The sequence below is a fragment of the Chrysemys picta genome, chromosome 23, assembly GCF_011386835.1.
Source record: "Chrysemys picta bellii isolate R12L10 chromosome 23, ASM1138683v2, whole genome shotgun sequence".
NCBI classification, from domain to species: domain Eukaryota; kingdom Metazoa; phylum Chordata; order Testudines; family Emydidae; genus Chrysemys; species Chrysemys picta.
This window is the reverse complement of record NC_088813.1, coordinates 19,584,452-20,161,167: the sequence shown is the minus strand read 5'-3', so window position 1 is coordinate 20,161,167 and position 576,716 is coordinate 19,584,452. Positions and strand designations below refer to the sequence as shown.

General features: G+C 43.6%; 1 protein-coding gene and 1 long non-coding RNA gene across 2 annotated transcripts; both read left to right on the top strand.

Annotated features, from left to right (window-relative positions):
- The first annotated feature begins 146,810 nt into the window (after positions 1–146,810).
- Positions 146,811–527,064, top strand: LOC112060691 (uncharacterized). The gene is made up of 6 exons (XR_010594621.1): positions 146,811–146,934; positions 150,198–150,291; positions 244,718–244,920; positions 247,621–247,789; positions 247,890–247,949; positions 516,471–527,064. It is a non-coding gene; the product is annotated as an uncharacterized LOC112060691 (long non-coding RNA).
- A 10,887-nt stretch (positions 527,065–537,951) lies between these two features.
- Positions 537,952–547,891, top strand: POU3F1 (POU class 3 homeobox 1). The gene has a single exon (XM_024104208.3). It carries the CDS (start codon positions 538,165–538,167, stop codon positions 539,284–539,286), a length of 1,122 nt encoding a protein of 373 aa, XP_023959976.2. The 5' UTR covers positions 537,952–538,164; the 3' UTR covers positions 539,287–547,891.
- Positions 547,892–576,716: the final 28,825 nt, after the last annotated feature.

Below are 576,716 nucleotides of genomic sequence, written 5' to 3'. Positions count from 1 at the left end.
ATCTGTAACCGTCCTCCCCCTGCCACAAAGTCACATAGACCCCCCCATACACACAGTCCCGATCAGGAGGGGTGACAGGCTCCGTTGAAACAACCATCCCACTGCAGCGGAGCCTGTCAATCCTTGAGTTTAGAAGCTGCATTCGCGTCACTACACTACACCCGCTCCGCACCACAGTCTGCGTCCCAGTTTTAAAAAATTCCCGCGAAAACAGTATTAAAGAAAACGGTGTGCTTTAACAAAAAGTTGAACTATTTTTATTTCGCAACGTGTGTTGGAAGGGGGGTGAAGGGGGTATGTAACTGGATAGGATAGTCAACATTACCTGGGTAAAGAAACGGGGGCAGGTTTAGCTTCTCAGTACACAAACTTTAAAGTCACAGGTTACCCTGCTCACTGAGGAACTTTGCTTTCAAAGCCTCCCGGATGCACAGCGCGTCCCGCTGGTCTCTTCTAATCGCCCGGCTGTCTGGCTGTGAGTAATCAGCAGCCAGGCTATTTTCCTCAACCTCCCACCCCGCCATAAAGGTCTCCCCCTTGCTCTCACAGAGATTGTGGAGCACACAGCAAGCTGCTATAACAATGGGGATATTGGTTTCGCTGAGATCACAGCGAGTCAGTAAGCTTCTCCATCTCCCCTTGAGACGGCCAAAAGCACACTCCACCACCATTCTGCACTTGCTCAGCCGGTAGTTGAAGAGTTCTTTTTCAGTGTCCAGGGCGCCAGTATAGGGCTTCATGAGCCAGGGCATTAGCGGGTAGGCTGGGTCCCCGAGGATGACTATAGGCATCTCCACATCCCCAACAGTTATTTTGTGGTCCGGGAAGTAAATACCTTGTTGCAGCCGTCTAAACAGACCAGAGTTCCTGAAAACACGAGCGTCATGAACCTTGCCCGGCCATCCCACGTAGATGTTGGTAAAACGTCCCCTGTGGTCCACCAGTGCTTGCAGCACCATGGAAAAGTAGCCCTTTCGGTTAATGTACTGGGTGGCCTGGTGGTCCGGTGCCAGGATAGGGATGTGAGTTCCATCTATGGCCCCACCGCAGTTTGGGAATCCCATCGCTGCGAAGCCATCTATGATCGCCTCCACGTTTCCCAGGGTCACTACCTTTGGCAGCAGTACATCAACGATTGCCTTGGCTACTTGCATCACAACAACCCCCACGGTAGATTTGCCCACCCCAAACTGGTTCGCGACTGACCGGTAGCTGTCTGGCGTTGCAAGCTTCCAGAGGGCTATGGCCACTCGCTTCTGTACACTCAGTGCAGCTCGCAACCGGGTGTCACTGCGCTTCAGGGCAGGGGACAGCAACTCACAAAGTTCAAGGAAAGTTCCCTTCCGCATGCGAAAGTTTCGCAGCCACTGGGATTCATCCCAGACCTGCAGCACTATGCGGTCCCACCACTCAGTGCTTGTTTCCCGTGCCCAGAATCGCCGTTCCACGGCATCAACATGACCCATTGCCACCGCGATGTCCTCGGCGCTGGGTCCCCTGCTTTCTGACAGGTCCGTGCTACTCTCAGACTTCAGGACATCACCGCGGTGCCGTAGCCTCCTTGCCTGACTTTTCTGCATCTGCCTCAGGGAAACCTGTATGATAAGCTGCGAGGCGTTGAGAGCGGCCACAACTGCAGCGATGGTCGCAGCGTGCTCCATGCTCGCAGTGCTGTGGCGTCCGCGCTGTCAATGACTGGAAAAGTGCGCGAAATGATTTCCCGCCGGCGCTTTCAGGGAGGGAGGGCAGGAGTGATGGACGGATGACGACAGTTACCCAAAAGCACCCTCGACACATTTTGTTACCCAGAAGGCATTGCCGGCTACACCCAGAATTCCAATGGGCAGAGGGGACTGCGGGAACTGTGGGATAGCTGACCACAGTGCACCGCTTCGAATGTCGACGCTTTCACCATTAGTGTGGACGCACAAAGTCGAATTACTGTCCTTAGTGTGGACACACACGTTCGAATTTGCAATATCGATTACAAAAATTCGATGCAAGTAAAATCGAACTACTCTCGTAGTGTAGACAAGGCCTAACAGAAGTACTGGGAGCATAAGCTTTCGTGGGTAAGAACCTCACTTCTTCAGACCTTTGAGACTAACAGAAGTCCTGGGAGCATAAGCTTTCGTGGGTAAGAACCTCACTTCTTCAGATGCATTTGAAGAAGTGAGGTTCTTACCCACGAAAGCTTATGCTCCCAGTACTTCTGTTAGTCTCAAAGGTGCCACAGGACCCTCTGTTGCTTTTTACAGATTCAGACTAACACGGCTACCCCTCTGAGGTTTGAATATAAATTTTGACCACTCATTTGGACCCAAACTCAGCTGTGAAGGGTCTGATTTTCCTGATCTTGTGGTGACTGTATCAATGAAAACTTCTTTTGTAACCATAACTGTATGGGTAGCAATTGATGCTACTATATATTTTCTTATTTAAAAAATGCAATTTAAAACTGTGTTTAATATTAAGTTTTAATATTAACTCCAAAGAGAAGATTGGTGGGATTTAATAAAAAGTCATTCTCTTTTGTTTCAATCCTTGTCCATTAGCACTGCTAGAGAATGCTAGCCCTAATTCTAATATTCTGGTTTTTGTGAGAATGTCACAACCTGAACTTTTTTTTTTTAAAGAGCTAAGAGATTATAATATAGCAAATTCCGTAATTCACAACTCAAAAATGACACTGCTAGTTTCCCTTCTAGCAACTGGCCTAGCTTTCTTCTATACTTCTTTTCTCTCCCTTTCCTTTTGTTTTTCTACATTTTTTCCACTTTTCATTGATGTTTTGTGTTTCCATTTGTTCCATAAAACACCTGTGAGTCAGGCTGGTATGTTTTCGAAAGTGAGCTACATAAATCTCTCTTAAATAAATTACCCAGAGAATATTGATAGGTTATAGTTTCTGTTGTGCTGAAATGGATTTTAACAAAATTACCCTTGTGTGTGTTCCCAATCTGATTGCCCAACCTCTGTGCATGGCAGCTGGAAGTGTGGGTTAAATAAAGGAGATTTTACTAAGGTGAAACAGAGGCCTCTGATTTAGCACCAATGTAGTCTTCTTCATTTTATTAGTGAGATGTGCCCTGTAGTTAATAGGGAGGTAATAGTGCATTTTGCAGACTACAGGTCTCAATATGATTTTCAATTATAACAACCTTGTCACTTAAAATCTCTAGATAAAATGTAATTTGAAGCCTGTAAGGAGCTCTGGCTAATTGATATATTATCTACAGGTTCTTCAGTAACACTTCTGATGGGAAACAGAAGTCAGCTTTTCAAAGTGCTCAGTGTATATTATAAATTTGATTGCTTCTGAAATAGCTGGTTTCTTAAGTCCCCTTTGTCCACTCTGGCATTCAGATTTATTTCTGAGAGACCATTGCAATTTTCTTATCTTTGTTACAAATTACTACAGTCTGGATTAATCTCCCTAAGCAATAAAGCTGTTTGCCTACTTGCATGTCAAAGCTGATAAACGGCTCCCTCTGGCTATAACAACTCAGCCTAGAACCTGATATCAAATGTGGTCTTCTCAACTGTGTGATGCTCCATTAGGTTATTTTAGTTAGCAGGTAAGAGAACCTGATGAAAGTGGATTCTGAATTCCAAATTTTGAACCTAGGCTAGTGTCCTGGCCACATCTAATGAAATCTGGCACAAGCCCTTTGATTTTTGTGACAGATGGTTTAAAGTTTTAAGGTGATCTCCTGCCCCTCCCTGCTCCCATCCAGCTCCTAAGCTTGTCCCTATGCTTCCTGATGGAGAATCCTGCATAGTCCTGTCGAAAGTTAGAGTGTAAGCTGGGCCTTTCATTTCTCCCCTAGCATTCCGTTTCTCTACTCTGGTTTTCTACTGTGTTTACACAAGGATAATCTATATTAGCCACTGTAGAATGCCCTTACTCATAGACTTTAAGGCCAGACGGGACCATTGTGATCATCGAGTCTGATTCCTGAACATTGCAGGCCACAGAACCTCACCCTCCCACTCCTCTAATAGACCCCCTAACCTCTGGCTGAGTTACTGAAGTCCTCAAATCATGATTTAAAGACATCAAGTTACAGAGAATGCACCAGTTACACAGTTTAAACCTGCAAGTGACCCATGTTGCAGAGGAAGGCAAAAAAAAAAAAAAAACAACCCAGGATCTTTGCCAATCTGACTTGGGGAAAAAGTCCTTCCCAACCCCAAATATGGAGGTAGTTGGGCCCTGAGCATGGGGGCAAGACCCATTAGTCATACAGCTGGGAAAGAATTCTCTGTAGTAACTCAGAACCCTCCCCCATCTAGTGTCCCAACACTGGCCATTGGGAATATTTGCTATTAGCAGTCGCAGATCGGCTACGTACCCTTGTAGGCTGTTTCATGATTCCATCCTTGTCTTGGTTTCTTCTGACTGATGAGACCAATGAAAATATAACACGGTATGAGCTTCCTAAATAGTAGCAGACTATCCCCATCTGTAGAGGAGATGTTTGACAGGGAGTTCAATCCCTTAATGCATGGCTCGCCCAACAACTTTACATATCTTAGGGCTCTGCAGATCCCTGGTACTTCTAACTTGCTTCCTATTTGCCAAATATGCTGCCATGGGTTCCTTGCTGGTCCATCCTCTTCCCTGAGGGTCGTGTCCCTCATTATAGAGGAATAGTATATAAGTTAATGCTGATAGGTGGGTACAGTGCTGAAGAGAGACGCCATGACACTGGCCCTCTCTATAGTCAGTCCCCCTCTTAACCCACCCCTGCTTAACAGAATAACTACAGTTGCCATCAGATGGTATTGCAAAGCATATTGGATTCAGTAATACAGGTCTATGGGTCTGACTGGAAGAGGGCACGGGAAAAGAGCAAATGCAGCTGATGCTCCTCAGAGCCTAAATATGTGTAATTACTAACCTACTCAAATAGCACCAATTACTGAGTGAGCAGCCTTATATCCCACCTAAATCTGGATAGCCCAGGTGACAGTGAAACAAGCTGTACCAAGCCATCATGTTGCCAAAGGAAAATTTTGTGGCATAACAATATCTACAGGATGATATTGACACCAGTGGTGGTGTTTTTCAGATCATCCAAAACGCAAGATACTTTCTTTCTAAACTCTGAATTTCAGAACTGTCTATATCTAAGGACTCTGATGTTTTGTTAAAAGAACGAGGAGAACTTGTGGCACCTTAGAGACTAACAAATTTATTTGAGCATAAGCTTTCATGGGCCAAAACGAAAGCTTGGATGCATGAAGTGGAAAATACAGTAGGAAGATATATATACACACAGAGAACATGAAAAAATGGGTGTTGCCATACCAACTATAATGAGACTAATCTATTAAGGTGGGCTATTATCAGCAGGAGGAAAAAAAACTTTTGTAGTGATAATCAGGATGGTCCATTTCCAACAGTTGACAAGAAGGTCTGAGTAACAGTAGGGGAAAAATTAGCATGGGGAAATAGTTTTTATTTTGTGTAATGACCCATCCACTCCCAGTCTTTATTCAAGCCTAATTTAATGGTGTCCAGTTTGCAAATTAATTCCAATTCTGCAGTTTCTCGTTGGAGTCTGTTTTTGAAGTTCTTTTGTTGGAGAATTGCGACTTTTAGGTCTGTAATTGAGTGACCAGGGAGGTTGAAGTGTTCTCCAACTGGTTTTTGAATGTTATAATTCTTGAACATCTTGATTTGTGTCCTTTTATTCTTTTGCATAGAGACTGTCCGGTTTGGCCAATGTACATGGCAGAGGGGCATTGCTGGCACATGATGGCATATATCACATTGGTAGATGTGCAGGTGAACGAGCCTCTGATGGTGTGGCTGATGTGATTAGGTCCTATGATGGTGTCCCTTGAATAGATATGTGGACAGAGTTGGCAACGGGCTTTGTTGCAAGGATAGGTTCCTGGGTTAGTGTTTTTGTTGTGTGGTTGCTGGTGAGTATTTGCTTCAGGTTGCGGGGCTGTCTGTAAGCAAGGACTGGCCTGTCTCCCAAGATCTGTGAGAGTGAGGGATTGTCCTTCAGGACAGGATAGATCCTTGATGATGCGCTGGAGAGGTTTTAGTTGGGGGATGAAGGTGACAGCTAGTGGCGTTCTGTTACTTTCTTTGTTGAGCCTGTCCTGGAGTAGGTGACTTCTGGGTATTCTTCTGGCTCTGTCAATCTGTTTCTTCACTTCAGCAGGTGGATATTGTAGTTTTAAGAACGCTTGATAGAGCTCCTGTAGGTGTTTGTCTCTGTCTGATTGGAGCAAATGCGGTTGTATCTTAGAGCTTGGCTGTAGACAATGGATCATGTGATGTGGTCTGTCTGAAAGCTGGAGGCATATAGGTAAGTATAGCGGTCAGTAGGTTTCCGGTATAGGGTGGTGTTTATATGACCATCGCTTATTAGCACTGTAGTGTCTAGGAAGTGGATCTCTTGTGTGGACTGGCCCAGGCTGAGGTTGATGGTGGGATGGAAATTGTTGAAATCGTGGTGGAATTCCTCAAGGGTTTCTTTTCCATGGGTCCAGATGATGAAGATGTCATCAATGTAGCACAAGTAGAGTAGAGGCATTAGGGACGAGAGCTAAGAAAGCATTGTTCTAAGTCAGCCATAAAAATGTTGGCATTCTGTGGGCCCATGCAGGTACCCATAGCAGTGCCGCTGACTTGAAGGTATACATTGTCCCAAATGTGAAATAGTTGTGGGTGAGGACAAAGTCACAAAGTTCAGCCACCAGGTTTGCTCTGACATTATCGGGGATACTGTTCCTGATAGTTTGTAGTCCATCTGTGTGTGGAATGTTGGTGTAGAGGGCTTCTACATCCATAGTGGCCATGATGGTGTTTTCTGGAAGATCACCAATGGATTGTAGTTTCCTCAGAAAGTCAGTGGTGTCTCGAAGATAGCTGGGAGTGCTGGTAGCGTAGGGCCTGAGGAGAGAGTCTACATAGCCAGACAATCCTGCTGTCAGGGTGCCAATGCCTGAGATGATGGGGTGTCCAGGATTTCCAGGTTTATGGATCTTGGGTAGCCGATAGAATACCCCTGGACGGTCTTCTTGGGGTGTGTCTGTGCAGATTTGTTCCTGTGCTTTTTCAGGGAGTTTCTTGAGCAAATGGTGTAGTTTCTTTTGGTAACAGTCAGTGGGATCGGAGGATAGTGGCCTGTAGAATGTGGTGTTAGAAAGCTGCCTAGCAGCCTCTCGTTCATATTCCGACCTATTCATGTTGACGATAGCACCTCCTTTGTCAGCCTTTTTGATTATGATGTCAGAATTGTTCCTGAGGCTGTGGATGGCGTTGTGTTCTGCACGACTGAGGTTATGGGGCAAGTGATGCTGCTTTTCCACAATTTCAGCCCGTGCATGTTGGCGGAAGCACTCTATGTATAAGTCCAGTCTGTTGTTTTGACCTTCAGGAGGAGTCCACGCAGAATCCTTCTTTTTGTAGTGTTGGTAGGAAGGTTTCTGTGGGTTAGTGTGCTGTTCAGAGGTGTGTTGGAAATATTTCTTGAGTCGGAGACATCAAAAGTAGGACTCCAGGTCAATGAAATCTGGATCATGAAGGAAAGCTATACATTTATTCCCTTATTTAAGAGAAGGAATGTTCAACTGCTATTTTAGTGTTTGAATTCATTCCCACGATTAAACTGTAGCTTTAATGAGGTTAGGTAAAGAAGGGCAGAAGAAAATGGCATAACATTATTGATGTCACTGGAATCAAGGACAATTGCAAAGTGCGGTCAAGTCCTCTTGAAGTCTGTGATTATCATTAAAGTGATTGCTGCTGGCCGCAGAATGAAATTTGGTCATATTTCCTTTCTTCAGCAGTAAAAAAAAAAAAATCTGTATTCAATATTCCAAGAATAAAGCTGGTGGTAATTAGAAAAAATATAGAGAGAACATTTTCTGTCACAGAAAGCAAAGCAAATGGACACAAAAAGGGAAAGGACCAATATAGATGGTGATTCTCAAAATAAGAGTCTCAATCATATAGGACTGACTATATTTGGCAGCAATACCTGAACTATAGGACCTTATTGCCAATGAAGAAAAGACTGAGTCCAAGCCTGACTATAGTCAGATTGAAACTTAAAATATATTGTTTGATAAAGGCTTTCTTCAGCAGGAACTTCTCCAGAAATTAGATAACTGCCTCTGATTCTGATATATAACAGCATGTTTGATCTTTCTGAGATTTGCATTTTAATTTTATGGACCAAATATGTCTGACTCACAGGAAACCTATATTTTTCCAATGTCTTATCCTGAACTTTCCAAGTTATAATATGTTAGTATTTATTTCTTACAAAGTGTACAGTGCTCACTTTATATTTTTTTGTTTACAAATATTTGCACTGTAAAAAAAACAAAAGAAATAGTAAGTTGGACAAAGGAGCCTAAAGGAACTAGTCACCAATTCTTGCAATGCCAGCTACAAAAATCCCATGCAAATTCCTGTTCTCGCTTTCTAGTGACATTGTAAATAAAAAGAGGGCAGCATTATCTCCTGTAAATGTAAACAAACTTGTTTGTCTTAGCGATTGGCTGAACAAGAAGTAGGACTGTGTGGACTAGTAGGTTCTAAAGCTTTACATTGTTTTGTTTTTGAGTGCAGTTATATAACAAAAAAAAAAATCTACATTTATAAGTTGCACTTTCATGATAGAGATTGTATGAGTAGTTGTATGAGGTGAATTGAAATACTATTTCTTTTATCATTTTTACAGTGCAAATATTTGTAATCAAAATAATATGCACTTTGATTTCAATTACAACACAGAATACAATATATATGAAAATGTAGAAAACCATCCAAAATACTTTACACATTTAAATTGGTATTCTATTGTTTAACAGTGTGATTAAAACTACGATTAGTTGCGATTAATTTTTTGAGTTAATCGCGTGAGTTAACTGTGATTAATTGACAGCCGTAGAAAGAAGTAATATTTTTCTCTTCTTCTATGTTCAATCTTTTGCTCTTCTTCCTTCCATGAGCACTCATCATATGGATTCAATTTTAAAAGAAATTATGTTACCAAAAATCATCTTGTATACAATTTCCTGGGATCTGGAGAAAAAAAACCAAACTCCAGTAGATTCATCAATCATGCCAGTCCCCCAAATACCAGGGATCTGTTTCTCCCAAAAGCTGATCAAATCATTTCTCTCCTCTGCAATCTGGTTCTTTATTAATTCTGTTTGATATACATGCACTCTGTTAGATTCTGCCATCATTTTAGGCAAAAATTCCAGATGCTTATTTTTACCTTGTTTTCATAGAATCATAAAATATCAGGGTTGGAAGGGACCTCAAGAGGTCATCTAGTCCAACCCCCTCCTCAAAGCAGGACCAATCCCCAACTAAATCATCACAGCCAGAGCTTTGTCAAGCCTGACCTTAAAAACCTCCAAGGAAGGAGATTCCACCACCTCCCTAGGTAACCCATTCCAGTGCTTCACCACCCTCCTAGTGAAAAAGTTTTTCCTAATATCCAACCTAAACCTCCTCCATTGCAACTTGAGACCATTATTCCTTCTTCTGTCATTTCGTACCACTGAGAACAGTCTAGATCTATCCCCTTTGGAACCCCCTTTCAGATACTTGAAAGCAGCTATCAAATCCCCCCTCATTCTTCTCTTCTGCAGACTAAATAATCCCAGTTCCCTCAGCCTCTCCTCATAAATCATGTCCTCCAGACTCCTAATCATTTTTGTTGCCCTCCGCTGGACTCTTTCCAATCCTTCGTGTAGTGTGGGGCCCAAAACTGGACACAGTACTCCAGATGAGGCCTCACCAATGCAAAATAGAGGGGAATGTTCATGTCCCTCGATCTGCTGGCAATGCTCCTACTTATACAGCCCAAAATACTGTTAGCCTTCTTGGCAACAAGGGCACAGTGTTGACTTCTATCCAGCTTCTTGTCCACTGTAACCTCTAGGTCCTTTTCTGCAGAACTGCTGCCTAGCCATTCGGTCCCTAGTCTGTAGCAGTGCATGAGATTCTTCCGTCCTAAGTGCAGGACTCTGCACTTGTCCTTGTTGAATGAACCTCATCAGATTTCTTTTGGCCCAATCCTCTAATTTGTCTAGGTCCCTCTGTATCCTATCCCTACCCTCCAGTGTATCTACCACTCCTCCCAGTTTAGTGTCATCTGCAAACTTGCTGAGGGTGCAGTCCACGCCATCCACCACATCGTTAATGAAGATATTGAATAATAACTAATCAGTCCTGTTTGTTCTTGATAGTAGCTGCATTTCCTGTTATCTCAGAGGTGCCCAGAGTACAACCTAGGGGTTCAATGCAGCTCCTGGAGTTGTAAAATCTGGCACATGGCTGCATGGTGAGGATCAACTAGAGTTAGCATTGCTGGTGCGCTCAAGCAATAAGCAATTTCTTCATCTGTGATGATCTATATATATTTTGGTACATATAAATATCCATATTTTTTCAATGATAACTGCAGCCTTTTGACTCCTGGCAAGTTGCCAACACAGCTGTAACTGCCACACAGTTTGGGCATCCCCCCTACGTTATTCATTCTGTAAGCTGACTCTTGAGATTTTGTGCAAGTTGCAGCTGTTCAGTCTTTCTTTATGTCTTAGTTGGGTGGAACATTCAGAGTAACTCAAAGATGCTGCGGGGTTGAGCTTCTCTCAGGTGAGGTTTCAGTGACATCAAAATGTTCTTTCTGAATAGATTTAACTGTCCCTTTTGTTTTGTTTTGTATTTTAGCAATTTACTTTTCCTTTTAATCTAGCTGCAGTTCAGGATCCCATTGATAAATCGTTTGTGATATGTTTAAAAAACACAAATAAAAGGTTAGCTTTCTCTTAGAGTCCAAGCGCTGCAAATGCAGTAGGCTGTGTGAACGCTGTCCACTTCGAACTGAAACTGTCGTGAAGTAATTTCTAATGCAAACTCTGGGAATGTTGCAGATAATAAATTCACTATCCACAGGTAAGATACACAATTTCAGTTGTAGCTGAGTTGTATGGGTCAAAACCAGAATTGGTGTAGACAGGTCCAACTGATTGAGTTTGGCCCTTTACAGTTACTTTCTGTCCCACACTATTCTTCAGGTCAGCTTCATATTGCCATAATCTATAGGGACCATTTAACATACAATACTGAGCGTAGAAACTACTCTGCAGGTCACTATATTTATCCTTAAACTACTTTAAATACTTTTAACAGGGTAGAAAAGACTGTCTTCAGTAACTAGGCCAGAAGGCCTATGTAGAAAGGTCCAGACCCACCCCTGCGGCGCCTCCTGCTGGTCGTCCAGGGAATTAGCTCACCAGCCCCTAAAGCGCCCTCTGCAGGCCGGTGATCCGCCTTGTCCTCTTCTTCTCGGCTCCCGTGTCCCTCCTAGGACTCCGGTGCCCTTTGCTCTGGGTGCTGCCCCCTGGCAATACCCACACACGCTAGGTCTCCCCTCCCAGGGGAACCCCCACCTACTAACCCCACCTCACCTCAGGATAAGGCCACTGCCAGTCCCCAACTAGCCTCCACTCTCTGGGGCAGACTGCAGTATAGGCCACACATCATCGGCAAGGTTGGGTTTGGACCTGCTGCCTTGGCCTAGCTCTGGGCTGCCCTCTACAACCCCCAGTACCCCTTGGCCTTCTCCTAGACCACAGCCTGGGGCTTTCCAGGCTGGAGCTCCCCAGCCCTGCTCCACTACAGGTACCCTGTGTCTAGCTCCCTGCAGCCAGGCCCTTCTCTCTCTGAAGGCAAAGAGAGACTGTTAGGCTCTTGGCTCCCAGCCTCTTTATACAGGCCATCTGGGCTCTGATTAGGGTGTGGCCCAGCTGCAGCCACTTCCCCCAGTCAGCCAGGGTTTTACCTTGCCCAGCCCAACCCAACCCCTCTGCAGGGCTTTTCCAACCCCTCAGGGCAGGAGCGGGTGTAAATCCCGCTACACCCTAAGAGGATTTAAGTCTTTTAAAATAACTTTCCTATGCAGCAAGACCTTTTAGCTGTATATTTTGGATTGATACCTCTAATGTCCTATGCAGCAGTTACACTATACTAGAAGATACCTTTTACCATGTAGGGTTTAGGATACATTGGTGGTCGGAACGTGGTTTGCAGTATATCTTCCTCAATTTTGTTTCTAAAGAGTGATGATTATTTTTAATTGGTATCTCTTGTAAAAGAGCCTATCAAAATAGAATAAAAGGATTAGTAGGTTTGTCACTTATGTGGAATTAGTCAGCACTGTCATTTATTACAAGATACTTATACTGTATATACCCTAATAGGTATACAGAGTAGTTATAATTCAATTAAACACTAGTTATACTGAAGTTGGAAACAATAGCAGTGGCAGCCCTGTGTCTTTGCTATATGAAACATCTATTTAAGCTAAATCAACTCCTACTTAAGTGAACAGTAATAAGAATTCGTGGGGGCAGCTCAAGCTCTGGGGGCGTCATTTATCACAGTGTAATAGAAAATCGTAATGAATAATAACACCTAGCTAGTCAGCAGAAGCTTGCATAAATTAGAGGAGAAAGATCTGAATAGTGCTACCCAGCAGAAAGATGTTTTTTTGATTTCAGAAACTATGGCTGCTATGTGCATATCGAATTCTATTGGCTTCCAGGAAGGTTTGTGTTGAGATATAAAGATTATTAATCTAGTAATCCAGTCTATGTTGTCTATTTTCTGCACAGTGAATGTACTGTATGTATTGGCTTGCATAATAGTGTTCACTAAAAAGGAAAATGAAGTCAAGAGAAAACTGATTCTCCAGGGATCATGGGCTTTGGCCTCAACCTTAGCAAATATATAAGAATGCAAAATTAAAACAACTAGCTCCCTTGAACCCTGAATCAGATTTTACATTTGCTTTTCCCCTTAATGCTGGCATCTGATATCCAGTGCTCACTAGCAATTATCAGTGTTACCTCCCTACCTCCACACCATTCAGAATTATAACCTAGGAAGTGCACTGGAGAAAACCATGCTTCTTCTACCTCCCACTACTCACACATGCATGAGCTTCTGTTAAATTAATATTTGTATGAGGGACTTTACAATAAATTCAGTCACCTACTTTAATTTACAAATTTACAGTTTGACTGTAAAAATAATAGCAAAGCAAAGGTGGGAGCTGACTTCCCTAGCAGGAATGAGGGCCCTATTTAAATGGGCCTTTCCCTCTGACATCTCCTGAGCTGCATTCATTCACATGTTCAGCAACACAGCAAGGGTAGAGGAGAAACTCTCAAAAGCTCTGGATAAAATCCGTAATTTGGTGGTCAGGGTGGTTTTAATTTGTTTTTTAAACCATAGGAGCAGTAGCATCTAGTATGGCATTTTCTGTCAAATTTAATCATTCTTAATGTTTGGAGGGGGAAAACGGCCTCTTACACTGATGATGTTCCTGTGGACCTAGCAATGGGACTTCTTTCCATTTAGAGAGGGAAGTACTTCCATGTGTGCTACTGTGTGATTCCAAAGAGCTGCTATGTAGAGTTGACTGGGAAGCACCAGCATTCTTAGGGGACTTCTGGATTTGCAGTCCCTTTTCAGCTTCATTAACATAATTGGAGCTGGGATTCATTTGGCAGTAACCAGCTAGTTTCAAAGGGGCTAAATATATTATGTTATCTAAAAGCACTGTTTCTGAGTGGTGCCTCCATGGGCCTTAAATACTGTACCACCACAGTTCTGCTGCTTAGCTGTTCCGTCTAGCTGTGCCTTTTACTTCCGTTGGTGTGAAGGGGAAAAGAACATTGTTTGCTCTGTATCTTAATTCTAAGCACAGCAGAGGCTATGATATCATCCTAATCACATCTGCACCTGAATAATATACACTTGCTGAATGTACAGTGACAACAGACAGCAAGTGTGAAAAATCGGGACAGGGGGTGGGGGTAATAGGAGCCTATATAAGAAAAAGACCCCAAAATATGGACTGTCCCTATAAAAGCGTGACATCTGGTGACCCTAGCTGAATTTTGCCCTTGCTTGCACTCTTTGCAGCCCCACTGTAGTCAGAATGGCTTGTATGTGACAGCAGAATGTGGCCCAAGGATTCTCCATTAGCTGTAAGATGCTCATGTTTTGAGACATTGTACTGTATTTTCTTTGTAAGTAGCATCTATGCAGAGTGTAGGGATTCCTTGGCCCAAATTATCAGACTTTTCTTATTGCTAATTCAGTGGACAGATTGTCAATGTAAGGGAAATTACTTATACCGTACACAGTTTAATTATTATTTATTTGTATTACCATAGCACCTAGAAGCCTTAGTCAAGGCACTGCACAAAAACAGAACAAAAAGATGGTCCCAGCCCCAAAGACCTTACAATCTAAGTATAAGACAAGAGATGACGGCGGATACAGATACATAGAAAAGGTAGTCCACGGAAACAATAGAACAATATTGATCGATAGGCAGTGGTCTAAGACCACCAATGGCCTAAGTGTTGTCAGGGTGGTTGTGGTTTTTTTTGTAGGCATCATGGCAGAGGAGGATTTTAAGGAGGAATTTGAAAGAGGATAATGAGGTAGCTTTGTGGATGTTTATGGGGAGCTCTTTCCAAGCATATCAGGCAATATAGCAGAAAGCACAAAGTTGCTTTCTTTAAACCTTTTGACTGACACATCCTGGCCAGGGCAAGCCTCTCTCAGATCATCTCCAACCCCCCTCCTTTTTCTAGAGTCTTTGAAGAGTTAGGTTTCCTTGTGGTCCTAGGCTTAGCCTTGGGAAGAGTAAAACATCCTAGCCTGAATGGAGCCAGTGAGGTACATTCTCCCACCAATTAGCGGCCCAACCATTGGGATCTTAACTCCTTTGAAGCTAGGTGCCTGAGAGGTTGCCTTATTTGTGTCACTGTTTAGAGCTTTCTTTAATTTAACTATATGAAGTCAGTCAGATAACAATAAAAAATTGAAGAGGGAAATTGAGCCACACATAATATTAAAAATAAGCAATACAGACCTTTTGCCAGTTCATCAGAGAGATGCGATATTATAAGTGCTTGGAAAAGAGGTTTAGCTGTGTGGATGGATGGGGAGAGAGAGAGGTCAGTTGAAGATGATGCCCAGGTTACAGGCCTGAGTGTCAGGCACAATGATGGTGGTGTCCACAGTGATTGATAAAGAAACAGGTGGGAGAGGCTGGGGAGGAAACATTAAGAGCTCTGTTTTAGTCATGTTGAGTTTGCGTTGACACCCAGACATCCATGAGGAGATGTCAGAGACACAGGCCAAGGCTTCAGTTTGGACAGAAGGAGGCAGATTTGGAGTAAAGAGGTAGAACTGTGAGTTGTCAGCTTGGTTGATGGCAGTTGAATTTGTGTTTGTACGTGAGATTGTAGAGAGAGAAGAGAAGGGGACCAAGGCTGAGTCCTGTTGAATCCCCATAGAAAGTTGGGGGTGGGGATGAGGAGGATTCTCTGAAGGAGTGATTAGAGAGGTACGGGGAGAATGAGAAAAGGACAGAGCCAGAAAGTTCCATATTAAGTTTCTGCCCTTGATAAAGCATATTTTAAAAGGAGTTGACTACTATACTTTAAGTGAGTTCCTGAAATAAATAGTTCTGAAAAATTTGAAGGTTGAGAAACAATTATGGGGTAAGAATTTTTTTCTCAATAAATTTCCTCTGTCTTGTCTTATATTTAATGTCTTTAATAGAAGCACAGTATGTTTTCAAAAGTTCCCATTGAGAATATCTTGAAAAGGGAGGTCCTAGTCTATGCATTATTTGTTACACTTGTGGAAACTTCTATTAATTTAGATGAAATAGAGAATCATAGAAATGTAGGGCTGGAAGGGACCTCAAAATCAAAAAGTACAACTCCCTGCGCTGAGGCAGGATCTAGACCATCCCTGACAGGTGTTTGTCCAACCTATTCTTAAAAACCAAAAATGATGGGAATTACACAACCTCTTTTGAAAGCCTATTCCAGAGCTTAACTACCATTATAGTTTGAAATTTTTTTCTAATATACAACCTAAATCTTCCTTGATGCAGATTAAGCCATTACTTCTTGTCCTCCCTTCAGTGGACATGCAGAACAACTGACCACAGTCCTCTTTATAACAGCACATAACATATCTGAAGACTGTTATCAGATCCCCCCCAGTAATCTTTTCTCAAGACTAAACATGCCCAGTTTTTTTTTTTTTTTTTTTAGCCTTTCCTCATATGTCAGGTTTTCTAAACCATTTTTGTTGCTCTCCTCTGGACCCTCTCCAATTTGTCCACATCTTTCCTGAAGTATGTAGCCCAGAATTGGATACAATACACCTGCTGAGGCCTCACCAAGTCTGAGTATAGGGGGACAACGAGCTCCCGAGTCTTACATACAGCACTTCTGATAATGCACCCCAGAATAGTAGCCTTTTTTGCAAGTGCATCACATTGTTGATTCATATTGTCTTTTTTTGTCATCTAGAAAATGGAATGGAACTTTAACAATGTCAACAATGACAGCTCCAGCCCATTTAAACTAATTTCTTTTCTTATCCCCAAAAGGATAGTTATTAATCTCTTTCATACCTTCTAAAAACTTTCTACCAAAAATGAGGAATGTTGTGAAAATATGTCAACTTAATACTTCACATTTCAAATGCTTTAACTGTTTTTCCTTCTCTTTCAGTAACTTTATTAAAAAGAGTTTTAAAATGTTTAATGGCATGTTTGCCATGGTACTAAGCAGGCTAAGGTCGTTGTATACCAAAACCCAAACCTTATTGAAGACTGTTTCTTGTTAAATAGTTACAGGATTTTGTTAATATCTTTAACAGTTCATGAGTGCAGGAGTGCTGGCAGTTTCTCAAGGAGACAATATTAAAAGCATAACTGTAAATTATCCTGATGCAAAGGAAAGAGCCACATTGGCTTCTTACTGGTCTTTTTTCCATCAGCATTTGTTATTGTAGGTTATTGTAACTGCGACACGCTGGCACCCCCTTATTCATCACTATCATATAATTAGGATATGTTTTGCACAAAGTATGCCTTTTGAGGTATCATTCTAAAAGCTGCGGCAGGTCCGGGCTGCAGCCTAGCTGGGGCCGGGGGGCCGCCCCAGTCGTGGGAGGTTGGGGGCCGGGCTAGGTTGGGGACAGGGGAGGGGCGCCCTCCCCCAGCCAGGGCCGGCTCCAGGCACCAGCTTACCAAGCAAGTGCTTGGGGCGGCCACTCTGGAGAGGGGCGGCACGTCCAGCTGTTTGGCGGCAATTCGGCGGATGGTCCCTTACTCCTGCATGGAGCGAAGGACCTTCCGCCGAATTGCTGCCGCAGATCACGATTGCGATCGCAGCTTGTTTTGTTTTGTTTTTTGTTTTTTTTGTTTGGCTGCTTGGGGCGGCCAAAACCCTGGAGCCAGCCCTGCCCCCAGCCGCGGCTGGTCCCTAGGCGGGTTCCCTGAGCACCTGCACGGTGCTAAATAGGCTGCTGCACAGCCACGCGGCTTACAGGGAACTTAGGACATAAGCCCTTGTATCAGAGGCCTGGTATGAGGCAGGACCTGCTCACAGAATCTGGCAAGAACAGGGCTAATATTGCAGAAATACACATTCCTAAGACGTGCTAAGCACAAAATACTCACGCAAACACATCCCAATACCACATGGTACCAGAACATTCCGATATCAAGGATGGTACAAAAACATTCCTCAAAAATAATAAACACACTGACCCCTCCTAAAAGTTAAGGTCAGGATGTCAGTACGTAATAGAGATGTTTTAATCGAACCAACATGTACAAGGTAATGGGTAATAACTAGCCATGTCAGGGGGCAGTAACTAACTATGTCAGAGGCAGTACTAACTTGTTTGTATCAGGGTATAAAAATGTATCTCAGAGGCAGTATCTTGGTCCAGCCAAGGGGGGAATGGAAAGTCCCGCTATTCATTGAGCTGCGTCCATTGTCACAGGCATATGTCTTAGTATCCTTGTAGCGTCTGCCAGGGATTATTACCATGCTTTGTCGACAATAAACCTGGCCTGGTGCCTTCGTATCTTAACAGATCTTGTGGTCATTGGGCAGTTTGCTCAAAGTCTGCTGTGACGGCTGTCTGCGCAGAGCTGGGGCAGCACACAGGGAGAACACACACACGCAACCAAACATCTAATCAATCACAGTTACTACAAGTGTGCATGGTCCTCTTCACATTGAGGGAGAGGCGGATTGGGTATTGAACCCATATACTGGCCAGATTTGACTAGGACAGGACGGTACTGCTCTGGATTCCTAAGTTGGGAGGCTGGTGGTTAGAGAGCCTGCAAGTAACTGCAACTGTGTGTGTCACTACCTGTGTGAATTCTGGTGAAAGTGCAAGCAAGGAGAGCTTTGCAACTTGTCACAGCAGCACAGTGTGAGAGGGAGCCCTGGCTGGTGGGTCAGAGGGCTCAGTGGTACCCCAGTTCCAGGTGGCAACCCGGGGGAACCCATCACAGTAACATTTTACGAACTTTCACTCAGATTTCACAGCACAGCTCACAGTTAGGGTAAATTTGTAAAGCCCAATTATTACAACATAAGTCTACTGCTATCTGAATTGCTTAGGTCTAACTATGAGCAACTAATGGTTTCACCCAGATTTTACTGTAACAATCAGTGTGTATCATTTTAATCTCCAGTTAACTTTTGCCAGGAATGTAGTCAGTGGGCATTTAATGCTTATGAAGGTGTGTGTATGCTTGTTTTTTGCTAGAGGCGGTTGTGGATTTTAAGCTGACATTTATCAACTGGCCAGTGGAATAAGTAGAGTTTGCTGGCTCTTAAATACCCAGCTCACCATCTATTTCACTTGGATGAATTATCTTCAAGAAGGTCCTATGGGCTTTAGACTTGTCACTTTATTTAAAATGAATGTATCTGTAGAAATACATGGGAAGAAGCTGTGCAGAATTTCAGAAAAACTCTTCTGTAACCAGCTGACCACAGCCTAATTAAGGTCACTATTGCTCCTGAAATAGGCCTGGTGTAAGTATCCTGTCAGCACTTTCCTGAGGTTTTCCAGGGCTACATTGGGCAGATATATTTCCTATATGGATCTGATATGTTATTAAGAATAAGGCAGTTCGCATTCCTAGAACTATAGAAATTGCACCTGGAAAGACTAGTAAGATTACATTTAATCCATGCTCTCCTGAACAGTGCAGGATTCTTCCCTATACTATATTGTCTAGTGCTTCAGCCAATCCAGTTTTCATGAGCTCAACTGATAGTACTTCTTCCAGATATTCAACCTAATTTTTCCTTTGCTAATTGGCATTCTGTCCATTTTAGTTATAATTTTTTGCACTACCCTAAAAAGTTTTTATCCTTCCTTTGCACCCTTCAAATTCAATAAATTTTAGCACATTATGAGAGTTACAGTAAACAGCAAAATGGATTAATGCATCAGTTTTTCACCTTTTAAGACTTGCATTTATATTCTGGTCACAAGTACAAATGAGTGCTGTTCTCCTAGTCTTTACTTGTGCAAATCAGCATGCAGTTTTGCACAAATAGCAGTCTCCTTAAGACAGGCTTCAGTCTGGAGTAGTAGCTGATTATGACTGATGTGTCTCAGCAGAGATGTATGAGGCCAAGGAATAAAATAATAGAGAGGGCTGCATGTCAGGCGTTGGAGTGCGCTGCAAAAGAAATGTGGAAGAAGTTTGCAGAGAATCTGCCCGTCTTGTACCTGACTCAAACCATTTCTATTAAGCCTCTCTTTTTCAAAAGCACTAAATTCAGTTGCATATTTGGCATTTAAGTGTTAATCTAAGTCAATATACTCTATTTAAGATGAAAACCACCATATTCACAACCCTAAACTCAAACATAACCTCTAACTCAAACCCTATCTTTGGAGGAAAGTTTTATTTGCAGAGTTTCTAAGTACTTCAGAGCACCTTGATCCGGCCCAAAGGGCTGTAAATCTGGAAGTCAAATTGTGTTAGAATTTCTCCTTTGTAGTATTTTTCATCAAAGCCTTGGTATATAATTACTTACTGTATGGGTTCTTGTAATTCTATCTTAACAAATTACAATAATTGCTAAAAGATGACTTGCATCTGAAGAAGTGAGGTTCTTACCCACGAAAGCTTATGCTCCCAATACTTCTGTTAGTCTCAAAGGTGCCACAGGACCCTCTGTTGCTTTTTACAGATTTAGACTAACACGGCTACCCCTCTAATAATTGCTATTTACTTTTATTCTGTCTATGGCTAAGGCAAATGCTTGACTTTGACCCACCCTCAGCTGGTTGTATAAGCAATTAAAGGCTGCATGTTATGATACTGTAGAAGAGATGTTGCTAAGATTTTTGGAGGATAATGTAAAGTTAGACACAGTCAAGTATTTATTTTCTTCCCATAAATGTGTATTAAATGGAAACATAGCTAAAACTCCACACCAGTGATCTCCAACCTTTTTTGATCGCATACCCCATCAGTAAAAATTTTTTGAGCTGCCCCGAGCAAAAAAAACAAATGCTTGGACTCCCGCCCAAACTGCCGAAGCAAAAATAAATAAAGAAATAAGCCACCCGAACTGCCGAAGCAGCGCTGCTCTGGCAGTGCTCCTCCTGCCGTGCACCCCGAAGGATCCTTTTGCGCACCCCCTGAGGTGCACGCAGCCCATTTGGAGATCACTGCTCTACACAGCCTGAGAGCGGAAAAATGTTCAGATTAATACAAACGGTGATAACAATGTGGCCAAATTTCCTGTGTTTTGTCATTTTTACAAATTATTTTGGCTGTTTTTTAACATTCAGTATTTTACCCTTGTCTGATTCCAAGGACATTCTTCATTTTTAATCTGCTGACATTGCATTGCTGACACTGACTCTGCAAGCACAGTGACCGTTTTAACTGAGATGGGGTCATGTGTGAAAGAGGAATGGTTTCTAATCCAAATGCCCATTACTTTATTTTCACTATTCATCTACTTGCAAACATTTTGAGTGTCCAGCCAATAAATTCTTCACAAAGCAAAATTCCTTGGAGGATTGCCTTCCCTTACTATTAAGTGTTTTTTCTTGCAAGATTTACATAGTTGTAATACTTATTCGTGCACCTTACTAATAACCAGTTAGTCTAATAGTGGTACTTCACATAAATATCATTTTTAGTGTGTAATTGCACAGCTTTAGTGTAGGTATGTGAGGATTAGGATAGAAAATAGCAATACTCCTTAAGAAAACCAGAGATTCCTTTAGGAAGTTACTCTGAGGTATGATTTAATCATTGTTTCATGTGATTTTTTCCCCTCCATTCACTAACTCTTTCTGTTGGGCTCATATACTCCCTGCTCATATATGGGACATTAAATAACGCTAAAGCTGAGGGTGAGCAGGAGAACACAATATGGACAAAGATAAGACAATGAGCTTGTGCAATAGTATTTTGTAGCCCAGTATTATATTCACTGCTTTGCATTATATTATGCTTTATTATATTCAGCAGTAATGCAAGGAACCTACAGGCTTGTATCCTGTAAGACACTGGCTTCAGCAGTTAGCATGAGGCCTACGAACTTTGGCATAGATAAACATAGGTGGCTGGGATCCACCTTCTAGTCCTTCCTCTCCCTTCTGATTCCAGCCAGCCACTGACCTGGTCTGCCCCTTCAGCTCCTTTTATCTGAGCCTGTTGTGCTCTGATTGGCTTATTTCCTGCAGCCTTTCTAGGGAGGCCTGGAGGACCCGCTTTCATTGCTCCTTTTCTGGGGCGGGTAAGACTGCAAAGCCTCCAGCAGGGGGCCTCAAAGGGCCTGGTACACCCCCAGCACATTCTGTGTCTACATTAGCAGGGTTTTTGCCACTTTACAAGTTGTCTGAATGGTTAGGGTTCAGCAGTGCAGCCAAGCAGCGTACTCACACCAAGACAGTTGAAGCAGGATTTTATTTTAAATGTGCTTATAGGTATTTCAGTGGCACTTCCCACTGTCGTATCTGAATACATCATGTATATTAACAAGTAAATGGTGAGAGAAAGGGAATCATGATCGCTAGTTCTGAGATCTTTCACAGCATGGAGGAAAGCTGAGCAATGAGATCATTTAGGAAGGCAGAGAGGGTTACACAAATACATACTTGCAATTTAAAAAAAAAAAAAGTGACAAGCACCAAATAGAATTAAAGTTCTAATCACAAGGGATAGTTCCACAAAACAATTGTAGCAGTAAATAGCGCCACATACATATAAGTAGTTTATGTCTTAGAAGAGCTGCAAATTGTTAATCTTCTTTTAATGGGGATGAGAATTATATGGGAGAAAGGGGTATAAAAAGGATTCTGTTTCCTTACAATCTGCATATAAAATGAGCTGTGCTCATGGGGAGCTAAGCACTGAGGGAAGTAGCCATTCAAAACTGGTATCTGTTAAAGTGGGACTTGCTTTAAAATAAAGCCTTGAAAAAGGATGTCATGAAAGAAAATGCTAACGATGTTTGTGGTATAGCCTGGCTGGATGTGATGAGCATGTGAAGTAGTATCAGCTTTTTTTCAGGCCCCATATGGCATCCCAGTAATCATCAGAAATGTTCATTATGTTTAGTGAGGTGCAATCTGAAGAGTGTAATACATGATAATGGTCAGGAAGTTGGATAAACTTTTTGCACAAGTTAAACTTTTGCTGCTCTGAGAAGTATGAAGAGTAATGGACACCTTGCCATCAAAAGTGCACTAATAAGATTCAGGTAGTTAATATTCCATTAACAAGACCATTACAACCATTGAGGAGAAACATACTTTATTTTAAGGAGCAAAAACCACTCCTAAGTGAGGTGTAACAGCTGAATAAGCATATCTGCTGATTTATATTAATAAATCTTTAATTTATTAGTAATACCTTAATTTTGATAGTGTGTAGAGTCACTAAGCCATTAACAAACCCTTTAAAAGCTACTGACTAGAATAATACTTTCTATTAATGGACAAAACAGCACTTTTTAGCAACTATCTAAGGTTATATACTCACTAATAAGTGCTGTTTTGTCCATTAATAGAGAATATGATTTTGTACAGGGCATTTTGTGCCATCACAAAGCGTAAAAGAAGGTGAATAATTTAAAATGGCTTATTAAGCAATTTCAAACTGTCATATAAGTTGTCTAGCAAGCCGAGTTGTTGAAGCTGAATCAATGACATGTTACCAACTTCTTAGTTTCTATGGTAAATGGTGCCATTAAGATTAAAATACCCACTAAAACACAACAGTATATTATGGTATAATAGGAGCAAAATGAGGAATTATTTTGATATCTTCTTCAGAGATGATGATCTTTGGATGACATTTAAACATTGGGGGTTTCACCACTTTCTAGATAAGCTAAAACATTCTTTGTCAATGTTAGAAAATGGATGAGGCATTCAGCCTAATGGCTAGCAAGAACTTCTTTCCTATGCTTATAAAATGAGGGTCCGCTTGGTGATGTGGGAGGTTTTCATTGTTAGAAGATTTTTTTTTGCACTTCACAGGTATAAATTAGTCCATTTTTTTGGTTATTCACATTACTGACAAGAATGCACAATCAAACCCAAATTGGGATATTAGGCTGTGAATCAAAGTAAAAGCCCTGTAGCAGAATGTGCCCCTGGGTCCACACCCTACATACTATTGTAATAATCTTTGTACCAAGTATGCTTTGTGAAGTGTCATTTGAAAACTCATTATTTGCTGGTCATTATTATCCTGATAAAATGTGTGGGGCACCATTGTATGTGAAGTTATAGGATTCTACTGTCTGGTGTTCTTAACACATGTTCCAAATTGAGGTTGGCAAACGGGTCTGTCTCCAAACAAAGAAACGTGTGCTCTGCTTAACTTGCATTTAAACAGTAAACAGAGTAATCAAGCAGGAAGAGAAACAAAAGCACCTCCAAGAGGTGAGGAAAAAGGAACAGGGAACATCCTTCTCTATAAACTCTGTTTCCTCAATCTCAGCTGGAAATGTTTTCCAAGAGGGGGACTGACACTATAAAAGGGAGGGATAAACACCCCCAAGAAACCCCTCTTCACCATCTCTCTCTCTCTCTTTCTCCTCCCCCTCATTGATTCACTGCACCAGAAGGGACAAAGGAAGCAGCCTTTGAACCAGAAAAGGGGCTCCTGACCTAAGAAGTTTGGTCAGTAAGACTGCTGAGAGCATTTGATGAGAAAACTTTGCTTTAACTGTAAGTTTGTTAAATTAAGCACCATTTGCTTTTTATCTTTATTTTACTTGTAACCATTTCTGACTTTTATCCCTCATTACTTGTACTTATTTAAAATCTGTCTCTTTGTAGTTAATAATCTTGTTTTATTGTTTTATCTAGTCCAATGTGTTTAAATTCAAGTGTTTGTGAAACTCTATTTAGGGTAACAAGGTGTGTGCATATTATTTCTATTAAAGAAATCTGAATTAGTATTGTCCAGGAGAGGGCTAATCTAAGAAGGGGGAAATCTAAGACTGGGAGTATGTTTGGGGTCACCCTGCAGTATAATTAAGGCTCCAGTGCGCACACAGACATAGCTGGGAGTGACTTACATGCTGGATGCTGTTTATGAGTGTCACGGAGTCACTGGGCCAATGCTCTGGAACTACTCCATACGAAGCTAGTCAGGACTCTGGTAGAGCATGTCTCCTCTCTCTGAGCATATTGTCTGTCACCAGGGCAAGAAGCTTACACAGCTTCGACTTTCCTGTGTCTGACCTCGGAGCATTCAGCATCCCTTCCTCCCTGTGTGCTGCCTGCTGCGAGTCCACCCGGGCGGGAAGCCACAGGGCCCTGCACCCTAACTCCTGTAATCAGCAGTGAATCTCAGCCAGCATGTAGAACAGAAGGGTTTATTAGTTGACAGGAACACAGCGTAGAACAAAACTTGCTATCACAGAAATCAGTGACCTTCAGCCAAGTCCAACTTGGGGAGTCCTGGGCCAGACGCCCTGGACTCACCCTCTTCCAGTCCCTCCAAGCAGACTGCCAGCTTCCAGTGACCCAACCTCAGACACCCCTGTTGCACCTCCTCCTTGTCTTTGTCTCCCTTAACGGACAAAGAATCACCTGTTCGTCACCTGGTTGCATCCCCCTCTTGGGTCTTAGGTTACAAAGGGCACCGGTCTTAGCATATGTGCAGGCAGCTGGAGCAGACTCACCTGCCCCAGAGGACTCAGCCAAAGTCACACACCCCTATTCCCGCCACCGAGGTATTGGTGCAGCACACAGGGAAACTGAGGCACACACAGTATCCATGCAAAACAGTAAAACTCACATAGACTCAACAGTAAGACTCACATGCAACATAACAAGGGAAAATCTCCACTTCGTCACATCGAGCAGTCCAGACTGGAAGCTGCAGCAGCAAAGCATTGGAAAGGCACCCCAGGTTAGAGGGCAGGGATGACACAGTTACTCATTAGTCTGGATTATAACCTGGTATGTCACAAGCACAAAAACGTTTACAATAAAAATTGCACATACTAATAAAGCTAAAACTGCAGTACAAGGACAAGTACAGTTTGGGATTTAAGTTCAAGTTTTCTAGTAATTTTAAATAGGCAAGTCGATTCAATACAAATCACTATGAGCAAAGGAATGTCTTTCTGCATTAGATCTTAATAATCTCTTCTTTGATGGAGAAAGCTTGTGATACTTTGTTTTGAGTACTCTATTTTTTGTTTTTGCTTTGAGTTTTAGAAGCAAATGAGGCTCTACTGCTTCCTTCAGATTCTAATCTTTCTGCTTTGCACATTAACACCATTGGCAGCAAGATAATGGAAAACAAGTTCAGATTATTGTTAATAATTCTAAGTGATGTTGCTGGTGATGTGTGAGACGGACTGAACACTGCATGACTTTGCAGTGCTCAAAACAGCCAAAAAGATTGTTTTGACTAGCAAGCATGACATAGAAACCATAGAGGAGTAAAGCAGCAAGGTGTTATCTTTACAGAGTGACATCTTCAGCTAAAGGGACACTAAATGTACAACTCAGAGTACTTTACTACTCTTATTAGTCTCTTGAGGATGTTATATCATTTACTTACAGCACGACTTAAATTTTAACCTCTCTGTTGTATTAGCCACATAATTCTCCAGCTACATCCCCTGAGAAAAATTTCCTATCCAAACTCAGAATTCTCACTTTAAGGCACAAGTATTTTTTAATGTTTCCTCCTTCTTTCTAGCTTCTTTCTGTTTGTCAGGCATATATTCCCCAGCAACTGATGCACATTGATTTCTATAACAACCTTCCCCACCCGTCCCCCAAATCATTCCATGAGGCCCTTATTGCATGCTAGTAAGTAACTGGAATTTTCTTTCCCTTTCTCTTTCTTTGATTTATTTTCTAAACAATAAAGAGTATATTTTTTTAAATTATATTTGTTTACTGGAAAGAATTTCATATGGACAGTTCATTAAAATCCCAAAATTTCAGCTCTGTGGGTCGTATTTTAGAATTTGTATTTTCTTATATTTGAATTGCAAAAGAGAGAGGCTAGAATAAATATTTTAAGGTAAATTCACAGTATCAATATGCAGTCTGGGTCCTGCATTTTACTACAGAATTCTCTATTAAAGGCATTTTGTGTGAAACACATTCCTGTGCAGAGGGCCAACACAATGACTATGCAAGACTTAAATCCTCAAAATAAGGCCGAAGTGGAACTTCAGTGGTGTATACACCTTGAGTGGGCCCTTTGTACCAGGGTGCATTTCACCCTTTTGCAAAAAGCTGGGACTTTGTGGAAAGTGGGAGGAGGAGGTTCAGTATAGTCATTGGAATGGAAATTGCAGCCTGCAATGCAATAAATCCATAGTATTAGGGTTACCATACGTCCGGTTTTTCCCGGATATGTCCGGCTTTTTGGTAATCAAACCCCCGTCCGGGGGAAATTTCCATAAAGCCGAACATGTCCAGGAAAAATACTCCCTGGCTTACCTTAGAGCGGGCGCCGGGGGCTGCTGTGGTCCCTGACTCCGGGGCTCTGTAAGAGCCGAGCTGCCCGAGCGCTACCGGCTTCAGGCAGCCCCCATGCCTCTGGACCCTGCGCCTCCGGCCAGGCGCTTCCCCTCCCGGGCTCCAGCTGCGCTGGGGAAGCGCCGGCCGGGGGCGCAGGGTCTGGGGGCTGCCCGGCAAACCGTGAAGCTGGTAGTGCTCGGGCAGCCCTTTTCGCGTGGCTGGGAGGGAGGAGGGGGAATGTGGGGCATTCAGGGGAGGGGGCGAAGTTAGGACGGGGACTTTGGGGAAGGGGCGGGGACGGGGCGGAGTTGGGCCGGGGGTGGGAAAGGGGCAGGGCCAGGGCCCTGTGGAGTGTCCTCTTTTTTTATTTTTTAAAGATGGTAACCCTACATAGTATAGTAACTCTTCAGTTATAACAATCAGCTGTGTGATGAAGAAATGTAGACAAACTTTCAGAAACATGGAGGAGGGCTCTACAATGTAACCAGATTACACCAGGAATATTGCAAGTCTGCATATGCTGAATCTGTTTTTGGTAAACAACTAGATAAACACTTTAAAGGGCTAACAACTATGAACATAAATAATCTAGCCTTAATACTGCCTAGCTGGAGAGATGGTACCTGACTTCAGCAAGCAGCAGCTTGAATCCTACAGCCATGGCCCCTGCTGCAGAGTTGGAGACAAGGCTGGAAAAGGGATTTTGAAAGCTTGATAGAGCACTGAACTGGACAGGATGAAGGCTTTGAGGAAAGCTGGACACGTGAAGGTAAATTGAGTTAGATGCCCTTTACAGGAAGGGATAGAGGTAGATAGTGCTCCAGGGAGTACAAGCACTAGAATACAAAGGTTGAAGGCACAAGACAGTAATGACAACTTGAAGCCAGATCATCCTCCTCATCAGGAATATTTCAGTCTCAAAAGCTTCAGAGAACCAGAGGCCTTACTAAGCCACATAGTAGTAATGATGATTATAAACTACGGCTATGTTTTAGTCATGGTATTTTTAGTAAAAGTCATGGACAGGTCACGGGTAGTAAACAAAATTCATGGCATGTGAACTGTCCATGACTTGTACAATATACCCCTGACTAAAACTTTGCGGGGGGGTGGGGGGTGAGGGAGCTCAGGGGGACGGCCCGGCGGTGCCGTGGGTGGGTGGGGCATAGGTACTTGGAGGGGGGGGGCAGCCCAAGGGGAGTGTTGTGGCTGCTGGGGGTGCGCTGTGGGTATTGGGGGGGGCATCCCAGGGGGTGCCACGGGTGCTGGGGGAGAGGTTGGCAGGACTGGGGCAGGTTCCCTACCGGGCTCCTGGGAAGCGGTGACCTCCAGCTCCTAGCTCCACGTGCTCCTTCCACTCCGCCCCAAGCCCCGGTTCTGCAACTCCCATTGGCTGGGAACAACAGCCAATGCGAGCTGTGGGGGCGGTGCCTGTGGGCAGAGGCAGCATGTGGAGCTAGGAGCTGAGGGAGGGGAGTTCCTGTCACCCTTCTGGGGAGTCCCACCCCAGGTAAGCACTGTGCCGCACCCCAATCCCCAGTCCTGAGCCCCCGCACATCCAAACTCCTGCTTCTGGAGGGCAGGGGGGCCCAAGACTGCCCCAGAAGCAGCCGGTGCGACTGGCCCAGGGACTGCCCGAGCTGCTCAGGTGGCTCCTGGGTCAGCCACATGGGCTGCTGCAGAAGTCACGGAGGTCACAGAATCCGTGACTACTGCGACAAACATGGAACCTTAATGATAAATGGGTTTTGAGACTCATCAGGCCATGGAGCACTGTGTCTAAAGCTATAGCTCACAATAACAATACTTTCAGATGTTCAGTGGAATTTGCTTGAAGAAAAAGTGCTTAATAAATGTTAATTAGTTGCCCTTGTGAACAGGTAGGAAAGTATTTCGCTCCATTTTCTGGAGAAAGAGAGAGAGAGAGACAGGCAACGAGATGTTCAAAAGCCTGCCAAAGGTCACAGAACGATTGAGTAGTAGAGCTGGGAATCCAACCCCGATTTCCTGTCTCTCACTCTTGTGCTATGACCACTAGCCTGCTCTTCTCGAGATAGATGTATTGACCTCTGGAAAGAGAATTTCAGAGAATCCGAATCAGCGAGCTCTTTGCAGTATTTAAAATGGCAAGATTAAGAGAAAAACAAAAAGAACATTTAGATTTAGAAGTGTAAGCAGAGTCTGAATGAGCTCTCCCCTGACATCTAGTGATGAGCTGGGGGAAAAGACTACAGGAACAGTCTGTGTTTGCATAGACACGCCTATTCTGCCTAGGTGCGCGACATCATGGAGCTGCTTTGCCAAAATTATCAATTTTGGCTGGTTTTGGGTTACAAATCACTCTAGAATTGAAATACAGGGGCTAATGAAATGTTGTTATCCTTACTGTATGAGTAAAGGGCAGCAGAACTGTGCCCTGATTGAGGGGGTCACCCTAAACTGAACCTCACTTGTTAGGCAGTGGGTAGGGATGCCAAATCACAAACAAAGATGAGTGGGTGAGAACAGTTGTCTGCTTGGTGATGGGGACTCTGTCTAGCGAGTCCTAGATGCCATTTGATCTGCTCCTCTTCAATATTTCAAGATACAGGTCTGTCGCATCTTACACGCATTTAAAATGCGCGATTTCAACTTTACGCGGTTGGCAAAAAAAAAAAAAAAAAAAGAGAAAAACAACAATTTTAATACTATACCTGTAGTGCGGGCGATTTCACCCGCCATTGAACTCAATGGGGTTTTGGCTATCCGCGGTTTTTGCTTTACGCGCTAACTGCGGAACAGAACCCCCGCGTAAGATGAGACAGACCTGTAGAACTGATCAGACTCAATTGAGACTTTGTTTTTGGTTGGTGGTTCCTGGAGGAAATATCACTGCTGAGCAGGTGTAGGGGCTAGGTTTTGGATGAAGTGTGGGGAGGCTGTTGCAATTAAAGACAATACAGAAACTGCACTGGCAGTGAGGTTCCCCACGACCTGCTAAAATCACTGATAGCTGAGGTCACTAAGAGCTGCATTAAGTGGCGAAAGCTCAGGGTGTGACATGCAGAGAGGCAGCAGCGTCAGAGAAACAGTGGCAGCAGTGGCCAACAGCATCGGAGAGGTGGGGGCAGAGGGCCAGCAGTGGAGCCATTGCTCAGTGTTCCCATCCCTGTGAATGCACCTCTGAGCTCTGGGTCCTCGCTAGCCAAGGCCTGCCAGCTGTGAGTGGGTGCAACGGAGGGAGAGGTGAGTGATGTGTTAAAGGGACATTTATTCCTTAGACTTTTGAAACTGAGGCAAAAGACACTGCCCAACACGCTGTGAGGTGGGGTTTGCTTATGGTTGTTTGCTTTTGAATGTGGTTGTGGTGTTTTTCCACAATGCTGGGTTCCCTTTCCCTTTTAATAAATGTTCTTTTTTGTTATACACAGACTAAGTGATTTGCGAGTGGAGAAATATTGCCTCTCAGAAGCACCCTGGGATGGTGTTGTTTTCCCAGACTCCTGGGTGGGGGCTTGAGCTGGTTCTGTTTTGTATTGTTAAGAGGAACCCCTAAATATTGAAACAGAAAAATTACAGAAGGGAAGGGAGAACTTAGAGTAGAGATGTTATTGGGAGTAGTAGCTTCCAAACAAACTAATTTTACTTCTCAAATCCTAGTATCATATAATACAACTATGGGAGATGGCAATGGAAAAAACGGATTGGTTGTTATAATGCATGACCTCCAAACAATACAATATAATATATTTTTCCTGAAAGCTTGAATACACATGCGTATCTTAACGTGTGATCATGCAATTAAATACTGTCAGGCATATAGGAAAGAGGTTAGCATTTATTCTTATAATTGTCTTAACTTTTGCAGTTCTTGACCTGTGTGTATGTAGTTGTTCAATCAAAACATTGCATTTAACATAGCTTTTTGCATGCAATTTCCAATTGAAAAATAACAAATCCCTAATACTATTACTAATGCACACCAGTCTGTAGAGGCCCGCTGATCCTTGTTTATGTCATTAGTAAACTGTGCACTTGAAGACTTAAGTCACCTATATCAAAGATCAACTAGTGGCTGTTAATATTGCAGGAAGTACACATTTCTGCCTATGAAACAATACATTCTTATTTGTACAGATGAGAGAAAGTTGTTTAGGGGTTGTTGGTTTTAAACATTCGTAACTTTAAAAATATTGAATTAATTTCTATGATGATTCTGTGGTTTAGTTTGAGGTCTCAATGGGCATATCTGCACTGCATACATAGCCTGGGTTTGTGAGGCCTGGACTAGCTGACTCGTGTTTCCAAGCCTGGGCTTGCGTGGCCACATGGCAATGGAAATTTGGGCCTCGTAATCATGCGTCCACACTGCACTATGCACAACTGAGTCAAAACTTCAGATTCTGTGCGTGTGGACTGACGTATCGCAGGATTCTTAAGACTCTCATCAGCTGAAGACACTCCATAATGTGTTGTTGGTTACACAGAGTCAATCCCTTACCTCTCTCTAAAAGTGCAAAGTTTCGAAAAGTTCAATTAATAGAAGATTATTGGGGGTGGAATAGATCTGGACAAGGAGAAGAAGACTAGAAATAAATGTGAGAAGGGAGGGACAGGCAGTAGAAATAAAAGTGAAACTGTTTGAGCAGTGTCTTCCAGAAGTCTTGAGATCTTTTTGAGTGTAGTCTTCATTGATTTGAAATCTACCATACCATTCTCTCACTAGAAGGGAAAACCTATAATGGCAGTAGGCTGTAAAAGATACCCGGTTGGGAATATTTTAATGGAGTTCCTCTACCTGTGGGTAAGACAGGCATGCGTGCAAAATGCAAACAGTGCAACAAAGAAATGCAAGGCCTGGTTGCCCAAATGAAACAACATCATGAGAAGTGTTCCTTCTCAGGAGGAAGCTGCATTGAAGATGATGAAAGGAACATGTCTGAACATGCAGGATCTTCAGGTTGGTAAACTTTTTTATTTCATACTTCTTTCTTAAGGACTGCCTGTCTTCCTTCTGGACTATTCTTGAATTCTCATGTTTGAGCAAAAAATATAGTTGTTACTCTATGGTACTATCATTTTAGATGCAGTTGTGATAAAAAATAAATAGCTGAAATAGGCAGATCTTCCTTTTACAATTTAATCTTTAAAGTAGTACTGAGTGTCAGTGAATGCAATGAGGAATACTAAATGAGCAGTATGGTAATAATAATTCACTGCATTGACTTATTTTGTTTAGGAGAATCCATCCTCAACATACAGGACTCTGAAGACTATCCACCTTCAAGATCACCATAATTTTCTATAGTTTCAGAGTTATCTGCCAATGATAGTCACATCATGTATGTCACATAACCACAATATAGCACCTGTAGCACAAAGAAAAAAATATTTCCCATCATCCAGAAACAACCAAAGATAAGTTTGTGATAAGAACCAGCAGATTACAAAAAGAGGTAATTGATGAAAAAATTGCCTGGTTTGTTTATGCAACAAACTCTCCTTTCCGTATGATTGAGAACCCACACTTCATTAACATGGTTCAGTCATTAAGTCCACCCAACAGAGCAGATGTCGCAGGCAAATTGCTGGATAAAGTGTACGAAAGAGAAATTGAGCAGTGTGCAAAAGTTCTAGAGGGTGAAATTGTTAACCTCAGTCTTGATGGGTGGAGCAATGTCCACAATGATCCTGTTGTATGTGATTGTGTGACAACAGAAGAAGGGAATGTCTTCCTTACAGAAACAATTGATACATCAGGAAATGCACACACAGCAGAATACTTACAAGAAGTAGCAGCAAAAACTATAACAAACTGTGAAAAAAAATTTAGATGTCTAGTACGCAGCTTGGTCACAGACAATGCTGCAAATGTATCCAAGATGAGAAGAAATTATTTAGAAGAGAGTGAAGAGAGTCCCAAGCTAATAACATAAGGTTGCAGTGCACATTTGATGCACCCCCTAGCCAAAGACTTCAGTGTTCCAGAAATAAAGGCCAATGTTGTTGAAATTGCAAAAAAACGTGGGAGGAACCAAGCTAACTCTGCCACAAGACATGCAATGGAACTCAGTAGTGGACTGTTTTGAGCACTATATTAAGAACTGGCCTAATCTGATGACAGTTTGTGAACAAAATCATGAAAAAATAGATGGCACTGTCACAGCCAAAGTTCTCAACATTGGGTTTAAAAGAAACATTGAACACATACTGAGTACCCTGAAGCCTATTTCTGTAGCCTCGAACAAAATGCAGGGAAATAGCTGTTTTATTGCGGATGCTGTTGAAATTTGGAAGGAATTGAGTGAGATCTTAAAAAGAGAAATATGCAATGACAGAGTTAAATTACAAGCATAAAAAAAAAACAAATGGGACAAGCACTATCTCCAGCTCATTTTCTTGCAAATATTCTCAATACTTGGTACCAGGGTCAAACCTTAACTGCTGAAGAAGAGGAGTTGGCTATGACATGGATATCCAGCAATCATTCCTCCATAATGCCAACTATAATAAACTTCAGAGCTAAGGGTGAACCATTCAAGAAATATATGTTTGCTGATGATGAACTGGTGGAAGTCACTTAAGCACTTGGATTCAGAGACTGTTGAAGTGATAATCTCACTTTTAACAGCACTAGCTTCTTCTGCAAGTGTAGAAAGAACATAAGAATGGCCCTACTGGGTCAGACCAAAGGTCCATCTAGCCCAGTATCTTGTCTTCTGACAGTGGCCAGTGCCAAGTGCCCCAGGGGGAATGAACAGGTAATCATCAAGTGATCCATTCCCTGTAACTCATTCCCAGCTTCTGATAAACAGTGGCTAGGGACACCATCCCTATATTTTCTTCCTTTGGACTAATTCATTCCAAATTGAGAAATCGTTTTGGGACCTGAAAAAGCAGGAAAGCTTGTTTTTCTTTTCCAGATTATGAACAAACAGGAAAATGAAGGTGAAGGCGACTGAGTTAGCTGCAGAAGCCAATATTTTAAGTTTCTCATGTCGACCTGGCTGACATAGTCGATTTAATTTTTGTTTTTGTTTTTTTAAATATTGCATTTAAATATTTTGGTTAAAAACAATTTTAACAAAAACAAACCTGATTTTAAAAATCTTGAATGTTTAACTAAATTCAAAAATTCATATGCTTGTTTTGTTAAAATATTATGTTTTCTGTTGAAGAAAAAAATCTAGGATACATAACTTTGTTGTTTTAGTTAAATGGAACAATTTAAATGTCTGTCTGGTGATGTTCTCCTCCTAATACAGCATGGCAAGAAAATCCTCCAAATATTAATGATTAACCTGTTGAATTGGAGATAGTTCACCTCCCAATGACGTCATAAATATCTGTTTCAATTACTTTTGGTAAATGAAATAACCAAACAATCATTCATTTTCTGATGTAAAACTAATCTGAAAAGTTTTCAAAATAAATCACTTTAAAAATGTATAGTGTGTACCTTCTAAAAATGAAACCTACATCGATCTCTGAGTTGTGAAGAATATGTATTAAGGTTATAACAATCAACAATAATGCACTTCTTTTATGTAGAAATCCATGATTAAATCGAGTCTTCCTGACTAGTGATTTAAATCAAATCCACCCTGATTTCAGGTTTCAAACCTCAGCCATTTTTGCTTTGCATCTGTCTTGTGGCAAGAATTTTTAAAACAAGAAAAAAAATTTTTTACCCTTGCAAAAAACAGAGATGGCTGAATGGATTTTTGTTCAAATTTTTGATAAATAATCATTAAAAATATTCACCATTTGGCAGAGACCAGTGTGGAAAATTGCAGTGCAATAAGTGAATATTTCAGAAAGTGATGAGCATATGAATAGAAAAGGTTGCAATGGAAACTGTACTGCTGCCTGAAACTTTAGTGGCTTCCACCAGGCAAGCATTATTATGTGTACATAAATAGATAGATAATGACAAGGTGGAACTTGGTCAGCCAATTCAGACTAATTCCTACTTTCTTCATGCCCATAGATCTTTAGATTTTCTACCAAAATAATGATACTAATAAACAATGGTTACCTTAACTTTATTTCCAAACAATGAAACAGTCTTTGATGAATTATTTCACTGTCTATCCCCAAGTGCCCCTCTAAACTTAAGCCTTCCCCCCCCCACCCCACCCCCACTCCCTGTGCCCCTGCAGCCACAGAAGCTCTGGCTCCATATATTATTCATTACAATCAAATAAGACACAGTGGTGGCTCAGTAAACTTGCTTTTCATATCAGAATTGCTTTTATTGAGTAACACACACTGCAGACCCTAGCTTCCAGCAGCCAGGGCTGAAATGAGCAATTCTCTCATTGTAATAATGTGCCTCTGTCATCTCCTTATTATCAGCATGATAAAAGATGAAATATTCACAGATGCTGCCCTCCTAACCTGATCACAGCTTGATATTTGAGCTTTGGAAATGAGTTTTATAAGCTTTAATATACTCCTTGGCGGAGTGACCCCTGAAATTAAACATTATTACAGAGCGGATATTTAAAAAGCTGGGGCCGCAAATTACATCAAAATGAAAATATTAAGGAGTATTACGACTATACCAAGTGGGAGCTCACTGCTTTTGAAGCTGTGAATGCCATAAAACTCAGCACGTTGGTGTCAAAAACATCAGAAAAAATAATAACAGCATAGGCACCTTGACTTCAGTTATTTTATACTTTGGTCCTAACTAAATTATTGGAATGGATTTTTTCTCCTATGGGCTGGTTTTCCAGGAGGAAAAAACACATTATTCTCTACTTTGTCCTTAGTACTTTTCATGCTTGGTTTAAAATGCACCTTTCTCTTTTTCAGTGCAAACACAAATAAAAGAAATACCTAAATATAATGAAACCAAAGATCCCAGTAAGAAAAGAGTGAGCAAACATCACTAGATAGAGCCTTTTGATTCAATTTCCACTCTTACTGCTATTTTGATGAACAGATTTCCACTAAACCCTGGAACATAAAGTCAAACGTACACATGAGCTGAGAGATTTTCTGTCACATGAAAAGAAGGGGAACATAAATTACAGATACTTCGGATATTCATCTTGAATTTTTATAATGAATATTTAAAAAAATTTAATATTGACTAATTATAACTTCTTGTAGAATGATTGTACCTAGAAGGAATGTGTAATTTATGCCTCTAAGTTATCATGTGTATTTACACGATGCCTGTTAAAATATCTAATTCTTCACTTCTGCATGTATCCCTTGACCACCAAGCTAGGTCATTGTCTGGTTTAACTTTCAGAATATGTGTGAAAATATAGTTTCTACAGCAGATTTAACAGATGCAGAAGAAAGGTGACAAATCTGAGGATCTGTCCCAGACTGAGGTGTCAACAGAGGAGGTTTCAGGACAAACTGTCAAATTAAACAGTACTAAGGCATCAGGGCCAGATGATATTCACCTAAGAGTTTTAAATGACCTCAAATATTAAATTGCAGAACTACTAATTGTGGAATGTAATCTGTGGCTTAAGTCAGCTCCGTTTGTGATGACTGGTGGATAGCTAACGTGATGCCGATTTTTAAAACACGCTCCAGAGGCGCTCTTGGTAATTACAGGCCAGGAAGCCTAGATTTTGTGGAACTGGGAGTAGTTTGCTTAAGAAGGAAATTGGTACATAATGAGACTCGGCAACTGCAGGAATATTGAACTGATACTAGGCTTGGATATTTTTAGGACATAAGCACTGGCAGATGTTTGACCACAAATTTCCTTTGGCAATAGTTGACGTATCTGATAATGACCTAATGGGTATTAATATGTTAACCTATAGAATAAAAGCACCCCAATGTTATGAGGATGATATGGACATGGGAGACTAGACATCTGAATGAATTTTCATGATAGTCCCCAGGGCCTGTAATAGGCCAAGCCACCATGTAAGCAGGGGTGGAGAGCTTTCCATCATTGACCCTTCAGCTCTTCATTGTCATCATCTACCACCGACCTTCAGGCATTGGGGTTTGGACGATCAGACCCATTTGGCATGCCAGGGACAGGGCTGGTCCTTTGTCTTATTACCAGATCCCTAAGGAAGGGTGTGAGTATATAAATATATGATTATATGCAAGGAATGATAGTAAAGATATTCGCAATACTATATTACTGCTATTTGTTCATGCGGTTTAGAGCTTTCTTGTTGATTTTGTTAATAATAGTGGCTAAGGCTTTGCCATTCTTATGTTCTTATGAAAGCTGCAGAAATCTCGTTTTAAACATTTTTAACATGCAATTTCATGATTGTACTGTTCTTTCCCTTTTTCTATCTCCAATAGATGGAATTGACAATGCTTGGGGTTTTGTAATCCAAATATTTCATGCCAACTCCCCTTTCTTCAGTTTTTAGCCTTTTAAATCTTTTAGAATTATTGATTTATGGAATGTAGTTAGCTTTTTTGAAAAGCTTTGCCATGCACTTCAGATGCAAACAATTTCATTTTGGAATTGTACTCTAACAGAAGTTATACTGTCACTTTTTAAACTTGAAAAATAGATGGTATGTTAAATAGGAAATCACTGTGTGTTCATGTTAGAACAGTGGCTCTCAACCTTTCCAGACAACTGTGCCCCTTCCAGGGTACAGTTGTCTTGCATACCCCCCAAGTTACACCTCACTTGAAACCTACTTGCTTACAAAAATCTGACATAAAAATACAAGTGTCACAGCACACTATTACTGAAAAATTTGTTTACATTCTTATTTTTACCATATAATTATAAACTAAATAAATTGGAATATAAATATTGTGCTTATATTTCACTGTATAGTATATAGAGCAGTATAAACGAGTCATGTCTGTATGAAATTTTAGTTTGGTACTGACTTTGGTAGTGCTTTTTAGCCTGTTGTAAAACTAGGCAAATATCTAGATGAGTTGATGTACCCATTGGCGGCGAGTAATGTAGGCCCGGGAAGGCATTGCTTTCCCAAACTGCCTGACGTCCCCTTGCCCCCATCCCCAGCCCCCATCCTGCCTGCTGTTCCCTGCATCTGAAGAAGTGAGGTTCTTACCCACGAAAGCTTATGCTCCCAATGCTTCTGTTAGTCTTAAAGGTGCCACAGGACCCTCTGTTGCTTTTCACCTTGAATGATCCCTTAAAATGTGTGTTATGCTAAACAATCTGCTCCACCTTATATTTAGTTGTGACACTCTTATGTTTCCCAGACCTAAAGAAGAGCTCTGTGTAGCTTGAAAGTTAGTGTCTCTCTCACCAATTGAAGTTAGTTCAATAAAAGATATTACTTCACCCATCTTGTCTATCAAATTGAGTGTAAGACCTCACTTCACACAGCCACTTCTAGACCAACCTATTGATTGAGTAGTTCTACTGAAGACAAAGAGACAGCTCACTTGCTTAACATTTTTATAGATTCTGAGACAAGTAGGGACCTTGTATATAACAGACCATAGAACTCCCCCCAAAATAATTCCCTTTGAACTAAAGCATTTTTTTTTTAAATCCCATCTTGATTTTACAATTATCAGTATCAAGAACCCACCATGACCACTGGTAAATTGTTCCAATGATTAATTACCAACACATTAAAAATGTACACCTTATATCTAGGCTGAATTTATCTAGCTTCAACTTCCACCCACTGAATCTTGTTATACCTTTGTCTTCTAGATTGAAGAGCCCATTAGCAAATATTTGTTTGCCATGTAGGTGATCTGTGATCAAGTCATTCTCCTTGTTAAGTTAAATAGATTGAGCTCCTTGAGTCTATCACTATAAGGCAGGTTTCTAATCCTTTAATAATTCTTGTTGTAGAGCGTCTCTGTTTGGAGAAGGCGGTTTTGAGAGTGTTAAGGTGTATATCCCAGACTTTCTCCTCAGATCATGTTCTGTGGTATATGAGTCCTTAGCTATGGATAACAGGTTTCTTGGTGTGTTTGGGGTAGTTACTGGATCTGTGAAGGTAGGTGTGGTGATGTGTGGGTTTCTTTTATATAGTTGTCTTAGGGTTCCACTTTTGAAGCTGATTGTTGTATCCAGGAAGTTGATGCTAAGCTGTGAAACTCTGCATCTGTTTCCCAGATCTGAAGAGCTCTGTGTAAGCTTAAAAGCATGTCTGTCTTACCAACAGAAATCAGTCCAATAAAAGATATTATCTCACCCTTGTCTCTCTAATATCCTGGGACCAACACAATTATAACAACACTAAATTTGACAGCATTTCTCTGCGAGTGTATCTGTAACACTAACTTTTGAATGTTGTATCCAGTCAATTCCAAAATTTCAGGGAATGTTCTAGGCATCAATGGGCAGAACTTCATAGATTTTTGGCAAAAATCAGAAAAAACAAAAGGGTAAATGAGGGACACATAGTGCCCCTGACATCTGGTTAGCCCAGCAGCATCGACTAGGTCTGTAATTGTTTGTAGATCAACAAACCAATAGAAGGCAGCCATTAACACAGGACTGGACAAACTATGGCCTGCGGGCCAGATCTGGCCTGCCGGCCCTCAAGCTCCCTCTGGGGGGTGGGGGGTGGGGCTTGCCCTGCTCCGGCATTCCGGCCAGGGAGCAGGGTCTGGGGCCGCTTCATGCAGTTCCCGGAAGCAGTGGCATGGCCCCGCTCCAGCTCCTACACATAGGAGCAGCCAGGGGGCTCAACTCTGCATGCTGCCCCTGCCCCAAGCGCCGCCCCCGCAGCTCTCGGAAACTGCGGCCAATGGGAGTTGCAGGGGTGGCGCCTGCAGATGGGGCAGCGTGCAGAGCTGCCTGGCTGTGGCTCCGCATAGGAGCAGGAGAAAGGACATGACCACTGCTTCTGGGAGCTGTTTAAGGTAAGTGCTGCCTGGAGCCTGCACCCCTGAGCCTCTCCCTGCACCCCAACCCTCTGCCCCAGCCCCGATCCTTCTCCCGCCCTCCGATCCCCTCAATCCCAGCCTGGAACACCCTCCTGCACCCCAAACCCCTCATCCCCAGCCCCACCCCGGAGCTTGCATCCCTAGCCAGAGCTCTCACCCAACTCCTGAAACTTACTCCCCAACCCCAGCCCAGAGCCCCCTCCCGCACCCTGGAGCCCGCACCCCCAACCAGAGCCCTCACCCCCTCTCGCAGCCCAATCCCAATTTTGTGAGCATTCATGGCCTGCCATACAATTTCTATATATCCAGATATGGCCCTTGGGTCAAAAAGTTTGCCCACCCCTGCATTAACACCTCCTAGCATAACAGTACAGTACTCCCCATCTCAGCCCAGATGATACTCCACTATTTACGAATGTTGATAACATAAATGACTTATCCACAAAACCCCTGGCGTGGGGGTGCAGTGGAAGGGACACACTGTGAACAGAGATCTGCTGCTATCAGGGGGTGGGGGGAAATGGGGCATGTATATGAAATGCGCAGTAATCATGTTTGTGTGGGAAAACAAAAAGATAAAATACCCAGAAAGCTAGAAAAGACCGGTTTGAGTTACCAGAAAAGTTGTACTGACAGGAATGGGTAATTGATATGAAAATGAGCAATTAATATGCATGAGAAAATATAACAAAAGTTATAAATAGTCAAGCTTAAACGGAGGGAAGCTGAAGCTGTGTATTGTCCAGTGCTGGAGGTGACTGTGTGGTCAGGGCCGGCTCCAGGCACCAGCTTACCAAGCAGGTGCTTGAGGCGGCCACTTCAGAGAAGGGCGGCACGTGCGGCAATTCGGCGGATGGTCCCTCACTCCTGCTTGGAGCGAAGGACCTCCCGCCGAATTGCCACCGCAGATCGCCATCGCGGCTTTTTTTGTTTGTTTGTTTGGCTGCTTGGGGCGGCCAAAATCCTGGAGCCGGCCCTGTGTGTGGTGACCATCCTGATGAGCTTCCCACTTGTGAGTAATTGATCACGACTTACTGAGTGTTTTGCCTTAATAAATATTCGTTAGGCCCATCTGCTGTGTTGAATCTCAGTCCAACATTCTGGTGAGTCAGCCAGTTTGACCTCTTGTCTTTAATTAATAATGTTTGTAACCCATTACCCATATCTTATTTTATATTGTATACCTCTAGGCCTTGTAAAAAAAAAATTGACAGCTGCATTCAAACTTTGTGCATTAGGGCATTTGCTAGTATGTGTATAGCTTTCAGCCTATTGATACATTGTTTGAGTTAGATATCTCTGGTACTTTGGACATCACCAAGTCAATTTGATTGTAATATTCTCTTGACTGATCCAACCAAAGCTCTTCCTAAATTGAGCTCAGCAGGAGTAAGTCCAGTGACCTCATAAATAGTGGAAATGATTGCAAATCAGAATTCATATATGTTCCTGTCTCAGTGGGTATCCATATCCCCCACAAAGGAAGCAATCATCTCTTTCAAATTTCTGTTTGCCCTTTCACTCAGATATGTTTGAAGATAATCTAGAGAGGGAGATTTTGCAGTATATGTCTGGCAGAACTGTTTCCTGAAATCCAAAATAAATGTCTTATGTCGAACAGCACTTCTTAGTGATGTATATTTCAACTATTGCCCTAAAACCTTTCAGACTAAGGATATAGTACCGCAAAGGTCTTTAGCTCGTTTAGGCTTTGTTTGACTTTTTTACCGGCCCCCAAATAGACCTTTTAATTTAATGATAAAATAGCATCACCATTGTTTTCTTTCACTATTCTGTGACTTGTGTAATTGTTAATATTCGTTATATGGCAGTTAAACCCATAAGGACTCATCTCTAGTCTTTTGTAGGGTTCCATATCTTATGGCATTTCCATCATTCTAACAGGTACCTCCATTTCTTTATCTAGCTACTGAAAGATTGACAGGTTAGTGACACTTTTATTAACAACAGAAAACATACTTCTCCCAACTTACTTCACAAAGTTTGTGAAATGTGGGTCCTGTTCTTATAACTTCTCCAGGACTTTTCTGCAGTGTTCTCTTTTCTTCAAGAAAACATACCCTATTAAACTTGTCTATTTTTGTAAAAAATATGTTTTTTCTGAAATTGATTCATCTTGTTACTTTAGAACAGTGTGTCTCAAATTTTTTTACTGGCGACCCCTTTCACATGGCAAGCCTCTGAGTGTGACCCCCTAATAAATTAAACACACTTTTTAATATATTTAACACCATTATAAATGCTGGAGGCAAGTGGGGTTTGGGGTGGAGGTTGACAGCGCATGACCCCCCACGTAATGACCTCACGACCCCCTGAGGGGTCCTGACCCCCAGTTTAAGAACCCCTGCTTTAGAAGGATATGCAAGTCCATGAGAAGGAAGAATTGGGCAGCCCCAGGGTTGTTATAGCCTGTGTCTATTTTGTCTTGCACCAACACGTTATAGGCACATTCACCCATTCATCAGAGAATTATGATCCAAAGATGGCTAGAAAGACCTTGTTAACAGTCTTATAAGAAAGATGACAATAGAAAATTGATAAAATACAGATTAATAAGCTTCTTGTCTGTAGAGTACACAACCATTCAAACCACCATGGGCAAGAAGAATCTCTGACATCAGTTGAAACATATTTATTCAGGGCATCTACAGTATATTTGCAAAGCTTTAAAAGCAGGTACTAGGCACTTCAGTTTTTCATAAATAGGGGAAAGTACATTATACCACTGACTACTGTGAGGGATTTATAAATAATAAATATCACAACAGCTTTTAAGATACAAAATGCTTTTATTCTCCCACTTTTTATTTGTATTTAGTTGTTTTAAATTTAAAGGCTTCTGTTTCCCTGGTAGAGCCATCCCACTCATTTTCACATTCAGATTTTATTTGAACAAAAAAACCCCAACTACTTCCACATACTTTATATTCCAACCTCCTCACTTTTAGAACCCTAAGCATGAGTTTGTTCCCTCAAGGGTCAGATGAGCTGAGCTGTCATGACAATGATCAATGCAATATATAACACATCCCAGATGTTAGTCTGGGCTCTGGGAATCAAGAAGAATTTGTATACCTCATGCTGTCCCAGGCTTTGATGTCTGGATTCCACAATGATGGGCCATTTAGAATTGCAGAGCGATTACAGATCAACTGCTAATTGTGGGTAAAAACTGCAGCATGGATGGCAAAGGCTGTACAACAGTCATTAGTGGTTCCAGCTCGTGTGTCAAATAAGAGGAACAGAGACTGAATAAGATAAAAATGAAGATATTCCTTTAGCCTCTTTCTATTTCTGCTCATTCTATTCCTTCCCTCCTTCTATTCCTCTTTCAATTCCTACTTAGCTTCAGATGCTAGGATCTTCAAGAGTAGAGGTGTGTAAACATATTGAGGCCACTCTTGCTACAGATGCTTGTCAGCTTTCCAAGGAATGGCAATTGAGGGGAAGCATCCAAGTCCATCCTTACTAGCTCTGTCTGTCTTCTCAAGCATAAGCAGTTGCAGACACACAGCCAGAGAACACTTATGTGAATTTAAAAAATATTTTATTTTTAAAATTAATCTAATGCTTATAGAAGGTGATGGATTGAGAGAAGATTAAATGCACCATTTATCCATAAAATAGGTACTGCATAGGCTACAGCAGAAAAGGCTCACAGTCAGGCTTCAACCTTGACTGCAGGGGACACCTCTGTGAATGAAAAGGTTAATTTACACTCCTTATCCTCTTTGCTGAGACTGCCACAAGGTTGATAGTCTCAGTTGTGATGGTGTTTTCTTTGATGTTGACACCTGTCCAATAAAAATTGTATTGGGACGCCCAACTTATTTCAGACAGATCAGCCAAGTCAGCAGACCGTGTGACTGAAAGTTGGATTTTGGATTGGGTAAAAGGTTTAGTATTCCATCATCAAATCCCAGAGCTAATTAGGCCCTCAAAATTGAGAAAATGCATCTGCTTCATAAACAGTGAATGTTCCATGCTCTTTTATAGTCTCTGCAGTCTAAGGAAGTACATCAGGTGGGAAAATGTTGGGAACAGAATAGTAAAAAAATTATTTACTGACTATTCAGTGTCATTACTTTTAATTGTGTTCAACAGGTCACTACATCAGTGTGATGTAGTAGGTATAAGGCTTTGAATGTTAACTAAAAATAAAAGAACTGCGGGAAATAAAGTTTCTTTAAACCCAACAATAGTATATTGGATAGAAAGTCACAAAGATTTTTCTAATTTGGGAGAGGGAAAACCAGGTACACCACACAATTTTCTGTCTAGTCTGGATTGGAACCTTTTCTGCCTTTTCTGTCTTATGCTCACAAAAGAATACTAGCTCTATAAAACAACAATGTCTCAAGAAAAGCAGAGGATATGTTGCCCACTAAATAGTGGTTTTCAGGGGTTGTATATGGGACTGTCAAACTGTCTGGATCGGCTCAAGAGCATGAGGGCAGCCAGATAAGAAGCAGGGCACAAACCCCAAATTGGTTGTGGGTTCTATACTTAGATTTCATTAACCAATTATCCAGTGTGATCTCCTCAACCACTATCACAGCCTGAACATAGACTCACAGACAGTCCTCTTGGGTATTCTGATCTATCCTGTCACCTAGGCAAACTTGCCTTTGCTGTAGATGGTCCCTTATACCAAAAATCACAATAAAATTCAGGTTACTCCCAGTCCCAAAGGACCAGTCACTTACCCCATGTCAATTGCACTTTAGATGTCACACCAATGACTATGCTTATAGCCAATCCTATGATAAACTGCTTAAAGATTTGTTAACTAGGAAAAAGAAATAGTTATTTACAAGGTTAAAGCTGGTAAACATACACAGACAAATGAGTTACAATCTTAAGACTCCAGCTATGTGTTCCTCAGTGTTCAGTTGAGGACTAGGGGCTTTGGAATGAGCTGGCGCCTGGTCTGCCAGTGTCACAGAGACCACCTTCTTTCTCCTGCTATTATAAGAAAGCTCTCTGAATATGAAAATGATATGTTGTCTTTAGTCAGTAGGTCAGTGTATTTGCCAACTATAGGTGAAAACTTGCTTCACTAAAATGACTTTGGTGATAGATGGCGCAGTTACACATAAACTATAGAAGCATCCCTTACAAAGCTACTTTATGTTATTATGTCTTCAGTCTTATTGGTGGGGCTTGGAGCTTTACAGGCCTACAAGTGTAGCCTCTGCCCAAAAGAGCTTGCAATTTAAATTAAACAATACAGATGTAAGAATTGGAGAGTTGTGACATAAATCTATGTAAATCTGATTATGTAGGCAGGCATGCGTCTTGCTGGTTATAGATTTGTATGCGTATTTTATACTGTATATGTGTGTAGCTTTATATAAATGTTTGTGCAATAAGGCTTAGGGTTTTTCTTATAGTATTTTGTGTATTTCTGAGCAAATAATTGGTGGTACAAGAAGCTGATGGATACGGCTGTGATGGTTATTGCAGATATGGATTCTGATTCCCCTCTAAGGGCTTATCTGTATGGCGATTTAGTGCATATCAAGTTGGGGGTGTGAATCTAGAGCACAACTACCTGCTGCACACAACAGAACTTTTAATGTGGGGCAGCAGGGTCCACACTGCCAGTTAGTGTGCAGCAAGCTAGTGCACAGTAAGTTTACACCATGGCTTGCCAGGCACTAGTATAGCTAAGTCATATAGACAAGCTCCAACAATGTAAATCCAGAGTTACTTGGCTGAAGTCAATGGACTAGATTCTCCTCTTATAACAAAATTAATTGGTGTAACTTCATTAAGTTCAATGCAGTTACCTCTTATCTTAACCCATGTAAGAGGAGGATGAGGCCAAAAGGAATTCCACTGCGGGAAGTGAGATGAAATCAGGTTTGTAGTATCAGTAGAACTCCAGTTGTCTAGTGTATTTTCAATTGGCAGATTGGTTTGTTTTTGTTTACTTCTCTTTTCAATTCTGTACAGTTACTTTAGCATTAGATATTTACTATTTCTGAGTCACTCTTGAAGACATATATTTATAAGATATACTGAGTAAGTTATCTACAACACAGCAAACAAAAGGTCTTCAAAGATTATTGGTGCTGAATCTCAACATCCATAGTGGTTTCCTTTATTTTGTCATAGGTATAAATCATGGGAAGTATAAATCTTGTGCACAGGGTCATATAAAAAGGCAAACAAATCCTGTGTGACATTCCTATCACATTTTTAATATCTCACATAAACTTTTCCTATTGCATTCTGGGGAGAAGGCACACAGAGAAACTAAACTAAATTACCATAGTAAACATGCATATTGTAGACTAAAAGCCTGGGTGCTAAATTAAAGGTCCTGCAAAATTATTTAAAGCTGTACCTAAAATTTACGCTATTTGAAAGATAAACACTTACACATAAAAATGGCTCTAAGTGCCTCACAGGCATGAAGGAGCAAGTGCTTTTTGTTTTTTAAATTCAAAAGGCAGCAGGTTCAGGAGGAGGAATAGAAGCAACAGCTGAGGAAAAGTCCTGGACCAGCATACCAGGCTATACTATGACTAAAAGAAAACCCACTTCAGCACTTGGTTGAAATGTGCAGTTCTCAGATCAACAGAGGCTGTAGAAGATGTGTACTTGCCTATGGTTAGGTTTAAGACAGATGTTAGTCTGGAGAATACAGTCAGAAGTCAGAGCAGCATTAACTACACTTTCAGTGAGTGATCACTTAGATGGTGGGAAAAGGGATTAGTAGTGTATTATTATGAATATTTATTACTTGTATTACCCATGCACCCCTAGTCAAAGACCTGGACTCACTGTGCTAGGTATTCTACAAAGCAGAACAAAAAGACAGTTCCTAGTCCGAAGAGCTTAAGTATATGACAAGAGATGACAGATGGATACAGACAGATAGGAGAGTCCAAGGAAACAATTAGACAGTATTGATCGGCATCATAGGCAGTGGCCTCAACACACCAGTGGCCTAACTGCTAACTGCTGTCAATTATTTTTGTAGGCATCACAGCAGAGGCCAGTTTTAAAGAGGAATTCGAAGGGAGAAAGCATGAAGTTGTTTGGAAAATTTAATAGGTGAGTAACAGAGGCTGGTATCATGGGCTGATTGGAGGTGGGAGTCGACATGGCAACAAAAATTATTAAAGGTATGGAATAGCTTCTGTATGAGGAGAGATTAAAAAGACTAGGACTTTTCAGCTTGGAAAAGAAATGATTAAGAGGGGATATGATGGAGGTCTATAAAATTGTGACTGGTGTGGAGAAAACTAATAAGGAAGTATTATTTACCCCTTTACATAACACAAGAACCGGGAGTCACCCAATGAAATTAATAGGCATCAGGTTTAAAACAAACAAAAGTAAGTACTTCACACAATGCACAGTCTACTTGTGGAACTCGTTGCCAGGGGATGTTGTGACGGGCAAAAGTATAACTGGGTTCAAAAAAGAATAAGTTAATGGAGGATAGGTCCATCAATGGCTATTAGCCAAGATGGTCAGGGATGCAACCCCATACTCTGAGATTCCCTAGCCTCTGATTGCCAGAACCCGGGCTTGGATGACTGGGAATGGATCACTCGATGATTGCCTGTTTTGTTCATTTCCTTTATAGCATCTGGCACTGGCCACTGTTGGAAACAGGATACTGAGCTAGATGGACTATTGGTTTGACCCAGTGTGACTGTTCTTATGTTCTTATTACCCTGAGATAAAGTATAGAGGGAAAAGAGAAGGGGACCAAAGATGGAGCGCTGTGGAACCTCCACAGAAAGTTAGAGTGGGGATAAGGAGGATCCTCTGGAGGACATACTGAAGGAGCAATTAAAGAGATAGAAGGAAAACCAGGAGAGGATAGAGTCACAGAAGCAAAGAGACCACAAAGGTTCAAGAAGAGGAGCATGGCCAACTGCATTGAAGGTGGCTGACAGATCAAGGAGGATGAGGATGAAGTACTGGCTCTGAGCTTTAACTAGGAAGAAGTGATTAGAGACTTTGGTGAGAATGGTTTCAGTGCAGTGCAAGTGGTGGAAACCGAGTTGGAGCTAATCTAGGAAGGAATTGGAGGAGAGGAACTTTGGACAGTGATTATAGACAGCGTGTTCAATGAGATTAGAGATGAAAGGGAGATGGGGTGGTAGTTAAAGGTGTTTTTTTAAAAGATATAAAAGACTAAAGCATGCTTATATTGTGAGGAGAGGTGAAGAAGAAGGATAAGGGAGGGGATGAGAATAGACATGAAGGATATCAGGAGATGGATTGGGATGGGTTCACTGGAGCAAGTGGAGAGGTTAGAGGAGGAAAAAGGAGGTGAAGTTTCTACATATGTGACAGGAGAAGGAGAAGTGAGTTGAGAAGGGAAAGGGAAGGCAAGCTGAGGAGAGGGGAGAGCACATAGTATTTTGTCAATTTTCTCTTGGAAGAAATCAAGATCCTGTTCAGAAAAAGATGTGGGGCAGAAGGTAAAGACAGAGGATTAAAGCAAGGATTTGTCATCTGAAATTGTAAAGTGAAATATCAAGTGACCAAGCAAATATTTCTGAGTGTAAAGTCAGTTAAACATGGGGTAAGGGCCACTAATGTTCAGTCACCAGAAAAGCTCCGGAGGATTTTTGTAGCAAACACAAGCCTACACTTCATCAGGGCCATGAAGAGAGCAGGGGCGGTGAGTTATATGGGCCCGTGGTCCCTGGGCTCCAGCAAATTCAGGGCCCAGGGGGCCTGGCTCCACCAATGGTCAGGGCTGGGTCTCTCCCCCGGCCCTGCCCGCTGCCCCCGCGCCTCCCCCAGAGCATCCCCCTGGCCCCGTCTGCCGCCCCGCGCACCTCCCCCGAGTTTCCTTGCTTGCCCTGGGCAGTGGGCGCTGCTTCCTGCAGCTCCGCGCTGCACTCCCTCGCCGGACCCTGCTGCAGCTGGCTACAAGAGAGCGGCGACGGGGGCAGGCTGAGGCAGCTGCTGCACCTGCAGAGGGAGGAGACGCATGGCAGCCTCTCTCCCACCCCCCCCTGGGGAAGTGACTCAGAGTTGACTCCAAGGGGGGCGGGACTCATCCTGGCTGGACCTCCTGAGCAGCAACCTGGAGGAGCTTGGGCGAGTGTCATGCTGGGGGGTGGGGTGGAGAGGGCCCCCCTCTCTGTCCCCTGGAGCTCACTGCTGCTGGCGGGGAGAGGGCTGGGGGGAGTCCTCCTCTCTGGCCCCCTTCCCCAGCGCCGGGGCAGCCTGCCTGCTGCACCCCAAACTCCTCATCCCCGGCCCAGCCCGACGCCCTGCACCCCGCACCTCCTCCCACACCCCAACCCCCTGTCCCAGCCCAGAGCCCGCAGCCAGCACCCAAACTCCGTCCCAGAGCCTGCACCCGTCCCACACCCAAACTCTCTTCTAGAGCCCACACCCCAAACCCCCTCTTGCACCCGAACTCCCTGCTCCAGCCCAGACCCTACACCCAGCACCCAAACTCCATCCTGGAGCCCACACCCCTCCCGCACCCAAACTTCCTCCCAGAGCCTTAGGCAGGTGCGTTTGTGTGGAGGGGGAGGGGGGGGACACGACTTGGACCCGTTCTGAGCACCACTAAAAATTATACTAACCTGCCGCCCCTGGAAGAGAGGCAGTCCGTTGGACTCCCACCCTTGGTGATTCTGCTCATATATTTAAAATCTGTGGCTGAATGCATCAGTTTGTGAGAAGAGTCCAAATAAACATTTTGAAGTGTTCTTTTGACTGTATATTTGATGAAACTGCTCAGTTCTATATATCCAATTCAATGATATTTGGTATATTCTGTTTTCCTCTCTCAATAGAAAGGAGAAACTATGGCTGACCTGATGTCAATTAGCTTACACTTAGGTTGCTGAGAAAACTCTGTATACCCCAGAACATCCAAACAAATTATCCCAGCTCAGTGCATGCAAACTGGGCTCTCTATGCCTGCACAGCAATTTTCATCTCCTGTAGGATAGGGAAATTTACCATTTGGGGTGTTTGCAGCTATTAAAAACACCCCCAGCTCCTACTCTCACCATTTTTTTCTGATTTTTACTGCTTATCTCCTGGGTTTGTTTGTCACACACCAGTATGAATTAGGAGTCACTCCCCAAATCTAGTCACTCCCCAAATCTAGTCACCCAGTGGAATTATTCTGGTGTGATGCTGATTTAAGTGAGATCAGAGTCAGGCCTGTGATTTATCATTCCTATCAGATTCTATCTCTTTTGGGTAGAAGCTATTCTCATAACGGTTTTAATTGGACTAAGAAAACACAGAGTCTGCAAACTGCCACAGGTTGTTAGTTGTTTTTCACCTTCAGTTTTAGGAAAGTGGCTGTTTCCGTTAGTGACACCTTGGATAAAATGTTCCCTGTACTCCAATGAGTATGTTGATGTTTGTAGCGGTAGAGCAGGATATCTATGAATATCAGACTGCATAGCTGCTCATTGGGAGGCCTAGGCAGGCCATGGAAAGCCTCTCAACACTTGGGACCATCCATCTAATGTTTTTGCTGAGTAGGGTGCAAGGTAATTGCTATAACTAGGAACAGCTTGGTGTTTGCGCTCTTTTCAGCTGTGAAACATTTGTTAGACATAATCTTCCAATTCTATTGTGCATTTGATTTAAAACTGGAATCAATGTGGAGAAACTGTAGCATATTCTGATATTGGATATTTTGATGCACTAGTCCATGGAAGCAAATATACCTTGTGAACCCCATGGACATTTGTATATAGGGAGAAAAGTCTCGTTTACATATTCCTATATACAGAGAAAATGATCATTTGTCTATGAGCTGTGAATACTTTGTCTGAAAATTGCCAAGGCCTAGGCTGTTGCTATTGGGCACAGTCCTGTATTGGGGGTGGTACAGAGCTGCACCACTCCATGGGCACATAGGAGTGGTGAGATGTGAAGCTTGCTCCTGCTGTGCCTCAGTCACTCTCCACAGGGTGAGTGGGGCTATGGCCCCACCTCATCTCTGGGCCCTTTGGAGTGCTGTGCAAACCTACATGATATTCCTCTGGTTGCCTGTGCAGCATAGCTGCCTAAAGGTATGTCTACACAGCAAAGAAAAATGGCGGCTGGCCCACGCCAGCCTGACTTGGACTGTGGGTCTCGGACTGTGGGATTGTTCCATTGCTGAGTAAACTTCTGGGCTTGGACTGCCCGAGCTCCACAAGCCCAAGTCAGCTGGCACGGGCCAGCCGCAGGTGTCTAGTTGCTGTGTAGACATACCTAAAGAGGCCTGCCCAGACAGGTGGCATTAGAAGCTGCTACAGTCAGCTATTTCCATGTCAGAGGAGGTGTTTCCAGTGTAACCCTTCTGCCAGGTGGAGCTGGCAGCAACAAGAGCAGGGTTAAATATCTAGGGGTTCCTCTTAACAATACAAAACAGTCCAGAACTGGCTTAAGCCCCCACCCAGTCATCTGGGAAAACTTAACACTGCCACTCTAAGAGGCAATACTTCCCCACTTGCAAGCACTATGTCAGTGTATAACAAAAGAGAGCTCTGTTTTACTTCAGTTTAAATAGTTCTCAAGTTTTAGTGTAAAAACAACAGTCTTCAATAAGGCTCTAAAAGATCGTTCGGTACACAAACCACCAAAGTCACAGACTGAAATATTTATTCAAATACAAATGAACTCAGATTTATCAAAATACTTCTCCATCCCCTTGTTGTCATGGACACAAATGGCTGATTTTCTGCTTTGCATTTCTTTTGTAATGGGTACAGTATGCTTGAGCTTTGTACAGGGATTGGAGATGAATAACTCATTATGTGATCTTCCAAAAAGTTTAGCCAGTAGGAAATTTCCTTGCTTTACACTCCTTTAGAAACAATGAGAATGAACAAAGTTTGTGTATCTCCCATTTTAAGAATATGTGCAGCAATGAAACAACTTCACAACAAGCTTTCCTTTAAAGCACAGAGAGTTAAATTAGCAATTTGATGAAGATGTCCTTGTAGTTACAAGTTATCAACACTGCTTTTTAGATAATGTCACTGTTTTCTGCCACAAACCATGAATGCTAATTATGTTGACTTTATAGGGAGACCTTCTGACCAAGAATCACCTGAAGCAGGACATCTCATAACACACATGCATGAAAGATGATTTTACCATATATATCCTGTTGCACATTTGAGAAGCATCTTCTTTGCATGGTTAAGTCTCTGAGTGCGACAATTAATGCTAAACTACAAAACAGAATAAAAAATACAAGCATTTTTGAAGTTTGATGAGGAAATGAAGGGGTCAGTTTTTCAGACTAGTGAAAAACACTTGCTTAGGAAAAGAACATGCTGAACATGATCTACTCCAGCTCACAGAAGAATCACCAGTGAGTCAGAGAATAGTAAAGCAAACTTCAAAGCCTTCAAAAGAATGGCCATTCCACTAATTTCCTTCCAACTTCCTATGTAGCACAAGTGTATAGCACAGGGGATATCCTTGGAGATTTCAAGTCCAAGGTTTTGCTCTTGAAACATCTGCAGTATGATGATCAGAATGCACCAGGAGTACACATGGACAGTTACGGCTACCTTTTTAGTACTGGCAAAAAAAAAAAAAAAAAAAAAAGGAAGGGGGCTATTTTACTATTCAGTGACTATTTCAAAAGGATTGTCATCATATTGGGCCATTTTCAGAGGTGGTATATAAAGTGGCATGAGTTACATTATCTGGGCCACATCCTGTCCCCAGTTACATGGGTACAACTCCCAATGACTTCAATAGAACTGTGAAACTAAAAGCAAAATCTGCCCCTTTTACGCTAATTTAGACTCTCAGACTCATTGGATATGTCTACACTGCAGCTGGGAGTGAGCCTCCCAGCCTGGGTAGATAGACTTCCACTAGCATCTTAAAAATAGCAGTGTGGACACTGTGGATCTGGCAGAGACTTGGGCTAGCCACCAGAGCTCAGACCCAGAAGGTCAGGAGGGCTTGAGAGCCTGAGTGGTCCCTGAGCCGCAACATCCACCCTACTGTTTGTAGGGCACTAGCTCAAGTCCCACTCCAGCTGCAGTGGAGAAACATCCAACTTGTTTACATTCATGCCCTCCCCTTAGTTGCTTTTCTTGCTATGCTCATGTCTCCTGGCTCCTAGGGGAATAAGGCTTACCAAGTCCTACTCTCTTATTCTTCCGTAAGTGGGTGTACAAAGGAGTCTGAGTGTTAGGAAGTCTAATTTACACATCACTTTGCAGTCTGGCCCTTAGACTCATTTAGGCTCAGTGGACCAAATTCACAGTGGAGACTGAGTACCTACTGCCTTGCATCTTACACAAAGCGAGTATAAAATGCTACCAAATCTAAATGCCACCAAGTTGGTTTTGGCTACACAGAGTGCCCTGCACACCCATTTCTTGGCTCTATGGCAGCTCTTGTTATTTAGTGTGGAATGACTGCTGGCTTTTTATGATCTGCAATGCCAGGATCCATAAAACTGCTTTGCCATCAACCCATGTTAGATACATTTGCACCGCTGCCCAACTTTATATCCAAATTCCCTTTTTCAGGCCATGCTCTCTGCTTGCTCTAGGGAGATGGTAATCTCCAATGGCATGATTCCTTGGAAATTCAGTTGTCCAATTCGAAATAACTTTAGCTCTTCCACAGATTTTTTACCATGGCAAGGAACAATCTAGCCCCGCAATAAAGGAATGATGAATAAAAGCAATGTTATTTCTGCAAAACAGAGATGACTGACTATGAATTTCAATGGTAAACTCCTAGCACAGTATAAAAGCTGATCAGAGTAGCAAATTGTTGCTTTCCAGAAGCATGCTGCTGAGTAGCAACTGAGAGCCCCAGATTCAACTCAGGGAAGCAGAGAAAAAGCTGCATCCGAAGCAAGGCACCAGCAGTGAAACAGTCCAAATGAATAATCTTGAGAGAGCCACAGATTTCAAAGATGGAAACAGGTGTAAATAAGGAGGGAATGTGAGGTGGCACCAGGGCTGCTTCTAGCAATCAGGCAGCTGATGCAAGCCAGGAGCAGAATACACAGAGAGAGGACTCACAAACAATGCAAATCAGCCTGATTAATTTTACCTTTGAACATCCAGGAGGCAATGAATCACTGGCCAGTCAGCTGCTTAGGGAAAGGAAATGGGCAGAGAAGCACAGTTCAAATAGCCAGGCAGAGGTCAGGATTAAGGATATGCCAATGAGAGACACTGATTAATGAAAGCAGCATAACCCAGATAGAAGGAAGGTGAGATATACGCATGGCCTAGGCTTCTTCTCAAATGAAAGCCTGAGCAGAGTGAGAATTAGCTGTGAGGTGTACCAGCTCTGACGAGTGTCACAGCTCGGAAAAACATTTGTAGAAATACTCTTACGTTATGCTGTTTACTCATAAAGTATAGTTCCCACGCCATGATTTAATCATAATTGGATATATATGTTTGTCAGATATTTACTTGTTTTTAAATCTCTGTTAATTCATTTGAGTGTCCTTCCCACTCCCTCTTCGTTCATGAGATGACTTGGGAATGCTGTATTCGGTCAAGATTTATGTTTGGATTTAAACCCATTTGGTGGTATCTATGATTAAGTAGAGAATAGACAGTTGTGCAGCCCTACAATGGGGGTGGAGGAGAAAGGTCTACAGCAGTGGTTCTCAACCAGGGGTACGCATACCCTGGGGGTAGGCAGAGATCTTCCAGGGGGTACATCAACCCATCTGGATAGTTGCCTAGGTTTGCAACAGACTACATAAAAAGCACTTGTGAAGTCAGTATAAAATAAAATTTAATATAGACAATGACTTGTTTATATTGCTCTATATAAGTATACACTGAAATGTAAGTATAATATTTATATTCCAATTGATTAATTTCTTAATTATATGGTAAAAAGGAGAAAATAAGCAATTTTTCAGTAATAGCGTGCTGTGACAAATTTTGTACTTTTATGTGTGATTTTGTAAGCAAGTAGTTTTTAACTGAGATGAAACTTGGGAGTATGCATGACAAATCAGACTCCTGAAAGAGGTACAGTAGTTTAGAAAGGTTGGGAGCCACTTGTCTACAGCACTAACCAATGCTCTTTTTAAAAACAAACTCTAAATCTCTTCATATGTGTGACCGTAAGAAAGTTGATTCATACTTCATTTTAAAGTGTTTTAGCTTATATTTAATTTTCTTTCACAGCTTTTGCCCTCACATCTGTCAGTGCTTCCTTCCCTTTCCTAGTGTCGACTGCATTCTCCTGCCCTTCTATCTTCTTCTATATTGCAGAATCATTTGTTAACATATGATTGAAGCTTTTGGACTATTATGCAAGAGACCCCATTACATGCAATATAAAATGGGATTACTGGTATATTTTATGATTGTCTGCAAAACCTTTGTGATATTTTAACTGCAATCTATTTCATGAAGAAGAGCTATAGCACATTTTAAGCTTAAGTGCTGTTGTTAATCTGAATCTTTTTTGACACTTTAGAAAAGGGCAAGTTATTTCTAAGATTAGCACTTGTAAATTTTAAAAATATTTCTCAGAAATATAAAAGTTTCAAAACTGAATGATAAACCTAGATTTTGATGGGACCTCAGAAATTTAAGTAAGCTTCTTCACAGGATGTAGACTACTCACTGACTAATGTAAAGTCTGTTAAAATTGTATGCATAATTATATACATGTTATAATCTACCACTGAGTATAAGAAGTTTAACACAGGACTAATATTGTCTATACATTGTTGCTTCTAGCTAAAGGAAACCCAGAATGTCACTTAAATGTTTGTTCCTATGCATCTGTTATTTTGTCCTACATTTTCTAAGAGCACATAAAATTCGGTGTGCTCCAACCTAGTTGCCACTTTGCCAGAGGGAGAAATAGCAGGCAGGTCCCAGTGGCTTCTGGAATTTTTACTGCTGTGTCATCTGTATCTGCTCTAACTAGGATTAGAGGCTGCTGTATTTAGAGCAATTATGAATTCTATGTATCAGCACTCCTAATGTTGCTGCCAGTGGTGGAACTCCATTGGTGGCTAAACATCCCTGCATAAAACTTTCCAGAGTTTTACCTGTGTTAGAAGCTGAGCTCTGTGACGTGGGACTTCTTGTTCACCTCATATTGAGGAATGGCATTATATCCAACTTCCTCCAATCCTCAGGGGTTCTTTGTGTTTTCAGTAACTTATTCTCAATGGAAAAGACACCAAATAAACCTGTAATAGGCATACACAATGTTTGGTAGTCACCAGCCCAATAGTCTGTTATGTAACAGAAAGGTGAACGCTGAAAGATCACATGTAGCAAGCACTAATGATTAGAATTCATAGAGAAAGACTCATACTCTCCTGCGTTATTTTACATTTCATGTTTTCTTAATTACTCTGAACTTAAACATCAATACTATTGTTTTCAGTAATGTTAACAGGATTGGTTGGTGTACCCTGGCCAGCTAGATATTCTTAACATCATTTTGTTAACTAGATTTGTGTGCCTCACTCCCACACGCTACTTTGAAAATGTATCCCTACATGATTAAGTACTTTTAACATGAACAATTTTCAGTGAAGCATGGAAAGTAGACCAGTAATTAAATATGATCTGAAAAGGGATGATGACAGTAGCCTTGTGTATGTGGTATTTTCAGTACTTCTCACCCAATCAGGCATAATTTTGAAAATATTATTATGAGCAAGATGAAACCTTGTTATGGGTTGAGTTACAACCCCATTGATAGCTATGAATGCACCCTTGAGCTAACATAACTATAAGCATAAGCCTCCACCTAAGACAAAAGGCATATGCGAACCTCTCAGAAGCTTTTGCTGAGTATTGTTTTGGGCAGGGGGTGTATGTAGGGGGAGGCAGAACAGACAAAAAAGATGGAAAAAACTTGAGACACACACACCCAGACTGAAGGTGCAGCTATAGACATTTTGCCCCCTAACTGGAACAATATATTAGATCCCAATTTTTTTGCTTGGGCCAGAAGGGGAAACAATATATGTATTTTTTGTTGGACTAGGAACTTACCTTTTATGATGCATGAGAAAAAAGTTTTGCATTTTAATCGCCCTTGAAAAATATGGTTCTTGGTCTATCAAGAACCTGTATTTTTTACAACAAGATTGCAGGGATTTGTAACTTGAGAGTATAGCACTAGTGTCACTAAGTCTTTGACTACACTACCACTTTTATCAGTAAAACTTTTGTTGGTAAGGGGTGTGAAACTCCCCTCCCCCCCCGACCAACATAAGTTTCACTGGCAAAAGTACTGGTGTGGACAGCGCTATGTTGGCAGGAGAGGCTACCCTGCTGACACTGCTAACACCGCTCATTGGGGGTGGTTTAATTATGCCAGCAGGAGAACTCTCTCCTGTCAGCAAAGAGTGGCTACACAGGAGACCTTATAGCGGCACAGGTCTGTAGCATAGACATAGCCTAACTATCCTAAACATGTGGGATTTTGGCTAAAGCTTACTCCCATCTGTAGCTCTCTGCCTCTTCTGTGTCAGTGTGCGTAATCTATCTAGCTACATACTTGTCTAGTTTCCTTTTCCTTGCATAGCCATTTTCCCACAACCTCATTGCATGTAAAGATTAGCTGGAGGGGAAATCCCTGGTACTGGTGTCAGTACTGTTAGACTACCTGGGAGTAACTCAGCTGGCTAGGGTTGGTAGTTTGGCTCTTGAGAAAATGCTTGCCAGTCCAACTATCACTTTCTCCTTTCCCAGAACAGGGAGAAAAGACACCAGGGAAATTTGAACATAAAGATAGGAAAATCTCCTGCTCCAAAACTATGTTGTGAGATATCATTTTCTAGGAGGTACCCTCCTAAAGCACTCAAAGGAAAACACCATTTGTACGGTTGTTCTACCGGTGGATCAGCTGTGGCAGGCATATATTGTTCAGATGTAATATCCAGCACACACATTGTACATTTCCTAGCTAGACAGATTTTTTACAGAAGAAGGAATAGAAAGTTGGTAGCTGTTTTAAAATTACCTAATAGTCTCTGTCGACTCCTGCCACTTCTTGGCCTTCCTTTGGCACTCTTCTCTTGGATTAGTGGGCATGGAAATTTCATGCACCTCAAATTAGTCTATTTGCAGTGTTGATGGATGGCTATGTGCATCCTTCAGCTGAAGCTGCAGCACTGCAATCAATGGGAGTTTCCTGAGTGTGAGGTTTCCTTGACAAATACCATTCATAGCAATTGTCCTGATAGAACTCATTATTTTTAAAAAATGTTCAGTTTGGAATATTGCCTTGGTTGGATTGTCAGGTGCTTGGTTTGTTTGCCACAATGGCGCGTCTTGAATCCTTATTAACAGAGTATGTTAGCAATGGGCAAGTAGCCTAAAGGGCACTGCTTGTCCAGACAACAGCAGTGATCGGAAACACTGCCATTCTGTGGTAGTTTGGAGATATAGCAACTAGGCACTCATTTTCAACCTCCATTAAAAAAGTCACATTATGATGCTTTGATAGAGTAACAGACTATTCCAATTACTTTCCTGAAGTTCTTCATAGTGCACCGCAGAATTTAGGGGCAACATTCTCAATGACAATGCGACCCCTTTACTCCATTCAGATGTCATAAAGAAGCCAGACCCTGCCTATAACTGGCCAGATGAAAATCCCCTTTCCTCACCCGGGGTGATGTCAGGTAGCACAAAATCAGAAGAGCTAGCTCCTGCTCCAACTGCCCTCTGCCCTCCCACCCCCCGCCAATGTGTTGGGGGAGGCAGTGGGGCAGAGTTTTATTTTGCCCTGCTGATCTTCAGGTAGCACATGGTAATTTACACTGCTGGTGTAATCCTGGCCTGAGAATCAGGGAGCCATAATCCTCTCCTTAAGGCTTCCCTCACACTCCTGTGCTGAGTGAAGCTGGGATGTAGGAGATAATCTGCCCCCTAAATGCCCTATTCAGGCGTAGAACATGAGCAGCTCTGTCCAGAATGTTTGTGTTTCTGTAAGGTGTTGGTGAAAGCCTCCCTCACAGACTGAGAGACATGCACTCCTGCCACTGGGCTAGTGATTTAGGTGTGTGGTTGGCTAATCAGCATTTCATACACTTATTTTAAGTTAGTCAGCCAGTCTATAAAAATGTTTTCATGTTCTTTTTCCTTGGTTTAGAAATAGGCAAAGAACTCTCAGTAAAGTTAAAGCTAAAAAATATGCTGATGAGGTTAGTCAATTCTGCTATATCAGATGACCTTGCTCCTATTTTCTAATACTACATTTGAAAATAGGGCATATCAACAATCACATTACACTCATGTAATAATAGCAGATCCATACTGATTTTAAGGACTGTTCCTCATCATCATGTATCAGTTTGCTGAACTTTCATACAGTGTAAACAAGATGTCAACAATTGCATGTTCTTGATTTACCAAGTTACCAAAAAAAAAAAAAAAAATCAGAGCCAAGATTTAAAAAAACTGGATAAATATGTATTTAGGTCTCTGAATGAGTGGCATACTTTTTTAAACACCTGGAATACCTGCAGCTTCCATCTTTCTACTGTTGATAGTGGATAAGGTACATGCTTATCCACTATCCACCAACGATTAGGTAGATGGACAGCTCTTGAAGGGAGTGTTTATTGTGTCACTTCCCCCTCCCAGCTACCTCTAGTGTCTGGCTCTAATCTGGGTGCTCTCTCCACTGGTTTCCCCACTGAGAAATTGATTATAATCCCGTGACCTTGTTCTGAATGTGAGGTTTCATTTTGCTAGCTTCATAGGATCTTAGACTCGCATGTCAATTTTCTCACCATCTTAGAGGTGCAAATTCTCCAATCCCCCTTGGGTTTGTTCTTGCAAGTCTAAGGAACATGGTTAGACTCACCGGAATAAATGAGCAGAGGCCTGTTCCCTGGAGCTGACATGCTGGGCAGATACTGCTTGGCATGTCTAAAAATAGCCAGTTTGTTTTGAAGAGAACATAAAGGACAGAAGCCTTTGGATTTGTAAGGCTGTTATGACAGTAAGGTGCTTCTGTTTTTACCATACTGCATAATCCATAAATATGGGCCCAAGGGACCCAGTATGTCGGCTGCTCTCTTCCAGGTGCTCCTGCTGAGGTTAGGCTAGCACTCCCACGCTGCTTTTGCGTGGTGCTGGTTATTGTGGTGCTGAAGCGACATCAGCAGACGCAAGAGCCATCTGTCAGTTGCTGAGAGAGGGCTTTGCATTCAGAAGTGCTGATTCAGCATGGCAAGAGCTAATAGCCAGATGGGAGTAGGCAGAAGACTTGCTGTGGGAGAAATGGTGGCCTGACAGAGAGAGTAGGAGGACTGAAAAATAATCTAGAGAAGGGAAAAAGTGAAGAGGAGCAGAGAGGGGAAAATGAGAGCTAGGAGAGCAGGGTCACCAGGAGACCCAGTCCAGGAGTTCCTAGAGTAATTTCTGCTTTCTACTAGTTGCTAATTGAATGGGCTAATTTAAAGTCTGGTTGATAGCCTACACCCAGAACAAAGTCTATATACTTATTGACAATTAATTCCCATTAATTGCATTGAGAGTAGCTGAATGTTAGTTGGTTCATTAACATGTTTTTGATACTGTCTTGCATGACCTTCTCATAAACAAACTAGGGAAATACCACTTAGATGGAGCATGTAAGGTGGGTGCATAACTAGTTGGAAAATCGTTCCCAGAGAGTAGTTATCAGTGGTTCACAGTCATGGTGGAAGGGCATAACGAGTGGGGTCCCACAAGGATCAGTTTTGGGTCCGGTTCTGTTCAATATCTTCATCAATGTTTTAGATAGTGGAATAGAGAGTACACTTATAAAGTTTGTGGACGATACCAACCTGGGAGGGGTTGCAAGTGCTTTGGAGGATAGGATTAAAATTCAAAATGATCTGGACAAACTGGAGAAATGGTCTGAAGTAAATAGGATGAAATTCAATAAGGACAAATGCAAAGTACTCCATTTAGGAAGGAACAATCAGTTGCACACATACGAAATGGGAAATGACTGCCTAGGAAGGAGTACTGCAGAAAGGGATCTGGGGGTCATAGTGGATCACAAGCTAAATATGAGTCAGCAGTGTAACGCTGTTGCAAAAAAAGCAAATATCATTCTGGGATGTATTAGCAGGAGTGTTGTAAGCAAGACATGAGAAGTAATTCTTCCACTCTACTCCGTGCTGATTAGGCCTCAACTGGAGTATTGTGTCCAGTTCTGGGTGCCACAGTTCAGGAAAGATGTGGACAAATTGGAGAAAGTCCAGAGAAGAGCAACAAAAATGATGAAAGGTCTAGAAAACATGATCTGTGAGGGAAAATTAAAAAAATTGGGTTTGTTTAGTCTGGAGAAGAGAAGACTGAGAGGGGACATGATAACAGTTTTCAAGTACATAAATGATTGTTACAAGGAGGAGGGAGAAAAATTATTTTTCTTAACCTCTGAGGATAGGACAGGAAGCAATGGGCTTAAATTGCAGCAAGTGTGGTTTAGGTTGGACATTAGAAAAAACTTCATAACTGTCAGAGTGGTTAAGCGCTGGAATAAATTGCCTAGGGATGTTGTGGAATCTCCATCATTGGGGATTTTTAAGAGCAGGTTGGGCAAACATCTGTCAGGGATGGTCTAGATAATACTTAGTCCTGCCTTGAGTGCAGGGGAGTGGACTAGATCACCTCTTGAGGTCCCTTCCAGTTCTATGATTCTATGTTGTTTTTAAAGGAAGATGAAATGGAGACCCTGTTCTCAATTTGTTAAAAGATATTTTTAATTGAGAACAAAAATAACTGCTGTTTACTCCGTCTGTGCAAATACAGTAGGCTCAATGCTGCAGCCACATAGTATGCGTGCGGTCATTTCAGTGAGTTTAGTGGGAGCTGCTTGTATGAAACTGCAGGCGAGTTGGGCCCACTCTGAATATGGACCCAGTTCTTACATATCACCCAAGTAAGGAACAAAATTGATGCTCATCCTTAGAGGTCACAGAGGAGCAACAGTTTGGTTCACTGGGAGGCTAGCTACAGTTTCCAGATGGTGCATATTCTCTTGGTTATGGTTATGTGTCTCTTCCTAGAATTCTTGTCTCTGAGAAACATTAATCATTCCCGGGTTTTATTTGTTGTTATATTTGGGGATGGCACTATCCTAAAGTCTAGCTATCAGCGCACAGACCTCTACGCTCTGAAGGTTCAGGGTGGCTTTAATAATTTTTAAACTAATTTTCTTTGACTTACACAGAAGTTATCAGTAGATTTGAAGCTCCTTTAAAATGTGCAATTTTCTGTAGCCATCCAGGCTTGAAAGTTTCTTAAGGAGCTCCAAATGCTCAACCTTCTAAAATCAAAAGGAATGACTCAAAGGTCATTATTACCCCCAGAACATAGTGGTTCCTATTTTATTACTATTAAGTAGGATTTAGCTCTATTTTATTAAGGCTATTTTTACAGCCATGTTAGAGGTTAATGCATTTCCCACATAATCCACTGCCTTGCTTACTAAATGTTGAACTCATTAAAGCCAAGTAATACATAGTGAAATTTTCTAGATAAAGTGATATATTAAATACCTGTGAAGAGTGAAGGACTAAGAGTGTCTAAGAATTGTAATTGACAGGAAGGTGAGTGTAGTACAACCTGCCCCAAACAGCCTTTGCAGTGTATTCTAAGGAAAGGGGATGAGAGTCTGGACTACTCTGCTCTCTGGAGAACCCTGAAGGTGCCTTCAGAAAGGTGACCCACCTGCCTAGTCAGAGGATGAGAATTATTTATGATTTGCATTTCTTTAGTGACCCAAAGCCCTAATCAGGATTGGTTCCCCATTGTGCTGGTGCTACAAACACACAGCAAGACAAGACTGTGCCCCAAAGGTCTTGTACTCTAATATGAAAACAGACACATGTGAGTGTGGCAAACAATTGGAGCGGAGGGGTGTTTGTGGTGTAAACTACTAATGATTAGGGGTTTGGAACGGGTCCCGTATGAGGAGAGATTAAAGAGGCTTTTCAGCTTGGAAAAGAGGAGACTAAGGGGGGATATGATAGAGGTATATAAAATTATGAGTGGTGTGGAGAAAGTGAATAAGGAAAAGTTATTTACTTGTTCCCATAATATAAGAACTAGGGGCCACCAAATGAAATTAATGGGCAGCAGGTTTAAAACAAATAAAAGGAAGTTCTTCTTCACAAGCACACAGTCAACCTGTGGAACTCCTTGCCTGAGGAGGTTGTGAAGGCTAGGACTATAACAGGGTTTAAAGAGAACTAAATAAATTCATGGAGGTTAAGTCCATTAATGGCTATTAGCCAGGATGGGTAAGGAATGGTGTCCCTAGCCTCTGTTTGTCAGAGGGTGGAGATGGATGGCAGAAGAGAAATCACTTGATCATTACCTGTTAGGTTCACTCCCTCTGGGGCACCTGGCATTGGCCACTGTCAGTAGACAGGATACTGAGCTGGATAGACCTTTGGTCTGACCCAGTATGGCCTTATTTTCTTATGTGTATAGTTTGTCATCTCATATTTGCTCATTAGCCACAACAGTTAGTGTCTGTAGGTGTCCCCAATTAGTGCAGAGAGAGATGTGTCTCCACTTGTGGTAATTACAACAATAATGAATTTAGGCACAATGATCCCTTTCACCTTGTGTCCCTCTCAGTCTCTTTCATGAGATGGGATGATGCCCAATTGCCAGAAACTGGGATTGGATGACAGGGGATGGATCACTTGATAATTGCGCTGTTCTGTTCATTTCCTCTGTAGCATCTGGCACTGGCCACTGCCTGAAGACAGGATAGTGGGCCAAATGAACCATTGGTCTGACCCAGTATAGCCATTCTTATGTTCTTTTGTTCTCTGGCCAGATCTAGAATACAACACCTCTAGTTGGTTTGGAGGAAACCACCAGACACTGGAATCTAGCCCTGTGTGTGAGCACATGAGCAGAGTAGCTGTGCCAGTGAGGAACATTTATCTTCTCTACAGTTCAACTGTACAAAGTGTAAATGCGAAAGAATTAGGCATTGAAAGGGTTGGAAATTTGTGAGGTTCTTTAAATTCTTTTCTGGTCATCTGAGCCTGAATTCAGAGGCATCCATGTAGGGCTTTGAGGGTTATAAGAGTTGAGACAGAACTGGTACATGAGAAATAATGAGCTTACCTCAGTGTACCTCTGGGGCAACTCATCCCACCACATAAAGGCTTTCACACTAAAGCAGAACATCATGTCAGCTGCAGTTTCTTATTACTTGTGACATGACATTACATTTCTGAACATTATAATTTCATGTAACGCAACGACCTAGTTTTAGAGAAAAAGCTAGAATACTGTGAATCTAAAAAAGTGTTTCTTGCCTAGTCTCCTGGGTTCTTTAAATGAAATACTAAACTTTAGTTTTGTGACTAAGTGATGGTAAAACACGAGTCCTGAGCTTGGCTTCTCTACTTTTCCCTAGTAGACTGAAAAGCTCACCAAAATGTTCTTATGGCTGAGGCAAATGGTTTAGTCTAAACGCACACACTAATCCTTGTCCAAGAATCCAATACATATATTTAGATTTTGCTCTTAATAATAACACCTAGCTGTTAGATAATACCTTTCATCAGGAGACCTCAAATGCTTTACCAAGAAGGTCAGTATCATCCCTATTTTACAGTTGGGGAAACTGAGGCACGGAGGTGAAGTGATTTGCCCTAGGTCACCTAGCAGGCTGGTGGCAGAGCTGGGACAAGAACCCAGGTCTCCTGAGTTCTAGTTGAGTTATCTAGTAGGCCACACTGCTTCTCACCCAAAGACTGCCCCTGACCCACCCATGTCCTCCAAAGCCCGTAATAGCTTGGCCCTTGCAGACACTTAAAAACACAAGAACAGGAGATAAAAAGTAAAAAATTGACTAAAGCATCCACTCATCTTTCTCCCACCCATCATTTGATCACTTGTCATGTCACCGGTGCATCTTATCTCCACTCCACCCAACTTTCGTACTAGATGAAAATCCCACCCTCAATTACCTCAGTCCCTGCCAATGCCTGTTCAGACATGTGGGCTTTGCAGTAAACCCAAAAGATCAACAGAGTCATACAATCAACTGTTCTTGGCAAACTCTGCCTTCTTGAGATGTGATTGAGGCCAGAATGTGGCCCTCATATTGCACAGTGAAACACAACCCTTATGATGCAATGAAACTGTCCAGTTAAAATTCCAGTAGACAAAAAATATTAGACCTCAGAAAGGATATATTGTCCTTTGTAGCTTTGGGAAACCTGAGCACTGTTGCTTTCCTATGAGGCCAGCATCAAATTGTTTGCAAATAGACAGATGGTTTGAAAAGGAACAGGAGAGTTTAATTACGGAAATGCATGTGGAACAACTCTAGTCATTCAGAACATGCCGTTTCAGTGAACTTAAGTGCTAAATCTGACATTCTTTTTTATTGAGGCCAGATACCCTGTCTGAACAGCTGGGCGCAGGAACAGTGATGAAGGGAGAGTCCATGAATGTGCTGATGATTCACCTTCAAGCCCATCCATGTTCCCCTGGCATTTGATTTGGAACCTTCCTTTCTGATCAAGAGCACAGTTTGAGAAAGGAGCCTAATCGCTTTCACAGCCTAACCCTTACATGTGCTGCAGTGTCCTGAATGCCACCACTCAGTGCACATTTTCAGATATCCAGTCTGCTGGGAGTAGAGCTTTGTTGAATGTGTATGATGACTCAGACCTGACCCAAATGTAGACTATCATCAGTTACTGGATTGATTTTAGACTCGCCCGGATGATTTTTAAATATCCTTAGTAGGAAAGCATCTGTTTTTATTCATGGCCGGCTTACTAAGCCGTGTTCCATCCAGATGATTATGCACTAGTACCAATAGTCTTCTGCAGCCTCTGCCATCACTCTTTAGGTCAGCAAGTGATTGGACCTTGGCATTGCTGGCCCGGAGTTTTGAGGCTGACACTTGCTCCTCCTGGTCCATCTATGAAACTGTTCATCTTTTCCAAATACTTTCTGTTTTAATCGCTGCTTGGCTAGGAGTGGGCCTGCTCCCCCTCTTTAATGGTGTCATGCTACATTTCACTTGGCTTTTAATATGGTGTATTTGATGGTTTAATTGTTGTTTGTGTGGTATTCGGTTATTTGCTCTGTCACAACGCCATGGCAGGGGCTGTATAAATATTTATCAAACTAATTAGAATAGACAGGAAAGGGACCTGAATGTCTCCTTACAGTAACTGCTAAGAGATGTTTGTGTTTTACACAAACAAAATTGAGTAGTTACGCCATTATATAAATCCATAGTATGCCCATGCCTTGAATACTGCATACAGTTCTGATTACCCCATCTCAAAAAGATATATTAGAATTAGTAAAGGTAGAGAGAAGGGCTAAAAAAATTATTAGGGTTATGGAGCGGCTGCCATATGAGGAGAGTGTAAAAAGACTATGACTGTTGAGCTTGGGAATGAGATAGCTAAAGGGGGATAAGATAGAGGTCTATAAAATCATGGAGGGTGTGGAGAAAATGAATAGGGATATGTTATTTATCCCTTCACATAACAGAAGAACGAGGAGTCACCTGATTTAAATTAATAGGTAGCAGGTTTAAAACAAACAAAAGGAAGTACTTCTTCCCACAATGCACAATCAACCTGTGAAATTTGTTGCCAGGGGATGCTGTGGAGGCCAAAAGTATAACTGAGTTCAAAAAAGAATTAGATAAATCTGATGATCATGATGGTCCCTTCTAACTGTATAGTCTGAGAGTCTGGAGGATAGGCCCATCAATGGCTGTTAGACAAGATGGTCAGGGATGAAATCCCATTCTCTGAGTGTCCCTAAATCTCCAACAGCCAGAAGCTGGGCCTGGACAACAGGGGTTGGATCACTCAAAATGCCCTGTTCTGTTCCTTCCATCTAAAGCATCTGGCACTGGCCACTATCAGAAGACAGGATACTGGGCTAGATGAACTATTGGTCTGACCCAGTATGGCCATTTTTATATTCTTATGTTCTTACCCATTGATGAAAATGTGGCTCAAAATTTGAGTTCGCTGATGATGGTTTGGGGAATTTCTAGTTACTGGAAAAGATTCAAGTGTTGGAATCAGGGAAAGTAAAATCATTTCTGCAGCCTTGCTTTCACCGATGAGGCTGAATTTTGCTTTCTGAAGATCCTTATATTTCACGCTAGTGGGGGTGGGGACTAGCAAGGCAGTGCCTGGGATGGAGAAGTGAGGTTGAAGGTAAATTTAAGATACTATGACACTTCTCCATGGAGCTCACACATCCATCGGCATCTGAAATTATGCTCAGGGTGAAATAGTGAGTCTGTTATCAAGTGGGAAAACCATTTCCTCTGTATTATTGGAGAATTTTTAAGAGTGTGTGTGTGTTTGGTTTGTTACCTGGTAAAAGAGAAAATTCCCCAACAAAATCCCCAATATACAGTAATAGCCATAATCCAGGATTCAGTCTGGTTTTGATGCCACAGGCAGAGTGGCAGTGATATTCCTCACCGCTGCAGCACCTTCTCTATCCTTTTCCTGGATTTGGAGGGCCAACTCTTCAGGTCCTTCAGAAGAGGTTTTTGCACTTGGCATGATTGGTACAGAAATAAGGATCCTCTGATTGCTTACCCCAGGAAGAGGGCTATGCTTTGCCGCAAGCCTCCAGCCTGTCACTTGTGTAATAAGCAAAAGGGTAGGCCTTGGGCACTGGGGCTAGGATGTAAGTGGGTCTGAGAATTGGTGACTAGTTCCTTTAGGCTCCTTTGTCCAAGTTCTCCTTCTCCAGGTAATGGCTCACTCCTCAAAATTGTTTGGGTTAATAAAGGGGGCTCTTGCTCCTTAGCTGAACTGTTGAACATATCAGAGTGTTGTCCTGAGATCCTACAACCTACTTTCCTTCTGTACTTTCCCCAGATCTGAATAGCTTTCTGTGAATGTTAGATGGCTTTGGAATTGCTGTTGAGAATCCACGTTAAGATTTTTTTCAGTGGCAAGCGATCACCAGTGTCTGTGTGTCTGTCATCTCAGAAAATCAATGGCTGACACAGCTATTTGTAGAGCACCCATTACGTGTAGTATCTAAGCACCACAAAGCCTCTCTTCTGAAACATTTATAACAGAAGATGCAAATTGCCCATAAATGACACTGATTGTTGTCAACTTTGTTGATGAAAATCATCCTGAAATTATTTGGAAGTATCAACGAGTTTCTGGTGTCGAACAAGGAGACAGAAAGGCAAGGTGTGTGTGTATGTAAAATGTGCCCTTGTACCAGACACATTTGAAAAAAGGGTGTAAAGATAGCGTATGGTGAGCTAGAGTCAAAATCGAGGCAGCAACTGCCATGTTGATTTGGTCTAGAGCTCATACTGAAGATGCTTTGCAAAGAATGATAGCATCATCTCTCGGTGTATGACAAGAGATCTTTTAGTGTCTTGATTTTGTATTTGTCAGTCTTGTGCTGCTTGACTTGCTTCATTTACTTTTATGGCAGTGCTTGTGTGTTATTGAATTAAGTGATAATAACACTGTTGTGCTGTTTTATGAGGCAATAATCCAGTTCCTGAGTGTGGAATCAACGACGCCAAAGACTGTGTAGTTAATCCTGATAAGGCAACCGGATTATTGCTGAGTAAAACAGTGCTGTGGTCCTGTTAGCACTTTTTACAACTGCTTCAAAAAGATATAACAACTGAGAGAAACAGCTGAGTAGTGACAGGGATAAGCAGGCAAGGGGTGCTGGGGAAGGGATGCGGAGGCTCGGGGGGATGTGGATGTGTGCCAGGGAAAGGATGGGGAGCAGCAGGTTGCTAGGCTGGGGAGGAGGCTCTGGGAATTACGTGAGGAGCAGCGGTCTGCCAGGCAGGGAAGGGTAGGGATCTTCTGTGAGCAGGGAATGGGGACCAGCATTCTGCTGGGCTGTGGTGCTGGAGACTACCTGGGGACCAGAGGTTTGTGTGGCAGGAAGCACAGTTTTAAATGGTCTTGTGTTAGTTACTGTTTAGAAAATGCTACTAATAAAATGTTTTCCATGCTGCTATTTTTTGCAGTTTCCCAATATCTCTGTCCACCTTCCGAGTGCTTGAAAGTGCTTGGCCTTCAATTTCTCACAATACAATGGACCTGGTGTATGCTGCCTTCAGTCTTCAACTTCTGTGATCCATCTGTGCCGTGTGGATGACCTTCACTATCAGTATTTTATGTAGCTTTGCACAGAATTAATAGTTCTTTTTTACAGTCTACCTCAGAAGATTTGGGTTGGCTGCAGCATTCTTGAATTCTTCTCTCCCTGGCTAGAAAATCCAGTGCGATAAGGGCAAGCTCGTTGACCTGCAGCTGGTCATTCAAACGTAGCAGAATATCTCTGTATTAATACTGGAGGAGGGGGATTGATTATTAGTTTCTTGGTTATGTAATAATAAAACCTACTGGGCCTGAATCAGTTCTCACTCAGATTTTACATGCATGTCATTCTGTCTTCATTGAAATTACTCCAGATTTACACAGGTGTGAGAGCACGCTCAAGCCCATTTCATTCCCAGAACACATGGTTGGGAAGCACAGTCAGTTTTGCAAGTTTTCTGGGTAGTTCCAGTGCAAACAAAAAGGAAGGACATGTGGAGAAAAATCAGGTGAGATGAAATAATTAATATGGTACAAGAGAGAACTGCAATGAATAAAGTGAGGTGATTACAGCAGAGAAACCTCCAGCAGGATAATGTTCTTCTTGCTTTAAAGGGTTTCAGCAATGATTCCCTGTGTGACATTACACCCCATATTCTTCATGGAAATATGGTTATGATATGAATATATTATGACTAAGATATACTTTATGTAAGATGGCTCATGTAAGGTATCATTGGAAAGGTTTCAGAGTAGCAGCCGTGTTTAGTCTGTATCCGCAAAAAGAAGAACAGGAGTACTTGTGGCACCTTAGAGACTAACAAATTTATTATATTTGTTAGTCTCTAAGGTGCCACAAGTACTCCTGTTCTTCTTTTTATTGGAAAGGTTATGATTTACTGAATGTGTTTATCCAATTTGTATGCATGTATCATTTTTGTATCTGAAGCTGGGAATATTGACCATGTCTCTGTATTTCAAATGTGCTACACTGGATGAGGTCAAACAATGTTAGTGGCTTATTGAAGAAATGCACACAAGCATAAGGATTACCCCAGGAACTGTGTGCAGTAGAAACCTCTCAGAGATAGCTGTACTCAATGGGAACAGTTTGACCCAGGTCGGATAGCTCTATACGATGGGAACTGTTTGACCCAGGTCACAGCAAAAAAACTTTCCAGTAAGTGGAGGGAAGATATAAAAGAGGGACAATGACAACATGAAGGGTCCTCGCTCTCCCTACAACAACACACCTGAAAACACCTGAGGAACAAAGGCTGAACTGTGAGAAGTGATGGTCCCTGGCTAAGATCTTTAGCCTGTGTAAGAAAACCTGGGAAAGCCAAGGCAACTTGTGCCTTAAGAATCTGTCAGCCTGTTTATCACTCAGGGTGAGAATTTGTTAATTTGTATCCTACCTATCTAGTGTGTTAAGCTCAGTCTGTGGCTTTTGTTTATTTACTAAGGTAATCTGCTTTGTTCTGTTTGCTATCCCTTGAACCACTTAAAATTCACCTTTTGTAGTTAATAAACCTATTTCTTGTTTATAATAAAACCCAGTTTATGTATTTTGGGTTTATCTCCCAAAGGGGGTGTGCAGGTGAGTGCTGGGGGAGTCCTCTCACACAGAGCTGACTTCAGTCTATGACTGCAGCGGGGTGTGGCCCTACCTGTGTGCATGTGTGCTGCAAGAGGCCGGAGAGCCTAATTCAGTAAAGCAGGGAGAGGGAACCGTGGCTGGTTGAGCAAGAGAAGCTCAGTGAAATCCCAGTACATCAGATGGCACCCCAGAAGGGGGTCCAACCCATCACACCCTGGATATGTGTTGTCATCCGTGATGTGCAGCAAGACCTCCTTCCCTACTTTCTCTCTCCTCTCTGGATTCTGTGAGACCGAGGACAATAATCTCAGCATGTTCTTCAGACATGCTCTGCCTTTGTTCTTCTGGGATTCTCACAGAATGTGTCTGAGTGTTGGATCTTGTTATGTATGTATTTGTGTTGTTTCACTCTCTGTTTTAAGGCAGGAGTCTGTAACTTCATCTGAGAGTAGGGCTGGAGGCGTCCCTTTTGTTCTGCAGTCCCTTTGGAATTCCATTTAGCTGAAACATTTGTCTATAGAGCTGTTTCTTCAGTTTAATTTTCTCTCTTTCTTTTTCTTCAGGGTATTTAATTTAAAGTTCAAACACCCAGCCTACATCTTTAAGAACAAGCAGAGAGTCAGGTTACACTCCAGAATCATTCCAGTTCACTCTTCTGTGTCACCCACTGGTGAGGAGGAGTTAAAGATCTGGAAAAGTTCAGGGTCCTTTAACACGTTTGTGAATTTGGTGATGAGATCAGGGAAGTCCCCCAAATTAATATCCACAATATTCCTCCTGCCATGGGGGAGAGGTGCTGAGAGCCTACTTCCAGAGGAAGAACAGGAGTACTTGTGGCACCTTAGAGACTAACAAATTTATTAGAGCATAAGCTTTCGTGGACTACAGCCCACTTCTTCGGATGCATATAGTGGATCTTGTTATGTATGTATTTGCAAGAAGTGGGCTGTAGTCCACGAAAGCTTATGCTCTAATAAATTTGTTAGTCTCTAAGGTGCCACAAGTACTCCTGTTCTTCTTTTTGCGGATACAGACTAACACGGCTGCTACTCTGAAACCTGTCATACTTCCAGAGGGTAACGTTTTAATTGGCAGGCCACAAAATGAAGGCACCTGGATTAAGAACCCCTCAAGGCTTCTTACCTTGTGAGAGACGTGAAAAAGCCCAGCACAAAGAGGGCCCAGCTGCCATTTTCTCACCATTCCCACCTTTAAATCTGCCCTGCCAGACTGCTTGAGCACAAAATAAAGAAGAGTAGGGATGGGATGGAAGCTAACAAGAAATATGCTCTGGGTGCAGGAAGTGAACACATTTTATCAGTGAGGGATGGACATTGTTTGAAGAATCTAGCACTGAGTTACCACAATGAGGGCATGTTGATATCTAGATAGATAGATCTGTTCATGTGATTGACACCAGTGAGTTTAGGTTCATAGATTCTAAGGCCAGAAGGGACCATTATGATCATCTAGTTCAGGGAAAACTCCCAGATTGAGGGCAGGATTTTACTGCACTTATCTGAGTTTTTCCTAGCGTGTTACATGGCTCCATGGCCTATGACTCTAACTCAGTGTTTCTCAACCAGGGGCACTAGCAAAGTCAGAAGAAACTAATATTTCATACAGACAATGATTTGTTTATACTTCTCTAGTGTAGTGTGCACTGAAATATAAGTATAATATTTATATTCCAAATGATTTATTTTATAATTATATGATAAACATGAGAAAGTAAGCAATTTTTCAGTTATAGTGTGCTGTGACACTTTTGTATTTTTATGTCTGATTTTGTAAGCAAGTAGTTGTTAAGTGAGGTGAAACTTGGGGGTATGGAAGACAAATCAGACTCCTGAAGGTGGGTGCAGTAGTCTGGAAAGGGTGAGAGCCACTGGCCTAACTCATTCGATGTTTGCAAATGTTTATAAATCATGAAGATGTTAATGGCCCGTACATTCTTCCATTCTACTCAGAGGGCTTCACATGTGCAGGTCAAAGGGAAGGAAAGGTTTTTAAACATCAGACTGTAAACACTGAAAGGGTATAATGAGTTGCCATGTGGTTAGACTTTTAGGGAAGAGCTAAGCCTTGAGAATTTATTCTCTGAGGAGTCCTGGGGTTCTCAGAACAGTTTTCTCAATCTGAGTGCCCAAGGAATAGTTTTATAACCTGTGATTGGGTGAAGGAGTCATCACACGCAAATATCAACAGAGTATGAAAAACCTACTATGTTCACTTTTAATATATTATGCTGCCATTGCAAAAAGTATCTATGCTGTATGGAGAAGGCCAATGTGCAGCCCCTATCCTCCTACCACTCCCAGGTAAGGCATGAAAAATTCTTAAGTGCATTGCAGACTTCCCCAGTTGCAAAGCATGATAACAGGTGATTCTGGAATTGTAATTCATTGGGGAGAGTTGCATCTTAATGGTTCTTGCTCTCCTGCTCCAATCTCAATGTTGTTGATTAGTGTCTGGCGAGTAGAGAGGCATCATGTGTGACTGAAGACCTGTTGGAGATTTTCCAATACTGATTATATTTCCTTGTTGTCAGGGTTTGTTTCTGCATTTATAAAAAGGGCATGGTAAATGTTATAAAGGACTTCAATACTTTGTGTGTTTGTAAATAAAACACACACAATTTAGATATTTCTTTCTAAGTATTCATTTATTGATGATGTCGGCTGGCAGGCTAAGGTCAAATATCTGTATTCTCATGGTAAAATCTGGCAGTCTCCTACAATCTACACAATGATTTACCATTATGTCACAAGCATACTGCATAGGAACATGTGACTGAGTTCTTGAGAGGAATGCAATAACTAGGCTTGGAAGGATTCGATTTTTATCAGTAAATGTCAGTAAATATCACTTTCACCATACACACACAAACCGACTAAAAACAGTTCCATAGATACTTATCAAAATTTTCAGATAGGCAAAGTAAGAAAAATGCTGCTTGAGACCTTATTAGAGTTTGATTTAAGGCTATTTGCATTATATATTTTCATGTGATATTGAGAATTTGCATTTTAACAATTATAAAGCTTTAACTTTTTGAATCTCAATGTCTGTCATTAAATAATTATCAAACCCGCCCCATAATTTCCCACAACTGTAAAAATTTAAATAAATTAAATTTTTAAAAATGCTTAAAAATAAGCATTGATATTATCTGTCAAAATTATTTAAAAAAAATGGAATTCTGCCAAGTCTCGTGATGATGCTTCGGAGTTCCTAATGCGGGTATCCCAGTGGACACGTCTATATCTGACACACTGTTACAGATGCACTGCATGAAGTTTGGGAGATATTGAAAGAGACAGGCACCTTCCACTGCAGGACCATAACAATGGAAAGATTAACAGGGACCCAGTGAGCATGAGGTGCGATTATATTCAAAGCTGCCTTAGCACAACCCATATGATATGTATATTTGCATTAAAGCCCTTTGTTTCTGTCTTATAGAATTTGTTCTGATTGTCCCTGGGGTAGGTGGAGTGGGGAACAATGCTTATGCCGGTATTGAACCCAGTCATGTTACTTCTGTATCCCCCAGGAGTCAGTAGGTAAAAGAGAGATTCACTTTCAGTCCCTGGCCACGCATGGAAGGGACAGTTCTGTTCTGCTCAGTTTAGTATAATGGAGAGACCATTTCCCAGTTCCTGATAATAGCTTGTGTTGCTGCTGTTATAGCTCTGCTGTGCATTGTGAAGTTATTCTGCAGCCACCAGTTTTTCTTTTTGCTTCTGCTAGTTAATAAAGATTTTTACTGAACAGTCAATAAACAAAAAGGGAAAAGAGGAAAATGACTAATTAATCTTTAAAAGCCTCAAGTAGCATCGGTGTGTGTGTTTGTGGCTCTCCTGGCAGAATTCTTCATGTGGCAGTGGCACAGTTACTGAAAGCCAAAGGAAGAGAAAATAAAGCACAAGAGAACTGCAAAGTTGATTTTAAAAAATAGGGCTTCAGCTTATTTTTAGTAAATAAAATCCAACGAAGTATGATTCACAGAGTCTCATTTTCTGGGGAAAGAATATAGTTTTCAGAAATTCACTAAGTTTAGAGGCAACATTTCAATGGTTGCGCTAAGATTTTGGGGCCTAGAAATTCTAAGCTATTCCCAAAGGGTTCAGTGTGGTTGTGGTGTCTTGGCAAAATAATTGGAAGAGCTAACAGAAACATGCTTGCATAATGCAGGGCCCCCCAGGCCAGTGCCCCAACAACACTGTAATTAAATCCACATCTGCTTCTGCAGTAGCTTGCCCAAAAAATAAGCAGCCAATCAGAATCTGTTAATGGGCATATTAATGAGGCCAATAGAGCAGTATTCAAGAGGGACAAGGACTTATTATTCTTGCCCTTTACATTTTAAAGGTGCAGAATATCTCATTTCTAGGCATTATATCAATAATGTAGAGTCTTCTATGAGCAATAACAGATGAATAGGGCACTTTTCATCTAGTAGATAATGTAGTCAAAGTGTAGCTCACAGAATGAAAATAATGTGTCAGCTTAAAAGATCCAACATATTTTTGTTTCTGACGAGAATCTATTTTGAAACTCTCTTGGAAATCTGTTTTCTAAAGGGAGGGGAGAACAGAAAGTGCAATTAGCTAGGATAGCTTTTTAGCCTCTTTAAACCAAAACAGAAGCTTTATTCACCTTTGCACAGGACATCGTCTAATAACCGTATATTTGTATATTCAGATACTAGTGTGGGGTTTGGGTTCAATAAACAAAAGCCAGGAGAGAGACTATTTAAGAGGCTGCAATGCCATTTCTAAGTCTTTCCTTTGTGCCTGTGTATGCCAGCATAAATGGTAAAATCACCCACTTGGGCAGACTCCTGAAGAACCTCTGTGCACACGCCCTAGGGTGAGAACATTTCCTGGTTTGGGGGACTGTAAATGTATCCTTAATTGCACTTTGATGATATTATTAGTGTTTTAGTTTGTTGTGTTTAACGTTTAACATACTATTTCCCACTCTGGCTTTCTTGCCTTCATTCCATATTACCCTCTGCATTAGACACTCCCTCCTTCTCTTCCTTTACTAAGTAATGCCCTCTCCTGTTTTGAGGCCCTTCTTAAAACTCTTTTTATCCAAGGCCTAGCAATGATGATCCACAAAATTAATGATTATTTATACAAATTCAAACTAACCTGAGAGATGGAAAGCAGAACCTGTTGGAAAGCCTAACCACTAACCTATGTTTCATTTCTGCTTGCCATGAGATCTGTCTCATTCAGTTTGTAAGCTACTTCAGGTTAGGAATGATGTTTTACCTTAGGTTTGTACAGCTCCACGCACGATGTAGGTGCTCAGCAAATAAATAAAAATACATTATTCTAATAACATTAACTCACAAATGTAGTGGGCACTTTGACCTGAACATTGGTGCAACAAGAGGCTGTAGCAGCTATAAATACATAAATGTATCATAGACTCAGAGACTCAATAGTGGGGGGCAGAAATAGTCTCCACTCCAAATGGAATAGAGCCAATTTATGAGACAGTCATGGGTGCTGTGTAAGTACCTAGACACAGAAAAGCCCCCCAGAGCATCCAGTCGGGCCCTTCTCATTTTGTAGGACTGCTCACTGCCATTCCCTTTGTTCTCTTGCCTAACTTGTTCATGAATCTCTGTAGTGCTGGTGGCTTGATCAATTTCCATGACAAATCTGTTTCACTATCCAGTTGTGCTGATAAGTATTTTTCTTAACGTTGAGCCTAATTTATTCCTTATTTAGCTTCGAGTCACTGTATTGTTACTGTCTTGATACAACTCAGATAGCCAGTTGCAGGTATTCTCAAGCTTTTCATAGTGTGGATGCATCCTGTGGATCATACTTTTTAAAATCACATAATATCCCTGTGGCAACTACAGCAACTACTTCCATGGAAAAACAACATCAGGAAAATATTTAATCTACTTTTAGCTGGTTTAAATGCAATTGAGCAGCTGGGAACAAGGAACAGAGGCAGCATCATGTCACCACCCAGCTCTCTGTGGACCATCAGCAAGTGCTCCACAAACTACAACTGGTCCCTGGACCACAGTTTAGGAACTGCTGGTTCTATAATATTTATACCCAATTAAAGTCTCTTCTTCCATTTACATGACTCTCACTATGGTGAAAACTGCCCATCCATGAGTGGACAGGTTTTTTTGGACCTTACACAAAATGCATCATGTACTCTGCATATGTGTACTCTGAATGTCCTGGGGAAGGCATTCACAAAGACATTGCAGCAGAGAAAGAAGAGGTATGTGGAAGAGGTGCTTGCAGAGGAACAGCCCAGATTTAGACCAGGACAAAGTACAATAGAACTGCTATTTGTGATAAAATAGATATCAGAGAGTACATAGAATAGAACCAAACCTGTTAGAACAACTTTATAGACTTCAAACAGGCTTTTGATAGCATTTGGCAGAAAGGGTTATGGCAAGTTATACCTACATGGCAATACATACCACAATGCAAGGAACTAGAAATAGAGGAAGACAACAGACATGTTGGATAGACACAGTGAACAATGACAGAGAACAAAAAGGTTAAAAAGTGAATGAAGCTGTGAAGCTGGTACAAGATAGAAAGCAGTGGAAAGTTTTCATTCAGCTGCATCATCACTGTTGAGCTGGCAGACAAGAAATTAAAGAAGACTACACACATTCACTCCAGTGATATCTTCTATAGCAATATATTTTAACTCAGGTTTTAAAATACATATTATGTAACTGATGCACTAAAAAGGTGCTGCTGAATTTTCAGTGGAGACTATTCTCAAAATGTCAGTTAGGTAGAGACTGGAGAATCTGTCAGATCACAGCAGTTACCCGAATTTTGTTCAGCAGTACAACTTTTTATGATAAATCATCAGACAGAGTTTGGTCTGTTGCTTTTGAAAATTATTTTAAGAAAATATTTCCCTTGCAAACTTTGCTGGTTCATACATCCCACTATCAGAAGAAAGGAGAGGAGAGGCCATACCAGAAAGATTGGCCACATTGTGGCATATATTGTAACATACCAAAAATATTACTACTCTTTATTAATAACAAAACTTACTGATGGAATAGGACTTCCGCGATTGGGTCTTTACTCTGTTTTGGCTGTAGCTAAAGACAACAGAGCTATATATTCACTGCATTTCTTGGAATCTTTGCTAAGGGTCTGCTTTGCCTCTATTAAAACTCCTGGCAAAATTCCCAATGACTTCAGTGCAAGCAGAATTGTCCCCAGTCAGTTGATATTTGTTCAGGGCTTGACAATTATAAAATCTAACTTTATTCACACTTTATAGAATATCTGCCATTCAGATTCAACCTCAGTTTTAGCTCTGAGTTTCCAAGATTCTGCTCAGAAGTGTCATCTCAGGATTTTGTTAGGAAGCTTCTTCATCCATTTGTTCTAAGTCAGTGGTTCTCAAAATATGAGACCTCCCGACTCCAGCTGCAGCTCCACTCCACGCCCTGTTCTGGCCCCTTCCTGAATCTGCCATCATTCCCACTCTGCCCCCAGACCAGCTCCGCCTCTAGCCCCAACTCCTCCTCCATCTCCAGCTCCGCCTTCAGCCCAAGCTCCACTGCTGAGGAAGCCTTCACTGTGCAGTAATATGGGTGTGTGCGTGTGTGAGGTGTGTGTGGGGGGGACAGGACAGATTCCGTTACTGGCAAGGGGGAGGATGTGACAGGAAAAGAGTGAGCACCACTGTTCTAAGTGAAGTTGTAATCTGTCAGTATACAGACATACCACAAAACTAGGTGAAATTCTGATACACTGAGTGTAAAAAAAAAAAGGGGGGGGGGAGGGGGCAACCCATAGCTGGAAATTCAGATGCTAAATCTGAGACCAAAGGATTTGGAACTCGCCCGGCCTAACTTGGTGGCAGCAGCAGTTAACTTTCAGAAGTCTTGTTCCTTTCAAGTTGTTGACAGCACATTTCTTATAAGTGCTCCTTGTGTCTGCTCCTTGTCTCTCAGCAGTGAAATAGGGAAGTACATTTGTTTTTGTTTTTAAAGATATGTTTATTACAGATTTTAAGGTGTTAGAGTAGATTCTGTATTATGGACCACAACATACTAACAAGATTTAATTGCATCTTTGTGTTCATAAATATAAAACTGCGTAACCCTTCAAGCATTGAAAATATTACATTAGTCCTGTGTAATGTGTGTGTGTGTGTGCGTATGCACACATGCTGCATTTATACAGTGTCTGGTGCGCTAGGATTTGCACACACCTGCTTCTGTGTGCATACCTCCCTGACTTGCATGCGTGCATAGGTCCTCGGACTTGTACACACGTGCTTTAAAAATTCAAATGAATATTAGATGAAGCTACATTCTTTGATCCCTTATAATAAATGCCTATTGTATTATAGAATATTTTATTACTAACCTGTTTGTAAATTGTGCAATATATGCCATTGTAAGGCAAGAGCATTCTGTATAGGTATTGTTAAGACAATGACTGTGAACATTTAGTGACGATTTTAAGTAATTAAAAAGTGTATTATCCAGTATCATGTGTTTTATAATTAAATACATAGTTTAGCAGTAGAGTCTTGATATAAAGTGTGTCTAACCAGAACATTTCCCCTTCCCTGTTGTTATAAAAAGCTCCTGGAGGTGGTGCCATTTAACAAATACATCATTCAGGGATGCTAATCTATCAGCATACTCCAGCTGAACTACTAATAGCATTGCTGAGGTGCAGAGCTGACCATAAACTGCATCAGCTATAGGTATGCAACTGTAGAGCCAATAGGTGCATTGGGAAACAGTTAATAAATTACTAAAAGGAAGCTGAACCTCCTGCAATGAGTGCAACACACAGCAAACTTTGTTCACTGCAGTTTTCTATGACTTACCACCATGGTCTTGCTGCTGTCGGAAGGCCCCCACAAAAGGCAATGCTATGTGTACTTGGTGCAGAATTCAGAGGACTCCCATGGGGAGAAAGTGCTTTATATCTTGTGTAGCTCCAGGAATCTATTTCAAAACAATGTTAAACTGGCATTTCTGAGTTGGGTTCAGAGATTTCATAACTATTTCCATTCTATTTCACTGCATACACGTTTCACCTTTTGTTTAAATAGTTTACTTCTCTCCCCCCTCACTTGTCAAGTCCGAGCGGAAACAGGATGGGAACTGGCTTTACAATGCGTCACAGGGACTCTTGTACACAGGTATCATAGAGAAGACCCTTCCAAGTTGTCAATAGTATTCTCAAACTCCAGTTGTTGTAATTAGCTTTGTGCTGGACTTCATGGCATTCAATGAGTGCAGAACTTCTATGCAGGTCGTCTGGACAATTTATCATTTTTGCACCAGCCTTGAAGGCAGGGTCCTCTGTAAATGAAAGTGGGAGGGCAGGGATGTGAGTCAGGATTTGAACAGTAACTTTTAATTTTATTTTCTGCATTGTGTGATGCAGGGAAGGTCTCTCATTATGCATTCCGACTGTTGCTGTTTCTTGCTCCCATTGGAAAGCAGACTCTGGAATCAGCTGGAGTCAGCTCCCTGGCAGAGTTCAACACATACTGTTTACATTGAAGAGACACTGAGTACCTAAAAAAAGTAAGACAAAGGCACAATGTTGAACAGCAAGGATACTGTCCAAAAGAAGCCACAGAACTGCACGGACTCTCCACAAATGGTGGAATTAGACTGTAAATTGTGCAGGCAGATCCCTTTACTATATGTCTGCAGAGCACAATAGGCCCTCAGTCCTATGGAGCCCCTATGTGTTACTGCAATACAAGAATTAATAATAATGATGCTAAGGGTCATATCTCATGCCTTTGGAGGTGGTGAGCTGAAACTGAAGGCAGCATAAAGCAGAGAGTTGGCATAAGAGCACTTCCAAGAAGCTTTTGGACCTACTTCCAATAGTTATCCCCTGATTTCTTTTTTAGGGAATGACATCTCATATCTCCATTTCCCACATTTTTGGACAGCGTATGCTTCTGCCAAAGAGATCAATTATGGTGCTTACACAAAATGAACAAACAAAACAAAAGGCATGGAAAAGTCAACTCTATTTGAAATACAGGAGGAAGATTCTGCATACCCCACTCCTCTCTATCTGTGTTTCAAGGTTACCTGACTCAGTTCCAAAGATCCCTCTCCTTCCTCCTTTGTTTTCGTCTCAACCACCTATGCCCCTCAATTCTGCAAAACTGAGTTATCAACTAACTATTTCAGGTAAGTTTATGCTTCCATACTTTCCTTTGTGTCCTGCTCCTATGGCTACCTGTTTGCTATCTTGTGCCCTCTCTGCTTGGCATATTGGACATTCCTTCCATTACCAGATCATTTCTTTCTATATTTCCCTATTTGTGTTTTATTAACATTTTCCCTTCTTGCTTGTATGTTATCACTCTTGCAGCTGTCGTTTCCTCCCTGCCCACACATCTACTTATTTTAGCTGCTTATGCCTTCTTCTCTGCTGTCTTCCCTTATGGAAACAATAACATATGTAGTGAATCTAGCAATCTTTAAGCACTCTAAACTTATTAGAATGCATATTTTTCATAAAAGTTCTGTATAGACTGGATCCCTGAAAGGTCTGCTCGACTCTTGACCCCCAAAATATAATGTAAACTGTCCATTTCTCCAGCAATGTGTATTTCTGAACCATCAGGGTTGTGACTCATCTGTTTAGATGTCGCTTAGCTCCTCTATATAGACACAATTCTGTTTCAGTTGCAAACTTTATCAGGCCTTCAAGATTAGGCTCTTAATTCCTGCTTGAAATGATTAATTTGTATGTCATGTCACCTCTCTGTGTCTGTTTCCTAATCTGTAAAATGAAGATGCTGCTTGCCTATTTCTTGTGGACTTCAGTGGTTTAAATCACTAATGTTTGTAAAGAACTTTGAGATATTATAGAAGGGCCAGGATCACTATAAGACATCAGCCATCCAGAGTCAAGATCATCAGTACAGAACAGCATTATGAGCCAGATCATACCTCTGAATAGGCTTTCCTGCCTGTGGGCTCAGAAACTCAGCCACTTTCCACTCAATTTCCTCTGTAGCCTTCCATCAGGGTGGGATTTGCCTATATCTTCCTCCTCAAGGACTGGCAGTGGTTTCAGCCCCCAAACTCCATTGCTCTTTGAAGCTCCTAGGGCATCCCCAATAAGCCAGTATCCCCAGATCCTGCCCTATGGAAGTGATCACTTTGCACAGGGGGAACCAGTATAAAGGAATGCCATCAGGATCTTGGAATGAACTGGGCTTTCTGTTTCTGAATCATACAGAACAAATGGTATCTCCACAGCATGATGTGCAACCAGGACTGCTTCAATGAGTTGTTGTACTGCAACAGAGGATGGACATCTCCATGGCAATGTGTTGGCCTTACTCCTGGGCAGTGTAGCACAGACAGCATCCTTAGTGGTAGCTAATGTCAAATGTAACTGAATAGTTTTATTGATAATTACCAGAAGTTTGTATTTTTGGAAGTCAACATAATGATCAAATTATGGTTTTACCTCTGTAGAAATAAACATACATATATACATATATTTTAAATACAGAATTTCAGTCTTACTAGAACCAGCTGTTAAAATAAAAAAAATGCATAGAAATTTGTAGATAGTCATTAAAATTTATAAATATATAAATTCTCTCCCCATTACACCTGTGGCCAATGTGACTTTTAATCATTTATTGCTCAAGAAAAAAGCTGAAAGGGGAGGAATAATCTGGAGAAATTTGATCTAAAGCCAGCTAAAAATTCAATACAGACCCTAACTCCCTTTCTGCACAAACAGCATGCAATACACACCACAAACATTTTCTTAAATAGTTCCTCCTTCTTTAAAACATGTTAAACAACACCCAACCCCTTATGATTTCCCAGCCAGCATCTCTGCATTTCCATTTCTTTAGAACTCTTTAAATATAAAAAAGCTGAGAGTAGAAAGTGTATGTGAGAAAGGGAACAAGTGAGTAACCACCCTCCAGCCTCCCTCTCTATGAAAGCAGAAAACAGCTGGAAAGGAGGAGAAATGCTCACACACTTGTGGCACCCACTGGAGCCTAATTAAATTCAACAGCTTCTAGCCATTCCCAGGGGTATGCTCATGTTTTACCCAAATAGATCCAGTTTTAGGGCTTCAGCACAAAATCACACTTCTCTGGTGGACTTCTTGAACAACGTCTCCTTTGTTTATATTAAAAAACAAAACAAAACCATAATCAAGTCACTAAAAGCTGAGCCATTCAGTCTATTGTATTATTGAGGTAGGAACAAACTTCTTAATATCACATAAAGGAAAAGCCATGTCACCAGGGTATCTGAGCACCTTCTAGAACTGCATTCTAAGTGTCTGTATGCAGTGTTGTTGTAGTCATGTTGGTCCCAGGATATTAGAGACAAGAAGGGTAAGGTATTAGCTTTTATTGGACCAAATGCTGGAAGCTTGAGAGAGACAAGCTTTCGAGCTACACAATCAGAGGTGTGATTGCAGCACATGTAGACATACCTGAGCTAGCTTTGATCTAATTAACTTGAAGAACAATAATTTTATTATATACTTGTTATTCAAGCTAGTTAGATCAAAGCTAGTTTGGGTATGACTACACATGCTGCAGTCACACCTCTGATTGTAATGTAGATGTGCCCTTATATGTATGTGTGTGTATATGTATGTATACAGCTCTATACACGTATAGATCTGTACGTGTGTTGAAAGAGTGTTCCCATCAAAATCAATTAAAACATTTCTGTGTTACTTTTCCAGGGCATTTTTTGAGCCACCATGTAGCTTGTGAGTCATTCTACTATAACTGCAATTATCAGTGTGGATTTGTTTTTTGTAGGGCTGTCAAGCGATTAGAAAAATTAATCATGCTTAACTGCGTGAATAAAAAAAAATCTGCAATTAATCGCATTGTTAAATAATAATAGAATATCATTTATTTAAATATTTTTGGATGTTTTCTAAATTTTCAAATACATTGATTTCAATTACAGTATAGAATACAAAATGTACAGTACTCAGTTTATATTTATTTTTATTACAAATATTTGCACTGTCAAAAAACAAAATAAATTTTATTTTTCAATTCACCTAATACAAGTAGTGTCATGCAATCTCTTTATCGTGAAAGTTGAACCTACAAATGTAGAATTATTACAAAAAAACTGCATTAAAAATTAAACAATGTAAAATTTTAGAGACTGCAAGTCCACTCAACCCTATTTCTTGTTCAGCCAGTTGCTCAGACAAACAAGTTTCTTTACATTTGCAGGAGATAACACTGCCTACTTCTTGTTTACAATGTCACCTGAAAGTGAGAACAAGCATTTGCATGCACTGTTGTAGCCGGCGTTGCAAGATATTTACGTGCCAGATGTGCTAAAGATTCATATGTCCCTTCATGCTTCAACCACCATTCCAGAGCACGTGTCCATGCTGATGATGGGTTCTGCTCGATAACAATCCAAAGCAGTGCGGACCAACGCATGTTCATTTTCATTATCTGAGTCAGATGCTACCAGCAGAAGGTTGATTTTCTTTTTTGCTGGTTCGGGTTCTGTAGTTTCCGCATCAGAGTGTTGCTCTTTTAAGACTTCTGAAAGCATGTTCCACACCTCGTCCCTCTTAGATTTTGGAAGACAGTTCAGAGTCTTAAACCTTGGGTTGAGTAATGTAGCTGTCTTTAGAAATCTCACATTGGTATCTTTGCATTTTGTCAAATCTGCAGTGAAAGTGTTCTTAAAATGAACAATATGTGCTGGGTCATCATCTGAGACTGCTATAACATGAAATATTTGGCAGAATGTGGGTAAAACAGAACAGGGGACATACAATTCTCCCCCAAGGAGTTCAGTCACAAATTTAATTAACGCATTATTTTTGTAACGAGCGTCATCAGCATGGAAGCATGTCCTCCGGAATGGTGGCTGAAGCATGAAGGGGCATATGAATGTTTAGCATATCTGGCACGTAAATACCTTGCAGTGCCGGTTACAAAAGTGCCATGCAAATGCCTGTTCTCACTTTCTGGTGACATTGTAAATAAGAAGAGGGCAGCATTATTTCCTGTAAATGTAAACAAACTTGTTTGTCTTAGCGATTGGCTGAACCAGAAGTAGGAGTGAGTGGACTTGTAGGCTATGAAGTTTTACATTGTTTTATTTTTGAGTGCAATTATGTAACAAAAAAATCCTACATTTGTAAATTGCACTTTCACGACAAAGAGATCGCACTACAGTACTTGTATGAGGTGAATTAAAAATACTATTTCTTTTGTTTATCATTTTTACTGTGCAAATATTTATAATAAAAAATAATATACACTTTGATTTCAATTACAACACAGAATACAATATATATGAAAATGTAGAAAAAATCCAAAATATTTAATAAATTTCAATTGGTATTCTATTGTTTAACAGTGTGATTAAAGCTGCGATTAATCACGATTCATTTTTTTAATCACGATTCATTTTTTTTAGTTAATCGCGTGAGTTAACTGCGCTTAATCGACAACCCGAGTTTTTAGTTCAGAATACCATATTGTTTTTGTTCTCGGGTCTCTCCTATATGTGCATCTGTCTTTTCTGCAATAAATCGAGATGTGTGCATGCCTTAACAATTTATAAAATTACTGAATTACACTTTCTTCCAGAATGTGCATATGAATTATATCCTGCAATAAATATTAATTTGAAATATGTACTGTAGGTACAATATACTGCAGCGAAGGGTTTTTTAAATCTTGAGCTGTCACATCTGTTGAGCTTTTCTCACTTTTGTTTTTATATGGTTGTACTTTATTTTCTGTGCAATTATTATGAAATCTAACTACTTTTCTAATCTTTGTTGATTTTGTGTGTATGTTCATATATATTGATACAGTTTAAAGAAGTTATGGGAATCATTCTGTGAATAACTTAATATATAAAGAAGTGCAAGAATTGCAAATGTACAGTACTGCAGAGACTTGACTGTCTATGTACTGACATAAATCACTCTGGAGGTGCAGCTTAGAAGTGAATAACTAAGCATAAAAACACTGCAAGGAATAGGTGTCATATATTGTGTGCAGTTTCTTCCAACAAATAGATCTTCATATATGCAGCATGGTATACCAACTGTATATAAACATACCGCAAAGTTATCTGGGCTGATGAATGAAAAGGTCAAATGCTTTTCGCCCTAACGTGAAAGTCTTTCACTGAAATTTATGCAAATACCAGAATCTACACATATGTTTTGAATTTTGATTCAGTTGCTTTATAACTACTATGTATAATATCCCAGGCTTCTGGGTGAAAACATAGCTCCCTGTCTTTGGGTCTGGCCCAGCTGTTGCTCACCACAGGACCATGGGGCAGGGGCAGGGGCAGAGGCGACTGTATAACTCCTTGATGTCTTCCATCCCTGCACCTGGGCTGGCAAGGCCTATGGACTGCTCCAACATGCACTAGTGGGTAACAGCTCCCTCCATCCTGTCACCTAGAGATCCCTGGAGTGCAGCAGCACTCCAGGCACACGCCCCTCTCTAGCCATGCCTCCGGTGTGGGGGTATTAGGTGGGGGGAGAGGGGTGATACAGAACCAGCTATGCCGCATCACTGGGGTAATCCTCAAATGGCTTGTCAAACCAGTGGGTCTGAGGGGGAAACAGTAGGGGTCAGGGTCTGGTCCACAGTCCATTGTACATTCATTTTGGTTGATCAGCCCTGAAGCTTGAATAACAGAATCTAAGAGACCCTCTTTGCCTTTCAAGGGTTTCCTTAACTACTGGGAAGAAATTGATGATAATAAGCAGAACAGCATTGACCCAGAGTACAGTATAATAGCTTGCCTTTCCAGAGTAACAGATGTAGCATATGCAACTTATAGTTATCCAGGGATTTTGTTGAGGCTCGGTACAATATATATAATGAAATACTATGATCACTAGTCAGTTAAGCAGCAGCTAAAGTTCATGAGAACCCGTATAGATTTGTGACAATCCCTTTGAGCAATATAATGTGTAACTATTTTTAGTTAAGCCAAACCTAGTTGAATGGTGTCTATAATATTCTGTCTAGCACCTGCTAGCTAAAGCACTTAGCCAGTAAATTCCTCACCTCTCCCCAGTGGAGAAAGCATTAGTGCCCTGTAGGTCTAAACTGCAAAGAACTCTGCAGAGGACAAACTCTGTTGTCTGGTGCGTCTCTTCCTCACTGCATGACTTCTTCTAGGGACATCTTTAGACTCTCTCAGTGGCTGGATGTTTCTGCAGATGTGGGGTCTCTTAAGCAGCACACACTCTCTGAGACTCTGACTCTTACTTCCTGATTTCTGTCTCTGTCCTTACCTTTCTGTGCCTTGGATCTCTTAGGGTATGTCTACACAGCTGACAGCAGCACTTTAACGTGGCTGTGTAGTCGCGGCACTCCCAGCACTGTAGTAAAACCACCTCCGCAAGGGGAACAGTTACCAGCTCTGGGAGTGCGGCTCTGCCACTTTACAGTGCTGAAACTTGCATCACCCACGGGGGGTGTTTTTTCACATCCCTGAGTGAAGAAAGTTTCAGGGCTGCTGTAAGTGGCAGTGTAGACAAAGGCCATAGCAGGTCTGAGGTGTATGGCCCATTTTAGTGGCTGTTGGAAATTTTTGTTGGACTTCTTCAGGGTAAAAGTTATGTTTTTTTTTTTTTTGCTCCATTTGCTCAAAGATGTATGTAAAGAGTAGGGACACTTTTAGTTAAAGGTGTGACCAAGGACTGCAGCACACAGCAGGCTAACAGAACTGAGAAGCTGGCAGGACCCCTCCAATGGACCTTCAAAGTGCAAATGAACTCCTGTGGCACTGGCTTTGGTCTTCCTTCTTTCTTCATCTTTATGGGCTTGATTATAAACCATTGTTTAGGCCAATCCCTTTAATTCATTGTCTTCTATTTTCTGCTAGGCAGGAAAGCACCTGGATATACATCTTCCACTGTAGAAAGGGAGTGAAAACTTAGGCCTGTGATTGAACAACCACTGCTTGTTCCCTGCATTGTGTCAGAGATCTTCTTCGTCAGAACAGATTAACCCTTTCTGCCCTACTTTTCTTTAATCTAAAGATATGTTTACTGGCCTGCACTATTGAGTTCTGGGGCAGGCTGCTTCTTCCCATTGTGCTATGCTGCCTTGAAAAAATCCTCCCTCATAGAGTACCTTTCTTAAATGGCAAGACTTCTGCAATGCCAATGAGCCATGCTGCATGTGCCTCTTCTAGATTAAGCCACTGCTATCCTGCACTGCATAATCTTTTTTGCTTGCTCTTTCAGCTCTCTTGGTTTAAGTGACCCTCTTGTACACATGTAGTGGAATGGAGTATTGCTGACAATGGTGCAGCAGATGGGAGAGCCCACCATGCAGGGCCAGTTTTGATGCAGCATTCTTATGCAGTCATGGGAGAACCTTCTGACCCTGTCATTGTTTTGCCTTGAATATTTTGACCTCCTCTTGTATCAGCAGACATTTTGGAGGTGCTTAATTCTGACAGACACTGTTTGCATCCTGAGGATGTGCATTATTAGCAGTATGATTGGGTAATGTGATACTGTGAGTTGCATGATGCCTGGTGGGACCAATTTCAGTCCCACATGTACCTGTCCCATACACCCTATCCTCTACATGATGCAGAGGGCATTTTATACAGGGCCGCCGAGAGCGGGTTCGGGCCCCGGTGAAACAAAATTTTCAGGCCCCCCCAGCAAGGGCAGACCGGCTAAACAGGGCCGACGAGAGAGGGGGAAGCTGGGCCCCGGGCTCACTTTCGGACCGCCGAGCCCTGGTAATTTGTACCAGCTTCCCCACCCCCACCCCTCTCGTCGGCCCTGATTTTATACCTGCATACCAAGTGGATCTCATCATTAATGTACTTGAACTTTGCGGGCTTTGGGCACAGCATGGTCTCTCCAAGGCAGCACAATGGAATACTGACTAACTGCCAAGCTCAGCAGACGTGTTACAGATAAGGCTGGCTGAGCTGAAGTCCAGCCCGAAACTCAGTGCAATCCTCTAGTATGCAACGGTCACCTTCCCAAGAATGAGGCACGTTTGTCTCCCTTTACATTTACATGGGGATTACGAGAGACTAGGAAAGTGCTTTAAAATGATATAATGTCTCTGCACCTCATCAAAACCTTCCCCTTCCACCAATTTCTGCCTGATTTACTGTTAATATAGCACACTCCCATCACCCTGCACTGAGATGCAGTGATTATTTTTCCATTGCCATAAAGAATGTAAAAGAGATGGGAAAAATCAGTTCAGTTCAGAGGTTTATTTTTTTTTTTTAAAAGGTGTTTTTTTCTGATAGAGCACAATAACATTTCTTATGTTGGCAAAGGGATTCAATAATCAGCTTCTTAGTCTAACAGATGTTTTATGTTGGGCAAAAATTATTAATGAGAGTTAATTTAGACTGATTTAAATGCTTACAAAGTAAAGTTATTAATTTTGCACTAAAGGAAGTAAAGACAGTGATATGTTTCAAGATATTACTTCATAATTTCTACAGTACAATTTGTTTTAAAGCTTTAGTTTATGAAAACTTTGTCCAACGGTAAATGCCTATTCAATATGAATTTAGGGATATATTTTAGGAACTGGAAATTACAACCCCATTTATAATGTATTGCAGAAGTAAATGGCACAAAACAAATGGTTTGGCAGCATTTCTCTTGCTCAGAAAATATTTCTGTTTTGTATGGGAAAAAAACCAAAAACTTAGACCAAAATATTATTAAGTGGAAAATATTTTCTAAAACAAAGTGCTGGTTAATTTTTACCCAGCAGGTGGCTGTTCACAGCAATTTAATATTGATATACAAGACCAATTTTCAAATAGGGGTCTCTTAACTGCATGTGTAAATCTGAACAGGATGCAAGAATGTGTTTGTGGACTATGACAATTGACACCTTAGCAATGTATACTTTAACAATAAAAACCTTTTTTTTAACGCTCCTTCTAGTAATACTAATGTGTGTCCATTTGGAGAGGCTGACAGCTTTTTGGCATCGTGAGTTAAAATTGGGCCCCAGGTTTTAGGAGAAACCTCATGTGTGACTATAAACTGGATATGTGGAGTTAGTTACCAAAGCAACCACAACTGCTTGTGCCCCCAGCAGCTTATAAAAGTTACTCTTCTTCATTGATACAACATCCATTCATTACACTAAACTGGCAACTCTGTTTCCTATTTGAATTATTCTAAAGTGTGTCAAAAAGGGCTCTTTGCAGAGTACTTAAGAAGGAAAGCAGGATTCATTTGGAAGAAAGTGCCACAGGTGAATTTGATTGCTTGCCCTCTTGTGCTAGAAACGCTCAGACAGATTGAATGCCTTTCATGTCCAACTTTTCATGTTATATAATGAGAGCACTGGGGTACTAGGATGGAAATTTCATAAGCTACTTTCCTATCAACACGCAGAGGCGTATCTTAAAACTTGTCAAATGGGCTTGGCAAAATGAACCCCACTGGAACTGATTGGTGCGATTTAGCGCTACTGTTTTACTTGTATGATCATGGTAACCAGCAAGGCAGTGTTGTTTAGTGGATTGAACATGGGGCTGTAACGCAACACTCATTGGTGTTCCAAGCTCTCTTGATGACTTCCTGTGCTGTTGGACAAGTCCTTACTCCCGCTCTCCATTAGTTTATCTGTTTATAAAATGGGAATAACATTTAACTACTGCACAAAAGGCTCCACTTATCTAAAGTCTGTATAAAGCTCTGAAGCCCTTGATTGAAAGGTGCCATAGGGTGCAAAGAATTTTTATGCATTTTATTCCTCAAGATAACAATTGCAGCTTTTTAATTAACAAGACCAAACCCAAAGACAATGGCCACTCTGATCAGTGCAGTGAAGTTACTGTTTTTATTGTGTAGAGTAGCATTCCACCTGGCCTTGTGTAGGTCACAAGTGGAGAATGCTGCTAGCAAATACCTTCAGTGCCCAGAGATGGGACACTAGATGGGGAGAGCTCTGAGCGACTACAGATATTCTTTTCCAGGTATCTGGCGGGTGGGTCTTGTCCACATGCTCATGGTCTCATTGATCACCATATTTAGGCTTAGGAAGGAATTATTCCCCAGGTTAGATTGGCAGAGACCCTGTTTTTTTTTGCCTTCCTCTGCTGCATGAGGCATGGGTCACTTGCTGGTGTAAATGGTAGATTCTCTAAATTGATGTCTTTATAGTATGGTTTGAGGACTTCAGTAATTCAACCGGAGGTTATGGGCCTGTTGCAAGAGTGGGTGGGTGAGGATCCAGACCCTCAGATGATTTTGAACGAACCTTGAATTTTGTTTATTTACTTATTATTATTATTATTATTTTATTATTGTGGTGTGGGAAATGTTTCTCTGGAATCTGGACCTTGACTATACCTTGACCAAGAAATTTGGACCTTGACAAAAAATAATTGACTACCCTTGAGCTAAGTAATTGATTGAGCTGCCTCTGCAATCTTTTAGATCTGTTGCTACTCTTTTGCTCCTGTGCCTTATTTATTTGTTTACTTTACTTTCTATGTTGTGGATCTTTTTGAAAACAAAGAGCTGAATTAATATTGCCTGGCACCTTATGCACCAGTGCAGAATGAGTGCAAAACACTACCAGATCAGAAGGACAGCAGTTTGCACCTATGTTGCACTGGTATTTGTGGCTGCAGGAGGTGCAGGGCAATAATAAATTGGACTGAGGTGATAGAATGATCTTTGCTGCTGAGAGATGTTTTGCCCCCAAGGTTTTACTTGCTTCGCATAAGGCAGTTCCGGCTTTTCAGTTCAGTTAAAAACAAGTGAAATTGCACTGGCAAAATGCATGATGATCCACCTGAGTGTGGAGTTGGCTGAAAAGTAGAAAGTTTTGCAAATCTGATAAGAGTATTTTCCTGCTCTCACTGGGCCTGCTCTTTTACCTCTTACCATCAAGTTATCTTTGAGAATTTTGCCCTTTGGTACATGGGAAGCACTGCAGACTTCGGTGATGTTATGACACCACCCTTTTCTGCCTTATATCTGATCAATAGTGATTTAAAAAGGGTGGTGAAATCTTGACAAAATATTTGCAGCAAATAGTGCAGTTTGCTCATGAGACGGTCGCATATTTGGGAACTTAGAAACCTGTCGTATGTCAGCCTGCATTACGGGCTAGGGTTGTGAGCAAAAGCTGTAATACAATCTCACTAATATCTTGAGCTGTAAGTAAAGAACACTTTGCAATACAGGCTGGGGGTGTATCTCCTTGATCATTGTCTTGTGCTTAGCCCCCCACCTCTCAAACTCACCATCACTTCCATCTTCCTGTCTTAGGCTTTGTCTACACTGGACTTTCGTCGGCAAAACTTTTGTCGTTCAGGGGTGTGAAAAAACACCCCCCTCCCCGAACGACAAAAGTTTTACTGACAAAAAGCGCTGGTGTGCACTGCACTTTGTCGGCAGGAGCTACCACTGCTTGTTGGGGGTGACGTTTTTTGTCGGCGGGAGAGCTCTGTCCTGCCGACAAACAGCGGCTACACTGTGCGCCTTTTTGCGGCACAGCTGTGTTGCTAAAAGGTGCGTAGTGTAGACATAGCCGTAGAGTTTGTGCTTCCACCTATTGGGGGGAGGGATAGCTCAGTGGTTTGAGCATTGGCCTGCTAAACCCAGGGTTCTGAGTTCAATCCTTGAGGGGGCCACTTAGAGATCTGGGGCACAAATCAGTACTAGTCCTGCTAGTGAAGGCAGAGGGCTGGACTCCATGACCTTTCAGGGTCCCTTCCAGTTCTATGGGATAGGTATATCACCATATATTTATCTCTATAGTATCTATGTGATTTCCACATAAACTAGATTGGCAACAGCATGGTGCTTAGTGGACTTCATGGAATATTTGACTTGTTCTGCTTTTGGGTTATAAAAACCTCTGCTTGGTATAATGTTTTTGGCTTGATTTTCTTTTCCTTTCTTTTTTAAGGGAAAGAGATGATGGCTGGTGCTTAATGTCATTCTGGTTGTGGTGAAGAAGCTATATTAGACAGGAAGGTTTTGCAGCATTTCCTAAAGGTAGTCACACCCTTGACTAATGTAATGTCTGGAACCACAACCAGATCCTCTGAGAAAGCTTTAGCCTGGATCTGACACAGGTTGTATGGGTGTCTATACGCTGGAAGGTGATCACATCGTTGCCGTCAGCCCCAGGATGTGGAATTTGCTTCCTGCTGAAATCCATTTCAGTCTACCTCTTCCCTCCTTTAAAAACACATAAAATAGAATGCCATTAAAATGGAAGAAAAATCATCCCTTGAGTCACTGCGGCAACAGACATGATTTTCTATTTCTACAGAGGAATGCAAACTTGTAAATTCAACAAGAAAGTCAGAAGTCCATCTGTTTTAGTTTGTTTGAGACTTAGCTTATGAGAAGAACTTTCCCCACATGCTCTGATGAGGCTCAGACTGTTTGGGTATGTTCAGGACTTGCTATTTGGCTTTCATATAATCTAAAGTTTGTGTTCATAAGTATAAATTGTACAGCTGCCCTGTGGTAGCTTGTATTTTGTAGATCAAACATAAGTGAACTTAAACTGCCCTTTACAGTCAAATCAAATAGTCCGACAACACAGATTTATTTGCAAATCATTTTTCAAAGTTCATGTAAGTAGCTTTCAAAACAGGAAAAATAAGCAGCTAGGATAAATATTCCAACATTTTAAAAAACAAATAGAGTAGTTATTTTTAACTTTCAAACTGCCTTTCTTCATAATTTTCAGTGGGACTTGACAATTCTAATCTTTGACTCCAAAATGAATAGCTTCTGGCCAAAATGATCTCTGATCAAATCCAGCCTTAATCGTTGCACAGAACAAATGCTATGGGCACTGAGATGGTGACACTGTGATGTCTGCACACGTACACTTTACATATAGACACACAGCTTTAAAGAAGCAGGGACACATTAAATATAACCCATATAGTAAAACAATATTTTATAGGACATACAAAAAAGAAATGTATATGGAATAGCATGACTATAGGCTTAGTTCTAGCTCTGCCAGTGATTTAGTGCATGGCCCTTTCCAGGTAGTTCCACCCACTTTTTGAACAGGACTGTTCACCCCGGGCTCTGTTGCAGAGGGGATTGTAACTGCATTGCACTAGGCTAGCCTTCTCCAGTGCCGGATCCTGTGCAGGACTGGAGTGACTCTAGTCCGTCAGCTCCTTGAAGTAAATTCTTCTGTAGTGCTTTGTGCTACAGCAGTTAGGGTGAAAACTTTAGTATAAAGATTGGGGAGGGAGCAGTTAAAACCAAAGTAACACTTTTGATTTTGAAAGGTGATTATTTCAAAACACTATTGACACACTTAGGCTTCAAGAGACAATAGGGGTTACGCCATGTTCTTGAGCAAAACTCAGTTGAAATGCAGTATCAGGCCCTAAAATAACTGAAATTGGAATATATTTGATCACACAGATTTTAGTGATTTAATCTGTTGCACCAGATTAAATACACTGAGTTACTGCTTAGGGCAGCACTAGACAAATACAGGTAGAGGATATTTCTTCCTACAGCCTTAAACTTATTTCACACTGTGGTGCTTCTAGAGTATTTATAAATCGCTGTCCAGAGTCAAGAGTATATTGCAATAACTGAAATGTTCTTACAGGTGTGTAGGGGAGGGTTAGCAGTGCACTGATGGCCAGTAATCAGTGTTAGTAGTATTAAATCCATTTCACAGGGTGGTAGTAGTATTCATTTAGTTATGCCTTAGAGCAGTGTTCTCCAACCTTTATATGCCAAAGATCTCTTTTTAAATTTAAAGGCAACCCAGGATCTACCCTGCCCCTTCCCCAAAGCCCTGCCCCACTCACTCCATCTCCCCTTCTCTGTCACTCACTCTCCCACACCCTCACTCACCGGGCTGGGGTAGGGGTTTGGGAGGGGGTCCAGGCCCTGGGCTGGGGCTGAGGGGTTCACAGTGTGGGAGGGAGCTCTGGGCTGAGCCTGGGGAAGGGTGTTGGAGTGCAGGAGGGGGTACAGGGTGCTGGCTCTGGGAGGTGGGTCAGGGCTGGGGCTGGGGGTTGGGGTGCAGGAAGGGTGGGGGTGCTGGCTCTGGGAGGGGGGTGAAGGCTGGGGTTCAGGGTTCAGGAGGTGGTTCGTGGTATTGGCTCCCGGAGGGAGCTCAAGGGTGGGGTTGGGGGTGCGACCTCCTGCCGGGCAGCACTTACCTCTGGTGGTGCAGCGAGGCTAAGTCAGGCTCCCGGCCCCACGCTGGTCCCGGAAGGGGCCAATGCTCCCCTGTGGCCCCTGGGAGGGGGCGGCACATGGCTCCATGCACTGCCCCTCTCGACAATCACCATCCCTAAAGCTCATATTGGCCACAGCTCCCTGTTCCCAGCCAATGGGAGCTACAGGGGTTGTGCTTGCAGGCAGGAGCAGTGTGCGGAGGGAGACCCCTGCCCCCAGGGGACACGGGGCGTGCAGGCCACTTCCGGGAGCGGTGTAGGGCCTGGGCAGCCCCACTGCGCCGCTGGAGATCACAATCAATTGGGAGATCCTCTTGGATCGACCAGTCGATCGCAATTGTCTGGTTGGTGACCACTGCCTTAGAGGGTAAGCTCCATACAAGGATAGGCATTTGAGGAAGCATGCTTGGAGCAGCAGCAGTTCAGTGTGTAGGAGCTGGGTGTGTCTGGTAGGGTTGCCAACTTTCTAATTGCACAAAATCGAACACCCTAGCCTTCCCCCTTCCCCGAGGCCCTGCTCCCCCACTCACTACATTCCCCCTCCCTCGGTGGCTCGCTGTCCCCCATCCTCACTCACTTTCACTGTGCTGGGGCAGGTAGTTGGGGTGTGAGAGGGGGTGAGGGCTCCGGCTGGGGGTGCGGGCTCTGTGGTGGGGCAGGGGGTTGGGGCGTAGGTTTACCTCTGGCAGCTTCCAATCACCGGTGCATATCTTGCAGGTATTTATCCAAGTCCGTAAAGCGCACTTTATTCCTTAAATATTACCCATACATACCGCTCAGCACGATTATGAGTCTTAAGAAGTTACAAGCTTTTTGTAGATACTTCACATGATATCCATTATGGATAAATACCTGCAAGATACGTGTTCGGTGTAATGAATTTGTCAGGTCTGAGGTGAGAGTTGTTTACAAAGAACAAGGGACCCTTTGCCAATGGCATCTCAGTGTCACAGTGTTTTTGCATAAAAGCTTTGTGGACATGCTAGTGGAAGTTGAAGTCTGGAGATCAGGCCCTGACTTGATTAATTGTTTATTAGAACAAAATCTGTATTTATTACATCAACCTTCAAAGCATATCTCAGCTGTTTTACTCACCAGTGTATTACCAAGTTTTGAATCCTAAAACATGTTGTGTGGGTGGGATCTGAAGTCTCCTGTTGTTGGAAATCTGATTAAAAGGTATAGTGACAGACGTTATAAATTAAATTACTGTCAATGAAGACTAGAGAGAACCAGTACTTAGGACAGATTACAGTAATGAAAATATTTTGCCACTAGTGGGAGGGGACTCCAGGGTATGTCTACACTGCATTTTAAAACCCGCGGCAGTGTGGCTGAGTCTATGTACTCAGACTTGCGCTACAGAGTTAAAGTCAGCAGAGTAGATGTTGCGGCTCAGGCTCTGAAACCTACCCTCTCCCCAGGCCTGCCATTTGCTTACATAGTCTCCATGCATCTGCGTAGGTAAAGCCTGGCACTCATCGGACTGTTCAGTCATCTGCTCTTTGCTTCCACTTTCTGTGCTGAATGCTGCAGCGCTTTTATCACGTTAAAAACCATCACAGTCTCTTAGTACAATGCCAATTAGGTAGCTTCACATAGTCTTTCATCCCATGTTACTGGTATATTGTTGGGGTACAGCATAAATAACACAATCCAACACAAGTCTGTTGATGGTTGAAAGTAATTCACGGTGTGCATTAAAACCCATTGAAATACACTAGGACTAGAAAAAGATTTAAGAAGGGAAAGAGTAGCAAATTGGTCAATGTGTAGCTGGTTGCCATGTGTGTACATTGCATCTTGCACAGAAGTAGGGTTGATATTTTAAAAGGGCATAGTAGTTTGTGGTCAGATTGAAAATGTCTTTCAGTACTGCTCTGAAATTAAAGCGCCTGATATTGGCTAAGTCCTGAGCGTAAGTCGATGCAATCAGTGTTTGTTAAATCCTGCTAATGTTCACAAATACGAACAGTCCCTGCCCCAAAGAGCTTATAGATGGGATGTGCAGCAACACACCAGAGATTAAGGTGACTCGGGGTCATTTAAAAAAAATAATTCTGTGGAATAAGATAATTATAAACTAAACATATTGAGGGCATTCAACAAGTCTACCTCAGATTAAAGTTAATTGTGATCCCTTAGGTAAAGGCTAATGTTTTCCCTGTTATAAAGTATGGCCATTCTTTTCCCCACAGTGCTCTGAGCTACTTCACTACAGCTCAGGAATGTAATTGGCATTTTTGGTCCTTTGGGCTGGTGGAGACTTATTGCAGAAGTGACAGAATCAGCTTTCAGGGAGAGTGGAGCCAGATGACATAGCAGCTCTCAGAGGCCTGGTACCGCAGAAGCTGTTTTAATTCTGGAGGCACTGCTTGCCCATCTCTGCAGCCAACAGGAAAGGAAACAAGGGCAAAACATGGGTAAGAAAAAAAATAGTATTACAAATTCAGGCATCTTTGGTTTTCTTATATCTTACTAGAAAAATACAACCTAGATGAAGCTACTATAACTGGTCAGAAACTGTTCCCAGAGAGTAGTAATCAGTGGTTCACAGTCAAGCTGGAAGGGCGTACTGAGTTGGGTCCCAGAGGGATCAGTTCTGGGTCTGATTCTGTTCAATATCTTCATCAGTGATTTAGATAATGGCATAGAGAGTACACTTATAAAGTTTGTGGACGATACCAAGCTGGGAGGGGTTGCAAATGCTTTGGAGGATAGGATTAAAATTCAAAATGATCTGGACAAACTGGAGAAATGGTCTGAAGTAAAGAGAATGAAATTCAATAAAAACCAAAGTACTTCATTTAGGAAGGAATAATTAGGGCTGGTCCACACTAACCCCCCACTTCGAACTAAGATACGCAACTTCAGCTACGTTATTCACGTAGCTGAAGTCAAACTATCTTAGTTTGAACTTACCGCGGGTCCACACGCGGCAGGCAGGCTCCCCCATCAACTCAGCGTACTCCTCTCGCCGAGCAGGAGTACCGGCGTCGACGGCGAGCATTTCCGGGATCGATTTATCGCGTCTAGACAAGACGCGATAAATCGATCCCAGAAGATCGATTGCTTACCGCCGGACCTGGAGGTAAGTATAGACGTACCCTTAGTTGCACACATACAAAATGGGAAATGACTGCCAAGGAAGGAGTACTGCAGAAAGGCATCTGGGGGTCATAGTGTATCACAAGCTAAATATGAGTCAACAGTGTAACGCTGTTGCAAAAAAAGCAAACATCATTCTGGGATGTATTAGCAGGAGTATTGTAAACAAGACACAAGACGTAATTCTTCTGCTCTACTCTCCATTGATAGGGCCTCAGCCGGAGTATCGTGTCCAGTTCTAGGCGCCACATTTCTGGAAAGATGTGGACAAATCGGAGAAAGTCCAGAGAAGAGCAACAAAAATGATTAAAGGTCTAGAAAACATGACCTTTGAGGGAAGATTGAAAAAAATTGGGTTTGTTTAGTCTGGAGAAAAGAAAACTGAGAGAGGACATGATAACAGTTTTCAAGTACATAAAAGATTGTTACAAGGAGGAGGGAGAAAAATTGTTGTTCTTAACCTCTGAGGATAGGACAAGAAACAATGGGCTTAAATTTCAGCAAGGGAGGTTTAGGTTGGACATTAGGAAAAACTTCATAACTGTCAGAGTGGTTAAGCACTGGAATAAATTGCCTAGGGAGGTTGTGGAATCTGCGTCATTGGAGATTTTTAAGAGCAGGTTAGGCAAATACCTGTCAGGGATGGTCTAGATAATATTTAGTCCTGCCTTGAGTGCAGGGGAGTGGACTAGATCACCTCTTGAGGTCCCTTCCAGTTCTATGAGTCTATGTTGTTTTTAAAGAAGATGAAATGGAGACCCTGTTCTCAATTTGTTAAAAGATATTTTTCATTGAGAACAAAAATAACCGCTGTTTACTCCGTCTGTGCAAATACAGTAGGCTCAATGCCTCTGCCATGAGTGCAGGGGACTGGACTAGCTGATCTCTAAGGTCCCTTCTAGCAAAGGTGCTAACTCCATGGGTGCTTCGGGGCTGGAGCACCCATGGAAAAAAATTTGTGGGTGATTAGCTCCCACCTGCAGCCAGCTCCCTCCCCTCCCAGCGTCTCCCACCCACCACAATCAGCTGTTCCACAGTGTGCAGGAAGTGCTGTGGAGTGGGGGGAGGAGGAGCGGGGACAGGATGTGCTCAGGGGGTGGAACTGGGGATGGGAAGAGGTGGGGTGGTAGCTTGGGGGAAGGGGTGGAGTGGGGGTTTAGCGCCCCCGGGGCAAGGATAAGCCTTCCAGTCCTATGATTCTATGATTACGCTAAAGTAATGCAGAGTCACTAGAGTCTTGGGGAAAGATGGATTCATAGCAAATCTTAACTCAGTAGCTCCTGGTTTGTTTGATAAACCTTGGCACTCATGATGCCTGGGCTCTAGCAGTCAGTTCAGAATTAGGGCATTGCTACATTTGCAGATGTAAAGCGCTTTAAGTTAAACCTGCCTTTGGAGAGCGCAGTAGGGAAAGTGCTGCAGTCTGTCCACACTGACAGCTGCAAGCGCACTGGTGTGACCACATTTGCAGCACTTGGAGCGGCATTGGGAGCGGTGCACTATGGGCAGCTATCCCACAGAGCACCTCTTCCCATTCTGGTGCTGTGGCTCGTGGGAAGGGGGATGGGGGTGCGGGGCATTCTGGGTCCTGTCCCAACGCCCCGTGATGCATCGGTTCACATCCCAGCAATCCCTGTGCTTCTGTCCACCTTTGGCGCCATCTTTCAATGTTTTTTGTACTGCGGGAATGGAGCCTGAACTGCTGAGGAATATGCTGACGAGTCTCGCCAGCACGTCACGTTTAGCAGTTGAGTTACTCCTTAAGATCCAAACTGACAGTGAGGACTCCGATGATATTGACTCGAGTAACGCATATGACACGAGATTGCTTGTGGCATTCACGGACATGCTCACCTCCGTGGAACGCTGCTTTTGGGCTCGGGAAACAAGCACTGAGTGGTGGGATCACATCATCATGCAAGTCTGGGATGACGAGCAGTGGCTGCGGAACTTTCGGATGAGACTTTGTGGGACTTTGTGATGAGCTCGCCCCCCATTTTGCGGCACAAGGACACGAGATTGAGAGCTGCCCTGACAGTGGAGAAGCGGGTGGGTATTGCAGTCTGGAAGCTGGCAACTCCAGACAGCTACCGATCAGTCGCTAACCAGTTTGGAGTGGGAAGGTCGACCATTGGAATCGTGTTGATGCAAGTTTGCAGGGCCATTAATTCATCCTGATCAGAAGAACCGTGGGTAATGTGCATGACATTGTGGCTGGCTTTGTACAAACGGTTTCCCTAATTGCGGAGGGGTGATAGATGGGACGCATATTACAATTCTGGCACCAGCCCACTAGCCTCCGAGTATGTTAATCGGAAGGGGTATTTCTCTATGGTTCTCCAGGTGCTTGTGGATCACTGTGGGCATTTCATTGACATTAACACAGGCTGGCCCAGAAAGGTGCATGACACATGCATCTTTTGGAACACAGGGCTGTTCAGGAAGCTGCAAGCCGGGACTTTTTTCCCAGACGAGAAGATCACCGTAGGAGAAGTCAAAATGCCCATTGTGATCCTTGGAGACCCCGCTTACCCTTTAATGCCGTGGCTCCTGAAGCCCTACACAGTGAGCCTGGACAGCAGCAAGGAGCAGTTCAACAACAGGCTGAGCTGGTGCAGAATGACTGTAGAGTGTGCTTTTGGCTGTTTAAAGGGCTGTTGGCGCTCTCTGTATGGGAAGCTGGACCTGGCCGATGGCAGCATTCTTGCGCTGTACCCTCCATAACATTTGTGAAGGGAAGGGTGAAAGATTCACTCAGTCATGGAACTTGGAGATTCAACACCTGGAGGCTGAATTCAAACAGCCAGAGATCAGGGCTATTAGAGGGGCCCAGCGCGGGGCTGCAAGGATTAGGGATGTCTTGAGGGAGCAATTTGAGGCTGAAAGCCACCAGTAATGTCTGGTGCCCCGCACGGGAGTGAAGTACAGTGGTTCCAATGCTAGTAGGAATCTGTGTTTGCTACGCTGACTTGCAGTGCCTGTTGCTTTCCTGGGCTAAGGAACTTTACTGTCCTCCGGGTTTCTGTGCCTTGGGGAGAGCCAACAGCTGCAGGGGGCCCCTATACTGAACACTGTCCCACGTTTTCCACAGGAGTTCGTCCTGGACGATATCTCACTGCTGAGGTTGACCTGGGAAGCAAGGGAGGGTCTTCAGCTACAATGCAGCTTCCGCCCTGGCTCATATGCAGCTTGCCTGTGTGCAGCAATGGTCCCCCCGCCCCTCGCGGCTCAGTGGCGCGGACATGTTAGCCCGACTGGGACAAGGACCACAGTGGCTCTCCCAAGAAACCTCCGCAAGTGCATTGCCTAAGTTCTGGATAAGACCTTTGAAGAGATCACTGAGGCCGATTACCGTGATGTGAGAGAGCACATCAATGCCCTATTCCGCATCTAGGCATGCATGCAGCCCTAACCCTCCTTGCCCCAAGAGCCCTCACCGAATAACTTCCTTCCCAAAATAAAAGCCGCTTACCAGGCACCACCTCTGGTGTTTGTCCTTCCCCAAGCACTGACCGCCATGACTGGCTACCTTCCTCCTGGCTTGAGAACAGCTCCTGGCTGCATGCATCTAGGGATGCTGGGGTGTCTTCCTCCTCCTCAGCACCCTTGCTCCTGCTTTCCTCCTACTCCACCGCCTGCCTTGTTGGACTAGGCTCTGAAGTGTCCATGGTGGTCCTCGGAGTGGAGGTGGGGTCGCACCCAAGTATCGCATCCAGCTCTTTGTAGAAACGGCAGGTCGCGGGGGCAGCACCGGAGCGACGGTTTGCCTCGTGGGTTTTGTGGTAGGCATTCCACAGCTCCTTCACTTCAACCCTTTCCATCATATCCCTTGATATCTGCCCGAAGGTATCGTAATTCCTATGGCTGAAGCGCATCTGGGACTGGACAGCTTCCTCCCCCCAAACACTGATGAGGTCTAGCAACTCGCCATTGCTCCATACTGGGGATTGCCTGGTGTGTGGAGGCGTGATCACCTAGAAAGATTCGCTGAGAGCACTCCGTGCCTGGCTGAGCAAACAGGAAGGGGATTTTCAAAATTCCCAGCGAATTTAAAGGGCGGGTCTGACGGTTGGTCACCTGAGGGTAGGGCAGTAGAGTTCAAAGTGACAACCAGAGTTGCCAGAACAAGCCTTGTGGGACACTTCTGGAGGCCGATCAGAGCACATTAACAGACCAGGGCGTCCACACTGGTGCTGCAGCACTCCAGCGGGGGCACATCAAACCTTATTCCACTTGCCGAGGTGGATTACCAGGAGCGCTCTAGCCATGGAGTCAGAGCGCTCTACGTGCCTTGCCAATGTGGACGCGTTGTGAGTTAGAGTGCACGGGACTGCTTTAATGCACTCTAACTCGCAAGTGTAGCCATGCCCTTAGAGATCAGCCTCTAATCTGAGGCTTCCTCTCTTTGGAGGTGCAGACCCCTTTGGAAATTCAATCTGTGACCTGCAGACCCCTACCATAGAAGTCTTCACTGAAAACTGACTGAACAGAATTCAACTATAAATGTTGCACGTGTTTGGCACTGCATTTGACGCAGTGTGAGAAAGGGCGCTGCACCATGGGCTTCTATGGTAACGACAACACTTTCGGGTTTTGACCTGTATGTGGGGAATTCACATACTTTTGATTGATCAGAAAAATGGAAAGCCTTTTCTGGGATCTGAAACTATATTTTCATAGTCACCTTTCATTGACCCTTTAGACATAGTCTCTGGACCCCAGAGGTCCACTGACTACTGGTTGAAAACCACTGATAAAGATTTATTAACTAGGAAAACGAAATGAGAATTATTTACAAGGTTAAAGCAGGTAACCATACAAACACTAATGAGTTCCAGGCTTAGGTTTCAAAAAGGAATAGAAGTTTGTGTGATAAGCAGGTTTTATGTGTCCTTTAGGGCTAACTCAGGCCAAGCCCTGGGGATCTTTTTCTTATGCTTCGTAATCCTTCTCCTTGGAGTCCAAGCAGCATAAAGATACAGTTCCTCCTTGTTCAGGCTTTTTCTTCCTTCCCTCCTCCTGCTTCCAGTTGCAAATTCAGCTGTTGGGAGGAATTCACTTGCATATTTCCTCTCTGAAGGGTGTCCTGTGGGGTGGGGGGAGGGGAAGAGCAATCAACAAAGTCTTTTGTCCTCTGATGTTCCACAATAGTTCCTCTGATGTCAATGGACCTTCTCTGCTGGGCAGGACATAATACCTTTTGTTGTAGGCCAGCATTTTACGCTAATTAATGTCTCTCCCTGTCAGGTGACTTCCACAGCTACAGAGGTTTACTGTGCAAACACTCAAATATTACCTTACAGTATGGGATACAGATATTATAAGAGATTAATGCATTCAGCAATTGACAAGCATTCAATATAAGCTAAACAGACAGAGACAAACACCTACAAGATCTTTATTCTTAAAACTACAATATCCATCTGGGGAAGTGAGGAAACAGATTGACAGACCGAGACGGGTACCCAGAAATCACTTACTAGAAGATAGGCCCAACAAGGAAAATAACAGAATACCACTGGCCATCACGTACAGCCCCCAGCTAAAACCTCTCCAGTGCATTATCAACGATCTACAACCTATCCTGGAAAATGATCCTTCACTCTCACAGACCTTGGGAGGCAGGCCAGTCCTCGCTTACAGACAATCCCCAACTTGAAGCAAATACTCACCAGCAACTACACACCACACCACAGAAACACCAACCCAGGAACCAATCCCTGTAGCAAACCTCGTTGCCTACTCTGTCCCCATATCTACTCTAGCTACACCATCAGAGGACCCAACCACATCAGCCACACGATCAAGGGCTCATTCATCTGCACGTCTACTAATGTTATATATGCCATCATGTGCCAGCAATGCCCCTCTGCCATGTACATTGGCCAAACCGGACAGTCCCTACGTAAAAGAATAAATGGACACAAATCGGACATCAGGAATGGTAACATACAGAAGCCAGTAGGTGAACACTTCAACCTCCCTGGACATTCTATAACAGATTTAAAAGTAACTATTCTTGAACAAAAAAACTTCAGAAACAGACTTCAAAGAGAAACAGCAGAACTAAAATTCATTTGCAAATTTAACACCATTAATTTGGGCTTGAATAGGGACTGGGAGTGGCTGGCTCATTACAAAAGCCGCTTTGCCTCTCCTGGAATTGACACCTCCTCATCTATTATTGGGAGTGGACTACATCCACCCTGATCGAATTGGCCCTGTCAACACTGGTTCTCCACTTGTGAGGCACTCTCTTCTCTTCGTGTGTCATTATATAATGCCTGCATCTGTAACTTTCACTCCATGCATCTGAAGAAGTGGGTTTTGTACCCACGAAAGCTTATGCCCAAATAAATCTGTTGGTCTTTAAGGTGCCACTGGACTCCTTGTTGTTTTAATCTAAACATTAAGCACACTTTTATAACTCTAACACCTATTTTAACAATACTAACACACAGGTGAGCCAGACAGGTTCCAGCTATGTATTTGTCAATGTTCACTTGAGATCTAGGGGTCTTGGCATAAGCTGGCACCTCATCTGCAAGCATCACAACTTCATCTGTGTGGGACAGAGAGTGAGCCGTGTTAAAATTAGAGCTGTTTGACATTTTTTCACCAATACCTTTTTTCACTGAAAAGTGACTTTCAGCTGAAATGAATTTTTTCATGGAAAATTTTAGTTTGACAACAAAAATTGGTTTTCCTTTTTTTGGCTTTCCCTCCCCATTTTCTTTCCCTTTTTTCCTCCCTCCCCCCCTTTCCAGTGAAACACAATTGTGGGGGGAGAGAGAGAAAGAAAGAGAGAGGGAAATAACAACCTAAACAAATCAGTTCAGTGTTTAATTAAAAATCACCAAAAATTCTGCCAAAAATGTGAATGAAATTCATTTGAAATAGCTTGCAGAAAATATATTGCATTTTTTGACCAGCTCTTATTAAAATAAAGGTTCTGCTGACTCAGGTTCCCCTTATGCTCATGGGTCTACCATTAGTTTTGGGTTAACTTTTATTAAATGTGAAACCCACTGGAGAAGGGGTAAGGTATTTTTATTAGTGTTCGGCTCTGCTCTGCTCTACTTGTGGAGGTTTCCTTGGGAAGAGAATACAGGGTTAACAGCCATGTGGGTGCTATTACATTACAGATACACTGTGTGTCCTTGTGGAGTTTGCCTGGAGCAGTGCTAGCCCTGCCAGCAATCATTCGCATACAGTGTCAGGCCAGTGATTTATAGCTCTGCTTAAGTGAAGGCCGCTGCTTACTCCCAGCACAGATATTTGTTTCAACTCCTTCTCATTTTTTTAACCACTTCAGAAGGCGGTATCTTCAAGGGAGCTAGCATATAACACTTGCAGTGCTTGGCAACTTTCCTTTTTTTTAAAATCCCAAATTCTGGAATTTACACAGCTGACCAGACTAGAGCTTCACTTCCGTGCCTTGGGTGAAAAAAGAGCAATTAAATACCTATAATATACATTAAAGATAATTAGCAGGTTTTAATCTTGATATTAACTGAAGTAATATAATATTAACATGGTGTGAAAGAATTTATCCATATCTTTTTGATGTGACAGTAATACAGAGAGCATTTTGACCTATCTAGAAAGTCTCGAATTGCATACATCTCAGTCAAACATTTTGCAGATAGGAAAAAAAGTGTATCAGTTCAGCATTAGATTTTCTTTAGAATTTTGTATTTATGATGTTTATTTGCTCCATTTTTATTGCATCCAGCATGCCAGATTACAACATGATTTAACGTGATACTGTAAGTGTGAATTCAATGTGGGCCATGAATTCTATGAGTTCTTAGGGCATGGCTACACTTGCAGATGTAGAGTGCTCTGAGTTAAACCCGCCTTCGGAGAGCGCAGTAGGGAAAGTGCTGCAGTCTGTCCACACTGACAGCTGCTTGCACACTGGCGTGGCCACATTTGCAGCACTTACAGCGGCATTGGGAGCAGTGCATTATGGGCAGCTATCCCAGCATGCAAGTGACTGCAATGTGCTTTTCAAATGGGGGGGGGGTGTTGTGTGTATGTGGGGGGAGAGAGAGTGGGTTTTTGGGGGGCTGAGAGCATGTCAGCATGCGGTCTTGTAAGTTCAGACAGCAGCAGACCTCCCCCGCCTCTCTCACTCTACACAGCATTCCACACTAATAGTTGTTTTGTCTCGGAGCAGATAAGCAGCCGGCTGTCAGAAACGGAGCTTTCAAATGGCATATCCGCATTCCTACAGCGAGTTCAAAACAATGGCAAGAGTGGCCACTTGACTTAAGGGGATTATGGGACGTTTCCGGAGGCTGATCAGAGCACAGTAATGCAACACCTCATTCACACTGACGCTGGGGTGCTCTAGCGGGGGCGCATCAAACGTTATTCCATTCGCTGAGGTGGAGTATCAGCAGTGCTGTAGCCGTGGAGTCAGAGTGCTCTACGTGCCTTGCCAGTGTGGACGGGTAGTGAGCTAGTGCCCCCGGGGCTCCTTTAATGCGCTGTAACTCGCAAGTGTAGCCAAGTCCTAAGATATCCACAGCGGACTGGAGAGAATTTTCTACATCTCTAGCACTCTGCTTTTCTCCTCAAAGCTTGAAGGTGGAATCTTTATGAAAAAGACTAAGAGTTCATTTATAGAGATATTAACACACTAATCCTGAACTGTTTAACAGCCAACTGTATAATGTAATACCGATTTGGTAGAAATGTTCTTTGTAAATGTTAAGAGCAAGACATATCATATCCAGAAGGCCTTACATTTTAATCTGCTGATTAACATTAGATACTGGTGCATGGTACTATAGCAAACTTCCTCTGCCTTTAAGGAACCCAATGTAAGTATCTGTGAATTTTGCATCATTGTAGTATGGGACCATTTTTCTTCATGAATGTGGAGAGAAGAGCTATAAGCAGGTTAAACTTTCCAACATATTAAAGGTGAGCTGCATTAATGGCTTAGCAACAAAATTAACAAAATTTTCAAAGGGAGTACCTCTGTCTTCCATTTTCCCTAAAAATAACTTCATTTATGACTTTGTGAGCCCTTTGGTATAGGGTATCAGAGGGGTATCCGTGTTAGTCTGGATCTGTAAAAAGTGACAGAGTCCTGTGGTACCTTATAGACTAAAAGACATATTGGAGCATAAGCTTTCGTGGGTGAATACCCACTTCGTCAGATGCATGTAGTGGAAATTTCTAGAGACAGGTATAAATATGCAGGCAAGAATCAGTCTAGAGATAACGATAACTACGATACCCGCATGAGGAAATAAGGAAACAAATCAACAGAGCCAGACATATTACCCAGAAGCCTCCTGCTGCAAGACAAGCCCAAGAAAGAAATCAACATAACTCCACTGGCCATCACCTACAGTCCTCAGCTAAAACCTCTCCAACGCATCATCAGTGATCTACAACCCATCCTGGACAATGATCCCTCACTTTCACAGGCCTTGGGAGGAAGGCCAGTCCTCGCCCACAGACAACCCGCCAACCTTAAGCATATTCTCACCAGCAACCACACACCGCACCATAGTAACTCTAACTCAGGAACCAATCCATGCAACAAACCTTGATGCCAACTCTGCCCACATATCTACACCAGCAACACCATCACAGGACCTAACCAGATCAGCTACAACATCACCGGTTCGTTCACCTGCACGTCCACCAATGCTATATATGCCATCATGTGCCAGCAATGCCCCTCTGCTCTGTACATCGGCCAAACTGGACAAGGCCTACGTAAAAGGATAAATGGACACAAGTCAGATATTAGGAATGGCAATATACAAAAACCTGTAGGAGAACACTTCAACCTCCCTGGACACACAATAGCAGATTTGAAGATAGCCATCCTGCAGCAAAAAAACTTCAGGACCAGACTTCAAAGAGAAACTGCTGAGCTTCTGCTCATTTGCAAATTTGACACCATCAGCTCAGGATTAAACAAAGACTGTGAATGGCTAGCCAACTAAAAAAGCAGTTTCTCCTCCCTTGGTGTTCACACCTCAACTGCTAGAAGAGGGCCTCATCCTCCCTGATTGAACTACCTCGTTATCTCTAGACTGATTCTTGCCTGCATATTTATACCTGCCTCTGGAAATTTCCACTACATGCGTCTGACGAAGTGGGTATTCACCCGCGAAAGCTTATGCTCCAATACGTCTGTTAGTCTATGAGGTGCCACAGGACTCTTTGTCGCTTTGGTATAGGGACTGTGTCTTCATGTGCGTTTGCGCAGCACCCAGCACAATGGGGCTTCTGGTTGCTACTATAATAATATCAATATTGAATATTTATCATATATTCTTAGAACAAGTGCATGTGCACACATAGGCAATAACAACATGACAAGGAATCTATTGCCTGCATTTCCTCCTCCCCTGCTTTGTATGTACAGTTGTGACACGTGTCTTTTCAGTTTAGCTAAAACTAGTCACGGTTTTTCTTTTTAAAGAGAAACAAGCAGTAGCTCATCCATTACACTCTGTGGCAAAAAGAGAAAGGTAATGGTGATAATATGGGTCACTGTGTGTGCAGTTGCTCTGCTGGCTCTTGATCTGAGTCTGCCTTTCAGCTATAAAGCAAGTTTCTTTGTTGGCTCTGTCAGATGTAATATTGGCTACAAAGACAGCTGAATTTATTATGCTACTTGCACCTCTATTCTCATTCCTACCTGTGGTGACCTTCCTATTCTCTGGGTCAGATGGCTGAATTCTTTTATGACTTTTATCCTGGTCTGTGGGCTTAAAGGTATTTTGAAGCTTGTGCACTACTTAGCTGTAGAAGGCTGACAATTTCTGATTCTCTGCGGAAGGCCCTGGAAAGTTTACAGATCACTTTTTACCAAAGCAGGAGACTGATCTAATGCAAAGGTTTAGGTTTTGCTAATCAGGCCGAAGTGAAGGTGAGCCTATCCATCAGTTTGTTTCTGCAGTATGGAAGCCCTGGCAGTAAGTAATTTGGCTTTACATAAATAAATGATTGGTGATCACTTCTTTCAGAAGACTATAACTCAAGGAATCTTGCTTGTCTGGATGCCGTATCTCTGCCTTGGACCCCTGCCTTGAATTAAATGCTGTGTGGGAGAATCCATTAAGGAGGGTGAAATATATTACAAATGCACTGCGTACCTCTAAACCTTAGACAAAGAAGTCTGTTGAATTTAGAACCTTAGAATGATTGAAATAATCTCTAACCTCGCTGGAAAAGGTGGAGACTGCCTCTGATGAACATTAGGCAGTTTGGGGGCAAGTTCTAGACAGTATATGCTTGCAGGTTAGAGGTGCTAAGGTCGGAGTGAAGAGGGTGCAGAGTCAGCGGGGTTGGGTGGTAAGAGGATGGCTGCAGTCATGATGGCTCTGTGTGTGGCCAGGCTCACATGTGCGTTGTCCCACATGTCGCGCTTGTTCCACCAGTTGCTCTGTTTTGGGCTATTAACAGTGAAGATGAATTTCAGAACACACACATGATGATAGGCCATTGGATTTCTGCATGACTGGATTAATGCTGGCCACATTGTGTGGTTTTTTTTTTTTTATTCAGTCTGACAAGGGGTCATGAAACACAATGATTATGTGAGAATGTTTCTAACTCCCCATCATGCTGCAAGCAACAGGCTTGATGTACTTGAATGTTCTTAGGTGGTGGAAACAGCAAATTCACACTCCTGCAGCCTAGCCTGCAGATATGCAGGGGGGAAGAGAGCTGTCTCTAATGTTAGGATTCTGAGGCGCACCAGTCCAGGGAGTGAAGTCATTTTTATTAGTGTTGATGTTTAACTGACAGTCAAAGTTTCTTCCCCTGAGACTTGTGTAAGAGTCTGAGACACTGCAGAGCTTTCTCCCTGTTCCTTTGCTCTCAGTAGGGATGGTTTGTACACTGGATGTTAACCATACAGCCATAAGGTGATCAAGGTGAATAGCGTGACTTTTATTTTTGGCTTGTTTTCAGCCTTTAAAAAAAGGTTTATTCATCAGTCATTACCTTTACATTACTTCTGGCAGAGCCACTTCAGGATCATTTCCCCTCGTGCCCTCAGCACCCCCCACCCTCCCAAAAGCCCTAGAACTCTTTTTAAGAAAGATTAAGGGGGAGTATACGGCTCAGACCTCTTCCAAATGCAGCAGTAGTTTCTTCACAAGGTTATACAGTGTTCTGTGAATCTTCATGTTGTTCTCTCTTAGCTTCAGAAACCTTCTTCCTGGATTACTAATGTAGAGGTTTAGTGTTATTACTTTCATTTAGCTCTACTACCCCTTCCGTATTTATTTACTTTCCCACCCCATGCCTGTTTAGACTGGAGGAATTATATACTGCATGTGTATGCCCCAAACCTATCTGGATAAAAAGAAACCAATTGTAATATTTACCTTAGTGTGAGTGCTTGTTCAGGGACTCTTGCCCCCTTAAAAATGTATTTTACACCAATTTCATTTTGTAACTGAAAGTTCTAAAGCCAGACTTTTGAAAGAAGTCAGTCATTCTGCTATGGTACATCTGATTAGAGGTATCCTGTAGCAGTAAAAGCATTCAAAAGCTCAGGCTTTGGTTGCTTTCTGCATGATGATGACCAGGTTATTACTGTGCTTGGTTACAGGATCTGGAACAAGAGATGAATATAGCTGGACCGCTTGGTAATAGTGACCATAATATAATTAAATGTAACATTCCTTTGGTGGGGAAAACACCACAGCAGCCCAACATGGCAGCATTTAATTTCAGAAAGGGGAACTCCACAAACATGAGGAAGTTAGTTAAACAGAAATTAAAAGGTACAGTGCCAAAAGTGAAATCCCTGCAAGCTGCGTGGAAACTTTTTAAAAATACCATAATAGAAGCTCAACTTAAATGTATACCCCAAATTAAAAAACATAGTAAGAGAACCAAGAAAGTGCCACCGTGGCTAAACAACAAAGTAAAAGAAGCAGTGAGAGGCAAAAAGGCATCCTTTAAAATGTGGAAGTTAAATCCTAGTGAGGAAAATAGAAAGGAGCATAAACTCTTGCAAGTGAAGTGTAAAAATATAACTAGGAAGACCAAAAAAGAATTTGAAGATCAGCTAGCCAAAGACTCAAAAAGTATTAGCAAAAAAAAAAAAAAAAAAGTAAGTACATCAGAAGCAGGAAGCCTGCTAAACAACCAGTGGGGCTACTAGATGATCGAGATGCTAAAGGAGCACTCAAGGATGATAAGGCCATTGTGGAGGAACTAAATGAATTCTTTGCTTCAGTCTTCACGGCTGAGGATGTGAGGGAAATTCCCAAACCTGAGCCATTCTTTTTAGGTGACAAATCTGAGGAACTGTCCCAGATTGAGGTGTCATTAGAGGAGGTTTTGGAACAAATTGATAAATTAAACAGCAATAAGTCACCAGGACCAGATGGTATTCACCTAAGAGTTCTGAAAGAATTCAAATATGAAATTGCAGAACTACTAACTGTGATTTGTAACCTATCATTTAAATCAGCTTCTGTACCAAATGACTGGAGGATAGCTAATGTGACGACAATTTTTAAAAAGGGCTCCAGAGGTGATCCCGGCAATTATAGGCCAGTAAGCCTGACTTCAGTACCAGGCAAATTGATTGAAACTATACTAAACAGAATTGTCAGACACATAGATGAACATAATTTGTTGGGGAAGAGTCAACATGGTTTTTGTAAAGGGAAATCATGCCTCACCAATCTACTAGAATTCTTTGAGAGGGTCAACAAGAATGTGGACAAGGGGGATCCAGTGGATATAGTGTACTTAGATTTTCAGAAAGCCTTTGACAGGGTCCCTCACCAAAGGCTCTTAAGCAAAGTAAGCTGTTATGGGATAAGAGCAGGGGTTCTCAAACTAGGGGTTGGGACCCCTCAGGGGATCGCGAGGTTATTACATGGGGGATCACGAGCGGTCAACCTCCACCCCAAACCCCACTTTCCCTCCAGCATTTATAATGGTGTTAAATATATAAAAAAGTGTTTTTAATTCATTAGGGGGGTCACACTCAGAGACTTGCTATGTGAAAAGGGTCACCAGGAGAAAAGTTTGAGAGCCACTGGATAAGAGAGAAGGTCCTCTCATGGACTGGCAACTGGTTAAAAGATAGGAAACAAAGGGTAGGAATAAATGGTCAGTTTTCAGAAGGGAGAGGGAAATAGAGGTGTCCCCCAAGGGTCTGTACTGGGACCAGTCCTATTCAACATACATACATATGGAAAAAGGGGTAAACAGTGAGGTGACAAAATTTTGCAGATGATACAAATTTACTCAAGATAGTTAAGTCCAAAGCAGACTGCAAAGCATTACAAAGGAATCTCACAAAACTGGGTAACAGGGCAACATGGCAGATGAAATTCAGTGTTGATAAATGCAAACACATTGGAAAACATAATCCGCAACTATACATATAAAATGATGGGGTCTAAATTGGCTGTTACCACTCAAGAGAGAGATCTTGGTGTCATTGTGGATAGTTCTCTGAAAACATCCACTCAATCTGCAGCGGCAGTGAAAAAAGCGAACAGACTGTTGGGAATCATTAGGAAAGGGATAGATAATAAGAGAGAAAATATCATATTGCCTCTCTATAAATCCATGGTATGGCACATCTTGAATATTGCATGCAGACGTGGTTGCCCCATCTCAAAAAAAATCTATTGGAATTGGAAAAGATTCAGAAAAGGGCAACAAAAATACTGCGGCGCTTTTACTCACCCGGCGGCGCTCCAAGTCTTTGGTGGCAGGACCTTCACTCGCTCTGTGTGTCTTCAGCGGCACTGAAGGTCCCGCCACCATAATGCTGCCGAAGACCTGGAGCGAATGAAGATCCCGCTGCCGAAGACCCGGAGCGCCGCCGGGTGAGTAAAATAAAAGCGCCACAGCGGGTGGCGCCTTTTTTTTTTATCGCTCCCCCGGGTGAGTAAAGGCACCAGGAAATTGACAAGGCGCCACTTGTGCTCAGTGGGGGAGCGGCCGCTCCCACCCTAGCTACGCTACTGCAAAAATGATGAGGGGTATGGAACGGCTTCTATAGGAGGAGAGATTAATAAAATTGGAACTTTTCAGCTTGGAAAAGAGATGACTAAGGGGCGATATAATTGAGGTCTATAAAATCATGACTGGAGAATGTAAATAAGGAAGTGGAGAAGTAAATAAGGAAGTGTTATTTACTCCTTTTCATAACACAAGAACAAGAGGTCACCAAATGAAATGAATAGGCAGCAGGTTTAAAACAAACAAAAGGAAGTATTTTTTCACACGTTCCACAGACTGACCGTGCGTTACTTTGCCGGAAAATCTTCTGAAGGCCAAGACTATAACGGGGTTAAAAAAAGAACTAGATAAGTTCATGGAGGATAGGTCTATCAGTGGTGTCCCTAGCCTCTGTTTGCCAGAAGCTGGGAATGGGCGACAGGGGATGGATCACTTGATGTTCTATTCATTCTCTCTAGGGCACCTGGCATTGGCCACTGTTGGAAGACAGGATACTGGGCTAAATGGACCTTTGGTCTGACCCAGTATGGCCGTTCTTATGTTGCTATCTGAAATACTGTGTTTTGGAGTAAAAATAAGAAAGTTGAAATCTGATATACCATATTTAAAATTCCATAACATTTAAACTTTTTTCTTCAGTTGGAAAATATTTGTGAATTGGTAAAAGGAGCATTCAGGTCTGTACCCAAATTCAAAAGAGGTGAAGCTTTTGTAAACCAGTGTAGAACAAAGACTTTTTACCAACACAGTGTTGCCCATGCTGCCTTGGATGCTTAAGAGTAGCAATAATTACTAGGGCAATTTGTGTACATTTTTCAAATGCTTTTGGCCCTGAGAAATCATTGCAGTTAAAGTATGTTTGTGTATTTAACTTGTCACAAAAATATTTTTGCTGAAAATTTTTTTCGACTGTGTTCTACTTTGGTAAAGATGCCCCTCGTTTATATTAAGATGGAGTTGATTTTCATCAGGGATGGTACTATGGGGAATAGAAGATTGGAACAGAAATGTAGCTACCAAAGGGATTTATTATTTAAATTGTTACACTATAACTCCACTTTCAACCCCCAGTTGATTGAAGGTTAGTTTAATCTTCCACAGTCTTTATACATCATGTGTTGCTTTCCCCCATGTCTTTGTTCAGAGAGAGGCTGATCTAGGAGCCTGGGAGCCAGAAATGCCTGAGTTCTAATTCTTGCGTTTACACTGATTCACCCTGTGGCCTTAGGTGAGTCACTGAGACCCCATGTTCATTAAAAAGTTAGGTTGACCCAGCTACGTCACTCAGGGGTATGAAAAATCCACAACTCTGAGCAGTGTAGTTAAGCCATCCTACTGCCCCCCTGTCCCTAGTGTAGACAGCGCTAGGTCAACAGAAGCATTCTTCTGTCCGCCTAATTACTGCGTCTTGGGGAGGTTGATTACCTGTGCTGACAGGAGAGCCCCTCCCATGGTGTAGGTAGTGTCTACACTGAAGCACTACAGCAGCGCAGCTGCAACAGTGTGCTGAAGCTTTTCAGGTGTAAACAAGCCTTTAATCTTTGTGTGCCTCAATTTCCCCATCTGTGGAATGTAAAAGTACTGCACCTACCTTGCAAAGACTTTGAGGGTTAATTACGTACTTAAGGGCCCAATTCAAACTGCTACATGGGGAGCTGCTCTGAGGATGGGGAAGAGGTTCACTGTCTGAGCAGCTGTGGTTTGGTATAATGCCTCCAGGGTCAAGGAGGGGACAGGGCTCATTAGGAAGCGCAGACAGCCACATAATGACTTCCTCTGTGCAGCAGTGCTATGGATCCCATTTCACCTTCCTTCCTCCCCACAATGCATTGTTCAGGAGCAACCATAATTTCACCTGAAAGTCCATAGGTGCTTTGAAGGTATAAAATGCCATATAAGTGTTAACTGTTGTCATTCTTACATATGCAGATCAAAGGAATGAAAAGCCCTTTTACAGTCTCAGACAGATATTGCAACCACATGCAATATCTTTGGGGACCGTATTGTATTAAGTTTCTGAATGGTTTATGTATCGTTGTTGGGCAGAGATTGTGCAATTCTGAGAGAGGGTTACTATAGCTTCTCCAGGAATCAAAAATAATGGGCAGGCGGTGATTCAGGCAACACACTGAGGTTGTAAATACCTCCAAAGAGGTGGCATCCTCTGTGGAAGCTTGCATATACTGCTTCAAACTAGGTTTTCCTGAGACCAATAGACAAAAAAGAGGTTTTGGTATAAAAAAGGTTGAGTTTATATCACAGCACCTTCTTTCTGATCTAGCATCAGGACACGACTGTCTGTCTGTCCAAGGTGAACAGGTAGGCGGGGTTTCAAACAGGGTTCCTGTGTGGCTCTAACAGTATCTACTACTATACAAACCTTCCTTCAGGTTGGACTTCTTATGGCCACTGTTTTGAGTGACAGGCTGATTGTAAATCTCATACATTATTAATCCCTGGAGTGAATAAGGTTGAGCCATACTTCCATTCCTTTTACACCCTAGTCTAGTGAGTGCCTCACTTGTATCTGATCATTATCCATTTGTACTGCTTCTCTCTGACCTTGGTTTTTATTCAGCTTAGAATTTTAACATTCAATTCTACACTGTATTTACTAAACTTATGCACTAGATTTTTATGCAGTTCAGTATCATAAGCCAAGTTGGAGTCCAAATACATTATGTCTGCTAGTCTGTCCCATCAGTTCTCATTGCCACTTCTTTGCAGAAGTTAATCAAATTTGTTCAGCATGACCTCCCCCATCTCATCATTTCCTCTTGTACCTCTCCCTTTCCCTATGTCCCTTTATCATTTATGTCATTTATGTCCCTGTTGCTCGTGACTGCATCCAACCCACAAACCCACTTACCTTCAGCTTTAGTCTCCTCTGCTTTCCCTCTGTTTCCTGTACTGTTACTGACACTCTGCCTCTTTCCTCTTCACCACTAATTTTAACACTTACCATAACTCTGTCTATTCTCTTGACCAAAGCACTGATCCAGCATTCATTGAAGTTAATGAGACTTGGATCAGGCCCTAATATGTTGGATCCCTTTTTTATTCAACAGGAGTTCATCCTATTTGTATACTGCCCATCTGTTCCATAAAGATCTCTATTATGTCCCACCTAAACCATCCCTCAGTGAGCTTTACTATTCTATAACTATTCTTAGTCCTGCTATAAAATCCTTGTTCAGGTATTATGTAGTTTTTCAATGTACAGTGTCTGATTCACTATCGTTTCTCTAATCTAGCTCATACAGTCCTTGAGCGTCTTTGAGGCTGCTACTTATGTGCTCTTACATTTGAGCTACTGCTCAACTCTTTGAACCTACCGCAGGACTTTTGGTTCACTCTTATCATTGGACCACGAATGCTCGTTCTTCTCCCAACAGTTTTAGAAGTCTGTCTACTCATGCCACAAAGTGTCCTCATATGGCACCCGTGGAAACATTCCATGTGAAACCTAGAGGCACTGTCTACTTTCTTCACCACCTACTAGTAGACATGCTTTCCCCATATCTGTTGTGCTTCCCTTTCCAGTGGGTCAGTAATGCTCCAATATGCCAATTTGTTGAAGTTGGTTAGGTGGCTATACGGTTTTATTCCTTATTTCTTTTTCTGTGATCCATCTGTTCTCATATCTAGAGGGCACTCTAATCCCTGCTTACACTTGACATGTCCACCAACCTAGGTGGTTTCTTCATATCATTTCCCTTTCCCTGAACAGTGCCAGGTGACCCTGAACATCTACAGATTCCTTCTCAAGATGTTCATGAAAACAGGAAATTCTCCCTGTAAATCAATGCCTGTGTCTTAAAACACTGAAAGCATAAAAAATTGATCTCTCTGGGCTGAACTATATGTAATGAGATGGAGAGAGAGAAATTCACAGCAATGTTAATACACAGTGTTTGTTGTAAATGTGTATCTATCTATCTATCTATCTATCTATCTATCTATAGTAGGGTGACCAGATGTCCTGATTTTATAGGCACAGTCCTGATTTTGGGGTCTTTTTCTTATATAGGCTCCTATTACCCTCCACCCCCGTCCCGATTTTCACATTTGCTGTCTGGTCCCCCTAGTGTAGACCCTCCCTTTCTAGCTATAGATTGTTGATGCTGTCTGGAGGTTTTGCCTTTCATCTTTCGTTTTGGGTCAGTCTTCCCTTTTAGAGAAATCTGTAAAGCCTTAATAATGCTCTTTCTCCTTTCTGGTGGAGGTGGTTGGAAATTATTATTAATTATATCTGAGTACCCACATTCTGCTAGGTGTCATTCAGTTGAACAAAAAAGACAGGGTTCCCCTCCACCCGCAAAGAGCTTGCAGTCTAAGCAGAAACCTACAAAAACAAAACCAGAGGGAGATGGCAAGGGAAATGCAGACCAGTGTTACAAACACTTGATCATGCATTAGCTGAGTGGCACTCCTCATGGATGTTGATTTTTAACTGCCACTGTTTTTATTATTACAGTTCTTGCCTTTTGGGTCCCATCTCTAAATTTAATCATTGCCTACTTACAATTTTTAGCCTTTTTAAATCCTTGCCTACCTTTTACAGATTTATTTTCATAACACTTAGTTTATGAAAAGAAGTACATTAGGATGTGTTCCAGCACAAGTGCGAGAGATGGATTCATTCCAGCAATGCATTGTAGCTTTGAGTGTTTTAGTAGTTGTACTAGGACTGCGATGCCTCAGAATAACCAAGCCATTGAAATATCCCAGATAGAAATCAGTGCATATTTTATTCAACAAATTTCATCTTTTTTTCTGTTTGTGAAACACCCATGAGGAGGCTGGGATTTTTCTTAGCTTTTATTTATTTGATTTTTTTCTTGAATAATTCTTGGTCTGTCAGCTGAAAAAATTTCATCTGTTGGGTTTAGTTATGACTGGAAGGAGGTCACATGGCATAGTCTATGTTCCTTAATTGGATAACCTAACTCTTAGAATCCAGTTTTCCAGTTGGAATACTTGCATTTAGGAGTTTGAATTTCTCTTTCCATTTATATTCTCTTATGTTTGCTTAAAATTCACTGTATCCATGTCCATTCCTGCTAGTGAACATATTTGCTAGGCTGTTCCTGGGACATGAGCAGAAAAGAGACTCCGTTCGGCCAGAGCAAGTTGGTTGTTTTTGTCTGAGTTAGTGTTAATGGGAATTGTTTTTATCATATTTACTCAGAAGGAATGCCAAAGTGTGCGTTTCCATTTCAGTCCATGTCTGGTTTTGCACCAGCTCTTTTGCAGAATCTGGGTTTAAGACTAAGAACAAGAAATACATTGTTGACAATTTTTTAATTTTTGCATTCTGTTGATTCAAAATAAAGTGTATTGTACATAGAACACAGAGGAGCGGGCTTTCATTGCATGTGCACAGGCTGCTCCCCTCGATGCTGACTGATACTTTAGGTTTAATCCATATGGTCCCTCATGCCAGGATCAACACTAATGAGAAATTAATGAAAAACCTTTAGGAACAATAACTGAAAGTTATAACAAGTTAGTCACCGGCCTCTTCCCCTAACTCTTCCACAGTCAGCACCAGTAGTAGTTCGCCACAATCGGAGTAATAATGCCTCTGGCCATAGAGGACTGAGCTTAGATGCAACTTGACAGCAATTGTCCATTCATTTGTACCATCACTTCTGCTGCTTTACTGTTCACTTATATGTCACTTACCTGTGTTTGATTTCTGACTGGATACATTTGATGCAGAAACGTATGAATTCTTTGCCTTCAGACAGGTAGCTTTTACAGGGAATCCTGAAAATTAACCAAGGGTGGTTGTGTTCCAAAGACAGAAAATACCTTCAGTCTCCTCTTTTGTCTGCTCTGTGCGCCTATAGTGAAATCAGGCAGGGAGAGAGGAATTTTTCAGCAGCCAGGTGTCACCAATCCTAGTGAGCACACCTTCCTGGCTACCCACTAGAACTCCTGTAAGGGGAATCCACACCTCTGTGCTCCGGATCCCCATGGGCTGTGTGAAGGTTCTGGAGCATGAGTGGAGTCCAGCTACTGCCTAATGGCAGTGTCCTCTTGTAATAACTAGCCTGACAAATTTACCCTAATTATGAGCTCAGCTGTTTTGAAGAGTCACAATAACAAATAGTGATGGGAAAAGGTACAAAAGGAAAACAAAAACTTAAATTAGTTCAAACAAAAAAGCCTACTAATATAATCATGCCTAGTAAACAAAACAGTGTAAAACCAAAAATCAGTAAACCAAAGTTGATCTGTCAAAAACTAAGGCTAATTGTTACACGAAGTAATGAAAGGATGGGCAGCTCTGCCCATTATTCTATTTTGGAAAGAGACTTTGGGGGGAAAAATTGGCTACTGGATCAAGCTTCACCATCATGGCTGCTACACCTATTACCTCCTGGGATCCTGGGCCTTTGTTGTCCTGATCTGGAGAGATGTCCTGACCAGACTAGACTAGAGAGAGGGACTCAGATGACACTACCACCTCCACCAGCTCTTGCTGAATCCCAAACACCACACGGGTTGTGAGACTTGGTCTCTCTCCCCACACTGCGTGTGTCCTTTTCCTTCCCCCACCTTATTTCTTCTCTTTCCTTTCCCTTTCTATTTGCTTCTGTCTAATAGGAGTCTGGTTTAGCTGGACAAGACTGTATAGTGTGCAACACTGCTGTAAGCCTCTGACCAGGAAAATGATCAAACTAAAACCAATGCCCTAAGCAGCCTGATGCTGGTATAAATTTTCCAGGTCTTGGAGTGGCTTATAAGACTGTGTGCAGTGCCCATATTTCTCCAGCAGTGAGGTTGCAAGTAAGAATCAACAGAGAAGACAGAAGCTGCATTTTCTATCTTTGCTATTCTTTTCTCTTCCCTTGTGTTGTTCTCCAAGAAATGAGTGTGACGGGTTGGATCACAGAAACCCCCTTGGGAGCTGCCACCCAATGTACCAAGACTACCCCTGTTCCTGTTTTCCCTGCCAGGTCAGGACTCCAGCACCCTGTCTTGCTGAGCCAGACACTACCATCTGCTCCAACACAGACCCAGGGTCTGAATTACTTGCCCCAAAGCTGCAAGTTTACCTGAAAACAGCTCACAGAAGTGTGCTTGTCTTTAGCACTGAGATGCCCAACTCCCAATGGGGTCTAAACCCAAATAAATCCGTTTTACCCTGCATAAAGTTTATGCAGGGCAAACTCATAAATTGTTCGCCCTCTATAACACTGATAGAGAGATATGCATAGTTGTTTGCTCCCCCAGGTATTAATACATACTCTGAGTAAATTACTAAGTAGAAAGTATCAGAGGGGTAGCCGTGTTAGTCTGAATCTGTAAAAAGTAACAGAGGGTCCTGTGGCACCTTTAAGACTAACAGAAATATAGGGAGTATAAGCTTTCATGGGTAAGAACCTCACTTCTTCAGATGCAAGACGTGCATCTGAAGAAGTGAGGCTCTTACCCATGAAAGCTTATGCTCCCTATACTTCTGTTAGTCTTAAAGGTGCCACAGGACCCTCTGTTACTTTAAGTAGAAAGTGATTTTATTAAATACAGACAGTAGGATTTAAGTGGTTCCAAGTAGTAACAGACAGAACAAAGTAAGTCACCAAGCAAAATAAAATAAAATGTGCAAATCTATGTCTAATCAAACTGAATACCGATAATCTCACCCTCAGAGATGCTTCAGTAAGCTTTTTCTCAGACTGGACACTTTCCAGGCCTGGGCACAATTCTTTCCCCTGGTACAGCTCTTGTTCCAGCTTAGGTGGTAGCTAGGGGATTTTTCATGATGGCTCCTCTCCCCCTTTTGTTCTCTTCCACCCCTTTATATATCTTTTGCATAAGGCGTTTATATCTTTGTCCCTCTGGGTTTCCACCCCCCCTCACTGGAAAAGCACCAGGTTAAAGATGGATTCCAGTTCAGTGACATGATCACATGTCACTGCAAGACTTCATTGCCCACGTGCCAGCACACACATATACAGGAAGACTAACAGGTAAACACAGCCATCTGCGGATAATGGTCCTGGTTAATGGGAGTCATCAAGATTCCAAACCATCATTAATGGCCCACACTTTACATAATTACAATAGGCCCTCAGAGTTATGTTTTATATTTCTAGTTTTAGATACAAGAGTGGTACATTTCTACAAATAGGATGATCACACTCAATAGATTATGAACTTTGTAATGATACCTTACAAGAGACCTTTTGCACAAAGCATAGCCCAGTTGCATTATATTCACTTATTATCAAATCTTTATAAAACTATCCCAGTTACATTATATTCACTTATTATTATGTTTTTTATAAAACCCTATAGACTTCACAACGTCACAACGAGATTGAACTTTAACAACAAGAACAATGACAGCTCCAGCCCATCTCAACTAACCTCTTCTCTTTCCCCCCCAAAAAGATAGTTATTACCATCTTTTATACCATCTAAACGACTGTCTAACAATGGAGTTTTACCTTCTATAAACTCTCTCCAGCTTAAAAAAAAAAAAAGGAACCAAGGGATCTTGTTAAAATAAAAGCCTTATTTAATACTTTACATTTCAAATGCTTTAACTGCTTTTCCTTCTTTCTGTATAATGAATAAAAAGGTTTTTTAAAAAGTTGATGGTTTCCCATGGTATTAAACAGACTAAAGTCTCTGTATACCAAATCCTGAACATTGTTTAAAACTGTTTAATTTTAAACAGTAACTGCGTTGTTAACACCTTTGGCCAATTTTTATTCCATCTAACTGAATACGGTAGTCCCTAGGCACACTCTGAATGCAGGCCTTCTCTCCAGCAGACCCTTCTGAGAGTTGGAACCTGCTGTTGAGCTCCGTAGCCCCTCTAGGTGCAATGGTGACCCTTCAGGCTGCCTGGTACTTAAACACGTTGCTCTCCCAGAACTCCATCCCAAAGGTGTGAAACCTCTGGTTCAGTTTAACTCTCTTGGGGGCACGCAGTAGCTGTGAAGCGGTTGACATAAAGAGACAGACTGCTCAGAGTCTAACACACTAATGCTCTTTTACTTAATCACGTAAAGCACACGGGAGTACAGATCATACAAAACAATAAACACTACATGCATGTCCCTGCATCAGTTTGCTCACCAGTCCAGGGCATTCTTTGGGCTGGGATAGGAGTGCCTTGGGTTGTCCAGAGTCCTTGGAGCCATCTGGGCTCAGGAAAGTGGGCAGGACCACTCCCCACCCCTCCAGTTCCATGAGAGTGACATGCTGGGTGACATCTCCCTCCTGGAGCACCCTTACCCAGCTTCTGTAATATTACTTATTTCCTTTTGCTGTGAATCTCTCTCTGGAATTTGGGAGGTGCAGGTGCAATGCAAACTAAGTCAGCTACCCTGAAAATTAGCTATTGGCACTGGCCATAGGAGCATCTCTGCCAGTGCTTGGACTCTTTCTGTTAATCCTACTTTTGGTTTAATTTCTCTGCATTTAGCCCCTTTGCAGCGAGGCTTTTACACGGCGAACTTGGGAAGCTGGTAGGCAGATCTGAACAAACCTCAGGGTCGGCTGTATCGACATACTGTATCTTTTTCATGACTGTTGTGGCAATGTAGCAAAGACCTTAACTTGACCAGTACTGCGATTTCTTGGTGCCTTCTATTAGGGTTTTGTTTGGAATAAACTTCTCTGCTTCATGATGGCTCAGAAGGACAGAAGACCCCTGACTATTCCATTTAGAAATTCATTTACTCTTGTCTTCTGGAGAGCAATAGGTAATTTAAACAAACAATATTTTGTTAGCTGCCATATATCAGCAGGATAGTGCAAATTGTTTCAGTGGTGGGGATGTTGCCAAGTGACAATGAGTTTTGGTTTGTAAGTGTTGGGGTGAATTGGTGGGTTTTGGTGGTGGGGAGTGTGGGTGGTGGATTTTGACTGGAGATTTAAATGCAGTTGACGGAAACCAGAGCTCAAAAGGAAAATGCCTTTTGTGTGGGATTCTGTAGTTGCTATAAAAGTTGTTTTAATTTAATTTTAGGAAACCTCAGTTTTTTTTTAAAAATTGTGGACTGGAGGCTGCTACAGTATCAACATTAGGGTCTTCTGCACGCTGTGACTTTTAACATCTTGGTGTTTGATTCGTTGGCATGAGGGTTTTGTACTGTGTATGTTTGTATACAAACTGTTATTCGGAGTTAGTGTAACAATTTAAGAAGGGTGGATTTGTATAAATGCATCTCAAGAGATTTAAATATCTCAGCAGCAACATGAGATTGTTATTCTACTTGTACCCATATGTTATTTTAATCACAACAAAAATTCCTAGGACAGTGTTTTACAAGAAGACTACAATTACACTTGTTACAATTGTCCCTCCTGCTCTTTCTTGCCTGAAGATCCTCCAAGTATGCTATTATAGGGGGAATTTCCCACTTATGTGCAGTGGGAAAAGAATTCTTTTGGTTCACTCAGGTATTTTGTTAGGTATGTTTGACACAGGGGCAGATTCACTGAAAAAGCCAAAATTTTCAATGCTAAGACTTCGGGAAAGTAGAGGTTCATAGATTCCAAGGCCAGAAGGGACCATTGTGATCATCTGCTTTGATCTCTTATATAACAGAGGCTATAGAACGTCTCCAAAATAATTCCTAGAGCAGATCTTTTAGAAAAATATTCAGTCTTGGTTTAAAAATGATCAGTGATAGAGAATCTACCACGACCCTTGGTAACTTGTTCCAATGGTTAATTACCTTCACCATTAAAAATGTACACCTTACTTCCAGTCTGAATTGGTCTAGCTTCAATTTCCAGCCCTTGAATCATGTTGAAGAGCCCATTATTAAATATTTATTCTCCAGACACTTTATAGAATGTAATCAGTGACTCCTGAACCTTCTCTTTGTTAAGCTAAATAGATTGAGCTCCTTGAGTCTATCCCTGTAAGGCAGGTTTTCTAATCCTTTAATCATTCTTGTGGCTCTTCTCTGAACACTCTCCAACTGATCGACATTCTTCTTGAATTGTGAACATCAGAATTGGATGCAGTATTCCAGCAGGGTTGCACCAGGGCCAAATATAGAGGTAAAAAAATCTCTCTACTCCTGTTTATGCATCCCAGAATTGTATCGCTCTTTTGGCCATAGCATCACATTGGGAGCTCATGTTCAGCTGATTAGCCACCACGACTCCCAAATCTTTTTCAGAGTTGCTGCTTACCAGGATAGAGTCCCCCATCTTGTAAATATGGCTAACTTTCTTTGTTCCTACATGTATACATTTACATTTAACTGTATTAAAACACATGTTGTTTGCACTCTGAATCATGACCTGCCCTCTTCATTATTTACCACTCCCCTCACTTTTTATATCATCTGCAAACTGTATCTGTGATGATTTTGTGTTTTCTTCCAGGTTATTAATAAACATGTTAAATAGTGTAGGGCCAAAAACTGCTCCCTCTGGACATCCCTGGGAACAGACCCGCTTGATGACAATTCTCCATTTATAATAAAATTTTGAGACCTATCCGTTAGCCAGTTTTAAATCCGTTTAGTGTGTGCCATGTTGATTTTAATCTTTCTAATTATTTTAATCAAAATGTTGTGTGGTACCAAGTCAGAAGTCTAAGCATATTATGTCAACAGGTGAGTGAAGAAAAATATTCTTGTGTTAAATTGTTATAGCCTTTGCAATGTAGTGAGTTATTTAGGGAACAGGGAATGCAGTCTGATGAACTAATACAACTTTTTAAGGAAATGGAAGAAATGCAGTAGATTTTTGAGAGTTTGCATTTCAGTTCCATATCCAGAAGGATGGGCAGAGATTGTTTGTTTGTTTGTTATCCTCTCAATATAGGCCAAATAGTGCTACAAGAAAAAAACAATCTAAGTTGACAGATCAGAGGAGAAGATGGGAAATGGTTTAGAGGTGGTTCCTTTGGCCACAAATTCTATAAGAATATGTGCAAGAACCAGGGAGTTAACTGGAAAAGATTTTGCCTCAAAAACATGTCTAATTTCATTTTTAAAACCCTTCTAGTGGAGGTGAAACTGTCTTGTATCTGTGGATTATTTTACCCTAGGAGGGTTTCATAATGGACATCAAAATAGATTAGTTGTGACAGACACTTCCTGAAGTCTGCAGTAGCAGTTCAAATTCGGGATCTAGTGGCCATCACAATTGCAGTGCAGAAAGTTCATAAAAATTTTTAGTTGTCTGAGAAGGATATATCCAGTGTCAGTGATAAGAATGGATTATTATGCAAATTTCATGGAGATGTAAAAACTCCCATTTTAATTCATCAGGTTAAAAATAGACTATGTAAGAGAGAACCACACCGTGCTAGACATTATTGGAATACTTCACAGAGAGAAAACTATTGTTTGAAAAGTATAGTCCAGAATTGATTGGACAGAATAGGTAACCTATTCATATGTTGTTAGTGTTGTATCTGTCTAGAGTTCTTCTACAAATTGACCTTAAGCTGGAAATTTTGCAAGTGATTCAACCTCTGTTCATTTCAGTACTTTTAGCAATTCTCTGTCCATGTTTGTTTCTGTTGTGCTGATATCTGGTTTCCTCCTTGTCTTTTCACAAATACTGAATTCACTTTGATGTTCCTCTGGCCCTTGCTGGTTGGGATATGGCTTTATTCCTTTTTCAGGCTGCCTCTTTCATTTCATCTTATGGAAAAGTTGGGCTGAGAAACTTTTTATTCCTACCTGGACTTTGCTTCATTTTGGCATCCACTTGGTTGCAGGCTGACTAATTTTGTATTTTTTGTTTGTTTTGTCTCTGCGATTACTTGATGTAATTTCTTTCCTTGGCCATCCTTAGACAGCTTTGTGTATAAGCAGCCGTTATTCAAGAGACTTTCCCTACAAGGTAGTCATTGTACATTCAAGCAATTTCATGTCTTGATTTTCAGGCAGTCTTAAAAAACAGTGTTTGATATTTTTTTTCTGTACAATTCAGGAAGTCTGTCTGTATGGCTGTGATTGTGCTGATGCTTTTAAGCTCCAATATTTGTTTTCCTGACTCCCTTAGCCAGGGCTTTAAAATTCACACCTGGTAGCCTGAGGACTAAGCCTACTAGTCACCATTCCACTCCATTCCCAAGGGAATGCCCCCTGCAATTTCAAGGAATGAATCTGTTGTGTCCCCTTTCACCAGTTATAGTTGTACCCATAATATTGTTATTCAGCTTTCTACTGAATATATTTTAAAAATGTAATTTAGTATGTGTCTTATTCCAGTTACAGTTGCTACAGGCCTTCTTTTCCTTCCTGGATTCATTAATTCACTCACTCTCTCTCCTGTAATGGATAATGGCATATCTCTTCCTGCCATGTCCTAAGTGTCTGTCTCTCCTCTTCCCCGTTTGATCTCTATCTTCCTATCTATATTTTATGCCCTTCTTTTCTTCTCCCTCCTTTTCCCCTGAGCACCATATTTCTTTCTTCTGGATATTCCATCTATTAGGTGTTTGTAAAATTTGGTGGCTTCCTCAGCTGTCAAAGTGCAAAACTTGACCCTCTGAGCAGTGACTTTTGCATCAACCAGAACATTCCAAAGTTCATATTAACAACTTTTGTACTAGACTATAGACTCTCTCATTGGATTAACTAACTTGCAAAGTTCACACCACCATCCAGAAGTAGCAAAGTCTCTATGAATTTGTATCTGTTACAGTGGCGAAAGTTTTCTTTGCCAATGTACAAATCATTAATAAAAGTTGGAAGTCTTATGGTGAAAAGGGCCCCTCTCTCCATTTGGCTCTGAAGTTCTTTGTGGCTCATATGTGGCTACCTGCATTTATAACAAGGACAATTTAATGTGGTTTTCACCTTGTCTTATAAAATGAGGAGAAAGATGGAAAGATGACTGTGACTACTGCTGTTATGCTATTTATGCTATAAACATTTCTGTTAGTGATATCTCCAATAGCTTTCTGGTATGAAACTTGCAGGAGGGTGGACTCCTTTTATCCCCTTATTTTAGTCTTTGGCCTTAAAGTAGGAATCACTTCATCTAACTTGGTACATGGCAATGCATTTTGTATGACACATTCTTATGCAACTGTTATAAACAAGAATGTGGGCTGTGACGCCAAAGGCAATTAATTTAAGACATCAAAGAGATTTGAGTTATGCTATGATTGATGGAAAGTTTATGTTTATCTACTACACCATGATGGTCCTCTCCAGAATCCCAGTAAAATTTCATCCATGGTCCTGGAATTCTGTGATTAAGAAATTACTTCAGTTCTGCATTCAGCACCTTCCAGTTCAGTAGCAGCAAATTTCTGCCATGCAGAGTTACCACTGTACTAGTTTCATGTGATGGGATCCATTTAATATGCAGCGGAGACACAGTGCTACAAAGAAAATAAGATAAGGTGGGAATGTTGAATATTCATTTTTCATGGTTAAAGGGTATTTTTCCTATGGTTTAGTTATTCAAATTATTTTGTATTATAACTTCCATTTAAACAACAAAGACTTAAAGGAACATAACAAGATAATACCAGTTTTATATGAACTATCCATGTAAAAGTGAAGTTCATTTATGAGCCCCTTTGAAACCTAGTATTTAACAAAGGATCTCAAAGATGATTATTACAATCCTGGTCCCTTTTTGTTGGTTTCTGATGCAATATATTGTAGCATGATAAAATGTTTCTTAATATCACATAAGGCAAGGGGATATGCTCTGATTTGATTAAAATAAAATAACCAGCCCTGGTAGTTTTCTAAAGCTATTATGAGATTAATATTTACTCTTCAATAAAGTTGGGTTCTAAAATGATGCAAAGAAAGTCAGTGCTGATCCTGATAATGCATTTGTAACTAGCGTTTTTATGCCTAGCAACTGGTGTATGTGTGCTGTATAGAATTACCCCATCTGGGGAGAATGGCAGTACCCCCTCCCTCTCCCCCCTCCCCCCCCAAAATAAACACACAGAGTCCAGCCTAGCTGTACTCCTCACTGTCCCACAGACTTATTTTGGCTTTAGGCATATTTGTGGGGGCAGAGTGAGTGATGCTTGCACAGCTGCTGACCGTGTAATATCTTTTCTGTGGATAACTGGTATCTCCTGTCATTTGACCAGCTCTCACCAGCACTAAGGCTGTTTCACAATGTTACTTTTTAAATGTGCTCAGGGCACTAATTGTTTTTCTGGGACAGAAGGGGCAGTGACTAGAGAAATGTTTAAAAGGCCACAGCACACTTGTCCTTTCTAAGGAGATGTAATAGGGCCAGTTCTTATCTTTTCCTTTCTTTTTCGACTATGAAGAAGCTTTTGTCTCTTTTCTGCTTATCTGTGTTTTGATCAATTAGAAAAGGCATCTGACACCAGCCCAGTCTGTCTGTTTTTTCTGAGTGCTCCTCCTGCCCCTTTGTGGCCTCTCAATGGAAGGTGATTGTTAAAGTGAATTAGTGAAGACTCAGTTTGTGCCTGTGAATCTGCAAATGTGGTCAGAACCGCCTGGCTTGTACTCCTCAAATCTCTGTACATCATTCTCTGTAGAGGCGCAGCCTGATATTTGCATAGACTGCTCTCAGGGCTTCTTTGCATTTGTACTTGACAGTGAAGTTCAGCATTTCTGCTGGTGCTGTCTGTTTGCAATGGCATTTTCCAAAGAACTCTCTCAATACTTTTACAAAGACGATCACTCACTAATGAACAAAGCATTTAACATCATTTTCTGTGGTTAGTATAGCTTCACTGACTAACATAGCTACAGTCTAGTGCCACCCTCCAATTGGAATATCTGCTGAATTTGTAGGGCATAAAGAAATGTTTCCAGCCTCTCGTGCTCCAGAGTGTTAACAGTGAACATGCACTCTGGATATGATCTATGTGGGTTGCTGTTCTTCCCAGCTGCTCTGCTATTATCCTCTGTGGAGACAGGGTACCGGAAGAAGAATTCTTTAAAAAGGCACTCTGAGAAGTCCCAAAGCAGTTTATTTCTGACGTGGCATTTGGGATCTCAGCATACTAGAGGGATAGTTCCTTGCCCCACACTGGTGAGCTCAGAGCGGTAACTTGCTTGCTAAACTCACTGTTCATGGCATTTATTGGGTTCATTATGAGGAGTGAATCTGATGCAAAATAGTTTCAAGTAAGTTCTCACGATATCTTTCCAAAACACATTCTTTAATTCTGCTTCTGGTTGTGGTGGCCCCTTCTGGCCTTCAGTCTGTGAACTCTGTGTGAATCTGTAAATCCACCGTTCATCCCCTTCCTTAATGGGCCACAGGAAGAATGTGGTTGCCTGTATTGGGCTTGACATGTTAATAACTCTTGCAGCACTACATTAAGACAGTGACTAAAATCAGATCTCAGGCTTCAGGGCTGTAGCTGGTCACTGCAGGGGTCAGGAAAGAATATCTCTCCCCACCCCAGCCCCAAAGTGGATAATTCCAGATATATTCTGGTTTTGGGTTTTGTGGGGTTTTTGGCCTTCCTCTGAAGCATCAGAGATTGGCCACAGGTGTATGCCAGACAGGATGGACCAGTGCTCTGAGGTGGTACAGAGAATTCTCTTTCTTAGATGCCTGGCCAGATGTCTTGCTGAGATGCTCAGGGTCAAACTGATCACCAGATCTGGGGTCAGGAAGGAATTTTCCCCCAGGTGAGATTGGCAGAGACAGCGGACTTTTTTCATGTTCCTTTGCAGCATGGTGCATTGCTTTCCTGCTGGAATTATCTGGGCATATTTCACCTATCCAATTACCTGCCATTGCAGGGGGGACTGAAATGCTATAATCTAACTAATGTCAATATAGAGGTATCTAGGTGAAATGTAATGGCCTGTGTTATACTGCAGGTCAGCTTTCATGATCTAATGGTCCCTTCTGGCCTTAAATCCTATGAAAGTTGGTGATTCAGTATATTGTGCTTAGCTCTCAGAGTCAGTACCTCACCAACATCCCAGTATGGTGTTCTATGCACCGTCTCTCAGGTAAGATGTAAAACCAAGGTCCTCACCAAATGTGGTCATTCAATATTTTAAGGAATTTTTCACAAGAGTAATGGTGTAAATCTTGGAGACCTGGCCAAACTCCATTTCAGATTATAAGGATAAGAGGGAAGGTCCTCTCCTCAATCAGTAACTGGTTGAAAGATAGAACACAAATGGTAGGAATAAATGGTCAGTTTTCACAGTGGAGAGAGGTAAATAGCAGGGTCCGTAGGGATCTGTACTGGGACCAGTGCTGTTCAACATAATGATCAATGATCTGGAAAAAACGGTAAATGGTGAGGTGGCAAAATTTGCAGATGATACAAAACTACTCAAGATAGATAAGTCCAAAGTTGACTGTGAAGTGTTACACAGGGATCTCACAAAACTGGGTGACTGGGCAACAAATGGCAGATGAAATTCAATGTTGATAAACGCAAATTAATGCACATTGGAAAACATAATCCCAACTATGCATACAAAATGATTGGTCTAAATTATCTTTTACTACTTAAGAAAGAGATGTTGGAGTCATTGTGGATAGTTCCCTGAAAACATCTGGTTAATGCACAGCAGCAGTTTAAAAAAACAAACAAACAAAAAAACCCTAACAATTTAAGAACCATTAGGAAAGATATAGATAATAACATAATGCCACTAATTAAATCCATGGTACGCCCACACCTTGAATACTGCATACAGTTCTGGTCGTCTCATCTCAAAAAAGTTACCTTAGAATTGGAAAAGCTACAGAGCAGGGCAACAAAATCGATTAAGGGTATGGAACAGCTTTCATATGAGGAGAGATTAAAAAGACTTGGACTTTTCAGCTTCGAAAAGAGATGACTAAAGGTGGATATAATAGAGGTCTATAAAATCATGAATGGTAGAGCAGTGGTTCTCAAAGTCGGTCCGCTGCTTGTTCAGGAAAGCACTTGACTGGCCGGGCCAGTTTGATTACCTGCCACGTCCACAGGTTTGGCCAATCGCGGCTCCCACTGGCTGCGGTTCGCCGCTCCAGGCCAATGGGGGCTGGGGAAAGGGCGGCCAGCACATCCCTCAGCCTGCGCCGCTTCCTGCAGCCTCCGTTGGCCTGGAGCGGTGAACCGCGGCCACTGGGAGCCGCAATCGGCCGAACCTGCGGATGCGGCAGGTAAACAAACCGACCCGGCCCGCCAGGGGCTTTCTCTGAACAAGTGGCAGACAGATTTTGAGAACCACTGGTGTGGAGAAAGTGAATAAGAAAGGGTTATTTATCCCTTTTAATTAACACAAGAACCTGGGATCACCCAATGAAATTAATAGGTTGCAGGTTTAAAAAAAACAAAAAGAAGTATTTCTTCACACAGTGCACAGTCAACCTGTGGAACTTGTTGCCAGGGGATGTTGTGAAGGCCAAAAGTTTAACTGGGTTCAAAGAAGCATTAGATAAGTTGATGGGAAGATAGGTCCATCAATAGCTATTAGCCAAGATGGTCAGGGAAGCAACCCGATGCCCTGGGTGTCCCTAAACCTCTGACTACTAGAAGCTGGGACTGAACGACAAGTGATAGATCACTTGATAATTGCCCTGTTCTGTTCATTCCCCCGAAGCACCTGGCACCGGCCATTGTCAAACAACATACTTCCCTAGATGGACCATTGCTGTGATCCAATATGGCCCTTCTTATGTTCTTACTACATTTTGTTTCATTGGGATGTTTTATTTCCTCCCCTCTTCATCCTTTCTCTAGCACCATAGACAACACCACAATTCTCCCTGTCACTCAGGCCCATAATCTGGGTGCCATGTTTAACTTGGCCCTTACCATAATATCCCTTGTTGTGTCTAAATCTTGCACCTTCTTCCTCCATAACATCTCAGATTCAACCTTTTCCACTAGGCTCTTCTTGCTGGCCTATGATTCTGACCACCTCAGCCCCCCGTAGTGATAATTCAGGCCTGGGAGATCTACCCGACTTGTGAGTCAAACTGTAGGAAAATGGATCAAAGTTTATAAAATATCACAATAACCTAACAATAATGTTGATGGGGAAAGGTGCAAAAGGGAGACAGAGACCGAATTAGTTCAAACGGAAAGGCCTACTGACGTAATTCGAGGACTGTGTTAAGATCATGCCCGGTAAACAAGAGAAGTGTGGGACTGGAAGTTAGTGGACCAAAATTGGTGTGTCAGAAATTAGGCCTAATTGGTGGACAAAATAATGGGGGGCTCAGCTATACCATCCATCACTCCCTTTTGACGTCCTTAAAAAACTAATGACCTTTGTGGGGAAAATACAGATGGATGCTGGCTGGCGATTACTGGCTGACTGAAAGATGAGAGAAGATGCAGGAGCAAGCTTCACCATTATGGCTGCCACCCCCGCCATCTCCTGCGACTCTCAGTGACACCATTGTGCCTTTGTTGTTGAGATCCTGAGAGATGTCCTGACCAGACTGGCCCAGAGAGAGTGACTCAGGTGATACCATTACCTCCATTGGCTATGGCTAAATCCCAACCACCCCCTGAACTGTAAGACTTTGTCCTCCCTATGTGTCCTTTTCCTTGGCCTTGGTTAGGCTGGTGACTCCTTGTGACTACTGATATGCCTGTTACAATGAAGGGATGTCGTCACTGCAAAGTTAACCTGGGCTTTTACTCCCTAAAACTTGGTTTCCAGCCACACACAAAAAATTCTTTGATCCAAGTTTGGTGCTTTCATCACTGGCTAGTTGGCCTGTCTGAGGCTATAGCTTAAAGCTGAGGGCTGTTTACACTTAGGCTGGTAACCAGTCCACTTTGCAGTGTGGACGCAGGCTAAACCACTTGGACACTGCTAGTCCTTCAATGCTTTCAGTTCCCTGTAAGCAGTATTTTCTTGCCATCTTAACTACTCCCTTCTTCTGTGTCAGAACTCACTTACCAATTTATATACACCAGTTCAGCATTTAAACCCCACATTGCACGTGGCCTGCTCTGTTGGCAACATTTCTGTTTCTGCTGTGGTCCCACAGAACTTGAACAGAGATGGTGTCTAGGAAGTCAATGACCTGACACGGTGCCAGCTGGACAGCAGCTGACAGAAAAGTTCTTTTGTGAGGTCAATAAGAGTCATAATTTTGGGAGAGCTACCCAGAATCTGCAGTTCTGTCAGGCCATCTCCAAGAAGCTGACAAAGGCAGGGATTCACCAGAAAGGACCTCAGTGCAGTTAGAAAATCAAATCCCTCAGGAACGTGTACTAGAAGACCAAAGACCAGAACTCATCGAGAACATGCCCCTTCTACAGTGAGCTGTACCGGATGCCCAGTACTGCTTTGAGCAGAGACCCCATTTTCATGCTTGACAGGCTCTCGATTCTGGAGGGTGTTAGTACTCAACCGGCAGCAGAGTGGACAGAGCAGACAATGGGAGCATTGGAACTGGATGGAGTGGAGGAGATGCCACTGCTTCTGGGCAGAGACAAGATGACCTCAGGCTGGAATCGCAGGTCCGCTTTGGGGAAGAGATAAGGGAACAGTCCGGGGAGGACGCAGCAAAGGAATCAGCATCTCATCAGCTGAGTAAAATGTGATCCTCCATTTTTGTTGTTATGTAACATATTACAACATGAGGACTTTGCCTGTTTAAAACCAATCTCATTCCTGTAAATGGGAATATCACATGCTGGTGAGGAAGCTATGCATGCAAAGATTCGGCTAGGACAGATCCTCCATTTTCCCTGCTCTCCCCCCCTCTGTCTCCCCCCAGCTACATATGATCCAAGAATTTTGTGTGTGGGTGTGTGGGGGGAATTATTGTGTGCTGCTGAATGTGTGCAAACCAGGAGTTATTGGAACAAGTCAAGCGGTGCCTGTAAATGCACAGAAACAGGCAGCATAAGCATATATGCACAATATAAGTGTGATTTTTCTCACACTTTCTTGTGTAATAAAATAATTTTAAAGTAGTCTAGCTATTATGTCCATTATATGAGCTGTGTAGGTAATTAAGTCCAGATCACTTGCAAAGTCTCTTAGTCCAGTGTCTGGGTGCCATGGGTGGAGGTTGCAAAGGCACTTCTGTGTTGGCTCTGTGCTGTTACATACTACCTCTGTATCCTGTTTGTTAGCCCACATTTTAGTCTATGCGTGGATAACGATGCAGGAGAGCTTCTCATGCAGCTGGAACCCCAAATGGTCAGTCAGGGCTGAGCAAACTTCCCCTGCTCCCCCTTTGTAGCACATTAGTACCCTCCTGTCATCAATCTGCCCATCTGTCACCAGTTTACAAAAGAATTCCATGGTATATGTGGACGGCTTTCTACCAGAGGTCTGGAATAGCTGTTCTCTTTTCCACTGAGGGATCTCCAGCAAGTTCACCTCTTCCAATGCCACCACAGCCTGAAATAATGAAGCTACTAGTAAAATGCCCCTGGCCTGTCCCCCACCACCACTCAAGCCACAAAAGCCAATTTTTAGTAAATAAATAAATAAAGCTCTTGACATTGTCTTGATGGGGAGGAATTCAAGGTCACAGCAGCTTCAGAGTAGAGAAGAGCAGCCAAGGAGATGAAAGTTCCAACTTTTGCTGTGCTGTGACACAGGAGGGGGACATAGTGTGCTGCTTCATTGCTTTTCAGGGACACTTACTGCAGAGGAGGCAGGGCTTTCACCCAGCAGGGCAAGGACTGTCAGTAAGAGGGTCCAGAAACTTTGGGGGGAAAGAAAGAGGGCCAGAGATGACTGCGAGGAGCATGACTGCAGCACAGTTTATTCTAGAGATGGGGCTGGGAAATGATAGTGTAGTGGACTACAATGATTATGATGAGGAGAGGAGGGAGCAGGACTTCCAGCTGCAGCTTGAAGTACAGCAGCAGCAAAAAAACCTGTTCAAATGGTTGATTAACATGATGGCCAGCAGGCAACAGATCCAGCCAAGCCTCTGCCCCAGTGCCCATCCAGTTTATCCCAGTGACCTCCCCTCCACTCTAGCATATCCTACAGCCATTGGACAATTCAGGGCGGGGGCGGGGGGAGGGAAAAAGGGGGAAGAGATTAGCCTGCCAGTGCAGTCCATATGCATCAGCGGGGGAAGAACTAATTGACGACATGCAATTCCATTGCATGGAACATTGCATTTCTTGTTTTCATATTTTGTTTTATTTCTGTTTGTTTGCTTAAGCTTGCAGTGTCTTGTTTGCACATTTAGTTTTGGCAGTTGAACTGCCTGTAGTAATAGACTTTTAATAAATTATTTTGTTGTTCAGTCCTATGCAATGTGAGTACTTGGAAAACAATAGAGACAGGAACTTCAAAGCAAAGATTTTAATAAAGTCTGATTAACAACACAAAATTGCTAAATTAATGCAGCACACTAAAGTTGTTGTGCTCATCTTCCCCCTCCTCCCGTTTTCCCCTCCAAACTAAGAATGTAGACACACAAGACTTACTTCCCTTGCTGTCCTGGACACAGCCTCAGTTATCAGAGATGCTCTTTCTGACTGCCTGTACTGGGCTTATAAACCAGCACTGGCATTGACCCACTCCTGGCCAAAGCATTTTCCCTTCTCCTCGCATATGTTGTTCAATACAGAGCACACCCCACTAATGTGAATAACATTATACACGCTGATATCCAAATGATTTTGTAGTTAGCGCCATCTTGCCTTCTGTCAGCCAAATGCACATTTGACCATCTTCCTACAACTTCTCAGTGTGAAATTAAACCTTCTGCCCAGTATTCTCACACCAGGGTAAGGCTTTCTGAGCCAGAGCAGTAGAATATAGGCTGGATTTCCCAAAATAACAGTGGGCCAGACACCCCTTTGATATTATATTATTGGGTCGGAATAAAGTGCCAGCTTCTCCAAATTTGAAAATGCTAGATCTCTGGACTACCCTGGCCTCATGGACCCTGCTGGTGCATCCCATATTAGTGTCCCTGAACCTCTCTCTATGGTCGACCAAGTCCTGCTTAATGCATTCAGAAATGCCTGTTTGTTCTCCCATCCCTGCCCACTTCTGTTGATTGTTTATTCAGTCCTCCATTGTATTTTGTCTAAATCCTAGGCAAAGAGCTCCCAGGGCAGGGACCATCTTTGCGCTTTGTATTGTGTATTGTACAATTGACCATGAGCCCTGCTTGGGATCCTTAAGTGCTACTGCAATGCAAATAATAACAATAATGTATTACTGGCATTAGGCAATGGTGACATTTGGAGGCTTTGTGCTGTTGAACAGTTATGGTGTTTCAGCACTGGGTAAAAATCTGTTTAGTCAAGGGGTTTGTGAGGATAAGTGTGTGTGTGTGCAAAGTGCTTTGAGATCCTTGGATCAAAAGTGCTAAAGAAATTCAAAGTATGGTTAACACTTGAATCCATATTTCTCCTCCTGCTCCCACTCTACCTTCTCATTATCTGCCATCCCAGCTCCTCCACGGTGTCTGCCTAGGTTCATTGGGCACAAATCCTTTAATTCCAACATACTGATTCTCAGTAAGGAAAGAAATTGAAATGAACAGCGATGGAGTTTTCAAAATGTATTTTTGCATACAACACTCTGATTTTTTTGTTTCTCTTTCTTTCCCCATTTATCTGTTTAAACATCACAAGAGTCTCAAGCTGTGGCTTTCCTGGAGCTTTCCATATTGTGCAGTCTGTAGAGAGACACCTGCCCCAGTGAGGAGTCCTAATTCTTAGTTTCCACTTTCCAGATGATCTGACTTCCCATGAATTATTTCTCTGAATGGCGATGTACTGCCTGACAGGAATGACACTATTTAACATAAGACAAACTAGCTATAAAATGAGAAAACCTAAAAGTCTTTGGGGCATATTTTCAAGGTTATTTTAACGTCCTAGTTAAATGTTAAACTGCTGTTCTCCTATAAGGCTGCCTGTAAATGTTGGGGGACAATATAAATGAGAATAATGTTACCCTGAAATTAAATTGTCTTTCTCAGGTTTTAAAATGTTTGTACAGGGTATTTTTATTAATTGAATTCTGTTTGTTGCTAATTTGCTTTCTGGTTTTGTTTTGTACTAATGTCAGAAACACAACTGAAAGGAGGATCAGTAAGTTCTGTTTTCTGCAAGGTGATGTGGATTTCATGTGTGGAAGTTATTTGGATTTGCACCCAGGTTAAAGTGGTTTTCTTTTTTGCTTTTCTGTAAATCAATGTATTTTTCCCCATAGCTGTTGCCTGAAAATGGTTAGGAACTGGACTCTTCCCATTCAGGTGATTACAAAAGGTGCTGCTTCCTTCTTTCTACGAGATTTTTCATTAATTCAGTATTTTCATATCCATATAGTCTCTCCCTTCACAGATTATTTGCTGTCTCTACCTCCATTTCCAGCAGGCAACATGCTTGGGCTGAACCCATTTCTCCAGTTCAGAGTGAGATTGATTACCCCCCGTGTTCCAGGGACTGCTTGTGTCTTCAGGCATAAATTCTGCCCTGCATTTTCTCAGGCTGCTGCTTTTGGCAGTGTGATGCAACAGTAAGTAATAGTATGGGGCAGGGCTCAGCATGTCATGCATGCAGCCGTAAGTCACAACAAATGGATTTACAAAAGCCACTGATATGATCCACAAAGCAGAATTTTTACACTGTGAAATCCCTTCCTGAAATCTGGTCAGCACACCATCATTTCTCAGTTCAAATGAAAAACGTCAGGCTTACCAGTTGCTGTCTATACTCTAGTGTAATCAGTGAAGAAGTGGGGAAGCATCTCTCTTGTAATAATGAACAACTTTCCTGTTCAGTATTATAATATAATTACTGTATAGTAAAATAAAATACAGCAAAGATAAGGTAATGTGACCAAAAATGGACCGTAAAAGCTTTAAAAGCCTTCTTCCAATTACAATGTGTGCAACAGCTTAGATGAGAGCTACTCTAGATATGCTTTGGCTTTATTGTTATCTAGGGCTTGTTATGATGAACTTAATATGTCCTCATGCCTGATTCAGGTTCCAAATTTGATTCAAATGTAAGGCAGCGTATGCTTCCTGGGAAACAAGGGCTGTGCAGAGAAATCAGCACAATTACACAGACAAGGATTTCACTTCTGGGAAGGTTTTATGATTGCAGACCTTTCTATTGGGAATGGTCCTGAGCTATAAGTTTGGATCCAAACTCATTTGGATTTGGATCCAGTTTCCATGTCCCCTCACTAAACCTCCCTGAATTTAAATGTGCTGCTCATTGTATCCTGGGGGAAAAAATTGTTGGAACAGTGGGAAAAAACTGTGTGTGTGTGTGCTTTGCTCTTTCCACCCACTTTTCCATGAGAGTCTGCTTTAAACCCTTTGTCCTCTGATGAATGGAGGACTGCTCATTTTGATGTTCCTTGGCAGAGATTTGCTGGTTCATTGAAGGGGAGAGCCTTTGGGAATGCTGAGCCCCCTTTGCTATCTGGAGTTTCATTTTTGTCCAGTTAAAGCAAGAAAATAAGGGATAACGGGGGGGATCAGTGGGCACTGAGAAGCGGGTGACAAGGGATTTGGAAGGAACAGTTATGTTGGATTTGAATCTCTCATTGGGGGAAATCAGAGACACATGGAAGACCTTACCTGAAGAAAAAAATTAAGAGAAAGATTCTGAGTGGGCAGATTACCTGTTTTGCTGTCCTCTTTGATCAACTGAGATCTAGGACTGTGGAAAGGGACCAAGCTCACTGGTGCGATTAAGATTCAGAAACTGAGACCAACAGCGAGCATAGTTAAAGTCTCATAGGGGAACTTTTAGTCCTGGATGGGCAGCATGCCTGTCTGGCTCAGAAACGGGTACCATGGCAGGACAGGTGGATTCCGCTCAGGGCCGGCTCTGGCTTTTTTGCCGCCCGAGGAGCGCGGCAGGGGAGGGCGCCGAGCCTGGCCACGGGCCTGCTCTCCCCAACCGGCCGGAGCGCCGGGGGGAGGGCAGCGAGCCCGCCGCGGCTCCGCTGGCGGCTGGAGCGCCGGGAGGAGGGCGGAGAGCCCGGCAGGGGCCCCGCTCTCTCCAACTGACCGGAGCGCCAGGGGGAAGGCGGTGAGCCCGCCGCGGCTCCACTGGCGGCTGGAGCGCCGGGCGGAGGGCGGCGAGCCCGGCCAGGGCTCCGCTCTCCCCAGCGGCCAGAGCGCCGGGAGGAGGGCGGAGAGCCGGCCGGGGCTCCGTTCTCCCCGGCGGCCATCCCGTCGCGGCCCCGCTCTTGGGCCGGAGCGCCGCGCCATCCCCCTCCAGGTGCCGCCCCAAGCACATGCTTGGTGGGCTGGTGCCTGGAGCCGGCCCTGATTCTGCTAGTATACATGTGAAGAATTGGGAGCAGATCTGCTGGCAATATACCACAAAGTGACCTGCCATCACAGAGCTCTGTGGTGGTTACAGGCATCAGTGTTGGGCACAGAAGCCGCACCATAGTCCTGGAAGTTCATCGTGTATCCTTATGCCTCAGGAATAAGATGCGAAAGAGGGCCATCAGGACAAAAGAGAAGTGTGTGAACTAAACTGCGGTGCAGCTGGAACCAGTTGATATAAGTTTCCGTTTCCTGTTTTGTGGTTGGTTTAGAGGGGACAGGAGGGATGTAAGTGAGGCAGGAATAGCTTTTCAAGTTGGACTCAACGGGTAGTGATCAATGGCTCGATGCCTAGTTGGCAGCTGGTATCAGTGGAGTGCCCCATGGTTGGTCCTGGGGCTGGTTTTGTTCAACATCTTAATTAATGATCTGGATGATGGGATGAATTGCACCCTCAGCAAGTTTGCAGATCACACTAAGCTAGGGGGAGAGGTAGATATGCTGGAGGGTAGGGATAGAGTCCAGAGTGACCTAGACAAATTGGAGGATTGGGCCAAAAGAAATCTGATGAGGTTCAAGAAGGACAAGTGCAGAGTCCTGTACTTAGGAAGGAAGAATCCCATGCACCGCTACAGGCTGGGGACCGACTGGCTAAGCAGCAGTTCTGCAGAAAAGGACCTGGGGATTACAGTGGACGAGAAGCTGGATATGAGTCAGCAGTGTGCTCTTGTTGCCAAGAAGGCCAATGGCGTATTGGGCTGTATTAATAGGAGCATTGCCAGCAGATCGAGGGCAGTGATTATTCCCCTCTATTCGACATTGGTGAGGCCACACCTGGAGGATTGTGTCCAGTTTTGGGCCCCCCACTACAGAAGGGATGTGGACAAATTGGAGAGAGTCCAGTGGAGGGCAACGAAAATGATTAGGGGGCTGGGACACATGACTTACAAGGAGAGGCTGAGGGAACTGGCGTTATTTAGTCTGCAGAAGAGGAGAGTGAGGGGGGGAGATTTGATAGCTCCCTTCAACTACCTGAAGGGGGGTGGGGTTCCAAAGAGGATGGAGCTAGGCTGTTCTCAGTGACAGAACAAGAAGCCATGGTCTCAAGTTGCAGTGGGGGAGGTCTAGGTTGGATATTAGAAAACACTGTTTCACTAGGAAGGTGGTGAAGGTTGGGGTTGGTCCTGCTTTGAGCAGGGGGTTGGACTAGATGACCTCCTGAGGTCTCTTCCAACCCTGAGATTCTATGATTCTATAGTTCTGGCTCCTATCTGATTACCTGGTTGAATAGGTGAGTGGTGCAGTCAGGAGTTCTCTAATGGGAGAGAGTGCCCACTATAACTGATTGAGCTCTGCTCCAGGGAAACATCTGGTTTTGGATGGAGAAACTGAGATGGTGCTGGAAAGTCAATAGATTTAGGTACACTCATCTGGATGTGCTAGTAGAAGTAAAGCCTTCCTTGTGCCTAGCTCGACTATGTGCCATAGTAGCTTACAGTTGGGTACGTGAGGTCTGTCTCTGCTGTTGAGGAGGAAAGAAAAGAGAAATGCAAATAAGGAAGAATCTTCCAGGACTAAGACCTTGTGGTAGTTTTATTGCCTTTTGAACACTGTTCGTATGTAGTGGGAAACAGTCCCTGTCTCAAAGAGCATAGAATCTAAATAGACAAGACAAAGATTCCTCGTTCTTTTTGCTGATATAGACTAACACGGCCACCACTCGGAAACAAAAGGTAGGAAAGCTGGTCTAGTTGATAGGGAGCTGGGCTGGGACTCAGGAGACCTCAGTTAAATTCCTGGCTTAGCCATAGATTTCCTGTCTGACTCTGGACAAATCAAAATGGGATTAGCATGTCCTTATCTCATGGGGTCTAGTAAAGATAACAGTCCATTAAGGGGCTTTCTGAGACACTCAGACGTTACAGCAATGAGATCGATATACAAATTCCTAGATAGAAAATATTATTGTCCCAACTATACAGGTGGAGCACTGCAGCATAGAAAAGTTAAGTAACTTTCCCAAGGTCACACTGGAAGCCTGTAGTAGAGGTGGGAATTGAACTCATGGGTCTCCTATTCCAGTGTTTTAACCATGAGATAGTCCTTTCTGCCCTCTAAATGTCCCTCAATTCTCACTCCACAGAAGAGGAAGGTGGTAGTCCCAACATACCAGCATGCATGCTATTGTGCAACTAAAACAAACAAATTCAACCTGCCTTCACATGAGAAATGAAATGATGACTCAGCAGGTGGAACCTAGTTCCACCCCCACAACAGCAATTAGTAATTGGACTTCACTGTTTTGAGTATTAGATACTTAATCGGAGAACAGCACCCAAAATGTGCTGTGCTTTTCTTAAGTAACATGACAAATTGGCTGTCAGTCCCTAATAGCAATACAGTTGATACAGGAGATGTTTGTGCTGCCAGTTTACCAAGGGGCATGGGGAATGGTAAGATAATTCTTGGTTCAGACATGAGTGTTTGGGTGCAGTAGTTTATACCTCATGGCAGATTGTTTCAGGCAAATGGCCAAAGTGAGGGAGAACTACACAACAGGGACATTTTAAGGGACCTGCAAACAAGTTCCATTGCTAATGATAAATGCTAAAACACCACCCTGTGCCCTGTCCACTGTTACTTGTAGAAAGAGTGTTTTGTTAAAGGCTTTTTATCCTGCATAGTGTCCTCTGAGACAAAACTTGAATCCTCAGGTGTTAATGATGCAGTTGGCTGGTGAGAAGCAGGTACATATTTGGGGGACAGCAAGAGAATTGGTCTGTGCAATTGGATGTTGATTTAGCACCTGACATTTTCTTCTGTCAAGGTGGCTTTATAAATAGGCCTGGCAAGGTTAGAACTCTGACCCTCAGAGCTTTGATCTTGGAGTTCGGGTTTGCATGTTAAGTGCTATATACAATAATGTCACAATATAAAGAATAGTCAGCGGTTTTGGTTCTGTTCTTTACTGCCTCTTCACGTGCGTTGCCTGGTGAAAAACAGAAATTCCAATCCTTCTGCCAATTATGTGGGACAAGATAAAGGCAACAACTACTTCATGTGAATCTTCTTTTTCCTTATGTTAATCCCATCAAATGGGGTCCACTCTACAAGTCTGCTCCCTCTACAATGCTCTGTTCAATGCCATCCTCTGTTGCACAACATGATAACATGTCTGTCTTTATGACAGCCCACCATTTTTTCTTGGTTTGGCTGCTTTGACTTCTCTTGGAACTCAAAGGCCTCTTGAAGATCAATTAACCTCATGTGAATTGTGAATATTTTTCCTTTTCTCTCTAAATTTTTCCATGAGCTTCCTCAGTGCAAAACCAGCATCTATTGTCGACCTTCCTGGCATGAAGCCATATTGATTTGTCATAACAAATGTGAATGCCAGTAATGAATGAGGATTATTAGACTATCCAATAGTCTCCCAACCAAAAAATGTGGAGGCTCCATTGCTTAAATCATTTAAAAAATGGCTTCGGCAAACCCCTGGAAAATGGACTGTATTGAACACCACTCCTGAATCTTCTGTTCAGGTTTGTATCCCACATTCATCACCAAGTATCTGATGTCTTCCCCAGAAACAGTGGGGAACATGCCAGCTTTGGCCAAATTCCAGAGTTACTTCTTGTGGCTACTTGGCTGTAAGGGCAGGATGCATATTACAGACCTAATGCATAAGAAGGGCAATTTTATAAGGGCTTCTTTGGGGATAAAAGTTTAGGCAATGAGTGATTATTGCCATAGTAATGCAGTGTTGTTTCAGTTTCCGTATGTAAAGTCAAAATTAGACAGGACCAATCTTTATAAAATCAGAGTCCTACTTAACTCTTCAGGCCTAGCGCAGAATGTGCAAAATGTGTCTTTCTTCAGCTAGTCCTGGGTTCATGTTGATAATATCAGCGTTCGGTTCACATTGAACCTGTCCAGAGGAAGATAAACTGTGATGATTACCTGAAGATGGAGCCCTTCCATTTGCAAATCCTTTGAGGTGATGTTTGTGTATATCAGACTTCAAACAATTATCCAGCAGCATCTGGAACATATGCCTGTAGAACTGGGGAAACTGCTTCAGCCGTCTACTTACGTGTGCAAGACACAGGAGTAGGTGGATTTTTCTTTACTCATCTCATAATCCAGGAGTCTACTCAGAATGAAGCAGGTAGAACTATAATATGTGTGCATAGTTTTCAGAAGTATGTCCTTAAAAAGAGCAGGAGTCCAGGTGATTGTGGATATGGCCCAATTGCTGTAGAGAAGCAGCAGGTTAAAGCAGGATTGTTGGTCACAGAACAACATCAGATTAAAATACAGTTCAAATCCTGTGGAAGTACTTCCCTGCAAAGTTCTTGGACTTGACATATCAACAGTTTTTGTTCAACATGAACTTTGGATGTTTCCCCCCCATATTTTTAAATGGCCTGCCAGTCGAGTGGAAGGTAATGGCTATGTGGTGCTCCTGTGAACCAGTTCATCGCTACTGTTAGGTAATGTTTTGGTGAAGTGTTAGTTAATTGGATCTGTTTGAACACACAAGATTACCATACAATGTTCATATTTATATCCTTGAAAATGGATTTTTGTTTGGCTATCACTGTGCATTAGACAGGAATAATGGACACATTTTCAGTCCCATTTGTTATAACCATATAGTGATTTTATTGCCATCATACAAACTAAGCTGGTGCTATTTAGTTTTATTCACTGAATAGTGACAGGGCTGCAGCTGCTCAATTTTAAAAATAACTCTTTTATATTGGCTAGGACAAAAATGTAGCGAATATAACAATCATGCACAATGACAACTTCTACAGAACAGTTACACTTTTCCAGCACAGACCCAAAGTCACTGGACATCAGCCACTTTGGATCAAATGACCAGAGTCAGCTCCAAAATACCAGCCGACATCATATAGGCTTATCTCAATGGGGAAGATGTATTTGCGTAGCAGAAATTGTGCCAAGTTTTGAGTTCTAAAGCTAAATGCTTACAAAGTTCTAAGCGAGCGCATTAGTTATTTCACCCCGAGCAGCAGAAATCAGAATGGTGACAAGACACAGAGCTTCCCCATATCCAACACCATCTTTGATATGAAGAACTGGCTTCTTGTTATTGTCTTTTCAATGTAGGGAGATCCCAGGTGAAGCACATATTTCCTCTGTGCTATCTCCCCACCCACCCACACGCTCTGATCTCTCCATTTAATTATTTTAAACCTCTAAAATGTTCTGGCTTCTTCGGTTTAAAAATTTGGGGGAGCTGAACAGCTAAGTGTTTTAAGTGTGGAACATGACAAAGAGCTGAACTGAGCAACAAACTCAGACATGCAGGGCTGGATTAACTTTTTGTGGGCCCGGCGCCAAACATATTTGTGGGGCCCCCTGGGGAATGAGGGGGCCAAGGGCAAGAGCACAGCGGGCAGGGTGGATTTGATTTAAATCATGATTTAGCTCACTAGTCAGGAAGACTCAATTTAATCATAGTTTTCTACATAAAAGTGCATTCTTGTTGGTTGTTCTTGTTGAGTCAGGGCAGAGGGCTGGGGGTGAGGGTTGGGGCCGTGGGGGTGCTCATGGCAGGGGACTGGAGGGGGGCTTCTCTGCCTCCTTCCCCGAGTGGCGAGTGTGCTGCGGCTCCGCTCCTCCCCCTCCCTTGCACCAGCAAACAGCTGATTGGTGGCAGAGAGGGAGAGGGGAAGGGGTGGGAATGCAGCACGCTGGGGGAAGAGGCTGGGGAGGAGCTTGGCTGCCGGCGGAGCCTGTCCTGCTGCAGCAAGACAGAGCCCCAGGAGCCGGCAGCACCAAGCTTCTGCCCCCGCAGGAGTGTGTGTGTGGAGAAGAGCGGCCGGGCCGGGGCCCCTTTGGAGCGTGGGCCTGGCGCCATGGTAAATCCGGTACTGAACATGCTTGGAACATCATTACTTTTTAAACTCCCCTTTCTGTTGCCTCTGTCAGTGATAGACAAGGATCGAGGGGCGAGGAGAGGATCTTCACTAAGTTCTGAATATCAGAACTGTAAGAGCAGCAGTGACAGAACTGCTATCACATCCTTGCTACAGCTGCCCCCACTTACACAGCATGGTTGCTGCTACTCCACGGCTTGCCCAATTTGTGGCATTACTAATGCATAGAGAGGCAGAGGAGCAGTTAACTTGTATTTAGTGTATGTTCACTGGAAGATGTACTCTTGCTGCTGCCCAGTTCTACCCCTGCCTTTTTCTCCTTTCCTGTCACAGAGGGACCTGTAGGGACTCTCTTTGCATGAGGAGTGTAGGTCACTTTATGCCCATGTTCCCTGTTAGCTGGTTGATGCCATTATCTCACTGTTCATCTGATCTACTTTTGCTCTGTTTCGTTATCCTTCCCCTATCTGTCCCCAGCACCCACTTCATCCTTCTGACTATTCTTATCCCCTTCTTCCTCCTCCTCCTCCCACTGGCAAGGGAAATACATTTACAAATGGGGGACCTCCTCGAATTTCAGTGCTTTTGAAATAACCAAGCTTTGTGCATTGTTTCCAAGGACTCCTGGGCCCAACAATGAGCCCGCTGGACAGCTGGAGCAAAGTCTCAATGAGATCATGTATTGCAGCAAGTAGAATATGACCTTTGACCCTTGGGTCATCTCCCACACAGCTATGCATCTCCCACCATTGCGAAGTAAATGTATTTTTTTACCACTGAAGCAGCATTTGGTTTATGGTGAGTCTGTGGTGCCCCATCAGTTGAAAAGTGATTGTTTTGCTTTTGTCCTTTCATGAAATGGCCAAAGAGGGCAATGCTTGCTGGTCACTCATATGTGAAATGTTTTGTGCAGCTCTAACATTGGATGGAAGTGAACTGGAGAAAAGCTTTGAAGAACCGTGGCCCTGTTTTCCTGTTTTTCACTGCTTTTCATCATTTGGTTGAATTTTTAATCCTAAATGTGCTTGTTACTTTAGAAAAGTATGTTTCATTCAAAAATCCCTCTCAAAGTCACCCATTTCTTTGCTGTCTCATCACTGAGGTTTTCTTCACTACCAGATCAGGTTTAACATTTTCAGTATTTCTCTGAAGATTGCATTGGTAGAGACCGAATGGTATAAATTATAGCTAAAAATATAATTTTTCTGTAACTGTCATAACAACATTTGGGCTAATTGATTCTCAATAGAATAATGACATCCAGTATGTAGTGAGAAATATTCATGAAGGAATCTGTGAAAACCTAGAGCTGCCTTACAGCCTTGGTGTAACAGGAAAATTCATTAGAGTCCATTATTTAACAAAAAATGAAAAATAAATATAAGCAGCCATCAGAGATTATTTTCCTTTCTAATTTCAGGACAGTTTGAGTTCCTATTAGTGTCAGTGAATTTTGATTTGGCATAACTCTAGCACAGTAGTGGGCTTGTAAAGTGTATGTCCCTAAGAGAAGGCCATCAGAACACAGAGAAGGAGAACATATAGATGAAAGGTGCAGAATCACAGTTTGCAGAGAGAGAGGGCAACAGAAACAAAGCTGAATGCGGGAGGGGACACAGTAACTGTCCCTAAAGATTTGGGAAATAATTAGGATAAGATGGGGGTGGTTAAGGTGATTAGGAAGCTAATGCAGGAGGAGTGGGGTTGTAAGCAATTAGGATAAGTGACATTTATACTGCATGTTTTGACCAAAGATCCCAGTGTGATACACAAAGTATGCAGTGTGTGTGTGATCCTGCAGCTACTCTGCTTGCGCAGCTGCCACTGATGGATTCCATGTGCAGAGCCATCTGTATACAGGAATCACTGCACACAGCACAGAAATGGAGATATCTCTAGGCGTGTGTGAGGGGGCATGCTCCTCACACTGGCCCTGAGAGACCTGAATTAGGCCAAGTGGGCCCAATCAGCCAATTAGGCTGCAAATGAGGGAGACTGAAGTTGGAGGAAGCTAATTAGAAGAAGGCTTACCTGTGAGGGAACAGGCACAGCTTCTAAAAAGCAGGGAGGAAGCCTAGTCCTTCTCCTTGAGGTAAGGGAGCAGGAAGGGGAGAAGCAGCCTGGTAGGAAGGAGTCCAGGGGTGAGCGGTAAGTTGGTGAAGATACAGACTTTAGCCATTTACTACAGGGGCCCTGGACTGGAACCCAGAGCAGAGGGTGGGTCTGGACTACCCTGTCAGCTGCTGCGGAGTGGGCCTGTTTGGGGAAGGCAGGAAGACTGCCTAAGTCACTGTTGGCATGACAGGGTCAGGGCAGCGGGTGGGAGGACCACTTGACACTGCATGGACAGAGGAGACTTTGAAAGTCTGCCCTGGAAGGGGAACGTAGGTAGTGACCTGGTCGGAGGGCTGAGTTGTAAAGAGGCTGCAGCAGCTTCTGGAGCCAGAGAAGGGCTGTGGAGCACAAGAGAGACATGGAGCACAACCCCAGGGAGGGGCATAAACTATGCAAAGCTACTCCCTAGAACAGCCAGGTGGAGGCGCCAATTTGCAGTGAGTAGAACACTCTTGTCATGGGGGAATGTGGCAACTGTTTAAATAGTGCATAATAAATCTGCCACTCATCATCTTAGGACAGGAGGTGAGGACTGCTGTATCCATCTAAAACTCCATGGGAATTTTAGGTCTGCAGAATAGAATGGCTATTTGGGATTTGGCCAGGGCACTAGGGCTAACACTGCAGTACAAAGACATTTCAAATTGGCTATGGTTCTAAGATACTGTTGTCTAGTGTAGAGTGGTTTGCAAATGCTAGTGCTGATTCTGTTGCTAGAAGGGGTCAGTGCTAGATAATGCTCTAGTATGGTCGGTGTAGAAGAAATTCCTGAGTTAGTAGAGAGGAAGGAGCAGATATTCCAGAAGGGTCCTCATCAACCTTCTGTTCAGGGACAGCTTTGCAGCTGGGAGGGAGATCTCCAGGGACCCCAGTGAACTGCCAGCTCCTGGTGATTTATCTGTCTCCCGATCCCTAATCACCCTCTCTCTCCTGAAGGTGTCAAGGGAATTTGAAAAGTTTCAGAGTAGCAGCCGTGTTAGTCTGTATCCGCAAAAAAGAACAGGAGTACTTGTGGCACCTTAGAGACTAACAAATTTATTAGAGCATAAGCTTTCGTGGGCTACAGCCCACTTCTTCGGATGCATATGCATATGTGGGCTGTAGCCCACGAAACTTATGCTCTAATACATTTTATTAGTCTCTAAGGTGCCACAAGTACTCCTGTTCTTTTTAAGGGAATTTGAAGTTTATCAGGATTAATCTGTGCTCCCAGGTCAGTCTGAAGATCTAATAGTTTCCCACTTGTGCAAACATGGAACAAAGTTGAACACAGCTGTGTGTTTTCTACATGCTGCTACAGACGTAATAAAACAAACCCACAGAAGGTGGGTAAATGGCATGTGCCCTCTGTGACCCGCTAGGTTTCTGGCAGCCAGTAAGGCTCTTCGCTGTCCCTGCTGGTGCCTGGCCTGCATAGAGCCTGTGGGAAGGAGGAGACAATAGTGACTGTAAGGGACAGAATAGAGGCAGGGGCAAAGAGGACCAGAATGCCGGGGGGAGGGGGAAGTAGCACTAGGTAGGGTAGTATGGATGGGGTGAATGGGGGAGGCTGTCCTAAAGTTTCAAAAGCCCCAGAGGCTCCCACAGTCCTCAATAGCCCTTGCCCCAGGCTGCCTTATGCTCTTTTCCCCTGTCTCTCCCTCCAAACAAGCCTCCTTTTCAGAATCTCTCTGTATCAAAGTCCTCCTTACCCCCCAGTGGCTTCTGACACCCTCCAATACCTTCTTCCCCACTGGCTTCTCCAGCACCCTTATCTGCCCCTAGAGCCTCCTAGTCACTCTGGTCTCTAGTGTGTGGGTAATAGGCTCTTGCCTCACACACCTGGGGAGTCCTCAGGGGAAATCAGTGATGACGTCTCACTGTCACGTAACATTACATGTGGAGCTGCCCTCAAGGAAAAGCAGAAAGGACAATGATAAGCAAGTGGATGCTGGACAGTTTAGCAGGCTCATGCATGCCAGGGTGTCCCAGGGAAGGATTTAACACCTTGGCTTCCCACTATGGCACGGCTTCCCTCCATTGAGTTGCACATTAAATACATGGGCATCCAGGAATATCCATCCTCAGAGATCATTCAGTCTAAATCCATGGGTGCTGCAGTGAAATGAGAAATAGTTGTTGGAGATGGCACTATAGGGCTATCTCCAGTATATTAGGTGGACTTGTCTTTTTGTTTAGGCTTTGTTGTGATACAAGCTATAATTAGAACGTATCAGTATAATCTAACTACTTATGCTCTGCGCATACAGTATCTGAATGCCTGTAATATCTGAGAAGCCTGAATAGCCGCTTCTGTTGAGGAGCATACAGTAAATTGGTAACATAGCTTCATCCAAGTTGCTGTGCTTCCGGCTTTTGGGTAGAGCCGCTGTGTGCATAGCTACTGGTCAATGGATCTGAGATACAGCTATCTCCTCCTGGTTTGGTACTGTAACCTTTATGTTAAAATATTCCCAATTAATACTAAGTAGTTAAAATAAAGGTGCAGTAAAACTCAACTTATTTTTCAGGTTCGAGCCTGTAGGTCAGCTAGACAACTTACTTAGTAGGGGACCAATAGGTGACACTTTGAATGATACAACCAAACTTTATTAAAAAGAAAAATAACATTCATGCAATTACTACTTACACAATACTTCAGTTAGCCTTGCACTCAAGGATGGAATGGTGTACGATGGGCGATCAGTCCTCTGACAACAGAGTGAGGTACAGCCTCATAATCCTGGAAACTAACGGTACCCTTTGGACGTTAATTGCAGCTCTCCTCCAGTTTAGCAAGGCTACTCCTTTTCTACTCCATTATAATACTAATTCGCATTAAATATATTTCCGCCACCTCCTTTTTTGGCTCTTTACATTAGACATTATTTAAATTAGCATCTGCACCAGTGTGCTTGCCATACTATCCATATATATATATATATAGAGAGAGAGAGAGAATTTAATAAAACATTCACAATTCTCAAAAACATTCATTACAAACATTGCTCAAACTGTTAGCCACAGACAGTTGAAACTAGGTTTTACTTTACAGAAGATGGGCTATCTGTGGTGTTTTAACCCCTCCGCATCTATCATCGGTAATTGTTTAGTTAAGACAAAGGCAGATTGAGGTTGCAAACAGTCAGGTATATGTATTTAAGAACCGGCTAGGGCTCCCTGCAAACTAAGAGAACACAATAACAGCTCGGTTGTTAACACAAATGATGTAAATGGGGGTGAACCCCAGAGCCCCAAACTCTATACACAATGGGGTACAAAGGACTAAACAAGAAGAACTATTCCATATATTGCAGACACTGGACAGGAGAACAGGAACACAGATGGGAACCAGGATCTCAGGGACAGGTGCCAGGAACAGGAACCAGACCTCAGGAACTTCAGTGACAGGTAAGTAGATCTTCAGTATGGTGTCTTGTGTCCTGCGTGCTGAATGCGAACGCTGTGTCAAGTGATGATGGAACATGTGAGTGGAGTAAGTTAAGGGAACCTTGGTAGATGTTACTGGTTCACTTCAAGTCCTAATCCCTCAGGGCTCTAGCTAATAGCAAGACTGGCACATTGTGGGAGGGCTTCTATGCCTCACTGGGATGACCTGCTTCCACAGCATCCAGAGACACAGAGCACCCCTCAGAGGGTGACACTCCCTTATATGCGTTCTCTGTTGCTAGGCAAATTCCACGGCTACGAGACACTATCTTTCCCACCTTTTTCTTGTTTTGGCACCAAAAGTTGAAGGAGAAGGGATGCCAAGATGGAGGACAGGTTGTCCTTTTACCAATCCAAAATGGCAACTATGTACACTTAATAAATTGAACCATTCCTACACAACATTTCCCCTTCGTGGTGGTGGTGGTAGGTTAAAACTGCCACCACACATGAATAACTTATACCAGAGGTTCGGATGCTGGTATTCCCTTGTATCCAGGAGTACTAACACACCTGGGCCTACGTTCAACATCTGAGTTTAACGTGCACCCATCTGCATAATCCAACATACAAAATAATTACAATAAACTGAATTACTAATATAACTGAGAGGGTGAATCAGGATGTGCCATGATTCAACTGTGCCAGTGGGATCAACAAAAAGTGAACTCCACCAGTGAGTGACCCCAGCCGACTTAAGCACCCTTTTAAAATCACCTCTGTCTGCTCCATTGAATGGTGTATTGTAAGCATAGTGGCTCTACCCAGCTCCAGTACCTCAGTGATGTGCAGAGCAAGCTCGGGATATTCCACCAGCTGCTTAAGGAGCATAATGTTTTGTTCTAGACTTACAGGCCCAACATGGCGATAGAGGTGATAGGCTGTCCTGATATTTCGGTAATTCATCTTTTCAGATTCAAAATATGTATCACACCCTAGTACAGATAAGACAAAACATAAACACAAATTAGAGTGGATATCATTATAAACCCTATCATAGGTACGAACAGTGAAAATCTTGCAAGTGCTCCTAATACATATGCAATGATTGTTAACCTCTATAATCTGGAGGTGGTTGGTGTACCTAGGACTGAGCTCATAGTGGCATTTACCCTGTGCTGGATTCAGACAGATGTGAGTACCCATGAATACATCAGTGGGACATATATATCCCTGATTATCTTTCCAGAGGCATTCACCTATGTCCACTGCGTGGTACTCATTGCTCTTATTTACCACCCACTTTGGGATGTCTACGGTCATTAGGATGGTGTGGTTCAGAACCAATCCCAGGGGCAAGAGAGGATAAACCCACATGGTCGTGGCATTGGTAATGGTGAGAATGCATGATACAACACTCTTTGAGTGTGGATCAAAAATGAAATCCAGCAGCTCCCACCATTGGTGATGCTCCTTCTCATAGGTTGATACAGTTACATCTTTGATCATCACATTTCTAATGTCTGCTGGGAGCACACCCTGGAACCCAGATCTTAAGATTCCACTTGCCACTGTTTGCATCCACGGTTAGGTCTGAATACATGATATTGCTAGTGAGGCATTGCCCAAAAATATATCCATATTTCTAAGGATGGTGGCCTTGTTTTTTTCCTGGACATCATACCAAGCCTTGATGATGCCAGTAATGTTGTATCCCAGATCATATAAATAAATAAATAATAAATTAATGGAGATATCCTATCTCCTAGAACTGGAAGGGACCTTGAAAGGTCATTGCGTCCAGCCCCCTGCCTTCACTAGCAAAACCAAGTACTGATTTTGCCCCAGATCCCTAAGTGGCCCCCTCAAGGATTGAACTCACAACCCTGGGTTTAGCAGGCCAATGCTCAAACCACTGAGCTATCCCTCCCCCCCTTACTTTATTCATGGCTCGTCGGGGAGGAGTACAGAAATCGATTTTAAGAGCCCTTTATTTTGAAATAAATGGCTTCGTTGTGTGGACGGGTGCAGGGTTAATTCGATTTAACGCTGCTAAATTCGAATTAAACTCATAGTGTAGACCAGGCCTAGGACTCGGGTTATATCTTCAGGGTTCCCTTTAATCTTCTTGTTCTTTAAAGTAAGGAAACTTTACTGTTTATTATGATGGCAACTGTAGGTGTCTTTACTACAGTGCAAGAGGCATACATGTAAAAATCAGTCATTTTCACTCTTCCTCATCCCTGTTCTGGGGAGAGGATTTGGTATCTGCCTCAGTGTTATATCTCTCCAGTATTGAGATTCTAGACTGAATAGCTTATACAGTTTTACTCCTTTGTTTAAAGAAACTGCTTAGCTTGCAGCTGCACAATCCTCACTTTCCTTAATGTTTTCTAAGGGGGACATTGCAGGTGATGGGAAGAACTGATCATCTCCAGGTTTCTTGCTGAATTAAAATGCAACTTGCTCTAACTTGTAGTTTTGATGCATCAATGGAATTGCCATATTATTATATAACCAGAGTAATTGGGCTGGATGGAGTATTTGCTGTGGTGATGTGAACTGTAAAAAGTGGGCCTGTTAAACCAGGAGATGAGCAAAGTCTGTATTGCTTTTATCCAGTTCACCAACGCCTGGACTACTTGGGAAATAATATAAAAATGAATGTATTCTCCTTTGTCACGGTTCTCAAAACAAACCAACACTTTTTCTGTCTTTAATTTCAATGTATTTAATCATCAAAAGATGCTAGTAGGTAGTAACTGTGATACATGCTGTAAGACTTGATGACTGTCCTGATTACTGTTCCTTTCTCTGAGGTATAAGAGTGAGAACAGCTTGTATGCAATATATTACTGCATATTTTTGTAATATCATGGTTTAGGTTTTTCAGGTAAATGCATATGAATGGGAGCAGTAACTAATCTTCATTGCTTTCATGTAGTGTCTTTCATATTACTGCATATGACAACTTCAGTGAAACCTCTGTGGCTTACGGTTGCTGAGTTTTATTAGTTCTAAACTTAGAAAAGTTTTATAACTGAATGCCATAATTTTGTGAATATGTAAAATCCCAGACACTATTACATTAATAGAGGGTTTTTTGTATATAATTTCCTTGGTTTTCTTTTTTGGTGAAAGATAAAACTGTTATTGTTTTGCTCATTTAAATACATGTTTGTACAGTCCTACTCATGGCTGAAATAAAACAAAATTACATTTGTATTATTCAGCAGACATCTCTAGATAATGTCACAGTGGGAAGGGATATAATAGATGAACTTTTTCATTGTTGTTTTGACTCATCCATAGCTTTATTTCTCAGCTTTTTCCCCTCTCAAAGCTAGCCAGGTTAGCATTGCTCATTGATGCCTGTGTATAGGCCAAGTGTGAAGTTTTGAATACACCGATGCTAGGTGGCATATGAACAATTTTCTCAAAATGTGGGGGTAGGGGTACTTTTTTTTTCATGCTTGGACAACTCAGCATGGCCACATACATTTTCTACAACTGTCCCCTTTCCCTGACCTATCATTGCTTAAAATAAAATACTCACCTTTCAACTGAGAAGCAACATGAGAAATTTCAGCTGTTACAGTGTGCTGTAGCCACATGATGTGATCTGTGATGAATATAGGCAAAGTACAGACAGTATGGATATGGCTATTCCCTGGATACACAAGTGTGTGGTGGGGGAGGGAAAGAAAAACAAAAAAGATTTGCATTTTCATAAATACTGCTCAGCAAGATTACAGTAAGCTTAGCACGGTGACTTACAAAATCCAAACCCATAATTTGTAGGGCTGAAGAAAGAGAACTCCTTGAGGAACATAATCTCCAGGCTCTAGAATTACTTATTTTACAGCTAGGTGTGTAGCATAGATTATAGCAATTGATGATGTAATTAATATTTACCTCCCTCCTTAACAGAAAGCTAGTGCAATGACCACAATGTATTCATTTAACACTAAATATGTTTATAATGCATATATTGTAGAGTCATTCTTGCTTTATCTCCTGATGGTTTGTGGAGTCCAAGTTCACAGTGAATCATCATGCGAGGACATGCACGAGCTAAGAATCTGATCTGGCATTGCAGATTAAAAGTCTTCCTTCTTCTAGTCTACCTAGAATTCATGCTGCCAGCTTTTACTAAAAACAATCCTGGGGAGCCAAGCACCAGGTCATTCATGCTACACTATGCAAGGGCCTCCTTTGCAAAATGTAACACCGTATAAAAGCTGAGATGGCCCTAGCTCCCCATTTCTGCCACTAGAATACACGGTCTAGACGGTATTTGGTCCTGCCATGCGAGGTCCCTTCCTGTCCTTGAATCTATGAAAATACACGCAAAGCCTCCAAGCACATCTAAAATAAAAAGCTATTCAATAATTTGGACTTCTGAATACAGAAGCCCCTTTTATAATGTTTTTAGTAGACCTGGTCTTACAACAGATGAGACAAAACAGTGAAATCTGTTATAAATCTGCCCAGGAAACACCTAACTTCTCCCCCCACCTCCCCCCCCCCATTTATGCTGAAAATAGAAAGAGGCCTCTTATTAGCCTGAGCTTGTAAAAGTGACTGGTAAGGATAGCGGACAGCTCACTTGGTGAACAGCCTTGTGGCAACACAAAAAAGGGATATTGGAAGCCTCGTTGTAAGGAGTCAGAAGAGACCACGGGATCCTAAAAGAACATTGTGTGTTTCCTGTAATACACCTCTACCCTGATATAACACTGTCTTTGGGAGCAAAAAAAATCTTATCGCGTTATAGGCGAAACCGCGTTATATTGAACTTGCTTTGAGCCACCAGAGCGCGCAGCCCCGGCCCCCCCCCTCCCCCGGAGCGCTGCTTTACCGCGTTATATCCGAATTCGTGTTATATCGGGTCGCGTTATATTAGGGTAGAGGTGTATGTATTAAACCGTCTAAATACAAAGAACATTCTCACCTCAGTAAAGGAAAAGGCAGCATTTGGCAAAGTATAGTGACAAATGTTTCTGTGATGTTACAGGCTGTTTATGGAAAAGTAACTGGAGAAACAGAAGCTTAAAAACCATTCCCCTGAATTCACAAAGTGAACCATCAGGGAGACTGCACCCTGTGTTACTGATGTTAGAGAGATATCTATGTCCCTAGAAAGGCTCTCTATGAAGGGCACACCTTATGAAGGATCAGCTGAAAGGAAATAAATTGCAAAGATTTATTAAAAGTCAAATTACTGAGCTGAAACACTGTGAACAGTTGGTGAGGAAGTAATGTCAGAATGAAATGCAAAAAATATCAATGGACACTTAACGTCATGGTCTTCAGTAAATGAGATGTGAAGATAGAATTCCTAATGTTAGCTGAACTAAATAAGTAATGTTTGTGTCCGAACCGTGTATTCCTTCTCACTGGACCAGGATTGCAACGGTGATTGTGAAATACTCAGGGAGATTAGAGGCTACAAAGCCAGAAAACCCAGCAATAATGGGCTAACCCCATGTTCACTGGGCATATGTCACCTCAGGCTGGGAAGCAGAGAGAAAATTTCTAGACACCATTAATGGCTGCTTCTAGGAGCAACTTGTCCTGGAACCCACAAGGGAAGAGTCAATTCTTGATTTAGCCCTAAATGGCACACAGCACCTGGTCCTAGAGGTGAATATAGTTAAACCATTCAGTAATGACAACCATAACTTAATTACATTTAACATCCTTTTTGTTGGTGGGGGAATACCACCACAGTAGCATTTAACTTCAAAGGGGGGAACTATACAAAAATGAGGATGCTAGCTAAACAGAAATTAAAAATGTCAGAATGAAATGCCTGCAAGTTCCATGGAAACTTTCTAAACACACCATAATAGAGGCACAAACTAAAAATATATCCCCCCCCCAAAAAAGTATACCTCCCCCTCAAAAAAGTAAGAGGACCAAAAAGTGCCACAATGGCTAAACAACAGAGTTAAAGAGGCAGTTAGAGGCAAAAAGGCATCCTTTAAAAATTGGAAGTCAAATCCTACTGAAGAAAATAGAAAACGCATACATTCTGGCAAGTCAAGTATAAAAGTATAATGAGGCAGGCCAAAAGAGAATTTGAAGAGCAATTAATAAAAGACACACAAACTAATAGCAAAAAAAAAATTAAGTACATCAGAAGCAGGAAGCCTATCGTACAGTCAGTGTGCGATTGGATGATCGAGGTGCTAAAGGAGCAGTGTTGTGGAGAAGTTGAAGTTAAATTCATTTTCTGTATCTGTTTTCACTGCAGAGGATGTGAGAGAGCTTCCCGTACTTGTGCCATTTTTTTAGGGGACAAATCTGAGGAACTGTCCCAGGTTGAAGTGTTGATATAGGAGGTTTTGGGATAAATTAAACAGTAATAAGTCACCAGGACCAGATGGTATTCCTTCAGAACTCTTGGGTGAACTCAAATATGAAATTGCGAACTACTAACTGTGGTATGTAACCTGTCACTTAAATCAGCCTGTATACCAGATGACTAGAAGGTAGCTAATGTGATGCCAATTTTTAAAAAAGACTCCAGAGGTGAGCCTGACAATTACTGGCCAGTAAGTCTAACTTCGGTACCAGGTAAATTGGTTGAAACTTTAGTAAAGAACAGAATGATCAGAACTTAGATGAACTCGAATTAGTAGGGAAGAGTCAACATGGCTTTTGTAAAGGGAAATCATGCCTCACCAATCCGTTGAATTCTTTGAGAGGGGTCAACAAACATGCGGACAAGGGTGATATAGTGGATATAATGTGCTTGGACTTTTAGAAAACCTTTGACATGGTCCCTCACCAAAGGCTGTTAAGCAAAGTAAGGAGTCATGGGATAAGAGGGAAGGTCCTCTCATGGATGAGTAATTGGTTACAAGATAGGAAACAAAGGGTAGGAATAACTTCCATTTTCAGAATGGAGAGAGTTAAATAGCAGGATCCCTCAGGGATCTGTACTGGGACCAGTGCTATTCAACATATTCATCAATGATTTGGAAAAAGGAGTAAACAGTGACATGGCAAAGTTTGCAGATGGTACATAAATTACTCAGGATCCTTAAGCCCAAATCAGACCGCAAAGAGTTACAAAGGGATCTCACAAAACTGGGTGACTGGGTAACAAAATGGCAAATGAAATTCAGTGTTGATAAATGGAAAGTAATGCACATTGTAAAACATAATCCCCACTAGCCATACAAAATGATGGGGGTCTAACTGCTGTTAGCATTCTCAAGAAAGAGCTCTTGGAGTCCTTGTAGATGGTTCTCTGAAAACAACCATTCAATGTGCAGCAGCAATCAAAAAAGCTAACAGAATGTTAGTAACCACAAGGAAAGAAAATATCATAATGCCACTATATAAATCCATGCTATGCCCACTCCTTGCGTACAGCATGCAGTTCTGGTTGCCCCATCTCAAAAAAGGTACAGAAAAGGGCAACAAAAATCATTAGGGATTTGAAAGAACCTTCATATGAGGAAAGATCAGAAAGATTGAGGGATATGATGGAGATCTATAAACTCATGACTGGTGTGGAGAAAGTGAATAGGGAAGTGTTATTTACCCCTTCACATAATATAATAACCAGAAGGTCACCCAATGAAATTAATAGGCAGCAGGTTTAAAACAAACGAAAGGAAGCACTTCTACACGCAACGCAGTCGACCCTGGATTTGAGGGGTGTGTATACTCCAGAATGTGTTTAAATTAATTGCAATCATATTATGTGCATTCAGCCACCATGAATTAATGAATTAGAACACCACAAAGTTAAGGGTTAATTTGGAGATGGGCTTCTAGAAGCAAGGTCATATCTAGTTGGCAGTTTCTGCTAATCAGAATGGGAGGAGGGGACAAACAAGTAAACAATTGAGACAAAAAGCCATGGTTGGAAAACCTTGAGTCTCGATGTCTCTGATATTAAAAATTTATTGAAAGTTAGAAAAGTGACCTATGTGTTTTTTAGAAGTTAGTTATAAAAGATTAGCTAATAAAGTGCACTTTGGAGCAGTCCTCTGAGACCATCTTGAGATGTTTTTCCCGACACCCTTTCTCCCCAGTAGGTGAGCAACTGGCCACTGTGAACCTGCTGCTAATTACTCAATACTATTCCAGATGTTAATTAAATATCTGGGATGTTCTAAACCTATTGCTTATGTCTGTGTGCTTAAATCTAATAAACTACAGTTTTAGATAGACACGCTTACTTGCATGAATCTTATCAGACAGAGTTGCTGTGTTCCTACTGATTTATTCCTAACACTGCCTGGTGTGAAATAGTTAAGTTGCCCCTGTTGGGGATTCTGAAAACCCCTGGCAACAGTAGGTTGCCAGGAGGCGTTGTGAAGGCCAAAAGTATAACAGGGTTCAAAAAAGAATTCAATAAGTTCATGGAGGACAGAGTCATCAATGGCTATTGTCCAAGATGGTCAGAGATGCAGTCCCATGGCTCTGGGTGTCCCTAAGCCTCTGACTGCCAGATGCTGGGACTGGAGGACAGGGGATGGATTACCAGATAAATGTTCTGTTCCTTCCCTCTGAAGCATCTGGCTCCAGCCACTGTTGGAAGACAGGATACTGGGCTAGATGGACCATTGATCTGACCCAGCATAGCCATTCTTATGTTCTTGTGTTAAATAAGATAACACTCCCCTCTCCCCTTATAGCTCCATTCTTCAGAGGACTATATAGTGACTTTCGGGTGCAGTAAATGGAATTGCTATGGAAAAAGTGGATATGATTGGAAAATGTGCAGAGGATATTCCCACCGTCTGTTGTATTTAAATCAAATAGCACAGACCTCAGAAAGTGGAACCCTGATGAACTAGCTGTGCTTAGTGCAACAGTCCAGCAAATAACTTTTGCAGCTCAGCTATGCAGCAGCCTGCTAAGAGGGAGAATATGTGTGCATGAATATCACTATGTACCTGTCATCTTTCACAGTTTGGAATGACCTAGTAAGGATCAGTGCTATCTTGCATATTTCTCATAGCCCCATTATTTCCAGTAAAATTGAACATTTTATTTTTAAAAAATTAATGTTCAAGTCCTTGTGGTTCCCAAGAGAAGCTTTTAAATATGCTCTGTTAGAGTGCTGAATCTGCAGGCAAACTAAAACTGTAGCCATTGTTTCCCTGGTGGGATGTTGTTCCTGAAGCCTAATGACGACAAATAACCCTCAGGTTAGAAAATTCATTAAATTGGAGTTGATTGTGAATATTGTATCAGTATCTGAAGGGGGATACCTGGGAACAACATTCACTTAGAAAAAAAAATAGTGAACAGCCAGACAAATGTAAAGCTTAAACATACTTTTAAAAATGGAAAGTATGGAAATGTGGAAGTGTAACTTTAACTCAGTCACTATATCTCCACCCACAATCCATCCTAATTCGTTAGGTAAACTTTTCCCTACGCACTGTACAACTTCAGCATTGACAGTGTGAGCCACACACTGCTTCCTCAAAATGTACTTTCTTTGAGGTGCCAATAAACCTCACTACAGGAAGAAATAAACTAGCTACATGACATAATTTTTTAAAAAGACTAAACTAAACACTAATGGAGGAATTAACATGATGCTTATTGAGCATCATTCATATGTATGATGGTATCTCATTCCACTAAACGTGGATCCTCCATTGGCATATTGTTGGTTTAGTTTGTAAGCTCTTCAAGGCTTGTCTCCTAAAGCAACCTAGCTTACTGCAGGCACTATATAAATAATACACTGTACTGTACTGGACATATCAGTTTACATATCATTCCCCCTTTTAAGCCAGATGTGTGATCCCACACTATACAATTCACTAGCAAAACAAACATCTCCCTCTCTCCCTGCATGCTGTCCCAAAACAACCTACCCATCTCCCGTCACACCCTCTCAAGCTTGCTTCATCAAGCCAACTACTGGACATTTTACAACGATTTTAACCTCTTGTTATCCACAGCAGCCAGACTCTTTAGTAATCGCAAAGCCTGGGTGGACTCCTGAACTTCCTACTTAAATGTGGGGAGCTTGGATATGAATGAGAGTTAAATACTTCAGCTGGATGAGCTAATGCTGGAATGCAGACCAATTTTATTGGAGGCTGATTGGATGGTGGCTGGAGACATTTTACAGTACATATTCGTCTAGCTAGAGTGTTGGTGGAGAGAAGTGGCACTACATATTAGTAGTTTATATTCTGTGTATGTGGTGAGAGCAGGTATTAGCATGGCAAAGGCTGCTCTAGAAGACTGATTTGTTGCTGCTGAGACTCATTAATCAAATCTTACTACAAGAAAGTCTAATGCAGCTGCTGGCAGACCATTGTGGGAAGGATTGTATATATGCAGTCAGTCTCAAAAGGTAGAGAGAACATGCTCATAAGTCTTTCTAGTGCGAGACGTCTATGCACTGAGCTGTAGCTGGCTTTTTCTAATGGCCTAAAGGAATCTTTGGGTTAGGAGCAAGGATTTTATCACAGAGATGACTAGAAATTAGGGAGCACCACGAGAGAGTGTGGTGCACGTCAAATTAGCACCAGCGCTGAGAACTCTGTCCAGACATGGAATGTGGTTTGGTGTGGGGAAAACTCAAATAAAAATCAGAAAATGCTACTTTGTCCGTAAACCCTTGTCCCAAACATGGGGACTTCTGAGAAGTCTTAGAGGAATTGACTTTATTTTTTCAAATATAAAATCTGTTTGTCTGCAAGAGAGAGTCTTCTGAGACCTGGTGTTTCAACAGTTTCAGGCTTTGAAAAGGATTCTTTCAGAATAGAAAGGGAGAAATAGAGAATAATTATTGCTATTTTAAAATTAAAAATACTTGTTTAGTGCTTAGAGGGTACAGTGACAGGGCTGTATAGGTACATAGATGAGCAGAGAATATGGGAAATATCTTCTGTTAAACAGACATATGGACTATCTTTTATGATTTCTCTGCAAATTCTGCATAAAAATACTCTTTGGAGGGGAGGGAGAGGGTTTTGGAATAACAAAAGTTCTCTTTCTTGGTTCTGCTCTGAAATCCTCTCTCATCCCCCTGCAGCTGAAATTTAATTTTAAACATGACGGAAGGCTCAAAGAATCCCTAAACCCATGGAATTATTATTTGTATTGCAGTACCCTCTAGAGGCACCAGTTGAGGGTCAGGGCCTCACTGTGCTAGGGGCTGTACAGACATACAATACAAAGATAGCCCTTCTCTCAAAGGTCTCAGTCAGAAATGGCAGTGACAAAAATGTGGTTAAAACTCTGTTTTACTTTATAATTGTCTTTTCTTATTGTATCTATAAGAAGGGTATTTAATGCCTGGTCACTGCCTCCCAGTATATTTAAAAAGTGTCTGTGAGAAGCAGTGCAGTTCATTTGTAAGACAATGAATGAAATAAATTCTTAATGTATAAATGTCAGTATGTTTGTGTTGTTCTGTGCTTCTTACAAACACTTTGTTCTTAACTCCTTATTTAACAATTTGATTTCTTGTAGGCATCTCTTCATAAGTGTAAAGTAATTATTCTTCTTAAGTGGGATATATCTGCATTGTTTTTTCCTTTTTTTTTCTTTATAATTCACTTTTTATTTAGTCGTTGTGAAAGTTAAGAAGTGTCAGTACTGGAAATTGAAATCCTATCCATATGCTAGGTTTTAAATAGCTAAACAGAAACAAGTTTACACAGGCAGATTTTCCTCATCTCAAACATACATCAACTACACTGTTCAGACAAGAACAGATTCTCTTCCCTCCCCCAAACTCAGATACTTTGGGTGAATATTCCTGCTTGTTATTAGTGAGCAGAAACTCCACTATTTGTCTGCAAAAATAATTGTTCGGGTAAAGGGCTCACATAATAATGAGGTGGCATTACCTGTAGAGGAAATTGAGTCCATTTTAAATAAACTAAATAGACTCAAGTTGCTCAATCACTATAATGCATGTTTTCTAACCCATTAATCATTCTTGTGGCTCTTCTCTGAACCCTCTGCAGTTTATCAACATACTTCTTGAATTGTGCACACCCCAGAGCTGGACGCAGTATTCCATCAGTGGTCACACCACTGCCAAGTACAGAGGTAAAATTACCTCTATTTCTACTCCATATTCCCCTGCTTACACATCTAAGGCCTGCAGTAGCCATTTTGGCCACAGTGTTGCACTGGGGGCTCATACTCAGCTGATTATCCCACCATAACCCCCATATGTTTTTCATTCACTGCTTCCCAATGTGGAGTCCCCCATCCTGTAAGTATGGCCTACATTCTTCGTTCACAGATGTCTACATTTACATTTAGCAATATATAAACGCGTATTGTTTGCTTGCACCCAGTTTACTGAACAATCCAGACATGCTCTCTTTGAGTGACCTGTCCTCTTCATTATTTATCACTCCCCCAATTTTTGTGTCTGCAAACTTTATCCGTGATGTTTTTATGTTTTCTTTTTATTAACACAGGAAGAGATGTGATAGAATGAGATGGGGAGGACAGCAAGGTGGGGATTTTTGGCAAACCTGACTTTGGGAAGGAGGAGATTGTAGGCCAGAGTCCTTAAATCCTGTTTTACTGCTTTGATCGATTCACAACAGCTAAATGGTGACTAGCCGTGGAGCACATCTTAGCTCTGCCTGAGCTCTTCTGTGGGTTTTGTTTTTGTTTTTTTAGCATTTAAATTAGAGCAGGACACCTCCATCATAGATTCCAGGCAAATGGACTTTTCAGATTAACAAGTCTGAAAAGAACAGACGGAACCTGGAAATAAAGGACAAATTCTTAATGGTGAGAGTAACTATCCATTGGAACAATTTACCAAGGGTCGTGGTGGATTGTCCATCACTGACCATTTTAAAATGAAGATTGGATGTTTTTCTAAAAGATCTGCTCTAGGAATTATTTTGGGGAAGTTCTATGGTCTGTGGTAGACAGATCAGATTAGATGGTCATGATGGGCCCTTCTGGCCTTGGAATCTATGGAACAATTTGTACTTCATGTCTTAATTAAAACACAAGTCCAGGCTTTCTGAGACCAGAAGGGGAGAGGGAATCACTCCCTGAAGTAGGGAAGATTCTTGAGACCCCATGTTGACCACATTGCTGTTTTGGGGTTTTAGAAGAGGGGTGCAGCAAATGGCAACCTGCATCTCTCCTCCTCCTCCTAACAAAAGTGCTAGCATTACAGCACTTTCCAATTTGGGATGTGAAGTGCAGAGGTCTCTCTGAGAGCTATGTCTTGGCTGTATACTGGGTTACCCATAGCAGGGACACAGCTGAGCCCACCATGTGTTAACAAGAGGTGGGACTCTGTCTAATCTTGTGGTCTCTTTCTGTTATGCAAAGGCAGGAAAAGTTAGTGAAACATGCATTCTCCCCAGAGTGGCACACCACTGCAGTGCTGCTGGCGTCTTCTCCTTCACGCTGCAGAAGTATCTAGGGTTGCCCTGCACATCACTAGAAATTTCAAGCTCTTTTGGGTTTATTCTCTAATCTTTCATGTGTAACATCATAGAAGCTGGGGCCCACACAAGTGAAGAAAAGCATGAAGCAAGAAAAGGTGCCATCTCCTTGTGGGGAAGTACTTCTGTCCTTTAGGGGATGAACCAATTCCTGATCAAAAGAATGTCAGAGCTAATTACTCTTTTAAAAAAAACTCATTAATTGCTTCTTCCTTGATGTTGAACATTTTACTAGTGAAAACATGGAATCTGTGGCAGAAACTTTCCACAGAATCTATCATTACAGATTTGTTGAAACAAAACATAAAAGGTAAGACCACATACGATCTCTTAAAAACCTGCCTGCATGGCCAATGGAACTCTGGCCCAAGGTGGCACTCATAAGCACCTCTAGTACTGAGTGTCATGCCAGGTACATTGAAAGTGACCAAAAGGAAAGTGACGTGGGGTGTCAACAGGTTCCTTTCTGCTCACTGCTAGACACACACCCTCACAAAACTTGTATTCAGTTTTACACACACACTGGGAATTTAGGATTGAGATTGCTATGCTTGTAGGCCTACCTCATGACCCTGAAAATATATAAAATGCTAGCAGACAGTTTCACCACAGTTTTTGTGTTCTCTAGAAGTAAAGATTTGACTTGATGGTGATTAGTTGCAGCATTTCCTAAACTGATGCCATAATAATGACCCTATCAGGTTATTATTATCAGGTTATTATTAGTAATAATCTTAACTCATTTACATAGCACTATCAGTTTAAAAAACATAATCCTTGCCCCTGAGAGCTTACAGTGCAAGTGAAACAAGGCTGGTCTTGTAACAGCAGTTCCAGAAGGAGAAGACTCCTGGTGAGAAGGAGGAGGCAGAAAGTCTTCCTGGAAGAAAAGGAGAGAGTTAGGTATTTGTTACACAAGTAATTCAAGGTTGCTGTAGGTTTAGGGGCAGTGTGATATCAGTTACAAAGCTATAAGCTCAAAAGAGAAACCAAAGGAGATGAGAGGCCCGGGAGGAGTTTATGGGGGAACAAGGAATAAATCACCATAGAAATATAGGTAGTTGGCAGATTAGAGTGTGCTGCGGAGGTGAGAGTAAGGGGCATTGTATACATTTAGATTGAATATATGGACCAAAGGTGTTAATAAACATAATTATAGTTATTGTTTAACACTAAACAGTGTTAAAATAAGATGTGGTGTTTGATATATCAAGACCTTAGCTTGTTTAGGACTATGGCAAACTTTCCTAAACAATTAAAAAAAATATTAGAGAAAAGAAAGTAAAACAGTTACAACATTTGAAATGTAAAGTATGAAATAAGGCCATTATTTAAACAATATGTTTGAGTTGTTTTCCTTTAGCTGGAGAGAGCTTTTAGAAGGAAAACCCCCTTGTCTGACTTTCTTTCAGATGGTGTTAAAGATGGTAAGAACGGTTTTTTGGGGGAAAAGAGAAGTTAGTTAAAATGGGCTGGAGCTGCTGCTGTTGGTGGTGGTGGTAAAGTTTGATTTTATTTTATTGTAGGTGATGGTTGGGATTTAGCTGGCGCCGGCAGAGGCGGCGATGTTAACTTCGTTGTTGTTGGTTTTTTGGCCCTGTTTGATTAGGATATTTTTTAGGATTAGGATGTTGAAGGTTTGGGATTTTAGGAGATGGTGGGGTGGCATCCATGGCGGGGAAGCTTTAATGGCCTTTGTTTTGTTATGAAGTCTTTTTATAAAAAGGAATTGAAAAGGGAGTGAGTGGTAGGTGGAATAGGTAATTTTGTTTATTTATTAATTAGGCTTACTATTTGACATTAATTTTGGTTTATTAATTTTTGGATGTACACATTTTTTGTTTATTAAGCATGATTTTAATACATTTCAGTTACGTTTTTTGGTTTGGTGTTGGTTTTTTTTGCACCTGTTCTCATCAATATTTGTTACAGGTTATTGTGACATCTTATGAACTTACACTTTTTATAGTTGAACTTACAATTAGGTAAACTTGTAGGCCCAATTATTACAACAGGGGCTTGAATTTAATGTGGAGAGAAATAGGTAGCTGAAGAGAGGATTTAATGAGGAAGGTGCCCAGGTCAGTGATGGAAGACGGCAGCCATGTTTGAATAGACCAGAGGGGGAAGTTGTGAAAAAACAGGGGAAGGCCACTGAAGTTAAGGGGAGAGATGGACAAGGTGTGAGCATAGTTTGTAGTCTTGGGGAAGCCAGGGAAGGGCAGATTTCTGGTAATATTTAAAGGGAAGGGGAGGCAGGACTTAATGAGAGAGAGACTAGATGTACGGTGGAAAAGACAGACGTGTCAAAGAGGACTTCAGGTTGCGAGTCTAGGAAGCAGGAAAGATGGTGGAGATATCAATTGTAATAGAGAGAAATTGGAGGAAAGACTGAGGGTGAGCTGGATATGCCAAAAGAGGTTGTCCAAGGCACTTTTAGAGATGCAGAACTCACAAGCTAAGCAGGGTTAAGCTGGATTAGTACCTGGAGACAGACCCCCTAATGATCATGTAGGTGCAGGGAGTGAAATTTGTGATACAGTAGATTGCCCTTTGTCATGTGACTCACTACCAGATTACTGCTCATCATAACGCTAGGTGGGGCTTGCTGCTGGAAGAGCCCTTTTTGAGTGATATGTAAAACTGAGGTCCTCGCCCCTTGTAGTTGTGCAAGAGTCCTTGGCACCATGGTGTTATCCCTGGTGTCCTAGCTATATTCAAATGTGAGTAATTTTATTCTGTCTCCCTAAATCTTCCTTTCAGTTTCAAGTGGAAAAGGGTATTCTTCATTTAATATCTTGTACAGATGTGTAGTCTTGCTGTGAAGTTACTGTTTCACCCAAAGCTGGTTGCATTTCAGTGTTTGACAGAGTGATTTCTTTGGTGCTGAGATCCTTTAGGATGAAAGGAACCAGAGAAATATAAGGCCGTCATTACAGAGATGTTCTTGTTTTCCTGCCGTTGATACTGATATTTTGTATATGCATATGTGTGTAGATGCATCTTCTGTATTTATGAGCTTTTAAAATACAAGAGTGTAAGACTATAAAGATAAATCCATTCCTTGATTGTCATTTAGCAAACAACAAATATTTACTTCTCTCTTAGAATGATGAAAATGAGGGATGCCATGAGGTGTGATTGTGTTCCTTCCATTGAGGGCTTGTTCAGTTTGTGACGTGTTTGAAGAAAGTATTCTAGCATGTTAAATTGTGTGTTTAAATTTATGATTAAATAAGCTGTGTGTTCTATTGAGGTGGGGGAACAATTAATTATTTGATTTTGATGAAATCCTGCAAGTAATTTAAGAAAACATTCTTACTTGGTTTATCATGCTTTATATCTCTTTTTCTATTACTTTTTGTTTCCAGACATACAACATATTTTGTAAAGATAAATCAGAAGAACTAGAAACCCTCTATGACCATTTTTGTTTTGACTGTATTGCTTGAGAAGTAGCACTTGAGTCATCTGTCAAGTGAGACAGTAATATTTCTTACTTTAAATGACCTTGCCCTAGCAAAGCTAAATCTCTCAATAATTTTAGGTTCTTCTCTGTAAAAAGGGGATAATATCTAACTTGAAGAGGTGTTGTGAGTCATTAATTAATGTTTGTGAAGAGCTTTGCTTCTTATACGGCAGAGTTCCTCGGCAGGTCTCAGAGTGTTCTTATTATCATTATTATTTACTAACCATGTGTTTGCAGAGATAAAATACACTGTCAATTTACATATACAGTAAACTGTGCGCCCATGCTACTTTTTAAAAAAAGGAGGCAGTCCCCACAATATTTTAAGCTATTTAAGCAAAGGGGAAAAAAAGGGAGAACAAGTGTTTTATAAGTTTCTGATTAAGCTACTCAGAACTGTTGTGGGTAGCTGTGAAATGACAAACAGAATAATTTTTAAAGTACATGCTGCTTTCTCACTGAAAAGTTTTGGCTCATTGTGAATGACCACGTAATCATGTAATTAACTTTTAAGTAATAGTGGCCAATGCAGAAGGGCTTTTTCCAAGGTCAACTGACCAGTTGGAGTAATTGAGTGCCAGGTGGAAATCTAAAGTGCCTTAATCTAATAAAGCATTTCACACCCAACCTTTAGAGCTCATGATTTTCTCCTAATTTTTTTTTTTACTTTTCTAAAATGAAAATAATGTAACTAGCTTTTGTGTGTGTTAGAAGTAATTGTTGGCATAGGTAATGTGTTTTCTTTACTGGCCCTTTATTAGCAGTTAAAGACTAACCACTAAGAGAGCACCAATTTTGTAGTCTTTGTAGGGAGGGAGGGAGGGATAGCTCAGTGGTTTGAGTATTGGCCTGCTAAACTAATGAGTTGTGAGTTCAGTCCTTGAGGGGCCACTTAGGGATCTGGGGCAAAATCAGTACTTGGTCCTGCTAATGAAGGTAGGGGGCTGGACTCAATGACCTTTCAAGGTCTGTTCTAGGAGATAGGATGCATATTTTTTTAGTCTTGTCCCTCCTGTCCATGGTACCAGATAATAGTTTCTTGCCGCACCAATGTACCAAGCACAATGGGATCTCAATCCTGATGGGGGGCCTTTGGGAGCTATTTTACCTTGAATATTTAATAACTAAAATAGACACCCTAGAAAACGCAGCAGCATTCTTCATTTGTGATGAGTTTTAACTTTTGTCATACTAGCGGCATGGCTTGTGTGTTTCTAAACTAGACTCCGGATTAGAGTGTACATTATGACAGGTTTCAGAGTAGCAGCCGTGTTAGTCTGTATCCGCAAAAAGAACAGGAGTACTTGTGGCACCTTATATTTGTGTACATTATATTTGTCAGTAGTGAATTTGTGTCTCAATTACAATGGATGCAAGCTGTTAAATAAGAAACATTAGTCCCCAAATCAGGCATGTATGATGTTGAATCATGTGTCACTGCTGCGCACCTTGCTTAAAGCAATACAGAGGTGTTAATCATATGGAAAAGTTCCCATCCCACCCTTCAAACTGAAAGAATTAGAGATACTGTCAAATAAAAATACAAAACGAATGATAACTCTTTTGGGCCAGTGCTTTTAATTATGTATGTACAGTGTTTTATACCGGTTAAAAATTACCCTTAGAGCTAGTTTTTTTTCTCTATAGTTTTTCTTTACCATGTGCAGGGGGAAAAGCAGCCTCAGAATTCTCATACATCAAAGAACCAGCTGAGTGGCTCAACACGCTCAGGGCCTAGTTTAGTGATTCTGTTGTACTCGGGAGATTGCCGTTTGATTCTTAACACCACCAGTTCTGTTAAGGATGGTAAATTAAGCAAGCACTGCACTACTGGATCACAACACACAAACCTAGGGCTTATTGCTTGGGGCAGTTGCCCCCAGGTTAGAGGGAACGAGAAACGGAAGTAATGAGCAGACTCTTGAACTGAAAGCTAGCACACACGCTCCAAGATCAGCAGTATTGTTAGAGAACCGCAGCTTTCAGTGGGCTTCTTGTGTCACTGCCCCCAGCAGATTTCATTAAAGGCACGGGCTAAAGGGCATAATGAGGAAATTTAAAACAATGTTTTCAAATGTCACATTCTCAATGAAGATGTCCTAATAAGTGCTCTTTTTATTAAATTCCAAGATTTGAAAATAAATCCATCTGTCTTCATCTTCTGTTAACGCATGTTCTTGTTGATAACATTTTGGTGTCATAGAATTACTGCAGTGAAGGGTTTACAGTGTTCAGCAAATATAAAGCAAGGTTCCATTTTGCACTGATTGAAATCATTATATATAACAAAAGAAAATATTAATAACTTTTCTCTGGCAGGAAAAGAGAGCATGTACAGTGTTTCTGCAGCATCAGAGGATCCTCTCTTCTCATAGAAAATGGAATGATGGCAGCTTGTATCAAATGTAGAAAATTGCTTTTAACAGGTTTTATTTTGTCCAGCTAGAACAGACTTTAAGTTGATCTCACATTAAAAATATAAACATGATTAAGTTTTTTCTTTATGAAACAAAACTATTTAATTGCACTGGTATTTCAGCTATCACTGTTCCATGCTAAATTTTGTTATTATTTGTTGGAGTTAACAGAGCACTCAATGCTCTACGCAGCAAAACCCTAAGCAAAAAGGAAGACATGGTCTTATTATTCTGTAGATACATTTTAAAACTTTCAAAAGTCAATTGAGAAATTACTTTGACACTTGAGATAACTTTAAAATAAATATCAAATTTTAACTATTATTTTACCTGTTAGGAGGGAGTCCTATGAGTATGGCATCTTATATGTGTGAAGTCAGTTTTGCAAATAAAATGCTTGACCACCTTCTTTAACCTGACTTTAGGGTTTGCAATTAAATAGCACATCTGATTTTTACACTGCTGCTCTTAGGAATACAAGTAAATTGTTTATACTGTGCAGGAGGTGCCTTTCCCCTCTCTCTTTGTGCAAACTGACTTTATTTCTGCAACATAATGAAATACTGACTAGGCTTACCATACTTCCAGATTTTCCCGGACATGTCCGGCTTTTTGGGCCTCAAATCCCCGTCCGGGGGGAAATCCCAAAAAGCCGAACATGTCCGGGAAAATAGGGAGGGGCCAGCGCCGCTGGGTGCTGAGCTGGGGGCCAGGCCGGGGCCGGCGGTGCTGGGCCGGGGGCTGGCCCAGGGGTGCGGGGGGCTCGGCCGGGGGCTGGCCCGGGGCCGGCACCCCAGGAGCCGAGCCAGGCTGGAGACGCTGGGGCCGGGGCCGGCTGCCAGAGGGAGCCGCTCGGTTGGGGGGGCCAGACTGGGCCGCGCCTCTTCCCCCCCCCAGCTTACCTGCTGCCTGCTTCAGGCTTCCCACGAATCAAATGTTCGCGGGAAGCAGGGGAAGGGGTGGAGTTGGGGCGGGGGCATGGGTGGTGCTGGGGGCGGGGCACCGTGGAGTTTCCTCTTTTTGGACACTCAAAATATGGTAACCCTAATACTGACAAAACACAGTTTGATGGAAAAATAAATTCTCGAAGCTTATTTTATAACTGTCTGAAAAGAAAGGAGGTTCAGAAAAATACATGTTGAAGAAACTAAGTGTAGGTAAAAAACTACTGCGGTGAAGAATTTTCAGTAAGTAATGCAAACTTGTACAGTCTGGACTGAGGTAAGCTTTTATAATAAACATTGAGGCTCCACTGTAGTACACTGCTTGTTTTAAAAGTGATGATTTAATTTCTAGTAAAAATGCTATATATTTAAATTAGAATTTTCTAAAGTTGCTAAAAACTATTCAGAATAGATGGAAACCACAATGGAAATTGAAGCTACAGTCTGATGTTTAATGCAACTCCTGAACAGGTTTGCAGCGTAGGAACATTTCCCATTTTAACCATGCAGTGATCTGGACACTGAAAAGTTGCCATTATGATTCAAGGCTGAAACAGAATTTGTCTTTTATTAAAATTCTTTCCAAAAGATCAAGGAACTTTACTGTAACTCCAGCGTGTGAGTCTGTTGGGATTTATGATTTTGTTTTTTTAATACTCATAAGGAGAAAAGATTCGGAGAGCCCCATGAGCTGGAGAAGGTTGTATCTTAGGCACAAGAGCTGTTTTGAAGTAGACTACAAGCTTTTCTTCTTGTAATTTCCACATCAGACTCTCTTAAAAATTTTATTCATGCTAATAATGTAACTAAAAATACTAAACCAAGATGCTTTCTTGGTTGCCAGTCTGTTGGGTCAGAAAAATGTGAAATTCCTAAATGCTGAGTATTTATTAAGCCTGAAAAGAGACTTGTAGTCTCTAAAGAGAAATCTAGCTGCTACTGCTTATAGTCAGTGAGGTAACACAGAAATGCTGTCAGCACAGTGCTCATTCTCCTTCTCTCAGGAAGACATGTCTTTGGATTGGATACCTTTTAACCCCATTTGTCCTATTTTCTCCTTTGCTGGTGCATGTTAGCAGCACACTGGTCCATTCTGAGGTCAAGGTTACAGCAGCTAGTAAGCTGGGTGAAAGCAAACAATATGCATTTTAATATGGCCAAATGCAAAGTTATACATCCAGGAACAAAGAATGTAAGCCATACTTACAGGATAGGGAACTGTATCCTAAAAAAGGCTTGTGGGTCATGGTGGATAATCAGCTGAAAATGAGCACCCGGTGCAATGCTGTGGCCAAAAAGGCTAATGCTATCCTTGCATGTATAAACAGGGGAATCTTGAGTAGGAGTAGGGAGGTTATATTCCCTCTGTACTTGGTGCTGCCACTACTGGAATACTGTATCCAGTTGTGGTGTCCAGAATTCAAGGAAATTGATAATTGGAGAGGATTTAGAGAAGAGCCATGAGATTGATTAAAGGATTGGAAAAATCCCTTACAGTGATCGGCTCAAGGAGCTCAATCTATTTAGTTTAACAAAAAGAAGGTTAAGGGTGGGACTTGATCACAATCTATGGGTGCCTACATGGGGAACAAAATTTTGATAATGGGCTCTTCATTCTAGTAGACAAGTCATAACATGATCCCATGGCTGGAAGTTGAAGCTAGACACATTCAAATTGGAAACAAGGCACACATTTTTACCCACGAAAGCTTATGCCCAAATAAATCTATTAGTCTTTAAGATGCCACCGGACTCCTCATTATTTTTAACATTGAAGGTAATTAACCATTGGAACAATTTATCAAGGCCTGTGGTGGAGTCTTCATCACTGGCAATCTTTACATCAAAATATCGTGTTTTTCTAAAGACATGCTCTGATTCAAACAGGAATTAGTTCAGGGAAGTTGTCGGGCCTGTGTTACAGAGCAGGTCGGATAGGTGATCAGGTCCCTTCTGGCTTTATAATGTATGTATCTATATTTTCAATGGTATTGATATGCCTAAAAAACCCAATTTACTTCATTACAATAAATGAAGCCTTTAAAGTCTAAATATTGCTAAATATGCACAGCCTTTTAGTATGCAATGATTTGCTCAGCCAATGTTCTCTTTACTTTTGGTCTTTGCCCTGGATTCTGTTCTTCAGATCAATCTTTGTTTTTACTTTTACACTCCCCCCTGCCAAGCACTCCATTGCATGATGTTGCAGCCCCTGCTCCTTGGCCTTCCACTCTGTCCGTGCTATAAGTACCTTCAGAACTACAGCACAGGGGGCACAAGGGGCACAAGGTAGAGTGAGTGCCATGTTAGGGTGAAATGGTGCTTCAAAGGCATATTTAGGAAGTGTTCCTGTGCTGAGTCTGTCACTACTATGTGCCTATTTGCTGTTGATTGTTAGGTTTTGTCCTGGGTGTTACAGTAGCACCCCCAATATACAGGGCACTGTCCACACACCGAGGGAGACATTGTCTCTGCTGCAAAGAGCTTCCACACTAAGAAGACAAACAGCATGTGAAGAGTGAGGGTGAGGGATGAAACATAAAAAAATATACACTTAAAAGAAGTGTTCTCCCTGACTACCCTCTTCGCTGTGGTTCAAAGGGTTTGTAGAATGGGTGCGAAGGAGCAGAGAGTTGGGGCTTGCTTACACTTACTACGCTGCAGTGGCACCACTGTAGCACTTCAGTGCAGACACTGCCTCCGCCAATGGGAGGGGTTCTCCCATCGGCGCAGGCACTCCACCTCCCCAGGAGCCAGTAGCTATGCTGATGGGAGAAGGCCACTTTTAAAAAACGAGCAGCGTACTATAGTGGAGTCTAAATGTTGATTGTAAAAGCTTACCTCAGGCCAGACGGTAAAAGTTTGAATAACTTACTGGAAATTCTTTACTGCAGTAGCTTTTTAGCTACACTTAGTTGCTTCAAGATGTATTTTAAACCCGGGGCTAGGTCAGTATAACTACATCGCCTTCAGGTGTGGATTTCACATCCCTGAGTGACATAGGTATACCGACAAAAGTTCCTCGTGTCGACCAAGTTTTAGACCATGTCTACACTGGTAACTGAATGACAAAACTTTTGTCTTTCAGAGGTGTTAAAAAAAAAAAACAACCCTCCCGAAAGACAAACGTTTTGCTGACAAGCACCAATACGACGCTTTGTCAGCAGGAGTGCTTTCCTGCCTACAAAGCTAACGCTGCTCGTTGGGGGTGGAAGTTTTTTGTCGGCAGGGGAGCCGACAAACAGCGGCTACACTGTGCGCCTTTTAGCGGCATGGCTGTAGTGACACAGCTGTATCGCTAAAACCTGTGTAGTGTAGACATGGCCTTAGTGAATTACGGGATTTGAAAGCGAATGATGTGGTCAGAATGGGCAGAGAGGATGTTTTTTAACAGTTGCCTTTTGGTTGAGCTGGAGGGAGGTGACTGGGTATTTAGGAGGGAGGCAGGAGGAGGGTTCATTTAGTCAAGAAGGGATATAATGAGAATCTGGTTGAGAGTTTCAACTGTGTGGGCAGAAAGAAGTATCAGTCTCTGTAATTTGTGCAGCCATTCCTGTTTGCGGTCTTGTGTGTGTGTATGCGCACACACGCACCACTCTGTCCTCTAGTTCTAGTCTTAAAAAAATTTGGGGCGATCCAAGCTGGACTAATAGGCTGCCTGTGCTCACAGTCAGGAACCAAAATCAGAAATTTCACTAAAGCCTTCATCTCTTCCTTTTAAGCCTAACTCCAATGAAAGTGACAAAGAGCCTGCTTGAGGGGTTGTTCCTCAATGAGGATATCTCTTCTTGGATGAAATACTGAGGATACTAAGTAGAATTCACAGATATCATTGAAGTTGTCTCTTGTCCAAACACATTGCCATGGAGAGGGAAGGTTTGAGTTTTGTGGACATGACCAGTTTGTCAGTTGTTCCATTAGAACAAAGTGACCAAACTTTGGGAATTTGAACCATGCTTCTTTTCTCTGCATACCTAGCTGGTTGTGACAGATGGTGGGGCCCCCAAGGCCAATATGTGCCAAGACAAAATTATTGATGGATAGTCTTGAAACAGTGGTTTTGGTTAGTAAGCCGATGAACACTTGTGGAGTTAATCTGTGTCCAATAACCCTCACTAAGTGAACATCTATCTCATTGTATCACTGGAAATCCTTTGAGCATTCAGCATCCTTGACATACAGGAAAGCAACCTGTCCATATGGCTTAATTCTGCAACTCTTTTACAGGGATGCATGGATTTAGAAATTGTCTGGACTAATACATGCCAATGTCCAAGGAGTGGCAGTCATTTTAATTGTACTGTATCAATATACATATTGCAAATAAATATCAAACCTCTCCCAGTAGCTATAACTACCCTTTGTCCTGTAATAAGTATATAAAATAGAGACCTCTAACTTCCAAATCATAGAGTTATTTTATTTTATTCATGCAAAAGATTCTTTCTCAAGCCAACTAATTTTGCTTGATTTGTCTTGTGACTGCTTCCTTCATCTGCTTTAGAGGTGTTTACATGCCAATTACTGTACCTCCTTCTTGTGAGGGCAGTGCTTCAGGCCTTAGTTAATGTTTCATTCCCATTAGATTTCTGAGTTCTCTGCCAATATGTCTGCAGTCTCTGCATGTGTACATTGATTCGGTGCCAAACCGCTTGCAGCTATTGGCTTAGTGACACTGTCTTGTCAAACTGCTGGCCCATTTTTGAGAATATGTCCCAGCTCCTACATGCCTTTATGTTGCAAGAGCCTGACTTCACTAATGAGTTTTATTTGTTACAGAATCCTCTCCCCAGTCAGACCCATCTGAATCGGAGCTATTATGCTTCTTTGCTTTAGGGCTTTCCTTCCCCTCATTCCCTTCCCCACTAGTTGCTGATAGTCACTTATGGCATTTTTCCTTTACATGTGGAAGGCCAACTCTGTAGCCTCCTAGGAAGCTGCTGTCGGTGCTGCTTTGTGGAAGGGTGCTGTAGGAACAGGGCACATAGCACTGGTGTCTCAGGCACCAGGCATATCCATCCATGACAAAGTTTTAATATGCTAATGACTTCCATTTGAGTAGCACGCCCCTAATAATTGAGAGGATGTGCTACTATAATAGCCTGCTAATAATCTGTGAAGACCAGAAGAGCAGAGTGTGAACTGAGTATCTCGCTAAATACCTAACTAAGATTTAAAAAACTCATTTCACAACAGTTGTGAAATGATAGCGTTGTGGGGAACACACACAGATGTGTTAATGTTACACAAAACTTGCTGAAAATCTCTCTTTTCATGTGGATCCCATAACTTCTGGTTTCTTTTCCTGGGTCTGCTATAGACTTATTGTCCTACCTAGTTAATTGCAGTAATGGTCCCAGCATAGGAGAAAGACAAGGTGGGTGGATCATGTTTTTTATTGGACCAACTTCTGTTGTCCCTTCTGCCATTAGAAGTTGGTCCAATAAAAGATATTACTCACCCACCTTGTCTCTGTCTTACCTAGGACAAATTACTTGCATCAGTTTGCTCATTTGTAAGTTGAGGATAATAACATACCTTCTCCAAAGTGGTGTTTTGAGATACTATTAATATTTGTAAAGGGTTTTGGTATCCTGTGAGGACAGGTGCTATAGAAAGGTAAAGTACCCTTATATGGGAAATGGAACAGTTTATAAAAATTGAAAAAAAAACAAACAAATTCCAAATCATTGACTCCTTAAAGAATTTTTCCCTCAAACGTATATCTGATGTAGATTTATTCACACCTGGTTTTGGTGCCCAGGGCAATTGGCAAGTGTTTCCTACTCCAGAAAGATTTACAAGACTGGAGAATTTTTAATTTTTACAGTTCTAATTTTTAGTTTTGACTTTTTAATTGTGTATGTATATTTAAAAAAAGGTGGAAACATCTTTGATTTATGGAGCTTCCCAGATCCCCCTAACACCTGGGCTCTTCTGAGATTTATTTCAGTTTTGCCATTTGAGATGATATATTTTTAGCCATTCAGGTGCTAGATCCTGAGGGATTCTGTTGATGAAAGAGCCATTATTACCCAACTGACAGCAAGACTATATAAAACTGCTGGAGCCTCCAGCCCCAGTTTCTTCCACTCTTGCATCCCCTTTGTAGTCATCTTGATTTAGGGCCCAATCCTGGAAACGCATGTGAGTAACTGTACTCAATTGGACCGTTTATGTGCACCTCTAGGGTAGTAGAGCCAGAACAATCCCTGTGTTCCCTGAGTTAAAGGACTACAGGTCTGCCTGGGCTTTGTGCCAGCTGCCCAGATTGGGAAGGAGGCTTCATGTGCCCCTCTCTCTCCCTCCACTGCATACCAGCATCAGAGCCATGTTCTCCTCACTCAGATGGCACATGGTGTCATACAGACTTGCTTGCAGCAGCCAGTGGGGAAGAGTTGACATGGATTTAAAAAAAATAGATCATATCTGCTTATTTGAAACATCTTTGGCTTTGAACTTCTTGGACCTTCTGGCCCAGTTACTCCTGGGGCTGCTTTGGTGCTTCTCCCCTTTCATCCTGATGTTTCTCTCTGAACAACTATCTGTTATCTCTGGATAACATGTTAATTAAATATTCACCAATATGGACTTGAAATAACAATCCTTCTTCAAATGTTGTTGTGCCTGTGCCTGTGGCATCTAATTGGTCTAATGGGCAACAAAAAATAGTGACCGTTTTATTCCTACAGACAAATAGGCAAGGATCAATCCTGCTAATGTTTCTTCATGGTAGTAAGGTGTTTGCAAGACTGTACCCGTGGAGTATAAACCACAAAAAAAGACCCTTGGCAGTAAAATGTACCTGTGGGGCCTCAGGTCTTATTCACTGTGCTGTAGATGAGCAATACCAAGTAGGAAGAACACCTTTTTCATCGCTGCAGTTCTTGCAAACAATTTAAATATGTGCATGTAGTTGGGTTTGTGCCCATTCTGGGTTCTTGAGGCTTGTATATTGATGGATTGTCTAGTGAAGACCCAGTAAATCGACCGCAGAGCACTTTCCGGTTGACTCCAGTATTCCACTGGAATGAGAGGAGTAAGGTAAGTCGATGGGAGAGCGTCTCCCATCAACGCAGTGCGGTGTAGACACCACAGTAAGTCAACCTAAGGTATGTTGACTCCAGCTACGTTATTCGCGTAGCTGGAGTAGCGTAACTTAGGTCGACTTACCCTGGTAGTGTAGACCAGGCCTGTGTATGCTGATGAGTGCAGTAAGCATGCTTAAATAGGGGGTAAAAATTCAAATATTAATAGTATTAAAATATTCTGTTCCTTTCCCTGCTTGTGCCCCAAGACATTTCAGAAGCTATAATTCTGTCTGGATGTACTGCGGTGCATATGTTCCTTTAAGCAGTTTCTTGATATAGCTCTGAAATACTAAAAGAATAGTTGTTGCCTTAGCAACTGCTTCATCAATGTGTATTTCATTAATAGAGAGTAAAAAAGTGCATAAACATGCACATGTATTGTCTGCATATTAAGAATGATTGCTGTTTCATCATTATTGTCCATAGGCAAGACTTTGCCCAGTGACGAGTGAATTTGGGTACCCATTTTTTTTTAGGGGAGGCGAACAACTTGAGACACTTCATGGGACCTGATTTTCAGAGGGCAGTCCTCTTCAGCGTCTGAAAACTAGATACCTTTCAGGCGTCCCAAGTTGGACATCCAAAATCACTAGTTATTTTTGAAAGTGCCCTTAACTCTGACTTTGTACTCTTTGGATTTTCTTGTATTTGTTTCTTTGATGTGTAACTGAATAGTGTGTTCTGTGTGCGGATAGAAGTAAAAAGGAAAAAGAAGCCAAATTATGCAGTTTGGGGGGGGGGGGGGGAACACAATATTCCTCAGCTTGTCTCTTGTAGCAAACCGGCATTTTCAATGGAGATTCATAGATTCCAAGGCCAGAAGGGATCTTTGTGATCATCTAGTCTAACCTTCTGTATAACACAGGCCACAGAACTTCCCAAAATAATTCCTAGAGCAGATCTTGTAGAAAAACATCCAATCTCAATTTAAACATTATTAGTGACTGAGAATCCACCACGACCCTTGGTAAATTGTTCCAATAGTTAATTGTTTCGCTGTTTTAAAATTTATGCTTTATTTCCAGTCTGCGTTGGTCTATCTTCAACTTCCAGCTATTGGATTGTGTTATGCCTTTCTCTGCTAGATTGAAGAGCCCATTGCTAAATATTTGTTTCGCATGTAGATACTTATAGACTGTAATAAAGTCACCCTTGAATCTTCTCTTTGTGACACTTCATAGATTGAGCTCTTTGAATCTATCACTATAAAACGTGTTTTCTAATCCTTTAATCATTCTTGTAGCTCTTCTCTGAACCCTCTCCAGTTTATCAACATCCTTCTTGAATTGTGAGCACCAGAACTGGACATAGTAGTTCAGCAGCAGTCACACCAGTGCCAAATATAGAGGCAAAATAACCGTTCTACTCCTACCTGAGATTCTCTGTTACAGGGTGCTGTTAGTAGCTATAAATTTAGCCTTCTGGAAACCAGAACCCTGGTCACTTAGAACACCCAGGGCACTGTGTGTAGTTTAAAGTAGGAGGGGCTTTGGTGGTTTGGGTTTGGAAAGGTGAAGGGATCACTTGCACCTGATGAGGTAATTAGCTCAACAGATGCGTATCTCAGAAAGAAAGGAAGCCGTATAAAAGGCTGAGCTAGGGGGCGACTGGGGGGCTCCCTATAACTACTGCTATATTGTGATGTACCTGGAGCATAAAGAGCAATACAGACACTTGGTGGAGGTGCCCTTCTGGACTGAATATGCTGCTCAATTCACAAAGAGGGCTTGTCAGCCACGGTGTCCAGGATCTGAAAGGGAAGCCCTTTCAAAGCCTCCCAGGATCACATGAACTCTTTTGACCCCAGTGTCACGCTGGGAACTCATGTTCAGCTGATCATCCACAATGATTCCAAAATCCTTTTGAGTCGCTGTGTCCCAGGATTGAGTCCCCTATCCTGTGAGTATGGCCTACAATCTTTGTTTCTAGATGAATATACTTATATTTGGCCATGTTAAAATGCATGCTGTTTGCTTGCATCTAGTTTACCAAGTGATCCAGATTGCTCTAAATTAGTGACCTGTCCTGTTCATTATTCACCTCTCCCTCAATTTTTGTGTTGTCTGCAGACTTTATCAGTGACGATTTTATGTTTTCTTCCAGGCCATTGATAAAAATATTAAAAAGCATAGGGCCAAGAACTGATCCCTGCAGGACCCCATTGGAAATGCACCTGCTAGATGAGGATTCCCTGTTTAATTACTTTCTGAGGCCTATCAGTTAGCCAGTTTTTAATCCACTGAATGTGTGCACCATGCTGATTTTATATTGTTCTCAGTTTCTTTGTTTTGTTTTGTTTTTTAAATCAAAATGTAGTGTGGTACCAAGTCAAATGCTTTACAGAAATCTAAGTATATTACGTCAACACTATTACCTTTACTAGGCTGTTTGGATGCTATTGATTTGTGGCAGGCAGAGCTGGATTTCTTATTGGGAGAATGAGGAGAGGCTTTCAGCTTTAGACTCTTGGGGTGAGATTTTTTAAGTGACTTAGAAGCACAAGTCTGAGACTAATCGGAGCCGCTCAAGTTCATTCACTGGCAGGGAGATGAAGAAATTCTGAACCATGTGTTATTTTGCATTTTTTTTTATTTGTGAAAATCTCAGAAATATCTGTTTTCTAGTGAATGGATCCTGCCTCTCACTGATTTTGGTTTGACAGTAGGGGTGTGTGTATATATATGTGGTTCTCCTTTGACATTGTGTAACAATTGCAATGTGTATACAGTAACTAGAAAGTACTCTCAAAGAACAAATATACATACGGCTTATTGGCTGGGTTTTTGAGCTTTCTTTCTTTTAAAGGGACATTACTGAGCTAATACTGGCTGAAAAAAACCTCCTTACTCTGTAGTTTTCAGGGCTTAATAGGCTGTATAGTTTGGGGTAAGAAACGCATAGCATGGATGTTCCATAGGCCTCTATAGCCCAGATGTTAGACACCTCTTTTAACACTGTGCACATGTCCCTGTGTTTGTGGCTCTGGCCTTGCTTTTCTAGCTCCTCCTGAAGTTAGCAAGTTGTGTTTGGCTGAATTGGTACTTACCACCACCATCTGTGACTGACTTATGTCAATGGCAGGAATTTATATCACAGGCTGCATGAAGGTCTCAGGAAAGTGCCTCTGAAACTCAACAGGAATCTAGAAATTCCTGCCTGATTTGCAAAACACATTCAGTCCAGAGTATTATGCTTTAGGATGTCAAGTATCAGGGGGTAGCCGTGTTAGTCTTATGCCCAAATAAATCTGTTTGTCTTTAAGGTGCCACTGGACTCCTTGATGCTTTAGGATGCGCTTTGCTTTTCTACTGTTGATCATGTCATTTTTCTTCTGGCTTGTGTTTTTTCTGTCAGTCTCAAATAATTTTATGAGTTTTAAGCAGAGACTAAAAGGAGGTACAGATTTTGAGTTACTGCCAAAAACAGTTGTATTACCCTTGTAGATTTTAACAAACTGTCTGTGTGCAAGATTGCAGCGGTGTGTGTGTGTGGAGGCGCAATCTTGCAATATGCTGAACTGTCATTGGTTACTCTGTCAGTAAAGCAAAAGCTGGCCCCGTGCTGATTTATTCATCGAGCTTTGATAGTGGTTGGGGCAGTAAGACCTTTGTTAACCCCAAAGATGCTAAAAGCCGCTTGTTTTGAAATGTCTCTGTCAGTGGTTAAGGGAGATGCTTTGTGGAATGGTAGCCAGCTAGCTGTGATACTGTCACCATTTCCATGCTCACATTTTCATGCAGTTCATGTCTTGGCGAGTGTGTTTCCACTTGCTCTGTCTGTGAAAGCTTTTCCTTTTCTTGACCGGGACCTCTGGCAAGCTGGTCGTTTGTTGAAGACAGAGCAGTTGGTTGTCTCCTCTAACTCAGAAAGTGTGTGTGGCTCTTGGGTTGGCAATCCGAGATGCTTTTTGGAGGCAACATTGGTTGAGTTTCTCCATATTTTTCAGTCTTGGTCTGTTGCACTGCCCAGAAGGTCTGCTTGCTGGAAGTTATTCTTTTGGAAGGTTAGTAAATCTGATCTCAGTCACTCAAGGAAACATGCATTTAATTGGCACTTTGCTGAATGATGTGCTGCAGAAGAAACATAATACTCACAGGTTTCTAAATAGCCACAAGTTCAACAGTCTCTGAACTGGTCTGGCCTATCTCTGGTGGAAACTGCTTGACTGAGAAGTGTACACTTCTCAGTAATGTACCTTTTGGTAAAGATCAATCAGGAGTGTCCATAATGATCTGTCAGTGGCTAGGGTAAAAGAGAGAGCTACATCATAAATCCTCATGAGCTTATATTCTCACAGGGTCCGTACCATTACTTTACCTCTTGTTAAAACAGAACAACAGCTGCCTTTTTATTTAGTTAGCCTCAGTTCAACAGGCTAGACAGGAATGCCTACGTTTTGATGGTTTAAGAGTGTCCTAGTAATGCATCTATGTTGTACATCCTGAGGCACCTGTGCTATTCAAAGGAATTCCCTCATTGCAGCCCAAATTTGCTGAAGGGATCCATTCTCTTGTGTTTGATGCATGTAGCTGCATCTGTAGTTTGCTGAGGTTGTTTGTTTACTTTGACTTTACCTTTGGCAAAAGTTTTAAACTACTGTATGTGATTAAAATATCTCCTGATTTTTCTCTGTGGATAAGTGTCAGATTGAAGAAATTCCCTGGATTTGGCTTCCTTTGTTCCCCCGTTGTTTTTCTTTCTCATGTTTAAGGTATACACTGCACACTACCAGCTTCTTCCATGTAGACATTGATTCTTACATAAAATGTTTCTTCAGTCACCTGTTTAGACTAATAATCAGTGCTGTCAAATTGACTGGGCAGTTTGTGGTGTGTGGCATTGACTTGACATGCAGCTTGTATTGAATGTCTGGAGATTTTTCTAACTGCTTTAGAAACATTTTGTGATGGGTAAACAGTGCTTCTTTGAATGCACTGCAATCCAGTCTAGGTGCAAGAAGTGTGCAGATATCATACAGTGTGGAAATAGTGTTAGTTAGCAAATATAGTACTAGTAAGAAAGCAAACACATCGCTTCTCTTGATCCCTTTTTATTACAACTCTAAATAAACAAATGCGTGAGGTTTCCTTGTTCAAGATTTATTACTAGGAATCATCTGTGCAAAATGTAACTGAAAATCTCACATGAGCTGACCTTGTATTAGTCTCTCTTACAACAACAAAGCATGTTGTAAACTTGACACTGAAATGTACCAAAGCAGTGGGCAAAAATGTTCTTGCGAGAAATGTGATAATAGTTCTATACTGAGAACATATTTGTTTCATGAAGGCCTTATACACATGTTGTTTATTTTTTGATCAGTAGCTTTGGAGATTTTTCATTTACATTCTTTTAAATTAATTTTTCAGGAAAAATACAAAAAAGGAACAAAAACCTCAGGAATGCAAAAACACAAGTTGATTGATTTTATGCTTTCAGTTTTTGACACAGGTGAAGCTCAATAGAGGGTTGTGAGATCAGGTTACCTTAGATAAAAATGTAATCTATAAACTATTGTTTTTAGTAATAACCTCTCATATATGCTCTATCCCAACCATATTAATCCATTCCTGTGACAACTTTTTTTCTATTTTGTTGTCAGTGTAAAGTTAATTTCTCCTTTTAAGCAACTGTTTTTCACCATTCTGATTACATGGAAGTGGTTTAGGTTTTTGCTTTTTCAGTATTACACATTTTGGGGAACTAGGCTACATGCAGTAGTTTTTGTAATAAGAAATCCCTGTGGTTTGCCAGTTTTGTGTCCCCCCATGTTGCATACATGTCTCCCCCAGTCTGGATTTACTTCCTTTCCTTTCATAAACCTCTTTATTTGGGAGCCACAGAATGAGTCTTACCTATAGCTTAGTGTGGCAATCTGCATGGAACCTGGAAGGAGCATCATGGATTGAAGGAGGGAAGAGTTTGGAAGAGGCACCAGGAAGTTGGTCTGTATGCAGATGGCTAGACGCTAAGTTATAGTTGGAGGAGCTCTGCAAATAGTTGCTTTTAAACAGAGAGCCAGTTTAGTACAATAAAAATGTTATTACCCAGCATGTCCGTGCAGCCCGCGCTGCTTCCCACAGCTCCCATTGGCCGGGAACGGGAACCACGGCCACTGGGCGCTGCGGGCGGCCATGCCTGTGGATGATCAATGTAAACACTGTCTCGCAGCCTGCCAGTGGATTACACTGCTGGGCCGCAGGTTGCCCACCGCTGGATTAGAGAGACACGGTGGGTGTAGTAATATCTTATCTTTTATTGGACCAACTCCTGTCGGTGAGAGAGACAAGCTTTTGAGTTTACACAGCGCTCTTCTTCAATTCATTAAGAAGAAACTCTGAAGAAGAGCTCTGTGTAGCTCAAAAGCTTGTCTCTCTCACCAACAGGAGTTGGTCCAATGAAAGATATTACCTCACTCACCTTATGTCTCTCATATTTTGGGATTGACACGGCTACAACAATGCTGCATGTCAGTACAGGGATGTTGGTCAATATGGTAAGTGTCTCACAGAAGTAGGTTGCAGAACTATGGGTGTTGTCTGCAGTATTGCCAAACCTGAGTATCAAAAAATCATGATTCAGGCCTCAAAACTATTGAGATTCACTTTAAAATCATGAGCATTTTTAAAAATAATACATCTGGTTTTTTCATTTGCCTTGGGTATTGGAGCCTTTAGGTATCACTTGGTTAATGTTTTCAGGGATTCTCTGCAACCATCAGGACTAGAAACATACCTTGTTTTTTAATGAAAGCTTGGATTCTCCCAGAGGCCACCCGGATGTGAAGCTCTAAGAAACACACCCCATATCATGAGACTTGCATTAAAATCGGAAGAGTTGGCATCACTGCATCTGGTGAAACTGATATGCAGCAGATTTGGTGACTTAGTATCTTCTTTGAAGTTCCTATTAATATTAGGAAATCTGGTATTTTACAAGAACTTTGTGGTCAACATCAGAATTGAAATATCTCTGAGCTTTTTCCTAGCCAGGGCATAGTAACACAGGCAAAGGCAAAAACAGTTCTTTCAAAAGAAATGATGTGAAAAAGCACAAATGTTCTGTAGACTATCCTATTGTAAAATGCTCAGATTCATATTTGCCTCACTTGGAAGGCATTCAGGTTTTCAGTTGGGATCGCCAATAGATTAATGTGAATGAATCGGCCCTCAGCACAGACTTGACTCTTGTGATGCTAGAGCAGATTTTTACCACTCTCTATACGGCTGTATCTTTCAACATTAGATCCAGTGAATAAAAATGCAAAGGCCCATTTTATACAGTTCTTTCCCATATTCTACTATGGGACCTTCTGATTTGTCTGAGGATCAGGATGCTGAACAGATTATAAAAAGGCCTTGATTGAGGTATTGATTTATGAAATTAGATTCTACATGTCTTCCCAGGAAATGACATTTGCAGACAGCTTTGTCTTCTAGTTCCTGATTATGAGGTGAGTCCTTATCTAGCTAAATGGGCCCTAATCACAGAAGGTAAAAAGTGACATGTCTTGATTTTTAAGGAGTGCACTATTTCTCCCTGATCGTTTGAGGTCTGTAGTGGGCTCCTGCCTATTCAAGCTCAGCCAGTACATTGTCTCTGAGGCTTCCTTTATTTTTTCCCATTTAAAGGATGCTTTTAGTGTTGTGAGCTGTTCCCCCTAAGGCTCATTTTTCATTCACTGCATTTTAGAAGAAAATATGAACCAGTAAGACATGGATACAGGCTACGAAAAGATCTAGACTCTCTGGGGGAAGGTGAAGGCAAGCCCCATAAGCCCCATTCCCTCCCTGACCTGGAACCAGAAATCTGGGAAATTAGCTTGTGCTGTCAGCATATCTGATCTCCGCTTTTATTGGAGCACGTGGTGTAAATTCCTGTCAGTTTTGGTAAAGTGAGAGGGTAGAAACTCTGATCAGTAGCAGGGCTATGTCTCTCCTTCCCCTTCGCGTGAGGTACGCTTGGTAGAGATGAGGTTTTGGAGCAGTGTATGCAAAGACCAGTATGATGGGGGAATGTTCTTTTTTAAAAAACAAATACCAACAGAAAATGTCACATTGTTTGCAACTTGTCAGGTTACTGCTCTCCTCCTACCCCAGCTCTTGCACAAGCAAGAATTTTGTTGTACTCTACTACAGACCTTGTTCTACCCCAGGCCGTTCCTTTTGGCCAATACAGTGCAGTGGTTGGCAGGTCACTGAGGGAGCTTCCTTGGGGGGATTTTCTGGCCTCTGACCCCACCATTCTGTATTCCTGCCAGTGTAATTCTCTGTGTATAAGGGAGGTAGTGTTCTCGCTTAGCTTTGTTCCCCTCTTTTGCATAAGCTTCCTAAACATGGTACAGAAACAAGGTTTCCTTATGACTCTCCTCAGGTGAGCTTGATATGAGCATAGTGTGGAAGCAGAAATCTGGGGAAAGGAAATTCTCAGTTAGTGTAGTATGCTTATCCCACCAGTGAATGACTACAGAGTGAGGGCAGACACCAACATTTTCCTTCCTTGTCAAGGTTTTGCCTGGTTTTCATGCAACAAAACAACACTTTCTGTGCCATTGTTTATTTTGCCATTTCTATTAATAACTATATAAAAAACTCCATTTAAAATATCTCTGTACTGAGAGACAAGCATCTGGTGTTGGGCACTGGGTGACAAGCAATGTGAAATGATGACTAATACTGATTGAACAGGTCTCTGGGTGTGTATGTGAATGTAGTTGGTGTCAGGGTGTTGATGATTTTATCGGACTCCTTGTGGGTGGAGGTGTTTTGCTGTGACTGCATGTATGTTTCCTTGTAAAAATGCAAAACATATAGAAAGTTCCTGGAAAAACTGGCTGTTAGTTTTAATTGTATTGAATATCTTGCCAGGTCCCATTAAATCATTTTACATTGTGTTACGAAGACTGGGATTTGGGGGGAGAGACATAGCTGCCATTTCCTGATGGGTCTGAGCTGATCCTGTTCCAGGGATGAATAATGTAATTGCTTATTTATTCAGTGCTTGTGCCAGAAGGTCTCTAAGCTCTGAAATAGAAATGGAAAAAATACCATAAAGCTACATGACCCAAACCACATCCTAGAACCAAGACAAAGTACACATATGTACACACATACCTCAACACTCACAAATAACTCCCCCTGAAACAAAACCCTCTAAAATAAGATTAAAATGTCATCAGTCTTACCCACAATAGAGCTACAGACAAACTCTTGAGATGACATCGTGGGACATTCTACTGATCTCAAAAGCGACAATAGGAGAGTGGGTAGCAGTCCCAAAGTAGCTTGTTTCCTAGGTTTTTTTGGTAGCTTTATACATTGGAAGTATAGACTTGAAGCTCACTTGCTGCTCTCTAGGTAACAAAGGCAGATCATGGAGTGTGGGTGTTACTGAATCTCATGATGTACCTGAACAAGCTGGCATAAGGCAAGCTTCCTCTGGATTCATCTCTATCTCCTGTCTCAGACTGATCCTGGCTCACAGACCCCTCGTCCATTTTATGCTCTAAACACCCATAGTCCTTGAGGGGTTACAGTTTAACCAACCATGAACTGCAGTGGGGAATTCGGAGGCAGAGGAGGCACTCCATACCCAAACTGTGCAGTTCTTCTAAACCAGCTCAGCCCATCTCCAGCAGTGTTGGGACTAGAGGTGCTGGGAGTGCTTCCACACTCCTGGCTTGAAGTAGTAATAACAAACACCAAATACACCTCTACCCCGATATAACGCTGTCCTCAGGTGCCAAAAAATCTTACCGCGTTATAGGTGAAACCGCGTTATATCGAACTTGCTTTGATCTGCCAGAGCATGCAGCCCCCCCCCCCCCCCGGAGCACTGCTTTACGGCATTATATCCGAATTTGTGTTATATCGGGTCGCCTTATATCGGGGTAGAGGTGTACATGGTTTCCATCAGCAGCACCCCCACTATAAAAATTGTTCCAGCCAGGGCCAGCTCTGGCTTTTTTGCCACCCCAGGCAAAAAAGCCTCCTGCTGCCCCCTTGCCCCCCCCCCCCCCCCCGGAGCGCGGCAGGGGAGGGCGGTGAGCCCGGCCGGGGCCCCGCTCTCCCCGACCGGCCGGAGCGCCGGGAGGAGGGCGGCAAGCCCGGCCGTGGCCCCACTCTCCCCGGCCGGCCAGAGCGCTGGGGGAGGGCGGCCCCGCTCTTCCTGGCCGGCCAGAGTGCCAGGGGAGGGCGGAGAGCCTGGCTGGGGCTCCGCTCTCCCCAACCGGCCAGAGCGCCAGGGGAGGGTGGCGAGCCCGGCCACAGCCCCGCTCTCCCCGGGTGAGCACCGCCCCCCTCCAGGTGCCGCCCCAAGCACATGCTTGGAGGGCTGGTGCCTGGAGCCGGCCCTGGTTCCAGCCCCCTGCCATCTCTTGTCATTGATCACTCAGATAATGGAGAAGCAGGTTTGGAGGCAGTTCTGTAGCTGGTAGCTGCCTATTAATTTTTATATGGCTCATACTGACTCTTTCTCAGAAAATATCAGTATGCAGAGCTACTTTGAACTTTCAGTGGGGAACTCTGGTGTGCTGTCATTTTGGAGATTCAGCTAACAAGGAAGGGGATCTGTTGTTTTTAAGTGAGAACACTAATAACACATGAGTTTCCATGGTTTTCCTTGCATGAACCCAGGCTTCTCAAGAGGCAAATCTCCACCTCCTCTGGAACCATTTTAAGAGCCTGTTGCTTTCTCCTTCCCAGAAAACCAGATGGAGTTTTTTTGGATTACTAATCATAAATCCTGTTTAAGCTAAATTATTTTTACCTGTCTAACCAGGTATTCATTAGAATACTATTCCAGAAGTGCTCAGAATTGAGGTCCAGGGTAGTCTGGGTCACCCAAATATCACGAGTGATTACGTTAAAATCCTCTAGGTCTGAAGCAGTCTTGAAAACACAGTGATAAATCATATGGTTATTGTAACTGTCAAGATTTTAAACACCTAAAAATCAGCACTATCTTTAGCAAACAGTAATCATTGCTATAGTAGAATAAATCTTGTAATCTTCAAACTACCTGTTTGCACCAATTAGAGACAACTGATGAAACATACCAATCAAAGGGCAATTTACGCAAGTCAGCTAAGTGCATCCAGACTTGAAAAATACTCAGCCATCAAGTCTACAGATTTGTGGTTCTGCTTCAGTGAGGATTCCACAAAGGATATCTGACAGAAGTCTGCAGATACCTTCAACCTGTGCATACAAGCCTAAAAGTGTTGGCTGCTGTGCCATTGATTCCGGCACAATAGTAAGAACTAGTACATGAAACCACTTCCATTCTCACACAGTGTAACCCATTGTGGGATCTAGAAAGTTTTTTATTTTCCACTGGGCGAAATGGCTTCTGCTTACCACTGGCTTGCCTGAGCAAGGGTGATTAATCACTCACAGGCCATCTCTCAGTGGAACAAGAGTTGACCATGTGCCACTGTTGAACCAAAGCTTCTGAAGGATTCTGGCTCTATAGCTGATGACAGCTGAAACTCATTCCTGTCATTGTGTATTTCCACACCCTGTTGCATTAGTTAGTGCATAGGAATCTCTGTGCTACCTCGACACTCCCCACTGCGCAGCAGAAATGTGACTTCTTGGTGTAACATTTCCTACCCTCCGCTTTGTATTCTACATCAAAGCCAACAACAAGAAGAAATCATCTTTAGTAACCTCTGCTTTACTTTTAAATTCAGTGAGTTAACAGACACTTTGGTGATGAATGTGGCATAAACACCTAGATGGAGAGGAGAGAATATTTCATTTCATGTTATGAGGGTTTTTGGAATGACAAATGATGTAAAATTTTGGAATGTTAATACTTTCACAAAATACTATGTGGCATTCTTTGGCTCATAATACAACCATATTACCAGCAGATTTATGATAGATGTCCTGTTCTATTTAAGAACATAAGAACGACCATACTGGATTAGACCAATGGTCCATCTAACCTAGTATCCTGTCTTCCGACAGTGGCCAATACCAGGTGCTTCAGAGGGAATGAACAGAACATGTAATCATCAAGTGATCTATCCCGTGTCACCCATTTGTTTATCACATTGTATGAAAATTCCCAAATTCATTACCAAAAACTCAGTTGTGCAGAGCTCTATTCTCAACATATTGCAAAAGGCAGGGAAACACATAAATGTTGCACAGAAGCACTTGTCTGCGTACATTGTGAAGATTATCAAATGCAACAAATTTAGATGAAAAACTTCTGTGACATCACTTCATTCTGTGATCGCTAAATTAGTGATAAATAGAAAATGTGAATTTTCAATTAGTTGCGAAGGATGAGAACCCAAAACCCACTTGAAAAATGGCTTTTGAGACCAGGGTTCTGTTTTATAATATGTGGGTGAGTCAGAGACAACAACACTTTATATTTCAGCTTAATCACAGTTGAGTGTGTGTTTCCAAAATGGACAACTCCATTTGAAGGTAAACTTTATTATACTTCATCCTTCCTCAAGAATTTTCATATTGTGACCATGTGCTATGTAGGTTCCTGGTTCTACTTGTTTCTGTTTGGTCATTTATTAGTGGTAGTGTTTTGGTGGGGGGAATCTATCAAGCCAGCAAATGAAAATATTTTAGTAATGAAAACGAAATTCGCAGAGATTATTTTGTTTGGCTGTTCCTCTCTGGAAGCTGTAGGCAGAGTTTGTTTCATCTTCTCTCTCTCAAGAGAAACCATATCACATTATGAAAATGAATTTAAACAGTGCACTTGGAAACAAAAAATACAGTAAGTAAATAATAAGCCATGGAAACACAGTGCACACAGTCTGGAAGTTGCCCTGAGTGTTTCAGTTTTGCCATAAAAATGAAAGAAAAACTAGAGGTTTCACCCCCATCTTCTAGTGTTTTGCCACCATAAGTGGCCACTGTCATTCTGTGTATTGAAAGTGCAAGGTGTTACTGTATTGAATTCAATTGGGCCTTATTTGAGCCTCTTTAGTTTGTTTTTTGATTTCTATCTTTCTTGGAAAACTTGTCAAAGTAAGATGCTCCCCTTCTCTTAAAAGTCTCTCTGTGTGTGTCTATAGATAGATAAATACCTCCACATTTCTAATGCACAATTTAGGCTGCACTGCACAATTTCCAGTCTGCTGCAGAATCGAGGGGCTTTACCACATACTCTATGCCCACTTTGCTGCACAGCTCACAGGCCTTTCCCATCCTCTTTGCTCTTTTCAGACTCCCCATCATTGTACCGTGTCACTTCTGGCTGTTGCATAAAATGGAAGCGTAAGAAGAATAATCTGATGGGCTGTTGAGTGTTCCATGCCATGATGCTGAAAAGAGCAAAGAGGATGGTGATTACCCCACCCCCAACAATGGTTACAGAAAACATGTTTTTCACAAATATAACAAACTTACATTTTTCATACAGCCATGCAGACTTCAGATGTATCCATTGGCATCTAAATCTTTCATGCAAGTACTGGAATAATCATTTGGCTAGGGTAAGTCAGAGATCCTCCATGTTTGAGCACATGGACAGTTCATTTAATTGCTTGGCACACTTCTAAATGCCTGCTTTTTTGTAATCCTTTTCCCTTCTGTAAATAAGACAAACCAGAGCCGGTGCATTTTCAACCTTCAGTCACCCTTCCTTTCTGTGTGTATGCCTCAGTCTCTAACGAGCATGTAATATCTTTTCTCTAAATCTCACACTGAATAAGGTGACTGCCCTATTTATTTTGTGTAATCGTACTGATGAATTCCTGTGTGTGACTTCTGCATTTGCATATTTTCTTGTTCAAGTATTCCAAGCCGTTTGAGTGCGAGAGCAGGTTGACATGATCAGGTACTTAGCAGCATCAGGTTTCATCTTGCTCTGCACAAATATTTGGAGCCAGATGTATGCCAACGTGCAGTTAACTCAAATGTGGACATATCTGGCTCCTGGGTGAGAAGTCAGGAGAGCAGCTCTGGTGTGATCTTCAGCAAAGATGTGCAATGGTAATTCAGGGCTTCTGCAGTCTACAATGGCAAATAACACTGATTCAGAAAGTGGAAACTGCCTAAACTGGCTTGAACTGCCCAAAAATTGTATAAAATTGATCACCTAAGAAAGGTGAGAATTGCTTAAATTTCGACAAGGTATTTGAATTGGTACCATACAACATTTTGATTAAAAAACTAGAATGATATAAAATTAATAATACCACACATTAAATTGATTAAAAACTGGCTAACTGATACATTTCAAAATGTAATAGTAAATGGGGAATTGTCCTCAAATGAGTGTGTTTCTGGCAGAATCCCGCAGGAATCAGTTCTTGACGCTATATTTTTAACATTTTTATCAGTGGCCAAGAAGAAAATATAAAATCACTCATCACTGATAAAGTTTGCAGATGAAACAAAAATTGGTGCAGTGGTGAATAATGAAGAGAACAGATCTATGATTCAGAGTGATTTGGATTGCTTGGTAAATTGGGCAAAAGCAATATGCATTTTAATACAGTTTAGTGTAAATTTATAATCTAGAACAAAGAATGTAGGCTATACTTATAGGATAGGGGACTCAATCCTGGGAAGCAGGGACTCTGAAAAAAATGTGGGCGTCAGAGTGGATAATCAACATGAGCTCCTAGTGTAATGCTATGTCCATAAGAGCTAATGCGATCCTGGGATGCATAAACAGGGGACTGTCAGGTTGGACAGTGGTTGGAGTACAGTGGTTGGAGTACAGTGGTTTTTTACCTCTATATTTGGCACTGGTGTGATTGCTGCTGGAATCATGTGTCCAGTTCTGGTGCCCACAATTCAAGAAGGTTGATAAACCGGAGAGGGTTCAGAAAAGAGCCACAAGAATGATTAAAGGATTAGAAAACATGCCTTCTAGTATTAGACTCAAGGAGCTCCATCTATTTAGCTTAACAAAGAGAAGGTTCAGGAGTGACTTGATTACAGTCTATATCTACATAGGAAGCAAATGTTTAACACTGGGCTCTTCAATCTAGCAGAAAAAAGTATAACACTTGACCAATGGCTGGAAGTTGAAGCTAGGCAAAGTCAGTCTGGAAGTAAGGCGTAAATTTTTAATGGTGAGAGTAATTAACCATTGGAACAATTTGCCAGTGGTTGTGGTGGACTCTGCCACGAATAATTTTTGCATCAAGATTGGATGTTATTCCTAAAAGATCTGCTCTAGGAATTACTTTGGGGAAATTCTCTGGTCTCTGTTATATAGAAGGTCAGACAAGATGATCATAATGGCCCCTTCTGGCATTGGAATCTGCAAATCTCTGGAAAACACACGATATGAGTGAGATGGCAAGAGTGATTTGGATTGCTTGGTAAATTGGGCAAAAGCAATATGCATTTTAATACAGAGCACAGGCCCTCCCACTCCTGCCTACTGTTCCCCTGTGTAAATCCCCAGCCATGCAGATGGCCCATGTTAAGTTGATGGAAGTAGTGGGAGGAGAACAGCCTCGTGAAAGTGGTTGATCCCCTTTCCTCATGGGAGGGAAAAGATCTGTGTGCAGATCCAAGCAGGACCGTGGGCCTCGACATTATTTTAGAGGCACACAAAGGAGCCAGTGACATGACTTGGATTTGGTTTGCAGGTTTTTGCAAATGTTATAATTGAAAAGTGGCTAAATTGTTAAAATTCCAGGTTTTCCTCTGAAACTGTCAGAGGTGAGTGAGCAGTGACGCATCACCGATATCATCTTCCTGTTTAACTATCAAATGTTTAAAAATATGGAGGAGATACTTGCAGAACTGGGAATTCACAGAAGCTTCACAAGTCCTGCTATAGGATATTTGGGAGCTGGCTGAATGGGTGGATATCTTGTTGTCAAATCAGCCAATTCATATGGAGCCTTGTAAAATTTAAATTCAAACCAGAGCATCAAAATTCGGATTATTTTTGACATGTTGTAATTGTTACTAACGGAACTATTTGAAATACCACAAGCTGATGGCTGACAAGTTGGTCATTCAGCAATATGTATCATGGGCTGGAGAGTCTCTGTCTGGGTGGGGAACTGGAACCAGCTGGCAAAGACCACACACCGCTTGGTGTGTGGCCAGAGAACTGGGCCATGTGCTGATCAAGAGCATTTCCTGGGCAGACTCCTCCAGCAGGGCAAACAGTACCAATGTGAATAACTTTAACGCAAGAGCGAAGAGTGAGGGTTCCAGCCTGGCACAGAACATCACCTCTGTTGGTCTGGGTTCTCCTGTCCGTGGGAGGGACATGAGAATGGCACAACAAGCTGTGCAGAAGCTGCTGACTGTATTACTGACTGGGAAACTTTTCCACTTTCTTGCATGCACTGTGGCTCACAACACTTTCTCTGCATTGTCACTGACTTACAGTGCAGGGCTTAGCAGCAGCTGGTTAGCATATAACATGCACTCTAAAATGCATTGATTGTACACATTTTCCCCCCTTGACCACTTATTTAAATTGCAGTGATACCCCAAATTTGCTGTGTGTTTCCAGTCAGAGGAAGACATAATTTCTGCCCTTATCTGGAATACAAAGGCAAATGAGAAAGAGTTGAAGGATGAGGGGAAAGGATGTGACTTATATGCAAAGTGATCAGGGATGTTGATGCATGTCTCAGTAGCTATACTGGTTTAACTAAAAAAATCCACCCAAAACAATACCAAATTCCTCCTCCTCCTCTCAACACCCTACCCTTCGTTTGAGAATCCTTCATGTCCTTCCCTCTGAGCATTAAAGTTGCTTTCCTTAGCCCGGATGAGTAGGCCATTTATAAGGTACTGAAGCAAATAAGGTTTAGAGTTGAGTTCAGTGGGGCTCTGTGCGAGGGCCCCATACACAGAAATCATTGCAGGATCATTGTCATTGTCAGCTAGGTTCTTGTACATGTCTCATAAAACATGGGTCCTTGGGAGGATTTAAGCAATGAGAGGGTGCTGGCTTTGCAGACCAGCTCAGGAAGGGCATTCCAAGGTGAGGGAACAATGTGGGGGAATGACTGTTCTTTGCTCACATTTCCATATTCACAAGTGTCTTTACAATTCACCCTGCATTTTTTCTCACTCGCCATTCATCCTTTTGCTGTTTGTTATCCTGTCAGAAGGGTGCAACGCTATCATGTGACTTAGGTGACCAATCACACAGCTTGAGTGACAAATGGGGAATGTCAAGTATCAAGGGGTAACCATGTTAGTCTGTATCCACAAAAACAAGAAGGAGAATGGGGAATGGTGAAACTGAACAGATTGCAGACAATACATAGACTGAAAGTTGTTCATCCAGATTCTCTGGCTAGTAGTTATGAATAATGGAAACATTTGCAGGAATCAGGATTGGTTCCCAATGACAAATAAGGGTGGTTATTTTTTATTTGTATTTAGCGAGCACTTAGAGGCCATAATCAGGGATTTGTCCCGGGCATATACATATGTACATGTGCTACTCCTGAGGGCATTCTGCACCAAAAAATTTAAAATTCTGCACACAGTATTACAATTCTGTGAACAATATTTTACAATTCTGTAAAATTCTGCAAGTTTTATTTGTCAATAAATAAATGCAGAGGGTCCAACATGGCAGTGGTGAGCACAGGCCACCGGTTGCACGAAGGTGGGAGATTACGCTGCAGGGCCCCCTCTCAGTCTTTTCTTCTCCAGACTAAACAAACCCAATTGTGTCAATCTTCCCTCATAGGTCATGTTTTCTAGACCTTTAATCATTTTTGTTGCTCTTCTTTGGACTTTCTCCAATTTGTCCACATCCTTCCTGAAATGTGGTGCTTAGAACTGGACAATATACTCCGGCTGAGGCTTTATCAATGGAGAGTAGAGCAGAGGAATTACTTCTTGTGTCTTGCTTACAACACTCCTGCTAATACATCTGAGAATGATGTTTGCTTTTTTTGCAACAGCGTTACACTGTTGACTTGTATTTAGCTTGTGATCCACTATGACCCCCAGATCCCTTTCTGAAGTACTCCTTCCTAGGCAGTCATTTCCCATTTTGTATGTGTGCAACTGATGGTTCCTTCCTAAGTGGAGTACTTTGCATTTGTCCTTATTGAATTTCATCCTATTTACTTCAGACCATTTCTCCGGGTTGTGCAGATCATTTTGAATTTTATACTCATTGAATTGTATACTCCAAAACACTTGCAACCCTTCCCAGCTTGGTATCTTCTCCAAACTTTATAAGTGTACTCTCTATGCCATTATGTAAATCAATGATAAAGATATTGAACAGAACCGGGCCCAGAACTGATCCCTGCAGGACCCCACTTGTTATGCCCTTCCATAAAGTTCAGTCTGACAGGCGTCCCACCAATCGTATTATTTTTAGTGTGATTTACAAACACAGTATTATAAAACTCCATTCCCATCTTCTCTTCTCTATATATTTACGTAGCTTTGATAAGCAAGGAAAAGAGGTTGCTTCCAGCTCCCTTTCCTAAAAATAGTTTTAATTCATTTATTGAGACAGGAGAATGCTGTTTTATGTTGGTTTGGAATTAGCAGCTTACTTTTTCATTCTTCTTAATGTAAGCAGGGTCTGAATGAATGCTCCCCTGACAGCTAGCTGGGAGCGGGAGAGACTTTGGGTGTGTTTATGTAAATGAAGTATGCTCCTGCTCTGCTTAAATATTCAGCAGATAGAGCAGTGTCAAAGTAATCAATTTTGGTGGGTGTTGGGTACAAATCACTTTAGTACTGAATGCAGGGGTAGTGAAATGATGTTACCAAAATGTTGTAATTATGTAGTAATACAGGGAAGCAAGACTGTGCTTAACCTGTCCCAAATGTAGGGGCTCACCTTCAGCTGAAAGGACCTCATTAAGCCAGGGGCTCGAATGCCAGAGCCCTGTGAAAGTAAGAGGGATGGGGACAGATGTCCTAGTCAGAAGGTGTGTGGACTCTCCCTTGGAGTCCCCAGACTGGTTTGATCTATTCCTCCCCACTGTTCAACGAAAAGACTAAATAGGCTTAATTAGGAGCCTCTTTTGTTATTTTAAATGCTCAGTCAGAGCTGGAATCACTTGAGGTGGGGCAGTGTTTCTGCCCAGCCTACAAAGAGCTGAAAATCACTAAGAGACTGATGTGCAGAGGTCACAGCAAAGAGGCAAGTAGCAGCAGAAGGTGACTGACAGTCGGCTGGTGAATGAGTGGCTGGTGAGATGGAGAGGCGCAGCGAGCGGCCAGGAGGGCGGCTGGCGGAGAGGGGCGGTGGACGAGTGCCCGAGCAGCGGAGTGAGGAACGTGCCTCCTTACCTCCATCCACAGTGGGAAGTGAACTCTGCAGATGCACCTTTAAACTCTGGGTCTGCACTGATCAAGGACAGCAACTGTGAGTGGGGTGCAGAGAAGGGATAGGCATGCTAAAGGGACCTTTGGGTTGCTGGACTTAAGAACCTGAGGGGAAAAGGACACTGCTCAACCAACTTGGGGGTGGGTCTTTTGCTCATGGTTTATGTTTATGAACCCTGTTTGAGGTGGTTTCCCAAATGAAGGCTGAGTTACTTCCCTCCTTTTATTAAAAGTTTCTTTTCAACACTCAGATTCTGTGCTTGCGAGTGGGGAAGTATTACCTCGCAGAGGTGCCCAGAGGTGGTGTGTAATTTTCCCAAGTTACTGGTGGGGGCTCGAGCTGGTTCTGTGTTGTATCGATGGAAAGAAACCCCTAGATATTGAACCCGCCCCTGGTTGCTGCTGGCTTTGCCTGGCAGAAGGGTTACATTAGAAAGAAAGAGATACAGCCCTTGCTAGCATCTTGATTTATCTCCTGCTTCTTCTCATCACTCTTCGCAAAAGTGTGGGTGGTAGAGAGGCTTTCGCTGTCTTCAGCTACCTTCAGCTGAGCGTATATTTGCATTTTAAATGGTGTGTGCTAGACACCAGAAATAATATTAATCATTGATAACAATTATGATGCATAATTTACACACAAGAAAAAAGGAATATACCTTTTTGCATATATTATTTTTCCACGTATTTCACCAACTCTCACTGTCCCCTTAAATGAGACACCTGTCTACCCTTCCAAATCAAAAAAGGGTCCAAAATTACATAAACGAGCAAACGTCCTCATTTTGTGTTTGTTTACAGCATTGATTTAAATTAATGTCAAAACTGTAGCAATGGGCAGCTGAATTCAAACATGAAATAATGTAATGGCCCTGATTTGTGCTATTCAGTCACATCTGCCTAATCAGGAGCCATCTGTACAAAAATGGAATTGGTTCTGCATCTCACCTATTCCATCCTGTTATTACTCTGACTCATTCAAAACTGGAAATGGGATGGTGAATAGTGAAACTATAGACCGCCTCCTGGCGAACCTAAGGAATGCTCAGCCTTCCATTAATAGGTTGAGGACCCTTTCTCCAACCCCTGATATTTAAATGCGATGATTAGGCCCTGGCAGCAGGTTGCTACCATATGATACAGAAAAGCCCTGTCACCTCATAGATACATGCTTGGTTAGCCTGGTTCTAATGCACCCCTGGAATGCAGAGGAGTGTTGCTATCATGCTTCTGTGTTGGGTGAAAGAGGGACCAAATCTAGAATTGAGGCAATCACTAACCCCTCCCTACCTAAAAATCCTGTATCCATTCCTGGAATCACCTGGAATATTATATTGTAGTTCCTGAACATTTTTATAAAAAATGTCTGACTTATCTAGCCTGATTTAAATTACTTATGCAAAGTGATTTAACTGTTCTTGGGATGTGTAATAAATGTGCTCTGCATGTGTATTATTTACAGTTAGGCCGTGACAGCTCAGTCAGCACAAAAGGTAGAGGAGGCGCTGCGGGAGGGAGCAGGCTGTGAGCTCTGAGAGATGAGGTGTTTTATGTACAGAATACAACAGAGCTTGCTTAACAGGCAGGGCCTTTTCCAAGTTTTCACTGCTCTGGCTATAAGGAGCCATATTGAACAAATGGGCAATTGATAGCCAAATTAATTCTGACTCTTACCTTTACATAGAACGGAAGGGATTGTTTTCTTCTGGGTGTTCAGAGGGGGTTAGCTTGTGAATGGTCACTGGGTGTCACTATTACACCGCAGGAATATGAGTGGAGATGAGGTTCTTTGGCATCAAATTATGACGCTCTTAAAGGCAGATGTTCAGAAGTTGCATTTAACAGGTCATGTTTCTAAGTCACTCAAGCTACGTCCTCACTACGGGGGTGTGTGTGTCGATTTAAGATACGCAAATTCAGCTACGCAAATAGCGTAGCTGAATTCGACATATCGGAGCCGATTTACCCCGCTGTGAGGACGGCGGCAAATCAACCTCCGCGGCTCCCCCGTCGACGGCGCTTACTCCTACCTCCGCTGATGGAGTACAAGCGTCGATTTGGGGATCGATTGTCACGTCCCGACAACACGCGATAATTCGATCCCCGAGAGATCGATTTCTACCCGCCGATTCAGGCCGGTAATGTAGACGTAGCCTCAGAGTTGGAATCAGTGTGGACATTTTTTATGTGTGAGTAGTATGGAGTCAGGGTTAATGCATACCATGGCCTAGATCATCTCTCTGGGAACAGTGCATGAAATGCTTGTACAGTCCGTAGGTATTTCCTGATGGTGCCAGCATCTGGGGTATAGGAATAAACCAAGTGTGGGGCATTGAATTTTTTCTGGATGCTTTTCATAAAATTATAAAATTCTGTGAATTAAGGATGACTTTCCCCCAACTTTTGAGCTACTTGAGGAATCTAACCAAGAGCCAAATCATAAAGTCCTGATGTGGGCAAATCTCGCTCTGAGAGTCAGTGGGAATTTGTGTGTGTAAATAGTGTGTAGGATCTGGGCCAGCTGAATAATGATTGATTACATGTTGCAACTGGTCAGCTAATCTGGAAATACCTACCACCCATTTGTTTGGTTTTAGATTTCAGCAGAATATTGTTCAAAGGAATCTACAGTGAGATTAGCAGTAAATGGACAAAGAGAAAACCCATGCTTGTTACTGGTGATATGTCCCACAGAATATGAAAGGCTTTATGTCTAATCACCTCTGAAGTCCTCAGTCTCATGAGAAGTTGTCAGTGTCTCATGAGGTGGAGTTGGGGATAATTCTGAATATGAAATTTCACAGCCAGAGGCTGTTCTGCTGTTAACACATCTGGCAAATATGACTATTTTCCGTACATACAGTTTTAGTTTCTTAATTTCACTCACTCCTCATCTTGACCCTTCAGAGCTCTCGAAATAAGTTTTCTCCCTCCTGCTGTGCGCACCCGTCAGGTTCTCCTGAACGGAGACTTGGGCAAGCTAGACATATTTAGTCCCCGCAGTGTTACTCATGAATCCATCTCCAGATGCTCTGGATCATTTGTGTTGCTCTTTTCTGATGCCTTTCCAGTTGATTATGTTCTCCTGGAACAAGACTAACAGAAGCCCTCTCTGCTGTTAGTGTAATCTCAGTTGTGTCCCTGTCGGAGTTGTGCTGTGCCAAGCAGTTGGTCCTCATGCACAGCAGATTCCCCAAGCCCACAGCATACTTATTTCCTCCTGTTGAGCCAGCCATACAGCCACCCGTCTCTTCACTGCACCCTGGGCTCAGAGGACCTGATGTGTGGATTTCAGAAACTGTTGCATAGGCTGACTTTATTTTATTTTTTTTGATCGAGCCCACATTGACCCCAGCATTGTATGTGGGGGGGGGCAACTGGTGTCCTGTTTCATGGTGATCAGCTGGAAGCTGCTTGAAGAGGGATGTACGTAAGGTGCAAAAAGCAAGGCACCCTGGGAATTTAAAGTACAACTTTAGAGCTGATAATTTAACAAAAATGATTTTAAGGAACAAGAAATTATTGTCTAATTGAAGGACTCAGAACTACAACACCCTTTGCAATAGGGTTTGTGTGGATGAGGAGAGGACAGCAAGAATTATCTAATGATAGGACAACTATAGCTTATTTACTTTTTGGTAAAATGAGAAAATAATATGGCGATAGGTGCCCTAGAAATTGTTATACAGACAGCAAGTTGGCCTGAAGGTTCTCTTTTCCCAGTCTCCTCGTTACCTAAACAAAGCGTTGGTGCAAAACCATTCACAATCCAGAACCCAGTGTTGTAATGCATTTTGTAACTCCCTCAGCCCCCTCTAAAATCTGAGTTTGTAATTTGAAGAACTTTATCAATAGGTTCTTTGCTTCTCCCACCTTACATAGACAACTCTTCAGTCCACAGCTTGGAACCAGAAGCTTCATTATATCATGTTTCCATGTTTCCAAGTGTCCACAATTCATGGTAAGTGCTTTGCAATCAGAGGACTAAGCAAATACGTTGCAGTATTATTAACAGCCCCAAATTGTGTACTAATTTCAGAATTGTTTTTAGATTAGTGTCTGAAATTTAAATGAGCTCAATGATATCACACCAAGACAAATTCTTCACTTGACTGGACATTACAGTGAACTCAGCTGTGTCTTTGATTACCATCAAAGCCTCATTTTTCAGTTTTGGTTTAGTTTTCAATATTTATATCTTCCATTGTTATCAGGAAGCATGTTTTTTTGCAAAGGCTGGAGGGATGTGGATTTTCAAACGTTAAAAAGAATTTTTAAAAAATATTTTAATATTCAGCACTTTCTCATCCCTAGTTTTTGCATAACGGGGCCAAGACTGTTTAGTCTAAGTGATGGTACCAGCATGAAATGAGTATGCGGTTCCATTTTACATATTTTAGGTCAGTAGAGCAGGATGTTTGCAGGTTATCTGCAGGGTCTACATAGCTCAGGCAGGATGGCCAAGGCCAGTGCTTTGATGCTAACCTGGTTGCTGGCAGAGTTTCAGTTTTCTAACACTTGTTGAAGACTTTTAGATAATTAAATAGCACATGTATCGTTACCATAAATGGACAAGTGTTTTTATTTCTTTTCTATTAATCTCCCCACATTTAGCAGCTGTGATTGACTCCACTTTCCTGTGACTTCCTAGCTAATCAAGGAAACTTTTGTTGTATCTATTCCCACTTTTAAACTTACTTTATGGAAAAAGGAGAATTATTATAGACATTTTTGTCAGTTGTCCTGACAGCTGATGCTTTCTTCACAACCATATTAATATGACCTCATTAGTTGCTGCAGCTAACTCCTCTAAACACATAAGACTGTATTGCAGTAGGAGCCAATCATGCTAATTACACCAGATCAGTTTGCATATTCATAAGGCATTGCCTGTTTTATGGACAGCAAAAATAAACACTGTATCTCTTTAATAATTTTAAGTGGGTCACTTTCAGGACTGTATCTGTTTTAAATAAATTATCATATTGTTAAGGGCCATACTCAAAAGCTGTATATATTCTTTAGCAATGTGTTTTTTCAAAGGCCACAATGTTTGCTTAAAATAACTAACCAGCCAATTTAAAAAAGTAATTCAAGATAAAGATTATATTTGGTTTAAAATAATCCTCTGTGCCGCAAGCAGCTATGAAGCAGTTTTTAATAGGGAACTACAGTAAGTCGGAATATGAGATTTTCAAACTGCACAGGGAGCAAAACAAGGTAAGTTAACTCTAAAGACTTTTAAATCATTGTAACAGGAATGCATGAGTCTTTGTTTTCTGGGTCTCTACCCAGGCTTTCTACCACATATTAAATGTTTATTGTTTATAATTTATAGTATCATAGGTGTACCTGGCAGGTTATAGGCAAATGCAAAGACAAGGACCCTGCCCTGAAGAACTCCTCCCCTGCCCCTCCCCCACGTAACCTGGCATTTGATTCATGTAAACCATTGTTGACGTGACACGTCCATAGATGTGACATGTTGACATGGCTTGTTATCTTCAGTTTAGCAAAAACTCGGCCCATCTGCAAAGTAAATTGTGCTTTTCAGACAAGTGGGCAGGACTCATCCACACAGATGTGCTGTTTATGCTGATGGAGCATTTACTTTTGTGCGAGACGGGTTCTTTATTTAGCCATGCAGCTCATGCTTGGCTGGAACACCCAATGGTCCTGAGCTTTCACTTCCATGTTCATCATGTATATCCAATTTATGTAGGCCCTTAGATTGGGACTCATTGCCATATCTCTGAGTGGCTGCGATGCGTTAGAGTTACTTAGTGGATCTCAGTGTTTCTCTGCTCTCTAGAGTGGTGAGCTGCACCCCCTGCGTGGTCCCTGTAGGAAGGGGGAGGTTTCACTACTCAGAACCCAGAGAGACATGTAAGGGTAACCCAGTGTTTCTTCATATAAAGAGCCTGGGAGCAGGTTCGAGTGAGCACGTCACTCAGGCCTTATTCTGGCATTAATCAAAGGTGGGAATGCAGCTTTCTGTAAAACAATAAAATAATTCTTTTTATGAATAATTAAGCAAAAAACAGACATGGCATTGGATGATCATCCATAAACTAAATAAAGTATAAGAAAGAGAAAAGAGCACATTCTCCAAAGGAACTACAGATACAAGCCGACCACTGTATTCTCAGAGATTTTAGTTTAATGTTGAAAAATATTTTACAATAGTCAATTTCACCTCTTGACTCTGATCTGTGAATTCAAAATTCGTCTTACAGCAAGAAATACATTTTCATGTTGTTATCTATGCTGAAGGGAGGTTTTTATGTCCAAACCTCCCTGATTTTGTAATATACTATTATTTGTGCAATATGCCTTGGAATTACACTTAATTTCAGTAAATCCTAACATATCTGATTATTTACAAGTTATTTTACCTCAGGGAAATATATAGTCTTCATTTCTTGTGTTTAGTCTATTTAAAGTAGGACTAGAGATAAAGTAGGACTGATTGACAAATTAATACTCTCAGCTCCTACTCAAAAGTACTTGAATTATAAGTACAAAAGGCATGTTATAAACTATAATAATTTTAACTCTATTCCATTGCTAAAAGCTAATAATAATGAAAACAAATCAAAATAGTAATGTATTCTAACTCATGCAAGAATAAAAGAACAGACAGAGGAGGGAGTGCTCAGCAAAATAATTAGTTTCATTAAAAATCAAGGAAGGGTGAGACCATTACTCCATTTTGATGGATTCAGTTCTACAGGGGAAAAGGGAAAAATGACTGAATCACATAAATCATATTTACATCCATTTCCTCTAACATGTTGCAGTATAAAATGGTTCGGATCATACGTATGCATGTGTATGAGTGTTGAAGGATAAAATTATCAACAGTGAGACTACTTCGTGGTGGACACTATATTCAGATTGGCTGTAGTGACCAATCATGGAAAATGGTAATTTTGAGATATTGTTTCTCAGACATAAGAAAAAAATGTTTGTCAGGAATGTGAACTAGTATGGTGCAGCATGCTACTGTGGCAGGGAAATGCATCAAATTGTGTTTGTTTTGTATGTTCTTCCCATAGAAAATGTATCAGCAACTACTAGCAAGTAATAGGGCTTTTACTATCTAGCATTTTTAAAAATCAGTGTTACAGTTGTTTAAGTCAGTGGTTCTCAAACTGGCACGTGAGCTTGGCGTACCACTTCTAACAGGAACCCTTAAAAATGAAAACATTCTTTCCATTTCAAATGAACAGTCATTGCATGCATTGCAGCATGCCTGAAAATGCTTGAGAAGTAAACTGCACTCTTCTGGCTGCTTTGGTGAATAACACTTGCCAATCATGCCAGCACAGTAGTTTTATTTAGCTGTTTGTTGTACGCTGTGGCTTGGCAGTGGATATTGCACTCTCATGTGGTGCACAGCTGAACGGCTTTTCTGCTAGGCCTAGCCTTCATCTTGTGCTGAACAGCACAGCCCAAGCTACTGAGATGACCTTGAGAAGTTCCATATTACCCCTCCTCCGAAGAGGAGCTCAGAGCGGCTTCAAAACCTGCAGTCCCAGGGAGCCCCAAGATCAAAGGGCTGCAGAGCAAGGCACTCCCTCTGCACTCCTTTCCCAATAAAGGCTGCAGTCTGGTCCCTGCCAAGCTGGAGGCAGGGGCCGCATGGGATGAATTCCCTCTTGTCTTCACAGAGAAGTTGGGGGTGGGGATGGTTGGTCAGGTCCAGTGGATAAAAGCCTGGCTAAGGACTAAAGACAGCTGCCTGGATAGTCAGTCGCAGAGCAGATGGCTGGCAGCAGTTGGATGTAATGTGCCCAGCACTGCAGGCATCCAGGGGCCAGAGTTGCTGGGGATCAAGAAGCCTCTGGGAGCTGAAGCTGCCTGATGCCCTGATAACGTGCAGATGTGGTCGCCCCATCTCAAAAAAGATATATTGGAATTGGAAAAGGTTCAGAAAAGGGCAACAAAAATGATTAGAGAAATGGAACAGCTTTGTATGAGGAGAGATTAATAAGACTGGGACTTTTCAGCTTGGAAAAGAGACAACTAAGAGGGGATATGATTGAAGTCTATAAAATCATGACCACTGTGGAGAAAATAAATAAGGAAGTGTTATTTACTCCTTCTCATAACACAAGAACTAGGGGTCACCAAATGGAATTAATGGGCAGCAGGTTTAAAACACAAAAGGAAGTATTTCTTCATACAACGCACAATCAGTCTGTGTAACTTTGCCAGAGGATGTTGTGAAGGCCAACACTACAACAGGGTTCAAAAAAGAACCAGATAAGTTCATGGAGGATAGGCCCATCAATGGCTATTAGCCAGGATGGGCAGGGATGGTCTCCATAGCTTTGTTTGCCAGAAGCTGGGAATGGGCGACAGGGGATGGATCACTAGATAGATTCCCTGTTCTGTTCATTTCTTCAGGGGCACCTGGCACTGGCCACTGTCGGAAGACAGGATACTGGGCTAGATGGACCTTTGGTCTGACCCAATATGGCTGTTTTTATGTTCGTAACAACTGTACTGGCAGCCAAGACTCCCCACTCTGCCTCCAATGCCCCTGGCCTCTTATACCCACCCATGTCCCATGAGTCCCCTGGTTTCTTACATCTTCCCCCAAACTGACCCAGGCTTCTTGTCTCCCCTCCCTCACCTGAGCCTCCTGGCCTCTGACCTACCTGAACCCCCATGAGCCTCCCATCTCTTAACCCCTCACCCCTACCTGAGCTCCCCATGTCTCTTACCCACCCCCGAGCCTCCTGGCTTCTTACACCCTCCCCTGATCCTCCCACTTGAGGCCCCCCTATGCCCTCCTGAATCCACCAGTCTCTTACACCACCCCCTGTCTTTCTGAGGCCCCCTGGCCTTTTATACCCCCAAACCTCTCTGGCTTCTTATCTCCCCACCATTATCTGAACCCCCACCTCTTACCCACCTGAGGCTCCCCACCCGAGCCACTCTGTGCTCTCATGTCTCAACCTCCCCATCTCAACCTGAGTCCCCCTGGCCTCTTACTGCCGCCTCCTCATCTGAGCCCTCTGGCGTGCCTGTCTTTGTCTGTCTGTCTCACACACACACACACTCTCTCTCTCTCACCTGAACCCACCTGCCCTTTTACGCATGCACACCCCCAGCACCTGAGCCCCCCGCTGCTTTACACCCCCCTTCTCATTAACAGCATTTTTTAAATTTTCCCCTAGAGCTACTTACAACATTTTGTATTCTGTTTGATTTACATTGTGTAAGAAGGGAAGCAAAGTGAACTTCAGGTCATGTTCAACAATCATCCAGATAAGAATTAGAAGGAACTTTTGAACTTAAAAAAAAGCCAGTGAATAATGTAGCTCAGATGCATACCAAAAAATATGTAATTATTCCGCGCAAGTTAAGCAACACAAAATGGGTAAATAATAATGATGGCTGCATTGTTGTTTTTTTTTGACTCACTCTCTAAAAACCTGAGATATTTAAAAAGGATGTCATAATCAAACCCTTCAGGCTTCCTTAGGCATTTATTTTACTATCAAGTTTGGAAATACTTTGGTTAAGCCTATTACGGCCTAAAATAAATGTGTGAAAAGAGAGAGAGAAATTTGCATATGGTACTTCAACCATCAGTTTTTAAAGAAATTGGTGTGTAAACCATTAACGTTTGGGAACCGTTGATTTAAACTATGATCTCCCTATTTTTGAGCTACAGGATTTAGGAAATGCGGGCATCTTTTCTAAGAACTGTCTGCTGTAGTTGTTTGCCTTAATGATGTGTCTGTTTCAAACTGGCTTCTTGGATTGACCTCCTGGTGTGAGAGGGGTTTGTTATGATAGGACATGTTGGCTGAATCATCAGAAATATTAACCCCTTAGGAAACTGGCCAATTCCCAAGCACCGTTACCTGTGGAGAGGCTAATTTCCAGGGTTTTTCTCTAGGCTCCTAGGTAGCACTCTATTCAAAGGAGAGTTGGACTGTGGCTTTTGAGAGCATGGGCTGGATTGGGACCCCTGCCTGCAGAGAGTCTTGGCTGTCTATGTACTTAGTATCTGTTAGACTCCATGAACACAGTGGGACAGATCTTGTCTTGAGATCCAAATTTTGGCCCAGGAATAATTACGAGGAAGAGATGGGAGAGAGCCTCTGATGTTTTTCTGAGTTTCATGGTATTAATCGAGTGTTGACAATTTGGTACAATTATTCTTGTTGCCCAAAGTCTAGTTCTAAGTCCTCAGTGAGTGAGTGTTTACGATGTTTTGGTGAGTGATGTATCTTTGGTTTCAATTCATGATGCTGCGTGTTACCCATCCTTACAAAATGTCCTAAACTAGCTAGTATGATGCATCATAAACATCATTGAGATACAACAGTGTACATTATTTGTTGCCAGGCCCTTGCACTGATAACAGCTGACACGACTAATTAGAAATAATAAATTATGCTGCTTCTTCACTGACTTTGAGATTCGAAATCAATCTAGAAACTGAATTCCCTTTAATATATAGAATGAATCATCTGATCACCTTGGATGTTTTTTGCTTATATACCATTGACAAGGAAATCATTTTTAGTTATTAATGACGTCAGTGGATTGTGTGTGTTTTGGATACTATGTGGTAAAACGGCTGAACAAAAATTTTGCGCTAAAAAGTGATACTTTACCATGTACGCTGCTGAGTGATCACCTTTATATTAAAACAACAAGGAGTCTGGTGGCACTTTAAAGACTAACAGATTTATTTGGGCATAAGCTTTCGTGGGTAAAAACCTCACTTCTTCAGATGCATAGAGTGAAAGTTACAGATGCAGGCATTATATACTGACACATGGAGAGAAGGGAATTACTTCTCAAGTGGAGAACCAGAACCCCGACCAGGGGTATTCTATCTGCTACCCAAGATCCATAAACCCGGAAACCCTGGACGCCCCATCATCTCAGGCATTGGCACTCTTACAGCAGGATTATCTGGCTATTTGGACTCTCTCCTCAGACCCTACGCTACCAGCACTCCCAGCTATCTTCGAGACACTACCGACTTCCTGAGGAAACTACAATGCATTGGTGATCTTCCTGAAAACACCATCCTGGCCACCATGGATGTAGAAGCTCTTTACACCAATATTCCACACAAGGATGGATTACAAGCTGTCAGAAACAGTATCCCTGATGAGGCCATGGCACACCTGATGGCTGAGCTTTGTGACTTTGTCCTTACCCACAACCATTTCAGATTTGGGGACAACTTATACCTTCAAGTCAGAGGCACTGCTATGGGTACCCGCATGGCCCCACAGTATGCAAACAATTTTATGTCTGACTTAGAACAATGCTTCCTCAGCTCTCGTCCCCTAGCGCTCCTCCTCTACTTGCACTAAATTGATGACATCTTCATCATATGGACCCACGGAAAGGAGGCCCTTGAAAAAGTCCACCTGGATTTCAACAATTTCCATGCCACCATCAACCTCAGCCTGGACCAGTCCACACAAGAGATCCACTTCCTGGACACTACAGTGCAAATAAGTGATGGTCACATAAACACCACCCTATACCGGAAACCTACTGACCGCTATACGTACCTACATGCCTCCAGCTTCCATCCAAGACACATCACACGATCCATTGTCTACAGCCAAGCCCTAAGATACAACCGAATCTGCTCCAACCCCTCAGACAGAGACAAACACGTACAAGATCTTTATCAAGCATTCTTAAAACTACAATACCCACCTGGGGAAGTGAGGAAACAGATTGACAGAGCAAGATGGGTACCCAGAAATCACCTACTACAGGACAGGCCCAACAAGGACAATAACAGAACGCCACTGGCCATCACATACAGCCCCCAGCTAAAACCTCTCCAGCGCATTATCCACGATCTACAACCTATCCTGGAAAATGATCCCTCACTCTCACAGACCTTGGGAGGCAGGCCAGTCCTCGCTTACAGACAACACCCAACCTGAAGCAAATACTCACCAGCAACTACACACCACACCACAGAAACACCAACCCAGGAACCAATCCCTGTAGCAAACCTCATTGCCTACTCTGTCCCCGTATCTACTCTGGCCAGGGCCGGCTCTAGGCACCAGCAAAACAAGCTGGTGCTTGGGGCGGCACATTTTTAGGGGCGGCATGGCCGGCGCCAGAATGCCGCCGCTAAAAATGTGCCCCGGCCGCCCTAGTTCACCTCCGCTACTGCTGCCACGGCGCGTGAAACAGCTGATTCGCGCGCCACTACTTGCCCTCCCTCCCAGGCTCTCAAGCCTGGGAGGGAGGGGGAGATCCCGAGTGGCTATTTCGCGTGCCGCTGCTCCCCCTCCCTCCCAGACTTGAGAGCCTGGGAGGGAGGGGGAGAAACGGCGCCCACGCCGCAGCCACTCGGAGTTTCCCCCTCCCTCCCAGGCTCTCAAACCTGGGAGGGGGGGAGACTCCGAGTGGCCGCGGCGCGGGCGCCGCTTCTCCCCCTCCCTCCCTCCCTCCTAGGCTTGAGAGCCTGGGGGGAGGAGGCAGGGCTGGGGATTTGGGGAAGGGGCGGAGTTGAGGCGGGGCCGGGGGTGGGATAATTAAAGAAGGGGGGGGGGGGGGGCGGCCAAAATTGTTTTTGCTTTGGGCGGCAAAAATCCTAGAGCCAGCCCTGACTCTGGCGACACCGTCAGAGGACCCAACCACATCAGCCACACCATCAAGGGCTCATTCACCTGCATATCTACTAATGTTATATATGCCATCATGTGCCAGCAATGCCCCTCTGCCATGTACATTGGCCAAACCGGACAGTCCCTCCGCAAAAAAATAAATGGACACAAATCGGACATCAGGAATGTTAACATACAAAAGCCAGTGAGTGAACACTTCAATCTCCCTAGTCATTCTATTACAGATTTAAAAGTCACTATCATTGAACAAAAAAACTTCAGAAACAGACTTCAAAGAGAAACAGCAGAACTAAAATTCATTTGCAAATTTAACACCATTAATCTGGGCTTGAATAGGGACTGGGAGTGGCTGGCTCATTACAGAAGCAGCTTTTCCTCTCCTGGAATTGACACCTCCTCATCTATTATTGGGAGTGGACTACATCCACCCTGATTGAATTAGCCCTGTCAGTACTGGTTCTCCACTTGCGAAGTAACTCCCTTCTCTCCATGTGTCAGTATATAATGCCTGCATCTGTAACTTTCACTCTATGCATCTGAAGAAGTGAGGTTTTTACCCACGAAAGCTTATGCCCAAATAAATCTGTTAGTCTTTAAGGTGCCGCCAGACTCCTTGTTGTTTTTGTAGATACAGACTAACACGGCTACCCCCTGATACTTGACACCTTTATACTGCTATTGTATATTATGTACACAGTGCTACAGAAGTGCATAGGACCTTTTGGTGCAGGAAATCTTGCTTTATAGATTTTAAAATAAAAATTAAGATGAGAATAACAGGAGGAGATGACACAATAAAAATGAGTAGGAGAGGGGAAGAAACAATATGATATGGGGTTATTTGGGAGGCTAATGCACCATCTCAGGGGTTAACAGCATAAATGTAATGTGGCCGCATGCCCTGTTCAGTTAGTCATAGCAGGTGTTATTGTGCCCCTCAAAAGACTTGGGAAGATCCCTGTAATAATTTAATATATCTAAATACTGAGTCATTCCTGCATTCAAAATTTGAATACTGCACTTCTGCAGAACTACAGACTTATTGTTGCTAATCCCGCCTCATAATACCTGACAAATTCATTCTTATGCAGATAATAAGAGATAATGTCAATTGAAGGGAACATTGTCATAGGGATAATGGTTTCCTGCTGCTAGATTAATGCTTCAGCACAGTCAAAGATTTCCCCCCCAAAATGGGACACCTTTCTCCCGTGACAACATTCTGTGCATTCACTTTTCTTTATTATACCAGCTGACTGATGTGATGTGAATCATTCTACCTAATAGATCAGGTGAGTGACAGTCGCTCACTGTATCAGTACTGCCCTGTGATTGGATTAAAAAGCAAATGTATACTGTAAAATACATGAACAGTTTCATAGTAGTTCATCACTTAGACATATTGGGTTATTTTATTTTTTGTACTTTTAGTTAGATTTCTATTTTGATTGCTCGAGATATGTTCAAATGGAATTAAAGACAGATTCTTATTAGAGATACAATATACCAGAGCTGTGCAATTCTTATGTCCAATTCTAGCTTCCTAAGAATTGAGGTACTGACAGCCAAACATAAAAATTAGTTTATAAAATAGAATTAAGATTGATTATTTCCCAGGGCATTAACATTTGCCTTCAATTAAAAACTCAGATTATACAGTACTGCTTTAGCTGCACTATTAATACTATATGATTTAAGAAGCAATTAAGTTGGTATATTGTCAATACAATATTTAGAAACTAGTAGTTAGAAACTATAATTGCACAACATCTGTATTGAGGCTTGAGGGCCTCCGGAGCATAAAACTCACCTTATGTGAAAGTTTAATCAAATCAGTGTGAACTGCACTCCTCCCAGAACACACACAGGTTAGCTAAATAGACAAATTACAGTGGCTGTGGAATGGCAGTAATGTAAAAGGTGATGGCAACCTTGCAAGATAGATAAGTGGGACCAGTGTTAAAACTCACATCCAGTTAATTTCTTAGAGGAGTTGACTTGGTGAGTATGAAACACACATTATCACTAAGGCAGGGGTCCCCAAACTGTGGGGCATGCCCCCCTCAGGGTGGGAGGAGGTGTGGAGGAATGTTCAGGGGGATGCGAGGCGGGTCCCGAGCCAGCCCCCACAGGGGGCAGGGAGGGAGCGCCACCCAGCCCTGCTCTGACCCCAGCCCAGCTCTACCCTCATTCCCTCTACATCCCCTGGTCAGCTCTGATCTTGACCGAAGCCCCAGCTCCTCCCCCATCCTCAGTTCTTCCCCCCAGCTCCACCTTTAGCCCAAGCTCTTCTGCTGAGGAAGTCTTGGTTGTGCAGTAATGAAGGTGGGGTGTGCGGATAGATTCCATTACTGGAAAAGGGGGACGCAACAAGAAACGTTCAGGCACCACTGCGCTAAGATATGACAAAAAATGTTTTATGACTTTAACTATGGTATGTAAGTCCCAAATTCCCAGACAGAGGCTTAGTTCTGACACTAGTGCCCCAATTAAGTCTTATTCAAATTTGGTCCTAAATTCTATATTATACAATTGTGTGGCTGATCAGAGGAACACCTGGATTGTAGGTTACTTTGCAGCTAGCTGAACAGAGTGGTGGGATGATCCTGAACATCACAGAAGAGAGTCCTGAGTGCTGCCTCTAAGATCCAGTACATCTGGACTGTAAATGCAGGGTTAGGGTTAGGGTAGGGGTAGGGTTAGACTTCCTGTGGAAAGGGTTAGGGTTAGGTTAGGGGTAGGTTAGGGTAGGGGTAGGAGTAGGATAAGGGTTAGGGTTAGAGGTAGGGGTAGGAGTAGGGTAAGGGTTAGGCTTCCTATGGAAAGGATTAGGGTTAGGTTAGGGGTAGGTTATAGTAGGGGTAGGATAAGGGTTAGGGTTAGAGGTAGGGCTAGGGTTAGGGTTAGGGTAGGGGTAGGTTAGGGTAGGGGTAGGAGTAGGATAAGGGTTAGGGTTAGAGGTAGGGGTAGGGGTAGGGCTAGGCTTCCTTTGGAAAGGGGTAGGATTAGGTTAGGGGTAGGTTAGGGTAGGGGTAGGAGTAGGATAAGGGTTAGGGTTAGAGGTAGGGGTAGGAGTAGGGTAAGGGTTAGGCTTCCTATGGAAAGGATTAGGGTTAGGTTAGGGGTAGGTTATGGTAGGGGTAGGATAAGGGTTAGGGTTAGAGGTAGGGCTAGGGTTAGGGTTGGGGTAGGGGTAGGGGTAGGTTAGGGTAGGGGTAGGAGTAGGATAAGGGTTAGGGTTAGAGGTAGAGGTAGGGGTAGGGTTAGGGCTAGGCTTCCTTTGGAAAGGGGTAGGATTAGGGTAGGGGTAGGAGTAGGGTAAGGGTTAGGCTTCCTATGGAAAGGATTAGGGTTAGGTTAGGGGTAGGATAAGGGTTAGGGGTAGGAGTAGGGTAAGGGTTAGGGTTAGAGGTAGGGGTAGGAGTAGGGTAAGGGTTAGGCTTCCTATGGAAAGGATTAGGGTTAGGTTAGGGTAGGGGTAGGGGTAGGATAAGGGTTAGGGTTAGAGGTAGGGGTAGGATTAGGGTAGGGGTTAGGGTTAGACTTCCTATGGAAAAGACTCAGTCAGCTGGTCAGACTGAGCCAGGGAGAGAGCGAGTGGCTTAACAGCACACAAAGGAGTTATCAGGTAGTGCTAGACGGAGTGTTGCATGCAAGGGTTAAATGTTTCTGTCTGTGAGACTGCATCCTATACATCACCTTCCCATTAGAACCTACAAAGACTCTCTTCAGCCTCGAGTGAATGCATGTTTGCCATGGACCACTTTTAAAAGCCATATTTATTTCCTACATCAAACAATATACACCACCATTCAGAAGGGAGCCACTTGAGTAAGGAAGACCACTTAACCTTTCCGCTTGGTGGAAAGACTATTGTCAAGGCCATAAGGTCAAGTTTTCATGAAAGCTTTTTGAAAACCAATTGTCCTGCTTTCTCAGTGTTCTGTCATTTTACCTTCCAATTTTTATGTAAATTGTTATTCTAGTCCACAAACCTAAATAAGTATGATTAGTATAAATGTGTGTCAGCTCCTTTTGTTCAGAATCCTCTAGGCAGAGGATAAATATGTGGAGCACAAAGTTCCTGTCTTAGCTTTGGATGATATCTTAAAATGTGTGTTTGCTTAAAAAAAAAGAACTTTGTAATTATCAGAATTGAAAGTAACTATATTACATTCATAAAGTTAAAAAACAGCTACTGGTTACAAAGCTCACTTATCCATGTGTCTAATTAAAAGATACTTTGCTTGCATTATATAAACATTTGTTAGAAACCTTCACTTTTAAATGTTGTTAATCCCTGGGCAGGAAACTTTTGTTCAAGAGTTGCTCTCTTTGCATTACAGCCTTCTGCTTACAGCCAGTAAGTAAAGTGACTAATGCTTCTTCCAGTGATCAGAATACAACAGATAGTGAGTGAGTGTGAGTGTGAGAGAGTGTGTGTGTGTGTGTGTGTATTGTCTTAGGACCTCATCCAAAATCCATTGAAGTCATTGGAAAGACTCCCGTGGACTTCAATGAGATTTGGATGTTCCCAGTTCTTAGTATTGTAAAAGACCAGGTAGCAATAAGTTGACTATGTTGCTGTGGCCATGCCTGGTTTCATAATTTCATGTACAAAGGCCGTTTCTATGCAGTCCTAACCAGTGAGGAGTATTTGTAGTGCTTGAGGATTATGGATGCTTGATTCTAACAAAGCTTAGATACGATCAGTGTTACAAGTGGTGAGATTCATGCAAAAATATATTTAGGGAACTAGAATACAGGCAATGAGATCAAAATTTGTCTTCTCCAATGTCTCCATTTTCGATAGGGTCTTTGTTTGGTTTACATGGTTTGAAAGAGAAGATTTTTCATTTTTCCCCTTAAGTAAACAATTACTTTGCAGAATGGAAGGAAGAGGTGCCTGTTGTGTAAATGAAATGGCTCAAATCGTATAAAATTGAAGGCAATGTTATTTCCTTAAGCAGCCAAGGATGCAAGTTCAGACCAGAATCTACTGGACAGGGAGGGTCCTTGCAGAATGGCCATTACACGTCATGGCACATACATTTTTAATTTCTAGCTCTTCTCTGTATTTACATACCGTAAATTGCAAACAGTGCCTGCTTGGAAGTAATATGTATAGGCATGTTCATGTGGAAGGTTCTTGGCTTTGAGTTTCATATAATATGCAAAGCAGCCGCATATCTGCTTTGTGAAACTACCTGTTTATTTTATTTGGGGGGGAGGCTATTGTCTGAGCAGCAATGTGCTTTCCAAGAAGATAAGTGGGAATCGCCACATATTTCGTGTGTCATCTCTTTCAACGCTGATCCTTGTCAACCTTTGTCATACCCAAGATTGCATCAGGGACATTGATATTTGTAATGGGTAGAGATTTATAAACCTTTCAGCAGGAATATTGACATATATTTGTATCAAAAAACAACCCATGGTTTCTCAATTAAGATATTTTTTTTCCATTCGCCAGTCAGTTCAGGATTTGGTACAAGTCCTGGTTTTGCCTCGAGTTAGCTTTCAAGGAAGTTGAAAATTAAATAACGTGTTGCAGATGCTTCGCTGATGTTCATAAACAACTAGAAAGTAAGAGACAGAGGGGTTGTTCAAAAAGGTTATTCTTTTCCTTCATCATAAGTATCTTCACACTCATCCAAAACTGGGGCTTAGAGAGGGCGTGTCTCTTCACATTGACCAAACATCTTGTTTTATCCGTTGAGCTCACCTGAACTGCTCAGGTAAGATCACTTAGTTGCATACAGATATCTCTGGCTGAAGGCACCTATAAAACATCTTAGTTTCAGCTGCTTTCTTTCTCAGGAACTGCTTTCCCTTACTTCTGACTCTTCCTTTGCCACTTCTTTCCCCACATAACCCCTCACTCTCCCATTTGATGTTTTGGTTTTTAGATAGAAGTTTGGCAGGAAAATTTAACCCTTTCAACCACATTTTTATTGGGGAATGATAAATACAGTTGGAAAAACCCAAACAGATAATTGTGCATACAGATACCAATTGCATGCCTCAAACTGGATTTAGCTCACAGTCCCAATTTCTGAACCTGCAAGTGTGAGGATCTGAATGCTCAAGTATGTGGGCATTCATGTTTTATGGTGCATTTGAAATCAATATTTCTGGCCCCTCCTGTCTACATACAGTCACTCACCATGTTAGAATTGTTTAAATAACCCAAATGACTAAATTATATCATTTTGTAAAAGCAATTTAAAAAAACCCTTTTAGAATACATATCACAGGAGAGAGATCAAACAGCAACTGACAGAACAATACTATGCTGCATTACAAAGAAATATGTCTCTCTCATTATAGATGTACCTGTTCCAGCCTGAAATCCCCATTTAACTTTTGGTGTGGCCCAGTCAGAGTCAAGTGCCAAAGACCATGATAGTCCTTCATGCTCCATGGGGAATTTGTTTTCTCTGAGACTCATCATTCTTCTAAATTTGTATGAAAACAATGTAGTTCTTCCATAACACATCACTCCTCCCACCCCCTTTTTTAGTTTTAGCAGTGATTGGCAGATATTGTTAATAACTATAAAGATTTTCATCATGGTTAATGGAGAAACAGAGAATCATTGGTCGTATTTCTTCACTGAGTTGTGTGTTTAGTTTTTTTTGCTGGTGAAACTCTGTGGACCTCGCCAGCGTCACACTGGTACAACGGAATAGAGAATCAGGCCCATTGTCTGTAAAAACCATAACAATTTATCTGTGTCAGTTTGCACAGATAAAATATTCAATCCAATGTCAATGATTTTAAAATAGAACTGTAAATTGAAATGTAAACAGTTAATACTGTTCTATGCATTTCATACTTGCCACAACCTTTTACAAAAAAGTAGATTACAGATTTGTATATATTTAAATATATTTGCATAATCCAGGCACAAACCAACAGAAGTGCCTGTCTTCCTTTTTTAAAGTTCTTTTGTAAGATAACCTCAGTATGGTGAGAGAAATATCTGCAGGTGTGGGGATCTCAGATGGTTTGATCAATAGGTCTCATTTATATAAATCCAAACAATGAGTAAACTTCCTTGCCACTTTTCCAGTATTGTACCTATTTTCTTTTTCATGCTGACAAGTCTTACCAAGGAGAGGGAAGAGTGGTGGGGAAAGAGGACTTGATAGTTACTACTCTCCCTGAATTTATCATTTGAGAATCACTTGCTTAGAATTGTCTTGTGAGAAGGTCTGGGTCTGCAGACAGGCCCCTGCACCTGTACTGTGCCACATGGAACTCAACGGGTCACCATGCAGGCAGACGGGTTCATGTGGGCAGAGCTCATTGCAGGATAGGGGCATGAGTTATGAAAGAAGTCAAGAAAATGGATGACTTTTGAAATATTTTAGTGTTCAGGCTATTTCTTCACACACATACCCACCCACCCACACCCACTACCTCTCACTGCTTTGATATGAAATCATCCTATGCTGAGAACTGAGTGGGCATTAGAAAGAATTGCAGATTGCTCACCTTTCCCTGTAGAAAGGACCAAAAATCTATAGTCTAAAGGATAAAAACAATATAATTAGCAGGCCTGACATGTAGCTTAGTTTAAATTATAAGACAATTGATGTATTGTTGTTTGACTACTAGATGTTTCATGGTAATTATTGAGATTTTCTTTTGATTTTACTGCTTTGTAGGATTCACACAGCTTATGAAATCACAAACTTTGCCTCACACAAGATATAGATATATTGTTTTTGTTAATTTATTGTGTTTTACACACTGAGTAAGTTGCTCAGTAGCAATGGGGATTCTCTGACCTAGGGAATTAGGAAGTTCGTCTTAAAACATTATTTACCATATAATAATATAATTATTCAGCAGTGATGTGCCAGTATTGAAACAGTTTGTTGTTGTTCATGCAAACTAAAATGTTACCCACAGTGAGGAAACAATGAACATTAGTAGTGATTAAGTATTAACAATGTATTCCACATACTGTTGTTTGAAATTTAATTATTATTATTCATTATTGATTATGGATAGTTTGCTCTGCTCTGTACAGCATACAGAGCCCTGGCCAGTGCCCCATGGAGCTTACAATAGAAACAGATATGAAATAGAAACAAATCAGTAAAACTAAAAGTCATTTCAGAGAATGAAAAATTATGCCATAGGCCAAAAGCCAAACAGACACACAACACCACTTATGATCTGTACCCCCTTCCTCACGCCCACTCCCCAAAATAGCATGTGCCATCTGGAATGTAACATGGATACCATGGTTACACCTGCAGCTGCTAAATATAAAAAAGTTCCCTTTATAACAGACTACTGCAATATACCCTCTCAAAAGTGTGTTTCCCCAAATGCCTATGTCTATCCAGAGTGTCCGACCCGAGCCTGGGTTTGGCAGGAAGAAGCAGAAGAGGTTGTGTGAATGTAATTCAACAGAACAGCCAGACTTGACAGTTTCACTGTGGAAGTTTTCAAATAGCATTTGGAATGTTTATATAATCGCTCAAAAGAGCCTTTTTTCATGTACCTGTTTACACTTTACTTTTGAAATTCTTTCAGCAATCAGCCCTTGGAGAGCCCTTACCCAGCACTTACATGCCCTTGATTGCTAAGGAGAAAAAGCCCTGTTAGTGAATCATTGGGAAAACATTTCATAACAAACTGGTCTTTTAATGAGGGTCGCCACTGCCTTTGCAGCAGCAAAGAGGAAAGTGTGTGTGGGGGGGACGCTGTTTTGTTGTAAAACTGTTTGAGACGCACAATGGTGGAGGAAAGAGCCAGACACCGGGCCTTTGTGTGCAAATTTCCCACCAGAGCTAAGCAACTTTTTAGAATTTAATTAAGTGGGTTTGGAGTCCAGAGCTGGCCTAACAAGCTCTTCTTCATGAATGAAAGATTTGTCCCCGGCAGTGAGGCAAGGCTCCAAACAATGTCAACAGCAATTACTGCCAGCTACCCCCCGTTTTAACTGCTCACACTCACAAGAGGGTGCTGGGAAGGCAGCACAGCAAATACAGTTGGCAGAAATGTCTCTGGGACTGCCCTGAACTACCTTACACCGAACTTTACCTTACATGTCATCCATGCACCAAGATCTCAACCAGAGGTAATCACTCCTGGAATGGATGTGTTGAAAATTGCTAATGTTGAACAGGAAGCATGTTGGCAGATTTGCTACTGATCAGTAAAACTGAGTGAACCAAGGGCTTCTGATTAAAGGGAAAAGGATTCAGGGAATCAAAAGAAGATTTGAATGAGGTACCAGGAGAGAAAATGGTGGAAACTTTCCATTGCATGAGACATTTACCCCATATTGGACAAAGCCTTGGAGACAGCACTGACCCATGCAGGAGGGATTTGATGGGATCCTAATAGATCTTTGCTCCCTGTATTTTGTTTCCCTCAGCTTGCTGCATGCCCAGGCTTTCACTTTGGAAAATTGAATCTGTAGTAACTTCAGCATGAGATGAAATTCTTGTTTGGTAAATAAATTCGCAGTGGAAAGGTGTTGAACCAACAATTCCCTGAGTCGTAGAAATGGTTACTGCGCAGTTGGAAGCCTGCAGACCCTACCCTGTTCACGGTCTCCTTCCTGGGAGTGATTAACATAGTGTCTTTCAGTAACTGTGTCCTCAGAAAAATGATTAAGCCAGTTAATTCTGAGGAAGGCAGCATGTTCATTTACTATGTAGCATGACACCAAGCTGTGAATGGCCCTCTCTGGCAGCACTGTTTGAATGGAAAAGATGTTCAGGGTTCCTTTGACTTAATGAAGAAACCCCCAGGACAGATTTTTTTTTAATAATTTCCAGCAGATTCTCTTTGGTTTTTTTCTAGTTTGATTTTTAGATCAGCTGCAAGTGCCAGTCTGCAAACACATTGAATAGTCTCCTCTGATAGCCCAGACGATTTGCTAAACTTACTTTCTGAACTGGGGGATTTGTCCATCTTCTGTTCCTGAATGAAGGAGACTCTGGTGGGATCATATCTGAATATTGATCTGCCATTGTGACTGTACAAGTACAGCACTGAAGGACTTCTTCCTTTGTCAGTCACTTCTGGTTAATTCAAAGGGCCTCTGACACATGGTCTGACCTGTGGCAGCCTCTGTTGGAAATGGGGATAGATACATATCAGAACTATGTGCAAATCTAGGGCCTGAACGAGTGCCTGTTGATGAGAATGGAAACACTCTAATTGACTTCAGTGGATGTTGGGTCAGGCCTCTAAAACCAGAAAGAAGGCCCTTTCATGATTTTATGTGGCACCGTTTTACTAATGTTAAGCGAACCACCAACTTTGGTGGTTCTGTTCTTTTAACCTCTAACAAAACATCAATTGTATATTCAGTTATTATATTATATTATATTCAGTTAAAATAGTCTGCAGACCAAGTAAGTACTCAGTGAAGAAATTCACAAAAAATGAATAATTAATACTTGAGGATTTTGTGACCAATGCATTAATAGGAAAAAGGGCACAATTTGTCAAATAAATTATTCATTGTGAAATATTCACTAAGTAATAATTATTTATTATACTGGAGATCACATTTAGAAATAGCCATCGACAGCATATGAGTCAATACATGATTTAACTTGTGACTCTGAGTTTACTTAGTCATTAAACATTTACTTCTGTATTCTTCCAAGGAAGGGAAAAAAACCAACAATTATTGCTTCATTACCTGTGTTGGTACAATTATTTAGACAAGTTTCATGTGGATGGACTAGATAAAATCTTGACAAATCTGTGAGCCATTTGGCGCTCCTAGAAGTTTTGTGTTGTATTCTGGTTTGAAATTTGCTAAAGCACTGAGATATATAAAATTATAAGTCTGAGGTACTAATAAACAGCCCTTAGCCCTTGGCAGCAGGTTCCAGCACATCTAAGGGAAGAATTGAGCCAACTTGTTTAATGTAATAACTTATGTGATCTAATGCACAATGCTGTAAGAGAACTCAACAAGATTACATGCCTTTCACTGCATAAAAATAACTCTGATTTTGGGTTAGCAGGTACTGTAATCTCACCTGTGGGTAGATAATTCTTATGTAAGTGTCATGAAACACATCAGTGCATTGTGAAGTGTTGTGAAAGTGTGAACACTTTCCAAAACTAAAGAGATTTTTACTTCCCCTCAGTGAAACGCTGGAAGCTACAAGCTACAAGCTTCCAGCACAAAATCAACCAGTTGAAGAAAATATTAGCTACAGTGCAACCTGAGTGCTCCACAATTCTGTTGGACAAACTTATTCAGAGTCTCCCATGACATTCAGATAAATGAGGTTGTACTGTATTTGCACTTGTTAAACATAATGTGGAAATGAGCGTGATTAGCAATGATCATTTAGCAATGTGAATGAGAGTACTTTGGCAGATGAATGATAGGTTATAAGTGATTTAGTTAATCAAGTATCAGAGGGGTAGCCGTGTTAGTCTGGATCTGTAAAAAGCAACAGAGAGTCCTATGGCACCTTTAAGACTAACAGATGAATTGGAGCAAAGCTTTCGTGGGTGAATACCCACGCATGTGCATGCATGCGTCTGATGAAGTGGGTATTCACCCACGAAAGCTTATGCTCCAATACATCTGTTAGTCTTAAAGGTGCCACAGGACTCTCTGTTGCTTAGTTAATCAACCAACTAGTAAGAAGCAGCTCACAGTGACAAATGTCTTCACTGAGACCGTGTATGAATTGTTGTAGCTGTGTTGGTCCCAGGATATTAGAGACGTAAGGTGGGTGAGGTGATGCTTTTTTCTTTTTTGGACCAACTCCAAAAGAGACAAGCTTATCCCATGTTCTATTTTACTCCCAAGTTATACAGAGTTTGTGCCCAGGATAAATTCTGAAGCAAATGCCCTGATGCTTCTTGACTAGTCAGAGAAATTCTAGCTATAGCCCTGCAGTATGTCACTGCATTCGCAGAGATGTCTGAAATTGCCTCTTTCTAATCAGGTTTAGGAATGCTTGGTCTAACTTGGGGAGTTTTCTGTCAGTTTTGAAGCCCTGACAAGGCCTTTAAGGAATTGACAAGACATGCTATGAATTGCCTCAGAGAGAGTTTGAAATAGACAGTGAGAAAGTATTTTGGGGCCTTTTCACAAACAGATCAGAGTGAAATACAACCCTTGGCATTTATGTAACACTTTATATTTTCAAAGCACTATACAGACGTTCACTAATTAATCATCATGTACCCGTGTGAGGTAGGACAGTGTTTTTAACCAAAGTTGACCATATATTCAAAATAAAAAACTGGTACACCTTTATTGTGACACTTATTAGGATCACTTCGATGCATATTCTTTGAAGTGTAGGATTTTTTCCCAGGAACTTAATCTTCTGAACGAGGTTATCGTGAAACACTGAATGAGTGTTGTTTGTACACTTTGAGTAGAAGAACAGCATTGACAGTTTCTGCACCTATTTCAACATTTGTTTTCAATCCAACCTGTGTTCATCACACTGAATGCTTATTCCACTGGACCATTTGCTCTTGTAATCAGAGCATATTCTTTCAGTAATATGTCTTGAACAAACATTTTGTAATTTAAAAAAATGGTTTGATGAAATGGGAAAAATGGGACATTTCAGGTGCTGCTTCCCAAGGGTAGTAAAGACTTCACTGGAATGCACCTCTATATAATCTTTCACTAGGGGGAGAGAGAGAGAATGTGTGCACAAGGAGTCACACAATGCCAGGCCCTGTTCTAGGAGCTATTTGGGTTGCTGGTGGCCAGCTCCTTTGGGGACATGGTGGGGAAGCTGCTGGTGGCCCATTCTCTCTCCCTACCATACCAATCTATGAATTGTCCTACAGTGGCAACGCCTGCTGTGCTCTGTGGGAGAACAGCCTGACATGTATCCTCATCTCCCCCGGCATGCTATGTTCCCCAGAGACACATGTGCGCCCAGCACACTGCCCCCGTCTGTGCGACACCTATAATATGTTGAAAGACCCTGAAAGATATTTCACCATGTTACAGAAAAACGTGGGTGTGTGAGAGAGTAACTACAGTGTCCATTGAATAGCGTGATACTTCCCTTAGTGCTATGCAACAATATGAAAAAACTTGTTTTAAATTATTTGCTCCCTTGAGAGAGCATAGCACAGACTGTAAGGAACAGAAATGACAGAGTTCTTGAGTGTACAAGTTGAACAAAAACAACATCTTGTATCATAGCCCCAGAGAAACAAGAGAGGCCCAAAGCAGTGGATATGGTCTGAGTAACAGAATGCCTGATTGCACTTGTTCTACAAGAAGCCCTTCTCCTGATGTTGTGTTCTTTAAAGAGAGATTTGTGAAAAAGCTCAGAAATCATCCACCTGTTTCTAAGATATTGGTATCCCTGCCTGCCCGCGGTGATAATTATAGTGGAGCAAACATATTTGACAAATTTAAGTACTTTTTTTACTCATAAAATATCCATGAGCAAGTCACAAATTTATCAAATTTATTTGTTGTTCATATTTATTGGATTACAATGTTTGCTCAGTTATTGGTTAGATATATGACATGGTATTGTTTGTTCCATTTTTCTTTCCCTCACTCAAGCTATTTGAATATTGTTGTGTAGTCATACTGGATATTGTGTTCCTAGAAGTCCTGCATGTTGGACAGATCTTTACTCTGTTTTATTATAAAATATTTTTGCAAATTCTATTCCTTGTATGTGCACGTCTATCTTACATGGCCCCATAACACAGTGCCAGAGTGCCTCACAATCTTCAGTATATTTATCCACAGCACCCCTGACAGGCAGGGAAGTGCTGCTATTCCCATTTTACTGATGAGGAATTGAGGCACCAGAGGGACTAAGTGACTTGTCCAAAGTCCCATAAAAAGTCTGTGGCAAAACAGGGCTCTGAACCCAGGTCTCTCAAGTCCTAGGCTTGTGCTTTGACCATTCCTCCTCTCTTGTCTAGACCAGTGGTCTCCAAAGTGGGGTGTGCAAGAGGATCCTTCGGGGTGTGCAGCAGGAGAGTTGGTTTTTTTCCCTTCGGCGCAGCAGGGGGTGCGTGCTCAAAATTTTTTTACTGATAGGGGTGCGCGATCAAAAAAGTTTGGAGACCACTGGTCTAGACCATGTATGTGCACTTATCTGCAAAAGTGAACAACCATTACTGCAGCTATCACAGTTTACAAGCAGAAGCAGCAGGATATTGTTATTTATCTGTTTGATTTGTCTTTGTGGAATTCTTACATTAGTAACAAGAGGCACATATCTAGAGCTTTAGGTTCATACATAAGCCAAAATAAAGTTGCGTAGCATCATATTAGCTTTCAATTCCCACTGGTATTAGCTCCTCGTGTATTCCAAGTATAGATTGTGTTAGGTGAGCACTAGTCCTTTGGTTCCATTATAACATCTGGAATGTTCTAGTCCCTGATTAAATATTGCAGTTTTGAATTACCTAGCTCAGGACATCATAGTTGCGTGCAGTACCCCTCCTTCCCTCTCCAGCATCATCCCTCCAATGGTGCCTACATGCCCCAGAATCTGTGGATAAAGGTGTAATGCACAGATGCTGTACACAGTAAATCTTGTAAAAGACTCACTTTTTCATGTCAAGAGAACATGTTAATGCTAATATTTCATTTTGGGTCCCTTTTCTTGGCACCTGGTCTTGTGTGCTGTGAGACTGGCCTGCTTTTGCCTAGTTTGCAAGTCCTCAAATTTATGAACCTTTCTCAGCCAATGCAAACATATTGTTTTCTTGTCTGTCTAGGCATGGAATTTGTCATTTTTATCTGAGCACTCCAGTGCTGTAGTCTCCTAAATGGGCATAATTAATCCATATAATTTTGTCATGGAGCACTTGCTCTTTGGTAGTCTATATTTCCTTGGCTGAGATCTACCACCTCTTTTTAATTCTTCTCTTCTAGGGCATGTCTATACTGCAGTTGGGAGTGAGTCTCCCAGCCTATAGACAGACTCACACTAGCAGAGGGTGGGCTTGAGTTTGGGTGGCTAATTTGAGTCTCTGCCAGAGCCACAATGTCCACACAGCTATTTTTACTGCACTAGATTGAGTCCTGCTAGCATGAGTCTGTCTACCCGAGCTTGGAGGCTCACTCTCAGTGCAGTGTAGAGATACTTTAAAGGGGTGGTACGAATTGGGTTAGCTAACTCATCTTAAAATAGCAGGGAAGACACAGCAATTTAGCTTTTAACTTGGGATAGCGGCTCAAGTTCAACCCCAGGTTTTCCTGTAGGCGTTAACTTGAGCTGCTAACTGGAATTAAAAGCCAAGTTGCTTCACTGGTATTTTAACCCAAATTAACCTTTTTGCAGTGTAGACATATTCCCTAGCACAGGGGTTCTCTACTTTTTTCTTTCTGAGGCCCCCCAATATGTTATAAAAACTCCACGGCCGAGCTGTGCCACAAGAACGGTTTTTCTGCATATAAAATCCAGGGCCGGCATTAGGGGGTAGCAAGCAGGCAATTGCCCGGTGCCCCACAGCACGGGGGGGGGTGGGGTGGGCGCGGCAGCAAAGCTAAGTTGCTCAGTCTTCGGCTTCAGCTCCAGGTGACAGGGCTCAGGGCTCTGGGCTTCAGCCCCTCATCACGGGGGTTCAGCTTTCTGCCCTGGGCCCTAGCGAGTCTAACACTGGCCCTGCTTGGCGGATCCCCTGAAACCTGCTCGTAGTTTCCCAGGGAGCCCTGGACCCCTGGTTGAGAACTGCTGCCCTAGCATGCACTTTCGGTGTATTATGCAGACATTAGGGAGATTAGATACCTGGTTCCAAAGAAAGAAGGCAGGTAGCCCTCATTCAGGACATGCTACGCTGTTACCTTCATCATTGGCATTATGTTTATAGATTCATAGATTCATACATTCTAGGACTGGAAGGGACCTCGAGAGGTCATCGAGTCCAGTCCCCTGCCCGCATGGCAGGACCAAGTACTGTCTAGACCATCCCTGATAGACATTTATCTAACCTACTCTTAAATATCTCCAGAGATGGAGATTCCACAACCTCCCTAGGCAATTTATTCCAGTGTTTAACCACCCTGACAGTTAGGAACTTTTTCCTAATGTCCAACCTAGACCTCCCTTGCTGCAGTTTAAGCCCATTGGTTCTTGTTCTATCCTTAGAGGCTAAGGTGAACAAGTTTTCTCCCTCCTCCTTCTGACACCCTTTTAGATACCTGAAAACTGCTATCATGTCCCCTCTCAGTCTTCTCTTTTCCAAACTAAACAAACCCAATTCTTTCAGCCTTCCTTCATAGGTCATGTTCTCAAGACCTTTAATCATTCTTGTTGCTCTTCTCTGGACCCTTTCCAATTTCTCCACATCTTTCTTGAAATGTGGTGCCCAGAACTGGACACAATACTCCAGCTGAGGCCTAACCAGAGCAGAGTAGAGTGGAAGAATGACTTCTCGTGTCTTGCTCACAACACACCTGTTAATACATCCCAGAATCATGTTTGCTTTTTTCGCAACAGCATCACACTGTTGACTCATATTTAGCTTGTGGTCCACTATAACCCCTAGATCCCTTTCTGCCGTACTCCTTCCTAGACAGTCTCTTCCCATTCTGTATGTGTGAAACTTTTTTTCTTCCTAAGTGGAGCACTTTGCATTTGTCTTTGTTAAACTTCATCCTGTTTACCTCAGCCCATTTCTCCAATTTGTCCAGATCATTTTGAATTATGACCCTGTCCTCCAAAGCAGTTGCAATCCCTCCCAGTTTGGTATCATCCGCAAACTTAAGCGTACTTTCTATGCCAATATCTAAGTCGTTAATGAAGATATTGAACAGAGCCGGTCCCAAAACAGACCCCTGCGGAACCCCACTTGTTATGCCTTTCCAGCAGGATTGGGAACCATTAATAACAACTCTCTGAGTACGGTTAGCCAGCCAGTTATGCACCCACCTTATAGTAGCCCCATCTAAATTGTATTTGCCTAGTTTATCGATAAGAATATCATGCGAGACCGTATCAAATGCCTTACTAAAGTCTAGGTATACCACATCCACAGCTTCTCCCTTATCCACAAGACTTGTTATCCTATCAAAGAAAGCTATCAGATTGGTTTGACATGATTTGTTCTTTACAAATCCATGCTGGCTGTTCCCTATCACCTTACCACCTTCCAAGTGTTTGCAGATGATTTCCTTAATTAGTTGTTCCATTATCTTCCCTGGCACAGAAGTTAAACTAACTGGTCTGTAGTTTCCTGGGTTGTTTTTATTTCCCTTTTTATAGATGGGCACTATATTTGCCCTTTTCCAGTCTTCTGGAATCTCTCCCGTCTCCCATGATTTTCCAAAGATAATAGCTAGAGGCTCAGATACCTCCTCTATTAGCTCCTTGAGTATTCTAGGATGCATTTCATCAGGCCCTGGTGACTTGCAGGCATCTAACTTTTCTAAGTGATTTTTAACTTGTTCTTTTTTTATTTTATCTGCTAAACCTACCCCCTTCCCATTAGCATTCACTATGTTAGGCATTCTTTCAGACTTCTCGGTGAAGACCGAAACAAAGAAGTCATTAAGCATCTCTGCCATTTCCAAGTTTCCTGTTACTGTTTCTCCCTCTTCACTAAGCAGTGGGCCTACCCTGTCTTTGGTCTTCCTCTTGCTTCTAATGTATTGATAAAAAGTCTTCTTGTTTCCCTTTATTCCTGTAGCTAGTTTGAGCTCATTTTGTGCCTTTGCCTTTATAATCTTGCTCCTGCATTCCTGTGTTGTTTGCCTATATTCATCCTTTGTAATCTGTCCTAGTTTCCATTTTTTATATGACTCCTTTTTATTTTTTAGATCATGCAAGATCTCGTGGTTAAGCCAAGGTGGTCTTTTGCCGCATTTTCTATCTTTCCTAACCAGCGGAATAGCTTGCTTTTGGGCCCTTAATAGTGTCCCTTTGAAAAACTGCCAACTCTCCTCAGTTGTTTTTCCCTTAGTCTTGATTCCCATGGAACCTTACCTATCAGCTCTCTGAGCTTACCAAAATCTGCCTTCCTGAAATCCATTGTCTCTATTTTGCTGTACTCCCTTCTACCCTTCCTTAGAATTGCAAACTCTATGATTTCATAATCACTTTCATCCAAGCTGCCTTCTACTTTCAAATTCTCAACGAGTTCCTCCCTATTTGTTAAAATCAAGTCTAGAACAGCTTCCCCCCTAGTAGCTTTTTCAATCTTCTGAAATAAAAAGTTGTCTGCAATGCAGTCCAAGAATTTGTTGGATAGTCTGTGCCCCGCTGTGTTATTTTCCCTACATATATCCAGATAGTTGAAGTCCCCCATCACCACCAAATCTTGGGCTTTGGATGATTTTGTTAGTTGTTTAAAAAAAGCCTCATCTACCTCTTCCACCTGGTTAGGTGGCCTGTAGTAGACTCCTAGCGTGACATCACCCTTGTTTTTTACCCCTTTTAGCCTAACCCAGAGACTCTCAACACTTCCATCTCCTATGTTCATCTCTACCTCAGTCCAAGTGTGTACATTTTTAATATATAAGGCAACACCTCCTCCCTTTTCCCCTGTCTATCCTTCCTGAGCAAGCTGTATCCATCCACACCAACATTCCAAGCATGTGTATTATCCCACCAAGTTTCAGTGATGCCAATAATGTCATAGTTGTATTTATTTATTAGCACTTCCAGTTCTTCCTGCTTATTACCCATACTTCTCACATTTGTATATAGGCATCTAAGATACTGGTTTGATCTTTCCTCCCAGTTTTGTCCTGACCCTCCTTTCTCTCTGCCAATATAACCCACACTCCCTCTCGTTTCCGACCCATCTCCCAGGTCTCCATGTTCCCCACTTACCTGTGGGCTTTGCTCACCTGTCCCCGTCGAACCTAGTTTAAAGCCCTCCTCACTAGGTTAGCCAGTCTGGGTCCAAATAGGGTCTTTCCCCTCCTTGAAAGGTGAACGCCATCTCTGCCTAGCAGTCCTTCCTCGAATAGCATCCCGTGGTCTAGCCAAAGCCCTCCTGGCGACACCATCTTCGCAGCCAGGCATTCACCTCCATGATGCATCTGTCTCTTCCTTTGACAGGAAGAATCGAAGAGAATACCACCTGCGCTCCAAACTCCTTCACCCGTACTCCCAGAGCCCTGTAGTCACTCTTGATCTGCTCAGTTTCACACCGCGCAGTATCATTTGTGCCCACATGGATGAGTAGCATGGGATAGTAGTCAGAGGGCTGGATAATCCTTGACAATGCCTCCGTAACATTTCGGATACGGGCTCCCGGCAGGCAGCATACCTCCCGAGATGAAATGTCAGGGCGACAGATGGGTGCCTCCGTCCCCCTCAGCAGAGAGTCTCCGACCACCACTACCCTACATTTCCTATTCGCAGTGGTGGCAGCAGACCTCCCAGCCTTAGGGGTATGAGGCTTCTCCTCCTTTACTGTAGGGGGTGATTCCTTCTTTCCTGTATCAAGAAGAGCATAACGGTTACCTATTACCATGGCGGGAGGGTTCGGAGCAGGGGTGGAGCAATGCCTGCTGCCAAAAGTAACCAGCTGCCAGTGTCCACCCTGAGCCATCTCCTCCTCCACCAGTGGTGTATCAGCAGTCCTGTGTACTGGGACAGCTACCTCAGCTGTCTCCACATGGACACTGTCGAGGAATTACTTGTGGATTCGGATGCTCTTCAACCTAGCCACCTCCTCCTGTAGCTCTCCCACCTGCTGCCTGAGAGATTCCACCAGCAGGCACCTTTCACATTGGATGATCCCCCCAGCCTGGATATCAGTAAGTGGAAATTGCAAGTTACAGTCTCTGCAAAACCACACCAGGATCTGGGTAGAAGCATCCATGCTCAGGCGCTCTGTCTGGCTACAGGCGCAGGTGGAGGAGACAGAAGCAGTGCTGGCACAGGTGTTGCGGGTCTTCCTAACCATCGTAAGCCTCCCTCTGTCAAACTCCCGTCTGCAGCCCCCTGTCCGCTGAAAGGGTTGTTTAAGCAAGAAGTTTTGAATGTAGTTGGTTTATAGGTTTTACGGAGAATAAAGGGAAAACAGATAGAACCGGCAAGGGACCCTCGCCCCCTTCCCACTCCCCTTCCAAACTCCTTTGCGAAACTCCTTGTTAGCAGCCCCTGTTCACAAAAGCTCCCTGGTCGCTTGTGCGCTGCTTTATAAAGCCCTGGCCTGTATGAATGCCCCGCCCACTGATTAAGGCTCAGCCACTTACCAGAGGCTTCTAGCTTTCAAACCTTCCTTTGAAGCTCACAGCTTCCAACTGCCAGCCATAGCACACGGTCCTTCAAACAACCAACCAAACAAACAAACAGACTGACAAACACAAGCTCAGCACACAGCAAGTAACCCCCAAACACAAACAAACACATACTACAGACATCTGAAGAAGTGGGCTGTAGTCCACAAAAGCTTATGCTCTAATAAATTTGTTAGTCTCTAAGGTGCCACAAGTACTCCTGTTCTTCATACTACAGACAGTCACTTACTCCAAAAGGGTGCTGTATTGCTCCTCCTTCATCTGGAGAACTCCCTTGCGAAACTCCCTGTTAGCAGCCCCTGGTCGCAAAAGTTCCCTGGTCGCTTGTGCACTGCTTTATATGCTTTCACAGCCATTAGTTAAGAGCTCTGTACTGCTATATCACTGGGCCACCCAGTGTGGATGATCCCAATTTACCATTCAGTCTGCATTTTAAGTTGCTTTGAAAGCTTGATGGGGTTTCCCCCCAAAGGTTGGCATCAGGCGGTTCTCCTTACAGAACCTCCCTGCCCTGCACACTGGGCACAACATCCAGCTTTCCTTAACGAGCAGGGCTGAGTAAAACAGTTAAGATGCTTGGGGTAGAATCAGACTTGCATCTATACAGCTTTCTTGGTTATTGTTTGAGAAGTTCGCTTTAGTTTCATCAGGAAATGTTCAACCAGCAATAATTTTTAATCCTTTTCCTAGGCCATAGCATTTGGTTGGCTATTGGTGAGCTCCACTAAAACATTCCTTAGAATTTTGCTTGTGCTGAACCTTTACCGCCATTTTATGGGATACACAAAGTATAATAGCAAATCCCTGCTGATCATTCTTCGTAAAAGAGATTCTTCCTTTTCATACTGTTGAAAATACAATTAAGTATTAACTTAAAAAATTGCTCATGGAGATTCAGTACAGTGAGGCATTGCCTTATTTTGTATACATTTTGGTCCATATCTTCATTGTGTCTGACTTTTGATCAGATTATAATATTTTATTGCCAATAAATATAACATCAATTAAAAAAAATTTAGTTGGATGCAGATATTTGTAGAGAGGACTCTTCTTCCCAGACCATCTTGTGAAACAAAAAATTTGAGAAACCAAGTTTTCCTCTACTCAGCTGTCTGTGCTGCATATCTGGTTCAGGCCTTTAGCTTAATGAATCTGCATGGGAATTGTGTAGTCCAAAGCCTTGTTCTTCACAGCAGAATATGCATGTCATTTTCTGCTCTATCTTCAGATGTCCTCTAGTCATCAAATGTACATAACTCTCTCCATGTAACGTATTTATCTTAGAACTGAACACCTCTTTTTTTGTGCCGAATATAAAGAACTTCATGTATTAATGGATGCATTTTCAGTAATAGAGTGAAACTCATTTGTGTGAACACTTTTTATTTTTGGTTTAGAGCCTGCATAGGATCAGCACAGAACATTGCAGAATATCCTAGAGCTATTCAAAATTCTTTTTGACAGCCGCTTAAGGAAAACAGATGTAGTCTAGCATGTAATTAATGCTGGTGATACTGCTCTGATCATTTTACCCCTATAATGCACTTCTCTGGCTGAGAAGGAGATAATGGACAATCACATAAGAAAATCCTTGATTATGGCTTGATTGAGCTTGTGTGAGCTTTAGACAGCTAATGTTGTCATGGTTTCCAAACCATGTCGTGTCTGGTATTTCTGTACAGACAGGAGATTAAATAAAGTCATCCAAAAATTTGTAACTTTGATGGTGCCAGACTTTTTTTTTTTTTTTTTTTTTGAACAGAAAAGATCGGACAGTTTGCTTTTTCTTCTCACCTCATAGACGGTTATTAGGAATGTGTATCATGTCAGAAGTTCTGAAAGCCAAGATTGCTTTAAAAACTTATTTGCAGAACAGGTATCTTGTGGTCTTTTGCAGTATCCTTTTCTTTTCAGTAGGTTATGGCTTATGCACTGCCTCAGTGAAGTTTTTATTTTCTGTTTGTTACAGCTGGTGGTATTGCAGTTACTGGCAACAAGTGCCTGCAACCAGTTCCCAAGCTCCTCATCTAAGTATGTAGTCACTTTAAGAAGAGCTAAACCTGATCAAAATAAAGGTTGTGTCGTCCTTTCTCTGGGATGCTTATGAATATGTTGCTAGAAATAACAGTACACTGAAAGTACAGAGCATCATTACCTAAATCCAGCCTGAACATCTAATGATACTCAGTGTAATGCTTAGTTCTGTTAAACCAACTGGTTGTAGGTTCCATTTCAATTCTAAACATGTCTATTGCCCACTACTCTGGTTCTAACTTCTCCAGCTATTTTGAGTCACTTGGGTGTGTATAAAGAGGATGCAGGGCTGGAGCTGATATTTGTGAATTGAATCTGAAACAGCTTTGGAGTATTCTGGGGAATGTTCTGAAACAGATACAGTTCTTTTACATTGGTTAGTCACCCAAGCAAGTAAATGTCTACAGTAGATGAATGCTTCATGATTCCTATCCATGTGGCCCAGTGAAAGCAGAAAAAAGGGGCAGAGTTGCCTTGGACATTGTTACCAGAGAAACTATCCTTAAACCAAAAAAAAAAAAGCTGATTTTTAAGTTTTATTCTTGTCACCTATTTTAACTAAATGGACTGAGAACCTGCACTACACGTACCAGCTTGGAGAGAGATCAGGGTTATATAGTGTGAGGGTAGAAGGTTTATTTATCATTGTGAGCCTGGTCCTATCATTTTACATTGAAATGCATCTTTCGTAAAACATTATTTACTGTGCAGAGGCATGGCATATGGCTTGGCAAGCCATGTCACACCAACATACAGAAACTAGTAGCTATTGGCCCTACCTGAAGTAACATGTTGCCATGTACCCTATACCCTTCTATTAACATGTTGGCATAGAAGGGTACAACTTGCTCAGGAAGGACCAGCAGAGAAAAAAGGGAGGCGGTGTTGCCTTATATATTGTATATATGTAAAATGTATACACTTGGACTGAGATTGAGATGGAAATAGGAGACAGATTTATTGAAAGTCTCTGGGTAAGGATAAAAGGGGTAAAAAATAAGGATGATGTCATGGTATGGGTCTACTACAGCCCGCCTAACCAGGAAGAAGAGGTAGATGAGGCTTTTTTTTAAAAAGCTAACAAAATCATCCAAAGCACAGGACTTGGTGATGACGGAGCACTTCAACTACCCATACATCTGTTAGGAAAATAATACAGCAAGGCACAGACTATCCAATACATTTTTGGAATGTATTGAAGACATTTTTTTTATTTCAGAAGGTGTAGACAGCTACCAGGGGAGAGGCTGTTCTAGGTTTGATTTTGACAAATAGGGAGAACCAGTTGAGAATTTGAAAGTGGAAGGCAGCTTGGGTGAAAGTGATCATGAAATGATAGAGTTCATGATTCTAAGGAATGGTAGGAGGGAGAACAGCAAAATAAAGACAATGGATTTCAAGAAGGCAGACTTTAGCAAACTCCGGGAGTTGGTAGGTAAGATCCCATGGGAAGCAAGTTTAAGGGGAAAAACAATAGAAGACAGCTGGCAGTTTTTCAAAGAGACGTTATTAAGGGCACAAGAGCAAACTATCCCACTGCGTAGGAAAGATAGGAAGTATGGCGAGAGACCATCCTGGCTTAACCAAGAGATCTTCAAGTCACCAGGGCCTGATGAAATGCATCCTAGAATACTCATGGCGCTGACTGAGGAGATTTCGGAGCCATTAGTAATGCTTTTTGAAAAGTCCTGGAAGACAGGAGAGATTCCTCAGGACTGGAAAAGGGCAAATATAGTGCCCATCTATAAAAAGGGAAATAAGGACAATAGGACCTCCATCCTCAGTGGGGCTTTGGGGTGCTATCCCATGTTGTTTATTGTTGTTGTTTCTTAAGAACATAAGAACGGCCACAGTGAGTCAGACCAATGGTCCATCTAGCCCAGTATGCTGTGTCTGACAGTGGCCAGTGCTAGTTGCTTCAGAGGGAATGAACAGAACTGGGTAATTTTGTTGTCCAGTGCCAGCTTCTGGCTGTTGGAGTTTTAGGGACACCCAGAGCATGGGGTTGCATCTCGGCTCATTTTGCCTAATAGCCATCAATGGATGTGTTCTCCATGAACTAATATAATTCTTCTTTGAATCCAGTTATACTTTGGCCTTCACAACACTCCATGGCAATGAGTTCTACTGGTTGACTGTGAGTTGTGCGAAGGACTATTTAAACCTGTTCCCTATTAATTTAATCAGGTGACCTCTGCTTCTTGTATTGTGTGTAAGGGTAAATCACACTTCTGTATTTACTTTCTTCACACCATTTGTGATATAATAGACCACTATCATATCCCCTTTAAGTCATCTCTTTTCTAACCTGAACAGTCCCAATCTTTTTAATCTCTCCTCATATGGAAGGTGTTCCATACCCCTAATAACTTTCATTGTTGTCCTCCTCACCTTTTCCAATTTGTATATATATTTTTGAGAGGCAGTGATCAGAACTGCATGTAGTGTTCAAGATATGGGTGTACCGTGGATTTATATAGTGGCATTCTGATATTTTCTGTTTTATTATTTATCCTTTTCCTAATGTTTCCTAACATTCTGTTCGCTTTTTTGACTGCTTCTGCACATTGAGCAGATGTTTTTAGAGAACTATCCATGATGACCCCAAGATCTTTTTTGAGTGGTAACAGCTAATTTAGACCCCATCATTTTAGGGGGTGGGATAGCTCAGTGGTTTGAACATTGGCCTGCTAAACCCAGGGTTGTGAGTTCAATCCCTGAGGGGGCCACTTAGAGATCCGGGGCAAAATCAGTACTTGGTCCTGCTAGTGAAGGCAGGGGGCTGGACTCAATTACCTTTCAAGGTCCCTTCCAGTTCTAGGAGATAGGATATCTCTATTATTATTATTATTATGTAGATTTGGGATTATTTTTTCCAATGTATATTACTTTGCATTCATCAACATTGAATTTCATCTACCATTTTGTCACCTAGTTTAGTGAGATCCCTTTGTAACTCTTTGCTGTCAGTTTTGGATTTAACTATCTTGAGTAATTTAATATCCCTGGGTGACACCGCTATTTACCTCTCTCCATTCTGAAAGCTGACCATTTATTCCTATCTTTTGTTTCCTGTCCTTTTATCCAGTTACTGATCCATGAGAGGACCTTTCCTCTTATACCATGACTGCTTAGTTTGCTTAAGAAGCTTGGGTGAGGAACCTTGTCAAAGGCTTTCTGAAAGTCCAAACACACTATATGCACTGGGTCACTCTTGTCCCCATCCTTGTTGACCCTCCCCCCAAAGAATTCAATAGGTTGGTGAGGCATGATTCCCCTTCACAAAAGCTGTGTTAAATCTTCCCGAATTTACTGTGTTCATCTATGTCTCTCATGATTCTGTTCTTTACTATAGTTTCAATCAGTTTGCCCGGTATTGAAGTTAAGCTTATCGCCCTGTAATTGCCAAAATCACCTCTGAAGCCTTTTTTTAAAAATTGGCATTATATTAACTATCCTCCAGTCACTGTGCACAGAGGATGATTGAAGTGATAGGTTACATATCACAGTTAGTAGTTCTGCAATTTCATATGTGAGTTCCTTCAGAACTCTTGAGAGAATACCATCTGGTCTTGGTGATTTGCTACTGTTTAATTTATCAATTTGTTCCAAAATCTCCTCTACTGACATCTCAATCTGGATTATATAATAATATGCAATAATAATATTTATTAGGCCCAGATGTGTCAGCCTTTCTGAATGGTACGTACCTTTTTCTCTGACAGAAAGTGTTGTCTGACACCAGTCACAATAGCCGAAGTGGTGCAGCTCAGTCCACTTCTGTTATGTCCATGTTTCACAGGAAAAGCAATCTGTGTGTGAACATGGATATTGCTTCCTCCTTTGTCTGTTCTGATCAGGCTAATTTGGTTGCTCAGAATAAGAGCCATTCTCCTATTACTATTACTCATTCTGGGCCCTGAATCATTCTGACGGATGGGACTTGACATTAACCAATTTGCCTAATTCATCACCTTTATATTTTTTATATAAAAGACTCAGTACTAAAGCTTCCCAGCCAGCCTCACAATTTACTTTTTTGTCATCCTCTGGAATCAGTGAAAATGGGGCTTAGATGAGCAGGGAACACTTCTGTATTTTATTTCTATTGGTTGGAGCTGCATGGCTGAATTGACTGCCCTATAATGGTTGGTTCTAAACTGATCCTGATGCCTCAATGCTGTACCTTTGTGTCAGAGTAATTCTTCTGATGACAATTGCTCTGTCTCGTTTTATCTGTCCTTGCAATCTCAGAAAGTGATTAACATAGTGTTTTATCACCATTGCTCCTTAGCATTCATATGTGTAATTTAAACATACAGCTGCTGTATTACGTTTTAGACTAAGTGCAGCTAAGAAGTCCCTTCCTGATAGGAAGTCATTAGTATTCAGAACATTTGCAGAATTGACGCTCACATTTTACTTCTGAAAGTTGCAGCTTGTGCTATATTTGACTGGGCTGTAATTGTTGTTGCTCAAACCAATGTCTTGCAATACTGTCTTCCAAGGGCTGCTCTTCTTCCCTATTTAACATTGCAAAAGGATGAGATCTAATATTGTAGAGACACCATTCTGGCTGACAGAGTAAAATATACATCAGCAATTCCATCTGAATCCCTGAACCCTTATTTTCAGTGGGTTAACTCAGCTGCGAACATTTGATTAGTGCTTAAACTGGACAAACCCATTTTCAGAATTTGTGCTAAGCTTTACTTATACAATCTGCACGTGCAACTGCTTGTTCATTCAGCCTTGGGACACGTTTGCACACCACTGGGGCATGCAGACTCATTTATAGCATGCAGTTACATGGTGGCTGCACAACTCCACTTCTGGGTCCCCCAGCAGGCGCTCACGAGTATCTTACAGGCACAGTCGAATATTTTGGAAATGCTTGCCCACAAATCTCCTCCTGTCCTAAAAAAAGAAAAGAAAAAAAAGGCAAGAATGGTGGACAAGCTTTTAATCTTTTAATGCTCCTGGCCCTTTCTATCTTGACCAGGCTAGGGGTCTAGTTTGTTTGGTAATCGAAATAAAACAAACAGAACATGTCTCTTTTCTGTAACTAATGATAAAAAAAAATCTCTCTCCTTTGTTTTCTTTACTGTTTCGCTTATTTGCCACTATTATACTCCTCATGCGCACTCTCTCTCTTGTTCTTCTATTCACTTTCTTTGGCCTTGCCCAGACTTCTTTCATTTTCTAGAACTTCTATTCTTTTTTTCTGAGCTGTAAGTTCCTGCTGTAGTAAATTTTATAGTAGGGGTTGTACTGCAGGGGTTAATCCATACAGCAATTGTGGAAAGATATGGATTGTGCAAAATAAAGAGGCTGTGGGAGATGGAGGACAGAGTGATTAGGTGAACAGTGATGAGAACTGAGGTATGCCTGACAGATATGCCACCTCTCGCGTCTTGTAGGCTGTTGGCCTGTCCCATTAGACCCATGTCCAGAGTCTGGCCCAGGACCTTTTTCTCAAGACCTCAGCGTTATTTCTTCTACATTAAACTAGTACAGCACATCAATCATCCCTTCCCCCTAACCTGGGGTCTTCTGCAAGGGTATCTCTATTCCTTACAGGAGCTCACTCCAAAGGCCACTTGCAGGAGAGTCCTACCCTGTGCTAGGGCCTACCACAGGAGCCAACCTACTTCCTGTAGCTCTTCCCCCTTGATCCAGGGGCTTCCTGCCAGAACCTCCTTGCTCTTGACTGCTCTCTCCCCAAAGCTACTGGCTGGTTTTTATAATCACCTGGTCCCTAGCTGATCAGTCTCAGCTGCAAGACAGCTGCTCCCTTACAGGTACGGCTGGGCCCCAATCCCCTGGAAGGGCCAGACACCCTGTCCCAAGACCATAGAGCTCTATACAGTATTGTGGCTTTGAGAGATTCTCATTGTATATAGTTTTACTCTTCCAGATCCAGACTGACCCAAAGCCTGATTCCCAAATTTTATTCTGCTTTGAAAAGCCATCCAGTGTTCTGTAGAAATTGCTGATGTCTGAGAGTCCGTGCTCCTGAGAACTTTAGAGAAGCTCATTTAGCTGAGTTTTGACGAGTGGTTTTAGTGACATGAAAACAGAGTCCCTGGGGTGTGAAGGAAAAGAAGAATGTTCTGCAGAGTTCCCAGGCACTGTGCAGGTGAAAGACTGATGCTTCTTATGGACAGAATTCAGCCTGCAATGGATCCTCATTCCTATCAAAACCACTGCTGCCATGACTGGAAATGATCCACAAGAGACTGCTCCCCTCACACCCTACAAAAGCTGTTAAATCTGATGTGCTGTTTGGAGGTAGGACCCCAGACATCTGATCTAACGCATCTGTTCACAGCTGGGAAGATTAGGGCATTATGTCCACTCTGCGAGGCCTGTGGTTTTGGTGCTCAGGTTTTTCCTGTGGCATCATGACTGGGTTTGGTGACCTGGGTTCCTCCAGCATGATTTGTTTTGATTGGATATTTCTCATAAAATTTGAATCCAAAAACCTTTCTAAATATCTGGGAAGGCTCCATAGCATGACAACACACAGCTGGCAAGCCACAGCACTGGGCTAGCAAAAGAGGATGAGGCTTAGCATTGCTGGTACTAGACATGGAACATCCTCACTGTATTTTTCTTAACAGCCCTTGTTACTTCCATGTTTTCTGCAGCACATTGTTTCTACTATCAAACTTGTTGGAATGTATATGTGTGTGGGGCAGAGTCCCAGGCATTTGGATCTTTAGCTGGGAAGACAAGATTTGCAAATTAAAAGTGGAATGCTAATTACTTTTTGTCCTTGTTTGTTCCTTTTTAAACTTTCTTGACTAGACAGTTAATCAATTATTTGAAATGATGACTCTTGCATTGCTCACATATTAACAGCATCACCCTCAGTGAAGCCAGCGGCTCTCAAACCCAGTAGACAATCTTGTTGTAATATTGTGGAATGGGTAGTAATTGAATTTCTTAAAGGGTGTCTGACTATAATATGCTGGTGTTCTGTGGGCTGGTGTTGATTTGAATTGAATCAGGATATATAGGTGTTCTGTTTGATTTTTAGTTCAGCTATGACATAATAGTTTAATCAAAGCATAAGTGAACAAAGAGTTAAATTGCTAAAGTCAATATTACCCCTTGATTAGGGTTGGTATGTGATTGACATTATTGACTGGTTTGCACAAAAGAGTTAATTTCCCATTCTTTTCTGTCATGTTTCCCATCCAGGTTTGTCCTCCCAAATCACAAGTATTTTTTGTAGAGAGAGTAGCTATTGGTGAAACTCCATATTTTCCCTTTTAAGACCATTTTGTATGTTGCTTACAAACTTCAGAGAACTGAGTACATTGCTTACATTGTGTCGTTTCAATGCATTGCTGTGCAGTTATAAAATAGACCCAGGCTGCATACATACTCTCACTGGGAGCTCTGTTGGCGTGAGGAATATGGGACCAGGTTCTATGTTAATTTGCAGCTGTTTGGACAAGTGAGGCTGGGATACAGCAGCAGGTTCACCTTTTTTTAATCTTAATTTTGGGGGATGCCAGATCCTCCCCCTCCCTATGAGTTTTCAGGCCACCCGTTAATGTTGGGAGAGCCTCTAAAGATCTGATAGTCGCATTCAGAAGAACCCCAAAGGAATGAGTTATGTAGCTGAACCTTACAGGAACTATCTGGTCTATGTGGTGCTATACTGTTGGACAGGAGAAAATTTGGGGCAGGATTTCTCAGATGCTTTCTAGTCAGAAATATCCTGGGAAGTACCTTTCCACCATGAGTCAGCATTAACGGTCTGGGGGCTGTCTGGGAGCAGATGATAACAAGGTACAGTAGGCGCACTGAACTCCCTCACACTTCCAACTGCCCAGTGCAACAGTCACATGAAGATTTGTTTCTGTTCTCACCATACCTGGAGCAGTTTGTACATCTCAGCTAGCAGTAGTCTTGTCTTGGTACTGCTATTATCTTACCACTGTCTGATGTCTTCAATACAATTGTATCCTGGCCTACAAAATGCCAGCGCATGAGAGCATTACAAAACCTGCAGAGGACAGTGTTACTGTAGTATACGTACCTTGTATACCCAGTGCGCAGTTTATTGCATTTGGGCCAGGGAGTCTTGGCCAACAAGAGTAAATTCATAATTATCAGCTCCTTGCTCTGAGGAATGACCAAAGGGGCAGCCCACACCCTGTGTCTTTCAGTTAAATGAATATTCCCTTATCAAGCATCCTCTTCAGAACAAGAGCAGTGATTACACACAAGCTGGGTGTGACAGGGATTGAGGGGGACAGAGTGGCAGATGTGGGCTGCTCTGAGTCCTGTCAGGGAGGAATGATTAATGAACACCAGCTCCAGCTGAGGCTAACCTTTGGAGAGCTGAGCAGGACATCTGCAGAACTGTCAGAGCTCTGACAAGGACAGAGCTGAACAACCAATTATTCCACCATCACTAAGGTGGGCTGTCAGTTTAATCCCAGCCATTCACTTAGGCAAGGACAGGGAAATTTCTCCTTTACATAGTACCACTATATGGCAACCTTAACCATTTCAGTACTGCTGAAGGGATGCATAGGGCAACTGCATTTCTAAGCTCCATATGCCCAGGGCCTAGTGGGTATTGAGTTGGTGCAGTATATGAGAGGCCAGCACCTTGATGCAATTTTAAAGGCGGCACTTCCCAAAGTATCTAGATCAATAGTGACATGTAATGACTGGTTGCTTTATACTAATTTTAAGAGAGGACATAATCTGGCTCATCAATAGGAAGAAATTTAAAAACAAACCAATGTGAACAGCCTACTTATTTTTTTCATAAACAATAGGAAAATGGAGAAAGTTTTGCATCTTTGATAGATTGGGCAGGCCATGTGCCCAGATCCCGGCTGGGAGAGGGTGCTCATGTCTGTACTTGCAGATTAGTACTGAACTTTGATGAACTCTTGATGTTGGTGTTTTTACTAAAGTAAACCTCCAGTTTCGGTAAACGGGAATATAGCTGAATAAGGGCCACAGGCACATAGTATAAAAGAGTAGATCACCCAACATTACTTTTTCCTCTACACAATGGAGGGTTGCATAAAAAGGTGTGGTATTTGAATGCAACCAAGAGAGGTAGAGATTGGAGGCGTTACTATGTATTTAGTGCTAACAGTGTGTATGGTGCTGTACAAAATACTAAGAGGAGCCAATACCTGTCTCTAAAAGCATAAGAGTCCAAAAGACAGACCCAGATAAGACATGACATACTGCAAAACCTAGAGGTGATGAGCTTTGCGGAGGTTGGGGATATAAAGTTAAGTCAGTTCCAGTGTATTTCTTAAGCTGGGATGGCTTCCATTGTGAGATGCCATGAACTTTAAAGGCTTTAAGAAACCTTTTCAACTGAAGATTTACAAAGAACCCAGCTACTCAGGTATCTGCCAGACATGAGAGCAGCTTTCTCTCTGCTCACGTCTCATCTCTTCTAGACCCTAGGTTGTCATTTTTTTTCAGAATTTTAGGTTCTGATCACACAGTTTGTGTTTTGCTGTAAAAGCATCTGTTTAAATCTGTCATGTAATGCAGGGAGCTGTCACAGGTATCTTCAGTACCACTGAGGGAAGTAGCAAGTGAATGGGAAAAATGCAGCCTGACTTCTGTCCTGGGAAATAAACTACAGCATAGTGCTGTCTGGCTGCCTTTCTGGGCCCCTTCTCTGCCTGATGGGCATTTGGCATGTTACCCATAAAGTGGCCTCTGTATTGCCCTATATTACTTTATCCTCACATTGAATCTGGAACTTAGTTAAGCTGAGTCCCCTTTTTTAATTAGGGCACCTAGTTAGTAGCCTCTCTTCATTGGGACAGCCGCTTAATTGAGATGGTAGGCCATTAAAAGATAGCTTGAACAGGCTGAAAGTGAAAATAAATACTTTACAAGACAGAAATGGTTTTCATCCCATTTCAGCTTTGTTTCTGTTTTTAAAAATTGTAATTTGGCACTCTTGTTTTAAAAGACCAGAACTGAGAACTTTACACTTGTTTTACACCTGATTAAACATCTGGTCGAATGTGTACCCATTAGGCAGAAATGTTGCTAATTAACTCCCAGTTAAGATGCAGTCATTACCGTTTGTAGCACGCTAGACGAGTTGCTTAGGAGATGTCCCAATAAAGGGACCATTTGGATTAAGTAGGACTGTACCAATGTGGCAGCAGGAGAGTCTGGTTTTGATTCCTCTGCCCACGGATTGTGGGTATAGGACACTGTTGTCTTTTGAACTTGTGCATGAAAAAGTCTTTGCTTCTTACAAGCAGAAATCCTTGAAAGTTCCTGTAGAAAGTCATAGCCCAAATAGAAAAAATAACGTGAATCAGAAAATCTCACTTGCTTGAAACTTACTTTTTTGACTGAAGTGAGGCCTAGAATCCACATATTGGAGCAGAATTTCCCAAAGATGCCAGTTGCTTCTGCAAAGTTTGTTCCCTCAGGTTTGCACCCTTACAGTGAATTGCAGGTCAGACCTGAGTACCTGCATCTCCAACTACTGAACTGTGAATCAGCTAAATTATTCAGAAGTGGAAGTTCTCACACCTGCTCTTACAGTTTTATTTGGCATGGGCAAAAACAAGATTGCAGATTTTGTGACTGTAGCTTGTACTCATGCCATTAGGCCATTATTTCACTAATTTGGAGTCATTAACATTCTTCGGGTTTTAAAATTAAAGTTATTGTAGTTCACCTTTAACACATTTATCCAGAGCTATTTTAAGATGGGCACTTTCAAGATCAATATTGTAGTTCCTTCCACTCAAACCCTGCCCCAGCCATGCCATTTCTGGTTTTAGTGGTTAGAGCAGAATAAATTGAGACCCATAACTGGGAAAGAATATTTTTCCTGCATACATTTAATATGAGAATAATGACACAGTATGTGTTTCTAAGAATTTAAGTAGCTTGTTAGGGATGAATTGCTAGTTTTCATTAACTGTGACTCTCTTTAACAGCAAAGACAGACTGGCAACTGTATGAGTTCATGGCATTGGTGAAAAAGAGGTCCAGAACCTGTACGTATATTGCATCTGAAGAAGTGAGGTTCTTACCCACGAAAGCTTATGCTCCCAGTACTTCTGTCAGTCTCAAAGGTGCCACAGGACCCTCTGTTGCCTTGTACGTATATTATTATTTATAGAGAAGAGATCCCTCTAGCCAATAGATTTTGCACATGCAATACATTGTAAACCTTTGGGTTTCACATCAGGAAAACTGGTTGTGGTACCAGAATCCTGTAGTTTTGCAAAAATTTGTGAAAAAGACTGTTGTGGAAAGTAATATAAAATGTTACAGATCTCCTCAGGTGACTTTCTTCCACCTCTTGTGTCTTGTCATTATTCTAATTTTTATGTTTGTACAGCACCTAACACAGTGCAGCCATGATCTGTGATTGGGGATTCTAGGAACTATAGTTATGCAATAAAAATAATTAAAACCAAATGTGTGGATTTTTATATAATTTTACCAGCAACTGCTGGTTAAGTCAGGAAGAAAGGAACATTAGTTTGTCTGAACCACTTAAAATAAAAAAAAATCCCTACTTTAAAATGTAGAGATGTGAGTAGCCCAATGTGGGGGAGAATTATTTTTTAGTAGTTAGGGAAGTCAGTGAGGAGAGAACTGGAGTCTCCTGGAGGTCAGTGAACAATTTGATCCTCAATTTTAAAATAGGCTCCATGCTCTTGTAAAGGATGGACATTAGGTCTGGCATGCCAGAGAGCTTGCATGTGTATCAGGTTTGAATATTGATTGTTAGGGGATGGATTGTTACCCAGAAATGTTGAAACAGCATCTATGCAAAGTAGAGCTTCCACAGCTAAGGTTAAGACCAAGTCAATTGCTCTTCCTGCTCAGAGATGGATTAAATCTGAAATTCCAGCATTAACTTCCTTTGCCCTGCAAGGCTCATCGTTTGTTTTTTTCCCTGTTGTTTTTTATCCCCCCCATCTTATGTTGTTAAAGTACATAACATAATGGGGCCCAGATCCCTGAGTGGGGCTCCAAGGTACAACTGTAACACAAAGAATAATATGTTGTTTCTGGAGGCAATTTTATTACTAAAATTAAGAAGCAAAACAGAAAATTTGTGGAACTTTACTAATTTCACCTATAGTCATCCTGGGTGGCTTGGATCAGAGAGTATGCAAAACAGAAATTGCCGCACAATGCTTTTGCATTGTTTTCCTAGTTTGTGCTCCTGCTAAATGGGTTTTGTACAAAAGAGAGTTATGTAGCCCTAAAAGGACAAGAAAGAAAAATCCTTTGTGATTAGAAATATCTTGTTCGCGCTAGCGTCTGGACTGGGAAACACTGGCATCTGTGCAATGTGGAGAGCAAAATGCTGTGAAATTACAAGAACAATCTACCCCGCCTCATTTACGTGTACAAATTAGAGAGAATGCATTGGATAGTGCTCCGCTTTGATTTATTGAGGGTTTTAGGTGGCAAACACTATTGAAAAGAAAAATATTTTAATTCTAAACAGGTAATAGACTAATTGAAACCCAGATAAAGCAGCACAGCATTATTTTCACCATCAGTGAGAGCAGATGCCTCTGTTGTCTCAGAGGATTCCACAGAAAGATTCAGTGCAATACTGGTCTGTGATTTACTAAGCTGGAATATTGCACATTCATACAGGAGAAGTGAGTATTTAGAATTCAGCACATCCTATCAACTGACTTGTTATTAATATCTTCAACTAAAAGTCATGCCAGCTCAGCAGGCCAACAGTCTCATCTTTCTGCTGAACAACAGCATAAACCTCATTTCCCTTGGAACAGTCTCTGCCTTCAGTTGGGAAGTATAATTAGAGCTTGGACGGTTGCAGTTAAAATGATCAAACCAGGAGACCTAGAAACTTTTCTTGAGAAGAAATATAAAGCATTATTTAATGTATTTTTACTGCTCTTCATTTTCTATTGCAGGATGTCTGAGATGACCACTGCCATCCATGTCCAAGCTTCTCTGCTAAGAAGGACACCAACCATATTCCAATGGGAGAGGCAAGCTTCACCAAATCTCAGGGAGGTCACTGCATTTGTCAAGGCTGGGCAAGGTCTCAAACTGAAGATTTTAGGGATGAATTTGAAAGCATTTCTGTCCCATTGAAGTAGAATAAAGTAATGAGGTAAGTTTAAACCACCTTGTGTTCAGTTAGCCCTCCTTAGACCTACTTACCAGTATGTACAAGAGGGGTATCTAATCGGTTGGTATAACTTAAATGGTGAGGGGATCTAAGTTAAAGTCCGGTTTAGCTTATTTTATCTTACACATACTTATACCCCCAACCCCCCATGTTCGTTGCTGTTCTTGGTACGCTCCTTTTTCTGGCCCCTTGGCTTGTGAGTTATACCAATTTAGACTCAGTCAAGCTGGGGGGACTATAATCAGAAGTGATGTGTAAGTGGGGAGAGGTGTGCAGCATGTTATAGATTGATAGAAAGCCACGAGGCTGAGGGAGTCCAGAGAGCTGGTGTTATGAGCACGTTGAGGGGGCCAGGAGAAGATGTGAGTTACACATGCTTAGACTTGCCTCTGAATATGCCCTTTGTATCTATTCACTGGAAATGTATCTACAGACAGAAATGGCAAATAGGAAGGTATCTGTGTTATTCATGAAGCGGCAGATGCTTGAGCACTTCACTTATGATATCTAAATGACTATAGTAAAGTTTAGAGCATCACTTATGGAAATGTAAGTAAAACGTTCAAAAAACATTCAAATTTCCCTTTCCTTTGGCCTGCTGTATCTAAATTGCTACTGGGAATTATAGAAGAGTCTTATTTTGAGGCTGGGGAATAGAAAAAAAAGACAGTGCATTCTGGCTCTGTCATAGTGAAAATTACGGAAATGTCTTTGATGTCTCTTAGCATAAATGTTCATAAAACTTTGGAGAATAGATCCTTCAAGTCTATTGTTCTGTAACATATTTATTCACATCACAAAAGCTGCATTAAAATAACACTGAGGGTCTCAGAGATGCATTCACAGGGAAGGATTAACCTGCTAATCTGGCATCGTTGACAAGAGGATGTTCAGGGTGAGCTGCTTGGCTGTGTTTAAAGGAAGTTTTGACACTTATGCTTACCTCCTTTCCACACCAGCTCACACAGGATGCACCTTGGGCCTCTTCAGAGTGGCTACATCTTCATTTGTGTGTGGAAGACCCCACATGTTTAGAACCCAGGACTGTAGACCTGCCAGGCAGCTGGCATCTACAGGTTGCCAGTGACAGCTGCAACCAGCTTGTGGACACAGACCATGTGTGTGATGGGAAGTTCTGCCTAAAGGGTCTGACAAGCAGCCGCCCCATGGTGCCTGATTGGCTCCCCGCCCTATATAAACCCAAGAAGCATTCCAGGAAGTCCCGGCAACAGCATGGTTTGCCTGTAGCTGCCATGATCATTCCTGCTCCTGAATGCTTGGCTTTGACCTCGGCTTGATTTGCACTTTGCCTCCAGACTTGGAGCCTGAAACTGGACTCTGACTGTGGCCTAGAACCTGACTACGAACTCCTCTGCTATTTCCAGCCTCAGGTTTGCACCTGCTCTGACCCTAGTTGGGATCCTGACAGTGAGTGATGATTTGAATAAGCCCCCACACTTTCTGTAGGACACCCTGGTGTTGGCTGAAATTGGCCCAGGAAGTAGTGAATCTGAATTGTGGTTTGCCTTCCCTCTCTGTACCGCTTTGGACTTACATGGTCCTCACATGTGCCAAGGCTCAGACAGAACAGTACATCAATGAAGTGACGGCTCTGCTCTGCTTCTCTACTTCTGAGCATAACGTTTTTGCAGCTCAAGTGAACCCTTACATCCTTAAGGGCTGTGAGGAGAGAGAAGATGGCTTTGTGGTTAAAGTTCAGAACTGAGAGTCAAGAGATCTCAGCTCTATTCCTGGCGGTGCCACAGATTTACTGTGTGATCATGGGCAAATCCCATAACTTCCCTGACTTAGCTTCATCTTTTACCATTTTTTTCCCTAAAGGGTATAGTCTGTCTCAAACAGAAGTTATGGGCTTGATGGGGAAATTATTGGGTGAGGTTCTATAGCCTGTGCTATGCAGGAGGTCAGACTAGATGATCATAATGGTCCCTTCTGACTTTAAAATCTATGGAAAAAGGATAGTGTTTACCTACTTCGCATCTTAATTCATTAATATTTGCAACTTGCTTTGAGAACCTAGGATAAGTGCAAAGAATAAGTGTCATCTCTCGTTTTTAAAACCTTCCATCTGAAATCTACATGAGTCTTTTCTAGTTCTCCTTCTGATTTTTTTTCTAGTTCTCCTTCTGATTTTTTTCCAAAATGGGAAATAATTTTGCAGAAATAAACTATAATTTCAAAATATTTGTCTCTTAAAATGTCCTTGCCATATGGGACAAATTAATAGAAATTCACAAATTTGCCTTGTCAGAGTTTCACCAACTTTTCCATGCAGCGCTTTATTTGGAGCCAAAAATAGTGATATTTTGCCCTTGCAGATATTTCTAAAAAGTCCTTTAAGCTGAACATTTTCATAGTGAAAATTGCCATTCATGCAGCTCATTGCAACATGTACAAGATTTAAAGGCTTTGTGTCTCTCTTTAGTTCAGTGTGATTTTACGTGACTGTAGGCTGCATCTTCAATGCAAAATAACTAGATCCCTTCTTGGAAGAACTGCCATTTCTCTCAACAAATATTGGTTCCAAACTTACAAAGGGTCAGAGAACACGGCTGCCACTGAGCGCAGCAGACAAGCTTCTTATTAATTACTGCTGGGAAAAAGTTGACATAAACCTCCCTAAATGAATTAAGAAAGGTAAATCTACTGATTACTCCACAGGTTGCTTGCTGGCCTTCTCTCCCTGTCAGAAGGAGATTAATATAGAAGCTGCCTCCTCCAGTCTTACTAATAAATATTCACTGAGCCATTCTACAGAGAGATTTGATCCTGATTCTGGAGACATGCATGCAGCCTTGCTGTGAACCATGGGGATTCAGGTCAGCAAAAGGTAATCAGTTTAAACTTACAAATTTTATGAAGTTTATTTCTTATCTTCTGAAGTTATTTTTAATATAGAAAATGGATATTTCCTTTTTTCTACTTTTCAGTGCTTTTGCCTTTCTCCACAAATCTGAGAAGCACATGACAGGAGAATTAATCCTAAAAAGGTACAAAACTGAATATTTAAATGAGGGGGATCACGGAATTCTGTACACTAATGAGATAAGCTGCTTTGAGTGAAGGCTAATGCAGCTTTGGCCCATTTAAAGGCCTCTGATATGATCTTCAATTCTGAGGGGATAAAATGGGGCGGCTTCTTTTCTCAAGTGGGATCCTGCTCAGTATAAATTACACAGGCTTCTTTTTCCCCATCAAACTTACCCTGAGAGAGTAGTTTCTGCCTAGCTGCCCCCTTGTTCGCCTCTCCCCCTGTATCTGGCTTGCACAGAGAAGCCCCTGTTGATGAATACTGGTTTTTGGTAAGATATAGGAAAGGTGTATCTTACACAGAAATTGAATAAGTAGGGAGCAAAAACCATTCCTGGAAATGGTTGGTAAGGGTAACCTGGACATCACGACATTCTCTTGTCCAATGACTCACTTTCCTGCACAGAGTTTGCCGTGCATCTTACTTGTTGTTTGTTAATATATGATTATCTGGCACGTCAAAGATTAGATGTTTGCGCACTCACATGCAGGTTGTCACATAGCAAGAGAACTATGCATCACTATACAAGAGTATTTTGAATTGTACTACTTCCATTCACTGCATTTTACAGCCTTCTACTGTCCCAGATGTTGTTTGAATGTCTTTCTGGTTTATTTTCAGCAAGTTGTTCCCTTGCAGCTAATTAGCCGCTTTGTGCATATGGGGAAGTGTTTTATTTTGCATATTTTATTTGCATGATCAAATAATAATCAACAGGTTATTGGTCCATCCATACTTAGCTCTCAGTTCTGGTTTCAAATTCTGGTAAAAAAAAGTCAAGGAAGAGTAAAGGGTTACTGTGATCCTGTGAACAAAGAGCCCATTCCACAGGCGCGTGGTGTATCCTGCATGAAAAGCTCAATGCACAGTGCCTGGTCTCATGGAATTTCAAGGCAGAACAGCCCAGAGCCAATTAGATGAAGGCTTTTCCTTTCTTAACAAGTGTTATTCAAATTGATATTTTAATTACATTTGAGGTAATAAAACAAGATTTATAGCGTGAGATACAGAAAGAAGAGGAAGAGACCGCATGTAGGAGGGAGGCACAGTCCACATCCTCCTAGTTCAATCACCATAAGAACAGGTCACAAAATGTTTTAGTTAGGCCCAGCGTCCACTTCCCACCATCAGTTATATTCTCCAGCCCAAAGATTGCTTCTCTTCCATTCTCAGGAACAGGGACATAGCCGAGTGGGAGGGTAAGGATCATGCTGTCCCTCCTATAATAAATATGTATTTCTCAATTGCATCTACATAGGCAATTAAGTCAAACATATTAGTCTAAATGGCGTACCCATTCAATAGCTGAGGGAAGGGCATTATGAAGGGCATCCGTGAAGGAACCAGGCAGCCCTTGCCCATGGGTGCAGCCTGTAAGTATGTGGCCTATATCCTTCCACATAAACACTGCAAAGGCCTCTTCCTTCCATCTAGAGCTCTTGCAGAACTGTTACAATGTAATGGAACATTAATGGATGTAATTGAGCATATGCAGAATATCGACCTCTTGTCATCATCCCAGACAACCGCAGTGCTGATAAAGCAAACTCGATCTGCTTCTTCACCAATGCAAGGGTCTGGTGAAAAGTCAGTCAGTCCTGGGAAGGCCCCTTTGATGTACTTACCATTTTCTATCTGAATTCACTGCCATTCAGTCCTGCCTGGAGCACTATAAGTGACTGAAGAGCCCTGCATGGTGGTAGGCAAAATTGAGCATGTCAGTCTTCTTAGACTGGAAACCTTTCTAGGGCCTGCGTGTATTTCTGCCATGTGCTTACTGGTCCCACAAAGAAGCTGAAGATGGAGACAGTGGTAACTAGCAATTATAGGGGAAGAGGATTGTGCCCAGTTTGTGTTATCTGAGCAGAGAGAGAGGAAGAGGAACTGCTGACTAGCATATTGGGATGTATATATGCTGGTGTACACTGTAAAATTGGCTCTATTGGGCCTTATTGTGCTCCAGGACTACTTCCTGATTAGAGCAGGTTCTATTTCCTTTCTATATAAATTATATTACAAATTCATTGCTAATATAGGAATATAAAAATAATTACATCTCGGAATGGTACATTGTATCATCTGAAGCCCTAAAAGATTCTGGCTTGCATATATGTATGTGTTAGAAATACATCTATCATTTTAGATCTCCTTAGCATTATGGTTTCTGTCTTTTTAATGTGTACAGCATATTAATTTGCATTGCTTTTCAGAAAAGGACTAGTTTATTAAGGTTCAAAATCAGATGCATGTGGGATTCTCATGTAGTTATGGATTATGCAGCTGTCTCCTATCTTTTACTCTGAAAAATATTATGAAATTGAGAAGCACTATCTTTGATATTGTCTCCTGGGAGCAGAGCACATGATGACTAGACTTCCACAGTGGAAGAGATAGGTGAGGAGGTTAAGTAAATTTTCTTTGTGTAGTTCCCATTAAACTTCAATCAGAGTTACAGAAAGAAATTTCCTTTAGGCTTCTGCGAATACAGGTATTGGTTTGACTTTAATAAAAGTCATAACTGATCTCTGAGGTCTCCTGTGAAATGAGCTCAGCAAAATTCAGGCAAGTCCTTTGAGAGGCAAAGAGCCCCACTTAAACATCATATTATCCTAATAATCCCATTCCAGAGCAGTCATCCCATTATTTTAAAGGTCTTAATTTGCAAATTGTGATATTTGAAAGTTTTTTCTTTTTACATTATCAAAGAAAGTGAAGTGAGTATTTCTGAGAGATGATCTATTTACAGAAACATTCTCCTTAAAGAAATAAAGAACAATTGCGAAATGATTTCAAACAACAATGTATATTCGCATGACATGCTTGATGGGGCCATACTTAGCCTGTATTCTCTGTTGAAGCTACGTTGGCGTGAGGCCAGGATCCTGTATCTATTTTAATGAGCTTCACCAAAAAAGAAATGTTCCTTTATGATCTTGAAATGGACAGTGGGCTGGATTCAGTACAAGGATTACAGGGATTATTGAAAAAAAAATATTGAAGAAAATTGCTTTGTTGCTCTTTACCCACTTTCAATATTAATAAATAAATCTATATAGATGGCAATGAGATTTGTATTGGCCTGATTTAAATGCTGTGCGCCCAGAGCTTCCATTGACTGCAGTCAGAGCTAGGGTCTCAGCACCTTGGAAATCAGGCCATATAGTTATAGTGAATTGCCACATGTGTAAATAATAACACACTTCAGCAATTACGAACTGCTGCTTTTTCTGGACACAGAGAAATGTGAAATATCTAACACGCCCTTTTGTGCTGAATTGATCCTGTTGTGGATGTTGTTTGATTCATATAACATTATTTGAAAGTCTCTAAACACTACTGAATTATTACTAATACATAACACTCCTATCTTCATCCTGCTATACAAGTGTTTACCAAATAGAATTACAAAGTGTTTAGAGATAGCTCTATTCAGTGGTGACTCTGCTGCTCTCTCTTGGCTACCCTCATTCTCAGCTGTTCAACTGCAGACAGCAGCACCATATAAAATATTAGGATAGGAAGTAAAAAATAAAAATTTCCCAGAAGGTGCAGTTGTACAGGGTATGCAACATCCCTAGTGGTTTAGAAAAATGGACATGCACTTTGGAAATCGTCAGATGTGGGACAAAACGTGGTTTTGGCTACTGATTTTTCAAGTGTAGGCAGGAAGTTTTCCATTGCTGCAAGTGTGGCCATTTGTTAGTGTGGAACATTTCTTAGGCTTAGGCAGAGACTGCAACTGCTGGAGCATTCCTCCTGCTCGAGATCTGAATTAAGGCAAAGCCTGCCTTTGTATTGTTAGCAGCCCTGCTACTCTCCAGCATGCATACTTTGCCAAAACAAATTAATTGGCTCATTGGCTTTCCTCCTTGGGTTTTCATATTGAAAGTCTGCATTAGATAATGGAATCAAGCCAGTGAAAGCTGACAAACCCGACTAGAAATCTCAGGCAATCAGGAGCTAACTATACTTAAACAGGTAAAAGTTCTTACTCTGAGGAAAGGAAGCCTGGCTGAATAGAATTTTGTTTAATTTCCTTCTCACTCTTGGGAGGATTCAGATACATGAATTAATCCTAACCAGTTGCAGAGTCCAGGGAGGTTCCCAGCCAACTGAATGAAATGGGGGGTTTATGCTGCACAAGCTACTTCCAGCCTCAGAGAAAATGGCTCCTTCGCTTTATTGAGTGCTGCTGGATAACTTAACAATGTGCTTGGTCACTTGCAATGTGCAGATACGTTTTCACAGGCAGACCGATTTCTCCATTGGAAGAGTGTCTTTGAGGCACTGCAGAATATTTCTGCAGGTGGGAGAAGACTTTAGAATTTTGCATGGTTACTACTGCTTTAGTCTTTCATTGACCCATTCAGCTTCTTCAGTGGACACAGCAGAGGAGTATTTTTTGCCAATATAGCGGAGATTTAGTAAAGCACATCCTGAAAGTTTCAGTCTATTCTGAAGACTGCAGGATAGAGTTAAATTTTGAAGATCTGTCTTATTTTATGTAAGGTGCACTCTTCATTATTTGCATTGTGCCTCCTCCATGCTATGGTGATGTGTACATTGTAAATATTCAGACAGAAAGCTAGATAGGGCATCTAGGACTGGGAAAGGGTCACACTAGGGAGATGATTTAAATTTTAAAGCGCATTAAGCAAAGTGGGTGCAGTGCAGCTGGAAGATGGAACTCTTATTCAGCGTGGATCTGACATTTTTAACCACATCATTGTCCCTATAGGATGAAAGGCAAGAGTGGTGGCAGCAGCAGCTTCAGGCCCATGGATGGCTGAGCTAGGCTCTGCAGGGCAACAGCTGGTAGTTGTGCTGTGCTCCTCCCACTAGCTTTGCTTTGGAAAGCTTTGAAATAAACTTCTATTTTCTTCTGCTCCCCACAATGGAGCTCAGATGAGAACTGGGAGGCAAAGAACTGGCAGAGCTTTGCTGGAGGCCTTTGGAGTCTGTTGTCAGAGCGTTTGCTTCATAGCTTCAACATTCACTTATTTATAAACAAGACAGTGCCAGCAAACATCAATCATCTTTCCATTACTGCCTTTGCTATCAGAAGAAAACAGGTTACTGCCGTGAACAAACCTGATATGGACGGAGGGAATTTATATATAATTTGCATTAATCTTCCCATTGAGCATTACTAAGTTGGCTTCAAGTTTAGAAGGAAAGAAGCTTCTTAGTTCCTGTCCTACTCGAATACTAGCAGCAAAGGGTGCTGTTGACCAGCACGGCCCACTACCAGAATAAAGAGCCAAGATTGGTTTATTGGTCCATCTCCAAACCTGTAGGCACTGTTATATTTTCATAAGCACTCACATCAGAATTACTCTGGGCCAATGTCCTCCACACCAAATATAGGGAAACATCAAGACTGGAACCGTCACAGCTGCAGCCTTGCCATGGAAAATCTCTTTCTCGGCATGTCTAGTCAATCTGAAGCATGGCTTTTGTTATAAAATACCCTGTAAATAGTGCCCCAGGAAATGTCTCCGCCACCAGCACCAGCAAATCTTACCAGTTAGTGCCTCATCCATCAGTCATGGCACACTCCCATGAGAGCAGGACCATGCCTTCCACTCACCTTCAGTTGGCAGGGGATTGGAGACCCTCAGCCTGGCATTAGAATCCAGCCTGCATTTACCTCAGGTGGGCACAGGGGAATTGCAGGGAACACGCTCTTCTGCTCTTTCTGTGACTGGTGGAAGTGAAATAATTTATTCGACCTCCAGAATATGTCTAGGATTAACTCCTGAAAGGCTGGAAGCATAACAGCATGGACAGATACTGCATCTGCTTTGCTTAAAACCACATATCAGGCTTATGTACGTGTGAGCGATCCCAGTACCTGGGCACCTGCAGGTTAAAAAGAGTGCACATAAGAGTTGGGGGTCTGACATTTTGTAGCTGATTAATTTGAATCTGTTTCTGAGTGGAGGGGAAATTGTAAGAACATTGTAACTCAACCATCACAATGTAGAGGATCAGTTTTTCAGGGCATAGAAATATGTTTTCTACCTTAATGGTAAAGTTTGCTGCTGACAACACTGGAGGTTCAATCATTTCCCCAAATGCCTGTTGCTCATTTATACATATAAGCAATGGCTACATGGACCTTTGCATTTTCCATTCATTACTGCTGCATTATTCCCTAACAATATAGATGAAGTACCCACCAAATGAAACAAAATAATTAATTACTGAACATAATGACACCATTTAGCACTAAATTTTCACAACTACAACAAGGATTAACTAAATATGTAATGCATCACTGAGCCATTTAACAGAGCATCATAACTCTTTCTATTCACTATAAATTGTAACATGGAATTGTTTTTGTAATGCTAATTGCCTTATCTTCATAAATTCTACAGTCTTACATAATTTAACCAGTATTGTAGCAGGATTTCCCAAGAATAAGAAAGCAGGTGCCGTCAATGGTAATTTAAATAAGAAAAGCCATGTTAAGTGGTTCTTCTCTCACTAGTAATAGAAATTAATTAGCTTTGAGCTGCTTTGGAGATTTTACATTTTTTGCTGTAACCTGTTATGTTTTATAATTGTATGGAAAGTAGTTTTGATTTGATCACATTATTTAGTGACTGAGAGGACTGTGCTGGATGGCAGAGGTACATCCATTGAATGTCAACCTGGATGCATACAGAGGCTGCAGACAGTAACTTCAAATCTTTAAAACAAGTCTTTGATTGTGTGTTAGAAGGTTGTGCCTCCAGCCCTGAAATAGCCTGCTAAACGCTTTCTCCCTTCAAAACTAATAGCAGGTCAACATCTTAAAGCATAATTGCTGTGGGTCTAATTCTGATCTCATGTACAGTGCTGTAAATCAGGAGTGATCCCATTAAGGCCAGTGGCATTACATCAGAGTAAAATTGGTATGAGATCAGAATCAGGTCCTATATGTTAAATACAATTTCATGACTCGTGAACACAGTGGAAATGTCGTACAAAGCTATATAATTCCATCAAGTGATTCTAGGGACCTCATGAGCTGAGAGCAGCTCTTGGTTCCTGAAATGCAGGACAGCTTCTTCTTGTATTATATTGCTGCCTATTTGTTTTTATTATAAGGGTAGAATGAGTCTATTAAAATTTGTCTGTTTACATTTCTTATTCCAAAAAAATCATTAGTATCAACAGTGTGTCACAGCACTATTAATACTCCTGCCTGACATCACATCCATATTAATAGGCTTTGCGTGTTATTAGTAACCATAGCCAGTCGTGTGCTGTATCAGCCTTACCATGCTACCTCTCTGTATAATTAATAGGTCATAATTAACCCTATTCAATACATTTCCCCTTTTTGGAGGTTGGAGTGTGCCTCTTATGGTGATTTCGTTAGTGGAGTTTATTGCATTTGTGTTTGTTTCTGTTGCTGCCAGGGTAATTTTATCTGCAGATAATTGCCAGAGTCTGCTTTTTGTGTGTATTTTTTAAAATATTGTCTATGGTTTGAGACGGTTGCCCTTTGGTTTACATTTGAATGAATGAATAAATATTGAAAAATAATTGCTGTTTAGTACAATGTAGGTGGAAAAGGCCACAGCTTTCCTGAGGGTGTGAATATGATCTTAGCTCACAAATGGAGATGCCCTTTACAGGTATAGATATGACCTAGGTCACGGTGCTATTCCTGATGTATATGTAGGCAGAAGCATAGTGTACTGATTAACGGATAAGACTGAGATTTGGGAGATCTGAGTTCTGGTTCCCAGCTTTTGGGCTGTGTAGCAAGTCACTCAGTCTTCCTGTGCATCAGTAAAATGGGGATAGCAACTCTAAGGGGGATTGGGAGGTATGCTGTCTGTGAAGCGGTTGGGAGTCCTTTCCAGGAAGCTGCTACTGGAGAACACAGTATTCCTAGTTTTAGATGTTATCCAGTGTATCTCACTGTTTATGTTCACAACCCCCTGGATGCAAAGCCGTTTCACTGTTGTATCTGGTACTGGCGGTCTGCTGAACTTCGGATGTATTTAACTGACTCTCTGGCAGTAACCTTTTTGGCCAGGAGAACTGAGGAGAGATAAGGAGAGCAAAACAGATGGTCCGAAAGGGGGAGAGAGTCTGTACTGGCACTAAGGGTAACTTTGCTGGGAAACCCATTGCTTTTAGGATAGGTTGATCCTAGGACAGGATAGCTACTTTAGGATAGTTGGAATTTGACAGATTTGACAGAGGCGGGAGGGATAACTCAGTGGTTTGAGCATTGACCTGCTAAACCCAGGTTGTGAGTTCAATCCTTGAGGGGGCCACTTAGGGATCTGGGGCAAAATCAGTACTTGGTCCTGCTAGTGAAGGCAGGGGGCTGGACTCAATTAGCTTTCAAGGTCCCTTCCAGTTCTAGGAGATAGATATATCTCCACTAATTCATTTATTTATCTTAATTTAACCTCACCTAGGTATTCCTACTCTTCACTATAGTATCTATATGACAAGTATGGTAATTGAGTCACATAGTTGTGCATTTTTTCACTGTACTTGTGTCAGATACATAAAATATTTTAGTTATTTTGTATGGAACTTGAATAACTACATTATGGTAGTGGCAACAACAACTTGTGCTGAAGGAGGCATAGCAGTTTCCATTCTAATCCCCCCATTACATTCATGTATAGCCTTAACAGAATTTGATTTCTTATCTTCTGACTTTTTTGAAGGAAACAGCTGTGGCTTGGAAGGTGAAATCTGGCATGGGATAACCCTCACTGAGATGTACGTTTTGAGTGTTCCGGAGAAAATTGCACTTGAATGGTCCTGTATTACACTAAAGGAAGGTTGCATGGGTGGTTTAAAATGTATAGTACATGGGTCCTTACAATTATTAAAATACATATCTTAGAGAGAACTTCTCTTATAAAGAGTCTTTCAGTAAAGACACCCTAATACTGCATCACTATATTAATGACATAAAGAAAAGGGAATGGGAAAAATATTTCAAAGTACTGTTTTACAAAACAGTATTGCACATATCTGAGAGTCTAGGGGAAAAGTTTTGAAATTATATTGCATTATTTGGGAAATAGTAAGTGACTTTGTACGTATCATAATGCATATGCACAAGGAGCAGAATTAAACTTGTATGTGAAATGTTAACTTTGGCATTTCTCGACTTTATGGTTGCACAGTTAAGCACTCGTGTTCTCACGGTCGGGGTCTTTTTTTGGTATTAAATTCTATATGTTTTTTGTGCTTAGTAGTTCTTGTTTTGACTCCTGATCTTGAATGTTCTTACCTGAGTGACTTTCCCGTCTGTTGTTTGTGTTTCTGGATCTGCCTCTGTGAGTTTTCATACTAGAGGGGGAGATGTTAAGGCGATTGGTTTTCCCCCTCTCTAGGGGTTGAGGTGAAGGTCTTTAAACCTGAGCAAAGAATTGGAAGCTGTCTTGAAATACACAACACGTAAATTACTCCATATCATCTTCCCTTCTGTGTTTGTGCTTTTAGAGCCACGATATTTACAGTAGGCAGCACACCATGGTATACTGCAGTATGGGCTAGATCTCGCTTCCAGCAAACTCAGTGGCCAAGCTCCCTTTGGTGTCGAGGAATTTAAAAACCATTTCTTAGATCACAAACAAATCAATTAATCCTGTCCCTGAATTGCTTAAATTCTGCTCTCAGAAGTCTTCCCCGGGAACAATCCTTCAGGCCTCTTTGCAGGAACTCGTTGCTGCTGCTGCCTCTCCAGCTCTCCGTAGTGTACAGGAGATCTTTAGCCTCCAGCTCCTACTCCTGCAGCTCAGTGCGCGCTCTGCTCCTTGCTCCCTTGCAGTGACTCAGCCGCCACTCTGCTCCCTCACTCCTCCCGCCTGTAAAAAATATGGCAGCTCCAACAGTCTGCTCCTTCTCCCTCCCTTTTTAAAAAGCTAGAAGCAGCAGGTGGGCTGCGTTGCAGCATGCCTTCCACCTCCCCTCCAGTTAGAGGAGCGGTGGTGCTGGGTAGGGGCAGAAGGCCCCCGGCAGTTGCAGGTGCTCTGTGGGAATGTCTGCACTGCAGCTAGGAGCGTGCTGCCCAGCATGGGTAGACAGAGGTGTGCTAGCTCTGCTTGAGCTAGTGCTCTACAAGTAGCAGGGTAGCTGGGGGGTCACATGGGCAGCAGCTCAGACTAGTCACCCGAGCATGTATCGACAGGCTCTGAGTGGGTTTAGATTCAGGGAGCCCATTGCTGGAACAATTTTAGTACGGTGGCCAGGAGTCCAGTTTCCTGTCATGGGAGTGTCCTGACCAAGTTGGGATTGCTGTCAGCTCTAACTTTTCACTCCATACTGCAGGTTTGAATGCAGCTTACGATGACTACCTTTGTTCTATCTGCCAGCTAGGCCTGCCACCTGCTTAGGTTTTCCCAGGATTGTCCCTTTTTTTTGAGACAGCTGTCCTAGGAGATCTGGAAGGATGCTCAGCAGACATGTCCATCTGTCCAGTTTTGTGAGCTTAGGCTCATTCTGGCTGTCCTGGTGTTTTGTACGTCAGAGGTGGCCGTGCTACTGCCAGCACCCTTTGGCTGAAAAGCAGGAGTTAGTGGAGACTACAAGCACATGGTTCTTGAATAGATTTCTTATTGCACAGTTAAGTGTTGAGGAGCAACAATGCTGTTCAGTATTTTAGATGAATGCTTATTAGAATTTAGAAATTCATTACTCAATTATTTCAGATTCCTGTATGGAATTCAAAAGGTTTAAAATTAGACCCATGAAGTCTGAGCGATGCTGCAAACCGTCCACAATAGACGACTGTCAATTTATACATGAGCATAATAAAATTGTTCAGATTAACATAAATGATTAGAATAATAGCTTTTTATAAAATGAATATTCCTAATTGCCGCCTTATTAACAATTGCAAATTAGTTGTCATTAATGGTTCACAATTCTTCCATCTATTTTGGATTTACTTTTGTGATTGTTTGTTTGGGCTGTTCTGTTTTAAATTTTATGGGGAGAGAGAGTGAGAGTGAGTGTGTGTGTGTGTGTATAAATCTATGTTATGGGTGGGATTTTCATAAATGCTCAGTGGTTGATTTCAGTGGGAGCAGAGTTAGGCCAATGCTGAGTGTTGTGAAAATTCCCCCTTACATGTATTGTGTAATATTTAAACTACCAGTTGGTATTGCGCTTCCATTCCCCAGAATACAAAGCCACTTCTTCCAATAAATCAGTGAAGTATAAGTCCCTATCTCTTAATTCCCAAAAGGCACTGTACAGAAATGCTACTGTAACAGTACTCAGTTACATTTGTGTTCCTGAAAAATAGTTTTGTTTTGCTATACTTAGTGAGCGAAACAGAGTAGAAAGCATTTTCAGACATGCATATCTTCCTCTGTTACAATAAAATGTATTGTTTTTTGTCTCGGTACAAAACTTGAATCAAAATTCCTTGTATTTTGAAATAAGAGATGTGTCTGCCTTGAAGGCCAGGGTTATCTTGAAATGAGTTAGAGACTCTGCTAAAATATTAGGGGTTAACTTACCCCCGTGGAGAGGACCAGCACAAGATTCATGCACCATTCATGCCCTCAAAATAGAACTTAAGTGGCGTTTAAGTGGTCCATAGGCCTTTTGCTGGTTCACTGTACAAAAGTGAGAATATTCACCCACCTTTTCTAGAATTGGGGAAACATTCATCTTGTCTCAGGTAACTGTGACCCAGCTAGCCCCAATTATTCCACATTTAACACATGGGCTGAATTATCTTAGAGGAATTTTCAACTTGTTTAGTGAGTAGTTTTCTGGCTTCTTGGTGTGGGGGAGGGGTTAATTTATCCACATCTAGTGATAGTTGCTCTGATTGCATCTATTCCTTTAAGATGTTTAAGTGTCTGAGAGCTGCAAATTTTAAAGAGGAATGTGAGATCTTTAAGGAATTTTCAAGCTGAACTGCAAAGTTATTTTTTTAAATAACAAAAAACTAGTTATTCTAGAAGAATGAACTAATCCACCACAAGTTCTAAGGGGTATCTAGCCAATGTAAACTGAGTCAGATACAGTTTAGAGATATATAAAGGGAATAGGGGAGAAAAACCTCCCTTCTTTCCATTAAAAGTACACAAGGCTCCTGAGAGGTGAACAACAAAGTGTTACTAAAAAATTTAAAACTTGCTTAGAATAGCATAAATAACATAAAGATGTAATTAGCTCTATATTTTATACACATTTGAGACAATATTTTAATTACTTCCCTAAGAGTGTGGAAAAGAGGCTGTGATATTTCATGCTTCTACAGCCCATCTCAAGATCATTTTGGGTCTGATATGATTCATATGGGCTCACTTCTGACTAGGTGATTGAAATGAGCAAATTTGGCAGACACAAGGGTTACTTTCTTCTTTATCAGAACTTATTTACATTTTTACTCCTGAAAGCAGAATAAATGTGTTTTGGAAACCAAACTGGCTTTTTGGTTCCAATTTGCCCAGCTCAGAGTCTGGGATGTAATCACTGGGATGCAGAACTCACTTTTTTCTTTAAGTCAAGCTTAAGAAGAAACAAAGGGAAATATTTTGTTGGTTGACCTTTGGCACCGTCTAAAATAGAAAGAGAACATGATGAATCTCCAAAGCTTGCTAGTTTAGCAGAGTGTTTGGTATTCAATGAAAATCATTGTGTATTCCCTAAATAGTTCATTTTGTTTTCTAAAGTTCTGAAAAACTCCCTTTATTGAAATGCGTGTTGTTGCATCGATTTTTTTAAAATACACCTTGTTATCTTTTCTTTGGTAATTGGTAACTGGTAATGACTTTGGCAATTTAACATGTTCTTGCAGACACTTTTCCCATTCCCCCAGATAACTGAAGTCAAGAGAGAGGGCCTGTCTGTCAATCTCTGATACCTGTCAACCTGCTTGATTGACGTTTTTTGGTCCCACAATAGAGACCATTTTTGCAGCCCCCGTTCTGTTATTTTCTTCTTATTTAATACTTGTGGGGGATGGTGTTTGCTTTATAATCTGTGTTTAAAATCCAGCTTGGAATGAAGCCAGTTCCTAAAAAATTATCGCAATGTCTTGTTAGCTTTGCATCAGGAAAATTCTCTGGAGAGTTACTTAAGCTATGATTCCACCTTCAGAAATTACCTCTGTTCAAAATCTAAGCTTCATTCTTCATCCTGAATCCCCTTCAAATTCCAGCAAAAAGGCTGTGGACTCTGCCCAGTGTGTTTTGCTATAAGGCTGTAAGAAAAGTCATTTGTTCATGCTTTATTTTAGTTGATTTAGTATCCTCATGGGATACTTGGAGTACAAAATCTTGCGTATAATGAATGTAGGCAATAGCCACAAGACTGAGTGAGGAAAAAGAAAAGATACTGGGAAGACTAGAAAAAAAATCTCCTATAAAATATAGAAAATGAGGAGAGTATATAGGAAAACTGTCCCTTAAAATTCAATAGTTACATTAAAGAGAGTATAAAACAAACCTTTGTTAAGCAACTGCTTAAGTGATTACCTGTCCTACCTTTCTTAAGATTCTTTTAAATTTGATTGCTTAACTAAAGAAAAGCACTCCAGGGTTGAAATTAGTTTAATAGCATTTTATTAAATAGTTTAAAACAGCAGCTATAATCATATAAGATATAAGAAGGCAAAAACGGTTTTGGACTATGATTTGGCAAACACAAACTGGAAAATTGGTTGCTATAACCGTTCAGGTTTTCAGAATCAACTCTCACAACCACAATAGAAAATAACACTTAAACTTAATTACTATTTTGGGGAAGTGACTTGCTTAGATTTTTGACTGAGTCCCTCAGAATAGAGCCTCACTCGTGCCAATTGGATAGTTTTTAAACTAGAGGCTCACGGAAAGTCAACAGCTGTGGAGGAGCTCATGGTTTGGACAGAAACAGCCCTTGGGGAGGATTTATTGAAGGGGTACTCTATACCCTAGTAAAGAGGAGAAGATAGTAGCTGATGAAGTACAGGTAGGAACTGAAGAGAAACAGTCAAACAAAAAAGCATCCTATTCAATTACATCACATGAAGGCAGACAACTAAATATTGACAAATTTTATAAGAGCTTGTGTGCAAATGCTAGAAGTCTAAATACTAAGATCAGTTAACTTGAGTGTCTGGTATTAAATGAGGATGTTGATATAACAGGCGTCACAGAAACTTGGTGGAATGATGATAATCAATGGGACACAGTAATATCAGGGTACAAAATATATAGGAATGAAAGAGTAGTTTGCACTGGTGGTGGATTGGCACTATGTGTGAAAGAAAGCGTAGAGTCAAATATAGTAAAAATCTTAAGTGAATCAGACAGTGCCATAGAATCTCTATGAATAATAAGAGTCTATCAGTAGGAATGTACTACTGAACACCTGACCAGGATGGTGACAGTGACTGTGAAATGCTCAAGGAGATTAGAGAGGCTATAAAAACAGAAAACCCATTAATAATGGGGTAATTTCAACTACCCCCATATTGATTGGGTACATGTCACCTCAGGACGGGATGCAGAGATAAAATGTCTAGACACCATTAATATCTGCTTTTTGAAGCAGCTGGTTCTGGAACCTACAATACAATTCTTGATTTAGTCCTAAGTGACACAGGATCTGGTCCAAGAGGTGAATATAGCTGAACCACTCGGTCATAGAAACCATATTGTAATTAAATTTAACACTCCTGTAGGGGGGAAAATACCAGAGAAACCCACCACAGTAGCATTTGACTTCAAAAAGGGGAATTACACAAAAACGAGGAAGCTAGTTAAACAGAAATTTAAAGGAACAGTCACAAGAGTGAAATGCCTGTAAGCTGCATGGAAACTATTTTAAAATGCCATAATAGAGCCTCAAACTTTAAATGTGTACCCAAAATTAAATAAAAAAATAAGAGGACCAAAAAAAATGCCAGCATGTCTAAACAGAGTAAAAGAGGCAGTTAGAGACAAAAATACATCATTTAAAAATTGGAAGCCAGATCCTCCCGAGGAAACTAGAAAGGAGCATAAATTCTGGGAAGTCAGGTGTAAAAGTATAATTAGGCAGGCCAAAAAAGAATTTGAAGAGCAACTAGCAAAAGACACAATAACTAACTGCAATTTTTTTAAAGTACATCAGGAGCAGGAAGCCTGTCAAACAAGCAGTGAGGCTACTGGCCACTCCAGGTGCTAAAGGAGCATTCAAGGAAGACTAGGCCATAACTGTTGGTACAACCAACTTGGGTTGGGACATATCTTGAACACTGGCTGGTTTGCTCCAGTCAGCAACTGACCTACACAAGTGGTTTCTATGGGCCCCTTGTGGTATATCCCAGCTCAGCAGTTATGCTTCCTCAAGTTGCAGTCTCTCAATTCTCTGCTAGCTGCTGATATATCCAGTTTAAAGTTCATATAATTTATACAAAGAAGTCCCTCCATGTTCTTTGATGTTCTTTAAACTTGTTTTAACAGTTTCTATAATGCAAAGTCTCTTCAAAACCTGTTCTCCAGAAGGCAGGAACAGCTCTATAAATCTTCCATTTCTGTTCTCCTTGGGTTAATAATGGTGGGACCTTGGTTTGTATGGTTGAGCGTAGTCTGTGCATTATTAATCATTATTTCTGATTATTCCACTCTGTGGTCAAGTATCGTTATAAACATACCTCTTGGTTTCAGTTTCTTTTATTTACTGCCTCTTTCAGCACAGGTGCATTTCCCTAACTTGATAGCATAAGCATGCTTGATTGCAAACGTTAGCCTTCTTCACTTTAGCGCTTAAACTAAAAGAAATCAAATCTTTCCTAGCAGGATTGTCCACCAGGCAAACCCTGCCATTAAAGTTAGCAATACTTTGCCCAAAGCTGTATAACTTATAGTTGACTTTTATGCACAATTTAGTTATAATATTTGATTCCATCAAGTTCCTTATTTTACTAATGTTTCTGGCACATCATATAATATCAATGTTTCATAATAATTTGATATGATTTTAATTCATTTACTTTTTCCCTTTCTTCCTGGCTGTGAATGTCTCCTCATATGCACCAGCAGTACACTCTTGTAAAAACCTGCAGCAACTTTGAGCTTCTTTAGATTATTGAAGAAATTTAGCCATTAGATCTTGGATTTTTCATTCTCTTGGTCTCCTGTTCTATATTTTCTATGGTGCCTGATATTTGGGCAATTCTTAATTAGGAATAACTCATAATTTTGAGGCCTTGATAGTTACTAAGTAGAGAATCTATAGTTTGTAACTAAAATTACAGATGGTTAGAATCATCCTCATAAATATTGTGCCAGTTCATTAAAATACATTTGTTTAGGTTCTCAATATGGCAAATTACATTTAAAATGTAGATTAAGATTCTTGTTTAATACAAAAGAAAGAGGCTTAGTCAGGAGAAATAGTATCTGTCAATGACTGAGGTCTATAAAATCATTACTGATGTAGAGAAAGTAGACAAGGAAGTGTTGTTTACTACTTCTCATAATACAAGAACTAGGGGTCACCAAATGAAATTAATAGGCAGCAGGTTTAAAACAAATAAAAGGAAGTATTTCTTCACACAATGCACAGTCAACCTGTAGAACTCCTCGTCAGAGGATGTTGTGAAGGCCAAGACCATAATAGGGTTAAAAAAAACTAGATAAATTCATGGAGGATAGGTCCTTCAATGGCTATTAGCCAGGATGGGCAGGAATGGTGTCCCTAGCCTCTGTTTGCCAGAAGCTGGGAATGAGCGTCAGGGGATGGCTCACTTGATGATTCCCTGTTCTGTTCATTCCCCCTGGGGCACCTGGCACTGTCCACTGTCAGAAGACCAGATACTGGGCTGGATGGAACTTTGGTCTGACCCAGTAGGGCCATTCTTATGTTCTGTCTAAAACAAAACGAGTAAAGTTTTCTTCATTTTTGTGAAAGAGTTAAAACAAAAGTTCCCATTTGAATGACCCACAAAATAATTTGGCTAAATTTTAAATGTAACCGTTTTCAAGTGAAAGCCAGTTGCCCCTCTCATAATCTGGGGGTAAATTTAGCTGCTCTGTTAGTTTAATGCCATTCAGTTCCTTCCCTAAACTTAATGTCACTCCATTAAAGACAACTTGGACAGGGAGGGATCAGGACAGAAAGGGAGAAGTGAGGAATTCCTACATTTGAAGGACAGCCAAAGAACAAAAGGGGAAATAAAGATGATGAGAAGGCTGAGCCACTCTGAAGGGGGAAGGAGAAAACAACCTAGATATAAATGATGCTTTGGAGTAAAAGAGTACCCTGTACAATGAAACTGGGGCCCAGCATCTCTTGCCACTGGGACAAACTGTCCAAGCCCCCAAATCAGCCATTAAAACAAAGGCCTCAGAGGGCCCAACTTACCCATCCATTCTTCCGATGCCTTCTGTAAGTACAAGAGCGCTTATCGCCCACTACGGAACCTTCCTGAGGCCGCTACAAACAGCCTCTGACTCACGGCTGCTATGACACTACAGGCACATGTGACCAGGTCACCTGGTGCTGGACTCCATCTTGGGATACCAGTGTTTTTCCACTGACTGGTGTGGGAACCAAGCTTTGAGACAAAGGGTTCCTGCCATATGCAAAAACTATTTAAGGCAGGGGAGTGACATCATTGTTGTTCTTCACTGACTCCCCACCCAAAGAAACTCCTGGAAACACCTAAGGAACAAAGACTGACCTGGGGGGAAGTGCTGGACCCAGACTAAAGGGATTTTTATCCTGTGAATGAAACACCTGGCATTCCAAGCTGTAAGTTAATGCAGCTTGCCCCTTAAGAGCCTGCAGCCCCATTGTATCATCATTTAGGGTGAGAATTTGCTATTCTATCCGATGTATGTAGTATATTAAGTTTAGTTTGCATGTTTTATTTATTTGCTAGGTAATCTGCTTTGATTTGTTTGTTATCCATTTTAATAACTTAAAATCTATCTTTTGTAGTTAATAAATTTGTTTTTGCTTTGTCTAAAACCAGTGTGTGTGGAAGTCAAACTAGAGGTTTTTTGAACAGATTAGACAAACACCTGTCAGGGTAGTGTCGAGGTACATTGAATCCTGCTTCAGCATGGGAACTTGAAGTCGATGACCTCCTGAGGTCTCTTCCTGCCCTACAATTGTATGATTTTATCTGTACTGTGATTTCCTTTCCAGGGGATTGTAGCCTGTCCCTGCTGAGCCATATCAGATTCTTCAGCTCATTGAGGGCTAGGATTTTCTGACGGTTGGGGTTAACAGGCAGTTAAATCGCACTGTTCTCAGTCTCTGTTGCTTGTTGACCTACAGAGTTGAAATGATTTAAAACGACTACATCGTGTTTATGCAGTGTTGTTGTAATAGTGCTGGTCCTGGGATATTAGAGAGAGACGGTGGGTGAAGTAATAGCTTTTATTGGACCAACTGATGTTGGTGAGAGACCTCAGACCTGAAGAAGAGCTCTATTTAGCTTGAAAGCTTCTCTCTCTCACCAACAGAAGTTGGTCCAATAAAAGATGTTACCTCATCCACCATGTCTCTCTTACATCTTGTTTAATTATTTTCTAATAGTTGGTCTCCTCCTTGGCAACCTCTGTGGGAGTAGAACTGACTTTGTCAAAGCTGTCTTTGGATCAGGACATGCTCGTCATATCATGGTGAGCCATCTATCACTTGCTAGAGCCCATAGCGTTGGGGCCTGTTGCCATGTAATTAGAGTTCCATAGGAGACAAAGTAGAGCAATGTCTGCACCCACATTCAGTGAAATCTTTGTGACATGCATTTGGACGGGGCATTTTAAAGTTGTTCTGCAACCAAAGTAGTTCACAAAAATTTTGCCTTGGAAGTTTTGTTATGCACAGAAAATGGTATCGGAGATGGCAAAATGCAATGGGCTAAATTATTCTTCCCTGTGTAGGTGCAGGAGAGGAGAGAGGGTGCAGGAGCCTGCCGCTGAGCAGAAGGCAGCCCATAATGAGGCTTGCTTTTAATCCTGGAGTTCACTGGGAAAATGTTCTCCCTGTTCTGCTGCTGGAGGGTCATGGCCCTAACCTCATCACTGGTGCCTCAGATCCCATTGAGAGGCCCCTCCGGCTGTACCCGTTGAATCCGTAGAGCAAGGCTGCAGCATGTACTTCCCTTAGCACCTGTAGAGTTGTCATGCCTGCTCCTGCACTGCATGCACAAAGTGGCTCCAGGTACTACTGCTAGGGTAGTGGTCCTCCTTCCCCCTGTCTCAGCCAGGCGTTGGCTTCTTGAGCCATAATAGCACCCATCATGTGTATGATCCCTACATTTATGTTACAGAACAAGGCCCTGTAAGGAAAGGAAACACTCACGAATCTTAGCTTTAGCAAGGAATATCCTAAGTGACATTTTCATTAACAAGCCATTCTCTCCTTGCTTCCTTTTACTATAAAGACTTTTTGTTGCTTTAAATCTAAAATTAATTAAGTCAAAGTTCTCCGTGGTAATCGAGTATATGGATCATAGACAATGGATAAGAATGATTAGACAAAATATACAGTTGGAAGTTGCTGGACATAAAAAATTTAGCAATAACTCTGCCAACTAGAGAAAGCAGAAAAAACAAATACTTTTGCCAAGTGCTCAGTGCTGCAGTGAGGTGGGCTTGCATTAGAAGGAAAATTCACGTTATAAGCAATCGTATCTTTTAGTGCTGAGTCCTTATTGAAAGTTCTTCCACCAGAGAGCTGCAGTAAGTTTTAGTGTTGATTTTTTTGAGTCTAATTTCTTAGAACCTTGCATTTATTTAATAGTTTATGACATTTAAGTTGAATTATGTATTTATCTTCACAATTCTTTTTAAGCATTTGTCAAAGAAGTTTACATGTAAAGTGTAAATATGAAATGAGCATCCTGGATACACTTTTACACTGAAATATAGCAATATTCAGAGCAGATCATTAATCAGTCCCAGTCCCCCAGCATCTGGTCTTTGACAGTGGCCGATCTACCAGATACTTTTCCCAAACGAAAGTATAAGAAACCCCACAGTGAATAATTAGACAATAAACTGTCAGTAGAGGAAATAGCTTAGTCACCCATCAGTTACTGGTTGGCATGAGCTCTGAAGCACACGAGTTTAAATCCTTATAAAAATGTTTTAGCCTCGCTACTGTAACTGTAGATATTCTCATTATCCATACTGTTAGATTGTTTGCTTTAGCTCCGACTGAGTTCTTGGTATAAGTAGTAGCTAGTGCCAGTGAGTTCCACAGGTTGTGTAAAAATAAATAAATAGATTTTAAATGCTCTGTTTTTCAGTTTAATTGAATGTTCCCTTTTTCTTGTATTCAGAGGATGGGTAAATAGGAGCATCTGATTTGCTTTCTCTATACTAGTTCTCATCTGGTATGCCAATATCACGAGCCCTTTAATTTTGTAAAGTTTTCCCTTTGGAATAAAAGGAAGTAGTTAGGGAAGTGGACTGGACTGAAGAACTTGAGGATCTGAATGTGGAGGAGGCTTGAAATTACTTTAAGTCAAAGTTGCAGAAACTATCTGAAACCTGCATCCCAAGCAAGGTGAAAAAATTTGTAGGGAATGGTTGCTGATCAAACTGGATGAACAAACATCTCAAGCAAGGTATTCACAGACAGCAGGAAGCCTAGAAGGAATGGACGAAGAGATGGATCAGCAAGGAAAGTTACTTCTTGGAGGTCAGAAAGTGCAGGGAAGAGGTGAGAACTGCCAGAAGCCAAATGGAGTTGGACATTGCACAGGAAATTGAAACCAATAGGAAAAAGATCTATATGCATGCAAATAAAAAGAAAACAAGGAAAGGACAGGGGACCACTAAGCGCTGAGGATGGGTTGCAGATTAAAGATAATCTAGGCATGACCCAACAACTAAATGAATACTTTTGCCTCGATTTTTAATAAAGGTAATGAAGAGATTAAGGGTAGTGGCACGGTGGGTAATGGGAATGAGGATATGGAGGTAGAAATTACCACATCTGAGGTGGAGGTCAAATTTAAACAGTTTAATGGGACCAAACTGAGCGGGAAGGGAGGACAGAGATATAATCTCCATACAAGAATATTAAAGAAACTGGCTTTTAAGAATGAAATAAAAAGTGATCTGGGAAACTACAGGGCTGTTAGTTTGACCACACTTGTATGCAAATTCTTGGAACAAATTTTGAAAGAAAAAGTAATTAAGGAAATAGAGGTAAATAGCAATTGGGATAAAGTGCAACATGGTTTTACAAAAGGTAGATCATGCCAGACCAACCTGATCTCTTTCTTTGAGAAGATAATCAATTATCTAGACAAAGGAAATGCAGTAGATCTAATCTACCTGGCTTTCAGTAAGGCATTTGATTCAGTTTCACATGGGAATTTAATAGTTAAATTGGAGAAGAATGGGATTAATATGAGAATTGAAAGGTGGAAAAGGAACTGGTTAAAGGGAAGACTACAGTGGGTCATACTGAAAGGTGAAGTGTCAGGCTGGAGGGAGGTTACTAGTGGAGTTCCTCAAGGATTGTTCTTGGGACAAGTCTTATTTAGCATTTTCATTAATATCTTTGGCACAAAAAGTGGGAGTGTGCTAATAAAATTTGCAGATGATGCAAAGTTGGAAGTTACTGCCAATACAGAGGACCAGATGCCATTGTTAGGCCAAGTATCCTATTCAGAAATTAGGTGTTTGAATTTTTTTCTAATTACATCCATAGCATATACACTCTTCCTTTCTCCTCCCACTGTTACTGAAGACACATTAGCCCCAGGTACCATGAGCAAATGCCTCCTTGGTAGATCCCTGCCCAACTTATCTGCTTCTTGCCTCCAGTCTCAGATTCCCCTTTCTTTTTGTCCCACTCAGTTCAGGTTTGGTATCAGCCACCTTGGTGGGTTCTAAACTATCTATAACAACTCGTGGTATAATAATGGAAAGCTCATCAAAGAGGACTGTCCAGCATGTGCCACAATCAGAAAAGCAAAAAGTGTTAGGATACATAATAAAGAATGAGAGAAAAAACAACACTGCACACATAATGCATTGTTTAAATCAACAGCATGCCATCATCTGGAATACTGGGCTCAGTTTTGTTTGACCTATCTTAAAAAAGGTATAGCAGAAAGAGAGACAGGTGACAAAAAACGTTTGAAGCCTGGAGAAACTTTCAAATGTGCAGAAATTCAAAAATTGTGACTACTTAGTTTAGGGCCCCTATGGGCTACAGTACTACAAATAAATAATACTGAGCAGAGAGATGACTCATTGACTTTAAAGTCAGAAGGAACTATCATGATCATCTAGTCTGACCTCCTGCATATTACAGGCCACAGAACTTCATTCACTCACTCCTTAAAAATTCTCAGAAGATTTGGATGACCTTGAAAACTGAAGTTATAGAAATGGGAGTTATAGAATGGGAGTTATGGGAGAAATGGGAGTGAGAGAAATGGGATGAAATGACTTGTACTTTGGGACTACCTTTTGCTACAAGCTGAGATGTATCAGTTGGAATTGACAGAGGAGGAAAAAGACCTGGGCGTATTAGTCAATCACAAGAGGAGTATGAGTCACCAATGTGATGCGGCGTGAAAAGGGCTGTTGTAGACCTAGAATGCAGTCCTAGGATTCCAGTAGATACAGGCAAGCCTTAGTACCATTATACCAGGCACTGGTGAGACCTCATCTGGAATAGTGTGTTAAGTTCTGGTCTCCCCTGTTTAAGAAAGATGAATTCAAACTGGAACAGGTGCTGAGAAGGGCTACTAGGATGATCAGAGGAATGGAAAACCTACTTTATGAGGGGAGATTTAAGGAGCTTAGTTTCTTTAACTTAACAAAGTGAAGGATATGGGAAAATATATTTGCTCTCTATAAACACCGGGGAGGGAGAGGAGTTACTTAAGTTAAGGGCCAACGGTGGCACAAGAACAAATGGATATATACTGGCCATCAATAGATTTAGGCTTGAAATTAGACAAAGGTTTCTAGCCATCCGGCAAATGAAGTTCCAGAATAGCCTTTCAAGCGAAGCAATGGGGGCAAAAGCCCTAACTTGTTTCAAGACTGAGCTCAATGTGTTTATGGAGGGGGTGGCATGACGAGACTGCATTCAATGGCATGTGCCCCATTTACAACTGCTAGAAGCAAATATCTCTTTATTGTACCTTCTGATGGCATGTAACACTGGCATTTTTATCTACATAATTGTTATTTCCACTTCTCATTACCTGTACTGCACATCTATTGCCTGTTGACCTACTGGGGTTTGAGAGTTACACTGAATTCTACAAAGGGACTGAGACAGCATCAGATTTAAACAGCTTTGTAAACCACCACAATTTAAATTAAAACCAACCCAATATGCTTTAAAAAATTAAGCCTTGGCTAAACAGCTGTGACAGTTCATAGAAACCTGAACTTGAAATGAACCCACCCAACATATAAATAAAACCTTTGATGTCTTCATTAGTTTCTTGCATGCCATTTTTTCACAATCTGTCTGGCTAAGTGTTCTGCAACTTGCATATATTTTTGCACAAGGAGTATTTAACCTTCTGATTAGTCACTGAATGCAGCACTATGACAGAAACCATGATTTTATACACAATGAATTTATTGATAGATTTATCCTATTATTTGTATTTACCTGTCAGTTCTAAGGACACTAATGAGTTGTTTTTCAAGGACTAATGAGAACTGTAATGGCTAATGGATGTTTACAGCATCACTGCCTTCCACCATGTGATAATGTGAGCACCAGCTCCAGTCCTTTCAAGTCTTTAATTGGTACCATCGGAGGAGTCTTTAATTACATTTCAGCAGACAATAAAAATCTTAGCCAAATCAATGAGGGGAAGGTGGTAATCCTGCTAGGGTAGCTGATTGCTCTAATGTGCACTGTTCCTTGCATGTTACAATCTTTGTGGTAAATTCCCTTAGAAATCCTTTGGAAAGTGTTCTTAAAACAGGGCATTTCAAAATCAGATTCATGTTTCCTATTCTGTCTTCTTATGAATCAGGTTCAGGTCTTGTTTAATTGCACATTCACCCAAAATCATGTACACAAACCTGTGACTTTGTGAAAATAAACCCTTACATTTATTCACACAAATGGGAATTGTGGGTGAAATTCAGCCCTATTGGTGATCAGCCCAATCCCTCTGTGAGCAAAAGGGAAACCTTTGCCCTACATCATTGAGAGAGAACAGTAGGTGACAATGGAATTGAGGGGCACATAATGGCAGTGTGTCTTCTATAATTACCTTGTCTGTGTCCTGGTGTTTGTAGGGATAAGGCTGGGCAGCAGCTCTGTGTAATGTGAAAGGCTGTGTGCTGTAGGGAGCCGGGAATGGCTGTGCTAAGGATTGCGTGAACCTTCCAGTAGCTACTCTGCTACTCTGGAAGAGCCATGAGGAGGATGCTGCTGGGCCTGGACAATAGTGTTGTGCTGGAAGGATCCTCATCTTCTGATTTGGAGTTGAACCGAAGAGAGTATGCTTCCTCTTTCCATAGCAAAAGCCCCTCTATTGCTTCAGAGCTACAACGTAGGCAAACAAATGTGGAGGTGAACCTGCAAAGCAGATTGTAAGGTAACATCTGATGGAAACCTGGAACTTGAAACCAACCTTTGGAGATTATGGCTTCCATTACACAGTGTGACCCTGACTAAACCTGCACTTACTGCTACCATTTTTTATTTTAATTAATTACCATTACCATAGAGTGAGGGTATCTGGTTTAGTTTCAATTTTTGTTCAGCTTTATCCTAGAGAAACAGCTCCATAAACTGAGCTCTTTTATATATTACCGCTTAGTTTTAGCTATTGAATAGTCACCATCGAATTACTACTTAGAAAAATTCAGGACACTAAAAATTAATGTAATGTGTAGACCAAGTGCAATTTAAACAATATCCCAATCTCTGTGGAACATCAGGAGGGATTTTTCATAACAGGTTATTGTTCTTTGGGATTACACTAAATTTATTTCCAGAGTTTTAGGAATCCCTTCCATCATGATAATCTCTACAGCAGATGAAATTTGAACAGTTTCCCTGATTGCACAGGCATTCTCATTGTGGTGTCCATGAATCTGATGGTCTAAACTTAAACTGAAAGGCCTTTGCTACCATTTTAAGGTAATAAAGACCATTCACATAACAGTCACTGGATTGTATGGCAATTATCAACAGACTGATTTTTTGAATAATTTTATTTGGACTGTAGCCTACGATTACAGTAACCGAAGAGATCTCAGAATGGAGGGAATTATTTAAGAATATTGGAGCAGATAAACTTAAATTTTGTTATTTTTAACAATTCCTGAAGGAATGGAAGATTGAAAAATAGAGGTTTGGTAAGAGTCCTGTCCTTTTAAGGTAGAGGAAGGAGAATGTGAGTGACAGTGACTCCACCCTGAGCCAGAGAATCACAAGCCCGGAAGTAGTCCAGGGAAAATAAGAGCGTGAGGACAGATGTGTGAACCAAGAGGAGATGACACTGGAAGGTGCTGTCAGGAAAACTGAGATTAGTTGCAGATGAGAAGCACTGGCACTCAGGGTATGCAGGTAAAGAGTAACATTTGAGTTTAAAATAGGGGTCCGTTTTGTAGGCCCAATACGCACAACAGGGGCTAGGAGGCTACTGATGGGAAAATTCTTCAGCTGTACATGATCAAGTCCATCGCTGGGAAGTGCAGGATCAGGAGCCCTGACAGGGGCATGTCCAGTTATTATTTGCTCTTAGCCTTTCAGAGGAAGAGTGAAGAAATGTTGACCCTTCCCCTTTGGCACACATGGGCATAGGCACATTGAACAGGAGCACACAAAATGCTTCTCCCAGTCCATCTCTGTTTTCCTCTGTGACCATTGGTTCTCTGTTGTTTGAGTTTTACTTTCATTGCCTTATGTACCAGCCGCATCACTGATACTCTCTGGGTGACTGGGTGCTTCTTTTTCATGGGTACCTTAGGTGGCCTACTATCTATCCTCCTTTCTCTGGTCAGACTCCTGATTGATTCGAAGGAAAAAAGCAATTGGTGCCTGAGGCTTTTGCTGTGGGGTCTGTGCCTTTCTCTTTACTTTCTCAATAATTGCAACAGCTGTTCCCCATATTAGGGCAGCGTATACCTCCAAACTCACATAGATAAAGGGAGCTGCAAATACTCTCTGACATCAGAGTTTGCAGGTGCTATTAATTCTGCAGTGGATGTCCAGGAGAACAAGCGGTACTGGTGCTCTCTCACCCAACCCATCTCTCTGCTCTTTTTCTGCTCCTGAGAAAACTTTAGAATCTGCTTTTCTTGGAATTTTTGGATCTGAGCAATGCTGGGCCCCTTAGTCCTTCACATTGTCTCCTTTTATCTGTCTGAGTTTTTCCTTCTTCCCTTCTATGAGACACTCCTCCGTCCTACTTGAATGCTGAAGTACAGTTCCCCTGTGCAGTGGCCCATCAGTCTTCTGTTCCACACTGCCCAGAAAAGTTAAATGAAAATTAACGTAGGGTTCTGTTGTGGCTGTTAGGCTCTGGCCCTGTGTTGGGGGTTGCACTGCCTGAGTGGTAGCACTGGGAGGCATTGTTCCTCAATGAACTGCCGCTGGTGGCTCTTCTCATCACCATCCTACAACATGGACGGTGGTTTAGAGCCACAGTCTCACCCTCTGTGGTTTGCTTGGCAGTGAATGCATTGGTGCTCAAGGAGCAATGAATTGCAGTAATAAAGAATCTACTGCTCTGCATGGAAAGCTTCCAGAACAGAGATACCTGATGAAATGCCCCTCTCCTCCTCCTCCTCTTCTTCCTCCTCCTCCCTTTTAGAATGTGCAGCTGTTTCCTGGTTAGTTATTATTTAAGTGAGCTGCTTCTCACTAACATGTTAATTAAAACCTGCTGTCCGGAATCTCTTGGTACAATTTGCAGTGTAATCTGTAGCCTCTAGTGCATCATTGTATCTCTATTAAAAGGAATTCTGTGTAATGATGCTGGGATTTAATTAGTTTCTTTGCCAATGTTGTAAAACATAGTGATAAATGAGTTAACAGGTCCATGGATCATTATTCTCCTAGAGATGAGCTTATTAGCTGATTATGAATCATTAACAAAGTCTACATGGGATTTTCTTATCTAATTCAACACAATTTTTAACATTCAATGCTCTACATTCTTTTCTTTCAACCAGCAACATTGTATTTAGATTGCAATCTGTGTGTCCTTTATTCTGGGCAGGTTTTTTTATTCTTAAGTATTGAATTCTAATTATATTGCAAGTGCTATGAGGAGCTGAGACCTTGTGGTGTCCATCTGTGGTGAATGCAAAGCTGCGGTGTATGGTTCTGCACAAGCTGTATGCTGTTCCATTTGGTTTCCAGAGTGTGTATTTATAAATTGAATGGTTTGGCAGGAGAGGAGGAAAAGTGAGTGAATTCAGAATGGGTTTTAATCTGTTTGGATCACTGAAAAAAAGTGCTGTACATAGGGGAAAATGTGATTGTCCTCCATCTGAAGTACACCTGCACCCCACAAAGTTACCTGTTTCTCTAAGCATACATGACACCTCTAAGTAAGTGATGGGTTGGTTAGAGGCCACACCTAGAACATTCTCTTTGTAGGGGAGACCCACCTGAAGAAATTGCCAGCAAGAGAATACACTGATTGGTGCTCTGTAAATACCTCAGATAAATAGATATTGTGTGTGGGGGGGAGGGACGTGTGGGTTTGTCATAAGAATTTCTCATTCTCACTTGCTGATAGTTCTTAAATATCTGCACGTACTTAAAGCAAACTCTAGTTTTAGTCTCCCTATAGCCTTGATTTTCATAATTTTTCCAACCGTAATTTTTGTGTTAACTCTAAAATTACATGTTTTGGAATTTGACAATAGAGTGATGCTGAGTATACTGCATCTGTGAATTGATTGTGGTATGGGGTTAAGTATCAACTATTAGCCCTTGTAATCAAGGTGGAAAGTTTTCTGACCCTAGTTTTGTTACCTTTTGGTTTGTTGATAGTTTTGTGAATGGACATACATGCACCAGAGGCCAAGATTAACAGATTTTTGTGGTGTTGTTTCTTTCAATTAAAAAATATCAAATTTAAAATATACAAAATTGATGAATCACCCAAGGAAGAGCTCCCTTCTTCCCCAAGTCGCTACAGAAACATCATGAAAACTGACCTTATGCTATACTCTCGGTGTAAGGGTTTGTCAGACCAAAAGGGTAAGATGGTCCCAGAAATGGAGGCCCCAAGAAAGCCCTGCTGATGACTCCCCAAAGTTCAAATCTCAGAACTCTTTGTGGAAGTGTCCCAACTGATCTCAGCTGTGAAGGTAGTACATAAGAGGTAGACTGGGAACCATTTAGAGCCAGGTTTAGTAAAGGCTCCTCAGGGCTTCCAGTCAAGATCTTGTTACCCAGAAGAAATGGATTTCTTGGAGTTACAGCGGTTCCCAGGCTCCTGCAGCATTGAAACCAGAGGGGTTAATGCTGCTGATCAAATGAATCCCTTGTGAAACTTCATGGACTTCTTACACCAGAGCTAAGGTTTGCCCTGTTGTCTCTTAATTGTAAAAAAGGCCCATAATTTGCTGTTATATTGTGAGAGATGAAACTCAGCAATTGTTAAATGGAAATAGTAAATGAAATTTTAATAACTTGAAAATAACTCAGTTCTGGTTTGAAATGTTGAGCATTCAGATATGTTGGTGTCCTAGAGGTCACTAGGACAAGCCCAAACAAACATTCCAGAGAATAGTAAATTGTCTGTCTTCAGCCTTGCTGTGTATTAAACTGGTAGTGACCATGGCAGATAAACATTGCAATAGGGGGAGACACAAACAAAGAGTGTTTTGTTTTAACCACTTGATTGATATGAAATCTTAGAAGAGAAAAACACTTACACTGCCTAGTTAATTGCCACTGAGCAAGGCTATATAGCTGGAGTTTTTAGTTTTTTCCTAAGAAATTATTTCCTTTGGTGCCTGAGCAATCATTTCTGTTGCTCTTCTCTGTACTCCTGATAACCTGTGTACAGGTATTTATTACTATGATTACTATAATAATTGCTACTGATATGCTACAAAATGTGCACACAACTAGTCTGTGCTAAATGTTAGTTTTGTCACTTTGGCCACCGCTTGTTTCATCCATATGTATCTTGTCTGGATGAGCCTCCGAAGGGCTACAGCGACATCAATCAATAATTAATAATAATACAAGAGGACAAATAAAGAAATTAAAGTTTAGGGCAACTTGTTCCTGCCATCCAAAATAAGCCTGCAGTCACTGTAATGGAGCTCGTAGACTTATGGACTTTAAGGCCAGAAGAAACCATCATTACCATCTACTCTGATCTTCTTCACATTTCAGGCAACAAAATCTCACCCACCCACTCCTGCAATAGGCCTGTAACATCTGGTTGGGTTAATGAAGTCCTCAAATCTTGATTCAAAGACTTCAAGTTACAGAGACTCCACCATTTACTCTAGTTCAAACAGCAAGTGACCCATGCCCTGTGCTGCAGAGGAAGGTCCAAAAACCCTAGGGTCTCTGCCAATCTGACCTGGGGGAGAATTCATTCCTGACACCAAATATGGTGATGAGTTAGACTCTGAAAAAGAATTCTCTGTAGTATTTCTGAGCCCTACCCGTCTAATGTTCCATCTTTGCCGTTGGAGATATTTGCTGCTAGCAGATGGACCAGGTACCATTGTATGCAATCTCATCATACCATCCCCTCCATAAACCTATCAAGCTCAGGCTTGAAACAAGTTAGGGTTTTTGTTCATTGCTTCCCTTGGAAGGCTGTTCCAAAACGTCATTTGTCTGACAGTTAGAACACTTTGTCTAATTTCAAGCCTAGACTTATTGATGGCCAATTTATATCCGTTTGTTCTTGTGCCACCATTTGTCCTTAACCTCTCCCTCCCTGGTGTTTATCCCTCTAATGTATTCATAGAGAGCAAACATATCTCCGCATATCCTTCACTTTGTTAAACTAAACAAACCAAGTTCCTTAAGTCTCCCCTCATAAGGTAGGTTCTCCATTCCTTCCTACTAGCCCTTCTCTGCACCTGTTCCAGGTTGAGATCATGAGAGCTGTGAGATCATGGGATCCCCTAGCTGGCGATGAATACATTTTGTTTCTATTGCAGAAAGAAGAGGTGCTTTCTGCCAGCCAGCAGGTAAATTAAAAATGGCAGCAGCAAGTAGAACTATACTGAGGGAAATCTGCCATTCAGCACAGAAGAGCGTCTCTGCAGGAAAACCTGCTTGTGGGCCTCTCCCTTCAGAATGAGTGAGTTAAGTAGAGGCTGAGCCTCTGGGATTTGAACTTCCTGCTTTGTTTGCAGACCGTATATTACAGAGGTAGTTTTAACCAAATGGAAGCTTTCTGGGAGGTTAAGAAATGCACAACTTCCCTGTAAAACTAGAACAGCTGCTTCGGAGGCTCCCTAGGTTCTCAAACACGTGGTTGGGGACAAGGTTTGCCGGGGATACAGATCTTGATATCAAGACTCTTCCCCTTCAAATGTATGGTTGTAAATTGCTTCTAGTGCTAACATTTTTAGCCATTGGCTGCCTGACTGACTTCATCTCCTATACCTAGTGGCAGATGAGGCAACCCATTTTTTCCCACCGCTGTCTGTCCAGAACAAGATGTTTGAATCCATTATAAGTTGTCTCGATGATGGCAATGCTTATGATTATCATATGATAAGTCATTCTTTGCTCTCCACATCTTCTTGTCCCTCCAGATGGAATCCAATCTAAGACGTACCTTGTGCTTTTGCCATGGAGCTGCATGATGACCTGGCCAAACCACTGTAGCTGTGTGATTATTGAGCCCCCACAATTTATTGACCCATGCAGTGCAACAGTTCACTTTGTTCACATCTCTCCAATGAATTCACAAGCTTTTCTTAAACTGGTGAAATGCATTCAACTTCCTGTTGTGTACTGCCTGCCTCCATGTATCACATTTCTGATGTGTACAGTAGTGTTGTGAGGACAAGAGCATTGCACAGTCTCACTGTTGTATGTAAATATATTGTCACTGTTCAGGGCAACTGCACATGCTCTTCCCCTGAGAAGTTCAGCAAGGGCATCCAGTCTTGGCGTCCAGCTGTCGCCTTTCTGGGTGGAGACCTATGTGTGTGTCTCTCTCTCTCTTCTGACTAGGGTATTCCCAGGCTGCACCATTCCCTGCCTTCCCTGTGTGTATTTCCCAGCACAGACAGGTTGCCCAAGGACACCTGCTTTTCTGTCTGTTCAGAAACTGATAACAGAGTGAATGTCAACAGTGACAAGTTATCACACAGCACTTCCTATGCAAGCCTACTTTGTTCTTCAGATAAAAAGCATTACAGAGAAAACATATTAAAAACAACAAAAGAATCGACACGCATACTAATAAGCTTACCAGAATTAACACCAACTGTAACATGGATTCTGGCAGGTCCAGTCTTTCCAACCCTACCTTAAGGATTGCGGTCTTCTTGTCCATTTGCTGAATCAGGAAGAAGGCCATGAGTCAGTGGAAAACAAGGCTGTTTGTCCAAAAATCCCTTTTTGGCTGTTGGTCTCCGGAGAATCCAGTTTGAACAAGTGCATGCAATACCTTTCCAGGGGGTGGTTTCTCTGGAGATGTTACAACCTGAGTGAATTTGTTTAATAACTCCCAGCTGTTCTCCTATTTACACTTCCCTTGGAAATGCATACAATCCTACCATAACACATACACAATCACGTTTTAATACAATGAACTCCAAAGATGTTAAAACTAATTCAATAAAGTTTAACTTAAGTTAATTCATAGATTCTAAGGCCAGAAGGGCCACTGTGATCATCTAGTCTGACCTCCTGTATAACACAGGCCAGAAACCTTCCCAAAAATAATTCCTAGAGCAGATCTCTTAGAAAAACATCCAATCTTGACTTAAAAATTCTCAGTGATGGAGAATCCACCTTGACCTTTGGAAAATTGTTCCAGTGGTCAATTACTGTCACCATTAAGAATATACACCTTATTTTCAGTCTGAATTTGTCTAACAAACTTCCAACTGTAAACTTCCAGTTACAGTTTATAACTTCACCATGGTGGTAGTTATAAACTGTAATTAAATCACTCTTGAACATTCTCTTTGTTAAGCTAAATAGAGTGAGTTCCTTCAGTCTAACATTGTAAGGCATGTTTTCCTAATCCTTTTAATCATTCTTGAAAGATGAATTCAGACTGGAACAGGTGCAGAGAAGGACTACTAGAATGATCTAAGGAATGGAAAACCTGCCTTACGAAAGGAGATTCAAAGAGTTTGGCTTGTTTAGCCTAACCAAAAAGAAGGCTGAGGGGAGATATGATTGCTCTCTCTAAATATATCAGAGGGATACAAGGGAGGGAGAGGAGTTATTTAAATTAAGCGCCAATGTGGACACAAGAACAAATGGATATAAACTGCCCATCAATAAGTTTAGGCTCAAAAGTAGGCGAAGGTTTCTAACAGTCAGAGGCATGAAGTTCTGGAAGAGCCTTCCAAGGGGAGCAGTGGGGGCAAAAAACCTAACTGGCTTCAAGACTGCGCTTGGTAAATTTATGGAGGTGATGGTATGATGAGATTGCATACAATGGCATGTGGCCCACTGGCAACTGCCAATAGCAAAAATCCCCAACTGCTGGAGGCGGGACATTAGAGTTACTACAAAGAATTCTTTCCCAGGTGTCTGGCTGCTGGGTCTTGCCCACATGCTCAGGTTCTAACTGATCACAATATTTGTAGTTGGGAAGGAATTTTCCCCCGGGTCAGATTGGCAGAGACCCTGGGGGTTTTTCACCTTCCTCTGCAGCATGGGTAAGCCCCTTTATTTTCAGTTTAAATTGATTTTTACCAAAAAAAATCCCAAGTTTTACAAAAAGTACTATTAGTTTTTTTCCGATTTTCGCCGTACTTTTTATCATTTAAATATATAAAAATACCTTGTTTTATTAGGAAAATACAATACATTGCATGCGATATACGTATTACAATAATACATTAGTCTGTATGTATATGCAAAGCCTGTATGTCTTTTCAAGTAAGGCTATATGTTAGTCTAGAAAATGCACACAATAAACAAACAAGCATGTATGTAAGCTCTGAAGTGGCATTGTGTTTTGAGTTCTGTTTTAGTTCTGCAGCAAACCACATTGAATTCCAGGTTTCAGGGTAGCAGCCGTGTTAGTCTGTATCCTCAAAAAGAACAGGAGTACTTGTGGCACCTTAGAAACTAACAAATTTATTAGAGCATAAGCTTTCGTGGGCTACAGCCCACTTCTTCGGATGCTGTAGCCCACGAAAGCTTATGCTCTAATAAATTTGTTAGTCTCTAAGGTGCCACAAGTACTCCTGTTCACATTGAATTCCGTTAACCAAAGCATTAATCTACTGAATACTTTTTACCCACTATCTTTCAGTCCACCAAATATTTACCCAGAAAAATTATTGTAATTGTTTTTTGCACCAACTTTCAGCTTTTTGTTATTGTAGTAATAAACACCAATAAGTTCCCAGGAAAAATGAAATAAAAGAAAAACTGAAAACAAAGGGCCCTAAACATGGGGCACGGGCCACTTGCAGGTTTAAACTAGTGTAAATGGTGAATTATCTGTAACTTGTAGTCTTTAAACCATGATCTGAGGACGTCAGTAACTCAGACCCCCTAACCTCTGGCTATTTCAGGAGTGGGTGGGTGCGGTTCTGTGGCCTGCAATGTGCAGAAGGTCAGACTAGATGATCACGATGGTCCCTTCTGACCTTAAAGTCTGTGAGTCTGAGAGTCTTCTTTGAACCCTCTCCAATTTATCAACTTGAACTGTGGACACCAGAACTGGACACACCAGTCCCATATACAGAGATAAAATAACCACACTACTCTTACTCAAGATTCCTCTCTGTATGAATCCCAGGATCGCATTAGCTCTTTTGGCCATAGCATCAGATTGGGAGCTCATTTGACAGAGTTGACAGGGCTCTCTTCTATCTCCATGATCTTGGTCTTCTGTATACTGACATGAAGTCCCAATTTGGCAGCTTCTGCTTTTATCTTCAGAAAGAGTCTTTTCATTCCATCCAAATTGGTATCCCATATGACTATCTCATCTGCAAAATAAGCTGTGAGATGCAGATCGCTTGCCCAACAATATCAATGTCCTCAGCAGCAGCTGTTGCTCTTCTCATCTCAAAGTCTGACAATGCAGAAGAGAAGTGGGGATAGTATGCAGCTTTGTCTTACATAAGTAACAATCAGTTGTCACAAGTAAGCTGTCCTCCCCTTTATTGGGATCTTGCAGATAGCATCTCTTCTCCAATATTTAGGACAGAGTTCCTTTTCCCAAATCGTGCTATAAAACCTGCACATGTAATTCACCATCACTTGATCTCCAGCTTTTAATATTTCAGCATCTATCTTATCATAACCTGGTGCTTTTCTACTATTCAGTTGGTTTATGACCTTAATTACTTCCTCAAAGTTAGTGTTAGTGGTTGTGGCTGATTGAGCACAGCCTGGAAATGTTCCATCCAACAGGGTCGCTGTCCTTCCTCTGAGGTTAAAATTGTACCATCTTGGGCCTTCACAATGCCACAATGATTTGAGATTTGGGTTGTCAGTTGCTTAGATATTAGGAAAAACTAGGATACTAGCTTGGATACTGGGAAAAGCTCTCTTGTATGCTTCCTCAGCTTCTCTGGCTTTATTTTCCATCCATTCTTTTCTTCTCTCTTCTGGCTGATCTTTTAACTTCCTTGCCTTTGTCTGCACATTCTTCTTGCAGAATGACACTTTTACTATTGTCTAGTTCTTGTTGAATTCTCTTCTTATTTCTTTCCTGTCTTCAACAAGTCTCCATGTATTTGGTTGGAGCCATTTTTCTATCTTAGACCTTCTAACCCCCATTGTAATCCTGGCTGCATCCACACTTGCTTCTTTGAAAATCTGCCATCTGTCAGTGTCTTTAACTCTTCAAATCTATTGCTAAATTGCAGTTTGAAATGTGCCTTCACTGCTGGATCTGCTGACTTTCTAATATCATACATACCCTGTCCCTTGCGGTTATATTGTCTTCATTAGTTTTATCTTGAATGCCCAAATAACAAGATGATGGTCACTTCTGACATCAGCACTCATATACACCCTCGCATCCAACAGCAATCTTTTCCAGTGCCTACAAATAGCAACATGGTCAATCTTTTTCTTATGAAGCCACCGTTTGATCTCCATGTCAGTTTGTCTTTCCTTGAGTGGATATAAGGTTCCCCCAATACAAAGACTGTATAAGCTGTAGAGTTCAACAAAACAGTCTTCATGGTCAGTCTGTCCTGAGATGCCATTTTTGTCCATAATGTGTTCATTGTCAGTATTATCATAACCAGCCTCTGCATTTAGATCTCCTATTTATTGATCTTGCCAAGAATGCTCTGCAGTCTTTGATTGGCCACTGTCTTGGATACCTTTGGTGGGATATGTGCAGAATGATTACAGACTCTCAATTTTTGAACTGTTACAATGGCCAACCTTGCAGCTGTTCCATATGTGGAAGTCCCACTAAAGTCAGCCAGAGTTCTGAATATGAACTGAGTGTGTGCCCCCTCTAAGAGCACTTGGCAGTAGTCTTAGTGAGCTATCAGCTTTTCCAGATGTTGGGAATTGGGGGTCATGATAACTGATAATAAATGAAGCACCTCACTGTTGTCAGGATTTAGGGTCTAAGCATCCCCCCCTCCTCTATTGAAATGTACAATAATCAATGTAGAATTGAGGTACTTGTGGACCTGAGATAATAGAGATGCCCTAATCCTCAGCAGCCCATCACAGAAGGGCTTAAAGTGGGTGCTGTTTTCCTGAGCTTGTGTAGGGAGCTAGAGGCTGCAGAAACACTGTAGGGAGCCCTATGGCCAAAAAAAAAAAAAAATCTCAGTCCTTGCTTGGAATGTTTGGTGGCAGTTTGCAATTAAGTGAGCATTAGTCATTCTAAACTGGAAAGGAGTTCCTCTGGAATTACATGTTACCTCTGTGTGGCTAATGTAATCCACCAGGAATCTCAGAGAGAGCAGTAATAGTGAGGCAGTAATTGTCAAGTGCTGCTCAGAAATGGATCCATCAGCTTTCATAGACCAACTTGTTTCATGATGTTTACTGGGTAGGTATGGAGACAGCCTTTAAAGATTGTCCTCCAGATCCCTACGAGGAAATGGTTGTGACAGTTTCAATTACACAAGAGGGCACAGAGTCTGATCATGAAGGTGAGAAATGTTCAGAAGGGTGGGAAATTCAATTTCTCTATAATTTAATGCAATTTACACTAACATATATTTATACAAATCAAGGCCTCACATTACACAGTGAAAACAAACAAACAAACGAAAAAGACAGAGCCCTGACAATTATAGCTGTGCCTATTGCACTGACAATTCTATTTCTTTGAATGGAAGGTGTGTTTTGGTAGAGTGGTTCACGAAGCCTTCAATGGGAAATACCAAACATTAATGCCTATTCAAGGTATATCCTGTAGGGAGGTACTGTTGATTCACAAATATCCCTGTATATCTGTATGGTTCAGAGTAAGGACTCATACAAATGGTACTTATATATTTGTATCATCATCCTCTTAGGTGAAAAATTGATACTAAAAATCACTGTTCCCTGTCTCCATGACCTGTCTGTCTCTTAGATATATGTGGATCTCCCTTGAAAGGTAGGGTCTTTTCCCAGGCATGAAGATCCCCTTACTCTCTAAATTAAGATGTTTGTTATTGCAAATGACCATTGTAAAACCTGCCATTGTTGCTTGCAAATAGAAAATAATTAATTCTCCAAGAAATAGTGGAGTTAAAAACTGCAAAGAAAAAAACATCAGTCACCACCATGCAGTGTTATGTAAGTGCCGGGCAAATAACAGAATATTCCTCAGAAATTGACAGTGGATACAATTTTCCTGTGATTCTGACAGGATTCCTTCATTATGGATGTATTGTTTGCAGTGCCATTTGTTCTAATCCTTTCTGATCTTTTGCTTATCATGTCAGAGATAAATACTGCTTGGTTTGTCCCCTTGGGAGCAAAGAGCATACTGTTTTTGTTTGTATGCTATTTCCTCTCACTGAAACGACCTGTGATTTCATTCCTTGAAAGTGACTCATAAAATGACAGATGAATTTCCAGCAACAATAATACTTCCTAATGGTTTGCAAAACAGAATCATACTGCAAGAGTGCAACCATGAAGAAAAATAGGAGAGTTAGAAAGGCATGTTTTAAATATAATATTATAGTAGCAGATCAAATGAAATGCTTGAAATGGTTAGAATTCTATGTGGGGCAACTTGGAGACTAGATGTGTGAAGAAATGCCCTTTTTTCAAGCTTCTGTTTTTATAAAAACTTTACCTTTTCAATCACTGTATCAAATAATCAAGTGCATGAATAGTATCATGAATGATTATTCAAGGCTTACTATCATTGCTACCATTTGATTTTGTCCAAGTAATGATTTTGTTCATCTTAAACTGCCCATTTAATTTGGTAAATTCTGTTTATATGATTTTTTCCTGAATTATTTCAAATAAAATAGATGAAGTTATCTAAACAATAAAATTAATGGGATATCATGTCAGATATAGGACATCATAGCATATTCTCTGGTAGTCATGGTAAAATATCTGTTCACAGAATTACATATCACTGTTGAAGAATTAACAAAGCAATGTTCTGAATATGAAATAACAAAATATGTGAATTCTAACAAATGCCATAAACAATATTTTTTGCATCAGCCTCTGTACAGCTATTGTTTTGATTTGCTGAGAAAGTGATATAACTGTTTATTTTGTAGAACAGGTTCCCATTTCATAGGCAGGAGGATCTGGACATTTAAAGGAATTGAAACAAAGCAGGTTAATTATTCAGAGACCGCAGAATAAAGTAAGTTAAGTCACAAATAATGCAGTGGTTGCTACCGTTATAATCCAAATGTCTCTAAATTACTAGGAATAGGCCCCTCACTCCTAGGCCAGTGTTTTCTGTCTGATCATTGGCTTTTGTTTTTTAAAATAACTTTTTTGCCATTTTTTTTAATGTCCCTTTTTTATGTACAGTTTAGTCCCCAGATGGGGATGGATGCAGATTTCTGTTACAAGGATACATCATTTCTATTTTTAGTAAAGTTTGTATAAAATGTGGTTAGGGAACACCAGTCTTTGAAGAACATTACCACCTATATAAATGTATATAATAGCCGATAGCAGAGAAGACTAACTTTTAGAGGAACATTTACAAAGCTTTATCTTGTCAAGGTGATGTCCTTCAGTGGAGGACAATACATGGTTCTTAGTTCAGCAGTTCTGTCAAGTCTGAGGCAGTCATTTGATTTCACTTTTATACATATGCTTAGGTATTCAGAAAATTACTGTATGTAGAAGAGAAGCTCTGAATACTAGAAAGCTAGGTCAACACCAAGGAGGTAGATATCCAAATTCTTATTCTTTGTGTTTTCTGTGATCTGACTTTATTTTGACTTTGGCTCCCTACATAGTTAACAGAGATCTACACAAACATCACATGCACTGTTATACACTTGATTTCCATTTTAACTTTTCTTTTGCTAGCTAGGGGTTGTTTCTATATTGTTGGAGAATCAATAGTGTCACATGTTCACATTTTATCTCTGTTTTGTAAAAGTAAAGAAGCCAAATATACAGAAATATATGTGTGTGCAGGGTGGGGAGTAGAAGCCAAACCAAACATATAGCTAACCTGTCAGGTACCTATCAGTTTCCCAGATCACCTATCGCTGTCAGTCTGGTCATGCCTAGATGGGAAACAGATTTCTGACAAATTCTTAATCTAGCATAAAAAGGTATAATGAGATCCAATGGGTAAAAGCTGAAGCTAGACAAATTCAAACTAAAAATAAGGTGCTAATTTTTAAGTGTGAGGGTAATTAACCATTGGAACAACTTACCTAAGCACATGGTAGATTCTCCACCACTTGAAGTTTTTAAATCAAGATTGGGTAGCTTTCGAAATGCTAAGCTATACTTCAAACAGAAGTTATGGGCTTGATACTGAAATTACATGGTGATGTTCTCTGGCCTTTGTTCTCCCAGGGTGAGACTAAATGATCATAATGATCCCTTAAAAATCTATGGATCTATGAATTTTGCTTGTGTGTTGTATGTGTTTCTCCCGCTTCAGTTGGTTCTTTTCTAGACTGAGCTCTTGGGGGAAGGATTATCTTCCCATGTGTTTTACATAATGTGTTTGTACATCCCCTAGCAGAATGGGGCCTTTGGACACAACATAATAATAATAACAATTATTGATCAATTCAAACTCAAGTACAGTTCCATGAAGTTATCCACGAATGTGACAAAGGGGATGCGAATGTGTGGGGAGGTTTGGCACAGAACTGGGGTGTATGTACATGGTCTGACAGAATCAGAGGCTTGGGGGTGTTGGATTTGACATGGAAGTGTAGTGCCATGTGTGATATCTGACACGGAAGCAGTGTGTGCGCGCATGCGGTCTGACACAGAAGCAGGCACAGTCTGACTCTGGTGCACTTGAAGCACACTATGCTGCTTCTTCCTGGAAGGCATTTTGGTACATGCCTGATTTATTTTGAAACATATTCCTTAAAAGCCAGTGTCTTAGCGGAGATGCCCAGTAAACAGTCTGTGGAGTGTTTGTCATTAGAAAGATGCTGCAGGAAGTAAGGCAGATCTGGCTTCTTTGCTAGCCTTTGTCACACGGTGTTGAAGCAAATTAAGCCAGCGTGCATCATGTTGCATAATGTCACATCAGGTTGTGTCAGTTTGTGTAACATTGAATCACATCAAAGGCTTCAACTGACTTTGTCCTCAGACAGGGACTCCGAGGTCTGGAAAAGAGCAGGCTCTCTGCAGCTCAGAAATTGTGAGCAGTGGGTCTCCTTGAATGATGCTGGCACTCACTCCATCTCTTGGCAAATCTGGTAGGAAACTAATTCATACATATTCTTACACTAAGTGCTGTGAGATTATACACAGAGGATATTGTTTCTTTAGGAGTTTAGCTGTTTTGAGACAACATGAATGGCTTTCTGTGAACAGGGTGGCTGCATAGCTTAGAGCTGCTAATCCTACCCTTTCCCTTTGGAACCTAGGTTTTTCACCCCTGTCACGTACCTGAGCTCCAGAATGCCAGGGAACAAGAGTTCTTTCTTTCAAAAAAGGCACTCCGGGTCAGATCTCTCCCTCTGCAAATATTGGGCCAAATCGTGAACCCTTATTCAGTTTTTACTGATGGAAAATGCTCACTGAAGTCCTTGAGAACCTCAGCTGATGGAAGGACTTCAGGATGTGTTCTCAAGGCTGGGCTGATGTCAGCTATGATGCTAGTGCCCAAAGACAGAAGTAAACCAAAATCTCCATGTTAATTTAAGTATCTCCTGATGATTAACTGGGCTACAGAAAAAGATAAAAGAGAGAAAAGTCACAGCTGGGACTAAATATCAGTCTCTGAGATTTTTATATTAGTTAGAGTATGATGGGTAAAAAAAGTTATTTTTCTCCTTATAAAACCAAAAGGCATCACAAAGTGTTAAAAACACAAACATTTTATTGTCTTTACCCCAAGTCAGTGCAGCTCAATGCAACTGAAAACAGAGGAGTTTGTAATGGAAACAGCAAATGACTCAACTTTGGAATTATGAGTGCTGAGCTATAAAGAGGTTTCTAAAGATTCGTTGAGTCATAGGTATGAGTTTTAATTAACTCCAATAGGCATTTAATGTAGATTTAATAAGACAGTTATTGTATGTTAATTAAATGTCAACTGATTGCTAAAAGGTTTTCGCAATTATTGAAGTTTACTAATTATCTAATAGATAAATCAATTTCCCATGTAAATAACTCACATATACATAAGCAATAAATATGTCATTAGGTAGTGTATATTGCTATACAGAAATGAGTGATGCGCTATGCAGAGATAGTGTCTTACATCTGTCCAGTGCAAACAGGAAGGAAACCACCCTCAGTTCTATTAGGTCCCACAATGTTTCCTGACTCTCAGTGCTGGGGCCCAGTTCTCATAGCTGTGAAGCTTGGGTTAGTGCGGGTGTTTTAGATGGCACTAGGATAATTAGTAAGAAGGATCAAGGGAACGTTTGAACACAGGGACAGCCAAAGAGTTCTACAATGCAGCTCACAGCCTCCATCATCTTTAGGATGAAGGCACTGCCTGCAGAGAGACTACAGGTCCCAGGAGACCATGCTCTCTTGTTCAAAACAAAGGTAGCTTCATAGAAATGTAGGACCGGAAGGGATCTCGATAGGTCATCTAGTCCAGTCCACTGCACTGTGGCAGGACTAAGTATTATCTAGACCATTTCTGACAGGTGTTTGTCTAACATGTTTTTAAAAACCTCCAGTGATGGATGTGACGGGTTGGATCACAGAAACCCCCTGGGAGCTGCCACCTGATGTGTCAAGACCACTTCTACCCCTGCCTTCCCGGGGCCCCAGCACCCTGTCTTGCTGAGCCAGACACACCCGTCTGCTCCAACAAAGACCCAAGGTCTGAATTACTTGCCCCAAGCTGCAGGTTTACCTGAAAGGAGCTAACAGAAGTGTTCCTGTCTTTAACACTCAGATGCCCAACTCCCAATGGGGTCTAAACCCAAATAAATCCGTTTTACCCTGTATAACGCTTATACAGGGTAAACTCATAAATTGTTCGCCCTCTATAACACTGATAGAGAGATATGCACAGTTGTTTGCTCCCCCATGTATTAATACATACTCTGAGTTTATTAATAAGTAAAAAGTGATTTTATTAAATACAGAAAGTAGGATTTAAGTGGTTCCAAGTAGTAACAGACAGAACAAAGTAAGTCACCAAGCAAAATAAAATAAAATGCATAAATCTATGTCTAATCAAACGGAATACAGATAATCTCACCCTTAGAGATGCTTCAGTAAGTTTTTTCCTCAGACTGGACACCTTCCAGGCCTGGGCACAATTCTTTCCCCGGTACAGCTCTTGTTCCAGCTTAGGTGGTAGCTAGGGGATTCTTCATGATGGCTCCTCTCCTCCTTTTGTTCTGTTCCACCCCTTTATATATCTTTTGCATAAGGCAGGAATCCTTTGTCCCTCTCTGGGTTTCCACCCCCTTCTTCTCAATGGAAAGACACCAGGTTAAAGATGGATTCCAGTTCAGGTGACATGATCACATGTCACTGCAAGACTTCATTGCCCACTTGCCAGCACACGCGTATACAGGAAGACTTACAGGTAAAACACACCCATCTGCAGACAATGGTCCTGGTTAATGGGAGTCATCAAGATTCCAAACCACCATTAATGGCCCACACTTTGCATAATTACAATAGGCCCTCAGAGTTATATTTCATATTTCTAGTTTCAGATACAAGAGTGTTACATTTATACAAATAGGATGATCACACTCAGTAGATTATAAGCTTTGTAATGATACCTTACAAGAGACCTTTTGCATGAAGCATATTCCAGTTACATTATATTCACTCATTAGCATATTTTTATAAAATTATATAGACTGCAACGTCACAATGGAGATTCCACAACCTCCCTAGGTAATTTGTTCCAGTGCTTAACTACCCTGACAGTTAGGAAGTTTTTCCTAATGTCCAACGTAAACCGCCCTTGCTGCAATTTAAGCCCATTACTTCTTGTCCTGTCCTCAGTAGATAAAGAGAACAATTGCCCTCTTCTTTATAACCACCTTTTATGTACTTGAGGACTGTTATGATGACCCCTTCAGTCTTTTCTTCTCCATACTGATCAAACCTGATTTTTTTTCCATCTTTCCTTGTAAATCATGTTTTCTTGATCTTTAACCATCTTTGGTGTTCTCCTCTGGTCTTTCTCTAATTTGTCCACATCCTTCCTGAAGTGTGGTGCCCAGAGCTGGACACCATACTCCAGCTGAGGTCTTATCAGTGCTGAGTAGAGTGGAGGAATTACTTCTTGTGTCATGCTTACAATACTCCTGCAAATACATCTCGGAGTATTCACTTTTCTTGCAACTGAATTACATTATTGACTCATACTTAGTTTGTGATCCACTATAACACCCAGATCCTTTTATGCAGTACTCCTTCCTAAGCAGTTACTTTCTAATGGAGTACTTTGCATTTGTCCTCATTGAGTTTCATCCTGTTTATTTCAGACCATTTCTCTAGTTTATCAAGATCATTTTGAATTTTAATCCTATCCTCCAAAGTGCTTTCAATCCCTCCCAGCTTTATATCATCCACAGACTTTATAAGTGTAGTCTCTGTGCCAATATCGAAGTCCTTTATGAAGATTTTGAATAGAACCAGACTCAGGACAGAACCCTGCAGGACCCACCCACCCCCACCGATATGCCTTTCCAGATTGACTGTGTACCATTTATAACTAATCTCCAAGTACGGTTTTTCAACCAGTTGCGCACCCACCTTATAGTAGGTTCAGCTAGGCTATATTTCCTTAGATTGCATATGAGATGGTCTTGTGGGGCAGTATTAAACGCCGTACTAAAGTTCAGATATATCGCATCTGCTGCTTCCACGAGGCTTGTTACTATGTCAAAGAAGGATATTAAGTTGTTCTGACATGATTTGTTCTTGACAAATCCATGTTGACTGTTACTTAGCTATCACCTTATTGTATACTTACAAATTGATTGTTTGATTATTTGTTCCATTATGTTTCTGGGTACTGAAGTTAAGCTGACTGGTGTATAATTCCCTGGGTAGTCCTTAGTCCCCTTTTTATGGCTTGAACATGAGAACGGCCATACTGGGTCAGACCAATGGTCCATCTAGCCCAGTATCCTGTCTTCTGACAGTGGCCAATGCTTGGTGCTTCAGAGGATTGAACAGAACAGGCAATCATGAAGTGATCCATCCCCTGTTGCCCATTCCCAGCTTCTGGCAAACAGAGGCTAGGGTCTATTTGTGTCCTTCTCCAGTCCTCTGGAATCACTCCCATCCTCCAGGAGTTCTCAAAGATAAACACTGATGGCTCAGATATCTCTTCAACCAGTTCCTTAAGTATTCTAGGATGTATTTGGTCAGGCCCTGCTGACTTGAAGACCTCAAACTTGTCTAAGTAATTCTGAACTTGTTCTTTCCCTATTTTAGCCCAGATCCTACCCCATTTACACTGATGTTCATTATGTTATTTGTCCAATCACTGCTAACCTTTTTGGTGAAAACTGAAACAAAAAGGGCATTTAACACAGTGGCCATTGCTTCATTTTCTGTTGTTGTCTTTTCCTCCTCACTGAGTAATGAGCCTCCTCTGTCCTAGTCTTCCTCTTGCTTCTGATGTATTTGTAAAATGTTTTCTTGTTGCCCTTTACATCCCTGGCTAGTTTAATCTTGTTTTGTGCCTTGGCCTTTCTAATTTTGTCCCTACTTGCTTGTTTTGGTTTTTTATAGTCATCCTTCATAATTTGACCCCTGAAAGAGGTGAATTTGGTCAGGTGGGTCCAATCAACCAACTGAGCTGCAAATGGGGGAGATATAGGGTGGGTGGAGAGTGCTAATTAGAAGGAAGGTCACCTGTGAGGGAACATCCAGGGCTTCTATAGAGCTGGGAGGCAGCAGGGAGGAAGCCTGCAGTTTCTTTCCCTGAGGTAAGGGGGGAGAGAGGAGCCCATGAGGAAGGGTTTACCTTGTAGGCCTAAGAGAGAGGGGCTTGACTAGGAAGGCTGATGAAAGAGAAGCTTAAAGAAACATGGTAGGAAGAAGTCCAGGAAGGAGATCAGTAGCGTTGATGAAGTCCCAGACCTTAACTGTACGCTATTGGTCCCTGGACTGGAACCCAGAGTACAGAGTGTGCTTGGGTTCCCCTGCCATCCATCGCAGAGTGGCATTGTTAGGGGCAGTGAATGGGAAGACTGCCTGAGTCACTGTGGGAGTGACATAGGGCAGCAGGCATGAAGACTGCCTGATGCTGCTTGTGCAGAGAGATTTGGAAAGACTCCCCCAGAAAGGGAAACTATATTGACCTGGCCAGAGGATCAGTTGAGACCCAAGAGAGTGAGACTGAGACGGAGATGGAATGAGCAACTGCAGGAAGAGGGCTCCAAGCCATGTGGCGCTAATCCCCAGCATCACCAGAAGGGGGCGCCACCCAGCACTGGGTAAAGCACCCAGTGACAGATTCTTTTTAGAATTTCACGTCATGGAAGATCTCCTGCTTGAGGCAGGGTAGTCTCTTACCATATGCCCTATATTTCCTGTGTATTGGGATAGTTTGCTCTTGTGCCCTTAATAACGTCTCTTTAATAAACTAGCAACTCTTCTCTTTGTGCTGCGTCCTTCCCCTCTGGCCTTCATCTATGTTTTCATCTTTTGCGATTGTGAGCTTTGTTTGCATAGACATCTCTGCAATGCCAAGTGTACTTTGGGTACCATATGAACAGTGCAGCAGAGCATGCTGGAGCCTCTGCATATTAGCAGACTAGAATTAAATTAAACCTCAGGCTTCTGGTCAGTTGCCAGTACAGCCCGTAGGTGGGCACATTGTGGGCACCACTTCCTTTTAACATAAAATTATTTCTCTATAAAAATGTTTTACTGCTAATAAAATATTTTATAGGCCTTCCTGCTGACTCCTTTGCTGAGCTTGTCCACTGACAATTCCAGTTACTCTTAGTGATAACTCATTCAGTGGCAAATACCTGACATCTAGCTTTTATAGGTGGTTAATGGGTCAGGCCACCTGGGAGACCCAGGTAATTACCTTAGCATGTAAACGTGTTAGAGGGTAATGGGCATTTCGTGTAGGAGTGGGTGCACCACCTGACAAACAATTTGATCCTTCCTGAGCATATACAGTGCATTGAGGATAGTGTGATGACTCTTTCCAAGGATTTTTACAAAGGGAAAGTGCTATAGTGCTGCTATGATTTATCTATATTGATGGTGCATTTCCTGAAGTTCAGTAAAGCTTTCTGTATACTCCCCCAATGCCTCCTTGTTCTCCTGGGGCAGCACAGGACAGAGGGGGCCCAGCTCTAAGACTTATTCTGGGTGGCTCATTTATTACATGTTAATCGTGGTTACCAATAGCTGTCCTGCTCCAGGCAAACTGGAGAAAAAATACTGAAAACAGGGTGGATGGGCTACAGGGGTTGGAGGAGACCTTGATCCCTTCAGCCCACAGCAGGTAGGTCCCCATAGGGCTGAAGAGAATTATGGCCTCTCTGTCGAGTGGTTTATATACGGCTCCTGAGTGAGTCCCAGGGTCGGTTTCTTCAGGCTAGGATAGTGGCTGCAATCTCTCTGTGACACTTTTTATAAGATGTTAGGGTAACCCACACACCTTCTGGGTGTGATGTTCTGTCCCATCTAGTGGCACCGAGACCACTTAGAGTGAGAGAGAGAAAGAAATTAATGAGTCTGTTCTACAGCCTTAGCGAACAGCCAGTTGGCTTTTAGCTCATGCAGTAGAGGCTTATGCACTAAGCTGCAGAGACCCCTGGTTCAGTCCCGCCCACCAATGACCAGGGTCTATCGGCATTACATTAGGGTCACTGAGTATGTGATCGCTGACCCCTGTCCTTACACTCTATGCAGGGTCGGTGCGGAGGTGGTAAAGGATCCCTTGGCAGGCCTGATCATATATATGAGAGCCCTTCCTAGTCTCATTGCAGGGCTTAAATGGTGCAAGGCCCTTAGGTGGGCAAGAAATACAAGCTCCTACAGGTGCGTTCTAATTATGCTACTTCAAATTCTTTATTAGATATCATCACAAGAGATGAAAATCTAGATTTAAAGCTGCAGAGTTAATGTTTTTGCCGTTAAGCCTGTTTCCCTTAGTCTGTGCAGTACATCAGCCATAAAAATGAAGCACTTTTCATAAATTATGTCAAAGTGAAAGAAGAGCAGGATTTGCATATTTGGCAGGATCTCTGGCAAAAGGTTCAAGCTGATTCTTACCTTATCTGAACTAGTTCACACATCTCTAATTAAAGGGCATGCTATTCCCATCCCTAAAGATCAGGCTGTTTGCTATAATTTGCTTTAAGAATGCAAGGCAGCAAAAACACCTCAAGATCCAGCCAGAATAAATTGGGATCTTAAAGTGGCAACTTCCTTCAATTTGCTCTAATTTCTGTATTCCTTAAAATTGGGAAGGAATCCTGGGTAAATCTTTTTCATTTAGGAGCATCAACACTGGAGGCTATTTGTCCAATGACAGAGAGCAATCCTAAAGAAAAGAACTGCCCTCAACCAATCCCAAGCCAAATAACACCATAACCTTTGGTGTCAAAGGGAAAGGTGCTTCCTTATTTATGTGCAAATCTTTCTGGAACCCTGCTTGGGTGGCAAGCATGCTCTGTCCCTGTCTGTTCAGGATTAGTGGATTATCTTTGTTTCCCTCAGTCTAGGAATTAAGCACAGCTGCCCCTGACTCTTTGTCATGGAGACTTTTTATGTCTTTGGTGTTCTCCAGTCCCCCTAGAGCAGTCATTATGCTGTTCACTTTGAGGCAAAACTAAGTGATGCACAAGTCACTGAGGTCTTTACAATGAATCGACAGAGGCTGGTTTAGTGATTAATTTGTAAAATGAAGTAATTTATATTTTGTCATTTTGTGAGCTCAACTCTTGTTAGTTAATGTCACTTTGTGCCCATGTACCACATTTCAGAGGAGGAATGTGTATTTGGATGAATACATACCTTTGCAGAAGGCTGGCAAAAGGTCTGTACACCACTTAAATCCTTGGGTTTAAGTGAGACTTGTACTATGTCTACACTGCACACCCATGTGGCAAGGTGTAGGGTATGTGCAGCTGCACGTCGCAGTGAAAAGCGGGCTGCATCCGCTCTGAGATGTGTAGCTATACATGTCCGTGACCAGCTCTGGCGGGGGAGAGGCAGCGAGGAAAGGCTTCAGCAGCTCCCTGCTGCGGGATCCTTTCACTGAAGCGAGGAAAGGCTCTGTTAGGGGGCATTCAGCAGGAAAAGGCTCCGGCAGCTCCCACTGCTGGAGCCATTCCTTGCTGCCTGCCCCCTATCAGAGCCTTTTCCCAGTGCTGGAATCTTTCTCTGCGGCGGAGGAAGGCTCTGGCAGTGGGGAACTGGCAGTGTCTTTCCTTGCTGCCTCCCCTCTGCCAGAGCTTTTTCCTGCTGCCAGAATCTTTCTGCCTCCCCACTGCTTGACTCTTTGTCTGCAACAGGGGATGGCTCTGGCAGTGGGGAGCTGGCAGTGTGCCTTTCTTGCTGCCTCCATCTGCCAGAGCCTTTCCCCCCTACCAGAGTCTTTTCCTGTGTCCAGCAGCGGGGAGGCAGCAGGACATAATATTGCTTGAGCAAATAGAAGCCCACAGGCTTCAGGCAAGTGTTTATTCCCGTGAGCCATTTTTTGCACTGCTGTTTATACCCATGCCAGGGGGATTACCCAATTATGTACTCTACACACCCCGTAAGAAGTGTGCAGTATAGATGTAACTTTAAGTGTTGCAGAGGCCAGTGCTGGCCCTTGGAATAGGAGCAAGTTTCGACCTACGTGAGGTATTTCCACAGCACCTCAATAAAAGGTGCTTTTAGAAATGCAGTGCCTTTTCAACAGCAGCTGATTACTGCGTTGAATTTCCCTTAAGCTAATTTCCTCCTTTACTAGAAATGTTCCTCTGTCAGCATAATGTGATGATCACTTGATATGCCGTGGGATGGAGGGAACCCTGTCTCTAAAGTGGCCATAAGTGATATCTCTGTGCATTGCAAGGATGTGTCAATGACGTGCATTTCTCCATGTGCTGAACTTTAAAGAGAGGACTCTGGGTTATCGCTTTGCCCCTGAAATGTTCAGTGAGGTGCGTTTTGGGTGGATGAGGAGATCATCCACAGTGACATTTGATAGGATTATTTAAAAAAAGAAGCAGCAGGAGCAGATTGGAAGAGATTTAAAACCCCAGATTTCAGGGCACTAGATGACAGGGTTAAGAAGAAACCTCCCCTGGGGGTAGTTTATTCTATAATTGTCCAGAGTTGTCTCATGCACCTTCCTCAGTCTGAATCATTTGCCATTGGCCACTGAGAGACAGTGTGCTGGACTAGATGGATGCCTGGTGTGATCTGTATTGCAGTTTCTATGTTGCTTTTGGAATCCAGGGTTCCCCTTAGTTAATTCTCTGGATCGCAGTGGAGAGAACAGTGAAACACAAGCCAACTTGCCCTCAGAGATGCTGATTGTTTCCTATTTTAATCCTATTTTTGGTGTCTGTTTTGTTGTGCTGTTTTCCCAGGCTGTCACGTCTTGTCCCTTGTCCCCCATCCCATGGGCCCCCTTTTTGTGGCAGCCAGCACTGCTGATCACAAGGGTAATGTGTGGGTTGCAGCTAAGTGATGCAGCAAACTGAATTTGAACTTTGACCTTCTCCCTGCCTCCCATTGTCCTGAATCACTTTCACTCTTGCTGAGGGAAAATCACCAAGCACAAGCTCCTACAATGGCTTTGGGGGTGGGGTGGGGCTTCCCCCTCTGTAAACTAGCCCCACCTGTCTGTCAGCTCTGGACAGGATGTGCCTTCTTGGTGATGCATGTGTGTATTCTGATTTCTTCACACATGTGTCACACTTCCAGGCTGCCATCTGTAAAGTGGGGATGCAGAGATGGAAACGAGGGTTTGAGGTCCACATGGGGGATTTGTGGATGTGGAGACAAGGGGATAGGTCACAAAAAATGATTATAAACAATGGGTAACTCCTACTGATGGTGTTTTCTTTCTGACAACTAAACAATTCTGACAGGGTAAAGAACAATCTGGCCCAGAGCCTCTGAACCCACAGATTTTACTTCTGATTCCTTATAATGGTCCCCTTTTAATGTTCTTTCCTTATGTTAAATGTACCTGTGCTGGGGATACTGAAATGCATATCCATGTGGATTTCATGAGCCAGAAGACACAGTGCAGTCATTCAATGTGTATATAAACTAGACCTGGTCAAAAAGGGGTAATTGTTTTATGAGAGACATTTTGGGGGAGGCGGGAGGGAGTTGTTTTTAAAAAAACCCATTAACGTGTCAGTTTTAACCAGAACTGAAAACCAGAGTTTTCAGTTTTTGAAAAACTTTTTAATTTTTTTAAAATCATATTTTATTTAGTTAAAACCGCGTTTTTTTTTACTGACAGTTTTGGTTTCTGTTTTTTCTTTTAAAAATGGAAAATTTTTACCAAAATTAAAATATAAAATGAAGTCATTTTTACAGAATTAAAGAAAAAACTTAGACCATCTCTAATATTAATATATCTCAGGGTACCAATTGCATTACTGACATTTCTTACTAGAGATGTACCAATTGGTGTAATGCAGTCTGTGGTACTCATTTAACTGTGGTACTCATTTCAGAGTAGCAGCAGTGTTAGTCTGTATCCGCAAAAAGAACAGGAGTACTTGTGGCACCTTAGAGACTAACAAATTTATTTGGGCATAAGCTTTTGTGGGCTAGAATCCACTTCATCAGATGCATGGAGTGGAAAATACAGGAGCAGGTATAAATACATGAAAGGGTGGGAGTTGCCTTACCAAGTGTGAGGTCAGTCACCTCAATAGCATTTTCCAACATATTTACCTATGGAAACATCAATTCTGGGCCCCCTTTCCTGGATCTTTATGTGACATACACAAATTATACAGGCTGACTGACTGCCACCCTAAATTAACAAGTGAGTGATTATGTGGGATAGACAATTATAACTGGAATATAAAGGAAACAATACCTGGGAAAGGGAAATATATACAAATAAGCTGAAAGAGGCGCTGAAAGCAAAATAAAAAAACAAAACACATTTCATTCTTTTGGTTTAAAATTTATAAAACTGATTATTGTAACAACAGCCCTCCCCTCCTCTGCTCTGTTAAACATATTTTACTGTGTGGTGTGGCAGGTTTGCTCTTCCTGTTCACTGAAATGTATGCCTTTCCATTCACATGTATCTTGTGCACAATGATGACTTTAAATATATATATATTCTCCTAGAAAGTCAATCCTGTCCTGCCGTGTGCACATTCTTTCTTTTTTAGCAGTGTATAGATAGACTGATTCTGTCCTGTTATAAATTACTCTCAAAACTTTTGAAGGATGGTATAGAAAGATAATTGCAACAGTTTAAGTGTTTTACACATAAAGATAATTAAGCTATTACTTCATAACATATGTGGTCAGCAAATCTATCCTTTGAACTTTCTGATGTGGTACAAACGGCATTCACTTCCTTCATCTGCACTCTGTCTCCGTCCCTCGCTTGCTGCTCGGGTGTCGTCCCGACTGTCATTCAGGAATTCTGTACACTGAAAACAAAATAGTTAAATCAAGAACTTTAGGCCAGTGTGAGAGAATGGATTCCCACTGCCCTGCCCAAGCCTGCAAACTGCAATTGGTGAAGCAGCTCTTTGATTCTACTATATCATAGCTTTCTTTTCTTTTGACTGGGCCATTGTTATATCCCTGTTGACCCCTAACCTCACACATACAAACCTGAACTCTGGATTAGGCTTCCCAGGGAATAAACCGTGGGCAAAGTTGAACCACTAGCTAGAATGAGAGGAAATGGTTGATGCTGCCATAGTAACGTGACCTTGTACTGTCTGCCTGGAACAAAGGCGGTTTTCTTGTCCTTTTTTCTGCCCCTGTGAGTGTTTAAGCCCCCCTGCTGTTACACTACAGGGGGGGTGAAAGCTGTACACCAAGCAGTGAGCGAAGGGGTGCGCTCCCATGTGTAAAGTAGGGCACTCAACTAGGACACTGGGAACTCAGGCAGCCGGAAAAAAGAGAACCCGAGGCCGGAACTTTTTGGTCCTTGGTTTGAGGGTGGAGTTCGTGAGTTTCAAGCCGTCGTCCCGAATCCTAGAAACTGCAGTTTTTAACTCAATCAGTTCTGTCATCTTCTTTCAGCCTGCAGGTTTTTGGATGAAACAAAATATTAGTTAGACATGAATGTGATGTAGATCTGGGAAGCCCTAGAACCCATCAATCCTCTGAGAGCTAAGAGGGCTCAGGACTATCTCAGTCCCTAGTGACTTTTTCCTGTTTTGCTCTCTTAATTCTGGCAGCAAGGCTATCCCAACCCCTGATCACAGAGGGTTTAACAAGCACAGTAAACAGAATTCGGCTCTGCCACCATGCCAGTCATTAATGTGATAGCCAAGAGGAGGACTCTTATCACAGTTTTCAGCTGCTCAGGTGGGAGGAGAAAAGGGAACCAAGGTCCCCTGTTCTGCTCAGTCTGTTCCATTCTTATCTGTTTCTAGGCTTTTGTACAATTTTGGATTCCCTGGTAGTTAATATTCTGGGACTATATCTCACAATTTTATATAAAAATCATATTCTATTTAAAATATTTAACTAGAGATTATCTCAAAGAATTACAGACAACTCATTTTAAGAGAGCTCTGTCAAAAGATACTGAAGAAAACCTTTTGCCCTTTTTGTGCATAGTGGTTTGGAAGAGTGAAAATTAATGAGGATCTCAGCCAGATGCCTGCCTGACCTGTCAGGCAGGGAGATTCTGACATGTTTTTTGTAATTCCACTCAGGGCTGGAAATTGGACTCTTTCATATTTGCTTTTTCACTTCTTTCTTTCCTGAAATCATCTTTGTAGTTCAGCTCAAAACCCCATTGTCTAGTATTACTTGCTTGGGAGTCACCGTAGCCTTTGTGCCCCACTGCTGGGAATCATGTCAGCATAGAAGCAGCCAAGCTGGACACAAAGGGGGATACACGTTCATCCTTGTTGACAGTTTTGGGAAAATCAGAGCATGGGGCTGGGAACCTGGAGTCCTGGGTTCTCTTCCATACTCTGCCAGTGACTTGCTGTGTGATCCTGGACATTTTCCCATTTATAATATGAGGATAGCACTATTTGTGTCACAGACGTGGTGTGAGGCTCAGAAATCAATAGTCCTACGGTGCTTTGGCATGCTCAGGTGTGAGGCATTAGAGAGAAATGTTTCATGAGGAACAGCACCCCATTTCCAGGGATCAGTCATGTTACCCTTTGTCAGCTTTCCTCCTCTGTGAGGAGAGAGCTCATATTGGCATCTCAGGAGAAAAGTGGTGATAAATAAAATTTTATCATTGACATCTCTGACTTGCCTGTTAACTCTCCATTTTGTATTTGGACTTGGAAGAAGGGGTTTTTTAACTTTAATGATATTTTTGGGAGCTAAGGAAAGTCTGGCAGTGTGACTGAAGGGCTGGGGTGAGGAGGCCCCCTAGTCCTTCCTACAATCAGATTCCCCTTGCTCCCCACCAAAAAAAAAAAAATCCCCTGATTCACATAGGCCAAGCAAAAGGCTTTCTCAGAGGGCCCTGCAGTAATAACAACAGCAATACCAGTGAGTGCACCTTGCTCAAGCCCTGCCTTCCTGTCACACCTGGTGAGTCCTCTCTCCTGGAGCTGGTGCCCTAGACCTAGGAACTTAAATGACTAGGCAGAAGCCAGAACTGCATCAGCCCAATGGCAGTACATCTCTACTGCGATATAACGCTGTCCTCGGGAGCCAAAAAATCTTACTGCGTTATAGGTGAAACTGCGTTATATCGAACTTGCTTTGATCCGCCGGATGCGCAGCCCAGCCCCCCCGGAGCGCTGCTTTACCGCGTTATATCAGAATTCGTGTTCTATCGGGTCGCATTATATCGGGGTAGAGGTGCATCTCACTCTGAAATGTTACTCATCTGATTTGCATTTCTCAGCACATTGGAAGAGGGGCAAGAGTGGGTGGAGGGAGGGATGCATTTAATATTGATAATAAGTAAAATGTTTTGTCACCAGACCCCAGCATTACCAAAGGTATTTACAAATGCTGCTTGGGGACTCCCTAGAATCTCTGTAGAATAGAATATTTAAAAAATATTTTAGAGATGATCCAAAGCAGCACAAGGAAAAAAGGACAAAGAACAAAATAACATAATTTCACAACTGATAAGTACTAAGTACTAGCTAAGTACTGTATTGCAAACACAGCTGATCTCAGAGGGGTTTTTAGAGACTGTCAGTTTTATATATTCAATAATATTTTCTGTCTCTAGGACTTGTGTTTAATGGTGTGGGGCAGGGAAGGAGATAGTCTACCCCTTCTCTTTTGAATCTGCCCCCCCCCCTCAATCTCTGCTTCAGGGAGTCCCCCGCCTTTCCCTGCGATGTATCCCAGAGCGTCAGAGCAGAGAGTGTTCATCTTTACTTGCCGAACCCCCCTTCCAGTGCAAAGCAATCAATCAATCAATACAGAGATGCCAGAGCCCTAGATTGTAGTGATTTAGTGAATGCTGCTCACTTTAATCAGAGAAACAAAATCATTAAAATTCTTTTAATTAATAAACATTGGGAATAATTAATTCTATGGATATTCACCAACAGTTTCATTTTCATGTGTTTTTAAACCACCCCCCTCCTCCCAAAAATTCAGGTACGTCTTCTACTTTGAGTTATTTCTGTCCAATAACAGCTGCTCCATCTCGTCCCAACTTTGGGCAGATCCCATTGTATGCCATTTATAAAGCAAAGACCCAACCAGATCATATTTACAATATTTTCAATTGAAAAGCCTGTACAAGATCTTACCCAGTAAGGAGTTGTTAGAGTTTCCCAAGTAAACAATGATTCTTGTCTTCACAAAAGATTTTTTCCTCTTTGTAAATAAATCTCTGAAACAAACCCCTCCCTGTCCCCAAGTGTCTGCAATGCTAACGTTGTGACAAAATGACAAGAGCGAGGAAATTAGACCCTTTTCCCTCCATTCCTGGGGCCATGCCTTTCATTTTCACAGCAGCACATCTTAGTCACAACCTGAATATTATTTAAATTTCTTTCTTTTGAAGGTGATGATGCGGAGCAGAGATGGGCTGAGATGTGTAAGGCTATCCCCTCTCCCTCACTATCCCCAAGACAGCTCTTTAATCTGAAAGGAAAAACAAAACAAAACATTACAGCTAAAAAAGAAATTACGTTTTTTTCACCAGTGAAATAGGTGTAACAGAAAACCACACATAGTGCCCTGCACATGCAGCCAGTGCAGTGGGCTTTCACCTGTGGCTAGTTCTTTAAACCAAGGCCGGCTCCTGATATGCAACTTTTCAGTTATCTGTTCGTTATGAGATGTAAATGAGAAAAGCTGTTGTTTGGCTGCTAGAGGCTGTAGTTGCAGGAACAGCTACACCAGGAAAAGCTCAGACAGAAGCAAGTGAAGATTTTGTCCTAAACCAACAAAAGTTGGGAAATTCTGTGTAGCAGCTGCAGCTCCCCCTTGCTCTGCTCTGTGGTGCCACGTGCATTGTTGGTATTGTAGCTGTCTGTGAGGTCCCCTGAGATGCCGGCAGGGGAGTTAGGCTGGTGTTTGGCCTCTGCTGACTTCCTTGGCTTTGTGGCTTCAGGCCAGACCCCAAGTGGTGCTGGAACATTTCTAGTGAGATAATTTTCTTTGCTTTGTGGGGTGTTTGTTGCTTGAAGGATTTTGGTTTTGCTCTTAAAAAGTCCAAGTCGCTTCTGTTTAGTATTTATAAATAGATACATTTCCTGGCTGAAAACTTGGGACTGAGCATTGTACTGCAGCGAATTTTCAGAACCAAACAGACACGCTGTCTACAGCAAAGAGTTATCAGAGAAAGACCAATACGGTTCAAAGAATATAGGGCACTTTGCAACAATTAACCCCTTAATGCTCACAACCACTGGGAAGTAGCTCAGTACCATTAAACACAGTGGATGGCTGGGGGAACAGAGGCACAGAGAGAGGAAGTGACTTGGCCCAGGTCACGCAGCAAGTCAGTGGCAGAGCCAGGATGGGCACACAGGAGTTCTTGTGCCTAGACCAGACCTCTCCTTGTCTCCCTGCCCAACCTCTCACATTGCCTTCATTGATAGAATGCTCTTTAAATGAAAATGTGAAGGCAAAACTAGAGAGAAGGCAAAAGGAGAAACCTTGTTCATAAGAAAGGGGTCCCAGCCTCCCAGCTCCTCCCACTACCAACTTTTGTGCATGGAGATGCTACCCCCACTTTCTCCCTCTCCTCACCACTGAGACCTTCTTGTCACCTGCACTGCAGACCCCCATCCCCACTGCTCACTCTGGTCCCCATTGGACAGACGGCAGTATTCTGCCCTGGGCAGCCACAAGAAGTTAATAGGAAACTGCTCCAAGGAATGGAGAGGAATGGAAATTAAAAGGCCCAGTGTTCAAGTGATTTCTGAGCTTTTTCATGAAAGAGGAATCTGGATCCTTTGTGCCATTCAATGTGCTGCTCCCTTCCTGGGAACTTGTCACCTCTCTGAGCCCCTGATGTCTCTCATCCCTTTGTGAGCTCCATTACAGCCACCGCCATACCCTCCCTTTCACGGACATGCCATTGTGCCTGGGATGTCACCAGCAGTCAGCTGGGGAGGGGAACAAAGGGATGTAACTAACTTGTTCTAGGAGCTCCTTTGGGGGGAGGAAGAGGGCAGCCTATGTGGGCAGAGGGTAACTGGCACTTCCACTACATCTTTTACTGACCAAGCACATAGACTGTCACTCCCTCTCGTCAGAGCAGCCCATAGCACCCCTACAGCCAGCTCCTTGTTCTGCCCATTCAGAGAAATGCCTTTGCCTCCCATTCCTCTTTAAGGTACATGAGAAGATGGAGAGAGCCACATCCTTCCCCCTCCAGCAGCGATAGGAATTCTCCTCCAGGGCTCTCAGTAGAACAGCTTCGAATTATCCTCTCATTAGTGATGATACATCCCTTTTGAACACTGTGCCATTTCATCGCACCATCTCAGCATCTAACATTAGGAGATAACTGCCTTCACAACATATGTCATTACTCATTAAGGGACTCTTCCTGGATTATGGCTGAGGTTTAATGACTTGTTAAAGATGTTTAACACTTACAATTTTGTTTTTAATTTAGGAAGCAGCATGATCAAAGTGTGCCCTGAGAATTTCTCTCCGATTTGGTGAAATCTGCAGGTTGGCTTGTTCAGAGGAGGTGATCCTTAAATTGAATTGCAGCCCTCCAAGGCGTGTTTGGATGTCAAGCACTGCCATGATCTGACATGTTAATGGGGTTGAGGAAACAATGTGTTGCAGAGGTAATTGCTGAAGCAATGAGTTCCCAGCAACATTTTACTTAAAAGAAATGGGCTGCTTCTCCTGTGCCAATGACACCGCACAGCTCAGAGATTCAAACCTCTGCTTGCCTTTGAATGGTCATTAAAGTCTCAGAACGGACTGGAGCAGGGCCTTTCTCCTACCCATTGTTTGGAGCTGGGGGAATTAAAAGATTCGGATGCAGCCATGCTGCTGCTAGTAGGTTGCAGAGCTTATTACTGTGAAGTAAAAACAACCTCCCTCCCCCAAATTAGAATTTCCAGACCCATCACTGCTACGCGCTGTGGTCCCGGCACTTTCGCCGAGATGAATTCAACAAGAGCAGTAATTCTTATTAATCCTCTTGCTTTGTGTTTAACAGTTGTCTCTTAATTAGTGCACAAGAGAGAAATGGGCAGCGGGGCCTATCCTCTGTATCAGGCTATTCTGCGGGAAGAGGATGTGTATAGGAGGGAGGGTTGGCTAGTATGGGGAAGGAAAGATATTTAGGAAGGTGAGTTTGTCAGAATTGCCCAGTTCATCCAAGAAAGAGCTAAACAAGTTTGTCTCCCCACATTTATGGGTTGGAAATTGCTTTTTAACAAAGAGTTTTTAGTGTGTGCAGATGAGTCAGATTTAAGTGGGTGCAGCTCGTAGTCCTCGGTCAAATTGCTTTTATTAAATAGCCTACCAATTTCTTATCAAACTGTTGCCCTGAGCTGCTAACAGAAATGCATCCCCCATCCAAATAGACAAGAAGGATAATGGACTGGGGAGATGCCCTCTAGTCCCCCAAGCCAACCTTGGACCTGGTGACATCAGGATGTGAGGCCTGGTGACCTTCTCCTACACCCCAGTGGCCTGTGATATCTTTAGGTGCAGTTGGGTGGCCTTTCTCTCCTGCCAGTGCTGCTGCCTGGATTTGGGAGCTGGCAAGGCACGTCCGTTCTTCTCTAAAGAACCTTCTGGTGTGTGTTAGGCAGCCTGCCCATAGTCTCTGCAGCTGGGACTGGGACTGGGGGAGGCTCCTGCTGCCTCACTGGTTCTTTGGCTGGGGGGCTGAAAGATGCCTCCAAGTGTGGTGAGCCTAAAGTCATTCCCATTCTGGCTGGATATTACCCCCAGCTCCGGCGTCACTGAGGCTCGTCAGACAATGAGGCTGTAATTACCAGTCCCTCGGAAGAGGGAGGTTTAATAACATGAAAGCTAATAATGTAGTTGTCAATAATTGTTCTATTAATCCAACAAAACCTGTTGCTGGTAACAAGAGGCTATTTAATGGTGTGTCTTTGGCAACAGGCCCAGGAAGGAATCCCTCTCTACACTGTGATGCACTGGGTATATGATGCAGCACAAACATGGAGTTGCCAGGTGTGCTGTCTGTGAGAATCATTAACTATCTGAATCAGTGGAGAAAGCAAGCGCAGAATTCATCTGGCCATGTGTTCCATAAATAACGAGATAGGGAAACACAACAAACTCCACCCTCTCTGATGATGTGCATAGATGGGCTAAGGACCAGGCTGCAGAGAGCATGTCAGGAGTGGGAAGAGCTGTAATAGTCACTGTGCTGGCTGGGTGAGAGGGAGTTTCCTGGCACACACTCACAGGGAGCCCCAAAGGGATGTGGCTGCTCCAGGTGGGAAAGACACCTGTCTCAGGAAATATCTCTGAGAGGAAGCACGGGGGTGACTGTTCTGCCTGCTTCTAGAATAAAGGGGAACTTTTTGGTAACTGCAACACCTGGGGCGGGAACAGAGTTGCCTCTATATCCTCTTCAGATAATAGTTGTGGTCTTTTGTTTACTGAGCTTGTGCTTGCATCGTTATTCTGGGGACTCTGCTTGTGTGAACCTACCAATAAGTAAGAAGACATCGAGGCTGCATAACAGAGAGACAAGGTGGCTGAGGTAACATCTTGTAGTGGACCAACTTCTATTGGGGAGACAAGAGCTCTGTGTAAGCTCTAAAGCTTCTCTCTCTCATCAACAGAGGTTGGTCCACTAAAAGCTATTACCTCACCCACCTTGTCTTTCTAATATCCTGGGATCAGTATGGCTACAACAACACTGCAGACAGCTTGCATAACAGACTTTTAACATATACAAGAACATTGGTAGTTATTGAATACTCCTGACACCAGCTGAGGATGGTTATAGCCTTACTTTCACTATCAGGTGGAGAAACAAACAACTAAATGAACTCCGGAGATGGAGGGCATGCAGCTAGCTCCATTTTGTGGGCCATATTGTGATGCACCATGCACATCACTGCATATTCAGTGTGAGCTGCTGCATCATAGTCAGAAGGTGACGTTACAGCTGATGTTATAAATCCCCCTCTCTGCAGGCTCAAGTTGTAATTTTGTGACAACAAAAACAACTCACTTTTGGTGGGGGAAAAAATCACATTCTCAACCTTGTTTCTAAGGAAGCGAAGCATCTTGTAGTTTCTTCTCAGAGGTGAGGAGATCTGCACTTTGTTGCTTTTCCCTTTCACTGGCACCCACGGCAGTTTTTCCATGTGCTCTCGGGGCAAAATGTCACCGATTTCACTAATGAACAGGCCTAGGATGTTCTGTTGTAAAATTTTGCACAAGAACAAATTGGGGAATTCCTGATTTTCATCTGTGGACATCAGGAATGTTGCCCAGACCTAGAATTATAGTGTGCTTATGAACTGTTCTTGTGTGATGAGTAAATGTCTTCATCTGGGTGTTCATATGGCATCTGGGCAGAATCACCCCCAGGCAGGGGGAGGGGGATTCATTTTCCTTAATTTCTTTTTCACCTCCTTCCACCAAGAGATAATGCCAGTCTCATTCCTTCCAAATCCCTGTGCTTCCCCAGGAGGCCCCTGCTACTGTCATCCCTCCTCCTTGTTTTAATGAAAGCCCAGCTTTGTTGCTATGGTTGTTGTGTGGCTGCCCCACGACAGCACTGTTTGCACGGTCCCAGGATGAGACCCAGTGAGGCCTAGTGAGGTTCAGCATTAGCCTGCCTTTGTTCCCTTGTTTGAGTATTTCACGCAGGTTTCAGAAGCCTGGCTTCTTCTAAATGTGGCATTAACACCTTTCTAAAGGCTGCTAAATAGAAAAGCAGATACAGAGACATACATATAGGTGAATAAAGAAGTAGGGAATGCAGAGCAGGTCCTGAGCCATGCTGCACTCTCACAAATTCCCTAATGCAATCCATTGCACAAACATTAATTTGATCCTTAACACCCTGCAGGAGGAAGAAATTCGAGGGCCATTGAGCACTGTGCATCTTCCAGTGCATCACAATTACACAGCCATCTGTCCCAGGAACTTCAGACTGATCCATTGTAAAACATGCAGAGTTTAAAGTCCTCCCAGTCCATCTCTTCTTACCTGCAGTGGCGCTGCGCTTGTGGCTGCTGACTGGCAGTCAGCTCAGGCCCTGGGGGAGATAGACCTGCGTCCCTAACCCTGCAGGACTCTGGGATCAGAGCCTGCCCACTGCACCCTTTCTTTCTCTTGGTATTATGTGAAGGTTTTTTACATTTTAGAAGGGAAACACATGGGATGGATTTATAAGACATTATTGGTGTTCAGCACAACGGCTGTGGAGTTTTTGGCTTTGGGAGGAAGGGTGGCCTTGTGGCTAAGGCAGTGGATTTAATTTTCAGCTCTACCACAGACTCTGGTATTATACCCCCAGCTCCAGGAGAGCTGAAAATAGTGTGACCATTGCAGTGGGAGTAGCTGGCGGGCTAGCTGCCCTGTGTACATCCCCAGCAGGGACACTAGGCATGTACTCAGGACGGCTAGCCCTTCCCATCGCTTGCACCACCGCAACGACGTTATTTGTAGTCACTAGCTCAGTCAGAGCTAGCGTGAGTATGTCTCCTCAAGCTGGGAATTACCCCCAGGGCCGGCTCCAGGCACCAGCCGAGCAAGCTGGTGCTTGGGGCGGCAGCTTGTAGGAGGCGGCATTCTGCCCAATCCTAGGGCGGCACGGCCGCTTTTTGTTGTTGTTGTTGTTCCGCTCTGGCCGCCCTGTAGGGGGCGGCGGCACGGAGGACGGGAGCGCCCTGCAGCAAGCCCGGCAGGACAGTCCTCGTCCTTTCCTCCCAGCAGACCGGAGCGGTGCGGAGCCCTCCTGGCAGGGGGCACGGTGGGAGGGGCCGCGTGTCAGCGCCCTGCTGAAGCCCTGGCCGCCCCCCTTCTCTCTCTCCCCCGCTCCCTCCTCCTCCCCACATCTGCAGGGCAGGTTTGTTTTTTTCGCTTTGCTGTTCTGGCCGCCGCAGGTTTTTTTTGTTTTTGTTTTTGTTTTTTTGCTTGGGGTGGCCAGAAAGCTAGAGCTGGCCCTGATTACCCCCTCACGGTTCGCCTCTCTATGCCTCATTTACCATCTGTAAAATGGGATCATAAAACTTCTCTTTGTCACTGTTGCTGAGAGGGTAAATGCATTAATGTTTGTGAGATGCAGAATGGGGGCCACATGGAATAGGTAGTTGGTTCATAAATTGTGACCCAGGGTCCATAATGCTGTCTCCCATGGTGACACTAGCCATCTACCAGTCAGCTTGGCCAGGTATTTCTCTATGATCAGGAAGCAGCACACTCCAGTGGATAATAGTCAGGAGGTTGGGTTCTGCCTCTGGCACAGATTTCCTATGTAACTTTATCACCTCCCCACTCTGTATCTTTCTGCTTCTGGAAGAACATGCCCTTTTTTTGTGTGTCTGAGGAATTTCACTCTCATTAGGTGCTGCTTGCTGCCCCAGATGGCTTTGCACTTCCAGCAGCTGAGAATCAGGGTGTCAGTGAGTTGCTCAGGCTCTTTCTCGGGTGCGTGTTCGCCCATTGCACCCACTGTAACCCAGTGAGTCTAAGGTTGTTGTGCTGCCTCTGTTCGCTAAGCCCTCTGTTTCAAGGAGCCAAGATGATACATCTAAAGTAGCCAGCATCGTCTCATTCTCCCTGCCTGCGATACTGCTGACCCACTGCACTGCTCTCTCAAAATATCTGTGGTGTTGGTCCTATTTACGGCTGAGACGTCACCTCATAGTTCACTTATTTGTGCAGGAATCATGGCCTGTGACTCCTTAATTGCCATAAGGGCTATGGAGATATTTATGTCCTTCTCCACTAAGGCACCTCTCCAGCTTTCCTCCTCCACGCAGAGCATGCCTGTTGGTCCCAGTTTTCCCATCAGATTATCTGTAGAATTCCTTCGTAATCCTCTCGGCACACAGCCGTGGTCATCTTATTTTCCCGAGTGTTTTAGTGTCACTTGTGCTTTCAAAACATTCAGGTTTTTAGAGCAGGAAGGCAAGATTTTTAGCAGGTGCTAGTGAGGTTCCAGCTGGCATCTGACTTGCAGCGTTACCTGGAAGGCTTTACCCTGCTTTAAATATGTAAACAAATACAGAAATAACCCTAGATGAATGAAGAACAGATGTCCTTCACAGCTTGTGAAGAACCTTTTGCCTGATTCTCAAGTGACAGCAGATATGCCATATACTTGCAGGAAGCTGGACAAACCTTTCAGAGATGTACAATACGCATTTGTTTCTGAGCTTCCCTTGCCTCCTCGGCTCTAATTATTATTGAGCTGCATTTTGTTGTTTTTTAAATTCTGAATCTTAAATGTAACTAGAGATTTGGGTTCTGATTCTCCTCTCAGTTTCACAGCAGTATAATTCTATTGACTTCAAAGGCACTGTTCCTAATTTACACCAGTGTGAGAGAAGAATTGGACCCTTATTTTCTTGAGCTGAAACTTAAAGCAGCTACAAAATAAATCAGTATTTTCAGGGAGGCTGTAACATGCTAAACTCATTAGACAGTCCAGGGAGTTAATTAGCATGTCATTTTTTCTATAGAAAACTGATTTTCAGGATGACTTGTAACATGGGCTATAAAAGAGTCAAATCCATTGAAACTCTCATTTGTTTTTTATGTTTTCCAAATATCAGTGGTTGGGATGGATGCAATATTTTCACCAGTGCTTTTGTTTTGGGGTTCTTCCGCTGCTGCTGGCACCAACACATACTGCAGGATGAGGTATTGCCACAGATCTTTTATAGCCAATCTCTTCAGTTAGTCAGGTTCAAGTTCAGATTCATATTGTGCATAGTTTGCTTTTATCTACCAGAGTGTAATGGTGAGTGATCACATGGATGGTAATTAAACCGGTATAAATATGATCGCCCAGCTCAGAATATACACCCTCGGGGTCCCACTCTGGGTTGTGCAGTGAGGTTTCCGTGCAATATTCCAGCATGACTCAAGCTGTGGACTCTATAAATGATTTATCGAAATAAAGGCCTAATTTATACATGTGCATTGATGCAGAGGCAGATTTATGGCTTGAGGAAAATTCTGTGTGGATTTAGGGCATGGAGATGGGGAATTCCTCTTTATGACCTAATAAGGTACTCTTGAGGGCATTCTGCGTCAAAAAATTAAAAATTATGCGCCAAAAAATTAAAAATTATGCACACAGTATTTTTAAAATCTGCAAAACCCCAAGGACACGGACTCAGTGGTGAGGCTGCAGCTGACCCTGACACAGCACAAGGCCTGGGTATGCCCCAGAAACACCCTGGGGCCTTGCCCATCTGCACCAGGTGTGGGGCAGGCAGGCTCAACCAGGCAGAATCCAAGTGTGGAGGGGCTCTGTGTGGGGGGATCCAGGTGTGGGGTGAGAGGATTCTGTGTGGGACAATCAGACAAAGGCAGCTCAGTGGGGGTCTAGGTGTGGGGGGGATCTGGATGCACAGAGGCTCGTGGGGGGGCGTTCAGGTGCAAGGGCAAGGGGACTCTGCAGGGGCTTCCAGGTGAAAGTGGTTGGGCTCAGCAGAGGGGTCTGGGTGCTGGGAGAGTGGGGCTTGGTGGGGTGGAGGTCTGTGTGCATCTAATTGGGGGTGAGTGGTGTGGGATTCTGGATGTGGGGGCTCAGGGTGGTGGGGCTCATAAGGGTGGGGGGGTTGAGTGCAGGGAGCTCAGTGGGAGGGTGATCCGGAGGCAGGACATCTGGGTGCAGGGAGCTCCAGATGCACAGGTTGAGGATCAGTGAGGTGGGGTTTGGGCATGGAGGGCTAGGGGGGTTCCGGTTCTACTGGGTGAGGCTTGGCGGGGGCGTCTCTGGTATGGGAGGTCCGGATGCATGGGGTTGGGCAGATGGGGCAGCAGCTTCCTGTACAGTGACCCCTCTCCCACAGCTGAGGAGCGATAGGGGCAGGAAGCAGGGGAGGATGCTGAGCTTCCTGCAGCTGGGGGAGGTTTCTGGGGTGGGTCTGACACAGTCCTAGGCACTCCTTGCAGGAGAAGAGGAAATCCTGTCCTCTTCTGCCTCCAGCCCAGTTGGGACTAGCAACTGATCCCAGCTCAGGGTAGGAGCTACTGGCTGGGGTGTCCCCAGTCCTGCAGTTATTTACCTCTCTGCCGGCTGCACTGGGTGCCTGAAATGATGTACCTGTGCCACCAGGGAGGGGTGCATGACTGCTCTTGCAGCTTCCCTTTGCTTTCCTGTCAGAAAGTCATTTTTCTGCGGGGAAGCAAAGAAATCTGCAGGGGATGTGAATTCTGCACATGCACAGTGATGCAGAATCCTCCCAGGAGTAATAAGGGTAAGGTACATGTAGAATGTATGTAGCAGCCATTAGATGTTTACAGACTCATAATCTTCTCCCGTTAGGGACTTTTTCATCAAGTTTTGGACAAAAATTAAGGGAACAATGATCAGTGAGATGAATGAATTCTGGAAAAAAAAGACCTGAATGTTCATGGCTGTGGCTGGAAATGAGTGCTATAGAGAAACATACATTGTGCCTGCAGCTCCATGACGCACTACTCTGCCTGGCATTCAGAACATTGGACTTTGGCATTTTGCAATGGTTGGGAAGGTTACAGCAAGATAACAGATGCAGCCAAGTCTTAGCAAAAGACAGAGGGATGTCTGTGTTAAGACATCAGGGGAGAAAGCTAATGCATGCTCTTTTATGTGATCAGTATGGCAAAGTCTGATAATTTTATTTCCGAGGTTTAGGGGTATGCAAATAATGAATTTCTTATACACTGGCACTTCCCAGGAAAAAACACAAGCATGGGGAAGCCATGTCACACATGACACAGAACTTCGGACCAACCAAACAGCAGGCTGTCTAGACTTTATGTATGATATCTGAATAATTGTCACCTTGGAGACCTAAATTTCTTCACCTTGAAATGCAAAACTGAGAAAGCTGCTTGGGAATCACTGTACACTGGGTGTAACCTGCAATGGTTTAAACAATTTATGACGCACTTCACTGCGTAAAAGAAATATTAGTCCTATGAGATATACAAGAGTTAAATTTTCCTTGTCAGAAAACTTGATGACTTAGTGGACTGGAAATTTATTTCGCCTGCCTTATCATCCATCTGAAGGCCTCACTTGTGTGCCCTCTTGGCTGTTGCCAGTCTGCCTTAATAATGTGTACAGATATTGGTCTTTATCAGAAAAAGTCCAAATCTGGGCACAAGCATGAGGGTGACTGAAGAGTAATGGCTTGAGAACACTTGGATGAAGATAAGTAAACAGTAGCTGTTCATTACTTCTGAGATTTTCTGAAACTTAGGAAAATACATGTGTGATCCAGGCAGACACTCAGTGCACCACGAAATCAGGACGGTTTTGGCAGATACTTTCATCATGACTGTGTTTATTAGTCTGAGTTCTTCTGGGCATGGAATTGGAGGACTTTCTTTTTGCAACTGGCTTTCTTTTAAAGTATTTTTCTTGTATGCTTCCTGTGACAGGTTGGATCACAGTAAACCCCTTGCGAACTGCCAACTGATGCGCTAAGACTACTTCTGCCCCTGCTTTCCCTGCCAGCCTGGAAATCCAGCACCCTGTCTTGTTGAGCCAGAGACGCCCGTCTGGTCCAACACAGACCCAGGGTCTGAACCACATGCCCCAAAGCTGCAGACTTAACTGAAAGCAACTTACAGACGTGTTCCTGTCTTTAACACTCAGATGCCCAACTCCCAATGGGGTCTAAACTCCAAATAAATCCTTTTTACCCTGTATAAAGCTTATACAGGATAAACTCATAAATTGTTTGCCCTATATAACACTGATAGAGAGATATGCACAGCTGTTTCCCTCCCCCCCCCCCCGATTTAATACATACTCTGGCTTAATTAATAAGTAAAAGGTGATTTTATTAAATACAGTAGGATTTAAATGGTTCCAAGTAGTAACAGACAGAACAAAGTGAATTACCAAGTAAAATAAAATAAAACACTCAAATCTAAGCCTAATATAGTAATAAAACTGAATACAGATAAAATCTCACCCTCAGAGATATTTCAATAAGTTTCTTTCACAGACTGGACGCCTTCCTAGTCTGGGCAAAATCCTTTCCCCTGGTACAGCCCTTGTTTCAGCTCAGGTGGTAGCTAGGGGATTTCTCATGATGGCTCCCCCTTTTCTCTGTTCCACCCACTTATATATCTTTGTCCCTCTAGGTTCCCCTTCTCAATGGAAAAGCAGCAGTTAAAGATGGATTCCAGTTCAGGTGACATGATCACATGTCACTGTAAGACTTCATTACCCACTTGCCAGCACACATGTATAAAGGAAGACTCACAAGTAAAACAGAACAGGAGTACTTGTGGCACCTTAAATTTATTAGAGCATAAGCTTTCGTGGACTACAGCCCACTTCTTCATGAAGTTGATGGATTTCCACTCCATACAGCTAAATGCAGTGCCTTGCATAATGACAGGTTTCAGAGTAGCAGCCGTGTTAGTCTGTATCCGCAAAAAGAACAGGAGTACTTGTGGCACCTTAGAGACTAACAAATTTATTAGAGCATAAGCTTTCGTGGACTAAAGTGGGCTGTAGTCCACGAAAGCTTATGCTTTAATAAATTTATTAGTCTCTAAGGTGCCACAAGTACTCCTGTTCTTTTTGCGGATACAGACTAACACGGCTGCTACTCTGAAACCTGTCATTAAGTAAAACAGAGCCGTCTGCAGACAATTGTCCTGCTTATGGGAGCCATCAAGATTCCAAACCACCATTAATGGCCCACACTTTGCATAATTACAATAGCCCTCAGAGTTATATTTTATATATCTAGTTTCAGATACAAGAGTGATACATTTATACAAATAGAATGACCACACTCAGTAGATTATAAGCTTTGTAATGATACCTTACAAGAGACCTTTTGCATGAAGCAGATTTCAGTTACATTATATTCATAGTCATCAGCATACTTTCATAAAATCATATAGAGTGCAACATCACACTTCCCAGGTAATACTTTTATTTATGGCTTAGAGAGAAGTGAAATTTTATTTATCTAAAAGCGCTAATATTTATTAGCAAGACAAAGGGGTGAGGTAATATATTTTATTGGGCCAACTTCTATCTATTAGACATTTAAAGGAGTCAGTATGCTTATTTGCCAGTAGAAGGGCTAATATCAAAAACATGTTGCCAGCTTTCCTGGCACAGATATTTGCAAAGTGGGTGTCAGAGGTTCTCACCCCAAATTAAATCCCCTACATCCCTCCACACGTGGAGTACCCAAGGTCAAAAGAAAATAGATATCTTGGTCCTGACTGTTCTCTCCCATTGGTATAAAACAGAAGTGACCTTATGGAAATCAAAGGAGGTGTTCCCAGGGCAAGTCAGGTCAGATTCAGGCCCCTGGTGTTGGTCGAAGCATGTACTTTGGGTTCACTGTTGTCAAAATGGGATGTTGGCTTCTAATTTAGGGACTGACTCTCCCTGCCTTACACTTTGTCGTCATTTACACTAGTGCAAAGACAAAGCAAAGTGCTACCAGCTCCAACTAACAGTGTTTTACACCCCTGTTATGCTCACTGTGCACCAGTGTGAGATTCAGGCCCCCATGTAATGAGAGGAATCTTATTGTATTAGACAGGTGCTTAAGTTTGTCCTAGTGATATATTCTTCCATGCTCAGAGAGTTTGCCTCTAGTTCTAGTCTTAAAATGGTGCCAGCCCTGATCCTTCCCAATCAAACATTTCACTTTTTTTCTGAAGTTATTAGACAGCTTAAAAGGCCTGCCAAGTGCCAGGGTTACTGATGCGGTAGCATGTATGGAACTCATTCAGAATTATTTGCTCAGGGAGTGCTGATATCTGGGCAGAGGCAGCACTGGATGTAAACTTGCATTGACAGAATCATAGAATCATAGAATCATAGATTATAGGACTGGAAGGGACCTCGAGAGGTCATCGAGTCCAGTCCCCTGCCCGCATGGCAGGACCAAATACTGTCTAGACCATCCCTGATAGACATTTATCTAACCTACTCTTAAATATCTCCAGAGACGGAGATTCCACAACCTCCCTAGGCAATTTGTTCCAGTGTTTAACCACCCTGACAGTTAGGAACTTTTTCCTAATGTCCAACCTAGACCTCCCTTGCTGCAGTTTAAACCCATTGTTTCTGGTTCTATCCTTAGAGGCTAAGGTGAACAAGTTCTCTCCCTCCTCCTCATGACACCCTTTTAGATACCTGTAAACTGCTATCATGTCCCCTCTCAGTCTTCTCTTCTCCAAACTAAACAAACCCAGTTCTTTCAGCCTTCCTTCATAGGTCATGTTCTCAAGACCTTTAATCATTCTTGTTGCTCTTCTTTGGACCCTTTCCAATTTCTCCACATCTTTTTTAAAATGCGGTGCCCAGAACTGGACACAATACTCCAGCTGAGGCCTAACCAGAGCAGAGTAGAGCGGAAGAATGACTTCTCGTGTCTTCCTCACAACACACCTGTTAATGCATCCCAGAATCATGTTTGCTTTTTTTGCAACAGCATCACACTGTTGACTCATATTTAGCTTGTGGTCCACTATAACCCCTAGATCCCTTTCTGCCGTACTCCTTCCTAGACAGTCTTTTCCCATTCTGTATGTGTGAAATTGATTTTTCCTTCCTAAGTGGAGCACTTTGCATTTGTCTTTGTTAAACTTCATCCTGTTTAACTCAGACCATTTCTCCAATTTGTCCAGATCATTTTGAATTATGACCCTGTCCTCCAAAGTAGTTGCAATCCCTCCCAGTTTGGTATCATCCGCAAACTTAATAAGCGTACTTTCTATGCCAATATCTAAGTCGTTGATGAAGATATTGAACAGAGCCGGTCCCAAAACAGACCCCTGCGGAACCCCACTCGTTACGCCTTTCCAGCAGGATTGGGAACCATTAATAACAACTCTCTGAGTACGGTTATCCAGCCAGTTATGCACCCACCTTATAGTAGCCCCATCTAATTTGTATTTGCCTAGTTTATCGATAAGAATATCATGCGAGACCGTATCAAATGCCTTACTAAAGTCTAGGTATACCACATCCACCGCTTCACCCTTATCCACAAGGCTCGTTATTCTATCAAAGAAAGCTATCAGATTGGTTTGACATGATTTGTTCTTCACAAATCCATGCTGGCTGTTCCCTATCACCTTACCACCTTCCAAGTGTTTGCAGATGATTTCCTTAATTACTTGCTCCATTATCTTCCCTGGCACAGAAGTTAAACTAACTGGTCTGTAGTTACCTGGGTTGTTTTTATTTCCCTTTTTATAGATGGGCACTATATTTGCCCTTTTCCAGTCTTCTGGAATCTCTCCCGTCTCCCATGACTTTCCAAAGATAATAGCTAGAGGCTCAGATACCTCCTCTATTAGCTCCTTGAGTATTCTAGGATGCATTTCATCAGGCCCGGGTGACTTGCAGGCATCTAACTTTTCTAAGTGATTTTTAACTTGTTCTTTTTTTATTTTATCCGCTAAACCTACCCCCTTCCCATTAGCATTCACTATGTTAGGCATTGCTTCAGACTTCTCGGTGAAGACCGAAACAAAGAAGTCATTAAGCATCTCTGCCATTTCCAAGTTTCCTGTTACTGTTTCTCCCTCTTCACTAAGCAGTGGGCCTACCCTGTCTTTGGTCTTCCTCTTGCTTCTAATGTATTGATAAAAAGTCTTCTTGTTTCCTTTTATTCCTGTAGCTAGTTTGAGCTCATTTTGTGCCTTTGCCTTTCTAATCTTGCCCCTGCATTCCTGTGTTGTTTGCCTATATTCATCCTTTGTAATCTGTCCTAGTTTCCATTTTTTATATGACTCCTTTTTATTTTTTAGATCGTGCAAGATCTCGTGGTTAAGCCACGGTGGTCTTTTGCCACATTTTCTATCTTTCCTAACCAGCGGAATAGCTTGCTTTTGGGCCCTTAATAGTGTCCCTTTGGGCCCTTAATAGTGTCCTGGAGTGGTAATCTTAAGGTCCGTCTCTAAACAAGAGTCACAGAGCCAAAGATGTGCAGATGGCTACAAAAGTACAAAGTATGAAACACATAACATGAGACTTGGTGCATCCTGCTTGAGGGTTTGAAAAAAAGTTCTCTCTTCTGTTCTAGCTAGTTGGGAAATTTATAGCTTGAATGGTCAGTGTTCACATACTTTATAGTTTTCCCCTACTATACTCCCAGTGATCTGCTTCTAACCTAGGAAGGCTCTGAAGCATGCAAAATATGCTAAACAAATGTATTTAGGGTAGTATTTATTGCACAGGCCATAATTACCTGAGCTTACAAGCCTCTGACTTAGGAGTGACTGGGCTAAAGGGGCCTGGTGGAACCAGTATTTGAAGATAAACTCAGTGGAGGGTTTTAAAATTCATATCTGTCTCTAATGGGTGATGCAGGGAGGTGTTCGCAAGGGAATGTGTGGTGCATTGGAAGGGAGTGTAACAAGATAGGAAGAAGCTTGGGGCTCTGCTGCCTGGAGAAGAGGGGGAAGGATGATCTGGGAGCAGAGAGGACAGGCTGGTGAAACACAGGCAGGAAGGGGATTCGGGACGGAGACGGGACAGAGAGCAGTTCCTGTTGAGAGTCTGAGATTGAAGTTTCAATTCCATAAGACGTGTCGTTACCTATGTACTTAGAAAAACACATTTTATTAGATTCGAAGTAATTTCCTTTTCCCCAATAAGAATCTAAGCCCAGCTCCCTTACTCGTTCATCACCGCTTGGATCCCTGGACACTAGTGTCATCTTTGCCACCCTCCACTGTACACTCCCCATGGTAGTAATTGCCTTCCTGTGGGACGGCTGACAGTGACTGTAAGAAGCGTTGTAAGAGACCACAGTAAACAGCATCCTATCAGCGCAGCACAGCGTGGGGGTGCGGTGCGAGGCTGGAGCTGGATGATTGGAAGTGTGGTATCTGATCTCCATGTGTGCTGTTTCAGGCAGTGGCAGTTTCTACTCATCTGCCACAGGGGTTGCGTTAGGAGATGGTGTGACATTGCTCTATCTCACTGTGTGGCTGGAGCGGGAGATCTGAAATTGCGATGACATCATCAGCCAAATAACACTGGTCTACAATTTTTGAGAAGTCGTCTGCTTCAGAGATAAAATGTGCTATTTATTATGTATTTTGATGTGCTGAATTAAAATATGACAATTAAAACAACTGATTGGCTACTGTTTCTAAGATATTTAAGTTTTTACATTTTATGTCTATGTATATTGTGTAGATAGTAGAGTTTTAATCATAAATTGTAAACCTAGGTCTTTTCATGTGTTTATGGTTGCTTTACATGATACATAAACAGGACAGGTGAAATATTAACACTTTAAAAATCAGCAAAAGGGTTATATAAATAAAATTTATTATGAAACAAAAGGCAAAAAACTATTATGTACATAGTTTAGTCCTATTCAGTGTCTACTCGGCGCTTCTTGGCTTGTCTCTTGTAGTCATTAAATGGAGCATCTCTTGTCACTGTCCAACAATAGTCTGCAAGCATTGATGGGCTCCATTTGCCCTGATAGCGTTTCTCCATTGTTGCAATGTCCTGGTGAAATCGCTCGACGTGCTCGTCGCTCACTGCTCCACAGTTGGGTGGAAAAAAATCTAGATGAGAGTGCAAAAAATGTATCTTTAGTGACATGTTGCAACCAAGGCTTTTGTATGCCTTGAGGAGGTTTTCCACCAACAACCTGTAGTTGTCTGCCTTGTTGTTTCAGAGAAAATTTATTGCCACTAACTGGAAGGCTTTCCATGCCGTCTTTTCCTTGCCACGCAGTGCATGGTCAAATGCATCATCTCGAAGAAGTTCACGAATCTGAGGACCAGAAAGACACTTCCTTTATCTTAGCTTCACTTAACCTTGGAAATTTTCCACGGAGGTACTTGAAAGCTGATTGTGTTTTGTCAATGGCCTTCTTCATCAGACCCAGCTTGATATGTAAGGGTGGTAACAAAATCTTTCTTGATTCAACAAGTGGTGGATGCTGAACACTTTTCCTCCCAGGCTCCAATGACTGTCGGAGTGGCCAATCTTTCTTGATGTAGTGGGAATCTCTTGCACAACTATCCCATTCGCAGAGAAAACAGCAGTACTTTGTGTATCCAGTCTGCAGACCAAGCAAGAGAGCAACAACCTTCAAATCGCCACAAAGCTGCCACTGATGTTGGTCATAGTTTATGCACCTCAAAAGTTGTTTCATGTTGTCATAGGTTTCCTTCATATGGACTGCATGACCAACTGGAATTGATGGCAAAACATTGCCATTATGCAGTAAAACAGCTTTAAGACTCGTCTTCGATGAATCAGTGAACAGTTTCCACTCATCTGGATCGTGAACGATGTTGAGGGCTGCCATCACACCATCGATGTTGCAGGCTACAAAATCACCTTCCATGAAGAAGAATGGGACAAGATCCTTTTGACGGTCATGGAACATGGAAACCCTAACATCACCTGCCAGGAGATTCCACTGCTGTAGTCTGGAGCCCAACAGCTCTGCCTTACTCTTGGGTAGTTCCAAATCCCTGACAAGGTCATTCAGTTCACCTTGTGTTATGAGGTGTGGTTCAGAGGAGGAGGATGGGAGAAAATGTGGGTCCTGTGACATTGATGGTTCAGGACCAGAAGTTTCATCCTCTTCCTCTTCCTCGCCTGACTCAAGTGAGAATGATTCTGGTGCATCAGGAACCGGCAGTCCTTCTCCGTGGGGTATGGGGCGTATAGCTGATGGAATGTTTGGATAATGCACAGTCCTCTTTTTCTTCTTTGACACACCTTTCCCAACTGGAGGCACCATGCAGAAGTAACAATTGCTGGTATGATCTGACGCAATACCAGCTTCAGATTGCATCATTCATTGTTTTGCCTAAAAAGCAAGTACTGTCCAAACCCAGTCATAGATTTATTCATAGATCCAGTCAAAGATGTATTTTAGTCATTTCTGGTTTAAATTGAGATCCCTTCCCTTTATAACTCACTTATCCTCCGCCACTCCCAAGTCAAGGGTCATATATACTGACCCAATAGCATATCTTGAAAACTGGAGCCAATCAACAATTTTAAGCATCATTTTCATTCTCAGTGACCCGGAATTAGTAAAATTTGACTACATTTATTTCAGAAGCATTTTGGCTGTAGAGCAGTGTAATATGTGATAAGTATTAGAGTGTAGAGTAGCTAATCTAGATTTGAAAAGCCCTATTTCCTCTGAGTGGGGTTTCTGCTGAGATTTTGTCACCCAAAATCACTGCCCTTTAATACAGATTTAATTTATAATTAATATAAGCAGATGTTAATATAATAAAAGATAATATATGGAGATATACCTATTTCATAGAACTGGAAGGGACCTTGAAAGGTCATCAAGTCCAGCCCGCTGCCTTCACTAGCAGGACCAAGTACACCTCTACCCCGATATAACGCTGTCCTTGGGAGCCAAAAAAAATCTTACCACATTATAGGTGACACTGTGTTATACTGGACTTCCTTTGATCCACTGGAGTGTGCAGCCCTGCCCCCCTGGAGTGCTGCTTTACTATGTTATATCGGGTTAGAGGTGTACTGATTTTGCCCCAGTTCCCTAAGTAGCCCCCTCAAGGATTGAACTCATAATTCTGGGTTTAGCAGGCCAATGCTCAAACCACTGAGCCATCCCTCCCCCCACAATGTTCTCAGCTGTCTACCTCCCCTCCTTTGGACTGCCCTTCTCGGGCAGCATGTGTACTTGGGCATCAGTATACACGATCAGTTAATAAAAGTAGCCACTCATTAATATCCATTTTCTCCATTTTGCTGGGTGTCTTCAATGATGGGACATTGCAGCAGTATTGCCAAATCCAAGCATTCATAAACTACAAGTCAGACCCCAGATTAGTTTTAAAATTATGTCAGGCCCAAAAATCATGAGACTGGCTTGACAATTATAAGTTTAAGAAAAAATGTTGGTGGTTCTTATTACCTTCTGGTGCATTCATCTCACTTTCCAAGCTTTTCTCTGAAACCATGAGGGCTAGGAATTTAGGGTGTTTCTTGTTTTGTTTTGTTTTTTTACATGAAAGCCAAGCATGTAATCTCTTGATTCTAGGAACTGGGGCTTTAAGAAAATTAATGATTTGGAAACATTATTGCTGAAAGTTACCTGGATCTGAACTCAGCACGGTTCTTGTGTCCTTGCTGTAAAGCATCTCCTTGACAACCCTGCCTTGTTTTTTTTCATTGTTTGGCATCCCCTGACTCAGAACTTGAGAAATCATTTCAAATCTGGTTTCACAGCCTCTCTGCATCTCCTGGCTCTTGATAAAAGCTGCAGCACGGTGGCTGGGCTCAGGTCATTTCTTCTCATTAGGTTTGTGTCAGACTTTCTGTCCTCTCAGCGGCTCTCTGCACAGCATGTTCCAAAAGCATCTCCTTTCTTTGGCTCTGTGTGAATCACACTCATGCAAAGTGGTGCTGATGTTATAAATTAGACTGTTTAAGAAGCAGAGCTGCTACTGTATTTCCAACCTGATCTGTAATCTGATATGCACAACAGTGAGAAATACTGCATGGACTGAACACAGTAAACTGCCTCGTTGCCTTAACTCTGCCTAATTTCCTTCATATCAACTCTTTCTTTTATTTGAATTGTCTAAATATAAGGAAGCATTGGTGGGGAGATGAATTGCGCTGTGGAAGTGTCTTTGGCAAATGATTGAAGTCCAATTGCTGGAGTAATTGTAAGTGCTCAAAAACAGAGGAATCCCGGCCTTTCTGCAGGAGAATGGGCTAGATGTAGCTAAGAGGCCTTCTCCATCTCTCTAGAAAATTATCTGGCAGGTCAGGTGCTGGCTTAAAGATTCAACACTTCTGGAAAAACCCTGGTCTCCAAAAGAGGATGCTCCTGGCAGAGGCAAGTGAGCTGAGCCATGGAGGGCTGTGACTGGTAGCTGTGGAGGGATGTTACTACCACACCATCCAGTGTATCAAGGATTTGCTTCTGACAAATTCACTTAAAGTAGACCTAATCCTGGAAAATTCAGGTTTGAAACCCAGACTAGCAGTGTCTCCTTTATCTGTGCTGAAGGGTGAGACGAGAAAGTGCATCCCAGTGCATGCTTGGAGAGGTGTGCTCATGTTAAGTTATCTTCAGAGTGTCAGGCCTGCATATGAATTCCTTGGTTTGGCTGACATGAGTCAAACATTACTAAAGTTAATTTTGTTGTGGTGTTTTTTTCTGAGAGTAAATCTTACTGATATCCTTTCTGACCACAGATTTCAAAATCAGTTTCTTTGCAGCACATTAATGTTCAGTACATTTATTTCCATTTTACAATTTACTTAAATTTTCTACTGCCCAATGTTGGTTAATGGAGCCGCTTGGGTAGTTCTGGGCATGGCATGCAGCTTATTGATATATTATAATTATCTGGATAGGCAGAGCATGGATTCAGCAGAATGACATCTTCATTATTTCACATGCTGTACCTCCAGAGGTGGATGCAGTTTAATCAAAATGATACATTGTTGATGGACAGTCTTCCTTTTAAATGCCATTTGGATGTCCCCACAAATCTGCTCTCTTAGCGTGCAAGACCCCACTTGATCCCTACTGCATCATCTTCAGTCAGACGTGCTGACTATGGCTTCCTCCAGAATTCACCGTTGTTGCTCTTTGCGCTGCAGTAACTCATTCCACTTGATCAAAGCAAGGCTTGTCGCCCGGAGCCTGTCGCCTTGTTGGCATCCACAGCCCCGGAAGGGCCCAGCAGTGAGAAGCCAAGTCTAATAATGAAACTGAGATCTCTCAGGGCAGAACAGATCCTGTACCATAGCCCCTGTGCCAGTCTCCTGGTTCTTGTGCATTGTGAGTAGTTTTAAATCTATTAAGTACAGTGGTTATTAATTAAAATCAGTGATATTTGTGTGTGTGTATAACAGGAACTCTAAACTTTTATAAAATATGTGCTCAGCTAGAAAGGAAAAAGGACTGAAATGATCAGTTGCTATATTTGCTGATTTGCTTTTCACACGCTTCACTGTATGAGGAAGATATGCTACTGGCAGTGTTGTTTCCAATCGCTTTAATCACTTTAAATTCTATGTATTACATCATCTCAGACATGCAGTTAAAACAAAATAAACCTATTTAAATTGGTTCTAAACAGGGCGATTGTGGAAGTCTTGTCCAGTGGTGAGAAAAGGGAACTGGCAATCAGAAGACCTAAGTTCTATTTAGTACTCTGCTATTGACTCATGCAGTCTTGACAAGTCCCTTCATCTCTCTTCGACACAATCTTCCTATCTGTAAAATAGGTACTACAAATCTTTGCCTTCCTTTGCAAATTGCCTTGAGATCTTCTGAGGAAAGGATGTGGTATAAGCACCAAATATAATAACCATTATTTTTACTCTGCTGAGGCATATTCCGAACTCTTACTAAGGCTCTATCAGTGTAGGGAGCTATCAAGTGGTTGGATCCCATGATTCAGAGAGAGAGCCCACTGAGTTACTGGAGATATTCATGTATATTAAGAGATCTTCATCAGCTCTCAGCAGACCATTCCATGCAACCAGAAGAGAGAAGAGGACAGTGTCTTCTGCCACCTGTTTGTCTCTATTCCCCTGATTTAGCCCAAGTGCAAAGCTGCAGATCCTACGGGGGGAAAGATAGTTTGGTGCTTGTTCAGTATCTTGGGAGTATGGTGCTTGTATTTCTTGGCTGGATACAATCCCCTCCCCTTTTCTCAAAGATTCTTTTTTTTGCTGTAAAATCTGTAGTAATTGTCTGGGTGTATGTAAACGAATAGTCAAATTCTCCTTCCATTGACTTGAGGTAGCTGAAGATTTCTCAGCATCCTTAGGGAATGTTTGAGAAAGGGTTAAACTGCAGCCATAACAATTTATTACAAGATCTTCAAAGCAAATTCAGATTTTTTTAATTATGTCAAATTAAGGTTATTAAAAGTTAAATTCTGTACTGAGAGCATTTTCCAGTGAAAGGTGCTGTAACATCATTATTTCTCCCCAAAACGCACTTACTGTACATTTCTCAAAGCCATCAGCCTTGATTGAAAGCTAATGAAAAAGCTGTCCTGCGTCAGTTTATTCCTTGTATCCATTAAGAATAATTACGGCTGAACAATTTTTGAAGCCTGTAACCTTCGCAAGTGTTGCTAATGGCATTATAAATTGCTCCTTGTCCAATGACTACAGTCTGAGGCTTAATTCAAAAGCGCTCTGTCAACAGGGCTGATTTGTGTGGTTAATGAGTGCGTTTAAAACAACAGCCTCGGCTCATGCATCCTAATGTCGATAAGAGGATGTGGTTCAATAAAGAGGCTTGTCCGTAATAATTAGCAGCGACAAATGCTCCGGATTAGACCGATCACAGCATTAATGACTCTGCTTTCAGCACATTACAGAAAAAGTTTCCATCTCTGACTTCTCTGGGGCTTGGTTCTAACTTTTAAAGTGTTGGATTTGAATAAACCAATCCTGGGGCTAAGTACATTTAAGGCTCAAATACGTCAAGAGTGCCAGCAGAGTCATTGAACTGTCAGAGGTTACTAGGCCTTTGTAAAAGAGATTCAGGGCTGAAGTTGGTCTTTGTGAAAACATTCTCTTCCTAAACATGAAGTATCAGGGTGAATCTACTTCCTGCCCAGAGCCAGTCTTGGGGATTATGGGCTAGAGTAGAAGCCACAGCCCTCTCTCTGCCTCTTTTGCCATGTATTAATGCTACTTAGTTTCCATCCATATAAATCTCAGGGCCTCATCACTTTCTTGGCCCCTCTAACACACTTTGCTAGTGGACACTACTGCACATGGGAGGTCATGCAGATACTGGGGGTCTTTGTGTGTCTCTGCACCAGGATTCCCATGGGACATCCCGTTCACTCCTGTTGGTTCCATGGGGATTCCCCTTTTCTTAGATTTGCTCACATGCTTTATTTATATGACTATTCTGGGTACTGCCTGTTCTAGAGCACAGACCTTATTCTTGTTTATAAAGTCCATTTTTAAACCTGATTGTCAGTTTCGTTTATTTAGGCTCTTGCAGCAACACAATAAATATAACAGAAGTATTGCTGTCATATACAGACTTGTAAAACGCAAGGATATATAGAAAAACCTAAAGACCCTTTTTGAGCCAAAATTCACTTCACATTCCATAGCTGCTCCTGAACACCAGCATTTTTAAGCCAAGACTCGGTGTTTCCTAATTAAGTTATAATTGCGGGCCACACTATTCCTCCATTGCATAAACAAATTACTGATGCTGCCATTTTAGTCTGTGAATTTCCTTTAGATCTTGGTATGCTAATTCCACACTTGAAGAATCAGTGAACAAAAAGCAAAAGCATAGGAAGTGTAGAGTCTCTCTCTCTGTTCATCTATATGGAATTCAGCAAAAGTCAGGATTGATGATAAAAGCCACACATTGCAATGTCAAGATGAGAATGTGCTGGAGTAAGTTTGAGGCATTAATGAGAAATGAGTGGAACAGCACTTCATCTCTGTGTTGACGAAGTCCTCTTTCTGCATCCTATGGGGATGCTGCAGCAGCAGTTGGGGTTCTTACAGCAGGCACGAACGCTCTTGAGCAAGTTTCTGTCTGAGCCTGGCACAATAGTCTGTTGTTGAGAAAAACTAGTGTATTGTCTGATCTAAACCAAGGAAGTGAAACTTCTTTCTCTGTTTTTTTTTTAATTCAAGTTTTATTTTAAATTATTTGCATCCTCCAATAAATGTGCTGAAACAAGATTCCTGGCAGAACACATGATTTATCATTTCAGCAATATCATATTAACATAAATTTGTCAAAGACTGTCAACCACCCAAGTCCTCCAGACATCTGGGGGGTGGGGTGGGGATTAAAGCATCATATTGCCTGAAATGTACTCAGATAAGAAAATAATTTTCATTTAAGGCTTGCATTTGTACTATATATTTGTATCTGTCTATCTATCTATCTTCTGTATACAGGCTATAAGCCACCAAGTTTGGTTCAAAGTGATTCAGATTCTTATAGTAATGACTTAGATAACTCATCATCCTATCCAGTTACACTAATCTCAATTGAAACATTTTTGTCACTAAATATAGCAGATCAGAAAACTCAGCATCATCAGAATTGTACAAAACATTCCCCCCCATCCCCCTCCCCTGATCTTTGATTAAAAGCAGTGTGGTAAGAAATAATGCAGAGGGCTAAAAGCCCAAAGCAACACACACTGCTTGTAAAATATCAGGTTTTCCCTTTGAACTTGAGGAGCTTTTGAGATCCCAGTAAAACTATCGGCTCTGATTTTGAAATAAAATCTTCCCTCTTTTATCCCAGAAATGTATTAAGACCCTTTCTCTGTCTAAAGGTCATGCAAAAATTCCTATTACTATTAGGATAAGTTGCCAATAAGCAGACATTATTTTGGATTTGATAGTCCTTCACTATCTGAAAGTGAGGATCAAGTTAAGAATTAGAAATCAACAAAGACCAAATAAAACCCAAAAGTTCATTCCCTTTAGACATCTCAGGGAACCCCAAAACTTGAATATTTTAGATTTAGCAAAATTTCTCATGGTTCTATTTTCCTGTGTATAAAAATGTAATCCACTTGATTTTTTAAAAATTTCTTCTTGATTTGCCAAAATAGTAATGTATTTGGTTCCCTTCATACTTTTTCTGCCTGTTCTGCCTTTTTCTCTAATTCAAACATATTTAAAAAGCTAAATGAAACTTGGATTCAAATGCAGATAAAACTTTTCTGATTTTTTTTGTGGATGTTCTGTCATGGTATTTGAATTATTTAACCAAAGCTGGATCTGCAGAACAATGAATTCACTATTATTTTTCTGTACAATGAAAATAATTTTCTTAATAGCACAAAGTGATCAATCATAGAAAAATTCTAGTCATTTAACATAATCTCTCTAAAATGTGTTATGAGAATAAGACACGTAAAATAGTACAGTGCTTTTTCTAGATATATAGGTATAACAGTTGCTTTATATGATTATTGATAAAAATTCTCCCCTGCCCCTCATATTTTTAGGGTTTTAGATAGAAAGATAAAAATGTAAGATAATAGAAGAGAGGGAGAAAAGCAAAAAGGAGGACTAAGGGGGACTATAAGCACAAGTCGATGGGAAAAGAGAAAGGATGATACAAGAGACAGAAGGGGGCTGGGGCTGAAGAAGGAAGAATTCAGAAAGGTGATAGAGGAGGAAATTTGAAAGGTGGGGTTAGGTGGAAACATCAGACAAAATGCTGTGTCACTATCAGCTGTAGCAAACTTTGGCTGGGGAGCTATAAAGTTTTATGCACCTCAAACTTAATGGAGATATCCTTTCTTGTAGAGCTGGAAGGGATCTTGATAGGTCACCAAGTCCAGCCCCCTGCCTTCACTAGTAGGACCAAGTACTGATTTGCCCCAGATCCCTAAGTGGCTCCCTCAAGGATTGAACTCACAACGCTGGGTTTAGCAGGCCAATCTGCAAACCACTGAGCTATCCCCCCTGTGGGTGATCCCATGCTCTGGAAATGCTTTTTGGCCATTTGATGGATTTGCGTCTGTTTTTTTGTGCCTTGGGATAAAGAAATGCTGGAAGCTAACAAAAGCCAAGATCACATGAGATTGGAGCAAATGAGACATGTTCCCATTTTGCTTCTGTAATTTTTCTTGAGCTCTGCCTAACATGCTTTGAACCAGAGGTTTATAAGCATAGTCCCTTCTCATGGGCTGCATATATACTGGCAAATTTCAGACCTATAATTCTCCACTGCTGCACCTCGATGGGTGTTAGCAATGTTAGAAGCTGTAATGTAGAAAAGGCTCTGGTGTTCTTACCACTGCATTGTGTAACCCTCACCTACCCTTGGTGAATTGTGTGTCTGGTGCTTTCCTAATGCTTGTGAAGCACATGAAATTTTAACAGTTACAGACAGCACCTAAGCACCTCACTCATCTCTTCCTGCCCTGTGGTCTGCTCCTGCCACTCAAGGGGCTCCCGTTCTGGGATATTTCGAAGTGCTCACACAATCTGATGGGTGCAGAATGTTCCCTCGAAGAAGAGACAATCCTTCTAACAATGTGTCTCTCTGTCTCCTTCACCTTCTCTTGACTTTGTGACTTTGTTGCCCTACACTTGGAGCAGTGCCCAGGGTATGGTGCACCAAACAAGACACTCCTGTCATCCTTCCTGTTCTGCAGCATAGTCTGCTGTTGCATCTTTCCCTTGTGCTGACCTGAACTTTCAGCCTGTGCCACAGACAGCCTGTCACAGCAGGGTTACCTGTTTGCCGGACCTCTCCTCCTGTACTGAGCTAGTTACACAGACCGCCTTGTACAGTCTTTTGCTGGTTTCTGTACTCCATGGTGGTCTCCCAGACTGCAGGGGTCTTCTTGGCACCTATATTTGGGGGTGGGCCCTTCTCGGACTATGGTGTGATGTGCTGTGCCCAGAGGTCTGTGAACCAAGAAGCTGTGGAGTTCAACTTTAGTGGGGTATGTCAGGCAGGGATTGTGCCACTTCTTGATCCCTTCCCCTCTCCCCATTGTTTGCCTCCTGTGGAATTAAATTTGGGATAAAGTACAAATAGTATGACGGATATTAAGCGCTAAAGATGCCTGTGTTTTAGTCAGAGCAATCTAATGTACATAGTTTTAATTTTTGCTCACTCTGTGCAGGCTCCTTGTTATGCTTAATGTAGGGTGTTACACAGAACAACACAGAACTCATTTTTTTTTCTATTGAAGAAGCCTGAAGTTAGTTTTCTATTCTGTTGAAGAAGCCTGAACTGTCTTTCAGTTATAGCTTTCCTGTTTGCTAAAAAATATTTATAAACTGAAGTTGAAATAGAATCAACTTTCCGAAGTGGCAGATCATGCCTAGTGTTTCTCAGTGCAGTCCCCAGATGACTGGAATCTGTTAAAAGGTGTAGAATAGAATAGGTTGATGAAAGTACTAGGGTTACCATACGTCCAGTTTTTCCCGGACATGTCCTGCTTTTCGGCAATCAAACCCCCGTCCGGGGGGAATTGCCGAAAAGCCAAACATGTCCGGGAAAATGCCGGCCGGGCACTTCCCCTCCCACGGCTGCTCTGCTCCGCTCCTCCCCTCTCAGACTTTAAGAGCCGAGCTGCCCGAGCCAGCGCTACCGGCTTCGGGCAGCCCCCCCCTGCCTCCGGACCCCGAGCCACGGGCCAGGCACTTCCCTTCCCGGGCTCCAGCTGCTCTGGGGAAGCGCCAGCCGGGGGCGCAGGGTCTGGGGGCTGCCCGGCAAACCATGAAGCCGGTAGCGCTGGGGCAGCCCTTTCCCCATGGCTGGGAGTGGGAGGGAGGAGGGGGCGGAGTTAGGGTGGGGAAGGGGCGGAGTTGGGGCGGGGCTAGGGGTGGGGAAATGGGCGGGGCCAGGGCCCGTGGAGGGTCCTCTTTTTTTATTTATTAGACATGGTAACCCTAGAAAGTACAGATTTTGAGTGGCTGGAATCCCTTGGATTTGGGGGAGAGCCCAGCAGCAGGCCAGGCATGTGGGGATCCTCCTGAAAACAAGGTTTACTCCTCAGGTTTTTAAAGAAGAAAAAATGGAAAAAAAGCTTGAACGCTGCCAGAGTCCAAAAATGGGGCTTGTTTCAGGCCTTGCAGTATCTTTATGCTCCCTCTGTCACCATTCCTCAGAGAGATTTGGAGGTGTATTACCTGTGCAGAGAATGAGCATGTGTTTTCTTGAGAGGTTAATGACAATTAAAGTTGATTTAAATTTACCTCATTGTTTTCTTCATGAATTTCTGGATTTGCTGTAAAACTGTTTCCTGATCTTGACAACAGAGACAAATGCACAGGGCAGGCCCTTTGCTGGCACTGGCAGGACAGAAGGCATCATTCGGCCTTTCCCTGCACCAACTGGGCCCACGCGCAGGAAAATAGGCTTTTGGGGACTAAACCCTGACTTCCAGTCAGTGTGAGCTGCATTAAAGAATTGTGATAACTGAAGTAACCAGTGCCCTGTTTCCTGGTCCCAAAGGGCAGGGAGGAATTTACACATTGAGAGAATGTGTAAATTCTGCAGTTGGTGTGGAACAGCACTACCAGTTGAGAGTGCAGCCATGGCCCAAAGTCAGAAGCCTCCAGAATGACTGTTCCTTCCCTAGCAATATAGTTCAGATTGCTTCCCCCTTTGGCTCTGAGTTGCATGACAAACCTTGACGGGAGACCTGGGTATAAGGCAAGCTTTACCCCATCAGCAGTCTAATTACTGGGCCCTTGCTAACAACATACAATTCTCAAACAGCTGAACCGTACATAAAGCCAGACAGCTAAGAACAAACTTCTTGTTACAAATTAATTTGGTTTTGTGTATGCATGTGTTTTAGTTTCTTTTTTATTGCTACTCATAACTGGAAGCAATTACCAGGTATTTCACTCGTTGCTGCTTTAATTTAATGTTGAGTCAAGTCAGTTTGAGGAGACAGAGCATTCAGGCATAGAATGCACTCATTATCCCTTTAAAGAACTATCTCAGAGTACTATAAAGGATAAGAGGCAGTTGAGGGAAAAGATTGGGGTGAGCTTGTACAAAAGGCTGATTTTTATGTATTTGTGGTGGGCAGCTGGTCTTTTCATAGTAATGTAATAAAAGGGGCTGCATTCTTTCTAAGATGTTATGTGTCTGAGAATATTGCAGGTGAGAGGCTGGGTCATTTCATTAAGGAGGCTGTGGTATCAAAGTGGCAGGGGAAGCTGGATTGAGCAGTACAGAGCTATGAACAGCAGTGATACTGTCAATAGCTAAGTGCTGCATGTAAGTTATCCTTGCCACCAGCAGGAGGAGATGAGGTTAGAAATGGCAGCAAAGACTCATTGACCAGCCAGAAAGGAGTCTGAGAGTGGAATGACATCATTTAGTGGCCTGTGCTAAACTGCCTTGTCTTCTCCCCATTTCAGCCAGCTCATAGAGCTATGCAATAAATAATTTGTTTCAAAAATACCTTTCTTGGCACTTGTTTGGGTTTTTTCCCCCTAAGCTAAAAAATGTCATCAACTAAGTAAGGATAATGGAAGAGGGATGCTGTAGGGGGAAGTTTTAAAAGGACAGTATTATGTCTATAAAATCTGCCTGACATGATTAACTGAGCATCGTAGATTGTAACCCCTTCATTTAGTGCACTCTTCTCAAAGTTAGCACTTTGGAGCGACGTGCTGTGGCTAACACCATACAAATTGCTGGAATGGGCAGTTAAATGGTGAGGTCAGAGGTTAAATGAACACGGTTGTTTATGAGGACACAGCCCGAATCCATTTGCATTTTAATATTCTTTCTGTGAGACGAAAAACCATTTTGAGGACAGCTTGTTTGGAAATCCCATTAACAGGTTATTTATGGGACTCACGACTGCCTGACCCTTAGCCTTGTTTTGTTAAACATGAACTAGACATGAATCAGATGGGCGGCAGGGCTGCTGCTATTGTTTTCCATAGCATTAAATGTCATTGAATTCAATTATTCTGAATCTGACACTTTCTAAGTTATTACCCTCATAATGCTCAATTTTCTTTTTTCTTTTGTCAACCTTATTAATTCTCTCTGCTTTAAAAAGCAGTGACACTTTTAGGAGGCCATTTCCTCTCTTATCAATGATCTAGGTGAGAATGAGAAGCTTATCTGTACTGTGCTTTAACAAATCATAATTTGGAAACTACAATTTGAAGAAATCAGATGATTCCAGTTATGGTCCTTGTACATTTTATAGGAATACAAAAAGCTAACAATATTCTCAGGGTAGCAAACATAGCCACATAAAGGTCAGCTGCCAAACTATCGGGAAGGGAGTTTTTTAAAGCACCCTTTTTTTCTGGGGGGACAAAATGACCAAGTGCAAAACCATCAAGATCTGACTAAAACCACAACACTGATATCAATCAATGCATAAGAAAACCCACTGCCTCCAACATAACACACATTCTTCATAGAGTGAGTTCACTTTTTATGCTTCCTGACAGATTTGTTTTTTGGGTTGAAAAGAGATGGCATAATACACTAAAGGCTCTATCAAAAATTAATGAAAACACATCGAGTTTTGAATGTGAAAATAGTGTTGGTGGTAGTGTCACCTTTGCTAGAGATAAAACCTTATCGTGAACATTTCTTACCAGGAGTCTTTTGCACTCTCACCATGGCGTTGGATCTCTTTCTGTGCAGGGAGTCTCTGGGACCAATTTACTGTCCTGAAAGTCACTGTCTCCCTGAAGGGGAAATCCACACCTGTGGAGATGGTCAGTATAAGGCCTATGCACCACATAAATCTGAATGGGACTTTTGTGGTGTATGGGCTTTGTGCTAGTATCTCTGCACTAGGACATTTTCACTTCAAGTGATGTTCAAGCTGCTTGAAGTTAGTGAAGATCTGAACAGGAGATGTTCTTTATTCGAAAAAAAGTATAGTGTAGGCACAAAAGATGTATTTAGAGGAAAAGAGCATAGAAAGCGTTTAGAACAAAGATCCATCGACAAAGATGTGTTGGATTTTTTTTTGTTTAAACAGGACAACCTAGGGTGGGGGTGAGGGATGTGAACTCCAGCTAGTCATCTGTGGTGTTAGGATATTTATTACTTAAGAATATTTCCCTGTTCTTTTTCTCAGAGAAAAGGACATAAGTGCTGCTGTCTGGCCAATATTCCATTTGTGACCTAGTGATTACATGTTGTGACATGCAGTGCATGGGGCAAAGCCTCATGTGGGTTCACTTCTATGTAGCACCTTGGCACATCAGGAAATACTACCAAAGTTCTGGAGCATTAATTTGCCACAGTGTGGAGTGTATATTGACTGTCTCTGAAAGAATGACAAGCATGAATTTGAATATTTGATTTCCTTTGGGGAGGCTGGTTTAAAGCAGTGTGGGCAGCCATTCTACATAGTGCATGTTAAAAGTGACTTGATTTCTGTGTGCACTTTTGTAAGTATTTGCATTTAAATGTAAATTGTATTCCTCTGCACATAGTCTCTCTGGGTTTTTCTTTTTCTTTCTTAAAGCCCTTTTGACCAAGTTTAAAATAGATTTTCAGTATGAATTGGCTGTCTGTGGAATTCTCTTTAGTGGTTAATTCAATCTTAATAGAACCTGATTTTTTCAGAGGAAAAGGGAACAATACATCTTTAGAACAGGTTTGTAAGTGTCATGATTTTTCAACTAATTTATACTACATCCTCCCCTTTTAAATGTTAAATTACCTCATTGTATCTCTGAATATCATATATATTTGGGCCTGAAATTAAGCTTGCTGTATAGTTGTCAAAATGACCACAATTTGCTGTGTGAAATGCCCTGATTGCATGTGTAATTCAAAGCAATCCTAATCTCTGTATAAACCAGTGCAGACTGCTTAGGGGATAGAGTTTATGTATGCTGATTGGGCCTTCAGTTTAGTTGATAGTGAATATACCTGCATGTTGAAAAAATGCATTACAGATTTTCAAATTCCTAGAAGCTTAAGAAAAAAAAAAGAAAGAAAAAGAAGGGGAAAGGAAGAAAAAGCCCCCATACTTCACCCCAAATAAGGATTACAAGGAGACCTGCTCCTCAGGTCTGTCACATATATGTTTATTCCATATTCTCTTGAAACACTGGGTCTTTTCAGATCCTCCTCATCTCTCATAAAGTGAATATATTCAGGTATCAGGGAATAATCTTGCAAATATGGACTCAAAAGTTAAAGTTTGATTTATTCCATTTCTTATAGCAGCTTGTGTTTCAACAAGAATAGGCTACGTTACCAAAACTCTTTAGCTAGTCCTAGGCTTCCACCTGGAACAGGTGGATCAAGACTGTTGGTCTTTGCTGGAATTACTTACTCTTGAGGTTCTTCAGAAATATAGCCATGAGGGAACTGTTTGTTCACATAAATCTCTATACACCTTTCAGCTAACTCACAAAGATACACTCACTGAGATACACAGGCAAAATCTATTTCTCAGAGAGATGTGAATTTGTGACACTCCCTGGAGGACTTTGGGTTCATAAACCAATGAATAGATTACACTCTTTCATGTATGCAGTTTGTTAAAAAAATCTGTTATAGATATAACATGGATTTATTTAAAATATTTAATAATTAATCCAAGTGTAATGAATCACAGGTTACTGACATGATGTAAATTAAAATATTCCCTGTCTTCTTCAACAGTTTCAGAACAGCATGTGTAATGGAACAGAATGGAAATTGCTTACACAAATCCATAATAGTCCCATATTGCAGAGCTTGGTGTATTTTGTCACAAACCGGTGTAAAACTAGGAGCAGTTATTACACAAATTGTGTTTCCTGGTTATTTATATGTTGGTTGAATGGTTTGAATACTGCTGTTCTAGCCAATAATGATTGTTCTTCATTTATCATCAATTACAGATACTTTTGGAGCTGACCAAATACTTCACAACTAATAATCATTAAAAGAATCTTACCTCTATTCCAGAGTGTCATATCTGTGAGCAGATCATGATTTCCTCAAAATCATCAACCAAATGTATGCAGTGAATATTTCAACCTTGAGGATAAAAATACAAATTTGTGTGGAATTGTTTAGTTATGATAGGACAGCTGCATCACCTGGTATTATTTCTGTGCCTTTACTGGATGAGCACACAGGCCCTTCAGTATGAATTCTTGCATGTGCAACTTCAAAAGTTGGTTCCTGCAAATACTTGAAACTGCAACTTAGAATTTTGCTTTCCGTGAACATGTGTACCATATATAAATTCAATTTTTCAGATGTTCGTTTAAAGTGAATCTCTTGGGAATGCAGGCATGCATCCAGCAAATTTATTTAAAATGTTAGTGGAAAAAGTTTTGCCCAGCTCTAATTACTATGCCATGGCCTTTAAAGAAATTATTTGGAAGCCAGTGCTGAATTGGTAGCAAGGATTAGGAATGAGAGGAGCACACAAACTCCAAAGCAGAGGTCCATGTATTAACATATGCAACGGCTGACTTCTTGGGATAAGCACAGATGTAGAAACCCTGCCAACAGCCAGATCTACACAAATTTAAGGGCAGAATTTGTGATATACAGTGAATTCCTCCTTTGCCCGGCTTGTGTGTAAAGATGTTCTGAATTTTTCTTCACACTGATTATTTTCCAAAAAGCAGGTTTTGTCTCTCTGTTCAGCACAACTCTGCTTAAATGTCTGCATTCCTTAAGCTAAAGTCTTGAAAGTACAACATTAAGAAAATGCTGAACAAAGATGCCAAACACTAGTGTACATCTTATGTATATTAAAATCAAATTGAATGCCAAATTCTAGTCACTCTTTCACACTGCCAATATTAAAATAACCGTGTTGGAAAATGATGATTTCTTTAAACAGTGGTGAGAAACAGGTTACAAGAAGTCAGAAGCTGACTGCTATAAACATCAGGGTCAAATCAAATTCTGCCTTCACATTCTTTCACCCATGCAATCCCACCTAAGAGGAAGCAAACACCGCCTTTCGTGGTCTTGTTCAGGTGTAACTGGCTGCATAAATTGGCCCTAAGTGCTTAGAACATGTGTTCTGATATCCCCTCAGGGGAGAATCTGCTATGTACAGAAATTAGAAAATGCATAAACTGCTAAACCTGTTATCATTGTACAGTGTGTGTATAAAATGACTGCCAGTCAGTCCCATAATCTGATCACAAAAGGAATGATGTACAGTATGCAAAACAATTCGATGTATAAGAGGCCAGGCTATAAGATGTTCTCTGTGCATCCTTGTGTCATTTACATTTAATAAGGTAACCCAGACCCAGGGGGATACGAGAAGTAGGATAGGCGTGAGAGAAGTTAGGCCGTTTTCTGTACTTTTCTTAGGCTGGGCTACCTTCTGCCCTTTAGAGTATACTTAAAGACACACAGTGCATGTTAAGAGGTGTGATAATTTAAGGGTGAGGGGGATCCTGTTGGATCTCAGCTCCATTACAAGTATCAAGAAGCAGTCATGGCCAAAAAATCCATTTTCCTTTCTTTGGCAAAGTGAGCAGCCTCTGTCCCCACAGCAGTCCAAAGCTTTGTCACCTGCAGACTAGCCCAGTGGTTATGGCAGTAACCTTGACTTGGGAGATCTGGGTTCAAGTCCCTATTGCACCATAAATGTTCCATGGGGCAAATCGTTTAGCCTGTGTGTGCCTCAATTTCCCATCTGTAAAATTGGAAGTAGTACTTCCCTACCCCACATGTAGTGTTTTGAGTAAAAATGCATAAAAGATTTGCTAAGGGCAGGTCTTCACTACGGGGGGGGGTCGATTTAAGATACGCAAATTCAGCTACGCGAATAGCGTAGCTGAATTCGACGTATCGCAGCCGACTTACCCCGCTGTAGGGACGGCGGCAAAATCGACCTCCGCGGCTTCCCGTTGACGGCGCTTACTCCCACCTCCGCTGCTGGAGTAAGAGCGTCGATTCGGGGATCGATTGTCACGTCCCAACAGGACGCGATAAATCGATCCCCGAGAGGTCGATTTCTACCCGCCGATTCAGGCGGGTAGTGTAGACCTAGCCTAAGATATTCCCACTCTGGGGGCTGTATAAGTACCTTAGATATATAGGTTACTGGGAAGCAGTATGCATGGAGTTGCATCCAAAATGGCACACCGCACAGATTTTGACAGATCTCATGCTTAGTGGTACTTCTTGCAGGAGGTACTGTGTTTGATGCCTGTTCTAAAGACAGAATTGGCTTCCAGTTTGTAGCCAGGTGTTGTTTTTTGTCCTTAAAGTCCTGAGACTTTTGGGCCCTGTGTATGTCCGAGAGAGAGAGAGAGACGCACACGCACACACCGCGCCTTTCTTCTTGTGTGATTTCTCCTGCAAAAGTGCTTGAGCTAACAGACACCAGATTTGAACATGAGAGTGTTGGAGGCAGGCGTTTTCCAGGATTCACTCCCTCTTCTGAACATTTAGGACTTACATTTGTTGAATTTCTAAGCATAGTACAAGGTCTGTCTGTTTACACTGCTTTTTGCCTGATGAGATCCTGGCAGGATTTCTGATTTTTTTTTTTCTGAGTTAGGGGAAGAGCGTTGAAATCTTTCACTGGCATGAAACCAGCTTGTAAAATTGTTGTTTGATATAGATGTGACACAAGAGCACTTAGACTGGTGCATTTTTATTTCTAAAAAATTACATGGTCTATATCTAACTAGGAATAAAATCCACTGCGCATTTCATACTACATGTTCCTGTGGACACATCCCCAGTGGTCAGTCACTCCACATCAAAGGGCCCCTTGCAAACATCACTTATCTTATTCATTGAAGCAGAAAGAATAATTTGAACAGTGAAGAAACAAAACAGAAATGAAACATTAAAATGGTTTGTAAATTTACTTATAAATACAAAATCTCCATCCTCTTGTATCAGTTGCAACCTAGCTTGACATGGAAGTTTGGATCCTGAAAGGCAATTTGGTTAATGCTACAAGGAGGAAAACATAGGAACAAAATCTCATCCATCATTTTAGCACACTTTATTATGAATCAAGCCGAGATAAAGGCTGCTTTTTATTCTGTGCTGTCTGGACTTTCAGGGACATTTTTCTATACGTTTCTTTTTTAAACAGATGTAGTTCTAAGTTACTGTGCTCTGTCATACACATTGCAGGGATCACAATCATACATGAATAATAATACATGATTATGGCAGCTGATCCTAGTGCTGATTGGTTATTTGGGCACCCTTCAATATCAGTTTTCTGTTCCAGTAGGACATTGTGTCTCTTGATCCAGGAGATGTTAGAAGGGGCCAATAAGACTTGGGTGTAACACTTCTCCAGTATGTCCCTTTGAAACCTTTCTGCAGAATTTAAGCACCATATGACACTGGATCTTTATATTGTGTAAATCCAAAGAAATAATAAATAAATATTTCCTCCACATCACATGGCGACTTCAGAAATTATAAAAGCGACAATTTATGGAAAATATGTTTATTAAAGTTTCAGGATTTTAATGGCAATGTTCTTGTTATATATTTTATATAAGGCTTATATTATTAATTGCACTAACTTTAATTGTAAGTTAACTGTTTTTTATGGGCTATTGGGAGATATAGATATAGTTGTCTTGCGGAATATATCTTTATATCTGTAGCTATAGATATTGCTTAGATACTAAATTGATAGATAGCACTTAGATATCATAGATAGCTGATGTGTATTGCACATTGTGTTGCCTGTGTGCTTGTGATTAGACATTTTTAGTTTAATTTATCCTTGCATGACAAAGGGTCAATGAAGGAGGGTGAATTCCATTGCACACATGACAACAATTTGTATTGCTAGTTCAGAAACTGCAATGTCAGCTCAAAGAGACTCAGACAAAATGAAAACATAATAATACCTATCAGTTGTACAAAGAAACACCCAAGAGGTTAACAGAGATAAAATGGCTAGGATTACATAAGCTACTAAAGTTCATAATGCATTCTGGATAGCGGACTATAATCTAGTTATCTGATGTATTGGTACATTAATTACATAAAGAGACAGGAATTCTGTGAAGCCAACTTATACAAGAGATCGCCTTGGTCATTTTACTGTTTGAAAGTAAAGATGGTTAAGTATCAAAATGCCTGACTTCCCTCTGTCACCTGTGTACAGTTTCCCCTCCCCAAAGCCAGGTAAATACAGCTAGTCCAGGTCCTGAACTCCAGGTGTGGCCTGGGGTTCCCCATATTTTTATGTCACGTCAGGAAATACTCTCTCTTCCAAAAAAAGAAGAACAGGAGTACTTGTGGCACCTTAGAGACTAACAAATTTATTAGAGCATAAGCTTTCGTGGACTACAGCCCACTTCTTCGGATGCATCCGAAGAAGTGGGCTGTAGTCCACGAAAGCTTATGCTCTAATAAATTTGTTAGTCTCTAAGGTGCCACAAGTACTCCTGTTCTTCTTTTTGCGGATACAGACTAACACGGCTGTTACTCTGAAACTTCTCTCTTCCAAATGGATTCCAGTATCGATGTCATTGCTGGAAGGGGCACTTTTTAGAAAGGAAACCCCCAAAAGGATATTATTCAAGGTGGCAGTGACCAATCGATCAGATGTAAATTGAGCTCATAACCCACTCACAGGACTCCCAGCATCCCAGTTTGGTGTTAGCTCAAGCTTTCCAAACTGGTCTGCTCCCAAGTGTGTCTCTGTTCTGTTCAGGCCCTTATACTACACACACGGAAGGCATCTCTGTTCAAATGCTGTGTAAGTGCAGCAGGAATGGAGCTGGCAAACATGGGTTACAATGCAGTGTGGAGGAAGAGAGGAGTTAGAAAAGAAAGTACAGCCCAGGTGGCAATTGTGGGATAGGACTGAAGGAGTAAGAGCACCTGGGCCTGGCTAACCTGCGTTCTCTCTGCAGCGTAGGCAGGTTGCCGTCCCACGATGAAGCAAACCCTGGGCTCCAGCCTGTACCCTGGGTTTAAAGCACCCTTAAACCTGGGTTAGAGGTTTTGGTCTGGATGGAAGTGGGGTTGGTGTGGTGCTAACTCTGCAGTTAACATAGACCCAGAGCACCTAATAAAACCTTTTAAAGTGTGCAAGCTTCGCACGTTGACAGTTTTGTTGCAGATTCTTCCTTCTTGTTCTGCTGATGATTCGTTTTTAGGCATTACATGGACAAACAAGCAATAAAGTTAACTCAGAAATAAACTAAATGATTCTAAATGGAGCATTAAACCAATGTTCGGGATCATCTGGGCGGCTATTAGTATAAGAATGTATGATATAAATGTGAATTTCTTTCCACACATGTAGTGATCAAATATAGCCATAAATATGTGTGTAATGACTCTGAACAATTGTTCAGTGTTTAGCACTTCTACGGTTTAAGAGCTGGAAGAGCTGCTCAATTTGATCTGATTAAGTATTGTTAAGATTACTCCATTCATTTGCTTTTAGGCTCTGGTTTGTTCAACTGCCTCCTAATATTAGTTGAACAAGTTTCCTCTAAGATGTTCCCATAACTTTTGAATGTACAAAGAGTTCGGCCAGCCATATGGAAAGAAGGTAAAATGCAGCCTGGCAAATTTCCCCCAGAGAGAGCTTTTTCATTACTTGCCAGAGTTTCTGCATCTCTCTTCCCTAGACCCTGAAAATTCACATGAAGTTATTTTCAGTTTTCTCAGCTTCAATCATGTATTGGCTAAAGCCTCTGACTAAGAACGAGTGCTTAATAACAGTAAATAAATTCTGACATTTTATTTTTACTCCTGAGTAAAAATGTTCATCATGCTGGTGAAAATAAGCAGTCACATTTTATTTAACAGCAGAAAAGATTTGTACATATGGCCCTGCAGGAGCTGAGGAATCTATTTTCATTATAACAAACATTGATTTTGCATTAAAAAGTCTCATTATTTGAGATAATGACTGTTGGGTTCCTTAGTTATTCTTCTGGTTCCTAAATCATTAAAACTATAGCATTTAAAGAGCAAATAGGAATGCAAAGGACCCAAACTATATTAAAATTCTCTCTCATTCTGTCTTTAATTAAAGGAGCAATTGTCTTTAAGGCAGATATATATTATCAGAAAAGCGTTTTATTTATTTTAAGCTGGTTTAGATGGCAACAATATTTCTGCCCACAGAAATACCACTGGACTTGAATATATTGATTTTAGGATTTAATATTAGTAGAATTAATATGTGAACTACTGGGGCCTCATTCACCACCGAATTACTCCAGTTTACACCAGTGTGACTCGTGCAGTGAGTCAGGAAATCAGATCCTTTATCCCTGTACAATTAGAAAATACAAAACAGTCCTCTCTCCACACTCTACTCCTGATCCTGGGGTTGGTTTTTTTCCTTGATAGTTAGAGCTATATTTTGAATAATTCTGGATTTTTAAATGGGCCAGAAAGGAAGTAAATTAAACCCTACCCCTCCTCCCTAGAGCTGTGGCTGCATGGGTATTAATGTATTCCGTATAATGTTAGAGGCTAGCTGAATGTACCTTCCCACCAACAGCACTATGAATTATTGACATGAGGGATGTTCCCTGGTGTATACTTTTCCAAGGTTACACTCTCTGATACTAGATATTTATTCTGCATAAGGTCTGGATAAGAACCTCATTGGCACATTATGTCTGACACAATCAAGTTTTGGGGAATTTCAACAACATTAGAAGATTTGTATAATGTATTCTTTTAGAGGCAGAGGCTCAGCTTTAAACAAAGCATAATCCCTACTGCATATCAATTCTAGCCTCTTGCAAGGAGAAGCAGCAGAACCATAATGCTATCTGCATCATTTCCATTTTGTGTTCAGTGGTAGGGGCTATTCACCTAAGTATTCAAATTATGTGTATTCATTAAATGGAGAAGACTGATGAAAAACAAAAAATGTACGAAAAGAATGAAACAGATTTCCAGGAAAAAGGCAGGCATATGAGTTTTTATATCTAGGCATATGATAAACTATTTGGAAATAATTGAATAGTTGATATCCACAACCTTTTCCAGTTCTTGAACACTGAGATTTTAATATTTGTGGTGCAACCATTCTTCCTAATCCATTTGAATCAGATATTAGCTATTTAGATGTATCCATTTTGTATAAGAGAGAAAAATCTTTCTTTACATTAAAGTTATTGTGCTACCTTGCTTCTCTTTGCCATCTGCTTTGTTAGTCTAAGCCTCTGGGATTGCAGACCAGGCAGTGGACCCTTTATGTTCCCTACTCTCCACTGTCGAACAATAGAAAAGAAAAAAATTCTTCTACAGCATGTTTGCTTAAAGGGGCACTGTCAGGTTAATAATACTTTTTTAAAAATCGACTCACCTCCCCTCCCAAAAATTTCTGCAGAACAAATGCCCTCACCAGTGCTAATATCTCAGACTGTTCACACTGAAATAATTGTGGAAGTCTATTTCAATTTTTACTGTTTATGCTGTATGTTTGTTCTTTAAATTTCTCTCCTCAAGAGCCATGAAATAAGATAAGCTGTTTTCCTTTGTTTGTAGTTAGCTTCTGTCTCTGGATCTATAGGTGCTGGAACGAGGGGTGCTGGAGCGCAGCCACACCTCCTGGCTTGAAGTGGTTTCCATCATATACCAGGTTTACAGTTTAGGTCAATGGCTCTCAGCACCTCCACTATACAAATTGTTCCAGCCCCCGTGTCTGGATATCAAATGCTGCTCCCATCCTGGGAGATTTAGGATGTCTATGCTGTAAAGGGGTATTCACACTTTAAAAAGACATATCTGTTTTCAGTTAATTGCTTATACAAGGATGCCACAAAAACATTTCTGCTAATAACAAATTTGGTTACAGGTTAGAACAAAGAAACAAAACTAAATTTTGGCTTAAAGCACCTGACACAGTCTCTTGAAACAGAAACTCTAAAAAAAATGTGGTGTCCTTGTTTCTATCCAGCACTTCCCCTCCCTGAATCCTCATTCTCTCCACGCCTTTATAGGAATTACTTTACTGCCATTATCTTAGGCATATATTTAGCAGATACTAGTCAGGTAGGAGGGCTGGAGTGTTGCTATCCTGCCAACCCGATACCTGCTGGGAGCAATGGGAGTAGTTTAGAGATAATCCCAGTGATTCATCTATGAAATTCTTAGTTCGGGAGAAGGTACACGAAGGTTTCAAAGCTGCAGGCTAAGGTAAATAGCACATCCTAAACTATTTAGCAAATGATAATATTAGCCATCAAAAGATAAGAGACGGAAGAGAAATTACTGGTGCATTTTTGGCTGAGAAATCATTTGAGAGGGTCAGGATTTGGTGGGATTTCCCTTAGTTCTGCTTCCCAAACACATACACATCCCAGTCAACAAAAAAACTCACTGGGAAATTCTCTGGACTAGATAGACGCTCTCTGACAATGGAGCAGCCAAATACCTCTCTCTGCTACTGGAGATGCCTGTACAATTATCATTTGCTCTGTGCCATGTTCTGCCTAAGGCCTGTGGGCTAGACTTTCAAAAGTGCTTAGCATGCAGCGGCTCCCATAGTTCTCCATGGGTGGGAGGTGGGGAGACTTCTCCATAGCTCTCAGGGGGAGCTGTAAGGTGTTCAACTCTCTTAAAAATCCAGCCCTACATTAATAAACAAGATATCAAATGCAATAAAAGTTTTAAAAAATTGAACTTCCCAAGTTTGAGGGGGGGCCGTTGAGAAGTGACTCTGGGAGCTCCCTTCCTACTGGTTCCAGTTAGGTGGCACTTCAGGGACAAAGAATAAATCTTTTTTAAGAAAGTACCGTAGTTACTTTTCTGAAAGGAATTTGCTCTGGAGGTTGGTCTCATTTGGTGAGCTTTTTGGTTGACTTTCTGTAGGTCTCTGAAGTGTGTATTACAGGACTACCTGATTGCTATTATTCTGGATTATTTCTATTAGGTGGCCCATTGTGCTGGGCCCATCCATCTCCTGCTTCACCTTCTCTGAGCTCACACTGACAGGTGGGAAGGAAATGTAGGTTTCTCAGGGTTGCACTCAGCTATCTGCCTCTTTGGATCTCTGGCCCACCTGGTTGGTTGAAGGTTTCTTAAGCGCCATAAGGTGTAGGTGTTCTCAGAGTAGTTCTTGCTTGTTTGAAGCTGGCAGCAGTGCTGCCACCCCGTAAAGAGCCGGCTTCTCCCAGATGGGATTCAGTCAGTCACTGCCCATCTCGGATGTCACTGAGCAGTGACTGTCCTATTTCAGGTTTCAGAGTAGCAGCCGTGTTAGTCTGTGTCCGCAAAAAGAACAGGAGTACTTGTGGCACCTTAGAGACTAACAAATTTATTTGAGCATAAGCTTTCGTGGGCTACAGCCCACTTCTTCGGATGCATATATCTCTCTCTATATATATATCTCTATATGCATCCGAAGAAGTGGGCAGTAGCCCACGAAAGCTTATGCTCTAATCAATTTGTTAGTCTCTAAGGTGCCACAAGTACTCCTGTTCTTTTTGTCCTATTTCAGGAACTGGACATTTCACAGGACATTCCAGCCCTGCCCTATATGCACTGGCAGCAGAAAGTCTGCCCTGCTGTGCCTCTGCAGTGATCGATAGGGCGGAGCACCTTTCACAGTTAGTGTCATGAAACCTTTGGCCATCACTTAAGTTGGCTTGTCTGGGACACCATGGCTGGGCCTGAATCTTCTTTCCATTTGCAAAGACCATTCATACTTTTAGTCCGGTTTGCTTCACTGTAGGTCCAAATTGCCCTGAAGTCTTCAGGGTTGGTTTTGGACCCTATTTTGTCCTGGGTTAATTGAGGATTGTGATGTTGGCTCATGGCATCCCAGTGCCGTGCACATGCTGGCAGGGCTGTGATTTACCTCTCTCGCCCTGCCTACCCAGAGAAAGGCCTTGTTGTGGTTTGTGGCTGTCTATGGAATATTCAAGCCTCCATTTCTTCCACTCTGGAGCAGTGCTGATAAAAACCAGTCTGATGCTGATTAGCATCTTTCACTGCAGATCGTTTCAGTCCTCCTTGTCCATTCCCTTTGTGGTTGTCTTATTCATCCTGTTCCCAAGGCTCATAACCTTGGAGCTGCATTTGATTCTGAGCTCTCTGGAGGATCATCTTAATCAGACAGTAAAGATGTCATACTACCATCTTGGGGAATCTCTCCAGGGTGTGACCTGCGTTGTCTCACTAGGAGGCAGAGACACTTAAACATGTTTTGTATCATCTCCTGCTTGGATTATTGTAACTCATTATTTGCTAGTCTACCTGCAGTCCCCTTAAACATCTGCAGCAGCGGCAGAGCTCAGCTACTAGAAGTTTGAGAGAGCCGGGATTTCTGAGCGTAACATTCCAGACTACAGGAATGCTTTGGCTTCCTGTCAGGTATTAACAAATTGACTTAATTTTATTTACCTTGCTTGGGATGCCTACTCCTGTTTCTTTCACCTTCCTTGTGGGATGGTCATAGGCTCTCATCTGAAGAAACACCCTTCATTTAAGGTGAGGGGCTTGTGGTCTGGTCTGCACTCGGTGTTGATGGTGTGTGTGTGTGTGTGTGTGTGTGTGTGTGTGTGTGTGTGTGTGTGTGTAGTGTAGAGTACTCACATGCATTGCCCTTATTTATGGGATGTGGAACTCTTTATGGTGTCCTGGCTACACTTTGTTCATTCAGGGTGACGTTTATCCCTGTGCAGAAGGCCAGAATAAAGCCTAGGTATCACTTGAATCTTAAATTTGCTACTGCAATACAGAAATAGAAGTGCATTCCCTCTTATGACTCCATGTTAACCACCCTTGTCTTAGAACAGTTCGAATTCTCATACATCAGTAACTTACAAACTTCATTTTCTTTGTGCGGAAGTGTTCCATGTGCCAAGACGATGACTAGTTTACGCTTGTTTCACTTATGTAGCTATTAAACTTCATTATTGTAACAAAGCCATATGTGCAATGCGGGCAGAAAAAAGGAGGATTGCTCTATTGCCTCAAGGCTGAGGTGCTCAACCTTATAGCAGAAAGACTCACCCAATGTAAAGCCATTCAAAGTTTAATTGAGTTGTAGTTCAGACAAGGTATTAAACCGCTTGCCTCTTGAACCTCTGTGCTTTGTAGGAACACATACTAAGAACAACTGATATCCAACCGTAGTATTATCATTCACATAACATGTTGGAGTTGAGAGATGCCAGGAGTATTATTTATTCAGCCCTTCCAAGAGGCAGTTTCAATTGACTCATTTAAGCCTGGTTGTTTGCACTGCAATGTGTGGATTGAACATATTATACTGTAAATCCTTTAATTTATAACAGGGCTTCTGTGTGTAGATTAATAATTAATCATGATAATACTGTACACTCCTACAGTGACTTCCATCTGAGAACCTTATACGAACTTTACACACTTGGACATCCTTATCTCCATTTTACAGGTAACAATACTGAGGCGCAGTAGTAGCTTTAACCCAAGATCACACAATGAGTTAGTGACAGAGACTGGAATATTACCTGTGTTTCCTGACTCTGTGTATCCTGCTGTAATCACTAGATAATGCTGCTGCCCTAACAGCCCTTCTCCACAACATGCTCAGTGCTTCACACTTGCTCCCAGTATTTTTTCAGACCTTTGTGCTATATCAAATCAAGAAGCTGGCGTCAAGCAGCAGAATTCCTTCCTTCAGCTATGTGACTGTTCAGGCTTTGTGACATGCCATTTTCTTTGCCAGTGCCATGCATGCTAATATTGCAGGTTAGATGTTCAAGTCACTACTTCCAGCAAATACATATTGCTGTAGGAAACTTTATCGCTATTTGGTGGTAGAAGCTGCAAAGTGTCCCTAACTTTCCTGAATTCTGCCTGCTGGTTGGACTGGTACCTATGCAGTATGGCTCTGCCTGTAGGCAGCATGCTTCACATTCTTTCTAAACGTGTTAATAAATGCAGGAGAAAAATATCACCTTGCACATCAGCATCACCAGACCGGTTGGAAGTACCTCTGGTGTTAGGCATGATGGTAGTCTTTTACCATTCCTGGGCAGAAGAGGAGAGACATTAGATGAACTGTAAAAAGGACCGAGGATGGTGGCAGAGAAGGGGCACTGAGAACAAAGCTAGTTCCAAATTAGCAGTGATCACCTAGGCCTGGTCTACACTGGGGGGTGGGGTGGGGTGGGGGAGGGGATTGATCTAAGTTATGCAACTTCAGCTATGTGAATAACGTAGCTGAAGTCGACATACTTAGATCTACTTACTTACCGCAGTGTCTTCACTGCGGTAAGTCGACGGCTGACGCTCTCCCGTCGACTCCGCCTACGCCTCTCGCCCTGGTGGAGTACCGGAGTCGAGGGGAGATCGCTGCCCGTCAATCCAGCGGGTAATGTAGACAAGCCCTAGTATCGGCTCAACATGCCTTCCGGTGGGCAGTCCAGTTGGGGATTTATGTCAGAGGTGAGAAGCAATTGTAAATATGGGTGGAGGTCATCTCATTAAATCACTTCATTTTTTAGCATTCCTGGCACTTAGTGTATGGATAGGCTGCGCTTGGTTCACTCATCAGGTTACACAAGCTACCAGCAGTGTCTAGCAATAAGTGTGGTCCTATGTATGGTAGGCTCCATATTCAAAGTTGGTTTCCAAAATTTGTTGTTCTAATGGAATGGGGGTGGGGAGTGGGATGCTGTTGGCTGCAGCAAAATGTGTATGTTAGGACTCGAAATAGCAGGGCATTTTTTAAACTTATTTTGCTTCTGGGAAAATATAAAAAAGGAAAAAGCTACCCTGAGAACTGAAACAATACCACACCTGTTGTTGATAGTAACAGAATCCAGTGTGGAAAGGAATTTGAGTGGCTCAAGGCACAAGGAAACACCTGGCAAAACTAGCCCAAGGATTCAGTAATTCTTATCAGACATGGTCGTGTTCCAAATCCAACAGCAAGTAGCAACTCATAAATCACCACTAAATCTTCAGTAATCGGGAGCTGATATTCTGCTGGATTCAGGGAGAAGAATCCTAGATCAAATTTATATCCAGACATCTAACATCTTTAGTGGAAAGGAACATGTGGGAGAGCAGTGGGGATAAGCCTCTTGGACATGCAGATTTGGAATACACAGAGTTAGCCATAGAAATGTAATACTTTGTAAAGCTCTTCCAAGATCCCCTCCACTGAATTCTACCCCTTTATTCTCTGCTAGCATAAAAGGCCATTCTTCATTCTTGTCAGATCTTCGGGCCCTGGAAGTATCTCCTGTCATAGCTGTTCTGCAGTCCTTAGACTGATGAGAGGAGAATACGGAGTGGTGATGCCAGGTCCTGGTCTCCCAGTCAGCAGTTATCAGGATTTGCCTCTTTCACCTCCTGGGGTCAAAGGACTCCATGGCTTTGAATCTGTGGCTCTCAGGGCATAGGAACTGACGTAGCATTCCTGCTGAGTAGAGAAGCCCTTTGTACAGGCACCTTGTTGCACATTGCTGGATTGCTGTGGATGTGACTCAGATGAAGGGGTCTGCTGAGAATGTGATGTTTCCTTGTGTAATTTTTAATGCAATTCTTTCTCTGCTAATTAATAAGTTTGACTGCTTAGGAATTGTTTACATATTTTTGTTTCTCGGTTTAATCCATTTTATTTTTAGTTTCAATTCAACTCTATATTTACCATGGCCAAGGTTAAGAGTGGCTATGCTGCTTAATAACACATTATGTATAGCAGCACTGTAAGTAAAAGCATATAGAAAAGCAATAAGTTCTCATTGTCTCCACATCACGCTGCAGCTCTCCGTGTTACAGTCACTCTCAGCTTAGCAGGCTGCCTGTTTACAGTCTCACTCCTGAAACTGTCTTATTTGTTTATAGAGGGGACTGGAGAACAACAATTGCATTTGGCAGCAACTTGCAAGGTTTCAAAATTCGTTTTTGTTCTGCATTGCAATAAATCCTTTCGGATGTTTTTACAAAACAGACTTGTATCAAAACATCAATTTTCAGATCAAAAAGGTCAGGTTTTCTATTCAGGTCTTTCTCTGACTGGAGAGTTTCTCCTGGATCTCAGAAACCTTACTGTTTAAACCTTTGTTGAAATCCGATATGTTTCCATGAAACTTTTTGGCTTCAATCAAACAGAATTTTTAATGAAAAAATGTTTGGTTAAAAATGTTCCAGCCAGCTCTCTTGGTTTGGAAAGAAATCCTATTTTGTAAACTGGACAAGAATAAGAGGAATTTATCTGAATAAAGTTGTGCTTTTGAATCTGTGTAACTCACAAGCAGTTGCCATTTAAAATCTGCATGTGAACAAGAAACATCCAAAATATGGGAGTCAGATTCTGCTCACCTGACTCATGGAAGTAATCTGGCTAAGATTTTCCAAAGTGATAGTGATTTGGGGTATCTCATTTTTTGGGAACCCAAGTTTCAGACATCTTAGAGTGGCCTGATTTTCAGGTGGGGGAGCTGCAGGCCTTTTTTTGAAATTTAGGTCCTTTTTAACATGTCTCAAAATGGGCACCAATAATGACGGCATCCAAAATTCAGTAACTTTTAAAAAGCTTGCCAATGAGGGTATGTCTATGCAGCATATTGAAGCAAGCTTCCCAGCCTGGGTCAACAGACTTGGGCTAGTAGGCTTTGTGCTAGGGCTCTAAAAAGAGCTGCTTATAGACAATGCTTTCAAAGTTGTGGTCGGCCCATTGACTTAAACCGGGCTACTTGTATATGTATGGCTAGGAGGATTCAGCCATGTGAGGATGTTGCAACCCTTATGAATGAAGAAAGAAGAGAGCCAGCACAGCACATTAAAGAAGCTTAACGTTCATTATCTGGCAGGAAGTGAGTTCCAGAATGCAGCAACAAAATGGGCATCAAGAGGGTTGCAGCTGGTTCTTTCCCAGATTTAAAGGGCCAGTTACTACTAGAACATGCTGTGAAAATCTTTTGTAAAAGGGTAAACCCAAACTGGCTCCTGGGAGCAATGAGAAAGTCAAACAGTTTTAAAAAGAACTGAATTCCTAGCTTTCTGAAAGACGGGGACACAGCTCAAGCTAGACAAAGCTGGAGCTGAGCTTGCTCTGTAAGCTAATGATGCTTTCCTCAGGTTTTGTTGCAACATTATGATGGAAAATGCCTGGATAAAGAGAGATGTGAGAAGAGTTCCACAGGCCTGTGACCATGCAGGGACAAACCTCAAGCAAAGATGTGACCTTTTATTCCATGGGGGATGTTTGAATGTGCAGGTTAACATCGTTTCAGCTGACATACTCTGCTTGTTTTTGGTAGTGTTGAGCTTTGTGCAGCTAAAGTATGGCGACGAGTCCACCCTACAAATCAAATCAGTCCTATCAATAAATAAATACCTGTGTGCTCCAGCCACTCGTAGTATTTATGCAAACGCACGCACAAGCATGCGCACTCTCATATTTATATGAGAAAGGAGAACCTATGTTTTTATAAATCATCTGTTTAAAATTAGTGTATGATAACGGGGCTGTGGCATAAGCCAGCAGCAGCAAAAGACTCTGTGTATGTTACATCTCTGTTCTCATCTCAACCAACTTGCTACGTGCACTTTCTCTCTGAATTAGGACCGAGTGTTGGCTTTAACTTTGCACTTTCTGCATTTGTCAGGTTCTGTCACAACCTTAATGTTATTTAAATGTAACTTTGTGCCTGTGAATGTTCGGCAGGATGCCATTCTCCACAGAAAGCTCTTTTTAGGTGAATTAATTCAGATAATTTGGATTTATTGCATCTTCTTTTGCTATTTGTATCCAATCTCGTTTCTGGAAAACATGACATGTTTGTCCTAGGTGCAGTTTGGAGGAATTAGGCTGAACTGTAATTTACACTTGTTTAACTACAGATGCATTCCCCACTGCTATTTGTTTATCTCACATTTATTACACTCTTCCAAATTCAAGTTAAGCACTCAGGGGCTTTTTTCTAGTAGCACTAATGGAGGAGAATAGATGCATTATATGTGAATAATGTATTATGATGATACAATTTGGGTCTCTTAGCTCTAACCAAGACCAGTCCTGCCTTACATTATTTATAATTTACACACACCTTCCTGAACATTTTTATGTAAATATTTAATACAGAAAGTGAATTAACTCTTTCATTTGTGAGGTTTCCAGTCACAAAACAAAAGAACATGCAAGAGGGCAGTTGGGGGTCCTGGCACTAACTAGGTAGATGACCAGTCTCATTTACTTACAGAAAATAAAAGGAAATGGAACAAATTACAGAGTAAATATTCATATTCATGTTAACACAAGATCCAAATTCTGTTCGCCTTTTTCATCCCAGCTAGTCTTGTTTGCTACAATGGACTCTTGACTTCCATTAGTTATTTGTGCATGTGTGGCCAGCAGGATTCGGTCCACAGAGTTTGTTCTTCATTTTATTCAGATGTGTCTGGGGTTTTGGTGCTATATGATTTTGGAACAATATAACTATTTGAGAAGTGGGGCATTGGGGTCCTACATACAAGACAGAGAACTCCCTTTCTGTTGTATAATAATCCCTCTAATATCTGAACTTTCCACTTCCCTCTGACAGGAAAGGCCCGTATTCAAGCCTTGGTTATCTTTTGTCTTGACTTCCAAAACCTTCTCCTCTCTGGTCTCCCCAATCTTCTGCTCTCCCACCTCCAATATGTCCAGAACAGCAATAATCTTCCTCTGCCATCACCCCCCGTTAAACATTCGGAGGAAGGTTTTGTAACATGAGTTAAAAGACCATTCTTTCATTCTCTCTTCTTCTGATGGCACCTTAACTTTGCAATGGAGCAGAATGGGATGCTCTTTCTCAGAGGAGTTTTCTTCTCAGCAACGTACCAGATAGAAGCACCCAGGTGATACTCATTTCCCCTTATTTTGCTTCATTTGGAGTAGAAGCAGCAGAATAGTCTAGCTGCTCTCTAGGTGAGGTGTCTGAATGCACCATGCAAGCCAGTGTTGGGCTCTCATTACTGGCAGTTGCCTGAATGTTGCCAGCAGCACGTTCCCAAATGAAATGCAGTGTTGGAGTGGAGGTTTTGCTGCAAAATTTCACCTTTTCTGATCTAGCGTGAATAAATGAGATCCAAACACTGGAGCAAATTCCATCTGTTTTACACTCCAGATGTATCTAGATGCGATCTAATTGCTGCATATCTATCTGGAGTTCAATAACTTCCTTTGATTTCATCTAGAAACTAATGAACAGTGGTGGGGAAAGAAAGTGTTCAGTTGCCATTCTCCAGCCAGCAGTACACAGGGCGCTGGTTACTGAGGAGTGTGAGAAGGAGCGATCCGCGTAGTCTGAGATTATCCTTCCAAAAATAATTACATTTCCTGGATGCAGAGTTTATTATAAATACAAACCAACATCAAGCTACTGTCACTTGATGGCATATGCTCCTCGTACTTCTCATTGTCTCTGGTAGTCACAACAAACTTAAAGGTTAATGCTCCCCAGAATCCAAATCTTAACCTAAAAAAAACTGCCCCATCCCCAACCAGGCACTATTCCATTAGGAAAATGAACATATTTCAGTTGTTTAGCTAATAAAACAGCTCCAAGATGTCCTGAATTTTAACCCCAGGGCTATGAGACCTTGAGCAAGTCACTTCCCCTCTTAGTGCCTCAGTTTCCTCATCTATGAAATGCGCAATGGTCATACGTACTGGTTACCTAGCGAGGGTCTAGACCTTTATTACTTGTCTATAAATGCAAAGTGCCATGGGATTGCCCTAACAGGCTTGCTAAGAGCAAGCTCTAGAAAGGGCAAGGGCCACACAAACGTCCTCTCTCAGCTGTATCAGTTACAACAACTGCTGACAATGGTACTGAATGAAATGATACTTTTGTGATATTGAGGTAAGGGGTTAGACTGAGACTCTCAAACTCATTTCATTTGTGAGTTAGGACAAAATTTAGCTCAATTCCTCTCCTCTCCCCGCCCATCCCACCCCTGCCTTCATTCTAAACAGGGAATGGCATCTTGGCACCTTTGAAGTTGAGGGGAGTTTTGCTGTTGACTGCAGTGGGGCCAAGATTTCATCCAGGCTCTGCATTGTCCAGAGTATGTGGAGTCCAGGATCCAGTAGCTGTCAAGCTTTTGGGTGCTGTCATTTATTGTGTCAGACACCCTGCTATTTTCTGCATTGTAACCTGAAATCACTTCTCACGCTGAAGCCACATCGATGATGTCAGTGACGCCCCTGCTAATCCACTGCATGTGGCCCAACACTCCCCTGTTTTTATCAAAGGACAATGCACTCTTTAAGGATACAAATTATGTCAAGTGCAAGACTGTTTGGCTCTAGACAGCACTTCTCTGTTGACTGTCTGCCAGCTCTGTTATCTCTCTAACAACTGGGTATGCAAAAACTGCATTTATTAATTAACATTGATGCTGAAAGGAAGTATTCTTTGCGTCAGTCCCAGGGTAAATCTCAACACACTTCTCAGATTTTGTTTAATAATTTATAATCTTGTAATCATAAAAAAGATTAACATGAGTGAGATAATTTGTTCTTTGTAGATAAGAGAATGTCATCTGAGCTTTCAGTGAAATCAAAATAATGCAAACATCACAAAAACAGAGCGTAATCAGGGATCAGTTTCTAGCCACAATGCTGAGGAAGCAGCGCTGAGAACAGAGGCTTCTAGGGAAAGGAGCTAGTTATGTATGTCTCACTTTGCCGTTTGTGAGTGATGCAACCATCCCAAACTTGTGACGATACAACCTCTGTCGCACCACACCCTCATGTACTTATTGATAAAGGACAGCGCTAATGCACTCTGCCGATCATTCAGCTTCCCTGGTGCCGGGGCTGCTATCCCAAATCTTTGAGCAGCTCTCACAGCTGCCATTGAAAACAAAAGTCACTCTGCTGCAAGCATTTTCTTCATTCTCTCACAAACAAGCCTGGTCTGAGGGAGCAAGATGGCCACTGTCCGGCCTTGAACCAGCAGTGGCGTTAAAACCAGCCTTTCCCAGCGACCCGCTGGAGGAACACAGCTTTGCTCCCTGCCCTGGAAGGTCCCGTGGTATCAGAGGCCAAAGCAGTGATTGGAAATGCCTTGTTAGGCACAATTGAGAGGTTTATTTGTAATTTTTCTCCCCTGCAGGGGCCTGGATAGTTGGACTCCATCCTCCCTCCCGTTAGTATCTGCTGTGAGGAGGGGATTTCCATGTGTGGGTGAAAGTCAGACATCTCTGTTGTATCAGGTCCCGGTCCTGGGCCCCGTGGAGAGCCCTCTTCAGAGCAGAGGATCTGCGGCTGGGGAGAAGGATGGCACCAGCTCCCCTCCGAGCCCCATGGAAATGCGTAGGCAGTTAGCCCAGCCTGGGGCTGTGGTAGCTCCTGTGTGGCCCTCACCTGCACTGGAAAATTTTAAAATGGGGTCCTGGAGGCATTTACCAGCCAGGAAGTCCTCCGGTGAGGCTTTAATGGCGCCACACTGCCTGGTAGCTGGAGTGGGGGAAGGGTCTCCAAAGCCATTGGAGAGGCACAAGGCCTTGGCATAGATGTCCCTGAAATCTACCTAGATCGGGGGAGATCCCTGGACTCCAGCCAGGGACAGATCCTTTCCCCGCTCTGCAAGGGCATGAACCCTCTTCAGGGAAAATTCCAAGGGAATGCTCACTGTGTTAGCCTTCCCCAGTGCTCCTCCCAATGGTATCAGTGTAGGAAGGACTGATAGGCCCCTGGTAACTGAGGGACCTAGCTTTATCTGTGAATAGAGACAGTACACAGCCCCAAGAAATGCCTAAAGCTCTCTTGGATATCCCTAAAAGAGTAAATACCCCTCAACACCACAGCAATGGACACCCAGCTTCATCTGAGTGCAGGACAGCATTGGGTGTTAGCCAGGCACCCCCAAACTTCTGCCAGTAAAACCTTCATAACTCACTAATGGCTTCAGCACTTTTCTGTCAGGTTGCCATTCCAGACTATTGAAGAGTTAAAACCATAAGAAAACGTGCCATCGTGTATCCCCTCTCTATCTGCCTCTCTGCCTGTGACTACAACTAAACCTTATGCCGTGAATGACTGTCACTTATATATACTCTTATAAACATTGGTGAGCACCTTCAGTGAGAACTGCTGAAAGAGAAGATGGTTGGAGCAAATGTCAATAGCTCAGCCAGTGTCCTTAGGTTTGCTACCAACCCAAGCAGCAGAGCTTATTTTTTCCTAAAGTCAAACCTGTGAGTGGAGCGACATTTTCATGTTCTCTTTTACTTTCCTATTTAGCAGTTAGCAGTGTAACTGCATTGTTAACTACAAGTAACTTCATGGTAATTTCATAATTTGTGTTGGTAATAATAAACCTTTCAATAGCTCCGGATGGTAAAACATTGTGACTCAATAGTCACTTGTACTTCAGGCTTCTTCTTTCCCTGTTAAATGAAAGTATCATTATCCACTGCAAGATGCTAAGCACTGTAAATCATTATTAAACTATTTTCTCACCAGCACAGTAGCCTGTCAGTTCTGCACAGATAATCTTGTCACCTCTTTGGTGCAGTTTATATCTGCCCAACTTGTAATATGCTAAGGCTGGTGCAACACATGAAAGCAGGATGAACTTTATCCTTTCAAAATTGGTTTGTTTATATTCTTCTAGCTAGTATCATGGTTCATTAATTATACAGAATCTGACTCTAAAATGATGGGGGTGGTGAAATACCCTATTGATTGAGGTATATTTGTCACAATACAGGCATTAGGAAAGACTCAAAACAAGGAAATCGGGAATAGTATTTTTTCCATATTATACATGTCTATGTGCACAAAAAGGAGGGCTGAAAAGTGATGGCTGCATTGAAGGTACAGCTTAGGACACAGCTGTAGTTAGTGTACAGCTCACTTTCCCCATGACATTGTTCAAAAAAATCTGTATCCCTCACTGCCAGGCAGAAGATATAGATTCACCTAGGTGTTATCTGTAGGCCCCTGGACGATCTGAATAATACCACAGCTAACTGGTACAACTGTGCAGGGCTTTTTGGATTCCTGTATCACTGATTCAAGGACTCGAAGTACAATACGTTTAGCTGTGCAGGACTGGCCATCTTGGCTCTTCTTCCCCTTCTTGGCTCCTTAGGTGTTGGCATCCACCTTGGTATTGGGACCATTCTGCTGTTTGTTTGTGAGAGTTGGATTTTAACACCTCTGATCAGACAGAATTAACTTTCTGTTAACTGAAGCCCCTTCTGCAGCTCTAATCATGAAGAATATTAATTTAATTATGGGTGAAACTCATGTGGGCAGAAGGTCAGTGCAAGGCTGGAATAGCACCCATGGGGGTGCTGTGCAGCAGTTCTTCATCCAAGACCTGGGCTGGGGAGTTCATTTCATTTCCCTGTGTGCCCAGCACTAAGCGCACAGACTCAGGCTTTACACAGGTTGGATGGAATTCAGCCCTGGGGTGGGAGGAGAAGAGGGCTCGTGTTCTGCTTTGTGACTGAAGGAACAGCTGAAGGCGAAAGCCTCTATAAGGGTGGTGGCTGAGGCATGCTCTAACCAGAGATGCTTTATAATGTGTGGCTAATTAAAAGCTCTGTTTATTAGCCTAATGACATTTGTCAGACTCTTCAGGATTCGTTGGTGTCGAACGTGAGTTGGAGCCCAGGAAAGAGGCTATGTCTACATTACCACCAGATCAATGCTCCGGCGATTGATGCACTGGGGGTCGATTTAGCGGGTCTAGTGAAGACCCTGCTAAATTGATGGCAGATTGCTCTCCAGTTGACCTCGGTACTCCACCCCGAATGAGAAGAGTAAGGTAAGTCCATGGGAGAGCATCTCCCATCGACCCAGCGCAGTATAGACACCGCAGTAAGTCGACCTACGCTACGTCGACTCCAGCTATATTACGCAACTCCAGCTACATGAATACCTTAGGTCGACTTACCCTGGTAGTGTTGACATAGCCAGAGACATTTAAGGGATCTCTTGTAAAGAGCCATTGTCTGTAGGAATAGGATTGGAGCTGGTCTTTAAGTGTTAGTGAAGCTTTCATGCTGGTATGTGCATGAGCCCACAAGCTTGTCAGTGCTCATGAAGCAGAGGCTACTCTAGCTTACCCCAGTGAGTCCAACAGTGGTCGTCTTGTTTTTTCCTGGAGCTATTACAAGGTGTAAATCACATTTTGTGAATCACAAGGCTGAAACTGGCACATTCACCAGGGTGGAGGATTGCCACCAAGTCAGCCATCATTTTCAGGATTGGCAACATCAGCTCAGCTCCTTTGTGCCCCACTGGCACGCATTTTCAGTTCTCTCCTCTTCCAGGAGAGAGTCTATGTCTCCTCACTCTGCCTGGTGTGGGAAGGCACCTACCCATATGGCTTTGCTGCTATCATGCAGTGACAAGTACATACATACTTCTTGCCGCATCAGTCAGGAAATGTCTCTAGATTCCATGTGACTGTTTGTAGGATAGCAGAATTCAAGTGCCAGGGTAAGTTGTGACCCCCAAATGGCATTAGTCTGCCTCTAATTCAGCAGGTTGGCTCCAGAGTGTTGACAAACCCACTTTGAGCACAGCCTGTTTGCCATGAACACGCTTCTGATGTTTTAGGAGAAGCATCTGGTTCTCTAGATGAGAAACAAGGTGGGAACAACTTTAGTAACCTGTGATCAGTCCCCTGGGACAGGAGAAAGGACAAAAATCCCTGGCCCAGCTCCCAAAGTGCAGTCAGCCTTAGGACACGGTGCACATGGAGATTTTTAACTCCCCAGATAGCTGCTGGGTAACACACACAGCCAAACAAGCCACATCACAATGGTTCCTAAATTATGTCTAAGACTAACTTATGCTCCAGAAAGAAGATGCTCCAACCTCAGGAAGAGGCATCCTGGGTCTTTCTCACTGACTGGTAAGAGCCAAATATGAAAATAATAGCCTTGGAGCTAGCTTTCACAAGCATCAGCCCCCACCCCCTGCAACTTCTGCCCCACCAGGGAGGGTAAAAAGTGCAGCAGGGTCCATGCTCCCGCAGGGAAATTGAGTCTGCCACAGCACCTCCCCTGGGGAGATGCACCTCCTCCCATCCCCTACCCTCGGGCCATGCCTTTAATGGACAGCCTATCCCAGTAGATAAAAGACAAATAATCCACTTATTTACTGAACTGGAGACAAATCTGATCACCTTTGATCAAGGTTGACAAATCTGGTTTTTGGGTGGCAGGAGGTTTTGAGCACTGGAATTCTATATTGTCTCCTTCTGTCTTTTAGCAAGAGAAGCTGGCTCTCCCCTCTGAGTTACTATTTTTTGTATTTTATAAAATTTAGGAACATTAACTTCAGGTCTTTTGAAAAATGTGATCCTGTAATTTGAGTTCCTGTACCTACAGATGCACAGGCTGTGAGCCAAAGAAACACACAGATGAAATAAACATTTAAAAAGACAACTGCATTTTGAAATCTAGGAATTGAGTTATATACATTTTTGACAGCTTCCTGAATCACAGCCCACATCTAAGATGAGTGAAAGAGGTATCTGGCCCTTTAACTGGGTTCCATTTCATATAATTAAAGACTCACAGAATTAAATGGCCTATATGGAAAGTGGCTTTCAGTGGACTAAATGCCTGAAGCAATCTCCTTGCCTGAGTGTAGAAGTGACACTGGCTTGCAGATCAATATCATCTCTGTTATTAATATCAAAAGCGCATTACTTTGTTTTTGCCTGGCTGTGTTCCAAGCCTTAGGCCCAGCTAGCATTCAGCCATTTGCCTGGACCATAATTTACTTTCGGGAGTTTTTAAGGTATTGTTTTGTCAGGGCCAATCACCGTGAAGTTATAAATGATTCTGAGGACTTGCACTCTCTGTTAGTGGCATATGCGGTGAAATTAATTTTTAAAAGTTTCACGTCAATTACTCCTGTCCTTGAGTTATGCAAGGGGACAAAAGAGCAGAGACTTAAAGACATGAGTGATATCAAACAGATGAGGTAACGACAAATAGAAACAGCGGCTTGGGACCAAATCAGACATTACACTATCTTTAATTGATGCATTGAATTAAACAATGCTAAAGCCAAATAAATATTGACCACTTAGCAAAAGAACCATTGATTTTTATGATGGACAACATTTACATCATATACCTCTCCGGTCTGGGGATTTTAGGCTGTTAGCCTGTCAGCTCTAGCACAGATCCTTTGCAGGATGGCTGGTGCTGATGCCACATCCCTTTTCTAGAGTTTACTGAAATAAATGGTTTTTTTACAAGTTTTTTTTCTCTTTCTGCTTCTGAGAATTATTCTTGAAGAGCTGGATTCTGCCCACACCCTCCCTTCTCTCTCAGCTCTCCAGAGCAGCAGGACCAATGTTGGGGCTGCAGAGTACAGTCCAGAGAACATTTATAATTTTGACTTGTAGGTGGAGTTGAATGTGCCGTGCAAACATGCTAATGAGCCTAATTTCAGATGTACCTTTTGGATAAAGAGGTTTCCGTTTCTGCTGGGAGTCGCAGGATAAAGGCAGACTAGGCTGTTATGGCTACTGAGGCCGCTATGTATGCCCATAAAACAGCTGCTGCCATGTTCTCTGCTTTTGGTGCCAGTGTCCTGTCTTGGGAAATGGAAGCGAGACCCATGTTAGATTTCTGTACAGTCAGATAAATGGGGTCTGCTCTGTGAAGGACGTTATACTGTGGAGAGAGGCACCGTGTCCCTCACACAGACATCTTTCTGTCTGGTTTACTGACATAGAATTGGCTGGTCCTGCTTGGCATACTAGAAAAGGAGTGCCTTTTCTGAACACTCTATGTGGCTGCCTCACTCCAGCTGATGCTGACGTACTGAAATTCATTATATTACTATAGATTGGCTATTTAAACATTCCATGTGGTAATTATGTGACATTTACATGCTATGGAAACAATTCCCACAGGATGAAACAAGTTGTTCAAGGAGCCAGTGTTTGCACCACTGTGTTATTTCCAGTAGGGTTTGTGGAGCTAATCAATTTTAAAATGGAAAACTTTCTGAGCTGACTTGGATGAAATACGGAGAGGAGACTCAGATAAACTTTAGCATGAAATATGCTCCTATTTGTGAGGCTTAATGAAAAGCCAATGATTATCATTTTATTTTATCTCACACATTTATGAGGTACCCATTGCCAGAGCATCTCAGGACAAAAGGAAAGTGCAGTATGGGCTGGGATTTCATTAAGGAGGATGAGCCTTTATGCTTAGTAATGCCAACTTGAGTTACATGCAGCATCCTGTTTCTGTGAGAATGGCCAAAACACCAGTTAATAGCTTATTGTTTCAATTAGCCCATGATTACTCCAACTAATCTCTAATTCCTCATTGTTGTGGCTCCTTTTGACTTCACTCCAGTTATTAAGCAGCAATTGGATTTTATTACAATTGACAAAAAACTCCAGCCTTCTCCACAGATAAAACGCAGCCTGTTGCAGAAGAAATTCAGAATTAATTAAAAGAGCCATTTGAGTTTGTTTTTAGGGGATTCTTAAAATTACATCATAAACACAATGTAGGATTCAGTTAAGCTGGAAAAATGTAATGTTCACAGGAGCGAGACTGGATTTCCTACAAAGATAAATTGTAATGTCTTTAATTAGTGTTCTATAGAGATACAGGGCTAACTTTGTCAAACTGAACTAAAACACAAAATAGGATAAAAATGCAGAAGATATTGATGACAGTAGGATGAACTAAACAGTCAAAGCAACCTCCCATCACATGCACATCTCTGATGTTGGAGATTTATACATCATAATCGTCAGACCTCAGACGTTTCAGTAGTTCAGTTCAGATGAGCCCCCAGGAGTTCAGATGCTTTCCCAAATTGGTCTAGCATTTGGACTGCAAGTTTAGGGAGAACAGAGGCCACTGGGGAAGGTATAGGAATGGGAATCAGGACTCCTGTTCCCATCTCTGCCACTGGCTTACTGGGCAAAGGATGGAAGGAATTTTTCCAAAGAAAATGTCTAAGTGGGCAAAGAAGAAACAATTTTGTTTTATTATAAGTTTCCATGTCTAGCCTTCCAGTTTACCTGATTTCAAATACAAGTGGTATCCACCTTCAGTCAGTATTGTGTTGGGGAGCTTGCTATTGAATTTCTTGATGGATCAGACTGAAACTTCTTCATTGTGGGGACAGAACTGCTGCCCATTCTGATCTTTTTAGTCCAGACTTATAGTTTTTCCATGGTCTAGGCAACCTGCTGAGAAGGCATGACTGGAGCCGTTCTGTGTCCCATTTGTTTCAGCAGCCCATGCTTTGCCAAGGCTGAAGAGCTCTGTGCAATAGATAGAATCAGATATATTAAACTGTAAAAGATATTAAGAGTCAGTTGATATTTGGTGCTTACATTTTTAATGTGCAAGCTGGCATTCCAATGCTTGATTTTACTCTGGTCTCCAGCGCTGTGTGGCCTGTTCACTGGTTGTTGTCGTCCTGGAGCCAGGTGAATGGGGAGGGACGCCCTTTGGATGAGGGGACGCTGTGTGGCTGTGGATCTCCTTCATGGGTTTCTCCATACTCGGGGCTTTGTACCCCCCGCCCCCTGAGGAGTAAGGCAGGCGGACACTAGAGAACAGACAGTGCCCTGAGTGAGAGGAGTCCCATCCAGTGTGCAGACCATTGGGCTGTCTTGGAGCAAGGCAGTCTTACTGTTGAATTGGGTCTAGGCTGTACAAAGCTTCTTATTGCCTGTTTTTAGCCACTTAAAGGGGCAGTGCTGCCTAGGTGCAAGGAACCGGTGTCCACGCAGAGTACACAATGGGCCAACAAAAGTCCTGCATGACAAGTCACCCTGGTTTCGTGAATTGGCCCTTAAGTATCTGAATGGTGGCTCATAGGCTTTGGCCTTTCATTTGAGATTGCAGGCAATTGGCCATCGGTGATGCAGAGGTTTGCAAACCTTACCTCCCTGTGCCAGCTAAACCCAGTGCCCCTGAGGGTTGAGTCACAGCTCTGGCAGTCAGGTGATGTTCCCACTGTTGCCCTTTATCTGGAGAGCCCGGTTTTATTCCCTGTGGGGCTCTGCTGAGGGACCTGCCATCCCGGTGCAGCCAGAGGCCATTTCCCAGGCCCCCTTCTCATACAGTGCTCCTACGTCATGGCTGTACTGAAACACGTGCTCTGAACTATTGAGGTTGTGGCCATTGACTACCCTCCTGCCTCCTGCAGAATTTCTAGGACCAGGCTCCTACGGTAGCATTTATGCTGGTGTAAACGGAGGTGAATTTATCCCATGATGGCAATATGTGTGCGATAATGTAATGTAAATGCAGCTTACTGTATACTCTGCAATGCTGTCAGAAGGAAGATGGGCTGCTTCATATTCTAACAGTGGGATAGGAAGCAAAATGCTATGCAAAGAGAGTCTCACATTTTTTCACTATGCAGAAGGCCTCAGATACAAGTATGGCAATTTAAAACCATGTAAAAATCATAAATGAGACAGCAGCTGTGTACAGCTCCAGCAAAATGCTAAATTGCTGCATCACTGTGGACTCTAAATGACAATAAACCTTCCACCTCTTATAAATTAAGCAGACTTTCAAAAAGATGATATCTACTACTGCAACTTTTTATGGATGTTTGGTAACTTTAATCATTCTGCAAAATGCAATTCCTGGTCATAAATTCTCTCCCAAGTACAGATTTAGGGAGATCTAGAGGACTGCAGTGAGTTGATAGGTAAGTTTTAATCTGACAAGGCCAAAAAGTCTATTAGATTTATACTGAGGCAGTAGCTATTCTGTAATTACAATAGGGCAGACTTCATGGAAATTTGGAATACCAGGAAGGCAACTTAAAGGGATGCATTACAGGTTCAGGAGATGAACCTGGAAATATTACTTACCTGATTTTAAAAATTTATGTCAGAACACCTACATCTAAAGGTCTAGGACTCCACTGAAGGACACAAGCATGTCAGAGGATGGGCTGTGAAGTGATGCCTTGGTTCCCAGCTCTTATAAACAAGCACCTAGTTACTCTTATTGGTATAGCAGGACTGATGAAGGGAAGTAGTCCCATTTGTTTGTCTCTGATTTTAATATGAAGTTTCTTTTATTAGAATTAAAATTCCACACCTTGAATTTAGTCGTGATCTCCCTCCTTTTAACCCAGAAGCCCCTGTGCTGATGTCACTTTCACTTTTGTGCACCACTTTCCCACTTGATCTATCTGGGGTTTGATACCGACTTTCCAAGCAGAATTGATGGGAGGGAACCTGGCCCTGAACAAGTGATGTTATGACCTGTTTATATTTAATTAGGGCTGAGGTCTTACACCTTGTACCCAACTATACTTTGACCTTCTCTAATGCCTTCCATTCAAGGATCTTTAACAAGTTTAATCTTAAAATGTCCTATGAGATGAGTCACTGTCAGAATCCCCGTGTACAGATGGGGCAGCTAAGACTGGGGAGAGGATAGTAATTTTCCCCTGGTGACACAGTAAAGCTGTATCTGCTGTGGAAGAAAACAATGTCCTCACTCTGAGTTTGAAGCAACAAGCCAGAGGCAGCTTTATTTCGAGCAATTGCAATATGCACGGGAGAGTACACACGGGCAGGGATTCCCCTCCCTAGGCAGGTCTCCGCTAGATAAACAATTAGGGCAAGCTTTTATACCTTTTGTTACATACAATAATGAGCAAGAGCTGCATTTTGTTATACATTTTTCTTCCTGATATCTCACTTTTCTCATTAATTTCTGCCACAGTCTACATTCCATTCTTATCTAACACAAGGTCAAAACAGTCTCTCTTATAGTCTGTTCCCAGTCGCTTTCCACCCGCCTAGGCCCTGCCTTCAAGTCTCGTGTTATTAGAGTTGGTGTCAGCCTGACTGTTAGCCCGACTTTTGCTCTATTCCCAGAGACTAGATATCTATGTTCAAATTCCCTTTATCTCTTTCTCCACTTCCACACTGCACTATGAAGACTATACCAGCATAACCTGTAGTATAGACGTAGTATATGCGGATGAAAGGGGTTTTTCCACTGGTGTAGGAACGCCGCCTCCCGAAATGAAGTTGGGTACATCACCAGAAGCGTTCTTCCATGGACTGGGGATGAGATTGGCATACTTATGTCAGTCAGGTTGCGTGTTTTTTCTCACCTGTGACTGGTGTAGCTATGTCAACCTAAGTTTTAAGTGTAGACAAAGCCTAAATCTGTAGCATACCCAGGAATGCAGCCCAGGTCTCCTGACTTCCAGTTCTCTGCGCAAGCCATAGCCTAGGCTTCTAATCTTAGCATTAACTCAGGAGACAGAATAGACAAAGGGACATTGAATTTTGAATGTCACCAGGATTAGGAAGTAATTTCAAAACCTTCTCTCCGATGTGCTCTTCCTTTCTTATTGTATTGACCAGCTATGGGGGCTCGAGAGAGATGGCGCCTTGCAATAGTTCAGCACAAAAAGTGTCTGGAGCGGGGAGGGGAAATGCATTAGAAAGGGGAAAGGAGATTGCCTCCGTTCACAGGAAAGTGCATATGGTCTAAATCACTGATTTTGCAGAGTGGAGCCAAACTAGGTGAGACTTGCCAAGGGGCATGTCAGTGAGGGACCGCCAATTTCATGGCATTCTCCATCTTCTGCTTATCCTGCCCAAGTCCCTCTATGAGCACACCAACGGAAGCTGGGAGGGAGGGAGCTGACAAACCAAAGTGATGAAGTTTGAGAGACTGGTGTGATAAGACAGCACACTTTGTGTCATGCAGTGGAATTTAGTGAGAGAGAAACGTAAATGGAGCTCACTACGTCTGGTTTGTGCTGACTTAGAACGGTTGGATTAATTCATTTGTTTGAATATAAACAACAGGTCAATTAAGATAAGACCAGTCCCACTTTAGCCCCTCCTGAACAGCAGGAAAGTAAATCCTCCATCTCAGGGGCAGCCATTTAGCCTCTTATTAAAGCAAACAGAATGTACTTTAAGGAGATGAGTAAAGTCCCTCCTGATCTGAAATGAGATTGACATACTCGTTGGTTTGACTGTGAGTCCTGATTTGCAGGATGAAACACGAATTCATGGCCATCAAATGTCAGGGGCCAGTGCAGTACTGCAGAACTTCGCTGAGCCAACATGCCAGATCAATTAGAGATGCCATTTGTAATTACCGTATATACTCATTCATAAGCCAAACTTTTTTAGTAAAAAAGGGATGCACCAGAGAAGGGGGTCGGCTTTTGAACGGGGATAGAGAGGGAGAGGTGGGACACAGCCCCTCCCCCCAACAGAGGGAGCAAGGAGAGGCAGCACAGCCAGCAGAGACTGAAGGGCAGAGGCAGGGCCAGAGTGTCTCTGCTTCTGGCCATGCTGCTCTCCCCCCAGCCTCTGAAGCAGCTGCAGCTCCGGGACTGGCCTGCCGGAGCAGGCTGTGGCCACACTGCCCAGCCTGCCAGAGCAGCTCCAGCCAGGCCAGAGACATCCTCCCCTGGTCCTCCCCAGATAAGGTGGGAAGGGATGGGGAGAGTGTGGGGGTCCCGGGCTAGGGGTGGGGTCATGTGGGGGGTGGTCAAAGGGGTTACTCCCCTGACTCCCAGCTTCTCCCCCCCAAAAAAGTTCCCCACCAGTTGCTGTCCTGGTCCGTCAGGGTAAGCAACTGGCACACCGGGACACTTTGTTTACTTAGGTTTACCTCCGTGCCCTGCGGACGCTCGAGATAAACAAACCATCTCGGCCCACCAGCGGCTTCTCCTGATGGCCCGGGAGCCAAAGTTTGCTGACCCCTGAATTATAGGGTCGGCTTATGAACGGGTTATAAAAATTTTCTTTTACTTATCCATCTTGGGGGGGTCGGCTTATAAACGAACTGGCTTATGATAGAATATATATGGTAATTAGGAAACTCGTTGCAAACCTCACTGAGCTTCAGAGGGTCCTGTGGCACCTTTAAGACTAACAGAAGTATTGGGAGCATAAGCTTTCATGGGTAAGAACCTCACTTCTTCAGATGCAAGAAGTGAGGTTCTTACCCACGAAAGCTTATGCTCCCAATACTTCTGTTAGTCTTAAAGGTGCCACAGGACCCTCTGTTGCTTTTTACAGATTCAGACTAACACGGCCACCCCTCTGATACTTATTGAGCTTATTACTATTTACCTGTCTAGAATTTCGTTATAAAGTAATTATTTTTGTTCGGTATGTGAAATGACACTTTCAGTGGCTAAAATCACATCTTTTGGTAAAAGCCAAGTATGTGCTGCCCATGCCACATAGGTGGCTCCCTCAACCCCAACCATATTCCTGTGGTCACCTGATAAATCCTCCATATTTTATTGTATATATTTAACATGACTGAAATATATTAGGCCTCTCAGTTACCAAGAAAAAACAGGAGTAGAAGATATTACATATGTGCAATGTGACGGGGCTTTCAGTGCCATAAGTACTCTATCTTCTGCATTTTCAGACTCTTAAAATGGTTATTGTAGCCTTAATGTACTTTTTGCAAAACATTCAAGCTTGTGTTTAAATTCAATAGGCTTGAAGCACATGGTTAAGAACTTTGCTGAATCCAATCCCCAGTATTGTCTATATATCGAGGGAGAGGAATTATCTTAATACAGTCTACATAGGGACATAGGTATCATTTCTCCTGCATCTCTTTTCAAAAATCTCCTTCTACATATATCAGTTTTCTTCTGTTTTGTGGGTGCAGATCACATTAATATTAAGGGACGTGTTTTATATGGATAGGAGAACATACCCTTAACACTGGTTTTCTGTCCAGATTCAGAGGCAAAGCAGCTACACCTGAACATTTATTTAGAAGACAGAAAACTATAGATCCCAAGCTTATCTGGGGACACCATGAACAGTTCTACTTTTAGAAAGGCTTGGCAGAATTTAATGCTTTTATTAATTTTGACAGATAATAGTGTTTATTTTTAAGCATTTGTTTTTAGATTTTTATCAATTTTAAATTTTCATAGTTGTGAGAAATTATGGGGGAGGGTCAGACAGTTAATGACAGTTGACATGGAAATTCAAATAGCTAAAGCTTTATAAACCATTAAAACACAAATTGTCAACATCACGTGTCAAAATATGCAAAGTAAATATCCTTAAATCAACAAAGCAAACCAATTTTACTCTTCATTTGCTAGTCAATTTGTAACAAGCCTAATTCAAAAGTCTAAATCGCTGGATTTTTGACTCTAATAAGTTCTCAAACAGCATTTTTCTTTTGTTGCCTAGCTGTATCTTTCAATTATTATTGATGGAAATATATTTTCGACAGTTTGTGTGTATGTGGATGGTGAAATCAATGTTTACCGATATTTACCAATAAAAATCTAAGCCTTCCATGGTTACTTTTAAGTGACAATTTGAGGTGATATTTTGATCCTGCATTTTCAACACTCTGAAAAAAATTCTTTTCTGAATATAAAAGAAAGACTTTTTAAAAAAAGATATAAATGTATAAAATATATATAAGCATTAGTCAAATTAAATTAATGTTTCCAATATAGTTTTAAGCTTGCTCATATGCATCAGCCATTTATGAAATTGTAGTTTATCAAGTAAGAATATTGCAGTTATATATTAGCAAACTGTCTGCTGGCCACTCTGATATCTTATTACTCTATGCACCAGGGTAGCATTTTTAGGATATAGTCAACCTTGGTGAAATACATCATGTTTCACTAATGTATCCTCAAATGCCTGATAAAAGGCCTTGCCCCCAACAACATATGAATATTTAAATTATTGTTAATTATTTATAGTATATTTTTATTAACACTGACTGTAGCATGGCAAAGTATCAACTAAAGCTTATTATGCATCAAGGTTGAATGTGCATCTCACACGCCATTAATGCTCTTGAACGGTAGGTAATGCTGGAATTTCAGTGTTTCCATCCTTTATTGATTTCCGACAGAGAGAGGAAATGCATTGGAATGAGGCGTGTGTTAATTTGATTTGATTTGATTATTTTGGAGATAGGATTTTCCAGACTAATGTGCATCCATGTCTTAGAATCTATTTCTAATAGAGAGATGCAGAAAACAAACTCAGACCAGTTCAGCGCCACTGAAAACCTCAGTGGTTCTATGGGCATTTAATATGTGCTGGCAGATAGTCTAACCATATAGACTTAGAGCTGTCAGATCTTCCAGCCTACCCCATTGGGGCCAGTGAAGGATCTTCCAGATGATCTTGCTGGGCCAGTGAAGGATATTTTCAGGGCTTTGACCTGACAGTCCAAAGCAGTGGGTCTTCCAACCCCTCGCTGAGTGACTGTTACAAAATACTTTTCATGAAATTCAGCCTACATTCTTCCCTGGTTTAATTTCATCTCATTAATGCTAGTTTTACCCCCCTGTGCTTGACACTAACCAGCTCTTCTCCTTCATTGATGTTCACACATATCATGTATTTGCAGACTCTTATCATGAGCCTCCTTAGGCACCTCTTAGCCAAGCTGAACATATTCAGCCCCTTTAATCTTTCTGCCTAACTGTCCCTCCAGCCCCCTTATCATTTCTGTTGTTCTTCTTTGAACTCCCTCCACCTTGTCAATATCTCTTACTATGGGGATGAGAGTTCTATAAATTCCTGGATAGACAGACAGACAGACCTGTTTCTGGCCACATGTAGCACAGAACGGAATTCAGCATTCCATTGGAGATAAAATAGAGTCCTATTAAAAGGGACTTTCATCTCCATGTTCTGTGACATGAGGTGATGTCTTTGCATAGGTAGCCCGAGATGACATTAGCCTTTTTTGTAGCCATATCTCATTGCAAACTCGTATCTAATCTGCTGGCTGCTGTCTCGGCTAGAACTCTTTCAGCATCACAGCTTCCCAGGATCTTCTCTCTCACCAAGTGTCTATGATTTGGATTATTTTTCCTCAGTGGTATTAGCATATATTTTCCATATGTGACTATGATGATGATGATAGATGGGAGAAGCAGACAGGGGAAAAAGAGAAAAGATGCAGAGAAGTAAGGTCAAAGTGAGTCAAACAGAAAGTGATACAAAGAAAAGACTGACAGGAAGACAATATGGAAAAATGAAAATGGAGTTAAATAATCAGAATAAATTAATTAACCAGAGCTCAGATCAAACAGACCGGAATAGTAAAGCAGCAAAGCAGAGAGCTAAAAGGAGCCAAGGATAAGTTAAAATGTAATATGTATTTTCTAAATGAGATATTACATAGTTGAACTGTGAATGTTAATTTTATTTGACTTGTTAGACATGGCCTTTACCATGTGTCTGTAAGGGCTGTGGGTCTGTAAGGGCTGCGGCAAATGATTGTAAAAAGCACCAACTGTTTTCCTTTCATCAATGTAATTTACTGTTGTTAATCATCGTACAGCAATTTTCAGTTTTAGACCTAAAAGCACTTTTACTCTCAATGATTCAGGATTGTTATCCTTCTATTACAGAGGGGAAACTGAGGCATAGAGCAGTTATGTGACTTGCCCAAGGTCACAGAGAGAGTCAATGGCATAACTGCAGGGGTGAAAGTAACTTAAAGGACTTACCGGTACTCCGAAGTCCTTAGGAGGGGCGGGGCCTCACCTGAAAGAGGCGTGGCCTCTACCGGAAGAGGCGAGGCCTTTAAATCCCCAGGCACTTTAAATCAGGATTTAAAGGGGCTGGGGCTGTGGTAGCAGCAGCTGGTAGTGGCTACCGCAGCCCCGGATCCTTTAAATAGCCGCCAGAGCCCCGCCACCGCTATCCCAGGGCTCCGGGAACGATTTAAAGGGCCCGGGGCGGTAGCTCTGGCAGGTGCTCCGGGCCCTTTAAATCACCGCCCAAGCTCCTCCGCCGCTTCCACAGGGCTCTGGCAGCAGGGCTCTGGTGGCAATTTAAAGGGCCTGGGGCTCCAGCTGCTGCTGGGAGCCCCAGGCCCTTTAAATTGCTGCCAGGGAAAGCCGATCTGTACTGGGGCGCACCGGCTCTTGCCCGTACACCGTACTGGGGCGTACCGGCTTACTTTCACCTCCGCATAACTGGGACCGGAACGTTTGTCTCCTGCTTTCCTGCCCGAGGCTCAATATGCTAAACTGCAGCTGCCTCCCACTCTAAGGCCTTGTCTACACTACCAAGTTTTGTCACCAAAAACTGCCTTTTGTCGACCAAACGGTGAACGCGTACATACTGTGACGTGACTTTTGTCGGGAAAATGCCGAGTTTTGGTGACTAAATAGATCCACCCTGACGAGAGGTTTACGTCTTTTTCCTCTACATTTTTTTGACAAAGTACCAGTGTAGACACTATGCTTCATTTCATCGCTTTAATTGGCCTCCAGCAGGTGTCCCACAATGCCCATCCTGGCAGCTCTGGTCAGCAGTTTGAACTCCACTGCCCTACAGCCAGGTAAACAACCATCTTTCCCTCCCTCTTAGAAGCTCTGGGAATTTTTTAAATTCCGTTTCCTGCTGGCTCCACGTGGAGAGATCTCAGTGCATCTTCCAGGTGACCATGGTGGTTCATCGCACCAAACGCTCTCCCACTTGGATCACTGCAGAGCTGTTGGATCTGATCAGTATATGAGGAGAGGAGGCTATGCAGTCCCAGCTGTGCTTGAGCCATAGGAATTGGGATACCTACGGACACATTTCTCGAGGCTTGTGTGAAAAGGGCTATGATCAAGATACGCTGCAGTGCAGAGAGAAGATAAAGGAGCTGAGGCAGGCGTACCATAAGGCAAGAGAGGCAGACAGTTGCTCTGGTGCTTCACCTAAGACATGCCGTTTCTATAAGGAGCTGGACGCTATCCTCGGTGGTGACCCCACCTCCTCTGCCAAGAGCCCCATGGATACTTTGGAGGGAACGGAGGCGGCAGAAAGAGGACCTAACCCGGAGGATGAAGTTATTGATGAAGAGGTGGAGTTAGATGAGGATATGCAGCTCCTGGCGGGGTCGCTTGATGGGGCAGGCAGCCAGGAACTGTTCTCCACTCCAGAGGTGTCTAGCCAGTCTCAGCAGTCGCTCTCCGGGGAACAAGAAGCAGGAGACAAGATGCTTGATAAGTGGCTGTGGCCTGTGTAGTGCGGAGGTGGGTTCAGGGTATAGAAATGTGGGAGGCTGGTTGTTTCTGTGAGGTGGATGTTTCCCTGTGTAGCTAATCCGTATGGCAGAACAGGGTGTTGATGCATGCCGAGATCTCCTGGGAACCCTCCAGAGAAATCTCCAGGAAAGTTTCCTGGAGGTACTTGGTAATCCTCTGCTGAAGGTTCTGTGGCAGAGCACCTTTCCCCATTGTAGGAAACTTTCCGGAACCATTCGGCAATCACTTGTGCAGGGACCAAAGCGGCACATAGGTGAGCAGCATAGGGAGCAAGGCGGAAGCCACAAGCATGGAGTAGATGTGCCCTTGTTTCCCTGCTTACCCTTAGCAGTGAGATGTCTGCTAGAATGTTCCCTGCCTGTGGAAAAGTGGGAGAATTTTAGAATGTTTTCCATAGAGTGCTGCACTACGAGCCTTGCAGAGAGTGCGAGCTCTTTTCCCCATGTGGACCAGCCCCTTTCTCTTCCCCCGCCCTGCCAACACTCACCATGCTTTGGCTGTTCACAGAGATGTGTGCCTGGCTAGGGTCAGGGAGAAAGTGATTGCAATGTTGCAAAAGGTGAATTTAACTGCAATGTTTCAGTGATGTGCGTGAATTTAACAATCCTGCTTCTGTGCATTGTCCCCTGTGCTTCACCAGATGTGGCCTTGAAGAAAACCCCACGCACCCCGGCCGAGCATCTCAGCCAGATAAGGAAGCACCCAAGACACAGCAAAGAAGACATGTTCCAGGAGGTACTGCAGTGCTCCAATGCAGAAAAAAGGGAACATAAGGAGTGCTGGGAAGCCGAACGACAGGACAGAAAAGAGAATTATGCATTTGTTAAGGACGCAACTGAGTGGATGATTAAAGTAATGGAGGAGCAAATGCAAATGCTGAAGTCCTTAAAGTGCTGCAGATGGAGCAGATCCAAGCTCACCCGCCCCTGAAGCACATTCAGAACTCTTTTCCATGCCCCCCCACAACTCCACCCGTACATTCCTTTCCACCTCTGGGACTTCTTGGTTTCCTCTTCACTCCACCCCCTCGGACAACTTTCACAATGATGGCTGGCCCTACACACAGTTGTGAAAGTCTGTCCTTCCCTGGTTCCTCCTTTCCAGCAGGCACCTGTGTGTTTGTTTGTGCTGTTTCTTGTGCAATAAAAGTAAAGTTTTATAATGGTAAATCACTTTAATTTTTTTCTACAAATTGAGATTGCAGGCACTACCAATACATGTACTTTGTCGCAAGGTGCTCTGATGCCAAAATTGGAATATATGTGCCATCTAGCACCCCTCCAGTTAGGGAAACCCATTTCTGCAAAGCCGTCCACTATTTCACGCACATTTCCCAGCATCACAGTCCTTTGTAGCAGGATGCGATTAATGGCCCTACACACTTGCATAACGCAGCACCACTCCACTCCAAATTGATTCGCAACTGAGCAGTAGCAGTCTGGAGTCACCAGCTTCCACACAGCAATTGCCATGCACTTCTCTACCAAGAGGGCAGCTCTCATTCTGGTGTCCTGGGGCCGCAGGTCTGGGGCGAGCTCCGCACACAGTTCCAGGAAGATGGCTTTCCGCATCCGAAATTTCTTTAGCCCCTGCTCGTCATCCCACATTTGCATGACGATACGATCCCACCATTCAGGGCTTGTTTCCCGAGCCCCAAAGTGAAGGTCTACCCTATGCAGCTGCTCTGTGAATGCCAAAAGCAATCTAAAGTTGCTCCAATCCGTGTCACGCAGTTAGGAACTTGATGATTGACTGCACTGCCATCCAAGATGTCTTCATGACAGTTAACAAAGCATAGGAGAGCAGTGCAGGATCCATCCCTTCTCACAAAGATGCCGGGGTGCACAGCAAAGAAGGGCCATTGCAAAAATGCCACAAAAGAAAGCTGGAAGTCCATGGAGTGCTGAGACACAAACCAATGCATCACGGGACATTTAGCCTGGTCCCAAGATGCGCCGCGATCCACTCCACCTTCCCACAACACCTGTGGTAGGTACCCACAGTGCATTGCCCACGCTGTCGATGATGGTGCCCCCACTGTGGACGCGATCAGCCGACAGCGGGAGCAAGCGTGAACATGAGATTCCGCTTTTTATTATGTCGATTTTTGGGTGTCAACATCACTTTTGTCGTCAAAAATTGGTAGTGTAGACATGACCTAAGTTTCTGCCCTGCTGTATCTGGCCAATTGGAGTCCACTCTCAAACTTTTTCATAGGATGAATCACATCTTAATATAAAGATTGATCACATTGTGGTAAGATCCCCTCCCATTGGCTGTCACACATGCCACCTCCCCTCCCATTTGCCATCTTATAACATCCCTATGGCAAATGTTTTCATAGAAAATTCATTTCAGGAACATGTTCAATTTGTTTTGTCTCTTCTAATGTGACTTTTCAGGAGCAGAGCCATTACTCTGTCACCAGCCAGCTCTCTGCAGACACCAAGGGTCCATAGACCATAGTTTGGAAATCTGGTTTAGATAAGAGACTAGTTGGGAGCAGGGGAGACCTGATCACAGTCTGTGACTAGCTCCAAGGAGGCAGTATAAGTCAAGGTATCAGAAGATGACAAGACAAGGAGCAGAAGGGAATGAGCTGCCCACTTCAAAGAGCTATGGTACAGTGTAATACTGTTCAAGGCATTCTCACTAGTGCCAAGAACGTAATGTGATTTTCATATTGTTTGTGTCTATTCCTGGGGGAAAGTGATAGAGAGATCATTAAATAAAAACAAAATATAAAAAGCTCCTTATGGACCCCAGATACATAAATACTACTGTACATAGGGCACATAGGAGATGATTAATGGGTTAGTATGTATAGGGTGAGGGATCTATGAAGTAGAGATCCTTCATTTTCCCCTTATGTCCACAGACGTGTGCTCACTTATTGCTAAGGAGGGTCAAATGACTGTCATAGACTTTGCTTGGAAGAGATGTAACCTGTGTCACAGCTGCCAGCCACTCTGGCTTGAAAAGGTCAGCTCCCCAGACACAGGTGGCAATGGCACTAGTTAAGTGCCACTACAGTGCACTAGAAACAACAGAATAATACACAGAGCTAATACCCAGCCCCACAGAACTGGCCAGTTGTTGTCATAGGCCATTGGAGAAAGTGTCTTAGAACAAATGGGCTTGTGTCTATATTAGAACTGCACATTCTTTCCTCATTAGGAGATTTTCAGGATCCCGCTGAATAATGTTAGACTGTGCAGGACAATCGAGACCATGAAATTTCATATGCCTGGTTGTGGCTCCACTGCTTTTCTCCCGTTCCTCTGTGCGGTTCGAACCAGACTAAAATTTAGGAACTTATTTTAAGTGTGACCTTTCCAGAAGACTCAGATCACAAAGATTTTTCTGTCACTTTAGCCTGGGATAGATTTGAAATTATGTCTTGGAAGTGAAAGACTAGAGAATGAATCAAGATTAAGCTACTAAATTATTGGCTGGAGTACTGCAAATTTTCCACAGGAGATCAGAAATAAATGCAAAAGGCCCATCTGTCTTCTCCAGTGAAATTTTCAAATATTTGTTGAGATTATTATTTTTCATGTTAACAATTTAAAAAGAGAATGCCTGGCATTGAACTGGTTTATTAGACAATAGGTCATCCTTCAGCTTCTTTACTGCAGGACCGGCAAGCATTGGAATGGCTCAGTAGGTCAGCAGGAAAAGCATCAGAAACCACAAAGAGTCTCTTAATTTTCTTTGTTTATTTACATAAATGTTTACAAAACATTTTCGAAGGGAAAGATGACTAAGGGTTATCTCTTTCCACTAGGAAAGATGATATTTCTTCCTGCTGTCACCTAAGAATTATAATAGCCATCTAGACACAATGTCAACATTTCAGTGATGAAAGTTTGCAGAAACCGGTAGTGTTGGAGGAAGTGAAAACCGTAAAAAGATTTTTATCATCACCATTTACAGTAGTTAAAAGTTACAAGATCTTGGATTCCTGGCTTCCCCTTTATAAGTTAAGGGTAGAATGCAGCATTTTTAGGTTACACCTCCTATATGCAGCAATATAACGTAGCACCTGTTAGAAATATTATTATGCCGGCTGTTAAACTGCCCAACAGCATGTGAATGAGTCATTCATACAATAGATTTAAAAGTAGCTAGATACTGTCTCCCGCAGACTATCATAGGTATTAATGTCTTATGTGTCTTATACCTGCAACAAAGCCTGCATTGAGGAACGAAAATGACACAATGCAATCTTGTCCTGGCAAAAACTGCAGTAAGCAGGCAGGGCCTCGTTTGCACTGGTGCTCTGCACCTGCAGCTCTCCAGCTGGAGTTATGGGTGCTAATCACGTCTGGAAATCAGTCAGATCTGTAGCCTCTTGGGGCTCCTCAGATCTCTTGACAGGATGAGACTTGTTAGTCCTTTTTGAAGATGTATGAACAATAGAACTAAAAATGTCAGAAACTTCACTTGCTATGGGTTTAAATTCTTCCTTTGTGACTCCAAGTTCAGCCTAGGAAGGGGCTTCTTTGCGGTGTTATAACTAAGGCCTTTTTCCATTTTTTTCTGCTTACATTTTGTGGGTTGTGAGTTCAGCTTGTATGCAAATGCATAGTTATATACGTGTGCATAGAGCTTAACCTACTCAATTGAGCAGTGCCACCCACAGAGCATCCAAATCACAGAGCTAGAGGAATACTAATTTAAAGATAAATTAAACACCTGTTTATGCTCTCTGTATGTGTGTATATATATCTCCTCAATATATGTTCCATTCTATATGCATCCGAAGAAGTGGGCTATAGTCCACGAAAGCTTATGCTCTAATAAATTTGTTAGTCTCTAAGGTGCCACAAGTCCTCCTGTTCTTCTTTTTGCGGATACAGACTAACACGGCTGCTACTCTGAAACCTAATTTAAAGATAGGAGTTCTTGGAAGTTCCTAGGGGTATAGAGATGGGGGGGGGGGGCGGAATTCCCCTGCAGATCTGGACACTTAGGCCACATTTTTCAAACTCAGTTGCCTAATGTGAGACTTACAAATCCATATTTAGGCATTTTCAGATTTGCTGAGGAACCCCCACTAACCTTGCTGGGAGCTGCAGATGCTTAGCATCTCTGAAAATCAAGCTGCTTATTTAAGTGCCCATATATAAATGTGCTGCTTAAGTAGGTTCCTAAGTTTGAAAATGTTGGCCTCGAACTCCTTGAGAACCTAGCCAATTTAGTTACCTTGATTTTCCCTGCTGGCTTGTGACCTACATAAACCAGGTTCCTAGATATCACTTCTGAACTGGCAGGCACCTACAAAAGGGGCATTTTAATGTTTAGACAAAAATTTCTGGACACCCTGACAAAAGGGGAAAAAAATCAAAACGAGCCAGGAGTCGGACATCCTTAAGCAAATATGATGTCTCATCACCTTAGAAGGAGCTGCCTCTATTCTAACGCTGCATCTAAGTTTAATGGTAAAAGCTGAATTACTCCACAGAAAGCCTAGACTTCTTATCAGGGTACCAGAGACACCTTCCTGCTGGGGCTGCTGCAAAGCTGGAATCAGACTCCTAGGATGCAGTCTTTCCTGTTCACAAAAGTGGCATGCAGAAGGCACAGTTATTGACCTGACCAGGGCTAATTCATCTGTGATATTTAATGCCTTTCTGCCACCTTTCAATTCCTTGCACTTTTCTAATTCTGCCCGAATGCCAAAAGAGCAGAGACCATTCAACCCAAAAAGCTCTGGATGGAAGTTCATTGGCGCAGGTGATGCCCTGTATTTGGAAAACTAAGTCTTATGAAGAGCACTAAGTTTTGTCTGCTCTGGCTAATTGCCCCAGCAACTTTTGTTTGTCAGTCGTCTCGTTTTTCTTGGGTTGGCATTTTTGTGGCTGAATACCACTGGGAGTTGGGACTTGCGGCAACTCTCACTGCTCCTTACAGGAGTTTTGCCTGCAGCAGTCAGAGTTGAAAAATCTAGATACATGTGACTGCTAAGAGACCACTGAGAAGCCAAGCACATCGCACTCATGGCCATTTTGCAATTCCACCTCATTAGACATGTTTTGGGGCTTATGAGTGTGCTGTGAGGATAAATAAGTATAAATATTATATTTGCCTGCAGGTTATCTTTAAAAATGTATCTCTCTTTTTTTTTTCAATTTTCAGTGTAGTCTGTCAGTTCCTGGTTAGGTGAGTTACCAACTTAGTGGTCTCACAGTACAGTGGACCAGCATAAGGTATTATCTCATAAAGGGCTGCCTTGTGCTGCCAATTACCCAAGATTCCAGCAAGGAAAATATACAGCAACGTGATTAAGTCAATGTACGAGTGGAAATTCACATTTCCCCCTGAAACTACTTTTGGAAAATGAAACTATATTGAAAAGAATTTTCAACTTGTCCTAGCGCTGTAACTTCAACATGTGAAATAAATTGGGCCGCGATGCCATTGTCCTTCTTATCATCTAAACAGCTCTGGGAGAGAATTATCAGGAAGATGGAGCAGGAGGAAGGTGCTGCAGAGAGTCACTTGGTTAAGTACACATCACAATTCAAGCTGTTGCTCAGATGCTGTCTTCCTCATGCAGAGGGGGAAAAAATTACTTTATTTTACTTTTGAGGAAAAACCCTCTGGGCCCGATCCCTAGGGCTGTAATCAGCATAGCTCCAGTAAAGTCAAAAGAGGTACACTGGTTTACACCAGCTGCAGGTTTGGCCCTCTGCCATCTGTTTTTGCAGGTCAAACGTTTGGCTGCTCTGGAGCTGGGTTGCAGGATCTGATTTTGATTTCACAGCAATTTTACACCAGTTCAAATCCACTGATGCCAGTGTAGTTTGTCCTGATTTACACCAGTGTAACGAGGGTGGAACCAGGATTTACAATTCACTCTGGAAGCAGAGTGCCAGTTAGTTTAGTCAACAAGAAATGTGTCTTGCATCCCTTTCATACTCTTCCTCAGTCTTACTTTGTTCCTGAGGGTTTTGAAGTCTGATTGAAAGAAACAGTCTTAAGCAGCTCAAATCCATCTCTTGTCCCAGGCGCCTATAAAATGCCCAAAGGAACAAATGAATTTTGGGTCTGCCTGTACTGAGATTAATTTTGCTTTGTTTTCAGAAATTGCTTGTAAAAAATGAGATTTACATGAGCCTTTTTGCCTGACTAATGGAATGTCCTTTCTCTCAGATTGGAGACTGGTAAGGCAAGTCTGCCTTAAAAACTGAAGAAAGATCTTCAGAAAACTACTGCTTCACAGGAGGTCTCCTGACCACAGAAAGCAGATTAATGGAGTTCCCAGCGTTTTGTTAATATAAAAAGGCCACTCCAGCAGATCTCCCATGCTCTCCTAGCTGCACAGACATCTAGCCCAAAGAATATTGATCCAATTGCACTGTATACTTGCTCTCACTTGGGCTTTCTAACTCATAACAGTTTTGGAGGAATGGTCCATCTGTTTTTGCATTTACAGTAGAATCAAACGGCAGTAACTCATGGTCTTTTATTTGTGATTTTCCCTGAAGTGGTTTTGCTGTCCTGTCTCCTGTGGGTACTTACTGGATGCTGCCTTCAGATAGGTTTGCAATATTCCCCTTGAATTTAGATTACCTTTCTCAGTTGTAATAAACAAACCATCCATTCCTTCCTCTTGGAACTGAAAGCAAAGCTTTACTGAAACTGTATTCCTCCATCTTAAGCAAAAATCCAGTCTAGAACAAGTAAACAAAAGGACAGTGATAACATGTAAAAGAGGTTTCGCACGATTTGTCCAATGCAATTAACTTCTCGTTCCCCAAATGTAGCATTATTCTTTTCTCATTGTGTCTTTATCTCACCCCTTCATTTAAATTTGAATTTCAACCATCCTCCTATTAAAAAAAACCATCTACAGCAGCATCTCTTCATGTAGACTTGCTGGGTCCTGCACAGCACCAACAAAGACATATGTTAGTGACTTTGTCTTAAAATATATTATAATCAGAGGTGTCTCATTGGGGGCAAGACAATTATTTTAAGATTCCCTGAATCAACACAGTAGTCTGTTTTATAAAATACATTACAGTTTGAGTCACATGCAAATCAAGGTAATATATCGCTAAATACGTTATTTTATACTAACATCCATATTGATTATTAGGAGCTAGTGTTATATTTAAGGCAGTAAAACTGAAAAATTATTACAGTAAAACTGGACAAAATCTCCAGAAATTCCTGAGCAAATTGCTAGAATATTTTTGTGGAATTTCTGCTATCTCAAGAGCTCTGTCTCTCACAGAACAGATTTCACAGATGGCTATCAGAGATGACAATGGGACAGCTTGAGTTTGGGAGGATCGCCTCTTAACTATATTATCTTATGCCCTGATCTTATTGTTTTAAAATATTTAATGTTCTCCGATATCACCAGCCATCTCAAATTTACCATACATGAACATGAGGGGTTAATCTCACCCAACCAATGGCAACACATTTCTCCCTAAGCTTCTGATTCTCTGCTATCTGGTACCTGGAGGCAGAGGCAGATTAAGCTTTTTGGGGCCCTGGGCCAGAACAAATGGGGGCCCCTTCCCACCCCTTCTGCCTGCAGTCCCACCGCCCCTTCCCCTGTACCCCTGCCGGGGAAATGGGGTTGGGACACGGGAGCTTGCCCTGCCCACCCACCTGGCACTCCTGCTCCCTGACCCCACTCTCGGGCAGGATGCTAGGTGGAGCAGGGCGGGGTGCTAGGGTGCCCATTTTTCTGAGGCTCCCCAATTGGCCAGGGCCCCTGGGCACAGGCCCCGTAGGCCCAGTGGCTAATCTGCCACTGCTGGATTCATGATTTTACACCTGTGCAGAGTCTATAAGTCTGTCAATGGCTGTGTGGGATTCTTCGGTGGAAAGGATGATACATGTGCCAGGCAGTGGGGAATCCAGGTCCTAAAGGTTCTTCTGCTGCTCCGGCGATGTTATATCACACAAGACAGATAATCCTGATTCTATCTGCACAGCAACCACCTCGTTCAACAGGTCCGTTAAAATGCATTTACGGGGCCTGCCAGCAGTTCTGCACCCATTTCACAGGTACAACTTGAAATGCTGCGGGAAATGATGCAGTACTAATTACATTTCATCCATGCGTGATTTTACTCCAAAGCCTATTATATACAGTGTAGGATGGTGTGGCAGCAGAATAACACAGCCTTCCACCCCAAAGAGAGTGCGTTTACTAGTAGGTACTCCAGCTGCCAGGAGAGGCTCTCTGCTAGCTGGCTTAGGGTATGTCTACCCTGCAGCTTGTGTAGACATACCTGAGCTAGCATCAGTCTGTCAGTCTTGGGTGCTGGAGCAGTGAAGCGGCAGTAGCCTGGGCTCCGTGCAGGTTAGCCACCCGACCAATTACCCTGTGGTCCAGGCGGGATTGTACAGCTCATGCTGCAGTCTATGGTGTGATGCTTCACTGCTACGGGTACCCGAGCTTCCTAAATTCAAGCTACACGAGTTGCACTCACACCTCGCCTGTACATGCCTGCCTGTGTGCCGGTGATGGGGATAAAGGTCAGGCAGATGAAGTGTTTTGGTCCTACTTTTTGCTGTTGACAGATCATCATGAAGGCAAGCAAAAGGCTATTCAGGCACTTTATATCAGTTCCTGATGGCTTGGTTCTTGTGTTTTAGTGGCTAGAGCAGAGAACGGGGCCTGAATATCATCTCTCCCTGGTTTTATTCCAGTGTGAAGGAATTGAATTCAGTGGTTAATCCAGTTTTACACAGGTGTAAGGAAGATCACAGTCAGAGCCTGTGGGGCCTATTCCCAGCCCAATCACTGGCTCGCTGGATGACTCTTGGCACTTTACTTCATTCTCTTTGCCTCAGTCTGTCTATATGCAAAATAGGGTTTAAAATGCTGGCCTACCTTTGGGGTGCAAAGCACTTTGAGCTTCACTAATGAATGGTGCTATGTGAGTGCACCACATTGCTATGTAGTAGGTAGGTAGCTATAGATCTATATATCTATATGGTATCATGTCCATGTTAAATCAAGCATCGCCTTTTTCTGGCTTCTCTCCTGCTACTGAATCAGATAACATCGCAGATCATTTTTCCAAATCACTCTTTGCAGATTACAGTAACACAGAGATTTTAGCTGACAGCTGGCTCTGGGGAGCCTGAAATTCATGGGTTGGTCTTTTGTGCCAGTGACACCAAAGGAGAAATAGTATCTGCATGATGCTACAGCAGCAATTCCTTCATGGCAGCAAACAATGATAGGGTTTGCATAAATTACATCATTGAGCCAACAGAGAGATGTCTCCAGGATGTGACTCCAAGAAGCCCCTCCCTTCCTTTAAATATTCACATTCTAGGCAAGTGGTGAAGCTTCTTGGTTCACATAGTGCTGGAATTTGGGTCCCCTGTAATTTGTCTGTCCTTAAAATCCTTGGCCTCAAAAATCAACTCCCTTCCCCATAGAGGCAAGGTGGGGTTTGTTCCTCAGGGCATATTGCTACGTTTGTTTTTACCTATTGATGAATAGACTGTGCCAGTCACTGGAATTCCCAGCCAGATGGTATTCCAGACTTGGTTGCTTTGTGCTTCAATTCTTCTCATTTTCTTCTGATCTATTATCACCTATTGATCAGCCCTCATTTGGAGGACAGCTGTAGACACTGCTATATCTCTAATGTACCACAAGGGGGCTGTCTTTTAGGTCCAAACTGGCAGCAATTGATGTTGTTTTCCTAATAATTAGCTATATACTACCTAGCTGAATGTGTATGTATTGGGGCATTCGGAATGCCGGAGTATTGCTGAAGTTCGGTCCCTCCAATGAAGATATGTTAATCTGCGCCGTTGCTCTGTTGCCTCTGGGACTTCTATACTTAGATTGTGAGCACTTTGGCGTGGGCCCATCTCTCTGTTGTATGTGAGTACCGTGCCGAGCACTGGACCATGACTTGGATTCTTAGGTGCTATGGCAATACAGATAATAAATCGTTATAAAGCATCTGGCATAAGTGTGACTCTGTGCCCTGTAATGCTGACTGGAATATGCAAGACACTCAGCAGAGTGTCTGGGAGGGGCAAAAATTTCCTTTTGTCACCCTCTGTGAGCTTTCCAGTTGTTCCTGGATGGTCAGTGTCTACTGGGAGGTTTTGACAAAGCCAGCTAGAATAAAGCAGATGTGTAGGCTCGTGAGCACTTAAATGAAGGAACATTAGCAGTGCTTAGAAATAGCATCCCTCCCCCCACTTATTATTACAAATGACACAGTGCAGATAGACTGTGCACATACTAGGTTGATCCCAGGATATTATCAATAGTGCTGCTAGCAGAGACAGCACCGAGTGAGGAAACTAACTGGCAGCACTTGAGAAACAGTATGAGTCATCAATGACAAACTTTAACTGTTTAGACACTTGGTTTGATTTTTTTCTATACATTAATACTCACCCTCCTGGAGGGTCAATGGGTGTCTAAGAAGCATCAGGGTGAGAGAGGCACCTTCTAGGTAGACAGGACCCAAAACAAATAGGAATTTATTTGGCAAATCTTAAACACCAAATCCAGACCAGCTATACCAATCTAACAAACAAGATTTATTCTGAAGGAAACTAGTGTTTCTGAATACCAAGAGAGACAATAGAGAATAGAGAAAATAAGGAATTTGTGTACATGAAGCCTTAGCCTCCGAGAGCACTGGCCTAATCTCCATACAAACTAACCTATACTGTGTAAAGTAATAAATAATCTCCCTGATTATTCAAGGCACAATATACTGGGAAGAAATAATTATTGCTGCAAAACTTGGATGAAACAATCCTTTTATGGGACAGACAAGAATTATGAGTCTGAAGACTCAATAAATAAGTAAAGTTCCCACCAGAACTGGAAAAATCGTTTTCAACTTTTCATGGACAGACACTATACTGAAAGGCTTCATACATTTATTTTATAATAGTGAACATAGTGACTTCACTTAGTGCCCTGATACAAGAGGGCTGTAATGGACTCGTATGTGGTCCCTTGCTAGGAATAAGATCTCTGGTGTAGTGAAAATCCACATGTAGGAGCCATTTGTATGTACAACAGATGTTGAGTCCTGTGGTGAAAGAATGATGGAAGTCCTATTTATGGCCAAAATGGTTGCTTGTCTCCTACCCCTACAAGTGTTCTTGCTATTTTAGCTATTGTCTGAATCAGTTTTATTCAGCTGGTAGAGGAGCATTGATCAGACCAACAGTGGAAGGATGTGATGATCTTTTTCCAAATCAGACAGAAGGAGATGAAACCCAAGAGGCAGCCTATATAATTTACAAAGTTGGCTGCTATATGCTTGACACAGTGTGGATTTAGTACAGACCAATCAGATTATCTTTGTTCTGAGACCACGTAAACGGCATCCACTAGCTACTTACAGAGTGTTCAAATATCAAGGGCTAGTCTCAGGCTTCACAACTTCTGAAGAAAGTTAGTTTCTTTGCAAGTCCCTGTAGAGAAATGAATGAATGGAGTGGTTTGGATATGAGAATGACTGTCCGATATAAACCTTTCTGGTGTTTCATTGTAATGCAGCCGCATTTACCAGGGAGTATTATCCAGATTCATGCTGCTGGGGAACCAGAACAGCCCTCACTGGGAGGTGATTTCACTGACTGTTGGCATGTCAAAGAAGTTAACATCTCTGCAGCAGACGCTGGTTCTGTGTTGCCTGTAAACCTCGAAGAGCAGGCTGTTCCGCTGTCTGCGTGTGGAGTCTGTTCAACTCATGCTGTTGAAAAGTGACAATTTCCTTAAGTATCTGAGTGTTTCATTCTTTCTGAAAAGCTTTGTTGTGCCACCTAGGCATCATGTTTAAGGAAACTGGGGTTTTGTAATTGCTGCTGCGCAATCACATATTATTTGAAAAATTATGTAAAACCTGGTATGCTTGAAGAAAAACTAACACACACCCCAGAGGGTCCCCAGCCCCTTCCCATGGTACCCTGTTTGTCTGCATCCCCAAGTCACTAGTGGATAGCAGGACAGTCAGGTGGCTTGCCTAGGAATGGGAGATACTGCAAATCCCAGGAGTCCCTTCAGCCTCAAACCAACACTATTCCTGCGCAGACTACAAGCACTGTGGATACTGTGGGATCAGACATGTTGATGGAAGGTGGCAGGGGTGCTGGAACAATTTGTATAGTGGGAGTGCGGAGAGCCATTGAACCAAACTGTGAACCCTGTCTATGATGGAAGCCACTTCAAGCTGGGGGTGTGGCTGCACCGTTAGTTCCAGCACCTCTGACAGGTGGGAGCAGCATGATCTCCCCATCTCCTGGGGCTGGGGGCAAAGAACACTGGAAGATTCTGTGAAATGTTACTAGATTATCAATAGCTGACTCTAGCCCCTACCCCATCCTCAAGAAACAAATATTCCCCCAAGGGGCTCATGTCCTTTCACGGCCACAAATTAAAAACCAAAACCAGATTTTCTTTTCAATTTCCTGAACAAACACAAAAAGAGAATCCTGAAAATAATTAAAATTGAAAATTGATTGTTTGGGCAATATCAGATTTATGCAAAAGGTCCCCTGCTCCTTGGGGACTGAAAGGAGAAGTTTTTGAGCCTTATTTTGAACAAGCTAAGCATTTTTTCAGATTATTCCCAGCATAACATGCCAAGGGGAATATGCTCCATTTGTTATTTCCTTAAAAAAAAATCAATGGACTGAAACATTCCCTCTAGACCTATAATATTTATTTCAATGTTCTGTCAATAAATATAACAAGGTTAGCTTTCTATCAGGTTAGTTGGAAGAATCATTTGAGGGAAGTTCTATTTGTTAAGCTCGATTACAAAAAGCAATCAATAAGAAAAAATTCCCCTGTTGCTATCGAAAAGAAATATGGTGCTCAGAGGAGTCGTCCCTTGATAAGTATTTATGCCTCTTCTCCAGAATTCTCTTGCTGGCTTCTGAATGCTGTTTTGCTAGTCTTTGCCCTTTCTTTGTTTCTAAATGTGGAGAAGTGAGAAAGAGAAGGGGTAGAGAAAGGACCAAGCCAATGGTTACGGTGCTACCTGGGTTCAGTTCCCTGCTCTGCTACAGCCTTCTTGTCTGACCTTGAGCAGCTCACTTAGCCTCTCAGTGCCCCAGTTCCCCATCTGTGAAATGCTTCCTTCACAGGAGTGTTGTGAAGACAAATAAATTAAAGATTGTGAGGCATTTAGGTGCTGTGGTGATGGGGGCCATATAAATACCCTGGAGCACTGCAGAATCACTTATTGAAACATGAAAATGGAGCACAGGGCCAGGAAGGCCTGTCCTGCTGGGATATCCTTTTCCTAGCATCCCTGATCCCTGGTGACTCTGCCTAGGCAGCCAGCCTTTCTGTGAATTCTGAGTGTTGGAGACTTACTGTCCCCTTCTCCAGCCAAAGGGGTGTTGCAAGACAAGGTGTGGGGTCTGGACGTGCTGCATTGTCGTAATTGACATACCAGGGAATAAGGTGTGCTTGAAGCTGCTGTAGTGGTTTTTAATGCACTGGCAGGTATATTTTTCTCTACTGTTCTGTACAGTAAGGAGTATTCTGTACCAGTTGCCTTGCTGTGCCCCCACTAGTGGGCCTGAAGAGTGTTCTACTGCTACTTAGCCCTAAAAGAGCATCTCCTGTAAACTCCCTGAATTCGGCCGCATGGTGCCAAGATGAGAGGGAGCACAGGGCAGGAGAATTTGGTGCACTTACTTAGCTGACATGAATTTTTGGCTTCATTTATGTGTTTGCAAAGCTATGTTACGTCCTTTCCCCGGTGTCATGTTACACTGTGAGCTGATGGGGGCAGGGGCTGGCTCACCCTCTGTGTTTGGGAAGCATGACACACATAGTGGGTGCTACCACAATCTGAACAAATACTGATGACAGTGGAGCTGTGGATTCATTGCAAGTTCCAGGGCATGTACTGTTGGTCAGATACTGGCTTGGAAGCCGGGAGAGTGATGAGGTAACCTTTAAAGAGCATAGGAGGGAAAAGCTCATTTCCAGGTTTATTGGTCTGTCTGACCGCAGGTGCCCAAACCCACTGGAAAAGGAAGGAGAGTTTTTTAACTTATGGAGGAACTTAACTAAGTTTCCACTTTTGGGAAATCTGATACTAGTTTCAAAAATAATTATATATACTCTCTCTTCCCCCTCCCCTCCCCCCCCGTATACATTTGTATATAATTATTTCACACGGTTTTCTGCTAAAGACAATATTAACATGACAAAATCTGATTAGCGTAGCCAAGCTGTGCATTGCATGGGAGATAATGTAGCTTTCAACCAAGGCATTTTCTAAAGCAGTCTGTGCCTCTATATTTTGCTGCAGAGAATAGTGCTGAATTTAGCAGTTAGTTAAATTTATCCCAGCTTGTCACCTGCGAAAGTGCCTTTGGTTTTTGTGAAAAACAACAAAGTCCAAACCAAACTTTTTGGTACAGCTGTGATAGTTATTGCTGCACAGAAATCGTGAGACTTCACAGCTGTTCAGAACCTCAGCTGAGGGAACACAAAAACAAGCACTAAAACAAATAGTTCAGAAATACGAAAGAAAAGCAAAATATTAGTGCCTCCATGTGCGGGTATTATTTTTTAAAATAATCAAAATCTAGCACCCGTTTTTTTCATAAAACCATTTTGGGGAAAAAATGGTATTTTGACAAGTAAATAAAGACCCACATTATTAACTGGGGCTGTGTATAAAGACAAATCTTAACTATTAGCAATGGATTCTGTATATTCTGCAATATCTGTTGTCCATTACTGTTATGGAATATGACTGCGAATTGCCCTTTTCCAGTCTTTCAGTACTTTATTTTACAATCCACCTTTTAGTATATTTGCCTTCCTCATAGTTTGGGATTGCAGCACCCTTTGGAATGTGAAAGAGGTACCTGATTTCTTGCAGTGGAGGGAAGAGGATTAAGGCCCCATAAAAGTGTGCATAGATCATGTGAACAGTATCTCTATTCTGTCAGTATCACTGCGTTAATATTAACGTGGAGCCGCTGCTTTCTGCCAATGAGCAGCTGGGTGTCACGCATTGGTTTTATTGCTCATTACACCACCAGAAGACTTGGGAACTGCACAAATTAGGCACAACCTTTGTGGCTGTGTATTTTCAGATGGCTGAGGGTAATTAGAGAGTGAGAGAGAAGGAATAAGGATAAGGAAGGTGTTTGAGGAAACTAGGATGACACATCCAAAAATCCGTCTGTGTCTAGTTACTCTGGAACATGTGCTCCTAGTACCCGTCTCGACAGCCCCCTCCCTGTCCGTAAAGGCCCTCTGCAGGTCTATGCATGAGTGCAATTTGAGCTGTCACTCGCTCTGCCAGCTCAGTGCTGTGAAAGGACAGCAAACGGGGACAGGAGTGAGAGACTTTGTTTATGGATGTTACTTCCTGAGTCTGTCTGTGTCTTTACTCTCAGCCCTGGTCTACACTACGAACGCCTGTTGGTATAACTACGTCACTCAGGAGTAGTGAAAAATCCATTTTTGTGAGTGCTTATGTCAGCGCCTTGTGGGGAAAGGTGCATTAAGCATGAAGCAAATCTGAGTAGCACAGGAACGTTTATCATTTTCAGGAAAGGTGAGGGAGGAGTCAGTAGGGCCATGGAGGATCATGCGAGTGCTGCAGTGTGGGGAGCCAGTGTCCAAGTGTGACACTTCCACCTTCTTTGCCCTCTCTTTTAACATACTGGGTTCCTGAGCACTTGCTGAGTGTTACATCGGGTCAGGAGAAGGAGAATATCACAGGGCTACGCTGTTGTGTGGGGTTGTTTTTTATTTTGCAATAATGCCATTGTGTTAGTTGCTGTAAAAACACATCTTGCCTCAAAAGAGTTGCAATAGGTGAAACAGCAAAGGGCTGGGAGAAAGAGATGGCAGATTTCAGACGGGTGATGGCTGGCAAAAGCCATGTTAATTCCAAGCTTCTATAGGGGTTGAAACCATCAAAGTTTTGTACTCAATGAAATATCCCATGCTGCTGGTGTTGTTTCTGCCTGTGTGGTGGTCTGATTTCTTGGGTGAGAGGATGAGTTCCTTGAAGCAGTGACATGAAATACACACATAAAAAGCACTCAAATGCAATTGTAGGACTGGTGTATCAGTGGGCATAAACAATTCTGGCTCCATTGAAGTCAATAGGAGTATTGCCATTGACTTCAATGGAGTCGTGATTTCACCCCATGTATTTTCTCACCAGTACATCCTTTTGTGGCTTGGAGCTCAAGTGTGTAATTCTTTGTGACTCTAGGCACCCCTGTGTTCACACCCTACACACTACTGTAATAATATTTGTACAGAATACACCTTGTGATGTATCATGACAGCTTATAACAGACTGGTTATTAATATAATTGTAAAATGCATGTGTTAAAGTTATAGGTGATGTTATGAATTCCCTCTGTAGGATATTATAAGAATGGCCATACCGGGTCAGACCAAAGGTCCATCTAGCCCAGTATCCTGTCTACCGACAGTGGCCAATGCCAGGTGCCCCAGAGGGAGTGGACCTAACAGGCAATGATCAACTGATTTCTCTCCTGCCATCCATCTCCATCCTCTGACAAACAAAGGCTAGGGACACCATTCCTTACCCATCCTGGCTAATAGCCATTAATGGACTTAACCACCATGAATTAATCCAGTTTTAAACGCTGTTATAGTCCTAGCCTTCACAACCTCCTCAGGTAAGGAATTCCACAAGTTGACTGTGCGCTGCGTGAAGAAGAACTTTCTTGTATTTGTTTTAAACCTGCTGCCTATTAATTTCATTTGGTGACCCCTAGTTCTTGTATTATGGGAATAAGTAAATAACTTTTCCTTTTCCACTTTCTCCACATCACTCATGATTTCATATACCTCTATCATATCCCCCCTCATACTAGACATACTAGAATATGTTTAAGACCAGATTGCCTAGCTTAGGTAAATGTGATACACAGCTCTGTCCTAGACAAAGGAATGTGGGTTTACCTCAATTTACATGTTAGCAGTGACCAAAGCCTTCAAGCTAAATCAGTGGGGGTTATCCTGATCTTGAACTCGAGGCAGAGAATTAATATGACTCCTGCACCCCAGAAAGATGCAGGACGCTGAATCCCCAGAAGGCCTTCCTGACTTGTGATACAAAAACCCGCCCTTTGGGGCTAAAAGGAACAGAATAAGACTCCATCTTTATCCTTCACCTTAGGAGAGTAAGAAACCAAGCGAGTTGATCTCTGTGTTGGGTGCTGGCCAGGCCAGCCAGGGAAGGCTGGAGGTGAAAAGAATCATCTTGAACAAAGACTGTATCTTGCTAGACTAAGTGTTAGACTGTCACTTTTTGATGTGTGTTTTCACTTTTATTTGCTTGTAACCATCTCTGCCTTTTTCCCTTTTACTGGGTATCACTTAATCCAGGCTCTTTTGCTAATACACTTGTTTTGCTTTCATTATAAATCGTCATTGCTGTGTAAGTTCTGTGCCGTGTAGGTTTGTAGAGAGCTGACAGATTGGGGCTTTTCACTGTCACTTCAATGGCAGTAAACCTGACACCTGCTCTGTGAGGGCCAAGTGAGAGGGACTGGTCCCTGCAGTAGGATGTTTTTGGGGTGAATTAAGGGTTGGTAAGGTCTAACATCAACCTGCCAGGGTACTCAGGCTGAGCAAAGCTGGGGGAGGCTTGTGGGCTGCTGGCAAGCTGTGGGGGTCAGAGCTCTGGACCACAGCTGCACAGCCACAAGACAGCCAAGGTTACAAAGCAGATGGTGACTGAACCCCTTACTGGCCTGGCTGAACCCCACAATGTGTCACAGGAACATCTGTGAAGGGTGGGACACTGTCTATTATTTAGTTTGTCAGTTCAAGCAGAAAAAAATCTTTACAAATGGATACACGCAAGCTAATTCCTAGACAAATTACTTTTACTACTATGATCTGATGATTGAATTTTTCCTCAGACAGCTTCCACAACTGGTGAGCCCTTCTCTTTAAAACTTCTCCCCCATTAACGTAAGAACATGATTCACAATGACAGAAAAAGGAGAAACAATTGTCACAAGGTCGTGATCCAGTGACCTTCGGCGAGCCAAGAGGTCACAGCCCACACAAACTGACTTGACTAGACAAATCAGAGAGACTGTTCAGAGAAAACACTGGGAAAAATGGACCACTTAGCTCTCCATTTTCATTTCACCAGAGTGTTTGACAAAGACTATAAAATGAAATGGTCTGACAGGGAATATTTCACATTATCCATCGCAGTTGCTGTACAGACAGCTAACATTCAGAGATTAAGTAATTAAAGGCTTTTGTATCAATAATAATGTCAGAATCTGTACGTGTGTGTGAGAGAGAGAGCGCAAGAGAGAGAAATTACAAATTCGTAAAGAAAGTGAAAATGTAGTTTAAGAACAAAGGGGAATCTGCTGCAGGAACTGCAGGAGAGAGATCAGAACTCTCCTTAAAATGCAGAGATCGGTCTTTCAAATGCTGGCATTTTTCAGCAAGTTGGAGATGATAATCGTGGTGTTTCTAGGTTGCTTGCAAGTCAAGGCAGAGGACCCTCCTGTATGCCTCTAAGCACAATGTGAACTGCAACGTGACATCAGTTGTGAATATTCTACTAATATGTTAATTAAACTGTAACTTTGGATAGCTTCATTTTTAAACTTGTAATTTTCTTAGGAGTAGATATTTCAACAACGGCAAATATATTTAGCAGAAATGTTTTAACTCCCTATTTGCCAATAGCATCAAAGATAATAAGAATCAAATCTATGCAGATACCCTGTGTTACAATAGAGAAGTTATTTTTCCAGTATAACAATAGATAAAAGCCTGTGCCTTGAAGTGCAGCTAGAAATTATTTGTAATTGGTATGAAAAAAATCCTTAAATCTGTATACTGCTTTTAACATTTTGGGCTTAAATTACAGTTAATAGTTCCCATAGAAGAGGTAATAGGGGAAATAGTAAAATTCAGAACCCTTTAACATTAAAATGCTGTCTAGATTTCCAGCCTCAGCATCATCTCTAGCAGTTTTACCATCAAAAAAAAACAAAAGCAAGAAGTTGTTTACATGAACACAAGGAACCAACTTTTGTTCCCAGCACTGCTCTGCAGCGTGCTTTCCAGGTGTGTGTATGAGGGACAGCACTCTGAGTATGAGAGAAGGTCGGAGATGCTCCCAGCTCTGCTCCATAGAGATCTCCCCGTACATACGGCTCTGCCACGGCTGTCTGGACTGGGCTGTTCTGATACAAAAATACTCTACACACTTTTCTGATGAAAATTCTGATGAAAAATAAGTCTACATCCAGCAGCCAGAACCTGATGCATGTGCAGAACCTTCTGCATGGAAATTTGCTCTCTTCAGCACTCTGAATTGGGTGAATGGTTGCTACCTGGGGAGCTGCAGTAGGAGACAGCTTTGCTGACTGGCTCAGGGCAGCACTTCACATCATTTCTGAAATAAAGTACTTGGTATCTATTTAGAAAATTTTTAAAGGCAAAAGGTCTCTATCACAGGGTAGCTGGCCCCCCTTCAGGGGAGTTAGGTTCAGCCCCACCTGTGATTAAGGAGCTGTCTCCATGCTGAGGCCAGGGTCAGGTGAGAGCTTGACGGTTGCTTGGTCTTCCTGAAAGCCAGAGAGTTGCTCATTTGGGATGTGGCGTGGCAGTGGGTAGGCAGTTGAGGGACCTGGCTGGGGATACCTACTGCGTAGGTGGCATCAGAAGACCTCTGAGCAGAGGCCTTGCGAGGGGCCGGGTGGCAGGACCTGTGTACCTGTTTTGATTGATGTTGAATTGTTTTTGAACAACAAGCACATCCTTGGGGAAAGAGAAAGAAACCCTGATGGTCGGGGAGCTTTACTGATGCACCTTCTACCTAACATGAGAATGGGTAAACTGAGGCAGGGTCTGACACTGTGTTTGGGGAGACCCTGGTACAGCTCCTTTCCAGAGTGAGTGCAGCACATCTCACCCATGGAGTCTGTTTTCCACTGTAACATTCAGTCTGGGTGCCAGTGCCGCAAGATCTGACCCCAGGAGAGGAAGGAAAGTTCTCAGTGTAGCAAACAGAGGAGTGCTTACGGGAAGCGAGCTGTGCCCAAAGGACACTGCGCAGTCTAGAAGTTGTTACAATTAGAGACTAATGGCCGAAAGACCGCAGTGCTGCCAACCAGCCAATGGATGTTAACAGTGCTGTTCTGAGAAATGATTGAAGTCAGGCTCCTGTGTCCTTATTTAGGCTAAATAAGTGGACGCTACTAGGTGTTCATTGCTTTTGAAAATAAGGCTACTGTATTTAGACAGCTAACTTTAGCGCCCCCCACCTCTCAGATCTTGGCCAGAGCACATGCAGCAACAGCATCTTCAGCACTTTGGGAGTTCAGAGGTAACATAATATCGTAAATGACGGGTCTCTACAAGCATTCCCAGCCTTGGAGCATTGCTGAGGCCCCACAAAGCATTTGCAGATATGTTTTATTGCTTTACTTTTGAGTTGCAACTAACAGAACTATTTTGAGCAAAACAGTGATTGGAGAGATCTGAGAACAACAGACTGGCACATGCCTTGAGCAACAAACAGCTCTTGCATTTTCTGTTTTGTTTCTAATCATCCATCTCTGGAGTGTCTGTCAGTGATGAATGATGTGACAAAAGAAAACTAAATAAATTAGTAATTGCACAAATTTCCCCTGCCTTTAACTTCCATAGAGCATTGCTGTGTTGGCTCTCCTGTAGCACTCTGCTGCATGGTGACTGGTTTGGCTTTTTTCTGAGAGACACTACCCTGCATGGACAACATGTTTCAGTGATACATGCAGAGAGGAACCAGCACTGATTCCATTACATCTGTGCCTTCCTCTTGCTTTTCTCCTGTATGGATAAATTGTAACTGGTGCTGATCACTGGCAACTCAGATTTCTCTGGGTTCATCAGGACATCTTAAAGTTTCCCCTGTGACCCTAGAGCCCCTCAATGCCAACTAGCAAAGGGTTTGTAACAGCAACTCCTATCAGGCCTGACACACTCACAACACCTAACACATTGCTGCCATATATTTATATGTAAAGAAGGTTGTGCAAGATCTTAAATTAAAGCTTATATCATACTGGTCATCAGAAGCATTGTGAGATGTCTGTACGCATGTTATTCAAGAAGTTTTTTATATGTAAGGATGTTTAAAGTAGGTAACCAGGCAGGGTGATAAACAATGTTTTCACACATAGGAATGTTGATCTACCTGTCTGCTTGGTAAATTAAGCAGGGTAAGCCTAAAACAATGGGAAATGCATTTGTATCTGAGGTAAACAGGACGAACAAGTTAACAGGAGGAGAGCAGGGTGAAAGCAGCATGGCGTCCGCTCACTGTAGATAGACCAAGTGGCAGGAGAGAAGACCTTTATCTGGGGATACGCTTCAAAAGGATAATTTCAAAGGTTTTCTGGACTATAAGAAGGGGGAAAGGACCCCCACTTGTTATGCATCACTGAGGGAATAAAAAGGAAAGCGCTTTTTGCATCCATGAAAGTTGGATCCTAACCCTGGGGGCTGGTGATGCTGAAGGGTTGCTTTAGGTACCTTAGATAAAGGTCTTAACTTCTTAGAAATTATTATTAGTCTCTCAGATGCGTGGTATACTTTTGGTTTATTTGTTACCACATCTGTTTCCAATATCCTTGCTTTCTATCACTTAAATCTCTGTCTTTCCTAACAAATTTCTACTTGTTTTATCATAGGTACATCTCAGTGCTGTAATTTCAAGTAAAGTGTGAATCCTGAATTGAATGTGTATGTCTCTTTGGAGACAGTGAACTTGGTAATTTCTGTGAGTGTCCCGTGACAGGAGCAGGGTACTCCAGGGGAATGCTCTTCAGGGGACTCTGGTATTGGGTTGCACCAAGTATTACCTGCTAGGAAAAGTAAAGCAGATCTTTGGAGGAGATTGTCTGGCTGACTTAGGGTTACCATACGTCCTCTTTTTCCCGGACATGTCCGGCTTTTTGGCACTCAAACCCCCGTCCGGGGGGAATTGCCAAAAAGCCGAACATGTCCGGGAAAATGGCAGCTCTGCTCCTCCCCGACTCTTCGGCTCTGTTTAAGAGCCGAGCTGCCCGAGCGCTACCGGCTTCGGGCAGCCCCCGTGCCTCTGGACCCTGCGCCGCCAGAGCCCGGGAGGGGAAGTGCCCGGCTGGGGGCGCAGGGTCCGGAGGCATAGGGGCTGCCCAAAGCCCGAGCCCTACCGGCTTCAGGGTTTGCTGGGCAGCCTCCAGACCCTGAGCCCCAAGCTGGGCGCTTCCCCTCCCGGGCTCCAGCTGCGCTGGGGAAGCGCCGGCTGGGGGCGCAGGGTCTGGGGGCTACCCGGCAAACCCTGAAGCCGGTAGCACTGGGGCAGCCCTTTCCCCCTGGCTGGGAGTGGAAGGGAGGAGGGGGTGGAGTTAGGGTGGGGAAGGGGTGGGGTTGGGCGGGGCTAGGGGGTTGGGAAATGGGCGGGGCCAGAGCCCGTGGAGGGTCCTCTTTTTTTATTTTTGAGATATGGTAACCCTAGGCTGACTATGAGGGTCAGGGACCTGATGTATAGTTTTACATCAGCAAGTCTCTCTTTTGCTAAGACAGAGGTGTATCAGTGACTCAGTTCTGGGTGCCTGACACATGCTCTTGTTGCTCTCTGTGGGTCTAGCTGCCCAGTCTGTTTTCTCTTTAGGCCTTTATGGTTTCTGTTTTGCTGCTTTGTTTTATTTATGCAAAGTCTGTCCATCACTCTATTCCCTGCCCACTCACTCCAATAACAAAGGATAGAGTAGAAAAAAATAATACAATATACAAATTTATTTAATTGGTAAACCCCGTAGTTGTGGCTGCAGTCTACTCTAACTCTGGTGTTCATAAGTGTTAATAGGAGTGTCAAAAATGTGCACTTCTCGTCATGTTTCCTTATGTAATGTATAAAGATCAAATATATGTGGAGCGCAGACATCAGCTGAAATAAGGAAATGATATACAGTAAATAAATTGCAAATCACACCAGCTGAAGCACAATGAAACTTGGTGGGTACCAGGGGGATATTCACTCACACACTACAGATACACAAACAGATACACATTCTTTAAAACTCTTAGGGCTGCCACAAGCAATGCACTTTTCTGTGGAGCTCTCTGAATGTATTTATAGCTTTTAAAACATAATGCACCAGCTCTAGTTTCCCTGCTCCCAATTCATAACAAACCAGACAAAATGAAATATATCAAAGGGAGCTGATCATTTAGTGGACAATTGCAAACTCACGTGTCATTCCCCCCCATTCTCCCCAGAAATAAATGTTCAGGACTTGGCCAGTGCTTTCCTGGGCTCTCTGTGCTGTTACTAAAAATATTTTCTGCTTTACCACGGGACACTCTCTAGTGTCACTCACTGCCATTGGTGGTTTCTGAAGAAACAAAAATACATCTAGATCTGCATGTGAAAATTGCTTCTCACCTAGTACAGTCGGGCAGGATTGAAAGGCACAAATGGGATCCGCCAGATTTCAGAAATCACGAGAAAGAAGATGTGCAACGGCTTGAACAAGTTCCATCATTTTTATAAGAATTTCTCTGATGTCTGTGATCAGGCACCTGCCCTGGATGGTCTGAATCTGAACTATTCTTTTCTCAATGATCTCGCAGCAGCAGTGCACATCCTTGTGGCCAGGAAACCCAATACTGCACCTCCCCACCCGCATCCCGTGGGGCTTCTGGGAACACTGCCTGGACACTTGTAGCTTGTTCAGAATGCGGCAGCACGTTTGCTCACTGTGCTGAGCAGCCATGCGCATAATGCACCCAGTCTGTGCTCTCTGCCACGGCTACCTACAAAGCCACGGATTTGCTTCCCGCTGCATTGTTGGTTTTCAAGGCTTTTCAGAGCGCTATCCTTGGTTATATTGAAGAGCCTTCCCTTACAGACAACTTACGTCTGCAGGATGAAACACAGAGGCTGTGGGGCTCCTCTGAAAACTTCTGTTTGCAAGGGGATGTTTTACTGGGACCTCTGCCAGCCCTGCTTGTAGCCCTTCTCTGTTCTGCCCTTGTATGACTCTCTCTACTTGTGTTTTAGTTTAGTTACTATATTGGTTATTTTTGTCATGCTTTCGTTATATTTAATTGCTGTACAACACTCTGAGCACTGGGGCCAGGGAATGGGGTTGTATAAAATTAATAGGCATCATAATCATTAGAGAAAGGAGGCCTTTGGCCAGGTGTCAGCTTTTTACAGGACCGTCACTTTGTCTCCTTTCAAAGCATCTGCACAAAGTTTGCCAGCTGCCAGGTTTGGTTATGAAAATGTAGATTTTGACACCTCTTGCCAAACGTTCCCCCATGCACTCTTCTAGCTTGAGGTAAAGCTACAAGGGAGCACCAGAGCTATGACATGGCACCTAGTCCTATTTAGTTCACTGGAATTTACATAAAGCCAACACTTGCTATTTCTTGACAGCACAGCAAGTCTGCCTGTAGACTCCTGTACATTTTTTCAGATATCCATGAGAAAAAGGTAACCATTATTATACATCATTATCTTGCTGTGAAGCAAACAATCCATCATATTGCACAGCAAGCCCATAAGAAAACCAGTGTTAATCCATTTGCTGTAAGGCTTCCCCTATTTAGCCTAGAGATTCTTTTCACTAAGAATTCACTCAAAGTGGAATCCTTTGTTGGTGAGAATTCCAACATTCCTGAGCTCCTTTCCTCTTAAGCATGAGCTAATGTACATGTAATGTGTTGCTGCTCTGAGGTTTGTAGTCAGAGAGCTAGTTTTAGGCAAATGCATCTTGTATTCACATAAAGTCAACAATGAATGCTAGCCACTGCATGGAAAATAATATCTGAATTCAGGCAAATAGAAGACTTCCCATAATGCCAAATTTATATTTTTTGTGGTTTTAAAAGAAGGTTGTTGAATATACAGTGGGAACTGTGTAGTTGAGTTTTATTTATAGCACTGTTCTGTCTGGTTCATTTCCTCTAACTTCCCTACAGAATGATATGAATGAAAATGACACTATTGACTATATGGGTAACAATAAAAGACCTTATAGAAATAAGACTTTTATAGTTTTAGGATTGAGGGAATCAAAAGCCTAAGAGTTATGGTCCTAGAGAACAGGAAAAGAATCAGGCTGAGCTAGTTGAAGAGGTCCCAGTGGTGGATCTTCTGTTTTTTTGTTTTTTAAAAAAACTACAAACTCATAAATAAAGTGATTGCTTAGAAAGACTTACATGGGTATAGAAACTTCAGGTCGGATGCCATAAATCTTGGTATCGTCTGCTGCTGAGCTGCAGAGCAGAGTGAAATATAACAGCGCCCTCTTTTTAAAGAGGGAATATTTTTTTAAAAATCATTAATTTCTCATTTAGTCAGTTATTCAGTTTTTTATGTATCGGGAAGTGCATTGCAGAACCTGTAGGCCATCCATCCCATGCAGCCAGCAAGGGAGTCTCACCTAAATATGTCCAAAGAGACACTGTATTATTAAAAAGCAACAGAGGGTCCTGTGGCACCTTTAAGACTAATAGAAGTATTGGAGCATAAGCTTTCGTGGGTGAATGCCCACTTCATCTGACACAAGTAATGGAAATTTCCAGAGGCAGGTATAAATCAGTCTGGAGATAACGAGGTTAGTTCAATCAGGGAGGGTGAGGTGCTCTGCTAGCAGTTGAGGTGTGAACACCAAGGGAGGAGAAACTGCTTCTGTAGCTGGATAGCCATTCACAGTCTTTGTTTAATCCTGATCTGATGGTGTCAAACTTGCAAATGAACTGGAGCTCAGCAGTGTCTTTTTGGAGTCTGGTCCTGAAGTTTTTTTGCTGTAAGATGGCTACCTTTACATCTGCTATTGTGTGGCCAGGGAGGTTGAAGTGTTCTCCTACAGGTTTTTGTATATTGCCATTCCTGATATCTGACTTGTGTCCGTTTATCCTCTTGCGTAGTGACTGTCCAGTTTGGCCAATGTACATAGCAGGGAGGCATTTCTGGCACATGACGGCATATATAACGTTGGTGGACGTGCAGGTGAATGAGCCGGTGATGTTATAGCTGATCTGGATAACAAGCGTTCATCTGTAGTTGATGGCAAGAGGTATGGACAGAGCCCACTGGAACCTCCCCCTCTCCCGTGCATTCTAAGCAAGGGATGGATGGGCCCCTGTGAAGTCCCTTGCTCTGACAGCTAGAGAGGCAGCTGCAGGGGGCGCTGTATAATCAGTCATACCTGTAGTTCCTCCACATGTGGAACATCCATTGCTTCCATTGCATGCTCAAAGGCCTTGTTGCACTAGGCACTGCACAAACATATGAATAGTCGCCCGTGGGAGTTCCACACACAGAGAGGCCTGCAGGTTAGGGCCCTACATGTATTTTTTCAAGAGCATTTGTTTTTTGAAAGTAGAATTTTCCCTATATGGGTGGATGGCATGAGCAGCCCTAGACATCACTGTAACATAACGAAACAGAAATATACAAACATCATTACTTTTTTGGTATAATTTCAAACTAAGTGTAAGGCATGAACGCAGTGTACAATAACATACAGATAAAATTACATACAATCATGTATTGTCTAAGATGTACATTCAGTGTTAATCACCATTAATAAGTGATTAACTAGCTCATGGCTAGCTAGTTACTGCTACCCAGGCAATTAACAACATACATACACACTAATGAATGCTTAGAAGAAAGTCATCAGAAGACAAACCCAAAAGAAGAATTACCACAGAAATAATGTGCGACTGGCAAATAGCAAAGAAAGCAATCATAGAATTCTCATGGAATGTAACTAGGTGCTGTCAATAGAAAACAATATGCATAACATCAAAAATTCAGCACGGTTGCTTATAACAAATAAATGTTTTACAGGTACTAGGGAATTCTGCTTGACAAGCTGCATTTCTGACAGCGTCTTTGAGAAGCAGATGAGGGGGGAGATAAGAGATGGGGAGGGGGGCTTTCTCAGTGCTTGTGCACATGCAGTTTTACTGTTTTAATTTAATCACTTCTTATTTACTGACCTGTAATGTAAATGATTGTACATTCTATACATTACACTTATGGGAAGTTAAATGAAACTAAAAAATACTTAGAAATGTGGATCAATAGCCCAGAGTGACACAGGATGCATGTCTATGCCAAGCCTAGGTCTGAATTTAGTATCACTAAACAAGGCAGAGCTGGGATCTCAGAATTCACACTGACTGAAGCCGTGAGTTTATGGATCTTGATTACACCCAGCAGGGTATCCTTCTTAGTGATGAGAGAAAAAATATTCAACAGCCTGGCTTTTCAATATACTGTCACTGCTGTAGAGGTAGAGAAAAAGACAGATAGGTTTCTACATATATTGTTTCTTCTCCGTGCTTGAAAACTTTGGCTTCTCTTTTAAATCATCTACGGTTCTTTATTTTTGAACTATATCGTAAAAATCATGATAACCCTGCAATAATTATGACTGAGGAAGCACTTTGGATACAAGGCCCTATTTTTAGACATACATTTCTAGGTGAATGACATTACATTTGTTCCCAGCCCAAAGGTGATTTTTGTACGTGTCATGTTTACTACAGTTCTGTTTGACCATTTCTGAGAGGAGCTTTCCGTTCTTTAAAATATTTCTAGATTCTTTCCCACACTGGTAACTAATCAATGATTATGCTTTAAAATTTGTAGCTGAGAAGAGCACAGTCCCCAGTGAGGAATAGCCACTGTGGTAAACTTGAACCAATTTACTGAGCTGTGAGTGGGCAATACAACAGCATATGTTATGATCCTTATGCTAGGTGCACAAAATGTGGGATATCAGAATATCAATTCACTTAAATAAATTATTGTATTTTGGTTATTGCAGATTTAAATAAATGCAATTGCATTTATTTCACTTTGCAGTCATTCAGGGGTGTGGTGTGGGTTTCTTGTTGTTTATTAAACCAAGGAAACTAAATGAAAAAACCTACATTCATATAACATTAGGGCTGAGTTTCTTGAATTTGGGGGTGTATAATTCTCAGAGAGAGGGGGCACCCACAGTTACCATAACTTTACAGACATTCTGATAGAAAGTTATACCATAGAAGTTAGAGATGAAAAAGACCTATTAAATCATCCAGTTTATTCCCCAGAGGCCAGTGCAGGATTATTCCTTACACTTAGTGAGTAGTGCTTTGTCGAGTCTAGTTTTAAATTCTCGTGGGACCGAGCTTCTATCTTGTATCATCATATACAGTCATAGGAAATAGAAGCCAGGGGCTCTGTGGCTGGGTTATGGTTACTGTGGGAACCATAACTTTGAAATTCCTGGCTTTTGTGTGTGTGTAAAATTGGAAGCATAGTATGTCCAGAATATAGGTTTTGCATTTATTACAGATTGGTAAAAATGTATCAGAACATGACATTGGAAAATTAATCAAATGAACCTTGCACCATCCTTCTACTTGCTCAGTAGATCAGAACATAAGCGGATGTCTACAGAGGGCTGAATTTAGCACCACGAAACGAGGCAGTGCTGGGATAGCAGCATTCACGCTGATAGAAGCTGCAAGTTTATGGATCTTGATTACACCCAGCAGGGAATCCTTCTTAGTGATGAGAGAAAAAATATTCAACAACCTGTCTCTCCACTGTGTCTGTTGGACACACTTCTCTGATTTTGAATTAGACATATGCAAGTTGTGGGAGTAAGACTCCTTGTCACTAATCCAGAAATCTTCTTCTACATATTACCAATGTCAGACAGTAGTGCAGACATAAAAATCTAATGATGCCATAGGCTAGTAAAAATGGAAAAGTGACTAAAAAAAATTGCTGCAGCCCTTGCCCCTTCTCTGATGACATCCACTCCCTCTCCTTTCTTTGTCATCTGGGTGGGTTGGTACTGGCACAGTTTTGCTAATAAGGAATAAAGCGTCATACCAAGACTTAGCTTCATGTTAGTGTTGCATTAGATTCAGAATTGCATTCCTGTCAGGATATCCAAGTTTCACAGAACAGAAGGAGTGATAGATCTCGTGCTGTATCCAGAATGGCTTAAGATGATACAGTTTGTAGTTTATTACACTGAAGAAACTATGTTAAAGTCACGGTAAGTCTGTGACTTATACCCACCAAAGCCAAGTTTATTCAGAGTTAGATCTGATCATCTGTAATAAAGCCAGTGCATCCAGCTAAGGCATCACAGCACAATCTAGGGCACGTTCTGTCACCCCACATCGGATGGGTGTATCATTGCATATCAGGGGATTTCTAAGCAATGTAAGCTAGAGAACAGAGGTATCTGGGATATTCTTAAAGGGCAGAAATTAATCACATTTCAAGGTTACTTGCAGGTGTACACAATTTTCAAGCAATATTTGGGTCATTTTCCCAGCAGACAGCCTGTGTGTCAAAAACTTGCAATGCAAAAAATAGTTGTTTTGTTTTAAAGTATTGTTAAAGCAAAATCCTGGGCATCGTAAAATTGTGGGAAACAAAATGAAAATTTGAGTGTGAACTTCCAGTGACAAACATTGTCAATTCCACACATCGCTGCCAGAAAGGCACTTAAGTTGATTCTCTCACATAGACCACAGGGCAGCCAAAGGAGTGTTTTGTCTCTGAGGAGAGCAGCCATGTCACCAGCTCTAATGTCACCTTAAAAGGGCGATTTCATTCCTCCGTCCTGCCAGTCCGAGGCCTCGTGACTGCTCCCTGTACACCAGTTATCTCATTCAGAGCTCTCTGAGCCCCATGCGAATCAGGAGTAACTCCACTGCAATCAGTGAAGTGACATGGTATGAAAATGGTGTCCAAACTATTCTTCTCTCTCCTGGTTCTTATCATAGAATCATAGAATCATAGAATATCAGAGTTGGAAGGGACCTCAGGAGGTCATCTAGTCCAACCCCCTGCTCAAAGCAGGACCAATTCCCAGCTAAATCATCCCAGCGAGGGCTTTGTCAAGCCGGGCCTTAAAAACCTCCAAGGAAGGAGACTCCACCACCTCCCTAGGTAACGCATTCCAGTGTTTCACCACCCTCCTAGTGAAATAGTTTTTCCTGATATCCAACCTGGACCTCCCCCACTGCAACTTGAGACCATTGCTCCTTGTTCTGTCATCTGCCACCACTGAGAACAGCCGAGCTCCATCCTCTTTGGAACCCCCCTTCAGGTAGTTGAAGGCTGCTATCAAATCCCCCCTCATTCTTCTCTTCTGGAGACTAAACAATCCCAGTTCCCTCAGCCTCTCCTCATAAGTCATGTGCTCCAGACCCCTAATCATTTTTGTTGCCCTCCGCTGGACTCTTTCCAATTTTTCCACATCCTTCTTGTAGTGTGGGGCCCAAAACTGGACACAGTATTCCAGATGAGGCCTCACCAATGTCGAATAAAGGGGAACGATCACGTTCCTCGATCTGCTGGCAATGCCCCTACTTATACAGCCCAAAATGCCGTTAGCCTTCTTGGCAACAAGAGCACACTGTTGACTCATATCCAGCTTCTCATCCACTGTGACCCCTAGGTCCTTTTCTGCAGAACTGCTACCTAGCCATTCGGTCCCTAGTCTGTAGCAGTGCATGGGATTCTTCCGTCCTAAGTGCAGGACTCTGCACTTGTCCTTGTTGAACCTCATCAGGTTTTTTTCGGCCCAATCCTCTAATTTGTCTAGGTCCCTCTGTATCCGATCCCTACCCTCTAGTGTATCTACTACGCCTCCTAGTTTAGTGTCATCTGCAAACTTGCTGAGAGTGCAGTCCACACCATCCTCCAGATCATTAATAAAGATATTAAACAAAACCGGCCCCAGGACCGACCCTTGGGGCACTCCGCTTGAAACCGGCTGCCAACTAGACATGGAGCCATTGATCACTACCCGTTGAGCCCGACAATCTAGCCAGCTTTCTATCCACCTTACAGTCCATTCATCCAGCCCATACTTCTTTAACTTGGCGGCAAGAATACTGTGGGAGACCATATCAAAAGCTTTGCTAAAGTCAAGGAATAACACATCCACTGCTTTCCCCTCATCCACAGAGCCAGTTATCTCATCATAGAAGGCAATTAGGTTAGTCAGGCACGACTTCCCCTTCGTGAATCCATGCTGACTGTTCCTGATCACTTTCCTCTCCTCTAAATGTTTCATAATTGATTCCTTGAGGACCTGCTCCATGATTTTTCCAGGGACTGAGGTGAGGCTGACTGGCCTGTAGTTCCCCGGATCCTCCTTCTTCCCTTTTTTAAAGATGGGCACTACATTAGCCTTTTTCCAGTCATCTGGGACCTCCCCCAATCGCCATGAGTTTTCAAAAATAATGGCTAATGGCTCTGCAATCTCACCCGCCAACTCCTTTAGCACCCTCGTATGCAGCGCATCCGGCCCCATGGACTTGTGCACGTCCAGTTTTTCTAAATAGTCCCGAACCACTTCTTTCTCCACAGAGGACTGGTCACCTTCTCCCCATGCTGTACTGCCCAGTGCAGCAATCTGGGAGCTGACCTTGTGCGTGAAGACAGAGGCAAAAAAATCATTGAGTACATTAGCTTTTTCCATATCCTCGGTCACTAGGTTGCCTCCCTCATTCAGTAAGGGGCCCACACTTTCCTTGATTTTCTTCTTCTTGCTAACATACCTGTAGAAACCCTTCTTGTTACTCTTAACATCTCTTGCTAACTGCAACTCCAAGTGTGATTTGGCCTTCCTGATTTCACTCCTGCATGCCTGAGCAATATTTTTATACTCCTCCCTGGTCATTTGTCCAATCTTCCACTTCTTGTAAGCTTCTTTTTTGCGTTTAAGATCAGCAAGGATTTCACTGTTTAGCCAAGCTGGTCGCCTGCCATATTTACTATTCTTTCTACACATCGGGATGGTTTGTTCCTGCAACCTCAATAAGGATTCTTTAAAATACAGCCAGCTCTCCTGGACCCCTTTGCCCTTCATGTTATTCTCCCAGGGGATCCTGCCCATCTGTTCCCTGAGGGAGTCAAAGTCTGCTTTTCTGAAGTCCAGGGTCCGTATTCTGCTACTCTCCTTTCTTCCTTGTGTCAGGATCCTGAACTCGACCATCTCATGGTCACTGCCTCCCAGGTTCCCATCCACTTTTGCTTCCCCTACTAATTCTTCCCTGTTTGTGAGTAGCAGGTCAAGAAAAGCTCTGCCCCTAGTTGGTTCCTCCAGCACTTGCACCAGGAAATTGTCCCCTACACTTTCCAAAAATTTCCTGGATTGTCTGTGCACCGCTGTATTGCTCTCCCAGCAGATATCAGGGTGATTAAAGTCTCCCATGAGAACCAGGGCCTGCGATCTAGCAACTTCTGCTAGTTGCCAGAAGAAAGCCTCGTCCACCTCATCCCCCTGGTCTGGTGGTCTATAGCAGACTCCAACCACGACATCACCCTTGTTGCTCACACGTCTCAACTTTATCCAGAGACACTCAGGTTTTTCTGCAGTTTCATACCGGAGCTCTGAGCAGTCATACTCCTCTCTTACATACAACGCATATACTGCACTCCGTGCCAGTGCTAGCCCATTGAGGGCCCTACACAGAAATATTTGTGCTCCCCCATACTAAAACAGGCACATTCTTATAATAAAAAGCGAATCGGAGCCCCCTTGAGCTGCTCAGGGCCCTACACAATTGTTTAGCCTGCTTATGCCTAGCACTAGCTCTGACTGCACTCCTCGCTCGTGTCTGAGAATCAGAATTGGCCCCCAGTCTGAAATGCAAACCCATAAGAATGTTTAGCTGCCGAACTGCTAATGGGCCTTGCTGAGAGCAGGTTGGTTTTGTGGACGAACACCCCCACATTGTGAGTGAGTGGGTTCATGGGCCATATCCAGTTGTCAGAGATACTATGGTGAGCAGTGCAGAATACGAATCAATATTGAATAGAATTGCCATAGAAGTTACATGGATTATTCTTTATATAAAAATAACTTGTGGCTGAATGTATCATAACACTGTTTCACCATTTCTAACAATTACAGCATGAATAACCATTATAATGTCCATAGTGAGATTTTGGTTCCAAGTGCATTATCTAATGGCTCTAGGAGGAGAACACTTGGCTGCTTACACTAGTACAGGAGAAGCTGTGTTGCTGTTTTCCTTGGTGTTTGCATTCTCTCTGAACTTTAGGAAACAGTGTCAGCTACCCAGGCTGCAGCTCTCTTACTTGCGAAGGGGAGGGGTGTGCAGATACAGACATTTATGATGTCACCGTTTCTCCAGCAAGGGCCAGCTGCTGTATAGCCCTGTAAGCACAGGATGGAAGCATTCATTTTCATAGGGTAATCTCAGTATTAGAATTGCTAGAGAAATGTGTGACTGCCTGTACCCATATTCACCCCTCTTACAAGGCTATGCTAAATTTCATTGAAAGTATGCCTTGTGAGGCATCATTTGAAAATTCATAATTTACTGATTGTTAGTGTCCTGGTAAAATATATGTGGCAACATTGTTTATAAAGTTGTAGGATTCTACTCTATGATATTACTAAGACATGTGCTGAGTCTGGGGAAGAATCACAAACCAGTTCCCCAGAGACAAAAGGTTAATCAGTACCTCAGCCAGGTGTCAGCAAAATCAAATGGACTATCACCTGGCTAAGTGGTCATGCTTTGGCAGGAAAGAGAATGTGGGCAAAAATCCGCATCTTGACAAAAGAAACAGCTGGGGGTTCCCATCCACACAGACTTTGTCTCCTGAACCTCAGCTGGAGCTGATTCTTAAAGAAAAGAGAGAGCGTTTTTTGCCTTGGTCTTCACAGACCAGGCCAGCTCCCAGATTGCTGCACTGGGCAACACAGTATGGGGAGGCGGTGAGCAGCCCTCAGTGGCGAAAGAACAGGTTAAGGACTATTTAGAAAAGCTGGATGTGCACAAGTCTATGGGTCCAGATCTAATGCATCCAAGGGTGCTGAGGGAGTTGGTGGATGTGATTGCAGAGCCATTGGCCATTACCTTTGAAAACTCGTGGCAATCGGGGGAGGTCCCGGATGATTGGATAAAGGCAAATATAGTGCCCATATTTAAAAAAGGGAAGAAAGAGAACCCGGGGAACTACAGACCGGTCAGCCTCACTTCAGTCCCCGGCAAAATCATGGAGCAGGTCCTCAAGGAAACCATTTTGAAGCATATATTCAAAACAGTCTCCCACAGTATTCTTGCCAGCAAGTTAAAAAAGTATGGATTGGATGAATGGACTATAAGGTGGATAGAAAGCTGGCTAGATTGTCAAGCTCAATGGGTAGTGATCAACGGCTTGATGTCTAGTTGGCAGCCGGTATCAAGCGGAGTGCCCCAGGGGTCCGTCCTGGGGCTGGTTTTGTTCAACATCTTTATTAATGATCTGGATGATGGGATGAATTGCACCCTCAGCAAGTTCACAGATGACACTAAGCTGGGGGGAGAGGTAGATACGCTGGAGGGTAGGGCTAGGGTCCAGAGTGACCTAGACAAATTGAGGATTGGGCCAAAATAAATCTGATGAGGTTCAAGTGCAGAGTCTGCACTTAGGAAGGAAGAATCCCATGCACCGCTACAGGCTGGGGACCGACTGCCTAAGCAGCAGTTGTGCAGAAAAGGACTTGGGGATTACAGTGGACGAGAAGCTGGATATGAGTCAACAGTGTGCCCTTGTTGCCAAGAAGGCTAACGGCATTCTGGGCTGTATAAGTAGGGGCATTGCCAGCAGATCGAGGGATGTGATCATTCCCCTCTATTCGACATTGGTGAGGCCTCATCTGGAGTACTGTGTCCAGTTTTGGGCTCCACACTACAAGAAGGGTGTGGAAAAATTGGAAAGAGGCCAGCGGAGGGCAACAAAAATGATTAGGAGGCTGGGGCACATGACTTACGAGGAGAGGCTGAGGGAACTGGGGTTATTTAGTCTGCAGAAGAGAGGAGTCGGGGGGATTTGATAGCTACTTGAGGGGGGGTTCCAAAGAGGATGGAGCTAGGCTGTTCTCAGTGGTGTCAGATGACAAAACAAGAAGCAATGGTCTAGGTTGGATATTAGGAAACACTATTTCACTAGGAGGGTGATGAAGCACTGGAATGGGTTACCTAGGGAGGTGGTGGAATCTCCATCCTTAGAGGTTTTTAAGGCCCAGCTTGACAAAGCCCCGGCTGGGATGATTTAGTTGGTGTTGGTCCTGCTTTGAGCAGGGGGTTGGACTAGGTGACCTCCTGAGGTCTCTACCAACCCTAATATTCTGTGATTCTTATAAGAAGAGATAGGAGGTGCCCCAAAGTAATCCTCCCTTCTCTGTACCCATGGCATCCACAACACCTGAAGAATAAAGGAAATAGCTTTGGACTGGGGGAGGAATCCTGACTGAAAGGACTGTAAGGCTGCTGGAACATGTGGTGAGAGACCTTTGCTTTAAATTCACTCTAGCTTGTTAAGTTAAGCATTGGTTGTGATTTACTTTTATTTTCTTGTAACCAATTCTGACTTTTGTGCTTCATTACCTGTAATCACTTAAAATCTATCTTTCTGTAGCTAATAAACTTGTTTTATCTAGACCAGTGTGTTTGGATTGAAGTGTTTGGGAAGCTCCATTTGGGATAACAAGATTTGTGCATATTATTTTCTACTAATAAATGACAAACCTTATATGAGCTTGTATTGTCCAGGAGAGAGCTGGGCAGTGCAAGACGTGCATTTCTGGGGGAAAGTCTGGGACTGGGAATTTGCTGGTGTTGCTCTGCAGTGTAATGCAATGGTGGCTGGCCATAGCACTCTTACACCATATCTGGGAGTGATGTACATGCTGGAGGCTGTGTGAGAGGAGACCAGGAATGGTAGCTCTCACAGGAAAGCTGTGTAAAAGGCACCCCAAGTTGGAGAACTAAGGGGACACAGCTGTTCATTGGTCCATATTGTACCCCGGGGAATGTCACAATATGTGTGTGATTTTTCTTTAAGGAAAGTGCAATATGGTTGTGAGCTGACCAGAACAGTACAGGCTGACGGGAGTGGGGCTGGCTAGATGCTTATTTACAATGTCAATTAACCAATATTTCTAGGTATCTCCACTGGCCACCGATACAGCTCTCTAAGCTATTAACAACTAAACTGCCCTATAAGTATTAGTTGCCCTTTGCCATCCGTGTGGGCAGGGAACATGCAAGGCTCTCAGATTAGTAGACGATTCTTCATTGCCTTTAGGGATAAGAGGGCTCGCTTGGGTGATGCAGGCTACCTATGGAGCAGCGTGGTTGTGGGGAGCGTGTGTATGTATGTGTGAGATGGGACACTGAATGGGGATTGAACTTCTGACTATGGGGTTCAGGGGAGAACTGATTCTTGTCACCCCCCCAAAGCAGCATTATGGGAGATTAAGTGGTCCCAGGAGAAAATGCAGTATTCAAATGCAATACAACCAGCAACAATAATTTAAGCTGAGTGCCATTCCCAATAGAATGCAAATGGAATCTCTCAACAAGACCAGAGCCGTTCTGTAGTTATTTATTCGTATAGCACCTCAGGCATAGCAGGTGCTTTAGAGACAAAGATGGCCTTTTTGACTAAATCCCTGACCTAAGGAGTCTACAATGTGGAAGGGTAAAATTCACCCCAGGAAGAAAACTAGCAGAAGTTTTCCACTGCTTTAGGTCTTTTTTAATGGCTAAACTGGGACTTAGTCAGTCAATAGCCCTTATGTGAACACTTCACTCCGCAACGAACGGCACACTAAGTGCAGATGCTCTGGAACGGCAGGCCCGATCAGAAAGAGAGAGAATTCTAATTCCTGTCCCTGGTCTCCTAGTCCTGCTTTGTTTGTAAACGCCATGGAGCCGGGGCTCTCTTTACAGTGTTGTGGGGGGCTAAACACACTGTCAACAGTGGATGATGGTTATTGATACCAAGTGATACTGATGGATACTGAAAGTGCTATACAGTATAACACATAATAATACCTGTTGTGCAGCACAAGTTTCCTCAGTTTTCTTCAAGCACTATACAACGAAGGCCAGTGTGATTATCCTCATTTACCAGATGTGAGAGCTAGATATTATTATTGATTTCTTATAGATGTGGATGAGTGGAGAGGTTAATGACCTCATGCTGGTGCCACAAATTGTGGCTGTGGCTTTTGCTGCTGTTCTTACTTGACTGTTTGCTAACATATTTTGAGGGAGAGGGTTTGGGGTTGGTGGAGGTGTTTCCAGGATTGGGAATTGGGGTTCCACTTTTTTTTTTTTTTTTATGTAGAGGTTTCCCTCTTACTTCTCTACCTCCTTAGAATTTACCTCTGAACAGCCTCCTCTCAGGGCTGGTCCCCAGAACACCATCATTTCTTAGTGCCCTTTTTCTCCCACACCCCTACTCATCTGTACCCGCTAGTCCTTCTGCCCCTGTGTACCCAACCTACTGCTGCTTCCTCTCTGAATCCACCACCTGTTCAGCCCCTGTGGGTCTTTCCCACTCAGACCCTTGCAGCCATCCCCCATTGTGGCAATGAGCAGAAGAAGAAGCGCTCTCTCTCTCTCTCTTTGCACACTCTTGGCCTGGGAAGGGATCTGCTTCCTGCTCAGCTGTTCTTCGTGCTTCCCCGTTAAACACTATGCTAAGCACATGCAGTAACACTTTAAATGAAAGGTTTCAGAGTAGCAGCTGTGTTAGTCTGCATCCGAAGAAGTGGGTTGTAGCCCACGAAAGCTTATGCTCTAATAAATTTGTTAGTCTCTAAGGTGCCACAAGTACTCCTGTTACTTTAAATGAAGTCTCTTGTGTCTGTGTTTTGGTTTGGGCTAAAGAAGGAGTTGGAGCCGGTTGCCTGATGCTAGTTGCTTAATAAAACACATTAATGGAGGCTTGACACAATGCCCCTGGGCCTGGCTGCATAGGCCCTTGTATCTCCTTTAGAAAGGTACAATAAATGGGGTGGCCTTGCTACATGAATGACTGGGCTGCTGTTTATGGCCCTGAATCAAAAGTGACACTGACTCCAATTGGCAGAAGTTAATCCAAACAGCCCCAGCTAGGACCACCTTCTGCCTGCTGCCTGCCAGCCTAAAACACAGGTCAGTATCTAGGCACTGTGCCTGAGGGGAAAGTCCCATCCCCTCAGAACTGCTGAGTCCACTGCACAGTCACAGGACAGGGAGTGGGCCCAGCAGGAGAGAGGTGACTTCCCCATCTCTGCTCACATCAGGGAGGGGGAAGGAGGCTCTTGTCCCACCAGAGGGGAAAGCAGAAGGAAGGGTGGGGGGAGGGAAAGAATCTCCTCTGGCTGGAGGGGAAGAATATGAGAGTGTGTCTCTCTCCTAACGAGAGGGGATAGATGGCAGCCCTGAGCCCACAGGCTCTGGCCGAGTCCCTGCTTCACCTGCAATCCTTGTGAGAAAAACCTCCCCATTGCCAGCTGCTATGTGAAAGCCAAGGAATGCGGGAGAGCAGACTGGAATGGGGAGGACAGCAGACTATACAGACAGGTTGCAGACACAGTGCAACCCCCACATAGCCCCTCTTCCACACCATACACAGCACACTCCCCAAACAGCTGTCAGGACAGATGTTGACAGAGTGGCTGCTGAGGTAGGGAGGCTGCAGTGCTGTGTACATAACTATCCTTACAACACGATGCCCATATGCTATGGTGATGATACCTTATTGTTATACTAATAGTAATATTAATATGTGATTGGGATTCACGTGCACAGCTTCCTCCCTCAGCTTACCCAGCTGGAGCCCCTGGCCTCTTGCTATCAGTTAGATTGTTTGGCTGTACATTGCACATCAGTTGATCACCGTGGGCCAGATACTCTTCTCACTTAATACCAGTTTTACACCAGTACAATTCCATTTAGGGTGACCAGACAGCAAATGTGAAAAATCGGGACGGGGGTGGGGGGTAGTAGGAGCCTATATGAGAAAAATCGGGACTGTCCCTATAAAATTGGGACATCTGGTCACCCTAATTACATTCAACAACATTACTTCTCATTTACAACAGTGTAAGTGAGAGAAGAATCAGACACTCTGTCTCCCATGGGAGTGAACTTAAGGGTTTCCCCTTTAGTCATGCAATTATTAATGTCCAGTAGCTAGATTATTCATAAAACACCCTTATACTGAGCAAAAAATGTAATAATATGTAACAAAACACTTTGCAAATAAAACTGGACCTATTTTCCCTTCCACTCTCTCAGGCACAAGTATATTATGTTGTTAGGGCTTTTTCCCCTCATAAAGATCAAGTTACAAAAACTATTTAATAAGGATTTTTCTTCTTCCTTTAAACCAACATTGCACTGATTTACCACGCAAAGAGATGCAGGTATGAGGGACATTTGGTCCCGATACAAACTTCAGAGCACGGCTGACGATTTTTATTTTCATTGCAGTGGCTGTTTTTTTTCATGTGATGTCTCCTAGGATAATACCATAGTTACTATACGGTGAAAAATGCTCCTCTAAAGTCACGGGTATGACTGTCCCTCAAATGCGGATGATTTTTTTCAGAGCAGTGGGTGGATAATTCTGGTGATGGACAAAGGAGTTGGAAAGAGGCATCACAGGATAACAGAGCAGTTCACTGTCCAGAATAGCTCAGAGAGATGTGATTTATCAGTGGCTATTGCAGTGGAGAAGAGGTGGGATTTCTTTGCTACCCTCATAGGTAGAGTGTGGACTCTTTAAGATTCTTTGTGTGTGTAAGTGCATATGCCTGCCTGCATGCCAGCCAGCATCCCCTGCCACCGATGCTCAAATTTCCTTCTTTCCTCTTTCTTGTCTTAGTCTGGGAGGGAGTCCTGGAGCTCTGTGCGGGTGATGGGGCAGTTTCTATTTGTTTTCATGTGTGAAATCAGACAAACGGCATCAACAACAAAGAGTCCTTGTGGCACCTTAGAGACTGACAAATTTATTTGAGCATAAGCTTTCATGGGCTAGAACCCACTTCATCAGATGCATGAAGCGAAAAATACAGGAGCAGGTATAAATACATGAAAGGATGGGGATTGCTTTACCAAGTGTGAGGTCAATCTAATGAGATACATCAATTAACAGCAGGATACCAAGGGAGGAAAAATAACTTTTGAAGTAGTAAGAGAGTGGCCCATTACAGACAGTTGACAAGAAGGTGTGAGTAACAGTAGGGAGAAATTAGTATTGGGGAAATTAAGTTTAGGTTTTGTAATGACCCAACCACTCCCAGTCTTTATGCAGGCCTAATCTGATAGTATCCAGTTTGCAAATTAATTCCAATTCTGCAGCTTCACGTTGGAGTCTGTTGCTCCGTGATTCCTTTACCTCAAATTCCCTTGCAGTGGTAACTGTTCACCAACCAGATTCTGCCTCCCTCTGACAAACTGCTAGTTCACACTCGAAGTCCCTTTTCTGTACAAAAGTGAGCTCTTCCTAGTGACCTTTTGAAGCTCACCCCTTCCCCCATTAGCTCTATAAATCTAAACAGCTCAGCTGCATGCTTTTGTTGTTCTGCCTTATTCAGCGAGACCATTTAAACCAGGCTGGAATTGCTGTAATGAATGTATATGTGACATGAAGAAAACCAGAGGGTAAAAGATGCTAATCAACCTTTGTTCTTTTCAGGCAGCACAAACATACAGGACCCGAAGTATAGATTTTGTATGGAGAGAGAGAGAGAGATTTTAATTAAACATCTTAATAGAGAATGCCTTCTTGTTTTTTCAGAATAAATTAAGGAAGTAACTTTGATGCAATATCATTTTCATCTAATCAGTAACATTCCAAAATTACCATGTTGTTTTCCATTAGAAATACCATCATCCAACAAATCAGATAACATTATTTAACAAAGCTACAATGCAGTCTCAGCTAACATTAGCCTGGGCATGTGTACACACAAAATAGCAGATGGAGACTGAATTGACAAATGTTTATAGGGGGAAAGGGGCAGACAGTATCAACAATTTTATATACTCCTTTGAATAAGATGCCCAGATCTGATCAAGATTTACTAATCATCAGATAAAGGACTAATCAGGTTCTTGCCATCTGCATACAAAAAATCGTGATACTGACACCAATAAAAGACAAAGGGGCATTGGCCTTTACTCAGACAATACAAACATTACCATGCAGACTTTTGGCAATGTATCTGGAATGAATCCTGAATTGCCTATTGAACATAAAACTGCTGTGTTAGCTTTGCAGAATTTCCATTAGCTATTGTACCACAGTGTTTGACTTTTTTAACATACAAAATTAAGTACATAAAGAACGGTCACCTTACAAAATTGGAACTGTGCATATAATTCTGAAGTGAGAAATGGCATTCTGTAACTGGATGGCTGTGTCTGTTAGAGGAGTATATTGGCTGATGATTTCACATGAGTGGGAACACTTGCGACACAAATCTACACAGTTTATGTTAGTGGAAGTGGATGGAACTAAGAGATGAGTGTTAAATGCTCATTCCCAACACTCCAATCATTATCGTGCGTGCCGGCCACAAGCAGGGCCTCATTGTGCTGGGCACTGTACTTACACACAGTGAAAGTCAGTCCCTGCCCCAAACATTGTGACAAGACAGACAAAGGAGGGAGGAAAGGAAGTAATATTATTTCCATTGTATGGGGATCTGAGGCACAGAGAGATTAAGTGACTTGCGCATGGTCACATAGGAAATCTGTGGCAGAGCTGGAAAGTGAACCCAGGTGTCCTGAGTCCCAGGCCTGCACATTAACCATGATACGATGCATCCTCTAGACAGCCATGGCAAAGTGGTAAATCAGGGAAGGTCGGGGGAGTGTCACCTTTTTGGCCTTCTTGTTTGATCAGGTCTTTTGTCAACATAAAGAGAAAATAAGGGTCTGACTTAACCAATAAAAATCAAGGATATCAGAAATTACGATACATCCTACTGTCCCCATTGAGCAAAAGAGTTGCTGTGGACAAACTTTAACGCATATCCTCGTAGACTGATCTGAGACCCTGGCGGTCCCTGGCTAGAGAGGCAAGAGTTACGGATGGAGTATGCACCTCTAACTCTGAACCTGAGTGTAGCATTCTATGAGTAATGTATTGAGTCTTTTCTTCACGTCAGAGTTTGTTTGATTTGTTTTGTTGTGTTTTGTCAATTCAAGCAATAGTAACATTTAAAGTTGACAAAATGCTTTTGTAATGAATTGAAAGGGAGCTCAGCTATTATCCAGCAGCATCCTCGTGCACAGTGAAAATACTGTTCCGATCTGTACCTTCAGTGCTAGGTTGCTCTTTTCATCCAGTAAGATTTTATGATACAGCCTTTTGCAGGATCATTATACATTATATGGCTTCTGTTCTTCAGCTGTTGGAAATGGCTTTTGTTTAGGGGGAAACCCAGAAATGCGTATTTGCCTAACAGTTAATACCAAAACACAGTCCTTGACTGGCTTTTTTAGCTTACAGAATATGTAATAGTATCGAGACGCACATCTCAAATCCTAGCTGCCTCTAGGTCTGTCTCACCCTGGTGGCAAATCGCTCTTGTGCCCGCCCTCAGCTGGCCTGCCAGAACCTGGGCTGGGCTGGGTTCCGAGCATGATGCGACGCTGCAGTGCCCTTTGCACCCATTTAAGGCAGCTGCAGCGGGGAGCTCGCTGATGGATATGGGGGCACTTACAAGAGTCAAATCTGCACAGAGGCTACTGGCCCAGTTCCTTCTGGGCAAAGGGATGTTAAATTCCCAACATTTGTCAGGAGACAAGCCAATACATAATCCCACGGTATAAAATCCATCATGTTATTACCATTCCGTTCATCTACTTTGCTTCTAAACACAAGTAGCAGCTTAACCTAATGAGAAGTTGGAGGAAAATCCCTAAAAAGGATGCTGCAAGTCAAGGACAGATGGGGAAAGCGAGGCGCATGTGTGAATTTCAAACGCCCAGCAGTATGTGTTTCACTTCCTACTGTCTTTCCTACTGTCAAAGACTGAATTATGTTTTGCACCTCAACAGGGGATACCCCATTGTAGGCAAGAGCTTTTAATGATCCTCGGCCTCACACGTGCTGTTCTGGAAACAGCTTTCAAGAAAAAGGAAGATTTTTTCAACATATTATCTCCATAAATAAGAACATAATTCTCACCAGGAATTCATATTCAAATACACTTCTATATTTTAACGCTGTTTTCTTTTCTGGGTAAGTATTGTTCCCTGTGCATGTTCCTTTAGCATTTTCTGACATCCCTTAGTCTCATGAATCCCGATAAGCAATAACAGTGGAATTTTAGTGTCTTGGATTGTCTGCAGACTCTTTCTAGGTTTTGTCCACCTATGAATCAAGTTATAAGAAGATGATTCCAGCCTGCAATTGACTTTGTACTTGGCAGGGAGGATGGGCAGGCCTGGGGTGAGAGAACTTAAAGTAGCAAGAGACTTGTGTTATTGTCCTTAATTGAACATCCCACAGTATCCCCAGCATTGCAGCAATTTATAGCCACGAAAACATTTTCAAATCGCCTAAATTTTAAAGTGACCCTAGAAACACACAAATGCTCCTGGAATGTTTGTAAATCCCTTAGTTACTGAGGCTGGTGCTGTCTGAGACACGACCTCATCTCAGCTAGTCTGCACAGCCCGCTGGACTATATAGGGGAGCAATGGGATATTTGTCTGGGTTCTGAAGCACAGACTGCAATCCACTCCAGTCGGGACCTGCCAAGATGACGTGAGGCTCTAGGTGCAGTAAATATGGGTCTGTGGAACAGATACACTCGGCATTTGGGATGTAGCCAGGGAACCTGTCTGAGCATCTTCATCTCTGTAGTTCCACAGGCAGGAATAAAAAGCACTGAAACGAGTGACCTGCAAAGCCCTCTCCTGGGAAGTGTTTTGTGTAAATGGTGTGTTTGGAGTGTAAATTTAACAGCAGCCATGTCCCATATGCCAGTATCAGGAGTATTCCCAGCAGGTTTATACTGGCATGCTCTGAGGGATCAGAGAGGTGTGGGGATGTGGGACAGTGGCGGAAGAGAGAGAGAAACTGTATTGAAAGATGGTTTGGGGAGTTGACCTGACATTTTTCTTTTTTTAAATGACACAATTTTAGAATACAACCCTGCAGAGCTGGAGAAATATGGAGAGAGGGGGCAGTAGGACAGACTCCAGTGCAATCCAGAACCAATAAATAGAGTGGCCAGTCACCTGTTGTCCCTGGGCTGCTGGTGAATCTAGCTCTAAGTGACACTGGACACAGATGCTGCAGTTTGAGATTCCAAGGGGAAATGCAAGCAGCATGTGCTCTGGAATGAGCGTCAGTCTGAAACATGAGTTGACATGTCCACCTCAGCTTGCTGGATGTGTAACTTTAGATGACAGGTAAAGTATTTGGGCTGCCAAACAGGTAACAGTGATGTTGCACATGAAGGAGGCAGCCTTGCCAAAGCCATAGTCAGCACTGTAGTGCATCATTTTATAATGCCTGGTTTGCGTTAATTTCCTGGGGTGGGTGTGATGCCTGAGGACTAGCAGGTTTTATATGCACTATTGTGTGTTGTAGTTACCTCAATGGAAGTGGAGCTGTTGAAGAGAGATCGGTATGTTATTGGGACAAATGGGCTCTGATTCTAGAGATTAGTTATTAAGATATTAGAGATTAGGGCACAAGTAGATTGCTAGTTGGGGTAAAGAAGAAATTTCCCCTGTTCTGTAGGGGTGTTGTGGGGATCTAGGCCTTCCTGTGAAGCATCTGGCTTTAGCCACTTTTGAGTGTGAGATACCAGCTGAGGTGGACCCTTGCTGTATTCCAGAGTTCTCCTAAGAGTAGCCAGGTTTATTTTGTCATTTGATTTAGACCCAGAGGATAAACTTTAAATGAAGTCATGGCAGCCTAAGGATTGCAGTGTTCACCATAGACCATGTGTTCACCATGTGTCCAGGCTCTCTTCTGGAATATCAGTGGGATTAGCTACCCTGTTTGAAGTGCCAGATTTTAGGTAAGGTAAAAGTTTGAAGCCGAGATTAGCTCAGCTGCAGAGTCTCACTTGGTAGAGCTGTAGTCTCAGTTTGTGTTTTGTCTCTGGTAACATGTAGGTCACCTGCACAGTGAGGCTGCTCATGGAGTCTCTCTCTTTCATGCACACTTCTGCATTATGCAAGTCTCTAGGGTGAGCAAGTACCAAGTCTTGTGCAGTCATAAGGTCCTTTATTTCCCGCATGTGGTTCATTTAGATACAATTCAAAGAAGCATTTTTTTTAATATGGCTTGTGAAGGGGGTTTGTCTGGTACCCGTGGTTCCGGTTACTTTGACTGAAGCGTGGATGATGCTAGAGCCAGGCAAAGGGAAAGTGCCCTGCGCTGGTCAAATACGAGAAATCAGATGCCTTCTTTTTGCTGTCTAAAGTGTGGCTCTGCTCCGAAGAGGGACAATGTAAATATGGCCCATTCTTACTCAGCACACCTGCTCCCTCTGAGTATTCAGCGTCAGATCTACTGACTTCAGTGAAGTATGGAAAGTTTTACTGCTGTCAGACGTGACAAACTGACCAAGCTCTGGAAGAGTGAACTGGATTCTTTTGGAGCTCATGCATCATCTACAGAATTGTTACATAAGGTCTAATTGCAGCAACACACGTATATCCCCACTGCCTTTGAATTGTGCCCATAGGGCTGAATGGGTGTCACTCAGGGCTTATTAAATGAGAGGGTCCATTTGGAAGCACAGGTGTAAATGAAAACAGCATTTAACTTGCATAATCCTTATTACATCTGATGATACCTAGGCCAGAAAGAACATAGCAAGCATTTCAGTACACAGAAGGATTTTGCAGGGATGCGGTTAGGGGTAAAAAATCTTTTTACATGTAAACTGAGCAAATTTGATCTGAGGTCACTGGGGGACAATAATCTTAAGTGTGTGTGTGTGTGTGTGTGTGTGCTCATGCATGCATTGTGCACAAGTGTATCTCTGGTCTGCACACCAGAGCCCTGGGTATGTGTGTGCAGGGCTGGCTCCAGGGTTTTTGCCACCCCAAGCAGCAAAAAAAAAAAAAAAAAAGCCGTGATTGCGATCTGCGGCATTTCGGCAGCAGCTCTACCGCTGCCGCTTCAGTCTTCGGCAGCAATTCAGCGGCTGGTCCTTCCCTCTGAGAGGGACTGAGGGACCTGCCGCCGAAGAGCCGGACATGCTGCCCCTCTCTGTTGGCCGCCCCAAGCACCTGCTTGCTGGGCTGGTGCCTGGAACCAGCCCTATGTGTGTGTGTGTGCATACACTGATCATACATTCATACTGTTGCAAATTTGAACCTAAATGTGGAAGCCCAAAGTGCCATTTTTAGAAAATCCCTATTCAGAGCGGAACTGCCATTACAAAAATAAGCGGGTTTTCCCTCAAAAACTCTTACCCTCACCCAGCTTCCCCAAAAGACTTTGGGTTGGATGTGCGTGACTTGAATCTGTAATTAAGGTTGCCAGGCGTCCAATTTTTGACCAGACACTTGTTCAAAAAGGGACCCTGGTGGCTCCAATCAGCACCACTGACCAGGCTGTCAAAAGTCCGGTCGGTGGCACAGCGGGGCTAAGGCAGGCTCCCTGCCTGCCCTAGCTCTGTGCAGTTCCCGGAAGTGGCCACCATGTCCCTGGGCCCCTAGGTGCAGGGGTTGCCAGGGGAGCTCCATGCATTGCCCCACCTCGAGCGCTGGCTCTGAGGGTCCCATTGGCTGGGAATCGCGGCCAGTGGGAGCTGCAGGGGCGGCACCTGTGGGCACGGGCAGCGTGCACTGCACAGAGCCACCTTGCCGCACCACCACCTAGGGGCCGGACATGGCGGCCACTTCTGGGAGCAGCATGGAGCCAGGGCAGGCAGGGAGCCTGCCTTAGCCCCGCTGTGCCACCGACCGGGAGCCGCCTGAGGTAAGTGCCACTCGGCCAGAGCCTGCACCCCAAACCTCCTGCCCCAGGTCAGAACCCCCTCCTGCACCCCAACTCCCTCCAGGAGCCTGCACCCCCTCCTGCATCCCAACCCCCTGCCTGAGCCCTGAGTCCCCTCCCTCACCCCAGGCCCCACCCCAGAGCCCACACCCCTCCTGCACCCCAACCCCATGCCCCAGCCCAGAGCCCCCTCCCACACCCCAAACCCCTCATCCCCACCCACAAGGGTGTTCAGTTTTGTGCAATTAGAAAGTTGGCAACCCTATCTGTAACCAGTGTCTAGATTTGCCCATGAAAAGCTGTATTCTCCACCTCCTTGGAGGAGGAGAGGCCAACAACCATTTCAGAACCAGTCCATCTCCACTCTCTTCTCCAGTTCCACCAGAGTGATGCTCCTGTCTTGCATGTGCAATGAACCAGCTGTAGCACAATTTCACAAAGGAGCTAAGCAAACCCCATGGCTGCGTGTTCAGAAGGGCTCAAACTCCTCCAGAAGTACATTGCCCTTTCTCTTGCCTTAGGAAACAGAAATATTTCACCCAACAAGTTCTGCATCACTAATAGTAAGGGCCAAAAGCTGTTTACAGATGGCCTTATCCATCAAGCATGCAGTGCAGCTACTCATGCAATGAAGAATCCTTCTGAGCATCCTCCCATGCCTAAACTAGACTCTTCCCCTCCTCTGTGCTCGCACTCTCTCTCTCTCTCTCACACACACACACACACTCTCTCTTCCCCTCCTCCGCACGCACACATACACCCCCTCTGTGAGGTATCTACACTCTGAGACTGTGAGCTTTACACAGAGAGACTCCTAATTCTTTGCATGGGGTCTGTGACTGAGCAGAAATCATTCATGGACACACACACACGCACAAGGAGGTATTTTCTGACCTCTCTTCATAGCAATCACATGTCTAGCTCCAGGGGCATCATGATGCCAACATTCCCAATACATAAAATAATCTCTTTACTGCTTCATAAATATATGATCAAAGAAGAGATTTCCCAGGGCTTTTTAATAGAGGTCATAATGATACAACATGAATTTGTACACTTCTTATTCTAAGTATAAAGAGAATAACATGGAATTAAAGTGTATTAGCATTTAGTAAAGAGCTACAACGAATATTATCAATGCTTAGGTTACAGATGTTAGAACACAAGTTTTTATTCACAGAACATAATAATTGAAACAAATTATAAAAAGAACATAATGACAAGGATGCACTGGGAAGGGCAATGCTAATCATTATGTTATAGCGTCTATTAAAACTAATATCTGTTAAGAGAATACACTTTTGTTCACCAAACCAACTCTTCTGCAGAGACAGAGTGAGTTGCTTGTAGTTGAATCTTTGCTACAGGAATAAACCTGTTAAAAGAATTGACTCCAGTGTCACCAAATGACATAAAAATCAACAGAAAGTCAGCCTGATACAAGAATTGATCAGTTCAGTGAACACATTTTCTGTATATCAAACTGAAATGTGTGTTCTGAAAGAACAAAGCTTCTGAAAGAACAAAGCCTCTGAATTGGAGACCCATAAAACTAACAGACCTGCTAAAAGAATAACATTTTGGTGCAACAAGCTTATCTGTTTAACAGCTCTCCACTGCAGTTAACGTATGCAGTAAATATACTCATTTAGCATGACATTCTACTCAAATAACCCTCTTTTAGGAGTGAGGTTATATAATTTACAAATATTAGAGTAGCTCTGAGATTAAAATAACTATTTACCCTATTTATCCAAAATGCCAGCAGCAACCCTCTACTCCACCCCCTCCATCCTGCTTGCTGACTTGAAGTGATCTCCATAGAGCATGGAATCTGGCATCCTTTACATTAATGTTCCGCCCAAGAACAACACTCACACCAGGACTATCAGCTGGAACATGGGAAAGGGAAGTGAAAGGAAACCTCAAGAGGAAATTCATCCAGACCAGCACCAGTTCTTAAAGAGTTTGACCTTGTCATGGTCTGTGAATGGGCAGTCATATCCGCCCAGCAAAACTGATATGAAAAGAATTCTAAAGATCTGGCAGAAAAAAATGATGTGTGGCAATTCACAGCCAACGATCAACCAGTCCCTTGGGCTGGAGGCTCTCCTGCAAAGCGGGTAAGGATAAGCGCTTAGCACAGCCAGCGCTACAGGATCCATAGAAAGAGCTTCAGCCATTTGCACGAGAAACAACCCCTCTGGCTGGTCTCAGCTGAGAACGGACTGGCATCGGTGTCATGGACTAAACGATCAACAGACGGTTTGCAGCTCCAATGCAGCGACTGCCCGCAGTGCAGAAGTTTCTGCCGTACAAGTGATGGCTCTGTCACCCGCTGCAGATCTGGAGCAGGATCTAACCTCGACTCACTTATTGCTGCAAACAGATTTCTATGGTGAACAGCAGGTGAGTTTTAACTGCATGGTGCCCAACAGTTACCAAGCGTCCTAGGTTATATAAATGTGTCAAAGCAGCGTCAGAGTCCCACCCCACTATGCCCACCCCCCTCTGGTGTTTGCTGCCCTCCCCCTCCCTGGACAGCTTTCACAAGATAGGTAAATAACTTTAACATCTGTGAAACAGACACAACTTGACTTTGTCCTTCCCTCACAGATGAATGGAAATGACCTGCCTGGGGAACATGAGAATGGGAGCCTAGCAGGAAAGGAACTGGTCAGCGGGGAGACATCAGAGTGCTGAAAGGGGTTGCATGTTGTGCCAGCTTGGCCGAGGTGGGGTGAGGGGCGAACTATCTGCACCTCTGAAGACTGGGACAAGACAGTAAGACCCAGAAACAAACGGAAAATAAAACCTTCTAAAAAGAAATCATCTATGGAAATACACTGCTCCCTGCAGCTGCTCAGTGGAGCAAGCAAAGCCCAAAGCAGATTATGATTCTACCTTGAGTGCTCTCAGAGATGATTCAGAGTCAGAGTCACAATTGTGGTGCTAACTCCAGAGCGCTCCCACCATTGATCTGAGAGAGAAGCTCCAGCTTCAGTTAAAATTAGAGCTGCGATAAATGCATTTCCTCTTCCTGATACTCTCAAGTAGAGCAGGTTTTGCTGGGGCTGATGAAGGAAGAAATTTGGATAACTACAGTGTGTCCAGTGCATTCTATTGCTAAAGGAGTCACAATGGCCTTTAACTATTTCCAGTATCCATTTATCTGTGTGATTGATCTTGACTTTCCATCCTGAAAACAGCTTGTCTCTCTTTCAATAGTAGCCACATACATTAGAAAAGGGAGTGCTGATTCCAAGCATCAGCACCAGCAGCTGCGGCATGTTCAAAGATTAGGTGCCAGCCCAACCAGCCAGAGGCACCGTGACCAGAAACTTCAGGGGATTGTATTAATATTCAAACAAGCAGCTGATTTTCAGTAGCACTTTCTCACACTGAAATCAGTGGTGCAGGATCCAACTCACTAGTTCACATTCTAAAATCTTCTCTTTTCATGCACACATTAATGCACATCCACACGTCACTGAACCATCTGCCTTGCAGTGCGCTTTGGGAAGAGCTGGAGTGTCCTCACGGGGGCCACAGATTAGCCTGGACCTACCCTGGAAACAGGACAAGACCTCACTGGCCTTACTGCTACAGTTGTTTGCAGGGGATTTTTAGGTGCATTCTGATGAGTTGGGGCTGACAGACTCTGAACATTTGTGAATGTGTTCAAGTGGTATTTACTACAGTCACTAACGGCGTGCGATAGCAGATAACATATACTGCTTTTTAACTGATGGGGTCTCTGCCTTCCATGAGGCAGGAAAGCCCTTGTCTGTATTTCCAGCGTTATTACTTTCTCTCTCACCTGAAGATATTCTCAGTATTAAAGCATTGCTAAATATTTACAAATGTCCTGAAATGAATTCAGCCAGAAGTGCTTCAGAGAGATGTTAAAAATTATCCATGTAGCTGGGAGCCCTCAACAAGACTGGAAATGAAATGATACCATAAATTGCTGCCCACGGGGCTGTGGTTGAGCTCTCATTGCAACTAGCTGACTTGAGAATACTTAACCACACTAATTATTAATGGATTTGTGGATTGTTATGCTATGATTGCAACAACTGAATCCTGGACACTGGGAAGGAAAGTGAAAAAGCTTTCCTATATTGCCTGGGCGTTATCTCCTAGTTCACAGACAGTGGAAAAGCCTGCGATACTTTGTGTGCCCCAGTCATAGCAATGGCTAATCCCTGCTAATATTCCGGAAAGCTCTATGGGCTGTAGTTGGTTTGTAGGTGGATTATAAGCTCTTAAGGGCATGAGAGGCTCCTCAGACATTTGTACCCAGTCCTGCTGGGAGGTCAGACAGGGAAATGATGGAGCAGAAAGCCTGCCCTCCTTATAGTAGAATATATAGGGAATTGAATGTAACTAGTGAGCAACTGTTGGAAGCCAGCTGTTTCTGAGCAGTGCAATTTCCCTCTTCAGGAGAGAGCAAGACGGGGGGGGCTGTGCAGGGGCGAGGGGTGGGGTGTCAGGGCAGGAGTTGTGGCTGAGAGCACGGCTGCGAACTGTGGGAGGATTTGGGGCAAAGTGACAAAGGTGAGCTCTGAGCCTTTCTTCCGTTACCAGTCACGTTACTAACCTTAGCTCTTGCTCAGCCTGCGATGACTTTAAAAATCTCAGTGTAGTGATTATAAAAACTCTAGAGAATTCAGCGTCTGTGCCTAGTCTGGGCTTTTCTCTGGGATATTCCTGAAGACTTCTAACCACCCAGGAAAGCTTCCAACGTTTTCCCAAGAGAAAACAATGAGGATCTAACTTTGGCGCATTGCATTTTGAAATGTGCGGGAGGCAGTTGCCATTCTTGGCAGAGGATTTGGCCGTCACTGTGGTCTCAATGGGACCATCACCCATTTCAATTCAAGAACAAAAACCTTTCTTTCAGCCTGGCCTTTGTTGTGTTGAGTGTGTGCAAATGAGTGTCTGGAGAACACAGAAAAAGCTATTGCTGAGAGTCAAGGGAGTGAGGGAACAACCAGAGAATTTCTTAGGCTAAATTGGCTTAACTACTTAGCTCGCTGGGATAAATCCACACCCCTGAGCTGCCTAGGTAAGATGACCTAACTCCCAGTGTCGACATTGCTAGGTCAATGGACGGATGTTGACCTAGCTGCCGAGTCTTGGGGGGAGTCGGGGCAGGTAGTGTCTTTACTGAAGCACTACAGTGGTGCAGCTACAGCATTTTAAGTGTAGACAAGCCCTAAGCCCCCTACTCCCCATATTTAAAAATAGGCTGAACTCCTAACTGAGGCAATGTCTATGCTACTGCGGTAAGTCGACCTAAGTTATGCAACTCCCGTTAGGTGAATAACGTAGCTGGAGTCGACATAGCTTAGGTCGCCTTACTGCGGTGTCTACACCGTACTGGGTCGACGGGAGAGTGTCTCCCATTGACTTCCCTTACTCTTCTTCTTCGGGGTGGAGTACCGGGATCGACCGGAGAGCGATCTGAGGTCGATTTGGCGGGTCTTCACTAAACCTGCTAAATCGACCCCCAGTGTATCGATCGTCAGAGCGTCGATCCAGCAGTAGTGTAGACATAGCCTGGGTGTCTCTGTTCCCTGGGGAGCATTAGGTCACTTCTCACTGAATATTGCTGCTCCCTTTACATATTAAACTTGCAGATTGTTTCGGCTCAGGCACCTGAATTTCCCTCAGGTGTGCTGAACATTTCAGGTGATGATTGACACATTCTCCCTGACATTTGTATGATTATTAGTCTCTTCTCTGTGTGCTATTCAGCGGACAGCGCTGGTCATAAAAAGCAGATAGGAGCAAGTTTGGCTGGTGCCCCTGGTGAGTAGGAGAGAGAATGGGCTGATTGATGACCTCTGGCTGTTTTCTGATGCTGCAGTTGTTTTTTATGATGTCATTAGGAAGCTATAGTCACATTAAGGAATCCCTCATGACATCATAAAGGACTTGATATTTTGCTAATGTTATTTCAGCGGAGTGAAACTCTGGCATTTTATAGTCCTTGTGTTCCCCAAAGAATTAGGAGTTGTCTAACTACAACCTGGAAGAAATGCAAAAATAGTCAAATGCCGACTCCAGAAGTTATGGCTGGAGAATGCTAATACATTTGGCACTTACTGAGCACACAGCACCTTTAGGTGGAGTACATGACGTGTTTATAAAAGATGCCATCAATGAGTACAAATCCTGACTCAGGGAAAGGGCAAAGAGTGCCTTTCACTTTTATTGTTGCATAGCCAAAAATTCCAACTTGTTGGGTCCTTTTCTCCATAATTGAGAGGCATTGTATACCAAAGGGATATTGGCATTTGAGCCCCATAGTGCCATGTTCCTCCCAGTACATGGGCCCTGGCATGGAAGTGCCAAGCTGCCTGGCACAAGGGGGTGGGCAGGGAAACTCTGGAAGGTGAGGCAATTGCTCAAGTTTCTGAAGGCATAAATGAGTTGAAAATACTAAACACTCTGTACTGAAAAGACACAATGTTTGTAGATCCTCGATGTAAGTGGGAGAAAGGCACTGAATGTGCTGCTGGTGGCTCGCTCCATAGGGCCCAGTGACTGTGTTACTGGCTGCACCAAGAGCAGTGCGTGGTGTTACTATATGGGGAGGTGTTGATACTTGCTGAGAGGGCTGTTACTGAAGGGAGGAAAAGGATGCCTGTTGGAGGTGGTGCTGTTTGGGGGCTGCTGTGGGAAGTGGTTTACACAGGGATCCCTGAGCCGTGGCATTCCTGGAAGATACTCTATTTCTCATCCCAAAAGCCCTGTCTCCTGGCTAAGAGGCGTTTTTGCTCAGGGCATCAGACATTTGTGTTTTCTGAGATACAGTCTGAGTTTCTGGGTCTTTGAGGTTGGTTTTGGGGGTGGGCAGATGCAGTTATGTCACCTGAACCCACCTCACCAAGAACTCTGAGGCCGTAATAGCAGAATCACAGCACCTGCATTGCAGCCACACAAATCACCATGCCAGGGAGCCCCCTGGGCGAGCTTTCATTTCTCCCAGTGACATTAGCTGTGCTTTAGTGGAGGGAGTAGGGAAATCAAGAAAAGAAGAGGGAAATTTTGCACCGGGTAGAGAACTAAGCTGGGTTCAGGATGCTGTCCTGTTCTGACAGTGACCCGTGTAGCTATCTACTGCAGGATTCCTGCTGGCGCCTGTCACCATAATAGCTGAACACTATTCACGGTAATCAACTGCTCGGAACATTAGCACAATCTGTCCCGTTTTCCCGGTGCAAACACAGTTCTGCTCTCTGGTTTATTTTGGCGGACCCCCTGAAACCTGCTCAGGGCCCCACTGTGGCCCCAGACCGCCGGTTGAGAACCCCTGGTTTAGAGCAATTAAAGAGACCTTGTGTTTATGCTTGTGGCTTGTGTTGCGAATTGGAAGGAAAGTGGAGAGGCTGTTACTTTTTCTTGAAATTCATCATAAGAAAATGAACTTTAAAAATTCAGAAAGCTGGGGGAGGAAAGGAGAGCTACAAACATTGAGAAGGCAAGTGGGAGCACTGGAGGAGCAGAGGGAGGGTCTGATCTTAGTATCGGTCCCACTAACATAACAGGAAATCACTTTGATTTTCTCACAGTCTTTGCTTCTCGCCAGAGAAGGTGCAGAAGAGGCTCGAGCTCCCCCCAAAATAACGGAAAGTGTAAGTGAACCTGAGCTCCTGACTGTGACAAGCGTAGCTCAAGTCCAGGGGGGCAGGCATTATAACTTTCACTTTAGTGCTGTGCCTGGGGAACCTTTGCAGAAAAGGCGTGAGAGAGGAAAAGAGGAGGGAGGAGTGATACCTCAGGCAGATGCCCCAATGTCCAGGCAACTAGAATACCCTGGTCCAGACTGTAGAGTTGCTTTGCCTGCAAGTTCTGTTGAAAACAATCACTCTTCTCCTCAGGCGTGATTAGCAATAGACAGGTAGGGTAGGGCCTATCAGTAAGGCACAGTCCGGAGCATCCAGAGATCTGGGTTCCATAGACTCCCTGTATAACCTTGAGCAAGTTGCTTTTGCTCTCTGTGTGTTGGTTTCTCCAGCTACAGAACGGGGTTCCATTAATTCATGCTTGTAAAGTGCTTTGAAATCTAAAGTGCTTGGATGATTGTTCAGCGATCCTGTGGCCAATGGCACAGTGTAGTCAGTCCTAGTCTGTGCAGCTCTACATCCAAAAGGCATTCACCAGCTACATTTCACTCCTTTTCCTCCTCCTCCTCCTCCTCTTTTCCTTTCCTCTTTTTTAGGGCTTTGGAATCCTTTCTGAATAATGTCCTCCTCTCCCAGGCATTCTCATCTCCACTTTTAGTCCAATATCCTCAATCAGTTTTATCTGGTCATTGAAAGGCAATTTGACTGTGCTGTATTAAGAAGGAAAATATTAAGATCATGACATATAAGCAGCCATAGTGTCTCCACCAACTACTGATGCTAGCCCCATGATCTCTTCCCTGTGTGTACATTTAACTACTTGCTTCTAAAAACTCCATTCTGAAAAGTTGCTAGCTAGTTCCTGTAGCACGGCGTATGACTAGCTGCTCCTCATGCCCTCTGCAGGCTTAAGAGAACTCTTTGCTTTGCTGCTGCAGTGTTCTTCTGCTTTCCATTACTGAAGAAACCAATGTGTTCTGTGCAGGTATGCACATCATTATTTGGGAAGATAAGCCCAGCTCATGTGCATCCAAATTCCAGAATGCATCATAGTGATGCATGGTTCAACCATTAGGGGATAGAAATTAGATGGATTGATTAGCTTGGAATGCATCCACATCCAGGGCTCTTCATTTACTTCTCCAGTTTATCATTCTACTTTCCTCCTCTCAGTGTATGTTTGAAGCTTTAATTCTGCTTTTCTTAGCTAGTGTGTTCCTCCTCCTATGTTCAAAGTTTTCAGGAGCTAAATAAAATCCACATCATCTTTGTAGCTCACTGAAGCCACATATTCCTTGCCTTTTCTTGCAAATCACTCCTTATCCTGCTATATGTGAGTGAGAGGGGATGGGGGGAGGAAAAAGAACATTAAGCAACATTAAATCAAAGATAATTATCAGCTGTCTGTCAGGAAATGGCACAGAGCCAGGGAAGCACTCAGTGGGGACTCTGTCCGTCCATCCTTGCTTCCCTTCGTGGTTTGCAAAAAGTGCAATATTTGTCTTTAAACAGCATAATTCATCATCAGCGGAATTAAGGACTATTTAGAATTGTAATAGACCACTCCATTCTGAGAATGAAAATGTCTTTTAATAGAACAGTACCTCTGGCAATTCACCGTTCATCCTTCCAGCTTCCCAGTACCTGGCCTTAGCATCCAATATTGTGACACTTTTTATCTTCTCTTGTTTTCAAAGGAAAATATTCTGATCATTTGAAAGAATTGCCAGCACTGGCCTTATTAATAAGGCCATGCTATGAAATTACCTTTTATGCACTGTGTATAATAATATTTAGCCTTGCACAAGTGTCGGACACAGAAACTGTTGAAGGACAGAGATTCTGGTGTCGCATCTGTATTTCAGTACATTCAGACACTGTTGTCTTCTACCATCAGGTTCCAAACATTCCTGGGTTGGGACGCTCTGCAGTTGCTAAGTCTCTGAAGAAGTAACTTTCAGATCATGTATCACAGCACACAGCAGAACCAGAGCAATGTCAGAGACCACATTTCCTTCAAGCAGTCCTGCCTTCCACTATGGCTCTGGGATTGGAAGAGGATGGGTTAGGCTTTCCCAGCCTTTACAGAAATGTGGGAGTTGGGGTATTTTGGGTCAGTGGCTGATTGTACCTGCAATAGTAACATGTGGTGATGAGGACATGGCTGTTTCATATTTATTCCCACTGTTCCTAAGCATTAATGAGTCATACTTCTTTTTCAGAGGACATCTTTGGGTTCTGCCCCCAAATTCAGAGAGGACTTGGGAATGGGCAGGCAGAGTGTGTGGGGGTGTTTCAGAAATAGACAAGGAGCATAAGCCACCTGAAATCCTGCTGGACAAAATATGTGGACCTGTGGCCATGTCCCTCCTGCCCCTCTGGCTACATTTCCCGGCAACTGCTATGGTATTGAGTCTGTGGCCCCATCTCCCTGTGGCTACAGTGACCCCTATAACAATGCATTTGTATTCATAAGGGCCTGTTTGGGAGCCTCCCACTCTGTCTCCTCCCTCACTGGCTGCAGTTCTGGCTGCCGATATGCAGATGCTTGTGAACAGTTGGGCCTCTGTAAAAGTTGCCTTTGAGTGACACAGACAGTTAATAACAAGCCAGAACTTTAGAGTCTGATCCCTTGTTCCTTGCTTCAAAGACAAGAAAATCAGGATTTTGCCTCAGCAGTGGAAGGACCCAAGAGAACAGATAACACTGCCTGGGAAACTCAGAACACCCTAGTCCTGTCTCTGTCCCCTGTTTCCTATATTTCTCTGCATTCATCGCTGTGGAGATTTGTCTGCAAATAAGCTGAATCTTTCTTAACACTAATCACCTCCTCCTGCTGCTGCCACCCTGACTGAAGCCAGAATGCTGTGTGTGATGTCACAGTCACCTCTGTAGCAGCTAACTGTGATGCCACAAATAGACTGTGACTTCAGATGCGGGCTAAGCAGCAGGGAGACATGAGCCCTTGAGGAACAAAAGATCTGAATTTCAGGCAATTGCATGGGGTTTTAGAAGGAAGAGAAATGCAGACAATCGCTCCAAAGAAAGCTCTGCCATCCAAAGTTTCCCAGGGTAATCAGTGGCTCTTTGCAGTTGCTGTTTTTATATATATATGTATGTGTGTGTGTGTGCGTATCTGTCTGTCTGTATGTATGTAATGTGCCTAGCTACACCATCCTAGATGTGCCTGGAGATGGGCCGATGGGAGGTGGGATCTGTCTGTGGGCCAAGATCATTATCTGTGTGCTTTGATCATAGCGACTGATCTAGCTTTTGGGTTTTGCTTTCTCACAAGTTTCTCCAGTTCACCTACTTACACTCTGCCTGTTATTAATAGAATTGTTAGCAGATTCACTCCACAGCTTGTGGGGAAGGTGTGCACATGGGTGGCAGCTGAAGACAGAAAATATCTGATTATATCTATCACCTCTTCTTCCCAGGTGTGCTTTTCTACCAAATTATAACCCAGGCAACTTTACAGAGGGAGGGATAGCATACCCTTGCTGTGGGCTTGGGCTGGGGCCTGGGCTGGACTCCACTACAGGGCTGGCAGAGGGTTATTGCTGTGCTAAGTTATGCTACAGTGAGGAACAGAGATGGCAGTACTGTGTCCCAAAGAGGCAGCATGAGTTAGTGGACAGGTCCCTGGGCTGGGACTCGAAACTTGGATTCTGTTCCCAGCTCTGCCAAGAGCTCAAAAGAGAAGAAACACAGTCTGCCATGAAGTTGTGAGTTTTAAGATTTGGACACTGTGCATCTGAGAGAAGCAGCGTGTTCATTCTATATCTGTCCCCTCCTTCTAAGGGGCAGGGGTGTGAGCATGAGCTAAGGCTGAGACTGAGAAATGGGGTCCCACAAAGGAGTCAGAGGAAACTGGGGAAGGACAGGGAGCAAGGAGAGGAGGGAAAGAGTCCTATAGCTGTTGGGCCTCCCTCCCACCCCAAAGTTGTGAATCTTGGGGCAGGTCTACACTAGAAGTGCTACATCAGTGCAGCTCCGATGCTGTAGCCCGTCTTGTGATGATGCTCTTTGCCAACGGGAGAGCACTCTCCTGTCAGCATAATTACTCCACCTTTGTGAGAGGCGGAAGCTGTGTGAGCAGAAGAGCATCTCCTACCAATGTAGCACCAGTATGGACAGCACGTAGGTCATTGTAACTTGCGTTGCTCGGGAGGGTATCTTTTTCACACCCCTGAGCGACGTAAGTTAGATCGATTTAAGCGGTAGTATAGCCCTGTCCTTGGAGGAAGGACTTCCTACAATGGATTCCACATAAGACCTTTGCAGGATCTCAAGATTACTTCATTAGAATTTTCATTGCAAACTTTGTGGATGAAATAAGTCTGGCTTTCAGCCTGGTGGATGTCTCAGTCTCCTATGCTTTTAGCCTGTGATCAGGCAACGAGAATGTCTTACTCAGTGGTAACCGTGTCATCTCGTGTTTCATGACATCACCTCTATTCCTGGCAAACCAACTCTTAATCAGTTTGGCAATATTAAATGTGCTGAATTTTTCTATGTGGTATCAGCTATTAACACCTCTGCTATAACATTATCTTTGATTTGTACAAAAGGAAGCATCTACCTCTCCTCTCCAGATGCAACGAGAGCTATGCTGCTTAGCAATTAGGCAGATGACAGCTGAGTGTTTGCTGTTCTATCCATCGGAAGCATAGAGGTGGTGGGCCAATTCCTGAGGCTCCAGCCTTTGTGTGCCTCACAGCCACATATCGCCAGCTGTAAGAGTCCCCAGCCAGACACCCTGTGCCGGGGCAGGGAGGGGTGGCATAGGAGTTGTTAGGGAAGCTCTGAAAATTCTTTGTACAGTATCGATTTAGGTCCATGGAGAAGGAACCGAGATTAAGATAATACACACTGAAGTGCTGCATGAGGAGAGAAGGAAAAGCAGATCACACATCTGTGATTTAATCCTAGGGACTGCTCAGAACCCCGATGCAGATGGAGTAACTGCTCATTAACTACACATGTGAGACTGTCTAGATGGAGCCGTGGACTCTGGATAGCCACATCTAGAAAGTACTGGCCACTGGTTCAGTGTGCATGGCCACCTGGGCACTTGGGAGCCCAGAGAGCTGTGATCATAGGCATCCAAGTCCCTAATAGCTGGGTTGGGTAAAAGGCAGGAGCTTCTCCAGACTCACACAAATATTAATGCCTTATTTATAGGGCCACACTCTCATTTCTGTTTATGCAGCCCTGACATATTTATCTTTGATTTAGGAATTATTATTCCCAAACTGGGCTCAGATGCCTCGTTTACTTTTTGAGTTACGAGCCAGGAAAAATGGTGGAGTGATGACGCCTCCCTGACTGATGGCTTCACATCTGTAATTGAATTAATTTATAGGCATTTCCATGGGGCTCCTCCCCATAGCCTCTGAGCACTGAAAAGTCCCAGGTCTCCATAGTTCTCCATGTTGATATTTTGGTTTCTCACACTGTATAGATCTCATCACTCCCAACAATGTGTGGTCCCGGGTTTGGGGGAGCACTGTGAATTTTTATTATAACAATAATACTGCACATTCTTAACACACCTGATTGACCCAAGTTTAATTAATTTCTTCTGGGTGTTTTTTGTTTTTATTTTGCTTATTCTCTTCTGACCCTGAAACCACTGGCACCAGAATCATGGTGCCCCATTCCTAAAGCTTCTCTGGTGTTGAGGGGGGCTGCAGCCTCTTTCCCCTGTGGCAGAAATGGACAGCCATTTATTTCCTTTATTTCCTTTCTAGCCCCTGTTCCAGGGACTGGGTTTCCACATGGCTGTTTTTCCCTCCGCCGTTTGGTTTCTCCACAATGATGTCACTCCTTTTTCGGTTTCCTGACAGTCCCTGGTACACCATGTGACTGTGACAGTGGTGCCCGCGTTGACTGCTGTTGATTTCAGATCTGAAACATGTTCCTTTTCCCTCTGACACCTGGAAATAAAGAGGGGACTTCAGGGGGGAAGTTTCTGGACTAGCATATGCTGTTTGTCAGGAAACGAAGGGCTTCGTTCCCTGCCAGAATCAGTCTCTTGCAGGTTTTTCTGTCCCCTTCCCCTTAATTAAATGTATCTCCACTGAGCAGGGGGGTCCAGTGGGCTCTGCTGTTGGGGAGCTGATTTCCCAGTCTCCCTTTGATGTGTCTCCTGCGAGGGGAGGGCCGGTCCACTCTGGAGAAAGACCTGCTCTCCCTTGTTCTCATGCTGCCCAGGGCAGAGCTCTTCTCTGTCCTTAGACTTACATTCCCTCTTTTTCAACACCAGCAACATCGTCTCAATAAACCTGAAGTTTAAAAGTATTGCAAGCTGCAGGAGGCCTAAAGCCCAGATTGTCTCATTTGCTGCATGCTCCAGTACTATTGGCAGTGCAGACAGGAGAGACCCAGGCCAGCAAGGCCTCAGGAAAGACAGAGTCATAGGGCCTGATAGTCAGAGGTGCTGAGCACCCACAAGTTCAAGAGAAGCCTTGAGAATGGGGAGCCCTTACCTGAGTGGTCTTGTGTTACTGTTACTATAGGGTCCACCAAGGGCCAGCAGCAGGGCCCGGCTCCAGGGTTTTGGCCGCCCCAAGCAGCCAAAACAAAACAAAAACAAACAAACAAAAAGCCGCGATCGCGATCTGCGGTGGCAATTCAGCGGGAGGTCCTTCACTCCCAGGCGGAGTGAGGGACCGTCCGCCGAATTGCCGCCAAATACCTGGACGTGCCGCCCCTCTCCGGAGCGGCCGCCCCAAGCACCTACTTGAGAAGTTGGTGCCTGGAGCCGGCCCTGGCCAGCAGGACTGTTAGCTGTTGAGCATTTACCAGTGGTTTGCTGAGTCTAGTTTTAAATTTCTGAACCATGGTGAGTCCAGCTCTTCCCTTGGGAGATGATTCCAGCACCTGTTACATCTCACTGCCAGGGTGGTTTCCCTGCTATTGAGACTAAATTTGTCATTTCTTTCCTTCACTTCTCTCCGTTTTAATTCCCTAACTCATTCCTTGGCTTCCTGGAAGTTTTGCACCCTTCAAATATTTGCAGGCTGTTGTCATGTCTCCCCTTTGTCGTCCCCTAGCCAAGAACACAGATTTAGCATTTGCATCCTTCCTTCCAGCCCCTGATCCATTTCCTTTTGCTCTGTTCAGAACTTTCCACGTGGTCAATCTCTTTCTGAGTATGAGGTATAGTTTGAAATGCAAATCCCAAATATTAGTCAGATATACAAATCAGAACTCAATGATGATATTTTGAGTGAATTCACATATTCATGCATTCCTATTTAAATTTGTTAGAAGTCGTACTTGCAAAGCTTGACATTCAAATGTTTACAGAAAGCAAATGCAACGGAGAGAATTGCAGATGCAGTCCCACTGAAATTTACTTTTAAATTCAAGTGAGTAGTGGCCAAATATTTTTCCTCTATTTGCTCAGCTCTAACCTTCACTTGGGATGGAGACGCTTAAGAACAGGAAAGTTTGCAGCACATTCAGCTGGATTCAGTTAAGGAATAGAGGAGGAGAAGTTTGGGGAAGCAGAAATTGAAGGAATAAATGGTCATTCCTCATCACTAAAATTTTGTAATAAATGACAGCTTGTTGGAGTGAAAATGACCGAGCTTCCAGTTTACAATATCTGTTTTGGCAAGGAAAGGATAGAAAACATCCTCCCATCACCTTAACATCATCTTCCAAACCAAGCCAGCTCTGGAATTCTGAGATCATAATCACATTGTCTGTAATCCCACCAACACTTCACATCTTTACTTTTTACACGGGCAGTATTTGTATTTACCCTACAACTCCCGCACTTGATTTACCTGCTGCTTATTTCAATCCAGCTTTCACACCCTGATACGGCAAGAGGCCAAATTAATGCTTGTAGCAGCCTGACTTCTGTGTAATAGCCAAGGACATTAGTGCTGCGACTCTGGCTTTGTCTACACTGGGAGCTGGGGATGTGATTCCCAACACAAGGAGACATACAAGCTCTCCTCAAGCTAGCATGCTAAAAATAGAATGTGGCAGCGGTAGTACAAGCAGCTAGCCGCCCCAAGTGCACGTCTCTGGTCTCTGACAGAATGGTTAGCCCTTCCTGCCGCTTGCGCTGGGGCGGCTCCATTCAATTTTTAGTGGTGTTAGCTCAATGAGAGCTAACACGAGTATGTCGATGTACCCTCTGGATAGCTTGAATCCTACAGCAAGAGAAAACAAAGTCTTCTTAGAGGCAAAGTGGGACAGTGAGTCACTGGCCGGATGTTTTGTCTTTGGCGACATGGGCTCAAATCCGGTCAGTGTACTTGACCTCCTCTTTCTTCTTCTTTGTCCAGAGACTTGCCAAGCAAATTGTCCCAAGGGGCAGAGCTTTGATCATGTAGCTCCCCGGCCTGCCCAGAACTCTGTTGAAGTCGTGAGCGCTGGGTTAGCAGAGCTGTGAGGAGCTCACAGAGCTGGCAGGGTACACACAAGCAATCTGCCTCGGTCTCCCTTTCACGAGCACTATGTTCATGCACAAGTTTAGTTAAAAAAATACAAAAGCAATTTATTTCTTTACTATTTTCAGTTCTTTTTACAAGCTATTTTTTGGACTCTGGTGCTGACCCAGTGTGCCAGGAACCTTCCAAACATTCTATCTAGCCAGCTTGTACTTTTATGTCCCTCGTTGCCATGGTATCTGAGTACCTCACAATCAATCATGGAGGCTCACAGCACCCTTGTGCAGTAGGGAGGCATCGTGTCCATTTTACAGATGGGGAACTGAGGCACAGGATAGATAAATGACGTGACAAGGTCACCAAGGAAATCAGTGGCTGGGAATTGAACTGTGGTCCCTGAGGGCCAGCCTAGTGCCCTTGCAGGCTAGACCATCCTTCCATCACAGAGAGACTCACCATTAGAGAATCTAAATGTTTTTCATGCAATAGGATCTTGCATCAACTTTCCAATTAACAGTCTCTTAAACCAAGTGACATTCAGCCCAGTCATGTCACAGAAACACAAGGTCTCCCCCTAGATAATCCTGGAGCTGCCACCCTCCCGAAAAGGCAGGCCATAGAGAGTGCCTCGTAGTAGCCTCGCTCTGAGGTGCTAATGGAGTGGTGGGGGGGGGGGGGGGGGGGCAAGGTCTGCATTGGCAAGAAAGGGCTGCACATTCCCTGCCAGGCCCATGTGAGCACACACCTTTCTGGCTGCACTTGTCATCTGCTCTTCTAAAAGCAGCCCCACATCAGAGACTGTGAACCTGAGTCATAAATGCCAGATGCCATTTCCAGCATATCACAGTGCAGAGATCGTCTTCCCCAGCACCTTTGAGTGCTGCCCCCACCCCACCAGCAGCGGGGCATGGCCAGGACCAGGAGCGGAGGGGGTGTGGCAGAGCAGAGCTCATCCTCGACTGGTATAAAGTCCCTGAGCGAGCTGCAGCTGTGCCCCTGCAGGCCTCCCTCAGGTCGCACAGGGTGGAGAAGTGAGGCCAGAGCGTGCTCTGATGACAGGCTTTGCCACAGTCATGGGGCGGAAATGGCGCATGCTGTCCCCGGCTGAGAGCCAAGTGAGAGGCCCATCCAGCCACCTCGATGCAAAGGGGGTCTCCAGGGCTGGGAAGGGGGAAACGGGGTAGGCTGGGTGAGGGATCATTCCCATGGGCTTTGGCTGGCATGCAGATTCTACAAGGGCATTGCCTACAGGTTTGAAACTAATGTAGCAACACAAAAACATTTGTAGTTATTAAATAGCTACTTCCAGTGGGGGAAAGGAGGAAGCCGAGGCCGCTGCCTGAGTGGAGAAGAGCTCATTGAGCAAATACGCTGTGCATGGAGAGCTTTTATCCTGCAATAGCTGAGGTGAGGGTTCAAAGAGATTTTTACAGTATCTTAAAGGCAAACCATAATGATATGTGTTTATTACTCAGTAAAGCTGGAGAAGCCCATACCCACAGGTAAGCCCGGGTCATGTTTTGTCAACTAAGCAGATGTTTTCTAAATGTAGTTTTTGAAATACTGCTAATTGCTGCCTCTGCATGTTGCTTTTCCGTTCCTGCTCCGATGCGTCCTCTTAGCATTGTAGGCCAATTAGCCCCGTAACGTGTGAGGGATTGTGTGATGTGAGTGGCACTCATTAAAGTTCCTACAGATGTTTTTAAAAAAACATTTGTCTGGGCCACATGAATTTGAATATTGCAGCATGTGTAATTCAGAACATAGGAGCCAGTGAAGTAAATTACTATGAAAGCAAGCACTGAAGGGCGACATTCCCTAGAAATTACTCTTCTCATGGCAGAGAGGAAACCATCTCTTTTATCAGGGGCTCTCTGAGTCAGAACTACAGTCACCAAATGCCATGTTGCAGCAAGAGCTGCCTAGTCCCCCAGCTCTGCCATGAGATGCAGACTGTGCACAGATGACGCTCTAGGCACAGGGCTGGCAAGAGGGTCCTTTGCTCTAGCCCCCGAATGGTTTCTAGGGTCTCCTATTGGTCACATGGACTCAGGGAGTTGGGCTGCTCTAGCAGACTGACCCAACACATCTTCTCCACACTACCAATGACATGTAGGTAAATAGCCCTTCAGTGACCAGCTAGTGACGGCATTTGTGTCTAAGAAGGTGCTTGTGCTGTGTGTATGACATGACTGGCAGCTGTGATCGTATTTCTCACTATGGTTTTTTATTGAATAGCACAATAAATACGCTCCCTGGATCTTTTTAATGCACCAGGTAAAATGCCCTGAGGCTGTTCCATCTGATACACACTTTCTCCCTTTAAAATTGAACTGCCAGTTATATATGTGGGAGAAAGGAGCTTGAGCTGAACAAATCACTAAACTTGTAAAGGAAGCGGGTCTCTGTGAAGTCCTTTTTTCTAGTGCAGGTATTACTGCACCTCTCGCTGGGTGTATAGGGTTCCAAGCCTCATAGTACCGAGGTATCAATGTCTCTCTGTCTGCAGTTTCCCTGAGCCTGATCAGCTATGGGGACTCTCTCATCCTTCGCACCAGCTATTTCTGTTAAAATACAGTGTTCTTTTCCCTGACATTCTGATGAATATTCTCTCCAATGAACAGTTCCACTAAAAACTCAGGATCCCTCTTCTTGCTAGTTTCAAATATTCACCTGAAGCCACTACTTACATTGCATAAAAAAACAGGCAGTTGAATGCTACTGAATTATTGTTCCATTGAAATGAAAGCTGTCCGCCTAAGCAGCTTTATTGAACTATCTCAGGAGCTGAGAGCAGAGAGGGCATGACTATTCAAAATAAAAGGGTATCAGTTTCACTAATTGGTATGAATAGCTCTTTTGACCCTAATTAGCTGTTTGTAATATCCCTATTTGCATATCAGAAAAGAAACAAATTTGCATATTTGTAAATGAGGAGTGTTTACATCTCTGTGGGTTTGAGCAGTGTGCCAGAGAGCAGCAGTGTGATAAGGGTGGATGGCATTCCCTGGCAAACTGGCTGAGTGCCATCGAGCCAGAGAATGCCCCTTCTCAGCCAGTACTGTGCCTGCCCGAGCCCAGTGCCTGCAGCCATCCAGGGCAGTTGAACTGAGAGCATCAGCCGGGAAACATTAATGGGTTAATTGCAGTTCAGATTTAATCATTATAAATCTTAATGTTACTATTTTGATAAAATACTATACAGGCTCTCTTTCCTGGTGCGTTCCTTCTGTTCTGCTTCTCTAAGCAAATCTGTAGACATGGGATGCAATTCAGAATGTCTGTATCACTAGGCAGGTGGATTTGCCGTGTGTGTGAGTATAAAGTACATAACCTTGCAGTAGATACACACACCGACCACACCATGCACAGGGCTTTGTGTGGTTACATAATGCACAAGCTGTCCTGCTGGGTTTCATCAGAACGGTGCCCTGTGGGATACCTGCTCCCCTTTGCTATAGATGTAATTTGGAGTTTGAAATCTAAAGTCCAAACTAAACGTTAAGTGAAATATACTGAGCCAAATGATGTGGAGCACGTGCCGGTATGATGTAGGCTCCCATGCGGAATAGGTGGGCCTCCCATCTGTAACTTACATTTATTCAACACTTTTCATCCAGAAGATTCTCAGACCATTTTACAAACTTAACAAACTGACCCACAGACTGTACACAAGGGTCACTTCATCGTCCACCACTGAAATGCATCCACTGCCTCAGTGAAACCCAGTAGCTGTTTAACCGTGCACAGCACCATTGCCAATACATTGAGGTCAGGAAGAGCAGAATGTCTGATCCAGGGATAATGGTTCTAGTCTTGCAAAAAAAGCCTTTGTGGCCTCATCAGCATGAGAGGGTTAGGACCTTCCCTATCTCATCAGGGCGCCATAACTACTTGCCAGGTGCTCAGATACTGTGTTGATGAGGGCCATAAAAAACTTAAAGACCTTTTATGAGTCACCCAAATGGCAGCCCTTCCAGCAGCCTGGCTCCCCCTGCCCTGATGCTGGGGCGCTGGCTCAGGGAGGAAGATGTCACTTCCTGATTCAGCAGCCCTGCTTTCTACAGTCTCTCCGTTAACACCTGTGTCACCAAACCTGCCTTATGCGTGCTTGATAAATGCTGAGCCTCCTGCTTCTGCACAGACCTTGCAAAATCGACCCTAGATGAGTATTTATACGTTAATTATAGTGTCTCGCGTCGTTACTACTTGGGTAGTAAGTAAGAGAAAGAGAGGGCGACAGAGTCTGGCTAGTACAGATTGCGTGAGTCATGAATATTCATCATTCAAATGAGAACTGGAGTTTGCATAACAGCTCCGCCCACCCAACTGAAATAAATGTCGCAGCCTTTGCCAATAAAGTGCCAAACGAAATGGATAGATGCTGCAGGCTGGATCGTGCCAGGCTACTGATTTCCACTCCGTGAATTTTCACAGGCAGGATGAGAGCTCCCTGCCCGCCAAAAACAGCTCTCAGTTTCACAGGAAATCCAGCGAGAGGGTGAAAAATGTTCTGCAGCATATCTCGAAATGGAAGGGTAACTCACACCCTCCCTCTCCATTAGGGTGACCAGACATCCCGATAAAATCGGGACCATCCCGATTTTTAGCTGTTTGTCCTGCGTCCCGACCAATTTGTCCTGATATTTCGCTCCGCCAGCAGTTTTGTGGGTTTTTTTGCTCTGCCGGCAGCACTCGGCTTTTTGGGGGGGGGGGGTCCTTTCCCCCTCCCCCCACCCCATGTCCCAATATTTTCTTCCTCTCATCTGGTCACCCTACTCTCCATAGACACGCTTGGTACCAGGGACACTGGAACTGGCCACTGGCAGCAATGCACAGGCTTTCCCCAGGCCCAATGGTTTTATTCAGCTGTGATCATCCTCACATCCTAGTTCATCTTGCTTCCCGCTTTGATTCTTTTGTATAAAGGCACCTACAAATGCTTCATTGTTGGTTCTGTTGGATTTAATTACAAGTGCGTTAGCCGCTTCGCTCCATGTAATTACTAACATGAATGGGGAAAGCAGAGATCAGAGAGTGTAAGTTCTCTCTGCACAGAAATGCAATTAGGTCTGTGGGCGTCTTTCCAGCTGCTGCTTATGTTATGTAAAGTTTTGTGTACGTATGTACGATTGAATGGGGATATTTATGTTTTCTTGCCTTACCTTCCCAGTTTGTTAATTTCAAACGTATTTTATACGGTAACGGTGATTCTGTTCCAATGCAACGTGGGTTAATTAGGCAGCCAGAACAGTCCCTCATCCAGGTGCAGACAGATCTGCCTTTGGAAAGCACAGAAAAGGGATTCCCAGGATTACTGCAGCATGCATTAGCAGGGACAGTCCTTGAGAGGGTCTAGCAAGTGTTCGTAATGGCAGCGGCATTTTCCAGTTAATACCATGTATCTTTTGCCAAAAGCAGATTAACCTTTGATAAAAGAAAAAGTAGGTGTGTGGGTGTGTACATTCACACTAGGGAGAGTTGTCTGAGTTTGATGATGCCATCTCATACCACTTGGCACTGAGTCTGCTCTCACTAACACCACATTTACACCATTGTAATACCACTGATGTCGGTAGGGTTTCTCTGGCTTCACACTGGTGTTAGTGAGAGCAGAATCAAGCCCATCTCCTGTATCATATTTATCACAGAAGTGTTGTTGACACTTCCCAGATGAGCAGCCTGTACTCTATAGGCTAGGCTAGGCTAGGCTAGGCGTACAGCAGAGCCTAAATGGGAAACTGCACCGTTGTTCCAAGAGACGGGATTCTTTGGGTGGGCTCATGGGATTTATGGGCACAAGAACAAGCGCTATTTCTTCGAGGGTAGATCTTCACTGCAGTGTTAACTTGAGTTATCTACATTCAAATGATTTCTCTTGAGTTAGCCTAGCTTGAATGAGAGCGGACGCTGCACATCCTATTTTTTGTGCTGCAATAAGATGAGCCACTCTATGATTCTTTCCCAGTGAATTGTAGGAGAACTTGTCTCTCCTTCCTGGCACATGGGGGAATTGTAGGAAGGCACTGGAGAGCAAGCAGCACTTTAGTTATGCTCACCCGTGTCCATGCTATGGTGGGTCACATCTGCAGCTGATGAATTGTGTTAGCTTGAGCTTTAGCCTACACCCTTTGATTGGCCACTGAACTTGAGCGCGGTGGTGCTTTGAACTCAAGTGATGGGCTTTTGTGTGTGGACAGAACTCTAGTTGGGGCAACAATCTAATTAACTTTGCAGTGAAGCCAAACTCTTCGTTGTTGCTTTTGGATTTGCCACTTTCCCCTTGCTCCCCTCATCACATCACAGCAATTCCTCTGTACATTCATTACCATCTGCTAAACAAGGGCAGGTAGTTGCCCAACCCATATTGAAAGTCGGTAAGAGCTGGGCACTAGCTCCCACTGTACCTTTGAAAATATCCGTCTATAGTAACATGGTGCTGCCTGTCCTCGGGAAAGAACAGGAGTCAGGCTTATACAAAATACTTACCTCAGGCTTCCGCTCCATGCTGGGATGCATGAGGAAACATACCCTACAACAGCCCTAAGGCTTCACCAAATCTACTTCTTACGTCAGCAAGCTGGTAGTAAGGCAAAATTGGGTTAAATGTATATTTAACAAACCAAAATCCCTTTTTGCCCTCATGCAACTGAGTTTTATTAGTAGGAATTCTCACAGAAAGCAAATGTTAGGCTCTCAGACTGAATACTCACAGAAACCAAATTTAAATAGATTTTCTGGGAGCATTTGAACTTGGAGTCTGATTATGAGTTACTCTCATTCAATCAGTGAACAGAAATAATACCATGTAACTTATGTGATCAAACACAATTAAGTACCAGAGCTTGAATTTCGGTTAGCAAATCAAAGAGTAAATGCAATTCACAGAAAATAATAAAATATCTTGAAGTAAAAAACAAATAGGAGAAAATCACAATCTCTTTGCCCATATTCCACAAATAGAAAAAGAAATAAAATTAATTAGCTAAATTATGCTATGAATCATTCACACATCTCTTAAAGAACTAGCAAATGCCCTTTTCTTGAGCTGATTCAAACGTGCACAGCTAGTGTCGAACTAAACCCCATATCTAGTTAGAATGAGGTGAGAATTGTGGAATCAGGGGTTCTCTCCTTAACAAGGCATAGAGGGTGAAATCCTGGCCTTATTGAAGTCAGTGGTAAAATTCTTCTTAATGGGACCCTCTTTGTGGTATCTGGGTAAATACTAGATGCCTGCTTATGCACTATGCAGCACCAACAGTGTGAGTGATATTATGCAAGTAAAATATTATAGCACTTAAAATATGGTAACCTCCCTTATTAAATATGTACATCAGGGAAAACCAACTGTCTTCACTCTTTAAATACAATATAAAATTCATCATACTGTATTAAAAATGAGCAAATTCTGTTTAATAAACTATAGTAATTTGTTAATATCAGAGCTGTTGTCCATCTAATATGCTATATGTGCCGCCTCTGTGTTCCATGTTAACAGTCTTCATTTCATACTTTCTACTTGTCATGCTATAAACCTGAAATGCTCAGAAGTAGCAAGAGGAAGTTTTCATGCAAGACAGCAGTTTCTGAGATTTGTGTGACAAGCCTGGGTAAAATTCAAATGACGCTCTCTGTGATTTAATCCATTTGGAGCTATTGCACTAAATCAGTATCGCCGTTGCTGACATGCCAGCCCACAGAAACCTGGAAGAGGATGATATAAGTTTATCTGCGTATCTACAGGTGAAAACTCAGGCAGCCTTTAATTGCAGGGAGAACTGTTTGCTTCTCTTCTGAATACATTTGGGGAATGAGTAGGGTCTGATTCCCAGAGCATTTTGTGAAAATCCCAGTGCATTTTCTCTGGAAACAAATTGTCCTCATGATCATATTGTCTCCAAAAATGTCTGTTTATAGGAATGTCCCCATTTACCCTGGACAGTCCAGGACATAACCCTATAAATCCAAGAAATAAACAGCAATAGTCACAAATTATCTACCAGTAAATAAATGCACATCGGCACAGATTTGTAGCTGGCCTCATCCTGCCAAGCAGCAGTTCTGTTAGTAACTGAAGTTCCCTTTAAGCACTGAATCTGCATTCTTTACCCAATTTTCTAAAACAACTGAGGCCTGGTCTACACCTAAAACTTAGCTCAAGCTAGCTCAATTGCTCAGTGCTGGGAAAAATGTTGTGCCCTGTGCGACACAGTTAGGTGACCTAACTCCCAAGGTAGACGCAACTAGGTCGACAACCTCTACTGATGGAAAAAGCCCTTCCATTGATGTAGGAAGCATCTACCTATAGCACTCCAGCTGCAGCACCATAGCTGTACTGTTGTAGCTGCTCTAGTGTAGACATATCCTCAGAAACAGTTTAGGGTCGGATTGAGGTTCTCTTCCTTCTTCTTCTTCTTTTGTATGGCAAGATAGGTGATTAGCAACGTTTAAATACCCAAAACCAGATTAGTGAGCCAGAGAGCAGCTTCGGAAGTCTGACATGCCTCCAGCAATGATAGAAGGATGTGCTGGTTTATAGTGTGGTCCATAGTTTGCTGCTGGGGTCCGTCGTCACATTGTGCATTGCCGCTCATCTCCCAGAGGGGTAAAAGATGACAGCATCTGCCATGTGATGTTCTGATACAGTTCATCGTGGAACATTGTTGTCAGGCTAGGTTGAAGGCTGGAAGTCCTTTTGTGGTGTCGCCATCAGGGGTTTGTTTGGGACATTTGTATTATCCCATTGAACGGGTATTGATTTTAATGTTCCAGTTATAATTATCATCATGGTTTCAGAGTAGGACTGAGGTTACACGTCAGGATGAAGAGATGGTGAGAGATATTTTAGTCACCTGTAGAAACTCTGGTTTACAGGGCTTGGGTAAAGTGAACTGATGCGTTAACCTTTCACCTCAATGTGGTTAGGTTCTAATATGCCCTTAGCTCGTACATAAAATGGGTTTGGGGGTCACAGCCATCCCCTGTTAGGACAAGTGTACACATTACAAAACCATTGCAAGGTCAGCAGAGGCTAAAACTGCAAGCCAGGGAGAGACCTATGAAAGAAAAATCAGATCAAGTAGGGGTTATTGTTTTTTTTTTTAAATGACGAAAGGGAAGTTAGAATTTTCCATTCCTGGTTTCCCCGCTCAAAAAGGATTTTTCTAACACGCTGTGAAAAAGAAGAGATACAAAGATTATGGTCTATAGCTCATGAGGACTTGCACAATAATAAATTATCAACCATTTTTTGCTCTCTGGTTGCCTTTTAATGCACTGATGGGGAAAGGATATACACAGAGGCAGGTCAGCCAGGCACACATTATTCTCGATAAGATACAATCTCAAACATCTTTTATTTTATTTTCCCTTCTACTACATTAAGGGCTATTTCATTTGTGTCTAGACTCAGAGGTTGTAAAAATAATAGGGAATGAGCTATCTTCATTGAAAGAACTTGCCCTTCTTTCTAAGGGCAGTAGGTGGTCCGTGATCTTACTCAGAACCACTGTTGGCCCATGGATTGGTAGCCTCAGCAGACCGTCCCAAGATAGGATGGGCCTGGAAAGCGTGCTCCTCTCGCTCGGCTCTGAGACACGCTGGTGAAGGGACAGCATAGGGATCATTCAGTGTTTCTGCCTGGGCTATCCTTTGCCCTGTGGGTGAAGAGGATATTTCCGCATCCAGAGCTGCCAGGCTGGCACCTTTCCGCATCCACTAAATTCATGTCAAATTTTAAAAAAAGAAGCAAAGAGAAGAAACTCCACTTTTCATCTCCCTCATCTGCCAAGTGCTGCTCTCTCTCTGCTCTCTCTGCCGGAGGAGATCAGCTCCCCCTTTGCTTTGGGTTAGTCTCAGAGGGAGGGAACATGTTGCAGGGAGGATGTGAATAAGAAATTGAAGCTTCTGTGTGGGCTGTGTTAGTTACTAGATATGGATACAGGGATTTGACTTGAAGCATTTACCTGCCAAGCAGAATTATACACAGGAAGCTTTTGACTGGAAAAAATATGGTTTAGTGTTAAGGTTCAGTTCTGTTTGTGAGTGTCTTCCTGCTGGCAGCTGCATTGAAGTGCAGCTATTGAGTTCCCCATCTCATGCCAGAATCTCAGCCGTTCCTCCCGGCACAGAAAAGAGGGATGTAGACAGTTCTACTCATTAAACTTATTTTTCTCTTTAAATCCATTTTCATAATTTTATTTTTTGTATGAACAGATAAATAATAAGGGATTCTATTATGATAAATGGGGCAGTTGTAGCAGCTATAATGCACAAATTAAAGACGAAGCAGGGGTTTGAAATGGCTCCATATTTCATAATGAGGACCTAGTCAGATCTATCATCACAGCAATGGGTCTGCCAACATGTCCAGGAAGGAGCAAACCAGAGGCTCCCATTGATGCATGGAGAATCTGTGCACTCAATTCCTGCAGGGGCTGGCAATACCACCAGCTAGCCCTGTGGAGCACAAGGGACGTGTCACTAAGCCCATGAGAGCTGGACACTCTAGTGTTTATTAGTTGGGCCTGATGAGAAGCTCCTGACAGGACTGTAGTTCACGTGCCAGAGGCGTTGCAGCGTGTTGGGGGCACATAGGGGAATGAAACTGGTGTTCAAGTGTTTGGCTTGGGAGTGTTTCAAAGCAATATCAAGTTCCTCTCTCCTTCCATCCCTCTCAACATCCCACCCTCTGTGTCCAGGACATGCAAAGCCTGTGGAAAGGCTGCAGCAAACTGAAGGTGTGAAGTGAAGCACCTGCAGTGCACAGAGAGGATATCCAGTGTCAACTACAACCGCTAGCACATTGAGCTCAATATGAAAAGCCTCTACCCCTTTCCAGTCTCACTTCAGACAGACTCAGAATAAGCCTTTTGAACCCTACGAGTGACTCTTTTTTGCTCCATGTTTTCAGCATATTGATGAGGCTTTGAGATACCTGGTTCTTGGTTAGCCAAACAGCAATGGGCAAGCCAGAGAGCGGTCATAGGCTCCTCCCTGTGTCAAGTTCCTCCCCTGGTGGTTCAGACATAGGTTCATGTAGCCCAGTGGGACTGGCTGGCATAGGGTCAGGGAGTAAAACACTAGCTCTGCCTTAGTGTAGATGGACACCCTATGCAAACCTGAACACACATTCCTGCACTAGGTCACGTTTCTGTTTGAAAGGAATGTGCTATGCTGTATCATTGGGCATTCCCACACCATCACACTGCTGTGTGTGTCTCACAGCTGGAACGCCCCGCTCCGAAGAGCTCTGCTGAAGCTGCGTTACAACGAGGACTGGATGACAAATGGAAAAAATAGTCTCAAATGCTGCGGTAATTAGAAAGGGAATTTTGCTTTGCCATGTTCCCACCTCTTTTGTATCACCTTCTCACAGATGCTTGTACAAGCAAAATTTGGTTTGTGTGAACACTCAGGGGAAATGCATTCCACACTCATGTCTGAAATGTGGTTCAGTAGGAAATTAACTTTATTTTGGGCAAGGGTGGAGGTAATAGTGCTTGGGACAAGCAGGTTGTCTATGTCTAGAAAAGATCACTGGAAGTTTTGTGGCTATCCATGAGAGTCGTGACTAGCAGAAATACTAGGTTGTGATGACAAAGCTATGCTAGTGGTTTTTATGTTACGTCGAGCTGGGAGAGCCAGTGCAGACCAGCCACCAGCATGTTAACCAAGATATTCTATGACCCGGCTCAGAGCTGCAATGGTTGGAAACTAATAAAAATGCTAGTGTAGTCAAGGCTGAAGAGTTGGTGATGTTCATCAGGTAATACCTAGCAAATAGCTGGCATCGCTGCTGATGACAGGTTTAGTAGGTGAAGGTGGCATGCATTAGAAGAGCTTTTTGAGCTAATGATAGCTCAGAGCTTTGACACCCAAGGTACTGATTAATTTCTGCCAGTTCAAATACACATCCTCCCAGGGTGGCTTTGATCCACACAGCACCTGAAATATAAAACCCCAGCATCACTGTACTTTGGAGATGAAAGTGGGAGTTCTATTGTGAAGTGCTAAGTGGAAGAACAGAAGGCAGGAAACATGTTGCTACTGTTACTTTCATTACATGACACAAGGCACAAAGTCCTCAGGAGCTATGTCAGTATCCTCTGCAACATGAGAAGCAGCCAATATGCTAGACCTACTCATTCCAATCTGACATGGGGGTCTGCCCTCCAAATTGTCTGCTCTCTCTTCTAAAATACAAAAATCAATGTCAGGAGAGTAAAGAGAATGGAAACGCCTGTAGAGCCCATTCCCCCTGAGTCCCCAGGACATTTCTGCCCTTTAAAGACATTCAGTTACATGTGTGGTGTTTGAAGTCTTTGTTTTGTCTCCAGCTAATCAAAGATCTTTAAAGCCTTAGACAGCAGAATGGAGAGATGTGCTGCTGACCTGCCTCCATTCAAAGGTGCAGGGAGGTTCTTGCTCTGCCTGCTTGACTGCAGGGAGAGGTCTGTTAGGAAACCCATTTGCTCCTCCTTGTCTCAGTGAGGTTTAATTTTTAAAAATACTTGTAATTAAAAATGAAAGAAACAAGGTGGGTGAAATTCAGATCATTCCCTTCCCACCGCCCGGGAGTTCAGTTTTTGTTTGCATGGTTGGCCGGGTGTTTTTGCTCCCCACACATAAGAAGTGCATCTTCCCTTCAGCTTTACCTGCCAACATATTTGCATCTTGTGCTAAACAAGTGAAACAAAGGCCCCTTTGAAATGCATGAAACCCTTTATTTCAAAGGGGAAGTGAGGAGTGTGGCATGTTGGCAGCACTTGGTTTGAGTTTGTCTTGAAATGCTGAGACTTTTTTGTGTGTTTCATAATTACATCATTAGCAACTTTAAAAGTTATTTCACTATCTTCTAAATGAGTGGGGTAGAAATTCAGAGACAGAGAGGGGTACTGAGTGCACAGGAGAAAATCAGATACACTTAGCGAGCAAAATACTTGAACCGGTAGCCCTTCTGTGTTGTAGCCCAGCACCCAGCCACAGGCAAAAGGTCTGCTGCTCTGATCCATCCACGAGCACCTTCTTGCTTCCTCCCAGGTGACCACTTATGCCTGGGAGAAACACCCTGAAAAAAGTCACTACCTTAACCTTTGTTAGGACCTTTTAAAGATTCTGCTCGGCCCAGATCCCTGCAAATCGCTGCCAGCTGGCAAAGCTTAGGCAGGAGCTGACCAGGAACTCTGCTTAGTGTGCAAACACATGTTCACCTTCCCTTTCCTGCTCCTGCTCCTGCTCCTCCCGGTTGTCTCACCTTGTCCTAACCTAGACAGTGGGTAGCATTTGGGGGCAGGAACTGTCTTATTGACCGTGTGTCTATACAGCCTCTAGCACAACGGAGGCACCGACTCTTGAGCAGTGCCCCTACGCACTGCTGCAGTACAGACAAATGCAGTATAGTGGAAGTCATTTCACCCTGTACAACAGCTGAAGAAAAGCTCCATAGCGTAATATAGAAATAGAATCGTTTCCTCCAAAGTTGGGGTTGTAACCAGACCCAATTACAGGCCTGATTTTAAGCTCCCCCTTTAACTTTGGCTATTATTATTTATCATATGTAGTATCATAGCATCTGGGAGCCCCAGGCGTGGAGTAGGACCCATTGTGTTAGGCACTAGCAGAATTGGTGCTGGTACTCCATCATGCCAGGCTTACTCCGAAGGTTGAGAATTTTTCTCTAAAGACGTCTGAGTTACAGATTATTTAAAATTAGCCTGATTTGAGATTCTGACTTGGGTCTCACATTTCTGTGCATCTTTTTGCTTAAAAATGACTTGGTATTGTCCCTCCAAACATTCCACATGCTGAAATCTTTTTGAAAACTCATGCCTACGTGGTGATTGAAGAAAACAAGCTGTAAATAAATAAATGAATCTGAATCTTGTTGTAGCATGTGCATGAGCTGTTTGCACTCACGTAGCTAGTTGCAGTTTAGAGAGAAAATAAAGGTCCTTTCATACTTCACCAGTATACCTGACGCAGTTCTTCGAGTGTGACTCCCACTGCAGGTGCTACTGTGCCTCATGCCTGGGAGAATGGAGTTTTTGAACAGCAGCATCTGTTGGGGCTGCACATGTACCTTGTGCTTCCATGTAAAGACATACAGGGCAGAGCAGCTGCAACCCTCCCTCAGCTTCCTCTTCCCGCCTGGGGCAGAGAGACAGAACCTGGCAGGGTCTGACCTGCTACTCTCCTCGAGCTCAATTTCTAAAACTATTTTTGAGAAGAAATCCTTCTTCATCTGTTGTACTTCATTAATATTTCACTTTATTATGTGCACCTGCAGCAGGAGCCACATTGACAACATCTGGAAGAACTACAGTTACGGGAAAAACAACGAGGAGTCCTTGTGGCATCTTAGAGACTAACACATTTATTTGGGCATAAGCTTTAGTATTGGGGAAATTAAGTTTAGGTTTTGTAATGACCCAACCACTCCCAGTCTTTATTCAGGCCTTATCTGATGGTATCCAGTTTGCAAATTAATTCCAGTTCTGTAGCTTCACATTGGAGTCTGTTTTTGAAGTTTTTTTGTTGAAAAATTGCTACTTTTAGGTCTGTTATTGGGTGACCAGAGAGATTGAAGTGTTCTCCTACTGCTTTTTGAATGTTATGATTCCTGATGTCCAATTTGTGTCCATTTATTCTTTTGCATAGAGACTGTCCTGTTTGGCCAATGTACATGACAGAGGGGCATTGCTGGCACATAATGGCATATATCAAGTTGGCACCGGGGTTTGTAGCAGGGTTTGTCCTGGGTTGGTGTTTTTGTTGTGTGGTTGCTGCTGAGTATTTGCTTCAGGTTGGGGGGCTGTCTGTAAGTGAGGACTGGCCTGTGTCCCAAGGTCTGTGAGAGTGAGGGATTGTCCTTCAGGATAGGTTGTAGTTCCTTGATGATGCACTGGAGGCTGTACAGGGAAGGTGGATAAGGTAGTCTGACTTTTCTGCCTTGTAGCAGGATCGTGAATCGGGAAACGTGGCTGGAGAACAAGATGTGAGCTGTTGTCGTCTCTTGGCTGCAGTGGCTAGTTGGAATGGCAAAGGGCTGAGTCAGTCTATGGGGATAAGAGGCAAGATGTTGCTGGGGTTAAAAATGGGTGGGAGACCTGAATCATGGGCTGGGCCTGAGCCTGTGAGCTTCATATGTGGTGGGTTAGGGGTGGAGTGTGAGAATGTGTAGCTCATGTGGCCAGTGTCTGTGATGCAGGATGGGTGGCAACAAGACGGCTTCTGTCCTATCAGCCGAGGTTGTTACTAAAGTAAAAGTATTTTGTCTGCTAATAGATTTCACTCTGAATTTAAGGCCCCTGGAATTGACTGCAGGCCATGGCACTGAGATCTCATTACTGTAATGGACATAAACCACATCACAGCCTGAGAAGTGTCACTGAAACCAAAAGCTTCAGCCATCCTTAAATAAAAGGTTAGGGACCTGTCTGGTTCCTAACAGCTTAGTGCCTAGTCCTGCAGACAGTTGGCATGACAGAGAGAATGGAGACAAATGTGGTGGGCCCCTTTATCGGAACAGGAAGAAGCATCAGCATCTGTCCATAGTGAGTTTCTAGTGTGATGTGGCCTCCAGGCCGTTCGCTTTCCTATCAGTGCAGCAGTGAATGGGGAATGCCACACTTGGATTCTTGGCACAGGGGCTGACGGTCGGTACAGACAGGCAGGAGGCTCGTGAACTGAATTGTTCACACAGTTGCTGATTCAGCCGGCGGAGATGGCAATGTCTGACTGCAATAAAAATCAACCAGTGAATCAGGAGTGGGAGCTCAGAGTAGACAGGGACCTGTCAGTCTTCTGGCCACTCAGAGAATTACCACCGCAGCTCTATGGCTCGGGGTTACCTGTCATATTCAGTGGTGCTTTCATGGCCACTGCACCAAACCACCTAAGGCAGATTGTGCAGTCTGACAAAGGCTGCTTCGGCATGACACCATGTCCATGCTGTTAACGCTGGCCGTGACACAGGGTCACAGAATGACAACCTGTGAGCAACAAATCCTTGGACTGATCTGGACAAACATTTGACAACATCAGTGTCAGCTACAGCTCCACTGGGTGTCATTGCAAACAGCCTCCATCTGGGTGACTGGCAGAGAGGCTCCACAAGACTCTATATCTTATAACTCCATGAAAATAATACAGCAGCCAACATCCTGTCCGAGTGTCAGGAACAAATCAGTGTCTATCCTCTGCTCCAGTGTTGTAATAACCATGAGAGACCATCAGTCTGTCTGTCTGTCTGTCTGTCTCTCTCTCTCTCTCAGAATCTGATCCCATTCTTCACTTGAAAGTACCATAAGTCTGATAACTGGAGGGGAGAGAAGACAGAGATTGTCAACGTTAAAATAGGAAATACCACTGGATGCAACTTCACGTGGTATAAAGCCTGCGAAATGCTAGAGGGCCATCCATGGAATAGACACTCCCTCACAAACTCTCAAGTTTGTGGACTTGGAGTCCTGGGACTTGATTGCCCAGAGAACAAAGTCCCATGGAGATTTAAAAACGTGTCTCCAATTTCGTAAGCTTTGGAGGAGGTCCCGTGGGAGTCAGCGATAACCAAGCTGATATTAACCTCCTCTGCAATGCACTGAAAACCTACTAGCAAGGGCTGGGAAGCAAGTGGATGTTTTATGCACTAAGTCTGACTTCCTGCCAGGGTATTTTCATGTACAAAACCTCCTCCCACTCCATCTTACTTAATTCTAGACTCGCATCTGAATGGGGAAGCAAAAGCACATGGCCAGTAGAATATGCCAGCATATCCTTTCTGGTAAGTGAAACAGAGAGACCAGCTAGGAACCTTTTTCATCCTGTGCCCTCTCTGGCTTTACAAACTTCTGCCACAGCTTCAGCATTGAACCTGAGCAGCAAGAGGTTGTTTCTGTGAGCGACCAAGACACCTGGGGAGTTCCCTTAGCCTGATCTTGCTGCTGGTATCTTGCAGGAGGAACTCTTCCAAAGCAAAAGGGAAAATCCCTTTGTGACCTGGTTTTGGAAATTATGTAAGTGTGGTTTTGCCTGGGCTAGTCTAGCTGTCAGGCATGTCAGCTGCCTTTCTGGCAGCATTTTCAGTGCAGCTGGGAATATTTTGCTAATCAATAAATGATTCTGATGACTGAGAATGAACAATTGACCTTTATAAAGCCAATACAGAGAATATATTTGTCCAGTGGATGCTGCTGCTATCCCCTCTGCAAATAAAGAGCATCACCCAAGACAGTGAGCACAGCCATATATTTTCATGCCTGCTAGGGATGTCACATCTGCATGCAGTGCTGAGTGTTGCATGTTGAATGCAATTGCAACTATGGATCACGAGCAGTGATGCATACAAAGTACATCTAATCCTTCTTCACCAATGCCCCAAGGGTCTCGTTCAGGACTGTTCCTGAGATTTCCTAGTTCTTTGCACAGATTATTTTTTCCGTGTCTCAAGCATAAGGGCATCCACCACTTCCTGTGGAAGACCAATCCACAGCCTAATAGCCTTTGGAAGAGGAGTGTATTGGTGTATGTCAGTGAGTGGCTATCCTCCAGCGCTCCATGGTGACTTCAGCGGAACCCTGCAAACTGCCTCTCACCTCCGTTTTCCATCTTGGACTGCTCAATAAACTTCACCTATAAGCTTTTGTGGCCAAAAACACACCTCCTTGGGGTCTAGATATTTTAACATCAAAATAAACTCCAAGTGCCAAATTAAAGTTCAATAAAAGTGCACACAAAACAAATTTTTCTCTTCCTACATTCAGGCCTTCCTGCCCGGGACTTTCCTGCTTTAGTCGGCCACTCCTGGCCTGGAGTCTTAGGCTTTGTCTACACGGGACTTTTGTCAGTAAAACTTTTGTTGTTCAGGGGTGTGAAAAAGCATCCCCACCCCCAAACAACTGAAGTTTTACTGACGAAAAGCACTGGGAGAACTCTCCTGCCAACAAAGCTACCGCCACTTGTTGGGAGTGAAATTTTTTTGTTGGCAGGAGAACTCTCTCCTGCCGACAAAGAGCGGCTATACTGCGCATCTTTTAGCAGCATGTCTGTAGCAGCACAGCTGTGTCACTAAAAGGTGCGTCATGTAGACATAGCCTAAGTCTAAGCCACTCTGCTGGAGCCTACTTACTCTGCACAAGCACAAGCCTCCCCTTTGCTGCAGCCTCCTGCTATCCTTTATAGGGAAATCACCTGATGCATACCCAGGTGTGGCTTCTTAGTAATCCAGGTTGGCTGGCCCCAGGCCTCTCTAACCAATAAGCAGCAAGCCACCCTGCTACAGCCTAGTGCCAGCTAAAAGAATCTACTGATCAGGGCCTACCTTTTCCAAAACAGCATTTGGGGTGGCTTGGGTGAAGGCTGGCATGCTGGAAGGGTATTTGCCGTAGTAATTCTTCCAGCTCCACTTAAAGATTTTACTAAAGCTGAACTTTCCCTCTAGAAACCGAAATAAAAGCTGCTAAGGGCTGAGTCCAAATTCACAGTCCTGTTTGTCAGTGGTTTGGAAGCCTCATCTTTAGAAATTAATATGGGACAAGGAGAGCGATGCATGCAAGCCATCCTTCACCTCTAGCTGCACCTCTTTTTTTGGATTGTGCATCCCATAGAAAAACGGCCACTGGACTGAGAATAAAATGGCTTTAATGAATAGTACACACTTTTTTCTAACTGAAGAACACAAATTCTGTGTCAGTAGTGTGAAAAATTGCTGTGAACATGGATCCCAACAGCAAAAACCAGTGTTGGTGACAGGATAGTGATCAATTTAACAAGATGATTATTCTTGTTGTTAGCAAGGAAAATCGCCTGCTAAAGGGCTATCATGTTTAATTAATAACCATCAATTGACCAAATACTAGGGTCATGGTGTGAGTCACTTATGTTATCAATATGCTACTGGCTGCTTTCCTTCTCCTGCTTTGGGGTAACAATTACTACGTATGGGGTTAGAGCGTTAGTCAGCAGATGTAACTGTTATTTGACCTTTGGGCATCTTCAACTGCTATTTCCAAACTGCTGCTACAGTATGGTGTTCGCGCGGCAATTCCTGCAATGCTGGGGCTGTTTAGTGCTCAACATTGGAGTTTTATCTTAAGTCAGAGTCTGTTGTCGTCACAATGGCTCTTTGTTGTTAATAGATTTTTGTGAAGCCCAGAAGCCCAGTGATCGTCGGTCCGGAAAACACTGGCTTTGTGCAGATGTGAGTGGGAAGCACAGCTGAAAGTTGCATGGGTGCTACGTGCCATCGAAATAACTTTGAACAAAGATGTGAAAACATCCGAATCACTTTGGGCTCCGCAGAGCTATTATGTAAACATAAGAGAGAAGATCGGGATTAACTTTCTGATTAAAAAGTGGACAGAGGTTGTGTTAAATACTCGGCCTGATCTCCCTTGTCTTGCAGCTTGTGTCATCCTTTATACTTGTACAAAGTGAACGTACAGTGCTACCATTCTGATTCCATTCTCTTTCCAAGCACTCATATATATCAGAGACAGACAACATAGGGGTTTTCTGTCTGCTTTCCAGCTATTTGCCTAGGTCGAGGTACAACACACAGAACCATCTCATTCACTGACCTTTGTGTTCCAGGTAAACGAAAGCCAAGGTAGTGGCACTGTGGTCACTCTGTCCTAATTTCACTCTAACAAGTTGCCACACTCCTTTATATTTTGTATCAAGATTAGAGAAATCCTGGCTTCCTGATCTTTATTTTTCACTCTCACACTGAAGGACAGACCTTTCTCGAAAGCAAACTGATTTCTGCTGTTGTGTGGGGAACGTTCCTGAATAAGCAGGACTCCTCCCTTGGCCTTGCCTTTCTTTTTTGAAAAACAAACCTGGTTTCTTCAGACAAAATGATAACACTTGTACTTCCAATTCTGCTCACCCTTTGGCCTGGGGTTTGCAAGTGTAAGTGCAGATTATGAATGCATGTACAGTGTCTGATATTCCTAGGAAGAATACTTTATAACTGAAATCTCTCTTCTCCTGGGGATGAAAGCAAAACAAATTTAAGGATTAAATCACACAAAGGTATAATCCCCAAGGGAAACTTATTTTAGTTATTATGATTATATTACGATGTACGCCCCAGTACAGCAGAAGCAGTGTGAATACCATTTCAGTGGGGAATAATTTTTAGTCTTACTGCATATAGTACATTATAATGCATTTCTGGGAGCCTGATGAATAATAACTGCAATGCTTAGATTTCTTTGCTTTCTTCAGTTTATTTTGGCATTCCTAACCCACTCCCCTTTGTTTGTTTGTTTTTTATTTGGTTTTTTGTTTTTAAGACCAGGTTATCCTTAAGATAAAAAACTGCAATAATTCAGTTACAGAATCTCTAACCAAATGTTAATTACATGTCCTACACAGTATGTGTGCTTCAGGTTTATGTAGGGTTTGAAACAATAACCACATATGAAGCAGTTTGCATACTATAGTCCTGACTTCCCAGTGTGTAGTCAGTGACACCTGTGCTAAGTGAGTATCAAACACAACCATTCTGATTTGGGAACGTTTGATATACACTTAGCGTGGGTTTGATTACACAAGGTGCAAGGCAGTGGAGAATCAGGACCTGTTTTTAATTGAATCAGACACTGATACAAGGTATTGATCCCATAATGTACCACACTAATAGCAGGTGGGTTCCCCAAAACAGCTTGTGGTACTGGTATTTGGTAGCAGTGCCTTGTGGGATTGATGATAATACTATGTAGCACATATTTAGTATTTTCCATTCTCCGAATGCTATGCCAGGAAGGAAAATTATTAAAATTTTCCAATAGAGAATGTGGCTGTGAAATCTTAACAGACACTATAGTGAAGCAGGCAACATTCCTGACGTTTGAGCAATTAGGAAGGAAGTCAGACTGTTTATTTAAATATTTTTTCCTTTTATCAGCTTGAAGTGTATTGCCTTTTAATTTTATTGGATGTGCCTTTCTTCTTGTATTCTGAGAAGGGTAAACAGGAGCTCCAAATTTACTTTCTCTACCATTCATTGTTCTATACACCTTTACATCTCCATTTGTCTCTTTTGTCAGTCAAATACACCTTATCTTTTTCTCTGTCCTCCTATGGAACTCTGTCTATTCCTCTAATTGTTGTCATTGTCCATCTCTGAGGGTTTTCTAGAACTATGTTCTTTATGAGATGGGGTAACCAGAACTGAGCACATGATTCCAGGTGTGGGTTCCCACTGATTTATATCATGGAATAATATTTCTGTAATCAGTGTTGTTGTATTGGCGTTGGTCCCAGGATATTAGAGAGAGGGTGAGGTAATCATAGGATCATAGAATTGTAGGATTGGAAGATACTTCAGTAGGTCATCTTGTCCAGTCCCCTGCACTCAAAGCAGGACTAAGTAATAACTAGACCATTCCTGACAGGTGTTTGTCCAACCTGCTGTTAAAAATCTCCAATGTCGGAGATTCCACAACCTCCCTAGGCAATTTGTTCCAGTGCTTAACTGCCCTGACAGTTAGGAAGTTTTTCCTAATGTCCAACTTACATCTCTCTTGTTTCAGTTTAAGCCCATTGCTTCTTGTCCTAACCTCAGAGGTTAAGGAGAACATTTTTTCTTACTCCTCTTGTAACAACCTTTTATGTACTTGAAAACTGTTATTATGTCCCCCCTATATCTGCTCTTCTCCAGACTAAACAAACCCAATTCTTCAGTCTTTCCTGATAGATCATCTTTTCTCTACTTTATCCCTACATGTTTGTGTTGTTTTGTTATATTTATCCTTTATATTTTGACCTAGTTTCCACTGTTTGTAGGACTCTCTTTTGAGTTTCAGATAATTGAAGATCTCCTAGTTAAGCAAGGATGATCTCTTGCCATACTTCCTCTCTTTCCTATGCATCGGGATAGTTTACTTTTGTGCCCTTTATAATGTCTTTTGAAAAACTGCCAACTCCCCTTAGACTTGCTTCCCATGGGACCTTACCTACCAACTCCCTGAGTTTGCTGAATTCTGCCTTCTTGAAATCCATTCTCTTTATTCTGCTGTTTTCCCTTCTGCCATTCCTTAGAATCATGAACTCTATCATTTCATGTTCACGTTCACCAAGCTGCCTTCCACCTTCAAATTCTCAACCAGTTCCTCCATATTTGTCAAAATCAAATCTAGAACAGCCTCTTCTCTAGTTGCTTTCTCCACCTTCTGAAATAAAAAATTGTCTCCAATACATTCCAGAACTTGTTGGATAATCTGTGCCCTGCTGTATTATTTTCCAAACAGATGTCTAGGTAGTTGAAGTCCCCCATCACCACCAAGTCCTGTGCTTTGGATAATTTTGTTAGTTGTTTAAAAAAAGCCTCATCCACCTCTTCTTCCTGGTTACATGGTCTATAGTAGCTCCTTACCATGAGAGCACTCTTGTTTTTTACCCAGTTTATCCTTATCCAGAGACTTTCAACAAGTCTGTCTCCTATTTCCATCTCAACCTCAGTGCAAGTGTATACATCTTTGATATACAAAGCAACACCTCCACCCTTTTGTCCCTGCCTGTCCTTCCTGAGCAAGCTGTACCCGTCTATACCAATATTCCAGTCATGTATATTATTCCACCAAGTCTCTGTGATACCAACTATGTCATAGTTCTGATTATTCACTAATATTTCTAGTTCTTCCTGTTTGTTCCCCATACTTCTTGCAATAGAAGTTGGTCCAATAAAAAATTTGCCTCACCCACCTTGCCTCTATAATATTTCAGTGTAATTCTCCACCCTTCCTTAATAACATACAACATCTTGCCTGCTTTTTTCTTTTAATGACTACTGCACATTGAGCACGTTTTCAGTGAGCTTTCCAGAATAGATTAGAAGGACAGGGAATTGTTTGATAACAGTCATGGCGAACTGGGGAGGCAGAAAAAGCAAAGGAAATACTAACCTTCAAAATAGGAAAGGGTAATAGTGACAATTCCCATCCTCTAATATTATTTTTATTTGTATTGCGTAGTGCTTAGGCGCCCCAGTCATTGACATGAACCCATTGCGCTAGGTGCTGTACAAAGACAGTCCTATCTCAAGGCACTTACAGGCTAAATAAATGTAGCTTTTTCCCCCTAGTAAAATAATGAAACAGATATTTCGAGGGGGGGAAATCACTAACATGTAGAAAGTGTTGGATCCATGGACAATGATCCGCACTGAGGTGTTACAGACCATTGAGGAAGTCAGGCCCGTGAGCAGTACTGAGGGTTTATCAAGAATAAAATCTTGCCAATGAAGCTTGATTTCTTTTTATAGATTTACAAAATTGGTGGACAATGTAGTATTTGTATTTAATAAACAGCTTGATACAATGTCTCATGAAACCTCTCTCTAAATTAATTCACTTACACAGGACTGAAAGGGTCCAGAGGTGAAAGTAAGCCGGTCCGGTACAGCATACCAGCAAGAGCCAGTACGCCGTGCCGGACTGGACCGGCTTCCCCAAGCCCGGCGATTTAAATTGCCGCCAGAGCCCCTGGGTGGTGGAGGCGGCTCAGGCGGTGATTTAAAGGGCCCTTTAAATCACTGCCGGAGCCCCTGGCTGCTGCCGCTACCCCTGGGGCTCCGGCAGCGGGGCTCGGGCGGCGATTTAAAGGGCCTGGGGCTCCGGCCGCTGCAGGGAGCCCTGGGTCCTTTAAATCGCCACTGGAGCTCACAACATCCCTGTCAAGTAGGGAAGTGCTATTAGCCTCTCTGTACCTCATTTCCCTACCTGTAAAATGGAGATAAGTGACTTGACAAGGTCACACAGGAAGTCTTTTGCAGATTAGGGACATGAACACAGGTCTCAGACTAGTGTCCTAACCACTGGACCATCCTTCCTTTCCAGTCTTAAAATCAATGTCACTTGCACAGATATACTGTTTATAGTTCCAAAGCAACTGCCCCAGAATACTGTGCTGAGTGCAGAGCACTTCATTACCAGCAAGATATTGATTGACATATTGGAGGGAGTTCAGAGAAGAGCAACAAAAATAATTAGGGAGTGGAGAGATTGACCTGAGAGAGATTAAGTGAGAGAAATATGTATAGCTTGGCTCACCAGCAGCTAAGGAGGGGACATGGGTCTGCAAATATTTAAAGGGTGTAAATAATCAAGGGGGAGAGGAATCACCTGTGTTGGTCCATTCTGATTTATAATTTTGTGACTTTACATGCTGCTGTTGTACGATGCTGTTTCACTGCCTGTCTTGGCCACAGAGCTCTCTGTGGAAAAGGCACTTTTGGAAGCTAAGGATTCATTGTTGTATGAAGAGGGAATTCATGGGGCTGGTGCTCACAAGGCAGTAGCCCAGCACTATTGCTTGTCTGATGATATAACCGCATGGTGAAGACAGTGCTGCTTTGTTTCACCTGAGTCTGTGTGTCAGGAGAATGAGTCTAATATTTATAAATGCAACATTAAACCCCCTTGCACAGCCCCAAACTATCAGAAGTCTTTCACTTGGCTTTCAGGAGACTGGGGACCATGCCCACTGTCCCTTCATCTGCAGCCCCAGCCCTCACCCTGGGATGCTGCTTGCCCAAGATGGAGAAATGGCACCTTTGCACTGAAGAACAATTTTAAAGAATAAAATATAAGCCTCTTTCAGCAGTCTGCGCTCCCCCAGCTGGCCCCTAGCAAATGTTTATAAATCCCCCCTGGCGGCGGCAGCAGCACCGCATTTCCACTGCTTCCTTGAGCCAGAGACAGTCTGGCATTCAGGGGTGTTAAGTAGTTTAACTTTGCAAGGTCACTCACTCTGCTCCCTATGGCCAGGGCTTTGAAGAGGATTTCTGACTTGGAGCATCAGAAGCGAAACTCAAAGTGTGTAAACCACTGTGGAGCTAACCAAGACATTTCTGTTAACATCACTTACATCAGTTGCCATAGTAACTACGGTACTTGATTATTATGGAATAGCAGAGCAAATAGCCACATCAAGCCTGTGGATGGTCTCGGTAAATTGGGGTATGGAGCTTCCCGTTGTTCCACGAGCCATAGGACTGGTTGGAAAATTTTGAAATATTTCAACAAGAAATTTTTTTGCCAAGATTTTCACACAAATGGTTCCCATTTTTCAAGCCGCATCTGAAACAAGAGAGGGAAAGAGAGGGCTTCATTCATTGGGGGGAGGGATAGCTCAGTGGTTTGAGCATTGGCCTGCTAAACTGAGGGTTATGAGTTCAATCCTTGAAGGTACCACTTAGGGATCTAAGGCAAAATCAGTATTTGGTCCTGCTAGTGAAGGCAGGGGGCTGGACTGGACTCAATGACCTTTCAAGGTCCCTTCCAGTTCTAGGAGATAAATTAATGGAGATATCCTATTTATTTATTCCTTCACCCTCCCGTCTCCAACAGTTACCACAGCTACTGGGGCAGCCAACGGCTCTCCCCGAGAACACAAGTCACCTTCTGAGCACACCAGACTGTCTCCGCCAGGCCATGGGTTGGTTCTGTGGATTAACGGACAAGTTTGTAATGTGTGTAAGTGCTACCACATAGTGGGGTCAGTCCAGCTCCTTTGCTCTGGGCAATCAATTGTCAGTGTAATTGGGACACTGCACCTAGAATACTGCCTTCAATTCCAGGCACCTCAGTACCAGGAAGGTGTTGACAAACTGGAGGGGATTCAGACAAGAGCACCAAAATGAGGGGCTGGAGGGCTGGGTCCCCAGGGAGAGACGACCTGAGCTAAATACATTACACTCACCAGAATGTCAACGAACAGGGTGAGAGTATGAGAATGGCTTGCAAATATTTGAAGGTTGTAAAAGCAAACACCATATTGTGGCTATAAAGCCACTGGCCACATTGGGGCACAATGCTTCCTGGGGTGCAACAGGAGCGAGCCACTGCTGCATCCTTTGAAGGGGTGCAGTGTACTGTCCCCCCCACAGGACAAGTTCCACTGGGTTACAGGTAGAGGCTTCTCCTCCCCTACACTCCCCACCAACTCGGGGAAGCCTGGTGCAATCCTGGCTCTGAGAAGAGGCACATTGTGCATCCCTGTATTTACAATGGGCAGTTGGTGTGCCGGCTCTGAAGATGACGATAGCAATACCTCTAGCCACAGGCTCAAGAAGGAGTGAAACCAAGGAAGATCTGTATTTAAGGCTGAGTGACAAGGCGCCGCAGCCTAAAGCTAAAGAAGGTGCCTTCAGGTTAGACAGAAAGAAACTCTCCCTAATGGTAAGACCCTTTCCGCAAAGAGAAGGCAACAGTAGGGGACAGGAGGTCCCAGGATTGGGTATGTCCACAGAGAGACTAGAGCCCTCATCTAAGGAGAATACAGGCAGGCAGCTGGATTTGATGACCTGAGAGGTCTCTTCCAGATCTCACCCCTGTGATTCAGCAACAACATCTGGGACGTCGCTTTACACTGTGAAGATGAGACACTGATCCATTCCCCTCCTCGCATGCAGAGTCCCCGAGTGCACCCACTCCACTCAACAATGCAGGCTGCTTCTAACCCCTCTGGGCAGAAGAGACATGTCACCTTGAGCAGCAATCAAATAAATAACAGACTGCTGCACTGTCACTCTGTGTGGGGGGCAGCGAAGGCAAGAGCTTGCAGGTCTGTGACCATCGTGAGGAAAATGTCTCCAGCACTACTAGGGGAAAGGGGGTGTCATTTAATTCCTTTTTTTTAAAGAAATCAACACATTTCTTATTTTTGAAGCAATAAAGGAATTTCTTTGGCGCTTTAGAAAATGTCTTTGCTCCTCCAAGAGAGGGACATTTTCCATGTGAGGACCAGGAGTATGCTCAGGGCTGTGCTCAGCATGGAGAGTGAGGAAAATGGTGCTAATACTTACATTGCATCCAGCGAGAAAAGCCCTATAGAAATGCATAGTAGAAGATCCCATTTCAAGGTTTTTAAACTATCCTATAGAAATGACTAGAGAATTCTATAGGATAGTGCAAAAAACCTATAGAAAGGATCCCATTTTTTATTAAATTTTGTAACTTTATAGGATAATTTCTGTAGGAGCCTACTAAATTTCTGTTGGACACTATTGGTTTCTTCCCTACCAAGTTCTGTAGGGCTTTCCCATGCAGTGCTCTGTATCTTTCAGGTGCTTTACAAAGTTTAACTAGCCTGGGTCCTCTGTCCTTGCCTTACAGCTGCTGTGTATGCTAAAGTCCCTCTGAAATGAAGGCAACAATGGGTTATGCTGGGGCTGTCAGTTAGAATGTCAGATCTGGGGCTGGTATATCCTGGCCCAAGTTCATCAGCCCACCTGTAAAACCTGAGCCATTTGTGGCTGTTGGGCCAAAGTCATTGGTATTGTAAATGGGCAAAACTCCTGTGACATCAATGGAGCTGTGTCCCTTTATGCCAGCAGAGAATTTGTCCCAGCCTAAGCCCCATAGGTTGCAGTAGGATCTATGTGGTGCATAGGCCTGGTGCTGACCCTTTCCCATAACTGTGATTGGAATTTAATAAATCCATTGTCCTGTGGATGTGGATTGTGAGTTGGGTTTAGTATGTGGGCTGGGGATTGGTGTTGTGTTAGGGTGCAAAGCAACTTCATTTTTTGGTCAGTTTCTCCTCAGTCAGTCTAGAATGAATGGCTATGCAGCTCTCTGGCATTTATGCACAGAAAATAACAACACCTACAACAAAATTACACTGCTGTTTTCAACTGCAAGAAAGAAAGGTACTAATACAGAGCAGCATGTGCAGAACTTCTTCGGAGAGCATTCTTGCTGCACATGCCTCCTCCGCCTAGTCCTCTTGTGCATATGAAAGGAAAGCCAACAGTCTGTGTTCCCATTCCAACTACTGACTTGTGCATTCCCATTTTCTTTTCTTTTCATTGCTAGCTCTGTTTGTAGTTATAGCCGGGTCTCCACAGAGTAATTTACTGGCAGAATCTCTCCCAGAATCCAGCTTGAAACCAAGCTGTAAAAACAGCTGAGAGTGTAAATAATTCATGCAGACAATATGACTTTTTTATGTAAATTCGGTGCATTAACCCTCTATTATAATGATGGACGACAGATATGGGCGACGTTGCCTTGGTAAGAGCTAATGGATGGCCGCCATAAATTCACTGCACATTTTATTGTGTTGCTGGAAATTGTGCCTTCAGGCAATGCTGTTTACTTTTATGTAAAACTCAGGGTTCCCTAAATATTACAAATATTTTACATCGACTCCTCAGCATTTGGGCACAGCGCACAAATCAAGCTTTCTTCATGTGAGTTGTAATTAAAGGTTTGTTATTTTTTTCAGGGACAATTATCTAAAACTATAAAGAGAAATATTTTTTCCCTTTAGATGTTCAGTCATTGACTTATTAGCAATCCTTTGAAGAAAGAGATATTAAGTAACTGCAACATATAACTTTGCATTAGGCTGTATGTCCTGTGCATAGCAAATTCAAAAATAGTTTCTTATTACTAGTTTTTATTTTTACTATTCCTTGTGCTTATTTACACATATAATCTTTTTTCCTCTTGCATATATTTCTGTCTATAATTCATATCCACTTTTTTAGGATAATTCTTTGAACCATGTCCTTGAGGAATTCATCTCAGTAAACATGGAAACTTGAATTCATTTTGGGGAGTTTCAAATAAGGATTTTGTTTTGTTAGTTTTTGGTTTAGTTTGTGACTATTATGCATATGCCTTAGACAGGTAAATTGGGCTCAGACCTGAGTGATGGATTTGCTCAGACAAAGTATTTTCAGAAAAATGTATCTCATTTGCTGAATTTAAATTTTTTTCTCTTTGAAGGTTTGTTTTACATATATACCGTAATTAATATTGTAAATATATAATTCATTCACCCTACCCCAGTCTGCTGTTTTACTTTTCAGTGCAGTGCAGATTTGAAAAACAAAACAAGCAATAATCATTTGTCAAAAAATGATGCCACTGCTTTCTATAGTGTCAAGTAATAAGAGTTTGTAACAAAGGTAGTTAGCATTTGGAACAACACCACGCCTGCCCTCTATCCTGTGTGCTAAGGACCAATTACTCGCCCTGAGAAACGTATGGACCAAAGGATTCTCACTAAGCACCTGTATGAAATATACTGATCAGTTTACTGGATGCTGCATTAGAATGAATATAAAAACATGTGGATTAATAATTGTAAATCACAGATTTTTTTAAACATTCATGCAAAATCTCCGTTGTTCTTTCTGAGTCCTGGATACAGGGTCTTTCCCTGACAGATTATATTTTCTTATATATGTGGGAAAATGTGCTGCACAAAGTTGAATCTGAGTATTTTTCAACTGAGCTAACTCCAGTAGCAATGTATTAGACTTTTCAAGAGACATTAATTTCCTAAGCACTAAATAGAAGGCACATTGTAATGGAAGTGAAAAAACACTTATTAAATAAGAGTGGTATGCAGAAAAAAAAATCTGCTAATGAAATCACAATCTTGTGACTCACATGTGGTAATAAGTGAAAGACTAACAGTTTAATTGCATGTAAACATATTTAATAATTGGATTTATTTTGCTTCTTGGCTGTGCTTGTAGCTTTCCACTGTATTAGGAGTGTCAGAGGAGAAAAGTGCATGAGCTATAACCAGGGGCATTGACTCATTTTTTTCAGTTTTTAGTATTGACTGAGATTCCTAAATTTGGACTTTCAGATTTTGCACCTTATTCTTCTGACGTGTTTTACTGCCCTGAAGCCACTTTGTAAAATTCACAGCGGCTTTCACATGCTCTGATGCTTCTTGGGACCAATTCAATCTTGAACAATAGATGTGTGTGCAGTAGAGCCAGGAAATGTCACGCTGGAGATCATGGGCTTATTCCCCAATAACATTTTGATTTGTAAAGTATTCCACTATATAAAACACACACAGGAGACTGCATTAAAAACATTAGATCCCCATATCCAGTAAGACAGAAAGGTGACTTAAAATACAGACTGACAGCATGGCCTGGGATATAAGCAGGACACGCTAAATATTCATTGGAAATGTTATGACAAAATGTTTTCAATATTTTACATTATTTTTTACAGTCTTTTAACACATCTCTCCTGGGACTGCCTTTTGCCTTCAAAAACTATTCAGTCTGTAGCTATACAACTGAAACTTTCCCTTCCTACTACTTAAGATAAACATTTTTTTCAGTTCCCACATTCATACTCGGTCAGCTTTCCAATTTTGTTTCTTTCGTGTATTTTCTCAGTGCAGTGTACAGTCCGGTAGAGGTGGGGCGTGAGAGAGAGAGAGAGAGAGACATGGGGTTAGTTTGTTTTTTCCAAACTCCTTTGGTCTATTTCAAGTGGATCTGTTCTGTAATCCAGGGTTTACACACTGTTCAACAGGATCAGGTTTCCCTGTTCTCTTTATAGGGTACTGAGACATTCATGGTTCTGCAGGTCAGTATTGTATGCTGCTTAATGACATGCAGAGCAGAAAGTAACCTACTGTTCAGGTGCTCAATCTGTTTTGAACCCTTGAACAGTAACACAAATGCCTGTCACCCTATTCGAGCCAACTGATTTTAGTGCCGTTTGTCACAAGAGCAAGGAGACTTTTGGCAACATTGGAAAAGAAGCTCCTCCCTTCTCATTGCCAGTGAACCAGATGTGTTGGATTGCACAACACACAGCTGTAAGATGAAGAGCCTTGTGTTCTGGGATGAAAAGGAGGTTTGAGAGCCAGCAGGCTGCCTTGTGGTTGTGTGATCTTTGTGGAGAACGCTCCTCCTGTCTGAGCGATGAAGTCATCCCTGGGTCAGTCCAAACACAGTCTGCAACTACAGAGTGTTCCAGATCCGAGCGCTCCAGATGGGGCTCAGCTAGGGAAAGTGCAAGACCCTTTCTTCATAATTTGTTCCGACCATATTCTATTTGTGTATTCTTCGTGGGATTTTCTAAGCTGTATCAGATCAGCCTAGCATGTCATGCATTAGTGAATTTACACTCAGGGGTGTTTGGGGCAAAGTTTGAAGAGAAAATATAACCCTCAAAGCAGGCAACAGAACATTAGCTGTGTGGCCCTGTTATACCAACTGATAATGGAAAGGCTAAATCCCTGGATGGGACGAGTAAGACATGAGGCCCCAGCACTGTAGCTAATGGTGTTGCCAACAAAGCAGCAGTGTCCATCTCATGAGTAAGAGGTGACAATGGGATGGGAGCCCTGTGATGACACTTCTGTAGCCCTGTGATGACAACTACAGTTGTCCATGATGCTCTGGGGTATTTGTTATATTTGCCTGTAAGCAGTTTAAGAGCTATTGGTGGAAGTGAAGCCATTAGACCTACGAGGGCAAAAGAAGGAAATGTTGATGAGGAAGGAGAGTGACAGGAGAGGTGAGGTTACAAACCACAGGTGCGAAGACGGGGTGTTTTTAGAAGGTGTGGCAGTTAGGGGGATGGGAATTTCAGTACCCAACTGACAGTGCCTGTTACACTCAGGATCAGGCCCATGCATCCACTGTGACAACTAAAGAACCCTCCAGAACAAGTATCAGGGGGTAGCCGTGTTAGTCTGTATCCACAAAAACAACTAGGAGTCTGGTGACACCTTGAAGATGAACAGATTTATTTGGGCATAAGCTTTCTTGGGTAAAAAACCCCACTTCTTCAGCTGCATGGAGTGAAAATTACACATATATGCATAAATATATATACTGACACATGAAGAGAAGGGAGTTACCTTACAAGTGGAGAACTAGTGTTGACAAGGCCAATTCAGTTAGGGTGTATATGGTACATTCCCAATAATTGAGGAGGAGGTGTCCATACCAAGAGAGGGAAAATTGCTTTTGTAATGAGCCAGCCACTCCCAGTCCCTAGTCAAGCCCAAATTAATGTGTTAAGTTTGCAAATGAATTGTAGTTCTGCAGTTTCTCTTTGAAGTCTTTTTTGAAGTTTTTTTGTTGAAGGATGACTACTTTTAAATCAGTTATAGAATGTCCAGGGAGATTGAAGTGTTCTCCTACTGGCTTTTGGATGTTACCATTCCTGATGTCTGAATTGTATCCATTTATTCTTTTACCTAGAGACTGTCCAGTTTGGCCAATGTACATGACAGAGGGGCATTGCTGGCACATGATGGCATATATCACATTAGTAGATGTGCAGGTGACTAAGCCCCTGATGGTGTGGCTGATGTGGTTGGGTCCTATGATGGTGGCGCTAGAGCAGATATGGGGACAGAGTAGGCAACGGGGCTTGTTACGGGGATTGATTCCTGGGTTTTGTTTCTCTGGTGTGGTGTGTAGTTGCTGGTGAGTATTTGCTTCAGGTTGGGGGACTGTCTGTAAGCGAGGACTGGCCTGCCTCCCAAGAGTGAGGGATCATTTTCCAGGATAGGTTGTAGATCGTTGATGATGCGCTGGAGAGGTTTTAGCTGAGGGCTGTACGTGATGGCCAGTGGTGTTCTGTTCTTTTCCTTGTTGGGCCTGTCCTGTAGTCGGTGACTTCTGGGTACCCGTCTTGCTCTGTCAATCTGTTTCCTCACTTCCCCAGGTGGGTATTGTAGTTTTAAGAATGCTTGATAAAGATCTTGTAGGTGTTTGTCTCTGTCTGAGGGATTGGAGCAAATGGGGTTGTATCTTAGTGCTTGGCTATAGACAATGGATCGTGTGATGTGTCCTGGATGAAAGCTGGAGGCATGTAGGTAAGTAGAGCGGTCAGTAGGTTTCCGGTACAGGATGGTGTTTATGTGACCCTCACTCATTTTCACTGTAGTGTCCAGGAAGTGGATCTCTTGTGTGGACTGGTCCAGGCTGAGGTTGATGGTGGCATGGAAATTGTTGAAATCCAGGTGGACTTTTTCAAGGGCCTCCTTTCCGTGGGTCCATATGATGAAGATGTCATCAATTTAGTGCAAGTAGAGGAGGAGCGCTACGGGACGAGAGCTGAGGAAGCATTGTTCTAAGTCAGACATAAAATTGTTGGCATACTGTGGGGCCATGCGGGTACCCATAGCAGTGCCTCTGACTTGAAGGTATAAGTTGTCCCCAAATCTGAAATGGTTGTGGGTAAGGACAAAGTCACAAAGCTCAGCCATCAGGTGTGCCATGGCCTCATCAGGGATACTGTTTCTGACAGCTTGTAGTCCATCCTTGTGTGGAATATTGGTGTAAAGAGCTTCTACGTCCATGGTGGCCAGGATGGTGTTTTCAGGAAGATCACCAATGCATTGTAGTTTCCTCAGGAAGTCGGTGGGGTCTCGAAGATAGCTGGGAGTGCTGGTAGCGTAGGGTCTGAGGAGAGAGTCCAAATAGTCAGATAATCCTGCTGTAAGAGTCCCAAGGCCTGAGATGATGGGGTGTCCAGGATTTCCAGGTTTATGGATCTTGGGTAGGAGATAGAATACCCCTGGTCAGGGCTCTAGGGTTGTGTCTGAATAGATTTGTTCCTGTGCAAGAGCAGATGGTGTAGTTTCTTTTGGTACTCCTCAGTGGGATCGGAGGATAGTGGCCTGTAGAATGTAGTGTTGGAGAGTTGCCTGGCAGCCTCTTGTTCATAATCAGACCTGTTCATGATGACTACAGCACCTCCTTTGTCAGCCCCTTTCATTATATTGTCAGGGTTGTTTCTGAGGCTGTGGATGGCGTTGTGTTCTGCACGGCTGAGGTTATGGGGCAAATGATGCTGTTTGTTCACTATTTCAGCCTGTGCACGTCTGCGGAAGCACTCTATGTAGAAGTCCAGTTTGTCATTTTGACCGTCAAGAGGAGTCCACGCAGAGTTCTTCTTGTAGTGTTAGTAGGAGGGTTCCTGTGGGTCAGTGCTCTGTTCAGTGGTGTGTTGAAAATATTCCTTGAGTAGGAGACAACAAAAGTAAGCTTCTAGATCACCACAGAACAGTATCATATGCGTGGGGGTGGTGGGGCAGAAAGAGAGTCCCTGAGATAGGACAGACTCTTCTGCCAGGCTAAGTGTGTGGTTGGATAGATTAAACACTATCGTTGTGTGAGTTAAGGGTACCACTGCTGTAGCCCCCTGTGGCATGTAGGAGTTTAGATAGTGCCAGTATATATATTTATGCCTGTATCTGTAATTTTCAGTCCATGCACCTGAAGAAGTGAGTTTTTTACCCACGAAAGCTTATGCCCAAATAAATCTGTTCATCTTCAAGGTGCCACCGGACTCCTCGCTGTTTTCTTCCAGAACAGTCTCTTAAAGCTGACTGCTCCCTAGGCTGCTCCGCGGCCTGAGTACAGACATTTGGGGGCATACTAACTGCACCCCTCCTCTGGTCTGATGTCCATCTCAAGTCATCAGTGGTCCCTGCCTTCCCATCTTAGGAGTGAGCCAATGAGTCCATGCTACCCCAAGGACTCCTGGGCCCAGTGAGCTTCCAGAACTGCTTGGTGGAAATGCTCCCTAGCTCCAGGAGGGCTGGCCAAGCAGCGCCACGGCCTATCTCCATGGCCTTTCTCCTGCTGCCATGGATCGCTGGCAAGTAAGCTCCTCCACCACTCGGACCACTACCATAACCCTGGAGGCTCACTGGTGATCTGAGACTCCTTTAGAGGTCAGCCCCAAGGACAAGAGAAGTTTAAAGGTTTTTGCCTTGCCTTTGACTGCGAAGGAAACAAAACTCCTCTGCTAAACAAAGAGTTGTCTGTCAACCCAGGAGGCCCCCAAACCACAGGCCCAAGTGTCTACCAATGCAAAGAGCTCTCTCCAGCCGGCTCTGTGTGTGATGCAGAGAAGGAGGGACCCAGGGCCTCCTGGAGGATCCCAAGGAGAGAGAGTTGGGGAAAGAAGCGTCCCTATCCAAACCCACTGAGAGGCTTGGATTTGGTTCATTAAGGGGCTGTGGGTGAGTGTCCCCTGGGCTGGCTCACCCAGCTGTAATCTCTAAATGCAGCTTTGTCAATATATAATAGAGATTTTACAGGGACTCCCCTTCTCAATTTAATACATCTAAGTAGTGCACTCTGCATATGAAGAATAGCTATGTTATCAGAAAGCATTCAAAAACATATGTTTTAATGAAATGTGTTGACAACTGCTGAAGTAAAGTTTTTGTTAAGTCTCAAGAGTTTAGCCATGACAAGCAGTATTAATGAATTGAATTAATTAAAAAGCATTTCAAGATGAAACAGGGTCTGCTCTGTGTAAAATGCTCTATACATTAGACAAGCATTATGGAAATCACGGCTTTGTACTACACTGTAATGCAGCCATTTATAAAAGCTTCTCAAGATCCATGGATAGCAGTAATTTGGGTTTAGCGTGTCTTTGAAATTCATTGAATACAGCATGTGCTATTTAAAAGCATGAAATCTGGATAGTTCCACTTCTATCAAAGCTCTTCTACCTGGAAGATTGAAACTCAGAGCTCAACATTATTGGAACAAGTGACATTGTGCATGAAAACAGCACCAGGCAAACAGAACCAAGCTAGAATGGGCAGAGGCCAATGCAGGTGTGGATGACACATGGCTTTAGAGGGTAGGTCTTCTGCTGAACACAAACATTTCCCCTTCCTGCTGAAGAATGTTCTCTATCCTTTCCTGCCATCGAATCATTCCTCTCCTCCACACGGCCATACAATCCCCTCCCTACTGCAGAATCCCTGTTCACTTCCAATCTTTTTCCTATGCTCGAGCTTTGTTTTAACCTCCTCCCTCCCAACAATACTAATAACAATTAATAAGCAGCTGGTGACCAGTCACTCATACAGAAACCCAATGGTTTCACATGGCTAGATGACCTATACACTTTGTAGGTTGTCCATTTCAACCAATACTCACTTGGGATTTTCTGCCTTAGGGAGCTATATAGTTAGCTTGCGAGTGACCACAATAACATGCCAATACCTGACACATGCAAACAAAATCCATGAGGGTAAGCATAAAGTGAGCTTATTGTCATAGAACAGCTGGGAATGTCCCAACAGTTGCCTGGAGTTAAGGGCAGTTTCAGCTTATACCTAGACAAAATTCCATCAATAAAAAGGTGGGCTTTCCTGGGCACTAGAGCTGATCAAAACATTTCCAACCAGAGTTTTCTGTTACAAAACGCCATTTTGAATGATCCCATTTTTTTCCACAAAATCATAAATTTTGATGAAATTTCCTTAAAAAAAGTTTCCAAAAAATTAGTTTAGGCAAAAAATTGAAATGTAATTTCAAAATGAAAATGTTGTTTAGAATTTTTTTTTCAGTTTTATATTATTTTTACATTATTTCATTATATGTCGGTAGTAGTCGGGCCTACAAGCACAGGTCATATCCTATTATGGCATTACTTTAAATAATATGACCTGTCCCGGCAGGCCCAACAACTATTAGCATGAAATAGTCTATTACATTATTTATATTTTATTTTTTAAATCATTAAAGGCAGCTGCTAATTGGTAGTAAGTGAAACATCTAACCTTATTTTCTAGATCAAAGTGTCTCCTGTCTGTGTTGTAATGAAACAGTTTGACATTTTAGTAGTGAGTGGCTATCTTATTTTCTTTTACAAAGTGACATTATGCACTACTACTGCTGACATGATATGAAATAATGTAAGAACAATATACAACAAAAATAAATTTCAAAATGAAAATTTGATCATGAAATTCAATTACAAATATTTTCCAGTACAAAATTTTATAAACAATTTCCCCCCCAAACATTACACTCGATGGAAATTTCTAAAAGATTTTGGGAACAAAAATAAATTTTGAAATGTCAACACTTTGCAAAATGGAACTTTCCAGTTTCAGTCAGCTCTGCCGGCAACTTCCTTGGCTGGGAAATGTCCAGATGTGATAGGCTGGGGAAGTGAATTTGATTAGTGTTAGCCCTAACTATGCCAAAGAAATGAGCCTTGATTTGACAAAGAGAAGCCACAACCTGGATTTGTAGTATATTAAGAGGAAATGTCTTTAAGATATTCTTTCTAAGGTACCTTACACCAGCATAGTTTAAAAAAAATCCAGACTGGATGAGCGTAGATGTTGGAGAAACTGTGGGGAAGAGATGAGTTTATATAGATATATGCTAAGCATGTCCCATTATTAAAGAGTATTGGGGTGTGACTGATGGCAAATATTACAAATGGTTGGGTATTTATTACCAATCCTTTGGTAACCCTTTAGGGGTCTCATTCAAGGAAGTTGCTAAGGGTATGTCTTTATGTTTAGCACTGCAGCGGCACAGCTGCCGTTGCAGTGCGTCTGGTGAAGACGCTCTGTGCCGATAGGAGTTGACATAACGCTGTGCACACAAGCGCTGTAACTTATGGCGCTCAGAGCACTGAAATATTCACACGCCTGAGCGACACACGTTTTGCTGATATCAGCTGTAGTTTAGCCGTAGCCTAAATCACTCAACCGTTAATAGCTACTAGAGTATTGTTTCTCATGGCAAAAGGACAGAATGTCCTAAATTAAAGAAATGGTTCCAATGCATGCTGTGATGTGAGTGTGGGAAAATTAAAACATCAGGTACACACAGAGCAAAATAGAGAAATAGAAACTTAGATATCTGATTTGTTCAATATGGGGACAAAGGATACTTGCCAGCAAAAACAAGTATTTGGCAAATTTCTTAAAATTTTAATAAGCATAATAGGCTCAGTTTGATTTGCCAGGACTAGTAAAGACAGATTTGTAATTCAGTGTATTGAGAAAGTACTTAGAAGTAACGTGACGTAAAACAGTGGCTCTCAACTTTTCCAGACTACTGTACTCCTTTCAGGAGTCTGATTTGTCATGCATACCCCCAAGTTATACCTCACTTAAAAACCTACTTGCTTACAAATCAGACATAAAAATACAAATGTGTCACTGCACACTATTACTGAAAAATTGCCTATTTTCTCATTTTTACCATGTAATTATAAAATAAATCAATTGGAATATAAATGCTGTACTTATGTTTCAGTGTATAATATATAGAGCAGTATAAACGAGTCATGTCTGTATGAAATTTTAGTCTGTACTGACTTCGCTAGTGTTTTTTATGTAGCCTGTTGTAAAACTAGGCAAATATCTAGACAAGTTGATGTACCCCATGTAAGACATCTGTGTACCCTGGTTGAGAACCACTGACCTAAAAGGCATACGGCAGATTATCCTGTAATAAGGTATTACCCTGCCATATAGGAAAATGTGGTGGCTGCATCCCTGCTAATATATAGGTCTAAACAAAAAGGAATACATTCATTGTTGTCCTGGTTATTGCGGGATTTCTTTGGTGCCTGCCTGGTGAGGGTTTGTAAAATTGCTGATGCCTCCTAAATAAACAGCTATAAACTATATTTGTAGCTGGTCAAGAAGACCTTCTGCACCCAGCTAGCTAGGCTTGATGGCATGCATGGGCATACAGCAGCCTTTTCCTCTGATCTAGTCTCCTGTGCTCTAGTCCCTGGAATGAGGTTTAGCACTGCAGACCCTCTCACTCAGACTTTAAGGTCAGAAGGCACCATCATGATCTTCTAGTCTGACCTCCTGCACATTGCAGGCTACAGAACCTCCCCTCTCCTCATGCTGTATAACAAGGTGCCAGACCCTGGAGAAGGATGCAGCGCTCTTCTGCTGAAGCACTCTAGGCATGGGTGCTAATAGGCTGCATTAAGGGTCAGGGTAATTAGTGATGAGTCATGTTGGCAGGTGTGTCCCATTAACCAAGCCAGGATATAAAGAGGGATGAGGTGCCTCAGGGAAGACCAAAAAAAAAAAAAAGAGAGAGAGAGAGAGAGAGAAGGGCTTACAGAAAAGCCTCAGGATGAGAATTTAGGCTGTTGTTTGTGGGATCTGAATTACCCAGAAAGCTGACAGGCAGGGCTAGATGCTGGTGCTGGGGGTGGGTTTCTCACTCTGCTATTAGAACCCCGAGCACTGATGGGGAGATTAGCTGTTCTCACTAAGGAATATGCAAACAGGCTAGGGAAGTAAGGTGGTCTCTGAGAGCAACTGCTGGGGGCTGAGAGTATTTGGCCCACGGGCCTCACTGCTGCTTTCTGCCTTTCCCAAGTGGAAGGAGGGTTACTATGACCTGGAGACTCTGAGGCTGGGGCAGAGGCAAGAGGATCCTGGCCACAAATAGGAATTGCATGTTCCTCTGCATAGTTGTGCTTGGTTATTAGCTATGAAAATAGAACCGTGGGAGCAAGTTATTGCTCCATGATTTCAGTAGTGTCTGGTGCCCCTGGGACTCCAGGGAACTGCTGCACTTTGTAGTCAGTGGTGCTTCAGCCCTGGTGATGCTACTGAACAATGAGGGAAATGAGACTTCAAACAATATAACTCTCTTCTGCTAACAGCAGCTCATGCTTCTCTGGCGCCTTTGAGTGCCAACAGCTCACAGACTGAGCACAGAAAGGGATCATTTCACCTCCTGGCAAATGCAACCATCCCTGGGTGGACAAGGACAGCCAGGCAGACAATGGGTGCATGGCAGCCCAGTGCAAGGGTGAGACCAGGGCGATTGTACTCAGGACGCTGGAACAAATCTCAGGGCCCATGAACACCAAGCTGTGTTTAATGTTCTCACAGACCATGTGGGATCTTGGCTTTGAGAGTCTCATCTAAAAGCGCCACGTGCAGTAAACTCTCTGCCCTTGGGGGATGAAGAGCTGAATAGAACCTGGGTCCCCGGGGAGTCCAGACATCTTAACCTGACACTGGCACAGCTAAATGCTCTGCTCCAGCCATGGTTAAACCACTAATGCTTGAAGTGTTCTGAAGATGTAAAACATGATAGAAATGCTACACTTCCCTTTATTTTACAGCTATTCTCCATATAGAACTTTGAAATGACCCTAGCGTCTCTGGAGATGGGTGTATCCCTGCTTTGCTTTTAGAGAAAAAGGCTGCAGTTAACAGGCCAATTTCATCCTAGTTGTGACTCCATTGGCTTTGGAGGGTTACAGCAGGCTTGAACCTGGGCCAGCATGTTTAGTTTAAAAACAAACCAGCTGTTGCATTATTTAACTTGAGTAGCATTTTTTAAATCAGAAATGCAGCTTTTGTGGTGCCTGGGAGGGGGCAAGAAGGGAGGAAGAGATTTGTAGGAGAAACAGCAGAGGAGGAGGAAACAAAGGGTGATAAAGGATAATAAAATATCTTTTGTTTCCCTCCATTATCAAGAACTTAAAATACCCTGAACCATCCCATCCAATGTCCAGCTGCAATTCTGCATGTAGTGATAGAGAGGAAAGTGCAAGAATTGGGTCCTTTTGTTTTCTGCTGTCCCCAGGATGCTAGGATGGAATTGCAGCCTCACTGGAGACAGCTGGATGGACACAGGTCCTGACATTGTTTTAGTCTAAAGTGCAGTGGGAAGAGTCATCTATGAAGTTATTTCCTGTGATGCTGGAGAAGGATGGGCAGCCCTGGAACAGCTTCTAAAGCACAAATTGGGGAATAGCTTTTTAATACACTTGATTTTTTGTTCACTCAGTCACAGCTGAGAATAGCATCTGTAGTAGTTAAATGAACATGAGTATTAATCACTTCAGATGATGTAACTTATCCAGTCTGTGTAACAGCCATTGTATGGATTATATTATACAAGGGAGTGATAGAGGATTAATAGTTAGAGTTCTCCCTAAAATCTGGCCTGGAATCTCTCTCTAATCCCAAGTGAAGTCATTTTGTATTCTCAGCTCAGCATACCAGTAGAACAGTAATCAGAATTGCAATGGCACCACTGAACTGCTTATGAGACCCTGGAATTTAATGAGCATTCCAACAAAATATCCTTGCAGTCCTCTCCAAGGAGAGAGTTGTCTGTGTATAGTAAGGAGGTGGTAAAGCTTCAAAACCTGGGGCACTAGCCAATCTTGCATGCTTGACAAAGGACAAGTACACCCAACCTCCCACCCCTCTAACATGCTTCTGCTCTCAGGGGCAGGGGGTGAATTTGGAGCTCTTATTAAAATAATCTCGGTGTGGTTTTCTCCAAGGATCTCTAACCCTATCATGCTGCCATGTGTTAATTCAAAGAACCAATAAGCAGCATGTCTCCTTGAGACGTGGAAGCAAAGCACTGCAGTCCCCACTCCCAAGCAGCGCACAACTTTACAAAGACATGAGGAAAGCCCAGCCAGCAGCCCCCCAAAAGAAAAGGATGTTAGTCAAACCTAATGAGATGACTATTAATTAGGGTGGTTAAGTGTTAGTTACTCTTTTGCTAGTATTACCATTTGGAGGATTAACTAACAACCCTAATGGGGCCACTTCTGCAAGATGATAATTAGATATGGCAATTCCACTTACCATGCAGCCTCAGCACACCACCATCACACATCAATATTTAATTTAATTACTGATGTTGTGGTGCAAGTCACATCTGATTTAAGAGATAAATATGCTTATTTATTAATGAGCTAAAACACATACAGTATGTTACCTTTTGTCATTTGGGCTTCATTAGGTGCATTCAGGAAAGACAAATGCTACAGCTCCATCTCTCTGCGTGATCCTTATCCTTCAGGTTACATGGACTCTCACTGGATTATAAATAAGACAAACAGAGCTGCAGGTGTGCAGGGCGCCATTTTTCTACATAAAGATGCACTTGTGTTTTAAATAATTTATCATTTACATTGTTTTGTTGCCCAGGAAAAATGGACATTAATCTAGTGTTCTATGTACAGTAAGTGCTGGCCAGAAAGAAATTAAGGTTCAATTTACCCTTTGCTATGCCTGGGATTGTCACCAGTATCTATACAGGCTTAATTTATTCTGGCTACTATTACTGTCTTCTGATTTTTCTTTTGGGGTGGGGTGGTACAAAGGCCAGATGTGTGAGAAGTTAGAGATGGCTGGGGGGGTAAGAGGCATTTTTTTTGGAAATTAGCAACATTTCTATCTGCACTGTCTATGACACATACAGTGCTTCTCATAGGATGCTAAGAGGCTGCTGGAACACGGTCTCTGAACAGCCAGATGCAATGCTGGGGAGGGTTTAGTCACAACCAATCCTGTTGACTGTATACTGTGCAAGGGGGAGGCATTGGCAAAGATAATTAGGATGTAGGCTACTAACTATTAGTAGATTAACTGTGTTAAGATAGCTCCGTCAGTACTTAGGTCCCATTGTGCTAGGTTCTGTACAAACACAAGACTAACCGTTTCTGCCCCCAAAATAATGTACACTCTAAACAGAAAAGACAGTAATAGACAAGTAACTTAGTCAAAAGGTCAGATGTTGTGAACCCAGTGGGACAACTCGTGTGTAAGTGTTCACAGGAGCAGGGCCTTAGGGGGTTGCCTACACCTACAGGAGGTCCTCTATAAGTTCTGTTTCCAGAGGTTCACGAGCTAGCTGTAACCCCTGGCTTGTGCTGAAATTCTCTATCCAAGGTCTTTCCCCAAGAGGGATTTGGTTTGACAAACTTGTAAGAATTCCTAAGGTCTTGACATGCCAAACAAATTAATTTATGGGCTCTAGGCAGACTTTTTGGACTCTCCTTTGCAAAATCATTTTGGGGAAGTTCTATGGCATGTGCTATGCAGGACATCAGATTAATGATTGCAATGGTCCCTTCTGGCCTTAAATCTATTAATCTCCTGGCAGTGTAAAATTTCCCTAAATCTGTGCAGCAATTCTGAAGGACCGGATGCTGTAGACTTGCCATAAAATAACACAGGTTTCCAAGACTTCTAACTTTCAGGCCTTTCCATAAGTGTTTTCTAGGCTAAATACGATGACTTACTATTTATATTTTATATTAAAATGAAATTAAACAATTGGCAGGTATAATGGGAACCTCCCAGCCCACCAGGGCTCTAGGGCATAGACTCAGCAGGTTGGAGAAGGAAGCAGTTTCAGCTTTGTTTTGCGTTGCTTGGGAAGACAGAAATAGGCAGCTCTGTACCATGGTTATGTAATTTTAGTGTGTGGGAACTCCAGCAAGCCAGGATTTGGGAACAGATAGACAACTGCCCACAACCCAGGAGAGAAGCCGTATTAACTGGTGACGTGGTAATTGGAGCAATGGGCTTGGGAAAGTGAGCATCCCAACGCTTCTACTGAAGGAGAAGGTTCTTCCAGGAAGCAAGTGAGAACTCTGTTTATCAGCTCCATGAACTGGGATTGTGGGCGGTCACCAGAACTCAACATCCTGATGGGCTGGTGTGATTTATTCACTGCAGTGTTTCCAAAGGGCGTGTGTGAGGTGTGGGTGGGAGTCAGGGAGGGGGAGGTGTGGAATTCAGCAGCACTGAGCTCACACCTTCCATCTGCTGCCAAAATGGGAGAGGCATTCTGGGAACAGCTCCCTCTAATTACATTCCCCATCTGGTCCTGACAAGTATGTTCATCCAGAAGCAAAGAAGAGCGGAGGAAGGGAGGGATCTAGGTTCTACAGATCCCCTACCATCCACCAGCTTAAAATCACCCCAAGGACTGGTGCACTAGGGACGAGCTCCGTCCAGGAGTCTCGAAGTCTGGGTGTTTGGCGCTGGGATAGGAAGGGAGCAAAAAAATAATCATCATCACTGAGTGGAATTCATGCTTGTTCCCTCTAGGAAAAAAAGCAGCACTCTGACTGGAGAGGCTGGGTGAGAGCCTCATTGCCTACTGCTGCATCTAAACTCACTGCAAACATGCAACTGGCATGGGTGTCTCTGGGCCAAGTTCCACAGCAGTGTAGAGTGTGTGGAAGGGATTGTGTTATGGAAAGTGGCATATCTTGCAGTGTTTCCAGCTTTAGTGGATGTGCAAAGCTAGTGTAATTTACACACCAAGAGGGTGCCTGGGGAGACAGAAGGTGTGTGGGGTGCAGCTCCAATGAGAATGAAGCATAAAGTAGACCCTTCTCTTCAGTGATTGTACAGATTACCTGAGGACAGAACTTAGTCCCTGCGCTTGGATTTTAGTTTAATAGTTCTGTTGGTATGTGAGCAGAAGACAGGCCAGTCCCTCTCCCTCGCTGTGCTGGCTCGGCTGAGCTAACAGGAACGCGCAGGTGAGCTGCTGAATGCGGAGGCCCTTCCCAGAGAGGAACTGCACACGAGGACTGTGTATTCGGAGCGGATTTTGCAAACACTCACCTGTGCTGCAGTGCCAAAGCGGGGCGCTGGTGTAGAATGTAGGCCTCGTGCTGCAGGCTGCGCTGAGCTCCGGTCGATACTCAGGGGACATGGACCAGCCCCTGGATGGTGTGGTGTGGAAGGCATGGAAGGGAAGCTCCTCGTATCACCGCTCTCTCCTTTGCTTGCTGGGGAAAGGCTGGAGACAGTCTGGCCCAGTGATGATTCACACCAGCAGGCAAAAGCCTCAGCACTTACATGTGTGAAACCCCCACACCCAAACTCTCCCTCTGCAGCACATCCTGGGGCTGTCCCTCACGATTCAGGCAGCGCCAGCTGCAGCATGAGACTGTTCAGCTTAGCCTGGCTGCTGTTCCCAGCTCCCCCGTGCCTGCAGGAGGGGAACCCGATCCTCCACTCTCACCTCTTCTCTTCCTTGCCAGAGCCCTATTTCTGCACTGTGGGGACTCAGCTTGACCCCAGGATTCCAGGGGAAGACATCATGCCATTGATTAATAATAGTAATAATTTAATTTAGAGCGTGCACCCCCATCTGAGATACTGCACCACAGGACAAAGCAGATTAAAATATAATCATTTTCTAGTAATGGAATAGCACTCACCATCCCTCTCAACACAGCCTGACTTCTCCTTCCTTCTGTGGCCGCTGCAGTGTACAGTTCTGCACAGACATCCTCCCTGTACTATCCACAGTGATGCCTGGATCTCTAATTCAGAATCCATTAGTGTGTATTAGTAGTTTAAATTGTTCCTTCCCATTGTGCACTGCTTTGCACTTGTCTACACTGGTGTCTAATGGAGTGGTGCTGCAGAAGATTCACAGCTGGATATGACAGTCAGAACCAGATGTTCACACCCTAGGCCAGACACAGCTGTCTCTGTGTAGCTGGCAAGGGCTGTATAACACGTAAATGCAGAGAGGAGCCTGAAAAAAGTTTAAGGTAATCAGGTTGAATATGACTGGAGATTTAGGCCATCTGGAATATAGCCAGTGGGTAATTTATTTTGATCTCTACACCTGCTGAATGGGAGTGCTGTGTGTGAACTCTGAGCCTCAAGTGATACTGTATCGCTCACTTTCTCTGCTCTCCACTCCCGGGGGGCAGCACTGATTGTTTGATAACATTCTGTGCTCTAACTTCTTAAAAAACCCTGAGTTTGTTGGCTGCAGAATGAGCGAGAGAGATCCAGGCAGAGAGAAGCAGAAACATGATGGGAGGCCTGTTGGAGGGGCAATTTGGTTTGTATCTGAAAATCAACCCTTTGGCCACCAGAGTGTTATAGGGCTGCAGCTCCAGTGGCCTGCGCTGCCTTATCTATGCTCCCAGATGGGCATGTCTGCTTAACTCTGTGTCAGAGGCAGAGTGCGGAGGGGACAAGGCGGCGGGGAGGGGAGGGGATCGGTGACCATTAAATGAGTGCAGGGCAAGGGAATGGGGCAATGACAACAATGAAGGCAGGTGGAAGACACTGCTGTGATGGAGGGTGAGAAGTGCAGTGTGTCTGAACAGTCACTGAAGGTTTAATGGTCACAGGATGGCGTCTGCTGGATAAACGCTGAGATATCAGCCACCGGGAAAACAGGCAGAAAAGTTGCTTCCTTAGGAGTGTCTCCACATTTAAAATGAATTAGCAGTTCTGAATTCCCCATGTGCTCACTGCCTATGTGCTCAGCCCATCCAATACCATATGGCCACAGTGCCCCCTCTCTGTGCTCAGTGTGACTGGTGCTTCCTGCCCAGTGCCCCATGTGCGTTGTGCCTCACTTGGCTCAGTGCGTGACAGCTCAGTGCCCCCATGCATGCTTGTAACCCTTGCACACTGCAACCCAGGGACCGCTTGGTACTAGCTGGCAGAGGACATCTGGGCGCATAAGGGTTACTGGGCTCAGCTGGTTCTGGTATCTACATCCTAGTTCACCAGAGAGTGCCACGTGAGGCCTGTAACAAAAGCCTGTGTCATACTCGGCCTCATAATCATTGCGAAATGTACGGATGGGTGGCATGTAAGGCATTCTGTACATATACTGAAAATTGTGTTCTTAAGGTCTGTGGCTTGGGGCTTGTCACCAGACAAGGTGAGAAACAAGTTTACTTCAGGCAAGAGATGTTTGTCTGTCTACATGTAAGCTGAGTATTGTATGGTTCACAATGGGCACCCATTTAGAGTCTGAGAAAATGCTGATCAAGTGATTGCAAAATCTCCAGAGCAAACCCTAGACATAAGAACATAAGAACGGCCCTACTGGGTCAGACCAGAGGGAATGAACAGAACATTTAATCATCAAGTGATCCATCCCCTGTTGCTCATTCCCAGCTTCTGGCAAACAGAGGCTAGGGACCCCATTCCTGCCCATCCTGGCTAATAGCCATTGGTGGACCTATCCTCCATGAACTTATCTAGTTCTTTTTTGAACCCTGTTATGGTCTTGGCCTTCACAGCATCCTCTGGCAAGGAGTTCCACAGGTTGACTGTACGTTGTGTGAAGAAATACTTCCTTTTATTTGTTTTAAACCTGCTGCCTATTAATTTCATTTGGCGAGCCCTAGTTCTTGTCTTATGAGAAATAGTAAACAACACTTTCTTATCTACTTTCTCTACACCAGTCATGATTTTATAGACCTCAATCATATCTCCCCTAAGCCGTCTCTTTTCCAAGCTGAAAAGTCCCAGTCTTATTAATCTCTCCTCATATGGAAGCCGTTCCATACCCCTAAAAATTTGTGTTGCCCTTTTCTAACCTTTTCCAATTCCAATATCTTTTTTTTGAGATGGGGCGACCACATCTGCACACAGTATTCAAGATGTGGGCGTACCATGGATTTATATAGAGGCAACGTATTTTCTGTCCTATTATCTATCCCTTTCTTAATTATTCCCAGCATTCTGTTCACTTTTTTGACTGGTGCTGCACATTGAGTGGATGTTTTCAGAGAACTATCCACAATGACTCCAAGATCTCTTTCTTGAGTGGTAACATCTAATTTAGACCCCATCATTTTATACGTATAGTTGGGATTATGCTTTCCAATGTGCATTACTTTGCATTTATCAACATTAAATTTCATCTGCCATTTTGTTCCCCAGTCACCCAGTTTTGAGAGATCCTTTTGTAGCTCTTCGCAGTCTGCCTTGGTCTTAACTATCTTTAGTAATTTTGTATCATCTGCAAACATCTCACTGTTTATCCCTTTTTCCAGATCATTTATGAATATGTTGAATAGGACTGGTCCCAGTACAGACCCCTGGGAGACACCACTATTTACCTCTCCATTCTGAAAACTGACCATTTATACCTACCCTTTGTTTCCTATCTTTTAACCAGTTACCAATCCATGAGCACACTTTCCCTCTTATCCTGTGGCAGCTTACTTTGCATAAGAGCCTTTGGTGAGGAACCTTGTCAAAGGCTTTCTGAAAATCTAAGTACACTATATCCACTGGATCCCCTTGGTCCACATGCTTGTTGACCCCCTCAGAGAATTCTAGTAGATTGGTGAGGCATGATTTCCCTTTACTAAAACCATGTTGACTCTTCCTCAACAAATTATGTTCATCTATATGTCTGATAATATTGTTTTTTATTATAGTTTCAACCAGTTTGCCTGGTACCGAAGTCAGGCTTACAGGCCTGTAATTGCCGGGATCACCTCTGGAGTCCTTTTTAAAAATTGGTGTTACATTAGCTATCCTCCACTCATCTGGTACAGAAGCTGATTTAAATGATAGGTTACAGACTACAGTTAGTAGTTCTGCAATTTCACGTTTGAGTTCCTTCAGAATTCTTGGGTGATTACCATCTGGTCCTGGTGACTTATTGCTGTTTAATTTATCAGTTTGTTCCAAAACCTCCTCTAATGACACCTCAGTCTGGGACAGTTCCTCAGATCTGTCACCTAAAAAGAATGGCTCAGGTTTGGGAATCTCCCTCACATCCTCAGCCATGAAGATCGATGCAAAGAATTCATTTAGTTTCTCCGCAATGGCCTTATCGTCCTTGAGTGCTCCTTTAGCACCTCGATCGTCCAGTGGCCCCACTGGTTGTTGAGCAGGCTTTCTGCTTCTGATGTACTTAAAAAAAATTGCTATTACTTTTTGAGTCTTTGGCTAACTTCCTCAAATTCTTTTTTGGCTTTCCTAATTGTATTTTTACACTTCATTTGCCAGCGTTAGTGCTCCTTTCTAGTTTCCTCACTAGGATTTAACTTCCACTTTTTAAAAGATGCCTTTTTGCCTCTCACTGCTTCTTTTACTTTGTTGTTTAGCCAGGAAAACACATGTGTGGGATTGGGGGTGCAGACAGTGGATTTTTGGACTATAACTGTAGAGACAGACAAACTCTGCAGCTTTTACCTAGAAAGTAAGCCAATGAACGGAACATCACAGCCAAGCCTGGCTGTAATATGCTGGAAGGATTTGGGGTGACCTTTTTGACCGGAGAATGTCTTTATGAGCTAAGTTTAGACTCTAGTATGCTTGTTATGATTTTGTTTTACATATTGCCCTTTGTTTCCAATATTTCTGCTTGCTATCGTTTGAATCTCTGTTTTGTGTTAAATAAACTCATACTTGCTTTCTATAGAAGGACCTATAAATGCTGTGTGTTACGCAGCGCAATCAGGGATCTGTGCTGGACTGTGCCAGTGGGAACAGAGGATCTGGGAATTCTGAGTCTCCAGTGGATCAGGGACTGGTCACACCAGGGAGCTGGAATGTGCCAGTGTTTAACTTGTACAGAGAGAGCAGGGCCTGCAGAGGCCTGGAAGGCAGTGCTTGTGTTGCCAAGGTCTGGTTATGTTTGGGAGCTCAGGCACAAACAGGCTCCCACAAGCTAAAGACAGATGGTAGAGAGGTGCCTCACAACACTGGGTACCCCTGGGAAGCATCACACACCATCAGTGCACTGGGCACCCTCTAGAACCCTTGGTACCGCTCACATGCTCAGTGTGCCCTCACAACCCTGTGTTTGCTTGGCTAGCTTCTTCTCTACTGTAGTAGAATGCTGCAGCTGCAATGGGTGAATCAGGAAATAAACCGCTTCTGTTCCTGAGATGCCACAGCCTCAGGACCAAAGGGTCATTGATTCTGCATGTACGCAGTGGACAATACATCGGGGCAACTGGCAAATTATTTTGCTGACGTTGATTATCACTAAAAAAATGAACTCCAAGCAGAGGGACTGTGGATGCCCTGGACAAAACTCAGATATTTACAAACATAAAGGGCCCCTGATATGACCCAACTGGGGCTTCTGGGAATGATATTTCCACCATTGCAGAAATACTGGCCTGTATCGTAAATGCCAGAGACCGGGCCCAGCATTGCGGTAAGATGAGCTGGTGGCTCCACAAGCAATAGCACAACCACTGGGAGGGCACAGTGCCGATTTCTGGAATAGCAATACTATCTGAGCATGCTACTACCTGAGCACTCCTCTCTGCCCTGGACTTTATTCATATTTTTCCTGGTCATGGTTTGGATGTCTTGCAGTCTTAACAGATTTCTCGTAACTCAGTGACCTGGCCATCTTCCACTCACGCTCTCTTCACAGCAGTTAGTAATGCAGATTGCACCATCTTCCTCAGCATGTGAGGAGCTGGAGCCCAGTTGGAGTTGACATGGTGCATATGCAGCTGCATAGATTGTAATTGTGTTCACTGCCGTCTGTGCCACTTCCAGCTTCTCAGACATGCAGCAAACAGGTGTTTTAACTTCCTGTTCATGCAAGAGACTATCCTTTGAATACTAAATATTTGTTTTCCCAAGGCAACAGTAAAAAATCCAGTACGTTATCTGGAAAAAAAAAAGTTCCTTCCTCTAGTTCCCAGCCTTCACACAGATGCAATGGGTTTCTTATCTAACTTTATTGCTAGGACAATGACTGGTTCTTAATCGAGCCAGAATAATGGAAAAAAATGGTACCTTTTTTCTTCCTTTTGCTAAAGATGATCATAAAGTAACACTTTCTCTTGATTCTTTGTAATGCATTCTGGTAGCACAAGGGAAAATTCCAGGGCAATGCTGGAGCTGACACCTTTGAAGGACACAACACTTGATTAAAAAAAAGGAGATCTACTGTGTGTTATAAGTAATAATCAATAATTAAAAGCCTTGTTAAAGTATTGCTGAAGTGCAATTCAGAACAAAAGTAGTTATACTGCATTTCATGGTTAATTCAATGTCAATTAGTGGATTGCTAACTTCCCTCCAGCTAAATCTTGTTCAGTGCAGAGAAGAGAAATCAAAAGCATTCTAGCCTTCACAAGCCTGGTGTTTCAATCATTCATCTCTGGCCACAGGCTCAAAATCAGTGTCAACAGATGTTTCATTTGAATTTTATCAGCCATTTCTGCATGTCATTGTTTTCTCAGCTGCCCTGATTGTCCCTGAAAACCTTCTGTGGGAATCAGAATTCATTGCAAAGAGAAATCCAAGCAGATATCACTGACTCTTTGCTTTCCCTTTCATTTAGATAACAGCTAGTTATGGTGTAAAACTGAAATTCCTAAGCCACTCTGCTAATTTTAGTCACCACAAAAATGTCCAAGGGAAACTGTGTAACTCAGTAACCCCACCAACATCCAAAACCAACTCCCAGCCGGATTCAAAGTCTGCAGTTAGCTGCAACCATTGGTGCATGTAACTTCAGCACCACGGCCAGAGCACAGAGACTGAACTCTGGAACAGGACAGGCAAAGAAAAATTAAGCGGAGGAAGAAAATGCTTTCAGGACCTGCAGCCCTTTCCACACTGGGCAGAACCCTGAATGCCTTGGCAAACCCCTCAAACATTGTTTAGATAAAAGAACAAGGAGTACTTATGGCACCTTAGAGACTAACAAATTTATTTGGGCATAAGCTTTCGTGGGCTAAAATCCACTTCATCGGATGCATGCAATGGAAAATACAGTAGGACATGAAAAAATGGGTGTTGCTATACCAACTCAAATGAGACTAATCAATTAAGGTGGGCTATTATCAGCAGGTGAAAAAAACTTTTGTAGTGATAATCAGGATGGCCCATTTCAAACAATTGACAAGAAGGTGTAAGTAACAGTAGGGGGGAAATTAGCATGGGGAAATAGTTTTTACTTTGCGTAATGACCCATCCACTCTCAGTCTTTATTCAAGCCTAATTTAATGGTGTCCAGTCTCCAAATTAATTCCAGTTCTGCAGTTTCTCATTGGAGTCTGGTTTTGAAGTTTTTGTGGTTGAAGAATTCCGACTTTTAGATCTGTAATTGAGTGACCGGGGAGGCTGAAGTGTTTTCCAACTGGTTTTTGAATGATATAATTCTTGACATCTGATTTGTGTCCATTTATTCTTTTGCTGCATAGAGACTGTCCGGTTTGGCCAATGTACATGGCAGAGGGGCATTGCCATCCTGATTATCTCTATTAAAGTTTTTTTTTCTCCTGCTGATAATAGCCCACCTTAATTGATTAGTCTCGTTAGAGTTGGTATGGCAAGACCTATTTTTTCATGTTCTCTGTGTATATATATCTTCCTACTGTATTTTCCACTGCATGCATCTGATGAAGTGGGTTTTAGCCCACGAAAGCTTATGCCCAAATAAATTTGTTAGTCTCTAAAGTGCCACAAGTACTCCTCGTTCTTTTTGCTGATACAGACTAACACAGCTACCACTCTGAAACCTGTCACATTGTTTAGATAGAAAGTATTGAAAAGCCAAAGTGACTGTTACAGTTCAGGACTAGCTGAACTTCGGGTTCCTTCAATGGGCTCTCTCTTAGTGCCCCCTTCCCAGATTTTAGCCTTCACGCCCTTGCCTCACTGGGGTGGAATCTCAGAATTCTTCCACTCTCTGGCCACATGCTGGGCTGTGTTCGTGAATGGATTCAGCAGCCTGCAAGTCTTCCCTTCAGGAAATGTGAGCATGTGAATAATGACCCCAAACAGCCTTTTAAAAGTATTGTTTAATCCAAAACCACTGACCCAGGAACCTACCCTTGTAACAAAGCCCGATGCCAACTCTGTCCAGATATCTATTCAAGTGACATCATCATAGGACCTAATCACATCAGCCATACCATCAGGGGCTCGTTCACCTGCACATCTACCAATGTGATATATGCCATCATGTGCCAGCAATGCCCCTCTGCCATGTACATTGGCCAAACTGGACAGTCTCTACGCAAAAGAATTAATGGACACAAATCTGACATCAGGAATCATAATACTCAAAAACCAGTGGGAGAACACTTTAACCTGTCTGGTCATTCAATGACAGACCTGCGGGTGGCTATATTACAACAGAAAAACTTCAAAAACAGACTCCAACGAGAGACTGCTGAGCTGGAATTGATATGCAAACTAGATACAATCAACTCAGGATTGAATAAGGACTGGGAATGGCTGAGCCATTACAAACATTGAATCTATCTCCCCTTGTAAGTATTCTCACACTTCTTATCAAACTGTCTGTACTGGGCTATCTTGATTATCACTTCAAAAGTTTTTTTTCTCTTACTTAATTGGCCTCTCAGAATTGGTAAGACAACTCCCACCTGTTCATGCTCTCTGTATGTGTGTGTATATATATCTCCTCAATATTTATTCCACTCTGTATGCATCCGAAGAAGTGGGCTGTAGTCCACGAAAGCTTATGCTCTAATAAATTTGTTGGTCTCTAAGGTGCCACAAGTACTCCTGTTCTTTTAGTAGGAACAAAGTATAACAAGCCAAAGGGTTTATAACACAATGAATAGTCTACATGCTTAACTGTCTCACCTAAAGCTAGGTAGGCCCAGCTTATCTCAGGTACTTCCACTTCTGGGGACTGGGGTTCCCTTTGCTTCCCACAGTCCCTGGCCCTCTCACCTGTGCTCCAGGGGATCCGTTTTTAATCCAGTCCAAAGTTATTTGTTTTCCATTTCCTGCCTGATGGCCTCCTGGGGTACAATAGGGACCTTCCCTGAGCCTGGACTCTTCCCCCAGCGTCACCAACCAGACAGTCTGTCCCAATATTTTTGTTCCCAAGGAATTTAGGCATAGAGAGACTAAGTGATTGGCCCAAGGTATCATAACAACATCCACAAGTAACGCATTCTGTCATCTATGGCTGATGAGGCGATTCCATCCCATCATGACAGCCTATCCCCTGGCTCTTGTAGTAATACATGGCTTTGTCATGTGGCTGGGCTGCAGCAATGCGAAACGGCATGAAGCCATCAGCCCACTGGAAACTACAAATAGTACAAAATGCTGCAGCCCATCTCCACAGTGGCATGGGCCACTGCAACCACATCAGTTCTGGCCTGTGCTCTCTACACTGGCTTCCCATATAACACAGGGTCACATTCAGGGTCTTCAGTCCATATCTTCAAGCCACCCAATGGGTTTGGGCCTATGGCACCTAAAGGTATGGATGGAGGACTGCAGTTGACAGCAGTGCTCCTTGGGCATGGTGGAACTGGGCAGGAGACAGAGCTTTAGACTGTGGAACAAACTCCTGCAGGAGCTAACAACCATCACTTCCCTCACCACTTTCTGCTCCAAGTGCAAGGTACACCTTTTCGACCTGCCTTTGCTAATGTAGATACAGAGCACAGGCAATATACTAAATCAAAAAACAAAACACCCCAACACAATTTTCCCCAAGGGAGAAGTGAGGAGAAAGAATGAATTACTCATGACAGCAGTGAGTTATGTTGCTTAATGCACTCCTGCAAGGTACTCTGATACTATGGGTGTAAGGACACTATCAGAACTTGCATATAATAGGGTCTGTAGCAGAGCTGGGAATTGAAACCAGCTCACCTGATTCCCAGGCATGAGCACAAGACAATCCTGCCCACACCAGAAGTTGACAAGGACTAGAGAGAGAGTTCCAAGTACCTACATGATTATTCCTGAAATACATGCTGGGAGTTTGGTGCCTCTAAATAGGCAGAGCCAGATACTCTCACCACCACCTGGAAACAGCCTTAGCAGAGTGCCCATCTCCTTGCAAATGCCTTGCCATGTCCACTAAATCCTTCTTGGGAAAAGGCCGCGGTGTCCCTTGTTTCCCAAGCTCTGGGGGCTGCTCTCCGGGAGAGGCAAACAGCAGGCATTGCATAGTGACATGCCAGCGTTTCCCCTTCCTTCATCTTTCATCTAATGGGTGGAATGCCCTCCATCCTTTGCTACAACAAGATTTTCTTCATTTAAGTCCCTCCTGAAACCTCTCTGCTCCTGTGACGCCCACAGTAATGGAGTCAATAGCACCATTTTACTTATTGAAAAAAATTAACAAACCACTGAGTCGTGACCATGTCTGAACTGATGGTGTTGGAATCCTTGCCTACACTCACTGTGTCATGAATAACATTTAGCTTGGGGCTCTTTGGCACATGGACTGTCTCTCCTGTGAAGTTCCCAGCCAACCTTCAAAACAGCAATCCTTTCTAACAAGAGATGTGGGACAGCTGCTGTCTCTGGGTTACCTGAGGTGGGGTGGATGTGAATGTCTCTATGAGAAACCTCGCTGCACGGCTTCTGCTCAGCTCATTCACAAGATTTTTTTTTTTTTTTGGCCAATTTAATCACATCAACAGCATCATGAATTTCAGTTTTACTGGTCTGATGTGTTCTAAAAATAAATTTCTTCCAGTGTTGTGTTATAAACTAGAGAAGCCCAAACACAACTCTGTGGAATTACTGCTCCCTGAAATGGCCACTGATTTACAGTCACCCAGAGACCTGATTTTCAGCACTGCTTGGGCTTGTATTTTAGCCTTAAAATTCTATTCCTAGATCACGAACAGAAGAAATAATGACTATTGAGGTTTCAATTACTCATGCCCATGCAGTTATTTTGGGGGCTGGTTAATGATTTTACTAGAAACAGCACTTGGCAGAGGAGAAATGCAGGAGAGTGGAAGTAGCACCAATGCACTGCACATAAAGATAAAGAACTAGAGCAAATATGCAGTGGAGGGCAAATCTTTACTTTCACAACTGAGCCTTTCCTCCTCCCTATCACCCGCTGTTGCTTTTGGTTTGTTCTCCTGTGCAAGCTGAAGCTGCTGCCATTAAAACATCTACCAAGTGACCCAGAAAAAATGGATCTTGGCCCAGAATTGACCTACAGCCAGCTCACTACTCAGCTGGCTGTAAGATTCTATGTCAAGAGGCAAGAAAGACGTAGTGTGAATAATAAATTGACACTGTAGAGTATAATGTACTCCACTGGCTCTCCTGTGTCTTTGCCCAGTCCTGTTCTCACACTACTAGAAAGCACCTGAGTTGCCTTTGAGGACTGTGGCTTTTGGCTACTTGCTTCAGAAGTGGTATGTACCAAGCCAGCTCTTGGTGGGATGTCAAGCCTCAAGGGCATGCCTCTCTGTTAGGGGGGCTGTGTCATTGCCGTTACCCTTAACACTTGAGTTGGTTCTTCAGCCGTTATCCTCATTCACCTTGGACAGAAAGATTTAGTGAAACCACGTGATCTAAGTGTCCTCACCAAGGGCAGGAGAAACTTGGCATCACTCCAGGCAGCATCATTTGGTCAGTGTTGTTACCAAGGTGGATTGGAGGCAAGCCAGCAAAGTTGTGGTTATTTTCTGGGCTCCTCGTGGGGTCGGGAGAGATGTGAAAGATGCCCATGGCTCAGGTTTTACAGAACATTCTGCATTTCCATTGCAGAGCAAGATATAAATGCAATAATTGCCATGGCTTGTTTCATTCTGGTGGGTGTGCTGTGCCTGAAGGTTATGTAGGGTACAACAGAGAGGCCCGTTAAAATAACCCACCCACAGTCATAATGTCGGAGTGTAAAGAAGTGAGCTTGACTTGAATTTATGACAACACCAACCATATTCCCTCTAGTCACTATCAATGAATTCCTGGCACCTGCTTTTCCCCTTTTCTCTGCTGCTTTTGTGAACTTGTTATGCTAATTTTCTCTTCCTTTTCCTTGCTGCTTGTAGACAAAGACCCTTAAAAACAGAATGATGCTCAGGGGAAGTCCAATATCAGGTACCTGCTACCCAGCAGGTCATTCATCATGGAGTTAGTGGGGTTTTTTTAAAAAAAGAAAAAAGCTTCTTTTGTTCTTCTTGTCACTGTAATGTAGACTTTTGTTACCATAGCAAAGCTTTGCTTTAGCACCTTCTATCCCAGATCTCCTTTGCTTTGCTTTTGGACAGTTCTTTTGCTTGTCTTACTACTTTGCTAATCCTCCCTTTTTGATGTCCTTGTCCTTTCTTCCTGTGTTGGAATCAGAGATAAGTATATATCATGAGACGTCTAGGGCAAAGAGACTTTGTGACTTCATAATGCATGATATGTAAATGCGCGTCCCAGTAGCTGATCCAAGGGTCAAACAGGAATTCAGAACGGGATATAGGAAACAGTCTTCTGATTGCCTCAGTTCAGGGAAAGTCCTTTGCAGTAGAACCATCATAAATAACTATTTTCAGTTATCATTAAGGATCCGAGGGGAAGCATGACATGTCTTATTGACTGCTGTTAGGGTATTAGAGCTACTGCAAAGTTTTCAGCATTCCCAATGACACATCCCCGTTGTCACCCAGGCTGCTGAAACCCCAGACTTTGTAATGCACCCTGATGCGCTGCTTTAGGTTGCACAGCACACACGCCAAGCCATCGCACCGTCTGACTGGTGAGCTCTGCAATCCCCAAGTGCAATGAGAAGAGGGAAAGAGAGGTGACTCAGGTGTTGCAATTTCCTTTATTAGATTAAGATAAGACACTTAAAGTGCCCTTCACATGGTAATAAGACGCACACGCACACCAAGTCTGTAGACGGACGAGCCAGCAGGAGACTCTAGGTGATCGAAGGAGCAGTGACAAAAGAGGTGCTCAGAGGAGGTGGGGGAGATAAGTTGACTGAGTGCTATTGTTCGTCCAGGGTCATGGTGGTCTGTCTCCCCTGGTGGATTGCAAATACATTTTAGATCATGGTATAAATGTTCCTTGTTTGTAATGCTGCCACCCTGTCCTTTACTCACCCATTTGTTTGTTTCACCGCTGCGGCATCTTGATTCAAACTAAGGTTATAAACTCTTTGGGGCAGGGGCTGCCTGTTGCTGTCGAGTGGTACAGCATCCAGCAGTCTGGGGCCCAGTTCAGCTGGGATCTCCAGGAGCCGAAGTAATACAAATAATAATGGTGCACTAGTGGGCAAACCCCGCCGAGGCTTGGTTTAGATAAGCACCAAGAAGCTGAGTCTGTGCTGGTGCAAAGCTGACCTGAACTTATTTGATGGAGAACTTTCATTTGACCAGGCTGCTTGGTCAGATTTCCTGTTCTCCCTGGTGCTACCTGGAGCAGAAGTGCCCAAGATCAGACTCTCTCACAGCAGCTTAAGAGGCTTTTCCAAGCCTCAAACAGTTCTGGTCAGCCAGATTCACCTTGATTCGTCTATCAGAGCCAACAAGTCTGTCCCAAACACGCCGCAGAGCTGCCCTCTCCCACACAGTAGAGCTGGACCTTTATACAAGTATATTGAAATGAATATTTTTATTTTTACCATATAAACTTTTTAAAAGAAAGACTCAGTCTCCCATGGAGGGATGTTTGTGCGAGTTGACAAGACCCATCCTGCCTGCTGATATTCTGAGAGGTGATGTTTTCAGTGCAGGAAGGCAGTTCTGGTCCCAGTGGAGCCTCTTTCCCCTAGGGCTGCAGGAACAACAGCTGATTTCTTTTTAACTTAAATTAGTTCAGGATAAAAAGAGTGAAACATCCTGGGAAAAAATCTGGAGGGAAACAAAGAGGGGGAAAAATCTTCAGTCTTAAAAATTAAAACTTTTCAAGATAAAATGTTACCATTTAGATTTTCCTGCTTCTAGGATAGCAGGCCAATAAATCAGTGTCTTATTTTCATTAGGAAAATTGTTTTCATTTTCCTGCAATGAATGAATAGAGTTTTGTTTCTAATGATGCAAAAACTTCAGTGCAGCTGCTGAAGAGAGAGTGGGATCGACTATCAGTACCTCACTAGCTAAATGTGATTTGAGATGCAGTTTGCTTTTCTATATCTCAGATCTCAGGGCTAAACCACAAACTGTACATGACACAACTAAATTAATATTTAAAAATAATTACTTGCTGCCTGAAGGTAAACAGAAAAAAGGGTAAATAATTGATAGCACTGGGACTGCCACACTGTTAGTCTGCTGAGCGTTTATGATGTGCTGCGAAGGTTCAAAGGGATTGCTCGTCTGCTGCCTCTGAAGGAGGTTTTAGCTAATCATTCCAGGGCTTGTTTTGTCAGCCAGAAATGTTTTCCGAGTTCTGATGCACTAGAATAGAATGCCAGCTTAATTTAGGCAATTCTCTAACTTAATTTACTAACTTTCCTTCCATGATTTGCATTGTAAATTATATGATGATTTAAAAAAAATTTACCCTATGAATTTTTTTTTACCCACCATCTGAAGGAAGATTTCATGTGGTCTCCTTCCAGGAATGTAGAATAATGTATATTTAAAGGAAGCTTATATAACATGCCACCTTATGACAATGTATCTCTGCGAAGCTTAAAAATGCACTGACTTTTGGAAATAATTCACGTCCAATAGTAAGTACCTACCTCTATTTGCTGCCTGATAGTCCAGCATCAGAGTACCCAGGGCAGAAAGGCAGAGCATGAATCAGTGGAAACTAATGTTCTTCTCTGGCCAGAAAAGAACTTCCCTTGGTGATTGCACTGGCAATAAAAAGGGTCTCTCTAAACAGGGCTTTGCAATTTGCTGGAATTAACCAAAGCAAAGAACAGAATGCTGGCAGAAAAAGGAAGGGTTAATAGCTGCAGGTTAATAAAGTACACTGCACACCCACGGCAGCCTCACCCTTATGGGCTAAAGACAAATGTTACAAAAAATAAGATGCTTGTAACTGTCTAAAGCCAGAAGGCCCCGTAGTGATCCGGTGACGCTCACGAAATCTAGGGTACGCCTGTGATGTCTCTCACCCATTCCTAGGGTTTTGGCCCAGCTCTTTGCCCTGCAGTACGAACAGTTACACTAATGCTTAGCACGGCATCATCTCTTGAAAGTGAAGCATAAAGAATGATTAAACCTTGCAGCTCCCCTCTAGGGTTCATAGGTTCCGATTATCCCCATTTTACAGACTGAGAGGAGACGGGATATATCCATGCCACACAGCAAGTTCCTAGCAGAACTGTCTGTAGAACCAATGAGTCCTGGCTCCCAGACACCTGCTCTAACCACTACGAGCTCCCTAGACCATTCTCTCTCTCTAATACCTTGTAGAAGCTGCTGCAAATACCTTTCCTTTCATTGGCAGAAGGCAGTCTAGTCATGGGATTTGAGGGGAAGAAGGGTCGCCAACCCTGATTTTATAACCAAGAAATATTTGAGTTTTTTTTAATAATGATAAGTAAGTTTCTGGCCCCCAAGGTTTCAGAGAAAACCCAGAAAATGTGATGTAAGTGAGACCCAACGGCTCAGAGAGCAGAAGACAAAGAGAGAGAATCCCAAATGTATTAGGTTTGTGGGGGGAGGGCCCAACTCATGGTTTTTGACTGTTTTGGGTTCCTGTTACAGGGGACGGCAAACAGGAATCTCCTCTGAACTCTGCCTCGACATGCAGGGCACCACACAGGGTTTCTTCCCTAAACACCCACAACACAGGCATGCACATGCACCCCTGCACACATCGATTGTCAAAAAATCTCACCACGACTCTCTGGTATGTTTCCAAGAGATATGTCCAGCCCTCCAGACACCACAGTGTGGCCTCGCTGAAACAGCACATGGAATCGAGCATTCAAATGGCTTCTGTTCTCATCGGGAAAGTGGCGAATGGGGCTGGCAGAGGAAGCAGATACACAATATCTATTTTTCTAACTGTTTGCTGCTTTCAGTTGAATACCAAGTGCCTGGGATCCTTAGCCTGTCTCTGGACTTGCAGAGGGAATTTCCATTTATCCACATCTCTAATAGAACCAACTATTTCAGAGGAACAGCTCTCCCCACCCCTTGAGGTTGGTTGTTATTTTGCCTTGGTCAGTGGAGTAGGGACGTTAAGTTTTTTAAGGTATGATCAGGACTTGCAATGTTACCAGCTAGAATAAAAGGAGAGGGAAGGTTCTTAATCAAGGGGCAGTCATGAAAGAGTTTAGCATCTGGGACATGGATTTGCAGCTAATCCCAGGAGCAATGAGTTAGCGTCTCGGAGGATGAGCTGTGCCAAGATTGCACAGTTTGAGTGCCAGAGTCTGCTGAGGGCCAGTGAACTGTTTATATCTACTAACTCTCCTATTCTCCCCATCCAAGCTGCCTGTTCTGACCAGGAGATCTTCTGCCTATTCTTCTGACTGATGGGTCTCTAGAACAGAGAGGCTAATGAGATGATGCACAGAGCCACCAGTGAGCTGAGGGGTGTGGTCTGCTGCCCAAAGCACCGCCCCCACGAAATCTGCATTCCAAACACCATGTAATGTCGATCATCACTGTGGGTGCTCAGGCTGGCAGACAGTGAACGTGCCAAAGCCATCTCAGACCCTTGAGCCCAGAGTTCGAACATCCTCTCCAATGTGCAGAAGGGGGAGTCTTGTAATCTTCAGGGACTTCTTCCCCCAGACTGCTAGTGAAATAGACTGCAGGCCCTTGAGTGAGAATCATCTCCCTGACACTGCCCGCGAGCCAGTGGGACACAGCAGCATCAGACAGCAGGGCCTTTTTACTGCATTTTCAGCAGTGTCTTGTAATACTAATACCCTGACCCATCCGTGGCTCTGGGTGCGAGGCCTGACAACCTCAGGCCAGTAGATGAGTCTTACCCCCATGTTACTGATGCACAGAATGGAAGGGACCTGCCCCTGGTCAGACAAGAAGTTATGAACAGAGCTAAGAATGGAACCAGACTCCAGATCTCCAGCAGCACACATGTGCCCTTGCCCAGCGAGTGGGTGCAACACACATACAAACACATGCTGGCCACAGATCCCTGGCATTCCTTATCAGTGCTGCCTCCGCAGTGGTGCCAACAGGCAGCCTTCAGCTGTGGAAAACTATTCTTGTTTGAAGTCTCCCACATCAGCTCACTCGGTTGTTTCCTGGGGGAGCCCCCTTGTTGGCCCACTGTGCTTAGGTCTTTGGGTACAATGCCATGCGATGGATTGATCTCTTTGTGCCATATTGTGCTCTCCTTGGCAAATGCTGACATAAAGGGAATATCTATTGTTCAATTGCAGCTTCCTGAAGCACACTTAATTTTTCTCATCATACTAAAAAGCTGTACTCCTGTTCCCTTATGTCAGTAAAAGGATTTGTTCTGTGCGGCCTGAAGCTTGCTGTGTGCTATCAGTAGCATGAGCCGTGCTTCTGCTGCTGCTCTGTGTCTTAAAAGGGAATTGTCAGAATGAATAGCAGGATTTTTTTCCTACTCTGTTGGAGCATCATTTCTCTTGCCTAGAAGAACTTAACAGAAGGATTGGAACTTGGTGTGTACATATTTACTGACTTCGCTGCGCCGTGCCAGTTCACATCATTCTTTTCCAAATGTTTGTTTGAAAAGGATAAGCAAATGAGAAGTATTTATAGATCAAAGTGCTGTCCAATCACACATGCTGTACTCTCTCCTTGTCCCTTTGTGTATCTGACTTTAAAAGAAATACATGAAGAATCAAATCAACAACATAGTTCTCCAAACCTCCGTCTTATCCTTAGGCTGCTGCTGTGGCAGGATATCTTCTCTGGGCCACATTCTGCAGCCCTTAATCAGACAAAACTCTCATTGAAGCCCGTTGACTTATTATGAGATTTAGCTTAGGCTACTATGCAGCCAGTGGTTGTCTGCTCAGATTTGTTCCTAGGGTCCTTATACAGCTACACAAAGGTTAAATACAGTTTGTGGCTTTTGTGAAATAATCATAGAATCATAGAAATGTAGTGCTGGAGGGACCTCAAGGGGTCCTCTGGACTGAGGCCAGGAGCAAGTATACCTAGGCCATCAGAATCGGTAGGAAAGATCTGATTTTAAAACACAGAACTAATCTACAGACCTAAACATTTATACTGCTCTAAAACAGGGCTTTTGTTACCAAAAGAGGGTGTTTGGAAATGTCCCAGGGACCCCATCAGCTGCAAACTTCAACATATCATCTGCAAAATGGAACGGCTGAGGAGCTGCGGGGATTAGCATTGCCAAGAGCATGGACGAGGCCAAAGAGGAGACTGGTGATAGACAGAACAGAAGGGAGGGGGCTTCCTTCACTGCCCTTAGCCACAGTATCTCTGTCTGAAGCACGTTCCTTATGGAAATCCCTCCTGACAACTCACCTTTCCTGTGATGCTGGTGAGCCAGGCGAATTCACTCCCTGAGAGCTTTGCTCTTTCTTATCTTCTCTGTATATTAAAAATAAATCCTAATGGCCCCCCGCGGGGTGTGCACCTGTCTAAACTGAATGACTGTATTGCTGTGGCCTTGCCCCATCCTACCTTTTCACGTCATGTCCAGAATTTAGATGGTGAGCTCCGTGGGGCTCAGGCCTTGTGTGTCCTGGTCCTCCTTGGCGTTCCCAGGGCACTTGGGGGTGCTATGAACTTGTGAATAATAAGAATAATTAGAGACTTGGAAACGGGCTTCTCACACAGAGCTAGGTACTGGTTGACACAGATTTATTTTGGGCTGCAGATTTTGTGAGTCTGTAACTGTCTCAGTAAATCAGCCTGAGCCCATTTCAATAATCACAAGGCTCGGAGAGAACCAGACACAGTGAATATGCCCAGGATTGGTGGTAAGCAGGAGGGGCAATTCAATGTAAAACAGGTGAAAAGAGTCAGGACCCCAGTGGGAGAGCTGCTGAGCGTTCCAGGGGTCGGTCAGCTCAGACTTTTCACTCTGGATTTATTTATCGATGTCACTGGAATCTGCAGCAGGATTTCAAATGTGTTTTGTTGACTTGGAAAGAAGGCAACGGTTCAGTATGTATCTGGTATTTAAAACAACAGCTTCTAAATCAGAACTTTGTGCTTTTGGTTTAGTGGCAGGTTTATTTGCAAACTCAGACTCTGAGCTGGAATAATAAATCCAAATAAGCAGCATTGTTTTTCTTGCTTGATCCTGTTTTTACAGAGTCCATGTCAATACTACTGCCCAGGCACAAGCAAGGAAATGCAGCAGTGGAAGGAATAAATGCACTTGGGCCTCAGATTGTTTATCTGTAGCAACCTATGTTTAGTACCGACTGCAGATATAATCTTCTCTATGGCCACCTCCACCTGTACTTTGTTCCCTCTTCCTCAGCCAGATTAGGAAGCAGAAGGAAAACCATCAACCACAGACCAAGTCTTCTCCCCACAATACCTATGGCAGGGTCCCACTCCAGAGTAGTGCAAAAGCCAGAGCTTGGACTAAGGTCTGTTATCAGCCAGCTGACTGCACAAGGACAGCAGAGAATGCTTGGCAGCCTGTCTCCCTGCAGTGTCCAAGGCGTATGTTCTCTGCTCCTCTCCAATCTAGTGTGGGCTCTGGTTGAAGCTGAGGTTTGTTCCAGGAAGAGTGGGAAAATCAGGGGTTCCTAGAGGGTGCTTGGCAGGCCAAAGGGATGCTGCTGATTCTGTAATTGTCTCATTGCTCCTTCCCTGCAGCTACCACCCACAGTCTGGAAAAGGCAGATTAGAGATGGATTGCAAGCAGGTGAGCAGAGAGCACATAAGTAAGAAACAAACTGGGGCTTGAAATTGCTGCTCAGCCCACATCCACAGAGGGAGTTATTTGCTGATGTTTTCCCTCTCAATTTCTCTGCAGAAAATAAGTGGTGGGATCCAGTGTTAGGGTCACATAGGTCCACATTGCCCAGACCCACAGGGAGCAAGGAAAGTATTTCTACCAGTTTATTAACAAGGTAAAGCACAAACAGAGCAAGACATAAAACCAAAGCAGCAAGAATAGAGCCAGTCCCACAAGCCATTCCTTAGCCTGAATCACAAATAGTGCCTACAAACCGTGACCGTGGATGCTTGCCTTTCTGAGGTGTCCGGGCACAAGGGCAGGTCAAGTGACTATTTACGCTGTTGGGGGAGCTAGTGCAGTGAAGGACAGACTCCACGAATGCACTAAAATAGCCTATTTCTCTTTAATATACAGAATCCTTGAGGCTGAGGGAGGCAGACAAAAGCTCCTGGAAAAATATTACAAGAAAGTTATCCCTCAGCATGGCCAGTGAACTGAGCTTCAGCCTCCAGGGATGGCTAGGGACATACAAACTGCTGGTGCTGCACACTAACCTATCTGCATTCTTTTGTATCCGCTTTGCACAGATGACACCTGAAGATATTGCCCAGACCCAAAGTTCATTTGGAAAATGACTAGATGTTAACGCAGAGAGAGTAACGTTCCTTCCGGGCTGCCTACTAGCAGCACAGAGCCGGTTTTCCTGAAGAGTGCACTTCAGACTGGACACGCACAATGAGTTTTTTCCACCTGTATGTTGTGGTGTGTCTAGGAGCTGGGTAAATTCCCCATGTAAACAAGCTGCCAGGCTGAAGTGGCAGCCAGTAGAGATCTCCTCCCTGTATGCAGGTCTCCAGTACAGGGTCACCTCTGGCTGCGCTCCTACCTCATTCTGCAGTCCTTTTTGCAAAGAAATTCAGCATTTAAGTGTTAAAATGTTAGTACAGAGTTGCAGAAGGACCAAAGCAAAGATGCTTGAAATTCAGTCTATTCCCAATGCAGTGCCCTTTGATAAAGGGTCCCACTCCAACTTTGGTTAATATCGTATGTAGAGAGGGACATGCTGAGGGGTAAAGTGAGGGGGGGAATTTTCAAAACACACAGATGGCAATGAGGTGCCTTCCTCCATTATACCTCCCTGCCATCTGTGCCTGGAAAATCTGCTCCTGTTTTGTAGGACTCGTTATGCTATTTATTTCAGGCCAAACCACCAAAATGCAAGCCCAACCTAGTGGTGGGCTTGGGGCTCATTCCCTAATTTACCCCATGACAAAGTCTCTGTAGGGGAGTTAATTGGCACTGCTATGAACAAAATGGCATTGCTAAAATGGGTCTCATTTAGCAAGAGATTTTCTACATTATTGGTAAGGCTACGGTTTAGTCATGGGTATTTTTTAGTAAAAGTCATGGACAGGTCACAGGCAGTAAACAAAAATTCATGGCCTGTGACCTGTCCGTGTCTTGTACTATATACCACTAATTAAAACTTGGGCTGGGGGGCTGGAGGTACTCTGGGGGGCCAGCCCGGGACCTCTGCTGGTGCTGGGGGGGAGGCCTGGGTTGGTGGGGCTGGCAGGCTCCCCAGAAGCATCTGGCATGTCCCTGAAGCTCCTAAGGGAGGGGAAGGCCAGGGGGGCTCTGTGTGCTGCCCCCGCCACAAGCACCGGCTCTGCAGCTCCCATTGGCCAGGAATTGCAGCCAATGGGAGCTGCAGGGGTGGTGCCTGCAAGCAGGAGCGGTGTGCAGAGCCCCCTAGCCCCTTCGCCTAGGAGCTGCAGGGACATGCCAACCGAGGTAAGCCCCCTTGAGGTAAGTGCCGCCACACACCCCAACCTCCTGCACCAGCCCTGAGGCCCCTCCCACACCCAAACTACTGCTACTGCTGTGGGGGGGGGGCATGGTGGCCTGAGACTGCCCCAGCAGCGGCCGATGTGGCTGGCCCAGGGGCTGTCCAAGCTGATCGGTCCGCTCTGGAGCCAGCCACACTGGCCGTTGCAGAAGTCACGTGCAGAATCCGTGACTTCCATGACCTCCATGCAGGGCCGGCTCCAGGCACCAGCCTGGCAAGCAGGTGCTTGGGGCGGCCGCTCTGGAGAGGGGCGGCACGTCCAGGTATTCGGCGGCAATTCAGTGGACGGTCCCTCACTCACGCTGGGAGCAAAGGACCTCCCGCCGAATTGACGCCGCAGATCGCGATCCCGGCTTTTTTTTTTTTTTTTTTTTTTGGCTGCTTGGGGCGGCTATAACCCTGGAGCCGGCCCTGCCTCAATGACAGACATGCAGCCTTAATTATTGGTATATCTGTGAATAGAGTGCAGCCCTAGAGAAAGGACAATTGTTAAAGCAGCTACTGTGAGTTTATGGAATAGAAAACTGAAAAACGCCCCCTTGGAGAGAAGTCCCGGTGAAAACAGCGAAACTTTCCTAAGTGCATACAATTGACTGTGGAGCTAGCTAGCCTGGGTTAAGCCCCCAGGATAACGCAGTAACACATGCAATTGAGAGATTTTGCTAGTGAAATATCCACTTGTGAACTGTTCATGGGTAAAAGAAAAATGGAGCCGAGACTTTGCCACCTGAATTCCCTTCCTCTCCTTCAGTGGGTTATCAGCATGAAAACAGGAAATGAATTGGACCCCATTAATAATACATGAAGCCTCCGTGTTCAGGCTGCGTGCTCTATCGTCCAAGTGTATGAGACACTGTGTGCGGAGGAAACGCAAGAGGAGTTAAACCCTCAAGTTCGTTTGCTCTTTCTAACCACATAGCAAACTTTGGGCTTATACTTTAAATGTTAGTCTTTCGTTTCTGCCCCTAAACTTGCTGCAAAGCTGTTAATCGCTCATATAAAAGCCAGAAGGTTTGTTATTGAGCAGTGAGAAATAGTTCCCCAGAACCTAAAGATTTCCCTTTATATAGACCATAAATAATTAAATGCTGCATGTCACGTTTTCCTCAAATGGGGCCTTTTTCATTAGGTCTTATACCTTCAGCCCCTGTTTTACACATTTTTCCTATTGATTGTGTGGTGCAGACTTTTTCCACATGACACATGCTGGTGTTTGCCAGGGACCCTCCCAATAGCAGGACACGTTGCTACTTGCTTATAGATTTTGAGGTCATCTTTGCTTGAGGCAAACGTGGTTCACTGTTTGATAGGGGGGTTGAAAAGAGTTTTGTAAAAATGTTAAATTTCCAACTAAAGAATGTGTGCCCCAGCCTGACTTTTCAAATGTCCATAGGAATTAGACTGACTAGCCTGCCCATTCTAGTTGTGATTTAAAGCAGGGTCATCCAGGCCTGCAATAAAAGCTGCCATACAGTCCGAAGGCGAAAGCAACCAGAGCATGAGACCTATCAAAACTAATGAAAAACCCACAGGGACTTTGCCCAGAGAATATGCCCTGCCTGGGTTATAATAAAGACCTGGGATGGTTTATGGTGGAGTTCAACTGTAAAATGCTTAATGAAGGTGAATTATAAAGAACACAGGAAGACATTAACTACAGTTGTATGAAAGAACCTTTTGAGACTGCCATAGAAAGGCTCATGGTGGGAAGAAACCAGAAGACTTATCACAGCTCTGAGAAGGCCTATTCTAACCCAAACTGAAAAGCTAACACGTGGTAAGGCTGGGGTTCTGGTACAGACACACACCAGTTTACCAGTTTATTCTTACTGCAGAGGATGGCTAAGTCAAAGGACAGGTGCCGTGGTAAGAAGATGCTTATCACTGCTGTAATGAGAAGGCATGTGTGAACAAGCAGCTCATCTCCACTGTGATACTGATATGATCCAAAGTGGTCACGTGGTGGAGTCTGCTATAACCGTAGTGAAAGGCTAAGTGCAGTCCTAATAACATATAGTCCATGTCAGAACAGCCCTACTGTATTTTTGAACCTGCTAGTATATCCTCCCCAGGAATGAATGTGATGGCCCCAGCTCCTTCGATAACACACATAACGTCTGTGTGAGTTTAGATTACACAGTGTAATCTAGTAATTTAGGTTACACCAGTTACCATGGACTATGTTGTATGGGCTCTATAAATGTAACAGCCCCCTACTATGTATAATTCACTGTCATATGTGGCTGGTAAGGAACCCTCTGAGCTGTCCCTTGGGATCAGCGATGGCCTTGGGCTCGGGCCCAAATGTTCCTCGGTCCCACGGGAACCTGGTGGTGTTACTGCCGCTTTGATCACTGTGTAGAAAATCATTCCTCACTGTGAATGAAGCCAGGGCAGGGTGTGAAGGCTGCTCACATCACTCCCTGATCATCACCTTGTGCCTTCTCCTGAGACTGTTTCTTGAGTCCATATTTTGGATCTAAATTCCTCTAACTATTCCTGCTCTGTCATAGTCTTGTTCAAAAGTGCTTCCTTGCTAGTCCTGTCCCTCGCTTAATTCCTGCAACATAGATGTAAAACCTCCGACAGGGTGAGAAACCTGGAGAGCAGCAAAATTCCACGTCCAGCAAAACTACAAATTCAGAGTCATAATTCAATCCAATTAAACAGAATTGTGTTGGCCGCCTTCTCTAAGTTGATAGGAAATTGGATTTGGCTCATTGTGATACAAGGGGCAGTTTGGCAAATGCATGCTTTCAGCCAAAATCATTAATCAACTATCAAGCAGAATTATGTTTTCATTGGAGTTTACATTACCATTTGGTTTACTTGTTCTTGCCGTCTGGCTCCATCCATAACAAGTGCAGCCAACTTCTAATTCCTAACTGTTTAAAGATGCTCATTCAGTCCTATTAATATAAGTGAAATGCCAGACAATTAATCAATATCCACAGTATTAGTAAGGCGCGGTCTGTGTGCAGAAGAATCTATATTGCCATCTCAATTTCGAGACACTTAATGTTGCTCGTGTTTTTTAGATTATGAATGTAGGTTTTGGAAATAATCACATTTACAGTGCCAAAGTGCATAAATATTAAATCTCCAGGTTAGCCGTAAATTTGCTGTCCAAAACTTTATTGACCAATATGCCCTAGATGTGAAAAGATGATAGATGTGCAGTATTGCACCCTGTGCAATATGTCACTCATATGCCTGTGCTCTTAGACATCTGCTGTACCAATGCCACTGTGCAGTTCTCATGCCAATGCCATTGCACAGCAGCTGCCATATGTATTATTTGTATTCCTGTCAATACTTTTCAGCCAATGCAAGGGAAAATCTCACTTTGCCCATTTTCCCTTGAACAGTGCAGAATCCTATTCCTTCTTCTGCTTTCTTGGACTCTTCATCTCTAACGCTTCAGAGTAACTGTGGCATTTAACAGCAGCAGTTCCTGCTTTTGGATTCTGCATATAAAATGTGTAAACCCAGAGCGTCCCCCTTGTGGATGTGCAAATCACATTGACAACAGAAGATCAGGTGCCAGAAACACTAAGAACGTTAGAAATGGTTGCAAGAGCAGCACAACGAGTTCTCAAACACTCCATGTGACCTGTTCTTGGTGGAGGGAGCTCTCAGGAGGGTGAATAGGATGAGGATTGCCAGTGTTCTATGAAACCCTTACAGCACAGGATCCCCTCAGCCAGCTCCATGCTTCAAAGCCCACTCAGATGCACAGCTGGACAAGCCTTAAAAGATGCTATTATGAAGCTGTACATTGACAGAGGCTGCATAGACGCCTGACCTCACAAAGAAATCCAGTGCAAATGACGGATCCTAAGAACCGATCCATCTAGTCCTATGTCCTGCTTACAGTAGCAGCCGGTGGCTGATGCTTCAGAGGCAATACCCCATAGTAATATCAGATGTGAAGGCCTGCAGAGCCCCCCGCCCCACCACTAATTCACTTGGTCAGTTGACCAAATGCCGTAGCAAGGGAGGTGACCCTAGAAGTTCCCAGCTGAAGCTGTGAAGTGCCACGATTGAGATTCACACGCAGTCTCATAAACAGGCCCTTTGTCTCTGGCAGGCTGCATAGGAGCTTTCAAGTCGATACGCTGCCTTATCACCAACATTCTTCTGAGGTTTCCACCCTGGTACAGCCCAATGTTGGGGGGAGAAATCTTGGCCTGTAAATAAAGAATAAGATGAAAGGGGAATAACTAGAGGCCACAAAGTATGGCACTGAAAGCCTTCTTCCCAGCCAGGAATCACCTTCCATTCAGAGTTTAAGGTTATTGGAAATGGATGAAATTCAACAAGGAGGAGTGAAGAGTAATGCAGCTGGAGCCTTGCTGTGTATGATCAATTGAGTGGAAGTCTGACTGAATATGCTCACTGAGGGGGCGAATGCCATAATATGATTGAGGGGATGTGGGACTGAACATGATTTATTGGGTATAATTGAGTATTCAGTATTGGAGTAGGAACAGGAGTCACTTAACTTAGATTAAAACACAACAGCACCTGGTGCTTGCTGCCAAAATATATTCCAAGGAAATCCGGGTTGCTAGAAAAAGGCTTTATTTTTCTTTTAGGATCTTTTGCAAGTAAAGTTCCTCTGTTATATTTGGAGAGGGTCATATGGTAAGTGGGGAAAGTGTTTGTTAAATTAATAGAGGTGTCAATGTCACCCAAGAATCTCCATTTATTTACAGTGGGAGTCAGTTGGCTACAACCCAGCCTACAACCTCAAAGCAGAGCCGGGAAAGACCACTCAGATGCTCTGCCCCTCATCACAGTTACTTCTTACGCCCATCCCATTAATGTCTTTGACCTATTTCTGAGGCTTTACCATGAGTGTGCCATCTTCACCTCCCTGCGGGAGTCTGAGCTGCTGCCAATTGTTTTTATTGTAAGAACTTTTCCTCAATGTCTAGCCTAAACGTTCCCTTCCTTCGCTCCAGGCCAGTGCTTCTTGTGGTACTATCTTCTGTACATAATCTCTCCGTTCATTCACATGGTTAACTGGAAGTTAATTAGAGACTCTGATCCTGTTTCCTTGAGTCTTCACTTCTCCAGACTATGGTCTGAATCCTGTCCCCGTGTGGCAAACTCCACCGAGATGGGACAGGTCTTTCTGTGACCGCTCTTCGCTTTTCTATCTCGTTCTTGATATGAAATTCTTTTGATGTTATAATCAATGTTATAGACCCTGTTTAAGCGAAAACACCACAGAGTGCCCCCTCCCCCAGCCATTCCCCTTGGGTCAGCTATGCCCAACTGAGCAAGGGTGGAACAGTACCGTCTCTGGCCATGTTCCTGTCTTGCAGCTTCACAATTTCCGTACCATGTACAACAGCAGGAAGAAGGCAGTTCTTACGGCTCCAGCACCCCCAGCTCTGGGCTCAGCAGGCCCAAAAGAGAATATCCCAGCACATTTTTAAGGTTCTTAGCCTAGCAAAGCAAAGCTGTCTAATTGTCTCTGCCTTGGGAAGGTGCCTAGCAGGAACTCTGAACCTCCTGCATGGCTTTAAGTTTAACCTAACCCCACACTGCTGTCTGACTGGGCAGGGTGTGGAAGTGCATGAAGTGCCCTGTCCTAGAGGTCCTTTCATGATCATTGACTCTCAGCTCCCTCAGCTAGCCAGCTGTTACTCCATGCTGTGCACTGTGGGCTTTCCTCTGGGTAGCATTTATCTGCTTTCTTTACCTTTATTATGTAGCATGACAGCTACTGTTTTACTGGAATCTAAATAGATGCTATCAGCTGCATTCCCTTTATCTGCAAAATCCATGACTCTGGCAAAGAAGTCTATTAGATTTGTTTGGCATGACCTATTTTTAATAAGCCCCTGCTGCATGGCACTTGTTAGCCCTTATTCCCAGATGTTTGCCCACTGCCTCCCTTGTTCTGTGTGCCAGTATGTTGCCTGGAACAGGTGTCAGGCTGACTGGCTAGGAATTCCCTGGTTCGCCCTTCTCCCGGCCATTCCGAAGAGCTGTGCTGACTCTGCCATGCACACGCTCCAGGACTCAGGCAGGAATCTGCAAAGGCACCAGGATTTCTTCAGCTATGGGCTCTGTCTATAACTGCTGGCGTCTGAGCCGCATAAACAGTCCCCTGTGGCCCATTAGAATGTGCTGTGAGACAAGGCCGTGAGAGGCGCCAGACCCATGGCCTCTCCTCAGGCCCTGAGCAGGGCACAGTCAAGCAGTGGCAATGCAGAACTCCCAGCTAGTGGACCTCAGTCCTGCTCCACATGTCAGTTCAGGGTATCCTGGGCCTTTCTGCAGAGACTGTCAACAGGAGCGGATGGGGGAGGGTGGCAGCAGCCTCTGCCCGTGGGATTTATTTCCTTTGAACCAGCAAATACCAGAAATAGGAAGGGAACTGAGGAGCCCTCAGAGCCAAAACAGAAAGTCCAGTATGGGCTTGGCGACCTGCAAACCTCCCAGCCTGGGAGGGAGGGATTCCATTTTTAGGGAGCTCTGAAAGGAAAGGACTCTGAAGATGGAAGCCCTTTATTTTCTTGTCCCCAGTGCATTAGGAATGCCTCAGGGAAGAGCCAGTGACTCCTTACCCCAGGGAGAAACGCTCACTGGCGTCACAAGATGCCCCATTATCAGCTGTCCTTCCTCCTGCTCTCTCTACTATTTGCTCTGCCCTTCTGGCCAATGTGCTCTGCTTCATTTTACATGTGAGAAGGTGGGGACCGATCTGCACTGCAAAGGGAGATGGTGATGTGGTGAGCTGCTTGTACCTGCTCCCATAAGATTGTGAGTTAATATGTAAATGGACCTCAAGGGACATGAGCGCAATGGTGACCTGGCGGGCAGCCATAGCTCGCTGGCCTGTCTGGTCTGCCATCGGCTGAGGGTGCAGGGAATGGGAGCAGCTCATTCGGTCATTGCTCTCCGTTCTGCTCCCCCCTTGCCCTCTTTTCTTTTCTTTTCTTTTTTCTTTTTTTTTGGCTGGTTGGTTGTATGGGTGTCAATGAAGAGTTTGGGCCCATAAGGGGGAGGGGGATTCTGGGAGTTTTCTGGTTATAAATGCTTCTACAATTCTCAAGCATGGCCCTGGGGGCTCAAGGACATCAGGCAGTGCTGCAGTCTCTGAGGGTGGGTGAAGCTGGGTAACGGTTTGGGGCCAGTCTGAGGGGGATTCTGTTCCATGGGGGGGTTAATATTTACATCCTCTTCACTCTTATTGCTGCTGATTGACTTTCATTTAAACTCATAGGTCACGTTAAAAGCCCCCAGAGTCTCGCACCCCCCTCCAAGGTGATGGGATAAACCTCCCTCTGTGGCGCCAACTAGTGCTGATTGGGGTGGCTGTTACTGTGACATGGCCACTCGTCCCTGGGAACTTGGCAGAGAACCACCAAGGTCGTCTCCCAGGTGTCACAGAAAACAGGTGTGACGACTTTCCACCTGTCCGGAGCTGGGTTGGCAGCTGTGACCTCCCGCTGGAAAGCACGGCAGCTCATTACCGGCCCCCTGAGCCTTCAGCCCTGCGGAGCTGGTGGCTCTGTGCGACGCCCCATGTCTGTCAGAGTGGGAGATCCTCTCCCACGAATAGACTGAAGCTGCTTGGGAGTGTGTTCAGACAGGCACAGAAAGTGGCTGGAGCACAATCGGAGATTCTGGCGTCTCTCATTGTAACGGATCCAAACCAGGGTTGCTGCATCTCACTGGGCAGACAGGCCTGAGGTGCCAGCACGGTGCCTGGGCTGGGGAGGCATTAGAGGCGATTGGCCTCTGCTCATATGCCGTCTTTGTGTGCTGTTCTAGCACGTGTGTGAACCAGGCTGTCTAAAAAAAATAGCTCCGAGCAGTGGTAAATCCTAGAATAAGCCAAGTTTGTCTGACAATTACTGAGCCCGACTGTCTGGTACAAACATGGCCCAACTGGAACTGAAGGGTGAGGCTGCAGCCTCAATCCAGCCACTAAAACGATCTGAGAAAGCCAAGGATTTGTGCTGACTCTCCAGGGCCAGCCCATCCCCCAGTGCACCTGGCCAGCAGGGTTCCAGTATCTGGTGCAGGGGCAGGAGTGAACCTCCCAGCTCTGCTCACTCAGCACCTTGCAGAGCACCGGGGAATGGTTGGAAAGACTTAGAGAGAGCAAGGCTAGCAAGCAGTCTGGAACAAAGCCTGCTGCGACTCCTGCAGTGGTGAGCCCAGCCACTCGGCGCTCAGATACCCTGGCAATAGGTGCTTTGGCAATAGAGCATACAACCACAGATTCTGCCAAAGGGGGGTATTAAAGTGAGACTCCAGCACAGAAGGCAAGAAATAACAACAGACAAATTTCCCGGCAGAGAGATCCAGCCAACGGTGCTGGGAGATAGGCTAAGTGATGTGCGGCAGTCATGCTGCAGTAGCAGCAAAACTCTTCTGACCATCTGTGGTCCCCGCCAGCCCCACAGGTACTGCTGGTCCCTGCGCTCTGGTCTACCAGCCAACATGGATGGCTGCCCGATGGCTCTGAGTGCTAATTGACCGGTGCAGAGGGAGGGGATGAAGACAGCTGAGGCTGGTGGGATCTGAAGTTGGAGTAGATGAAAGTGAAAGTAATGGTGAGGTCAGAGCGAATGCACAGCAATGGGGTTTGGTGTTGTGAGTCTCTCTTATTGCCAGTAAGTTGCCTTACAATGATGCCTAGAAATTCCAAAGGAGGCTGGGGCCCCTGGGGCTGGGAGCTGTACTTCTGCCTCTGCCCCAAACAGCTCAGGCTGGCCCGAGGGTGAAGGGGAAACCCAGGCCCAGAGAGGAAGGGCCTTGCCCATAGTCAGACAGCAGGTCAGTGGCAACTAAAGTACGCTCCATGTAACACCATGTGGGGCATCGCTGAGATCAGTATCTGCATGGCACCAGCCTCCCCCTCCAAAACCTTCAGCCACCTCAGTGGAAGAGAAATAGCTGGGAGAGAAGGGGTCTCAGCAGACTCCAGGTGACCCTGCCAGCACAAAAGCTAATGCAGGTGCCAGGAAGGACAAAACTAATAAACCAGGGAAATTCTGAGACCTTGTGAGAATCTTACTTCTCGGATTAAGGTACAAGCAATGGGATTGTCACGCTCACTGCTTCACACCAATAACTTGGTGCAGCGGGTCATTCATCTCGGCCTGTGTTCGGCAGGTACCACGTGCGGTGCTGTGTTCTAATGTGGCATCTGCTCTTTAATTACATCTAAGTGTTAATCCTGGAAACAGACTTTTAACAAATAATTGGAGAAAGTTGATACAATTTAAATGAAGGCTTTACTAGTTCCATTTCCCACAGGAGCGGCTTAAAGTGTGATTGGATAAATGTCAGGTGAGCTGCAATTGAGAGTGTACTTGTGCAGAGAAGCATTGCCAACACAAATCTTTTAATAGTCTTTCAGTGCCTGTAAGGTCTTAAAATCAATCAAAGGATTAACTAAGCAAAGCTGGTTTTATGATACATGATCCTGCTTTATGCAATTGGATCTAAATTTGCTTAGGCACCTAATTACGATCAGACTTGCTCATGTACCTTTGTGATTCAAGGAGCCTTGAAGCCAGGAGAAATTCTAGCAAATCTCTAATGATTGGAGGCCACCCCTCCCCAAAGCACTGAGCTGCCAAGGGGGCCTGATGGCAGCTCCAAATGTCCAGAGTTACAGGCTTAATCAGCTTAGAACGAGAGACAGACCCTGCCACTTCTGAAAGGGAATCGGGAAGGCAGTGTAAGGGAGAAGAGCCTTTATGGCAGATTCCATAATGGGATGCCTAATGCTCTGCACTCGTCCAAAGCCACTCACTTTCCAACTGTCCAAGAATGTCATTGGACTGGGCCTTCCACAGGCACCAGAGGCCAGTCCAGCCAAAAATGAATTAAGAGTTGGCACACTGTACCCTCTGGGGCTGTTTATCAGGATTATCAACTGCAGATCCAAACGCTGTTCCAGAGGATGGCAGTGATATCTGCATTGCCCAGCAAGGGCTAGGTCTGGCTAGCAGGGCAAATTGTACTCCTGGGGGAATTCTGCACCAAAAAATTAAAAATTCTGCTCACAGTATTTTAAAATTCTGCATATTTTATTTGTCAAAATATCACAATATAATCACTCTGGTTTCATTTATTTAAACTACAATACAATGGATGGAGAATGGGAGTGGGGAGCATTGGAGGAAATCCCCAAACCCCCTTGCCTAATAGTAATGTAGCTAGGTTTGACCCTTTATTTCTAGTTATTAGTCAACAAATATATGTAGCCATATGCTCAGTGTTACATCGTAGGCAACTGAAGAGCAAGTGAGGACTGGGGAAATAAACTCACAATTTATATTGGCTACTGACCATCTCCAGAAAGGTCAGTAGCAAACAGTTCATGGAGCACATTTTGATAAGAAATTTTTTCAGTCCAAAAATTTAGACCAGTTCTACTCACTAAACACCATAAGCATTTATAAAGCCATACTGTCCTTTATACCCTCTGGCAATGTGAAGGAGCCTTAAAACTTTTACACCTGTTTTATACTCCTGGGGGAATTCACAAAGATAATGGAAACAATTGAGTAAGCAGGCAGGCTGCTACATTCTGCTCTGTCTGAGGGAACAGAGTCTGCCCCACGCCTACCTCCTCAGAAACACCCCGAAGCCCTGCCCCTCCATGCTAAGCTTGCTGCAATAGCGAGCAAGAGAGACACAGAGTGTCTCTTTCTCTCTCACACGCATGACTGCTACCCCTGGTGGTGATTTACGTCTCTACTGGGTGCTCTGGGCACCCAAACCAACCTGCCTGTGCTGCTAGGGAGAGGTGCCTGACCACTCTTGTGCCTTCCCTTTGCTTCCTCATCAGAAGTCATTTTTCTGTGGGGAAGCAAGGAAATCTGCAGGGGACATGAATTCTGTGCACACACAGTAATGCAGAATTCCCCAGGAGTAAATTAAATTGTACAAAAAACAGACACTCGCCTTGCAGAAGTGATTTTACCTGGCAGAGACATGGACCCTGTCCAGAGATGTTTATAATCTGGCCAATACAAACCCTGGCCAGGTGCCTGAGGAGCAGGTGGTCCATTTTAGCACTTTCAGTGCTATGGTAATATTTTAGTACAGTGCTGGTCATGCTGCTGGCACTTAATTTTTGTTTGTGTTAATATTATTTTTTATTCGTGACATGGCATCAGGACTCGCTTCACCAACCCGAAACCTTAGAAGCCTGGCAATCAGAAGTGAAGGAAAAAGGTTGCATGTATTTCATATGTAGTAAAGCAAGGAAAAAAACACGATGCACCATCTGGAGCACTAAAACCTTCAGCTGGCAGAGGTGCTGTATAGCCCATGTGCACAGGAATCTCGGTGACGAAGGAGCTGATTGCTCAGACTAGCTGGGTGCATCCTTCAAGCAAGAAGGGCTGGGAGCCTCTCCAGAGTGGCTGCTTCCATCCTACATGTTCTGCAGATTCACCTGTGATCTTGGGCATACCACCACGTGGAAAGCAATCTAATCAGGAACTCCAGAACGTTTCAGTGTGGGAAATTCTGAATGGTTTCCCAATAGTTTAACTGTTCCAATACCTGGTGAGTCCTATAGAGGTCTATAAAATCATGACTGGTGTGGAGAAAGTAAATAAGGAAGTGTTATTTACTCCTTCTCATAACACAAGAACTAGGGGGGGGTCACCAAATGAAATTAATAGGCAGCAGGTTTTAAACAAACAAAAGGAAGTGTTTTTTCACACAACGCACAGTCAATCTGTGGAACTCCTTGCCAGAGGATGTTGTGAAGGCCAAGACTATAACAGGGTTCAAAAAAGAACTAGATAACTTCATGGAGGATAGGTCCATCAATGGCTATTAGCCAGGATGGACAGGGATGGTGTCCCTAGCCTCTGTTTGCCAGAAGCTGGGAATAGGCGACAGGGGATGGATCACGGGATGATGACCTGTTCCGTTCATTCCCTCTAGGGCATCTGCCATTGGCCACTGTCGGAAGACAGGATACTGGGCTAGATGGGCCTTTGGTCTGATCCAGTATGGTCTTTCTTATATTCTTATGGCCTCATGACTGTTGGTGTGCAGGGATCACCATCTGACTGAAGTTGTCTCATTGTTTCTTTGTACTCTCCCATCTGTTGCCTCTTGTCTTTATATTTACATTGTACGCTCCTGGGGCAAGGACAGTTTGTTCTATGTTTGTACAGCGCCTAGCACAATGGGGGCCTGGGGCTCCAGGTCTGTGGTAATACAAGCAATAAACAACACTAATTATCTCTCCCCACCCTTCTCTGTATAGAGAGAAGGTTTCTTTGTCCATTATACCAAACGTGGCATTTCCTGTTTTGGGCATTTTTATATTTGCCTTGACTTTTCTTTCAATTTGTCTTTCATCCCTTAGTTTCTTGCTTGTGGTCCCTTCTGCTTCTCCCAGGGGATATTTTTCATTCATTGCTGTTTCTCTCTCTTTCTCTCTAGTGGCATTTGCTTTTCTTTTTAAAACGTTTATTCTCTGTGATTTTTTCCTAATTTTCTTTCTCATAGCTTTTTCTTTTAGGTTTAACCTTTATTCTTTTTAGAATACGTTTTCTCTTTGGTTTGCTTGTTTTTATTTACACACATGCACAATGGTGAGTGGGCGGCTGCACATATACATCTTTTATTTAATGTACGTTCAGTACCTGACTTTTTTATTCCATTGTTGTATTTTCTTCCTAAATTAATGCTTTATTTTTCTCATTGCAAATGTATCACATTGGCTAAGCTGGAGTCAGAGGAACACAGGAATTGCCAGCCTGGCTCTGTCAGTCTAGTCCCATGTCCTGGCTCTGACAGTGGCCATCAGCAGGTGCTTCAAAGGGAGGTGTCAGACCCCTGCGGTAGCAGATGTGAGATAATCTGCCCCCCCCCCCCACCCCCCACTCCGCAGTAGGTCTCATCCTGGTCGCTAATCATTAGAAGCAAGAGATTTATTATCCCTCTACCATAAAATGTGTTATAAGTAGTTATTATAATTTTGCATGTTGTTATCCATATCAATATCCAACCCTTTTGGGCTCTTGTTTAGGTCTTTGCCTCACCAGTTTCCTTTGGCATTCAGTTCCACGGTCTAATTACACTTTGTGTGAAACTTTGATCAGCTTAGAATTTCCCACCTTTTAATCATTGAATATTCCCTTGTTCATGTGTTATGGGCCAGGGAGAGCAGACGTTCCCAATACCAGTCATTATTTTACATACTTTTATCATGTCCCTTCTTATTCATCTCATTTTTAAAGTACCCAATCCAAAACGGGTGACCGGTACTGCACACTAGTTCAGATGAAGCTGCACCACTGACTGATACAATGGCATTGTGCTAATTTCCATATTATTCTCCATCCCATTCCATATGCAACCCAACATTTTGTTTGCTTTTTTGGCCACAGCAGCACATTTCAGAGGCCTTCACTGAGTTGTCTATATTGATGCCCAGGTCCCTTTTCTGAGCTGATACAGTTAATTTAGAACCTTGTTAGAATAGTTAATTTTTTTTCCCTTCCAACATCCATTACTTTACTTTTATTGACATTGAATTTCACTTGCCATCATGTTGGTCGTTCACCTAGCTTGTTTAGGTCTCTCTGGAGTTCCTCACACGTGCAAGGCTGTATTCGTGTTGGCTAGAAATGCCAGGGAAAGGACAAAAGATGAGAAATAGTTGCAACTAATATTCTAGTCTGCACTTGTGTTTAATCATTCTGAAGGTAGAAAATGCCTGATGTATGAATAGAGACTTCTGTATAATCTATCTTGCTTTTTGGTGAATTTAACAACTTAGTCTGTTTAAATTAAGCTCTGCTCTCATTTAAATTTAGCTTTACATTTTCTCTCTATTCTTTTGAACTTCTCAGTGCCAATTCTGTCCCCAATACCTTCTCCAAACTATAACCCCCGCTCACCATTGCCACAAATTTGAGAGTTAAACCAGGAAGTTTCTGGGACTATTCATGTTTGCTGACAAGAATATTTCTGAGGAACCAAGTTCGGGCTCTGCCAAAGAATCCGATCAATGTGCAATTATAACCTCAGTCAGATTGGGAGGAAAAATGCGACTCCATCTCCACAGATCAATCCTTATATTTGCGACTCTATTTAGATTTGGGTGGCTTGAGCTCTCTAATCCTTGCAAAATAGTTCTTTATGGTTTATCCGACTCATGGTGCTTAGTTAAGCAGTGACTGAGACTCATGTAGTTTAGGATATAATATAACATAGTTCTCCAGGATTTTCTTCTCTTCCACTGAATTTAAAGATTATTGAATTGAGACCAAATAGCTCTATTTGAAGTCTGTGATTGTTTACTATGGAAAATCTAGAAAATCAGCATCAATAAGAAATTTTATTGCTACAGAAGCCATATCTGGCAACAGTCCAACAGCCACTGACAACAGCTGGATGTTTGCCAGTGGTTATTTTCCTGTGGGCATAGTGACTTCTTCAGCAGTGTTAAAAGTGCTGTTTGCCTGCAACATTAATCTGTGATGAATTTATGTTCCAGGCCTCCAAGACCACAATTTATTATTTATTCACTGCAGAACGGTTTAGAATAATGACTGTAAAAGAATGTAAAGGTGAAAGTTGACATGTAAATCTGCTATATTTCTGGGTGCAGAAATGTGCAAAGTGGGGGGAAGCAAATGCCTTATTGTCAAGACAATAGCTCTAAAACCATTGGTCCTTTCAAACGCAGTGTGCAACACTCACACCTGTCTGAGGCAAGCCAAGTCAGCAGGGAACAGCAGAACTCAAGCATCACATGGTGGGTGGGTGGGTGTGTAAAACTCCTCGGCTGAGGCGTAGTTCTGGCTCTAAAAGCCTTGGTGGGAGTGAGAAGCCCATTACAGACCATAGTTTTACTGGTCATTTAGAGCTTGATGCTAACAGGAGCCAGAGAAGCACATTTCAGTCCGGGAGTGGCGGGGGAGTTGGCAGAATGAACTAGTGGTTGGGAGTAGATTAGAAATATTGCAACATGCCAGTGGGCTCTGGGTGAGTTGTCGTATTTTAGCATTACAAAAAAACCCAAAACACGGAGTTGCTTTAGGAGAGTTAGTCAGTTCCCTCCCCCAAACTTCTATTCACAACTCACTATTTATTCTTACAGCTATTTAATGGTGATGAATCATTTATACCTAACTGCTAACTAACATTCTCCGGGAGGCGGCTTATGAAATCTCCTTCTCCTTTGGCCCCATAAGCCCCTGCAGCAATGGCCCCTCTTTCCTCTGGGCTGAATTTTAAAAACTCTTCCCTGAGTGAGGCCCAAGAGAACTCGTGGCTGTTTTAACACTCTCTTCCCTCATTTCCCAGGGCTGAGCTGAAGACTGGGGCAACAGGTCCTGGCACCCATGGGATCTTCTCCTGCTGTATGAGCCCATGGCCTGCCCGCTGGAAACTGCAGGTTTTGAAGTGCTGGGGGAAAGTCTCCATTAAGCATGTGCTGCTGATGTCCTGACAGATGCACAGTTCTATTTTATTTGATGACAACAGGAAAAGATTCACCCCGCTGACATGCAACAGTTTTTCGATTTCAAACCAGGTGTAGGAGTGTTTAGCTTTTCCAAAGGCAGTTTGCTTTCTCTCAGCCTGAAAGACGTGTCATTGCTGGAAGTTACTCCTAGTGACAATGTATAAATGAGAGACGTTGCCAGCGCTTTGACAGGAGTCTGGATCCCTCTCAACGCAGTGAAGAGACACAGCTCACAGGTACGGGAGTGTTTATACTCCGTCTGCTAAGCATTTGTAACAACTAGGTGACATGAGGAGGAATAGCTACATTTCCCCACCAGAACAGATTGAAAGACAATGTATAGTGGAAGGATATTTGTTTCTGTTAAATCCCAAATACCTTTAACCGGCTTTCTGGGAAAACCATCCTCTGCCCCTTTTCCTTGGGTTTGAGGTCTGGCTGGTGCCGTTCCAATAGGTCACACTGTGTGAGTCAGTGATGTAATGTAACACAAGATGATGTCTGGCTGCTAAATTATCCTACTCGCCAGTATCTGAATTGACTTGTGAGCCTCTCAGCTTTAGGCCTGTCAGCCACCAGGCATTCATCTATGCAAATCTACTACAAGAAAATGAGAACTATAAATAATAGACACCTTGGGCCTGCAAGTCTGTACAAGGTAATCCATTGTCTTGCCTGAAATTCATCCAGTTATATTTCATGCTTCTGTGTGAAAGTTACAAGGAAAGAAAAGTACCCAGGAGATAATCCAACCTTCAGTCACCTTTTGACCTAGAAAAAGAAAAAATGTAGGGTTTTGAATCTGAGAGACTGGAACTGAGCCTGTTTCCCTGGGACCTACCTGTAGAAAGCAGATAGGAAGCCAATCCTTTGACTTGTCTTTCTGGGCAGAAGGATTTTGAGAGACATTCCTGCTCCTTCTCTTCTTCTTCATAATCATCCCTCCATCTCCAGTTACTGCCCGTCAGGTTTGATGTAGAAGGTTATTTACACCCCTTGGCTTGGATTGCATCATATACACCTACCCTAGGTGTGACTCTGACACAAGACCCACAACCTTCACTGCCTTTAAACATCTGCCAACACACCTCCATAAACTGGGCCCATCTATTTGCATGTAGCGTTCTGTTGTAGGATTAAATGTGGCACTTCTCCTCTGGGGACTGCCTGGGCTCTTTGCTCAGTGGGTCAAACAAACCTGGAGAAACAGAGGCAAGTTCATGCATTCGGGTACATCTTTTCAAAGGGGAAGCCTCCCTTTTTGCACCTGCAGATGAATTTGCACCCATGGACTGGATGCAGATATTCAGCCTTACACTCGCAAAAGGAAATGTGTCTGTAAATCTGAGCACACATTGTGCCCTCCAAGATTGCCCGTGTGCCCCTTTGTTTGTTTCTATGGGAATTACATTGGCTCTGGAAAATGCACTAACAAATAGCAATAATGCCAATAGATCGTATTTGTGTGCTGAGGCAGAATTTTTCATCTTCAAAGCACCTTGCAAACATTAATTACTCCCAGGAATCCCAGAATGCATTGCTTTGTAACAATCATGGGGAATATATTATCCCCACAGGTAGAACAAAGAGCTGGAAGTCCCATATTCAACAAGTGAGTGAAAACCTGGGATATTTTAATCCGCCAAAGCAAAGGACATGTGCTGAGATGGATGAGAGGAGGAGGGGAATGTTGGGCCAGATGCCCTCTTCCTGAGCCTAAAATACCTCTTACGAAGGTATTCTGTATGTCGACTGACTAAAGCGGGTTCCGTAATTTCTTGCCATCCAGATGTCTTGTATTAAAATAATACAGCTGAGGTAATGAACCACATCAGGGTTAGTCCTATTTGGAAAAGGATTTCTGCCCCTAGGGATGCGAAGACATTGCAGTCTGATTCTATCAGTTATTAAATCAAAACCAGAAGTCAGGTATCTAATGGAAATGGTACCTAGTGCAGGAGACAGAGGTTCGTAGCGCTTAAATGATGCAGACAGAGGGGGCATACAACCCTTCCGAGCTTCTGCAACTCCTGAGGCCATTCCACTTTCTGCACGTTACACGGCAAGTTCAGACCAGATGCTAGGGGCAGGAATTTAAAAATCACATGAGGAATTAAGTGCCAACACCCAAGGGTGTTTTCAGTACTTGATGCTAGAAGGCAGATCCCCTGTGAATCTTGTCGATACACCACCTATTCATCTGCACAGGATGCCTGTCTCGGGGCAGAATGCTTGATGTTTTCCCCCAGACGGTTAAATTTGTAATTGCAAGTGTTAGCATTTAATTGGCCATGTTTCACCCAAATAAAAAAAAATGCACATAGCTCTGCACACATGGACAGACCTTACAGTGGGGTCTGCACACATGGACAGAGCTAACAGTGGGGTCTGCACACATGGACAGAGCTAACAGTGAGCTCTGCACACATGGACAGAGCTAACAGTGAGCTCTGCACACATGGACAGACCTTACAGTGGGGTCTGCACACATGGACAGAGCTAACAGTGGGGTCTGCACACATGGACAGAGCTAACAGTGAGCTCTGCACACATGGACAGAGCTAACAGTGAGCTCTGCACACATGGACAGAGCTAACAGTGAGCTCTGCACACATGGACAGAGCTAACAGTGGGGTCTCAGACAGTTTGTGTGTCTCTAACTTGTAACAACTGGCAGGCACGCACCATACCTGATTATAACTAATCCTTTTAGGAAATGTATTCCCTGTGCTCCCAGGAAAAAACAGGGCCGACTAATCCCACAGTTCTTGTGACATACAGGCAGGTGCTTAAAGCTGGTTCAACAATCGTCCATGTTACACTTTGGGGAGGCTGTATGTCTGTTACAACCTTTGAACACTAACCAACATTTAGATAAATACTCTACCTGGAAGAGGTGTGTGCCTGCTCAAGACACATGCAAATTCCAACACACTGAAGAGAGAAGCGACTACACCTTTTGTTTTGTTTTAATTTCAATTAAAGTTAGGGTGGGGGTATCCCTACCGGTGGACAATGACCTAGTTCCACAAGAGGACCCTGAATCACAGAGTAAACAGAACTGAAATCAAAATGATGATCAGCTCAGGTGAGGGCTTCTTCTAAGAAGACCTCAGCCCTAAGAGACCAAATATCTGTTCTATCTCTGCTGTAAGTGGCATCGGGGCATCTCTCCCAGCTTAACTTCGTCTCTTCTCTAAGGTCTCTTTCGCTCTCTCATGCTCTCTGTTTCTCTGATTGTTTTCTGTGCTGCTTTCCTCTCCCCACTTGCACTCAGACTCTTTGCATTGACCCGACCGCATTTTACAGCCCCTCTTCTTCATGACTTGCCAGCCTTCTCCGTTTCAATAAGTGCAGCCAGCTAAGCCTCCAATGTCACATTTCCTAGCACTGCATTTCTAGCTGTCCCATCTCATTAGGCTGTCAGAGCAGTGCACACCCACCAGAGAGAGACAGAATGGAACACAGGCCTTTGTTGTTTTAATTGGTCTCCTCACACACACACGATTACAGACTAGATTGTGTTCAACCCTCTACGACCATACGAGGGAGAGGAAGAGAATCAGGAGTTAAAAATTAAGGCTCTGTGGCCAAGTAATTCTTGGCTTGGAGCTGTTTGGGTAGCTAGAGGTCTAGATAGTGTGAAGAAAATTAGGATTCTATCACTTTCAATCTCCAGGGCACCATCCTCCTCTCATTTGTACCAACTGACACCAACCGAGTTACTCCTGATGGGGTAAGTGGGAGGAGAGCCAGTCTCTCATTCTGCTGCCTAATCCCCTGCTATCGCTGGGAGGATCCTTCTCTCACAACTTCACATGAACAATGGCATCCTTTCTTTTAGCTTGTATCAGGCCTGGCTCAAACTGGCGCTTCTGGGAGTTTGCCTGAGAAAGGACTAAGTGAAAACAGAGGCACGGCCACAGGGTTTTGCACGACAGAAAGATGCAGCACAGGGCTCATTATGCCAATAACTGCCCGTCAGAGTCCATACTGCCCCTTGGTCCGTGTGTACAGCAGAGCCTCACAGTGCTCGAAGCCAAACTTATAATACCAGAGAGGTTTAGAGGAATTGGACTCTGGTAGTTTTAAAGCTTAGTTCCACATATCTCTTGTCGAGTGTTCGTTACACGGCCCTTTGGAGAGGAGGTATATACAGTTCTGATACAATAAGTATTTAAAATAAGTTTCAGATCAGATCAGTCAAACTGGTTCAGGGACAGAAGGATGAAAACCCTTAGGCTGAAGGTTCTTTATGGAACTTTTTCATAACCAATTTTGTTGCGTTTCACTAAATCCTGAGTCCGACCTTGTTTGTTTCAAATACATGTGTGGTTTGTCTGCCAAAGTGTCAGCAGTAATATGCACATCTGGAAGAAGTAAGCATCTGAGAAATCATACAATCTGTTTGCAACAACAAAAATGTACTTGGGTATTAGGAGCAGGGCCTTTGTAAACAGGCGGTGATGCATAAGTGGGCTGTGGTGCATTATGAGACACAAGCAAAGGCTCCAGGAGATGCATGGTGAAACACACAGATTGTTGTATGAACTCATGGTAGGAAGGGGATGTTTAAATTGTGCACCAGTTCCTTTTGCATCTGACTGCTAAGAGAGACATTTTCAGAAGGTAGCCGCTATTTGTGCACATGCAATTTTGCACATATAATCACTTGTGTGCTCAATTTTTGTGCACTGGCACTAGTGCATGAACCTGACAGAATTGGAAATCAAGCACAAATGAGTTTTGCACCTATAAGTTTATCTGCGAGCTCAAAGTTGTGCACAAACAACCAAAGCTGAGCTGAGGCGCCTTTGGAAATCTGACTTGGAATATTAAACAACCCTCCTGCAGTGTTTTACTCAGCCAGGGATTTAAACAGTTCTGAAAGGCCAAACCATGGACTCCTGGGACAGAATTTGCCACAAAAAGATGGATAGAAAAAAGAAATAAAGATAAAAATCAGTGACTGTTGTTTAACCTTTTATTTCTCTTCACTACAATATTTTATGGCGTCTTCTCAGACTTCTTTAACCAGCCTCTTAATAAGGACAATGGGCCATTGTCTGTCAGTGCCCTAGTTAGGAGCATTGCTCTCTGCTGTATTTTTACGTCATTCTTAAATGACTGAAGCATTGTGTGTGCTAGAGGTTTGCAGGCTCCAGCCCCTCCTGAACCAATGAAACTTTGTTGGGAGAGAGGTGGATGTGGGTGGATAAACAGACGTTTGTACAAACTTCCAGGTTTCTATCAGAGAAAGCATCATTTTCCCAGATGAGGATGGTGAAGCAAGCCCTGCTGATGGAAACACTGCAGGGGGCAGGGATAGAACCTAGGAAGCAAAGCAATACAGCATTGCCTTTTCATGTAGCTAGTGTTTCTCAGTGTAGGGGATGCCCCGGGGGCACAGCGGTGCTACCTGTTACCTGTGAAGGCATGTGTACTGGTTTTAATGGTGCCCACCATATATTGGCTCCTATGAGAACTCCCATAGTGCCTCACTCTGGTCTAGTGAAGATGGCCCTGCTTTGACATCATCACCTCTGCTGGTGATCAGGGCATTGTATCCAGGAGGGACAACGCCCTGGAGATGACCTAGCATGTCCATCTCCCAAGGGACACACCTGCTCCTGCTCCCATCAGAGACTGGGAATTTTGCAGTGACCTCACTAGCAGCAGGAGAATCTGCACGCTGCTCCCCTAAGCTGATGGCATCAAGTCTCAAGCATCATGAATTGACTCCTGCTTCTCTTGTAAGAAAGAGTTAATAAAGGCAAAGCTTGTCTGGCTGGCACAGCTCCAGTGTGCACACCCTGGCCCTGCTCAGCTGTGACTCAGAGGCGTTGAGCATCCTGCCAGAACATGGAGCAGAATCCTGGTTCTCAGCCCCTCCTCTCCAAACCGGCTTTGGGGAACAGTAAATATTGGTCCAGAATCATGTATGGAAGGGTTTCTGCCTCACAGGGTCTGCTCCTTTCCAGCAGTTCAATAATACGTGCTTAAACAAAGAAGCTGCTTGCATGTCTGTCTATCTGGCAGGGCCTGGATTGTGCCCTACCCATCCACATGTGGAGGGGACCATGTGTGCTTCATGGCACTGCCACCTGCAGATCTTGTCGAGGGCTCTCTACAGATCTGTGGTTCCTGCAGCAGGAGGAGGCAGGGGCAATGGGGAGGAGTGGGCAGGCTGGAGGGAATGTACATCCTTCATCCTGCGCTCTCTCCCACCCAGCAGGCCTTAAAAATCCTGAGAAGATATTCGAGCTGGGGGCTGCCTTATCACTCTCCCCCACACTCTCCCTGGAGCTGCTGCCAGGAGGAACACTCCAAGGACTGGGATTCTGCTGGGGACCTAGATCGTGAGGAGACATGGAGACTCCATGCAGGCCTCCCCTGGATCCACCAGGCTGCGTTGGGTGGGTCTCATGGCCTATTTTGTGAGGGACCCCTCCATCCCCAAGAGAATAATCAGGGAGAAAGTCCAAAAGCAGACCCCCCTCCCTTTGTGGCTGGGATTTTCCTCAGTATCTAACTCATCAAACGAAATCCACTTTCTGGTGAGGTAAATACATCGTCTGCTCCTCTACTCAGTGACATTGACCTGACCTATATAAAACTTGCCTGAATAAGGATGAGAAGAGGCACCTCTAGCCAATGTCCACTGGAGATTCTCTTGAGAAGTGAGTTACTTTAGAAACCGCTGTTCTTCATCCCTCTGAGCCACAGCTCTCCGCCTGAATTATTACAAACCTCGGCCACCACAGCCAGCAGATAATCGCAAAAAGTGATAGTTCAGCTCCAGGCCAGCAGAGGGGAGGGAGGATAGCGGGACTGGACGCACCACTGTCAATCTGGAGCATCTGCGACCAAGTGTGTGGAGATGTTCTGGATTTGGCATCAGTGTCAGGAAGGCAAACTCCTCAGCAAACAATGAGCGTGGGGGGTGCTGATTAATTCACTGTTCCCAGGAACTCAGCTCAGAGGGAGTCACCTGTTCTGGGCATTTTCCAAACCTTCCAAACTGAATCTGTTTTGGTAGCCAAGAGACAAAAATGAACCTGGAAATGTAGGTAACGATCAAGTCATAGCCCGTCAATGTTGAAAGGCGCCCGTTGGAATCATGCCTGGTTAGAATAACCCAGAGAGCTTGGGGAGGATGCAGGAATTTACGTCTTGTGCCAGATCTCTTCAGAGAATGAAAATAAAATAGCACTTGCTGCATTCTGAGTTTCTCGACAATCCAGCTCTGCAGTTTGCTAAACTCCAGCTGTAATCTCTGCTTAGTCAGTGTGGGAAATAATTATATGAGCGCTGATGAATTTTGGCAAACTCTGAGTGTGGTGATTCCTGGGTCTCCTGTCACTCATCGCACCCTGGTGTAATAATGGCTCCTTCTCCTTATTAGAGCGAATGTTAGATTGACAAGATCAAGTAACAGCACAATTGTAGAGACACTTCTATTTGCTCAGTGCATAATCCTCCCTGCTGAACGCCAGCCAAACTCATCCTCAGGTCTTAGCTTTTCAAGACTCAGTATTTATTCATGTGGTTGTTTTATGTAAACTGTAAAGATCCTCATTAAATGGAAACCTTAACTCATGAGCTTCCTTGTTAAGGTGACACTGAATTCAGGCCACCCAGGGCTGCTTTGTGAAAGTACTAGGCTGGTGAGTTCTATTTGGGGCAGTGGAGTTTAGTGCCTTAGGTGCCTTATCCAGCGCAGCGCTGAGCACCCGCGGCTCCTGCTGAGTGCGGTGGCCTTTCAGCATCTCTCTGGAAGCACTGGGCACTTTGCAGAGGCTCACACTGGAGTCAGTGGCAAAATGGCCCCCAGTTTAGTGGTGAAGAACTGGGCCTTTTATCACTAAAAGCTAGTCTGGGGGGAACCAAAGGACTCTGCAGACTGCTAATAAAGAGACTCTCTGATGGCACTGAAGGAGTCTGGAATCTATTGGGTGGATCTTGTTCTGGGGTTGGGATTCTTTTCTGAACGGTATGTACACGAGAGGGGTGCAGGGAGTGGACGAGAAGAGCCCAGGAGTGTGAGCTGAACACTGCCGAGGGGCTTGCTGGGTGTGGGCTCTGTCCCAGTGTGGGCTGGTCTCAGGCAGTCTCCTAAGACAGAAGGCTGCATGCAGCAGCATTGGTACTACCCTGCCCCCAATCAAACCAAGGCGAAAATCCCATTGACTCCAGGTGGAGCCGGCCTGGGGCCTGTGTATTAAGCTGAAACAGGCATGTCGGCCATCTCTACCACGGCTGGAGATGTGGACTAGGGTCCGGGAGAAACCCTAGTATCCGTAGGTCAACAAGAGACTGTGGTGGGGTCTCCCAGCACAAGAGCTGCAGTCAAGGCTGAGCAGGGGCCTTAGCCATTTGGATAATCAGCCTGTAGATTCCACTGGATTCCAGGGCATTGGCTGCCGTAATGATGCTAAACCCCAGGATGTTGCCGTAATTCGAGGGTAGACAGCAGCGTTTCTACTCTTCGGCCCTTGCTCAGCTGCACAAAGCCTCTACGGGTGTAACTCTGTTAAATTCACACCAAGGAGAGAGCGGGCTAGAGCAAAGACTGTCTCCTTTAAGGAAGTGCTGGCAGCAGAATTCTCTCTCTGGAGCTTGCACTGTTTCCTGTACCTTGGTCTGAGAGATGTACCCAGCAGACAGAAACATGCACCAGCTGGAATAGCTCGCTGTCTGGAACTGTTGCACCATACAGAGGGCCATACACAGGGTCACAGCATTTTGTTACTAAACAAAGGGGCAGCCACGAATCCCATCTGGGATGAAATTATACAAGAAATCAGTACATCGGAGATTTGCATTTTTCTTTCCAACAACTGAGTTTTCAGGGACCAGCCAGATATTTTAGAGCCTGTTTTCCACAATAAAGAGCAGCTTTTTGATTCAAACCCTTTCAGGACATTAACATGCTCAGTGCAGGGATACACCCTGTCATAGTTCTTATCTCAAGGACAGCACCTCCAACAGCAAAACGCCCCATCCATCACCTGGGAATATTAACACGTGTCCAGTGTTCTTGAGTAGGAAGAAAACCTGTGACCCGCTGGCTTCAGGCCAAGTCTGCTGCTGACGAAATCAACACCTCTCAGGACACTGATACAAATGGTTGGTTTGTGTCTGACATCAGGGGACGCACAGTTTAAATAACATTTGTGACACCAACTAACAAAACCCAAGCGTGGTTTCCTGGCCACTGTGACATTGTAGCATCAAGCTCTCATCCCAGATCGCATCAATACCAGGGCACAAAGTGGGGAAGGGGATGAAGCAGGCTGGGGTGTCACTCTTTGCTGCCTTTAGAAAGTTTGTGTTAGGCTTAACCTTGGTTTGTGTGTGACTTTCCTTTGTGTGGTTTGGTATTTTTAATTCCTTGGGGGCAAATCTCCAAAGTGAGAAACTTTTAGAGCTGATAGAGCTTTTTAGAGTGGGGATTATGTAAATGCATATTATGGGGCTTTCATAAATGGGGATTATTTGCCAAATACATTTCAGTGCTTCCTTTGGAGCCATTAAGGTCTATTGTGTAAATAGGAATTTAGTGACTGTCTATTCTGCATATCCTTGATTCAGTACTAGATCATAGCAGCAATTTTTGCATTTATTCTGGCCTATTGTGAAAAGATGTTTTTAGACAATTTTCAAATCATATGTTACTGTATGTAATAAGAAACGCTAATCATGGGATAGCTGCCCATCCACATTCATATTAGCTACTCTCCAAATTCAGTCTCTGATTGTCTAATTTTGCAAGTGACTATGCTACTTTCTGGGCTAACTACTTGCTAATTTTCACTTGCTAAATTAAGAGCATGTTTCAGTGTTTACATCAGCACAATAAAGAGAATATTTTACCAATAATGGAAAAACATTTTACGTGGTTCTCTAAGAAGAGGCAGATTTTCTGAATGAGTGTGAGATCTGCACTCCTGAATGCCAGGTTCCAGCATTGCTATAAATGAAATGAAATGCTATAACCCCTAGGCAACACCACCTTTCAGCTGACACTCTTGAGAGGTGAATTGGAAATACTGGACTTTAGGATCTCAGGAGACAATATCTGTAGCTTTCCCTGCTGCAGAAGTGCTGTCAGGCCACCGCTCTGACCTCTGACCAAATTGTTTGGTTTGCCACCTGACATGAAAGCCCCGTCAGGAACAACAGCTGCTTTACACATGGCACCAGGCTTGGGAAGGCCCAAAGCTGAGGCACTGGTTTAGAAGTCATGTAAAAGCCTTGTGCCAATAGACGACATATCAGTAATATCGAACCCCTCTCTCTCTTCCCTCGCAAGGTGCTCAGAGCTGTGCAAACATCAGAGGTAGTGATACAGTCCCTACTGCAAAGAGCTTCCACTCCAAAACAGGGATTTTTGTAACCAATGAAGGTTACACAGAAAATACACAAAGTGCACAGCTTGCAGGACTGGCTTCCACTGCCCATCAGCAGAGCTATCGACCCCTCCCCCCGCCCCCCCCCCCCCCACTCCTCTGCTGTTATTTTCCAGTGACAAGTAACTCACGGACCCATCCTTTGCCCATTAGCAGAGACCAGTTACATCCTTTCTTCTCTGCTTCCTTTTTGCTTTATGCTGGGGGGAGAGGAGGAGTCTCAGTAACCTGCAGGTTGAAACAGTGGTGTTTTCACTGGCAGATACAGCGTAGAGGAAGACAGGGCCAAATCTGGCCCAATTTACAGCCTATAGAACTCCACTCGTATTGGGCTGAAGGCTCTGGATCGGCGTCAAGATGGAGTTGGCCCCAGTGGGCGAGAACTCAGGTTTAATGTCAGGACAATGCCATAATGAACGAGCTGTTTTGTCACATGGAGTGATGTGACCCACTGACTGGGGCTCTGCCTAATGATATGCCATTGACTCCATTGAATAAAACTTGGTGCAGCGTATAAAAACCCCCTTTAATTTGGAAGGAATCTGAATTTTGTTTTTCCGTTTCCTCTCAGTGCCACAGGTAAGAGATTGCCAAGGAGTGAGGCGCAGAAATGAACTCAGGAAAGGTCCAGGAATGATGGGAGAGGCTCCTAGGGCAAAGGACATCCTAGTCTGACGTAGGGAAGAATGTCCACCGTTACTAGGAGGAAAAGCCGCCAGCCCATGTGTAGTGAGCACGTGGCACATGGGCAGGGTGCTCACTGCACCACAGAGCCATTCAGCTGGGGAAGGGCAAAACTGCCAGCTCAGCCCATGCCTTAGCTACCAGGGTAACCAGCAGATCTGGCTTGTGGAGGCGGGGCAGAGCGGATGCTGCTCCCTCTCTATTCCCCCAAATCTCTAGCCCCAGTGTGGCGGCGGGGGCAGTGTCAGGGTGCAAGGTTTGGGGGCAGGCCTTCACTACAGTCTCTTGCACAGAACTGACGGGCAACCCCCTTTCTCTTACACGAGAGGGAGCAAGGAGCAACTGCTAGAGCAGCTGGTGACTGTTGTGCCAGGGTCAGAGCACGGAGAGTGGCTGTTGTGCCAGGCTCAGAGCACGGAGAGTGGCTGTTGTGCCAGGCTCAGAGCACGGAGAGTGACTGTTGTGCCAGGCTCAGAGCACGGAGAGTGACTGTTGTGCCAGGGTCAGAGCACGGAGAGTGGCTGTTGTGCCAGGCTCAGAGCACGGAGAGGAGAATCAGACCCAGAATCTGCAGTAACTTGTGCGGCTTCCCCCACTGTGCTGTGGAACTGCCTCGAGGAGGGTCTGGCCCAGCGGCGGTTGGAGGAGCCTCTGGCAGAGCAATTCCTGTAAGAGCCCAACTAGCTGCCCCGATGTCTGGGCTTAGGGAGCTGAACCTCCAGGCTCTTCTGTGGAGAGGTGGAGCAGAGAGGGGCTAAGCTCCTGCCTAATAGAACACGCTGTGGCCGGGAGTAACCCGCCTGTATGGCTGACCACTACCCGGCGTCACGTATCTGTGGTTATGCATCCCTGCAACATTGCAGCTCAGCATTGACCCATGGACCAGAGGGAAGAGTAGGGCACCTGAGTGCAAGTTTCCAGGAGGAATTCTTCTATTCGTGCTCTTTGATAATATACACTGCGGTTTGCTCTGAGGAAAGGCTGCCTGTAAAACACCTGCTGTGCTTTATCACAGGGCAAGCTCCTGGGGAGGCACTTCAATAAAGCGGCCAGGTTCTTCATGAGACCAACTGGGTGCTTGGTTCTTTGAAAATCTGCTCCCCCCGGGGGGGGGGGGGGGGCCTGACCCTCCTGAAAACATTGGCCTCATTGCCTTGAATGGCATCTTTGTAGCAGATCATCCATCTTCAGAAGTGATGAGTTGACTGGTCCATGTCCTTCCTCTGGATGCTACCCTGTAGAATACAACATGTGGGCTAGTCAGTGTGTCACTGCCTGCTGGGTTGGTGGCACATGATGCAGGCTGAACGGTTTGGTACACTGTGCTCACCTCATTAGTTTTGTTGTCCCACCAACCCTCAGCCTGGTTACATAAGGCAGGTTTGATGCTGTCAGTCACACAGAAAATGAATCATTTTGAACATTGCCCATGGGCTTGGTTGTACAGTGAATGGCCTGCATGCCAGTATTACTGGCAGGATGTAATGAAGGAACCTGGTTTTGTTAGAAGACTTGAATACCCTCCTAGAAGAGTTAGCTGGATGGTCTGGCTGTAAAAGAGCACTGTACGTTTTTAAAAAGAAAAACTTTCAAGGCACTGAAAAATGGACAGGGACCTATGGAACAACACCACCTCCTTGAGCCAAAGCCCCGGCTGGTGCAGGGACACTGGGCACATGAAAATGTAACGTTTGAAACTACTGTGTATATGCAGAAATCTTTCCCCCTCCCTTGCAGCTTTACTGCGACTCAATATGCTCCTTTCTTTTCACCTCCATCACAAGGTTTTGCAAATGAGCTAATTTGCAACCCAGCTCTCAGTTCTTAAAAGACAGGGTTTCCTGGGGGAGAGTTCCTGATCTTTCCCTGTGTTTTGCTCTCTCTGTTCCTTAAATTTAACTGATACTAAGTAAACGAGGCCCCTGTAAACTTTTTGAGCAATAATTCATTTTGAAAATATCATTTGATCAAACATAAACCCATATAACTGTCTAAAAAGATGGTGACAGGATCTTAAATTATCACAGATGATCTGTTTTCTTCTTTGGTGCATTCTGAAACCATACAGATAAAAGTTTTACATGAAATCCAGTCCGACCTCAGCCTTTAGAAGTGATTAATTTCTATTAATGATATACTGATTTGCAGAGAGCTTATTCTGCATAAAGTTAGAGCCAGGGACATTCATTCATCGCAATTCCCCTAAAAATGGATATAAATATCAAAAGCAATTGGCCATCCAAAATTTGAATATTAAGCCACTGCATCATGGAAAGTTGACATGAATATGAGACTGGGTCAGAGAAAAAATATATATAGGAAATGCTTATCCAACTATGATATTTTACAGCATGTTACTGAGTCATCTGAAAGGTTTATATTCATTACAGATGTATGCAGCGTTTGCAAAGGATTCTTCAGGGGAAAAACAGAGCATTATTTTTCAAATGAAATATGTTCCGTGGTGATCTATGAAGCCCATCTCTCCCTCTGCAAACTCTGGTCTCTTTCTGAGGCTGCCAACCTAAGAGCAGAAACTGGGGTCAGTGGTGGGAATGAATTACATAGCATCCTGCAGCCAAAAATATACATGTTCAAACCCAAACTTGGCAAGAAGGAGAGTGCAAAGCTAAAGACTGCCAGCAGCAAGGTACGTCGCTTTTGTAACTGTTTATCCTGTGATTCAGTGAAACGAGCTAGCAACTCCCCAGTCATGTGATACAATATTCAGGTCTCTGAAAAGGGCCCAATCAGTCCTAGCCTCCCACATTTTTGCCTGTAGCCATTAGGGGACAGAGGTGATTTCTGCCTCTTCTAATCCTGATAGGCTACCGTCCATTAAAAACTACTCAGAGAAAAGACAGAAGTTTCTGAATTGGTGTGAGCTGATTGTAAAAGCTGCTCACAAGGCCAGGGGAAGTAGCGGTTCAAGTGTGAAGGCATGGGACATATGAACAGCCACACTGGGTGATCTGAATGTTCTCAGTGTGCTAATGTGTGCACTGAGGCAGACAGAGAGACGGTGCCTTTGTTCACACCTGGGCCCAACTTCCACATCCTAGCCAGCCCCAATGGAAACACAAGGCGCCTGAGTCACCATTGCCTTACACCTGGTGTCATTCGCTCTCAGGCAAAGGCGGAGCAAAGTGGCTGTGAAAATTGCCATTCAGCTTCAGGAGCATTTCACAGAGGTGTAAATGAGGATACGAGGTTATGAGGCTGTGGAACTCATTGCCACTGGAAGGCTGCAGGGTGCTTACACCTTGCTGGGAAGCACCTGGCCACCATCAGTCAGGATGCTGCACTAGATAGTCCTCTGGTCTGATCCACTCTGGCAATTCCTATGCGCCTAAGGTGCAGGGCAACGGTGAGCTGGACCCAAAATGCAGCTTTAATAGGAGCAGGTATCTGGGCTATTTTCTAGGTGACGCACTTTAGGAACGGGAAGTTAGTGTCGGTGCTAGGTGTAAGGGAACAGGCTGATCCCCGTATGGGGTCTCTGCCCCATAGGTGGCTAATATCTATTATCGAGCCATTGAAATGTCCCGCAAAGGAGCCCCTGCTCCAGTACTGATGCACAGAGCTCTGCAGAGGCAGTCAGTGGCATTGCCCCGGCCTTGCCGCTGGGACGCTGCGGCACAGCAGTTACTCTTCAGAAGTGACCGGTGAGTTCAGGTGCCAGGCTTGGCTTGGGACACATTGGGCCTGATTTTTCAGGGGCGGCTCCAGGCACCAGCGCAGCAAGCGCATGCCTGGGGTGGCAAGCCGCGGGGTGCAGCCTGCCAGTCGCTGTGAGGGCAGCAGTCAGGCAGCCTTCGGTGGCGTGCCTGCGGGAGGTCCGCCGGTCCTGCGGCTTCAGCAGCAATTCGGCGGCGGGCATGCCGAAGCCGCAGGACTGGCAGATCACCCGCAGACACACCGCCAAATCCACGTGACCAGCGGATCACCCGCAGGCATGCCACCAAAGGCCGCCTGACTGCCGTGCCTGGGATGGCAAAAAACATAGAGCCACCCCTGGCACTGACCACCCATAGTCAGGGGTGCTGGAACAATTTGTAGAGGAGTAGCGCTGAGAGCCATTGAATCAAATTGTAAACCCTGGATATGCTGGAAACCACTTCAAACCGGGGGTGCTGCAGCACCCCCAGTGCCCCCAGTTCCAGTTAAAGTCAATGAGAGCTTTTCTCTCTGTCCCTGTAGCTAAAACTCACACCCAACCCATCATCCCCTCCCGTCTCCAGTGCTAGCCTCCTCCCCACCCCGTGCCCAGCTCATTCTGCTTGGCTCCACACAAAACCCAGCTGCAGCCACTTCCTCTGCCACTCCCAGCACACCAGCCCCCTTCTCCTCCACATCACACTGACCCTTCTTGTCCTCCGCGCCCTGCACCTCCCTAACTATCCACCCCTGGCTCCAGCTGCCTTGCCCCGCACCTTCCACTCTGCTGCTGCTGATACCCTCCCACACCAGCCCGTGTACTGCGAACACCCTCTCAGACTGGATCCCCTCTCCTCCTCAAGGCTCGCTGCTCCCACAGCACCCACCAGAGCTCAGCTAGGATTTTGGGATGAGGCTGAGCGGCAACTGGGGCCAGCAAATTCCATTCGGCTATTTTGTATCTGTTAAAATCAAATCTATCGACTGGATGGGCTGCCTCTCCCGTACCCTTGGCATTGCTTCGAGTGTGAGCTCCTTAGGGAAGCAGCTGGATCTTCCTCTGTTTGTACAGCACCCAGCACAGCAGGACTCTGAGCCGGGTCCAGACCTCTGAGCACAGGCCTCATATGGATGGTATTAGATGACAAAACTGCCATTAAGGACCGTGGGGGTTGGCGGTGGTGTTGGAAGCATTCACTGTATGTCAGTGTTCACTTGAAGGCCAGTCTTATTTCAAGATAAATGCCATATTCTACAAGTGGTGCCAACAAACCTTCGTAAGTAAAAAACGGTTTCACTCTTGTAGCAAAATGTAACTGCGACAGCAGGGGCTACCGTCTAACTCTCCACAATAGAAGGAAGTGTGTGATGTTTTGTCATATTGAGATATCTGCTTAGCCCAGTGGTTCTCAACCTACCATCGTGGGCCACATAGGTAGCTCTCTGTGTGTTATGTGGACCACATCCACCCAATATATATACCTCCTGTGTGGCCCTAAGGATGTCACCTGGGCTGCAGCTGTGTGCAGATTGGGCCACAAACTGCATGCTGGCCTCGGGTTGAGAACCACTGGCTTAGATATAGTAGTATGAAAAGGCATTTGCCCTATAATTACACAGTGCCCAGAAATATTGAAATTACATTATTAATACAATGACACGAAGTAAACCAGGGCTGGGGTCATCCCCACAGCTCTGAATGGCTGACAGCTATTTAACGACTAGGGATTCCTCAACTAAAAGAAAAAGCAAGCTTCGCTTGCCCCGTGCAGCGTGTTTCGGTTTGAGCCTGTGTTCACAGCCTGGACTCTAAATGTACGCTTCAGGAAACCTCTTTTATTTGAATATCTCTGTATAAGGTTTAATGTGAGATGTACCTGGCTCGTCTGAAAGCTACTAAAATGATTACACAGGAGACAGGGTGTGGAGGAATGCTCCCATGTACACAAGCTTCTTTATTTTTATATAAATAACATATCAATAAACGCACAAATAAAGGAAAAAGAGATTTCATATCTCATGTCATTTTCATGTCAATGTATAAAATCTGATGAGAAATAGTGCAAAAACTATACCTGTAACTGCCACAAAGCAATTACACTAATTCTTTCCCACAGGTATATATGAAATTCTGTGGATGAATGCAACCCTAAGTGCCATAGCAACACAGCAGAAACAAAAATGTACCGAGAGAGGGGGAGAGAGACTGGTGGAGCTGCTGCAGCGTTAGGCAGGAGCCAGGCAGTGGGAGGGGAGTAGGGAAAAGACACAGGAGGCAAATCCCGCTGTCCTTACTCAGGCACAAGACCTAACGCCAGCTGGCAGCCGTGAGAGTTGTACATGTGGCTGGAGAGCTGTAGCCAGCCCTTGTATATGTTTATAGTTATTTTCAATGGACAGCGCCTGGAAGGTGTGAAAGGATGTGAAATGCAGAGCTCAGTGAAACACTCACATACATCATGTTTGTGGTGTCCCTAGCCTCTGTTTGCCAGAAGCTGGGAAGGGGCGACAGGGGATGGATCACTTGACGATTCCCTGTTCTGTTCATTCCCTCTGGGGCACCTGGCACTGGCCACTGTCGGAAGACAGGATACTGGGCTGGATGGACCTTTGGTCTGACCCAGTAGGGCCATTCTTATGTTAGGGTCCTTTTTCTATTTCCCATCAGACAGCAAAATCCTACCTTAGGACTTCGTGCTGCTGCCCATCACTAGTATCTGGGCATCTTCTGTGCAAACTAGAGAGGTGATGACAAAGTCTCTTGGCCGTCCTGGTGTTCCAGCTCTTCTACCTTTTCAGGTGATAATAAAGCCTCTGCCTGGAGTAGAATTTCTGGGTTGTGTTTTTTAGGGAGTTGCGGTTGTTATGAAGGTCGGAAAGCAAAATGACATTCATAATGGAAAATTATAAATTTCTTTGCATATTTTCCCCTGTACAAATAGCAATTCATAGAAGTGTTCATTGTGTAAAAGTTATTAGTGACCCCCCCTTAATAAAGCAGTCGTTATGTTAGCCAGCAGCCATTAAAAAAAAGCAGACACCTTAAGAACACAGTAGCCTGAACTTTTTAACTGTCTTTCCTTCATGGCCTTAAGGTAGTTGGAGCTGGTCCCAAGCCAGTTTTCACTGACCAAATAGCAAAAGCACGGGTCTGACAACCACCAATCAAGTGTTAACACAGCAAGGACCTTTGTCTGAATGTGTATAAAAAATCTGTAAAATGTGTGTAAAACGAAGTCTTTGTACCAAGGTGCAAGGCTCTCCTTTCTTCTGCAAAATAAAGCAACTCCTCCTTATCCCTGTCTGGCTGTTATTGGCTCTCAGCTAGGTGGACCCGATATTTCGGTAACAATTACAAATATTCAAAATTCAAGCTTCAAAAATTTGACTCTGATAGGCTAGTTAGGTAAATCATATGGAATTGCTTCTGTTTCTTGACTGGATGATTTCTGTACCTAACAGCCTTCGCTGTGAATTTCAGTTACTGTATCAAAATAAACAATTCAGAATTCATTCCCACTGAAAAGTCCAGTTTCAAATTCATTTTTCACAAGTATTGGTGGTAGTAAAACTTGGGCCCCTGAATGTTTGCAGGAAGTTAACACACAGGGGTCATGAACAAAGCTTGCTGAACACGTGCTTTTCACTGGCGATGGATTTTCCCCACCATCCTTGCAGCCGCTTTGGCCAGATCCCGGCTAGATTAAATTAACCCTGTCAACAGCCAGCGGCTTAAAGCGACATTCCCACCTCTCCACAGACCTGCTCTCACCTTGGGCCCACCGACAGTGACAGGTTCCAGGGTCGTGGCCCCAGCCTGCAACAACTGCACTGTAGACACTTGTCTCTTCCTGCCAGGTGTGTGGGAGCGGGACACGGCGGGGGAGGCGAAAGGCCTCAACCCTCCCCCAATTCTGTTCCAGACGCTGGGCGCACTTGTGTTCACTTTGCTTTGGGTAATACAGCACAGAGACACCTGCACAGTTACTAAAACCCGGTCAAACATCCCCCTCGCTGAGGTGTCAAGCCCCGGGGAGAACCGCAGAGAGGGACGGGCGTGGGACTTGCTGGGCGCCCTGCTCACTGCCCTGCCGGGGGGCGCTCAGTCCCCGGGGCGATGAAGAGAGCCGAGGGGACACGGAGCTGCAGAGAACAGGCTGGGCGATTCCAGGGTCTTGGCTTTGCCAGGATCAACCAGCCCCAACCCCTGGCCTGTGCACGTCTGCGACTATTGACCGTGTATCGGGGAAGCACCGGGGGGCTGTGCAAACCCGCCCCTGACAATCCTGCCCCACGGGGCTCCCCGGCTCAGGCGCGCAGAGCGCAGGAACTTTCTCATTCAAACCCGCCGCAGCATCCCCGGCCCTCTGGAGCCGCAGCCCCTGCCTCGCGGGGCTTCCCTGCCGGGCGTGCCAGCCAGCTGGGCTCCTGCGCCCGCCTGGTGCGCACTGCAGCGAGCAGCTGAGCCCGGAGCCCGCCTGGTGCGCACTGCAGCGAGCAGCTGAGCCCGGAGCCCGCCTGGTGCGCACTGCAGCGGGCAGCTGAGGCCGGAGCCCGCAGGTCCCGGGCTGACAGAGACAGGCGCTGCCACCGCCCTGTGCGCCCGGGTCTGGGCTCTACTCCCGGCTCCGGGCGAGGCCTGGATGGAGGCACGCGGGGAGCCAGTCTCCGGGCTCAGACTGGCCTTAACTGGGGGGACATTGACACTGACCGCGGGCCCCGCTTGCGAGGTGAGGCGCACCCAGCAGACCCCGCAGCCAAGCTCAGGGTCCGCCCGGTGCCCCGCCAGGCCCCGTGTCCCAGCCCTGCTGCCTGCAGTGAGATGTGGGAGCAGCCAGCCCCTGACAGGTGCCGGAACTAGGCGTGCGGGGAGCTGCCGCACCCCCGGCTTGGCTTGAAGCCGTGTCCATCCGACGCAGGGTTCACGGTTTGGTTCAGTGGCTCTGGGCACCCACTGGCTCCTGGTGTTCCCAGGCTCCCCCGGGGCTGTGGGGTTCAAAGAGGCTCTTGCGCTTCATCCGGACAGTTCGGCCTCTGCCCAGGCCCGCGGGCCGCTCTGCTCCGGGACTCGCCCCGCGGGAAACAGCCCCCGCCGTGCTGGGGCTGAGAGCGAGCCCCGAGCCCTGCACCCCCGCCCAGCAGCCTGACACCCGCCTCTCCTCAATGGGGGGGAGCCCCAGCTCCAGGAGCCCCCCCTCCGCCCCCTACTCCGCTATTCCTGTTAGTGCCACCAGCTCCATTAGCCGGGGGCTGTCGAACCCCCCATTACACGGCTCGGAGCAGCATCCTGCACCGCGACGGGCCTGCACCTCCGTGTGTCGGGCCAGGACCCGCCTCCCCCGGCTCGGCTACGGGACAAGAGGGGCTGCCCCGGGCGGTCCGACTCTGGGTGGGCCCCTGGATTGGGAGCGCCCAGGCAGGGCCCGTTCCGGCAAAGGGCGCAGCAGCAGAGCAGGGCGCCCAAGCCTGCTCCCGCCGGGACCCACTTTAGCAAGGTCAGGCCCAGCCGCGGGGACCCCTTTGCTTGGGCCCGAGCGGCGGGTCCCTCCTGCAGGCTCCGCGGAGGGAGGAAAGCAGCCAGGGGCCCCTCGCGGCGCCCCGGCGGCTGCTGGAAGAGGCGGAGGAGGTTGGGGAAGCTGGAGACTGGAAGTTAAACCGAGGCCTTTCTTTCCCCTCGTCAATGGGGCTCTGTGATCCCTGTAGTGCCCTCTCCATGGCAACCGGCAGCATCCTGGTGAAAATGCCCCAGCGCCACACAAGGCCACAGGCTTCACAAAAGGCAGCATCTGGCCACTTTAACCAGCTTTACCGCCGGCCCGGCCAGCCCCGGCTGCCTTGGCTCGCCCCTTCGGGGGAAGCTGTGAACGAGTCACCCAAGTACCGGGGCATTCTCCCTGCTGGGCGTCAGGCGCCCGGAGCTCGCTTGGTTCCCCCCGGCCTGAGGTTTGCTCGTCGCCTGCCCGCCGGTGCCGAGAGAACAGGGCCTGGGGGAGACTCTCGAGTCTGAAGCGGTATTTTCCCTGGCACATAATCTCTGCCAGCCCTGCCTGACCCTCCCCGGGGAAGGGAACCCCCGGCCGGCCGGCGCAGGGGGGACAGGAGCGGCGCCAGCCCGGGCCGGGCACCCGGCAGGAGGGGCCGCTGGGAGCCCAGCGCGCTGCCCTGGCCGAGTTGCCCGGGGGTGTTTGGACACTCCCCGGCCTGCCCCGGGAGCTCCTCGTCCCGTCCTTCGCCTGCCAGCCCGGGGAGCGGGAATCTCCCTTCACCCGGCCTGCGCGGCTGGGCCGGAGCCCGACGGCCGGGACAGGGCGAGCCTCCAGCCCCCCAGCGCCCGCAGCCCGACGCCCCCGCTCCCTTCCCCACGGGCAGGGGCCCTGGACCCGGCCAAGCCCCGCCGCGCCCGGGGCACAGAGCCGCGCCGCAGGTGCCCCCCAAAGCCCCCTCCCCACGTGGCGATTGCAAACCGGCATGAATGAACCGCCTCCCGCCAATCAGAGCCCGTCCCGGTGCCAGGAGCACGCGGGCTCCCCAGCCCGAGCGCATCCCCCGGCCAATCCCTGGGAGCCGCCCGCACCCCGTCCTCCAATCGGGGAGGGAGGCGTGCGGCAGGTCCCCGAGCCGGGGGCGCCCTATGAAGGCGCGGAGCCGGCTGCCAGTCCCGGGCAGCGGAGCCAATGGGGCGCGGGGGGGAGTGGCCGGGAGCCCGGCACCCACCGGCGCCCCGAAGCCTGGCTCTAAAGCGCCGCGCTCCGCGCCGTGCCCGCAGTGAGCGCGGGGAGCCATGGCCGCCGCAGCTCAGTACCTGCCCCGCAGCACCGCCCTGCTGCACCCCGACTCCGACCGCCTGCACCAGGGCACCACCTACCGCGAGGTGCAGAAGATGATGCACCACGAGTACCTGCAGGGCTTGGCCAGCAGCTCCGGCCACCCCATGAGCCTCACCCACCACCAGTGGCTGCCCAGCGCCGGCACCGACTGGGGCAGCGGCTCCCACCTGGGCCAGGCCGAGCACGGCAAGGGCAGCGTGCAGGGGGCGGGCCGGGAGGAGCTGCCCGGCGCCTTCCACCCCCGCTCCCACCTGGTGCACCAGCAGGCGCCCGGCAGCCACCCGGGCGCCTGGGCGCAGGGCAGCGGGCACCACCTGGCGCCCATGTCCCCCACGTCCAGCAGCCACCAGCCGCTGCTCTACTCCCAGTCCGCCTACACGAACCTGAACGGCATGCTGGGCCCCCAGGCGCCGGCCCTGCACCACGGCCTGCGGGACCCCCTGGGCCACGAGGAGGCGGCCGGGCTGCACGACCCCCAGCTGGAGGCCTCCCCGCAGCACCTGGGCCACCCGCAGGAGCACTCGGACGAGGACGCGCCCAGCTCCGACGACCTGGAGCAGTTCGCCAAGCAGTTCAAGCAGCGGCGGATCAAACTGGGCTTCACCCAGGCGGACGTGGGCCTGGCCCTGGGCACCCTCTACGGGAACGTCTTCTCGCAGACCACCATCTGCCGGTTCGAGGCGCTCCAGCTCAGCTTCAAGAACATGTGCAAGCTCAAGCCCCTGCTCAACAAATGGCTGGAGGAGACCGACTCCAGCACGGGCAGCCCCACCAACCTGGACAAGATCGCGGCGCAGGGCCGCAAGCGCAAGAAGCGCACCTCCATCGAGGTGGGCGTGAAGGGCGCCCTGGAGAACCACTTCCTCAAGTGCCCCAAGCCCTCGGCCCACGAGATCACCTCGCTGGCGGACAGTCTGCAGCTGGAGAAGGAGGTGGTGCGGGTCTGGTTCTGCAACAGGCGGCAGAAGGAGAAGCGCATGACGCCGGCCGGGGTCCCGCACCCGCCCATGGAGGATGTTTACGCGCAGGCGGAGACCTCGCCGCTGCACCACCCGCTGCAGAGCTCGGTGCAATGACTGGGCGGCGGGGCCGGGGGCTGAGGGCGCCGGGCAGGGGCAGGGGCAGCGCTGGAGTTTACAGTGGGGGCCCAGGAGCGAGGGACTGCGGGCAGAAGGGACCAAGCCGGGCCCGGCCAGGGAGCCCGAACCCCGCCAGCGGCCCCCAGCCCCTGCCCGGCGGGAAGCCGCGCTCGGGACTTTGTTTCTGCCGCTTGGTTTCGGGCCCTGGATGCCGAGACTCGCCGGGCGGCGCGTGGAAAACGCTCGTTAATTTATTCCTCAGACTGGTTCGCACCTGAATTTGTCTCTAATTTAACTCGCTGTATTTATTTGACTTCCAAAAATACCGCGCGCTCCAGAGCCCCGCGGCTCTGCAAACGCCGCGAGAGGAGAACTAGCCAAAGGTTTGAGATCTAATTTATTCTTCGTTTGCTCCCGTGTCACTGACACTGTCTGCGGGGGGAGCTCCGCGGCCCGGCCCCCCACCCCCGCTTCAGGCTGGGACGGGTCGGGGAGGGCCGAAGCTCCCCCCGCACCCACCGCGGGCCCCTGGACCGGTTCCGATGGCACTTATCTCCCCCTTCTCCTGGGGGGCTGCTGCGCTCCCCGTGCCCGGGGGCCCCAGACCGCCCCGTGGAGACTGCGGGCTCTTGGCTTCCCGGGGAGCGGGGAGTTTCCCCAGGGCTCGCCCCAGAGGGACAGGAGTGTCCCCGGCTCCCCACGCCCCGGGCCCGGCCCTGCGGGGCCTGGGAGGGACGCTGGGGAGCCGGAGGGGGGCGGGAGTTGCGGTCACTTCCCCGGCCCGGCTGTAAATATGTGAGATATGTACACACGTGTCCGCCGTCCCGGATCCCCGCTCCTGCCCCAGCCGGTTTTTTACACGGACTGATCCCGAGAGGCTATTTTAATATTGTTTCCCGTCCCGTTTCTATTTATTTCTAACCGCGTTCGGCTCATTCCGCAGCGTTGGGTTCGGAGGTTTGTTTTATTTTTTAATCGCAAAAAAATATGTAGCCCGCGAAGTTACGTTTCTATTTATGTTTATAGTAAATATTTTTATTACGTACATAAACCATTCCCCCAGGAACCGGTCTCGTGTCGTCTTTGCAGGCTGCTGGAGTCAGCTCGGACCCTGCCCGCCCGGGGAGCTGGCGAGGGCTTGGAGTTAGGGGAGCTGGGTTGGGCACCAACCCCCGCCAGGGCCAGGGCCAGGAGGGGGCAGGGACACTCCCTTGTCCTGCAGCCCAAGCCAGGCGGAGCTGCCCGTTCCTTCAGTCCGGCCAAGGTGGGCTCCGTCGCTTCAGCGGACTTCTTTTTTTTTTCCCCATCCCCGTAGAAAGTTTGAGGCAAGTTGGGATTTTCCTTTGCAAGGACTATTCCCACCGCCTCGCCTGGCTCTGTAGGAACCAAGCCCCTGTTCCCAGCAGCAAGGGCGTCCCGTGCTCTCCCTGCATGACAACGGGGCAGCTTCAGAGAGACCGGGACTGCAATTGTTTAAACAAAGGCAAATAAACTCCACTCGGGGCAGGGCACCTGCGGACCCGGGCACCTGCCGGGCTGATCGCTTGGCATTTAAAGTTGTAGGGGAGAGCCGCTGATTCCGCGTGGGGAATTTAATCCTAAATCATGATTTCGGGTGTTCACTTTTGGTCCAAGGGGAATGTGGCCCATTTGAGATTCAGAGTCCATGTTTACTGGCTGCATCCTTCTAAAATCTTACAAGTCACATCCCGTAACGGCCACGACTTATAGGCAGCGTTTTGCCAAAATTCTTCTCCATTCTGCAGTGTGTGCCACTTGCTATTGATACTACAGGAGCTGTGGACTCCATAAATAGGTAAATGTAAAATCAAGATCTTTAAACAAATGTGTGGAAGCTCTTAAACTTACAAGGGTCTCTGGAGGAGATGAGCTGTCCACAGGGATCTCAGGAAAAGTATAAATCCTGTGCTGCAATATGTATCACATGCCCCCAGCTTCGGGGGAAGAATCTGATCTAGTTTGTTCTTCATACGCTGCATTTTTTCAGGGTTTTTTTTTTTTCATTCCAAAGGGTTCCCTATACAGAAGGTAGAATTACAAAAAAAATGTCTTGCAAATATCTTCCCCATCATATTCGCAGTTAGTGCAGTGAGAGAGATGTGCAGAAAGGGCCAAATGTGCCCCTGTTACCTGAGAGAGAAAGGGAAACCCGCCGTTGGTTTTTTGAAGCGGAAGCCACTGGTCTAGTAACGTACATTTTACCTGAAAAAGGAGAAAAAAAAATTCTCCTTATTTTTCATTTATCAGAGACTTAAAGCTGAACGTTCATTATTAATTTATTTTAGAAGTAAAAGACCTGTAATTTTATTTTCAGATTCAGCTTTCTAATTTTTTGTCCTGTTTAATATTAATCTTTGCTTTCAGATCACTCAACCATGTGAACAATCTATTACTCACCTTGTTTACAATTGTTACAAATACTGTTCATCAACATTCACTATTCCTGTTAATTACACGTCTGGGAAACTCCATCTTCATGGCTTAGGCATTTATATTGTGTGTCTGCACACACTTTTATGTACACACGCAGAGCTTTAAAATGTACAATACCAGTGAAAATAGCATACATTGTATTTGGGGTGCTAGGATAGTCCACTGAGATTAATATGCCTTTTTGGAATATAAAATACAAGCAGAAAATGTTTTTTAAAGAATTTTCTCACCTTACATTACTGAAAATAATAAATATGCAACAATGTAATACAAGAAAATTCCATCTTAGCACTCAAGCTGTGCTCTCATGGTTTTTGATGTCATCAGATCCTTCTATATAGTATCCCATCCTAATATTTATGCCTATACCAGGGTTTAGAGAATACTTACTTATTTCATTCTCTGTATTTCTAGAAGAATTAACTTGTATCTTTTTTAAGTCTGCTTTCTCTCAGAATTTGTGAGGAAAAGTCACATAAGTGGATTCTTTTCACTTTCACAGATCTTTTGTTTCCAGCAGCATTTGTATGTTGAGAGAACTTTTGAAGCCTGTGTCTGTGGAACTCACACACTGGAGAAATGTTTAATTGCATAAAGTGGGTAAAATGTCAGATACTTAATTTGCTAGAAAACTTCCTATCCACAGTCTATAATATTTGACACATTGCTTCTTGACTCTGGATACATTTTACATTTTGTGAAACAGCGGGTGTAAAGGGAATTTTTGTTGATGATCGGGCATTACTGTATGTCAGCTCACAGATTTATTTTTTTAGGTGTGAATAATGCAGTTTGCACCCAACATGAAAAATCTTCTGTTTTCTACAAAAATCTTCTGCTTGGTTTTATTGTATTTTTGTGCCTTCAGTGTTTTGTTTGCAAATGCATTATTGCTCAGGCAAATGTCACAATCAGCCATGTTACTATAAATTAATTATCCTATTTTCTCTGTCACTTTCAAAAATGTAGTTATTGTGTAGTGGCTAATACAAAGGATATTAATAGCTACAGTTTTCCTACTCTTATCAACTGTCTCTTTGGATTTTTTTTAATTTAAAAAAGTCACGCGGGTGGACCATTATCAGACTAAATATCATGTTTGACACCCATAAGTTAGCACACCAGCAAATGGGTTCACCTTGCAGTACAAATAAGCTGGCAAACACTGCAGAAGACTACTAATAACTCCTCTATAGCAACAACATAACACAATATTGTCTAAAAGATTCAGCACACATGATTAATAAAGCATTTTGTCAGCTTTGATTACATGCTCATGTTCTTAATTTCTTTCTGCTTATGTGACTGTTTCACAAAAATGCAGGGACTTGAAGCTCAGCAACATGAAATGGGGTGTGGAATTCTGAATACAAAAAATGTTTGTGTTTATAAATTTAGAATTTGCTGAGCGTATGCAATGGATTGGATAGTGTACGTTCATCAAAAATAAAGTAACAATAATTATAAATGAATGCAAACCAGGTTATCATCCAAAATACATTATGAAACTATGGAAACATTTCCAAATTTCAAATCCTTTTATGGCTTTTATTTTTTCTCTGTTTCACACCCAGACACTTGCTTTTACTTTTTGTAACACTGAGGCCATTTTTAGAAACCTTTTGGTGATACCTAGTCAGTTTGGTTTTTTTTAAGTCATAAAGGAAAAGAAAGAGATAAGTAAAAGAGAGAGAGAAACTCCCCTGTGTACTTGCGGGAAGTCTTTCCCGTTTGCATTTGGGGATTAACAGTACAGAATTGAAGCCAGCGCCTGTGTATATCAGGAGCAATTTCGATAGTCTCTCTTCTTTTAACTAGCCTATGTAGCAAACAGTATGCCATTGCTATTTAAAAAAGAGGGGTCAATTTTCACATTTCATTCCCATAATGGATAAGATGTGAAGTGAGTTCTGCTGAGGACGAACACCCTTGGGTTGTTTGGTTTGTCAGAATATATCAGGCACTTGTAGCCCCACTGCATTAGCGCGCTCATGCTATTGCACAGAAAAAATAAAAGATGCTTTATTTGTGCAATTCTATAATGCTCAATCCTTTTAAAAACCAAATACTCCAGGGTTTGCCTCGTTTAGAAGAACAGTTACTTTTCTCAGGCCAGGAGTAAATAACAATATGGTGTTGGGGGATTTTTGTGGAGGTGTTTTTGTTTTGGTTTTGGTTTTATTTTTAGCCTCAAGTGTGTGTGTTAACATGAGCATTCAGTCTATTACATGGACATAACAGCGGTAAAGATGGGGAGGTAGTTTTAGTAGGTCAGAAAAAGTACAATTGTGAGAACACTCTCCTCTACCACGAGGTATAAAGGGAACTTAGACTCTGCTCCCAGGGGCAGTGGTTGGGCCCAGTACATGCCCAGAAAACAGAAGGTGTTTGCATTGCACCTGCATTCAAATTCAGTTCCAGTCTACATAGGTTTGTCTACTGCGCCCATCAGTGGTGCTGGAACTAGGGGGGCTGAGGGGCTGCCACACCCCCTGGCTTGAAGTAATAATAAAAAACACCAAATACCTGGTTTCTAGCAGCAGCACCCCCACTATACAAATTGTTCCAGCCCCCCTGGTGCTCATCACCGGACTAGTCAGGCTTTTAATTAACATGAAACTGCATTATGAGAAATTCCCCAATTCACCAAGGAATCAATCCTTGCGTTGGAACTCCAGGTTGTTTGGTTTCAGAGGAGTAAAGGCCTAATCCATCTTGCCTTGCTCACAGGCGTAGCCCCAGTGGGTGAAAGCCGGAGTAACGGGGCTCTGTGCAGCCAAGGGGTGGTAGGGCCGGGAGGTAAATTCCAGTGGCTCACCCAGGGGCTGAAGTTGTAGCCACAATCCCTCAGTGCCACTTGCCAGCTGGGACAGTTGGAGCCAAGTGAATATGTCCTGGTCACCAGCCCACCCCTTCCCCAGCCTTTGTGCTGCTCAATGCACAGCAGTGCAGGGAGCCTGATGAGCCAGGAGGGAAGGTCACGCTCGTCTGTGAGCGGAACAACCTGCCATGATTATCTAGCCAGCGTGGATGGGGAAGTGGTTCCCAAAAGCCATTGCCCTAGATATTGTTACCAGAGATTTCAGGGAGAGAGACGGGCTCTGTTCTGTGAGGCAGGGGAAATTTTCAGCAGAGTGGTGCGTGTTTTCTCTTCTGTCTTTAATAAGGTAGGAAACTGATGGGAGAGCCTGCTGGTGACAATGGATGCTTTGCCCGCCTGCCTGTCTAGCCAAAGGTCAGGGGGCGTCAAGAACAACATCATCTTACTCAGGATTCCTGTCTAAGAATGTTATGGCAGCAACCTGCAAAGGGAGGAAGACCTTGTCTGTGAGGAATAAACCTGTCCTGTGCTAATCACACGCATACAGCCAGGGAAGTGACTGGAGAGTGTTGCAACACGGGGAAATTTGCCTTATTAGACACTCTTTGTTATTGATGCCACAGAAACCTATATTATTTTAGCAACAGAGTCCTGCTATGCCACTAACTGTAGGTCCTGCCTAGATCCAGTGCACAATGGGGCCTGATCCTGCTAAGCTCTTGGTAGAACGAGCTGCCACTCGGCAAACTAAAGCAGCAGCAGTAGCAACATAATCCCTGCGTGGGTCAATTCAGCCCTGGTATGAAACTTTGAAGGAGTGAATGACAGTTCCTCCACTGGCCCACTCCGGCTCCCATTGAAGGATTAGGCTGTGCGTGACTGATTATACATTTAACTCTGTGTTATTGAGGCAGTGGTTCTCAACCAGGGGGACGCGTACCCCTTGGGGTATACAGAGGTCTTTCGGGAATATGACAACTCATCTAGATATTTGCCTAGTTTTACAACAGGCTACATAAAAAGCACTAGCAAAGTCAGTTCAAACTAAAATTTCATACAGACAATAACTTTATACGGCTCTATATACTATACACTGAAATGTAAGTGCGATATTTATATTCCAATTGATTTATTCTATATGGTAAAAATGAGAAAGTACGCAGTTGTTCAGTAATAGTGTGCTGTGACACTTCTGTATTTTTATGTCTGATTTTGTAAGCCAGTAGGTTTTAAGTAAGGTGTAACTTGGGGGTATGCAAGACAAATCAGACTCCTGAAAGGGATACAGTGGTCTGGAAAGGCTGAGAGCCACTGCTCTAGGGCACAGAATGGCTAATTTTACGGGTCTTTTTTTCCATCAGTAAATTCTGTGGCAGTTGATGGCAAAACTTCCATTGTTCAATAGAAGCTGGATTATACCCTGTAGTTGAGTCCTTATAATTTTCCAGGATTGTGCTGGGATCATGTATCAGAATTGAAGCCAGTAATTATAAAAACATTTAATTTATCTGCCTCTTTTTTTTACAATTATGTAAATTGAAATTAGCAAGTAATAATAAGCAACAGACGCAATTGCTTTTGCTTGTAGTTTGTTATGTGGGCTAGAGAAACAATGCATGTCCAGCTGTGGCACTCATGTGTGCTCTGCATCTCTTTGCCACCACATTGGTACCTCCCTGCTGCCATGAGAATACCATGTAGGCTGACTGCCCTCTATTGGTCCTTGAAGGGGAAGAGAATACAGGAGAGCAGATTAGCTCTGATTTTGTGTGCGTGTGTTTGTGTGTGTGAGCGAGAGAGAGAGAATTAAAAGGTACACCAGGCAATTCGAATGTCTGGATTTGGTAACTTCTCTGCTCACAAGGGCCTGACCCAACAAACGCTATTCACATAAGTAATCCTACTGAAGCCAACAGGATTACCCTGGCTTTACTCCAGTGTAAAAGAACTAAAATCGGGCCATATTGTATACATAAAAAATTCAGAGAGATACAAATCCCAAACCTTTGATCCAGAGTCCCATAGAGCATTGCAAAGTTGGGGTACAGCTCTAGGATCAAACTCTGCGTCTCAGGCTGATTTTTAACATTTGTTGGGGTATATAAATGCGCACACACTCGCTCTCTCTTAAATTTAGCCAATTGTAGCTAATCAAATGTTTTCCTTTGTGATTCATGTAAACTCTACCTGTGAAAGTTCCCAGTAGTTTCAATTAGAACTAATAAGACCAGGCTTCTTTGTGTAAGTAATCATGCCAGGTCTGGGAATTATGAGGTTGCAAAGGCAGCATTAAAGCATATGATATTGTACACAAGAAATAATGTTCATGTTAAATGAGACTCCATGAATAATTCATGCAGCTTGATATCACATTGTTTTTGGTGTTAGTCAAAATCAGTTATTTCTTGTAAGCCGTGCAAAGGGGGCATTTGTTACTTACACTTGTGCTATAGGTTCACAAACTGCTGCAAATACTATTGGGAAGTGTGCTGCCTATGTCACAACATTTTTAAAAAATCATACTTTTAAGATGTTTTCTTCATTTTTCTATTTGGCATCTTCATTTCAGAGGCCTCTGGGGAATAAAGACACCTATGTTCCAGCTTCAGCACCCAATTCATTTGCCTTTTTATGAACTGTCCTATTTTCTTCATTGATTTCACAGAACTCTACAGATAGTGATTCACTCCTGATAACATTTCCCATATTATCCTTCAAAGTCCTGTTATTATTTAATCCCCACAAAGTAGCTGCTCTGTGACAATGATCTTTGCAGCCGCAGAATCGTATTTCTTTTATCATTTTCAAAACTGACCTTTCTGCAAGTAATTTGGGTGAGATTAGGGTTAGTATCTCAGGGCCCTGTCTCGAGCAGCTGGAACCACTTAATCCTGAGTGTGTCTGAATTATATGAATGAGTAAATGCACAAAATTCTGTTTCTACATATCATCATATTTGTACGTGTTTAAATACAACCTGCTAATCTGGAACAGGGTCTTCTCCTCACTGGGGGCTTGCTCCAAAGCCAGTGGAAGTTTTCATAGTATTTCCATGGAAATTTGGCCTGTTTGTGGTTCTTCATCACCTCATGTTCATTTCTCTCACCCACACAGGGGACACAAATTTTGGGAGATGTGGTTGAAAATCCTCCTCAATTTAGGGGCTGAGAATAAAGAGCCATTTAAAAACCTCATTCAATTTTAATTTGCAACGGGTCAATTAAAAAAAAAAGAAAGAAAGAAAGAAAATGGAAGCTATAGACTTGTATGTTTGCATTCTTTTGTCCTGATATCAATAACGATGATCATTGTATTAATTTAAATGGCCTGCCCATTGCATTGGGCTTCTTATTTTTCTATTGAATAATTATTAAAGATTTTGTTTAAAAGAATGTGGATTTTTTTTCTGTTTCACCAACACAATTATCAAGGAGCAAATAGAGTAAAGACAAAACAAGGGAGGGCTTTTAAAATGAGTCAACAAACGTATGGGGCCCAGAAGGGAGTGTGGTATGGAAAAGAAGTGTGATCTAGTGCTTGGAACAAGGAACTGGCAGTCTATCTGAATTTTATACCATGCCTATCACCAGAGCATCAAGGCTTCTGGATTCTATTCCAAGTTTTGCTATTAACTTGCTGGGTGATCTTGGGCAAAGCACTTCTCTCTTTCCTTCCAAACCCTGCACTAAAATGACGCCATAATCCTTGTCCACCTCACACAGCACAATGTGGAACTCATTGCCAGGGGGATGTTGTGAAGGGCAAAAGTGTAACTGGCTTCAAAAAAGAACTAGATCAGTTCATGGAGGATCGGTCCCTCAGTGGTGATTAGCCAGGCTGGGCAGGGATACAACCCCATGTTCTGGGTGCCCTAAGCCTCTGACTGCCAGAAGCTGGGACTGGACGACAGGGGATGGATCACTCAGTGAAATGCCCTGTTCTGGTCACTCCCTCTGAAGCACCTGGCTCTGGCCACTGTCAGAAGACAGGATACTGTGCCAGATGGACATTGGTCTGACCCAGCATGGCCACTCTTATGTTGCTATGACATGTTCTTAGCGCCTGGGAGCCCAGTCATGGACCAGGATCCCACTGTGCTAGGTGCTGAACACACAACAAACACACAGTCCTCTATCTAAATAAACAATCCATCCCAAATAAGCCCCCATATCATACTGTACAGCCCCTAGAGGCACTGAGGCGGGTTTGGTAACTTTATAAGCTTTGTGAATGCAGCTGGAGTCACCAGAACCCCACTGCTCAAAACAGAAACAAGCCTCTTGGTGAGCGCTGTGAAAATACCTGGCAGGTTCCCCGCCCTCCAGCCAGCCTTCTCTAGCAGGAGCCTGGATTCTTCAGCCAACCCAGGCAAACGAGACGCTCCGTGGATTTGCTGTGCAGGAGTAATTGTTACTGTCGCCTTCCTTGCTGGGGCTGGGGTACCGGTGAGACTCACTCACTGCTGCTCCCAGCTCATTCGGAACCGGACTGAAACCTCATGGGATTTATTCCAGCTTGCAGAATTCTTAGGCTCTTTGTTTTCCTGAAATTGCTTCATTTATCCTCCACAGCTACATGCAATTTTGTCTTCATACAGAGACTATAAAAACCACTGAACTCATCACTTGCAGCACCTGCAGCTTCCAATGCTGGCGAGCTTCTGGACTGTTTCTCCTGAAAGGTCCTGCATTCGCCTATGGGAGGAACTGCATGTTCCCTGGTTTTTGTCAGCACACTGACCGGCTCCTCAGTAATTCTCCTGCCGCCTGAGTCCTGGTTACTGGCCATAGCACATCCTAACCTCTGAGCCCCTACGCACATGCCTAAGGACTGCAGTGGTGCCCCCCCCCCCACACACAGGGTTGCACACAGTCTTCTCTAAGCCACTGGAGCAGAACTCGCGGGAGCCCCCACCCCTGCAGCCCAGAGACTGCTCCGAATTCCCCACCAGAATGACAAAGTGAAACTCGCCTGAGGTCACACTTGCTCATGCCAAGGGTGAATTTGACCTTGAAGGTGCTTTATATTCAAAGGACCAATCAGTGAGCTCCCCGAGGTTCCCGCTAAGGCTGGCTCCCTTGAACAGTTAACGGAGCCCACAGTTGGATGTGTCTCCTGATGCTCAGCTGACGCTCTCCTGCCATCACCAGCAGCTGTCACAGCTTGTACATAACCAGCTGGGATTGCAACCTCAGGACTGGCCCTCTGGCCAGTGCAGCTCATTGGATGTGGGGCTGTACGCCACATAAGGGGTACTGACCATTTAAGTCTGGAGGAGGTAGACTGGGAAGCCGGTCACCTCGTTCCAAGGCTGAAGGACTGGGGTGAGCGAAAGATAGCCCTGAGGGTAGTTAGTGTCGGGGAGGGGGAAGGAGTAGGAAAATCCAGGCCATTGTTCCTTTAAAAGCCCAGGTCCAGGCTCCTTGTAGAGAGGGCAGGGCCCGGTTCCCTTCTCCCAGCCAGCTCAGACAGGTGTTTGGAGTTAGACCCAACTGCAGAGGGTCAGGGAGTGGGCAGGAGACTGGGCTGGTAAATCACAAAGGAGGCTGCAAGCCAAGTCAAGGACAGCCAGGGTTGCAGCCCCAGGGGGAGGCTATGAAAACCTTGACTAGAAGGGGAGAATCTGCAGGCTGAGGAAGCCAAGCCACTGTCCTGAGAAGGAGTGTGGAGCCCTGAACTCCAATGGGGGGGAGGCTGGAGGAGCTCTTTTGACTGCCAGATGTTGTGCAATAAATTAGCCCTCAGGAGAGGGAGAATTCTGGTTAAAGACTCTGACACTTGAAGGGAAACTGAGGCAGGGACTACTGTAGCACTGGGGGGCACTGCTCAGAGACTGCATTCCTCCTATTCCATCATCTCCAGGCTGCTGGGTGCCAGGCTGCACTGGAGGGACAAATTAGAAGAGACTTCCTGCTGCTCTAAATTGGGCTGGCTGGTCATGGCCCCAGATTGCCAGAGCCTACGAGCAGGCCAGTTGGGCCATCTTTCCACTGGCCACACCCCAACAGCAAGGTGGCAGAGCTGGGCTGAGTTCAGCAGGGCAGGTCTGCAGGCTTCCTGCTGGCTCTTCAGTGCTGGAGCCCCATGGAGTGGGCAGAGGGTGCTGAGGGTCAGGCCAAGTCCGGCAGATGGGCTGTAGTTCAAGGCAGTGGAAGGCTGGCCTGGGACTCCATAAAGGCCAGGCCCAGGTGAGAGCCAACTGACACCTTGGTCAGTCTCTCACAGGAGTAGGGGGAGGTGATTTGGGGATGGTGCACTACTTACACGAGTTAACCCCTTCTGTCCCATGGGGTAATCTTGGGCTTATTCTGCTTAGCCATTGGGCATGCTGAGTGCCCAATTTCTTCTGAGCTAGCCGAGGATAAATTGGTGCCAGCTGCACCTGCTTTAAGGCCTGCCAGTATATTGCCTAGGGCTCCAGACGGGGCTCCGAGGTATAGTCTTGTAGCCGGATTTGGGGAGCTCTGTCTGTGCTGCAGCCTGACTGGAGAATGAAAGCTGAAAACCTGGTGCAGAGAGAAGCTTTCTGTACATGTTGGGCCCCTCATACTTTCCTACCTTCGCTTTCCACCCCCCTGCATGAACCCCAACAAAACACTGGCTCGCTGGCTGATTTCCTACACTGACGCCTGTAGCATCTTGTGCTAGAAGCAGCATTCTTATAGAGGTGGCTGCTCGTTAAGGCTGAACATCAGAGCAGAGAAAACCCATAACTGCTCCCATTTGTCTGGGCCTCGCCACTGCTGGGGAACAGACAGACAGATGTCGCTTGCACTGTTCAGAGTCATTAAGAGGGGAACTCTTGAATCAGTATTTTGAGTGTTTGATATTCTGCTTAGTGGAACATTTGTTATGTCTTTAATTACTATTTCTAAAAGCAACATGGGATGGAAGGCAAAAGCCAGAAATAAATCGCAAAGGATGATCAATTGGGCATGAAACCCTTGTTATTGATCACCTTTAACCTCTTCTTAAACTAATGACAGCGCTACCATTTAACTGTCCCCCGGCACAAAGCACATCAATTGCACAAGTGCCACATAAATCATCATGGGTCACAGTGCATTGCCAAGTGGCTCAAGAGTGCGTCTGCCTGACAGCGAGCGGGGCAGGCATCCCTCGTGTACTGTGGAGAGGTCACACGCAAACGCCAGGCTATAGTTTTCTGATTCACCATGTCAGGCTGTGCTGGGTCCCTGCCATGGAAACACAATGGATTTCTTTCCTTCTGTAAATAAAGCTTCAGCCTCTCAGTGAGCGATTCACCATGTGCAAGACCACGTCACACTATTCCACAGTCTCATCCTTACTATGGAGTATCTGGATTATGGACATGCAGTTACTTCCCAGGCAGCATCCTTGCCCCGAAGAGTTTATGGCCTAAAAAAATGCACCCAGCCCAACGGGTCCATCTGTGTCTGCTCCTGACATCCAAATCCTCTGATCATGGCAGCACAGCTGAGTGTTGTGGGATGCCAGGGGCTCGTGCCTTCCCAGGAGGAACCCATGGGACTTGAGAAGAAATAAAGTTCCTGTGTCTATGCAAACGTGCTAAGCAATAAAGAGCTACCAGGCATGGGCAGAAGAGGGCTCAGACTTTCCCACGAGGTGTCAGCTGCTTTTAAGAGAAAGGATGCTGAAAATTTCAGCGTCTCTGGAGTTGCCACTTTTCTTTGGCATGAAAGCAAAGTTAGCACAGCCTTTCCCAGTAACAATAATATTAATCAGCATTCAGTTTACAAATTATCCCTGGAAACTTCAGCCTGGAGATTTGCTGGTTTCCAATGCAAAACAATGCTGGCTGCTAGATTTCCACCATGGTAGCCTTTACTAGGCTGTGTCTAATGTATGGCATCATAGCACTTATCTACTGTACATCATGCCAGGTAAGCATTACGAGAGGACACACCCCTCTACTTTGAAGGAAATGCTTGTACTTAATTAGAGTGGGATGGTAGGCTGCACTGTGAATTCCACCCATGAGAGATGATTTCCTCCTTTAAAAAGAATAGGAGTACGTGTGGCACCTTAGAGACTAACAAATTTGTTAGTCTCTAAGGTGCCACAAGGACTCCTGTTCTTTTTGCGGATACAGACTAACACGGCTGCTACTCTGAAACCTGTCCTCCTTTAAGCTCCTGATTTTTAACATGAAACTGTCAGTCATCAGACGCGACCTAGAGCTAATACAGTAGACGCTGTTTATTTCCAGAAAGTATTTCCATATACAGTCACCCTGGGCCCAGGGAAAAAAAATCCCATAAATCAAGCAGAATTCTATTGCACAACCTCTCTGTGTGGTTATCTTTCCCAGAAAGCTCTTGGGATTCCTTCCTTCACAGAAACTGGGGAACTCCCTTTCTGCAGCTGGGTACAGGAGAGGGCACTCTACTCTGGTGACTTCACCAGCATGAGCCGGTGCATGAAAATATCTTCAGCCAGGGAACTCACAGGCAGACTGCACTTGGTGGGACAGACTGCAGCGCTAGGGCCTATGGGGAACAGGGCTTGATAACTAAACAAGGGGCGGAGCAGTGTGGGGTGAAGGTGGCCGTCCCAGCCTTCAGGGCAGGTTAGAGTGCCTGATGGCTGAATGAACTTGCACCCAGCTGCCAATGGTCCTCCTGGGCTGTTCCGGCAAGTAACAATATTTGTGGCACAGGAAAACACACACACACCCATCGGCCCCCCCTCGCCCCCCCACACAAACCTGGGGCTCCTACAGAGTGTGGAGATGGGCCAACTACACTGATATGGCACTTGTTGAAGGGTGGGGGATGGAGCTGGTATGAACGGGCCTAGGTGGATTAAATCCACTTTGTAGGAATTAAGAGCACTTGGGGTATGCTTGCTTGCTAATGATACGTTCTCCTCCTAGGGGCATGACTGACACACGCGCACTCACACGTTCTCTCTCCCTGGATGCTGGTGTATCTAAAAGTAACAGTGACAAAGTCGTGCCTTCTGCACAAGGCCCTGGCTTCCTCCCGATTCTTGTCCTATGGGTCCTTGTGCCCAGACAACCCTTCCATTCAGTGCTACTGCTAATGTGACTTGGTGGGGCAGGCCATGGTGCCTTTGCTGCGATGGACTTGGGCCCTTTGGCAAGTGTGTTTCTAAAGTGTTTCCAATCTGCCATATCCACCTTCCCCTTTGTTTGCTCTCCTCTGGACAGGCCCTGCGGCTGAGGGCCATGCTCATGGAGGATTTCTCCAGCTAGAGTGTTTGGAGCCAGTGCCAAGGCACATACTGGGATTTTAGTCTTACCGTTGTTATTGCTATATTATCTATTGATTGCAATACCCCAATCACATTGGCAGCTGGGCACCAATATATTCAAGTGCTTTTCAGCTGAGCCTCACCAAAGAGCTTCATGAGTTTTAACTCGCCCTCCCTCCACCTCCACCTCCCTTTGAAGTGAGGACACATGAACTGTGTTATCCCGACCATTCGAACGCCAAGCACTTTTCTGCTATTAAATGTGCTGTCTAAAGTGTGATGCTAAGCACACATTCTGCCTGCGGGTGGCTCTGGCATGCCCAGCCCCACAGGACATCCTCAGCAGGACTTGGATTAATATACACTCTACCTCCCTCTCTGCCATTTGGAAGATTTCCATTGAAACTCTTAAAAATCATTTGGGTGTCCTCATCCATCAGCTATTGGAAGTGTTATTGATAATGCAATCATTCCTCCTTGGGTCCCTCCGTTTCCCTTTTTCTCTGCTGCAGACATTGTAATTTGTCACTGCCGTCCCCCTGTAACAGTGAGAGATTGGAGTCTCTGCCCAGGTGGATTCCTGGAGCATTGTAAATGCAGCTCAGGGAGGTGGCCTGCATTAGTTACAGCTAACACTTATGAACAGGGCTGCAACACGCTGGAAATCACTCTGCTCTCGTACAACCCCACTAAAGTTCTGTCACAGACCCCGGGGAGACAGAGTAATGTCACTGCTTGTAAGTACACTCAGGCGCCGCTCCAGAGCAGCCAGCCCCACTTACGGCTCTTGAGAATGAATGACCACTTGGAACGAAGAAGGTGGAAATGTGGCTGGGCCCATGCGACTTGGGAAGCAGCTCCAGGAACTTGGCATGATTGTGGCAACAAGCAGGATTCACATCTTGGGCAATCTCCAAAAACTCTCCACAGCCGCATGGCAACCACCATGATGGGAACAGGAGCCCAGTGGTGTCCTGGAGATATAAGGGCTGGGACGGACTCCTGCTCTCCTCTGCACCCCTGCATTCCTGGGCACCCTGGCTGCCAGGTAAACGGGGCTGCACGGCAGGGTTCTTGCCAGGCTAGTCCACGAGAACAGCATTTGTGCCACAGGGTCAGGAAGTGGGAGGTTTAAGTCTCCTCTCAGGTACATGCCCAGCACCGCGGGTGCAGTGGTACAGCATTGTCTGCCGTCCTGACACAGGGTTTTGGAACCCAGGCCCCTTCTGCCCGTCTCTGGGGAACATAGTAGAAGGGTATTAAAGCTGAAGGGGGGTCACCCTGGTGTCCTGGACAACAGCCCCCTTCTCCATAAAGCGGGTTGCACCGTCCCGTGCTTGCCTGGGAGATCACTGAACCCAGAGTGTCTGGTGCCTTTTACCTGCAGCCAATGTCTAAGCTGGTGCTTTGCAAAGCATTTCCTACGGCGGGTACAAGGCCACCCCTGCCTTGTGACACAGGGGGAGGAAGAGCCATGCTTCTGCACTACTCTGGGCTCCTTGCTGGGGGGCAGGTTTAGATCAGGCCTTTCATTTTGAATGTTGCTTCTCACAATGGCATTTACATTTAAAATTCACCTTGCTGAGCCACTGTTGGTCCTGACATCTCTCCCTGCCAGTGGAGGCCATAAAATCCAGCCAGCTTGGTATGTGCTGGATCATAGCAGACCCTTGCTGGCTCCTGGCATTAGAACATAAGATCGGCCAGACTGGGTCAGACCAAAGGTCCAGCTAGCCCAGTATCCTGCCTTCCGACAGTGGCCAGTGCCAGGTGCCCCAGAGGGAATGAATTGAACAGAACAGGGAATCATCAGGTGATCCATCTCCTGTCGCCCTGGCAAGCAGAGGCTAGGGACACCATCCCTGCCCATCCTTGCTAATAGCCACTGATGGACCTATCCTCCATGAATTTATCTAGTTCCTTTTTGAAGAACTATGTGGGCATCTCATGATATCGAACTATAATGATCTGGAATCTGTTACGCTCCATTGCCAGTGACGCTGTCACAGGTGGCTAAGCGGTTTCCCCAGAGGAGGGCTGAGCCAAGCTCTGCCCAGCCCAACTGCACCTGGGGCAGCTGTGAACGTCTCCGAGGGCCTCTCTGAACATGGCTGATGTCACCCTGTGAGCGCCATCTGCTATAACATGGAAATGATTCTGGGTTTCAGCAGAATCCTCCCACGTGCCACGCCCCTCTGACTCCTGCCACGACAGCTGCTAGCCTATGTGTTTGTACAGCACCTAGACCAATGGGGCTCTGATCACTGACTGGGGCTCCTGGGTGCTGCTGTAGTAGAGAGAATAAATACTGAGAGGAGGCACATCGCCTTGACCGATTCTGACCGCACTGGGGTTTGACTTTGGGGATAACCATTCAGAACGTGAGGCAGCTTGCCTCTGTCCCTCCCCCATTATGATTACACCCCAGGGTTGTGCAGCAGTTCTCTAGCTCAGCAAACTGCCCTTGACAATGGTTTCAGCCTGGGAATGGCTCCCATCCAGTCTTGTTCCTTGCCCAGGCTTCAGGGCATTCTTGCGGCGGGAGTGGTGTGCACATCCGATTTGGGACCCCAGCTGGCTCTATTTTCCACTGTTGCAATCAGCTAACCAGTGAGTATGTCTATGGGGCTTCATGCAGCTCCAGGTAGGCAGGATTCTCTACAGCTCCCTTCCCTGCCAAGGAAGCAATAAGCCGTAAGCAAAATAGGCTCTAAAAGTGAGCTCAAACTATCGATGGCTTCCAGCAGGGGTCTCTGTATCTCAAAGCGGAGGAGCTGCCTTGTTAGATGGCCTCTGTATCATCCAGGAGACCTTGCTGCAAACACTTCCCAGCCGTCTCTGGCCCTGATGCTGCATTTAACCGTGTGGGGCCCTTCCATAAGGAAGAAGCCTGGTGGCGAGACTCTCCTAGGAAACTTGCTAAAGGCAGGAGCCTGCTGGATGGAATGTCGAGTGGACGCTTTCACTGAGCCATGAATGGTTTCTGTTCTGGTGGAAGGAAAGTCTAAGCCACAATAAAGTCCTCTGACATGTCAGTGTGCAGGGGCAGAGCTCCGTGCTGACGACAGCTGGGCATAGAGGTTGGCACGAATTTGCATAGATGAAATGATTTCTCCTGCCATTCATTCAGGCTCTCTGTCTCTCGGCTTCGCTGTTCCTTTTTGGAATCCAGCGTCCACACAGAAAGCATTCACTGCCCTACAAGCTCTGTGCTGTGGATTGCTTTACACAGATGTCCGCTAGCAATTCCATGAATTGTTGCTCTATAGTCACTAAGCTGTTTGGGGAAACATTTCAGATAACTGTCCTACGCATTGGGGTGACTGAATTAATGGCATTTGAATGGTCAAAAAGATAGTGTGAATCGAAAACAATGCTTTCCCTGTGATAGCAGAGCCAGGAGAATTCCAGCTGGTATTTTCTCTGTTAAGAACTGAAGCTGGGAGCGCTCTGCAGCCCTGAATACCTTGGAAGGGGCTGGGGAAATGTACAAGCCAGCCTGTCAGTTTCCCTTCTGAACTTTGGAAATGCCAGGAGAGGAATTCTTTTCAAGTTGTGACTGACATTTCCACAAATAAGAAAATCTTCCCCTTCCTGCTGCTCTGCCTCAAGGGTGGGAGCGAGGGTTAACCCAGCCTGGGCGGTGGGCAGCACAGGTGTGACCCAGTCATGGTGCATGGGGGTTGATCGTCCTCCGGAAGGGGGCATGGGTGTGACTCTCTCCTTCGTAGAATGTGAATCATCTCAGGAGGGTGCGGAGTGCCAGGAGGGCTGCAAGTCAGGGCTGAGGGGCATCAGCAGAGCCCAGGCCTGGAAGAAGCTGTGGGTGCTGTGGGTCTGGGCTGAGGTGCCTCAGCGGAGCTGTGTGACGGAAGGGCGGGGGGGAGGGGGGCCACTTGCACAGCACCTGCTCACCCTCCAGCCAGCACATCTCCCAGAAAGGTTACCCAACTCACGGGTTTGAAATAGCCCACCCAGTCCCCAATGCCCCGTTTGACTGCACAAGGTGCTCATTACAAAGCGAAGAGATTCCAGCAATGTCCCCAAGTGCAGCTGACGAGCAGGTGACCCTGTTCACTGCCTGCGATGTGGGTCCCATTAGGCAGCGTGCCCAGCCCTGAGCCTGGTGGTCTGGACTTGGAAGAGTCTTTGCTGTGTCTGGGGCTCTGCGAAACACCGTGATCCCAGCCATACATCATCGGGGAGAACGCGCGCTCGGGTAACACATTAGAATAATACATTATTAGAGCAGTGTTGCTATGGTGATGTATTAGGGCAATACATCATTAGATACTGTCCCATTGATGATGTATTGCTCCAAACATGGCTCCTGCCAGCACCGGCACAAGGGCCACTGGGAAAGGCTTTCCTTTTGCGCATTTTTCTCCCCTTCCCCCTAAGGAAAAAGTCCAAATCTAATGGCTTCATTAAGGGAGGCCAGGCCGGGCTGGCCTGGAGCTCCACAGCCTCCCTCCCAGGGCCTTTGAAAATGATGTTTGCTCTGTGCTGAGCAGGCTGCTGTGGGGCCTGGGAACCTGGGGGGCTCACGGGATGTGCCTAGAAAATATGGCAGTGTCTGTAGGGCAGCATGACAGTGTGACGGGACCTCCAAGTGGCTCTGGCAGGCAGAGGGTTAAACACCCCCAGCCAGCTGCCCCTGCCCTCTGCTCTGGGATGCTGGGGCACCTCACTGGCAGCAGCAGTCACCTGATTCCCTGAGGGGTGGGGGATATAAAGGGAGAAGGGACCAAGAGTCCTGCATTTGGCAGCCCAACCACACCTGCTCATGTGCCCTCCCCAGGCCTCCCCCACTTCAGCCTGGGGGAAGCGCACTGGCCCGGGAGCCAGAGCTCTGGGTTTATCTCGTCTGCTGACTGCACAGAAATAGTCCTGGTGACTAAGGCCTTGTGCCCTCATTGTAGCGGGCAGGCCAGTGCCGTGCCCCCCATTCACACCGAGGGTAGCTGAGAGGTTGCACAAGGTCACCTCAAGCAGATCTAGGACTTGCACCCCAGGCTTTTGCCACCACGGAGCCAAATCTCGGCCATGCTGCTTTCCCGATTGAATGTGCTCTGGCTATGGCCTTTGCTAAGCTAGCTGTAATCACTAGGCCACAGTCTGACCCCAGAGCCAGGCACAGCACTCAGGACCCTGCCTACCAAACGCCCACAACTCTCTCTCAAAGGCTTGTGTAACCCATAGGCCCAGAGTGCTGTGTCCTGCATTGTGGGCGAATGTACACAGAGGATAACAGCTTCCTGCTCCTACCCCTCACGCCTTTAGCTCAAGTGGAAGAGGTTGGGCTGAAGGTCCTCGAGCCAAACCCTGCTGACTACCTGTGTGGGAAAAGAGTCAGAACGTAGGATCGGCCAGACTGGGTCAGACCAAAGGTCCATCTAGCCCAGTATCCTGCCTTCCGACAGTGGCCAATGGCAGGTGCCCCAAAGGGAATTAACAGACAGGTTATCATCAAGTGATCCATCCCCTATCACCCGCTAATATGGGCTCACATAATTAAAGACTGTATCATGATGCATATGCACAAGGGGGCTGAACCAGGATTGCATGGGTACTTTAACTCCTTTAATGTAGAGGGGCTTGGGGTTGTTGTTGTTTAGTTTTTCTGTATGATACCTGTACTATGGGGACAGGTTTCAGAGTGGTAATATGTAATATGGGGCACACTCTTAAGTTAGTGCCAGGACCCTAGAATAATTGTTGAAACTATTTTATATTACAAAAGCATTGTACTTTGAAGTACATTTGGGTGTTGTGTTAATATTTGTTTGCTTGTAGTACTGTGGTAGTGTTTGTATTTTGGCTAAGGGAGGACAGGATGGGGCACTCGATTGTCGAGTGCATTAGCAGAAGACCAGGAGCCCTGTGTAGGAACTGTTTCCTGATTGTCAGAGAGTGGAAGAATCTACCTGTCTGGGCTCCAAAAAGGTCAGGATTTCAGTGAATAAACTAGACACAGAACTAAAAGGGCAGGCCCTTGCACCAACCCCCAGTGATGCGCATGGTCCTCTCACCTGTCGAGCCATGAGGGTGTTTAAAGGCTGCCTTTCGCTGCAGCATCTTGGTAGGAAATGTGATTTAACACAATTTAAAGACAAGCATCAAATCCACTGGTGAGGCAGCTCCACTCGTGCCAGCCAAGGCGTTAGGCATTTACACGAATTACTCCTGTAACTGGGAGCAGGGTTCGGTGAGACACTGGGCTCAGACAAACCAAGCCTCATTCTGACCCACTCGCCTAGGGCCTAGGGCCCAGAACTCAGCATGCCTGGCCTCTGGCTCCCAGCAGTACGCCTTTGCCACTAACCGTCTCTGTGGCCCCACTGTCTTGGTGGGACATGGATGGAGAGGCACTCTCCCAGGTCCCAGACCATTCAGGGCTCCGGCATTTAAGACCAGGACTATGAACTGGTCCCAGAAGTTAATGGGGGACTAGCAGAGAGCACAGAGCCCCAGACAGCTTCCATTCTGAAGGCAAGGCAAGGCAAAGGAGGATGGATGCTCAGGGACGGCTGTGGATAGTGGTATGTGCAATAGAGAAACCATAGGCAGAAGCAGGAGCACCCAAGCAATGCGGCTCTGAGCACAGCCATAAGGAGGACATCATCCAATGGTGCTATTGGAGCCATCTCTGTGCCATGGCCCAGCCTGTACCCCAATTGCAAAGGGGAGCAGGGGCTGGCAAAAATTTGATGCTATGGAGCTGTCTCGTCATTGCCACTTTCTGGAGCGAAGTTAGTCATTTGCCAGCTCGCTGGCATCTCGGGTTGGTTCCTGGAGATGCTGCCATCCTGTAGCCTGTTTCCCTGAGGCAGGTGTGTTCCTTTCTCTGAGCCAGGTGATAGTGATGGCCGTCAGTGCTTGGCCCAGTGAGCTGACACCTGCCAGCCGTCTGGGGCAGTTCACCCAGGGCCGGCTGGGGGAGTGAGCTGCTCTGCACCGACTGGCTCCCAGGCACACTACGCCGTGTTCAGTGGGTCATTGCTGCCGAGGAGCCCAGGAAGGCTTTGTAGCCGGTGGGGTGGGTCTGGGGTTTAGCTGTTGTGTAGCTTTGTTTTCCTTTCCTCGCTGCCTGGTCCTCACACGAGCTGTGCGTGCCCCTGAGTGCGCATGTGTGGGGAGGGGGATGCAGGCGTGGTAAGAGGGTGAGCCCCGCGTTGGGTCTCTGCCTTTGTACATGCTGCTGTCCAAGGGCCTTTCCATTCCTTAGCCCCAGTCCAACAGGGAAACTGAAGCCAAATGAACCCTAGCTCTTGAACCTCTCTCTATGGGGCTCAATCCCCCGCCCCACTTTCCCCACACAGCCAAGCTGTCGTGGGGCTGGCTCAGTCTCTGCTCAGCCTGGGTTCAGAGCCACATCAGCTCATTTTTCTCAGACATGCGACCATTCTGTAAAATAAACATAACTGTGCCGGCTTGTTCTTCCTGGCTACAGGACATTGACAGATGTTAACATCATTTGCTACTTCATTTGTCAAATTACATGTGCTGGTTCATTTGTCGATGGATGGGAAGCTGCCCAAGTATCTGATCGGTGGGGAGATGGAACGTGTGCCTGGTAATAGATGGGCGAGCTCGGCAGCGGGAAATTGAAAATCCTTCTTAGCAACCTTTTTATTTAGCGCCCTGCATCACGTTACTAAAACCTTAGCGACACACAACAGGCGGGAGAGCACTGAACAAACTGACTCACAATCCACATTCCTCTGACAGCGGCTGTGTGCTGCAACACAAAGTGACAAGAGCCAGCCGATCAGAGTTAACAGCGCTGTGCAGTTCTGCAGCACGTCTAATGTCCAACGCAAGGCACGGATATTAGCTGATGAATCCTCCCAGCGACGGATGGAAGCGCTACTGTTCTCGCTTCGTAGCGGGAGAAGCTGAGATTTGGGGAGAGGAAATTACCTGCCCCGGGTCACTCAGAAAGCCTGGGAATCCAGCTGAGTCCTGCCTGACCCAGCCCTGTGCTCACTCCTCCAGGTGGCTTTGAGCTGATGCTCCAGCAAGAGCAAGTACCACTGTGAGCCTTGAGATGAAGCTACTGCTGGTCATATGCGCCATACATGGTCCGCAGGATGCAGGGGGGACGGTGCTTGGCTCCCACATAGACAGAGGGTGCAGTGAATGGGTGGGAAACTCCTGAAGTGTGGTACCACCAGTGTGGTAACCAGTGTGGTACCACCATTGTCTGCCTGCTGGGCCGGTCCTGCCCCTCTCTGAGGGACCAGTTGGGTTTCGCAGGGGGATGATGGAGTTCTGTTCTTCAGAACACTGGACAGACCCCCAAGATCGGCGAGCCTGGTCCAGGCCCAATGTCTAACCTAAAGCATCAGTCTCCAGGGAGCTTGTGATCAGTAGTACTCCCGGCCCTGCGCGACCTCAGCAAAGGATCTGGGCTGTTCTCAGCTCACCGGAGAAGGCTGAAGAGAGCAGAGTGGGGAAGCAGGTTGCTTAAGCTGCAGAGTGTGCAACATGCATCGGATGTAATTTGATTTTAATTAGTGAAGAAAAAAGTAGCGGAGTTAATAAAGTATGCACCTCCTTCTGCAGAGCTGTCAAAGCTGAGCTCATCATGTATGCAACCAAGTCAGGAAAACAAGCACAAGGTGAACTGAGGCCGGCCTTGCACAGGCCCCGTGACAGCAAACGGTGCTGCCATGGGGGAGTCCTGGGCTCCTAGGAGCTGCAGGTGTGTCCTCACCCTTCACAGGCACGACACACACATGCTCGCTCGCGCTCTCTCATGCACACACACTCCCTCTCTCAAACACACGCACTCTCATACACACTCACACTCTCATACACACTCACTCTCTCGCACAGGCAAAGCCACAGCTGGTAAATCTCACGTTGTTACTTTGTGGGAAAGTCCCAGGAAGTTTGTCCTTTGTCACCAGAGCTCGTCCCAGGGACTGTCTGGCACCTGCTGAGTCCTGGTGGCTTTTCACCAGGCCAACTGTGGAGCCTGTGCAAATGAGGGTTGATTTTTCTGTACAAGGGAGTTTCCATTTCAGGCCCAGAAGTGCTAAGTGAAGGCTGATGCTGGGAATTTCCATGGGAGCACATGCCTCTCCCTGCTCCCCTTGCTAGTTGCTTCTGCCCTTTCCTGAGCACAGGAAGTGACCTGGGTCTCTGCACCCTCCTACAGTGCTCCCAGGCAAGGCTTTTAGCTTTCCAATCCGCTGGATTAAATAAAGTAGCACTGTGAGCCTCCAGGGGGTGGGGTTCTAAATTATCCCTTAATCAGCAATGCACCCTGTACAATGCAGAGAAGTTTGCCATGTAATGCCTGTCAGATCCCATGCAGTCTGAGAGCAGAGATCCGTCCAGCTGGGAATACAAACAGCTCCCTGCACGAGCCGTGACTCTCTGGCCAGTAATCTCTGCTCTCTCCGTGATGTATGTGCATGGAGAAATCAGGATGTGTCTGGACTCCAGGCTGCTGAAACCAGCTTCCCCTGCCCCCCTTTTCTCAGGGCATAACTCATGGCCAGTGTGGCCAGTTCAGGTGCTGGGGGCTTTGCTGTTGACGAGACAACATCTCCAGGGGCCATGGGTTGTGTTCTTTGCCTTCTGGTGCTCCCCTCTGAGCTGGGCTCTGTCTCGCTGAGGGCAGCCAGAGGATTTGGGGAGCAGTCAGGGCCGGGACAAGGAAGTTTCGCGCCCTAGGTGAAACTTCCACCTTGCGCCCCCCCCCAGCCCTGTGGCAGCTCCCCGCCCCCCCGCCCTGCTCTGAGGCACGCCCCCCCCCCGTGCGTCAGCTCCCCACCCCAGCTCATCTTTGCTCCGCCTCCTCCCCGAGCACGCCGCCCCCCCGCTCTAATTCTCCTCCCCTCCCAGGCTTGTGGCGCCAAACAGCTGATTGGCGCTGCAAGCCTGGGAGGCAGGAGAAGTGGAGTGGCAACTGCATGCTCGGGGAGCATAGGAACGCTGTAAAAAAAATTGGGGGCACCGCTTTTTGGTGCCCCCAAACCTTAGCGTCCTAGGCAACCGCCTAGTTTGCCTTAATGGTAGCAGAGGCCCTGGGAGCAGCAGCAGCTCTTGTATTTAAACCCTCTCTCTCCTTAGCCTGCTTTCCACCAAGGGGGGATGGTATATGCCTAGCCCCCTCACTCCCATGGGCCCAGGGATGTCTATAGAGCACAGCTGTCTCCCTAGGGGGCAGCCCCACCAGTCTCAGAGCTGTGTGCTCCCCTGTGCACTAGTGCTATGTGACTTGGGCTGCATTCCAGTGGGCCAATGATGCTGAATTTCACTGAAGAGCGAAGTGTCCTGGCTGTGCAGGGGATCAGGACTCACCCCTGATTTTCAGGGCCAGTGCCAAGCATTCGCTCTGAGCGTGGCAGGGGCCCAAGCCCCAGTTTCTGTTTCTCTGTTGAGCTCAGTGGAAAAGCTGTTCTTTCGGGGCTGCAAGAGCAAGTCCTTTCCCTCTCTCCGTCTGACCTGGAGCCCGACTCCTGCCCACTGAGCTCACTCTCTGATGGGGGTACACAAGCGCGGGGTGATTTTTGGATGTGGGGAGGGGGAGGAGTCAGGTCTCCCCACAGCAGGAGCAGCACCGGGGTCCTGGGCACAATGCTCCCCGTGTCGTGCCCAACCCACCCCCAAGGACCGTGGCTGTTTCCTTGCTACGGTGGATTCCGCAAGTTGGCAGATTCCTGCCAAAGCCCCTGGGTGCCTTCCTGCTTGTCTCACCCACTGCAGGAGCATCTCGTCTACTTCTAGAGTTACTGGGAAATGGAAAGCGAATTCTGCAGTGAGTGGCCACCAACAGAGACACTGCTGATACCGCCTCTGGAGGGAGCCCTGCCGGCCACCCCCCACCACCCCCAGGCAAAGCCATGAATGCAGTCAGCTTTGCTATGTCCTTCCCAGCCACACAATCAGCCTTGTAATGCCGCGTGTCTTTGTCCTTTGGAAGCTGCAGGTGCGTCAGCTGAAATCCTTGCAGGGAGCAGCTGCAGACCCTGGGTAACAAATTCACCACCACCGCTCCAGCGCCTGCCCCATTAATATTGCATCCGGTAACAGCGCGGAGCTCAGCTTGAGGAGCAAATGCTGCATGGGAGGCTTCTCAGTGTCGCTAGACAAAGGAGGGTAAAAACAGAGTGAGGGCTTTCTCTACACCCATCCCCCACTCCGTGGCTCCTGGCATTGCTATCCCCAGCCGGCAGGGCTCCTCTCCCCAGGGAGATGGCGTCCTGAAGCTGGGTCAGGCTGCGAGGGACTGCAGACATCAATATGCATCAGCATCAAAAGGGACATCATAAAGGTTGTGTATAAGAAAACGGCCGACGAGGTGAGACTGCGATGGGGGTGATGTGTTACAGGTCATGAGGCCAGGGCTAGGCCTGCAGCACCCAAGGGGGCCCTGAGCTGAGATTCTAACATCAGGCTGTCCGTGACATTCTTAGGCGGCATGCGTATGGTGCATGCGAGGTCCTGCTGTTACTAATAACTGACGGGATTCTGGTGCCAGCGCTGCCCATGTGCAGGGAGATGGTCTCTGCTCCGCAGAGCCACGAGCAAGGAGGCGAGCGGCATACAGAGGGTGCACTGAGACCAGGTCCCATCACCTTCACGGGCTTTCTTTGAATTACACAGAAATGCTCCATGCCTGCCTCCTCCATCTTGCCATGGCTAGCCAGCCACTTGTAGACATGGGGCAGAATAATGCCTAGCTGGCCCGGTTATGACACCCAGCTCTGCTACTGCCCTCTCCAGGCACAGATCTCCAATCAGGTCATAGATGAGGGCAGTGTCAGTATCCCCATTTTACAGATGAGGACACTGAGGCACAGTGAGGGGGTGACAGCTGGTCCGTGGCAGAGCTGGGCATAACACTCCAATCTCCCAAGGGGTATGAAAGCGGAGCGGGCAGTGGCCCATTTGACTCAGTGCAGGGATGGCAGGGAGGAAAGCGTGGCATGTCTGGGCACAAGCAGGTGCATGGGCGTTCGAGGCTGGCTGAGCAGGTGGTGATGAGGTGACGTGATGAGAGACTGGGCAGAGCAGGGCTGTGGCGGTGCAGTGAGATGCTTCAGCCTGGTGCAGCGGAGGAGGAGGTGACATGCTCAGAGCAATGACCTGCTGAGTGGGCTGGAGGGGGCAGTGGGCGTCATGGGGAGCAGGGACAACAGCAGATGATGAGGTCTTGTGAGAGCAGCAGCTGCCTGGGCAGAAAGGAAGAGGCATCATGGAGAAAGGCGAGGCAGGATTTGGACAGAGCCCGAACGTGTGGGAGAAGGAGGGGGAGGAGTTAGACGCTGGCATGACAGGGAGGATGAGGAAGCACCTAAGGGAGAATCCAGTCAAGGCCTGTCAGAGGGGTGGCTGTCCAGGGCTCTGGACTTCATTACCACACCCACAGTCCCCCTGTATTTGGATGAGTCTCTGATTCTGCATGCCCAGGTGTCACCCCCAACCCGGGGGCTTGGATCGGCGTCACATCGCACTCCTGGTCAGTACCTGGCTGGGCCGGGCCAGCGAATGATCCAACCAGTGGGCCAGATTCGGTGCGGCCCCTGAGGCACGTTGCGCACACGCTCAGAAGACCCCGGTAGCAGCTTTGCACCGTGAACGCTGGGGGTAGCTGCGGGGAGGGGGCGAGCTACCTGCTGGCTACAGACGAGGTCGCACTTTCGTGCTGTGCTAGCGGCGTGGACATGTGTGTTCATTGACAGCTCCAACGGCGGTCCCGGCCCCCGGGGGTCTGGGATTGAGTCATGTACCGGGGCTTGTGGGCACGCAGCAGCCACGCAACACAAGCGCTGCAGGCGGGAGGGACAGGGCACGTTCCGCTCTCCCCAGGAGGCGCCTGGAGGTCAGGGAGCCCTCCCCAGCCTGCCGACAGCAGATCTCCTGGGGGTTCTGCTCTGGCTAGAGCAGGGAGGATGTGGCCTGACCCTGGCTGAGGCTGGTCTTGGGTTCCTGCTTTCCCTCGTCACCCTACCCAGCCCTCACGGCTGTTTCCTCACCCCACAGCCAGCTGAGTCTGAGAGGAGCAGCCTCGTCTCCTGTGGACTCCCCAGCCACGCTCCAGGAGCCTGTTTTATTCGATTCAGCTGAGTCCAATAATCCACCCCCCTCAACCCCCCCCCACGCCCTCCCCCCCCCACACACACATGGAAATCTCTGGTTTGGGGGAATTGCTGGCGTGGAACCAGGAGTAACTGGGCTGGAGTGGAGCCAAGATGTGCCGCTTGGCTCCCAGGCCGAACCCCAGGCTTCTCTCTCCCTCTCATGCAGTACCCTGTGGCCACGTGCTCCTCCAGCTGGCCAGGCACACACCTGGGAGGGCACAGCTGCCCAAGCTAGGGCGCGCAGAGCAGAAGCCAGGGAGTCGAGGGGGGTGCTGGGAGCGTGGGCAGAAGGGCCCGATATTCGGGAGTGCTTGGAAGGGGCCCTTCACTCAGTGACTAGCTCTGCTTCAGATTGGACCACGATGCCCTTGGGAAGCCAGCGAGATTTCAGTGAGCAGCTAGCACCCCTGGCGGCCTGAGGGCAGAGCTCACCCTTGGCTGGCCATTTCTGTGCAATGCTTAGCAAGGTCACATGTGGCCTGGCCCAGATCCTGTGGGAGTCAGTGGAAGAGTCCCATTGGCTCCCGTGGGCTTTGACTCAGGTGCCTAGTGTCTGAGTAACCCTGGCTGCATTAAAACGTGTCCCCTTGCAAACTGCAGTAAATAAATGATCTGGAAAAAGGGGTAAACGTTGAGGTGGCGAAATTTGCAGATGATACAAAACTACTCAAGATAGTTAAGTCCCAGGCAGACTGCGAAGAGTTACAAAGGGATCTCACAAAACAGGGTGCCTGGGCAACAAAATGGCAGATGAAATTAAATGTTCATCAATGCAAAGTGATGCACATTGGAAAACATAATCCCAACTATACATATAAAATGATGGGGTCTAAATTAGCTGTTACCACTCACAAAAGAGATCTTGGAGTCATTGTGAATAGTTCTCTGAAAACATCCACTCAATGTGCAGCTGCAGTCAAAAAATCCAACAGAATTTTGGGAATCATTAAGAAAGGGATAGCTAATAAGACAGAAAATATCGTATTGCCTCTATATAAATACATGGTAAGCCCACATCTTGAATACAGCATACAGATGTGGTCAGCCCATCTCAAAAAAGATATATTGGAATTGGAAAAGGTTCAGAAAAGGGCAACAAAAATGATGAGGGGTATGGAACAGATTCCATATAAGAAGAGATTAATAAGATTGGGACTTTTCAGCTTGGAAAAGAGATGACTGAGGGGGTAATATGGTAGAGGTCTATAAAATCATGACTGGTATGGAGAAAGTAAATAAGGAAGTGTTGTTTACTCCTTCTCAGAACACAAGAACTAGGGGAAACCAAGTAAAATTAATAGGCAGCAGGTTTAAAACAAAAAAAAGGAAGTATTTCTTTACACAATGCACAGTCAACCTGTGGAACTCCTTGCCAGAGGATGTTGTGAAGGCCAAGCCTATAACAGGGTTCAAAAAAGAACTAGATAAATTCACGGAGGGTAGGTCCATCAATGGCTATTAGCCAGGATGGGCAGGGATGGTGTCCCTAGTCTCTGTTTGCCAGAAGCTGGGAATGGGCAACAGGGGATGGATCACTGGATGATTACCTGTTCTGTTCATGCCCTCTGGGGCACCTGGCACTGGCCATTGTCAGAAGACGGGATACTGGGCTAGATGGACCTTTTGGCCGTTCTTACGTTTTTGTCTCCGACGTGGGATCCACCATCACTGTCCCTAAATCGCAGCGATCACACCACAGCTTCCCAAGATGGCTGCCAGAAAGCCTGAGGAGACAATGAACTGCTTTCAAACCCAGGCATGGTTTGCACAGGCTGGAAGGTGTTTCTGCCTGTGGGAACATCCTGGTTGATACAATGAGCAGAGTGGGCGAGGCTGCTCTGATTCCCAAACTCGTTTATCTCCCTAATTATCACCAGAGCCAATACTTCCTGCCCTTCCCCTTCCAGCAGCCAGCAAAGGAGAAAGGGTCCTTCTGTGCCTTCCGGCCTGATCCTGGGAGGTGCTGGGTGCCCACAGCTCCCACTGGAGCCAATGGCCCACAGCCCACATCAATAGCAAAGGTTCTGCTCTGCTCAGTGAAAACACGCCTGAGCCCCGGGGATCAGCAGGCACTGAGCACCTCCCACATGAGCTGGTAGCAAACAACAAGTCCCCGTGCCTCAGGCAAACCTGTGAGAGGTGGCACCAGTGTCCTGATCAGTTTCTAGCCCTCTCTTTTCTGGAAGTGAGTTCATCTGCTGGCTGTGGGCCCTGCCTCATCATGCCCCGTGCTACCCTGCCTCCTTCACAGCAGCCAAGTTAGCACCCAACCCCATCCCATATGTTTAGACTGTGTCAAAGCCTACTCTATTGGGGAGCAAAGTCTTGGGTCGTTTTTGTTCCCTATTCACTGTTTAACCTCACCCCGTGTATTTCTGCAGCTGTGACTCCGGAGTAGCTGGGTGCAGGATACAGGAATGCTCCTGGGGCCAACAGGCCTGCCGGCAGAGGGGAAGGAAACGGGACAATCTTCAGTATCAGCTGGTACTTCATTTACAGGACTCCTTCAATCTTCCAGCCTCAAGGGGAGGCAGGTTGTCCGGGAGGCACTCAGCCCTGGGGCCAATCACACAGTATGGGTTTTGGATAGTCCTGCTATGTATAGAAATGTCCAGTCCCACTTTGGATCTTGCTCAGTTCTTGGGCTCAGTGACATCCTGTGGTAGTGAGTTCCAGGGGCCAATTACACGCTGAACTCAGAAAGATTTCCTTCTGTTTTGAATTTGTCTCCATTCAATGTCATTGGATGTCCCCTTGTTCTTATGGGATGGGAAGCGCAGAATCTCTCAGCTCTAGACCAGGCATTATTTCATCAACTTTTATTATGTCCCTCTTGTTGGACAGACTCCTTTGTAAGGTAACAATCACTGACGTCCCTTATGGCACCTACTCATCCTCCTGGCCTGTCTCTGAACCCCTCTAATTCTGCCATTTCTCCCCACTGGACTTAGCTCCTGCCCCACTGTGTCCCATGTCCCTAACTCTGCTCCAACCTCCTTCACTGACATCTACCTTTGCTCCCCAGGTCAGGAATCTTGAAGTCACCTTCACCCTGGATCTTCTTTTCCTCTCCCATTGTCCTTCTCTGTTAATCCCTTTTCCCCACCTCCAGTGAGGGGCAGCAAAACAGTCTCCTTAGCTGGCAAGAATGCCGCAGTTACCACCCTCGCTTGTCCACTGGTGACCACTGTACAGCTGGCCTCAGAATTTCTGAGTGAGGGGGGAAGCTTCAGTTTTTAGCTCCTTCTCTGCTCCAAAGCTGAGATGGTAGAAGTGTTTGCAGGGAGATTTGCACAGACTCGTGAAAGCAGAATGACTCTGAGCTGCTGCAGCTGCCCCCATCCCTGCAGCTCCCTCCCCACAGCCTGTGCAGCTGGCCTCAGAATTCCAGACCCTCTTAGCAGAGGCTGCCTGGATTCCTCTGCATGTAAAACTGCCCAGAAAATCCAGCTCCAAGCATGTGTCCAGCCACCCAACAAATGTATCAGCATCCGTGCGAGAAAGAGCAGAGCGCTCTGCAGCTGTCCTACACACCTGCAAGGGAGCCAGTTAGACCATTGTACAGATGGGGCACTCAGGCACACACAGACTAAAGGCCAGTTTTTCAAAAGGATTTAGGCCCCTAGTGAGATTTTTCAAATGCCCTAGAAGGTTTGGTGCTTTGTAAACCCCACTAGATGCCTAGCTGCATCTTTGGGTGCCTAAAAACCTTTGAAATTCTGTCCTTAAAGCATTGGCCTGGGGTCAGAGAGAAAGTCCATGGGGCAGACCAGCCTCTCTCTCTGCTGCATGTGGCAGAAAAAGAGGACTCTGATAGAGGGAGCAAAACTAAGGCGGCCAGTTCTCTGAGACTCCAGCAAATGGTCCCAGGATGGATGTCATGGTTGACAGCATGGAAAGCAGCACAGAGGTCAGGAAGGCTGGAGACTGAGAGTCAGATGAGAGGAGATCACTCAACTCCCAAGGGGTGGCAGGTTCTGCCCCAGGCTGGGTTGTAGAGCAATGGCTGCTGGGCAATTTTACATTTCAACTGAGAACCAATTTGTTCAGTCATTTTTTGTTCTGAGTTTGAGAAAAGGAAGGAATGAGAAAGTGTCGTATGAGTATCTGATGTGTTTATGCCTCAAATTCTTCGGGTTTCAGCTGTATCCAGGCCAATTCCAGAACAAAGGACAGAAACTGCATCCACAGAGTCCATAAAGTCGACGATTATTGTCATGATTTGCATTATTCACTGAGCACTATCTGTGTGCTTAGCACTGTTCAGAATATGCCAGAAAATCCAGTCCCTGAGCCAGTGCATCTAAGCTGTGTGACTCTGGGTAAGATGGCTCAGATATTTAAGTATGAGGTATATAGTTACTGATCCCACATGTTATCACATGTTCACTGTTATGTTTGTATCTATGAGTGGAGGCACTGATGTCAACAGTGGTTTTAGTTGATTAAGGACTAGAAGATGTGACCCTCCAACTTTCTTTCTAAAGGAAGAGCTGCCCAGAGCTTCTGTGCCTGTTTGCCTTTCCTGACTGCAGTGGGCCTGAGATACCTCAGAAGTCTGTTTTATTCTCAACTTTAAATATAGAATTTTCTTGGTGTTTGGTTTTAAATATTCTCCTGTGAGAACTGTAACTCAATCGCTGTAGCGTTGTGTTTAAGAGCCTTCTGGAAAGTAACTAGCCTTTAAACAGAAGTAAAAGCAGTGTTGCCAGCTCTCAGGATTTTGTCATGAGTCTCATGATTATTGTTTTCCTTAAAGCCCCAGCTCCTGGAGTCAAGAGATATGTGACGATTTCAGCCTTCGTTCTTAAAGAAAAATGAAGTTTCTAGTCCTCGTGGCTGTGGAGAAAGCTTCAAAATGACCTCAGTGCACCCTAAAGGCTCAAAAAGCAGAAGGCAAATAAAAAGAACCCCAGAGCTGTTATTTTTACACAATCTCACGATTTTAAAGCCAATCTCGTGATTTTTGATGAGCCTGATTCATGATTTTTGAACATTTGGGATTGGCAATACTGTGAAAGTGACTTGGAAGTGTCAGTTTCACTCCTGTGTAAGGTTAGTTTCTAGTCTATTATTTGTAGTGAGGTAACACCTCTAGAGCCCCAGGCAGGTGCCGTATAAACTCACGGGGCCTTGCCCTAGTAGGATGTTTCCAAAGTTAAATGATCTAGTCCAAGCTTGATGAACTGCAAAAAAGTGATAGAAAGTCATCTAGATTTTTTCTACAGTTGTTTCAATTGCTGTATTTAAGAGTTAGTAACAAAGAATATACATTAAAATTTTAAACCTAACCAGTGTCCCTTAAGTGACTTGACACAAGATGTGAGAACATGTTAGTATTAGAGCTGAGTGGGTCTAATATTTATTAAATCCTCTTTTTTTACATAGGAATTAGATATAGTGCTCCTGCCAGTTAATTTCTAAGTTATTATCTGCAAAAAACCCTAGAGCTTTCAGGTGCCTAAGTAGCCCCCGGAATCACAATTAAAGTTGCCCTCCTCCCCCAAATCTGAAATGGCGCCTCTGGACACCTGAACCACTCCTGCTGCAACCCCCCCTCTTAACTTCACCATCGGCACAGCAAGGACCTGAGCCCGGCACAGGGACACTCCTGGCGTTCTACTGCAACAGTGAAAACCCAAGGGAGCCGCGTCACAGACTTGGGAGATTCTCCAGGGGCTTCAGCCTGTGGCCCTTGCCACACTTTCTCATCCTCTGCTCCCAGCTCTCTGTGCAGCTGCAGCACAGCCCCAGCTCACGCTAAGCCTGTATTTTTCACCTTTTAATGAAAGCAGCTGAAATGTCTGAAGTTGCTTCTCAACTCTTCTCTGGGGCCTGGCTTGCCAAGGAATGATTGACGCATTTAATAGAGGCTGTGGGTGCAGAGGAATTTGGCAGGATTCCAGCCTCATGATACACAAAGGACACAGCCGTTCCTGCTCAGGTTTTCAGTGCTCCTGATTGCTCTGAACAAGTTGTCCTGTGTCGTAATATTTCAGTGCTTTGTTGGGGGCCTCTGGAAAAGGGGAGAAGCTAATATTTGTAGGGGGTACCATGTTCCATGGAACTGTTCCCAGGCTGGGTGGCATGGGACCCACAGGCTGTATTGTAAATCAGTAGAACAGAGAAAGAAAGAAAGAAAGAAAGAAAGAAAGAAAGAAAGAAAGAAAGAAAGAAAGAAAGAAAGAAAGAAGCCAAGCTGCTATCAGCCATCCTTTGTCTTCTTTACACCACTTCATTGAGAATTAGGGAACCTGGTGTCTATAATGCATGTGTGTTCACCTGACTCTGTGTATGTGTGGTTTGTCATGTGTATGTTCATGTGTTCACACGTGTCTGTATGTGCGTATGTGTTTTCCTTTTTCTTCCATTTCCTGGAGGGAAAATCCCCTTCCAAGCATAAACAGGGCAGAGATAAACAATCAGCGCAGCTCCACTCAACACACACATGGCTCACACACACACAACCACATCCCTACACACCCAGCTATTGGCATATGCAAAAATACACACACAATGCAAACCCCAGCCTCTGAAGAGATTCAGTCACTTAGCAGTAAATAATAATTATATCAATGATATGTCAAAAATCAGCCCTGGTAACCTCCTTTTGGTAAAGAGACTTTTTCAGCCAACTTCAGTGCAGAGACCAGTAAGAACTGATGGTCTAGGAGGTTTTTTAGCCTTTCTAGGTGATATCGCAGAGTGACCTTTAGCTGTTTCTTTAGCTCAGGAGCTACTGCTAGGAAGAGAGCCCCTGTCAGTGCCTGGCTACACTGTCTGACCTCAGCTTAGCTTTATTCTATTAAAAGGCTCCATAAAATCTGTGCTGATAATTATTGATGTTTCTCTGCTGCAGATGTAGCTGCCCTGGGTATGTTCAGAGAAGTCGTCATCTCCGCCATTGCTAGGTGGACAGTTTCTAGAACCAGAGTAGCCAGCGAGTGTGTAGTGTGTTGATTGTGTACCTCTCCCATCCCCTGAGACACAATAGCAAACTCAGGCCTTGCTAGTTGAGTGTCAGTAGCAACATGTGTTTCCTGAAGCAAGACAACGTGTGCTTTGTGTTCTCTGGCCAGCTGGAGGGAGATATCCTCCTTGGACGCTGAGATTCCCTGGGTATTGAGGTGCAGTGCCTGGAGAGCTGGCCCATCATCAGAGTTTGTGATGTTGGCCCTGAAAGGGACCCCATTGGACACCCCCTTCTAGCTGTCTTTGTCTTTCGCTTTTTACAACAAAAACTTGAGCTCCAATTCTGCATTTCCTCTACTTTAGCTTCACTTTTTGCTGCTGATGGAGGGCACCACGTGAAGGCAACAGACTTGCTTCCCAATCTCTTCCCATCGCACCTTGATACAAAAACCTCCCGGGGAACAGACCCTTTGCTCCTTCATATGTCTGTATGGCCTGATGTTTGCTCCAGCTGGCTACTTCTCTGTGTCTGAGCATCAGTCGCCACCCTGCGCGTGTTGACCCAGAGCTCAATTCGGCCCCCCATATTATTATTGACTGCTTGTATTATACACCAGCCTCCAGTCTGTACGTGCTAGTGCTCCACCAGGCCTTCCGCAAGCTGCCATTACTGTTCAGTCTGATTGGAGACCAACCTATGGGATCTCTGGTTGACTGATGCCCGACTCTCAGGCAGGACAAAGCATGCAGCACCAACTCAAAGGGCTGCTCATATTCAGGGGAGGCATCCCACTCCTGCGGGCCAGAGCCTGACACCACAGCTGAGCTCTCAACCCCGCTTTATTATGGCAGCTCACTCATGCTTGGACAAGGCTCCACTGGCCCTTTTCCATGCACGGCCAATCAGTGCTGCCAGGGAGCTGAAAATTACATCCTCCACGTGGAAGCCTCAGTGGAGAAGTGAGTCTAACACACTAAGTACGTTCAGGAGTCCATCGCTGCACCTGCCTCCTTGGCCACTTGATCGCAGATCCTGGACCAGCCTCAGCAGGCAACTCTCTTGCTCGTCCAAAGCTGTCAGAGTCACGCACCCGCTTGGCCTGTTTTCCTCCCCACGCTGTTACTGGGGGCAGCGTTGCAGAATATAACTCGTATGGTGGCTGGCAGAGTGCCCAACTCACCACCTGGAGGGTGATTTCCAACACCTGGCCTCCCTTGCTACAGAGGCTACCCTTTGGCTTTGGAACCCGAACATCAAGTTCTGATGTCTGTGTACGAGAGAAACAGGAAAAGATCTCTCATTCCTGCCTGCTAGAAATATAACAGGGGCGACTGCTGAAGCCCCCAGGGACACATTCAAATACCACAGGGAGGGGGTGGCACAAGAGCCTGAAAAGAAGAGAATACACATGAATAGGCAACTCTTAACTGCTGTTTATACCTGAACCTAGGGGAAATGCTGCCTTTAAAATGTATTGATGATGCTAAACGCCTTAACCCTTTGGACGCTGCACTTGTTTCCTGCGGGGATGGGAAACCAGAGCCTCTGCAGTACAGCTGATCCTTGATCCATGGCACATTCTTTTCAGTAATGCCAAATGAGCAGCATTATCTGGAGCGTAATGCAGCCTGAACCTTGTTTGTGTGGCCATGGCAAGTGTGGGTTGGAATACAGCGCGGGCTATTATCATGGAATGAACACAACCATTACTCTGTACGAGGGAGAAAGGGTTAGGGCCAGCTACAGCCTTAAGAATAAAGGCTTGTTTGGGAGAATTATTCATCGGGTCCCTTCTGTAGGTGGACGGCAGCAGATTAGAAGGAAACATTATCTCTCAGGGCAAGTTCAGAAGGGCAAGTGAAGCCAAACTGGCACGGGCTGAGAGTCTCAATACATTATTCTCTTTGCTCTGTAAATCCGTGAGAACAAAGTGCTCAGTGTACAGACTCACCAGGGCCTTTTCTTTCCCTGCAGGACGATGAAAGTTCAGCATGAGACGAAGAGGCACGTGTTGGCTATTAGTCCACTACAAAGAGCATTTGAGTCGAAAATTTAGAGTCTCATAAAAACATTATTGTCTACATCCTGGGACATTTGTTTGCTAGGGCAACACGGCACTGAAAAATGTGACCCTCCCAGCAGCTGTGTGCTTCACCCCAGTGGTCATGAGCTGGCCCTCTTAGGAGGGGCTACCCCAGGCCAAGCACCCATTTGACCTCACCCCAGCTCCCCACCTGGTGATGGGGGCGGATCCCCCACTCACTGCTAGAGGTGTTGAGTCCTGCACGTGGGAAGAGTTGCTGATAAATGTGGTTTCTTGTTGTACTTCTCTTATTCACTCTCTGGGATAATAATCCCTGGGAATCCCTCTGGGGGGTAGGTTTGTTTTGACAGTTGAATGGCTATGCACAGGGAATGCACTGATGGATTTATATATGCAAATAAATTTACAAATTCAAAGTCACTCCCTGATGCTAGCTGTCCTCCTCGTCTCTTGTTGGTTTGCATTAAAAATATTCACAGTATCATTATATCATGTCTGGCCTGCATGCTTTCCTATAAGACGCTTTGGTAAATTTTGCAGCCCAGAATTTTGCAAGCATATGTTCTTGTTCTAGGATTCTCTCTAAATTCACAAGCTCCGCCCTCTGGGCTGGCTCAATATCTGGCTAGAAGACTTCCAAGGAACCCTTCAGTCTCGCAGCCCCTGGTAGGGGTGACTCAGTCAGGTGCTTTGCACTCGGAGGCCGTGCTTGTCCCAGTGTGGCACTGGAGGGGCTGTGATCTGAATCAACTAACACCAACTGCTGCAGCACTAGGGGCAGTGCTGTGTGCTGTTAAATGCTGGGGGGGGGGGAGTGGTCCCTATAGATCCCTCCGTATTGCCAACCCCATGTGCCCAAAAATCTTGAGTCAGGCT

Coding starts and splice junctions, on each gene's coding strand:
- POU3F1 (XM_024104208.3), top strand. CDS start 538,165: ATGGCCGCCGCAGCTCAGTACCTGCCCCGCAGCACCGCCCTGCTGCAC.